The sequence below is a fragment of the Gouania willdenowi genome, chromosome 14 (genome assembly GCF_900634775.1).
Source record: "Gouania willdenowi chromosome 14, fGouWil2.1, whole genome shotgun sequence".
Taxonomy (NCBI): Eukaryota; Metazoa; Chordata; class Actinopteri; order Blenniiformes; family Gobiesocidae; genus Gouania; species Gouania willdenowi.
The window spans coordinates 5,879,096-6,430,175 of NC_041057.1; the positions used below are offsets into that span (position 1 = coordinate 5,879,096).

General features: G+C 36.3%; 1 protein-coding gene across 5 annotated transcripts; it reads right to left on the reverse strand.

Annotated features, from left to right (window-relative positions):
* Window positions 1–9,560: 9,560 nt before the first annotated feature.
* On the reverse strand, window positions 9,561–339,776 carry LOC114475555 (cell adhesion molecule 2-like). 5 transcript variants are annotated; one of them, XM_028466467.1, is made up of 12 exons: window positions 339,352–339,776; window positions 116,054–116,080; window positions 97,509–97,583; window positions 95,026–95,175; window positions 73,307–73,459; window positions 67,741–67,878; window positions 50,901–51,062; window positions 50,237–50,327; window positions 49,983–50,161; window positions 44,774–44,887; window positions 16,153–16,275; window positions 9,561–12,909 (listed from the first exon to the last, which is right to left on the reverse strand). In XM_028466467.1, the coding sequence occupies exons 1-12, from the start codon at window positions 339,410–339,412 to the stop codon at window positions 12,791–12,793; spliced, it is 1,392 nt and encodes a 463-aa protein (XP_028322268.1). In that variant the 5' UTR covers window positions 339,413–339,776; the 3' UTR covers window positions 9,561–12,790. The 5 variants fall into 5 exon arrangements, with proteins under 5 accessions (XP_028322268.1, XP_028322270.1, XP_028322272.1 ...); XM_028466469.1 differs by lacking the exon at window positions 97,509–97,583; XM_028466471.1 differs by lacking the exon at window positions 44,774–44,887.
* Between the last annotated feature and the right edge of the window lie 211,304 nt (window positions 339,777–551,080).

The following is a 551,080-nucleotide window of genomic DNA, read 5'->3' on the forward strand; positions in this document are numbered from 1 at the left end:
ATCTTATTCATTTCTTCTTTTTTTTTTTTTTCATCTTTTTCTAGCTAAAACCATTAAATCTTATTTTTAAGGTTCACTACTGGTTCCCCACATTGTTGTGTAACTTCCCCCTCATTGACTTGATCACAGATTACAGATTGTTTAGATTCCTCTGACCAACAGTGGCTTCCATTCCTGACTGTAACAACTTTTTGGACTTCACGTGCTGACCTTTTAAGATTTCAAAACAATCTGGGAACTGACCTTTTCCAAGCTTCTTGTAAAAGAAATAATGAGGCCACACAATAACACAGCCAATTACTTTTGATGTCCTAAAAACACAAACTGTATATTGTAATTCTCTCAGCTGTCACTTATTTTTGGGTTGTGTTTCACCTGAAAAAATGTTTGTCCGAGACTTTCCTTTTCCATCATGGTGTTTATTGTTTTAGCGCTAACATCAGACATTGACAAGACGCTCACAGCGGGGATACGAAACTTGAGTGTGGGTAAGGTTTTTTTGTGACAGCTCGGTGGACTTTGTTGCACCATATTTTTTCATTATATGAGGCTTCAAATCCATTGTTCCCGTCATCCCATCTGTCTCTTCCATCTGTCCAATAATTCTTCCATCCCATTTAGCTAAACTGGAATACTTTTTTCTTTCTTTTTTTTTTAAACTCTTCTTACAGATTTAATAAAAGTTTGACTGTAACTTTCCCCCAAAGGAATAGAAACCTTCTGAAAACTCTTGGTTCTGAAACATATTTGTGACAAAAGTTTTGTTTTTGTGCATGAAATGCCTTTTTTTTTTTTCTTTTTTGCATGAAATGCCATTTTTGAGTGTGAGCCTAAGGTCTCTAGACCATGCTTCTTTAAAATAAAAAACCTGCTCTGCTTATGGGAGCGTATTGCATTCACTTGATTTTTTTTTTTTTTTTATTATTATTTGAAAATCTGTCTTTTTTTAATAATTTATTTTTTGGGGGGCTAATTTTTCAGTGCTAATTTATTTATTTATTTTTCTGAATGAACCTTTTTTCACACTGAACAACCAAAAACTCCTCAAGTCCATTGACTAATTGTAATTCCATCAATATTATGGCTTAAGGATAGAACTATCGCCCAGTGTCTTAAACAAGCTGGCCATGTTTGCTCTCAATAAAGAAATGGTAAATGGACTTGATTTTATATAGCGCTTTATCACCACACTGAAGCAGTCTTAAAGCGCTTTACACATCAGCTCATTCACCCAATCACTCTCACATTCACACACCAGTGGGACAGGACTGCCATGCAAGGCGCTAGTCGACCACTGGGAGCAACTTAGGGTTCAGTGTCTTGCCCAAGGACACTTCGACACATAGTCAGGTACTGGGATCGAACCCCCAACCTCTCGATCAGAAGACGACCCACTACCACCTGAGCCACGGTGATAAATGCATCTGTTGTTTCAAATGCCCTCTAAGCTCAGAAAAAAAGGGGACAAAATTAGCACGTAAAACAGAAAAAAAAGTACTCCAAAAAACAATCAAAATTTTTTTTTAAAAAATGTTAAAAAAAACAGATTTTCTTTCTTTCAAGTGATTGCAATCGCTTCCATGTCTGATTGATCGATTGGTAATTGAGTTTTTCACTGACCATTCACTTTCCATCAACAGAAGAATCCCACCTCTGCTACACAAATGCAGCCTTCTCCAGGCTGTATTTATTCCTGACACATGGGCTGATTGCAGCTGCTTTCTTCAGGTCAAACATGACAGCTTATTGCCGTTTTCCTAATTCTCCCCTCACTCATCATCTTCTGGATCACTGGAAAAGGATACGGGCTGATTCACATCCCTTCCTGCTCATCTTCTCACTATCGTCAAGTACCTTATCTCTCCTTCACAACCCTTACGACATATTTATTTACTCATTGTGCGCTACAAACACATGACGATTTAAGGGTTTTTTCCTCCTTTGATTCCTCCAGAGATAGACATTGTTTGTGCCAATAGGTCAAGTGTAGCATCAGCGTGTCGTAAACAGTGTTAATTTTGTTGACAAAAATCTGCGTCATAGTTTTCTTTGACTAAATGTGTCAATTAAAAAAACTATGACTAATTGGAAAAAAAAAAATACATGTAACCAATTTTGTCACCTGGGACAAAATCCAATCAGACACGCAGACAGGGCGTTGCAAATCAAGACCACCAATGTCAACACAAACGACAATTTCATATGTTACTGCTGACAAGTGTTAATTCAATTCAACTTTATTTGTATAGCGCAATTTACAACAAAGTCATCTCAATGCACTTATCAAAATATAAAATTCATAATAAGAAAGAAAAAACCCAACAAGATCCACATGAACAAGCATTTAGCCATCTAACAAAATCAACATCGTATGACACCATTGAAGAAACATAAACAATGATTTTATATAGCCTCCATACTCTCCCAACAAGATGTATCTTATGACACGGCAGCGCATCCGTTGTTTGTGTTGGAAACACAGAAAACAACAACAACAACAACAACAACAACTCGGAACAGCCTCAGTGAGGCGCATCCACAAAGCCAATCCTACTATTCACTGTAGAAAATATGAACAATGTTCTGACCTTACCGTTGCTGAAGCTCTGATAACTCAGGTGTTGGTCTCCCATCTTTTAAAAGCTGTCATTTTTCCTCAAAAGAATGCTTTTCTATCGTCTCTAGCGCCGTCATCCAGCCTGTAGTGTTATCCCACCCACTAGCTAGAAAGTAGAATGATCACAGTGCAATTCACTAATGCACTGTGAAGGTACATATAGCATTTAGCATAGCACGGTTACGTCCAAAGGCAGCGGAGAGAGCTGCCTTCAGACGTAAATGGTTGCCATCTTGGGGAACTGACAAAAACACGCTATAGAAACAGAGGCAGAGCAGCAATGTGCCTTTGGGAGGGGGTGTGGCCTTCTCCTGCCTTACAGCGGAGTGAGACTGTGCAGCGTCTCTGTCGTACCAGGAAATAGCGATGTTTAGTCATTTTGGGCTATGAAAAGCACAACATGCTGACACTTTCAAACTTGGTCAAAAAAGTGATTTTAGGGTGGATTTACACTTTAAAAAAAATCATAATACCAATTATACCTCAAGAATATATATATATATATATATATATATATATATATAATATAATATCTTGTTGCTCGATGTATCGTCCCACTCTTAATGAATATGTAATTATTTGCATAAGGTGTTGATCCTTAGGAATGGGTAAATGCTTAAATTGTTAAAAGCCTAATGTTTTTATCAAAGGACCCAAAAGACAAGAACAAAACATTACAACTTTAAAACATGCAAAGTAAATGGTTGGCAACAAATGTTTGACATGTTTCTTGGTTTGTTTTCTTCAAGAATATGAGAGGGACTGCCCAACACAAAATCAGCAGTAAAATGTACTTAAAAATGTAATGTCATTTAATTTTCTATGCTAGCTACAATGCCGAAGCTTATCAAAATCAAGTTGTTGTTGTTGTTTTTTTTTTAAATGTTCAAAGTTAAACCTTGCAAAATGTGTACATGTTTCCAACTCTGCACCTACATGGTTAGCCCTAATAACCTGTGTAACTTGATTCCTTTAGGTTGTGTGTTTAACCAGCCACATGTACAGCTCACAACATAAATCCCATGTGGGGATTCAAACCAACACACTCACAGTATCTCTACCCCTGGGGCCTTATCTCTATTGTAAGCGTTAGCATTAGACACTCTGTGAAGTCACCTAACCTGCCCTTTTCCTCTTCTGTGTCTCACACATACTGTCAACCTATCATCAGCTGCAGATAGTGATTCTATCTCCCAGAAGCCCTTGCTTTCAATGCCAAAGGGAACCTTGGGATTTCCACTGTGCATTTCTTCCTTTTCCTCCACATAGATGTAGCATCAGACTATATAGACTGTTGAATAACGTGGGAAAATTACCAGTCAGAGCCAAAAGACTCGATCCACATGCCAAATTAATTAGCATGTTAGCGTCACTGCTACAGTGCCAATGGGGGGGGGGGGATTTTTTCCTGATTAATGTTTTTATTTGGCTTGTTTTTTGGACTAATAATTTTCTGATGCATTTATTTATGTATTGAGAGCAAACATGGCCGGCTTGTTTAATATGATAAAAATGCACTTTCAACTTAGTTTTAGACACTGAGAGTTCTATCTTTAAGCCATATTGAAGGCATTATAATTAGTCTATTGACTTTACGCAGGCACCTGAGGACTTTGCGGTTGTTCAGAAGGAAATTAGATTCAGATCTGCGGGACATACCAACGTTTCTCCAGGGTGAGCTAGACAAATGTGGCATGTTCCATGGATATAAACTGATGCATTTGAAGTGCATTCAGGCTAACTACGTGTGGTCACTCAAGATATGATCAGGAGAATGCTGAAAGTACCCAGAGTTGAAGCGTGCAGCAAGGAGTCGCCATAGGATGGATCTTTGAGCGGGATATTCCAAATATCTAAAATTTGCATGAAAAACAGAAAAAAATACTCTGAAAAACAGGAAAAAATGACTCTGAAAAACACCAGAATTTTATTTTATTTTTTCAGAAAAACTGAAAAAAATAAGCCAAAAAAAACTAGGTAATATATACCTTTTTTTTTTTAATAATAATTTTGTCACATGGGACAAAATCCAATCAGAACTCATTGTGATAATATGATGTTACGTATTGATCACATCAAATTTACAAACATTAATACCACATATCAGGTTGTTCAATGGTAATTGCATTTTCAAAAGAAAAAAAAATGAATGAAAATACCACCAAAAAAATAATTATTCAGAAAAACTGGACTTTTTCCACCCAAATGAATGCAATACGCTTCCGTAGAATTTGTTGTATTTTTGTGAGTATCAATGTGTTTGTCTGTATGGATGGTTGAGAGCAGTATTTATAGCGTATATCGTTGTTGTCTGATTCTCAGAAAAATAGATGCAAGAGGCTTCTGTGAAGACAAAGATGACTGGAAAAAAACAAAATCAGGCTTTCACAGATGTTTTGGCAACTATTTATTTAACCAGTTTCATTTCATACACACAAACCTCTAAATTAAATAAGCATAAATCCCACAGACAATGAGGGGGAAAAAAACACCTTCATCGTGATGTAATTTATCAAACTCAAGCTCCCTCAGCACAGCTTGATACCAAATCTTTTATTTGGCCAACACGTCAGAAGCTGGGCTAAAAGATTCCAGGGCTGCCGACCTCACCTTTTTCTGTGGATATTTAACATTTTAGTGAGTGATGGTGCCGTAAAAAAACACCCCCCATCGAAAAGATGTGGTTAACCCTAACCCTGTTGTTACAGGAAAAACACAATGATATGAAACAAACATATTGACCTGCGTTTAAACTATGAGCCAAACATAGATTCTGTTCAAACAGACTTTCAGTTATTTGTGAACCTCGTGAAGTGTTTGCAGCATTTTTCTTTAGTAATCCTCTAAAACAGTGGTTCTCAACCTTTTCAGCCTGCAACCCCCAAAATAAAAGTTCCAGAGACTGGGGAGTCGGACCCTCACTGTACCTGAAGTGGTTGAACACAGACATGAACATTGAAGAACAGTCATGTGGAGACAGGGTCATCTATAACGGGGAATAAAGGGGAGAGATTTTTGGGGTCCCCATCCATAAAGTCAGCAAAATGATGGTCCATTGTTCTATGAATCTGTGATAACCACATTTATTTATTTACTGTATCTGTATAGTATCCACTGTGATCCAGGAAGTTTAGTATTATTTGCTCCATAGTATATAGTCATGCATCTTAAAGAAATAAAATGGGTTACCAGTGACCAAAAATGGTGGAAAAACCAGAGAAATTTGTTAAAGTTTGCAAAATGAACAAAAAAAAGTGTTGAAAAGAGTTTCAAAGTGTCATTACTGGCTTAAAAATGGGAACAATTAGTTTAAACTGGCAAATAATGGGCATAACATATAGCGAACGTGGTTAAATTGGCAAAAAATAAGCATGAAATATGGTGAAAAGAGGTTAAAAGTGACAATAAAGGGTCAACATATGCAACATAATGTATATGTGGAAAGGGTTTAAAAATGTCAAAAATGGGGTAAAAATGTGCAGGAAAGGCATTAAAATTTGATAGAGAAGTGGCAGAAAAATGAAAAATGCAGTAAATGTACATTAAATGGAGAAAAAATATGGCAAGAAAAGGTTATGAAAAAAGGTTGTAATATGGCAACTTTGGTGTAGTTGCAGAAAAAGGGTAAAAATAAAGGGATATAGCGACCCCCTCTCAGTGTCTCGCGACCGCAAGGTCGAGATCCCATACTCTTAAAAAACAGAACAAAATGTGTTTAGGTCTTATAGTTCAACGACAGCAAGGTGAGAATTACAGCAAAGTCACTGAATAGTTTTATTAAAACGGTGTTAAACTCAACACATACTGTACATGGTGTCAACGGCAGCGTGAGAAGTGCTCAAAAGTCCCACATTTAAGACAGAACTCAAACCAAAGCCTCTGAGTGAAAAATATTCCTGAGATGAAAACAAAGCGATAGCAAGAATTAAAAAAAAACACACACACACAAACATCACTGCTGTTTGGTTCTTGTGCCGGTAAAAGAAGCTAAACTGTATTTACAGTAAACGTGGGAAGTACAAAACACACAAGAAAACACATATAATGGAATAAAAGCTACGATTTTCAACATTCTCCATCTTAACGTGGCCATTACTGTCAATTCCATTCTTTTACAGATTTAATACAATTTAGTCAATGTATGGGCCTTCAATTGACTCAAACTGTGGGAAATAAAAGCACAAATGCCACGTTTTGATACTGAGGTGGTTCATTATTATCAGTTAGACAATTATCACATCAGACCGAGTCGATAATGAATGAAGGTAAACAAACATGCAGGCAGAAGATGGAGGGGAAAATCAGAGTTAATTTAGTTGACTAAAACAATTCATCTTTTCGTTTCTTTAAGTGTCAATAACTGGATATCGATTAATTAAACAAACAAACAAAAAATATGTTAGCTCAAACTATCTCAAAATATATTTATATTTTTTGTTAACTAATAACAAGGAAACTATGAGTTTGTTACATGGGACAGATTTAGTCGACTAATATCCATGAGTAAAACTCGACTAATAACTGCAATAGTATGATGACCAAATGTAAAGTCAGTCCCGAGGCACAAATATTTGTTCTTGTTTTGATTATTTCACATTTCGAGATCATAAAACGTTTAGATACCAAAGCTAGATTTACAAAAGATCAGCACATACGTTATACCACTAAAAAACAAATATATGTCAAACTGACTTAAACCTATTTGTTTTAAAGGAGAATATGTAATAATAAAAAATTGTTTTGTGCCAACACCAGGCATGAAAATAGCTCAAAAGTTCTGTGCACTTGGTTCTAAAATGACAATCCATACCACATACTGTATACCTGCCGCCTGCACCTAAAAGTGAAGCTAATGGGTTTGTTTGGAAGTCTGTGACACATAATCCAAGGAAATCGATTCATGCCCAGAGAGAGAGAAGAAGTAATGCATGCTGGGAAAGTGAGCTGTGAGGATGAAATTAGAGGCCAACAGTGTTATGAACACTGACCATTAGACTGTATGTCAGGAGTAGAAGAGGACACATGTTTAAAGCTTGGTTTCAAAATGAAAAAAAAAACCAAACAATTATTAAGTTATTATTGTCTTAGTCTAATGATAAATATCTAAAAATCTATCAGTGAGACATGAATCTCATTAGTTTCCTTTTTTAAAAACAAGTTTGTACATTTCAGATTAATTGTTTTCAGTGCATAAATAAAAAAAATGGCACCAACTTATCGCTGCAAACCAGTGTAAGACTCAGATTCTTCATTTCAACCTTTCCTAGTCTTTCCATCTGTCACAGAGCTGTGAAAAAACAAAAACCAAATAAACACCATCATTGTTTAAGACACAAGGAATTAACTTATATAGAAAAGTAAAAACACCACAATATTGCGATGAATTTCATTTATCGACACACACATTTGAAGATTAGTGCCGGAATAGAAAGCTTTCGTCTGGATCCACATGTTGCTAAACCTGTCATGAGTTGGAACGCTAACACTTTAAAATGTGGGAATAAAATGAATTCCTTAGCTTTAATAAGTCGTGTTGTAATGTAAGGGATCCAAGACATAAAACAACCCAAGTAAAGAAAACAAAATATTTTTTTTAAAAAGTAGAGAAACTGTATTATTTGTCTGTCCTGGGTACGAGTAGCCATGTTAGCATCAGCTCAGAAGAACTGAATGGTGAGATTAAGAATGTTTGGGATAAAAACGCTTTCTTTAGCCATGTTTTCCACAGCTTTAATGTATTAGAAATGTAATATTTAAATGGAGACACTGCTCTGTATGATTGTGTTGGAAGGAAATAATTCAAAAGAAGTGTAAAACATGATCAAATACTAGTGGGAAACATGAATAGAAAGGTTTTCGTCTGAAATGTGAATTTATTCAAATGTATGACATGACTTTTCATTGATTTGTCTTTAGAAAGGATAACACACGGTTTGTTTTGTTTTTATTTCAGTAAAGGATAAGCAAACATGGAGTTTTTTTTCTCATCAGTTTAAAAAATAAAAAAAAATAAATTCAAAGATCAATTCCTTTGCTCTGTATAGTAGATCAAACCCAACGGGCCTTGTTTTGACATTAGAATATTTAAAATTGTTTATTATTTTAATGCCTAAACAAGCAGAGAAACTTCCCCAACATGCCTTTAGATATGTTGTCCAGATTAAGTAAAATGTCTTCAATTAAGGCAATATAAGCGTCTCCTTTTTTGATTTTTGCTTGATTTAAGTTTTGTCTAAGAGTATTCTACTTTTTTCTTGTTTTAAAAAACCTTAAAAAGCCAAATTTTCCGGTTCTGATGAAAGATAATTTTGCTTATTTCAAGTAATATAGGACTGATTTTACTCATAATAAAACCAGAACAGGGAAATTAACTGGTAGAAAGAAATATCTTATCAGGAATTAAAAAAGAGCATTAATTGGCCTAATTTAAGATATTTTATCTCATATCGATTTCAATTTTGCAGTCCCTTTAAAAAACGGATAAAGTAAAGCATGATGTGTTAAACTGAGGCCTTTTGTGAAGGAAATGAGGATTTTAATGAACCCAGAAAAAGGGGACAAACATCCAAATAAATATTGACATAAAACAAGTCCCACTGAGTCAAAACTAAGCAAATATGACAACTGATCAGCTGCTCCATGTGACTAAACATTTGCACATTTAAATGCTTATCAGTGTTGTTGTGTTTTTTAATCGTATTTGATCCAGAGTGAGTTGAGAAATTATATTTTAAAAAAAATTGCTTTCTTTTGGCTTTTGCATTAATGGCAAACTATGCAACTTTACAATGTTATCTAGCAAATGACTCATAGATAAAGCTTATTTTGTGCTATGAAACGAGGGCCCTTAGTGTTGGTCATTCCTCCCCATTATGAACTTCTGAATATATTTTGATCAGGGTTATTTCTTGAATTCTGTCAAATGAAATAAATTAAAAACAAATAAAGCCACGCCAATGTGTATTACCAAAACTCAGTTATTACACATTATATACATGCCTTGTGCCAAAACAAAAATACATCCATTTTTGAAGTGTGGAATTGGAATTTAAAAGAAAAAAAAGAAGAAAAAAAAAAAAAGAAATCAATGTGACTAATATACAAATTTCAGATAATACAGGAATCCAGAATTGAACAGCTATTTTCACAATCAACCACATTTCAGCAGACACAATATACAGCAGGGAGCTTGAAACCATTTCAACCTAAAGTATTAGAAATATTTCAATATATAAAAAAACAGATTTAGCTTACAGTTTTTAAAAAGATGCCTTTTTTTCCCCATCCTTAATTCCAGAATTGAATGAAACACAGTCTTATCGTCCCATTTCACCAAGGCAATCTAGTAGTAGTAATAATAGTAGTAGTAGCTGTTGGCAAAGTAAGAACACAGTAACTCATTTAGACACATTTGTGCTTTTCTACTTGACTCCAGGTTCAGATTTGGGAAAAAGAGGCCCCTGCATGTCTCACGCTGTTTCACTTTAACTCCAAAGACCCCATGAGATGAAAACCTAAGTCGAGTAACTTCTGACATAATGGAAATAAGAAGCACGATGCAGCTTTGATGGCATGATCACCACATGACTACCAGCCACTAATTTAACCCTTCTATTATCCTTGGGGTCAATTTGACCCCATTCGATGTTCATCATTCAAAAAATAATAGTTGACTTTGTTTTTTTGCTTCATATTTCATGTCTTTTTCTAATTTGATGGCTACGATTGATTAAACATAAAATGTGCTCAGCGCATGTTGCACGCATTGGGGTTCCGGTGGGGACCCCAAGCTGTTTTAACTGTAAAACTTGTCTGTGTGTGACCTTACATCCCCACACCTGCAGAGTTGATACTATTGAGTTGATACATGATATGAGGGGGGAGGGGCTTTTATAGTGAATATCCCCAAATATGTTACAAAAAATAAAAAAAAATAGGTAATTAAATATGCTTATGAGTGGTTGTAAATAATGTACATACCAGTATATGTGTATACTATGTCCGTGTAAGTATATTTTATTGTCATTGTCTTAAATGTATGACTACGGATGGAAAGTAGCCCATGGCTAAATCTGGCTCATTTATACAAAGTATTGTACTGGTGTTCATTAATGTGCACTGTCCTCCCCAAATAAACAAATAAAGTAAAAGAAAGGAGGGGTCACCAACATCAATCAATATGGTTTCATTCTGTTATTTATGTATTCAACAAAACTAGGTCAATCATTTTCTGAAAATAATTTTCTGAAGGCCAATATCCCTGGGGTCAGATTGACCCCAAGGGTTAAACGTATTGAGGAAATTAGGAGGGTTAAAAAAGGTGGCTAACTGATTGGTTTTTGATTACATGAAAGCTTATCTTGTCATTTGTATTAGTTCCAGCGACTTTTTGAATAGTATGTTAACTTGAGGTTTAGTTTATTCGAACAAGGTTTTCAGGAAATGTTTATCTCCCGATATGTTTGGACTGTTAACTGCCAGTCTTTGGCAGAGTAGTTCTGCTGATCGCCTTTGATGCTTCCTTTGAAGTTTCACTTGACCACCATGTAATAGTTCCAGCGAGTTTCATTTTGTCTTCTTTTTGAATAGTATGTTAAGTTGAGGTTTACCTGAAAAACCTTGCCTGACTAAACAAAACCTTAACTTAATATACTATTTAAGAAGAAGACAAAATGAAACTCGCTCAAACTATTACATGGAAGTCAACGTCAAAGGAACCATCAAAGGCAATCAGCAGAACTCCTATGACAGAATACTGCAGTTGACAATCAAAACAGTTTGGGAGATAAAACTTTCCTGAAAAACCTTGTCTGAATAAACAAAACCTCAGCTTTACATACTTGTCATTTTTATGGTAACCGTTTATATAAAATAAAGAGTGTGATTCTGGGATCTCATAGCAGTGGACAAGCTGCCTGCATCTGAAACAAGGACGAATCAAAACAAGTGAAACACACTGGAAAAAAACCCTAACTTAACACAACTACACTGTGTTCTTGCCTTTGTCTCGTTTTAACACGTTACATTTCAAGAAGTCCTTAAACTCTAAACGTTTCTCAATGTGACATTAAAACCTAAACAAAACTCTGAGAAGCCTAAACTCATTATCAATACTTTTTTTTTTTTTTTTACAGCTTGAAGAGAGAGGAAGATGACTTTTCTGTACACCTGAAGCCTTTTCACGTGTTCCGACACTACTCATGACCTTTTTTTTTTTTTTTTTGGCTAAACCGCAGCCCTGAAACAGTGCAGGAATAGAATATACAGATCAAAGGACACAGTGACAGAATGTTTTTAAGCAACGTGGTCGACAAAGTTTGATTGAGTTCACTTGATGCAATGCTTTTCTCCAGCACGTCTCGAGTGTTTTTGGTGTGTATCCTCCTTTTGTTCTAAAACAATACCACATCACCTTCTAGAAGCTCCTACACTAAAAGAGTGAAAATCATTTACACTTATCTGACAAACCTTGCTACAGTGTTACACAAAACCTTCTTCTTATCTTACAAGGGTGAACCATTTAATTACAAGTCTATTTAGCGTAGACAGCGGGAGGGGTGGGGACAGGTGGGTGGGTGGGTTATGTCAAAGTTCCATATTCAGTGTGACAGACACGTATAAGGCGTAAAAAGCGCGTATCTTTGTAGAAATTATATTTCTTCTTTAAAAAGAAAAAAAAAACAAAACGCAATGCAATGCATAATCAAAAGCTGTGTGAGAAAAAAAGCAACGCGTGGATGGCAGCGTTAACCACCTACAAAGCATTTTACATCGCTACTGACAGACGATACATGAAGGCATTGACAGAAGTTCAATGGCGTCTGTATTTTTAGGCACCGTGTTGATGTGAGATATGATACGTGGTTTGTTTTGTGAACGTACGTGAATGAAAAAAACAAAACAAAAAAAACCGAATAACAACGAATTTGAGAATCGGTTTCCGGGAGAAAAGGGGGAACGAGTGAATTAGCCGTCGTGATATTCAAAGGATGAAGGGGAATATGGAGGTGAGCAAAAACGAGAAAAAAAAATAAACTTCCGCCAAAAGAAATGAAAACTAAAATGTAAAAGAAAGGGTAATAGGGTGAGATGTATATAACGGTGGATTGGTGGACTGCCCTGTGGCTTCCTCGTTGACATGGCGGGTACAGAGGTCATAAAGTGTGACGCGGTCTAAATAAAGTATTCTTTCTTTTCCTCCGCGTGCGCGTGGTTGCCCTCGGCGTTGATGATGGCCGTGTCGGCGTCGGGTGCGTCGTCCGCCCCTTTGGCCTCGTTTGTCAAGTATGTTCCTGTGGATAAGGAAGAAAAACAAACACATTTTACAGGGTGAAAACAAACACCCAGCAGCTCTGCATAGTGTTTACTGCCGGGGGCGGAAAAAAAAAAAGACAACATCAGTGATGCTACATTATTTATACACAGAAACATTGAGGGTCTAGCAGATTGCAACACATTTAGATAGTGTAAAGTGTAAAATAATACAGAACTAAGTAGGATTTTTGCAGCTGAAGCTCTAACACCGGGGTTTTAAACCTTGGGGTCGACTGGAAATAAAATGAGTTCCACAAAATGTCTAATAATAATAAAAACAATTACAGTAACACTTTACTTGAAGCTTTATACATAAAGGCTGAAATTACGTCACATAACGCCTGTCATTAGCATGAATAGGGTGTCGTGAAGGCTGTCATTAAATGTCATTTGTTACCCTAACTCAAACCATAACCCTATCTAACCCCACTCGATCCCTCTTCCTAACCCAAAAAATGCCAAAATAGCTCCAAAGGTGTCATGATTTAGCAAAAAACAGTTAATGACAGCCTTCATGATCACTTATTCATGCTATCTATTTTGCACAATTAATAAAACATTAAATAATATCACAGAAATAGATATACAGTGCATACAGATATACAGTATGAATATACAGAGGAAGAAAGCAAATTAAAATTAAAACACCACATGCAAATCTCCAATTGTATTTCTGTACTTTCACTTTCTCAAATATAAATCTCATTAAAACAAAACAACATAGTCATCAACATCCCCAGGCAAAAAAAAACAAAAAAAAACGAAACAAGGGTAATAACTCCGGAAAATGTTTTTGCGAAGCTTCTCATTTTCGAACTCCATCAAAGTATTGATACCCTAAAGCCACACACCGAATTTGGTCATCATATCTTAAACAGTTTCTGAGAAAAGCTGTGCCCTTTAACTCGGATGGAAGGACGCCTGGACGGAGCTCAAACCTATATCCCCCTTCCACACTTTGTGGCGGGGGATAAAAAAAAAAATACCACTATACAAAAAGTCTGCTAGCTTCATGCTAACGTCTAATGGAAAACCCATGTATATGGCAGTATATCGGCACTGATTTATATAACACACTGTACATGCTTAACTTTCACAAACACAGTCTTAAGAGTGTTAAGAGACCAGTAGGCCGTGGGCTTTCAAGATAGCAACTTCCGACTACTGCGGCAACAGTGTCAAAACACACAAACTCACCCAGAGTAAAGAATAACGGAACAAGGGCAATAACTCCGGAAAAAATAATTGCGCACTTCTCATTTTCAAACTCCATCAAGGTATTGATAGCCTGAACTGTATAGGTCGGGTCCATATTCTATAGACACAACTTGTAGAAGTTGCACCGTTTTTTTTTTTTTGTCATTTTTTAGATGTGAGAAATCATGAGTTTCTTACTTGGAGAAAAACCTTGTAACAAAATAATCCTCCAGCCTGTTGTAAAGCTGTAGAGATGTCAAAGCTGATTTATTAATGTTCATTTCACTCCATCAGCGCTTCAAGTCACAACTGAATTAATGTTATTTCACAGCCCTTTTCTTCTCCCAGAATAAAATTAATATTAAAAGGAATTCAATGACATTTTGGTATTGCCTCTAAAAAAGACAAAAAATGACAGAGAAAATAATAACCCAGTAAGATATTATTTTGTGGTGCATATTAAAGTTGATATGCATGCAGAGTTCCTTTAATATTGTCTTCCTTTAATTCCCGTCTGCAGATGTTTCAGACGGTTCTGATGACAGTCAAGTCATTTAGGCAGCTCTGCCATCACACATTGACTTATTCGGTTTGCTTGTATTTAAAGTTGGAAACTGGCACGTATTAGACTCATCCTGCAATATGGTAGCTATTACTTTCAGAGAACCTCCTGTGTAATATGTAATGCTAATATAATTAAACATATGGCATAGCTGTTTACGGAAAACAATGGAACACATTTAAAAAAGAATTTCTTGGTATTTTATATAGATTTAAACTAAATATTCAGACCTCGATTGCTGGAGATGGTCATCTTTTTTTAATCAGACAAAGACATAGTGTTGGCCTCATAGGTTAAAAAAAACTTAAAAGGTTGAAATTGAGGCTCAAAAGATTGTTTTTATCTCCACTGTAAACACTTGGTTTATTGACATTGTCGGAAAGGTTTTGTGCATTGCATTGTGGGATGTGAAGTCCCCAAAAACTTTGCCAAAGTGACTTCCCAACACATTTTTGTTTAAAAAAAAAATTGTGGCAAAACAATGGCAAATCTGGTGGTCGGAGGTGATATCACGAAGAATACCAGGAACAAAAATGGAGTCAAACCAATCGCTGTCCGCCTTGTTTGGTGAAGAAACACAAGAAATCACAGTAACAATGAAGGAAACACACTTCTATGCATCTGTCTACGGCAGTGTTTCTCAAATGGGGGTACGCGATGGCACTACAGGGGTGTGCTTGAGAGAGAGTGGAAATTAAAATGAACAAAAAGTGTCAGTCTTGGTCCCACAGCAGGCGTGAGATGACCGGAAATAAATCTATTCAGGAGCCACACTGTTTTTCAACCTTGGCGTTGGGACCCCATGTGGGGTCACCTGGAGTTTAAAAGGGGTCGCCTGAAATTTCTGAAAAATTAAAATAGATTTTTGACATTTTTAAATCATTAATAAAACAACACACAATCTTAAACAACTGGATTTCTATACTGTCACTTTGTGAAATATAAATCTAGTTAAACTAAAATGCAGTACAAAATGTATATATGTATTTGAGCAAACACGATAAAAAAACAAATTCTAAAAAAAAATGGCCTTGGGGATCTTTGAAGATCGCCAGAAATTCTTGATATCAAAATGGGGTCACAATCCAAAAAAGGATTGAAACCCTTGCACTAATGACTGCTTTATTCCACTTATTTACAAATTAAGATTCTTTGAAATGTGTTTTATTTCTCGTTCATTCCATCATTATGTTCTATAGTTGTTTTTTAAATAAAGCAAACTTTTGTGGTCAAACTAAGGGGGTATTGTGATTCAGAAATAAGAGAAAGGAGGTACTTGGGCCAAAACAGTTTGAGAACCACTGCTCTACGAGACTCCACATTCCGCAATGCAATGCGTGAAACTTTTCCGATAACGTCCAGCTATTACATATTTTTTTGAACCAAGAACTATCTGCAGGTGGGACACACTTTATGACGTGTCTAAGCATTTAGAAACTAGGGTTTGGGGATGTGTTTTTACCTTTATGCCTTGCCAGGTATCTTCCAAGAACAATGATTAAACACAAGGTGACAAAGACCACTACGGCCACCACTCCTCCAATCAGAGCATGGTCAGTGCCGTGCTGCCCTATAGCGTTGGGATCTGAGGAGAAACAACAAAACAAAGGGAAAGACAAAAGGATATGATGAAAGCTCTGCTGGGTCAAGAAGACATGTTGTGAAACGACAAGAGAACACAGAATTCTGAAAGAGATGATTATTTCCACGCCGTTTCCACTCTAACGATTGTTTCGAGCAGCTGTCGTTTGTCTCTTCTCTCACGTCGTGCAGTCAGAGACGAGCTGCACTGTTCTCAGAGAATATTAAAATGGTAAAAAAAAAAAAAGAGAGGAAGAGACACTGACACCACACTGACACAATAAGACAGGAAGGCACACATTCACCCTGCAAAACGAAGGTAAAAGAGCACGAAGGAAGCAAAGAGAGGTGAATAATTCAGGACCACCCCCACAGTGCTGTAGAAGTGCCCAACATGTAAACCCGTGCAGCAGTAAAAGACAAGTACACAGTAAATAAATCATCACACGGAGAATGAAAAGGAAAGATTAATCTATTTTTGTTTCACAGTGAGGAGGAATTGTTAAAAGAAAAATGAATTAGGTGTTGGGGAGTTGCTGGCGCTCCCTCGGCTCTTGGAAGCCAAGCTAGCGGAGTCATTAAAGAGTCACGATTCTTCCCCCGTTCAAACCTTGGCTCTTCTTTTCTTACAGCAGCAGCCTACTTTTATTCACTCTGACTTTCAAAGTTTGGTTTGTAGGTTATTCAAGGTAAGAGTGGGGGGACCTGGCACCAGTGGAGCGACTACAGGTGGAACTCCTAGAGAAAGGTCACAGTGACAGCAGAGGAGACGATGGCTAATGGAGACGCTTGTATTTTTCATATCAGTCCACGACACCTGAGAAATTAGCACCCATTTCATTATCCAGGACACGCCGCGTACAGCCCTGCCATTTACTACAGGTTTAGTCATAGTCAAATGAGTTCATCAGGACTATTTCAGTTATAGTTTTATAGATTTAGCCAACTAAAAATGACTTTAAAGTTTGGCCTAAAATCTTTAAAATTTACTTTTAGAAAATGACAACTTGTTCTGCTTTTGGTTGCTCTAAATAATCAGGAAAATTAAAGATGTCGAAGTAAACCTCCTTTGTTTACCAAAAGAAAAGACATGCAAACGCTCAGAATCGAAGTCTTTTTACGTAGGAGTCCTTCAATAGTCCACGATTACTTGCTAATTTCAGCCTCCAGCGCATAAGCCACACACTGTTTAAGGGGAAGTAAAAATCCCTTTGGAGAGCTTTTCTTCTCTGCTTCATTGTCTACAACGAAACCACAGAGTTGGAACTGTTGCCCCTGCAGTCACAGACTTTTTTCAGGTCACAACTGTTTTCATAAAAACTTAAGACGTTTACATCCACATCTTTATATTTTCTTGATTATTTAAAGCAACCAAAAGTAGCACAAGTTGTAATTTTTACAGAAAAAGCCACTAAATGATCTATAAAGCAGACTGAAAGCTTCGCTCCAATAGAAAACAATGGGATGTTGACATGCAGTGGGGCCGTGTGACACCATCAATCACGTGATTTCAAGATGGTGGAACACAAGCTCTTAAACTGTAAAGTAGTCCCATTTTGAAAGTTAATAAAACAAACATGGTGTATGATATGTGATTACAAAAATTCTAATAAGTATATTTAAAAGATTTGAGGCCACAATTGTAAAAACAGTGGAGGATCCCTATAAAATTTTAGTTGATTAAATATGTGACTAAAATAAACAAAAAATGATTCAGTTAGCATTAATTAACCTGATATTGGATGGTATTATTATTTGTAAAGACACATAGACAGATTTGATGTGATCAATGCCTATAAATCAGCTTACTTCCTATTGGATCACCATCACCGGCTTGTCCCGCCTGCCAGTCAACGAAAGTAGTTTTCATTGGATACCTTCCTTGGTTCCCATTGGATTTTGTCCCATGTGAACATTATAGTTTTAGTCTATATTTTAGTTTATGTTAATATGTATTTTTATTTAGTCATAGTCAAGAAAAACCAAGATGAAAAGTAATAGTGGACAAATTCACCACTTCCAACGATGTACACAGTTTCTCTAAAGCGTTTTTGCTTTTCTTTCATTGTCTGCTCATGTGGCTGAAGTGAACAGCTGGCAGACTCTCGCTCCATAAGTCCCCTTGGTCTGAGTGACCAGGTAGTCACACTTCACCGGCTCCCAGTGGACAAACACACACCCGGTGCTCAAACACAGGCGTGTGTGGAGCAGTTTGACTGTGCGACAGTTCTGCATGGTCAGTGGAGCAAGGAGTAGAGAAATGTTCCCCTGGCAGGAGTCAGTGCGGCAAAGACTCGGGCGATCGGTTTAAAACACGTGGGGACGTCTCCTCACTTTGTTCAGGCAGGGCCAACGTTTCTTACCGTCGCACACGTTCACTGGTTGATGGATGTCAGTCCTACTCTGACCAAGCAATGTGAGATGTTGAGTTCTTAATAAATCCCATTATGTTTTAGTATGTTTTATAAAACCTCAACTCATGCAGTTTTCAAATCTGACATTTTTGCATTACAAGATTTTCATTCTTCCTGTATCCTGACTTGACTGACCATCAATTTAAATACTCATTTGAGCATTGTAAGAACATTTAAAGTAATGTATTTAAATCAGAAGTTATTAACCCTACCTATACTACTTCCCCCAGCCCTAATCCTAACCATAGGTGAAAGTAACAGATTACAAGTACTCACATTACTGTAATCGAGTAGCTTTTATGGGTGCTTGTACTTAAGTAAGTTTTAAAACAAGTAAAGTAATTCACTACATTTCTACACCCAACCTATACTGAGTAAATTATTGTTTTTTTGTTTTAAAATGATCAACAGACATTGTGAAGCTACAAAAAAATGAAATGACCAGACAACAATCAAATGCATCACATCATAGCCGACCAATCAGATTAAACGTAATGCACGGCACCAAAACAGCATGGAATGCTGGTCATTTTCTCAGTTTCTAGAGTTCATAAATGTAGCTATACTTTTAAATCATTGGTTTTATTTTATTTAAAAAAAATAATTGTACATTTTGACAAACCTTTTATTTTATAAAGATGCCTTTGTGGAAAATAAATTAAGTTCCAATTGTGCAAGATTTAATCTCTTCCTTTTTAAGTTCATACATGAGATGTTTACTGTATGTAACGGAACCATGGCAAGATTTATTACCAAAAATAAATGTGTGGGTGAAAGTAACTAGTAACTTTTACTATGAGTACTATTTAATTGAGCTACTTTTTTAGTTTATGTATGACTTACTTGTACTTGAGTACAATTTCAATCAAGTCACAGTACTTCTACTTCAGTAGGATATATCAGTACTCTTTACCCCTCTGATCCTAACCAACCCCTTATTATTATTATTATTATTATTATTATTAGCAAAACCAAATAATCTTCTATATTGCAGTACTCAGTATTTCACAGAAGGGGTTCGATTCCCCATCTTTTTTTCATCTAAAGCATATTTTCCCTCCAAGAACACAAATAAAAGTAATTATGATCAGCACGAAAACATTAGGAAGTCGTGCCGGCACGTACAAAACTATAGATTTATTAACGTGACAGTTTCAACAATCCACCGTGAGATTGGGTTGGACCATGAAAACCAGTTCTGAGGACCATACAGTTGGCCTAAATGTATGGGAAACAGGATCCAATTTGGATGAAACTCAACGGAATAATTGAAAAACCAATTTTACATAACTGAGTCAAAATTCATGATGATCCGTCGATTATTAACCGAGATATTAATTTTTGAAAGCAAAAATCAAGATTTTTTAAACTGATCCATAATCAGTACACTAGTCTGGATCCCCTTCCGAATTTAGTTGAATCTTCAGTGACATAAGGTCTGAATCCGTAATTACGTAATCCTGCTAATAGACAACAAACAAATCAATAAATGCCGGTGAAGCTAATAGTAGCTATGGCTAGTAATAAGCCATAAAAAGTACATTAGTTTACTGCATGTCTATGAAATCCCAAAGGTTAGAACTCATTACGCATGTCATAATAGATGTGATTAATGTGTGATTACAGTCCATAGCCTTTATAGTATAACATGAAACTGAGGAAGGTTTGAAATTGGTGTCGAAGATTATTTTAGTCAGTTTAGCCAAAAAAAAAAAAAAAGAAATACAGAGTATGAGATCTTCTTAGAAAAAGGAGCACAGAATATGAAACAGCCAAGGTCGCAATGACATTGGCTGTTTTCACACCATCAGGATCTGATCATAGGAATAGAAATATCACATGTAATACAGTCGAATACTGGTACATTTCCTCAAAAGCATGCTAGTGATAATTATAAGGAATTCTAAGGCTGAGGAATTCATCCAAAATTATTCCTTGGTGTTAAAATGTAAAAAAAGTGGCTGCTGGAAGTCGAATATTACTGACCATAAAAAGCATACACTTTACATCAGGGGTGTCAAACTCATTTTAGTTCAGGGGCCAAATACAGAGCAGTTTGATCTCAAGTGGGCCACAGATTTAATGTGGGAAAACAAGTACTTTCAACATTATTGTGTCCTAGTTTGCACATCTATGTATACATAAAATACTGAATATGTAGGAAACTGACAGCGTCCAAGCAATAAGGGACAGATATCAGTCCCAACAGGATCTTCACTTTAAATTTCCAAGATTTTGTGACAAATTTCTATTTACTTAAGGGAAATATTATGTAAGTTTAACATACAAAATCGCCTGCAATTATTGTTGAGTTTCATTTACACAATGATTCATGTTTTCTCTGTTTTTTTTACGACTATTACTTTCTTCTGTGGGCCGAATTGGATGCTCCAAAGGGCTGGATTTGGCCCCCGGGCCATGGGTTTGACACATGTGCTTAACAAAGATATCCTAATGTTGGCAGGAGGATTTGTAAGGAAACAAATAAACAAATGTGGTTGATTTGGCTCTGCTGCTGAAAGTCTTAAGTGTTTTCATGTTTCAGATTTGTAGAGTAGTAGATTTTTAGTGTAGTGTTCCATTAATGTGATTTTTCTGCAACATTAAAAGCCTATAAGCTAAACACTTTTTCACAAACAACGTGCTTTTATCTGAGTAACAGAGAAACACTCCACAGTTTTTATATTCCTGTCTTCTATATTCTGTTCTAGTCCACACGGCGGGAGAAAAATACAGCACGAGCGAAAAAAGGCAGAGGGGAAAAAAAATAGATTTTGACACAAAAGGCATGAATTTCATTTAAAATAGAGGACAAAAAGGAGAGTGGATCCAAAAAAGCAGGATAGACATTTTCATGGCTCCAGAGCACATTATCTTTTTATACGTTCTTCTCTTAGTGATATAATATATAGGAGCGTGAGCAAACTCCTCTTTGAATATTTATAAAAACCTTCCTTGTCACCTGGCCTTGTGAGCTGAGCCTGTTTAATAAATGACAAGGGGTTGAGGTCATCCATGAACTAATAGTTGGCCAGACAGATCTAAAAACATGAACCACTAACTCCTGATCTGATCCGTTTCACTCATACTGGGGTTACACTCAGAGGTTATATCACACTCATCCTGTGGGAATTTTAAAAATGCTTTAATAAGGCTGGAACTAAAAATACGAACAAATGGAGTAATTTCATCAGGTTAGATTAAATGACATCAATGATGTGACCTCGTTTCACGAAGGCACATCAAGCATTTGGTAACCTTGAGCATTTTTTTAGGCCAAACTTCTGGATCAGTGGAGCTTTTTTTCTCTTCATGCCTCAAATAGGCGACGACTACATAATTGTTACATTTATTTTTTCTACAAAATGAGTGTTAATCTGGGATATGAACATGCTAAGCAATATTTATTCAATGCAATATGTCTAATGGTATTTGAAATGATTAACATACAGTACACAGAAAGTAAAACAATCACTGTAGGTATGACAGGAAGTTTTTGAATGGATGGAATTTAAATGCTGTTTATGATTAAACTGTATATGTGTGTACTACTGTTTTGTGGCGTTTGTTCTTCATCAAAATGTATGAGTGTGTTTGTGACATGGGCAACTAGAGGCCCCCAAAGCAAATGCACAAAATGACTCTAAAACCACATGAAACAATGACAAAAATGCAAAAAATTACAACTAAATCACACAAAAATGACAAAAACAAATCAAAACAACAACAAAAACACGCAATATTAATTAAAAAATGCACAAAACAATGACAGAATGACTCCAAAGACACACAAAAAAATTGCAAAACAGACATTTACTCCAAAAACCCCCACAAAACAATAGCAAAAACATAAATGACTCCAAAAACACTCAAATAACAAGAACACACAAAATGACCTAAAAAACAACACAAAAAACTTCAACAAGACACAAAATGAAAAAAAAAAAATCCAACTAATTAAAACACAAACAAAAACACACAAAATTATTTTAAAAAATGCACAAAACAAAAACAAAATGACTCCAAAAAAATAGCAAAACAGACATTGACTCAAAAAACCCCCACAAAACAATTGCAAAAACATAAATTACATCAAAAACACATAATACAATAAAAAAATACACAAAATGACTCCAAAAAACACAAACACAAACACAAAACAATAGCAAAAACAAAAAAGGCAACAAAATGCATAGAATGACTCCCAAAACACACAAAACAATAACAAAAACACACAAACTTACAACAAAATCACACAAAACATAAAAAATATAGTAAAACGATGGGATAAATATACAAAACAAAAACAAAAATGCATAAAAACCCTTTGTTCTTTTCTGTATTAAAGCTCAGAATGGTCATTATTCTGATCAGACAATCCCATTTTTGTGTCCCCTGTTAAATAAAAGTTACCTATCTCTGCTGTAAATGACGCTTTATGTGGTGCTTTTTACTTGTGTGTGATACAGAGCGCTTGTCATTTACCTTCAAGCTTTGATCCACTTCTTTTTCAGTCTCAAGTACTTTTTTTATTTCCTGGGGCTTGTAATAATCACAAAGTAGCACTCGTGTATCGATCACCTCACACACAGATTATTCCTCGCTTTGGTCCATCATATGTCTTATATCATATTCAGAACAGCACAGATATTGCAAATGATCACAGTAGTATAAGCTCATTAAAGAAAAGCAAAAGAAAACAAAGCATCTATTAGAGTGTTTTTTTCAGCATATGCAGTATACCTGTATATAAAGCGATACATTATCACACGACGGGAAGCGCAGTAAAAAAGTCAGAATAGAATAACATGTCAGAGTAATAGTTTTGCCTTGTAAAAATAAACAGGACAAGGACAAATGCACAAACAGTGTCATAAATCCAGAGTGAAGTCATAAACAATTTAAAATGCTTTTTAACAACAAGATGATAAAAGCACTCAGCCCGAACGGAGAAAAATATAAAATAAAAATCCTCACCATGTGTTTGTGGAACACGAGCAACTATAAGAGCGTATCTGCTCAAACACCTGGGTAACGTTTCCATGTTTGGAAACATTATACGGCGTCATCTTGTCAAAGTTACACAGACGTGTAATGTTATAAATATTTTAAGGCTGTGGATATGCAAAGAACAGCTCCGCGTTTTGAATTTGATGAAGAACCTCTTTTGTGCGACGTGTAAAAGACGTGTGAACATCACGATAAGAGAAATGTGCCATTGTTAAAAGTATTGTTCGGCTCGGACTGAATACAAAAAAGAAAAAGCTTTGATCTGAACGCCATATTTTCTATTAACACTCAGAAAACATCAGATAAAGTATCCCCTTGATTTATCAGTATGTGACCCGTACAGCCTTTATCCACATTGTTGTTCCACATTCCTCTCCGTGCAGCGTCACTTTCCGCCTTTGAATTTTCGCTCATATTAAAATTCATCCTCTACAGGCACCTTTCTGCGTTTGGATTACACCTCATTCTTTTCTCTGTTTTTTTTTTACAGCTATCTCTGTAAAGCAAGGGGTTTTATTTGCTCGGATCAATAAAGCAGCAGCTATAGTTCAGACGTGGACAAAGCTGCCACGTCCTTGGGTTTGCTGTGTGGGTCAGGCAATCTCTGAGCGTGTGTTAGAGGAGAGAAAATTGTCTTAGCAAACAAAAGAAAGACGCTCAGTGGTTGAAATCCTCACTTTTGGAGAAATTCTTTCATTTTTAAAATGCAATCCTTGTCATAAAATCTTAATTCTGATCGCTGTTAAACTCATTTCAGTTCAGGGGCCAAATACGGAGCAGTTTAATCCTAAATTGGCCACAGATTTTATGCAGGGATAGAAGTAATTTTAACGTCATTGTGCGCTAGTTTGCACTTCTACATATACATAAAATACAAAATATGTAAGAAACCGACAATATCGAAGCAATAATTGACAGATATCAGTACGATCAGGGTCTTCACTAATTTCAATTTAATTAAGGTAAATATTATGGAATAATTTGAGGATTTTGTAAGAATTTTGAGTTTTTTTTTCAAAAGTTGAACATGAGAAATAACTGCATTGTGTGATATAAGCACCACGAAAACTGTGAGCCCCTGCAAATATTGTTAAGTTTCATTTACACAAAGATTCACTTTCTCCTGCTGGCTGGATTGGATGCTCCAAAGGGCCGGATTTGGTCCACGGGCCTTGAGTTTGACACATGTGGCTTAATCTGTATTAAAACATGACCAAAACCTAATGAAAAACAAGGAGATGATCATTTTTATTTATTTTTCATTAAATAAAGACATATTTTAAGCCTCATAGATCAATACATTGAAGAGCATTTGCTCGGAAAAATATGTAAAAGGTTAAAATTGCTGCTCGGAAGTTTGTTTTCATCCCCACTGCAAACACAATCTATCAGAAGCGTTTTGCACATTGCATTGTGGGACGTGGAGTCCTGTAAAAGGATGCATAGAAGCGTTACTTAATTCTTACTGTGATTTCTTGTGTTTCATCACCAGACCAGGAGGACTGTTATTGGCTTGACACCGTTTTTGGTTGTTTCGTTTGTTCCGGCCAGATTCAGATGTTTACGTGTAAATCCCCAAAATAAACATACACCATTGTTTTACAGCAACTTTGAGTAAAAACACCAGAAAAGTGACGGGAAGTCAATTTGACAGAATTGTTGGAGGCACTGTAAACACAAGGAATTACAGTAAGAATGAAGTAAAAACACGTCAATACATCTGTCTACGGAAGTGTTGCTCAAATGGGGGTACGCTATGGCACTACGGGGGGTTCTAGCGAGAGAGAGAGAGAGAGAGAGGGGAGAGAATGAGCGGAAAATCTACAAATGAAAGCATTAAAAATATGGATTTCTGTAATGTTTAGTTTTAGTTAAAAATTCTGATCATGTGTCGGGAGATGACGGGAAATGCTAAAAACTGTGGGAGTAATTCTATTTATGAGGCACTAAAAACTATTTAATTCCACTTATTTACAAAGCAATATTGTTCAAAACACTCATTCATTCTATCATTGCGCTCGATAGTCGTTTTTTCACAGTATATATATATATATATATATTTTTTTTTTACTTGTCTTTCACAGTATATTGAGCAAAATGTTGTAGTCAGACAAAGGGGGTACTGAGCCAAAAAAGATTGAGACCCACTGGTTTACGGGACTCCACATCCCACAATGCAATGCACGAAACATTTCCAACAATGTCAATAAACCGATTGTTTACAGTATAAGGATCAAAACAAACTTTTGAGCACCAAGTTCAACCTTTTACATCTATTTTCGAGCCAATGATTTTTGATTCATTTATGCTATCACACAAAAATGTGTTGAACATTGTGTGTATTGTTTTGCCAACGTTTGCTAGCAGCCAATCATATGTGAGTGTTAATTTTTACAGGTGTTTCTTTCTGACGTTCGTTAATAAAAGTCTCCTTCCATGTGTCTGAAGCCTACACTGCAGTCTATCCAATAAAAAAAATATCATTGAGAAATGACTGTAACATGTTATTTGTATTCAAAAATTATGACTGACGTGACAAATTCTAAATAGGATCAGAGTGGTTAAACCTATATTTTCCCCCCCGTAGAGTGAATATATCATGCCATACTGTAAAATCTATTACAAAATACAATGTTGCACAGCTGGAATTAAACTAAGCAGCAGGTTATATAAATTGCTTTACCTTTTTTCATTTCTAATAGACAGCAGCAGAGGTCCATAAAGGGAATTATAAAGGAATACAAGTGCATGTAAAGTAAAGCAATGTGTTTTATTAAGGATTCCAGCTGTGCTTTGCCGCAGACTCTCGACCCTGAATGCAACGCAACCCGACAACCTCAGCCACAATACTGTCGTATAATTAACTGTAAGTGGCCCAGCACGCAGAACTTTGCTGTAAACCAGGGCAGAAGTACAGTATGGGTGAGACACTTATTATCAGTAATCTGATTAAAGCGTGATTAAAAGCAAAACAGAAAAACCTGAGTCGTTGCATCCAATATATTCAAGTTTTCAAAGTTTGATATGAAAATACTTATCTACAGCAGGGGTGATATACACTACAAAATGTATCACGATAATTTCTGGTATTTATCACAGTAACGATTAGAATTCATTGTGATTAAATTCTCAACTTAAAAGCACACTGTAACTTTTGGCCACTAGGGACACTACACTTCTAACGTTCACGTCAAGCTACAAGCTACAAGCGCCACAGCACTGTCGCCAAAATCAACAGTCAGTCAGTGGGGCCAGCCTCCCTTGTCTTTTGATTGTGTATGCAGACAGTAGTTGACCTGGAACTTCAGGATAAGGATTGGCTCTAAGGGCTGGGTCGGTTGGGCTGGGGTGCGAAGCGGGGCTGGGCTCCTATATATATATATATATATATATATATATATATATATATATATATATATATATAAAAGGTAGAGAGTTTGCCTATGTACATTAAAAAACAATTATTTTTGTGTAGTTGTTTATTGCAATAATTAGGGCCCTATACAATCTGTTTTATTTTTTTTTCCAAATTCCATGTTTGCCTCATTAATTTTTTAAATTTTTTGGATTCAGAAATAATATTTTTTTTCATAAAATGTTAGTTTTTAACTCCTGTGAGAAAACAAAACAAATGCTAATATATATATATATATATAAACAATAAATAAACAAAAATGTATGTCAAAAATAGAGTAATATACAATTAAAAGGTAGATATAAGTTGTAGTGACATGGCTTATTTTGACTGCTCCTTTTTAATTATTTACATGTCATATAAAGATGTATGAGAGCAACATTAATGTCACCCAATTGCAAATTCCACTCAGGGATCAATGGTTTACTGAATCTGATCAGGTTTATTGATTAAGTTTTGATCAACTTAATTCAAATTCACTAATTTAAATGATCCTGATGACATCATTCCAGACGTAATAATTAAACAACCACAAATGGATGGTCTCGTCCACAGATGTTCTGTAGCACTGATGACATGTTGTTAACACACTCTGAATCAGAGCAAGTGAAACTGCTCATGTTCTCATGGAGCAGCGCTGCATTAGAAAGGGGCGGAGCTTCACAGACACCGTAAAGTGGTGGCTCTGTATTTAGGAGTCAGTGATGATTTGCGTAGTTTTTTTGGCAGTTTAGACACGGGGTTTTGGATGGTTTAGGAGATGTTTGAAGCGGCCAGGACGGGTGGGGAGTGGGCTGTGCACCTAATAAATGGTCCTCTGAAACAATGCATGAATGTAGTGTGTGAGTGAGTGTTGGTGGTGGTCGGAGGGGCCGATGGCACACTATGGCAGCCTCGCTTTCGTCAGCTGTGGCTAGAATCGTAGTTTACCACCACTAAGTGTGGAGTGAAAGAATAATCCCTTAATTCTGTAAAGCGACTTTGAGTGTCTATGAGAAAGCGCTATATAAAATTGACGCATTATTATTATTATTACTATTATTAATTATTCCCCATCGAAAAATCGTGCCTCGCGGCACACCGTTTAGGAACCACTGATCTAGAGGGCCAGATTTTGCCCCCGGGCCTTGAGTTTGACACGTGATCTACAAAACATAAGGAAATGGCTGCTTTTCAGTCGTAACTCCTTTAGCAGTGATATGATTTCAAACTTAAAGAAGTGACACACAAACACACACACAGAGTGAGAAAGTAAGATGAAATTTAGGAAAAAGAAGTGCTACATAGTGCCTGCAGACTTTGATTGTTCAATGAGTCATTTATGAGCAATCTTTTTTTTTTTTTTTTTTTTGGGCTGAGTCTGGAAATGTACCAATCTGCATCTAATGCGTGGGGCTAAAGCCAAAATGAAAGAGTCCCCACAGGCTGTAACAGAGCGCTGAATGACACTCCTGTGACCACCTCCTAATACACGCACCCACGCATGAGAGAGCATCCAATAAAGAGAGAAAAGAGGAGACGTTTATGAGATGTGCGTCTCTGTTTGTTTGCATGTCCTTGCACATTATTCCGAGCAGGGTCAAAGTAGATTAATTAGTTTCTCGAAACAATTTACTTTGACTAATCATTCAATAAAGCCCACATGAGGATGCTTTCCTGAATACTGAAGCACCTTTGGTTTACTTCCCTAAATGAAAAGAAATCTCTGGTCTGAAGGGAAAGAGGATGAGGTTATACACAATGAAAGATAATTATTATTTTGTATGAATTATCTGGGTCATATTCAGAATATGTCTTTACAAAACATCTATCTTTTGGAAAACAACAAAAAATGGAAGAAACTGCATCGAATTAGTCTATCACTTTTCCACTTTCAAAACAAGTTTTGGATATTTTTTGAATGCTCGGTCAAGTTTTTCAGAAACAAAGCGAATAATAGTCAAACTTTTTTAAAGGAGCCCAGAAATTAAAACCTGGCAATTCTTTACCAAAGCACGTTTGAATAACAGCATCTTGAACTTATAAAGAGGAAACAACCCCATAATTATCCATGACATTTTTTAAAATCATTTTTAGTCCAACTCTTAAGATTTTAGTCAAAGTGTTTCAATTTATCATGTTTAGTTGTACAAATGCAAGAGTGACTGCCCTCTATGGGTTGAAACATGAGTATTACAATCAAAATTATCCTATTTGCTGAGCAGTTTTACTTTTGACGAAAAATATGATAACAAAAACGTTATCACAATATAATGGTATTTTCGTCAATATATATTTTCTATGTAATATAGAATAATAACTACACTATATAAATTTGTCAAATGGGACTAAATCTAATCAGAACACATTTTTCTCACACTATCATTTTGCACTCTCATCTGAAAATAGTCGACTTTTACCCACCCATTTCATTGTCCTACCCTGACTCCCTCTTCCCAGTTCCTTTCCCCCTCACCTATGTGTAACATTCACCCTTTAATAAAGTTTTTCATACTCTTTCTTAGGGAGGGCTGCTGATAGTTACAATTATGCAATAAAATACATGTATTCATTTTATTGCAATAATAAAAAAAGCATAGCTGTCGTGAAAAGATTGCACTACATGTAGTGTTGACAACTTGTGCAGACAAGGAAGAAAAAAAAGAACACATTTTGTTTTTGTTCTGTGTGTATTTAAAAACATTAATAATATCCAATATCAGATTTATCAATGGTCATTAAATCTTTAAAAAAATGCATAAACTCTTATGCTTTATATTTTAGTCGACTAAAATCTTGATGTTATTTATCTGACTAAAACTAAGTTGCATTTTAGTCATATGACGAGGACTAAAACTAAATCAAAATTTGCCATCAAAATTAACCCTTTTGGTTGAGAATGGTGGTTTATTATGTTTTGGTTGGTTCTTACATCACAAACCACCACTGTTGGCCCCGCCCCCCCATAAAAAAAGCACCCGTTGACTCAGCAATCTAGGGCAGTGGTTTCAAAACTTTTCACATTCCCGTACCCCTTCAGACATTGAACCTGAAGCCATGTACCCCCTCCTGCACACTTAAAAACATAATAATGTAATGTGATATACAATGTAGCCCTAAAGCACAAATCTGGCCCTTAGACCATCAAATTCGGCCTGCAGGAGTGTGTTAAAAATATAGAAAAAACTAAAATTATTGTCCAGATTACCAAATACTTAAGTTGCTAATGAATGAGCTAGGATATCTAAACACACAAATTCAAAGTGTATTCCACAATATTTGGAGAATCCTAATTTTCCCATGTTTTTTTTTTCCCCACGAGTCCAGTTATTTTAAATTTAAGTCAATTTTCCTGCAATTATTTAACGTAATTTCCACAAATTAAAAAAAAAAAAATTGGACTCAAGATTAATGAAATTTGATAAATAAAATCCTACAGGGACTGATATGTCACTTATTGCTTAGATATTGTTGGCACCTTACATACTTTATGTATGAATTATACATCGTGTAAAGTACAAAAATACAGTACATTAATCAACATTTTTTTTTTAATTTCTATTCACGTACCCCCCATGACAATTTGCGTACCCCACTTTTGCAACCTAGGATCTAGAGCAAGTGTGTTGGAGAACTGTGAATATAAAGGTATAGTGAGTATTAAGTTGCTAGTTAGCATAGCATAGGTTGTTCTTTAGAGATTTTATAGTATATCAAAGCATTTTTTCTTAATTTCCAGTCTAGATGCATGTCATCCAAACCCTCTGGGTTTAGTTAAGTCTTTAATCATGCATCTTTGTGCTGCTAGCTGCAGCTGTGCAGCAACAGTTCCCACTTTAAGTTTTCATGAGTCCAAAGTTAGCTCCCAATGTTTAATTTATTGACACAGTGGTTATGCAATTTTTGACAATCACAAATCATGGCTCACAGTCGCCCCTAGGGGTCCCCGTACCTCAGTGTGAGAGACAATGTCTTAGATTCTTGGGGAATATTGTATGATTTCAAATTATGAGGTGGCCATAGCAGCGTGTTGTAGCTAAAAATTAAATAACTGAAGTCGATATACTGTATCAAAAAAAAAAAAAAAACTTGACAGCCTCACATTTGCACGCACCTGAGTGCTTATTCAGGATTGCAAGTTTCAAGTGTCCTCCGCCTTTGCAGTTTAATGAAAAGAAAGGCTATTACACGTAATACATAACAGTCGCCCCAGGATCTAATGATTTTTCTTTTCCCATTCTACACTTTATACCAAATTGTTGCAATAATTCTGTCCCAAAGCGAGTTCATGTGACAGGTCATCAATAAGCTCGCCCACCAATAAGTAGGAGACCTTTGTATTATGTTTTAATTCTTTCTGTGCTTCTCGGCTTTATGGTCTACAGAGTGGAGGAAAGTGGGACGAGGACAGTCTGTGCAGTTCAATATTTAACCATTTCACCCAAGAGATACTTTGGCCTTAACCTATGTGGTTTAATTGCAACCACCAAGCAGGTGCCCTGGACACATGCCCTCAAGAAAATATGTCTTTGGCTCATCACAGAGGCTAACCTATGTCTCCCATATTAAACCCAATCGATAGCAATTGAATAAAGTGGTGACAAATCTCCCAGAGGAATGAAAACCGTCTTTTTCCTTATTGAATTTTCACGGTGGGTTTGTCCTCGCTCTGAAGACGCCTCACTAGGTGAAAGTGAGGTTAAAAACCTGGAATCAGTGCAGGCAGGCTTGTGAACCCGAAATAATGTGCAAAGGAGATTAAAGAGAACAAAAACACATTCTAAACACATTCCATAGATTAAAAGCTTGCAATTACAGTTTAGATCGATTCATTATTTCATATTACTTGAATATTTCTTTCTCATAGACATCAGAAGCTTAGCTAAGTCAAACCTAATACACAGCTAAACAAAATGAACCCAAATTGACAGTGTAAACATGTTTTTTTCACATTATTAAATCAAGAGTAGAAATCACTGTTTTAAACAGGTGCAAATACTATGCATTATTGGTGCGAGAAGCATTTAGGGATAATAAATAAATAAAAATTATAGGTTAAATTAGACAATGTCAACTGGTGGCACACAAGGTAAACGCAAAAAGTGACATAGAAAAATAAACAAAACAAAAGCCAAAATACAAAAAATGACAAAAAAATATAATAAAATACTGACCACAAAAATTCACAAAAGGATATAACAATATACAAAACGACAACAAAAATAATCAAAATTACTTAAAAAACTTCACATGTAACTTCACATGACAAAAAAAACAAAATTAGTCCAAAAACACATAAAATTTGTCAAAAAGCACACAAAGGGCCTATGCTACGAATCTAGATAATTACAGTATATCCTGGATTAATTTCCCTTAGCAGGCTTCAACTCACCAAACATTCCCTGTCAGAGAGATGCTGTCTTATGACGGTCGATAACAACACGCTAATTTAAGACAAGTGATTTCAGCCTCGGTACGTGCGCGTTCACATAAAAGGCGAGGAGATAGCAGCGTCTGATCAATCAATGGAGAACCTGGCAGACTGAGCGTCTTTACAATGCTTATGATCTTAAACAAATACATCTAATTTAAATCCATGATGACAGCGAAGAGCAACACTGAGGCGGAGCTTATATACTCGCTCAGATCTGATCCACTTCATAACTTGGCCCCGACCAGGTTAGGTGTTTAAATTTAAAATGATGAATAATTAAAATCTATAATTTAGACCAAAAACAACACTATTGTTACAGAAAAGGCAGGAATGAAAGAACCCAGACAGGAAGCTGCTGACACTGATAATGCGTAAAATTATTTAGATTACGTATTTATAAACGGACAGCGCTCAGTTTCACACACATTTTTCTATTCACCTTTTATTGGACAGCTCATTTTCTAAGAGAACTGATTGGTCAGGAGGCGGGACTTTAGCATTTGCTAAGATCCTAGCCAGAGCAAAACCTGCTCCCGACCAGGCTAGCCGTTCAGCTTAAGTTACCATGGTGATTTAGCTCTGTAAGACATTAGTCCAGCACACACTGATTAAATCCTGGAAGTTAGCGCAATGAGAGGTAATCTCGCTCCGTAACATAGGCCCTAAATGGCAAAAAAAAAAAAACAAAAACACAAAACAACAAGACAAAATCATTTTAAAAAACAAAACAAAATGACAAGACAAATTCCAATAACACAAAACAACAACAAACACACACAAAATAAAAGAAAAAATATACAAAATTAGACAATAATTTGCAAAATGACAACTAAAATACACAAAATAAGTCCAAAAACACACAAAACGTCAAAAAACACGCAAAATGACAAAAAAAAACATACAAAAGAGAAGAAAGATACACGAAATGAGAGAAAAATTCTCAAAATGACAACTAAAATACACTTAATGACAAAAAAAAAAAAACATACAGAAACCATTTGATCGTTCCTGTATTCATGCTCATATTGGTCATTATTCTAAATGCCGACATGAATCTTGACATTGTGGCCCCCAGCTGTGATAGAAGTTTACCATCTTTGGGTTGTGTGATTGCAACAGGCGATTGCATTATTCTGGTGTTGTCTTTTCTCTATATTCTCCGTGCATTCTCTTACTTTTCTATTGCATCCATAGGAAGAAAAGCAGCAGAAGTTTCAGTGAGAAGGCGGTAGATGTCTTCTCCACAGGCAGAGACACTGGCCATGAATAATTGCTGTCTTCTCAGCAGTGGGCCCATTTTCTGCAGTAATACCAGACTACTGAGGCCAGGATCTGGCCACTTGAATGCTGATTATGTGAAAGTGAATGGTAAATATTTTAAACCCCTTAAAAAAAAAAAAAAAAAAAAAAAAAGAAAACACACACATACATACACACACACACCTTTTCAAAGCATTTCCACCTTTCAGCTCCACAAGGTCAAAACTAATTTGCACGCCATGAAAAACATTTGGAGAACGGAGTGTGTGTTTGTCTGTCTGTGTGTATGCAAGGTCTGACATTACAAAGACCTCTGATACTTATCAAAAGAGTTATTATAGCCATTAAGGTTGTATGGGCTATTGAGGCAGTGTAAGGGTAGGTCGTACCTGCCAGCGTTCAATAATAAGTGGATTATAGTCCACGCGTATATGCTTTAACAAAAGTGGATTAAAAAAGCATAAAATCTTCTATATTCCTGCCCTCCATTTACATTCTAAAGACCAACATTGGTAAGAATTACAGGCATAGGTTACCGTCACATTTACATTTCCCATTAAAACCCCTGAGTCCACAATGTTGAACTATTTATTCATAAATATGCCTCCGAGGATGAATAAATGAAAAGCGGTGTGACTATAGTGGTCCACTAATACTCATTTTCACCATGTCAGCAGATGAGACTGGAAAATGGTGGTTTTTTTGTGAAATTATACAATAAAATGTGCTTAACAGGCCAATTGCCTCTGCATACATTTCTGTATATATGCCCAAATTAAAAGTTCTTTAACTGGAAGCGGGAAACGCAACACATATAAACGACGAGAGAATCGTAGGAGGTTGTTTTAGCTCCAGCCAATTTAGGCATGAAAAGCAAATACAGCTCGGCTCACAGATTTCTGGGGCGATATCTTGTCAATGAAATTAAACTGTGTTTTTTATCCATAACCTTAAAATGAAGTAGTGTATCCTAAAGCTCATGCTGCCTGTTTGAGTATTTTGGCATACGTTTGAAACGCATTACACTGATAGTAAAATGTTTTTTTTATTTTTTTATTAGAAGATTAAATCCCTACAAACACTATAGCCTACTGAAACACTTTTTTTTATTAATTTGGTGCTGTAATTTAATAGATCATTCTGAGCTAAAACCAGTCTAAATCTGTCCCTTATAATAATCATATTCCTGTTCTTCTTCAGATGGATGTAATAATAATAATAGTCATTTCTAAATTAAAACATTAATGCAACCCCTGAATTTTAAACACTTAAATGTAATAATAGAGATTTAACAAAAGAAATAGTAAGAGCTCTTAAAAACAGACTCAAAAGATTGCTTCTATAAAAATACGTGAATAGTCATTTAACCACATTAAAGCTGGCAATTATTGTGTTATAATCACATATGAACCCTTTGTTGTGCACTGACAGTATCATGGTGTAATGTAAGATAACCAATGGCTGCCACATCAACAACAACGTGACGTATGACTGGATTCCCACGTGGGCAGAAAGCAGTGTTGGAGCAGCTCTCCAGACGAGGAATTCAATTTCCTGCCTCTTTCCGCAGTTTATCGTGTCCTAAATTCAGCTGGGATTTAAGGTTGGGCCTCAGTCAGCCATTTAACTGCTTTGGGAATTCCTCCAAACACAATTCTTACACTTACTCTTCCCTTTGGCTCTTCATTTCACTTTTATTTTTCATGCATTTTCACAATTCTTCCTCTACTGTGTGTTGAATATGAATGTATCCAAAGATGCTTAATTAGTTGAAGGCACAGGCATCTCCATTTAAAAGCTAATGCAGGGATGGGCAACCTTTATCACATGTCATTTGGTGAGGTTTTTTTTTTTTGTAATTTTGTGTATTTTGCATAATTTGTTATTTAGTGTACTACTGTACTGCTTTTGTGTATTTCTGTTTATACTTTATGCTTTCTTTCAGTTATTTTTGTGTATTCATGTCGTCATCCTGTGTGTCATAAGAGTAATCTTAGTTATTTTAGTCGTCTTTTGTGTATTTTTGCTCTCATTTTGTGTTTCTTTCTGTAATTACCTTCATCAAGGGGGTAATATCTTCACTTGAGTTTATTATATTTATTTCATTATTTATTTGACTGTTAGCAGGATTACTTTAAAAGCACTTCAAATATTTTGACAAAATTTTAACCAAAGACAGACCTTACTCGACGGAAGATTCCAATGGATTTTGGGACGGGATCTGGATTGAAATACAGATTCTGGATCAGTTTATGAAATTGAAAAGTTCTAGTCTCTTATCAATGGCGAAAATTCACATTTCAGTTCAAAGTTGACTGATCTTTATAAAATTAAATTCAGTTATGTTGGAAAAATTGTGCTTTTTAATGCATTTTTTGAGAAAAAAATGTGTGTTCATTTGAGTGCTTTTGTTTCATCTGTCATTTTAAAATTATTCTGAGGGTTGCATGTGGCGCAGGGCTATAGCCACAACATGCTTTGTCAGGGAAGCAGGTTTGTGGAAAAAAAATACGAAACGTCATGGGGCTGATAGAGCTCCATAGTTGTTTGCTTTCCTCCACCAACTGTGAAAAGAGCTGGTAATAAATCAAGCAGACGGATGAAAGCAGATAGTGTAGTATCCTGTGATGGGTAGGGGGGATGTAGTGAAGGAGTCTGATATTTAGATTCCCTAAAGATACACGGAGAAGCTGAGCTGCTCTTGTGTCTCTGCATTACACAAACAGGCATCAGATAAGAGCTGAGGCACACGGGGTGAGGACGATCCAAAAGTGTGTGTGGAAGCGTGTTATCTAACAGGCTCTACAGGGGATGTGAGGGCAGAGGAGGAAACGCAGGGAGGAGAGAAAACAACAAAAACAAAAGCTTAAAAAGATGTAAATCAGAGAGAAGGAGGAGGAGAAGGGCGGTCAAGACCCTGAAGGACTATGAAGATGATAATTTGCAGAAAGCAGTCGTCATGAGAGGATATTATCCAGAAATGAGCACTCTCGAGATGTTTGGAGGAAAGCCAAGTGTAAAAGTCGACGTTTGAAACAGAAAGAAGAAGGAACCATAATAACATATTAATAAACAACTACCGTCATCCATGTCACATACCCTGTATAACGGGGGGCACAAACTTTTTAGGCGAGCAAGCTACTTCTACCACCGACAACTTTTTGTGATCTACTTTGTTGGGGTATAATAACTGTATATAGTCAGATTTAAATATTCCTATTCCTATTACAATTATTAAATATTTGTATAATACCAAAACACAACAATAATATTGAAGCAGTAATGCTTAAAAACTGAATTAGAATGAAAATTAATTTAAAAAATGTAAATACAATCAGCAAAAATATTTTGAAAATAAAGTTTGTAAACTATACAGTAAAATGTCTACCAGTTCATCACGGCAGAACCAAAACTCTGTAATGGTTTGCAGTTTGTTTATCTCACAATTCAAATCCACAGAAGCTCCAAACACAGCTGCTCACTTCATAAAGACCCAGGTTAAAGAATCAAATCTTTAGACTGAATCAGGATGCTGTTCATACAACGGAGAAGTAAAATCAGGAAAACTCACAAAAAGCTGAATTAAACAAACTAGTACAGTGCCTGTCGGAAGCATGTATTCACATAGTGGGAGGAGCTTAAGTAGATTATGGCCAAATGAGTATGTTTTTGAAGGTTGGATGTACAAAGAGGTGTACATACTCTGTACTCTAGTGTTGTAAATGGGTATATGTGTGGGTGCAAAGTAAAATAGTGTGTGCAATTTACCTGCTTTAATTCTATGGGACATGCGCATGTTAAATTAGGTAGACTGATAAAAAAAAACACATCAATTCGTACAAATAAAACCATTTATTTAGCAATTAGCATTTCTTAGTGCAGGGGTGCTTATCATCCAACGTTAGTAATTAACATACAAACAGATGTAACTTAGCGAGCAGACTGAGAATAACTTCATCTATAAATCACACTTCCAGAGGAAACATGGTGTGTGTGTGTGTGTGTGTGTCTCGCTACCTGTCAATCTCTCCTCCGTGGGCTCATTCTGGGTGAGACTTGAGAGCTTTGCTAGTATATCAGTGTGAGTGCGGCTGCTCAGACGTATGGGCTGAGATTTGTGCCACTCGAAACTGAATTTGAATAGTTAGTATTGAATTTGAAAGTATGAACTTGAAATTTAATTTACTGTTTTGAAACTGTATTAGTAACTTGAAATTGTATTTTTTCCTGTCGGGGGAAAAAAAAAATCATCTTAGTACATTCCAAAAATTCAATATATTTATGCTTTTCAAATTCAGATTCACTGAACGTAATTCAATTTCACTACATGGAGACGCACTTCCGGTCTGCAAGGTTGAGCAATCAATCACTGATTCATGGAACTCCTGTTTGCGCCTGCAAAAACTCCTTTACGGCCCGTTGAGGGTGTGATCTTTACATACATACTGTATATGTATATTTTTTTTAGTGTAGGAAAAATCTGAATTTGAGAAGCAGAAATATATTGAATTTTTGGAATGTAATAAGTTGAATTTTTTTTTCGACAAGAAAAAATGCAATTCCATGTTACTAATTCAGTTTCAAAACAGTAAATTCAATTTCAAGTTGTTACTTTCAAAATCAATACCAACTATTCAAATTCTGTTTCTAGTGGCACAAATCTCAGCCCATACAGACGGCCCTCCCCCCTCTCCGGTCTAACCCTCTGTCCGGTGTAATCCGCGTAGATTTCAAAATAAAATGAAAATAAACATTTTGAAACGTAATCACCAAATAAGGAACAGTCCAAAAGTACGTTTCCTAAAAAAAGAGAAGTCCACAGGAGCTCAAAACTTACAAAATATCTTCCTCTCTCTCACTCGTGTGTCTGTGGTCCGTGTCAGCTTGTGCGTGCGCGCACGACTGTCTTTGGCCGCACATGTGACTCTAGCTCGCCACTGTGATTGGCTCTGGCACGCACTGGAGCGGAGCTGTGCAGTGATTGGCTCTTGTGGCTGTGCTCCGCGCTCGCGGTCGACTATTCTATGAAATGATTCATTAACTGTAGCATTGCAGTACAAACTCATCCGATGTCCCACAGCTTTGAACCAAGCTCACGCCATGTTGCAAGTATGAGCTCTGTCTGTCCCTGAACACCAGAGATTATTGAGGCACAGACAGACAGACACACAGACACAGAGATTCCTTGCTTTTATAGATAAATGCTTTGGAGTAGAGAAGGGTCTTCTTCTACTTATACTCATGTTACTGTAATTGAGTTGCTTTGAAGGTTACTCGTATGTTTTTGAGTAGATTTCTAAAATAGTAATTTTACTTTTACTTAATTACGTTTCAAAATAAATAAAGTAATTCATTACATTTCTACGCCCAATTGTTACTGCGTAAATTAATTGTTTTGATTTAAAATGATCAACGGACATTGTGAAACTACAAAAAATGAAATGACTAGACAACAGTCAAATACATTTCATCATAGCCGACCAATCAGATTAAATGTAAGATTATTTAAAAAAGGATTTGTACATTTTGACAAACCTTTTTATTTTATACAGAAAAAAGTGAAAAGAAAAGGAAAAGGCCCCCCTCACATGTTCACAAACACTTTTTAAACCATTATCTGGATGTTAACTGAGTGTGCATGTTTCACCAGCATGAAATTGACATGTCACTCAAAAGCTTGAGTGACGTATCGCTCTGCCGTCGCAGACGTGGTGCCTTGTCAGCAGTGCTGTCACATAGTCACAGCGAGACAACGCCATCACACAAACTGCAACACGACGGAAAAATTATCATTTAAAACCTTCTTCAGACGTTTTCCAAACATTCAAACCTTTTTGAGGACAGAAAAGATCCTCTTCGTCGAAATATTTACATGTTTTGTTGCAAAAACCAAAACCAGATTCAAAGGTTGAATCATATCTCTTTACAGTTTTTATTACTTTTGTTGTCATTTTCTGTAATTTTGTATATTTTTCTGAGTCATTTTGTGTATTTTTGCTGTTGTTTTGTGTTATTTGGAGTAATTTTGTGTATTACTATTGTCGTTTTGTTAATTTTTGTACTAGTTTTGTGGGTTTTTGGAGTGTTTTCTGTGTCTTTTCTCATCTTTTACTGTATTTTCCTGCGAATGTTGTAATACTTTGTATTTTTTAATGTATTATTGCTTTTGTTTTGTGTATTTTTTTGTAATTTTGTACATGTATATGGGGGCCGCATACTAGATATTTCTTAATGCTTTATTTAAATCTATGTGAGATTTTTCATGTCCCTTTCCTTCATCTCTCTTTCCCCTTTTTTGTATGCCAGAGCTTTCCTTTCCCCCTGCATGTCTTCCTGTTCCTCTTGAAGCTTTTCAATGCTTCCATGAACCAGGTGCGAACATGTAATCCCTCCAGCATTTCCTGGGCCTGCCCCAGGGGCTCCTTCCACTTGGATAGGCTTCAGTACCTCCATAGAGAAGCTTCCTATAAAGATCCTGGTTCCGTGCCCAAAAACCACTCCACAGGCTCCTTTGAACACAGTTAGCTCTGTCAGACATCCCCCAAAGACCTCCAGAGGAACCAAATCTTTTTAAATTCAAAAACATATCGAGAGCATCATTTCTACCGCGTGACAACACAAACCTCGTGACCATACACAGAGTTTGTGGGGGGCAGGGGGAGCATTGCCCTCCCAGTGGTAACGTTTACATTACAGTGACTGTTCAAAAGATATATCAATTCATTTGTTATTCTTTTAAAAATAAGTTATTTTTTGGCTTTTTTCTTCTGTTGCACAATTCTTATTCACAATATGTGGTAGTGCAGAAAAAATCAACTGACGGCCTGATTTTATCATGAATTTACAACATTAATCTAAAAATGAGGATTTTTAATGACACGGTTAGCCTCACAGACCTAACATTAAAAAAAAAAAAAAGTAAGAAGAAATTAGGGTGGAGCTGCTTCTTGTAAATGGGTTTTTTTTTACCGCATTTTTACTGTGTTTTGGACTAAATGTTTAGATTCATTGGACATTTCAATGACAAAGACTTTGGCAAAATGATATACTGTTTGCTATGATATGTTTAAAAACAGAAGACTCTAAGCTTTCAAACGTTTATGATACTCGTGATATTCTGATATATTATTAATTTAAATCCCTTAAGAGCGTGAATGAGTGAGAACATGCATTTTGACCCGTATTCGGGATGACGCAAATTTTTGTAGTCAACATTATCGATTGTTACCAATCATTTTTTGCATTATTGCATATGCTCATAGGCGGAGTTTGAGATTCTTGCTGGGGGGGACAAAAAAAAAAAATATATATATATATATATACCATACATGAAGGTACGTGTCGCTTCACCATTTATATTGTGGAGGAGAACTGCACAACAGAAGAAGAACCAACCTAAAGTCTCAAAAGTTCGGGACCATTTCACTGAAAACTTATACTCGTAGTTTTAAAAGAACAACAAATGAATTCATATATATTCTGTATAGTCACTGTGTTTTATAGCAGTTGAAATATTTGTATTTTATGTATATTATATTAAGAATTGTATTTTTTTGATTGAATTTGGAAAAACTGTAATGAAAACTTTTGACCCACAAACTCCACGTATGCATATGTTACACACATTGCGGTTGGCGTGTATCTCTAGGCGGTCTATATATTTAATTCTATTTTTTATTTTGCCCTCCTTGGCAAAAATCTCAAACTCCGCCTGTGGGGGACGGTTTTGGGGGAAATTGAAAGCAGCATGGAAGAGAAGATTGAAAATTCTTCGGGTCACTAAAAACAGACATTCTGCAGTCAAGCAAACAACGAGTAGTGACACACTTTGTCCGGCTCGGTTCACAATGAGGCATTGCACTCAAATTACTGTTGACACTCCAAACATTTTCCTGGTTGTGACCCTACAGGAGTTGATTAAGCACCATATCAAAGATGCCCAACAAAGCCCTGGCTTTACAAAGTGCTCAGCGTAAAGTGCTGCCCTACTGTTTACCAGCCGGGATCAGATCATCACTGTCTGATGGGGAGCCTTCCTGAGAAGTGCATGTTTCACCAGAGCCATTTTGCTCTTTCGCACAGGCTGGATGAAGCACGGCTCATGCAGAGTCTCATCTGGCACTTCCACATGGCGCCTATTATTCCCTCACGAGGTGCACAGTTTTCCACTAAAATACACAATGAGAAGATGTTCTGTTTGAATTACAGGTGAAGTCGAAACTCGGAAACTCTTCAGTGTCAATTCATGGCACGTCAGCAGAATAACTTCCTTTTCACCCCCGATGAATTCTGTTTCACAATTGACTTTTTTTTTTTCAGTTGGCTTTATCGAAAGCAGCATGTCCCCCTTTAATGAATATATCTGGTTCAAGTATTTGATGCTTTAATCAAAACAAATGTGGTTTATGAGGAGAAAACTCTTTTTAATCATACTTTATTGTCTAAATTCAGCACAAAAATGTGATTATCTGAAGTGAGGGCTAAATCAGTATTTAGAATAAGGACCAATCTGAGCATTAATACAGGAAAGAACAAAGTGTTTTGTCTTTGCTTGTTGACGTTTTGTGTGATTATGTTGTTGCTTTCTGAGTTTTTAGTCATTTTGTGTATTTATCTGCCACTATGGGGGATTTTTTTTTTTTATTGTTGTTTTGTGTATTCAATGAGTCATTATGTGTGTTTTTTTAAAAATAATTTTTTGTGTTCTTCTTATCGTATTCTGTATTTTTCAGCTTTGTATGTTTGTTGGAGTCATTTTGTGTGTTTGTGGGAGTCATTTTGTGTGTTTGTGGGAGTCATTATGTGTGCTTTTGTTATCATATTGTTGTATGTAAGTTTTTTTGGAGTCGTTTGCTTTATTTTTGTGTATTTTTTTGTCATTTTGTGTGTCTTTGGAATCATTAAGTATATATATTTGTTGTTGTTTTGTGTATTGCTGGAATCTTATTGTGTGTGTTTTTGTTATTTTCGGTATTTTTGTTGGCATTTTGCTCTTGTTTTGTTTGCGTTTTTGAAGTTATTTTGTGTAATATGTTAAGTTTCATATTCCTTTTAACTGCAGAAATTAGAATTCTTGGGCCCCCAAACGTGTGTGTTTTAGAGCTTACCTTAGGAGTCACCAAGTCATCAGCAAATGAAGGTTGTGGAAGGGAATGCCACGTGCTTAAAAATGAAAATGTGCATATTTAAGATTGTTCATGGATTGAAATACTATCTGTATCCTTGTTTTTATGTATTTTACTTGTTTAGTTTTTGCTCAAAACAAAGAAAAAATACAAATACAAACATGAACCAATACAAATGAATATTAAACAACTTTTTGGACAAGATTCATTAGATTTGACTGAGATCTAACACCGCATTAGGAGCTATGATGAAACGTCTCCAGTGGCCAGACATTTTCAGTTGGACGTGACATTTGCTTCTTTGAGCTTTCCAGTCACTGAAGTGCTGGAGTTTTTGAAATGCCATTGGGGAACGTTGGAAGGAGTATTTGAACAGCTAGGCTAGCATTTCAATCCAAAGAGTTGAGATGACTTTAGAGACTCAGAAAAGGTGAATATTGTCCCCGAATGCCTGAACATGGACGCCATCACACAGAGAAGGAAGCAATTTTGTTCATCCGGGTAGAACGACAAAAGTATTGGGTCAGTATTTTTGATATAAGTTGGAGAAGGGAATAACACTTTACATTAAGTTTTATACATAAAGGCTGTCATGATTATGACATAACACCTGTCATTAGCATGAATTCCTGTATAACACTTCATCTTTTATGTCCACATTTTAACTATTTATTTTTGAGAATTTTTTTCAATTGGGTTGGGCAATAATCTGGTTTTTAATCTCACAGGAAGCTTCATACCTCTACCTCTATTATTGAGTCCTGGACCTGCTTTATTGAGTTTTTTTTCTTTCTTTGTTCTTGTTAATATATTTTATTTCATTATTTTAGAAAAAAAGAGACAAAGGAAAAAAGAAGGTATAGAGGAGGCCTGTGGGTGGGGTCCCCCTCAGAACCCCCAGTGTCTGCCAGGTTCCCCCTGGCCCCCTCAGTTCATTGGGCACCGGGCTCCAAGTTGAAACAACCATTTATCTCCCATTCTTAGAGTTATTTTTTTATTTTTTTAAATTACATTTTTCTCTTTTTTCCCCCTCTCTTCTCTCAATTTTATTGTATATATATATATAACATTTTATATTTTATGTATTTAATGAGTAATTATGTGTGCTATTATTATTATTATTATTATTTTGTGTGTTCTTCTTGTTGTGTTATCATATTGCGTATTTTCCAGTTTCCTGGTTTTTGCAGTCATTTTGTGTATTCATCTGTACTTTTTGGGGGAATTTTTGTTGTCATTTTGTGTATTTAAAGCTTTTATTTATATTTCGTGTGTTTGTGTCATCATATTGTGTATTTCTCTGTTTTTTGGAGTCCTTTGGGTAATTAGAAAGGCAAAGAGCGGCACTAATAATAATAATAATTATACACACCCATGCAGAAAAAAAGGAGGTTGTAAGATAAACATGTATTTTCCTTGTTATTGTCTCCTACCCTCACCACTAATAGCAAAATACCATTATTACAATTATTATATTATTACACACACACACACACACACACACACTGTATTATGTATAAGATGTATAAGATTTGTAAATACTGTCTATGGTAAGCTGTCAGCATTTTTTGTGTTGTAGGTGGTAAATATTAAAAAAAAAAATCTATCCCTACCTAACCCCACTAGATCCCTCCACCTAACCCAAAAAATGCCAACATAGCTCCAAAAGTGTCATAACTTAGCGAACGACAGTCAATGACAGCCTCCATGACACATTATTCATGCTATTGACAGATAATGACAGCGTAATGTCAGCCATATGTATGAAACTTTAAGTGTTACAGAGAGGAGCAGCGATAGCACAGAGGAAGGATGAAGTGGGAAGTGTAAAACGCGGTGGCCATGCTGACAGGTGAGAACCGTACCTCTGTTGCCAGTGACTGAGGGGTCTGAGGCGTGGGTGCCTAACAGAGCAGTGGGATCTGGAAGGATGGGATGTAGGGGGGGAGTGGTGGATGGAGGCAGGATGGTGGGGACGTCTGGTGGAGGGGACACACACACACACACATATATATGTATATATACACACACAGAAATAAAACAACATTAAATTAATCCACAAAGTTACATAAATAATAAAAAAAAAAACACAAAAAACAAAAAGTAATGGAAACATAATTGTGTTATGATGTAGTTGAAAGCATACAATGTAAAAAAAAAAAGAAAGTTGTGAACAATAAAGTAAACAGATTATTATTGAACAAAGCTTTTAAACATTTGCATTACGAGTAGATGAATGAGAGCTAATGAAGGCACAAAGACTAAAACAGTGAGGAAAATGGTGATTCACATTTTTTTTTTTTATCAAATAAGAAACAGATGGATTGGGATAAATTTAAAGATTAAAACATGTCAGAACGAATTTCATCCCTTGGTTACTGATGTCGAGGTAGGTGCGAGCGTAAAAGGGCAGAACATGGTTTTAAATGAGCTCATTAAAAGAAAGACTTCAACATTTGTGGATCACATCTAATACAGGAGAATAATACTGGTTAATATCAATGTAATAATTGGTTTTATTAGTTTAAGTTAAAATAAAAGTAATACAAATATATATATATATACAAAGTGCTAACCCTATTATATCTTGTTGGACAGGGTGCAGGATGAAGTTAATATAATGTAATCGATTAAAGATGGGATTTAAAAATAAATACACTCTAAAGTAAAAAAAAAAAAAATAACTAAAATTACATTATTTTGTCAAAAAGAGTAAAACTGTTGTACATACATTCAAACAGAGAAGAAGAATATCTTATTTTGGTGGACAATAGTCATCAGGTTCTCAATAGGAATTTATCACAGCGTAGGGGATCGCATGGCGTCGGTGTGAGTGTTGTGTGGGGGCAGGTTAAATCTATAACCCTCTGAAACACTATTTCTTGCATTTTGAGGGCCAAATTTTGTGATATAAAGCTATATTTAAAGAAAAAAATCTTTGTTACAGCCTTACTTTAAAGCCAAAAACACGTTTTTCAAATTTAAATGAGGAATAATGTGTGAACCGCAGTAATACTGGGACTGTAATGGACCAGTTTGATAGATACTTTTTAATTACTAACTTTTCACAATTTCACTTTAATTAAAGAGGATGATAATAAGGGAAAGTAGCAATGACTTAACTTTTTCTCTTAATTCATGCAATTGTTTCATTTCCATTACATTTCATAGATAATCTTTATGTTCCTATTAAACTATCCACTAACTAAGTTTTTGACAAATCGTAAAACATGAAAAATTTGTAAAATTTTTTCAATTTTGTAATATTTTAGAAAAATCGACTTTGCATTTCTTTTTTTAAAAACACATCTTGTCACAATCTGCAGCTTCGTTAACAAAATCCCATATGCAACACTTAAACAAATTTGCCTCAATGTCTCAGTAAAAATGAACATTTAAAGATGGTTAATTTAATACAAAAACTCATCAAATGCAGCATGAACACTATTTAAAGCATCCGTCACCTGGAAGTAAATCAGATTTTAAACAAAGCTCATTGGTTGATAGTGCTCTTATTAGAACAGGCCTGAGGGCCCATCTTAAGGTCCATGCAGGCTACCTGGTGCCCGCGGGCACCATGTTGGTGACCCCTGGCATAGGGAACCAAAATCACAGCGTCGGGGGCCCCTACGTTTAACAGCGCTAGCGAGAACCCTGGTCACTATAATGCATTTTAAACTGGAAGTATTGAGTGGGTGCGTTTTTATATACATGCCATGCTCGAGTCCCACTGTTGATATGTTGTTTCTGTCACCAACATTATAGAGGTTTTCTGAAAAGTGTTCCTCTGCAGGGACAAACACTGACGCAAAGGTAGAAGTCGATCTGACAAATGATCCGAGCCAATAATCCATATTTTGAAAGCGTTATTGTCACATGTCTCCGCAGGACATTTAGCCGATCGCAACGTTTCCTCGCCGCTATCACTTGTTGAAGTGACACGTAAAGCAGGACTAAAACATGGAGAGACAAAGTTAATGAGGTGACAATGACACTTAACCTTTTCTGTTTGTGTCACTCTGCATTTTACGGTGAAGCTAGAGGCTTTTAATTGGCTGTGGTATTCATTGTCCTCTGTGTCTCGCTGACATTTCAGCCTCAGCGTGAGTCACTAAGCAGCCCTGTGAGTCTTCAGCAGAACGGAGGAGAGAGCGGAGAGTCTCCTTGCTGGAGAAGAACCATTAAAACGACATTTTCAAAGAATTATAGAGGCAATTGTGAAAGGCTAAAAGGTATGCTAATCACTAATAAAGGGTAGGAACAGACTGGGTGCCATTTCAAGAGAACAAGTAATGAATCTGAATAGAATCTTTGACCCTCCCACACTCTGTTGGCTTTTTTTTGTGCTGTAGAGTTCATCAAATGATTCCAATCCCTGCTACTGTGTGGACAGATCGTTGCCGTCAGCTTCGTCTGGCCTTTGAATAAACTTCATATGTTGGCACACACACGTCATGTGTTAGTGATGCTGCCTCTAAGATAGGATATTGTGGGGTGTACAGTTTAATCTAATCTAAATGTGGTTTTGCAGGTCCTCCCTTTGAGGTTGAAACTCAGCTTTTCCATCACAACGATTTGCCGTCCAAGCAACGATTACATAAACAATGAGCCAATAAGTTACACATTTCAGACTGCATTTAATTATATTCTCTATCCTTATGATTAACAGTCTTTTACTTAATCATGCATGTTTTCTATTTCTTTGTTTAGTGTTTTCTCTTTTTATTCTAAATATTTCTGGAGCATCTGTAAAAAAACAAAAACAAAAAACAAGTACATCTGATTCTGATTTTAAATGGCATTAATCCAAAAGTGGAAAAATTACATGATGGGTACACCCCAGGGGTAATTTTGTTGACTGAAATTTTTCACTAACTAATAAAAAAAAAAAAAAACTTATTTAATTATATGTTTTTTTTTTTTTGTTTTTTGTTTTTTTGACTTTTGTGGCTTCCTCAATGTTTCTGTGGGAGGGGGAGGGGTTCTTTGTTCTAATTTCACCAATGAGAACTGCTTATTCTGATGACTGTATTGTAAAAACTTTTAAATAAACCTTGTTAAAAAATAAATAAATAAATAAATAAAAAAAACTACATGTGCGAAAACTATGTCAAAATAAATGAATATTTTTGTCAACTAATAAACTGTATAAATCATATGAATAAACTAGAAACTATAATTTCATCACATGAGACAAAATCCAACCAGGCCTCATTCGATGTTACGCATTGATCACATTAAATCTGTCTGTGTGTATTTACAAACATTAATAACACCTAATATCAAGTTGATCAATGCTAATTGAATGAAAGAATGTCTGGAACTGAAATCTTGAGTCACTTACTTGACTAAAATTAGACTACTATATGAAATAGTCATGATGACTAAATTTGGACTATAACTAAATTGCATTTTAGTCAAAAGACTATGACTAAAACTAAATGAAGATTTGCCGTTAAAATTAACACTGGTACACATAAAGACTTGATTTTCCTCCTTCCCGACTAAGAACGACAAACGCCAGATTATTTTATGCCTCATCAGATTATCCAGTGGTCTGAGGTTTGTTAAAACCAATAATCAGCTGTGAAACGGACCATGGCCGACAATCGTAAATATCAAACTTGTCCACTATATTATATGACCAAAACCCAACTCTTGACTCTGTGATTTATATCTAAAATCTAAATAGTTAATTAAATCTAAATAGCGCTATAAAAACTGGTAATGGAAACACGTGCATTTCACAAAAGCACTCAAATATCAATAAAAAATGCTTTTCATGAGCAGGTATTTCGGACGTTTTGATATTGAATTGCGTCGTGAGAGCTCAATGAAAACACTTTCTACAATTACACATCAAAGGACAAGGCATACCTGGTCACATGACCGCTTTTCTCCAAGAAAACATGGCGTGAAATGTGTGGACAGAAGAAGAGACCGAGACATTTCTTAGCATTATACTTAAAAATTGTTAGTGCCACATTAGACGTGAAACAACAAAGGAATACAGAGTGTTCTAAGGAGGTTCTGAGCGTCCGTCTTCCTGCAGCAAAGTCTCACGGGATGAGATTTCAAGAGAATTACGAGGCTCCAAAATAACCTTCAATGGAAACACGTTAAAACGTAATTATACTTTGTCAAAATTTAGAAATATCACTTTTATTTTGCGAAAAAAAGTTAATGGAAACAGCTTAAGAAATCAGAATTTCCGAGTTTAAAATTCCAATCTCTGAGTTCATAATATTCCAATAATATACCATTTTTTTTACAAGTATAAAAATAATTCCATGTCACTTTTTCAAGGTTGCTTGGATCATGGCATCACTTTGTTAGATCTCGTTTGATCAATTTCTGTTTTGGAGGAAGATCCATTCGTGGGACAGAATTGATATGTGAGATCAAAACTGTTCTATGCCTGAATTTTTATCTTCATGTGTGGGATCTGTAACAGATTAAATAATGTCATTTAGATTTAAAAAATGTGTGTATATTGAAATTCTGCATTTGATTTATCATTGCTTTAAGCTCATCACACATTGGTTTACCTCATTTAAGACTTTGATTTCTATTGTCGCAGTGCCTGCTAGGAATCAGATATTAAGAAACATGATTCAAAAGTACAAATACAAATAAAAAAACAGCAACTTCACTGATTCTAAATGAATTTTAAGCTTTTACTCCAGTGATTACTCACCTCAGCAGCAATTGCTGAGAATCACTTTCCAAGCCAATGAGACGCTTTTCATTTGAGGGATGACATCATATTTCTTTGACATTTAGAGTCCTAATTTGATTCATGGATCTTTCAAAGCACTTGTCATTTGTGCAATAGGTTGACAGAGTGCACTGGGTCACTCTGCAAAATTGCTATTTCCTATTTCGGGGAAAATAAAAAGTGGGAATGTATCAGCACACGGGAACAAGTCATGTTAAATCAAACACAAACTTGTTTATCTTTACACTGTATGTCTTCATAGAGAAATGACTCATTTATCTGCCTGTCTGGGATTAAAGTCTAATGTGTTACTGGTAAAACTCTGCCATATCGGAGCTTTTTCCTCCAACACTCACCATAAACGTAGAGTACATATTCAGCGCTGCTCGTCCCTAGGTGGTTGCTGGCTTCACAGCGATAAGTGCCATTGTCAGTCTTGTTGAGTGAAGTAAAGGTGAGCTCACGACCTTCTACGATCATTCTGTCAAGGTCAGGAAGATCACCTCCATCCTTTGTCCACATCACAGGATCTGGTCTGAAAGACAAGAGTAGGATGAAACAAAGAATTCCATACTTTCCTGAAGGTAATATACCTAAAAAAGAGACTTACGATGGGTTTCCTTTGGATACACATTCCAGCTTTAGGTACTGACCCTCCTGAGGGACTGTGAGGGAGGGGGTGACTTCCACATGAGGAGCATCTGGCAAAAGATTTTTCATTTTAAAATGTGAAAAAAGTTGATAAACACATGCCATATTTTAAATTAGAGATGGGTGATATTTGCCATAAAATGTAATACATTTTTATTTTAAAATGTGGAAAAACTTTATAAACACAAGCGCCTTTTTTGTTAAAGATGAGTGATAATTTCGGCTGATATTTGCCATAAAATGTAATTAATTGTTATTTTAAAATGTGGAGGAAGTTTATAAACACACGTGCCTTTTATTATTAGTGATAAGTGATATTATCAGCCAATATTTGCTATGAAATACAATATATTTTTATTTTAAAATGTGGAAAAAGTTTAAAAACAAACATTTTTTTTTTTTTTTTATTAAATATGGGCGATGCTATTGTATTGTATTGCTTATTCATATTTGCTCCTGATGATGATGCTTTTTTTACTGTGTGCAAACCAAAAAATAAAATAAAAAAAAAAACAATTGAGATCAGTGAATTATTATTGTAATTGAATGCCATCTTTTCAAGCATAGCACAACGAGAATGAGTTCTAATTGCAGTCTGGTGCTGTTTGAATGTTTACACTCACAGTGGACCTCCAGTACTTCAGTGGCCTGCTGTGGAGTCTGCGTGAGGGCCTCATGGTCCACTTTGCAGGTGTAGGCCACTCCATCATCGTTTCTGCCCACATGCAGCTGAAGAGAGCTCCGTACTGTAAATGTCTTCCCACTTGCATTCACCTCTTTGGCACCTTTGGAGAGAAACGCACGCTGTTACAGATATAGAACAGTCAGCTTTTAAAGCGGCGGGCCCACATGTGCAGCACCCTTCTGCTCCACAGCTTGGTAAAGCCATTACTCACACTGCACCAGGGTGTTTAATTCATGTACTGTAAGATGTGGAGCTGTCCAGCAGTGCAGCAAGCACATACTTTACTAGTCAAGTGTCTCTAAAATAATACAGATTTCAAGCTCATCACCCATTCACACACACCAATGGGACAGAGCTGCCATGCAAGGCGCTAGTCAACCACTGGGAGCAACTTAGGGTTCAGTTTCTTGCCCAAAGACACTTTGACACAGGCTGCGTCCGAATAGTTCCTCCTATCTCTTTTCCTATCCACTTTTCCATAACCCGTAGATGACATCACAGGGTTAAGGAAAGGTGTTAGGAGAGCAGTTAGGGAAAGGTGATCACGTTTGTTTTGGCAATCAGATGCACTTCAACTAAGTGACGTATTAATCTGACGGCCGAGAAGGTTAGTGACGTCTGCAGTGGTGAAAAAACAACAAATTTACAAAAATGGACTACAAAAAGCACATACACTTTCCACCAATATAATTTGAAAAAATCACAAGGTTTGCATGTAGATCAAAGGAAAAGAGGTTACCAGACTACGAGGAACAAAAGTGAAACTAAAAGAACGTCACATTGAGAATGATTGCTCACACTCACCTTCCACTCAGAAATATGAATTATGTTGAATAAAACATAATGTGGCTAAAAATGGCTCTGATCCCTTTTTCTTGAACCACAGAGTGTCTGTTTTATGCCAGTTATAATCTGATAATATGTCTTACATATAATAATATATGAGTTTTTGATTATTTATTTCAAGTTGTTTAAGGCATATTATTGCTTTGGTAACTTATCTCTATTACTTGTCGGTCGACGTGAGTTTCAATAATCGCTCGGGTGTGCATGTCCCTTTAAATGCAAGGAAGGAATTGTGGGGTCAGCATTATCTCGTCTCCTTTGGTATAGGATGCATCAGTGTTTCCTAGGCTAAAGGAGGTAAAAAAGGAAGCATTGAGCCTCTTTTCCTGAGCTTAAAGAGAACTTGGACACTCTTTATCATGGCCACCACTTAAACACTTCCAGAGGTGAAGGAACAGTGGATAGGAAAGGAGATAGGAGGGACTATTCAGACATAGCCATAGACTGGGATTGAATCTCAAAACTCTCTTTTATTCCTTTTATTATTTTATTTTTTGAATGGGTGCTGAACTAGTGCATTTGACTAGAAATAAATGTGTGAAACCAGCATGAAGACATTGAGTGTTTTCATTCATGCATTTCATGAAACTGTGATGCATTCAAATTAAATTCATTGCTTTTGCAGAACTTGGTTTACAATCAACAATGTGTCCTTTTGAACATTTCCTTTCCATTTTTTTGCACTTGATTCTTCATTGGTTTAAAACTGCAAATGTTTCAGTGCTTATTTTAAGACGCTGGGCTCTGGATTTAACTTGGCATTACTTAATTATTTACAATATATTCTGTGTAAAAAAGATAAATCCAAAACTGAAAATTAGAATATGAGTCATGCACCAACGAAATATTAGGTCGTTATGAACTCAGTTTGTCAACGTGCTTTTTTTTTTAGGGTAAAATGTTGTATCCAAGGTTCCTTTGAAAGCTATCCAGGTTTACTTTTTCCTAAAAAGTAGATGCTTTGACTTCTATAAAACAGAAGAATCTAATACATTTCTAGTTATTCATTTATGATGATTTCTCTTACAATTTTTGTTTTACCTGAAGCCTATTCCAAGCTTTACTGGGGCATAAAGATTACCAGAACCAATCACAGGTTTGGCAGCGCCCTAAATTAGTCATGAAGAATAGTATCATTATTCACAGTGTTCTTCATCTGGTCTATTTGTTTTCTGTATAAACAGGACAAACACCTGTCTAGTAATTCTGATCAAACAACTGAGCCAACTCTCTCTGTTTCTCTGTGTGTGTGTGTGTGTGTGTGTGTGTGTGTGTTTGTTTGTGCCAAAGCAGTCAAAATCATCTCCAACCTCCAGCTCTTAAAATGTTTACCTGATGTCCAAACATTTGGCACATTTTCCCATGACTTCATTTCCATTTTTGCTTCATTTTCCCTCCTAATGAACAGGATTTTAGAAAAAACGAGTTGGGTGAGAGTCCCTCAAGCTGCCCTTCAAACACCACATTAGAATGTTTGAATTGCTGTGGACCATACCTGTCAAGTATCCCGTTTTGGCCGGGAAACTCCCGTATTTTACCCCTCTTTCCCGCCATCTTCCCGTATTACTATTTTCCCGTAAATATTCCGTACTTTAATGTAATAATAATTCAAAGATGCCTTACTGAACTGAACGGCGTCACTATCCTCGCGAAAACTGCAACCTGAAATGGCCTGAGTGACAGTTTTCACGAGATTAGTGCAGACAGCGGCAACAAACCCGGAAACAACTCGGAAAAGAGACGATGAATGAAGACGTTCCGGCAAAAAAAACAAAGAACTGGTGTAAATACCTTAAAATAAAATGAGACAGAGTTTATCTTTCTAAAGAGCAGCAGGATGGGACACAGTTACACGTTTTGTTAGATTAATAACTGAGATTTTAACGTCTCCCACAGCAGAAGGAACACGTAAGTCACCATGAAAAATCAGCCAATCACAAGCGTCACAAATATAAACTCCTTTCAAAAAGTGTTAAAGGATGTAAAGTCTGTAATAAATGTGTCTAATACGTCATTGGTCTAACTTAAAGACAAGCAATGTGAAATTAACAGTAAATATGCAATGTGTTGACTTGTATATGAACTGTAAGTATATTAAATAAACATATACACATTTATGTTTTTATTTAGGCTGTTTTATCATTTAGGAATTAGGGCTGGGAGATATATCAAGATTCAAGATGTATCGAGTTTTCTATTTTGGCGATATAGATAGATATAGAAAACTATAATATTTCATATATATATCCATTATTTTCAATATATATATATATATATATTTATTTTTATTTATTTATTTATTTTTTTTATTTTTTTTCTGGTCAGACTTCATTTGATAAAGTTATCTAGATTTATATCGTATATCACCATTTTGAGAAAAAATATTGAGATATGAGATTTGGTCCATATTGCCCAGCCCTGAATGTTCACAGCATTGTTAATAAATGTTAATAAAGGTCGACCGACCAGATTATAATCACATAATTGTATTTAGTAAGTGGTTGACAAGTGGGTATTTTAAATTTCTTATACACCTATTTTAAAATATAAGGGATACTGGAGCTTGGTTGGGTGGGTGGGACAGCTCGAAGTGGGCGCCAGAAAATTATTTTCAAATCCAAAACTTGACAGGTATGGTGTGGACTCATGACACATCAGAAACTACACAGTCCTCTACAAACTAATTCAGACTAAGAAGAGTGAAAATTAACTTTCTTTATAAAACTATTCTGAAAAGTGTTCCCTCTACAGTGTATTCCTGAAATGTCATACCAACATACTACTCATACTAAGTTCAAAATGTATGAGTATCAAAATGAGTATGTAGTGCGTTCGCATAAGATAGTATGACATTGAGTACGCCAGCAATACCCGGATGTATACTATGTCGGGAAGTTTTTGAAGTACGCACGGTGGGCACACTAGTGATACTCAACCACCCCATGATGCATTGCAAACGGATAGCAAAATCGTCCTTGTCTTCCATTAGTCTTTTAACACTTTTGTAAATAGGACTCTTGTTTTGAAGTTAATCAAAAGTTTTGTCAGTACCATAATAGCGGGTCTCCGAAGATCTCTGAAATGTCGGCATGAAATGTGTATACGCAAGTTTTATGGATCAAATGACCACATGTTGATATTTTACTTGGTCACTTTTTCACTTAAAATTCTTTCCGAACTTTTAAAGGTGGCGAATCAACAGAGATATTTAGCCTCAGTGTGCTTCAGCTTTCACAGAATACAATACAACCCCACTAGCAAGGGACAACATTTAGTCATTTTAAGGCTTTTTTAAAAGCATTTCAATTGTTATTTTCTTGTGAAATTTATTGCCTAAAGTATTCGGACTGAGGCTGATATAAACATCGTATCCGTGTGTGTTATCTGTTGTGAAGTTGCTCGCAGCGCACACAGGGGGGCAGACGTCATCTGCTCAGTAGTTGATCCACAGAGCGTTCAAATGCGCTTCTTTAACTCCAGTTTTCACACTGTCAAGAAGCAAATCTTTGTTTTGCTCCACCTCAGATGTGACAATGTCAATTTTCATCCTGGAAAAGCTTCTGTCGTTGTTTGACCAGAGTGGGCGGGACCTCCGAAAATGGAGGGCATGTATGACGATGAAATTCAGCAGCCACATTTAACGACACCTGATCATTTGTACGCTGGGATTGGTCAAATTTGAATGTTTTGTCCTGTCGTACCACCAAGTGTGCCCTCAAATTTACACCCATTTTCACACAAGAATGATAAATAAGGGCCAATTAGATTTTTTTTTTTTAAATGGCAAAAACACATTTTAGAAAGCTCCCTTTTTTCCGACTGCGTCCTCGTGAAAACCAATGCTGAGCATTTATTTTTTTTGATGAGCGGCTTCACCTAAAGAAAGCGTTTGCACTCCACATCATTCTCTCCAGTGTTTATCTGCTTCACTCTCACAGCATCATAACTCCAGCTCTCCGCTCTCTTTACACTCTGCCAATCAACTTTTCTGCTCAGCCACTTCCTCCTAACAGAGGCATCGAACCCACTTCAACGGGAGCAGGATGACTGACAGCTCTGCAGTGCTGGTGACATCCGTTGAAAGGACAAAGGAGGAATAGTGTGGGGGTGGAAAAAGGGAATAACACTTCAGTTTGAGGAATACTGCAGTACCTTTACAATAAAAATGCAAGGTATACTTATTTTAAAGGGATCCTCCACTGTTTTTACAAATGTGGCCTAAAATCTTTGAAGATCTATGCCTAACAAAACAAATTATTTTGCACCATATTCGTTTTATCCCCGCGACCCTGATAAACGGGAATAAGCGGGTATGAAGATGGATGGATGGATGGATGTTCGTTTTATTAACTTTAAAAATGGGATTAAATTAAAGTTTTAGAGCCTGTGTTCCGCCATCTTGAAATCACGTGATTGATGATGTCACAGGGCCCCACTGCCTGTAAATATCCCATTGTTTTCTATTGGAGTGAAACATTCAGCCTGCTTTTTAAATCATTTAGCAGCTTTTTCAGTCTAAATGCAAATTTCTGCAGCTTTTGGTTGCTCTAAATAATCAGTAAATGGTAAAGATGCTGATGTAAACCTCTTTGTTTCCCAAACGAGAATAAAAACAGTCTATTACTGTCGCCCCCTGTGGTCACATATGTTCTGCAGGCTTAAAGCTGCTATCTGGAGTTTCTGAGAAACGTCTCGATGTCCCGCCCTAAACAGCTCTACTTCCTCCCACTGCCTCTCCCAAACTACCAGAAGCCACGCCTCTACTTCTCTGCACGCGCATCGTGGAAAATAACAAGGTCGCATTGATATAGGTCTATGGTTCAGGTAAGAGCCAAAATCATATTCACCTGTTTGCTGTTGTGACACACGACCTTGTTTCCGTGCACAGTTCCGTATTCACTTTGATTGACAGATTCAAAAAGGAAGTCGAAGCCTATTGGCTGGGCGCACACGGCGATCGTTCCGATTTGTATAGGGGTCTATAGGACGAAGAAGGGACTTATATACATTAATGTATATGAATGACCACCGGCAGTAGACCATAGTAAAAGACTAGTTAGGTAATTTTTCGCATTTCAAAAGAATGATACATAAACATAGATTTCTCAGAAACTCCAGATACAATGAGATGTTGACAGGCAGTGGGGCACGTCAAGTCAATAAAATAAATATGGTGCAAAATAATGTTTTTATTAGGCATACATCTTCTAATAAGTAGATTTCAAAAGTTTTAGACCACATTTGTAAAAACAGTGGAGGATCCCTTTAAAATCCATCTTGAATTGTCTGTGTGATGAAGTGACGAGGGAGAGCGCGAGCAGTGATAATTTGAGTATTTTGGCAGAATAAATTGTGAATCATTCATACCATGATGATGCTCTTTTCCTACGCGGAACCAAACCACTTCAATCACTGAGGAACATCCTTCACCGTGATCCCCCCACTAACCAAATATTCAACTATTCTCAAACTCCACTACAACACGTCGTAGCTGCAAAAAAAACCACACAAAACTCAATATTTTATCCACTGAGCTGGTTAATAATTTTCACATTTTTAGAAGCTGTTGATTATAGACGTACTTCACTTTGAAATACTAATAGGAGGATTGATAAATCTTGCCTCGTGTGTATAATTTAGCTGTAAGAATTTAATGTCCAGAGTACTTTACATTCCTTTTTTTTCATAACATTTTGAACAGTGCCTGATTGCCTTTGTACGGGTTTTAGTCGAGGAGTGCATTAAAATGTCCTTTCTGTACAAAGTTTGAGTTCATAAAAATATTGTTTAGCACAAAGGCAAAATAGAGTCACTGTGAGAACATAATGACCGTTTTAAACATTCAACCATTACACAGAGTGTGTCAATCTATAGGTTTGCTTTAAGTAAGTGTACAGAGCAGTGTCTGTGCACAGTATTTAAGGATTGCATAATTTGTTTTTGAGTGAAACTGAAAAGAGGAGGGTTAGGCTGTTTTTAATGTAAATGCTGATGCTTGTCTATTAAAATCATAATGGTAAATTCACATCTGTACATCTTTGTTGGTTTAGGTAAGCAAATATTGTGTTTCTAAACTGACACGTACACTTTTAGTCCAACAACATTCTTTCAATTAAAAAAAAGTTAAAATTAGTTATATTAATCTCATGTTAAGGTTTCATTTATTCAGACAACTTTTTACTGGAAATATATTTTGATCTCCTGACATGTTTTGACTGTAAACTCTCAGACTTCCTCAGAGATACCTGCTGATCGCATTGATGTGTCCTTGACTTCCGTTTTATAATTTCAGTAAGTTCTTTTTGTCTCCTTCTTGAATAATACGTTACGGTTTCATTCCTTCAGACAACTTTTTTCAGGAAATGTACTTTCATCTCCTGACATGTTATGACTGTCGACTCTCAGCCTTCCTCAGTCTCAGGTCTTCTCCAGAGACCATCGGGCGACAAGGGGTGTGGCCAGCCTGACAGAACTTTCAAGTTGGCCATGCTAAAAAAAAACTCATAAGGTCACATCAAAGCGATCAGCAGATGCCTCTGAGGAAGCATGTCAGGAGATCAAAGTAAATTTCCTGAAAAAAACTGTGAAAACTTTTTTGAAACCATAACATATTATTCAAAAATAACTTGCTGGAATTATTACGCAAAACTCCAGGACACAACAAAGCATTCAGCAGATGCCTCTGAGGAAGACTGATAGTTGACAGTCAAAACATGTCAGGAGATCAAAGTAAATTTCCTGAAAAAAGTTGTCTGAATAAATGAAACCTTAACCTTTTATTCAAAAAGAAGACAAGAAGAACTTGCTGGAAATATTACGCGGAAATCAAGGACACATCAAAGCATTCAGCAGATGCCTCTGAGGAAGACTGATAGTTGACAGTCAAAACATGTGAGGAGATCAAAGTAAATTTCCTGAAAAAAGTTGTCACAATAAATGAAACCTTAACATATTATTTAAAAAAGAAGACAAAATGAACTTTCTGGAACTGTATGAATCTCATCATCTTCCTTTTCCATTTTCACTGAGGTAATACACAAAGGATAAATGAAGTTTGCAAACCCATTACTTTAAATCAGTCAACATAATTTGCTGACAAATTTCTCCCCGTTTTTGTGTTTGGCTCCATCTGTGGCCAAGTCTTCTGTAGGTTTTCTGAGCCCGGCCAAAAGTCTGAAAGAATTGGAAATGGAAATGACGGGCATGAAATGTGAGAATTCTGACCTTTTATTGGTATTTCATAGGAACGAAGTGGAACCCATTAAAGGAAGACGATAGGGATGGAAAGAAGAGTAATCTTGGCAGTCGTGCATTAAAACCCTTGAACTGCATCCTGTTTAAGATTTAAAACAGTTTACACAAGCAAAAAAAAAAAAAAAAAAGAATCAGTGTGTGGGGGGAGGAAGTGAAATAAGTTTTAATATTGTTGAGAAATGACACTTTACTGTTGTGAGTCATATCTAAAAGGATATAACAGGAGCAGCGTTTGGGGAGCTCAACCTGTTGGCAGCCTGTAGCCATTCTCTCCTGTCTGAGCTGTCCTACTTTCTGCCATCTACACTTAACTGACGACTGTCTCCAACCATGAGCGCCGTTAGATTTTAGCAGAGCGCCTTGCAGGGTCTGACAGATCTGGATCATGATGTATTTTCTAAAATGAAACCCTTTGACATGTCATCTTTGGATCGCTGAAAGGACGTTTTCACTCCAAAAGAAAAAGATTCGACTGTGGCGGCTGGCTCGCAAATAAAAGTCAACATTTCTTCCCTTTTTAACACCGAAGCTTGTAAAATTATGACATACTTAATTTAGTAAAAATCTGTTTAACATTATAACTATGTACCTAAATATGACAATGTTCTCTGTCTACAACATACAACAAAATCTGTTTAAATCCTACTAAAGGTATATTTCATATACCGGTACTGATGATTGTTTTTGATTTTTTTTCTTTTGGTGTGCTTTATTTAATACATTTTTTTTATTGTATTATATTATTTACACCTCTTTCAGCACTGTAATAGTAAATTTGTTCTTGTTATGTGTATATTTTTAATTGCGCAAATAAATAAATGAATAAGTAAATGTGCCGATATTGTCCAAACACTAAAATTCCATTATTAACCAATACCGACACAGCCCAAACACCTCGCTCCAATTCGATGACGAGTTCCCACTTTGATGACGAATTTGACGCGGCACTGAGCTGGAGAAGCCACGCCTCCAGGAAGCTCTCTGCCGTGACTGACATGTAAACAGACACGCCCACAAAGGTGAGCATTTCAGCGTCCTTCGCACAGTGCTATGTATGTATTTTCTACAGTCTATGTATGTTCGCCCCCATGCTCTGTCTCGTGTTTATAAAGCAGCATGAGCTCTGCTACTGAGTGGGTGGGAGGAGGGCGGGACATCCTCTGGCCCTACATCACCGTGCGGGGAGGAGGAAGTCAGTGTCCCGTCTATAGGCACGCCCACTCGTGAATATGCAGAAGTAGGACACAAATCAGCCTGTTTGTGTAGAAGAAACAGGTGAGTTTGGGAAAATAAACCTCAAATACTATGTTTTTGGGTTTTTAGAACAAATGAAGATGGGTGAAAAATAGCATGACATGAGACCTTTAACAGTTTTTGGGTTTCTTTTGGTACATCTGGGCATCCATCCATCGATGGTAGGGGAAACTTTGGAGAAAACACACAAAATCAACAAATGAAATCTATAGAAAACGTCCAACACAGGAAGCTAAAAAATCTTAGAAGGAATGTGTCTTTCCTTTCAATTAAATTAAAAAATAAACTGTTTATGAGTAAGTATTTAATTCAAAACAATCAATACACAGTTGCAAAATACCTCTATTCATATTTTTTACTCATCAATTAGATACGATAATTATTAATTATCATTATTGTTGTAATGAGAGTGCAATGAATGAAACTGAGTCATTAAAAACCATAACAAACACTGAAACCAGTTTCTATTAAATGTGAATGTGAACGAGTGCTTTTAGGTGCCTTGTACAACACGCACACTCACGCACACACGCCGAGACGAGGAACGGGAATGAGCTTTTTTGTGTGTGCACCTTTGGCATCTTTTATTCATGCCACTGTGACTTGCAGGAACCATCTTGAAATTACATCTTTAATGGTCATTGATCCACTCCACCCAAGGGAGCCTGATAGTTTAAATGTAGTCTCAACACAGACTTTTTAAGCAGTGTGCAAGGCTGTCTAACACCGCCGAAGCAGCTGAAAGTGTATTTTCCTTTTAACGGGAAAACTTCTTTAGATTTCTCATGCTGATTTGTATTTCAGTGCTCACAACGCTCTCACCAGCTTCAATATCATCCTCAGCGAGAAACGGCTTCAGGTACATTTTCCTCAAAAGCTCTTTCTCTGGCTCGCCTCAGAATATCGATGCCATTCTTTGACTGTTCATACTTAGAGCAGTCAAGGACATTACAAATCCTAGCACTATTTCCAAATGTGGTGGTTCGTGCACTTTAAAGGGTTTGAAATGCTAAATGAGCGCTGTTTTGAAGCTTTAGGCTTCATGCCTGAGCTAACGACATTCATTTGTAGTAAAAGAAATCTATTATTATTGTGCACTATGTTTGAAGATTCTTTGAGGTCATTTGTCTTAAAACAGCTGTTGGTTTAGAAAATCAATGGTTTTGAATTTGAAAAGTGTTGTTTTATTTTGGGGCACAATATTTTCAGCAAAGCAGGTGATATAATATCAGTTAAAAATGTTATATTATGTAATACCTGAGACAATGACTGTCACTGAGATGTATGAAACCCTACACCAGAGATGGACATTTATTACAGTCTTCATTGTCTAATACCAAGGTTCCCAAAGTGGGGTACCCCCAGGGGTACGCAAATTGTCATAGTTGGTAGGTGAATATATATTTAAAAAACAGCACAACAACACTGTAAACTAGAATATAAATTGAGCAGCAGTCAGGAGCCTTCGTGCATTGCCATAAATGACATTTAGCCTCAGACAGAAACAATCGTATTCTTATCAATGTTGTAGCAAGTTGTATTTCACAGTTTCAGGGTGATGAATATGTTGTATTACCGCTATATGTTCAATCAACAAATGTCTGGTAGATTCTTTTTCCAAAAAAAGAGATTGGCTTATCACAGAAAATGCCAGTAGGCTAATTCATTAAATAAAACAATAAGTAGTAATAATTCTGAAGTTGTTTTGTTGTGGGCTCATAAAGAATAATATCATATTTTTATTATATATTATTCTTCAACAGGATAGGGACACATTTCACTGTAGGGCTACATTGTATATATACATATTATATCACTTTTTCACTTCCGATACAATACCGATATTATAGCCTTGAGTATTGGCCTATACCGATATCAATCAGATGCGATATTAGCACGAATCATACATACTTTTGTAACGTATTTTGTAGTATGGAATGTTAGAAAAGGCTTGATCATGTGATGTTACTCAATCAGAGAACAATAGTCAACAACAGTAGGGATGAGAAAAACTGACCCTTTTATTATTAACCAATTGGTTACATACATTTTAACCTTCAACACAATATCTACAATATTCTACAATTGAATAAATATAATATCTCTCAGATATTTTAGATGCAGTCCGATAAAATCAGATGTTCGTTTTCTGGTTGATAATGGACCGATATCCAATGTCAATATTGGATCAGGACACCCCTAATTACATTATTATGTTTTATAAGTGTGCAGGAGTAGGGGGTACATGGCTTCAGGTTAAATGTCTGAAGGGGTACAGGACTGGGAAAAGTTTGGAAACCACTGGTCTAATACAAGGGCCACATACCAACATTTATGTCTGTTTAGAATAATGACCAATCTGAGTTTTGTGTATTTTTGGAGTCATTGGCCCTCATTTATCAACCTTGCGTGAATTTGAATGAAACATTCGTATTTGACCAATCCCAGCTTACAAATAATCGGGTGTTGATAAATGCGGCGGCTGAATTGATCGTCATTAACACGTCATGCCCTCCTGTTTCGGAGGCCCCGCCCACTAAGGTCAAACAAACACTGGCAAGAAAAGAAATGACATCCTCACACCTAAGGTGGAACAAAACAAAGATGTAGCAAAAAAGTGATATCAGAAATCAGCTTTTTGGAAACTAAATTAATTGTTGATTAATGTTCATTTTGATCTATTCTTGTGTCTGCTGATGCTCCAATGACAGCTGAGGTTAGTTTCACACTTTATTAGATTGTGTTGTACCACAAAACCACACCCTCAGATTTGAGTACACAAAGTCAGACCTGACGTAAGATCTGATCGTAGCGTACGTAAAATTAATAAATACCAAAGCCTGCTTGAATATGGTTGAATGCGCGGCATACGCTCAGATCTGAACGTACGAACGATTGATAAATGAGGGCCATTATGTGTATATTTTTTTTTGCCTTTTTGTGTCATTTATTGTCATTTTGTGTATTTATGTTTTCATTTTGATAATTATTTCTCAGTGTGTGTTTTTGTTCTTGTTTTGTAAATTTTCCTCGGTTTCTTTTAGTATTTTTTCTAGTATTCTGTGTTTTTTTGGAGTCATTTTGATTATTTTAGTTGTGTTGTGTAGTTTTGTTGTTATTTTGTCTATTTTTCTACCATTTTTCTACGTGAAATTAGTCTGAGGGACACATGTGGCCCCTGGGTTGCCAGTTGCCCAAAGCTGCTCTACTCTTAAAATTAAAACCATTAAAAAAATACAGTATGTATCTTTTTTCTCTCTGAGTCGTATTATGTTATAGATTTTTCCATATTCATCCCAGTTTTAATAAAATGGTCACACATTTTCCAAAGGTGTCGCATTCATTGTTTAACTCTTTGACGAGGCGAATGATTTGAGTGATAGCATCATATTTCAAAGCCTGCTAACAGCACAATAGTGCACGCTATACCTGCTTTTCCACCTCCATGTCCTTGACTAACAAGTTGGACGCCTGAATGTGGATGTGAATCCATCTCAAACGGACGCGTCTCTGCCTATAATCCTCCTTGGAATGGAGATATTGTATAACACGATGAAGCAATAACCTCTACAGTTTAGGTCAGAGAGTATGATAATTCAAGTCCAACAGTGAATATACCCACCTTTTTTCTAAATAAAAAAAAAAGCATTTCATCTCTGCCTTGCCTTGGTCGCCACCATAACTCCCTGTGGTTCAGTGGTGTGTAAACAACGTCTACATGTGCTGATATTGGAAGAGGTCTCTGTGGGTTAGGGTGTGTAACTGAGATAGAAATATATCATTACTGAGTGTGCGACTGAGGGACAAAGAGACTGAGAAAAAGGTATATTGGATTCCTTATTTTAAACACACATGCACACACACACACACGCTCAAGCTTAACCCACTACATTTAGGTTCTTCCCCATATGTTTGTTTCACTTACTCATGCACGCACACGAGCCCAGCACAGAGCCGATGGACTGCTCCGCTGCCCGCGCTAGTAATATAATTCCCACCATTTCCCCAGATCCCACACCAATATGTCACAATTGTCATTTATTCCCAGCATGGTCGCCCACAATCAGACGGCGTTTCACACTGAACACACCCTGATCCGTGCAAAAATGATCAACACTGACGCACACCTCCGCGTAAAGACAAACATCGTGTGTTGTTACCGTGTCGTGTCCTTTTCGCTTATGTGCTTTCATTTAATTTATTTTGTCATTTTGACGAGTGTAAAAACAGAGAACCAACGTGCCGAGTCGCCAACTGATGCAACTGCTTTCAAATGTTATGCTAATAGAACATTCATTCTTCCTGTTCAGAAAAGGCTATTTTAAAGCTTTAAATCCACATTTTTTCACATTTTTCTGTTGGTTTGAAGCAAATGGAAACACAGTGAAGTAATTAACAGCGTGAGCATGTTTCCTATTAAGACTATAGAGTCTCTTTGGATGATTATTGCATCTCCCTGTGGCCCACTACAGAGAGATGAAGGCAAAGAGAAACCCGGCCAGGACATTATGTTCTCATAATTTATCACAGGCGGCTAACAGGTAGTCACCGACACCCACGGTGGGCTGAACGAAAGTGGAAGTAGTCTCCAGAGATTAGGTGTTCTTATTGAAGTCGGGATGTGAGCCTTTTCTCCTCATCTTGGCACATGATATTCTTCTTTCTTGTGAGGACACTTTTATTACCAGTGTGTGTGCATTAGTGAAGAAGAGATGGATAGATGGATGGATCTGTGTGTTTGTTTTAACAACACCTTCCTAATTCCACATAGCTTAGCTCGGAATCAGTCATCAGGATTTCCTCAGGATCCAGATAATCAGATGGATAAAACCCAAATCAATGTACGATTTCCTCACCGTTATAAGCACCTATCATGTTTATCTCCCTGTTTAATTAGTAGCTGGACAAATCTGAATTGATGTTGTCACGTACCGATCTGCTCAGAGCATCTTCAATCAATCTGTTCTGCGTGAAAAAAACTGTTAAAAGAAACAAACTAAGAAAATAAGCTCAACCAAGCCCGCCAGACAGAGTATAAGGGATTCATCGTGGGGAATTACTTTCAAATCTAAAAAAAAAAAAAAAACACTTCTGAAATTAAAGGTGTGAAATATGATGACTTGGTTAAATAATATGATGTCTTTCCTGACGGTGAGGTGCTTGTTTTTAATTAGCAGTTTGTTTCTGTTTGACACGTTTATCAGATACTTAAAAAAAATGAAATGAAATGTCAATCTGTGTGTCAATCATAAACATGATTGACACACAAAATTCATGCTGCATTGTCAGACAACTCACTTGTAACAGGAATATATGATGAACAATTAATACCGTGATACAGTGTTTTTTTTTTTTGTTTAAAATGACTAATGTGATCTTTTACTGCGTGTAGTCACACATCCAGCTGTAGAGAGAGTCGGCAGCAAGGTTGGGTCAATTATAAGGCTAATGCAAGGTTAGTGTTAATGTTAGACTAATGCTATTGCTAGGCTAATGCTAATGCTAGGTTCATGCTAGGCTAATGCTAATGCTAAGTTTGTGCTAATCAGGGTTGGGGTCTATTACATTTTTCAAGTCTTCAATTATCCATGTTCTATTACACCTCAAATATGATTACGGTGACCCGCATTTTCTTCCAGTTACAATTCAAATTAATTTGCCCTGAAATTCAATTAAAATTACGTCCTCAATTACTAAAGCTCAAGTTGCATTTATCAAAATTATTGAGCCTGAAATAAATAACCTTAAAAAAAAACATTTTTATGCCTTATGATAGCCCAATCTAAAAACAAAATAATCAAATTTCATTCAATTGTGTTTTTCCACATTTTTCTAATTTTTCATCATGCCTTACAGGATTTTCACCCTCATTTTTAAGTTTTCATGTTGGCCTTATCTCAGAAAAAGGTTTCAAAATATTTCCATTTTCATGGCACCTTATCTCAGAATTCTTTTTTTCATTATTTCTTTTTCAGTTTTATGCCTTATCTCAAAAAATGTCCTGCATTTTTCTATTTTTAAGCCTTACTATAGCCTTATCTAAAAAAACTATCCAAAATTATTCTATTTTCATGCCAGTTTTTATAGAGTTTCCATGACGATTACAAACACAAAGTCAATTATCTGAACAAGACACTGGAGCAACTCGGGGTTCAGTGTCTTGCTCAAGGACACTTCGACACATAGACAGGTATAGAGTGGGATCGAACCCCCAACCTCTACTGTTATTTATTCTTAATTGCTAATAATTAAACAGGTTGAAATAAATGACTAGTCCTTTCTTTCTTTCGTTTTCTGTCCACAACAAAAACACATGTGAATCTCCACTTCAGTAAATGTTGAGGCTTCAGCTGCATTCATCACATGCCTGAAAATGAGCTTTTTTTGACAGACAAAGCTGCACAAACGCGATACTCGTGCTTTGAAGGATCTGAAAACTCAATGAAGATAAAGCTGACTTCTAAAAAAGAATATTAAAAGTGTAATTGGGAATTTTACTTAAAAAAGAAAAGGGCTAAAGACATCAGTGATACAAAATGAATTCAAGCTATATCTCGTAAAAGCAGTTATTTTATGCAAATTATTATTTTATCAAAATCCCATTATTATTGAAAGCTTCATCAAAACAATGAAAACGAAAATGCTAATAGAGTAAACTAAAACTAAAAAAAAAAAATAAAAAATGGATGTTGAACTGGCACTATTTAGCCATTAGCTACAATTTTTTTAATTCTCACTTGTTTTAACAAGTTTGTTCTAGGTTTTTTTTTTTTTTTTTAATCATTCAAATAGATAAAATGGATTTTAACAGTTTAATATGGTAAACATTGTTAGTCATCAATAATTAAGAAATACAAAATTAAGAAAATTCATTCCAACAATGAAAACTTGCACGTAAATAAATTTAAATGCAATTCAGAAAGTCAAAACCTCTCAAATACCTAAAATAAATATGTAGAAAATGACTAGAAAAAATCCATCTCATTTAAGAGGACTTGGTTTTGTTGTATACTGATTACTGATCATTTAAAACCCACAGTTTTTAAAACCGCCAGTCATTTTGAAATTAAGTGATTAAGAAGCAATTCATCTTGATTAATCATAAATGTCTTTTATTTTATTTTAAAAGGAACACCTGTAAAAACACCAACCGGAATACATTAAATAACATATAATCTGCCCTTTCTTGTGAAATACTGATGTTGCAGATCCTACAATATTTCCTTAGACCTGAAATTAATCAAATAACTTTGTAATAATTTTTAACCAAATAAAAACAGTGTAGGCCTCATAAAGAAATAAATCAAAGACACTTGTTAGACACTTTTTACTCGTTTTTACCAAACTATCTCTAAGAAGTTTACAGTTTTAGCATTTCTGAACAATATACATATTGCAAAAATAAAGAAAAAAAAGTTGCGTACCTTTGATTTCCTTCTCGTTTCTGAACCAGCGCAGGTCAGCAGCAGGCTTACTGCCCTGGGTCATACAGGTCAGGGTGATGTGATCTCCTTCGATGGCAGGCTTCGTCAGCCCATCTATCTGTGGCTTCTCTGGCACACCTAGAGCGGTAGAGTGGCACATCATTACGTAACAGTAATGACACGATGGCTTATTGAAAGTTCTCCTGCAGCATCCCACCTACGGAGAGACAAGAGTGAGGAGTCTAAACTTTAACCCTCATCAGTCACAATCACAGAAAGAGAATTAGCAGAAATCATGTACTAGTTCATGTATATTTATTAGGTTATGACGTATAATAAATAGACTCTTGAAAGTGACTCCATAAAAAATTGCAAGTGTGCATCCAGCATTAACAATAACTGTAGCTATTTAGAATGATCTGGAACAACTTTCTCCACCGAACCACTATCCAAAATCCTTGGCCACCAGTAGCTGGGTTTCCATTACCCTGTGAAATGCACATAATCGAAATAGCGCTATAAAAACTAGTAATGGAAACACCTGAATAATTTTAAAAAAATCTATGAAAAGTTATTACGCATTCATGAGGAGGAATTTCAGATGTTTCGATATTGAAATGTAATACCAAAGCGCTATGAAAAGCCTTTTACCGCAATTACACGTCACAGAACGTGACGTACTTAGTCACATGACCACTTCTCTCAGAGAAAACATGGCGCGGTACATGTAAACAGAAGAGGAAACAGACATTTCTTAACATTATACTTTAAAAATTAGGCTGTTGCTATTGGTCCGGACCCGGACCCCAGACAAACCTGACCATAGTAGTGGAGTCATGTACTGAGTTCACATCATACTGAGATTGTATATGCGCACATGCGCACTACCGAAAAATGAATTTTTGCTCAAAAAAATTAATTCTTTTTTGTTTATTTTTGTTTTCAAAGTGAACAGACACTTTTTTTATTTGTTTATTAGATTATGTTAGGTTTAGGGTTAGGGTTATATTCTCAGTACGGAGGTAAACTCAGACCGTGACACCGGCATTGCCTGATGTAAGTCACTGCCGGACCTGTGTCCTTCTAGCTGTAGTTCCGTCAGTTTTATTTTAGCCCTAACCTTTCACCTAACCCAGGTAATACCCAAAAATGTTTCTTTTTTTCCTATATGTATTTTTAAAGGTGGAATTTTTCGTGTTAAACATGTTAAAATGAAGAAAAAAAATACGTCAGATGTGGGATTCAAACCCACATCAGCGGAAGGAAACATGCTTGAGTCTGACACTTCATTAAAATGATCACTGCCGCATTAGACAGCAAATCACAATTACTGAGCCTTTATTAAATATGCCCATAAATCTTAACCTTCCGCTTGTGTTAGCTTTCTGTTAGCATCTCTTATGATAACGGGTCAGTTTTGACCCATGTCTTAAATTAGTTGTAAAATACACAAAAAATTATTTATCAACTTGTTTGTTTCTAATCTCTTGGTTACTTTATAAGGCTTCCTTATTATTGAAAATATTAGTATTCATATTTTTGGTGTGGGCATCTGAGCCTATTTTTTTGTCAGTATACCCCTCAATTTCATTTTTTTTTTAAATGATAAAATGATCCTCAAGAGAACTGACAGGTAAACTTGACATATAATAATTGTTAATTACATATGCAATGTGGTTCCTAAGTTTTGCGTTTAATTAATATGTAAATGACAGTTTTTATAGATTTTTCATGCCAATTACGATTACAAAGTAATTTATCTGAACACAATTACAACTCAATTAAGATTAAAACAGCAACAGATTATTCCACTTACAATTGCAATTATTAATTGTAATTGATTATCAATTACGCAATTACAATGATAATTTACCCCAAGCCTGCAAGTGGTAATCTGGATTAAAGCATTTTCTTGGCACTACATCTACTGTGCACACTTCCTTTCCTGTTTAAAATAATGACTGCGAACAAATCAAATAGCACGACGTGATGTTTACTTGCTGACTTCTACATCTAACCTCCTACCCGGTGTTATGATAACAAGATAATCTGGGTGACATTTGACATATCCCTGCTCCAACAGCATGGCCCATTTGTGAGCTTTACTGCTGTGAGAACCAAAGGATCAACAAATAAGATTTGTGATCACAGGCAGACCAATCAGTTGAATGGAGAATCTTAATTAGTGGTTCTGTCCTGTAATGAGTGCTTTAAGTTTGGCGAACCGGCCCCTCTAACGCCAATAAGCCATAAGTCTGAGGGACAGAAAGGTCTTTGAGTCAATGCCATTGACGTACTCTCAACTAGTCCGTCTCACCACCTCCTCTGAGGTTCATCGGTTTATTCCAGGGTAACAGATCCATGTGCGCTGTGTTTCTCAATTGTTTGAAGGCAGAAAGTCCAAAAGATTATCTTTACAAAAGCCGTAACCTGGTGGGATCAGCCTCGAAACATCTGACCATATAACAGGATGATTTAGCATGGAGGTTTTTTTCTGCGCTAAAGGTTTCACACCTAGCTGTAAATGTAAAGCGTCACTATATCACAGTAATGCAGAACGTGTTTAAATTACATGAATCAGTCTGTGTGGTTTGACTCTGAACAAAAAGAAAAAAAGAGATTTGTGGCTTTTTTTGAGAAGAAAGATCAAATACAACGTTAATCTTACACAGTCACATTCTCCATAGCTTCAGGCTATGAATGTTTAAACCTTGACTCTGGGACTGACAATGTGTGCATTCCCATGTGTGAATCTCATTGCTCATTTGTGCATCACGGATTGATCTGAGCAATGCTGCGTTTGCATCAGTAAATGACGACTCAAGCATTACCAAGGACAATTTCAAGCCATGGAAATAACCTTGCTTTCTAAAAGGGGGTGAGAAATATCTCAGTGGAAATGATTCTGAAACATGATTAAAGTAAACTGCATTTTTAGTTCGATGACATTTTTTAAAGCAATGTCTATGACACAGCCCTGAGGATGGCTGTGAAGGTCTGGGCTTTGATTCAGATGATTTGCTAAAGATTTTTAGACAACATTTTAATGTTAGACTACATAGAAAAATACTGTATTATAAATAACAATATGGATAAACAATGTTTATTTCTAAAGTCCCCATATTATACAAATTTCAAATTTAATGGTTTTCTAACAGGCTCCAAACGTGAAAATGTACGATCTCGCCCTCTCTTGTTTTCTCCACATTTTGTGAAATGTGTGCTTCGACAAGCAAGTTTGACTTTGCTCCATTTATGATGTCACAAGAGGAATAAGTCCTCCTACTGCACCTGATCATGTTTGTTATAGTGCGTGACAAATACAGAGTAGCCATGATTAGTGCACAATTCAGATATTTTTATACTGCATTTTATTGAAACTAGATTAGTGTTTAATTGAAAAATAATAATAATTTACATAAAAAAAAAAATTCACAGGTAAATAGTGAATGCAACATCTGTGATGAAGTTTTTATTTGTACTTTACAGTGAAATGGGTTAACGACTCTCCATCACGTCCAAATTCAAAACATTCTGACTATTATTATTAACACAGCTTCATGCTAAATACAACAGTTTTTGGGAACCTTATTATTACTAACCCATTTTGTTTCAAGCAAAAAAATCTGAATGAGTTATTAGTAATCTTCCAATGTGAAAACAGATGAGGACACGGTTTTGTTGTTCAAGCTGCAAAACATTTCACTGTGATGGCTGCACTTTTGTTTTGTTTTTCAATTTTTATTTAGTCGTATTTTTCTCGCCTTAGTTTGCAGCACTCATTGTCCCGACACAGTGGCAGATGCAAAGCTTTGTGTGTGCTTATTAAAACTCCCTCTCTCTCTTTCCTGGCGCGCACCAATAACTATTGTTTAGTACAGCAAAATAATTTTCTCTGTCTCCTTATTGAGCAGTAACCCTTAATGTCTGTAATTCTCTGAATGCTTGTTAACACTGAAAGCAAGCTAATGGTGCTGAAGTGCACTAGCACATCCGTAACACCTGCAAAAAAACTAATTGGCATGATAATAAGCCCAGTGCCTGAAACTGAGACAATGTTTGTACGAGGTGATGATCACAACACGAGTTTAAAGGAGGAATCTGAAGAATTCATTTCATACTGTATGTCTGTGATGATGGAGGCATTGGTGACTTAAAAGACAGGAAATACAGACATTCTGCTAAAAAAAATAATTCATGATAAAAAAAATTCAATGAATGACAAGATACTCGTGCATTTCATATTTTTTGTCATTCTTAAATTACAGCTTCAGCAGAACCACAAAACTAGGATAAAAAAAAAAAAAAAACATGAAACATCTGGTTATGTGTGCTCGGGTGTTTCACTGGGTGTCCCCCAGGGGTCAGTCTTGGGTCCATTACTATTGATCATTTACCTCCTCCCCCTGGGCACAATCCTCCATCAACCTTGGGATCCCCTTTCGCTGCTATGTCGATGACACACAGATCTACATCTCCTCTAAACCCACTAACGCCACCCCTCCCACCTCCCTCATCACCTACATGGACGACATCCGGAGCTGGATGAGCAGGAACTTCCTGAAGCTCAACGGCAATAAAACCGAGGCCCTGCTTATCGGCTCCAAATCCACCCTCACCAAATCACAACACACCCCAGCCCCACCCATCATCATCATCGACGGATTCTTTGTACCCTTCTCCCCCCAAGTCAAGAGCCTTGGAGTCATTCTGGACAGCACCCTTTCATTTGCACCTCACATTAGAAACATCACCCGGACTGCCTATTTCCACCTACGAAACATCTCCAGACTCCGCCCATCACTGTCCCAGCCCAGCACCAAAATCCTGGTTCATTCATTTGTCACTTCCTGCATCGATTACTGCAATGCCCTCCTCACTGGACTCCCCGCCAAACTCATCAACAGACAGCAAATCATCCAGAACTCAGCCGCCCGGATCATCACCCACACCAAATCATCTGACCACATCACCCCTATTCTCATCAAACTTCACTGGTTCACTGTACAATACCGCATCCACTACAAAAACCTCCTCCTCACATACAAAGCTCTTCACCATCTAGCCCCCACTTACCTCTGCGACCTCCTCCATGACTACAGCCCCTCACGCACCCAACGCTCAACTTCTACTGGACTGCTAACATCCCCACACCACACCTCAGTACCATGGGTGCCCGAGCCTTCAGCTCCCCCCACACATAAGACAGTCAGACTCCATCTCATCCTTCTAATCCAGATTTAAAACCCACCTGTTCAAACTGGCATACTCACTCTAATTGGTCACTGCGCACAACACTTGTCTTTTTTATTTTGCTTTAATGTTTGGTTTTAATATTCTGTGATGTTATTTTATGCTTTTATCCCATGTAAGGTGACCTTGGGTGACTTGAAAGGCATCATCAAACATATAAAATGTATTATATTATTATAACAGAATATTGCAAAGCTAATAATGCAGACCTAGGGAGAATATGGCTGGGAAGAAAGTATGTGAGCCAGTGTGTGTTAGTCTGCACGTGTATCAACAAGTGGGAATTTAAATACTGGGATGCTTTTTTACTTACCGAGAACAGTCAGGTAGGCCTTGGCAGTTCTGACTGGCATGGTGAACAGCGAACAGGTGTACATGCCTTCATCAGACAGCGTGACATCATGGATACTGATGATCAACTCTGACCAGGACGCACGCACAAGCTCAATCCTGTTGTCCCTTAAAGCTGCAGAAAGAGAGACGAGGATCAGTCATTAACTCTTATTATCTACCAAATAATAGCAAAACATCAATGATGTATACAGCTATGAATATATACATTATTTTTCAGTATATATTATAAACTCAAGCAACTAACAACTGTTTTTTAGAAAATTAAACATCTTCATAATCAAAGGCTAATCCCAGACTATATAATTTTCTCCATATATCCACACTTTTAAAGATTTGATAAATACAAAGATGCACTTTCAACTTGAAAATAAACTTTCTGCCCAACCAGAAAAGGATTACATCAGCAAACCTCTTCAGCTAACTGTACTCAGACATTTACTTATATGAAAATGTAATCTTCCAAAAGGCAATGCAGAATGGAAATCAATACTGCAATAACAGGCTGAGAGAGGAACCTAATGAGAATCTGGCAAGAGTGCGAGTTGAAATAGATTGGCTGAGATTGGATGGCCAGTGGAAAGGCTCACGCACACGCACACGCACACACACACACACACACACACACACACACACACACACACACACACACACACACCCAAACCTAATACACTTCATATTTGGAAAATACCGACATCCTGCACTAATTTTTTTTTCCACATAATGCACATTTTTTGAAAAAAAGGTTTTGTTTAGATCAACCATGATGGGGCCACTGGTGGCCCAGGGGCCAATTTTGCAAAGCCCCTTAAAACAAGTACCTCAAATATTGTAAATCAAGAAGTTGGAAGTAACTTAAAGCCCAAAAATAACTCAGAAAACACACAAAATGACAGTAAAATGCACAGAATGCCAACTAAAGTAAACAAAGTAACAACAAAAACACTCTCAAAGACGCAAAATTACAACATATATACAAAATTACTCCTAAGACACACCAAATGCCAATGCAATGGCAACAAAATGACAGAAAACCACACAAAAAAGGCAGAAAATCACTACAAAAAACACAAAAATCAAAGACAAAAACTCTCAACTGACAGAAAACCACACGAAATGACTCAAAAAACATACAAAATGAGTAAAAACTCAGAAAACAAAACCTTACAAAAAGACCAAACTCCATTGTTCTTTCCTGTAATAATGCTGCTCAGATTGGTTATTTAGTAATAAAAGTTGCCCATTAATACAATGAGCTCCTTCCTTTCCCTGTTAAACTGCGCATAAGTAAATTATATTAAAGATTTTCTGCACATCAGAAAGAGTAAAAGGTGTTTTCAGTGCTTTTGAATGTGGTATGGTTTGCTCTGACTGTTCCAGAGACTTCTGATCTATTGGATGTTACACACACTACTATTTTTATCATTTCAAAATGTCCACTGGACATCCGAGGACCTCTAGCATCAGAGTTGTACATCAGACCAGACTAACTGTCATGTGGTAGAGAAAACTTCAGCTGAAAAATACACCCATCTCGCCAACAAAACACCTCAGACAGGAGCAATGACTTTCTCTTTTATCACGGCAGTTTATAGTGACTGTTAAATATCTGACAGGAACATTTTGAACATTTTTTTTTTTTTTTAGAAGCAGGAAAAGACAGAACTAGGAAGGCCAGAAACCTGCAAAACTGCAGGAGGGGGGGGGGGTAAATGCTGCTTGAGTTGAGAGTGGTCAGTGTCTATCGAAAGTGGTGAGAAAGAAAAAGCGGTGAAGTGCCAACCAGGTCAAGGTGCCCGTAGAATATTGATGGATGTCTGAGGTAAAGGCTGGTTTGTGTGGTCCTGTGTGATGAACAAACTACTCAGAAAACAGAAAAAAAAAAAAACTGCTGAGAAAAGAAGCAAAGGTTCAGAAGGATTGCTGCAGAAAGGGTAACGAGTTTGTACTGTATATTGCTTATCAATATATTTCATTATTTGTAGGATTGTGTTTAGAAACCTGATCATGGTACCTTGATATTTCAGACTTTAACCCTATTATTATTCTCAAATATTACGTCATTTAAATTAATTTTGTGTGATCATTTGATTAAATGCAGGATAAAGAAAAAAAAAAAAAAAAAATCAGTTCTTTCAACATTTTGCGACAAAAAAATAATACTGTTGTGTAATAGAAGCTCAAGAAAACAGGGTGCAGCAAATATTGTGGTGTTTCAATAAATGTATGAATTTTGAGGGACTGAGCTATCTACAACTGAATTATTTGGTAATTTACACACAGTGGGCCTTGAGATGAGAAAAAAAAAAAAAACAGGGGTTCTCAACCTTGGGTTCAGGACCCCATTTGTGGACACTGGGAGGGGGTTGACAGATGCCTTCTAGAAACTAAGAATATTTTCTGAACAACTTGAGTCCATTTTTTCTTATTTTTACTCTTTTCTGCCACTACATCAAACTTGCCATTATTTCACCTATTTTTATCACTTTTCTTGCCATATTTTTTGCTCCTTTTAATGCATTTTTGCTACATTACTCCTACTTCTCCTTTGAATGCCACTTTTAAGACATGTTCAGCACTTATAAACCCTTTCCACCACTTTTCCCACCTATGTCACATATGTTGACCCATTATTGTCACTTTTAGTCTCACAATGCCCATTATTTGCCAGTTTAAAGTAATTGTTCCCACTTTTTAAATTACATTAGCCCAACCCCCCACAACTTTATGAATGGGCCCCAAAAAGCTCTCCCCTTTATTTCCCCTTATAGATGGCCCAGTCTCCACATGAATTTCCTTCAATGTTCATGTCTGTGTTCAACCACCTTGCGGTACAGTGGGGGTCCCTTATTTTGGCGACCGTGGGTTGAAATGAACCACTGCATTAGAAGATTGACAGGGGATGAATTCTGGGGTAAGTAGCAGACATTAGCTATAGCAAAGGTGGCTAATCCACAGTATGTGCATTGGCAACTGCACCTTTTGTAAATGTCAAACACAGCTTAATTTCTCCAACTCGTACCCCCGGGATCACGGTGAAATGAAGCTGCTTTTTAACCGTCCTCTGTAAATGCATACTGCAGAGATCACAGGAGCTGACAAATGTAGAAAAAATGCCAGTGAGCAGCCTATCACATGTCATTTGCTGCGCTCGGGGATTGAAGCTTTGCTGGTTCCGGGGCTGAACTCCTGCCGTAAAATGGCAACAGAGTTGTAATCAGTTTGGCTAAACGGCAGCTGCTTGCTCTCTCTCTCTCTCTCTCGTTTCTGATTGCATTCATTCTGTCTCTTCTTGTTTCTTGCCGCAGCGGTTATCTCCACACTGAGCCTGAGCAGGCGTGACACAAATGATATAAACTCATGACATATCTTTAGGCGTTCCACTGGTGACAGTACAATCCTCTATCAGCGAGCGAACATGTTACACCACGCGGCTATCGACGCGAGAGCGACAAGTTAGCTTTAGTCGAACTCACTGTCAGATGGGTTGACAGTAACACCTGCCCTGAAAAGATGAATTCATGCACTATGCACACACACAAATGAACTGAGGGTGTAAAGAGTAAACGGAGACAAAAAGAGGATTATTGAAATGGTGCCACAGAATATTTGCCATTTTGCCTCCGTATATTTCCCTGTCAGTCTCTCAGTCTGTCTCCATCCTCACACCCACAGACCTCATTCTGTCTGCTCAGGCAGCTCCGCTAACCTGTGAATGTTTACAAGTTAAACAATACTTCAATTCAAACCATTGTCTGAATTGCTTTGGGCACGGAACTGTGAGCTGGCAAATGTTTGGAGAAAAAAAAAACACAAATCCAACATATTTACTGTTGCTGGTTTCCTGACTGTCACTGTGAGACTCAGAGTTTCTCTATGAAGCAGCTTGTAGAAGGTCAAGGGACACAGGTAGACAAAAGTACGTCTGGTCAAGGCCACGTAGAGATTTTGGTAACACTTAACATGAAGTTTTATACATAAAGCTGACATTACGCTGTCATCATTATGACATGACACCTGCATTAGCATGAATAGGGTGTCATAAAGGCTGTCGTTAGGTGTAAGTCAGTAAGTTTGTTACTCTAACCATACGTAACCCTACCCCTGTCTGTCGCTCCACTCAAACACAAAGAATTGTGCGTTATAGGGCAATGATGGTGGTACTATCTCTTTTAATTCAAGTATGTATACCGTTAATTTTTCTAAAAGTGTTAGACTATTTCTATTTACTCAACAATAAGAATTATTATATAATTAAATTACGTATTGTGTGCTGAATCTTGATATGTAATGTATGGCACAATTTTAGACCTGAGTTTATCGTTGATCAATTATTAGTTTACTTTCATTTTTGTATTTCTATGTTGTGTTTTATTTCGGTTAATGTTGTTATTTATTATGTATGCTTTGGTTATTAGGTTTTATTTCGGTCATATTTTCGTTTCTGTGTGAATGTTATTTGTACATCTTATTTCATCTGTTTGTTGTACTTTGAAACTGTCATGCATATACTGTGCAGTCTAAGATGTAGACCCCAGGATGAATAGCTGCTGCTTTTGCACTACAGCTAATGGGGATCTAAATAAAACAAACGAAACCCCTAACACTAACTCCACTAGATCCCTCCACCTAACCCAAAAAATGCCAACATAGCTCCAAAGGTGTCATAATTTAACGAACGACACTTAATGACAACCTTCATGACACCTTATTCATGCTAATGACAGATAATGACAGCGTAAAGTCAGCATTATGTATAGAACTTCAAATAAAGTGTTACAAACATTTTAAAGTCAATCAGCTGACAGAAAAAAACGGTAAATATTCAAACTTTACGATAAAGTGTTATCATGCCTGAAATCTTAAAAATGATTCTGCGAAGAATATTCAAAGAGTAATTAAACCCAAAGGTTTTGGTTCACGTGCGTCTAGGCTTGATTGTGGGCGGGGCTCCTGAAGCAGGAAAGATATGTGCAGTCTATACTACAAGAAAGATCTATGCTATGCTAACTAGCTACCCAATACTCACTATAGCTCTCTCAATCCAACCAACTTGTCACAAATCCCACATGAGCTAGTTTTTATAGGAGGGGGCGGGGCCAACAGTGGTGATACGTGACGCACAAATCACCATTCTCAGTCAAAAAAAAAAATGTGATGGTGAAAGCCAGGTTTCAACCTATAGAGAGCAGTCACTCTTATGTTTTTACAACAAAATACGCAAAATTAAAATGCTTTGACTAAGTTGTCAAGAGTTGGACAAGAATCAATCATCAACACTACTTCATACCTTTTTATCAGATATAATGATGAGTTAGACTAATTAACCCAACAAGGCTTTCTTCAGTATTTGAAGTTATTCTCTTGTAAAGGAAGTTGCACACATACACAGGAAGAAGTATCCAATCAGAATAAGGTAAATGAGACATAGCGCTGGTTTTGGAAAGAAAAACAATGAAATGTGAAAGATGTTTTAAAAAATAACTATGATGTCAAAGTCTTGGTAAACAGGAAAAAGCTGCGTAGAGAATCATGAATTACAAACATAGGATTGTTTTATGCCTTTTTAGAAAAAAAAGGTTAAACAACAAAAATTGTAGGCTTATTAAAATAGTTAGTGGAGTCTGAATACCCAGTCAATTACTTTATTTTCCCAAGCGCAACACCTTCCAATCTTCTGCATATGTGGGGAGTGAATGAACACCCGTGGTGCAGGCTTTGTAAAAGAGGAATAGCATCTTCGATTTGCCTCCTGCCAAGCAACTCCTTGTCACTCATCCTGTGGAGATACAGCCTTCCTAGCCTGAGTGAACATCCTGGAGGAGGAGAGACGCGTGCTGCAGCACACGTCTCTCCTTCTCCAGGATGTTCACTCAGACATTGATGGATTCGACCACTGAGGAGGAAACCAGAAGTCCAGAGAAACACAAAGAACTGCAAGTTAGGCAAAGAGTAGAGGTTTATTTCTGTTTACGAAAGGAAGAGCTTCCCTACCCCTGCAAAGTTAAACCGTGTATAGCAACAAACGGTCAGTAACCTTTGTTAACGGTAAGACCTTACAGTGTGTGTGTGTAGTAAATGTTTTTCCACATACTAAAACAGATGCTGTTTGATTTTCACAAGCCCAGTAGAGGCAGGAATGATTACCATGTTAAATACAGATCACCATCTGAGTTTAGCTCCGACCCTAATGTGACCATGATCAGTCAGACAGCAAAGAACTAAAAATGCCATAACACCAACACAGTAAGGCTGCCTGTCTTTGAAACAGCATATTCAGAGAGGGACACAACAAAGGAGATACATGTCAACCATCGCTTCTTTTTCACCCAACTTCAAAATCTGTGGAGGACGAGAAGAAAAGGTGCGACTTTGAGAAGAAAAGCTGAGACAGGGAGAAGCTGCACCAGCAGAAGGTCAAAGTTGTCTTGTTTCTTTTAAATTAGAAGTGACATTTCTATTCTCAGCGAGAATGTTAAGTCAGCTGGGGAAGCAGACATATGCAAACAGTGGTTGATATACAAACGCAGTGGATCACAGGTGCGCAATGCATTTCTAATAGACTTTTACCGCTTTTTGGCAATCAGTGTACAATTATTTGTCTGTCACACAAGGCAGACAAGTTCAAGTGTATATATCTCTAAATATGCATCTGTAATCACAAGAAGTCAAAGGATTTAACATATTTTGAGGTTGAAAGTCAGATAAAAGCAGACACAGTCGGTGGAAAATCAAAGAGAAACTTAAAGCTTCAACAGAACAAAGATGTGCTGGTAAATCTCCAAGAATTTAAAATAAACCCTCAGGTCTTCACTTTCAATTTGTCTAAATTTAACAATTTTTATCCAATAATAACTTGTAATTTCTTGCATTTGTGCGTTTGTGTGAAATACTAGCTCTTCCCGATTTGCTCAAAGGAAGGAACCATATATCTGACACACGTTCTTGCAGTGACTGTTCGTAAAGAAAAGGGTCATCCATCATTTTTCTCAAAGTTAATATCAATCTTTTTTGTTATCTAACCTTTAATACTTTAAGAAGCATAAATCATTGTTTAATGTTGTTGTTTTCATATTTGTGGTTCAGGCAATTTTTTAAAATTGTATCTTACTGTAATTATTACATTTTATTTAATTCAACTCAACTTAATTGACATTGATAACATGAATACTTCATAGATCCTAGGTATAACATTTTGTGTTAAGCATTTCTTTGGTTTTCTAACACACTTAACATCTCTCGCTAACAAACAACAACAAAAAAAAGTGTTACAGGCTTTATAGTCAGAAAGCAGAGCCTTGGGGAGATTTCACACCAACAGCAAAACTAACAACATATTTAATGTTCATTTACAAGGCTAGACAAGTTGAACACATATCTTTATGTAGAATGTGGGTGTGTTGGCTTGACATTCACTCACCATTAAAAGCAGCGTGAGTGAAAACAGGGTGTGGTCTGCCTTAGTGTGTGTGCACATATACATAATTATTACATTCACACATCTTGAGACGAGTGCCCAGCCTGCATGCCTAACACAAAACACCATGAGTAACTAATACTAGCCTGTCTTATTTACAAATGTTACTTTGCACCTTATTTCATTTCCTCCATTCAGCATTTCTTCTTTTATTACTGGTCTTCCCTCATTTCTCCTGCCCCGGCTCTTCATCTATCTGTGGATGCTTTGCATTAGTATATAGAGCTATGGCAGGTGTTTGCTCATTCATGTGACACAGTTCTATAATGAGAAAAGTGCAAATTTCAGGGTATAGCCTCCGCTGCTGGTGTCTGCATGTGGCCTTTCTCTTGTCCTTGTCAACAACCCATCTAGGGAATTGAATCTGTGTCTATAAATGTGCACGTGTGTGTGTTCGTGTGTGTGAGTTCGTGGCAGCAGTGGTGTGAAAGAGAAGAAAACAGAACGCGTTGCTCATTGAAAAGTCGAATGTAAATTCTGTATCTCAGTCTTCCCTCAACCTCCATTACCTGTTAGACTTTTTTCAAGCCCGACTGGCTTTTCAAAATGTAAATGTGCCATACCCACAGCCAGTAATTGGCTTGTGGAGATTTTCCCTGTGACAGAAATGATTTTATTTCATCAGTATCTACCTGCCATGCAGAGTTCAGTGGGACATCTTCACCAGGTCTACCTCATTAAATCACTGCGGGAAGCAGGTCAGCGAGTAGACAGCTCCGTCCAATAAACACTATTGTATTTCACAGAGGAATGTACAGTATATCATTCCTAGTTGCATTACAGGTGCCTTGGTCTATTGACAGGTACATGTTTATTTGGCTCCTACTGCAGCAATACGTTGAGATGACTATGAAAGGCAACTCAAATCTACAGTATTTCCGATTTTAAACTGCATTTTTAATCTCCAACTCCGGGCTAAAGAACTTTATCTCAAAGGATAGAATGAAGAAGCTTCCAATATTTCCTTCCTCCTTGGGTGTTTCTCGCTCCATCCTGCATGTGATAAGTTTTTTCTACTACTGTTGTATTCAAGAACACACTATCTGAGACCAAGACTCGCCCAAGATTAGATTGCACCTAGACCAAGACAAGACCAAGACTTTTGGGAGTCTAGACCAAGACAAGACCAATACTTTTGGGAGTCTAGTCCAAGACAAGACCAAGACTTTTGGGAGTCTAGACCAAGACAAGACCAAGACTTTTAGAAGTCTAGACCAAGACAAGACCAAGATTTTTGGGAGTCTAGACCAAGACAAGACCAAGACTTTTAGAAGTCTAGACCAAGACAAGACCAAGATTTTTGGGAGTCTAGACCTAGACAAGACAAGACCAAAACAAGTCAAGACCAAGACAAGATCCAGACTGTTTGAAATGGCACACTCCGTACTATACACTACAAACCCAAGGAGTATATACTGTCTACTATATATGATTAAGAATGATTAGGATGGTGACAGATGATGAGTGTTCCCACTGAAGTACAGTATACAAGTTTCCCAAGATGCATTTCGAACCTACAACGACAAAAACCTGGAGCTCACTGAGGCTAAATATCTCCATTGATTTGCCACCTTTGAAAGTTCTGAAATCATTTTAAAAAAAACAAAAAACTAGTGGAAGACAAGAAGAGATGCTTTTTTTTGAAAGGGGTTGTTTGATTTTTAGCTTGAAGCCGGTCCGAGGACCATTTTACTTTTCGCTCGCAATGCATCATGAGGCAGTCGAGTATGACTAGTGTGCACATTGTGCATAAGTAAAAAATGTCCCGATATAGTATACATCTGGGTTTTTTTCACGTACTCAATCTTTTAATACTATCTAATGTGAACGTACTACATACTAACTTTGACGTCAGACTTACTATGAGTAGTACGTTAGTATAACATTTCGAACACAGCCCAAGACTTTTGGGAGTCTAGACAGAGACAAGACCAAGACCATAAATAATCAGTTTTAAAATCAATGACAAGGTTTAAAAGTTAATGAGCATTCTCTATTTCATTTTAATTTTCCTTTAAATACATATGACAGACTAAAACATGGTGTCTGCCACTCTTCAAAAGCACCATATGAAAAACTCTGAAAAACTAAATTATTATAAAGCCATTTATAAGTCCATATTTATTTGAAATATCTGACAATCAGATGATTTTTTTGTCAGGTGAATGAGGGTTAAAGTAAGTGTTCAGAGGTATTTCTGACATAAGTTGAACTGATGTCTGAGTTTTTGCAAGTGTGACACATAAGGAAGTAGAAAATATTTCCAAGAAAGCAGAACAATCAGTGAGCTAACGTTTAATGTTTGAAGTCAAATTACAACATGAATTAATCAGGAACAGTTCCAAGTGTTTCTGCTTGTCAGATTCATCACATTAATAAAGTTGAAGAAAAGCAGGTAGTCTCCAATGGTCTTGAAGGGAAAATCCAGAGTCCAGCCAGTGCTAAACCAAGACAAGACTAAAATCTTAAAAATATAGTCTCTAGAGTCTAGACCAAGACTGGGCTCAAGTAAGACAACACTAGTTTCTACTATTAAAGGCAACATTGTAATGCGCTTTGGGACTACTTCAGTGTATGCATAAAAGTGCGATATAAATCAAGTCCATTTACCACATTAATTGATTTAATAGTGTCACCTAACATGCTTTTGTTTGTGGAACAATAGAGCTGACTATTGTCCAACACAGTTTTCACTACACTTGGCAACATGCAAAGACAAGCATGCTGAGCTGCATCTCAATTAATGCAAACCAAATCATGGCACGTGGCATTACATCAAATTGAGTATGGATTAAAAGCTGAGTGGAAGACAAGCAGTAATAAAACAAGTGATAAAAAGTCACAGGATGTTCAAGGTTGAAGAGAAAGTTGGCCTCTGTCTTTCATAACTGATGAGATCTGAAAGCATAAAATGCCTCCTTAATTCCTCGCCTTTATCCCACCAAGGCCTACATTTCATCTCCTTTGCTTCTTCTTCCTCCCCCACCTCTTCCGTCTCCTACACCTCCCACCTTCCCTTGTGTTTCATGGTCCTTGATTCAGAAAAAGAGGGACTTGTTATTATCTGGGTAGATTTATAGTCAACCTTTTTTCCTATCAAAGAGAACACTGTAGCAATCCTGAACCTGTCTAATAGGGAAAGTTTAACTTCCCTGCACGGATTAAGTTTTGGGGGAAAACAGTTCTCCTATCAGTCTAGAATAAAGTCTGTCAGGCATTTCTATTTATTTCTAAATTTTATTTTGGAAAACTTTTTAAAGCCTCTTCCCTAAATTGCTCGGGCACAGATTCTCTGAATACATCAAAGCGCTCTTGGTTACGCTTGGTCGACATTTCTGATACACACTAACAGGCGTGCACTTAAGAACACACACACAAACACTCTTGCATGTACACAAACACCCAACAAATTGATTCAGACGGCTGAATATTTAACATCTGAGGACCCAAAGAGTTTCCCTGGTTCAGATCAGGAGCTTAAAAAAAGGAACCGTGTGCCCTCAGCTGTTCACCCATAGCACTAATCTTAATGTTTAAACAGATTCAATCAGGCTGCAGATGGGAACAGCACAGTCACAAGAAATATCCACTACAGGTGTGCATGTTTGTTCGCCATGTATGCATATCCTCATCATGGATCCAAATGTCAATATCAAATCCCTTAACGGTGTAAACTGGTTTTCCTGACACATCTATATTGTGACTTATTTTTTTTTAGATTTTCTAGGTCAGAACCCTGCATTTGGTTCCAAATTTTATGCAAATGAATTCATATTTAGATGTTGCACAAGACACTTGAAAATTGCTCCATGCTATAACATAGCACTGTTTTGTTCTGCAAAAACTAAATGTTCAGCTCATATTGGTCATATTGCTGTTTTAATCCTTTGTCAGAACATTAGAGAATAGCTTGGGTAATAAAATGAACCAAACACTGTCTGGTTTAAACTTTTAACCTTATCATTGTGTTAAAAAGTGGAAATAAATAACGGTGTTAACACATCCAGTGTTTTAGTTGACCTTTCGTTAAGTTGAAGGCTGACTCACAAAAGCTCAGTTATACCCAGTAGGATCTGATAAATGCAGCTGAGTGAGAGAGAATTAGAGCACAAACCAGTGTGAGGGAACTTGGAAGTGGCTGGAATTCAGCATTCTACGAGGTATGGATGACGAATGAAATACTATGTTGAAAAGCCACGCGATCAATTAGCCTGTGTTCGAAATGTCATACTAACGCACTACTCATACTAAGTTTGACGTCAAAATTAGTATGCAGTGTGTTCACTTTGGATAGTATGAAAAGATATGAGTATACAGAAGTATACAGTACTATATATGGCATGTGTCAAACTCAAGGCCCAAGGGCCAAATCCTGCCCTTAAGAGCATCTGATTCGGCCCACAAGTGAAAGTAAAAATGACAAACAAAATATGAATTACTGTGTAAACTATCAAATAATTCATTTATAGATATCTCAGCCCCTGCAATGACACAAATTCAATTAAATTCCACATTCATATTAAATTGTTGAAAGAACAGAACATTTTTTCAGGACCTTGCATTTTATTTTTTATTTTTTTTATCTCGGTACATTTTATGGAATAATCAGAATCAAAATCAGAATTATTTTATTAATCCCAGGGGGATATTGCTTTTGTTACAGCCACTTCGGAAAAATCACAAATAAAAGAATAAAATGTTTAACAAAGACGAAAGAAAGAATAAAGTATGCACAGTAGGCACACTAGTCATGCTCATTTGCCCCATGATGCATTGCGAGCAAGTTGTCAGGCAATGCAAAGTCCTCCTGGGACCTGCTTGAAGTTAAAAATCAAAAATCTCCAAAATGTCAGAATGAAATGTGTATTTATGGATCAAATGAGCACATGTTGATATTCTACTTGGTCACTTTCTCACTTAACATGCTTTCAGAACTTTCAAAGGTGGAGAATCAACAGAAATATTTAGCCTCAGTGAGATTCAGGTTTTTGTCGTTGTAGGTTTGAAATGCATCTTGGGAAACTTGTAAGTATACTTCAGTGGGAACGCTCATCATCCTAATCATACTTAGTAAATAGTAGATTGAGTTTAAAGTCTATAGTACCATAGTATGACATTTCGAACACAGCCATAGACAATTTGTTGTAGAAGGTAACAGCAAATACAAATAACTAAAAAAATGTAAATGTAATTAAACCCATCCTTGACTAAATATATTGTGCTAACAATTTAATGTAAGCGTTGCCGATGTGGAGCAAAAATACTATTCTACCCTGTTATAATTCCATTAAGTTAATTTTGTCTTCTTTTTTAAATATTTGTTAAGGTTTCCTTCATTCAAGGATTTTCAGGAAATTCTATCCCCTGACATGATTTGACTGTCAACTGCCAGTCTTCTTCAGAGGTGATATGCTTTGATGTTCTCTCATAAGGAAAGCATCAAAGCATTTCCTGAAAAACCTTGTCTGAATAAATGAAAACCTTAAGATTTTTATTTTACCGTAACTATTGTTGGAAAAGGTTAAAAAATAAGTTCAATCTGAATCTAAAAATCATTTTTTACCAGTTAATGTGGCAATATTTAACAAAAGGAGAAATCCAACAGCTGGATTATCCTTAGATATTATGACCTGCACCTAAATGTAAATTATCTACTCAGTAAAAAAAAATTAAAAATACATCCGTGTACTTACAGTACAGTTAAAAATCTACCATTAACTGAATTATTTACATTTTACACAAAGCAATCATTGTCTGTCTTGATGGTAAATACAATAACGTAGCCTAGGTAATTAAAGAACAAAAAAAGGTAGTTCTGCAGGTTAAAAATAAAATACAGGTACGCTTGTTTAAAATGGTAAAAAAAAATGGTAAAAAAAACAAAAAAATGGAGCCTGCACCAAATTAAAGAAACCATGTTGTGTAAGTGATTTAAATGTCATTCCATTACCCGTGCCTCCACATGACAAACCATTTTAAACGGGCCTACGAATTTAGCCAAGAAAGTAATTACACATGGGCTTTCTCCAGTACAAGAATAATGGACAAATTTTAATCATACCTCATTTAAAAAAAAAAAAAATCCTCTATTCAGGAAATAAAGCTATTATTATTGAGTCCTGAATTACACAAAAGCGTTTATAAAAGCGACATTTAGCTCCTTTAAATGTAAGAAATGACAGAATCTCTCCTCTGTCTGTCACTGGTAAAGCCCAGCGTTAGCCCCTCACTGGTAGCAAGTGATGGAAAGAACTAAATGATCTACTTTTCAGACAATGACTTCATTGAAATTCATGCAACTCTTCAGCGCGAGCACCTCTGAGAGGATGGAAGACAAGAGGAGTTTTCTTTTATCTGACTAAAATGTCCCAGCCCTGACATTAAACAACAACAGACACCACTCAGAGGAGTGTAATGGAGTCTGTAGCATCAATTGTCTTTGAGAAAAAGAGCAATATGTTTATGCTAATGTCCGGAGGCAGACTTCAATGGAGGGTGGAAGTGACACTGTTTTGTGATGTGGTAGATGCACATGGAGAAAACACAGTGTGTATAGGAAAAACACCCCCCCGCCCTATAATCATCAATACTTAATAAGTTATAATAAACTACAAACAAGAGAACGCAGAACGTGCAAACATCCGCCAAACACCAAATCATCTCCATGATCATTCACATACCGATTTTATTTATTTTTATTTATTTTTGAACGAACGATCAAAAAAATAGATGAAAATGGAAACGAATAAATAAATCTCAACACAAATCTCTATAAACAATACATATGTATATATAATTTTTTATTTGTATTCAATATTATTATTATTTATAATTTTTAATATTTTTGCACCTTATCTTTCATTTGCACATTTTCTTCTGTGTGTGTATAAATATTATTAGTGCTTTTTTTTTATTATTATTATTTTTTAATATGCCACTCTTTGCTGTTCTCATTACCCTTCAGGGTTTCATAAAAGCCTTTTCTGATTCTGACTTTGAATAAAGGTAAAAAAGCCTCCAAAATAATAATTTTAATTACTAATCACCTGTATACAAAAAAAAGCAAGACTTGTAAAAGTGCAGCAATGAAAAATATAAGAACTAATTAAAAATTGTTTGCAATCTGCAACAAAAAGGTTAAGCAAATGAAAAAGGAAATTATTTTTCAACTCTATGTGAAGTACATGCCAACGTAAATCAATATTTTTGCATTTTAGTTCCATGTATACATTTTGTTTCCAGTTCATATCTAATGCAGTCAAATAATTTAATGCTTTTTTTTTTTTTAAATTCTGCTACATTTTTAAGCTTCTCATTATCACTTCCTTTGTGTGTAGGTGTTTTCTTTAGCGTTAATGATCTTTATTGTCAATGAAGAAAGGCATTTGGTATGAAATTGAAACATTTGTCGAGCCCTCCCTGTCATATATCTATTCTATTCCCCACCAGGGGGGGCGCACCACACTTTGAGAAGCACTGCTTTATAGGCTTGTAAGACATTTCTATCCCCATTAATAACCATACAGTAGGTCTAACTAAAGTACATGTCAAACTAATTTGAGTTCAGTGGCCAAATACAGAGCAGTTTGATCTCCAGAGGGCCACAGAAAATTTTACACTGGAAAACAAGTAATTTCAACATTATTGTGCTCTAGTTTACACTTCTACGCATTCATAAAATACTAAATATGTAGGAAACAAACAGTATCCAAGCAATAAGTGACAGATGTCAATACCAACATGATCAATTTCCTCAATTTGTGACCAATTTTTATTCAATTAAGTAAAACGTTATGAAATAATTTGAGGAAAATTGAAAGATTTTGTAAAAATTTTGAGTTTTTTCAACAGTTTAACAGTAAAAATGACTGCAATCATGCAATAAAAGCATCAGAAAAACTGTGCAAATAGTTTCATTTACACAATTATTAATGTTTTCTATGTAATTTTTACTTCCTCCTGCAGGCTGACTTAGACGGTCCAAAGGGCCAAATTTGGCCCCCGGGCCTTGAGTTTGACACGTGTGGTCTAAATGTATTGTTCTAATTTTTGTAGCGTTCTAATTTTTGGGGGTAAAATCATGATAAAATGCACAAACTTTAAAATTTTGCAGATGACGAGAGATAGCGATATTTCGATAGTTGAATCTGACCAAGGTCTGCATGATTATGGGCAAAATAATAATCACGATTATTTTGATCAATATTGGAATCAAAATTGTAATCACAATTATTTATCATATTAGGGAAAAATCTGTTTAACTACTTTTTAACAAACGATATTTGTACAGTTTACAGTGCAAAATTAAGCTTTAAATGGAATTATGTTAAAAAAAATAACAATTATTCCAATAATTTAAAATTTACCAAAGGCTAACTGAATAAATACACTATTACAGAATAAATATTGCCGACAATCAAGTTAATTTAATCGTGGCAACCAAAATTGTGATCACGTTTAAAATGTGATTAATTGTGCAGCTCTAATCTGATCCAGAATCAGTATATTAAACCAGATTCCCTTCAAAATGTAAAGGAATCTTCCATGACGTAAGGTCTATCCTTGGTTAAATTTTCATCAAAATCTGTGATGCAATTTTGACAAAATCCTGCTCATAAACAAACAAAAAAAATCCACCTTGGTGGAGATAATAATGACTTGGACAAAGTAAAAATTTAGGGACGTCCCAATACAACTTTTTCACTTCCGATATCATACCGATATTGCATCCTTGGGTATTGGCCAATTCCGATAATGATCCGATACGATATCAGCACGAATCAGACATACTTACTTATTTTGTAGTGTGGAATGTTATAAAAGTCTTGATCAAATGATGTTATTCAAACAGAGAACAATAGTCAGCAACAGTAGGGATGAGAAAAACTGACCAATTTTTTTAACCAATTGGTTACATACATTTTAACTTTCAACACAATATCTACAATATTCTACAATTGAATAAATATAATATAATATAATATAATATAATATAATATAATATAATATAATATAATATGTATCAGATATTTTAATACAATATAATAATCAATAATAAAAAAAATAATAATATCTGATATTTGGATCGGGACACCCCTAGTAAAAATGACTGTAAATAGATTCTCCAAAATAGCAGCAAGGCAGCACCAGAAATAAAAGAGGAAAAAAAAAGAGAGAAATCATGCAAAGCTTTAAAACACAAACACAATAAATGTTAAAATCTTATTCCCATACTATCATGGGGTGGGGTGGGGGGGGCACTTTAATTATGCATTAAGTTTACAAGCTACGTGAAGTTATTGTTTGCATGACTAAAACCCATCGTCTTCTGCTTAACGGGCAACAGGGAAATTTATTCTGAAACCTTTGTTGCTCAAAGGCATTTTGCAGCAGCAGCTTCATCTCCCTCTCCTCATACAGCCTCTGGCACACGCGCACACGCACACACACGCACACACACACACAGCTGAGGGCATCCGTCAAGTCCCTGGGCTTTTTCTAACACTGAAAGAGTTCTTGTCCGCCTTCTCATTTTCACTCTCAGAACTCGTGCTGGAAATGCCATGAAATAGAGCCGTGAGTCCGACCACTGGTATGATATGGAATGACCTGCAGAGAACATCGTCTTCTGGATTTCATGTTCAATGCAGCTTTTTAAAGATGCTCTTCTCAGAATATACACACACACAAGTTTGAACACACACTTTTAAATATATGCGTCCGAACAACACACCAGGGTTGTGGTCAATTGCGTTTTTTTTTTAGTTACAATTACGTTTTCAATTACCCATGTTCAATTAGGGCTGCTCGATTTCAGAAAGAAATAATAACCACGATTATTCAAACGATTATTTGTCAAACAAAAAGTTATAAAATATATTCTTTAAACATAAATAATATCCTTCAAACACTAAAATCAAGTATGTTGACTTATGCACAAAACAAAACACACCTTGCATGTGATGTGTCTTTACCAGTGACGTGCCGTGAGCACTAGGGCTGGGTAGGCAGGACGTTGCAATGTCAACACCAATGACAATTCCACAAGCTAGAGAACATAGCAGCAGCGGCCACGCGCCATCAATTAATCACTAATGCACTCTGAACGTACATATGGCAGTTAGCATAGCACGGTTATGTCCAAAGGCAGCGTAGAGAGCTGTCTTTTTACGTAAATGGTTTTCATATTGGGGAACTGACTGCGCAAACACAAAAACACGCTATGGGAACAGAGGCAGAGCAGCATTGTGTCTTTGGGAGAGGGTGTGGCCTCCTCCTGTGCCTTACAGCGGAGTGAGACTGTGCAGCCGTACCAGGAAATAGTGATGTTTAGGCATTTGGGCTATGAAACGCACAAAATGTTGACACTTTCAAACTTATATTTTATAATTATATTATAATTAAAACAAATAATCAAAAGATCAATTCACCCTTGGGTAGGCACTGCCTACCTTACCTACTCTGACTGCATGTCACTGGTATTACTGGTCTTCATCATCAAACCCAAAGTGTTCCCATAGAAGAGAATTTGACCTGCCACTTGTTTACCAAGTCTTTTTGCTGCATTTCTCCTGCCATGTTCAGAGACCACTAACAACAACTTTCCTTGTGTTAGCCTGCAGGCTAGCTTTGGCTTTGAGAGGGGCGGGGCAGAGAGGAAGAGCTTGCATGTGCGTAGATTAAACAACTCAAAGTTAATGTTAATAATGTGTGTGCAAACCTTTATTATTTTTACATGACCAAAATGGTAAATTTGTTTTATTCAGCGAATAAAACACGTGTTTTTTTTGTAATCGTTGGGTGTAATAATTGAAATCGTAATCTAATTTCCATTAATTGAGCAGCCCTATGTTCAATTACAATTCAATTACGATTACAGTTACCAGGATTTTTCCCAATTACAATGAAATGACAATTATTTTTAATCCTCAGAAAGTCAATTACATTTACGTTCTCATGTATATGATATCGGACCGATATCAGATATTGATATCTGATATCGGTCCGATATCAGCCAGAAAACAAATATCAGATTTTATCGGACTGTATCTAAAATCTCCGATATATATTACATTATATTTATTCAATTGTAGAATACTGTAGATATTATGTTGAAGGTTAAAATGTATGTAACCAATGGGTTAATAATAAATGGGTCAATTTTTCTCATACCTACTGTTGCTGACTATTGTTCTCTGTTTGAATAACATCACATGATCAAACCTTTTCTAACATTCCACACTACAAAATAAGTAATAAAAGTATGTATGATTAGTGCTGATATCGGTATCGACCAATAATCAAGGCTACAATATCGGTATCGTATGAAAAAGTTGTATCGGGACATCCCTACCAGAAAACAAAACGCTCCTCTTGTGTTAGCTTTCTGTTAGCATCTCTAATGATAACTGGTCCTAAAACAGCTGTAAAATACACTAAAAACACATATTTATCATCTAATTTCTTTCCTATCTATTGGTTTCCTTATTAGGCTTCATAATCAATGAAAATATGGGTTTTATTATTTTTGCGTCAGCATAGCCCTAAAAAAAAAAAAAAAAAAAAAGATTTAAATGGTAAAATGTGGGAAAGCTTGATATTAAACACAACTTAATAATTATTAACCACAATTTTTATAGAATTTATTTATTTATAAAATTATACCAGGGTTGGAGGGTCAATTATAATTGTTATCACGTACATGGTAGTTTAATACAATTATGGCATAGTTATAATCATAATTCAAAAGCAGTTGAATTGAGATAACTTACTTTATAATTGTAATTCTTTGGAAATTTCTATGGAATTTAATGGAAATTCTACAAAAAACTGTTCATTACAATTGAATTAACGGTAAAAATAAAACTGGGAAACCATGTTACAGTTCTGTGGTTTACATATGAGTAGTTAACACTTAATAAAACATGTTTGATATGAACTTTTACCACTACCTGTCAGTTCTCATGAGGATCATTTTACCATTAAATAAATAAATAAATCAAGGGGTACACTGACAGAAATAAACAAGGAAACCAAGAGATCAAAAACAAATAAAATATAGATAATATTGTTTAGTGTATTTTACAGCTGATTTAATACATTATGTTATCATAAGAGATGCTAACAGAAAGCTAACACAAGCGGAACATTACGTTTTCTGGGGTTATTTATTTTAAGCACAGTAATTGTAATTGAGCTTTAGTAATTGAGGACGTAAATGTAATTGACTTTCAGGAGGAAAATAATAATTGTAATTTGAATTGCAATTGGAAAAAAAAAAAAAAATGGCTGGTAACCGTAATCGTAATTGAGCTGTAATTAAAAATGAATAATTGAAGACGTAGTTGTAATTGTAACCTAACCTTCATCAGACAAACAAGTCTTTTCTATTGTTCTGCTGCTCGTCTTAATTTAACATGTGATCACCGTGACTGTTTTCATAAAAAATGCACACGAGTCCAACACTTATCAAAGTGCTTTAACCTTCTCTGGTCTTTCCACAAAGGGCTGACATTGATTAATATGAATCAATAATATATCACATAATTTAATGCTCCTTAGTTGGTAGCTGAAAAATACTTAAAATATTCATTTAATTAATTATGCACAAAGCCGTAACGCTCCACCGTGCTCGGGTTTGTTCTTTCATCTGAAATGCAGTCCATAGCGTAGCACATTGTATATGCTGTAGGCAGTACACGCTAAGCACCGCAGGATTTGCATTGAAGGGCACTCGAGCAGCGGGGGCAGACGTTTGACTTTGAAAGTGTGAGGGCCGACCTGTTTCTTAATACATGATGTGAGCAGCAGAGGAAATGAACATATAACTGGAGAACTTAACCAGATTAAACAGCGACTGTTTGGTAAGATAAGCAAAAACTTTTTATTTTTATTACAGTTTTCACAAACAACAGTTGCGGGAATATTAATCTCCCCCCTCTAAGGTGGTCATCATATGCCTTTAAGAAACTACAAATATTTTTTGAACAATTTGAGCACATTTTTGCTTATTTTTACCGTTTTTTCTGCATCTACACCAAACTTGACATATTTTAACCTATTTTCATCACTTTTACTTGCCATATTTTTGATCCTTTTAATGCATGTTTACTACATTACTCCCATTTCTGCCACTTCTTCAAATTTCAATGACTTTTCCACTTTCTTTTTTTTTTTTTTTTTTTTCCACTTTCGAGACATGTTTTGGCACTTTTAAACCCTTTCCACCACTTTTCCCACCTAATGTCACATATGTTGAACCCATATTGTCACTGTTAACCTATTTTCACCATAATTTTTTATTTATTTATTTATTTTTATAGCACTGTAGAGTAGGAACAAGAAAGAACATAAAAGACATCCATTCAGATGTATTAATATACAAAATAACATAATAATAATAATAATAATAATAATAATAATAATAATAATAATAATAATAATAATAATAATAATAATAATAATATGTGCATGCTTATTTTTGTTAATTTAACTATATTTATATTTGTCATGCCCATTATTTGCCAGTTTAAACTACCTGTAATTGTTTCTTCTAATTTTTCCAATATTTACATTTTGAACCCTTTTCATCACTTTTTATGTCTATTTTTTGCCCACTCTAATTTGCATAATTTAACCAATTTCTGTGGTTTTTAAAACCCTGTTTCACCAAATGTTACACCATTTTTTGAACACTTTAAACTCATTTTATTTTTGATTAAAACAAGGATCTTTAAGATGACTATATACTATGGTGCAAATAATAATAAACTTCCTGGAAAACAGTGGATATTATTCAGATAAATAAATAAATAAATGTGATTATCACAGATTCATAGAACAATGGACCATCATTTTGCTGACTTTATGAATGGACCCCATTTTGGGGGTCTGTAAACGTTGAGAATCACAGCCTCATCAGTCCACACCACCAAACACACTCACCACTGTGTGAAAATACAATCCCTGCTATCCATTCGAAGAAAAAGTTTGCTTTTTGTTGCATCCGTATGGTGTTTCTCCTATTGTGTTTCTCCTAATTAAAAAGTCACTTGCAGTGAAAACAGGGCACGGCACCAAACAGAGGCCAGATGCTACAGCACAACCATGACAGCAGTCGATGCAAGCCACAGCGTACACTAAAACAAGGAGCGTCTTTGTTTTGGGCTGTGGCTGAAACCATCTTGTTCATGTGTTCCACTCACCTTTCTTGTCCCCAAAAAACAAAGTCTGTTGTGCTGGATTCGACCACTGGAGGGAGGTGTTGTCATTGTACTCCACACGGCAGGTCATGTTGGCCGTCCCGCCCTCTGTCACAGTCAGATTCTGAACCAGGGGATACTGCCCACTGACACCTGCAACATCACACAAAGAGGAAACGTGTAAGAGAAGACACACACATATGCATACACACCAGGAGGAAGAGTGAAGAAGAAGAGGAAGCCAACAGAGTGGGACAGATGGCACCATTCGGATCGGCTGCTCGAGTAATTAAAACCCTCTTTGTGTGTTTTAGATGTATATTAATAAAAATATGAAATAAACAAACACAAGCTGACAGAATGTGCACTGATGGGATGATTGGATTAGAACGGAATCCAATGTTCACTCACTGGGATTGAAAACTACAACAGGGAGAATCACATTTAAACGCTTTAAATCATAGCTTCTCAACTTTGGGGTCAGGACCCTAATTGCGGTCACCAGATGGCTTCAAGAAACTAAGAATATTTTCCTAACAATTGGAGCCTATTTTTTGGACCCTTTTTCTGCAACTACACCAAACTTGCCATATTTTGACCTATTTTCATCACTTTACTCCCATTTCTGCCACTTCTCCATCAAATTTAAATGCCCTTTCTGCACACTTTTACCACTTTGAAGTCATTTTCGGCACTTATAAACCCTTTCCACCGCTTTTCCCGCCTAATGTAGAAAATGTTGACCCAATTATTGTCACTTTTAACCTCTTTTCACTATATTTCATGCTTATTTTTTTTGCCAATTTAACTACATTCACGATTTTTTTTGGCCATTATTTGCCAGTTTCAACTAATTGTCCCAATAGTAACACATTGAACCCTTTGTAATGTTACCTAATGTTACATGTGATGACCCATTATTGTCACTTTTAACCTATTTTCACCATATTTCACGCCAATTTAACCACATTAACCTTTTTCCAGTTTAAGCTAATCGTTTCAATATTGACACTTTGAAACCTTTTCACCAATTTTTCTGTCCGTTTTTGGGCACTCTAATTTGCAACTTTTTACCAATTTCTGTGGTTTTTACAATATCTCACCACCTTTCCCACCATTTTTTTTAGTCACCTTTAACCCATTTTATTTCTGATTAAAACCAGGATTTACATCTTTAAAATGACTATATATATGGTGAAAATAATAACAAACATCCGGGCCAACAGGGGATATTATTCAGATAAATAAATACATGCGTTTATCACAGATTCATAGAACAATGGACCATGACTTTGCTGACATTATGGATGGACCCCAAAAAGCTCCCCCCTTTATTCCCCCTTATAGATGGCCCTTCAGGTACAGCCTCAGTCTCTGGAACCTTTATTTTGGCTGTCGCGGGCTGCAAAGGTTGATATAATAATTTAAAAACAACAACATATGAGTGTAATTACCAATGCCCAGTACTGCCGACCAGTCACGACTGTGGTGGATTAATTGTCGGCTAATATTGAAAACACAGGCGGCGTTCGACACACGGTGCCAACCTCAGACCTTCAGCTACCCAGGGAGGTCCAATTAAAAACTGTTCTGTGTGGATTCATGTGTGTGTGCTGTCGATGCGAGTAATGCTTCAGTCAGAGAGTGAAACAGACGGAGGAGCTGAGTTATATAATTCTATGTGACCTCTAAGCTTATTGTGCGTGTGTGTGTGTGTGTGTGTGTGTGTGTGAGAGAGAGAGAGAGAGAAAGAGAGGGGGCGAGTAAGCAAGTAAATAATAATAACCATGAATCTACCCTGGCCCCCATCCCCACAGGACAGGTTTTAAAGACTGTGTGAATGAAGGCTTAGGTAACAAAGATTATTCATCCGCAGCAAACTCTGACGTCTTAAACCCCCCAACCCCCACCCCCGCCCCAGGTAAGGATCAAGAGAAAGTAAAGAAAAAGAGAAACAGGAAAGAAGAAAAAATGAGGTAAAAGATTAAAGAATCGCCATCTTTTCCCCATTTGTGCGTCGCCGCTAATGGATTCTCTTGTTGCAAAATAGCACATAATACCATCCCTGTGTTGGCACTTCCCCATATTGCAGTTAATTATGGTGACAGTAAGACAAATAGACACTGGTGGATATTAGTCTCCTAGGTTAGCAGGTAGAAAGCCAAACGTCATCACACAGAAAGGTGGAGAAGGGGAAGAGAGGAGAGACGACGGAGGTGAAGGAGGCAAGAAGAGGCATAAAGAGCCGAGTCAAGGAGCACGGGTCATTTCCAGTGTTGATTAAGGCCTCCTCAGGTTAATCATGCATGCTAGAGTTAGAAAGGGAAGGAAGAGGAGGAAAAATGGATCGGAGCTATGGGAGGCTATATGTTTTATTCATGTACGTTTTTGCATGAGGCATGATCTGCCAGTGCTTTTACCGTCCTACTGCGCCTGCACGTGCCCTCTTTATTACTTCTTCTTCTTCTTCTCTTTAAATCACTTACTTTTCCTCTTAATTCTCTCTCCCTCACCCAGTGGGATGACACTCTGCACACTGGGATAGATTTCATCCCTTTGTGCTGGTCACAAAGACAAGTTAATGGTCTTGCCATCATACTCGATGGAAGCAATGACGTTGATTGAGGGACATTTTGTACAATATAATTTCAATTCATTACAGCAGAGATAGTGGTGATGTTGTTGAAGCCTGATTAAAGCATTAAACATGTAAATCTGACCAATATGAATGTTGAATACATTTGAGATTTTGCAACATAAAAAACAACACAAAAACTAAATAAAACAAGAGCACTCAGAGAGCGCCAAGTACCCTCCTTTTTCAGATATTCAGTTTTCTGAATCAGCGATCCTGATTATGGTACCATGAAATCTCTGCATTAATAACAATAAAGTAGGTCCAAATGTATTGGGCACTAGGGGCGTGCATTGCCATGAATCTGACGATACAATACGATTCCCAATTTGCATGTCACAATACGCTATATTCCGATATATCCTGTTACTAAACAATACGATATACATTACGATATCAATAGTTACAAATTTCAGTACAAAATGGTATGAAATACATTGTATTTCATTTTATTTAAAATTGCAAGAACAAGAAAATGGTAACTAACTGTAATTCAAGTACCAATATATATAAAAAATACATGCTTCAAATAGTTTAACGTTTGCTTCTACAACAGATTCAGATTCTGTAAAGTTCTTAAATACTTTTAAAAAAAAGTCACCACATACATTAATAAAAGTGCCCAGTGTGTTTTATGAAAATCAAGTGAAATCAAGCTTTTTTTCGCTGAAAACATGATTAAAAAAATCAATTTGGACGCGCAGTGAAATATTACAACATATCATATCATATTTTTTACTTTATTTATGTAAAGTCATTTATTTTACAATATAGAAAAAAAAAGGAATAAAACAAGAAGGCACGGATGGGCAAGAAAAAATAGGCAGAAGGAAGATGAATCATAATGAAAACGTGTACAATTTAAGAGAAAGTGCTGGATTCATAGTTTAGGAGCACTTCAGTCCATTTTGTTTTACTTGTCCATCATCTTTTATCGACATCAAAACCAGGCAGAGGCCTCTTCATATAAGTGTATGAAAAGCATAGAGAGAACATTGAATAGGACTATAGGAAACATCCCATACTCAAACAAACAACAATACACAATAGTTGCATTGGTAACATCCTGTTGTGAAGAGACGTCATTTATTCAAGGTGAGCTTTCCATTTCCTCAAGTATGTTGTGAATTTATCCCTGCGGTCAGTTTTTCCATGTCATATATTTCTTTAACAATTGCAATCCACTTCTCTTTTGATAGCAATCATCTTGTAATAGCTTTTTTACTGGCTACTAACATTATTTTAATCAAACATTTTCCCGTAACATTAATTGAGGGGGAAATATTACCAAGAAAAATTGAACAAAAATCATGATTAATCTCAAAGCCTACTATTGATTTTAGAGCTGGGCAAAAAAAATCAATTTTATCGATTAATCAAATTTGTAGATAAAAACTATTTTCGCAAATACAAGTTTTAAAAAAAATATATATATTTTTATTTATTTTTTTTAAAAATTTTTCCCATCACAGTTTTTTCGGACTTTTTCGCATTCCTATGTGAGCCCGCCCCCTCTGTTTACATGTGTTTACCCTTTGAGTAGGCTATAGGTGTGCCACAGGCATGTTTAATTTTTTATTCACACTATGCTGAGATGCTAAGGGAGGAGTTTATTATTTTTATGTTATAAAATATGTCATTATCTGATTTCTTAATCAGATAATTTAAGCTACTGTGAAGTTTCTGTTGCACTTTTGCTTAAACCCGAGTTAAAGCTTGTAATAGTTGAATGACAGAGTCTCATTTACTTTTTATTTAGGGATTGTTCTATGCATTTTAAATCTTGAGGACAATCACAGCAATAAAGTTGCACTTTGACAATATATTTGATGTCTGCAGTCATTTTTAAGTGCATGAAAAAAAAAAATCAAAAAATCAAAAGGAATAATACAAATGAAGAAGAAGCTTATTAATTTAAATTCTGGTTCTATAGTAAACAATGCAAAACTGCACAATAGTTCTTTTTCTTTTTAAAAGTGCAACTGAAAATGTATTTTGTGCCTTAACAATTGGTCATTTCAAAGTATTTACGTCAGATATTTGTTTGGACCAGCAGAGGGCGCTGGTAACCCAGTGGTTGGTTGGCATGCAGAATTCTTGCAGTGAAGAAGAGATGCTATGCTAGCAGACAGAGCTAATAGAAAAACGTGACTCTTACAGATATTCACGTAATATTACAGATATTCTTTCGGTGCTAAAGGGGTGAAGAATCATTTATGAACATGTTTATGAGTAGAAGGCAGCCAGAAAGAAACTACTAGCAGATTCCGCCCGCCGCCAACACTTCTGGACAAGAGAAGGATAAATATATATAGCGCCCTCTGCTGTTTAAAAAAAGTACTGCGATTCAATTTTCACAGCATCGATGTGAGTCGTGATACCTATGAATCGATTTTAAACTGCCTTACAATTAATCATTACATCCCTATTAAAATGTATGTAACCAATTGGTTAATAATAAATGGGTCAGTTACTCTCATCACATGATCAAGCCTTTTCTAACATTCCACACAACAAAGTAAGTAATCATTATTTTTTATTAAAAAGTAATAAAAGTATGTATGATTCATGCTGATATCGTATCAAATCAATATCGATGTTGGCCGACACGCAAAGCTGCAATATCGGGACATCCCTAGTTGTGATACCTTTTGAGAGCCACTGCTTGAAACGTTCAGCCATCTGGGCAGGTTTAAAATCTTTATCATGTGTCACCCATTGTAATATTTTGATGTGATTTTACAGTTTGTATTTACAACATTCTGAAACCAAATGTTTATGGGTGTTTTTGTTCAACCACCTAAACTGTGCTTAAGCAATAAGTATAGATTTCTGTGTCTGAGCAAGCTCTGAAGGAGAATATCCAGTTCACTTAATTCTAGATATTTCCATTTAGCATTGAAATCAGATATGAGATGTGCAGATTTGTAATAGTTCACTATGTTTGGCAGAGATAATCCTCCTTTTTTGGGCAGTTACAATGTTTTATTTCTGACCCTTGATTTAAAGCCTTTCCATATGAACCCAGATAGCATTCTCTTCCACTCTATCAGATGTTTTTCAGGTATTTCTATTGGCATTGACAGAAAAAGAAAAGGCAGCCGTGGCAGAATGTACATTTTGACTATTTGATTATGTAAGTCCAGTGGTAATAAACTCCAGTTATTCAAGTCTGTCTTTATCTTTTTGGTAATTGGCAGATAGTTAGTTGCCTAGGTGATGGATAGATCCTTAGGAATTTTGATTCCTCAATAATTAATGATGTTATTCACCCATTTAAAATTGCAAAGGTTATCTATTCGTATTGAGTGGATATATTTAGATGAAATAACTTGTGTTTTATGAATGTTTAATTTATAACCCGAGTAATAACCACATGTTTTCAGGGAGGACATTAGTTTTGCTAGACTCAAATTTGGCAGCGAAAGAGTGATCAATACGTCATCTGCATAAAAGCAGGTCTTAAACTCAGTGTCTTTAATCCAAATTCCTCTTATGTCCTGGTGTTCTCTAACAGCCTGAGCCAGAGCTTCGATAAATAGTGGGAGTTGGACTTAAGGGACACTTCTGCCGACGGCATCTTTTAAGTGGCACAGGGTTGGTTAGAGTAGCGTTTATTTTGATTCTGGCCGACGGGGAATAATATACGTTTTTTAGATATGAGATGACTTTAGAATTAAAGCCAAAACTTTGTATATTAAAATTATATTAAACTGATCCAGAATCAGTATATTGATCTGGATCCATTTTCCACTGAGTAAGCTCTATCTTTGGTTACAATTTTATCAATATCTGTTGAGTACTTCCGACTTAATCCTGCAAACAGTCAAACAAACAAATAAATAAATGGCGGTGAAAATATGACCTCAATGGTAAGTTATTGTGGTCCATACACCCATTTCTGCCACTTCTCCATCAAAGTGGAATGCCTGTTCTGCAAATTTGTTACCGTTCAAAACATTTTAAGCACTTATAAACCCTTCCCACCACTTTTCCACCTCATGTTGCATATGTTGACCCATTATTGTCACATTTAACCTCTTTTAACCACATTTCATGCATATTTTTTTTTTGCCAATTTAACCTCATTCACCATTTTTCATGTCCATTATTTACTATTTTTTCTCTCCGTTTTTGGCCACTCTAATTTGCAGCTTTTAACCATTTTCTATTGTTTTTAAAATCCCATTTCACAACGTCACTTTTTAACCCATTCTATTTCTGATTAAAACAAGGATTTGTATCTTTAAGATGACTTTATATATGATGCAAATAACTAAGTTCCTGGACAACAGTGGATATTATTCAGATAAATAAATAAATGGGGTTATCACAAATTCATAGAACAATGGACCATCATTTTGCTGACTTTATGGATGGACCCCAAAGAGCTCTCCCATTTATCCCCCTTATAGATGGTCCTGCCTCCACATGACTGTGCATGCTACAGTGGGAGATCCCCGCTCTCTGGCACCTTTATTTTGGCGGTCGATGGCTGAAAAGGTTGAGAACCCCTGCTTTGAATAATTTAAATAACACTGTTGATTCATGTAGAAATGTCAATTGAGTCCAAAGCATTAAAATACAGAATGCAAAAACGAAGGCAATTTCTATTATTGAAGTAGCTGTTTCTACATTACAATCATTTGCATGACATAAGAATGGATACAGGCCAGAATATCAATCCTTTGTTCCCCCATTTATGCCCACCTCTCTTCTCTGGAGCCGTGCTACAGAGGTGTGGGCATCCCTGTGTCTAAGCCCCGAGTTGGTGTCTGGCGCTACACTTCCAGTGGGACCGAGGAGGCCAAAGGCGGCACAATGATGGTTATATTAGCACAGTGCACCTAATTGGCCTGCAGAGTAGGTTCCACTATTCTCCCCCTCTGGCCACCCAGACCTGATTTAAATGTATCTCCTGAGAGAAGGAGACAGCTGTTCTCTCCTGATTTCCATGTCTAAATTTAGGTCCTTCTCTGCGGCCGACTTCACTCTTTCTCCTACTTTCAGTTTCTACTTCTGTCTATTCCAGTTCAGAGCCATTCCGCCGAATTCCCAGCACTTCATTCTTCTTTGTCCCCATCACGTATCCTCCTCTAATTAATCCCTGAAGGGTGGCATATTCACTTCCTTTGTCTCTCATTTTCATATTCTCTCTGTCTCTTGGTGCTCCTCAGTCCTTAAAGTTTATCTTGATCCGTCTCCCTTTTTCTTAAGCTTGTATTTCTTCTGTATAGTGCGGTCACTTTAATTGGCCTGCACAGATACAGACAAGATAGGGCTAATCCAAGTCAGTCATGCTTATTTCTAGGACATCATGGAGAAAGGACATTAGCGTTTGTTTAATTTAGCTTGAATAACACAGTTTGAACCATGGTGCACATTTTACAAGCACTTTAAACCTCATAATCGTGAATTGGCAGCAATTTGTAGCTTCCTTTTTCCAAGTCAATTGGTCACTTAGTTAGTTTTTGGGTTTGGACTTAATATTTTCACAGGTGTTATTAGTGGATTTAACCAAAGATTTACAAAATGGAAGATTCCATTTTGGAGGGAATCCAGATCGATATACTGATTTTAGATCAGTTTGAAGAACTCGTCATAGGCTAAACTTAATTTCATTTGTATAGCGCATTTCATACACAAGGCAAGTCAATGTTCATGATCAAAAAGTGCAACAGAAAACATTCAACAGCTTAAAAATCAATAAGAACATTCGAATCAGCAGCAAAAAGCAATTAAAATCATTAACAAAAACATTTTAAATCATCCATTTTATGAAGTTTCATCCAGATTGCGCATTTCATCCTGATTTTTTGAAGAAAATGGGCGTGTCCAATCCATATATTTGAACCTACTGTATATTTGAAATTCCTTCCAATCCTTTAAAGCCTCAGTGTCATACTCAAGGCCCGGGGACCAAATCCGGCCCTTTTGAGCATCTAATTCGGCCCGCAGGAGAAGGTAAAAATGACAGAAAAAACATTTATCATTGTGTAAATTACAAAATAATTCACTTGTAGATATATTAACTCCTCCAAATACGCATGGATACAAATTTACAAATTACCCACACTTGTATTACACGATGACAATCATTTTTAATCTGGGGGAAAAAAACTTGCACATTTCCTCAAATGATTCTACTAAATTAAAAAACATAATATCAAGGAAATGATAGTGAATTTAAGTTTAAGGTCACTTAATGCTTGGATATTTACGTCTCATATACTTTATATGTAATTTATACCTGGAAGTGCAAATTAGGGCACATTCATGTTGAAATTGCTCTTATTCCTGCTAAAATCTGTAGCCCACTTGAGATCAAACTGGTCCGTATGTGAACTAAAATGAGTTTGACACCCCTGCTTTAAGGTATAAATTATCATTATACCACGATCAGGATCTGATCCAGATAACTGCCAAAATCGGGAAAAGAGGAGATTTGGCGCTTGGCGGAGGTTTGCGCTAACTGAGTGCTCTTGTTTATCTTTATTTTGTAAGTTCTTGTTTTTTATTTTTTTTATTTAATAATTAAACGATTATACTTCTTCTTTACTTCTTGTATTTGGCCACGCCAGAGATTTAAAAAGTACCGTCCTTCAGATCATGAGGGATTAATTAATAAAGAACAAAGAATTAAATTAAGACATTTTTAACAAAAAAAAGACAATTTAACAAATGCCAAAAACACCCTGCTGTTGTTAATTAGCTGATTTATAGCTGATACCACTGTCATGGCAAATACATTTGGATTCCTAATGACATGTCACAGTATTAAGATAGATACAACTAGATAACTAATTATGGTCTTTCATTTTCTTGAAAGATCATTTAATTTTACACTCACTTTACGGTTTCTTTAGGGGTTGACGCAATATTTCTAAGCTGACTAAATTTGCAAAGCAGGTCACAGAGATAAACAAACTGAAGACTGTAAACCCTTTGAATACTTGGTACATAACCTGTTTAATAAACAAGTGAGTTCAATATTTAGTTCTTCTCGCATTTCTCCTTGCCTTTAAACAAAGCTTTCAACGATGCACTATTCAACCCAAGGTTGGTCTAGACTTGACATTATATAAGCACATATAAATATAAAACATCCTACATTCAACGAATGCATACAACTTGAAACGAATTATAAGAGTACCCTTGATGCTTTCCGTCTGTTTTTCCAAATGACCTTTCAAGCAAGAGCAACTAAGTCAACTAACCTTTTCTATTTAAGCATTCAAGAGGAAAAAGAGAGAATGCAGGCAGACAGACGGACAGCCTGGAGCTACTGACCTTTCCAACAGCACTGAAGCTCATCTGAGCTCCATAGCTATGATGTATGGCTGGGAATAGAGGATTACAAAATGGATAGAGGCAGTTCACAGATTTGATTAGTAGAGTCACCTTTAAAGCCAGTTGAGCACAACTGATAATTGCAGATTTGGGATCACAACACTGTCAGTTTAAAGGAAAATTGCAGTTTATTATGATGTAAACCAGTGATCCCCAACTGTCGGTCTGACGCCGAACGGCTTCTGACCTGCCATTCCTTCAGGGGGGGTGTGGCTCGTGTGCTTCTGATACATGATATGTGTGGGTATCTGCGCTATTGTATGTCTGAGGATTCTCACGCCTTTACAATTTTATTCTTTCCTTTTGGACCCGTACTTGTCCGCAGCCTGGTGGTTGGGAACCACAGAAGAAACTTTTCATGATGCTTTTAACAATTTCTGCTGGGTACAAACATGAACCATTATTCCTTTAAAAGGATCCTGAACTGTTTTTACAAAATATTTTAAACGTACTTATTAGAAGATCTATGCATAAAAAAATGCATTACTTTGCACCATATTCGTTTTATTAATATAAAAAATGGGACTAGTTTACAGTTTTAGAGCCCGTGTTCCACCATTTTGAAATTATGTGATTTGTGATGTCACACGCTCCCATTTGCCTGTAAACATCAATTGGAGTGAAGCATTCAGCTTGCTTTTCAGATCATTTAGCAAAGTTTTTCCATCAAAATTTCTTCTTGTGCTGCTTTTGGTCACTTCAAATAATCAGAAAAAGTAAAAGAAACCGATGTAAACCTCTTTCGTTTACTGAAAGAAAGTAAAAACAATTGTGACCCGAAGAAATCTGTGACCGCCGAGGGTGACTGTTCCAACTCTGCGGTTTCATAGTAGACAATGAAGCAGAGAAAAAGAGCTCTCCTAAGGGGCCTTTACTTAAAATGAATCGAATATGGTGCAAAATTTTGCGTTTTGTTCGACATCGATCTTCTAATAAGTACATTTCAAAAGTTTCTAAGACACATTTGTAAAAACAATGGAGGATGCCTTTAAAAACTAACAACATGTTGGTTTAGCAAACAGAAGTGTTTGATTGAAACCTGTTAAATGTGTGTTGACTGTTGGGTTTGTTAATGCCGCAAAAATGAAACTGATTTTACAGGAATAACTAGCAAGCACACAAATCGTTTTGGGAATATTAGCAAGAGTCACATTCAATCAGAAAAAAAACAACTGAAATCAGAAAAACATGTCATTTTTACACATTTAAAAATGCTTTAAAATCATACATTTTACCAATATTAATGTATATATCATGTATTTTTTCAGTTCTTACATGTACATGAGTCTTGATGTTTTTATGGACCCAAGGAAGATTAGCAACCACCACAGTGGAAGCTAACAGGGATCCAATGAACAAATAAACAAATACTGATGCCATTACATAAACATTTTTCTCTTTTTTTAATTACAAAATTGGGGGAAAATTAAAAAGATTTGTGAGAATTATGAAGAAATATGCCTTTTTATCACTGTTTTAGAATCAGTAGTAGGTGTAGGTGTAACGTACTTTTTATTAAGAAAATTTAATAAAACTTCAACTAATTCAATTCAACGACTCTTTTAAAAAGTAAACATCAAAAAAATGGCCTTGGCTACGGGTACATTAAACATATCTGTAGACTGCCACTCTATGGATACGCAGCGCCCCTCATTGGCCAGTTTAGGTCACGTGATAGGTGCACCACGTGACTTAAAGTTCGGTCATTTAAATTTTAGCTCATATTATTTTTTAGCTATCCCGCTAACCCTTTTATTTTAGCCATAACCCTAACCCTACTGTAACTCTATCCCTAACCCTAAAATGTTTGTTTGTTCGACATCTATTTTTAAAGGTGAAATTTGCCGTGTTAAATCTGTCACAGTGGTAACACAGGCACATTGCGCTTACGGGAGGTTCTTGACATCCACTCATCCCCCTGGCCCCCCCTGGCATATACAAAGTAGTGGGCCCCATTCATATACTGTTATGTATCAATGACTTGGTACCACCAACTGTCGTAATATTTGACTCACAAATAAAGTAGAAAACAACTTTAATGGAAATTGCCTCAAAAAGGGTCCCTAATCAAAATGTGCAAGGCATAATCTTAATCTACGTTGCATTACCTTTGAAACAATATGTCACATGACTATGTTCCCATAAATTTGGAAATTACCAGAAATAGGAGGTGGGCCCCCGGGCCCCGTACCCCATTTCAAAAAAAGGGCTCCGAGCATCTCATCATATTCATTCATATAGTATTCATAGTAGGAGTAGTCATTTGAAAAATGGGGTCCCTTCTGGAACCTCCGTGACGGGGTAATGGGTCCCATTTATATATTGGTATGTGCCAATGATTCGATACCACCAACCGTCGTAATATTCGACTTGCAAATAAATGAGGAATCAACTTTCGTTTTTTTTAATTTTTTTTATTTTGGGACCCCTTGGGCCCCAAATCGAAAATCGGAATCCGATATTCGATTATTATTATTATCCATAGATAATACCTAGCATATTTCAGCCCGATCCGTTCACGAATACCAGAGGAGTAGTGATTTTAATTAGTGTACACAACAACAACAACAACAACAACAAAGTGAGTGGCATTATGAGTCCGGTAGCCCGGCTTAAAAACACCCTTTTAATGGGAATACATCTCCAGCAGAACCAGGGAAACCAACTATTCTGTTGGTCAGTTTTCATGATTTTTGGATTACACTGATTAATTCTTATTTTGTGACCAATTCATGACAATTGAATGAAAACATGTTTATATATTTAAAAGACTAATCTAAAATGTGGATTTACGACATAATGTTTAGCCTAAAGTGGAGCCACACTGTGGTACACTGACAGCTTAAAGCATCATCTAAAGTGGATTACTGTTAAAACTGCTTTCCACTCAGGGTGTTGTGAATGAGATGCAGAAGATTACATGGTACATGACAGCTTTGCCATGGCCCGTTAGTGTCTATAAGGTTACACAGGTGGCGTCGCAGCTGGGTGCGGCAGCTTTTCAGACTGACTGATTCTCAGATTGTCAGAGGCTGCAGGGACACAGAGAGCGTGATTGGAAAGACGCTATAAGGTCAAGAGTTCCATCATGTCAAGAACTGGTGTGAATTCATCATCGAAGCGTGTAACCTGTCACCGTGTCCTTGCCAGAGAAAACATCTCCACTAGTTTGGAGCATCAAGTAAATATTAGCAAATGAAACAAGCCAGACTTGGCAGGATGGTTTGATATTACCAAACCTAAAACGTTGTTTTTTTTGCAACTTCCTGGAAAAAAAGATGCATAAAAGACAAGTGCATTGTCACTCCCTGCAATCACCCCTCCCCCCCAACTGTGACAATTTTCACACAAACTCCTTCCTTTTTTCTCAAGAACATGTTGCACATACAGATCCGTTTACTCCTTTTTTTTTTAGCTATGACCCTATTCACACCTCCTATAAACATGTATCCCAATTCAACGTTGCATTTCGAATGGGACTCATCAACATTTTCTAACACCATTACAATTGGGAAGAAAAGTGAGTTTCCGATATTTCGCGGAGAGACTAAACTGCGTGTTCCTGTGAAAAGCATGTAAGCGTTTGACAGGATTATATAAATGTTTGCTTTCAGAGGAAGACACACAATCAAAGAGATTTACAATGCCTAGGTGTGAAAAGAGCATTTACGTTCTTATTATAAAACACAAAAAAAGGCACAAAGAAAAGAAACACTGCAAAGGATTCAATATTAAAACAACTGGCAACGTTTACAGACAACTGTTTGTGCAAACTATAGACAGTGGAAATAATTCACTAAATGGGAAAATAGCAGTGCACAAAAAGTGCACTTTTAATAAGCTGATAAATAGCCTATTTCAGTTTATTTGTTAGCTGCAATAATTTGCTTACTCAATTTTGTTTATACTTTATTCAACAGTGCAACAATGCTAATTCTTGCAATTTTTCAACAGGTCTGAAAATTTGTATTAGGAGCGTACTGTATGTATAGAAAAATCAGGAGGCATTAAGTTATCAATACCACATAAATAGTCATGTACGCCAGAGATGGGCAACTTTTCTGACTGTCTGATCTAAGGGCCATTTAGAATACGGACCCATCTGAACATCAATACAGGAAAGAACAAAGAGTTTTTATAATTGTTTGTTCTCATTTTTTGTGTAGTTTTGTTGTCGTTTTCTGAGTTTTTAGTCATTTTGTGGGTTTTTGGATTCATTGTGTGTATTTATCTGTTGCCAATTATGGCCAAATGAGTATGTGTTTGCAGGTTGGATGTACAAAGAGGTGTACATACTCTGTACTATGTAGTAGTGTTGTGGTAGTCGAGACCGGTCTCAAGACCAAATTTTAAAGTTCTTGGTCTCGTCTCGGACTCTGAAGCATTTTGACTCGGTCTTGTCTCGGACTCGGGATTTTCCTGCTATTTTTAAACTTTTTATAATGTAATTTTATGCATTTTTATTGTTGCTTTTCGTATTTTTGTTGCATTTTGCTGTCGTTTTGTGTGTTTTCTGAGTTTTTTTTTGTATTGTGTTGGGCTTCATACTACTTCCAATTCCATGAATGACAATTTTTGATGGATTTGTCTTGGTGGCCATACAGAATTGGGCCGAGGGCCATAGGTGGCCCCCTGGCCACCAGTTGCTTATGTCTGTTGTAGGCCAACTAGTGAATGTTTGAAAAGGATTAGGTTAAAAACTAATGTTGGGAATTTCTCCTTACATTTTGTGTATTTTATGAGTCATTTGTTAGTTATTGTGTGTTGTGTTTGCATTTTGTTTATTTTTTTAAAATGTTTGTTGTCAATCTGTGCACAATGTGTGTAATTGTGTTGTTTTGTGTGCAGATGGTTGTTTTGTGTTTCTGATGTCCCTTTGTATGTTTTATTAGTCTGTTTTTGTGTATTTTTGGAAACTTTTTTTGCGTTTTTGTTGTGGCTTTGTGTAATATTTGAAAAAAAAAAAAAATAACGTGTTTTTGTTGTTGCTTTGTGTATTTCTGTTGACATTCTTTGCATTTTTTGGTCATCTTGCGAGTTACTTTGTGTATCATGTTGGGCTTCATATTACTTCCAATTTCTTGAATCACAATTTTTTGGTGGATTTGTCTTGCAGGGGCAGCAAATAATTAGGCCGAAGGCGAGATGTGGCCCCCGGACCACCAGTTGCCCATGTCTAATGTAGGCCTACTTGTGAATTAAGTTCAAAACATTTGTATAAATCATACATTGATGACATTTACTTCAATTTCAACTCATTTTGCTTATTGTGAATAAACATTTTAAAGCCTTTTGTTTCGCTTCTGGTTTGTTTTCAGCTGGATACTTTGTGTGTGTGGGTGTGTGTGTGTGTGTGTGTGTGTGTGTGTGTCTAAATTTACTCTTTTGACAGCGATAGGATTCCTGCTGTGATCAAATTGAAAGTAACCCCTGCAGAGGGTGGAGCCGTGCTTGTATTCCATGCTGGCATACAACCACCTCAGGACAGTTGTTTCTGATCTGGAGATATGAATTTAATTATCCTACACCAGAAAGGCTGGCTATGGCAGCGCTGGTGTCATTTCCATACAGTAATTAGACTGGGCAGCTGTTGGTGCTGCCATCACAAACTCCACATCAAAGTTAGCCCTGAGAGTCGCTTCTGCACAATATCACCCAGCGTACACTTCTTAGCAGTGCTCGTAGGTGTTGCTGAAGTGCAGCGTGGGAAAGTGATCGTTTGACGTGTGACGATGCCTTCAAGAGTCTGAGTGATGTGGGATTTTTGGAATTTTTTATTTTTATTTTTAAAGCTGATATCCGATTAATTGGCCGATAAATGATAATATATATTTTAATTATAAATGACTTATTATTATAATTGTGATCATTAATTAGCAATTAATACATAGGTATAATTACGCTTTTTCTTTAACTGTAAATTATGTTCAGTGTGACATTCATTGTCAACATGTTTATTAATGTGATAGTCAAACATTTTACCAGTTTTAAGGATAAACATTTTCAATTCAATTCAACTCAACTTTATTTGTATAGCGCAAAAATTACAACAAAGTCATCTCAATGTCAAGTCATCTCAAATATAAAATTCATAATAATAAAGAAAAAAAAAAAAAACAGGTTTCTGTCACTTTTTAAATAATAATTCAATATTATTATATAAAAGAGCCTTTCAGGCCACCCAAGGACACTACAATAAAAACAGAATAAACAAATACATGAAGAAAAAAACAGTGCAATACATTATAAAACAAAATAATACAAAAAAAGACATAAGAGCAATGTAGGATAATTTATGTAATGAGATGAAACATTGAATTACAGAGAATATGTAGATTGTTAGAAATGGGTTTTTGATTTTTTTACTACAAATTTCGGATTTCTGTTAATATCATTACACATATATATATATATACTGTCCATGAGCACACCCAAAATATTATTCAACACAAACAAAAAAAGCAAAACCCTAGTAAATTAAAATAAGGAACTTTGATTAGTCAACATAAGGACTGTAAACCTATTGATAAAGAAAAAAAGACAAACTTGTGCAAACTATTTCTGGAATAAAATAAACAAATTAAAACAAAGTTGCTCTAATTTCAAAGACTAAACATGGATAAATAAAAAAAAAACTGTAAACAATCCAGCAGTGACTTCTCTCAATTACTGCTGAATGGAGAGTGGCAGCTTATAAAGCAGAATTTCCAAGTAGAAAAAAAACGCCAGTTTCGAAATAAAACCCAACAGATTAATTGGTCAGCTATTGACCGATGTCGATTAATCGTTGATGGCTATAATTGCGCCAATTAATCTGTCGTGCGCTAATGCCTTCTGGTGTTTTCAAACCAAAAAGTGACACCAAAAATACGACACAAACAGCAGATGTCGTTAGTTAAAGTTTCGCTTGGTTTCGAAAGCAAACTTTGCTGCTCGTTTACAAAAGGGCCAATTCTATTTTTAACATGTTTTCTTTATTCTTTGAAACGACATGCACTAATTTTCAATTGGCCACCAGATGTGCTCCAGACGCCCCTGTTGTTTGCCAGGCCCGCCTGCCCTTGATTGAACCACATCAATTCAAAGGGCAGAGATATAAACATGTGCCCAATTCTCTGCAGTAAGCTGTCTGAGTTCAAGCCTGCTTGGCCCAGAAAAGGCCAGGGATCTCACTATCCTCTCCCTGAGCCAAGGTCAGACATCTCATGGTTTTATGGCACCAGGTAAACCTGGCATTCATAAATACTTCATACACAGCTTTCCTCCAGCTGGCAATGGTAAGCAGAACAAGCTGATAGCAAAGGGGAGTCCGGCAAGGTTAGAATAAGGAATTACAGCGTGTAATTTACAGCCCAAATGGAGAAAAAGGAGGACAAAAGCTAAAATATTGAAAGAAAATCCATGTTACCTGAGAAGACCTGTGCCCAACATGGCAGAAACCCTTAAAATGCAAAAAGTAACCAACACAGAACCCATTTGTATTCAAGCAATACACACAAGTACTTCTCTCCATATGCTTTTGTTTGCATATTTGTGTATATGCTCTATGTAATTATGGATAATGTGTGGGTTGTGAGTTGAGTCGAGCATACATTATGGAATGAATGCTGTTTTCAATTTACAGGTAGTCTTTTTCATTTATTCGTTTTACTTGGAAAAACCACAGCTTAAGCTTCATCTGTTCACATTTCTTACAAGAACACAGAGGGAAAACGCTCTGGCACATACTATGGTGCACATCTACAGTCAATATTTCTACAGCCAAATAACATTAGCAGTCGCTCACACACTGGCTGTCTAGATAGGGTTTTGTAAAATCAATGTCATAAAAGCAAAATCAGATTTATTCAGGGGTTTCTCAACCTTTATCGGAGGGGAAATGTGGAGGTTATTTGTCATTTCTTGTAGTTTTTATAAGTTAATGGCAAACTGGACTAATCGCCCCCACATTCCCTTATTGAAACATTATTTTTTTCTAGCGCGTGCGGATCTGTTGCCGGATAGCGACAGTGTAGGACTGAGCGCTACCACAGGTCATTCATCCCCACCGCTGTACGACTGTACAACAAAACAGTCTGTAAAAACATACTGTATATACAATATATCTTCTTGCTCCCGCCTATTAATATGTATATACCTGTATCCTTTATTCTTTTTAGATTATTTTTTTCTATTTATGTAGATCTTCTATTATTGCATTGTTTATTTTATCTTCATTGCACTATTTTTTGGGGTGTCTTTTGGGTTTTCTGTGTTGCCTTCTGTTGTCTTTTTTATTGCACTTTATATCGAGCTGTCATGTCAGTAAATTTCCCCAGATGAATAAAGAATACTCTACTCTACTCTACTCTACTCTTTATATTGTTCATTTTCAGAGTGAGTTGGAAAATGTTTCCCAATCAGGAAGATGCAGTTGGATAAAGTAGTGAGTTTTGGCTCTTGTCCTTTGGCTCTTGCCAGATGTACTTTGCAAAATTGCTCTTTTCCACAATTTCCAGTAAGACTTTCACTCGTAGGCTAGACACAGTTCAGTTGAACATTTTTTTTCCCCAACAACTACATGAGAATTCATAGTTTGAAGAGACTCTCACAAGATAGAACGCATCAAGCACCCAAGCAGAAGATGCATAGACAGTGAACGGAGATAAAAAAAAAAAGACATCTCTAGATTGATCTTTGCCGATTGTATCCGGCTTCCGACAGCCTTGTCTTTCAGTAACACACCTACTGATGAACCCATGCGCTTGAACTCAGCATTTATCTGCCCAACCATCAGCATGCTTCTTATCTGGCTTGTTATGTTTTCCTTACAAACAGCCTCATTATAAAGGTACGAGAGGCAGGACTGAGACATGGGCTTGACTCTGATCTACAAGTTGCTTGTTCTCCTATTAGGAGTGCAATGGATTTCCTATACTGTCACAGTAAGATAGAAAACGATGATAGCCCAGCGAGGGCACACTTTAAAGGGAGGAGGGACTCAACTATGTTTGAGACGACTGAATGTTGATCAGGAGAGAGAGAGTTTGTATATATTATATATTTAGCTGAGGTAGAAAAGAAGAACAATTACGAGAAACAAATGACAATGAAGAAAGTAATAAAACAAAGACTAAATATGGCGTATGATTTGAAACCTGCCTTTTTGTTTCGGTCTTTATTGGCATACATGATGAATTCATAATTTAGATGAACAGTTATTTACTCTTGAACACTATATTGTTCAATTATTTGTTTGTTTGTTAGCGGGTAGGGATGTAACAATTAATCGTAAAGCAGTTAAAATTCGATTCATAGGTATCACAGTTGATATTGATTTTCTGAAAATTGAATCGCAGTACTTTTTTTAAACAGCAGAGGGCGCTATATATTTATCCTTCTCTTGTCCAAATGCTGAGGCGGAGGGCGGAATCTGCTACTACTTTCTTTCTGGCCGCCTTCTACTCTTAAATATGTTAATAAATGATTCCTGAACCCTTTAGCACCGAAAGAATATCTGTAATATTACGTGAATATCTGTAAAAGTCACGTTCTTTTATTAGCTCTGTCTGCTAGCATAGCTTCTCTTCTTCACTGCACAGAATATCTGCATCCCAACAGACCACTGGCTTACCAGCGCCCTCTGCTGGTCCAAACAAATATCTGACGTAAATACAGGGCAGACTGTTTTTTTTTTTTAAAGTCCAATTGTTAAGGCACAAAATACATTTTCAGTTGCACTTTTAAAAAGAAAAAGAACTACGATGCAGTTTTGCATTGTTTATTACAGAACCAGAATTTAAATGAATAGGCTTCTTCTTCATTTGTATTATTCCTTTATTTATTACATTCAAGATTTATTTTTAGTTAAATTGCATTGTTTTGAATAGTTTATCAAGGGATTCTTTTTCCCCCAAAAAATAAAGGAATATTTTTCAATCATCATTTGTCTACAGTCCCATTTTGTAAAATAAATCGTGAATCAAATCGTATTGGGGGTTGAGTGAATCGTTACATCCCTATTAGCGGGATTATGTCAAAAGTACTTAAAGGATTCTGATAAAGTTTTAACCAAAGATAGACCTTAAGCAATGGAAGATTTCATATAGTTTTGGGAGGGATCTAGATCAATATACAGATTCTGGATCTGTTTCAAAAAATCCCTTTCTCTCATTAGTGGGGAAAAAAAAAAAAAAAAAGATATCTTGGTTCGTAATTGGCCGATCTATATGAAATTAGACTCCGTTATCTGGGGTTGGTTCCTTAATAACCCCACAGAGTTTCATCAAGATTGCAGATTTCATCACAACTTTTTTTAATTTTTTTTTTTAAAGGGGGGTGCCCATATATCAGGCCCTTGAGTACTGTATGATTAATGGGGATAGAGATTAGTACAGAAAACTGCAATTATCTGGAAACGAGGAGATTTGGTGCTTGGTGGAAATTTTGCGCTCTCCGAATACTTTCGTTTACCTTTATTTATTTATTTATTTTTTAAACTAGTTTTATTAGAAACTGGAGCTGAAAGTCATGGATAACTGAAGTTGTATTATTCACACACAAAAACCCCAAAAAAACAGGTTATTTCCATGTAGCAAACACTCCCTTTTCTTTCTAGTTCCTTTAAAATCCATTGCCACGATTACCATGCAGTGTCCTGTCTTGTCTTTCAGATTCAATGAGTAATGAAAAAGAATTGGCCCATTATAAATTACTGCTTCCTGTCCACTACCAATCACAAAGGACAATGTCCCAGGAGTTAAGTGCCCATATATTAATTCTCTGACCTCGAGCTGTTCTTTTTACAGTTAGTGAGCCTAAATGATTTATTAGAAATTACTATGAATCTAAAGCAGCCTATTTCTGCGAAGACACCCTGTGCAAGCACTATCAATGAGCATCATTTTAATAATATGCACACTGAAAATTCTGTTTAAACACCAAAATGACAAAGAAACTGAATTTTCCCGATGTTATTTCTATTCTGTTTTTTTTTTTTATATAATTTATTTTATTCTTGTATTAGATCAAAGGTTGAGTTTGGAAGCAGCATCAGCCACAACTCACCTCGAACTTTGCCCTTTGACGCCATCACTGAAGTCCCAAAGAAGATAAGAAGGGTTGAATGGACAGCGAGAAAGGCAGAGGTCAGAAAAAAAGAAAAAAAAAAGAAAATAAGGAAAAAGACAAAGACAGAAGACAGAAGAACTGGTTAGATAAGTGAAAGGAGGGAAAGGGGTGTCTGTTACTGATGCATGTGTACAAAAACGAGCAAGGTTTTTTTTAAAAAAAATGTTATCTTGCGTGTCATTTACTAACGGTAAACACCCGGTCATTCAACCCTGAAAGAGAATGTTCTGGTTCAGCTAATGAGTGGAAGAAGAGCTTGAAACAACGCACTGTTTTTGAATATTTTTATTTTCCAAGGGACTCCGTGCTGTCTAATGAGTTTCCAAGTGTGAGCCAATCTGTTGCAGGCCTTGTGTCTCTGATATGAGTCATGGGACTATGAGGGGAGAGGGACTGTGGGAAACTTGTATCCCAATTCCAGAGAATCTTTGGTTGGAATTCCAACTGTCCCGATCAGTGTCGGAGCATTTTGTCCTAAAATGCTTCGAACAGAGTCAGAGCAACATGCATCGTAGCTAATCAGCAAATGGAGTCCGCACTGCAGTAAGTCCACACTATGGCTGTGTTCAAAGTCAAATACTAACATATTATACAGTAGGGCTGAACGATTTTGGAAAATAATCTAATTGCGATTTTTTTTCGATTGCGATTTAATATGCAATTATTTTTTCAAGGGACTCTTGTCATGTATTTTTCAATGAACACAAGCAATAAATCATTCTGTTTCATAATAAACAATTTCAGATTTATTGAAACTTTAAATAAATATAAAATATACATTTTAAAGCACAGATTACAACAATAAGGCAAAGAAACCTGTGGCTTTACCTCTTCAACATATCTAACTAACTTCACGTTTCATGAAACATGTAAACATGGGGACTCCACTTCTTAAACACTCTCTGAACTTAACAGGACAGAACAAGACGGGACAAGAAGAAATAAATAAATCAATAAAATTGCAGCCTTTGCGATTAGAAAATCATGTAGAATGATACGGCGATAATATCACAAATGCAATTAATCGTTCAGCCCTACTATACACTAAACCCTCAATGAGTATATACTGTCTACTATATACAGCCGATGTACTTAAACAAAATGTACTTAAGTAAAAGTAAAATTACAGATTTTAGAAAGTACTCAAAAAAGTAGAAGTACACAAAAAAGCTACTCAATTACAGTCACGAGAAACAATACTGAGATATCAATTTTACTTCCAAGTTTCCCAAGATGCATTTCGATCCTACAATGACAAAAACCTGAACCACACTGAGGCCACCTTTGAACGTTCTGAAAGCATTTCAAGCGAGAAAGTGATCAAGTACAATATCAACATGTGCTCATTTGATCTATAAAACTCGCGGATTTTTGGAGACTAGTGTGCCCACCGTGCATACTTCAAAAATGATAGTATACATCCGGGTATTTCTCGCTTAGTCAATGTTTTCATACTATCTAATGTGAATTCTCTACATCACATGTGTCAAACTCAAGGCCCGGGGGCCAAATCCGGCCCTTTAGAGCATCAAATTCGGCCTGCTCAACAAATTTAAAATGAGAGAAAAAAACATTACAAATTTTGTAAATGACCAATATTCAGTTGTAGACATCTCAACAAAACTATTAAAAGCCACAATATTTACAGAGCTCAGTTTTCCAGTTCTTATATCACATGACGGCAGTCAATCTCAAATTGTTGAAAGAACTCTCAATTTTTCCAAAATCTGGCAAATTTTCTTCAAATTATTCCACAAAATGTCCCCAAATTCCCACAATCAGGGAAATTTAAGTGAATATCCATCAAGGACTGAAATACTCACATGCTTTATTATTTATACGTGGACGTGCAAATCAGGGCACATTATGTTGAATTAGCTTTTTTCAACTAAAATCTGTGGCCCACTTCAGCTCAAACTGGTTGGTATTTGGCCCCTGAAAGAAAATGAGTTTGACACCCCTCCTCTACATACTAATTTTGACATCAGACTTAGTATGAGTAGTACGTTAGCATGCAATTTCAAATACAGCCTATGACTGACAGCACTGTAATCAGTCAAAGAAAGCAGCACATACTGGACTGAAGTCATGATACGACTACATTTAAAAGGCAATTTACTGAAAACCAAAAAACCCAGGAAGAAACAACACAGAACCACTAACCAGCACGAACAACGTCCCATCTTAAACACAGACGAGAGACGAATAAACAACCTAGATTGTCTATTAGTGTGCCAGTGTGCGTGTGTCTGTATATTCGGCTGTAACCCAAGGGAGCGACTCTTGCGCTGCACACAAACTGCTTTGCCAAATTGATGGATCTATTGGAATGCCTCCACTGAGCCTGAAAACGTGCAGCGCTCTAAGAGACGGCGTCTGAAAAAGAATGAGGGAAGGAGAACAAAGAATCCCACTGCAGGTGCCGAAATCGGCCCGTCATTACATTTTCTAAGCTTCCTTTTTTCCCAGATTCGAGATTCATCAACTGCTCTCCATGTAAACAGTGACATTTTATTAAGAATTTAAAAATCCAAGTCAGGGAGTCAACAAGAGCAAACTCTGGAGCTACAAACCTCTGCTAGGGCAACCTGACCGCTCTTTTAATCTAAAATAAATAGATAGATATTTATCTGGGCACCAATAAATCCTTAACACCTATTTTTTAGTGACTGATGGAGATGTTCATGCATTGTTGGCACTGTTTCACGAGTAAAATAGAGTCAGGATGTGAGAAATGACAAAGGGGGAAACATAATTTACACATGTTCATTGTCTGAGTGGCAAAGGGCTTTGGAAAACTGTGAAAAGAAGGAGAAGAAAAACAATTGCAATACTTGTGTCACAGTTTTCCAGTGGAATATTCACATTTCACTCCAGCATCGACGGTCAACAGAGACAAACTGTGAGTGGATGTGACAGCTTTACCAACACTGTCATGAAACTGATGACATGGTAAATTATTCCCTCAGCATTGTCCGACCATCTCACTCTAGCCCGGAATTTTATCCTTAATGTGAAGGTACGACGTTTCAGGAAAGAGAAACAATTATATGAATTTAAAAAAAAAAAAGCCTTCTGTAAGGGTGTAAAGAAGAGAAGGAGAGTAAAAAAAAGAAGGGAATAAAGGAGACAAGCTGTGATGCAAAGAGAAAAATGGTGGGAATGTTACTCACAAAGTCTTTGTGCTTTTTCTCAGACTCGAACAGTTTCCAAGCAACCTCAACAACAGTCCTGTAAGTCATTGTAGTGAGCAAAGTATCTAAGACCAATGATACGTTAGCTACCACTTAAAACCTCTCTTTGCCATTATTATACTACTGATACACCTTCAGTCAAATTAAATTCAAGACTTTTTATTGCCATTTGCAATTCACTTTAAGACCAACTTCCCAGTAAACACGATTGGGGGGAAAAAAGGCCACATTAATTACATGAGGTTAGGGCACATTTTTTCCAGTGTCTAGTGCAGACGTGTAACTGGCAGCCACCCAAAGTAAACACACAAAAATACCCAAAATGACAGTAAAATGCAAAAACAAAGCAGACTAAAATAATCAAAATCACTAAATAAAAAATAGACAAAAATCTATAAAACAACACAAATACAAAAAAATTAAAACCATTAAGAAAAATCTTCATTGGACAGGCAATTTTTTGTTAAATTTACATTTCCCTATGTTGTTGAAAGTCCGGCTGCAACCACATCACTGTTTTGTAGTTGCGCACTGTTACGGTTATTATATATTATATATACGGTAATTATAAATCTAAAAAGAAAATCCTACTTATGTGTTGAAATGTAAGACTTTTGAAACATTGATTTAAGACATTTTAATGACAATTAAGGCCCTAATTTTAGATTCATGAATCGAGTGCCTTTATAGGACTTTAAGGATCTGCAAGAACCCTGTAATATATTCACAGAATCTCTCCAACACCTAAAGGGGATCATTTGTGACCTAAATTGTTCAGTGCACTGTACAAAACTGCTTTAATCAAACGGTAAATGATAAATGGACTTGATTTATATAGAACTTTATCCCCACCAAGGTAGTAATAAAACACTTTACAATATCAGATAATTGCTCTATTCACACACCAATGGGACAAAGCTGCCATGCAAGGTGCTAGTCAACCATTGGGAGCAGCTTTAGGGTTCAGTGTCTTGCCCAAGGACACATAGAACCCCCAACATCTCAATCAGAAGACAACCCCTACCACCTGAGCAACGGTCGCCCAATTACATTCATCAAACTTTGGAATTAGGTCAATAAGTAGGATAAATAATACTGTCACATGCCAACTATACAAAAGACAACAAAATAAACATTATTGAAATAGTAAAACATTCATTAGAATTTGATTTGGTATCAATGGAAACAAGGCAGATAGAGAAAGAAATAGAAGTAGAGGTTAGTAGTGAAGCTCTGAGTACAAACAATGTAATTGTGAACAGACGGAAACACATATAACATTCATATATCTTCTCTTTAAACAGTAATGACACGCTAACGTTAGCTTACTGAGCTGCGTTGCCTTTGCTCATTTTTATTCTGTTGTTTTGTAATTTGTGTTATTGTTTAAATACATGTGTTCACATCAATTTTCTGCTCATTGTTCATGTGCCAAACAACTATGTTGTGTTTGAGTTGAGGTACTTCCATAATCGACCGGGCCTGTTTGTAAAGATTAACGGATCAATAGACAAAGTACTTTCATATATGAGGTCAAACAGACGACATTGTACGCAACACCAATGCAAAGCCTTTTTAAAGGGAACTCGATCAATAAGGTCAACTCACACGTTTCTTTGTTTTTGTGTAAGCATACATATTATTTACTGTAAACTTTAGCACTATATGATCTTAAAACTTGTACCACACGTATGTTATCGCATATAGATCTATATCCCACTTACATTTTTTAAAAATACATTCTGATGTGGGTTTTATTATGTCACAAAAAAAAGGAAACACCTAAAAAATGTGGACACGATCAACGCACCAACATCTTTAACAATAATAATAATTTTTAATGAGTGCAGATGCACAATTGGTGACAAGTGCAATAGACATTACATATATATATTCCTAGTTATTAAGTCAATCCCTGTTGCAACAGTACAAATATACACCAGCTAAGAATTATTAATGGGTCTAAAAAACAGGAAAAGTAAGCGATTCATCACACTAGAAAAACCACCTCAACAAATGTGTGCATTTTGAGGCCAAAGTATGAAGAAAAGAGTGAAATGTTTCAGAAAAAACACATATTGGACCACTAATGTATTGTTTAACCATGCATGTCACAAACTTGTCTCGGAGAACATGGGACAAAGCATAAGACCTCATTATGAAAGCATAGCAGTGCTTTTATTATGATCTTAGGTTGCCATAGATACTGTAGTATACAAAATTTAACTACTTCTCTAATATTTATTGATGAGTGAACTGCTGACAAAAGCAGCACAATGCACTTTGAAGGCTTTCAGCCAATATGATCTGCTCATTGTCAGAGGGAACACTTCAGAAGTCACCAGGTGGTCCTTCACAGCAGCAGACACTAAATTTACTCAATTATATGGCAATACCAAAGATTTAATCAAGGCAAAAAATAGAAATGCTTTGGAAAAGCCAAGCAAATCACCTGATCTTTGTTTTAGCATCCTTTTTAACTGCAAAAAACACACAATATACGATACAAATGCAAACATCTCCTTATCTGAAAATACAAAGCTTTGAACTAGTGCACTGGTTAAAATAAGCCCTTTTATTGTTGTAGCGTACAAAGATGAAATAATGAAAGTCGTGCTTATCTTCATTTTTTCTTATGTAAACAACATGTGTCAGGAGACCATGAGGAAAAAAAAAAAAACATCCTGTCACAGGAATAGCATATAAAGATAAAGAACACGGTCAAATATATAATATGTAAAAAGTTACAAGGATGCTAGAAATCCTACTTTCTCCTATGCTACATTTTCTTCATAATGTCTTGATTATGGGCGGGGCTTCTGAAACAGTTAAGACACGCCCAATCCAATCCATACAATAAAATCTCCAAAGAACAATCTATGCTAAGCTAACTAGCTACTCAATACTCATTATAGTGCCATTCACAATGATCTCAATCCAACCTACTCAGCACAGATTGCAGAGTCGGTTGTTTTTATAGGAGGGGGCGGAGCCAACAGTGGTGGTTTGTGATGTAAGAAACCACCAAAACGTCACAAACCACCAATCTTAGCCAATAGAAAAAGTCGATTGCAATAACCAGGTGTTAACCCATAGAAGGCAGTCAATCTTACATTTTCACAACAAAACTTTAAATACTTTGAGTAATTTGTGATGAGTTGGAGAAGAATTGATCAATAAGTTGTCTTCATACCAAAATACATTTGTTTTCAACATAAAGAAAAAAAAAATAAAGGTTTTTGGGTTCAGTTACTGTTTACAAATGTTTGGTCTCAATATATAGGAGAAACTTTCAAAGTTTCTCCATATTATAAAAGGACAAGGAAACATGTTTCAAAATAAAAGCTGTGCTGAGGACATACATACAAGATATAATCAATTTCATCAATGTGTCAAAAGTTGCACTCTTGATGAAATTATTGGTATTTAAAATTACTCTGTAGCTTTTAAAACACTGTTCACGCATTAATTTAATGATCATGTTGTTGTTTTTTAATGGCAGATTTGTGGAAAACCTACTGTACATATCAACATAATTCCTAGCAGCAATTGTAATCGCGTAATTGATAATTAATTCCAGTAAAGGCATAATTATAATTGTAATTTTAAAAAATCTGTTGCTGTCATAATCACAATTAAATTGGAATTGATTTCAGATAATTGACTTTGCAATTGTATTTCACATGAAAATTCTATAAAACATGTCAATTATAATTTAATGCTAAACTGGGGAAAATGGTACAGTTCTATGTACAGTTCTACACATATGTAGTTAATTATTGATATTAGTTTCATGCCCTATTTTACCATTTAAAAAGTAATTAAATCTAGGGGTATACTGACAGAAAAAAGTCTTAGATGCCCACATTCAACATATGAAAACCTATATTTTTATTGATTAAGAAGCCTAATAAGGTAACCAATAGATAAGAAATAAATCAGATGATAGATATGTGTTTTTAGTGTATTTTACAGCTGATTTAGGACCCGTTGTCATAAATATGCTAACAGAAAGCTAACACAAGCGGAAGGTTAACGTTTATTAGGTTATTTATTTCAATTTCAAGCTCAGTAATTGTGATGAATTGTAATTGAACTTCAGTAAGTGAGAACATAATTGTAACTGACTTTCTGAGGATAAAAAAAATAACTGTAATTTAATTGTAATTGGAAAAAATGTTGGTCACTCAAGTCGTAATTGAACATGGATAATTGAAAACAAAATTGTAACCGACAAACGTAATGGACACCAAACATGATTCTTAATGTTTACTAAAACCAAGCTTGAAACCATTGCTTTTTTTTGCATCATGTAAACACCCACAATAGAAGGGAATGAAAACCAAGTGTTATGTCGATGGTGAAAAAGGAAAGAAACACTGATTTTTAAGGAGTGCTGTTCACTGTATCTGTAACCATCAGCAGGGGGCCACCATAAATAAACTGTGTGATAGTTCAGAAACGACTTACTGCTCTGCAAACACACACACACACACACACACACACACACACACACACACACACACACACACACACACACACACACACACACACACACACACACACACACGCACACACACACACACACGCACACACACACACACACACACACACACGCACACGCACACACACACGCACACACACACACACACACACAGATCATAGCAACCCCTGCGGGTAGAAGTCTCTCGGGACGATGTGTACTCCATTGTAACATCTTTCCTGTTTCCCTCGACTTATTATTCCATCAAACTTGAGCTCATTTGTGAGTTTTCCCTCATCTTTCCGATTTGAGATTCTTTCTAACTCCCGATGAACTCTTTTCCTACCTGTCTTTCCTTCACCCTGAGGCTAGCTTCTTCACAGCAGCAGATACATTCACGCGCTGACATTGCACTGAAAGTTCTATGGAGACGAATGTGTGCAGCTCGGCTTTAAGCTGTCACACGCCATGATGGGGAGTTTAAAGTCGCCTTTACGTAGATCGGCAGCTGTTTCGCCGTATGTCGTACACACTGCAGGCCTTTGGATTTACACCAACATTCGACTGGTGAGCAGATTGCTGCAAAGAATCGACTCTCACACTTTGTCACCTGATGATGACTCGGTGGTACATGAAGTCATCAAGTGACACATACAAAGAAGAGCACAAATATCATGTGACATGTATGGGTAGAGCAACAGATAATCTTTTCCAATTAATTTAACGATCCTATTATCCTAAACATCAATTTTTAGCATTCAAAAAATAAGAGTTGATTTTGATTGAGCATTAATTTATTAGTGCTGTCAAGAGATTTTAAAAAATTGTGCAAAATAATGAATCTCTTTTTTTAATCTCACCTAAAAATTGCTGAGAAACATCCTCAACTTGAGGTTTTTTAATTAAAAATACATTTTTGTGGCACATCAAAATATTGATATTTAACAAAGTGGCTTTATAAAGTCAATTATAGTTTTTAACAGACTTGAAGCCATTTACAACACATTCTGATGTATTTGACCAGTTTTGACCATCAGGGCTGAATATTGATGTGTATTTTTTTTTATCAATCTCCAAATAATAGAAAATACAAATGAAATAAAACATCAGTTCCATTTGTAGTGCTATATGTTAGCACATCATAAACAGAAAGAACACTTTTCTGAGCAATACAATTATTCAACACCAAACTTGTTGCTTTTTCTATCCTTCAGATAATAATATTTATCCAGTGAATTTAGTAATTTGTCACTCATGGACTCATTTTTGCTCTGAACCTTGTCATGTTGAGTGTAGATTGACAACAGTGCGTACACGCAGCATGCTGCAGCTACCACTGTTTGAGTGTCTGTGCTAGCTGCTACATGTTTAGCATTATGGTGGTAGCTGGTGCTGCAAAGCTCCGGTGATCGGCAAACTCTTTCTTGCACAATTTGCACACAACTAGGCTTTTGTTTTCCATCCGGTGTTTTTATAAACCAAAATTAACGCAAACAAAGTTGAGAAGCTCAGCAGTTTCACTTCTCGTTATTGCATTCTGTGCATCAGTATTATGGGTATATCGGGAACTCTTGAAATGAGAAAGGTTACGCACTGGTTGGAGAGGTAAAAAAAAAAAAAAGTAATTAACACCGTTATTTTTTCCTGCAACTAATTAATGGCAATTAACGCGTTAAAATGACAGCCCTAAAACTAATTATGAAGATATTTTTTTCAATGTGCGGGACACATATTTCATGCATTGGTGTTCCTCTGGGGTCAGCCATTCCTCTGTGGTCAGCCATTAACGTTGTCAGTAAATTTGAGAAGATTTTGGATGAAAACTAGTATTTTTTCAGTGTGTGCGAGTGAAAATTTCATCTGGTCGCATCTGTGAGTGCGTAGGGTGAACTTATTTTGAAAATCCAAAAGGAGGAAGTGGGGAGTTACGTGCTGATGTGTCCGGCAACAGACCACATAGGGGGCACGCCGAATGGACGTGGGGGTGGGGTAGAGCACGCAGAGCGGAGTGACGGAGCGCATGTGGGGCGCTTATCGGACCTGGGACAGGGGGCGGGGAAGAACGCGCCGAGCAAAGTGAAGAACGAAAAGAGCAGCTGCTCAGCTGGAGAACCGGCTACCACCAGTACGGTCTACATTCTGGACGAACTGGAGACAGTGGCTACAGTGGGTGAGTTCAAAACAACTCACTGATGTGTACCTATAGGTTTTATACAGCCACAGCTTATAAGGACTACACCAGACCTCTGAAGAGGTGCTGTGGTATCTTTTTGCCCACCCATTCACTAAAAATAAATGCGTGATGTTGTCCTATGTCATGTTGCATACTTTACTTCATACAAAACTACTGTACGCCAGTTAAATCAACGATTCATCAGCATGCATAACTATGCTGTGCACCCCCCACCAAAAAATGGGTGCGACCAAATTCTGTGCTGGTGCGATTAACTGAGAAAGAGAACAGGTCAAGGTTTCATTATCGAGGGGTTATTTATGTATTCAACAAATAAACAAAGTGCTGACACAAAAACTTGGTCAATAATTTTCTGAAAATCATTTTCTGGAGGCAAATATCCCAGGGGTCAGATTGACCCTAAGGGTAAAATTTGTTAGTAATACTGTAGGATAATAGGAGTGTTCATTAAAAAAAAAAGATAGACATTGGCAGATTAATAACGCCAAGTGAGAAAGTAAACGTGTTTAAATTGATTAAAGCACTGCTTTTGCTAAGGGCTGTAATTCATCTCAGCGTAACAAAGTAAAATAGATTAAATTAAGTTTACTTAACTCTGCTTATTGCCACCATACTGCCTGTCTTACTCCATTAGTCTAACGCTCTCATCTCTTCAAATTACATCTGTTTCATTTGACAGATTTCCACCATATTTGATTTGAACTCTCAAACGTGTGTTTTAGCAGTTGCAGATCCACTAAAGATGACTCTACACAAGTGTAAATACCTTCCACTTTTCTTTTTCATGCATGCTTGAGCTCTACTGAATCACCATCGCCCGACCAGGTGTGAGTGGCACTGTGCAATCTGGTCCAACAGACCTTCTGTAACATTTGAGCTCTTTTCACCAGCACGGTGATCTTTTTCAACGCCACCTTTGAGGGGCCACTACAATCGTCAATCTCCGTAACAAGAAAAGTGACAAATGTTGGTCGAGAAGTTTAGATTTATAACCATGTAACTCCATAGCATTGCACTAATATTTAACTTTAAATTATGGTTTTTTTCATCCTACAATATCTTGTTTTTTAAATATTGTAAATATCATGAATGTAATTCTTTAGATCAGGGATGAAACGTGATTGTATCTGATCCGAGGGTCACATGATCAATATTGATGTTAGCATATAGAATAATGACCAATCAGAGCAGTATCACAGGGGTAAAAAGGGTTTTGTCTTTGTTTTTTTAATATTTTGTCATTTTTTACTTATTTTTTTGTGTTTTTGGAATCATTATGTGTGTTTTTGTTATTCTTTTGTGTTTTTGGTGTAATTTTGTCTATTTTTGTTGTTGATTTGAGTGTTTTTGGGGTCATTTTCTCTATTTTTGTTGTTGTTTTCTGTCATTTTCTGTAATTTTGTTAACAGTTTGTGAGTTTCTGGAGCTATCAGAATCAGAATCAGAATCAGAATCATTTATTCATGGCCACACAACAGAGTTGGTGAAATTTGGTTTCGGTACAGCACATCATGCTCACATCTTCTGTCAGTCACATACAGTACATAGTTGCATACATACAGACAGTTAAACAATGCAGTATTACAAGATATAAGTTACTTTAAGTATTTGTTTAGTGTCAGTATGGCAGTGGTGAAAAAAACTCATCTTAAATCAGTCTGAGTTGGCTGACAAAGAGGAAATGAGTGTGACACAGTGGTGAGGAGTGTGTGTGTGGTCTGAGGTTATTTTCAATGCTCGCTGTGTGACACGTCTGAGATACAAAGTTTCAATTGTTGGGAGCGTGTGGCCAGTGATTTTGGATGATTTGTTGATCATACGTTGGAGTTTTGTGCGTGAATGACTATCCAAGTTTCCGTACCAGACTATTATTGATGATGTGAGGATATTCTTAATTATGGCTGTGTAAAACTGAAGGAGGATGTTGTGTCTGTCGTCAGAAAAACAGTCTTTTATTGGCTTTTTTGTAGGTATTATCTGCATGCTGTTTCCATTTGAATGTGTTATTGATGTGTGCACCGTGATGGCTATGGCTTTGGAGTTGATGGAAAGGGCTGTTTTGGGTTTGGGTGAACAAAATAAGTCAATTATGAGTTCCTTAGTTTTTGATGTGTTGAGCTGAAGGTTACTGTTGTGTCATCTGCGTATTTAAAGCTGATATCCGGAGTTTCTGAGAAATCTATGTTTATGTATCATTCTTTTGAAATGCAAAACAATAACTAGTCTTTTACTATGGTCTATACTGCCAGTGGTCATTCATAAACATTAATGTATATAAGTCCCTCCTTCGTCCTATAGACCCCAATACAAATGAAAACGATCGCCCAGCCAATAGGCTTCAACTTCCTGTTTTTGAGACTGTCAATCAAAGTGAATGCGGAACTGTGCACGGAAACAAGGCTGCGCGTCACAACAGCATGCGCGTGCAAAAAAGTAGAGGTGTGGCTTCAGGTAGATTGGGAGAGGCAGTGGGAGGAAGTGAGGCGGTTTAGGGCGGGACATCGAGACGTTTCTAAGAAACTCTGGATATCAGCTTTAAGGATGGATACTGAGTTGTGTGAAGATGTGAGCATGTTTGTGTAGAGGGAGAATAACCATGACGATAGGACACACCCATCCTGATGGTCAGGGGTTGGTTATTCTGTAATGTGTTGTTGTTTTGTGTGTTTTTGCACTAATTGTGTTTGTGTTTTTTTTCTCTCACACACATGCTTCACACGTGCACTGTGTAGATCTGGCCTTGCTGTTGGATGATGGACAGTCCAGTAACAGCCAATAACTCACTATGTGTTTTTCCCCCTTTCTGCTTCTTCAAATGAAAAGATTAGAAGGTAGGGTCATTATGGGATCGATGCCTTCAGGGTAACAAATGACATCCACCAAACTCAGCTTTACAGTGCATATGTTCGCCCGGTCACTAATCTGTAAACACCAGCTATTCGTCACCACATGATAGACAGACGGCGTGTTTCCAAGGAAAACCTACAGATGAAACAAGTTTCATTTTTATGTTTCAACCCTTAGGAAGGTTAATCCACACTTTATAATGTACACAGCAAAGGTTCAGGTTTCCATAGTGTAGTGGTTATCACATTTGCCTAACACGGGAAAGGTGCCCTGAAAACCTATTTCAGTAATTTTCCCCTAGGAAAATTATGGTATATTCTGATCCAGTTATAGTCTATTTTTAGTCCAATAAATGACATTAACATTTTAATCGACTAAATCAGCAATAGATATATTCGATAGGTTAGCAGTAACATGTGATGCGTGGACCGCTTATAACTGCGCACTTTATCTCTGGAAGCTAATGTCATAGGTCATTTTTTATTTTTTTTTTCAGATGAAGTTATGTTACAAGGAAGGCTGCTACTCCCTTTGTTTCAAAAACTTGTACATTTTCAGTTCACATACTTCTTCCGTTAGTGTAATAAAGGATAATGAACTAACTACAAATAATATATATAATAAATATTTTTATACAGTGCGTGGACACAGTGAATACAACAGATATTTTGTGAATAAAACATGCATCAAAATACATTAATAATCGATTTAGAATCGAATCGAAGCTCCTTGAATCGTAATCGAATGGAATCGTGAGGTGCCTAAAGATTCCCACCCCTAGAATTAATTAATCTGATGTGGGATGGTATTAATGTTTTGATGCGATCAATGCATAAGACCACGTGATCACATGAATTCTTATTGGATTTCGTCCCATGTGACAAATGTAGTCATTATTAGTTGACAAAAATATCAATAAATTTTCATATAGTTTCCGTTCACATCTATTATTCTATTAGTCAAAGTCTTGATATTTACACTTAATTCAAAAATTTGTCAATGGAAACTAGGACGTATATTTGGTTAAATATGCGCACATTTCAACATGGATTTGAGCGCACGTGTTGTACTAGTAAATTATATTTATTGAGGTTATTTTTTCAATTTTTTTTCTATAAAACTATTTTACACAATTGTTGAATATTCTCATGATTAAGGTTAAAATCTATGTAAACTATTGCTTAATAATAAGAGGGTTAGTGTTTCCTCATACCTACTGTTGTTGACTATTGTTCTCTGTTTATGTAATATCACTTAATCAAGCCTTTTCTAACATTCCACACTACAAAAAAGTATTAAAAGTATAAATGATTCGTGCTAATATCATATCGGATTGATATCGGAATCTGACAGGTTCTCAAGACAGTAACATCAGTATAGTACCGGAAGTGAAAAAGTCGGGATGCCCCAATCACTGCTAAGTCTTGCCAAAAGCTTCAATAGCTGTAGAAACATCCCAGCAGGTCTCTCAGATCTCTGGACACAGGTCAGATAGTGGAGCCCAGAGTTCACAGAAAACATGGTGACGCTGCTTTTAGTTGTTATGCTGCAAAGAAGTGGAACAAATTGTAGCAGAGCTGAAGTCAGCATCACATGTGAACATTTTTAAATCTGAGTTAAAGCCACTCTTTTTCTCTACTGTGTATGACTGAAAGATAGATTTTTGATAATTTTATTGTTGATTTAATGTTTTTGTTGTTGATTTTAAACCTTGTTTAATGTTTTAATTTTGGGATTGGCTTTAAAACTATTTTTACATTTTCTTTTGCACTTTGAATTACCTTGTGTATGAAATGCGCTACAAATATTTTTCCATTGCCCTTGCCTACGTCAAGGCACTGCCTATCCATAATTGATACATCTGAACCTTAGCTTGGAAAAGGGTGTACATTGGGTTTTTGTGCATTTACACCTTTTATACATGAGGCCACGGGTGTTTTATTAAATCAAAACACACAGTCCGTGTTGTACAGTATCTCCGAGACTTTCAATTTGTTTGCTTTTTTCCCCCCCGTGCTGTTAGCGATCTTGTTGAGGGAAGCTTTTATCCTCAGCGGAGAGGAACACAGTGTCTGGAAAAAGGCCTCCTCTCCTTTATAGTGGGACTTTGATCAAAAAATGTGTCATAGCATTTTGCTCAAGCTGAATTATTCAAAGGTCAGCGAACAAAAGGCTTGTTTGTGCTCTGTTGCCTTACAAAAGAGTGGAATGATGGTAAATTGGCAAAGTGTTCCCTGTGCCTCTGTGGGGAGCTGACCGGTGAGCCTTACCCTCCAGGGACCATTTGGTATCAAACAGCGCACACTCCCTGTGATTGTTACTGCCTCAGACAGAGCCAGATGGCTTGCGTGCATTTTCAGACCATCACCTTCATATAGGATTCAGTTTGGGGGCATTGTGTTTTCCCAGTAGGTTGAGAGAAAAGTAGACATTTAACAAGAATAAGATGGCAGTGGGGCAAAGCAGCGCTCTAAAATAAAGTGGATCAGTGTATTATGTGCATTGGTGAGTTAAAGGTCTGCAACTCCAAGGAAAAGCTTTGCTCAGCATTGTGGGAATGGGTTTTGTTTCGAAGTTGGAATATGCTTTTACTGTGTATTTATGATGATGATAATAATAACAGAAAATCTAGCCAGTAATCCAGAATAAGACTACTAGAGAAACTCAATATTTCCTTCAGATTCCATCTAATAGTTACAACTTTCTTTTTGAATCTGTGTACCGTTCGTTATTTGGTTATTTTGTTATAAAACGAAATAACAAATAAACAGTATGGTTATTTTGTTTTACTAACTTAAAAACAAAACATAAATAAAAAAAAACAAAAAAAAAAAAAAAAAAAAACAGAGAACCAGCATTTGTTTTAAATAAATCTTCTGTTTGTGTGATATTTGGATATTTAAGGGAAACTAGGAGAGAACTCCATGTTTTAAGCTCACCACACAAAGTGGACCCACAGACGGGGGCAGACTTTTCTCCCTGACAAAAAAAAAAGCAATACATAAATAAATCCCCCCCCAAAAAAATGGGCATTACAAAAAGCATGCATATGACACGAAATTAAAGGAATCAGAAGTGGTGTAATGAATCTACTGGTGCTCCTTGTTTCTTGTAATTAACTTCTGTGTGTTCCATGTGTGGCTAGTGGAATTAAAACCAGCAAAATAAATATTTTCAACTGCCCTCAAAAAAGCTGTGTAATTGTTTTTTTTTTGCAAAAGTGTCAAATCGTAGACGTTTTAACATCTTTTGTTCCTCACACAAGCCTCACAATCGATAGTCAGTCACCAGTTTATTTGGAAACTATTTGGACCGTAACACCATAAAACAAAATATAAACGTGAGCAGCTGTTACAAGCTACAACAGCCACAGACTGGAAGAAAACAGGAGCAGGACCAGAAAACTTCTGAAATAAATCCTAAACAGTCCTATTGTGCGAGGAGACCTGGTCCAGGACTTGTGGAGGGAAACCAGGTGTAACGGACTTCAGTTCTTGCTTTTATTCCAATGTTTCTCATAGAGTCAAAAACAAACTTGTGAGTGATATCAACTTTCAACGTTTGATCTTTGATTATGAATTAGCAAAAACTGTCAATAAAAGTATTAATGTGCATGGCTCAATAGATTCGTTATCTGTCTTAGGTCCAACCCACCAACTTTTCTTTTTTTTTACGTTTCGCCTTGTTTAATTTCTATATTAGTTTAGTTAAGTAGGTTAAACCGTTGATTGTTACTTAAGCAGTTCAAACAAAAAACGTATTTGGATTAAGCAAAGCCAGGCACTAGTTCACAATGCTTAATCCGCTAGCTTTCTCCATAGCCTTGAGAACAGGACACGTTTCATTTCATGGCCCATCATATATTTACACAAGAAACAAAGGAAAAACTGTGTTCAATTACCAAAGGCAAATTTACTCTTATATGGGTCATTTCTAACAAATTGAACTGGAACTAATTTCTTTCCAAGTGTAACAATAGAATGAAAAGGAAAAAAACAACACAACGGTGACTTGTGTGGGTTCTCTCTCCTCCATCGAATTAAAGTTGACCTCAACACGCTCTTATTATAGCGATCCACAGGCATGACCCCAGGGGAGAGATGGGGGGATGGGGGGTAGAGATGAACCAACCACACTGACACACTGCTTTGAAACAATGAAATTCAATCCATAAAAACAAAACAAAACAAAAAAAAAACCTGTAACAATAAATAAACGATAGAAGAAGAATTTGAAGAAGCAGAAGTAGACCAAGAACAAGAAGAATAAATCATTAGACTTGGAGTATGTATATATATATATAAAGTGCTGTCAAGAGATTAAAAATTGCTGAGAAACGCCTTCAACTTGTCTTTATAAAGTCCTTTATTGTTTTTAACAGACATGAACCGATGCAGGTGTAAACATTTATATTATTATATTATATTTATGTGAGACAAGTCCCGAGGGCTGCTGACACCTTTAGTTTAGACCATCAGGAGGAATATCTCCACTTAATAGAAAATACAAATGAAATAAAACATCAGGAATTATTCGTTTTGGCTCTGAACCCTGTTATCTTGTCCAGCTTTGAACACATGCCGTGCTCGGAGCATGTTGCAGTTAGCACTGTCTGAGCTAGCCGCTACATGTTTAGCATTGAAGTGTTAATGGGGGCTGCAAAGCTTTGGTGATAAGGCATACTATTTCTTGTTCAATTTGCACACAACTAGGCTTGTGTTTTCCATTCAGCATTTTTATTTTGGCCAAAATTAACGCAAACAAAGTTCAGAAGCTCAGCAGTCTTCCGACTTGTATTGTAGTCGGTGCATCAGTATTATGGGTATACCGGGAACACTTGAAATGAGAAGGTTCCACTGTTTGGAGTGCTAAAAAAAAACGGCATTATGTTTTTGCGCGTTATTTTTTCCTGTAATTAACTATTCGCAATTAATGCGTTACAGTGACAGCCCTGAAAAAAAAAATATATAAATATATATATATATATATATATATATATATATATATATATATATATATATATATATATATATATATATATACTTCTCAAAGAAGTGTTGCTGTGGATTTAAAACAAATTTTGCTGCTAAAAAGTAGAAAACTGTTTTGCAGTCTGACTATTTATGGATGTGACTGTGGAAGGAATATAACGATTCACTCAACTCTCGATACGATTCGATTCACGATACTGGTTTCACGATACAATTTTCTCACGATTCATTTTACAAAATGGGACTGTAGGCAAATGATGACTGAAAAATATTCTGTACTATTTTCCTTTTATTTTTCATTGTCAAAATAATCCCTTGATAAACTACTCAAAACAATGCAATTTAAAAATAAATCTTGAATGAAATAAATAAAGGAATAATACAAATGAAGAAACCTATTAATTTAAATTCTGGTTCTATAGTAAACAATGCAAAATTGTACAATTCTTCAGTTCTTTTTCTTTTTAAAAGTGCAACTAAAAATGTATTTTGTGCCTTAACAATTGGACTTAAAAAAAAAAAAAAAACTAATTTCACTGGTTTACATCAAATATTTGTTTGGACCAGCAGAGGGAGCTGGTAACCCAGTGGTCGGTTGGCATGCAGAAATTCTTGCAGTGAAGAAGAGATGCTATGCTTGCAGACGGAGCTAATAGAAAAACATGACTTTTACAGATATTCACGTATTACAGATATTCTTTCAGTGCTAAAGTGGTAAGCAATCATTTATTAACATGTTTAAAAAATAGAATGCGGCCAGAAAGCAAATAGTAGCAGATTCCGCCCGCCGCGTACAACTGCTCGACAAGAGAAGGGATAAATATACAGCCCCTCTGCTGTTTAAAAAAAGTAATGCGATTCAATTTTCAAAGTATTGATGTCAATCATGATACCTATGAATCGATTTTTAACTGCCCTACGATTAATCGTTACATCCCTCGACCGTGGAAAACAAACAAATGTATTTCTAACAAATCAGGCTTACAGACTTCTTTGACATATTCCTCCACTAATGTGCTTTTCTTTCACAACACCCTACATTTCCAATTCTCTCTTTCTCAATTCTCCCTTTCTACCATTCCGAAGGTGTAAATTGGACACAGATAATTAAACATTACTATCCTGAGTTGAAGCGGGCGACATCTGTTAAATGTCCGCCCCTACATCACAGTGCACCATCACACAATGCACCCAAATATCCCAGTGAACGAAGGCAGTATATTTATCTGAGCGTGTGTCTGTCCTTAATGTGCTCCCATATTCATTTTCCCTCAAACTAAGAGTCAAACATAAGGAAAAAATAAATTGCCTTCTGTCTGTTTCGTTTATGTCCTGACCCTGACATGTTGGGTGCATTAGCTCCTTGTTAATAACAAATCACTAGCGTCCAACACAATGGACTCTTTTCAGGCAGTTATAGTTGCTACTGTGGTAATGTTCTTCAAGCGTATGCTTTCTACACAGTTGCTTTGTTGAATTTTTGCAGCTGCTTGTGTGATAGTGTGTGTCTGATCTCTTCCTCCAGTCATCAGTCGTATTTATTAACATGGAGTATACACATACGCCCACTCCATAATGCCTGTTGTAATGCCTATGAAAAGCTGTGTGAGCAATGCACAAACTACAATAGGAAGGAACTGGTGTCAAGATGCGAAGAAGAAAAAAAAAAAAAACACATTATTACTTTATAACAAAAAAAAAAACATATATATATATATATATATATATATATATAAAGGCTGCAATATCACAAAGGTAAAAATTAAATCTATAGTGGGTGGTATCAGTTATGAAAATACAGTTTCAGCAACACCATCAACAGCCGCCCACATGGTAATTTTCACAGGAATGTGTGAAATATATGTACAAAAATAAAAAAAACCTGACAAAATGCTTAAACTGGTTACCTGGAAGAAGAGCAAAATTGCAAAGAACTTTACAGTTTTTAAAATGTTTAGTTTTATAATAAACTGCCTTTGGTTCACCAAAGGTTAAGGTCAAAATCCAATTTACCAAATTTCCTATTAGCTAGAGATTTGAAAATGAACAGTATTGTAACAATGTAAATCAATCACACAAAATATCATTTCTTTTAAAAACAACAAAAACACACAAATGTAGTACTCCAATATCATACAAGAGGACAAAAATACACAGAAATTACTCCAAATTCAAAATAAATGACATAAAAACTGAAAAATAAAAAACAACCAATTTTGAGAAACATACAAAATGGCAACAAAAATACACCAAAATGACACCAAAACCTAAAGAAATGACATCAAAAACACAAAAACAACAAATACTTATACAAAATGGCAACAATGTAAATCACATCAAAAGTACGCAAAATTAGAGAACATATACAAAATGACAATGAAAACATAGAAAACGACAACATAATCAAACAAAAACCCTTGGTTCTGTGTTCAGGCTCAGAATAGACATTATTCTAAATGATGACATGCCCATATTTGGTCTAAAACAGGACTCTTCTGTGGTAGAAAATTATGAATAATGATTAATTGTATGGTTTCACAATAAAACAGCTTATGTTTAAACTTTTTCCGTGTGAAATGTTCTGCCGTCTCGTTCTTGCGTCGCTGTCCTCGTGTCACAGCAAGTCGCAGATAAACAACGGCTGAGAATTAAACACACTGACACAAACAAGCTGTGTGTGTAGCTCACATTGGTTACCCACTAATTAAACTCCACTCTTCCTCTAATCAAATCGCTTCATAGGCAATTCATATACATACATAACATTCACTGGATTCCAGAAGATTCACAACCAAAAAAAAAAAAACAGAATTATTGGACCCGTTTGGATTGCGATACGTTGTCCAAACAAATAATGAGGAAGAATGGCTATTTGAATTTCTGAGAAGCTCTAATGGCTCCTTTTCTGTCATGCACAACTTCCTCGTTTTTTCTTCCTCTCCCTCTCTTTTCCTCCAACACACATGGCTGATTAGCAGTTGGCATTTTAGTCTTGGCCATGTGCTAAATGAGTGCAGCAACATTAGCATCTCAAAGATTCTCTCCTTGCTCAGTTAATGATCGAGACACAATCGCTGCTCAAACACGATGCATCATTGAAGGATTATGCCATTTGGCTTTGCTGCTTTATGGTCACTTTGTGCGCACTTTGTGTGTGTGTGTGTGTGTGTGTGTGTGTGTGTGTGTGATTCCTGCAGACCTCTCAATGGTAGCCATAATGTCAACAAAGTGTAATGTCATATCCATCAAAGCTGACTTTTTTTGTCAGTGCAAGACAAAAGTGTTGACATCTCAACACCACACGGTGAGAGAGGAGACCATTCAAATGCCACTTACGTGACACATAGCCGTGCTTCTGAAGAGGGCTAGCATTAGCGTTAGCCACTGCATATAGAAACGTTGATAGGAAGAAATGGATGTATATGTTTTCATCCTTTGGAGATGCTCACTTGGTAAATATCACACCTTCCAACTCTAAATCAGCACAAAAACTACTGCTAAACCACCACCATGCTCTAGAGCAGTGGTTACCAAATGGGGGTTTGTGTACCCCTAGGGGTGCGTGATGGCACTACAGAGTGTACTAGAGAGAGAGAGATAATGAAATTAACAAATGAAAGCATTAAAAAGATGGGATTTTAAAATGTTTATTTCTAGTATAATACTAAATATTACCAGAAACTCATAACACGGCATTAAAAACACACAAAAAAGGAGAAAAATATACAAAAGAACAGGCAAAAAACACACGCACTAAGAGATTAAAATACTTACAGAAACGCACAAAATGACAACAATGACACACAAAATGAGAGAAAAATACACAAGATCACCACAAAATACACAAAAATAACAGAAAAACATACAAAAGAACATAAAAAATCACCAAACAACACTAAAAACACACACTGAGAGAGAATAATTTAAATAATAACAACAACAAAATACACAAAATGACACTAAAAACAGACAAAATGATGCTAGAAATGATCTTATGCACAATGGATTTTTGGAATTGCTCCAAACTGACAGGAAACCCCGCCTGTTGCAAAAGCTGCTACTTTTTGACGCTTTATAGGCATTGTATGCGTGTTCACATTGGGCCAAACTAAGCAGACTTTCAGGGTTAAAACTGCTCTAGGCTTGGCCTGTGTGAACGCATCCCAAAAGCCTTCACTGTGAGCTCTCCATCAAGTCATCGATCAAAGAGATACCATGAGAGAGAGAGGGGAAAAAAAAAAGAAGAAAGTATGTTTGTTTTCCTCAAACTGGCAGTTTAATACTCGCAATAATCTTTGCCATCTTTCAATTACCTAAAAACAAATAAAGTGTGTGGGTCCGTTGAAGCTGGCAGGGACGCCATATAGCACAGACAGACGAGATGACCTCTGAAAGGCTACTGGAGCAGACTTACTGCGAGAGAAAAGGGAAGCACTCGTGGTTAAAGTAAGCTCTTGGCTCAATGTCAACTGACAATGAAAGAGAACTTCAAAAAGGTTCACTTGAAGGGTCTTGACGGGTGAATTTGAAGAAAAGAGTATTTCAAAAGGACTTCTTTTCTCACCAAAAACAGTGAACTCTGTTAAAAGAGACAAAGCTTTTGTCAAAATCTGCCATCTTGTAACAGTAACTGGTAGATTTGGATATGAAAATAATGGCGACAGAATAAAATCCTCTCTATCCAACAGCCGTACTGAAAATGACTTATCAGAAGAAATAGCCCCTAGCCATAAGAGTTCTACTGTATATAAACATTAACTCGCTTGCGTCTGTGAAGATGACATTTTCAAAGATACAACGTTAACATTAATACTGTAACTGCGAAAAAATACAACTGGGTTTGTGTGATGTTGTTGGGGTTTCTTGTGTATTGTTTGCGTGGGGTATTTTTTTAATTTATGTAAAAGCACTTTGAATTATATTTTATAAATGAAAAGCCCCGTTAAACTATGAATTCCATCATCAGCATCAGATTCTTGAAGTGTTTTGTTCATCTAGCTCTAGATCTATCTGATCAACAATATTGCTCACAGTAGATTTGACCAAGTTTATTTACTTTTAATAAAAAACTAAATTGCTCTTACATTTAACTGTCTAAGTCTTGTCTTTCAATATAATTGTTGCATTTAGAAAGTAATTCACAAGTAATTTTTGGATCCATCTTTACATATTTTTTTGAGTGTGTGGCTGTTCACATGTTGCAAATAATGCACATTAGGTAAATTTGATGGTCTAAACCTAATTGTAGAAGTAGATTTTATATCTTCGTATAATAGATCTGTGTTGGACACGTAATGTGTACCATTGAATGGTGAATTGGTCACCAAAACCCAAAACATACAAAAAAAAAATAAAAAATAAAAAAATCAAACAGATGTAGATGTAAATCACTGGATAAATGGATGCATAATTCATATTTATTTCACTTTTCATTAATTAAAGGTATTGTGGAGGAAGTTATTTTGGTTTCTAATTCCAGGTGGATCATCAAGACTATTAGTCCTCCTAATTGTCAATCATTCTGACGTAAGGCGGTCGTACATGCTCGTCCCGAGCTAGTATTCGCTTTGCATGTGCACTTTCAAGTGTTTAAAAGAGGGCGAACCACTAACTGGAAATGGACTCGGATCGTAGTGGTATGCTTTTTATTCAGATTTGACAATAATCGACGTAGTAATTATTAGCAGAGAAGTTTATCCTAATGTAAGCTATGATTAGGGATGTGAGCCCTGGCACAAGTCACGCACCGGGCTCGTGCACGCTCTCTCGCACACGTTTAATAGGCGTTCCCTCTTGGGAGCAGGTGGAGTGTTGCGTATGTGCACTTTTTCAAAAAGTGGAGAGGTCGCTTCTTTTCTTAATTTTGGTGAAATCCTCCTCTATAACTTTAACATTTGGTTCCTCATTTTGTTTTTTGTTTTATAATTCTGTTAGACCATGCAGTGTGTCTTCCATTATCCCTTTGTTTTCTTTTGTGTTATTTTTCTCTCCAACCTAAATTTCATGCTTTAGCACAATAGCTAAGCGTCGTAACTTTGTTGTCTCTTAGCAACTTTACCAAAACAAACAGCCACATACATGAGTTAACTTGCAAAAATAAATAAATAAATACAATTAAAATTAAAATAAATAAAAATATAAATAAATAAATAAATAAATAAATAAATAAATAAATAAATAAATAAATAAATAAATAAATAAATAAAATAAAATAAAATAAAATAAAATAAAATTAAATTAAATTAAATTAAATAAAATTAAAATTAAAATTAAAATTAAAATTAAATTAAATTAAATTAAATTAAATTAAATTAAATTAAATTAAATTAAATTAAATAATTTAAAAGATAAAATGCTATCTTTCCCACCCAATTCAATGACGTTTTCTGAGTGTGTAAACATATTTAGCACAGAATGGTTGATTGAAGCTTGAAGAACCCAAAGATGATCAACTTTTCTGTAAAAAAAGGGTAAAGGATTGTTGTAATTTTACTCTTCCTGAAAGAAAATTAAATATGACTACTTTTCACCAACTGTCTTACAATGGTTTACATTTTTGTTTAAATTTACCACCTATAAAAGTTGAGTGAAAAGCACATATTTCACATAATATGAACTTGTGTGTAAGACTGTAAGACCACAGAGGAGGATGTTTAATTCTAATAAACAGTTAGAGCTGTCATACTGTAGCTGTATGAGTTTTTTAAGTTTGTTAAGAGGAAGTGTTTTCCGTCAGATGGCAAATGATTTGTGACTTGAATGAAGAGTTTGATGTAAGACACCATTTGTAACATTGTGTAGTCACTTTGTTGCGAGCGGAATGCAAAGCAGCTTCTATGTTTGTACTTCAGCTGTTATTTGCTTTAGCCATGTTTGCTAAATAGAGGCTTTGTTGTTTTCATCCTAGCAACAACTTTATTATGAAAGCAATTAGTGGGGAAAAAACTCCAAAGAAACGCAGAACAACGGCAACCTGTAAATGTGGAATTAAATTTGATTAGAGAACATATGTCTTACAATCGTTCAGTATGTTAAAAACTATACATGTGATGTGCATTTAATTTAAGATGCATGGCTTCATAAAACACTCAATGATGGACTTATAGATTATTTCCCTTCCTTTACAAAAAGAAACACAAAAAATATAGCAAATTTAACCAAACTGTAATAAAAAAACATGGGTGTAACAATTCATTTTAGCAACTATTTAATTTAAATCAAGATTCGTTGTTGCAGATTCAATTCATGGATGATTTTGGTTCATTAATTAATTATTCATTAATTCAACAAGTATGACTGTTTTTACTAGATTGCTGATGTTGCTTGTAAGGGGATCGTCTATAAATTAATTATAGACATAAACAAACAAGTAAACAACATTTAATGGCAAATATATTCACATTTTAATTGAATAAAGTCCAACCAACACTTCAGTTTAAAATTTTAGATTTTTCCAGTTTAAATTAGTTTTCTGCTCTCATTTTCAATACTTAAAAGGTTTACACCAAAATGCATATTAGGTGTTTTTTTCAACATAAAAATGATAAAATATTAACTTAAAAAAATGAACGCAATAAAGATCTGTTCAGGTTAAATGAGCAGTAGTTGAACCGTATACACTTTTCCTTATAACAGCTTCTGCAGCGCTAATGCTAACAAGCTAACATTACATGTGAAAGCTTATATAGACACATGCTTATGGTTTTTCTTGTAACTAAATACAATTTAAAGCAGGGTTGCCTCGCAGTGTCTTGCTGTAAAGTTGAAGTGAGGGGTTAGGGTGTCACACCTGTGTGGAGACAGGAGGGAGGAGTCAACGTAGTCCCTCTCTCACACACAATGGGGTGCAAAACAGATTTTTTTTTTTTACAAACCCAACCACAGAAACAAGAAGGAAACCCAAACAGAGTGACAAGACAATTGATCAGGAACTAAAAACCCACCCAGAAACAAAACACCAATTGAAAAGAATCTAGAACTCAGGACAACGAGATTAACAGACAGAAATGAACCCAACACGCCTTCAGCCAGTGTAACCAGTGGCATTAATGTCCATTACAGTCAACCTCAGGTATCAGTGTCATGTAGTAACGTGTAATCTTATTGACACTGTCTTCATGTTGTCAGGCCAATCACGCACACAGACACACACACACACACACACACACACACACACACACACACACACACGGGTCAACTACCTTTTTCAGTTACAATTACGTTTTCAATTAACCATGTTCAATTACAATTCAATTACAATTACAGTGACCAGCATTTTTTCCCCAATTACGATTATACAATACAATTGTATTTTTTTATCCTCAGAACGTTAATCACAATTATGTCCTCAATTACTAAAGTTCAAATGCAATTAATCACAATTACTGAGCCTGAAATAAATAACATGATAAAAGTTAACCTTCCTCTTGTGTTAGCTTTCTGTTAGCATCTCTAATGATAACTGGTCCAAAATCAGTTTTAAATTACACTAAAAACAAATATCTAACATCTAATTTCTTTCCTATCTACTGGTTACCTTATTAGGCTTCATAATCAATTAAAATATAGATTTTAATATTTTTGGTATGGGTGTCCAAACCTTTTTTGTATCAGTATATCCCTCGATTTATATATATATATATATTTAAATGGTAAATGTGGGAAAGCTGATATGAAACATTTTATTAATTGTTAACTATATATGTGTAGAACTGTACATAGAACTGTACCATGGTTCCCCAGTTTTGCGTTATCCTATAATTAACATTTTTTTTTAAAGAATTTTCAAGGCAACTACAATTACAAAGTCAATTATCTAAACTCAATTACAATTTAATGACAATTACAGCAACACTTTTTTAGTTACAATTATAGTTATGTCATAATTGTAATTACTTATCAATAACACAATTACAATTATAATTGACCCCAACCATGGCACACACACACGCTCAGCGAACACTCAGTGCTAACAGTCGCCCATCAAAGCTCAGACTTTTAATTTCACTTTATTTCGACCTTTTCGTTGACTTCATATATAATATAAGGCATTTAAGAAGTGGTTCTTTTTTTGGTAACATTTGTGAATCTTAACCACTTCTCAGTATTTGTGGCTTTGCAGATAAAGTGCTTTCAAGGTTGTGCTATGATTTTACTGGAGAGTGCTTTGTGACTGAAGTGTGCTGAACTTTAACCAATGACTTTCAGTCAAAATAAAGTATGTAAATCATGTCCTTCAAGTACCTTTAGTTCTTTTTTTTTTTTGTCAAACATTTTTAGCTTTTTTTTTTCTGAATAATCTGCTTTTCAACTGAGGGAAAAGTGGTCACTCTTGGACTAAATGAGCTGAGAAACGAAAATGTGGAGACATTTGGATGTTTTTTTTTTTTTGATATTAATGTAGAATAATGTGTACAATTAAAGCTTTTACTTTATTATACTGAGTTGAGATTTTACTGACATTTTTTTCCAAGTATCTGTGTTCTAATACAAGTTTTTCACTTTGTATTTTGTCGTTAATTAAGTGATGTTATAGAGCAATCGTCAAGTAAAGTAGGTTTAAGGAAAACTGACCCATTTATTATTAACCTTAAAGTCCATGTAAAGCAAATTTTGCCATTTTCTTCTCACAAACTGTGAGAAGAAAATTTCTATGTTCAGGATTTAATGGGCGGGTCAGAAATCATAGCCGCGTGATGTAATGAAGCCATCATTAGCATAAACCCAACCCTGCTGCTGAAGCACACCAAACTTCTACGGCCTCCAGCATGCGCAATTTGGCCACATTTTACGTGAAAAGAGCATTTTCTTTTTTTGCATGACAATTGTGTGTTTCGCCTCTAGCGGGCGCAGGAGCCAGGAGAGACGCACATATTTGGACTTGGGTGGAGCAGACCTTTCCGCTGACACCTCGTTTGGCCTGATCCGAGCACTTTTGGAAAACCAATGGGAGAAGCACTATCGACGCTGGAGCTGCTTTCACACTGCTCTCTCCCATAGACGCGGTACACGGAGGCGGTGTCCTTCCCACGCGTGGGTGTGGTTCCAGCGCCTATAACTGAAACGCCCCCAGCGTTTTAGAGCAGAGATGAGTGCTTGTTTTTCCATGATTTTGAGCTGTAATTTTAGAAACTTAGAACTTTTTTTCATCTTTCAAATTTGACTCAGTGGTCAATGACAATGTGGTGTGACAAACTCATAACACACATTTATTTCTGCTTTACACGGACTATAAACACAAGAATATTCTGCAGTTGAATACATTTCAAGACCCTGCAAATTAACTTACTAAATCTATTAAAAAACTAAATTATATTAAATATTTTAGATGCAGGGAAATATAATTCGATACTTGTTTTTTCCGATATTGCACCGATATCCGACAACAATATCAGATTGTGACATTCTAAGACAAGAGCAATCACAGAGTGAGAAATCACAATTAAGTGTGAAATCCAGATCTCAATCCAGATGAAACTCAGTGGGATAATTGAGGAACCAATCTAACACAACTGAGTCAAATTTCATAAAAAATTTCACCAATGATAACAAATAGGGATTTTTTGATTTTTAAAACTGATCTAGAATCAGCATATTGATCCAAACCCCCTCCAAAATGTTATGGAATCTTCTATAATGTAAGGTTATGATATGGTCAAAATCTCCTTAGTACTTTTGGCGTAATATTGCCTTGACATTTTTTTTTTTTTTTTTAAATATGAGCTCCTTGATGGAAGTAAAAATGGAGACCCTTTCTTGCATGATAATGGTAATAGCAAAGAGGTTTTTATATTCACAAAGGTTCCAGAACAACAACTTATTGAAAGTGTAGCAGGGCTGGGCAGTATACCAGTTCATACCGAATACCGGTCTATATTTTCGTTATGATATACATTTTCAATGTTGCACTTCTAAATAGGAAAGTAATCAGTAGTGCTCTGGTGTTAGTTATGGTGTAAATCATACGTGTAAATGGATAAAAAAGACACAATTGAAAGCTCTGAAGCTGCATGTGAGCATGTGCCTGCGTGCGCATGCCTCTGCTACAGCAGAACAACACTCATGAACACAGAGGCATGGTTAGCTTAGCATGTCGGCAGTAATACACAAAAAAAGAGAGCAAAGGATCACAATTTGTAATTCCTATAATTAGGGATGTAATGATTCACTCAACCCCCTTGATACGATTCGATTCACGATACTGGGTGCACAATACGATTTTCTCATGATTTATTTTACAAAATGGGACTGTACATAAATGACTGAAAAATATTCCTTTATTTTTTGGGGGGGAAAATACTGTACTATTTTCCTTTTATTTTTCATTGTCAAAAGAATCCCTTGATACGCTATTGAAAACAATGCAATTTAACTAAAAATAAATCTTGAATGAAATAAATAAAGGAATAATACAAATGAAGAAGAAGCGTATTAATTTAAATTCTGGTTCTATAGTAAACAATACAAAACTACATAATAGTTCTTTTTCTTTTTAAAAGTGCAACTGAAAATGTATTTTGTGCCTTAAACATTAGACTTAAAAAAGAAAATAAATAAAAATTGAAGAAGAGATGCTATGCGCTAGCAGACAGAGCTAATAGAAAGACGTGACTTTTACAGATATTCACGTAATATTGCAGATATTCTTTCAGTGCCAAAGGGGTAAGGAATCATTTATGAATATGTTTGAGTAGAAGGCGGCCAGAAAGAAAGTAGTAGCAGATTCCGCCCTCCCCCAACACTTCTGGATAGTGCCCTCTGCTGTTAAAATTTTTTTTTTCACAGCATCGATGTGAACTGTGATACCTATTAATCGATTTTTAACTGACTTACAATTAATCGTTACATCCCTACCTATAATGCATAAATAAGTCCTGGTGGAGCTGCAAACAAAACTCTACCTTATTCACCATAAGAAACCACCACACCACTAAGTATGCAGCATTTAAAGCTAGAAATCAAGCTAATGCTAAAGCTAAGCTAGCTAATCTACTGCAGTAATTCATCTCTCAACCAGTAGAAAATGTTGTGAACACCTGATTATACATGAAAAAAATAAATAAAATATCGTCATATACCGTGAAACCTTTAGAATTTAGAAAAATAACGTGATATACAATTGTGGTCATACCGCCTAGCTCTAGAAAGAAGGCTATATTAAATATATTTAATGTTTAATGATAGAGCTTGTACACATGCAATATGCACATAATTCCAATATAACGTGCAGTAAAATATGGTTTACTGATTTCTAAGACATACTCATAAATTTGAATAAAACAAATAGGTACAGAAAAATCATCACACAACTAGCAACTAATACTACAAGATGCTTTGTTTTCATTTGCCACCACATACAGTATGTAATGAGAATGATGGATGGATGTTGGTGTTATTGTTCCAATGGAAGAAAAGCTGGTGACCTCAATCAACCATCTCCCCTGTTTTAATGGGATGTAGGAACCTCTTACGTCAGCACATTTCCACTTAGAGCCATCAGCACAGATCCACTTAGACCTGCCTGTTAGTCTCAGTCGGCTGCTACAGAAACTAAAAAAAATGCTCCTTTTAGTCGGGGAACACACAAAAGAATCCTCTGTGGTTTGTCTACGTCAGAACTGTGTCAATAAAAAATGATGTTTAAAGTAGCAGATATTAACAATAAAACACGTATAAATATATTATTATTATTTTTTTTTTTTTGTGGTTAAAAAACACACAGAAGTGTCTCACAAAGAGGTGATTTTTAATATTTTTAGATTTATTTTTCCATCATATTCTACCATAATCCAATAGAAACATGAATGTTGACTATAGACCACAGCATATATTGTTTAAAGATCTTCTTAATTTGGTAAAACACCCTGAGCCTACAGCAAAAAAACGAAGGCATTAGTGCAGTTTTTTATTTTTATTTTGGTAGTTGTTCTGTGTATTTTGTGTTACTCTCTTGTGTATTTCTATGCAATTTTAATAGTTTTTAGTAGTGAGGTGTAATGATATTATCAGCCCGTTATCGGCTGATATCGGCTTTAAAAGTAATTATTGGATATCAGTCATTCTGTTGATATATGCCATCGATATATCGGTTCCATATATCGGCTTCCTTACTTGACAAACCCTTGATTAAATACAAAATATAAGTAGGTAAGTATAGGCAGTAATTGTTTTAAGTAGGATAGGCTGCAAGTATCTGAATTGTTTGGTATGAAAACAATTGTCATGAATAAATATAATATTTTCTTATTTTGCACAAGGACTGATTACTAATGTTACATCATTTTCAGCTTTGTCTTATGTCTGCATTTTCCAGCGGGCCAACATAATAAAGAATATGCATGTTTATGTTGCAGGGCATCATGTGACCTAGGGGTTGCACTTGTCTGCTCTAGATTCAATTATTTCAGAAATATTGTTTGCAAAGGGTGTGGCTGACACTACACCAATAATCTAAAATGAAAAAAAAAAAAAATGTCAAAATGACACTATGTACTAACACTTTCACCTTTTCTCTCTCTTGGCCAACATTTCCAAAGCCTGACTGTCTTCTGTTTGGTAAACGCAGAAGAAAATTCTCTCTCTGGAGTTTTATTGATTCCATGCGTCTACTTTTCCGTGTATGTGCATCCACTTGGTTTGCGAGGAAAGGAAAAGTGATTGTTTAGGTTGCTGTATATGTTTGTGCCCCGTGTATCGATCGCCCACTTTGTTCCAATTATCAGTGAGGTTATGGGACCAACAAGTGCTATTCACACATGCATTAGAGCCACAGCAGCAACAGTGAGGAAGATGAAGGGAGTCAGGGAACTGAGGACGAGGATGAAGATGCAGCGCAAGAAAAAGTGTTAGACTAAATATATGACTATCTCAAATATTTTGTGTTTTTGGTTTTTCTTATTGAAAAAAAAAAATGTGTTTTTTTTGGGGGTGTTGAAAAAAATAGTTTCGGCGATATATCGTGATATTACATTGCACGATTCTCGAATCAATTCTAAATGCATCCATATCGATTTTTTTTAATTAAAAAAATAAAAAAAAAAAAAAAAAAAAAAAAAAATATATTATAAAAAAAAAAAAAATATATATATATATATATATATATATATATATATATATATATATATATATATATATATATATACTGTTTTTTTTTTTTTTAAACCTTTATTTAGCCAAGAAAGTCTTTTCCACTGCAGGAGTCATTGTAACTGCACAAAGAAGTGCACTGAAACCTGGACATGTTGACCAGCTTGTGTTTTTCAATAAAAACTAAAAAGAAAGTACTAACTTTCTGCATTTATTTATTAAGTTGCACTAAAATCATGTTGCACTAAAGTCAAAGTTGGTTTAAAAGCCACAGGTAAATTGTATGTTATTTTTTTTTTATTTTAAGTTCTTGGCACATGACATGTTAAAGCCAATGTTTTGAGTGTAAAATATGCAAATAAGATATATTTCATACATAATGTTCTCATGAATGTGCTCACATTTACAGATTAGTTGTTTCTTAAGTCATATATATATATATATATATATATATATATATATATATATATATATATATATATATATATTTGCAATAATCGCCTTATACTTTAATATCGGGATTTATTGTATCATGTTGTGACTTATGTATCGGGATATAAATCGTATCGCCAGATGCCAGGCAACACACATCTCTAGTTTTTATGATATATAATGAAAACTTTATGTCTATAGTTAGGTCTGAAGTTGTTGATAAGATCTGATGTTAAAAAAAATGTGGGGGGGAGGGGGCGGGTGTTATATATGACATTTTTTTTTTCTAAAGGTGCCCCCAGGGTTAATGGCTGTGTGTGTGTCTAAAGCTGCTGGTCAACTTTAATAATATCTGCTAGCGCACCCCGTGTCTCTCAGGGTGTTTGGAGGCATCAGTTTTCTAGCTGTAGTTGGAAGGTGACAGTACCGGTAGTTTGAGTCATATGAACAATGTGCCCCAGTCACAACAATGCACTGTCTGTCAGATACAATAGGCTCTCAAACAGCAGCAGAATGTGACATTACGACTCTAAAGTATTCAGGGAAATCTCAGATGTGCCAACATGCTGACTGTTGGTGCTTAAACTGTGTGCCTTTGCTTTGCCACATGCAGCGTTTATACTCTCACTTTAGTATTAGCTGGAGTCTAAAGAAAATGATAGATGAACGAGTGACATTTACTTGATCGCTTTCACTATGTGCTCTTTGAAAAGGAGGCCATTTACATTTAAATACATGAATAAGAGCCAGTAGTGGCAAACATTTATGAAGCTATAATGCAAAACATGAGGAAAAATCATGAATTACTGGTATAGCGGTTCTTTAGAAACACACCTGGAGAAATGGCATAGAGGTTTACGATATTGTGCTGAGTTTGTGTTTAATGCAGACAACACGGCTGTGGGAGGTCACGGGGGTAAAAAAAAAAAAAAAAAAAAAAAAAACTTCCAGGGGTCTTGAGCTAAAGGTCTTTGGCCAGGTGGGCTGATATTAGGTCCTGTATGCAGTGGAGACTTGTAGGGGGTTTTTGTGGTGGTGGGGGTGGGGGTGGGGAGGAAATATTTAATGCCAAATTTAACAATGCGTTGCTGTAGCATATCACTTTGCTCCTCGGACATTAAGAATTACATTAGCAAAGCAATCTACTAGTAATGTTCAATATTAGCTTATTGTCCAAAACTAAATTTCCAATTTACTATATATAAAAGTAAATTGGATATAAATTAATGATTATAATAAATGAATTAATACAAATAAAATAAATAATTAACAAATAAATAAATAAATACATTTCTTAAATTCCGATATTAACGATATATATAATTTAAGGTCACATTAGTAGAATTAGCATTGAAAGTTACATATTTAGGTCAACTTTTAAGGTGATGCCTCTCTGCATGTATTCCACAACTAAATAACTGTAAAAAGTAAGAATATTAATTCAACTTCAGGAATGGAAAACTAACTATCAAAATATTGTCAGCTAAACAGTTGTAAAAACCCCCTCAACAAACAAGGAATCTTTTATAATATTTACTATAAAACTGCAGCAAAACAGAATAAAATAACTTTTCAATATTGTGCAACAAACATAACAATGTTTATATAGAACGTATGTGGAATAGCATAGCTAGCGAGTTAGTGTTAGCTTAGTCGTGAGCTACTTAAATACAGTATGTACCGAACAGGGAACAACACATATATATATATTATGGCGTAAAATGACTGAAACACATCATAAACATTGTCTACAAACTGAAAACACTTACAGAAAGATTGCAGGTTAAAAAGTCATTCCCAGTAGGTCCCAACCGCGTCGCGGGGGAGTACTTCTGGGACTTCCTGTTTTGACAGGAAACGACTCGTATTGAAAGGTCAGAGTGGGAAACCAAAACAATATTTCTTTTCTAACACTAGATATCACTGTAATACCATAAACAATGTAAATTAAGTAACAAAACTTGAGGCAGAACAACACATATCGGGGGAAAAACCTTTACCGTTGTCAAAAAATATCACATTTTATGGCAAATGTTGTCTAAAAATATCGTTGGGCCAATAATATCACCCATCTCTACAATATACTACTACTAAAATAAACACATCTATGAAATACTCATATTTTCATAAAGATAGAAAAACACAAAACTAGAGTTTCCATAGCTGTTTGGATTTTATTCCAATAAAACAATATAAAAAAATGCCAATTGCACAACAACGTTCCTCGGGCTGTTTTAAACACTGCAGATCAAAATAATAAAGGAGCTAAAATGTATAACAATATACAACAAGGGGTGATAGAATGTGTTTTATATGATCTTCATAGTATTACATTTATAAAATCATCTACAGCACCTTAAGCTAATGGTATCATAAATTAAAAGTCTAATAAAAATGACTTAGTTCATCTAACTCTGCCCTCCTACCGCTCTCTCACCTTTTAGTTTTTCCTCATTTCTTCATTCCTTTTATTTTGTTATTCTTTCGTTCTTTTTTTTTCCTCTCCTTTCTATTTCATTATTCTTTTCCTCCTCCACATTGTGTACTCCACTGGGCTCCATGCAAGCATCCTAAATGCAATTACAGTCCACAGCTGAATGGAGAGGAATGGTCCTTGGGGATGGTCAGGAGGGTTGGACTGAAGAGGGAGCGGCGAATCTCTAATTCAATTGGCTGAACCTTGGCAACAAGCCCCCGGTGGCTCTTACTGTGAAATCACTGGAATCAAACAATACGACTCCAACCACAAGAGATATTATCATCCACACTTGTAAACAAGTGCACACACGTATCGGCACACATCACAACACATTTTCTCTTTATAGGATTACTCCCTGATTATTGTAGGAAACCTTTATCCACATATTATATCACTAACTCATACTACCGTACCTACTAACTTTTGATTTCCCACTCAAATCAACAGGAAAGCTAGCCAGCTGATTAGCCGCAGTGTCCGAATACTTGACCTCTGACCCAGGGTTCACATGTTGATCAAAAACCACTCATATGTAAACAAAAGATACAAGCGGATCTTTTCACAGATAAAGAAACAAGAGGAATCTTTTTCTGTAATGCATGTTTTTCGGAGTCATTATGTGTATTTTTCTATCTGTCTGTTGTCTTTTTGTGCATTTTTTGTCCAATTATTGTTTTTTGTTGAGATTGTAGTGTGATTCAGTAGTCATTATGTGTATTTTTGTATCTTTTTTGGTGCAGTTTTGTGCATTTCTGTTGTCATTTTGAGTCATTTTCATATTTGCGTTGTTGTTTGGTGTATTTTTCTGTAATGTATGTTTTTTGGAGTCATTTTGTGTTTTTTTGGAGCCTTTTTGTATATTTTTGTGCATTTCTGTTGTCGTTTTGTGTACTTTTTTATATAAATATTGTTTAGTTTTTTGTTTTATTTTACTCATTTAGTATATTTTTATTATAAATACCTTATGTGCGGTGAGGGTGTCTTTTGAGATGTGTGTGTGTGTGACTTGCTCCTGGTTGCAGTGTGAGACTCTCTCCATCTCCTCCGTTAGTCCTCTCACACACACGCATCAGCCGTGTGGTCATGCACATAATTCGTCACAGAAAAAATGAACCCGGAAGTGTAAATGTAGAAAAAATTAATTTAAACGTCTTCCCACTCCTTTCCATTGGTGCATTTGAAGATGCAAAATACAGTTTTGTTGTTATTTCTTGATGTTTAATTATTTGTATCTTACTTTAAACAGTTTTTAAGTTGTCATTTACGTGATCAAAATAAATCAAATGTTTGTAAACAAAAAAAAGCGAGTGAGGAAATCCCTGCTCAACGACCTAAATCTAAAATGTTAGATCACAACTGTAAGATAAGTTTTGCGGGCGACGTAACCTTCATATCAACCTGCTTCCATTTTTTATTTATTTTTTCTAATGTCATGGGGCCAAAACCAGTGATCTGTAGATAATGAAAGGAATTCATCGTTAAGCTGGTGAGACTTGCCTTAAAGCGCTTGTCTTTGCTCCGTGAAAAAAAATGCATTTTTATTACACACAAAATACCTTTGATGTACAGTATTCCTGCAATGTCATCAAGATTATTTCAGTTAATTCCACAGTGCGGACTGGTCACTTCTAATTGGTTTTGAAATGACCAAATTACGCAAAAATGTAGGACGCACACACTCGGCTTATTTGGAAGCCGTTGACTAAGTTTCAGGTCAAACAGGTGCCGTGTCGGGGAGATATTTGCTCCACACACGCACACACACACACATACAGACCTTTCTTGCTTTTATAGATAGATAAGAGTTTATGATTTTTGTCGGTAACACTTTACTTGAAGTTTTATAGATAAGGCTGACATTACGCTGTCATTAGCATGATTAAGGTGACATGAAGGCTGTCATTAAGTTTCATCCATTAAACTATGACACCTTTCACTAAATTATGACACCTTTGGAACTATGTTGGCTTTTTTAGGGTCAGGTGGTGGGATCGAGTGGGATCAGGTAGGGTTAGGTTAACAGACGACGCTTAACAGCCTACATGACACTATATTCATGCTAATGACAGGTGTCATGTTAGGTATAAAACTTCAAGTAAAGTTTTACCTTTAAAAAACTTTAAATAAATTACCATTGATCAACCTGATGTTGGATGGTATTAATGTTTGTAAATACACACTGACATATTTGTTGTGATCAAACACCACATGATCACATGAGTTCCGATTGGATTTTGTCCCATGTGACCAAATTATGTTAAGGTGTCATTTATTCAGACAACTTTATCCAGAAAATGTGATTTGAAATTTACTTTGATCTGTTTCAACTGCCAACTCTCAGTCTTCCTCAAAGGCACCTGCTGATTGCTTTGATGTGTAAAGGAGATCAAAGCAAATTTTCCACAAAAAATACATATACATAAAAAAATATTTAAAAAAAAAATAATAAGAATAAGAATTATTACAACAAAATTTAAATTTAGTTGTTAGTTGACGAAACAATTAAATATGAATATACAGTTTATCACTATATTTTTATACATTTTAAGTCCTTTTTGTCATAAAAAAAATATTATTTTTCCAACGAAGAAAACACAAATTAGGCTTTTTTTTCCTTCAAAAAATGACGTGCATTTTGGTGCAACAAAAGGCTTATATTTAATAGATATTTATGGGAAACCACTGTTATATGTCAGAATAACAGCTGTATCCTAAATACGTGGTTATAATGGGACCAAATAGGTACTGAACACAAAGTCGGTACAATTTATATCTCCTGTTCTATACATATTGCAATAAAAATGCTCATGGAATTATGAATGTGATATTAAAGGAAAACTCCTGGACAAGGTTTATACAATTAGTCTTTAAACTAAATGAGAAATTGAGAGTTGTGTCCATTATCAGATTTTTCTTTAACATGTGCTGATGTGTGTCATGTTATACAGTAGTCCAATCTCCTGGCTTATTTCCAAAGGGACCAGCAGTTTTGTCTGACATGCGTCTCTCCTGGCCTGTCCATCTGTTCCACTACTGGGATCAAAGGTGGAGCTGCTCCACCTGCCAGAGTCAGAACTCATTTATCACAAGTACGACACAACCTTAGTGCCTCGACTGCAAAGGAGTACGGAAAGCTGTTTGAGCAAAAATAAGACACTGGTGATATCGAGCATACTTAAGCTCTACTGGTAATTCAATTTGGTTTACTAGTGCTCAAGTACACTTTATTAGTGAAATGAAATGTGTCACTAGTAGCCATTGGCTTTCAACCAATCAGGGACAAGGATTTGGTTATAACTCCTCCTACTTAATTTTTGTTACGTAGGTCTACTTGTACTACTAGTGAATCTTTTGGCTTTATTAGTTCTACTAGTAGACAAAAAAAAATATATATATATTTTACTACTTTTTGAGTGTACTAGTAGTACGAGTAGACCTAAATGCTAAAGTAAATGTTGTGTTACTAGTGGTACGAGTTGACTAGTAAAAATACTTGACTTGTAAAAATTCAAAGCTTGACTAGTACTACAAGTAACACAAAACTGTTTATAGTAAACAATTTTGCTTTACTAGTACTCAGACCGGTGTCACGGTCTGAGCGTGCGCACTACCGGAGAATGAATTTTTGCTAATAATAATTTATTCTACGTAGTTTTTTATTATTACATGTATTGTGTTTGTACAACAAAAAAACATGTTTTATAATTTATTCTAAGCAGTTTTTTTTATTATTATTACATGTATTGTGTTTGCATAGAATACATTATAACACATTTTTTGTACAAACACAGTACATGTAATAATAAAAAAAAACCCCATAGAATAAATCATAAAACATATATATATATATATATTTTTATACCGTTTTTTATTATTTATTTGGATAAGAGTAAAGCACATGTTGGAATATACTTTTTAAGAAATTATTCTTCCAATCCTTTCACTAATTTCTAATGTAAATCTGAGTGATAATCTCAGTCAACAACTTAAGTAATAGTGTTTCATGCAGCAATCGCAATACAAATAGGAATAGTTAATTCTCAAAAAAAAAAAAAAAAAAACATAAATAAAACTCAATACGATAAGGAAGAAGATAATCTCAGTACGGAGGTAAACTCAGACCGTGACACCGGTGTTGCCATTGCAGTGTGATTCTGTCGTCATTTTGTTTATTTTGGTATATTTTTTGGTGTAGTTTTGTGCATTTCTGTTGTCATTTTGAGTATGTTTTGTATAAATATTTAGTTTTGTGTATTTTGAGTCATTCTCATATTTTTGTTGTCGTTTGGTGTATTTTTCTGTAATGTATGTTTTTGGAGTCATTATGTGTGTTTTTGGAGCCTCTTTGTATATTCTTGCATATTTCTGTTGTCGGTTTGTGTACTTTTTGTATAAATATTGTTTATATTGTGAGTACTAGTAATCATTACTTGTAATCTATTACTTTCACCTCTGACCAGTGGACTGTTGTTAATCAACTACTAGTACTAGTAAAGGGGAACAAAAATGCATTAGTAGCAGTAGTGCTAGTAGAAGACCTAATGCTAACAAAGTGGGAGGGATTATAACCAAATCCAGCTCATTGATTGGTTGTAAAATTTTCTAGGAAGCCTGCATTAGCTTTTCGCAGCCCCCTTATTAACCTATAACCCTTACTAGTACTACTAGTGACACATTTTGCTTCAGTGGTATGGTGTACTTGCCTACTAGTAAACCAAAACTGAGCACATGTACTCCAAATTTGAGCACTAATAGATCTTAATTATGGTTGATATCATTTATATCACTGATTTTGTTTAACTCATTGCTCACAAAAAAGAAAATCCAAAATCAATAAAGAACAGCAGCCGAAAGTGAAGGCATATGGTGCACTTGTTGCTTTCATTTCTATCCCCTCCAGTTTAGACGATAATCTTCTATGTTCTTGCCCAGGTGCAGGAAGTATCTCTGCATATGTGTGTGTGTGTGTGTGTTTGCATGTGTTGGTGTGATAGAGGGAAATGAGAGAGGTGCCAACTGCTCTTCCATCTGGCTTTGAGAAAACTCTCTCCTTCCCATCTTCTCTGCCTCCTTTTCTCACCCCTGCACTTGTCATCCATCATCTGTTCATTTCTGTCTACTTCAGAATCATCCATTTTGACATTTAAAAATGATGTAAACACTTGACTGCCCACACACAGTTTTTTTTTTTTAGAGTCCAGTACATTAAACACGAGAAGTTCCTGGGACAGATCACACTGAATATGTTGAAAACTGCTAGACTGGGCATCAATGAGGTTAATTGGAAAAACACAACTGGCTGTGAAATATTTCGCAACCCAATGCAGGGCACATTTGCTGCTATTGGTTCTATATGTTCCTATTATAGCCATCGTACTGCACTAAAAACATGGAGACGTGTTGTAAAATATTGTACAAACCTAAACATAAAATAACATTAAACCAAATACCTCCAAATATAAAACATTTTAGCAAAATGATGAAACCAGCATCTTCTCTCTGGTGTTTGAGGTATTGATCATAACTATTCTGTTATGCTATATCACGGTCCACCTTTTGCGGCCTCTGTGTTTCGCGGATTTTTTTTTTACAGTGTAATTTTGGATGCATTTTTTTTACAGCGTATGAACGCGCATTGTGTCCTGCGTCCTGATTGGCTAATGCTGCGTTCACCCACCAATGACACATCCAACTCAGTGAGTTTCACTGCCTGCTGAAGCGAGGAGATGCGCTCCTTTTTCTCCTCTCACAAACATAAACCACCTGTGAAAAAAGCCAGTGTGATTAGTGGCTAATGCTATGCTAGCTCAGTGCTACAGAGAGAACTTTTACCTGCTACTACCACCTCCTCACGGATTCTCCTTCACGCCTAATCCTTCCTAGTCCAGTCCCGGTGATAAAGGCCGTGTCATACAGCTCAAAGTGGTCACACAACTTCTACTCCATGGTTGAATGGGTGAACAGACCAGTGAACGTGTTGACGTGACGTCATCGTCAACAAAGACTCTGAATGCGTTCGGCATCAATGTCTGATCGCTAGCAGTGTGACTCTGAAGTGCTGTATGTTTGAAAACAGGTTTATGTTTTAAAATCTATGAAGGTTTGAACTTTGAGAATGTTTAAACAAGAGAGAAATGTTAATTCCTGTCTGAAAACAGTGTATAAAGTGTGTGGCGAGGGGTTTTAAAGCCTTAAAACATGTATAATAATTGTAAAAAATAAAGCTGACTACTTCGTGGATTTCACCTATTGCGGGTTATTTTTAGAACGTAACCCCTGCGATAAACTGTACTTTATAGAGGAATTGACAATGTACACCAACCTAGGCTTTCATAAAGATCGGTCAATACAAAGTGAGGAATGCATTATTTTCAGTTTCGCCGATGATGACAGACAGAGATTTTTATTTTTTTTTAACTGATCCAGAATCAATGAAATCTTCCATGGTCTAAAGTCTATTATTGGTTAGAATTTTGTCCAAATCCATTATGTGATTTTGACGTAATCCTGGCAACAGTCTAACAACTGAAAAAAAATACTGGTGAAAATGTGACTCCTTTGGTTGAGGTAATGACATAAAATGTGCCATCACATGATTTAGAACATTATTAATAAAGTTATTTACGTGCAAAGAAAGAAAAGTCTATTTTTCATGCTCAATATTCAGCAAGGCCACTATTGCGCCCCGTCATATTATTAAAATTATTTTACTCTGCAAATTTCAAATTCAAGGTAATGAGGTAATTGAAATTCTTTCGAGCTCAATTTTCTAAGAACAACATGCCTCCAAAAAACTCAGATTCTTGCAGGAAAATAAAGGATGGTTCATGAGCAACAAAGGAGAACTGCAGTGCATACGACAATCTTTAGCGTAAAGTATCTCTCAGACAAATACACAATCTGCTGAATCAGCTTCAAACTTTTCAATTTAAATGGATCCATTTTACAAAGATGGAGCCTGTGTAGATGTCAACAGACCCAGGCTACAACACAGACTTTTTTAGAGCTTGAGCCAAGCTAAAAAAAAAATAAAAAAAACTGCATTAACAAGAAACTTTTGTCAGTCAAACTGTCTTAGAAAATAGTTATGTTGATAGCTAGCATTCTCCTGTGAGTAGAGGAGAATATTTAAACCATTAGGTGCTTAATTACAGCCTTCCTCACTCAACTTTTGACAGCTGGGAGCCAAATGTAATGACATGCTGAAAGGGACGAATGTTAAATTTCAAAACACTACGATACCACATGGTAATACTTTACACACGTCATGAAACAAGTTTAATAAGTGGTCAGAAACACCTACACACACACCTACACACACACCTACACACACACACACACACACACACACACACACACACACACACACGCAGTAGAATCTTGGCAAGGGGATTTGAGTGACAGGGGTCTCCAGGGGAAATGGGTTGATGATGAGGCAGCTAACAAATGGGCTGATGGGTAATGAGGAGCCAGTGCTGGCAGTCAGCAGTTAGAAGGTGAATTAAACAGTATCTACTCAAGCTGTATTACACAGGCCTACATGCAGTGTGCTATTGTCTCAGGGTGAATACATGAAATGGCAGCATACAAAGCTACACTGTGGCTGTGCTTGAAACGGTACACTCTGTAATATACACTACAAACTCAATGAGTATATAATGTCTACTATATACCAAGTATCATTAGGATGACGAGCGTTCCCAATGAAGCAGATTTCCAAGTTTCCCAAGATGCATTTGGAGCCTACAACGATAGGCTAAATATCTGCGTTGAACTCCAAAAACATAGTATTTGAGGTTTATTTTCCCAAACTCGCCTGTTTTCCAGAGTTTTAGCCCTCTAAACAATCAGTTTAATGATGCTTCTAAAAACGGGCTGTTTTGGGGCCTTCATGCATATGCATGAGTGGGCGTGTCTATAGATGCTGACTCCACACAACAGCTTTATCATCATGACAATTTTCTTTTGCTATGCACACACTTGTTCTTGTTTTCAGCCAAAAAAAAAAAAACTGCACATTACAGTAAAAGACATGGCTATTTAAGTGGCTATTGTGATTGTGAGTCAGACAAACACTGCTCCACGGTCTGTGTTTATCACAGCAGCAGCAGCGGAGTGAGTCAGCTGTTTTAGCTGCTCCAAACACATACCTGAGCTGCTACATCACTTTCTTCTCCTCCTCACTACTACTGATTATAGGAATAGTCCATTTAAGATGATAGTCGACTGTTTTGTCCAACCACTGTGTTGCATTGGGTCACAAACACGTCAGATCATGTCAAAGGAGATACAAGGCAAAATAACGGCTACTAAAAATGGAACTGATTGTAACTACTCCCTTGGCGCTACACCGTGGCTGCCCACTGCTCCTCAGGGAGGGGTTAAATGCAGAGAACACATTTTGTGTATGTAGCTTTACATACAGTATATGACAACGAAGTATAATGTATATTCTATATTAAACCGCAGTGTCTGTTTCAGCTGTGCGATAGTTTGAGAGGGAGGAGCTTACATTCTTATATAGGGTAGGAGCCAGGATTGTCAGGAGGTGGAGTTTCCGCTACGTGACGTCACCTAGCGAGAAAAATCCAACTCTCACATTTGCAGCTAACTTTTTACAAAATGTAGAATAACAAGAGAAGGAGGAAACAGAACTTTTTCAACTTTGATCCGATGAATGAGGCTACAGCATAGGTGGGCAAACTACGGCCCACGGGCCCGTTGGTCTTTTTAATCCGGCCCGCCGAAGCCAAAAAAAAACAATTAAAACAAAATGAACCGCCGTGCTCCGTCATTCTCAACACCCGTGGGAACCAAATGATCTCCCCCGTTCTCCGCTTACACCCGCCCTTTTCCAGCCACCCAGCCAATCAACACGCAGAACACATGTAAACAAAGACGAACATTGGCAGAGAAAGCTGCACGTAACAATGATGCCTTCACGGCCATGGGAAACCATAACACTCGTTGAATAAACTACATTGGGTCTCAGTCCGTTACAATATCATAATTATGACTGCATTCCTTTGACTCAGTCCTGTGATGCCTGACATCCTACTCGGTATGAACAGAAAATGTAACATGAGGAAGAAAGCAGAGTTAGATTGGTAGCTGCCATAACACACCCACAAAAAAGAAGAAGAAGAAGCGACAGAAGAACTTACTCATGATAGAAGCGGAAACTTGGATAGCTGGCCAGACAAACAGTTCTTCTACGTCGGATAATCAAAGTAAGCTGTTTGTTGATGTTTTATTGCGGGATCTCGTGGTGTCACGTGAATACACCTGGTTTTGCAGGTATAGCGCGCATTGCGACCCAGGGGGAGATTGACGGAGCAAAACCGCGACGCTGACACAGCGATACACCTCTACAACAATGAGTGGCCCAAAGAAAAGAAGAGTTGACAGTGAGAGCTGAGTGTTTAATAATGAATGGACAAGTAACACGTTAAAATGTGCTGAACCAACAGGGAACAAGTAATATAATATTTCATAATAAATCAAAAACTAAATTAAACTCATTATCTGAAATAAAAAAACAAATGTAAAAAGTGCAGTAGAAAACCAAAAAAAAAAAGAAAGAAATTCAGTAAAAGTATGAAATGAACTAACAGGGAACAAGTATCATCATGTTTCATAATGCAAGTGTATTTCATAAATAAATCAAAACTGAAAAACTAAATGAAATTATTTACCTGTATTAAAAAAAACAAATGTAAAAGTACAGCAGTCCAAATATTCAGGAAACAACAACACTTTGTTTGCAATCTGTGCCAAAAAGCTTAAGAAAACAAAAAAGTAAATGAATGTTTTAAATCAGCTAATAAAAGTTTGTTTCTGTTTCTGCTCCACTTCACACGCTGACGTAAATCATTATGTTTGCATTTTAGTTCCACGTTACATTTTGATCTCAGTCCCATATCTAATGCAGTCTTAATTGAATGCTCTTTTAATTTATCATACATTTTAAGCTTCTAAATTTGCCTAGTAATGATCTTTATTGTCAATGAAGGGTTTTTAAGAAGATTGGCATGAAATTGAAAATTTCAACCTGTCATGTCTCCATTCTCCACCACACACATTGAGAAGCACTGCTTTACTAACAGACCTGTCTCTCCTCAAATGTACAAACGTTTCTTTAGAATTGGGGCTAAATTTGGGTGAAAGTTGCAAATCTGTAGCATATGGTTGATTTGTTATGAAATTTTATACATTTTAACTTTAGACAAGAAGAAGAAGAATGTATGTACGCATCGGGTAATGACCCGGCCCGTCTGTCAATTTTTAAAAGTCTATGTGGCCCCTGAGCCAAAAAGTTTGCCCACCCCTGATCTAATGTGAACGCACTACAAAATACTATATTGTCACGTCAGACTATGAGTATGAATAATACGTTAGTATGACATTTTGAACACAGCCTGTGACTTTCAATGCTAATATAAACTGTAAACATACGCTAACATACGCTAGTGTAGGCCTCATAGATCAATAAATCAAAGACCATTTGTGAAAAAAATAAATAAATAATGAAAAAAGATTCAAAAGAAAAGGTTGAAATTGCCGCTTGAAAGTTTGTTTTAATCTCCACAGTAAACAATCTTATTGACATTTTTGATACATTTTTCGCGCATTGCATTGTGGGATGCATAGACGGGTTTTTCCTTCATTCTTACTGTGATTTCATGTGATTCTTGGCCAGACAAGGAGGATAGGGATTAGCTTGACATCATTTTTTGTTTTTGTTTTGTTCCCACTATTCCCAGTTATATCACCTCACTCCGCGAAACATGTGATTCCAGCTGGATCAGATCTTTTGGTGTGAATCCCAAAATAAAACATCCTCCATTGTTTTGCCACAACTGCAGTAAAAAACACCAGAAATGTGTTGGGAAGTCACTCAACACGGTTCCCAGCACGGTTTTTTTTGGGACCAAAGAGAGGAAATCACGGTAAGAATGAAGTCAAAACACTTCAATGCATCCGTTCACAGACATCCCACAGTGCAATGCCTGAAAATTTTCCAAAAATACAGTAGAGATGAAAAAAAAGATTTTGAGCGGCAATTTCGACCTTTGATTTTTTTTTTCTCGAGCAACTCATCATTGATTTATAGATCTGAGGCCTACATTTTGTCTTTATCTGATAAAAAAAATTACTTTCCAGCAGATTAGTCACCTAAACTTATTTCTAACAGTTGTACAAATTGTTGTAACTTTAAAATTTGTGTTAAAAAACAAAAACAACTATTCTGTAATATTTATATTCCACAAACAATGTGGAATGATATTAAAGTTCTTTGAATAAAGTCAGTATAACTATGTGACTAAAACCAGCACTCATTGTGTTAACTGCCTGGGTCAACTTACAATCTGGAGTTTGAATGAAAAGCAAATTTTTCACACTTTCACACAGTTTGTTACTGAACCCTGCGTTTCACCATCTGTTCCCTCTTCTGTATTTCTGTCCTATCACAATACAACACATGGAACAATACCCCCATTGTCCCAAATAAGAACTTTATTTTTTTTTTTAGCAAAGTTTCATACTAATGAATGCCATCAATATGAGGCTCGTATTCTTAAAAGAGGAAACAGTTTTTCTCTATTTAAAAAAAAAAAAAAAAAAAATGCAATTAAAAGAGAATGCAATATATACATAAGCAAACAAATTTGATAACTGTTAAAACTGATACTTTGATATCGTAAGAAGGCAAAAAAATGTCTTGTAGGGTGTCTGGATAGTCATTTTGTGACTGGGAGAACTGGAAGTTGAACTGGGAGGTAACACGAAAATGTTTTTGTGCGTGCAAACACAATTTCAGCATTCTTTTTGTGCTGTAGGGCACGACTTTTAAACTCCCGTGTTTCAATTCAAAGTTGTTTTATGCATTTACATCTCTCTCTCTCTCTCTTTATATATATATATATATATATATATATAATTTTTTTTTTTCGTGAATGCCAACATGATTTCCGCATTCTTTTTGTGCCACAGGGCATGATTTTTAAACTCTAATTTTTTAATAAGAAGTTATTTTATGCATTTACATCTTTACATTTTTTTTTTTTTTTTTAATGAAAAAAGTTTCAAAAAAATAGTAAAAATAGGTTAAATAATAAGGTAAATAAAGATAAAAATTTGTTTCACACAGCTCAAATAAAATTGTGTTATGCAGCACTAAAACGTTTCGTGCCAAGCCTATAAAAAATATAAAATAAAATAACTTATTAACAACAAGATCTCACAGGGAAACATGACATTATTTTCGTGCTACAGGGCACGACTTTTGAACTATTGTGTTTCAATTGAGTTATTTTTATTTATCTTTTTTATTACCAAAAAAAAAAAAAGTTTCCTAAAATGAGTAAAAAAAAAACCAAGTTCAATAAAAATGTAAATAAAAATAAAAAATGTATTTCATGCCAAGCTGCATAAAAAAAACAAGATCTCACAGGGAAACGTCACGCGACTTCTAAACTCTTATGTTTCAATAAGAATGTGTTTCATCTTTACATCTTTGTGCATTTTTTTAAAAATAAAAAAAGTTTATTAAAATTTGTATAAAATAAAAAATGTAAATAAAAATAAAAATGCATAATTTTATTCTGAGGCTCCAAAAGAGTAAATGAGATACTGTAGATACTGGAAAAAATGGGATTGCCACAAACAAAGACACTGAACAATACCTAACTTTTGTATTTATTTGATCTTTTTATCCATTCTTATGCCTTTTTTTGTACAACCTGGTCCCCTGTTTGTTTCATCTTTTGTTCCATATTACAAAATAAAAACAATAAGTAAAAAAACAAAACAAAAAACAATAATAATAATAATAACAATAACAATAACAATAACAATAACAATAATAATAATAATAATAATAATAATAATAATAATAATAATAATAATAATGTATTTTGCACAGCATTAAAAAATAAATAAAAATGTCATGTTGCACGAAAAAATTTTTGTGTCAAGCCGCTTGAAAAAAGCACAAAGAATATAATAATAAGGAAATTGTGTTGTTATGCAAGACAAATGACATGACGTATGACAGTTTCACAAACTCGATGGACTGGGCTGAAGGTGAAGTAAGTGTAAGAAAGGCATATTTACACATGTAAAAACATAATTAATTGATTTAAATACATCTGTGCATTAATTTAGCAAATATAATTGATTTTGGTGATGTTTCCTACTGGATATAATTCCTATTAGTGTAAGACTCCACACCTCTGCGAGCTAAAACCATAAAGGATTACTAGATGCTGCTATGTTGGGTGTTTGTAGACGGTGGGAGACAGGATCCATTTGGGATGCCATTACAATGATGCATTGCCAAGCTTTGTGCTGACACTAGTGAGCACCTTATATACGCTGTGTTTATTACTGGTCATATTTATTACAGCCACAATCAGTGTGTTGACCCAGGAAAGCTCTTTACTCACATTTACTTTATAACCAAACAAAGGCCAGGAATCCACAAAGTATAGTCGCTATAGCAACAGTGTTTATTTGATAAGATTAATACTGCTATCGCCCACTATCTATCGATATCTAATGCATCAAAGTTTTGCATTCCAAATAACTATTGGATTGTTTGTTTTCTGGAGGTTTAGATTGTAAAACACACCCAACCATAATGAATAAGTTTATAGTCTAGTTATGGCTTTGGTCATAAGATATTGCTGAATGGAGAATGAGGAAGAAATTTAGGATTAACAACAACTAAACAGAAGAAGATAAAAAGCAAACAATTTTTCAGATTTAATATTGTTATAGATAAACACTTCAGAATAATTTAAATTGATTCTCTCAAGAGTAATGGTGATTATTTATATTGAAATCCATACATTTTGGTTTTCCAAAAAAAAAAAAGAAAAAGAAAAAATCCATTATTTATTGCAAAAACCATCACATTTCCTTTAACAACTGTGCTGCTGTTTCAGAATGTAATATAATAACCCACATAGCTAGATCTAAAGCAGGTGTTCGGTAAAGGTACGTTATCTGGGACAGCTGACAGAGTTTAAAAAGTGATGGATATCTAAGACAGATATGAGGTTTTTGTTGTTATTTGATGTATAGCTACAGGAAATTGTGTGCTTACCTGGTGATGAGAAAGCATTGGTCAGAAGGGGAAAGACATGAAAGACAGAACAGAGAAGAACAATTAAGATATTTAGTCACAGTATTGTCAATAAAAATAAAACAGAATAAAATAAAAGATGCAAACAGGTCAACAATGCAAACATTACATCATTAAAGATTGTTGTTGATTGATTCTTGTAGTCAAAGTATCTTCATTTAGCGTATTTTGTTGTAAAAATGTAAAAATGACTGTGCTCTATGGGTTGAAACCCAGAAAATACAATTAAATTTTACTATTGGCCACGCCCCTCTAATAGAAACTATCACCTGAAGACTTAAGATAATTGCGAATAGAAAGGTATAGTGAGTATTGAGTAGCTAGTTAGTAATGCATAGATAGTTATTTGGATATTTTGTAGTATATACAAAGCGTGTTTTAACTGCTCTAGGAGCCACGCCCATAATCAAAGTATTATTTGAAATTCCAGCTGAAAACCTACTTTGGATGTGTGTAAAATAAGGTTTAGGCTGTGTTCGAAATGTCATACGAACGTACTCCTCATAGTAGTCTGACGTCAAAATGAGTACGTAGTGCGTTCACATTAGATAGTATGAAAAGATTGAGTACGCAAGAAAGACCCAGATGTATACTATATCGAAACTTTTTTTTTAAGTATGCATGGTGGGCACACTAGTCATACTCAACCGCCCCATGATGCATTGCGAGCAATACGTAAAATGGTCCTGGGACTGGCTTCTAGCTAAAACTCAAACATCCTCTTTTCAAAATAAAAGCATCTCTTCTTGTCTTCCATTAGTTTTTAATGCTTTTCCTTTACTGCTCCCATGAGTGACATTGTGTAATACTCAGAACTGGAGCTCAGGAACCATTATGTCATGCAACTCTGTTTTACTGGGCACACTGGGACACCAATCTGGACTGGTGTTTATCAAAACTGGACTATATCATTTATGTGCAGCAGCTGTCGTGTTTAAGTTCATTAGTTTTTTGGGGGGAATGATATATCCCAGATGAATTATGAGATGATCACCCACTGATTCAAAGAGAAGACTGATGATAATCCATTCTCTGCCTCAACCTTTCTTCACACCACCACCTCCCCCACCCCCCCTTTTGTTTGGACTAAGCTGTGCCCCTGGAGGCAGGATAAGAGGGTTTAGTGAGAGGCTGCTGAGTGTAATGTCACAAACACATGCACAGACACAGTGCACATTTACAGTGTCTATAAATAGACAAAATAAAAACAACTCACACACAGGGGAATGGGGTTTACTGTGTGTAGCCCATTAACTAAATGATATTTTAGTCACTCCCTTAAAAAAATAAAACTAATTCTGCATTAAAGTGTATTACTTCTGTCAGTAAAAACTCAGTTATATTGTTTGTTTGCCTGTTAGCAGGATTATGACACAATTTTTAAGATTCCATCACATTTTGGAGGGGATACAGATAAATATATTGATTCTGGATCAGTTTAAAAAATAAACAAATCCCTAACCAATCACTCGTTATTATCAAAAAGTTTAAAAAATTCGTATTTTGGTTCATAATTGACAGATCTTTATGAAATTTGATTTGAATAAACTTGAAAAGCTTTCACTTAACAAAATAAAAATATGAAATTTTACAATTAAATTTCAAAATCTAAATTTGTCTCTAAGATCCCAGTTAAGTTCAATAGCACTAATGTCAAAACAGTATGGATCAATATGTAACGTGACCTTATCATGATACCTATGAAAAACACCTTTTACTATGAAAGCGTTTTAGTGACTAGGGTTAAAAAGTGGCGGGAAATTTACCGTAAATTTCCACAGGAGCTTAAAATCAGGAATTTGAGAATATTAAAACTTTTAATGGGAACTATGTATTGGAATTAACCAAAAAATCGGAATACATTTTTTTCATTTTTAACAATAGTAAATTCAGACATACACATTTGCATACATTCACATCAATAATACAGCTTAAAAAAAACCATTTCAACCAGGGCTGCAAAATTAAGATGATTTTTAATATTGGAAACTTTCCAAGTTAATGGGAACATTTTCAAAATTGAAGGTTGGCGCTGCATAGGGAAGTTAAATAGGGTTGAGGAAATCTATTATAGCATCATCTAAAATATCAGCATCAGCTATTCAAAAGTTACTCCCAATTTTGGATAATTCCAATAAATAATTCCCATAAAAAGTTTATATTTAAAATTAATTAAAAAATATTACCTTATATTGTCTTTGTATTTTTTTTTAGTTTTCTACTGTTTTTAACCTGTTTTCTGTACGGTGACCTTGGGTACTTTGAAAGGAATCTTATGAATAAAACGTATGACTAAAAATGTAGATAATATTTTGAAAATTTCCAAGCTTAATTTCCTGTGGAATTTTCTGTCCATATCTCTCATCTGTTTGTTTACATTTAGAAATAAAGTTTTTGTGGTAACGCAACATTATAGTGAGGAAATGGTAAAAAAAAAAAAAAAAGGTCAAAAAGAAAATGAATTAATCATGTTTTCTATCGTGATGCTGAAGAGCTTTATATCTTCCAAATGATCATTTGATCATCATCAATCACAAACAATATTTCAATAGATCACCACATTATATCATTGGCATGCTAAAATTAAAACGCTCATATAATGTGTGTGTGAATGAGTGTTAGCGCGTGCAGCTCATTTATTAAAAAATAAATAAATAAATAAATAAAACAAACGTTCCTGTAATCGACTTTAAATCATCTTCATTGATGTTTTGGGAAAATACGTTTTGTTTGTTCATCTGGCCTGAAGTGAAGTTTGGTATTGTGTGTAATCAATAGCTTTGTAATTACAAATTAAACAGGGAACAGATGTTAGTCAATTAAAAAAGGAAAAAAACACATTACAATGACCAGAAGCTGGAGAGGATCTGTGAGCATCGACTATGCATTGTTTTGGTTTTTCATCTCAAAGAAACAGAAATACCGTAGGTTAGATCTCCCTGAGGTGGTAAAGAAAAAAACATTTATAATTAAAGTTAAAAATAAGTGTAACTAATTTTTTCCATGAAATAAATCTGACGAAGCCTCTTCAAAGACATAAACGACGACGATACATGACTCAGATCTGCTGTAAGCCCATATAAATGCAGGGCACGCAGTATTCTGTGTGTGTTTTTGTGCAAACAGTCTGAAAAACAAGGTCACGCAGGTCTACCTTCTTCAACCTGCTTCTCTCTAATGATTGTTGCTGCAGCGCCGCACAAAACCTGACAACCAGCCAATTTTTACATCTTCAATTTTGTAAATCAAGGACAACATCTGAGCAAAACACACGGATGGATGGAAACGGAACAGAACATATTTATTTTACTCGTAAACAGTGGTAATAACACTAAATAAATAAAAACAATAATAAACACATTAGCCTGTCTATCAGGGTTGGGGTCAACTGTAATTTTAATCATGTAATTGGTAATTAATTACAATTATGATGCAATTATAATTGAAATTGCAATTGAAAAAAAATATGTTGCTGTTGTAATCGTAATCAAATTGCAATTGCATTTACATAATTGACTGTAATTGTAACTGTAAATTCTAAAACAAACAACTGGGGAACCATGTTTTTCATTTCTTTTTTTTTTTTGAATGAATAGCTTTATTTGTCATTCCACATGTTACAGAGCAACGAGATATGTTACAGTTCTATGTACAGTTCTACACATATTTAGTCAACAATTATTAAAATATGTTCATATCAAGCTTTCACACATTTTAACCGTTAAAAAAAAGGCTCAGACGCCCAAACCAAAAATATTAAAATCTATATTTTAATTTATTAGGAAGCCTAACAAGGGAAGCAATAGAAGAAAAAAAATAGATGATATATATTTGTTGTTGTGTACTTTACAGCTGATTTAAAACCCTCTACCATAAGAGATGCTAACAGGAAGCTAACACAAGAGGAAGGTTCACTTTTAGTAGGTTATTTATTTCAGGCTCAGTAATTGTGATTAATTAAAACTGATATAGAATAAAGAATAATAGGATAAAGGATGAAGTAACTAAAGAACGTAGCTCTCGTTCTTGTCTTCCGATGTTAAAAAAAAATGAGACGCTTCTTTTAAATTGTTAGCAGCGCTTCTCTTTTTGTTCTTTGCTGCAGGGAATGTCAGTTGATTGACTTTGCTAAAGTACTGCTAATGGTTAACAGCCTGAACGAGTCCATTAATCCTCATGATTCATGTCCTTCTGACCAGCAGAATCGAATAAAGCATCATTACCTCTCATTACAGCCACTGCTGACATTAGTAGGTAGTGTCGGGCAGCCATCACATCACATTAGTTTATGTGACTACAAATATATCACTTTTTTTGATAGACTGAAAACAAGGTTTATACTGATGTAAGATACGCTCATCTATTGAAAACTGGTAAATATATATATATATATATATATATATATATATATATATATATATATATATATATATATATATATATGAAGTATTACTACTTCATTTTTGTTGTTGTTTCAAGAACAAAACCTGCAAAAATGTTGCCAAAAAAATGCACTTTTCACAGTGTTAACAAAAACAATTACGGTAATCATATATAACACGTGTGAAACTCAAGACCCGAGGACCAAATCCGGCCCATTAAAACATCCAAATCGGCCCGCAGGGGACAGTAAAAATGGCTGAGAAAACAGTGCAAATGACCAAATAATTTAGTTGAGGATATGTTCCAGTTTGGCAGTAATGCACTAAAAAAAGAGAGCAAAAGATCACAATTTGTAATTCCTATAACGCATAATAAAGTCTTGGTGGAGCTGCAAACAAAACTCTACATTATTCACCATAAGAAACCACCACACTACTGAGTATGCAGCATTTAAAGCTAGAAATCAAGCTAATGCTAACGCTAAGCTAGCGCGGCAAAGAGCCATTGGGCTGCTGTTGCAAACTTGTATTATTCTACAATATTCACTCATCATGACAGTAAAATAGAGCATCCTAAGTCAATCTACTGTAGTAATTAATCTCTCAACCAGTAGAAAATATTGTGAACACCTGATTATACATGAAAAAAATCAATAAAATACTGTCATATACCATGATATACTGATTTTTGGTCACACCGCCCAGCCCTAGTTGAATGTTCTCCTATACTAAGGGTGTTGAAAAAAAATCGATTCGGCGATATATCGCAATATTACATTGCGTGATTCTCGGATCGATTCAAAATGCCTCCATAAAGTCTTTAAGTTTTCCACTGCAGGAGACATTGTAACTAAACAAAAAAGTGTTAAAACCTGGGTATGTTGACCAGGTGGTGTTTTTACAATAAAATCTAAAAAGAAAGTACTAACTTTCTGCATTTATTTGTTGTTCTCGGCATATACCTCAGTTAAGTTGCACTAAAGTCAACGTTGGTTTAAAAGTCACAGGCAGATTGTATGTTAATGATAGTTATTTTAAGTTGTTGGCACATGGCATGTTGAAGCCAATGTTTTGAGTGTAAAATATGCCAATAATATATATTTCATACATAATGTTCTCATGAAGGTGTACACATTTAGTTGTAGTTGTGGTAGTTTATTTTGTTCGGCAATTATAAACATTTAGAACACATGTCACATGTTTTCAGAGATCTTGTACATTACAATAAGAAAACATGTACTTTATGTATTTTAAGAGCTAAATGATTCCTGACCGAAGGGGTTTAGGCTAAAGTCAAGACTTATACTGTCTGACTCCATTTACAACTGCGACACTATTACCAAAGATGGCACATAACGCAGTTACTGTAATACCAACGATGGTAGCACGTAAGCACAAAATTTAAACTTCAAGAATCAAAATTATGTCATGCATCGGCGATTAACTTCTTTTCTAATGATCTTCATTCAAGTGTACTCTACTTTTCCATGACTGTAATTTACAGATTAGTTGTTTCTTAAGTCATATATAAAAAAAATTGCAATAATGGCCTTATTCTTAAATATCAAAATTAGGGATGTAACGATTAATCGTAAGGCAGTTAAAAATTGATTCATAGGTATCACGGTTCACATCGATGCTCTGAAAATTTAATCGCAGTACTTTTTTTAAACAGCAAAGGGCACTATAGATCCTTCTCGTCTAAAAGTGTAGGCGGCGGGCGGAATCTGCTACTACTTTCTTTCTGGCCGCCTTCTACTCTTAACCATGTTCATAAATGATTCTTTACCCCTTTAGCACCGAAAAAATATCTGTAATATTACGTGAATATCTGTACAAGTCACGTTTTTCTATTAGCTCTGTATGCTAGCATAGCTTCTCTTCTTCACTGCAAGGATAGCTGCATGCCAACTGATCACTGGGTTACCAGCGCCCTCTGCTGGTCCAAACAAATATCTGACGTAAATACAGTGCAATGACTGTTTTTTTTTTTTTTTTTAAAGTATAATTGTTAAGGCACAAAATACATTTTCAGTTGCACTTTTGAAAACAAAAAGAACTATTATGTAGTTTTGCATTTTTTACTATAGAACCAGAATTTAAACTAATAGGCTTCTTCTTCATTTGTATTATTCCTTTATTTATTTCATTCAAGATTTATTTTTAGTTAAATTGCATTGTTTTGAATAGTTTATCAAGGGATTATTTTGACAATTAAATATAAAAGGAAAATAGTACAGTATTTAATATTTGTCTACAGTCCCATTTTGTAAAATGAATTGTGAGAGAATCGTATCGTGAACCCAGTATCGTGAACTGAATCGCATCGGGAGTTGAGTGAATCGTTACATCCCTAATCGGGATATATCGTACCGTATTGTATCGTATCTTGACCTATGCATCGGGATATGCATCGTATCGCCAGATGCCAGGCAATACACACCCCTATCCTACACATATGTTAGCATTCTCAGCAAATCTCCTTTTTTCTTCTGTTTTTGTCTGCAGAGATATTTCTCCAAGCATGAGAGAGTGCACACAAAAAGACTCCCGCTGTAGGCTGCAGGCAGTTGGTGATGGTGTCGATTTTTTCCACTGTGTGACCTGTATTTATCTCAGCAGGTACATAGTGTTCAGGTGCACTTCCCTCTGAAGATATGAACATACACACTGACACGCACACACACACACACACACACACTTAGTTTGTCTTCCTGTCTGTCATTTTTTTTTTGGTCTTAGTGTCTGAAAAAAATTCTGATTGACAATTTAAAAGTACCTGCGACACAAAGTGGAGGAACATTTGCCCTTCCATATTCATTTGAGCAACACAATTGCCAATCAAAATAAGAGAGGCGTTTGATTTAAGGTTTGTTTCAAGGTGGTAGTTTTGAGGGGATTTCAAGGTGAAAAGTAGTAATTAGTGTTGGGGGCGCTGTCACGGTGCACACAAAGAGGAATGGAAAATTATATATTAGACACTACAGGTTCACGCATATTTTTTGTTCTCAGAAAGTTAAAATGTTTCACACTTTATGTAGGCGGTAGGCAAGTAAATTTGCATTAGCGTTTCTGTATTTAAAAATAAAGTGCAATCAATTATACAGGTTTATCTTCAATAACAGTACATTTCTATACACATTAATTTAATTTCTGTATGAAAACATTACACTTCTACGCAAAACCATTACATTTCTATACAAAATAATTAGATTTCTATATGAAAACATAACATTTTGACGCAAAAGCATCACATTTTTATAAAAAAAATAATTAGATTTCTATACAAATATACAATTTCTATGCAAAAGCATTTGATTTCTATACATATATTAAAAAAATTATTAAATGTGTATGCAAAAGCATTAGATTTCTCTAGAAAAATTTAAAAAATAATTTGATTTACATATGAAAACAGAACATTTCTATCCAAGTGTTCCATTTTTATATAAAAACATTAAGTTTACCTACAAAAATTATATTTATATGCTAAAGCATTACATTTCTATGCAAAAACATTGATGCAAAAACATTGGATTTCTATAGAAAAGCATATTTCTATAGAAAACCATTCAATTTCTATAGAAAAAAAAAAAAAAGATTTCTATATGAAAACATAACATTTCTATCCAAAAACATTAGATATCTATAGAAAAATTGAATGTATATGCCAAAGCTGTAAATTTCAATGCAAAACCATAACATGTTGATGCAAAAGCATTGGATTTCTATACAAAAACATACTGTATCTCTACAGAACAAATAAATCAATACATTTTATAGAAAAACATAGATTTATATGCAAAAACATTAGATTCCCATACAAAAACATTACATTTCTTTTAAAAAACATTACAATTATATTTAAAATTTCATTGGATTTTCATTTAGTCATGTCACCTGTTCTATTCATTTTTACAACTACACTTCAATATCCTTAGTATTCATATATAATAATGTCTATAATGTAGATAAAAAATGAAGTTGGTAAGATAACTTAGGAAAATGTAACGATGGAATAAAAAAGAAAATGTCTAAAAACAAGACCAAAGATCTCCCTCTGACCAGCTCTCTGCCGTGTTTTTAGTATTTTACTGTATATCACTGAGCTTGAAAGACTAAAAGGTAAAAAAAAAAGGAAAGAGTGGATGGAACCGTGCCTGAAGTCCATTATCACTTCCCATTTTCTTTCCATCATTCCTGTCTTTTAGAACCATTCCTTCCAACTGAATACTGGCCATGTGCTTTCACCCATATCTGTTCTGTTTCAGCCAAACTATTTTCTGCTTCTTCCCCTCTGGCCCTCCTGCTCTCCACCTCACACCAAACATCTCATGGTGGATGTTTTATTTACACCAGGATGCATTTATTTATTCCTTATTGTCATTTAAAGCACCCTGCTGCAATCAAATATCCTTCATCATGTGGAAAAAAAAACAACCAAAACCAGTTATCTGTCGTCTATATATCTATAACAGCTTTGTGACAGATGATGGAGAACACTCCGCCAACTGAAACAAGTCAAGATTACATCTTTCCATCTCTATTCCGCAAAAAAAAAAAAAAAAAAAAAAAGCTATGAAAAATTGCTACGTTTTAACCTATAATTCTTTTCAGAACGCTGCATGAATAGATAGAGAATGAGAACATTTTGTATTGTTATCTCACTTAAAAAGAAACACAGCAGGTAGAGAAACTAAGCAGGAGACAGACAAAGAATCTTCTTTCTGAAGAATTATCCACTGTGTTAAGTGACCTTTCATTCTGACACCTTCTAACGATTTTATTACTTTCCGTCTGTGACAGCGCTAAATCCTTAGGCTAAGAGGATGTAATCCACGTCCCAAACCTTTCACTTAAATTGACACACACTCTTTTTTTTTTTTTATGATGTGAATAACACACCCAAGCTTGTATCAATGCAGACACAAGCAGACCATAAATTACACCTTTTAATTTAATGAATGGAGTGTATTTGTATTATAATACAGTGGTTCTCAACCTTTTCAGCCTGCAAACCCCAAAATAAAAAATCCAGAGGCCGGGGACCCCCACTGTGCCTGAAGGTGGCGGAACACAGACTATAAGGGGGCATAAAGGAGAGAGCTTTTTGGGGTCCATCCATAAAGTCAGCAAAATAATGGTCCATTGTTGTATGAATCAGTGATAACCACATGTATTTATTTACCAGAATAATATCCACTATTAACCAGGAAATGTATTATCATCTGTGCCATAGTTAAAAGTCATCTTAAAGATGTAAATCCTTGTTTTAATCAGAAATAAAATGGGTTGAAAGTGATCAAAAATGGTGGAAAAGGTGGTGAAATGGGTTTTTGAACACCACAGAAATTGGTTGAAAGTTGCACATTTGAAAAAGTGGTAAAAAGAGTTAAATAAAAGAGTTCAAAGTGTCAATATTGGAACAATAAGTTAGAACAATTGATTTAAGCTGGCAAATAATGGGCATGACAAATCGTGAATGTGGTTACATTGGCAAAAATAGGCATGACATGTGGTGAAAAGAGGTTAAAAGTGACAATAAATGGGTCAACATGTGCGACATCAGGTGGGAAAAATGTGCAGAAAAGGCACTGAAATATCATGGAGAAGTGGCAGAAATGGGAGTAATGTAGCAAGTAAAAATATGGGAAGAAAAAAAAGGGAAATAGGTTCAAATATGGCAAGTTTGGTGTAGTTGAAGAAAAAGGGTAAAAATAAGCAAGAATGAGCTCAAATTGTTCAAAATCTGGCAACCCCTTTCCATTGTCTTATGACCTGAAATGGGGTCCTGACACCAAGGTTGAGGATCCCTGAGCTAATACAATGAATGAAAGCTAACTTTGGGCCTTTATCTGACTGTACAAGTTGATTTAGAAACAAGGTCAATGTTTAACAGAGACAATAGAGACATGGTCAGAAAGTCATTTTCTCCAACATTTAAATACACAAAACTCCTTGAACTCGAGGTTACGTACGCTTCAGTATTTGGTGAGCAAACATGCCCAGAGTGAAGATTACTGCAGAGGAGGGAGAAATGTTTGCAGGCGTGTTGTTGCATGTGTTTTACAAGGAATAATTCAAGAGATTTTTTTGGATTTTGGAAAGTTCATGGGATCACAAAGACATTTTGAGTTGTTTGAAATGGAGTTGTCTGATTGAAAAATAAAGAGCTTGAGAAAACGTCTTCTGCAGAAATGCATGAATACTCAATATTTATTCATGAGATTCAGGCAAACATTTAACATGCAGAACAGGATCCCTCCAGACAATTGAAACTATCTTAAACTTTCAACATTAGTGAAACCATATTAGGAGTGGCCATCTATCGTGTCTTAAAGGCGCAGTCTGCAACTCTTATGAAAGTGACTTTTTGTCATATTTGCTAAAGCTGTCACTATGTAAGGACAGCTTTATATCAAAATAGTAGTTTGTGTGAAAAAAACAGACTCATTGAGCCCCGCCCCATGCTGCTCCTGCAGCCTTTGGCAGATTGCCAGAATGCACCGCGACCGAGCAAAAAGAACCAATCAGAGCCAGGATTGTGTTTGATAGACTGTCTGACAGCTGTTGCTCACAGTCTCCACCCCCTTCCCGGAGCTGGAGCACCGTCTTTTTTACAGTGTATGGTCTGGAGGAGTAGGAGATGGAATTGGTGACTTTTCAGCTTGAAAGGTAAATAATGCTGCTTGATTTACATTATGTTTGATCTGTAATAGTTACACTAGAAATCTGTGGTACGTGTGTTGCTTGTGTGCGCGCAGCAGCCTCCGTGTGGGCTGCTGTAAGTGACACTGTGTTGTTGCTGCTGCTGAGGTGTGAGTGCATTGAGAGAGAGAAGCGCTGCAGTAACATGCTTGTAACAGAGCATGTTATATTACTGTGATGTTGCTGTTGGGCTAACGTTAGCTTGTTAGCACCTCTGAGGGAGGGACTTTGGAAAGTTTGAAGGCATGGCAAGAGAGCAGCGGGAAGGGAGGGGGAGAGAGGGATCTGAGAGGTGCGGACTGCACCTTTAATATCTCTGCCAAGGTAGTCATTGTTTTTTATTAGTTTTTTTGTCTGATAGCAGGATTACATCAAAGGTACTTATTGGATTGTGACAAAATTTGAACCAAAAACAGACCTTACGCCATGGAAGATTTCATTACGTTTTGGAAGGGATCCGGTTCATTATAATGATTCTGGATTAGACTAAAAAATCTAAAAATCCCTATCGCTCATCATCATTGACCAAATTTCAAACATTCATATCTCGGTTTGTAATTGACCAATCTTGATGAAATGTGACTCAGTTATGTCAGGTTGGTTTCTCACTTATCCAACCAAGTTTGAACCGGATCGGATCTGGATTGCGTTTTTCATCACATTTTTTTAGGGTTAGAGGTGCCCATACATTTTGACCTACTATATTATTAAATTCTCATTTTTTGTGTTTATTCAATAGGGATGGAGCATATTAATAAACATCTATCATTAATTATGGAGATTAGCCTTTAAAGTGTGAATGATCATGATTCCATGATTACAATCACTGATCTAGATAACTGCCAATTTCTAGAAAAGAAGAGATTTGGTGGAGGTTTGCGTTCTGAGTGCTCTTGTTTATATTGAACCTATATCTATATTTATCTTTGAAATGTAAAGTCTCCATAAATGAAGCCGTGAGGGCAAAACCTCTCATATAAAAACAAGTTAGAAAAGATATGTACTTTCTAATGAGATTCAACTTAGTGATAAATCTTTAAATTAAAGGCTTTTTTTATTGTACTTTATCACATTAGTAGTTTCAAAGCCTGACACATGAATGATGAACTGAACAACAGGTTAAAACACCACCATAAGAGTGGGAGGTAGAATTATTCACCAGTTACTCATTAGAAAAGTTTGAAGCATACAGAAGATGTCAAGTTTGTCACAATAACTATTTTTCTCATATGGGGGATGCAGTAAAGTGAGTGACGGAAACTAATGAGGCATGTTTGAGGTGTGTGCTAACAATTCTGAGGTCAAACTGAGATTGTAAAGGTGAAAGAACAGAATTGGTTTATCAATCAAACCACTAATTTACAAAGTACTGACTTGATTAATTAAAGTTAACAAGAAATATCTCGTAAGCTGCTTATGACAAAAGCTGTTGTTGGGTACGGAAGCAACTAAAGGCATATTAACACATTCCATCCACATAATGTTATTTTTCAATATATTTTACATAAGATATGAGCAACTGGTGGCCCAGGGGCCACATGTGGCCCTCAGACTAATTTTCTGCGGCCTTCAAAGCAAATCTCCAAAAATTGGAAAGAATATAAAGCTCAATATAATAAAAAGTACACAAAAAGACACAATAAACTTTAAAAACACAGAAAATGACTCATGAAACAGAAAATGACAGCAAAAACAAGACACTGCAACCACTTAAACAAACAGAATGACTACAAAAACATAAGCAAATTACAGAATAGCTCCAGAGACGCACAAATTAACAAAATTACACAAAATGACAGGAAAATACAGAAAACAACAACAAAAATAGGGAAAGCGACCCCAGAAATGCACAAATCGACAACTAAAATACAGAAAATGACAGCAAAAATAGGGAAAGCGACCCCAAAAATGCACAAATCAACAGCTAAAATGCAGAAAATGACAGGAAAGTACATAGAAAAACAACAAAAATACAGAAAGTGACCCCAAAAATGCACAAATTGACAGCTAAAATACAGAAAATGACAGGAAAATACGGAAAACAACAACAAAAATGGAAAAAGCAACCCCAAAAATACAAAAATCAACAGCTAAAACACAGGAATTGACAGAAAAATACAGACAACAGCAACAAAAATAGTCAAAGCGACCCCAAAAATGCACAAATTGACAGCAAAAACACATAAAATGACAAGAAAAAAGACAAAATTACAACAAGAACACGAAAAATAACAAAAACACAACGACAAATGAGCAAAAAAGATAAATCCTCAGATTGGTCATTATTCTAAATGCTGCCATAAATGTTGATAATGTGGCCCTCTGATCAGATACAATCACATTTTTGTGGCCCCCGCTGTGACACAATTGCCCTTCTCTGTTTTAAAAGATGATACCTAATAATGATTTTGTTCATAAACAAACGTAAAGAACACCTGGGAACAGTTTCATTAAACATATGTAATGCATAACCAACCCTACTGATGCATTTCTTTGTATTCCCTCCCATCACAAATGACCTCTTTTGTTAAAGCTAATAAACAGTAAGTCCAGCTTCGTCGTGGCAACTGGTTACTAATGAGATCAAAGCTGAGGAGCTGTGTCAACAGTCTACGTGTCATACCATTTCAAAAGAGCGTGCCACATGTCACAAATTAGAAAGTGACATCCCTCAAATTAGCCTTTTTTTTCTCCTCCGCATTGAACCAGATCGACTCTGAGTAATTGGGAGACTATAAAACAAAACGAGAGATGTGATGAGTGTGAGGCTAATACTAAGCATAGGAGATGGAAGAGAGAAAGGAGGAGAGTGAGAAAGAGAGACAGAGAAGCTCGGTTTCAATCATTGTGCGGAAAATGGTTCATATAGATGTGAATTGGGCAATTACACAGTAGATAAAGCTACTGTAATCCATTTAAAATGTGATTATCACAGTGCAAATTGTACCGTATGTACAGTACGTAATGCGTATCTGAGGCAAACTGAAATCTGCCAGAGACATACAGTCCTTGCTACTTAATGACTTCACAATAAAAGCCAAAACTGCATTTTTACACCACACCGTTAACCTGCTATGTTCTTCTAATCGTGCCCCCAAAGCAAAAAACATTAAAAAAAACAGGAAAAGCTTAAAAGGGGTTTCTGTAAAACTTTTATCTGGCCAGAATGATAAATTCAGACAAGATCTGCTCTCTGTCAAGCAGAGATATCTGCAGCAAATGCCAAGAAGACATTGGAAGGACATTTCTCTTAAATGAGTCCTCCAGCTTCCTCCTACACTCCAACAGTACTGAAGATAAGTTTAGTTGAGTTGGAGGAAGGAGCGTGTGTGTGTGTGTGTGTGTGTGTGTGTGTGTGTGTGTGTGTGTGTGTGTGTGTGTGTGTGTGTGTGTGTGTGTGTGTGTGTGTGTGCGTGTGTGTGTGTGTGTGTGTTCTGTCAAGGGTGTACAGCAGACACTGCAAGTTGTGTCCTCAGAGTGAAATCTTAGGTTGTTAAGTTGAGGTTTATTTGGATAAGGTTTTTCAGTTTATCTCTCCACATGTATCGACTGTCTAAACAAAAAAATAAAAAATAAAAAAGCTCAATTTAACTATTCAAAAATAAGACAAAATGAGTCTGGCTGAAAGTATGACATGAAAGTCAAGTGAAACTTCAAAGGAACCATCAAAGGCGCTCAGCAGAACTCCTATGACGATGACGGGCAGTTGACAGAATTTCCTGAAAATCCTTGTCTGAATAAATGAACTCTCAACTTAACATACTATTCAAAAATAAGACAAAATGAATCTCGCTTACGTGTCGTACACGTGTCCAATAACTCTTGAGCTGGCGATTTTAACTTCATCCAACTTTGAATCTAATTATTGCCATTTTGTCTTTCAGAAAAATACTTTACCAACACTGCCTTGCCTGAAAATGTAAAAATGACTTTTATTGTTATGTTGATTGAGATGTTTCTGTCAAAGGAAAGGGAAGCTAGTGCTAAAGTTGTAGCTAACCTCTAGTAGTAAAACTGTTCAATTTTCAATTCAATTCAATTTAATGTATTTATGTTAAAAGTAGTAAACAGATTTTGACAAAAGTCTAACCAAACCATTGATTGATTCGAACCATTTGTGATTTATTTATATCGAATGAAAAAAAAAAAACTCTTAAAGTCTTCAGTTTCTAAATGACACCAGGGTAAATATCACCTCACTGAGAAGCCCTTTGTGTACCAGAATACAACAAAACCAGGTCATTTTAGGAATCTCCAGCACAAAGCTTCGTGCTACAGTAAAGGTTGTGACATTTCCAATGTTGCCTTTCAAAAAACGAATAAAAAATGATGCAGGATAACAAAAAAACAGCAACTATATTACACCTGTATGGTTTGGTGCACTGCTTGTATTTGCCTTAAACTACTTATCGTTCTTTATTGAACATTCCACACCAGCTTTGCTAATAGACATGTAGGCCAGAAAATTAGGAATCATTGACATGTCAGTGTATTCCATTGCTGGTGCAGGCGTGCTGTGATGTGGGGTCGGTGCTTTGAGAGGATTTATTTTTTTTTTGGCAACGCTGCATGTAGGAGAGGGAATCAGTGAGAGGTCTGTTGGGCTCACAAAAGCACCTAATACACTTCCTTTTAAATATGAAAGCCACACATTAATCTTTCATAGAATTCCCACTGCTCCTCTTATCTGGCAACGCAACGAGCCAAGCTGCGTGCACGCCATCAGTACCATATTTATGCACGTATACACACACATACTGTATATATATACCAATAAGTTAAAAATAGGAAGATGTAACCCACCTTAAAAAAGTGGGTTGAATATTACTGAATATTTTTTCCTTATTTTATGTTAATTTGCATTTTATTTTGGAAAACCAGAAGTTTATTTTGGTGCTCCTACAAACCTATAATTAAGCGACGTGTACATACAGTACCCAGAAGTGGGTTACAGACATTGTTCTTCTTATTATTATTATTATTATTTGACTTTTACCAGTGATTTTAGGTGTAAACTCAAGTCTCCAAAATAAAAAAAAAACAAACACAAAAAATAATAAAAAAGTAAATAAATAAATTAAAATGTATGATTGTTGGTGAAATATTGGTTGAATTTCCATTATTGTCTCCTCTTTTGAAGGGTTATTCATATGAATGTATTTATAGGTTTCTATTATTTGTAATATTTCAAAGAGAAAAAAGTTATTGAAAAATCACAGGACAAGTTAAGGAAGCTTTTTGTTTTTTTGTTTTTTTAAACATGTATATTCTAGCAAATACTGTAGTTCCTCAAAGTAATTTTGGCGAAAAATTATATATTAAAAAAAAAATATATATATAAATAAATCTATTGTATATTAATATAAATGTATTTAAACAAATGTAAATTATTAAAATTGCCAGTCTAAATGTATGTTTTTAATGTGATACATTTCTCATTGGCAAAAATATACTTAAACAATTAGAAAACAATATCAAAACAAGGTATAACTCTGCCAAAAAAAAAAGAGGAAAAAAAATAAATTTTTCTGACAATTGAGCTGGTCAGATAAAAATCTATGTTACACTATTTAATCGTTTACTGAGACTGAAATAACAGTTTGGCAGCTCTCAGTTTGTTTCCCAGTGGGTGTTTTTCAGGGTCAGCCGAGTCCTCAGAATGTACAATTGCTTCACAAGCGAAACCAAAAAAAACCCTGGAGATTTAAAGTATTGATATAGTGACCAGCTAACAGAGCGATGAAGACACAAACACTCATATTATTAATAATATGGTTAATTTTAAATGTTTCTAATACCGTATTTTTCAGACTATAAAGCGCACCGGATTATAGGGCGCACTGTCAATGAATGGGTCTGACTGGGTCTATTTACAGACATAAGGGCACCGGTTTGTTATTATTATTATTATTATTATTATTATTATTATTATTATTATTATTATTAAGACGCATTAAGCGAAATAAAATAGTCAGATAAGTCAAACTTTATTCAACTCATTAATAATAACTCTCAACATTGTTCAGGTTTAACACATAAAATCCAGAACAATACACTCACTTTTTCAGTTCAGTATGTTGAAGCACAGTACAGGTACATATCACTCCACGAGGCGCCTGACTACGGTAGCCCTAAAGCGCCAAAAATCCATCAAGTGGTGCAGCTTCATAGTTTACCAAAGTTGTACTCAAACATTTTGACATATTAATTTCATACATAAGGTGCACTGTCGATTTTTGAGAAAATTAAAGGATTTTAAGTGCGGCTTATAGTCCGAAAAATACGGTAGTTTAATAATCCACTGCATGTGTCCTATGGTGTTTATTTGACTCTATCCAGTGTCTACTGTTAGTTGGACGCTGTCTCCAGAGCAGACGGTGTCCAACTAAACGCTAAACCTTTAAGTCCAGACATGAAGACTGTAGCACGACGACACTGCAGAGTGATCTGCCAAAACGCCCACCTTTCTCTCTATACCTTTTCTCTCTGCTGTTTTATTCATGTCTCCTACTGGAAAGCAGAAACACAAAGATTGTCAGCTGTGGTGCACATAATATAAGTATTTGTTTATGTATACATAAAAAAAATAAAATAAAAAAAATGTAAATATCCTAGGACAATTTTGCTTGGGAAATTGTTTAGTCGACTCAGCACACACATCAGTCTAAAAAAAAAAGAAAGCATTTGAATCGCAGACAAATTGACTCTAAATGAGGGAGACAGAGTGGAAGCACAGAAACTGAAATGAAGCACGACAGAAAAAGATGCAGTGAAAGAAATCCTCAGAGGGAGGAGGCGACCAGAGAATGAGCAAGCAGGAGGAAATAAGAGAGCAAGGTCCCCACTGAGCAGTGGCTGTTGAGTGAATTTATTTGAGCTGTGGCCTCTCAAGTGAATCCCCTGAATGGGAGTAAATAGACAGAAGCCACTACAAGGAGGCCTTGCCTCACATCAGCCACTGGATGTAGGAGAGGAGGACGGCCACAATACAAGACACCTAACAATCTAACAATCTAACAGGCTCTACGGCAACAAACGCTGACACCAAACAGAGCGAGCCCAAGGTGGACACGTTCAGAAGACATGAAGACAAGAGTCTTTAGCAAAAGAAATAAACCAAACACAGGATTTTTTCACAGCATAGAGGGATCAAATGTCATCTTTTTTCCAGCCTTACTATAAAGCTAAAAGATTTATTGAATTGGTGAAGGTGATGATGAATGTCGTTAGAAAGTCAGCCATGCTTGGTATACAGTAGCTCCTCTACTAATAAATACTTACACACACTGTAGAGACAAGAAATAACATTTTATTCTAAACACTGAATCCAAGACGTGCTTTTCAAATATAAATGAGTTGTTATGTGGGACCGGCAGTAATATTGGAATGCACGCACGTAGGACACGAGTGCACACGCACACACACACACACACACACACACACACACAGAGGTATGGGGGGTGGAACGCTTCTAAATTCATGCGCACCTGCCTAACTTTCACTAAACTTACCTAATTAAAGTAGTTAGGTGTAGTGGCAGTTGTGGCGTGAGTGAAGCTATAGTGATCAGGTGACATATCAGGTGACCTTCACTATGTAGCACCGTCTGCGTGACATGTAAACAATTAGAAAAAAATATTAGGCACTTACGCATGCAGACGTGTACACGCGTGCGAGTCAGTAAGCGTGTGTGAGTGTTGCATCCTGTCCAATCACAGCAACAATCTGACTCAGAGTGTAACACTACAGTCACTACCACTCTATGGATGGGTGTTGTGACACAGACTGTAACCAAACTAAATGGAGGTCCGTTACAGACTCAACACTCACACACACGCTGTGTATCTGCAATTAACACATCTGCAAGCACACATGTGGACGTGACTTGTGCATTGTGCCCGTGTACCCATTCTAAGAAAAATGTAGATCAGACGTGCAAGCGCAGGGTTCGCGTTCGTTGGACTGGTGCACATGAATTTAGAAGCGATCCACCCCCCCTAACAGAAGATGCGCGCAAGCACATACACGTGTGCGAAGGATGCGCGTGCACACACGCGTAGGACGCATGTGCAACAATTATTACGACGGTACCGATTAACAACTGAGAAAACAAGAGAAAATCCCCCTACGTTGCTGAAAATTGAAGTAGGGGGCACCATCGCTCCATAGGGGAGAAAAATGACAACGTCGGGGCTCCGGCGCTCAACAGCGCTGGCGAGAACCCTGAAATATAATATAGTTATTCGCACTGATTCTTCCTTTTTTGAAATATATGTTAAGGTTTCATTTATTATTCAGTAGAGATGCAACAATTAATCATGAGGCAGTTAAAAATCAATTCATAGGTATCACGGTTGATATTGATTTTCTGAAAATTTAATCGCAGTACTTTTTTTAAACAGCATATATATTTATCCTTCTCTTGTCCAAATGCTGAAGCGGCGGGCGGAATCTGCTACTACTTTCTTTCTGGCCGTCTTCTACTTTTAAACATGTTCATTAATGATTCCTTACCCCTTTAGCACTGAAAGAATATCTGTAATATTAAATGAATATCTGTGAAAGTCACATTTTTCTATTAGCTCTGTCTGCTAGCATAGCATCTCTTCTTCACTGCATAGAATATCTGCATGCCAACCGACCACTGGGTTACCAGCGCCCTCTGCTGGTCCAAACAAATATCTGATGTAAATACAGGGCAGACTGTTTTTTCTTTTTTTAAAAGTCCAATTGTTAAGGCACAAAATACATTTTCAGTTGCACTTTTAAAAAGAAAAAGAACTATGATGCAGTTTTGCATTGTTTGCTATAGAACCAGAATTTAAATTAATAGGCTTCTTCTTCTTCATTTGTATTATTCCTTTATTTATTACATTCAAGATTTATTTTTAGTTAAATTGCATTGTTTTGAATAGTTTATCAAGGGATTCTTTTGACAATGAAAGATAAAAGGAAAACAATACAGGATTTTCTAGTTTTTTTCCCAAAAAAAATACAAGAATATTTTTCAATCATTTGTTTACAGTCCCATTTTTTTAAAATAAATCGTGAGAGAATCGTATCTTGAACCCAGTATCGTGAATCGAATCGTACCGGGAGTTGAGTGAATCGCTACATCCCTATTATTCAGATAACTTTTTTCGAGAACTTTACATTGATGAGGCATCTGCTGATCGCTTTGATGCATTCTTATGAGTTCTTTCTCCCTGTCGCCCACCATCAACACAAAATAACTTTCCAACACATGTCTGGGGTTTTCATGGCCTCAAGGGTACGGCAAAACAATAGCTAATGTTTATTTTGAGGCTTACGCGAAAAGATCTGAATGGGAACAAACAATCATGATAAGAATGAAGTAAAAACACTTATTTTCATTAGTCTACGGGACTCCACATCCCACAATGCAAAGCACCAAACCTTTCTGATAATGTCAATAAACAGTGAAGATCAAAAAACATATTTTTTTGAGCAAATGATCCTTGATGTATTGATCTATGAGACCTACACTATGTCTGTATCTGATTAAAAAAATGACTGTATTAAGCAGCTTTAAAGGTGCAGTCTGCAACTCTCAGATCCCTCTCTCCCCTCGCTGCTCTCTTGCGAGGAGCTAACAAGCTAACGTTAGCCATCCAGACCATACACTGTAAAAAAGACGGCGCTTCAGCCCCGGAAAAGGGGCGGGGACTGTGAGCAACAGCTGTCAGACAGTATCAAACACAATCTTGGCTCTGATTGGTTCTTTTTGCTCGGTCGCAGTGCATTCTGGCAATCTGCCAAAGGCTGCAGGAGCAGCAGGAATGGCTCAGTGAGTCTGTTTTTTCACACAAACTATTAGTTTGATGTAAAGCTGTCCTTACATAGTGACAGCTTTAGTAAATGTGACAAAAAGTTACTTTCATGGGAGTTGCAGACTGCACCTTTAAAGAGAAAATGGTCAGCCACCCTAACATCAAGCGTATACATAACAAATTGTTGAAGTAACATAAGCGGCAAAATGACAGTTTACTAAAAGTAATCAATGAGTCAACAGTAGATTATTGTTTTTTAGGGTGGCTGGTAGTCTCGCTGCATTATCAAATGTCAGTTAGAACATGGTGGACCTCAGATTACATGTTCTCACTAAACATGGATTTCATCTGGGAACTCCAATTTTCTCCCACAGTCAAAAAGCGAGTGTTACACTCATTAGATTAGCTGTAAGGAGAGTAGGAATTAATCTGTGTATTTACATTATCTGTCCAAGGTTTGTAATACCATCCTCTCTGTGATTGGTGGGATTGGTTACTGCCAATCACAGTTCTATTTTTTATTTTTTTTTTAATTAAATGTTATGAACATTCCTTTTACTTTTTTTAATCTGAATGAGTTGTTTTTCACCATTTTTCCAAAGTAAAGCAACATATCGTAAACTTTAGTAATTCTTTGTAGGAAACTAGGCAGGTTATCTTCATTTGGACAGGTTGAACCATCTCCTGGCTATTACACAGAGGTAAGCTGGTAATTTGTCATCCAAAAGGTAGCTGTAAAGTACAGGGTGGGAAAATAAGCATAACTTAGATGTTCAGTAAATGGCTAATGTTGACAGTTTGTTTGTGGACCGTTGTCACTGATAAAAGTCTCATTCTAACCCATCTTTTATTGAAAGATAAAGTGGTCAGTCTTGGCTTGTTAAATAAAAAAACACAACACAACTACACCGGCGAGATTAAAAAACAATATTCAAATGATACACAACAGCCAGTTTTACAGAGAGTAACATCTGGTTAAAGTGCCACAGAATAGATAAAGCAGGTAATCTTGCTTTGTCGTGATTTTCACGTGAAAGTGTCACAAATTGCTACTGTCCTCAGAAATCTGAACCCGATCCTAATGATTTACTTTGTGCACCTTTAGCCATACCACGCCTGACCCAAGTTGGTAATAGAAACATTCACTGATACAATAATGGGGGTTTCACGCTGAGCTTTAACCCTTGACCCTTGACCTGCTACTGGTACAAAATGAAATGTAAAAGTTTCAACCAAGCACCATTAGAGTGGATGATCAGGGGTTGGTAACGGGTCTTATTAAGCGGTCGTGCTGTATTTACATATAATCTGAATGGAATGTGCATTGTGATTTTATTCCAGCTAAAGGATGCTAAAAATGAAAATTGTCACTTCCTCTTCACGAGATATTTCCACTTTTTCTTGTAGTGATAGTTTCATACTATCTAATGTGAACGCACTACATACTTATTTTGACGTCAGACTTAGAATGAGTAGTACGTCAGCACGACATTTCAAACACAGCCATAAACCTGCCGACATGCTGCACCATCACCATCACCAGGAAGTTATTGTCCTCATGCTGCGTTCAATGCAACTCGGAACTCTGGATTTTCTGACCTCCTATTTGAAAAAAGTGACTTGGAATGCCACCTGAAGTCACACTTCTTTGATATTCAGTTGTCTGACACCACACAACAATGGTGGCACCAGTGAATAACCAAATATTAGCGGTAAAACATTGATTAAAAGCATTTTGATGGCAAATCATTAGGAAACACTATAAAAGATTCACTATGTTTACAGATGACTGACTGCTATTGCTGGATATAGTAAGGCAGTTTGTATTTATATTAGGGCTGAACGATTTTGGAAAAGAATCAAATTCCGATTTTGTCCCCCAATATTGCGATTTAATATGCAAATATTTTTTCAAGGGCCTCTTGTCATGTATTTTTCAACGAACACAAGCAATACATCAATCTGTTTCATAATAAACAATTTCAGAATTATTTAAACTTTAAATAAATATACATTTTAAAGCACATATTACAACAATAACGCAAATAAATCTGTGGCGTTACCTCTTCAACATATCTAACTAACTTCACGTTTCATGAAACATGTAAACATGTGGACTGCACTTCTTAAACACTCTCTGAACTTAACAGGACAGAACAAGACAATCGGAAAAAAAACAAATAAATAATAACAAATTGCAGCCTTGGCGATTAGAAAACTGCATTTTATGATATTGCGATAATATCGCAAATGCAATTAATTGTTCAGCCTTAATTTATATTACTTCTTTTTTGTTATTCTGAATAAATATAGTTTCATTCACATAAACTATTCCGGTCAGCCACGTTTTTGGGATATTTCGTCGGGAAAGCTTTGAAATTCCAAGTTCTGAGTTGCCGCAGAAAAGTGGTGAAATAGAGATGAATGGAAACACGTTTTTTCCATCTTTTTTTTAATTTTATTATTATTTTAACACTACTGGTGATGATGCACGTCCTGGAAAGGATTCTATGTTGCGTTGGGGTGAAGCATTGATACGCAAAAAAAAAAACCCCCCAAAAAAACAAAGCATCGAAACACAAAACACATTTCCCAGAAATTAGAAAGTAGTAGCACTTAACACTACCCAACAGTGTGCCCTTCAGTCGTTGTTGTGCCCCATTGGATCAAGCTACGTTGCATGTAGCTATTGAACATGAACTCAAATGTTCATCTTTAGGAGATAAAAATGATTACTATATTAAATGTTTTTCCTTCTTTCCAACAGGTCATTGTCTCCATCTTTTCCAACCCTGGAGGGGCCTCCCCGCCCATGCCTTCTCTTGGTGTAGAAACACAGTGGGTATAGGGTGGCTGTCCACGCCTCCGTGACTTAGAGAGTGGCATTGACGGATGACAGCTCCCCTCTTTTACTCTGTATGTGTGTTTGTGTGTGTGTGGGCCAGTGTGTGTGTGCGTGGAAGAAGATGGTGTGTGAGTCGTCCTGGCCTTATTCTCACTTTTGCTCTCTGTCTCTGTTGCTGACTCCTTCTATCTGTCTACCTGTCAACCATGCTCTGACATTCCATCAAGAAAAAAAAAGAAAAGAAAAACAAGAAGTACATTTTAGAAAATCCCCAAAAGATAGGAAAAGTTAAAGCTGCCAAATAGCCACGGTTTTTCATTTTATTAGATAAATACGTAAAGATTCACACTGTCCTGTGTTAAAGCCTATTCTACGTTGTTGTCCTATGCTGCCCTGAAAAAAAAAAAATACATACATTTAATCCAAAAACACAGAAAAAAATACAAAATGAGAAGAAAACTACATAAAATCACTGCAGTCATACAAAATGACTTCAAAAACAAACAAAATGACAGGAAAACTACACAAAATGACTCTAAAAATATACAAAATGAGAAGAAAAATACACAAAATGACTAAAAAATACACAAAATGACTAAAAAATATACTAAATGACTTCAACACCAAGAAAACTACACAAAAGTATTCCAAAAACAAGAAAAATACACAAAATGACTCCAAAAACAAACAAAATGAGAAGAAAAATACACAACATGACTCTAAAAAATATACAAAATGAGAGAGAAATACACAAATAGACTCACACAAAACAACACACACAAACCAACAAAAGGACTCCAAAATCAAACATTACTACTCCACAAGGAATAATAAAAAGATAACATAGTTATATATAAAGTTTAAGTTATTGGGTAAATTGTGTCATTATTCTTGTTTAAAGCTTTTGTTTTGCACTCCTAACTGTTCAAATAATATTTGCTAAAAAGTACTTAAATAGAAAGACAGATATTTTCCATAACAGGATAAATAATTGTGATTAATAATTGTGATGATTACTATACTAATATTGATACAAATATTTGTGATTAACATTTTAGCCTTAATTGTTCAGCCCTATATCAGAATGAGATAAAAACAACTTTTCAACAAGTGTAGCGTTTACGGTGGAGATTAAATCCAAGTTTGAAGCGAAAGGCAAATTATTTGTATTGGATTAAACGATGCTCAATTCATTGATGAGGCATACATACAGTATACTTTAGCCTTATAGTGTATGTTTGATCTAATAACAACATTATTGAGCGTAGTAGCTTTAAGTATAACACCCCCACAAGAGCTGATTTTTTGACTCCTATATAAGAAAATAGAAATATCATGATATTGACTTGCTTAGACAATTGTGAGTCTGTGTTTTCTGTGAATTATTTGAGATGAACGCAACGTTTTGATGGGAATGGCCGGAAGCTAGAAGTATGTGTGAAAGAAAAAGATTAGCAATCTCAGAACCGTGTTATCTGTCAGGAAGTACAATTTGTAAAGTGCAGCGCAGACCAGAGGGAGTGTGTGTGTGTGTGTGTGTGTGTTGGCGAGATTCTGGTCGTGTGTCAGCTGGCGCGGAAGAGCAAGGCATTGCGATTTTCAGATGTAGCTAATCCCAGAGCAGCCATTCCTCTCTGACGCCAATTCAGCAATAAGGCAACACAGTAACGAGACACAGAGCGGTGCTGCTGCATGGAGACGACTAAACTACAATGAAGGCACATATCACATCTGCATCAGCACTTCCTAGCTGTGGGGTGGGTGGGGGGGTTAGTCTCCGCCCACCAGCCGGAGTGGACAGGCCTTGCGTAGCCACCTCATCCATCTTCTTCAGAGTCATCGCCTCAGACAGCTGTTTCACAGCCCAACACTCGCACAGGATTTTGCACAACCACCTGCTCTTCACACAAGGTTGGACACACGTGCACACACACACACACACACACACACAAACAGATACAAACTCTATTTGTTCTACAGATCTAATGTAACAGACATGTGGAGTGGACAGTCCCTCTCTATACGTCCAATACATGTGCATCAATTTTAATATTTACTGATGTCATCAACATGACTAGATATTAGTGATGCACCGAAAACTTGTCCAACTTTTCTCACCGAATCAGCCCGACATGTCAATAATGATGATAGATAAATAAAGAATAAATAAAGGATAGATAGAGGATAAGGATAACGAATAAATGATTTTTTTTCTTCTTTTTTTTTTTTAACTTTTATTGGTTTTATTTCAATAAATCTGAACAATAAAGAGTCTTCTAAGCACAGGTTGAGATGTACATTATTATTTAATATATGAGTAAGGTCAAGTTAAACATTTAATTTAACTTCACATTGTGCATTGTTGGAATACTTTTAATTGATTTATTATTTGAAGCAATAATTATTGCAAGATTTTAATTTTAGTGACATTAATACATATTTATACTCATACATGAAATGGTACTAATAATTTGCATAATATATAACGTATATTTTTTTTCTTCGGTGTTTCAGTTTTGGTTTTCTACTACATGTATATATTCTTTTATGCCAAATGTATCGATAAGGGTGTCCCCAAATATTGATATTGGATATCGGTTTGATATAATAAAATAATTAAAAATAGAATAAAACAAAAAAAGAATATGAGATTATATTGCCTTGCATCTAAAATCTCTGATATACTGTATATATTGTTTTTTTTTTTTATAATCGTGCCATGTGCTGTCACCTTTTTTTCCCCTTTTCAAAACATGTGATATATTTGTTCATCATGTATTATATCATTTTTATTATAAATTTTTTTAAATATTATTATTCTTATTATATTTATTGGGTCAGTTTTTTTTTAAATTTCTACAGTTTCTGACTATTGTAATATCACTTCATTAAGCATTTTCTAACATTATAAACTACAAAATAAGTGATAAAAATGGATGATTTGTGTTGATATTGGATCGATATCGGTCAAGACTCAACGCTGCAAAATCTCTTTCATATTGTAATAGAAAATGTTGGGACACCCCTATTAGGGCTGGGTGATATGGACCAAAATTATTTTATTTCAAAATGGCGATATATGACATAAATATGGATATTTTGAAGTCAAAGTTTTCCTAGAAAGTTTAATTTGCTGATGCAAAATGCCACACAAGCACATTGCTGCAAAATATGTGTGTGCGTTATGACTTTTTTCTCCTTTAAGGGACAGCAAGTGTGAGTGAGTTCTGTAATGTGGCTTGTTTAAAGATATAAAATAAAAAAAAACATATTTTTAATTTTTGTTGGTTTTTTTTTTATGAATTATGAATTTTATATTTTAATAGCACTATGAGACTACCTTTGTTGTACATTGCGCTATATAAATAAACATTGATTGACTGATTGTAATATTTCTATATCGCCAAAATAGAAAACTCAATATATTATTTACCAATGGGTTTGGTCCAGAATACATCAGTGACATGTTAGTCAGGTATGAACCCAGCAGGTCTCTCAGATCTATGGACACAGGTCAGATAGTGGAGCCCAGAGCTCACAGTAAACATGGTGATGCTGCTTTTAGTTGTTATGCTGCAAAGAAGTGGAACAAACTGCCAGCAGAGCTGAAGTCAGCATCCAATGTGAACATTTTTAAATCAAAGTTAAAGGCACTTTTTTTCTCTACTGCATATGATTGAGAGAGAGATTTTTTGTCATGTTGTTGATGTAATGATGATTTTACTGATGATTTTAATTGATTTTACTGATGATTTTAAATGTTCTTATTGATTTTAAACAATTGAATGTTTTATCATGTAAAGCACATTGAGATGCCTTGAGTATGAAATGCGCTATACAAATAAATTTGCCTTGCCTTGCCTTACCAGTAATATTGATATATTGCCCAGATTAACATATATAGTATATACACACACACACACACACACACGCACACTACAGCTTGTAGATACTGTACAACCTTGTCTTTGTGTTTCCTCAGTGCTGTGACACACACACACACACACACACACGCACGCGCAAACTACTAATCTTCACAATGATGAGAAATATGACAAGATCTCAAACTGCTGAATGAAGAATCAGTGATGGGAGGTTTCAGTGACTCTCTGTAGGGAAAGTTGGAGAGAGTAAGTCTGGTTTGTAGCACTTGTTGGATTAAGATTAGTGTGAGTCTCCAAGTCTTGAATAAAGAGATTGAATCAAGAATAAAAGGGAGTCAGTGGATTAAGGCCCAGCAGCCAGACGGCCAAACTCAGATTAGCTTTTTACTTAAAGGTCGCACAGATTTACAGAAACAGGGGAGCATTCATAGGGAGGGAGGGAGAAAAAATGGGATATGAATTATAAATCAGTGTGTATGAAATATTTGTGTGAAATCTGAAACCACTTTGAACTAATGATCCGAAAGAAAATGTTGGTAATCAGAGGGGAAACAAGTGACACCCCCTTTTTCCTCTTCAATCTGCCATATGTGACAGAGTGGTGCAGTTATTCTGTTTGTGATAAGCCATCACACACACACACATGCACACACACACAGACATAAAACGCCGTTAGGAAAGAAGATAAATACAGATTAACTTCCCCTGCAGTTTATGAATATTTGGCTGTCTTAAATAACTAATAACTACTGTGCCAGATCAACTGCTTTGGACGGATTAGGCTGTCGTTCTATAAAGCTGGGATTTTTTTTTTTTTTAAATATATATATAGCGTGATTCCAGCTTGCTAATTATCAAGGATTTTCTCGGTTGTTTTTTATTTTTTTATTTTGAGTATATATAACCACATCTTTAACCGCTGCTGAAAGGTGCCAATCATTTCCTTACAAGTGGCCACTCCAGGAGAAAACTTTTCTTCAAATTAAAGGCCCCTTTATTTATTTATTTTTTTCTACTTAACACCATCATTTGCATGCAACGCTTCTAGGAATCCTATTCTGCTCAGAGATTACAAAATAAATAAATAAATAAATAGCTAACAAAGGACAGACAGCAAAGCAATTCAATGTGAAGGGTGGCTTTGGTCATTTTCTAATCAGTGCTTTTGCAATTCAAGGCAATTCTTAAGCTGTTCTTAGCTTAAAATTTATAACACAATCTTTTTTTTGCCATTTTATTGGTGGAATCCTGAGAGTTTGCTTTAATAGGATGATAAATGAAGCAAGGATCGAACATCATTTGCTCTAAAAAGAATGGAAAGAGGCCGAAATTGTCACTCGAATGTTTATTTTTTGTCTTCACTGTAACACTCACTTATTGACATTGTTAAAAAAGTTTTGTGCATTGCATTGTGGGAGTTGGAGTCTCGTTTACAGATGCATAGAAGTGATTTTACTTCATTCTTACCATAATTTCTAGTGTTTGCCCACAAAAAAAAACTCTGCCAGAGTGACTTCCCAACACATTTCTGGTATTTTCACAAACTGAAAGTTGTGGTAAAACAATGGCAGATGTTAACTTTTGTGTGTACACAGAATGATGAGAATGCTGCCGAAATTTAATGTATGGCATCAGGTGGAATACTGGGAACAAACTACAACAAAAATGGAGTCAAACCAATCACTGTCCTCCTTGTCTGGTAAAGAAACACACACAAAAAAAAAAATCAGAGTACGAATGAAGGATGCTGTATTTTTTTGATAGGTATGTTTCTTATTTGTAAAACACAATGCATTGCTTTGTGAAGGACGTTTTGTATTTGCAAAACACAATGAGTGTCTAAAATACAGAAATCCGAGTAAGAATGAAGTAAAAATGCTTCTGTGTGCAAATCTTTTTCGTAAATGTCAGTAAGACGGTGTTTACAGTGGAGATGAAAACAAACTTTTATGCAGCAATCTTGATTTTTTTTTTCTTCCTTTCTGGAATAAATGATGTTCGATTTTATCCTGTAAAAAAATGCAGGTAGCAGCTTTAAATAAATAAAATATATATATATTGTTTTTCCTTTATTATGAATTCTACTTGTGAGTACTGATATATCTATGTTGTCAGTGTGTGGTGTGAGTATACATCATCACACAAGTCTCTGCATTTCAAAAGATATTATAATCAAAATTCCAAGAGAGAGACACAGAATGAATGAGAGCAAACCATCAGATTACAGTTAATGAGGGTTTATCTCATTCTTAAGGTGACCGCGCAGTGTTATTATGTGGAATTAGCTGCAAAAGACTGAGACATAATGAACGGCCAAAGCATTTAGTTTGTCTTGTTGCGTATGTTTTCCTGCATGACTACAACAATCTGTGCAGGTATTCCAATACCTAGACATGACTAAATCCCACAAATCATCACAGCAAATACAAACAGAAAGGCGACCTTCTTCTATTCACCAAGCGTACCGATCAGAACACACATTTTTCAATGTTTGAAAAGAAAAAACAGAAAAAAGGGTCCCAGAGGACAGGTAAATTGTGGCACCTTGTACACACCTTTAACTCATCCATCATTGTCCACTGAGGGAAGGAGCACATAATGTTTGCAGAGTGGTCTGCAGTAGCAGGGCTGAGTGAGGGGAGCGAGGACGTGGCTTGTTGTTAACAAAAGGAAAAGGATTCTACTGACCGTTGAACAAAATGCTGCAAATTTGGCTGTTTTTTGATGAATGATTTTGGAATTCCCTGGGGAGGAATTTGCAGGTGTCATTGGTACAATTTAAACCTTGAGTTTTTTCATTAGAGACCCCTGTGGCAAACGTTTAGGAAATGAGTTTTTCACTGCAGTCGATAAGTGGAACACTCCTGGTTAGCGAAAGAAGGTAAAAATAATTTAGGGAATCTGATTTTTCATTTCAGAATTCACTCATTTCCATTTGTTTCCATTCCATGCTCATACTTTACAGGGCATTTAACTTTTTTAAAAATAGAGGTGTCCCGATCCGATATTGATATTGGTCCGATATCAGCCATAAAACGATTATTGGATTTTATCGGACTGCATCTAAAATCACCGATATAAACTCTCCGATAAAATTTTCCGCTCCAGCACTTCGATCCATAGGTGACTGTGGTTTACACTCCAACAAAGTAACCTACTGTTACTGACTATTGTTCTCTGTTTGAGTAACATCACATAATCAAGCCTTTTCTAACATTCCACACTACAAAATAAGTAATAAAAGTATGTACGATTTGTGCTGATATCGTATCGGGTCAATATCGGTATTGGCGGATATGCAAGGCTGCAATATCGGTATCATATCGGAAATAAAAAAGTTGTCGCGGGACATCCCTAGTAACAAACATGAAATAGGGTTAATAGAGTCAAAATATAAATAAATATATCGTACAGATGACGTATGCTGAAATCACGCAAGATTACATTGCGAAAATATGTCTGTTTGCGACACTCAGTCACAAATACCATGTACGTGATGCGGTCCCAAAACTTGTGTGTGAGGGTTTAGTCCATGTCATATAGTTATTTTCATTTCATTTTCAACAAAACACTGCCAACTGGCAAATCACCCTGAAGTTCTCGCACAGCTGTGAGATCATGAGAAAAATTTGACATATTTGTCTGTTTGCTACACTTGTTAGACATTCAGTCAGTCATGTTTAATGTAGAATAAAATGTCGCTATTTTTATCAGTAAAATAAATCTATGTAACAGGCAGAGAAACATGCATTAGCACAATATCGTAGCATATCATTTTGCAGACTATCTTTCATTTTTTTATTTTATTGGTAAAGTTAAATTAAGATTAAGAATCTCTTTTCAAGAGAGTCCTGGAAGGAATTAGGTCGAAAGTTGCGTTCACACCAAATGCAACTTCAGTGACTATAGCTGCTTAAATCGCCCGTGATGTCACTTTTTGCTGGATTCATCAGTGACCAGAGATATGACGTAGTGAGAAACTCATTACCGATTGAAAGTCTCGACACAGCGTCACTCGAAGTCGCTTGAAAAGTTCAATGCAATCAGCTCGTGCGATTGAGTGGTTGAAATCACGTGACTCAATCACTTGAAAGGAAGTCGCTTGACGTTGCGTCATTTCCATTGATTTTGAATGTAATCACTAGAGTCGCTGAACTCACTTTCAGTGTCAACGTACCTTTAAGAGTAACTAAACCCCTGCTTTCTCCTGATCTGCCACTAGGAGGGAAATTTAAAAAAATGTCTTGATTATGGGCGGGGCTCCTGGAGCAGTTAGGCCACAGTCTATACTATAAAATCTCCAATGAACAATCTATGCTATGCTAACTCAATACACCTCTATATTCACTGTTCTCTCAACCCAACCTACTCACCACAGATTGGAGAGCCCTCAGATGCTAGTTTTTATAAAAGGGGCGGGGCTAACAGTGCTTGTTTGTGATGCAAGATGGCCCCAAAACATCACATGACCTTGTTCTCATTCAATAGCAAGAATCAATTGTAAAAGCCTGGTTTCAACCCATAGAGGGCAGTCACTCTGACATTTTACAACTAAATAAGCCAAATTCAAATACTTCGACTAAAATGTTGAGAGTTGGACCAGAATCAATCAACAGCACTACTTCATACCCAAATATATTAGTATTCAGCAGAAAACAAGCTTGTTTCTGTAACCACTTGACCCTTACTACCCTGGACTTGCTAAAGTCAGGTAGAATAATTTTATGGTGCAGAGCACACATGTGCAATTATGAAATGTAAAGGTTTAGAATGTCTCCCTGCTCTAAAACACCTGCTGTGAGGCTCATTATTATGATATCTTCCTTAAATCCACAGAAAGACATCCAACGACATACAAACCCTGTAGCGTTGCCCTCTGCCCTGCAGTGAGAATCTGTAAAAGTTTAGAAAAAAGTTCTCTAACCTTCTTTTTTCGGGCTGTTCTATTGGCAGAAAGCATTTGTTGCATCCACGCCAAAAAGTAAAACACTTGTGGCATCGAGCAGGCAAGAGGACAAGGAGTGAGACGTCGGAAGATGGAAAATGGGAAGGTTTTATTTCCTGATGGATGAAAGGAGCTCAAATTCTGTCCAGACACAAATGAAAATGGAGGAGAAATTAAGTGAAAATGGTTTGAGGAGCACTAAGGGGAGATATTTATACATTCCACTGTATATGCTAGAAGAATACCTATTGAGCACGTACTTACCGGGCTATTGAAGAACCCGAGCTAGGGACATTAAAAGCTTACATGTTGAATGAAAAGCTATTCAAGTAAAGGGTCCATTTTTTTTCTTCCTCTACAGCACAGAATGAATGTGCAGCAGGCGGCATTGTGTGCAGTAATGCTTTGCAATTAGTGTGTGATACATACACTAGAGTGATGACAGACAACCTATGCCTGCGACAAAATTATCCGTCTGCTCGTTACGTGAGAACAGCCTGCGACGCACAGGCACAGATGAGCACACACGCACCCACACATGCACACTAATACACAGGCACATGATGGTAAGCCCCCTGATGGATCTAATTGAAGAGATTAGATGTTATCCTGTTATATCCCAGCCAATTTCAGCCGCATAGCCAAAAGTAATGCCGGAGAATTCAGAGGTTACAGCAACCTCCACGACGAGCATAGCCGTTCCCTTGGAAACAACAGCAGGACAGACTATAGCATAAACTCTTTATCTCTCTCCCCATCCAATTTATCTTATTTAGTTCTTTTTATTCTGTAGCTGTTTTTTTTCCCCACACACTGCACGAGTCACGTCATGTAGTTATTCTGTCTGCCATTAGAAAATAATTGCTAAATATTGTGCTCCAAGAAATGTCAGTGTAAAAAAAAAAAAAACCTCAACAAAATAAAACAAAGAACACAAAAGATAATGCAGACATGACAAAAAAAGAAAACTAACGGTGAACTCACATCCTTTAGTCAGAAATATTTGATTTTATTGAACAACAGTTAGAGGCATCAGCTTTTTAACTTGCCAAACGCAATATATTTGTTTTGTGTGTTTACGTGAATCTGTGTGCCTTTTTGTGTCATCTATGCAACAGAAAACCCTGAAAGGACAGTCTATCATATGTTCTAAACCTTAGTGATGGAGAGTTACACAGATCCACAGGAGCAGGGCTTGGAACAATCAAGGTCCTATTAGCAGTTAGCACTAGGGTTGTGCATTGCCATGAATCTGACGATATAATACGGTTCACGATACGGTACATCCCACAATGCGATATACATTGTGAAATATCGCAATATCAATAATTACAAATTTCACCTTTAAATGTATAAAATTAAATGAAATACAATGTATTCCTTAAAAAAAAAGTGAGATCAAGTAGATGTAACTGTAATCCAGGTACGAATATCAAAAACAAGTAGTTAACAAAAAAAAAAACAAAAACAAAAAAAAAAAAACAAGTGGTATGTTTATCGAGCTGTTCAATTAAATTTTTTTTAAAAAGTTTTAACTTTTGCTTTTGCAACAGATTATGATTCTGTTAAGCCTTTAAATTGAAAAGAAAAAATAATAATAACTGTATACATCTATAAAAGTGTCCAGTATGTTTTATGAAAATAAAGTACAATCATCTCCTAAGCTAAAATGCATTGAGGAGTGAAGTAGTTGAACAAGGTCTGATGTGGTTCACTGACACCGAGTGAAATGCATGTTAGCGCAATTATAATATTTATTTCTTTTTTTTAAAAAACATAATGCTAAAAAAAATATTTGGATCGATATAATCGCGCAGTGAAATATCACAATATTTCGCCGAATCAATATTTTCTTACACCCTTAGTTAGCATGCTTTCTCAGGTGTATGTGTGTGTGTGTGTGTGTGTGTGTGTGTGAGTGTGTGTGTGTTTTAATCAGTTTTATGTGGTTAGAAATGACTTGTGGTCGTTTAATTTTTGTCTCTAAAATGTAAATGAATCTTGGTTGTGTTCCGATTCCGGATAGCGACTACAAGATGTTTAATTCTCGTACAAATTGTTTTTAATTATCTTTTTAAAACATGCAGGTTTTGAGACAATATTATGCATTTAAACACAGTTTCTCCCTGTAAAACAGGTGGTTGAATGAATATCTAGTGAGGGTAGGGTAGCAAACAGACGAATATTCATTTTTTCAAAATCTGCTGTGTAAAACTTGAGATTGATATAAATATATATTGATTATACAAGATTACAATTTCATTTAAGAGACGCTTTTATCCAAAATGTCGTACACGAGGTTGGATTGGAACCTTTGACTCTCCAGTTACAAGCCTGCTTCCACCACTGCACTTTTATATGACAGGGATAAAGTACAGTCATTAACCTTCCAGTAAATGTACCAGAGTTAGCCAACTGCTGTTTTTCATCTCTTGTCCCTGTTGTCATCTGTTGAAATGGCAATAGCTACAGTATATGACATGGATTAAACTTTCACTTACATGTTTTAGAACCATATATTTTGCATTTCCATGGTATGTTTCCATAAAACGCAGCAAGAGGACAAGGTCAAATTTCTCGCGACATTTTAGCATAACCCTCACGGCTTTCGTAAGTAATCTAAAGCATATAAAAATAAAATTTATAACAACAGTTGCCTCAATTAACAGTATTTAGCCAATTTGATATGATTTCAGGAAGTATGATTTAAAGTCACCTGAAAAGGAAAAGACGATGAAACAGAAATGGGTAAACTGACCCACAAATATCGTGGGAATAAATAAAGTCTAAAACTTTGAGGTGAGAAAGGTTCCAGTTGCTCTGTGAACCACATCAGGATTAGCAGCAATAGAATATGGAGGGAATTGCATTGGAAATGGTTTCAGCTCAATCAGCCTCAGTGATCTGCAATTTTGCTGTTCAGTTCATTGCAAACCTGTGATGAAGTACAGCATATTTACTGTATTTATCTCACCTAAGTTCACAATGGTCTGACACTGGTGTAGCTTTGTTTTTTTTTTAAAAAAAAAAGCATTTTCCAACTCTCTACAGACCCAAAAAAAACTATTTTAAATCTCATCATTGTACATGCAACTACTCCTGAGAGGGAAAGTTTCCCTTTCAATGATGTGTGCGGTTCATTTAAAGATCAGGCTTTTGTTTGTAGCTCATCCTTTGTTCAGTTCCATACTAGGGGTGGGAAGTTTTAGGCACGATTCGATTATGATTCGATGCATCTCTCACCATAACCACTGATGAATTGACATGGTTTCAGTCAATTTTCATGCTACACTGTTGAAAAAACTCAAAATTCTTACAAAATCCTTCAATTTTCCTCAAATTGTTACTTAACATTTCCCTTAATCAAATAGAAATGTGTCATAAAATCTAGTAAATTTAAAATGAAGACTTTGTTGGGACTAATATTTGTCACTTATTGCTTGGATATTGTCAATTTCTTACATATTTTGTATTTTATGTATACGTACAAGTGCAATCTAGGGCACAATAATGTTGAAATGACTAATTTCCTCACATAAAATCTGTGGCCCCTTTGAGATCAAACTGCTCCAAATCTGGCCGCTGAACTAGAATGAGTTTGTAAAAAGTCAGATCCAAACAGGAGAGTTGGATTTGCAACGTCACAACGCAGAAACCCCTCCTCCTGGCAATCCTGGCTCCTCCTACCCTACAGAATGTGAGCTCCTTCCATTTTTAGTAGGTGTTATATCTCCTTGTATCGCCTTTATGGGATGATCTGATGTGTTTGTGACCCAATGTGACGCAGCGGTTGGACTAAACAATGGACTATCATTTTAAATGGACTATTCCTGTGAGATGGAAGAGTGTTAATGATTTACTGCTGCTGCTGTGATAAACACACATGCTGGAGCAGCACCTGAAGTAAAGTGTGTGTTTACGTCTACTCATGCATATGCATGAAGGCCCCAAAACATCCTGTTTTTAGCAGCGCGCTGAACGTGACTTTCCAGACGGCTAAAACTACAGAAATCTGGCAAGTTTGGGAAAATAAACCTTAAATGCTATGTTGTTGGGGTTCTTAGAACTAATGGAGATTGGGTAAAAATAACATAATACTGGACCTTTAATTACATGTTTTTGTTTTACATGAACACCTGATGATCTCAGCACACTGTAGGCAATTGGCCGTAATGCTGCAGTATTACCACAGCAGCTGTAGATGTGTTAAAAATACATAATATTTCTGCCGTTTGAGCTTCAGAACAAAATTTGGTTCCAGAGTGGAAGAAAAGGTTCAGCTGACAGTGAAACAGCACACTCTTTCAAAGCGGATTCAACTTTTGTTTGTAGCTAAGGGGCAATTACCATGTTTGCAAAGAAAAAACAACAGAGGAGGAGAAGAAGGAGAAGAAGAAGAAGGAGAAGGAGGAGAAGAAGGAGAAGAAGGAGAAGGAGAAGGAGGAGAAGAAGGAGAAGGAGAAGGAGAAGGAGAAGGAAGAGGAAGAGGAAGAGGAAGAGGAAGAGGAAGAAGAAGACGAAGACGAAGACGAAGACGAAGAAGAAGAAGAAGAAGAAGAAGAAGAAGCTATACATATTAAACATGCAGCAAACACTCCTGCTTCAGTGATTCATGTTTCCAGTGAAGACTAAAGATCACCTGCACTTGATCAACTCAGATGTTTGTTACAAATCCAGCTGAAACGTCCAGCAACCACTCACGTCATATGGATTTAACAGTTATTCAGAAGCAAATGTGTTTATGAGCAGAAAACACACGTATTACTACTTAGACGTTTAGTGAAGTAGTTATTGGCTTAGCTCAGCTAATAGGCTGACCTCTAATGAGGCCAAAAAGGCAAAGAAATCCATCACCATCGTGGCAAATTCTGTGATTACTATTGATGCTGCTCATCAGGGATCTCATTGCCTGGCTGAGAGTGATTGGTTCTGTCTGGCAGGGAGGTCCGTGTGTGTGTGTGTGTGTGTGTGTGTGTGGGAGGTAGTGAGAGTGGGAAGTGTCGGTGAGGTTATGTGATTAATACTCCTTTGTAAACGCCTCTCCTTCCTTAGCTCAGACCCCTCCCCCCACCCCCCAACATAGCACAAGGTTAGTTGGAAATAACGGCGCGCTGCGTTCCCCTAAAACGGGCCAAATTATAGCATGACACAAATACTGTTAAACCAACGAGCCAAGCATAACATCAAGATAAATTATTTACATTTTTAAGTTAAGTAAACTTTCTAAAAGAAAAAAAAAAAAAGAAGAAAGTCTATAAGTAAAGTTTTAACAAGTTTTAAAAATGTAGATTTACATTTGGGATTTAAAAATTAATTTTTGTAACGCGTCAACACATTCATATTAATAAGGTTTAATATTCAACTAATTGTACTAATTGTACCAATGTTCTTCAAACAGTGTCCAAACATGAAAGAATTCAAAAAAGTTAGAGATTTATTTATTTATTTATTTATTTTTTTACAACACAGTGTGGAATGTTTGACTGATACATTTATTATTATTATTATTATTATTATTATTATTATTATTATTATTATTATTATTATATTTTATTTATTTTTTTTATTTTTTTTTATTGTTATTTATTTTTTTATTATTTTGCTACACATGAATACAGTATAATTTCTATTTCTGGGGGTATGAATCTATGAGGATTGTGGATTTACTTATGGAAAAGGGATTAGATCAAATAAACATAGGCTAATGAATTGGATGTAAAAGTTACATTTTTTTATATTAATTCAAAAAGGCAGGATGTTTTTTTAAATTCATTTTTAATCATTCACCAGAGAGAAAATATCACACAAATCTAAAGCTACATTTTTGACCAGATATGTCCGACTGTAACATTTTAATATTGAAGGAAGTTTATTCAAATAAAAATAGGCCTATTTCCTGTTTTTTCTTGCAGGAATGACATCAACTAAAACAATATATATATATATATTTGGGTTTTTATGAGATCTTTCGGCAGAAAACGGCGGATTAACTGGGGAGGATTAGAAAATATGTAACCTATTAAAAAATTGCATCATCATTTTTTGGCGGTAAGTAATAACGGACAACAAACCATTAACACAAGCAGAGCAGTGCATTTGATATCAGGGTTTAAAGTGCTTCGACAATTGCTTATCACTCGTAAAAAAAAATGCTCAAGTGACCACTCTGTGCTGTTGTTTGGATTTTAATCGTTTGAAGATGAGGAAAAAATAAAATAAAAAAAAATTAAAAATAAGATCCATCTACAACATCTCATGATGGGTGGCTGCTTCCATTAATTACCCGGCAATTAAGTTGCCTATCAACATCCTTCATCTGTCATAGCAGGACGTATTATTTCCGCCACATTATCATGTAAATGAATGACTCCTCAATCAATTAACACACTGATCCTCCTCAGTTAGTGCTTTAGATAATCAGAGATAGTAGCAACTAATGTAGTAAAAAAAAAAAAAAAAAAAAGTCTTTATTGGCATACAGGGACGTTTCTGCTCTCCTGCAGCTGCAATGTAAGCCTTTCTCACTAATAATATACTTCCCAAACTCCTAACACGCCATTCATTGCAACTTTTTATGGAGAAATACTGTATATTTTCTTAGAGGTTTTAGTGTTTGTCTCCCTTTTCCCTAAAACCCTGTTTCACTATGCTTTGTTTTTGTCCTGATGACAGCTTGATTATGCAGAAACTGTAGGAAAGACGAGGAGAGGCTGGGAATAAATTGATATTAATAACTGTGATTTCGCCGGCGGCACATTGCCCGGCTATTTTCACATTTTGTTTATATTGGTGACATCATTCAGTGAAATGAGCGCCAGCTGACTTAAAGAGAAAGAGGGATTCTGGGGGGAAAAATGTAATTCTACAGGATAATCTGGGTTAATTTTCACTGCGACTCACATCCATACAAAGACTTAAATGAATATATTGCACTTAGAGGCTGACTGACAGGCCCAGTTTATACAGGATCCATTAAGATTGAACTAGAGCACGTGAATTGTCAAGAAGCCGACACTTGATCGTCATCAAACACAAATTATAAGACAACCTGTCCTGGAAATATTTTCTGACCAATTTGAGCCCATTTTTGCTTATTTTTTTTTACCATTTTTCTGCAACTCCACCAAACTTGCCATATTTGAACCTATTTTCGTCACTTTTTTCTTGCCATATTTTTGCTCCTTTTAATGCATTTTTGCGACATTACTCACATTTCTGCCACTTCTCCATCAAATTGCAATGCCTGTTCTGCAAATTTGTTCCACTTTTAAGGCATTTTCGGCACTTCTGAACCCTTCCCACCACTTTTCCCACCTAATGTTGACCCAGTATTGTCACTTTTGATCTCTTTTCACCCAATTTCATGCTTTTTTTTTTTTCTTTACCAATTTAACCACATTTACCATTTGCCATGCCCATTACATACCAGTTTAAACTAATTGTTTGTTTTTTTCTGCCACTTCTAATCCAATATTGAAACTTTGAACCCTTTTTACCACTTGTTCTGTCCATTTTGGCCATTCTACTTTGCAACTTTTAACCAATTTCTATAGTTTTTCAAATAAAGTTTCTACCATTCTTTGGTCAACCATTTTTTTTTTTTTTTAATTTCTGATTAAAACAAGAATTTACTGTACATCTTTAAGATGACTATGTAGTATGGCGTAAATAATAAACTTCCTGGATAACAGTGGATATTATTCAGATAAATAAATAAATGTGGTTATCACAGATTCATATAACAATGGACCATCATTTTGCTGACTTTATGGATGGACCCCATAAAGTTCTCCCCTTTATTATCCCTTATAGGTGGCCCTGTTTCCACATGACTGTTCTTCAATGTTCATGTCTGGGTTCTATCACCTTCAGGTACAGTGGGGGTCCCTGGTCTCTGGTACCTTTATGTTGGGGGTCGCAGGCTGTAAAGTTATATAAATATATACAGTATATACATTAAAACCACAGAAAGACTGACGCACAATGAGAACCACTGGTACTGAAACAGACTTTACACACAAACACGTCAACCAGTGAAAAAGCAAGTCTAATAATAAAATGTGAAATGCTACGTACACACACACAGAAACACACACAAAAAACCCAATGCTTCACCAGGCGGACCCTCAACGGTGACGGAAATAGGAGCTCGAGGCACGGCAGGTAATTAGGAAAACAAATGAGTTGAGCAGCAAGCTCATTTTCAAGGCCTATCCCTTACTTTTAGTAAGTCTGCAAACAAATTAGAATTAGAATCACAAATATACCAACAAATAACCAAGGTTTACCGTCTCAAACATTGGCACGCGTGCATAATCAAGTATTAATATAGCACAATCTGTAAATAAGCAGATACGATGATGAATACTGCAAGAACAGAGGCATCATTAATCTCTGGGATGATGAGGTGTAGTAATTAAGGTTGCCGACACATTGCAGCCTCCCATTGGGCGACTGTGACAAAGTCAGACAGGGGAACAGTGAGTCTCCCTGCACAGACCTGACACCCTCTTAGTGGGGTGCTGAGGTGAACCTTTGCCATCTGGCTGCACCACCTGACACATCACCTGCTTTACAAATCCACATTGACTTTCCAATAAACTGCATTTCCATTCATTTCAATACCTTAATCTTTGAACTGTGAGCCAGAGTTGAGTACAATGGCAGTAAAGTGACATTTGATGACTAGTAGTTATAACACATTTTTACTAAAGTCTTAACCCTTATTTTATCCTTAGGGTCAATGTGACACCATTCAATGATTATCATTCAAAAAAAAAAAAAAATAGCTCATTTATTTATTTATTTTTACTTCATATTTCATGACTTTCCTAATTTGATGGGTACAATTGATTAAGCATAAAAAATATTGATATTTTTCTTGGTGTTCCTCTGGGTTCAATCTGTTTTAGCTGTGTAAATTGCCTCTGTCTGTGTGACCCTACATTCCCACACCTGCAGATGCAGAGGTGATACTTTTGAGTTGAAACAGTTCAGTTTACTGTCAATACGTTTTTGAAACAGCTCTTTCACAGTGAAAGTGACGTTGAGGAGAATGTGTCCGAGACATAAGACTTTATAGTGAAAAAATAACCACAAATGTTTTACAAAAATTAGTAAATAAATATGCTTAGGAGGGGGGGGTTACCAACATCAATCAATATGGTTCATTCTGTGAGAGTAAAACCATAGCAACAGGAAATTGTGTGCTTACCTGGTGATGAAACAGCAGAGGTCAGAAGGGGAAAAACATGAAAGACAGAAAAGAGAAAAAACAATTGAGACGTTTATTCACAATACAGTCAATAGGAATAAGACAGATTCAAATAAAAGATGCTAACAGGTCAACAATGCTGTATTGGATTGTCATTAAAGAGTAACTAAACCGCCAAACCACTATTTTTGCTGTAAACAAATTTAATTGGGTATGATGTAGTGTTGTTGACATTTTAGTGAAAAGTATTTAAATTTGTTGTATTTTGTGTGAGAGTGGGTTGAAACCAGACTATTACAACCAATTATTGGCTGAGAACAAGATTCTGTGACATCAATGGACCATTGTGCGTCACTGTTGGCGCCGCCCCCTCCTATAAGAACTATCACCCGTGGACTCTAATCTGCGTTAAGTAGGTTGGATTGAGAGAACTGTGAATAGAGAGCTATATTAAGTAATAAGTAGCTAGTTAGCATAGCATAGATTGTTCTTTGGAGATTTTATAGTATAGAGTGGGCGTGTCCTAACTGTTCCAGGAGCCCCGCCCATAATAAAGCTCTTTAAGCTCTACTACCGTAGTACTCAAATCTGGAGTACATGTACTCCATTTGGGTTTATTAGGGCGCAGGTAAACTTTACTAGTGAAGGAAAAAGAAATGTCACTTTTACTACAAGTGATGTAAAAATTATCACTAGTAACACATAACTGTCTAGTAGTAGACAATTATGCTTTACTTGAAAAGTCTACTCACACGCTGGTGCATCAAAAACCTTTACTAGTACTACTAGTACACTCAAAATATTCACTAGTAATGCTAGTAGACTGCTTTAGTCGACTAGAAGTCCTAGTAAAGGCAAAATATTCACTAGTAGTACTAGTAGACGTAAAGCAAAGAAGGTAGGAGGGAATAAAACCAAATCCAGCTCCCTGATTGGATGGAATATTTTCAAAAGCTGAATTTACTTTTCCTCGCCCCTTATTAGCATATAAAGCTTACTAGTGAAACTTTTTACTTCACTAGTGAAGTGTATTTGTGCACTAGTAAACCAAAATTAAGTACATGTACCCCACATTTGAGCACTAGTAGATGTTAACTATTACTGAAAGACTTGCCATAGACGCCACCTTTGCACCGAGTTGTAAAACCATTACCAAAAAATAAGATTTTGCATCTAAACACTGCACTGAAGGACGCTCACGTTTAACATTTGATTTTCACTTCTTAAAAAAAACTTGTGTGGTATTTACTTGCTCAAATCACACAGTGCCATCCCAGCTTAGAGATTCCCAGTTGGAGACTGGAAAAAATTAGCATGTTTTTGTTGGCGCTACAGTGTGTTGATTGGCAAAGGCTTTGCTTGAGTTATTCAGTGACGTTTGCTTGTCAGGAAAGAAATGTTGCTTCTTTGTATTTTTTTTTTTTTTTTGTGGTGTTATCAAACTCAACATGACGGAAACAGGTTGGCTTACAGAAGGTGGAAACGTTTTACATTCCCAGGTTGGAAGGTTCCAATCAGGTTGATCAAATTTGGGCTTCTTTTCACAACATTTGGAGGGTTTATAGAAAATATTCAGAAGAAATATGAACAAAAAAGTGTATTATGCAGCAAAAAAAGATGGAAAATGACACATTCCAATAAACTGTACTGTCCTTGGACTCGTGTCATTAGTCAGAGCTAATAACTTTTAATAAAACCTTGGAGTGAGGATTCTAGGGGACCAACCACAACTTTATCATTGAGGCCTACACATTAAAATAATTGCTGGTCAACTGATTTGGTAAATGTGAATCTGATCTCCTACATACAAGGGGTTGAACGACTACATCATTTTAAATGTCAACTTTATGTGCATACCAGTTGTGTTGACGTCGACAAGTCATGTTTAAGGGGGAGTAAATAACTCCTTAATAGCTGCAAAGAGGTTTAGCACTCTTCTTCTCTCCCACCGAGAAAGCCGCAGTGGTCACCGATTTTTTCGGGTCACAGACTTCGGGTCACAACACCACCAGCCCCTGGGACACGGGACGTGCTATAGAAGCTAAGTAAACCCAGGAACACTGCTGCTTGGCCTACCGTGAGTCTACGGTAACTGTTAAGCCCGAGGCTGCCTCAGAGCTGGGTGTTTTTGTTTGGGCTGTTTTTACGGTAGCTTTGGCTTCCTTCACCGAAACCGGTGTTGTGCCAAATCTGTGACCCGCTTCTCTGCAGTAGAGAAAAAGAGTGCTACGTCAACTGCATAAACCTCTTTGTAGCTATTAAGGAGTTATTTACTCCCCCTTAAACATGACGCTCCAGTGGGTGAAGTAAATGCAGACTGGAGAAGAATTACAAACGTGTTTAAGGGGGAGTAAATGTCCGCTGAGAAGCCGCTGGGGTTGGAACTGTCGCCACCTCTGGTCACAGATTTTTTCGGGTCAGATTTTGGCACAACAGCGGTCTTCCCCCGCTAACGGAGCCTCCATCCTGCGCTGCTGATGTTTTCCAGATCTGCTTAATACACACACATTACCACTACAGCTAACGTTAGCATGTGCATTAGCCGTAGTATCTGCCTACCAGCTGCAGTTTGAGCACAAACCAGGAAGGAGAGAGAAACACTTGATGTTGCGCTGCCTTGCCGTGCAGGGGTACTAGGACCCTCGTTTGCTGTGTTGCGCCGCCATCTTGGGCAAAAGTCAGGTACTGCGACTAGTCGACGTCACGTGGACAGAGTCGCGAGACAACACTAAAGTCGACTAATCGACTAGTCTGTTCAACCCCTACTACATACTAAAGATTGGGGTTCCTGCTATAGACGGATAGAGCCTAAAAGCCTTACATATAAATAACAAACTAAACAAACTGATCAGGAGGGCTGGTGGTCGTGGGGGAGGAGCTGGACACCCTGACGACCGTGGCTGAGAGGAGGATGCTGTCCAGGCTTCAGTCCATCTTGGATAATGTCACACAAACTCTCTATGACACACTGGCCCAGCAGAGGAGCACATTCAGCGGGAGGACTCCTCTTAACCAGATGCACCACTGAGCGCCACAGGAATCATTCTGCCTGTGGTCATTAAACTCTATAACGCCCCTCTAAGATAGTCAGACACCCCCCTTCTGTAACCTAGATAGATGTGGCTTATATAGTATTATGTTGTTTGTATATCTGGAGCTGTAATGAAAATAATTTCCCCTGGGATTAATTAAGTATTTCTGATTCTGAATACAGTACCATACTGTGAGAGACAATAGTCTGTTTACAAAAGCTCCCAATGACTTTACATGTTTCTCCTCTGTTGTTCCCAACATTTTTTTGTTTCTACAATTAGTTTTGATCACCTTTTGTTACTGTAATACAAATACAGAGTAGCGAGGATTAGTGACCAAATGCACAAGCTCAGATATGTTTACACTGTACTTATTTAAACTATTTATATTTGAGAAAGTGAAAGTATAGAAAACAGTTGTTTAAGAATGTGTTTTTCATTTTGAATAATTTAGTTATAATAATAATAAAAATTTTTTATCAGCATTTATTTATTTTATTTTTAAACTCAATTACTAGACATTTCAGTTTCATGTGACCTCATTTAAATTCCAGGCACAAACTCACATGGGGTTCACGACCCCAGGATTGAAAAACACTATACAAAGGGCTTTTCTTCGGTCTAAATTTTCTGCGTAAGTTGTGCTTTGGACAAAGCGTCTGCGAAATGAAACTTAATAATTGTAACAACACGTAAAAAAGGTGACCATAAGGGGAATCTATTTGGTGCAATCTGTGGGGGGGGGGGGGGGTGTCTCTATCCATTATTAGTTAATGAATTACGAGTATTTTAATACAAAATCAGCTCTAAAATAAAAAAATGTATCGATTTAGTTGATATTGTAATTTTCTAGAAAACTCGATATATATTGACTCTCGTTATATTGCTCAGACCTAATAGATACTCAAAATCACTACTCAATTACAGGACTTAAGTAAGTTTACTTCGTTAATATCCACCATTGCCTTGGTTTTAACCTCCCAGTGAGTCACTGGGTCACTTGCCGGCCCCTCCCACAGTCCTCACTTTTAAACAATGGTGATTGTTTATAACCTTTTTTACGAACAGGCAAAAAGTGGCCCTTCACATTCACAGTGGGGTCGACACACGCACACACACACACACACACACAACACTCCCATCTGTCTCCCATTAAACATTAAGCATGCACACTTTTGATCTCACAAAAATAGTAACAAACGAACTGGTGGAACAAAGTCAGCGACGTCTCCACCTCAGCATGCTTGGATTCAACCACACTGCAGGCGAAACACTGTTCATAAAAAAGTATAGGCGGCGCAGTGAACCCGCGCCCGTTGCAAAAAAACTCCACAATCTGGTTTGCATTAGCCTCACTCGTTCAATGGAATATGAGCCTTTTTAGATTTTTATCCTTTCTCACAGTGGTTGCTAAAGTCGATAACTGCTTGTTTTCACCCAATCATCAAATGCAAATTAAAACCATAAAAAAAGAAAAAAAAAAAGAGTGACTCATCATCTGCAGAACATTTAAAAACCCATATTAAAGCACTGCTGCCACGCAAGAGGTGAAAGTAACGGATTACAAGTACTCACGTTACTGTAACTGAGTTGCTTTTATGGGTGTTTGTACTTTTTTGAGTATATTCCTTAATCAGTAATTTTACTTTTTTAAAAAGAAGTAAAGTAATTTGTGTACATTTCTACATTCACCGTTACTGAGTAAATTATTATTAATATTTTTTTGTTTTGTTTTAAATGATCAACCAACATTGTGAAAACACCAAAAAAAATGAAATGACCAGACAACATCAGATGCATCACATCATCATAGCCGACCAATCAGATTAAACGTAATGCATTTTTTATTTTTCAAAAAGTTCCAAAATGTATCTATACTTGGAGTCTGATTTTTTTTTTTTTTTTAATTGAATTTATTAGTGTTATTTTATTTAATAAAGAATTGTATATTTTGACAAAGCTTTTATTTAATACAGATGCCTCTGTGGAAAATTATTTAAGTTCCATTGTGCAAGATTTGGTCTCTTCCTTTTTAAGTTATACTAGAGATGTTTACTGTATGCAAGGGAACTTAAACCTTTGAGTATTTTTTATTTGAGCTACCTTTTTTTATTTATACTTGAGTAGTTTATGTATGACCTTACTTGTACTTGTATTTGAGTATCAATTTGAATCAAGTAACAGTATTTCTACTTGAGTATGATATTCGTACTCCTTCACACCTCTGCTGCCCATGTCATTAAATCAGAGTTTGCATTTTTTTTACTTTTTTCTCCCCTGGAACTAATATAATGCAATCACCGTTGAGGCTCAGGACTTTTTCAACAATTTCAGAGAAAGTTGATGAAATTTCAATTCCAGCCCCGCTGTTTAGATTTACAGAGACTCTCCAGCAGAGCGAGGATTTACACACAGGCAAGAGCGAGCAAACGGTGTGCTTCATAAGTCAATGAAAACTCAAACAAACAGTGGCACTATTTTTTTTTTTTTAGTTTTCTATGAACACCATAGATTAATCACACACAAGAACACACTTGAAAGCTGTCAGGTCCCATCGCCCTCTGTCAAGTCCCCCTTCCTCCCTTTTTCCCCTTTTTCCCCGTGTGAGCTCTCACATTTTGGGGTGTAAACAACCTTTATACTTTGGCAGAAGAATAGCCTTGCTCTCTTTCCAAGAGCTGTCACTTCACTTTAGATGCCAACATTAGATTTGGTGAAGACAAGTGTGCAGGTCCCCACACACACACACACACACACACACACACACCACACACACACACCACACCACACACGCAAACACAAAAAACAACACTTTTCCCGTTGGAGCCTCAGGTTATTGCAAAGACCTAAGCCCAAGGAGCAGTTGGCTTGCCTAGACCTTTAGTTAAGCACCAAAAAACACATCAAACAGCACCAAATCTAGACAAACACTCAGGCGCCAGTTGCACTCCAAAGTCAGTTTTAAAGAAGCCATAATTTGGCCTTTTTATTCCTTTCAGAGCTGTTGGAAAAAAAAGGCAATAAATTCAAAGTGCAATTAATTTTTCTATTTTGCTCGCTTGGTAATAAATTGTGAATTGATGAGTTTGGCTGCTTTGTCAGGTGAGTTAAAATTATCTCATTTTGAGCCGTGATGTTTGATCCTAGATAATCCTTCAGGGATTATCTTATTGTCCTCGTGGGTGTGTTCATTGCTCTGCTAAAAGTTTGTTTCTAATTATTTTTTCCTTTATCCTGCCACTTCAAATATTTATACAAGCACGTGGATTTTCAGTTTCAGGGTCTAACCATTTTTTGCATCAGTTTCGTTCATCTTTCTCTGTTTCGCTGACTTTTACTGGCTGTTAAACCTTCCTGAAATCATATCAAACATGCTAAATAGGGTTATATGAGACAACTACTGTGATTATTTTAACATTTTACTAAGCTTTAAATCAGGGGTGTCAAACATACAGTACTTTAGTTCAAGGGCCAACACGAACCAGTTTTGATCTGAAGTGGCCCACAAATTTAAGGTGGGAAAATGAGCAATTTCAACACTATTCAGCCCTATAAAAATATGTTAAGTACTGGGAAGTTACAGACAACATTTATATTTTAAATTTCCTTGAGTTTGTGGCCATTTTTTTTATTCAATTTGGATTCATTAATTTATTCAATTGGAATCATTTTTGGATTTTGGAAAAAGATAAAGAATTTGTTTTCAACAATTTGTGCTTAAAAATGATGTCATCATGTGATGAAAGCATGTGGAAACTGTAAGCCTGGTAAATATTGTGGATATTTTATTGAATGTATGTATTTGGAAAGGCTGCGATATTTACAACTGAATTACTTGGTATTTTTACACAATGAATTTATGTTTTCTGTAATGTCGAATTTATCCTGTGGGCCCGAATTTGATGCTCTAAAGGGCCAAATCTGGCCCCTGGGCTTTGAGTTTGACACATATGCTTTAGTTGATTTACAACATTTACACATAAAATTATGATAGCGACAGTTAGACCCTCAGACACCCTTTTAATGGGGAAATTTCTATGGAAATGTATGACATAATTCCAAAACATAATTTGTTAAACCTTTAATTACCGCCATGTCACCAGGTAAAATGATGACCAGTTCAGCCACTACAACCATCAGATAAACCTGTCTTTGTACCAAAGCCTTTTCAGATTTTATTATGGACTGAATCATAACATAACCTAACCGCTAGAGCGAACATGGGCTCGTCCGTAAACGGTCACATTTTCTGGTTCAATAAATGGGAAGAGATTCAAATTATGATGTAGCTGGTTTTGATTTACAGTCCACATAAACAGGATTGAATCACTAACATAACCTAACCGCTAGAGCGAACATGGGCTCGTCTGTGAACGGTCGCATTTACAGACCTTGGTGTCACTGTTAGCTTACCAATAAACGGGAAGAGATTCATCACCTTTATAATAAGTGCTGACTAGGCCACTGGGAGTGAGGGCCAAGGCCAAGACAGGCTGACTTGATAATATTGTATCATGTTTTCAGCAGTCAGTGCCTTCTCCTCACCCTTCTCTATTTCAGGTGTTGTGAAGCTGATGATGGCAGTTCCTGATCTGTGGTTCACGGCTCAACTAGTCTGAGACACTCTGATGTTCTATCTCTCTATTCTGTTCTGTTGGTCCTTCTGTCCACTAACCCAACCAGTCGACGCAGATGGCTGCCACCGCTGAACCTGGTTCTACTGGAGATTTCTTCCTGTTAAAAGGGAGTTGTTTCTTCCCACTGTCACTAAATGCTTGTTCATATGGATCTTGTTGGGTTTTTTTCTTTCTTATTATGAATTTTATATTTTGATAAGCACATTGAGATAACTATACAAATAAAGTTGAATTGAATTCATTATCTGAACCACTTGACATTAAAAACATTGCATTCCTTTTCAGTCACAGGATAACATGATCACTACTCAATACGCAACACGTAGTGAGACATATTTAATGGGGTTATGAATTGGACATGTTAGGGTTTATTTATTCAGACAAACTTTTCCTAGGAAATGTACTTTGAAATGTACTTTGATCATCGGATATGTTTCGACTGCCAACTGTCAGTCTTCCTCAGAGGCATCTACTGATTGATGCGTATCCATTCTTACACAAAAAAAAAAGCATCAAGTAAATATCCTGAAAAAAAGTTTGTCTGAATGAATGAAACCTTAACATATTATTTGAAAAAAGAAGACAAAATGAACTTGCTGGAGTTATTGGACATATTAGTCCGTTTGTTACACTTTCTAGACATTGAATCACCCATTTTTTAGCGTAAAATAACATGGAAATGCATGACATTGTGCCTTGTTGAGGTCCAACTTTTTTTTAAAAAAAGAGAGAAGAAAATAAGAAAAAAAAAAGCCAGATTGATTTAGTTTTACAACGTGAAGTCTATTTTTTCCATACACATTTAATGATATTTAATTTTATTATGTTTTCAAAGTAATCAGATATCATTTGAAATACATGTATTTTCAACAGTACAATGTGTGAGGTAAACATAAAGCGACCTTGTGTCTGATTTTCCAGAGCTTCTGGTAAAGGGCTGAATATGATCCTGGTTGAAATGTAAAAAAAAAAAAAAAAAAAAAAAATCAAAGATGTGGAACGAGCACAGCTCTGTGCTCGAATGTGTTTTGTGTTTGTGTTTTATTGCTGAGGTTAACCTCACGCCGTAAAAACCCAGACTGCAATAACAAGTTGATGAAACACACAACAAGCACTGGCTGCTTCAAACGGCAGACGTTTTCTGTTATTGTTCAGTGTAGAGCACATGTTTAAGTCATGACACGCCATAAGCTTGTGTGTAACAGTTAGAGCAACTGTTCTTTGTAGAAAAGGTCGCACACGCACACACACACACACACACGCACACACACACACACACACACACACACACACACACACTCGCACAAGTGCACACACACACCTACCTCGCTTACACCTGTCATTTATTTCAGCTCAGATAAGTTAAGCTTTACCTCCAATTTATCAACACAAATTATCTGACTTGAAATACAACCCAGAAAGACATGTATTCGCAATTCAAATACGTATTTGGCAATTCAAAATTGAAAGAAATTGCAAAAATGACAACCTGTATCTGGATTTGTTGAGAATTTTTGTTCTTTTTACTAATTAAATTGAAAGTAATAATACAGGAAAAACAGAAAACTGACCTTCACCTAAATTGACCTAAGGTCAAGGTCACACATTGAAAGGAAATGTCGTTCAATGGTACCAGTCTGAGCACTGCATCTCAATTTGTGCCCAAGTTATAGGGAAAAAAAGTATTTTTCTGGAATGTTCTTGACCTTAATGTGACCTTGAGTGAAAGGTCAAGGTCACACATTAAAAGGAACAGTTGTTCAATGGTACTGCTGACCAAGTTATAGGGCAAAAAGTACATACAGATATATATATATATATATATATATATATATATATTTTTTTTTTTTTTTTTCAGGCTCTAAGTATAGCTACATTAATAACCTCTAAAAACTGAGAAAAAAACAGCATTAATGCTGTTTTGGCACCGTACATAACGTTGAATCTGATTGGTCGGCTATGATGTGATGCATTTGATTGTTGTCTGGTCATTTAATTTTTTTGTAGTTTCACAATGTCCTGTTGATCATTATAAAACAGAAAAAAACACCAATTTGCTTAGTAACGGTTGGGTGTAGAAATGTAACGAATCACTTTAATTATTTTAAAATGTACTTAAGTACAAGTAAATGACTGATTTAGAAATGTACTCAAAAAGTACAAGTACCAATAAAAGTAACTCAGTTACAGTAACGTGAGTACTTGTCAGGATTAGGGTTCAATTACATTACATTTTTCAGTTACAATTACGCTTTCAATTACCCACGTTCAGTTACAGATCAATTATAATAACCAGCATTTTTTTCCAATTACAATTCGTTTTTTATCCTCAAAAGGTCAATTACAATTATGTTCTCAATTACTAAAGTTCAATTACATTAATCACAAATTACTGAGCCTGAAATAAATAACCTAATAAAAGCGAACCTTCCTCTTGTGTTAGCTTTCTGCTAGCATCTCTAATGATAATGGGTCCTAAAACAGCTGTAAAATATACTAAAAACAAATATATATCATCTAATTTCTTTCCTATCTATTGGTTACATTGTTAAGCTTCCTAATAAATGAATAATTACAAGTAAATGTACTGATTTAGAAATGTACTCAAAACAGTGCAAGTATCCATGAAAGCTACTCAATTACAGTAACTAAGAACTTACAGTATCATCTGTTACTTTCACCGCTGATAAATACAAGCTAATTTGCTAACATGGCCAACGTTATATTGTCTGAGAAAATAGGTTTGAAAGAAAGAAAACAATTACTAATATTTCAAATTGCTGTAATTACTGTTTTTGTTCTGCTGTGTTACGGGAAATCCTCACCGCTTACTCTGTTTTTCAAATTCCTGAATCCTCTCCATATGTGTCCCAGATGAATTGCTGCAGATATAAGCCGAGCCTTTCATTGGATGTTAAAGTAAAAAAAAAAAAAAGAGTTAGATTCAGGGGATGGAAACTGGGGTCTGAGGTTTTGGCTTTTGCTGATGTTAAATATAGCTTTGCCAAACACCACAAAATGAGAGTAGAACCTCTGCATTAGAATCATAGTGGAGCTCAGAGACACAAAAAACACCACAATGAAAATCAAGCATATATCGTATACTTACGGGGAAGAGGAAAAAAAAACGAAATAAATGACTGATTATTTGTGCCGAACAGGCATCCACATCAAGCAGACACTTGAAAAAGTCATGGAGGACTGGATAAGCTCTTACATTACACTGAGCACGAGAAGTGGCAGAGCTTTACTGCTGCTGTGCTGGAGTGGATTTGTCCTATTCTATGGCTTATTATTGGGGTGTTTGTCTTTACCATAAACTTTCAAGATATCAGCATTTCCCAAATGGGGGTACGTGTAATCCTCGGGGTACTTGAGAGAGAGGAAAATTAACAAATCAAACCATTAAAAATATGGGGTTTATTTTTAGTTAAAAATGATAATCAGACTAAATATTACCAGCAACTCACAAAACGACAACAAAAAAACACAAAACAAGATAAACATACATTGAATAATAAAAAGAACAAACGGCAAAATGCACAAAATGACACTAAAAACACACACACTAAGAGAGAAAAAATATATAACATTACCAGCAACACACAAATATATCAACAAAGACACACTAAATGAGAAACAAATACACAAGATCACCACAAAATACACAAAAATATACATACATACATAAAAACATATAAAACGACATAAAAAAACAACCAAACAACACCAAAAACACACACACGGAGATAGAAAATGTAAATGAAACCAACAAAACACAAAAACGACAACAACAACACGCAAACAAAGACAAAAATATATGCCACTAAAAACACTAAGAGAGAAAAATACTGACTATTACCAGCAACACACAAATTGAGAACAAAGACACTAAATGAAACAAAAATACACAAGATCACTAAAAAATACACAACAATATACATGCATACATGCATAAAAACATACAAAATGACATAAAAAACCAACGACGACACCAAAACACACACTTAGATAAAATAATAACACCAACAACACACAAAAATCAATGACAACAAAAAACACAAAATAAGACAAAAATATACTGAATAATAAAAAGAACAGACAAACAACAACAAAATGACACAAAAACACACACTAAGAGAAAAATACTGACTATTACCAGCAACACACAAAACAACAACAAAGACATACTAAATGGAACAAAATACACAAAAATATACGTGCATACATGCATAAAAACATACAAAACAACATAAAAAACAACCAAACGACGCCAAAAACACACACATTGAGATAGAATCATTTCAATAACACCAACAACACACAAAAATGACAACAAAAACACAAAATAAGACAAAAATATACTGAATAAAAAAAAGAACAAATAAACAACAACAAAACAACACTAAAAAACACACAAAATGATGATAAAAATGATAGAACATGAAACTGAAAGTCAGTCGTGGTACCACAAAAGGCAGGAGATGACCGTAAATGATAAAAACTATAGAAACAAATCTATTCAGGAAGCACTAAATACTGTTTAATTCACTTATTTACAAAATGTGGTTATTTTAAAATGTATCACTCATTCATTCCATCGTTATGCTCTATAGCAATTTTTTAGAGTATTCTGAGCAAAATGTTATAGTCAGACATAAGGGGGGGGTACTTGGATTCAGAAAAAGGAGAATAAGAGGGGTACTTGAGCAAAAAGAACCACTGCTCTAAATATACAGAGATGTTGCAATATCAATATATCAGCCACGCGGCGAGGATGGTTTTCCAATTTCTTTTTGCACAAACCTAAAAATCAAACAAAGCCCTGATATGAGTTTAACCCGAGGGGGAGCAGATACTCTCTTGGGAGGATTTAGTGTGGACTGAGTCACAGCCAATAAACACTACATTCAAACACCAAAACTGGCAGATAACCACTCATACTCATGCTCGTACCGTACGTGTGTCCAGAGTAGCATGTGACCATTCAAGATCAGAGAACTCAGAAATTGTCTATTGTGAGACTAGCACTCAAAAAGGTAAGAAGGGCTGATGAGGTTAGCGATAGCGTGTGAGTGCCCAGCATGTAAGGGTCGAGGTTGAGTAAGGCGATAACTAAGAGTGGAAAAATGATGGAAAATCAAACAATTGTCCTTGGCTTGAGCAGAAAAAAAGAGTGCAAGTGGGTCCGTATAAAGGTTTTCCATTGGTTTTGATCTTCATTGGGATGAATGAATGGTTAATAACAGGGGCTTTTGCCCTGGTGGTGTGTGTGCACGTTGTCCTTACATAGAGAGGGAGGTTTGGGATTGAGGGTAAAAGGTTGATTGCATTAGTGACTTCTATCAGGATTCATTTGAGGGCTGGTTAAAAAACAAAGAGATGGTTTTTGAACTTCAAGGCTGACCTTAAAATTGGAGTGTCCAGGCAATCTTACCAAGTGGGATGTAGGTGTGTGTGTGTGTGTGTGTGTGTGTGTGTGTGTGTGTGTGTGTGTGTGTGTGTGTGTGTGTGTGTGTGTGTGTGTGTGTGTGTGTGTGTAAAACTGCTGTGAATTTAAAAGGGCAGAATTATGATAAATGTACTATATATTGGTTTTGCTACAGTGATATATATTTATATACTGTATACATCCCTATAGATTCAGGGGGTCAAAATTGGAAACGTTCTGTTTCTTCCCTCCCTTGTTATTCCACATTTTGTAAAAAGTCAGCTCCAAACGGGCGAGTTCAATTTTTCTCACTCCTTGGCGTCATCTCGCGGAAACTCCTCCTCCTGACAATCCTGGCTCCTCCTACCCTATATTAACCTGGCAAGAACAAGATTGATGTGTAGCCCTCACTCTAACTGGAGTTCTCCACATGGATCTGAGTCTGTGTCTGGTGAATCCTTTCAAAAACAGGGAGGGACATGAACAGAATGCTTGAAGCTGATTGGGTGAAGCGCCTGTCCACCATGATTTGTTTTAGCCAATCACACGGTAACAAATGCTGTTGTCGTCATCGGCATGAGGCGCAGAAACGCTGCCATGGATAGTAATGCTGCGGTCATTATGTTATTGAGTGACTTTTGCCGTTTTTGCAACACGAGTATGCAAGTTAAGGGCACATTAATCATCCTCCTGTGTCGACATCTTCCTATTTTGATTTAGAGCTATGCTAATAGCGGTAGCCCAGCTTGTTCCTATCCCTGTAACTGTGCATGAAGCCAGTTTTGTTTCGGCGCTTCCGTCTTTGTCACACCCGGATATCCCGCCCTAAACCACAACACTGCCTCATGATTGGTTTCTAAACCGTTTCTGTTCGAATTCGAAAGGCAAAGGCGGGAACAGCACCTTGCCTGCTAGATGGATTCTGGTGTTTGGGAACACCAGAATCCATCTAGCAGGCAAGGTTAACCCTGTGTAAGAATGTCTCCCTCTCAAACTACCTTACAGCTAAAACAAACACTGCAGTTTAATATAGAATATATATTATACTTTATTATCATATATGTAAAGCTACATATACAAATTGTGTTGTCTGCATTCAATACCTCCCTGAGGAGTAGTGGGCAGCAAAGGTTGTAACAGTTCCATTTTTAGTACCCGTTATATCGTCCCCTATCTCTCTTGACATGATCTGACGTGTTTGTGACACAATGCGATGCAGAAATTGGACAAAACAATCAACTATCATCTTGAATGAACAATTCCTGTAATCAGTAGTGGAGAGGATGACAAGAAAGTGACGTAGCAGCTCCGGCGAGTGTTTGAAGCAGCTGACTCAGCTGATTGACTACGCTACTGCTGTCGCACAAACACCCTGAAACAGTGTTTGTCTGACTCACAATTACAATAGCCGCTTAAATAGCCATGTGCAGTTTTTTTTTAGCTGAAAACAATAACAAGAGTGTGTGCAAAAAGTGATAGTGATCAGCTGTTGTGTGAAGTCAGTGTCTACAGACATGCCTACTCATGAATATGCAAAAGTAGGCCCTGAAAACAGCCTGTTTTTTGGAACTGCTCAGAAAGTCCCTTTTCAGCGGGCTAAAACTCACAAGCTTTACATTTCGTGACACAACACAAAAAAAGTGAGCTGACATGGGCAAAAATGAGAAATATGGTTAAAGGGAAAAGAACAAAAATGAAAATGTAGAATCAGGGTCAAGAAATTGTTAACTCATGCATGGATACACACGTGCAGCCTAATTACAGAAACACACTCACACACCCCTTGGGTTATTACTGCCCTGTGCTCACTGGGAAATAGAGCGTAGGTTGCTACACATCAAATGCAAATGTAAGTAAGAAGAATAAGAACAAAGGAAAGTCATTGTTTCCTTATATGGTGATTCAGCTATTTCCACAATGACCACACACAAATCAGAAATTTCTAGAGAAACTATATTAAAATATATTTGGGTGAAATTTTTATTAAGGATACATTTAGGATGTTGAAAATCATGGAATTTAAAGGTTGCAGTAGCTCATGTAATTTTCCATGTTAGCTGTGCTGTATGAGCAGCATTAGCAGTGGTGCTGAATTCTTCCTATTTTTGTTTAACAGGGGGTTGAATGATGGTCATTCCACTCCGTTACCTTTTTGTGGTAACGAAGTGGAATGGAAAACATGAAACTCGATGGTTCTTGTTCTAATTCCTAAAAAGTAAAATAATGTAGCAATGACCTTCGAGAGCATGTGCAGATAATAGTATGTTTTTATTTTTATTTTTGATCATAATTGTGAAAAACTAAGTCATAATAATAATTATTATTATTAAGGGTGTGCAAAATATCGATACGACGATATATTGCGAGGTTTCGTCTTGCAGTACGTTATCGATTCACTGGCGCCAAATATCGCAATTCATTTTTATTTTTTTATATTTTTCCCCTTATTACACAAGTTAATCATAGGGCCCTATAAAATCCACGTTAACAAAATTGCGGATGGAATCAATTGTGGGGGAAAAAATATTGTGATATATCGTATTGCGATTATTTATTATTTATATTATATTATTATAAATATATACTAAGTCATAATTATCATTATTATCACCATTAGTATTATGAAATACTAAGTGATAATTATGATATAATTATAATTATGACTTAGATTTTTTTATTATATTATTATTTTAGTTTTTTTTCACATAAAAAAAAATACACATTTTTGAGGTGTGTGTGTGTGTGTGTGTGTGTGTGTGTGTGTGTGTGTGTGTGTGTGTGTGTGTGTGTGTGTGTGTGTGTGTGTGTGTGTGTGTGTGTGACTAAACAGGTGGATTTTATATCATCTGATGAAAACAGATGAGATCATCCAGGCTTTATTTGAACCACTTTGTTTCAATATCTCTTCATATATATTTTTTTTGTTCAGTCATTGATTTGCTCGTATGTTTCTTAAATAAAAACAATAAGCAATCTTTTTTCCAAAGTTTCTTTTATTAAATCTAGTCTAATTTATGGTCCCTCTCCCCTCCCTGTTATGGTCAGTGTGATTTAACTGGTTGGTGAAAAATGGACAGGAGACGGTCCAGGCTTCACCTTCACTGGTTTTCTATTCCCTGCTGTGCAGATTTGGAGTGTTTTTGCTCCATGTTTGTGTTTTTTTCTGTTATTTGTGTGTGTGCTCATGCAAAAACGGGGCAAAGTTACTTGTGTGTTCTTGGCCAGCAACATTGTGTGATCACCGCTTACATACCTGGTGTATTTACACCTTGTTTCACTTCTCTCTGTCAACAACACTCTGCTGCTGACTGCAGCCTGTCTGCTCTGCATGTTTGTATGGTTACACATTAGAACAGGAGTTCCCACCTTGGGGTCGGGACCCTATTTGGGGTCGCCAGACACTGGGAGGGGGTCGCCAGATGCCTTCAAGCAACTAAGAATATTTTTTGAACAATTTGAGCCCAAAATTTACCCTTTGTCTGCCAACTACACCAAACTTGCCATTTGCCATCACTTTTTCTTGCCATTGTTTTTGTTCCTTTTAATGCATTTTTTTGCTACATTACTCACATTTCAATACCTTTTCTGGACATTTTTCAACTTAAAGACATTTTCTGCAATTATTAACACTTTTTCACCACTTCCCCACCTAATGTCGCAACTGTCAACCCAATATGTCACTTTTACCCTTTTTTTCCCCCACTATCTCTGGCTTATTTTTGCCAATTGAACCACCTTCACGATTTGCCATGCTTAATATTTTTAAAGTAATTGGTTTCTACTTTTAATTACCCCACCCCCCCGTGCTTATTTCTGTCTCGTGTTGGCCACTCTAATTTGCAACTTTTAACCAATTTCTGTTTTTTTTAAAATCACATTTCACCACCTTTCTGGTCACTTTTAAACCCATTTTATTCTGATAAACAGGATTACATCTTTAAGATGACTATATACTATGGCACAAATTAGGGGTGGGAACCTCTGGGTACCTCACAATACGATACGATATGCGATACAAAGCTCACGATAACGATTATCTCACGATATGACGATAGTGCGATTTATCAATATATTGGTCAGAAATCAATGTACGATAATCTATGATATAACAAGAAAAAAAAAAAAGTGACAGTATTTTAGTGCAACATTTCTGTAAATAAGTGTCAACATACCAATGTAAACAAATAAGTATCTCCAATAGTGCTTTCTGTAAACAAAAAATAGGGTCTTTTCTTGCCAGTGACCACCATTATAGTGCAATATTCTAGTAAAAAAAAAAAAAGGGTTCCTTCAACAAACATTTCTGTGAAAACCTACCTGCACATTATGGTAAAAAAGCACAAAAGCTTAAAATCTTAAATAAACAAATAAATAATAAATAAAATTGATACTAAAAATATTGCAATATATCGCCGTATCGAGATATTGTCACACTCCTAGCGCAAGTACTAATAAACATCCTGATATTATTCAGACAAATAAATAAATGTGGTTATCACAGATTCATAGAACAATGGACCATCATGTTGCTGACTTTATGGATGGGACCCTAAAATCTCTCCCCCTTTATTCCCCCTTATAGATGGACCTGTCTCCACATGACTGTTCTTTAATGTTCATGTCTCTTGAACCTTTATTTGGGAATCATGGGTTGAAAACGTTGGGAGCCACTGCATTAGAAGCTACAAATGAACAAACACATTATTTGACGATGGTTGATTTCACTGCTAGCGGATTTACGCTTTCCATACAGATGAGTTAGCTTAATTACATGCTAGTAAAGCTAAGTGTTGCTATGAGATGCTCACCAGCACTGTTGGCCTGCAATCCTTCATTAAACTCTCTCATCTCCTCCTTCACCAACCCTTGTTCCATCTCACTTTTTCTTTTTTTTTTTTTTTTTTTTTTTAACAACCTCATCTGTCAGTTTTCTGCCTCTTTTTGCTCATCTCTCTCCCACGTCATTGTGAATCCGTCCCTTTTGCTTTTTTTTTTTGAGCCTGTCATTAGGGTCCATTAAAGTTTCAGCTGTTCCACACAGAATGATGGAGCCCCTTCTGACAACCTCCAGGGTAGAAATTAGGTGGGGCGTATGATGAAAGGGGAGCAAATATGGGATGGAATGAAAGGGAGCGAGTGAAAATCAAATTTGAAGTTGCGTTTAAAAATCTATTCTGCTCGTGTCAAATCTAAGCGGAATATGTAATGTGATGCACAAGTCCTGTGGACGGTGATAAATGAGGGATTTAATGCAATGCAAGCAGCGCTAAAATAGGAATTACAGCAAATAAACCTGCTTGTATTATTGTTAACCTTTGCACACAAAAAAAAAAAAAAAAAAAAAAAAATGATAAACTGGTAACACAAGGGTTAGCTATACACAAACTAGCCTCCAGCCTGCTATCACAGACAATAGTGTTTTGTTTGTGTGTGGGCGTACCTATCACTCTCCACAGTCTATACAACTGGGTAGGCTGCAACATATAATTCAAAACTTTCAAAGGCTTGACTAGTTTTTTTCTAAGCACTACAAGATTAAAGTCGTAATATTTCAATATTGAACTTGTAATTTTATTAGAATAAAGTCGTATCTTAATAAAAACGTAATTCTATGAGATTAAAGTCATATTATTTCAAGATTAAAATCGTAATATTTCAAGATTAAATTGTAATATTTACAGATTAAAGTTGTAATATTTCAAGATTAAAGTTGTAATATTTCAAAAATGAAGTTGTACATTTATGAGAATAAAATTGAAATGCAAACAAAATCTTGTATGTGTTGCGTTATGGAGAATTTGGAGCGTTTAATAAGATTATACTTCTCTTTAGGTTTACACATGGTGAAATACTTTTTTTTAATTTTTTTACCAATTATCACCACACTGTTTAGACTTTAAAGCCACTTTACAGACGTTTGCGTTTGTTCCGAGAAAAGAAACAAAATTGATTTGGAGCAAATTGCCTCTTTTATTGTGGCGGAGGATCTACAGGGCTATTGTGTTAGTTGCGTTCACTTAAACAGGGAATTCTGAGCGTTGTACCATCCAGGTAAATTGTGACGTTTCTGGCAACGCGAGTCACCATATTTGCTTGGGGGTAAAACACGTTAACAACGTATTGACTCCCGTTGTAACAGAAAAGGTCTCACCATGCAGAAGAGCTGTTGTGTGTTTGACTGTTCATCCAATGGAAAAAAATAATAGATGTTTTTTATATTATCAAAAAAAAACAAAAAAAAACAAACAAAGAAAACACTAGTTTTCCTTCATAGGAGGGATGGGTAAAAACTGGTCTCCAAAAATGTCCCATTCCTACGTGTGATTTCTACATTTCATAACCAGTAAGTGAACAGTTAAGATCAGAAATGAGGACTTTCGAGATGGCAATATGTTGTATTTATATCTGTTGTAGCTCCGTTATAAAGTACACTGTGATTAATGGTGTGTAAAGATTAGGGATGTAACAATTCACTCAACTCCGATACGATTCGGTTCACAACACTAGGTTCAACGATACGATTCTTCTCACGATTTATTTTACAAAATGGGACTGTAGACAAATGATGACTGAAAAATATTCCTTTATTTTTTGGGGAAAAAATAAATAAAAAATACTTTACTATTTTCCTTTTATTTTTCATTGTCAAAAGAATCCTTTGATAAACAATTCAAAACAATGCAATTTAACTAAAAATACATCTTGAATAAAATAAATAAAGGAATAATACAAATGAAGAAGAAGCCTATTAATTTAAATTCTGGTTCTATAGTAAAAAGTGCAAATCTCCATAATAATTCTTATTCTTTTTAAAAGTGCAACTAAAAATGTATTTTGTGCCTTAACAATTGGATTTAAAAAAAAAAAAAACAGTCATTGCACTGTATTACGGCAGATATTTGTTTGGACCAGCAGAGGGCGCTGGTAACCCAGTAGTCGGTTGGAATGCAGTTATTCTAAAAGTGAAGAAGAGATGCTATGCTAGCAAACAGAGCGAATAGAAAAACATGACTTTTACAGATATTCACATAATATTACAGATATTCTTTCGGTGCTAAAGGGGTAATGAATCATTTATTGTTTAAGAGTAGAAGGCGGCCAGAAAGAAAGTAGTAGTAGATTCCACCCGCCGCCAACACTTTTAAACAAGAGAAGGATAAACATATTAAAAAAAGTACTGCGATTCAATTTTCAGATATTTTCATATCGATGTGAACCGTGATACCTATGAATCGATTTTTAACTGCCTTACGATTAATCGTTACATCCCTTGTAAAGATTGTAGGATTGTAACTGTACAGGTTACTCACAGGGTTCATTTATTAGGTAATTGTAAAGAGGTGAGGAGGTGAAATTGGGCCAATGTTTTAGATTGTTCATCCAAGTGTTGGCTGGGACTTTGTATGGACCCTCAGATATCCATAGCACTGATAACTTTATATCGTCCCCTGGCCGCTCTTCTGGTAGTGTGGCTAAAGTGCCTTGCCCAAGGACACAACAACGACTTGGCTAGAGCAGGATTCGAGCCCCCAACCCTGGACGACCCACTCTACCACTGAGCCGTGTTTTTTAAAAATACGTCCATTCTCTAAATAATACGACTTTAATCTGATAAAATGATGACTTCATTCTTGAAATATTACGACTTTAATCTCGTAATGCTCAACGTTTTTACAATGGCCTTAAAACGCCCTCGTACTTCAAAATTGCTACACGTATGCTTAAGAAATAAATCAAATATAATTTTGTTTTTACATAGTACATATGTAGTACATGTCAGATTGCACGTACCAATGAATCTGAGCGTTTGAGATTGAGACCGGGGGGAAAGCGATCTATCAAAGTGACACTCAGAGGCTTGTAGACGTGGGAGCTGCTCAGCCAAAGTGAAGTAGAAGTCCCTCAGCTCCCGTCTGCTACTCGCACATCTATTTTAATTCTGCTGCTCCCTGTCTGTGATGCCAGGCCAACATGTGATCAATACAGGCAGACATCCAAGTAATTATGATGGATTGAATTTCTCTGAGCATGAAACGAGTGACGTGGCTGGCGACGGGGGCTTTTGTGATATGTTTAGCGAGACAGAAGGTATGTTGTCAATATGCAATCTGCATTCTTGTGCTTGTAACCTAGCAGGAAATCACGAAACGCTGCACCTGCCAGTTTCTGGTCCCCAGTACCACATTCTCCTTTTATTCTGCTCTGCTGCTTTTCCTTCCTCTGTGTTTTAGCTGAGGACTAGTATTCATAGCCTTTCCCTAACAACCAACCAACCAACACTGCTGTCGGTATCACAACAGACTCAGCATTCACTGAGCCCTCCCACATATCATATCTCATTTTCTCTGCTGTGTCGTTTATGCTTTTTATTTCTATCACTGGGATCAGTTCTAATAATGATTAGAGAAAGTGTGCCTGGAAAAGCAAAGTATGTACCCTGTTCACCCATTCAACCATGGAGTTGAAGCTGTGTGTGACCACCTAGAGCTGTATGACACGGCCTTTATAACCGGGATCAGACTAGGAAGGATTAGGCGTGAAGAAGAATCAGTGAGGAGGTGGTAGTAGCAGGTAAAAGTTCTCTCTGTATCACTGAGCTAGCATAGCATTAGCCGCTACACACCGGCTTTTTTCACAGGTGGTTTATGTTTGTGAGAGGAGAAAAAGGTGAAACTCACTGAGTTGGATGTGTCGCTGGTGGGTGAACGCAGCACTAGCCAACCAGGATGCAGAACACAATGCAAAAATACATGCAAAATTGCACAGTAAAAAAATCCGCGAAACACAGAGGCCGCGAAAGGTGAACCGCGATATAGCGAGGGACTACTGTATTGCGAGTGGGGGCACCTGCTCCGTCCATCTCTGCTACATTTGTCTCAAACGAGCGTGTCTTTTCAACTGCAGGAGAAAATAGTTCATGTCTTGTGTTATCAAATGTCAACTATAGACATGCTAATATTTGACGCTGGGCTTGTAATCAGAGGGTTGCCGGTTCACACCTCACCTGGGCCATCACTGTGGGATGTTGAGCAAGTCTCTTAACAACGAACTGCTCCCCAGGCACCGCAAAATGGCTGCCGACTGCTCCCCAGGGATGGGTTAAAATGCAGAAGACAAATTTCATATATGTGTAACAATATATATATGACCAATAAAGGCAAAAAGCCCAATTTAATTTAATAATTTAATTTAATTAATTTAATAAATGTCCCTCTGTTTCCTGCGTTCTTTTAGCACTTTCTGCACTTTAAATAGGAAAAAAAAAGTTACTCTTATTTATGCTTTGTGTATTTCATATTTCATATTCACTTGAGTTGAAATGGTTGTACCCAGAGTGTATGTAAGTACACTGTAAAAAATATTTACTCCAAAAATTTGAGGCAACAGTTGGCACGCAATATTATTCATTAAATCCAGCTACGATGAAAGTTGAGTCAATATTACTCAAATTAGACCCTTAAGAATTACCCATTTAAACTGAGCAGATTTAAACAAAACACAAACATAAATTAACTAATTTGAAATAAAAACATTGAGTAAATATAAATAAGACAACTGTCTAAATTAGTCAAATGTGCTGACGTAAATATTTAATATATAATTCAATTCAGTTGCTTATTAAATTAATAGATAATTCAATATATAAATGATATATAATTGAGTAATAGTAATCTTTAAATTCAGAAAATGTTTGTATTGTCCTTAATAAAATGAATTAATTCATTTATTTTTTTATATTACATGTTCATGTTATGACCTACAGTTTAGTGTAAAATCAGAAAATGTAAGATAAATAACAATGCTTGACCAAAGTAACATTTTTAAGCAGACTTTTATAAACAGCATTTCAAGTAGTCACTTTTTTTATTGTAAAAACACAAACATTTAGATCCAGAGTTAGTCAAATAAAAGCATGGTTATTTTAGTTTTTTTTTTTTTTCAAACAGCCTTCAATTATTTTTTTAATTATTTTTATTTATTTATTTATTTTTTTGGGAGGGATGATTTCTCCAGTATCATATCATCCAGTATGATTGTTAATTATCATCAGACCACCAGTGGTGGCCAAGTGGTTCAAAAAATCATTAGATTTGATTAACTTAAGTCTGGGGTGTTAAACTCAAGTAGTTTGATCTGAAGTGGGCCGCAGATCTCAGAGTGAATGTTACCAAGTTTGCACTTTACAGGACGTATAAATGATACAAAAATTACATAAGGCTCGGACAATATCAGGCAATAAGTGACAGATATCAGTCCCAGCAGGGTTTTATCTTTTAAATGTTGTTTAATATGACGATTTTTTAATTTAATTTGGGGAAATAATGTGAAATCATTTTGGGAAAATATAGTTATTTGAACAATTTGAGATTTAAAATGACTGTAGTCATGTAATAACAGTGTGGGAAAATTGCAATTCTCCAAATATTGTGGAGTTTCATTGAATTTGTGTATTTAGAAGCACTGAGGTACAGTATCTACAAAGTAAATATTTGGTAATTTGGACAATTATTATGTTTGGTATGTCTTTTCAATTTTCTCCGAATTGGATGGTCTAAAGCAGGGATTGTCAACTGTTGGGTCGGGACCCAAAAATGGGTCGCAGACCTGTACTTAGTGGGTCGCGAACAGCTGGTCAAATAAATAAAAAAATACGTAATGTCACTCATGTTGGAATTATTTTGAAAGAAACTGTTCTTTTGATAGGCATGTGAAATGCATGTTGTTGCACAGGAAAATATATAAATGTATGTTTTTAAAAAGATAATATATGTACAGCGAGTTGAATTCTAAAAAAAAAAAAAGTGGTTGGCGATTTAATAACTGTAGCAAAAAGTGGGTCACAGGGTGAGACCAGTTGAGAACCAATGGTCAAAAGGGCCAGATTTGGCCCCTGAGCCTTGAGTTTGACACATGTGACTTAAGTTAATCAAATCTAATTGAACCAAGTCAAGATAAAATAGTTTTTTAAGGCAAGATTTATTTGTTTTTAGTCAAGTAAACGTATTATTCTTCACGGTGTACTTTGTCCACCTTTGAAAAAAAGACTTAAGCAATGACTGGCTTTATTCAGTGGAGCAGCAATAATAAATAAACCTTCTAAGAATGGATGAATGGATGGAGGATGAACATTTATCTGGTTTCTCTGACTTTATCTGACACGTAGTCTGAACCACACACACCACACTCTGCATTAGATGCAGAGTTGGCCCACGTCGGGACACATCAGCGCACAGTGTCATCATTGTGCGACACTTGCACACAGATCTTGAATGTGGCTGGTGTTACATGACGGCTAACTCAGCAGTGCAGCCCCTGAAAGAACTGGCTTGGCACGTGCAATCAAAACGGGTATGATTTTAAACGCCCAGCGAGCTTTTGGGTTGAAAGCCAAAGTCTGAAAGGAGCAGCTGAGAGTAGAACCAAAGAGACATGTAATGCTCAAACTAACCCTGGTTTGAAAAAAAAAAAAAAAAAAAAAACATGACTCTAGCTTCTGCAAGGTTCATGTGATAGCAAAAGAAAATTCAAATAAAATGTTCCATATCTTACATAATATTCCCTGCTATATAAAGTATAGTTATATAGTTTTCTTGTTAGTTCTTTGAGTTTTTGTCTGCTGTAACATGTGCATTTTCCCACTGTGGGATAAAATAATGTCTATTCTGATCTAATATACAGTAAGCAGATAACATAACTGCATGTTATATGCTAACGGTCATTAATGGCATCAAGGACTTATAATTACTGTTTATTTAGTGCCAGTGTTGTATTATACAGTGATTATTTTAATGGAATGTAAAATGTAACTTGATAATTTGCATTTTTTGAAGAAATCGCAAGTGAGGATGCAGGTGAAACAGGTAGAACAGGAAACCTCAGCTTTTATTCTTTTTATGTCACTGTCGCAAAAGATTTTGATGGGAAAATGTATATTTCATTTTGCCAGTTAGTCAATAACTGTTAAACTAATCAAAACAGCAGGAGAGTTCTTAGCATTCTGTACACCAGAGTATACTGGCCGGTAAAATCTGAGTTTATTTTGGGAGATGAGTATCGGATAAAAATCTGTTTTATGATAATAAAAAACAAATAGGTCTATATGGAAAACTAAAGCGAGGATGCTAAACATCCTTTCAGATAACACATTTTCTGCTGGGCAGCTCAAAAATGTTCACAGTGAAAGGAGAGCTTGGGATTTACACAAGGAATTATGGCGCGTTCACACCTTGGTTTTATTTGATAAATAAAGCCAGACAACGTCTTCAAATGGCGCCTCGGCCGCCTCCGTCTCTCCTGTGCCCAGTTTGACGACCTGACCTGCATCGGCACTCGCATCTCCTACCAGGACACCAACTGCAGGTGGTCTATGCCAGCAGAAGAGCCTGTACCTCCGGTTAGGGCTATTTTTTTTTCTTTTTTTTCATTATTCTGAATTTGTCACGGTTGGGGAATGCTCCCGATTGGTCGACGTGCCGCGATATGCCCCAAAAGTTTAACAATTCCAACTCCACCGTCGGCCACATTGGAGATGCCGCGCGTAAAGCTTCAAAACCTGCCGCGGGACCTCTCGACGCTCCTAGATGCATGCCCACCATATATCGTGTATGTACACCTGACGCTTTTCACGCGTTGACGGGGCAAAAAGAAAAACAAAAAGCTCTCTGTGGTTTACTTAAGATGTCCCTGGTTAACAAACTAGGGATGTCCCAATACAACTTTTTCATCTCCGATATGATACCGATATGGCAACCTCGCGTATCGGCCGATACCAATATTGATCCGATATCAGCATGAATCATACATACTTTTTTATTTTTTTAAATGTATATATACAGTATATATATTTTTCTCTTTCTCTTTTCTTTAATAAAGAAAAAATGTTAGAAAAGGCTTGATCAAGTGATGTCACTCAAACAGAGATTAATAGTTAGCAGCAGTAGGTATGAAAAAAACACACATTGATTATTACATAATTTTTAACCTTCAACATAATAACTACAGTATTCTACAGTTAAATAAAATTAAAAAAAAAAAAAAAAAAAGAATTGTTTGTTTTATCCAGGGCCTAGACTCGTTTCTTTGGATGAGAAGAACATTTGCTTGGATTCAGTCTGTTTGTAAAGACTCTTGTGTTTCGCAAACACTGTTGATTTCGCCAACAATGAAGGTGACGAAATTCTTTTGTTGACGCCTCCTTTTTTTTTTGTTTTTTTTTTTTTTGTTATTATTGATATTGCGATGTATCATATCAAATCATGATGAATTGTGAATCGTATCGTATTGTATATTTGTCATATTCTTGGCAAAGCACACCCCTAATATTAACTAAGCATGTTCGGAACAATTTCAGGAACTTTATCAGCCTGGAATGACATCTAATTAGGGAAAGACAGCAAAATAGAAATATGTAAATGACACAGAAATGGGGGAATTTTGCTCTGCAAAAAAAAAAAATATATATATGAAGGTTCCTTTTAATGCATTTCCAAAATGTCTGCAATAAACATATCAGATGCAGGTTGATTAATGGTTGTAAGCATCTTCAATTCAACAGATATAGCCAACGTTAGCGTGTCTTGGAGACTACTCGTGTAGTGTGTAAGTGTGGGTTCATGTTTCCTAAAAGTGCTGCAGTACATCTTCACATGTGGCACAAAGAGAATGGAGAGGTAATGAGCCCAGGTTGGAAGTCACTGGAAAATGAAGAAGATGATGGTCTCCAATCAGACCACAGAAGAAACTAATGAGGCACAAGAGAGAGCCTTAAGAAAGCTTGTGTTCCATCACCAGCTCCTGTGTTAGTTTGGACCAGTGACACTCAAACCCACTGGAGTGAACACAGTGATCTTTAGCTGGTGGAAAAACATCATTCCAGCCTGTGTGAGTGGACTTTACGTTATCATCATGAGCCTCAAACAACAGAACGAGCTCATCCTGAGCTCCCATGGAGCCAGTGAAGGGAAACATGAGCAGTTAGTTTAGAGACACATCACAAGGTGCAGCTGCACTGACATGGATAAAGATGCACTAATGTGTTAATGGATGCTTTGCCCATCAAGACGCATCTCGAGCACAGGCGCTGGCAAGCTGAGAGCCAGTGTGTGTGTGTGTGTGTGTGTGTGTGCGCGTGCGTGCGTGTCGGCTTCAAATGTGAAATCATGCATTTGCTTGAAGTTTATCAGCAACAAAATCTTTAACCAAGAATTCAATGGTTTTATGTCATTTTATTATGCGTTCAGGTTAAGTAAATGTAGTAGTGTTTTCTAGTGTGATCAGTCGACATCCAATCAGAGCAATTTTTAGTGCAATTTCCATATTACACATTCTATCAATTTGCTGTTTATTGTATATTTTTCAGTACTTTTGTGGGTTTTATGGAGTCATTTTGGGTATATTTACTATGTATTGTGTATTTTTCAGTAATTTTGGATTTATTTTGTATTTTTTGAAATAATTTTGTGTATATTTGCTGTTTATTGTATACTTTTCTCTCATTTTGTGGGTATTTTGGAATCATTTTGTGTTTTATTTTAAGTCATTTTCTGTATATTTGCTGAGTATTGTGTATTTTTCAGTACTTTTGTGAGTTTTATGTAGTCATTTTGTGTATATTTACTATGTGTAGTGTATTTTTCAGTAATTTTGTGTGTATTTTGGAATCATGTTGTGGTTTATGGAGCCATTTTGTGTATATTTGCTGAATGTTGTGTATTTTTCAGTACTTTTATGGATTTTATGGAGTAATTTTGTGTTTATTTGCTATGTATAGTGTATTTTTCAATAAATGTGTGGGTATTTTGGATCCATTTTGTGTTTTTTGAAGTCATTTTGTGTAGATTTGCTGTTTATTGTAAATTTATCTGTAATTGTATTAACACTGACCTTCCAAATGTATGTTTATAAAAAAAAAGGTTTTTTTTATATTGTAGGTTTTTCAATTCAATTCAATTTAACTTTGTTTGTATAGCGCAAATTACAACAATAGTCATCTTAAAGCTCTATCAAAATATTAAACTCTTAAGAAAAAAGAAAAAACCCAACAAATCCACATGAACATGCATCAAGGTTTCTGTTTGTGTATTTTTTAGTACTTTTGTGAGTTTTATGGAGTCATTTTGTGTATATTTGCTATTTATTGTATATTTTTCTGTAATTTTATTAATCTACTAATAACATCGACCTTCCAGATGTGTTTCTATGAAGAGGTTTTTTGCATTGTCAGTTTTACAAAAAAGAAATTATAGGGTTAGGTTTAGGGTTATTTTTTAAATGTAATTTTATTTTTATTTTATTATTATTATTTTAATCTTAGTGTGAAAAAAACAAAAACTAAACAAAACCATGAATGTATTTTTATTTGATTCTATTTTTTTGCCTAATACATTCAGTCTGGCATTCTAATGGGATCTTTGTGGCTGTTCTTTGGCTTTAGAGAAAGCCCGTTTGAAGACGCCCAGCCAGTAGAGTTAAGCTCTAATTACATGAGAGCCAGATTTTGCCTGGTAAAAAGCACATCCATAATTTAAGCACTGAAAACATTTCACTCGGATCAAAAAGATCAAAGATGTATCACTTTTTAAACCCGTGTTTTGACAAGACAGGAGATTACATGGTGTCTTCAAAGAGTTTCATTGTCTAGACGGGTGTGTTTTTTTTTTTTATTCGGGAGCAGCATCGACGACTCAATGGAAAATGTCAACTTGTCAAAAACACCAGACTATTTCATGGGATGGAATCATGCAAATAAAACACATTTACAGGACAGAAACATAAGCAATGGAACGTATTATAAAATAAATATGAATTGTAGTTCTTAAGGTCGATTGTCTGATCCGAGGGCCACATAATCAACACATGTCATCATTTAGAATAAAAATGACCAAGTATTAATTAATGTTTTTGTCCTTGTTTTGTACATTTTTCTGTCATTTTTGTTTGTGTTTTGTGCATTTTTGTTGTTGTTCTGTGTGTTTTTTTTCTTTTTTTTTCTGTTGATTTTGTATATTTCTGTTGTTTTAAACTGTTTTTGTGTAGTTTTTTTGGAATCATTTTGCTTATTTCTGTTGTTTTAATATTTTTCAGTTATTCTGTATATTTATGTTGTTTTATAGTGTATTTGTGTTGGTTTTTCATTTGTCTTTGGAGCCATTTTGCATACTTTTGTTGTCAATTTGAATATGTGTTTTTGGAGCCATTTTGTGTATTGTATGTTCGTCGTTTTGTACTGAGAATTTCTTCTGTTATTCATGTGTAGTAATCTTGTGTGTTTTTGGAGTAATTTTCTATCTTTTTGTTTGCTTTTTTGTGTATATTTGCTGTTAATTGTGTATTTTACTATTTTTCAGTCATTTATTGAATTATTGTTGTCATTTTGTGTATATTTGCTATTTATTTTGTATTTTACTATTTTTCAGTCATTCAGTGTTTTTTTTTTTTAGTCATTTTGTGTATATTTGCTATTTATTTTGTATTTTACTATTTTTCAGTCATTCAGTGTTTTTTTTTTTTAGTCATTTTGTGTATATTTGCTGTTAATTGTGTATTTTTCAGTAATATTTTTTGGGTTTTTAGCATTACAGTGTGTTTATTTTTTATTTATTGTATAATTTTCTGTAATTTTCTGTGTTTTGGGAGTTATTTTGTGCATTAAATTTGGGGGCTGCACAATATTAGGCCCCCCCCAAGCCTCCAGTTGCTCATTTCTGTTCAAGGCCAACAATTCTTCTTCTAATTATTATACAACAGCTTGCAATCACAATTCAAGCAAATAACAGAGGGGGGGATTCAAATCAGGCCATTCAAGCTGGGGTGTCAGATTTCCCACCAAACTGTTCATTAAAATGTTCACACTAATGCTAGAAGAGCTTTGGAATTTTGTTTATTGACCATCGGGCAGTGGTTTTTACTCTTTTTATTCAGTTATATACATTATTTAATGTTGTGTTTATCTTTATCTTGTGTCTCAGGATAAGACTAAACGGTCACCTGATTGTTATATTAGTCATTATCATTATAATCATTATTTCCTTTGTAGTGTATATTGTAATTATCTTTTTTTTTTTTTTGGTTTGTTTTATACACTGTAGAAGTTTTGAGTTTCTCAGGCCAGATTATTTTAGTTCAGATGGATTCACTAATCGAACAAAGCCTGTTATTATTGTTATTTTTATTTATGTGCACATATCAAACTGTGTATGATGGTTCCTGTTCACCACAGCCCAGTGAGCAAAGTGTCCAGCAATATGTTCCAGTGTGTCAGAAAGTCTTGGTTAATTTAGATCTAACTCTTTGTAGAAGCAGACGGAAAAATCTCGGCTCGACTCCAATCAACTCTGTCAGTAGCCAAAGACCAAACTCTGTCAATTTCCACACTTTGTACTTCACCAAATCATTCTCGGCTCCCTCCCCACAAAAGCCTAATCGCTTTGGCCACACACACACACACAAACACACATACAAGCACACACAAAAAAAAATACAATCAAAATAACCAAAACAACCGTAACCACAGCACAAACAGGAAAGGAAAATGTTTCTAATGACAAGTTACATTTATGACAAATGACATTTCCACCATTTATATTAATTCAGTGAGGATATTTGAATGGCATTAATCAATCCTATAACATGGAGATGGTGTTTGAAATCATACTTTTTAAAAACAGTGTGTTTTTTTATTGTCAGTTATTACATAATTGCTATAACGTTGCATGTTTTACGATGAGTTAAAAGTTGATAGAGGCTAGTTAAAAAGGAAAATGATGATTTCCTGTACGCAGCATTAGCCAATCAGGACGCAGAACACAATGCGCGTTCATATGCTCTAAAAAAAAAAATTGCATCCAAAATTGCACTGTAAAAAAAAACCGCGAAACACCGAGGCCGTGAAAGGTGAACCGCGATATAGCGAGGGACTGCATAGTTTTGCATTGTTTTGCATAGTTTATCAAGGGATTATTTTGACAATGAAAGACAAAAAAAAAAATAGTACAGTATTTGTATTTTTTTGAAGGAAAAAAAAAAAATTTCAGTCAGAAGTGTACTCTCATCTGACGCTAACGGCTATGCTAACGGCAGTACGTAATGACAAGATCGCTGCTTCCAACTGTGCATCAGAAACATGTCTTTTTAGCTTTAGCTGGTGCTGAACACAGAACCTCCTCACGGACATTTCGGAGGATTTAGAGACTCCTAAGTGTTGCAGAGCTAAAGATATCTCGGAATGTGTAACGCTTCACTTCCGGGTCACGTACGTTGGCAAATCGTAAAGGTGTTCCTTTTTCCGTTTTCTGTACCAAATGCCAAAGAGTTTGAATTTAAAAAACAAGGCGTTTTCCGTTTTTCCATTTTGGTTTTGGAAACAAATATCAAATAAAGAGTGTTTTTTTTTTTTTTCATGTTTTTGTTACATAATTAAAAAGGAATGAATGAATAATACATGGATTCCTGAAGATGCAAATGTTTTGTTTTCTAATCCAGCTTCACTTGTGAGGCGCGCACACACACACACACACACACACACACACACACACACACACACACACACACACACACACACACACACACACACACACACACACACACACACACACACACACACACACACACACACCCACACCCACACACACACACACACACACACACACACACACACACACACACACACACACACACACACACACACACACACACAGTAATCCTAACCCTCTAATCTGTTCTTGGCTGCAGCTGAGTGAATACCTTCAAGCTGTTAACTGCACTTCAGTTTCACCACATGGGTTTGGACACAGTTTCTTCTTCTAGCCATGAATTTTAAAGCCATCCCCACTACCAGTAACTATGAGACCCAAGAAATGAAAAAAAAAACACAACTCACTATCATTATCTCTGATTCGTCATTTATTTTATTTATTTTTTCTGCTCTCACATTTTGTTGTCCACAGCACAAAACACAGAGTTAATGTTACGCTGAATAAATAATAATGTGCTAGGCTGAGTCAGCGATGCTTCAAATCAGAGGTTTGGAGAAAAACATGCTTATTTTCTGATTTAAATCATTCCAGGTTGAATTGACATGGTTCAAATTCAACTAATACAGAATTCAGTACATTTTTCAATTACAATTACATCTTGATCAATCCATTAACTCAATTATGATTACAATGACTAGAATTTTTCCCCAATTACAAATGATTATTTTCTGCCTGAAAGTAATCTACAATTGCATTCTCAATTACTAAAAGTTTATTTACAATTAATCACAATTACTGAGCTTGAAATAAATAGGGCCATAAAACCAATCCTTCATGTGGTGTTAGCTTCCTGTTAGCATCTCTTATGATACCTATAAGCTGTAAAATACACACAAAATATAATATATCATGGTATTTGTTTTGTTTATGTCACTTGGTTACATTGCTAGGCTTCCTAATCAATGGAAATACTGGTATTAATATTTTTTGAGCCTTTATTGTGACAGTTTACCCCTAGATTTCCTTATTTTTGAAATGGTAAAATGATCCAGTAGAGAACTGACAGGTAGCGGGAAAACTTGATATGAAACATACTTTAATTATTGTAAACTGCGTATGTGTAAGCCATGGTTTTCCAGTTTAGCGTTTCATTAAATTTTAATTGACAGTTTTTGTTATATATATATATATAAAATGTTCATGCCAATTACAATTACAAAGTCAATTATCTAAACTCTATTACAAATTATTTACGATTACAACAGCCACATATTTTTTCAGTTACAATTAAAGCTTGAAATAAATAATATAACCTTCCTCTTCTGTTAGGATCTAGGTACACAAATGTACCTTATTAGGCTTCCTTATACATGTAAATAATGGTATTTATATGTTCGGTGGTCAGTATATCCCTCAATTTCTTTTTTTCATTTTTTTTTTAATAATTTAAATAAATTAATCTTCAAGAGAACTGACAGGTAGAGGGGAAAAGGTGATCTGATCTTTCAATAATTGTTAACGACATATGTGTAAGTAATAGAACTGTAACATGGTTCCACAGGTTTGCATTTAATTACATTGTAATTGAAGTTTCTATAGAATTTCTACACAAATTCCAATTAAAGTCATTTATCTGAACTCAATTACAACTAAAATATGATTACAACAGCTACAGAATTTTTTCAATTACATTTATGCCATAATTGTTATTAATTACTCGATTACAATTGTAATTGACCCCAAGCCTCACTGAATTTAATAGTGATCGTCTGTTTTGTATATTTTTCTCTCATTTTGTGTAACATTGTTGTCATCTTTTGTTTGGCGTCACGTTGTGTATTCTAATTTTCCGTTTTGTATTTTTTTTTTTTCACACATTTTGTGTATTTTTGTTGTCGTCTTTTGTTTGCTCGGCATCCCGTTGTGTATTTTAATTTTTGTTTTGTATAATTTTCACTCATTTCATGTATTTTCGTTGCCGTATTGTGTATTTTTGATGATATTTTGTGTATTCATCTGTAATTTGGGGTGTATTCGACATCATTTACAGAAACATTCCTCAGTCAAACATACAGTACATCTGCAGACGTATAAACGGGGGGCGTTACTGACAACAGCTTTAATATTTTTCTAATGAGGCACCTGTCGGGTTGTAGAGCTGTTAATTCACTGCTAGATTCAGCTCAACAGCTACTCTCTGCAGCTCAGCAGGGAGCTGGGAACACATACAGAGAAATAAGAAGTGAGCGAAAAAAGATTAACATTTTTACCTGTCAAACCATAATAAAGTTAATAAAACAATAATTAGGCCAAGGGAAAAAAAAAAAAAAAAAGCAATTTGTACTACAGAGCTCTTAAGGAACAAGAGCAGCATTTCCAACAACAGAGCGCCACAGGACACAATCACATGTTGCTTATTAAAGAACAACACCCAGCACAAGCAGGTCAAGCACCAACGCTGGGAAACAGGTCGGGAAAAAAAAAGAGAAGGTTTCACACCATTAAATATTTAATCTTACATATTTCATACAGATTTTTGTAGAAATCCCTATTTGCACAGGATTAGTTTTACCTAAGGACCTCATGTAATAAATAAACGACCCCCCAACGTCTGCTTTTTATGTGGCGCATTCGCACGGGATAACCAACGCCTGAGATTCTGCTGAAATTTACAGACATCTGAAAACGTCAAACAGTGTGTGAGTTGATGTTAAAACAACTTTGCAGGATTTTGACCAAAGCTCGGTGCTGTGTAGCTGCTAGCGCTAGCCAGCTGTAATAAATAGAAAGCTACAAACGGAAAATAGATTCTCACTGCACAGTGCAAAGCAGGACGTGATCTACCATTTGCTTCTGATATTAATAATAATAATAATAATAATAATAATAATAATAATAATAATAATAATAATAATAATAATAATAATAATAAGGGATTGGATTTATATAGTGCTTTTTTTGAAGGGACTCAAAGCACGTTACAGAAACCGTTATTCATTCACACCAGTCACTCACACAGTCATACCGGTGGTGGTAAGCTACAGTGTGGCCACAGCTGCCCTGGGGCATACTGACAGAAACGTGGCTGCCATTTCAGATCACCACCAACATTCATGCACAATTCATACCCATTCATACAAGGCAATGTGGGTAAAGTGCCTTGCCCAAGGACAACGACAATGACTTGGATTAAGCGGGATTTGAACCCCCAACCCTTCAGTTACTGGACAACAATGATATTGCTCCTTCTCTTTTTGTTGCCCTACATTACGGGCCGATAAGGTTTTGCTGACACTCCAATGCAGCCTCCATTCTTCACCAAAAGTTTATAAACGTGTCCTGGTGTCACGGTCTGTGTTTACCTCGTACTGAGATCGATTATGAGCAGAATTTTTGCTAAATAATAATAATTGAGTTTTGTTTATTTTTGTTTTCAAAGTGAACGGACACGTGTTTTATTAGTTTATGGGGTTAGGGTTGAGGTTAAGGTTAGGGTTGCATGCGCATATATGCTCATAATCAATCTCAGTTTGAGGTAAACACAGACACCAGAAACGAAACAATGTGTAATCACGCATCAGGTCCCGCCCATTTCTGTTCAAATCACAGAAAGGCCTGTTCACATTGGATTAGTATTATCACATGACCTCGGAGTTCAGCTAAATATAGTAGGGAATTATTACAAATCGCATGTGGTCCCTAGGTAAAACTAATCCCGTGCGAATAGGGCTTTAGTTTGATGCAATATCAGTTATGTATCGGAAGTGAAAAAGTATTGGGACATCCCTAGTTTGTGTGTTTTCTGCTGTCATTTTGTGCATTTTTGTTAATTTATTTATCTAAGTTGTCATTTTGCATGAGTTTGGAGTAATTTTGTGCATTTTTGTTGATATTTTATCTTTTTTTGTTGTTATGTGTTTATGTTGTTGTTTTGTGTGTTTTTGTCGTCGTTCTGTGCATTAGTGTCATTTTGTTGATATTAGTTTTCTTTTTGTGTGTGTTTGAAGTAATTTTATATATATTTGCTTTGTGTATTTTTATTGTTGTTTTGCATGTTTGAATTGTCATTTTGTACATGTGGTTTATTTTGGCTGTTGTTTTGAGTCATTTTGTACATGTTTTTCTCTCATTTTATGTGCTTTTATAGTTTTTGTGTAGTTTGGAGTCCTTTTGCTTATTTTTGTAGTCATTTTGTGTAATTCTATTGTTGATTTGTGTGCGTTTGGAGCCCTTTTGTATATTTTTCTTTTATTTCAAGTTTTTTTTCTTGTTGTTATGTGTTTGTTTAGAGTCATGTTGTGTATTTTAATATTCGTTTTGGATATTTTTCTGTAAATTTTTTGTATATCTGTAGTCGTATTATGTGTTTTTGTCTTTTTGTGAATTAATCTGTAATTTGGGGTGTTTTCAACGCCATCCTGTGACGGCCACAACAAAATGAACAATTCTAATTTTTCAACAAACGTAAATGATTAATTTGAAGTGTTATGTTATAATTTACTCATGAATTGTCATAAATAATGTAAAAACCATAGACAGGACCCAGAAAATGACGCCAACGTGGTTAAAACATGTATGTTAAGAACGGCAGTAATGTGGCACATTACAAACATAACCTGATGATCTGTTGGCATTGTTTCAATAAATACAATATTTTTGTATTCATATAGCAAAACAAAACTGAACCAAAGTATTCGGGGAAAATGACACGACACGTTTATCTTTGAAAGTGAATAAAAAAGAAAATATGACAATCAAAAGCAATATTCAACAATAAAACAACAACTTACAACTGTTTAGGCACCTATCAGTTTAATGCAAAGTGTAAAATACATCAGAAGTTGTGATTTTTCTCCTCTTAAAACACTCTCAGCTGCAAAGCAGCCACGTCACTGCAATAAGTATCACATCAAAATAAAGATTCGACCCCAAATCTTTGATATTTTTGTCGACGCTGTATTAAACTTGTCCATGAAGTTGTGTATCGTGGATCCGACTATGAACCCTTGCAGACGTGTGCTATCGCATGTCTGGCTCACATCCAATCAGGATGCAATGCGACCAACATCCGGAGGTCAACTGGCAAACACAATCACATTTACATTATAGTGCACTGCACTCTATGGCTTCCTACATTGCACTTGGCACTAATGAGCTTTTATTTTTTGTCCAGGTCAAATATCAAGACAAAACACATCAGATTAGCAGTGGCGTAGCTTCTCCTCAGACGACAGGGCAGAAAATATTCATATTAATCATTCGACTGTGGAGACAAAATAAAATACAAGTAGGATTTTAAAGTTTGGAAAACAACATTTCTTTCAGAAATGCATGTTGCATGTTTACGTGCAACAATAACAGCGTTCCCACATGTATGCTAATAAGCATATGTTGCTTCTGCTAAACCGTTTTACTCAGCGTAATGTTTCTACTGTTCACAACATCAATAATTCACCTCTAACCTCCAAAGTTGCAGCTTTTAACAGTGAACATCAACCCCTGGCTAAGTGTGCATGACATTTTAAAATGGTTTCATTATACTTTCATTTCTTTTTATTGCTTTCTGTGTTTAATTAATTTAATTAATTAATATTTTGTAACTATTTATTAGAATGAAATGAGTTTGTTAGTTTGTGCAAAGGAGCCAGGAATTGTAATTGTAATTGCGTAATTGATAATTAATCACGATTATGGCATAATTGTAATTTAAAAATCTGTTGCCAGCGCAATTAAATTGTAATTGAGTTGAGATAATTGACTTTTTAATTGCCATGAAAATTCTATAAAAATTGTCATGTTACAGTTCTATGTACAGTTCTACACATATGTAGTTAACAAATATTAAAATATTATCCATATCAAGCTTTTCCACATTTTACCATTTAAAGGAATCGGAAGTCTTGGGGTACACGGACAGAAAAAAGGCTCAGACGCCCACACCAAAAATATTAAAACCTATATTTTCAGTGATTAGGAAGCGTAACAAGAAAACTAATAGATAGGAAAAAAATGAGATGATACATATTTGTTTTTAGTGTATTTTACAACTGATTTAGGACCCGTTATCATTATAGATGCTAACAGAAAGCTAACACAAGAGGAAGGTTGACTTTGATTAGGTTATTTATTTTAGGCTGAGTAAATGTGATGAACTGTAATTTAACTTTAGTAATTGAGAACATAATTGTAATTGGATTTCTGAGGATGAAAAATTATTGTAATTGAAAAAAATGCTGGTCACAGTAATTGAACATGGGTAACTGAAAACGTAATTGTAACTGGAAAATGTAATTGACCTCCAACCCTGAAAGGAGCATCAGGACACAGTGGAAACCATGTAACATGTATTAAATCATAATCTATTTAGAGCATTTAGGTTTCTTTGCTTCACACACACACACACACACACGCACACACACACACAGTGTGTATGTGTGTGTGTGTGTGTGTGTGTGTGTGTGTGTGTGCGTGTGTGTGTGTGCGCGTGTGTGTGTGTGTGTGTGCAACAATAACCACAAGGCTGACCACAAAGGTGTGAGATTGACTGAGGTGAGGTGACAGCAGGTTGCTAAAGAATTGATGAGCATCGAGGGAACATGTTTCACCTACGACACTTCTCGCTGCGATACATGTCCTGTGTGATGACTTCCCGTCATCAATATCATTACATCCTGCTGTGGTTGAGTTGACAAAAAGGATCTGTAATGTATCCGTATACTATCCTCCATGCTGCCAAGGTACAGAGAGAGAGAGAGATATTATGCATGTGTGCGGGTCAGGAGAGACGAGGCATTATTGATTTCTATATAGACTTTGTCCATCTGACCCTATAGGTTAACGTACATACTGTTATAAAACATTCCCTGCTCAAATTTAACTAAGAAAATAAGGTATGCTATTATTTTTCTCCTTCAAATTCATAGAATAGATAAATACAGCCAAAGTATTATATGTATAATAAAGGTGTGCATTGCCATGAATCTGACAATACAACACACACACATATATATATATGTATATATATATATATTGTTTATCCAGATACTAAACAGTATGATCATCAAGATATAGTGCGATATTAATAACTAACTACAAATTTCACCTTTACAAGTACAAAATGGTATGAAATACAATTTATTTCTTTTTAAACTTGTGAGAACAAGTACATGGTAACTAAGTCTAATTCAAGTACCAATATCAAAAACATGTGGTAACACGGTCGAATTACATTTTTCAACAGATTCTGACACTTAACATTTAACTTTTTAAATTCTTATGAAAAAATAACCACATACACTACTGGTCAAAGGTTTTAGAACACCACACTTTTTTTTTTTTCTTTTTTTTAATAGAAAATGATTCAGTTTATTGTGGGATTGCACTCTGAAATGAAAGCATAGAACAAAAAAAGCAGTTTGAGTTGAAAAAGAAATGATGGAAGCCATGAACAATACTGTTCAGCTGGTGCTCATGAGGCTCTGGTACCACAGTGTGTTCCAACACTGCTTTTATGCAGACAGAGGGGGTTTGGAAGGAAGGAACCAAGAAAAGTGGGAACACCTGTAGGAATTAGTAGCACCAGCTCTCAAGGCTGATTCAACCTTCATTGCTGCAGAACAGCTTTAAATTGTTAACCCACTTTGTGTTCCCTAAAAAAGGCTTGTTTGCATCATTCTGAAATGTACATTATTTTTAAGTTTTGTGTAACCAAACCTTTTTTTAAACCTCTGGCTGTTCAGTACTTACCTTTGTACCATTTCAAGCTATTCATTGGACTTGCACGACTTAAATTGCAATAAATAACTGGAAAAATTAGGGTGTTCTAAAACTTTTGACCAGCAGTGTACATCTATAAAAGTGCCTGGTATGTTTTATAAGAATTAAAGTGCAATCAACTTCCAAGGTAAAATCCATTGTAGGAGTGAGGTAGTTTAACAAGGTCTGATGTGGTTCACTGACACCTATGACCAGGCGTTTAAGCGATATGCATTTGTTATTACAATTAAATGTTGTTGTTTTTTTCCTTAAAAAACATGATTAAAAAAATCGATTTGGATATTTTTTGGATCCATACGATAATCGTGCAGTGAAATATTGCAAAATATCGCTGAATCGATTTTTTTCTTACACCCTTACTTAATACGGTTAATGGAGTTAAACAAGCATGCGTCGGCGCCGAGTTGACGTGAGTTTTTGATGTCCAGCCGTTTGCTAAACTCTCTAAAGTTAGACATTAGACCTCCCCGTTTTCAAAAATATGTCACTATGGGTTAAGTATCCATTTCAAAAGTGAAGTATTCCATATAGCGTCGTGTTACTTCATTTTGCGCGAGAATTGACATTAGATGGTTTTTAAACATGATCTAAAAAAATCAATTTGGACATTTTTTGGATCAATACGATAATCGCACGGTGAAATATTGCGATATATCACCAAATTGATGTTTCCTTACATCCTTCCTTAATACGGTTAATGGAGTTAAGTATTGTCATTAATTTTATGAAATTTTGACGTCCAGCTGTTTGCTAAACTCGCTAAAGCTAGACATTAGACCTCCACGTTTCCCAAAACATGTCACTAAGGGTTTAGTCCATTTCCTATAGCTATATCCATTAAGTATTTCATTTAGCATCGTGTTATGTCATATTTTGTGCGATAATTGACATGTTTTTGTTTTTTTACGTTAAAAAACATTCCATGTCAAATTACATTTTTGGGATCGATACGATAATCGCGCAGTAAAATATCGCAATATACTGCCCAATCGATTTTTTTCTTATACCCATAGTTGTTAATACTTAATTTGCTAATTATTTGGGAAATACAGCCAATATATTGTGTCTGAACCTGAAAAGACTCATAGATGTACTGTATGCATGGAGTCCAGCAGCAATGCAATAAAACCAAAAATAAACTGAATAAAATATGTGAGTAAATACTATTTGTGCTACGCTAACATTAACTGAAAAAGGACAAAGACGGTTTATTGTAAAACTATAAAGATAAAAGTGAAAGTAAAGGGTTGATGCTAGCTGTCATCATGTTCTCCACCCACTCTGTCCATACTACATCAAAGCATGATCAAATCAAAGCATGGGAATGAAAGGGTATAGCTGGGTCACTGTAGTGCAGAGATTACATTTCAGCAGGTTAACCAATAAAAGCTTCCCTAACACCAAAGTAAACCACTATCCAGACACCCATAACAACCCCCCTTTCAGCTGAAAAACCAATGACGACTAACCAAAGGATCTTCAGCTCATGACATGTCCTCACATACAGTACGTCTGATAGTAGATTTAACGTGATTCCAATCCCGGTAATCCCTGCTCTTTTCATCATTGCATCTTCACATTCTTACCCTCCTGGTTTAGGACTTTTATTCCAATATTTTTGCAGTTTTACTACACAAATAACTTCACAGATGGATTGTTTTATAAATATATATCACAAATGAAGAAACAGTCTTATCCACACATTTAATTTGAAATGATATCATATTTGTACTCATTTAGCACTTCGTCAGCCACAGTCATTCACACAAAAGCTGAGAAAGTTGCTAAGCAAGGTGCTAAATCTCCATTAGTAGAAACTTATGAGTTCAATGTCTTGCCCAAAAGCACTCAGACACACAGACAGGCATAGCCAGGAACCGTTTCACCTCTGAAGCCATGGTTACCCTGAGTCCTGCATTATGAATGATTGTTCAAGCTATAAATATTAACATTTTAGATTTACCTGCAATGCTTCCCCCCAAAAGACTCTACCAAGGTCACTTCCCAACACATGTCTAGCAAAACAGATGTTTGTTTTGGGGCCAACACAGAAGGATCTGAATCAAGCCGTCATTGGATGTAGTGAGGTGACATCATGGGGAATACCGGGAACAAACTAGAACAAAATTAGTGTCAAGAGAATCACTGGAATTAAGTATAAACAAAACTTCTATTCATCAGTGTCTACAATGGAATTTGAAGTAAACTTTCAAGTGGCAATTTCAACCATTTACATCTTACTCCGTACTATGCACTGCAAATTAAATGAGTATATACTGTCTACTAGGGATGTAACGATTAATCGTAAGGCAGTTCGATTCATAGGTATCACTGTTCACATCGATACTGTGAAAATTGATGTGCAGTACTTTTTTTATCCACTATATACTATAAGTATGGTTACGATAATGACTGTTCCCACTGATGCACCTGTATACTTCTAAGTTTCCCAAGACGAATTTCGAACCTACAACGACAAAAACCTGAAGGACCTTTGAAAGTTCTGAAAGCATTTTAAGCGAGAAAGTGACCAAGTAGAATATCAACATGTGGCCATTTGGTCCATAAAATTGACAGAAACACATTTCATTCCAATGTCATGGTGCGGGTGAGTATGACTAGTGTGCCATCTGTGCGTACTTCAAAAGTGTCCCGATATAGAATGCATCCGGGTATTTCTAGCTTACTCAATCTTTCCGTATTATCTAATGTGAATACACTACAGTACATACTCATTTTGATGTCAGACTAAGTATGAGTAGTACCATTAGTATAACATTTTCAACACACCCCATGTCTATAGTTGCATCATGACGACGTCAGGAAATGACTAGTCAGAAAGGAATGCAAAGGTTTGTGAACATTGTATTAGGTTGGTTAAATTTGCGATATTTTTAGTTAGGGAAATAACGAGATTTTACATTCCACTCGCAATGCATCATGGGGCGGTTGATTATGACAAGTGTGCCCACCGTGCACACTTAAAAAATGTCCCCATATAGTATACATCCAGGTATTTCTTGCATACTCCATACTATCTAGTGTGAACGCACTACATTCGACATAGGCAACTGGTGGCCCGGGAGTCTCATGTGGCCCTCGGTCTAATTTTGTGTGGCCCCCAAAACAAAGTTGGAAGGAATGTAATACACAAAATAACTCTCAAAACACGCAAAAAATAAATCCTAAAATACACAAAATGACCCATAAAACAAAGACAGACACAACAACCACTCAAACAAACAAAATGACTACGAAAACACAAAAAACAACAACAACCCATTACAGAAGAGCTCCGTACGAAAGATACACAAACTGTTAACAAAATTACACAAAATGACAGGAAAATACAGGAACAACAAAAACACAGAAAGTGACCCCAAAAACACACAAATCGACATAAATGCAGAAAATTACAGAAAAATATACAAAATTACAATAAGAACACAAAAAATAATAAGAAACACACAAAATGACTAAAAACTGACAAAACAACAAAGACAAAAAACCCCCCAAAAACAACCTTTCCCACCTGTATTAATGCTCTGATCGGTCATTATTCTAATGCTTTTTTTTGTCTTCAGCAGACTAAAAGTGGCCTTTCTAATCAAATATATCGCTATTTAACTCTTAAATTATGTTTTAGTTAAACATCAAAAACAAAGCTAAACACAAAGCAGGGAAACGAGACAAAGAAAGCTCGCGTGGTGTTGAAAACAAATCAACAAAAAACACTTTTCCACTCACTCCTGTGTGTTGTTTGATTTAATGAGAGCCCAGTAAAGGTTTTAAGGCTTGACACTTCCTTCCGGTAAACAAAGAGTGTAAAGTAAATAGAAACGTCTATCCAGCAGTATAACCTACCTTTTACAGTCATCAGTAACCATGGAAACTATGGTCTGAAACAAAAACCTGGGCTGACTGAACTCGTATACAGAGTATCTGGATGAGATGCAAAAAGAAAATGCAACGGTAATAATAACCAATAACCTCCCAGGAACATATTTAAACCTTAAAGTTGGTCAGAGAGAAAGCTTTAATAACTACAGGACAGGCACTATGTCAAGAAAAAGAAAGAAATAGAAAGGTTTACATCCCAGAAAGTCCTAAACCAAGCATGCATTTAACTGAAACAAATAATGGAGAGCAGGAAACCACAGTAGAAAAGTGGTGAGAGTGGACGTGGACCGACTGACGCAGAGGTCATAACACGCAGAGCCCGAGAAAGACGACGACGAGACATCGGAAAGGAAATTACACCGAGACACGGCGGGAAAGAGGAAGTGAAAGGAGAAGAAAAATACACAAGAACAAGAGGAAGAAATGAGTCACGGGGGAGAAAGATTAGAAACTATGACAAACCTCTGATGGGAGGAAATTTTGATCATTAAAAAGAATGATTCAGAGGATGGATGAGAATGTGTTTGATGGAAAACAGATACAGACTTTCATTTTACTTTAGTTTGATTACATTTTCAATTTTTAGATTTTTTTACACAAAACAGCAGTTTCTGGAAGTTCTAAGCTCATTATTTACAGTGTTGCAATGAAGTTGGAGGTTATGGGGGAAAGTGCATAACTGTGTAACTATTGTAGCGAATGAAAAGATAATTGAGAACTTAAAAAAAAGAAAAACGAGGAGCAGAAATTTGAGACAAACAAACAAAAAATGAATAAATAAATACGTCCATAACTGTGTAATTATTGTTGCCAATTAAAAAATAATTGAGACCATTAAAAGAATAAGAGCAGAAATCTGAAACAAATAAATAAATATAGGCGTGAATAAATAAATAAGTGCATAATGATGTAATTATTGTTGTGAATCAAATAATAATTGAGATCATTAAAAAAAAAAAAAACTAGGAGCAGGAATCAGGAAAAAATATATATATAAATAAATGAATAAATAAGTGCATGACTGTAATTATTGTAACAAATAAAATAATAATAGATAACTTAAAAAAAATTAAAAAAATTAGGAGCAAAAACCCGAAACAAACAAACATGAATAAATATATAAGTAAATAAATACATAAATAAATAAGTGCATGACTGAATAATTATGGTTGCAAATTAAACAATGATTGAGACCATTAAAAAAAACTAAAGCAGAAATGCAAAACAAATAAATGAATGAATGAATGAATGAATGAATGAATAATTTGGCCCATTAATATTTCTGTTACATTGCTCATTCAGCAGGGAAATAGAATAAAAAATAAGCTAATCATAAACTAACGTAGAATATACTCTATCATCGTCTAAAGGGGAACTATGAGAATGTGAAGGAGAATCCAAAGCCAGCGCTAATGTATGTGATGAGAAAAAATAAAATCATAATAAACGATTTCAGAATTATTTAAACTTTAAATAAATATAAACTATAAATTTTAAAGCACAGATTACAGCAATAAAGCCAACAAATCTGTGGCTTTACCACTTCGTCATATCTAACTTCACGTTTCGTGAAACATGTAAACATGTGGACTGCACTTCTTAAACACTCTCTGAACTTAACAGGACAAAAAAAAAATTAAATTAAAAAAAAAATTGCAGCCTTTGCGATTAGAAAATCGCGTTTTATGATATTGCGATAATATCGCAAATGCAATTAATCGCTCAGCCTTAGTTCATATAGAACTCAATTCCAATTACAGTGACCAGCATTTTTTCTAAATACAAATAAAAAACAATTATTATTTTACCCCCTGAAAGTCAGTTACAATCACGTTCTCAATCATTAAATTAATTAAAACAATTACTGAGCCTTTAATAAATAAAACCATAAAACCTACAGTATATCTTTCCTCTGGATGGGGTTAGCTTCCTGTTAGCATTATTACGTTGGAGCCTTTTTTGTGTCAGCAAACCCTTCGATTGCCTTCTTTTTTTGAAATAGTAAAATAATAAAAAAAAAGAGAACTGACAAGTAGTGGAAAAACTTGATATGAAACATATTTTAATAATTGTTAATAGGGCTGGGCGATAAGGACCAAACCTCATATCTTAATATTTTTCTCAAACTGTCGATATATGATGTAAATCTCAATATTTGTAATTCAAATAAAGTCACACCAGAAAAACAATACGGGGTTAAATTTGCTGATGGAAAATGCCACACAGGCACATTTATTAACAAACAGCTGCACAATATGTGGCATTTGCGTCTTTTTCTCCTCAAAGGGACAGCACTTGTGAGTGAGTTCTGTAGTGTGGCTCGTTTAGGGAAAGGTCTGGGTTAGGACGCACTCAGAAATCCATCTAACTGGGCTTTTTGTGCTGTTCTAAGAAGTAGCAAAAACAGAGACTCCGAAAAACAAGTATTTTAATACAAAATGAGCTATAGAATGTACAGTATATACTGTATCTTGATATTCAATTCAACTTTATTTATATAGCGCCAATTACAACAAACGATATCTCAAAGCACTAAGATATACAATATAGGCAATATTGTAATTTTCTATATCACCAAATTAGAAAACTCGATATATCTTGAAACGCAATATATTGCCCAGCTCTGTTAACTACATATTTGTGTGCCATAATTAAACTGCAATTGACAGCCAATGATCTAAACTCGATTACAATTCAATTACGATTACAACAGCAACATATTTTTTTTTCCAATTACAACTACTAGGGATGTAACGATTCACTCAACTCCCGATACGATTCAATTCACGATACTGGGTTCACGATACAATTCTCTCACGATTTATTTTACAAAATGTGACTGCAGACAAATGATGACTGAAAAATTGAAAATACTGTACTATTTTCCTTTTATTTTTCATTGTCAAAAGAATCCTTTGATAAACTATTCAAAACAATGCAATTTAACTAAAAATAAATCTTGAATAAAATAAAGGAATAATACAAATGAAAAAGAAGCCTATTAATTTAAATTCTGGTTCTACAGTAAACAATGCAAAACTGCATAATAGTTCATTTTTAAAAAAAAAAAAAAAAAAAAGTGCAACTAAAAATGTATTTTGTGCCTTAACAAATGGACTTAAAAAAAAAAAAACAGCCATTGCATTGTATTTACGTCAGATATTTGTTTGGACCAGCAGAGGGCGCTGCTAACCCAGTGGTCGGTTGGCATGTAGTTATTCTAGCAGTGAAGAAGAGATGCTATGCTAGCAGACAGAGCTAATAGAAAAACGTGACTTTTACAGATATTCACGTAATATTACAGATATTCTTTTGGTGCTAAAGGGGTAAGGAATCATTTATGAACATGTTTAAGAGTAGAAGGCGGCCAGAAAGAAAGTAGTAGCAGATTCCGCCCGCAGCCTACACTGCGAGGGATAAATATATATTTAAAAAAAGTGCAATTAAATTTTCAGAATATCGATGTGAACCGTGATACCTATAAATCGATTTTTAACTGCCTTACGATTAATCATTACATCCCTAATAACTACGTCACAATTGTAATTAATTATCAGTTACGCAAATACAATTATAATTGACCCCAACCCTGCTTGCAAGCAACACATGATGATGACGATGATGAATATGCAGTGGTCTACAGTGTTTTAATAAAGCTGTGAACATATACATGACACGCACAAGGCAAATGTTTCCCGATCGATTAAAAAAACGGAAGAAGATAAAACCCTTACTAAAAAGATACGTCTATTTGTGCTGCTGCTGCTGCTGCTGCTGCTGCTTTTAAAATGATCGCCCATGTGCATCTATGCTGTGGAGACAAGAATACCTATTATCAAGCCCATCTCATACAGCTGAATCATTTAGCCACTGAGCCAGGATCCATTCACGTATCGATCGGAGAGACTCATCCTCATCTGCAGTCTGCAGGTAACATCAATTACCGTCTTTCAGTTATTCACAGCATTTACTCTGCGCTCGTGCAGCCCTATTGTGAATAATTAAAAGGTTCACATTGAGGATGGGAGCACAGTAGCTGGTAATGTTTTCCTTTCAAGGTTAGCAGAGCATTTGCTCATCACTAAGTCAACGCAGCCATGTTTGCAATATTGAGCGCAAAACAGTCGAAATAAAGGGAAGAGTTTACTTTCCCACACAGCTAGATCTCCTGTTTGTGTGAAGGATCCATTAAAAAAGGAATACAAGGACGGACAATACTGCAGTGCAGGGTTAGTCAAATACAAACATTAGAAGGTCACACGGATGTTTTTTTAATGAGACAAAAGTCCATTTGTTATGTTCGGTCAAGCCATTATTATAATAAAACAAAATATCCTCTTTTGATGAAATAAAATGTAATTTAATTTTGGACATAAATTCAAATTAGTATTTAAATAAAGCAAAATATCTCTGCAAAACACGGATATTAAAAGAGCGGGGTTAGAACCATTTTATTTTGAAAAAAATCAACATATACAGTATGTCTATAAGACAGGAGGAAAAAATGCATTGTTGCTCTCATGAATTCAAAAAAATTACACTGTAAAATAATAACATAATATAGTAATAAAAATAATGTAAAAAAAAACAGTAATCTAAAACAAAATATCCATTTCAGTTAAAAAATACTCCGCCCCACCATAGAATCCTTAGAGAACAAATATATCTAGATTTCAAGAAGTCATATTGATAAACTATTATAAACAACACTACTGTTTAATGAGAAAAATGGCATCTGAGTGTACTTGAATGCATCACAGACTCGCTGCAAAGCACTGGAGAACTTTTTAAAAAGAAAAGGAACCAATTTGTGTGAAGGAGTCACATGCTCAGGGTCTGCAAATATGCGGTGCAAGGGCTGCATGTGGACCGGGGGCCCCCAATTGATTACATCTCTTAATGCATCAGCAATGGTGCATTGTGACAAGAAATCCAGCACCTGCAAAGCAAGCTTTTATCCACCAATCCATCCACTACTTTTATGATTCACAAAAACAGTTTTTCCAACTGGATAATGAAAGGACTAGAGCAGACGTAGGTAACCGGCGGCCCTCTGTTGAGTTTTGTGCGGCATGAAATAACTACAAAAACAACAACAAACACAAAAGGACTTCAAAGACACACAAAATGCCAACGAAATTGCTTAAAATTACAGAAAAATACACAAAATTACTAAAATAACACAAAACATTTAACAAAAACACACATAATAACTTGAAAAACACAAAAGAGAACATAAACTTGCCATATTGACAAGAAAATGAAGTCAAAAACACATGAATGTTGATAATGTGGCCCTCAGATCAGACAATCATATTTTTTGTGGCCCCGCTCTGATCTGGACTAGAGTGTAAATTAATCAACATCTGGTTGACCAGCAACTTTGTACATAACACAACACTCAAAATAAAAACTAAAGAGCATTTTTCTTAGGCTATGTATTTAGGTAAAATGTACATAAATAAAAATAAATAAATAAATAAAAATAAATTACTTTTTCTGCTGCTCCCTCCTTTGAAAAATACAAAATGCAACCTTTACTGAAAAAGGTCAAAATTGTGACAATTCTTCCTCAAAAGTTGAAAAAAAATTCCGTAAAATGTGCAATCACATATTTTAAATAGGGGTGGGAACCTCTGGGTACCTCACGATACGCGATACAAAGCTCACGATAATGATTATCTCACAATATGACAATACTGCGATTATCGATAAATTGGTCAGAAATCAATCTGCAATAATCTATGACATAACAAGAAAAAAAAAGATGAAGTGAAAAAATACTATTTTTTATTTTATGTCTGAAAGACAATAAATTGAAAAAGTGTCTTATGAACAGTGACACTATTTTAGTGCAACATTTCTGTAAATAAGTGTCAACATACCAATGTAAACAAATAAGTATCTCCAATAGTGCTTTCTGTAAACAAAAAATGGGGTCTTTCTTACCAGTGACACCATTATAGTGTAATAAACAATATATTGGTTCCTTCAACAAACTGTGACAATATTTCTGTGAAGACGTACCTGCACATTTTAGTGAAAAAACAGAAAAGATTTTGGAAAAAAAAATTGATACTTAGCGCGAACATATTGATAATCAATTGTGCAGAAAAAAAATTGCAATATATCACCGTATCGAGATATTGTCACACTCCTAATTTCAAAACAGTCATAATGAAGTTAAGATGTATCAGTCAATTTCTCACGTCCACCCTATCATGGCATCATGACCCTCTAAGGGGGACTTGTCCCAGAGTTTGAGAACCACTGCACTACTTCACCAGTGCTCGGCAATGCTGCATCCACATTATATCAAATCAGACAAAGGCCTTTTTCACACAGTTAGAAGCAAACTGGAACAAGCTCTGCACAGATTTTAAACACTTTACCATACCAAGGAAAAAAATAAACACAAAAATGCATCTTAAGAAACCAAGTGTACATCTTGAGTGTATGTGACCTTCGTGTTATCCTTCGTTTTTTTGCTGTTTCCCTTTTTACTTCTTCTTTGTCTGCCACAGGGCATGTACTGTAGATGGAAGTGAGCAAACACGCTACAGAGAGCCTCTTTACTCTGTGTTTGCTGTTTTCTGTACATGGTCCCTATGAAGGACCAACTCTAGCATAATTAAAAATAAATAAACACCAACATATATACGACCGGTTAAAATTTTAGAACATCCTAATATTTCCAGTTATTTATTGCAATTCAAGTCGTGCAAGTCCAATGAATAGCTTGAATGGTACAAAGGTAAGTACTGAACAGCCCGAGGTTAAAAAAAAGGTTTGGTTACACAAAACTGAAAAATAATGTATATTTCAGAATGATACAAACAAGGCTTTTTTAGGGAACACAAAGTGGATTAACAATTTAAAGCTGTTCCGCAGCAATGAAGGTTGAATCAGCCTTGAGAGCTGGTGCTACTAATACCAAACCCCCTCTGTCTGCATAAAAGCAGTGTTGGAACACACTGTGGTACCAGAGCCTCATGAGCACCAGCTGAACAGTATTGTTCATGGCTTCCATCATTTCTTTTTCAACTCAAACTGCTTTTTTTGTTCTATGCTTTCATTTCAGAGTGCAATCACACAATAAACTGAATCATTTTCAGTAAAAAACTGGAAACAAAAGTGTGGTTTTCTAAAACCTTTGACCACTAGTGTGTGTGGTTACTTATTGTTAAGAATTTTAAAAAAGTTAACAGTGTCAGAATCTGTTGTAGAAGCAAAAGGTAAAGCTTTTTGAAAAATGTAATTTGACAGTTTGATAAACATACCACATGTTTCTGATATTGATACTTGAATTGCACTTAGTTACCATTTACTTGTTCTCACAAGTTTGAAAAAAAAAATGAAACAAATTGCATTGCATCCCATTTTGTACTTGTAAAGGTGAAATTTGTGATATCACAATATATCTTTATGATCACACTGTTTAGTATTTGTATATATATGCAAATCATGTGTTGTATTATTGTCAGATAGATGGCAATGCACACAATTGCCACATTGTAATCATAGGAGTTCTAAATATTTTTCTTTCGCAACTCCTTTGTCCTGGAACTCCTCCTAGGTATGTCATCACATAATTTGTTGACCTTTTTTGGAGCCAAAATGTCAAGGTCAAGGTTGCATCAAGTGTCAAAAACCAAAAATTTCCATATCTCTATGAATATTTATCTTACATGTATGAAAAGCTCATCCCAAGTGGAGTCATTTATTTAATTAGACCAAAGCTGTATGACCTAGCAGTAAAAATATAGGTAGGGGTCAAAGTTCATGACATCACAAAAAAACAAAAACATTACTTTTTTCCTGATAACTTGAGAGACAGTGCTCCTCAGACTGGTACCACTGAACAACATTTCCTTTCAATGTGTGACCTTGACCTTTGCTTAAGGTCATATTTAAGGTCAAGGTCAGTCTTCTGATTTCCCTGCATTATATAACTTGTCAGCAAATCCAGATTCAGGTTGTTATTTTTGCCAATTTTCAATTGCCAAATACGTCTTCGCCTTGTGAATACAGGTCTGGCCTAGTTTGTTCTATGCCTTCATTTCAGAGAACCATGACACTATCAAGTGAACATTTTCAGTAAAACCTAGAAAAAGTGTGGTGTTCTAAAAACTTTTGACCGGTAGAGTACAGTACATACCATAAATAAATAAATCACTTAATACGTAAATACATGCCATAAATGCTATATACAGTATTTATTTATTTAGGTGTTTTTTCGTATGTATGATAATTTTTGTGTTGAAGTTCTAACTTTTTATTCCAACAGACTTCTACCATACCTTATCGTGATGTAACTGCTATCCATGATGGGGATAAGGGTGAAATGCAGAGGAAATAATTTAGTGTGTTATTGAGTAAATATCATGTTTTTATAAGAATTTTGTTACGTTGTCCTGGTGAATGCTTACAAGACCGCATGTCAAAGTATTTAAGTCTTTAATACTTAATTTTCCTTAATCTTAACATAAGCCAAGCCAAGAATGTATGCATAAAAAATAGATTGTTTATTAGAACACATGACAATCGCAAATTAAATCGCAATCGCAATATTGAGGGGGAAAAAAAAGGAATCGCAATTTGATTATTTTCCAAAATTGTTTAGCCCTAACCTTATGTTGTTTTTATGATAACTGTGTCTGTCTAGCTTGAAGTTTGAAGTGTCCTTGAATGTTGCTGGAGCAATGACAATAAAATATAGGATTATATTCTAATTATTTATTAATGGCATATATCTGTAGGTATTTATATATATATATATATATATATATATATATATATATATATATATATATATATATATATATATATATATATATATATATATATATTATTTATTCATTTACTTTTAATCATGGCAGAGCTGGTCCTCCATAGGTACAGTATCTGCCAAATTAACTAATAAAATAGAATGAACTGATAATATTAAGTTATTTTTATTTTACAATCAATCTTGCTGCGAATAATGCTATAAATATAGGAGTAATAGTTATAGCTTAACTTTTATATTTCTGCAGAGAGCATATTATGCTGTACATTATCAAGAGGCTGCATGTAATGTTCAAATGGGAGTGCAAAAATGTGAACATGCGTGTGTGTCAAAAAAAGCCCTATTTCAGATATGAGTCAGTAAAGCGTTTACTGATTGGAGCATTTAGCACAAATTAGCCGCCATAGCCACCATAAATCTCCCTGCCGTTCTCTAATGAATGCTACAAATCTCATATTTCTTTTCTCATTTGCATTTGAAAAGCATCACCTTCACTTTCCTCCATCTCTTGGTCGCACAAACTGAATTACAATTCTCCTAAACGACGGAGAAAAATCATTTAACTCGCAATATGCAACACCTGCATATCGATTTGTAGTAAAAATGTCACTTTTCAGTCTGAAGTGGACACCACGCTGATGATGAAGTGATTACGCACCGACACATAGTTGTGGTACTCTATCATCTCAGGCTATCGCCAGAAACGTATTTTCATCATCCACCACTTTGGCAGCAAAACAAAACTACAACGCTAAATGAGAGGGGGGAAGCATTATCAACTGAAGACGCCAGACTTTGAGTTTGATGAATATTTGGCTTTTTTTTTGGGAGTAAACAATCGTGCCTCAAATGAAAAGGAGGGAACGAAGCAACTCCAGTATGACTTTCACAAAGGGCCCAACTTAATGGAAGTTGGAATTACCATTTAAATAGAATTTCTTTTGAGGGGGGAAGTGGGAGGAGTTATCCAGAAAGATAAATTACATTGTAAACAATGTCAAAAGAGTTTAATGACGCACATGAAATGAAAGTACACACCCTGTGCCTTTTTTTTAGGCACTGAGTGAAACAGAGAGTGGACTGAATAAAAAATGAATCGGCCCGAGGATAAAAAAGTGACTCTGCTGCTTTGTTTTGTCTGTGACTGGGCATGCACTTTTAATTGACTTGAATAAAAAACTCAATTACAGCATTCTGGCCACCGGAGGGAAGACGGGGGAGAGTAAGTGGCAAAGATAGGGGTAGACAGTGAGGAGAAGAAGTGAGAGAGAGGGATAAAGGTGGAGAGAAAACAGAAAGAGGAGTGAATGAAGCGTCGTGAAGAAATAAAGGCATTATTGGGTCAGAATGGAGCCTCAGGGGGCCTTCAGGACAGCAGACAGGCTTTTATACAGGACGCTGTGTCTGTGGGAATTATACCTCAGTGAAAGGTGGAAGAAAGAAGACTGAAAAAGCAACACAAATAGATCTGCTGCTAGTTTTCTAAGATTTGAATCCACGTTATTGTCATCTGACCTATTATTCTGAGGTGCAATATATTTACAAGTACCAGGGTTGGGGTCATTTAAAATCGTAAATACAATTGTAATTTTTAAAACGAGTTGCTTTCGTAATCATAATTAAATTGTAATTCAGTTCAGATAATAAACTGTCTATGTGTAAATGCCATGAAAATTCTATCAAACATGTCAATTTTTTTAACGCAAAACTGTGAAGCCATGTTACAGTTCTATGTACAGTTCTACACATGTGTAGTTAATAATTATTAAAATATGTTTCATATCAAGCTTTCCCATATTTTACCATTAACAAAAAAAAAAAAACTTAAATCAAGGCGTTTTCTGACACGAAAAAGGCTTAGACGCCCACACCGAAATTATAAAGACCTATATTTTCATTGATTATGAAGCCTAATAAGGTCACCAATAGATAGGAAATAAATTAGATGATATATATTTGTTTTTAGTGTATTTTACAGCTGATTTAGGACCAGTTATCATTAGAGATATTAACAGAAAGAAAAAAAATTTGACCTTTAGTAATTGTATTGAATGTAATTGCAATTGACTTTCTGAGGATAAAAACTAATTATAAATGGAAAAAATGCTGGTCGCTGTAATTGTAATTGAATTTTAACTGAACATGCGTAATTGAAAATGTAATTGTAACTGAAAAAGGTATCGGTAATCGACCCCAACCCTGAGAAGTACTCACGTCATTGTAATCGAGTTGCTTTTATGGGTACTTGTACTTTTTTGAGAATATTTCTAAATAAGTCATTTTACTTGTATTTAAGTGTGTTTGAAAAGAACTAAAGTAATTAAAAAACATGTCTACACCCAACTGTAAAGTAATTTGTTTTTCATCAGAAGAAGAACTAGCATACAGCTGGGGGGGGAGGAGTAACTAGTAACTTTTACTTTGAGTACTACTTAATTGATCTACTTTTTACTTGTAATTGAGTATTTTATGTACGACTTACTTGTATTTGTATTGAGTAACAGTACTTCTACTTGAGTAGAATATATAGTCCTCTTTACAAAACATTTATCAGAATGACTGCAGATTGTTAATTGCACTTCTTCTAGAAAAAAGATTGTTTGATTCCTATTCAAGACACTTTGATAAGAATGACTGTATATTGTTAATACAAAGTTTCCTTTTTGAACATTTTCAGTCGGTGGTGAGCCTTGGGATTATGTGCCTTGGCTTAAAAAATGTTGAAAAAGTCTGCTTTCCACCTGTATTCTTAGGAAATAAGCTGAGACGCTGATTGACGGTGAGACAACCAATGGATCACATGAAATCAGTGAGAAAGCTTTGCTCTGGTGATCTGATTTGGCTTCAGCAGAAGTTGACGAGGCTTGTAGTCAGACAGCAAAGTAGAGATGATGATGAACAGATAAGAAAAACAACGGAACAAATGTTGAGGGAAACATCAGAGTCAGGGAAACTCCTCAACTCCACAAACTGACAACATCAGCACTGACACAGCCTGGCTTAGGTGTTCATTTATTCCTTCTATTCCACACGTGTCAAACTCGAGGCCCGGGGGCCAAATCTGGCCCTTTATAGCAGGGGTGTCAAACTCATTTTAGTTCGGCCAAATACGGAGCAGTTTGATCTCAACTGGGCCACAGATTATATGTGGGAAAATGAGAAATGTTAATATAAAGAAACTGACCATTTTATATTTAATTAAGGGAAATAATATAGAATAATTTCAGGGAAATTGAAAGATTTTGTAAGATTTTTGACAGTTTAACATTAAAAATGGATGCAAATATGCAATATAAGCATCAGGAAAAAATCAGTCCCTACAAGTTCTTTAATTTTAATTTATTATCCCCCGCCACAAAGTGTGGAAGGGCGATATAGGTTTGAGCTCCATTCGTACGTCCGTCTGAGTTAAAGGGGACAGCTTTTCTCAGAAACTGTTTAAGATAGAATAACCAAATTCGATGTGTAGCTTCATGGTATCAATACCTTGATGGAGCTCGAAAATGAGAAGCACGCAATTTTTTATTGCCCTTGTTTGTTTTGTTTTTTTGTGGAATAATTTTAAGAAAATGTCAGAATTTGAGATTAAAATGACTTCCATCGTGTGATACAAGGATGGGGATAATGTGAGCCCTGCAAGGCCATAAGTTTGACACTTGTGCTTTAGTGCATCCATTTCAACCCGCAGCAGAAAGCAAAAAAAGTCAGAGAAACCATGAATTGTTGTGAAAATGAAGTTCAGTTGTAGATATCTCCAAACTAACACACAAATTCAATGAAACTCCACAATATCAGCAATGCTCACATTATCCCCATCCTTATTATTACGTGATGAACGTCATTTTTAATCTCACATTGCCCAAATTTGTCAATTTTCTTCAAATTGTTCCACAAAAATTCCCTAAATTACATCAAAATTGGCCACAAAATCAAATAAATTAAAAGTGAAAATCCTGCAGGGACTGATATATGTCACTTATTGCTTTTGATATTATCAGTGCCGTACATATTTGATCATTTATTTATGTAGAAGTGCAAACTAGAGCACAGCAATGATCAAAGTACTCGTTTTCCTGCCTAAAACATGTGGCCCACTTAGGATGAAATGCTCCGTATTTTGGCCCCTGAACTAAAATGAGTTTGACACCCCTGATTTATTCCATGATAATGTGATATACTGTAACTATAAGACGTGATTGTATTTCTAAGGTGTGTCGTGGACGTGGAAGAGTCCAACAGATATCCTCAAAACAACAGATTACTGTGCACGCAGTCAATGTACCTATGGTAGACAGTAAGCCTGTGTGTGTGTGTGTGTGTGTGTCTGTGTGTGTGTGTGTGTGTGTGTGTCAAGCAGCTCTTCCCATGGTTGTGTGTTATTGATTAGTCATCTCTGTGGGCAATAGGAGCTCTTATCAGGTCTGACATGGAGACAGACGGGGGTGGATGATGCATGGGACAGGAAAACTGTTCAGACACAAAGATAATGGAGCTACGCACAGACACACACACTAATGCGTTCACACACACACACACGCCTTTAAGATGGACGGGTTACATACTGCCACATGCTCGCCCGGAATCGTCCTCGCCGGATAGACCTATTACACCACTGAGCGCAAATGTATTGGCAGCCATAGATTTGTTTTCAGCACCGCGGACAGCGCCGTCCACAAACGTTGACCGATGCCAGCGCACAGTGCATATGGCTAATGATTATCTATTGCAGTGCCCACCAGTACAATCAGCCATTGCTCAAGGAAGTTAAGTGCACATGCCCTCGACAATCACACTCAATTCAAGTCCATGAAAGAGGCAAAGACTGCAGTTGGAATTAAGCAAGTGATCACAAACCTATTCTGCCCTCGCACGTGGAACAAGCTCGAAGAAAGAAGAAGTACTCACCTAAAGGAAAAGAAGAGAAAAAAGGAGGGTTAGAAATGCATCATACTGTTATAATATAATAATATTATGTATGCAAAACTGCTAACAATAATAATTACTGACAAATTTTGACAAAAACGAACTGGCGCACACGATTGCCATCCATCCATCTATCCATCATCTATCCATCCGTGTCTATTAAGGAAGAACTAAAACAAATTTTGCATTACAAGATATGTTTACTTCTTTGTTGACTTGTGTATTTTTGTGTTGTTTTGTGTAGTTTTGGAGTAACTGTGTATTTGGTGCAATTTACTATGTTTTTTGGAGTCATTTTGTTAATTTTTCTATAATTGTGTATGTTTTTGTTGTTTTGTGTGTTTACACAAATCATTTTGTGTATCTGTATGTGTTTACAGGGTCATTTTGAGTAGCTTTAGTGTAATTATGTGTTTTGGAGTCATTTTGTTAAGTTTACTTTAATGTTTTCATTTCTGTTATCTTGCAACTAGTTTTTTGGAGTCATTTGTGTGTATTTTGTGTCATTTGTGTGATTTGAGAGTAGTTTTGTGTATTTTTGTTGTTTTGTGTGTTTTTAGAGTAGCCTAAATTTGTGTATTTGGTGCATTTTAGTGTGTTTCTGGAGTCACTTCGAATATATTTTGTGTAACTATGTGTTTTTGGTGTCATTTTATAAAGTTTAATTTAATTTATTTGCTCCAACAGAGAAAAACAATCAGAGATGTTCAAAATAATACAGTATATACGATCCATGTACACTTATAATTGCAAGAATATTTTTGGTCATTTTGTGTTTTTGGAGTCATTTATGTGTCGTTTTGTGTGATTTTAGAGAGTTTTATATATTTTTGTTGTGTGTGTTTTCAGAGTATTTTGATGTATTTGGTTTAACCTTACAGATGCAGTCCACAATGTTGGAAAGCTAGCAAGACCTCCTCTAAGCTCCACCCCCTCCTCCTGTACACTCCCGTCAGGGCTCCGTCTTAAGCCACACCCCCATAAGCTTGAACGCGCATAGAACTCGCTATTTCAGCACATTTTGGAGTGTGCACTCGAGGAAGAGGGCGTGGTCAGGACAAGACATGAAGCCATCCGATTGGCTCTTTCCATTCAGACCTAATGGCAGGGATTGGTCAGTTTTTACAGGATTTTAGCTGCTACAGGACTAAATCTTTTCACTCTTTCTTTTTTTTTGACATAAAAAAGACACTTTACCCATTTAGCGCTGAAATGCTAACATCATAATAATGATAAACAGAGACAGAATTAGGGTGAAGAATGATGTGATGACATGTTTTACCTCTTAAGACACTCGGTTAGAGGGTAAAAGCTCACAGACAAGCTTTAATTCTTCAACAACATTTCCTGAAGCAATGAGATAATGAGCTCAGCGCACATCAACGAATCAGGTTTGCTATGATAGCCCATATACACAAAGTTACACAACAAGCAAAATGTATTTTACACAGAGGGAAATGATTTAGTGCACCGTTACTGGTACATGTCACTTAAACTGTATTTAGCTGTGGTGAATATTTCAGCAGCATTCTCTCTGTGACAGCAGCAGTACATCACACAGGGATGAAGACGGCTAGATTTCCCAGAGGATGACCTTGTTTAGGCAGACAATAGCGATGTAACGATTAATCGTAAGGCAGTTCAAAATCGATTCATAGGTATCACGGTTCACATCGATGCTCTGAAAATTGAATCGCAGTACTTTTTTTAAACAGCATATATCCTTCTCATCTAAAAGTGTAGACAGTGGGCGGAATCTGCTACTACTTTCTATCTGGCCGCCTTCTACTCTTAAACATGTTCATAAACAATTCCTTACCCCTTTAGCACCGAAAGAATATCTGTAATATTACGTAAATATCTGTAAAAGTCGCATTTTTCTATTAGCTCTGTCTGCTAGCATAGCATCTCTTCTTCACTGCAAGGATATTTGCATGCCAACCGACCACTGGGTTACCACCGCCCTCTGCTGGTCCAAACAAATATCTGACGTAAATACAGTGCAAGGACTGTTTGTTTTTTTTTTTGTTTTTTAAAAGTCCAATTGTTAAGGCACCAAATACATTTTCAGTTGCACTTTTAAAAAGAAAAGGAACCATTATGTAGTTTTGCATTGTTTACTATAGAACCAGAATTTAAATTAATAAGCTTCTTCTTCATTTGTATTATTCCTTTATTTATTTCATTCAAGATTTATTTTTTGCATTGTTTTGAATAGTTTATCAAGGGATTCTTTTGACAATGAAATATAAAAGGAAAATAGTACAGTATTTTCCAGAAAATCGTATTGTGAACCCAGTATCGGGAATCGAATTGTATCGGGAGTTGAGTGAATCGTTACATCCCTAGCAGACAATGTGATTTTTTTTAACGTTAAGTTGTATATCATATCAATTAAGGGTGTCGCGATCCAATTATATTGATGGATATTGGCCATCATCCAAATACTCCATTATGTATATTCTATTCAATTATGTATGCTTATGTTTGAGATAAACGAGTGGGTTTTTTGCACTTTAATAAATACAATAAAAAAATATAAAATAAAAAATATATATTTTAATGTTTTTTTTCATGGTCTTCTAATTTATTTTTTCAAAATTTTTATTTAATTGCAGAATATCCTCATATTTAGGCTAAACTAGTGGTTATTTTGCACTTTAAAAAATATATATATGTTTTTGTTTTTATTCAATTTGTTATTGTTTTTTTTGTTTTTTTTCAGAGTCCTCTTTTTCTATTTTTATTTAATTGTAGATTATTTTTTACGTTTAAGCCAAACTACTTGTTACTTTAAAAATATATGTTCTTGTTATTATTGGATTTATTATGTTATTTTTCTTTGTATTCTACTTTTTTTAAACATTTTTTTTATTTCATTTAATTGTAGAATATTCTTATGTTTAGGAAAAAAATAGTGGTATTTTTTGCACTTTGAAAATATATGTTTTTATTGTATTTATTAATGTTATTCTACTTCTAATTTTTTTTTTAATTTCAATTATTTAATTGTTGAAAATTATTATGTTTAAGCCAAACTAGTGGTTATTTTGCACTTTAAAAAAAAATACATATATGTTTGTTTTTATTGGATTCATTAAGGTTTCTTTTCAGGGTCTTCTAATTTACTCTAATTGATATTTTAATTGTAGAATATTCTGACGTTTAAGGTTAGTTTATGTAACCTATTCGTTAATAATGAATTTGTCAGTTTTCCTCATAACTACTGTTGCTGACTATTGTTCTCTGTTTAAATAATATCACTTATAAAAGCCTTTTTTAAAATTTCACACAACAAAATATGTAATAATATTATGTATGACAAACAGATAATACCATTATCAGCCAAACCTCAAGGCAGAAATATCGGTATCATATTATTAAGGTATAATTGAATTGTGCAAAAAGCAACAACAAAAAACCACATGGAAAGAACAACTATCAACACACATGGCGTACAGTAAAACTCAGACAGAATCTCATCAAAAATTAAAGTCAACACTATGCTCGACCTCACATTCGCATAATAAAAGTGCTGTTCCACACGCGAGAAAAAAGACAAAGATAAAGGACAAAGTGAACTGACTGCTGATGTTTAGAATAAAAACAAACATTTATTAAATCAGAGCTGTGTAAAATGAATTACAGGCTGACATTCAGCTGACCTCATTGTCTCCAATTATTTGCAGAAGAACAACAAATGCAGAAAAGAGAAAATACAATGGCAGCAATGATGTTAAAAGATACTATAATGTACATTTAAGTAAGCTTTAGTCATCTGGTAAAGCCTCAAAGGATTATTACTAATAAATCAATAATCTAATTTGCACATACATTGGACACATTGCATTATACAGTATGTCATTTCACATACTTAAAGCTGCGACAACTGATAATTGTTTTATTACATAAATATCATGCCAGTTTATGCCTCATGGAACAATGATTCCAGTTCCAGTTCCTTCAAAAAGAAAGGAAAAAGGTCCAAATTGCACTTTTAAGAATTGTTTTCATCTCTATTCTAAATAGTTGTGGGATTTTTGTGACGTGGAGTCGCGAAAATGAGCATAAAAGTGTTTTTACTGAATTCCGGTATCATGAAAAATACAGGGAAGAAAAAAATTGTGTTTAGCCAATCACTGTCCATCTTGTCAGCCAAAAAAACATGAAGAAATCACAATGAGAATGAAGTAAAAACACTTCTATGTATCAATTTACGGGAGTCCACATCCCACAATGCAATGCGCAAAAATGTCAGAATGTTTAGGGTTTAGATGAAAACACACTTTCAAGCTGCAATTTCAACCTTTTTCCCTTTCTTTTTGTAGAAAATAATGTTTGTTTTATTGATCTATGAAGCATAAACTAAACATAAAAAACAACAACAACAACTGTCAGGTCAGAAGCAGCAAAACAATAAAATAATCTAAGAAAAACAATAATAAAAAAGACAATTATTTAGCTCAACAATGAGTAAAGACACACCAGAAGACACTAAAACAAAAGCAGAGTCTCATTGAGGGTTTAAAAGCAATTGATTTATGAAGCATACACTATTCATTTATTGTCCCACCCTAACTCTCTCTTTCCTGTTCCCTTCCCCCTCGCCAGGGTGCAACACTGCCCTCTATTTTCCTGTAATAAAGGTTTTTCTTACCCTTCCATGGGGAGGGCTGATGATGGTCACAATTATGCAATAAAATAAATGTATTTATTTCATTGCAATAATAAAACATGCATTGCTGTTGTGAAAAGATAGAAAAAAAATAGAATGTTGATTTTCAATAGCATGTGCAGACATGTGGAAAACAAAAAAAAACAATGATCTTGGTTAAAATATACAAATGATTAGAAGCAAAGAAGGATGTGGTCATAGATAAGAAGCCAACAAACAAATAGAGAGGTTGGTCTTGCCTTTTCACAACAAAATTTTTGAGCGTCTACGAGATTGTTTGCTGAGGTCAGATGCACAAAATGGCAACAAGCCATTCCATTTGGGGGGGGGGATGGGTGGATGGAGATACAAGCAGGCATTGGGTCATGAGCTGAGTCACCAGCATGGGGTAGTAAACCCAACGTCTACTCCGCCTGCGTACCAATGACTCTGAACCCTGACCTCTACACCATACAGTGAATAACTTTGCAGTCTCTAACATCAATGATGCTAATGCGACAGGCTGCGCTAGTCAGAACACATTAGCAAGGGCAGTGTGGTCACAGTCACCTGGACAAATACAGATAATAAAGGTTCCAGAGACCAGGGACCTCCACTGTACCTAAAGGTGGTTGAACACAGACATGAACATTGAAGAACAGTCATGTAGAAACAGGGTCATCTATAAGGGTAAATAAAGAAGAGAACTCTTTGGGGTCCCATCCATAAAGTCAGCAAAATGATGGTCCATTGTTCTATGAATCTGTGATAACCACATTTATTTATTTATCTGAATAATATCCACTGTTATCCAGAAAGTTTATTATTAAATGTGCCATAGCATATAGTCATCTTACAGATGTAAATCATTGTTTTAATCAGAAATAAAATTGATTAAAAGTTACCAAAAATGGTGGAAAAGGTGGTGAAATGGGATTCAAAAAACCAGAGAAATTGGTTAAAAGATGCAAATTAGAGCGGCCCAAAACAGACAGAAAAAGAGCTAAACAAAAAAGGGTTGAATGTGTCAATATTGGCCTAAAAGTGGCAGAAAAAAGTAAGAACAAATATTTTAAACTGGCAAAAAATGGGCAAGACAAATCGTGAATGTGGCAAAATTGGCAAAAATAACCATGAAATATGGTGAAACGGGGTTAAAAGTGACAATAATGGGTCAAAATATGCAACATTAGGTGGGAAAAGTGGTGGAAAGGGTTTATAGGTGCCAAAAATGTCTTGAAAGTGAAATAAATGTGCAGAAAAGGCATTGAAATTTGATGGAGAAGTGTCAGGAATGGGAGTAATGTAGCAAAAATGCATTAAAAGAAGCAAAAATATGGGAACAAAAAGTAATGCAAAAAGGTTCATATGTATATGGCAAGTTTGGTTTAGTTGCAGAAAAATATAATATTAAAAAAAAAAATGGGCTCAAATTGTTAAAAACAAAAAATTCTTAGTTTCTTGAAGGCATCTCCCAGTGTCTCGCAACCTCAAATAGGGTCCTGACCCCGATGCTGAGAAGCCCTGCTTTCAAGGCTTAACATCAGTGACGGAACATTCTCTTTTATTTGTTTCTAGCTTAATGGCTGTTGTCCAAGTAGAATCTATCCCTAAACTCAAACTCCTCTTTGATTTGCACCATGCCAGAAAAACAGATATTTTCTTTATTTGTTTGTGAACATTTTCCCCCAGAGTTCCATCTAACAAAAAATCCAATCATTTCCCATCCTTACTTTCCTTCTTTTTACTTTTTTTTTCCCCAGTCGTTTTTAACTAATTGAAATTCTGTTAGTATGTTAGTACAGGGCTGAGAGTTGAAAATGATTTTGTAAAAGGGAAGAAAAATAACCAAGGAAAGGGAGGGAGTGGGCATATAAAAAATGACAGAGGATAGAAAATCGATGAGAGATGAAATATAACAGAACTCCTGGAGCAAGGTCAAGAGGATATGATCTCTCACGACACACAGTTGTGCCTCACTGAGCCAGAGGGAGCAAGTGAGGAAAAAAGGAGTCTAGGCAGACAGAGAAGAAGATCCAGGGGACAAAATAGGGAGTTACCCAGGAAAAAAAAGATTGTGGGGGCAAAACAGGTGAATAACTTTTTATGACAAAGGCAGAGTTTGAGATTCTTGTGTGTGTGTGTGTCAAGATTGACGCCAACCACAATGTGTGTAACACAGGGATGTAAAGATTAACCGTAAGGCAGTTAAAAATCGATTCATAGGTATCACGATTCACATTGATATTGTAAAAATTTAAGCGCAGAAGTGTTGGCGGCGGGCGGAATCTGCTAATACTTTCTTTCTGGCCACCTTCTACTTTTAAACACGTTCATAAATGATTCCTTACCCCTTTAGCACCAAAAGATATCTGTAATATTACGTGAATATCTGTGAAAGTCACGGTTTTCTATTAGCTCTGTCTGCTAGCATAGCATCTCTTCTTCACTGCAAGATATCTGCATGCAAACCGACCACTGGGTTACCAGAGCCCTCTGCTGGTCCAAACTAATATCTGACGTAAATACAGGGCAGACTGTTTTTTTTTTTTTAAAGTCCAATTGTTAAGGCACAAAATAAATTTTCAGTTGCACTTTTAAAAAGAACTACTATGCATCTACTACTATGCTTCTTCTTCATTTGTATTATTCCTTTATTTATTTATTTCATTCAAGATTTATTTTTAGTTAAATTGCATTGTTTTTAATAGTTTATCAAGGGATTATTTTGACAATGAAAAATAAAAGGAAAACAGTATATTTTTTTTTTTAACCAAAAAAATAAAGAAATATTTTTCAGTCATCATTTATGTACAGTCCCATTTTGTAAAATAAATCGTGAGAAAATCGTATCGTGAACCCAGTATCGTGAATCGAATCGTATCGGGAGTTGAGTGAATCGTTACATCAATAGTGTAACATATACAATAATGCAAATTATTAGTAACATCGCGCAAACAGCCGACGGCCGCTTTCTGCTTCATTTTGCTGCAGTACCATACATGAACTGCTGGGTGCAGTGTTGCTTCACCATTTACATGGTGAAGAACAATTGCGCAACAGAAGAAGAACCAACCTAAAGTCTCAAAAGTTTGGGACCATTCGGAAGGTCGGGCATCAGGGTAAGTTGTGAAGTTTCTGCCTAGCAACGACAGTCGCCATATTTGTTTAGGGGTAAAACAACGTTAACATATTAACGCCTATGTTTAACAGGAAATTTTTCACCATGCTGAAGAGCTGTTGTGTGTTTGGTTGTTCATCCAAAAAATAAAAAACATAGTACAGATATAATGTCTTATATCATCCCAAAAACTAGCAACACATGCTGATCCCCCTACCCCGGTGGCGTCCCCCACCTTAACCTTAAGTCCTGCCTTTAAATGTAAAAAGTGTTGGAACCCGACTTTCACCTCCTGTGGTGAACATCTGCTAACAGCTACCTCCCTGCAAACACTGGACCAATTAAAGAGCCATTAGCGCTGGTGCTTGGTGGGTGGTGTGTTGGTCAGCATGACTCTGTGTCCATTCTCTTAATAATCGGAATCATTTTTTTTTTTTTTTTTTCATTTTACGACCTGTTACTTAACAATACATTTGCATATATTAAGCAGGCAAATATATATGTGCGCACATACAGTACATACAAACCCCTTCTTCACTCACTCACTCACTCACATGCCCTCTCGGCCCCACCCCTACATGTATCATTCATGAGCTTCCCCAGTCCCCATCATACAATTTTAAATCATAATAGGGACAGAAGTAGGTCATTTAACAAACATGTCACATTGGCTCTAATCAATGCAGCGCCTCCTTTAAAGACATTACCTACCTATACTTGTTTTAATAGATAAAATAAAAGCGTAAGTCTCACAAATCAATGAATTGAACATCATTTACTCAAAAAAAAAGAAAAAGGGTTGAAATTGTCACTTGAAAATTTAATTTCATCTCCACCAAGTCCATTGGTTGATATTGGTTGTTACCCTAGTTTGCATTTCTAGGTATACATGATATATATATGAAAGAAACTGATCATATCAAGCAATAAGTGATAGATGTCAGTCTCAACAGGGTCTTACCTTTAAATTTCCTAGATTTTGTGACCAACTTCTATTTAATTAAGGGAAATATGTCATAGATGTAAATGTAAAGATTTTGTAACAACTGCAAATGTGCGATATAAGCACCAGGAAAACTGTAAGCTTCTACAAATATTGTTGAGTTTCATTTACACAATGATTCATGACCTGCTGGGCCAAATTGGATGCTCCTAAGGGGCCGGAAATGGCCCCCGGGCCATGAGTTTGACACATACTTTATTGAAACTCCAACAGTCCAAACAGGGAGAAACAGAAAGAGCAGTCAAAGAGAGTCCCAGGTGTAAGGTGGCCTCCTGTGGTGATATCTGTTCCTCATCACTGACCCAAAGGAGGCAAAGTGTCTGCTGTCCCCAGAGAGCACCTCCCACCACTCTGTTTCCCTGCATGGCCTTCTGTTCACCAACTGGCAGAGCGAGCACTCAAAACACACGCACATGCACACGCACACGCACACAAACAAAAGGGCTACTAATTAATTGCCTTTTGATAACAACAAAAACCCTGTTAAAGCCTTCAAATATTATGTTCAATGATCATAAATAAGAATTTATCTCGTCATTGCCTCCAGTAGCATATATTTAAGGATAACTGGATCATTATCTATCACAGTTTTTTGCAAAATAAAAGCGATATTGCTATAGTTTCGACAATGTACAATTGCGCTTCGAATGCGTTTCCATTTAAGGTGGTTTTGGACAGCAGCCTCGCAACTCCCAGGAAATCTCATCCTGCAAAACTTCACTGCAGGAAGATGGACGCTCCAAACCTCCTTATAACACTCTGAATTTCTTTGTTGTTTGCTGTATAAACATAGTATTTGAGGTTTATTTTCCCAAACTCGCCTGTTTTCCAGAGTTTTAGCCTCTGAAAAGTCACTTTCTGAGCAACTCTACACAAACGTGCTGATTTGAGGCCTACTTATGCATATTCATGAGTGGGCGTGTCTATAGACGGGACACTGACTTCCTCCTCCCCACACGGTGACGTAGGGCCGTCCCTCCTCCCACCCACTCCGTAACCAAGCTCATGCTGCTTTATAAACATGAGACAGAGCGTGGGGGCGGGGCGTTCGCTGGTACATACATAGACTGTAGAAAATATATACATAGCACTACGTGAAGAACACTGAGATGCTCATCTTTGTGGGCGTGTCTGTTTACATGTCAATCATGGCAGAATTTCCTGGAGGCGTGGCTTCTCCAGCTCAGTGCCGCATCAAATTTGTCTTCAAAGTGGGAACGCGTCATCAAATTGGAGCGAGGTGTTTGGGCTCACCCTGCAGTAAGAAAGGAGCAAATCACCCTCTAACTATACGATTGAGGAAATCAATGAAAAAAACACTTTGGGCATGTTTGTGAAGCCCTAATAGCACTTTATGATGTTTAAAGCACGGAAAAGTTGATTTAGCGTTACATGGGCCCTTTAAAATTGATTTTATGGCCTCAGTCTTGTCTAGGGATGTGACGATTCACTCAACTCCCGATACGATTCGATTAACTATACTGGGTTCATGATACGATTCTCTCACGATTTATTTTACAAAATGGGACTGTAATATTCCTTTAATTTTTTTGGGAAAAAAAAAACTAGAAATTACTGTACTATTTTCCTTTTATTTTTCATTGTCAAAAGAATCCTTTGATAAACTATTAAAAACAATGCAATTTAACTAAAAATAAATCTTGAATGAAATAAATAAAGGAATAATACAAATGAAGAAGAAGCCTATTCATTTAAATTCTATTTCTAAAGTAAACAATGCAAAACTGCATAATAGTTATTTTTCTTTTTTTAAAGTGCAACTGAAAATGTATTTTGTGCCTTAACAATTGGACTTAAAAAAAAAAAAAAACAGTCATTGCACTGTATTTACGTCAGATATTTGTCTGGACCAGCAGAGGGTGCTGGTAACCCAGTGGTCGGTTAGCATGCAGCTAACCTAGCAGTGAAGAAGAGATGCTATGCGCTAGCAGACAGAGCTAATAGAAAAACGTGACTTTTTCAGATATTCATGTAATATTACAGATATTCTTTCGGAGCTAAAGGGGTAAGGAATCATTTATGAACATGTTTAAGAGTACAAGGCGGCCAGAAAGAAAGTAGTAGCAGATTCCGCCCGCCACCAACACTTCTGGACAAGAGAAGGATCAAAATATATAGCGCCCTCTGCTGTTTAAAAAAAGTACTGCGATTCTATTTTCACAGTATCGATGTGAACCGTGAATCGATTTTTAACTGCCGTACGATTAATCGTTACATCCCTAGTCTTGTCTCGTCTTGACTTGGTCTTGATTTCCAAAAGTCTTGGGCTTGGTGCAATCTGGTCTCGGATAATGTGGTCTTGAGCACATTATCCGAGACTGAAAAACCTCCTCATGAAAGCACAAAAACGTTTTAGCAAAATGTGACTGTTTTGTTTTCTCTGAAATTCAGGTGTTTCCATTACTCGTTTTTATTCCACTATTTAGATTTTGTGCATTTCACAGGGTAATGGAAACGCAGCTATTGACTTATCTTTTTCTTCATATCAGCACATATTGTGTCATAGTGTTACATACTGTATTTGTGTTCAAATATATTCAGAACTGTATTTATGTGTGTTTTTCCTCCATAATTCCCTGTGGAGAGATAAAGCCTGCAGCCACTGAGCTTTGAACGCATCAACCACTAGAGACGACATGCTGGCTTTTAAATCCCCATGTCCAACAGGAGCCTCTTGCTCTGCTTCCACACTGCTCGTGGCTATTAATTTGTAACTCTAGCCTCACACACTAACGGGGAGGACTTTAGCCGGGGCTGGATGTACTGAGTTTTTTAAATCGTCAAAAGAAATTGTCACAACAAGTAAGTTGTGAATTCAGCAATAAAACTGTCAGCAACACCATGCTGACCAAGAAGAACGCTGACAAGCACCAAAACTGCTCTCACAATGGCTAAATATTCTGGATTTACATGAAGCATCTCACACAGTGCAGTTGAAAAGGCTTAGTCTCCCACTTTTGACATTTCTGTGCAGGTAATTCAAACATTGGAACACCATTTTGGGTCCTGTAGACCAAAAAAAAAAAAAGACCTTAATACAGACAGGAAGAGGAAAGAAGCTGAGGTACAATCTCTGACAACCTCTGTCTCCTCCACTTATTGTTACAAGTAGAATATTTATCCATGCTTCACTGCACGGCAAGAAAACGCTGCCACTCACTCCATTTCTTCTTCTCTCGCTCTTCCAGTCACTGAAGGAAGCATTGCTGTGACTCAAGTAAAGAACTAAGTTCATTAAAAAAAACACCAACAACAATAGAAACTAAGAATTAGATCAATGCATGAATGTTTGATTCTGAAAACCTTCCAAGTCAAAGTTAATTGGAGAAAAAGCAAATGTGTAAACAGGGCGTTCACGTATTTAATTTTGTATTGAGAAAATGAAGTTTCTGTTTACAGCAGTCTTTCCAAATGTGTTTGTGTTTGTGTACAGCAGTACAAATACACACCGACGTGGTCCTTCCTACTGTGCCCCCACTGTAACGTCAACAAAGCAGACATCACATTTATTTAAGAGACAAAGTGTTGACGAAGTAATGTCTGGGTAAGTCATGCTAGTCATGCCTGTCCGCATGAAGTAAAAAGTGTAGTTTCATCTCTTTGACAGTATCAACAAGCAGGGAGATATGCGCTCCACACACGCATACAGACGTTCCTTGTATTTATAGATAGATAACCACATTTTTTTGCTTGCCTGTCAAAGTTGACAATGTTGATTGTTGACAATAAGGCAAGGAAAAGGATTTTCAATGAGCTATCGACTAAAGGTGGGACAATATCTTAGAGCGGTATTAAGACTTTGTCGATCATATGAGTGGTTTCAACTGCAGGAGACTTAGTCAATGTCCAAAGGTTTCAGTTGGTACCAGAAAATGTAGCCATGCTAATATTTTTGAGAAAGTCTGTATGTGAATTCTAGGCTTTTTGATAGACAGATACAGTTAGGAATATTACTTTGAAGAATGTCACAATGACATATTTTGGTATTAATTTTAAACTGGCATGAATTGTCACTCTTTTTTCGCGATTATTTTGCATGTTTTGCATTTTGAATAGGGAAACTTGTTCATGTTATTGTTTATTGTATTCTTATATATTCCTATTGAGTTGAAAAGGTCACACCCTGAGGATTTTTTTTTCCCCAAAAAATATTGTATTGTATCGTGACCCCGTTATCGTCTATTGTAGCCTTCATTTCTTATCACAAAGTACTAGGGGTGGGAATCTTTAGGCACCTCACGATTCAATTCGATTACGAGTCAAGAGGCTTCGATTCGATTCTAATCGATTCTTAATGTATTTTGATGCATGTTTTATTCACGAAATATCTGTTATATTCACTGTGTCCACGCACTGTATAAAAATATTTATTATTTGTAGTTAGAAAAAAAGAGATACATTACCATTCATTATCCTTTATTACATTAATGGATGTGAACTGAAAATTTTTGAAACAAAGGGAGTAGTAGCCTTCCTTGCAGCAGCGCACGGAAGCCCTGGTTTTCCACGACCGAGTAAGGACGTAAATCCTTAGCAATAAATGTTGCAGTTGACTTGTTGATCCACTTTAACTTTTCCAAAGAGGGTGGAAGCTTTGTTGTGACTTATTCGATTGTTTTCTGGTTAGCAGGGGAACTTTGAGCCACAGCAGCAGCCGAGTTTGCCTCCTCCTCCGTGTGAAAACGTGCTATAGGACTTCTCATGTTCGTTGTGTTCCCAAAGTCTCACCCTGTGACCCATATTTTTTCAGTCATTAAATCGCGACCCACTTTTTTTTTTTTTTTTTAGAATTCAACCAACCAAATGTAAAAAAGCTGTTGAAAACACACAAATAATCTTTTTTTAGCCATAAATATATACATTTTCCATGTTTTTACAGCATCCCTGCCAAGCAAAAAATTCTTTCAAAATAAAACACAAGTCTAACATGAGAGACATTAAGTATTTATTTATTTTTGACCAGCTGTCCGCGACCCACTCAGTACAGGTCCGCGACCCACTTTTGGGTCCCGACCCACCAGTTGAAAATCCCTGCTTTAAAGTGTCTCTCTGGAAACGCGCTGCACGCCTTTTTGTTTCCTTGGCCTTTTTGTTCCGCCTTATTTTCAGACTTTTAAACGGACTCTAAAATTCAGATTTTCGATTACTGGAAATTAATGAATCGATTCACAATCGTTCACCTCCAAATCACGATGCATCTTAGAATCGATTTTTTTTTCTCCCATCTCTACAAAGTACCCTTTTAATCATGTTATACATTATATATTTGTGTCTGCAGGCTCATCTAAACTCTTTCCTGTGTCTAGTCCAACATTAACCTTGAATTTCGGCCTTTTTAATCATTTGTTCCTCGTGTTTTGCTCATTTTAGAATTTGAACTTCACCTTTTGGTGTATTTTAAAGCGCTGTGCCACACATTATTGTTGCTGGATGAGAAAAACAGTGTTTGTGCATGTAAACAAAAAAATGTATAAGGTTAAAAAATAAACTTACAAATGTTTCAGTGTACCTCCTGAGAGGTGTTCAAGCACGTACCCCAGTTTAGGAACCACTGGTCTATTGTATGGACTCTGTCAATCATCCTACGCCTACTATTGACCTTTCAGCGTCAACACACGTCACACATCAACCTGTTAAAAAAAGCTTCATGCTTTGCTCCTTTTAAAAAAAACGCCACTGAAATCTCTGCTACTTGTGCTTTTGTTCGTGTTTTAGCGCTGACTAGCCTAGACGGTGGAGGGAGGTGGACAGAGGAAGGAGAGCTGCCTGCTTGTGTCCTATTTATGCCGGATGCCAAACTCTATAAAATCCCCTTCTAGTTGTGGAGAATATGTCGCCCACCCACTGACAGGCTCCTCAGCTTGATACACTCTGCATTGCCAGTGGGAGATAGTGGGAAAAGATATGCAATCCAGCTGGGCCTAATCCTGTTACACAGTTCTGCACAGACCACAATCTCACCAAGAAAACACCTATATACATAAAATCACACTGCCAAACCTGAAATACTGCAGCAGGTTTACATGGTTTAAACACAAATAGAAAATAGAGAAGCTGCTTTACGTCGTCTTAACAAGGCTCAACACTACAGAAAGCGGAGTTTGTAAAAATAATACAACAGCTATTGCAATCAAATTAATATTTATTAGGTGTTGCTGATTCTGATAGAAATGCCTTAAAACACCAAAAAAAGTAGTGAAACTGATTAAAATTCAGGGATGATTCTCATAACCTATGATGAATTCAACCTCCAACAATTGTCGGCAAGTTCGAGATTAATATTCTTCAAGCACATGTTTGTTTGTCTTTTAGGGGAAAAAGGAGTCTATTTAAACAAAAAGAAATATTGAGTTAAGAATAAAAAACCGTACCATACACATACAATGAAATTAAATTACATTCCCCTACTTGGTAATCATTAAACACTAGTGATGCGCCGAAATTCTGGGCCAAGAAAGATTTTTGGCAAAAAATGGCCCAAAAGTGCATTTTTGGTTTTTCACCGAAACACTTTTCTTCTCACCAAAAAAAAGGCGAACTGTCACTGGCGAAATGTCAGTGCTAAATAAATAATTTCATATTTTGAATGGATTTATCCTTTGAAGGATTAATATTAATGATACAATTGCAATGTTTCAATTTTAGTGAGGTTAACACACATTCAGAGCCGTAATGCAACGTTTCGTTAAATACTGTGATGGGACTTGGACACTAATGGAAAGAACCATCATCAGCAGTATTATATATACATTACATCTTGATATACGCCAAAGGGCTCAAACATGCTCGGGTGGAACATACGCGGAGCGGGCAATTAGTGCAAAGCTCAAATTTTTACGACTGCGCGGACTCCACTCCATGTACCCGGTTTTACACAAAACACTGCTCAGCATGAGCACGAGTTTTGAGAAGAGACTGGCAGACGAGCTACGAAAGTACCGACACCTTTTAAAACGTGTCACAGAAGGAGTACAAGGACTACCCAGAAGCGCTAAGGATTGTGGGAAATGTAGGATTTTACTGGAAACCACTATGTGACGGTGCTCTCGTCTGATGAGGAGTCTGCTCCGCCTACGTTCCACCCGAGTATGTTTGGGCCTTTAACAGACGGGTCATTTATTTCAAATATATTGGCACCACATACACTTCTGGATTATGGTTTTTTATTACTTTCTTGTGAAAAACCCAATCTCTCATTATTGGCAAAATTTCTAAAATTAATATCTCAGTTTGTAATTGACCAATCTTTAATAAATTTGTTATGTTGGATTAGTTCCCAATTGATCCGGATTGCGCATTTCATCGCAATTTTTCAAGAAAATGTGGGTGTCCATACATTTGGACCTACTCTATGGCTATTAGTGGGGCGATTCAAAGCCTTTAAAGTGTGAATGATCATAGTAGAATGATCTAGATCAATGATCCAAATAACTGCCAACATCTGGCAAAGAGGAGATTTGGTGCTTGGTGGAGGTTTGGGTCACATCTCAGTAAAACTAGCTTGTTCTCGTTCTATTCTTGAGTTAGTTTTAATTAAGGCTTGAAGGCATGAGATTTTGTCAACCACAGCTGGAATTTTTAGTTTAAAAACCAAACCCAACTGAACTTTTTGCTCGACAGCCATAGATGTGTAGACCATGTTTATTATTCACAATGTTTGACAACTTAAGACTTTATTTGAACTTTTAAATCTAAATAAATCAGTAGTATAAGTATGTTTTTACGACGCTACACACTTCTGCTTCACAAAAACTCTAACTCACTTATTGCGTGCTACCGCTATCCATTCAGCACTAAAGGATAAGAACACATTTTCCATTAGTCACATAGCAACAGGAACCCATCCCCACCGAAAGCTTTAAGAAGGGTTACATTAGTGGAAAAAAAGGACACAGCTTCTCTGCCATTGAAAAGAATATTTGTTGAGTTTTTTTTGCTTTTGCTGAACATTTTTGTTACATAGTGCAACAGTGCTGCTTGTTAGAAGCTCGTCTCAGTCATCGCATCAGTTCATTTTGCTAAAGGCCACAGCTGTCTTTATTTCCTGTAGCCCGCTAACCCTCTAGGAGTTCTCAACCTTGGGGTTGGGATCCCATTTGGGGTCGCGAGACACAGGAAGTAAGAATATTTCTTGAACAAGTTGAGGCTTATTTTTGCCCTTTTACGGCAACTTTTGATCAGTTTTTCTCGTCATATTTTTGTTCCGTTTAATGCATTTTTGCTACATTACTCCCATTTTTGACATTTTGGGGATTTATAAACTCTTTCCACCTAATGTTGCATATGTTGACCCATTATTGTCACTTTTAACCTATTTTCACCATATTTCATGCTTATTTTTGCCAATTTAACCACGATTTGTCATGCCCATTATTTGACATTATTTAAACTAATTGTTCCTACTTTTTAAATTACATGACCCCCAAATCTTCCTCCACCAATTTCTGCCACATTTAAGCATCAACGCTTTGAATAATTTTTTACCACTTCTTCTGTCCGTTTTTGACCACGCTAATTTGCAACTTTTAACCAATTTCTGTGGTTTTTAAAATCCCATCTCACCACCATTTTTGGTCACTTTTAACCCAATTTATTTCTAATTAAAACAAGGATTTACATCTTTAAGATGACTATATACCAGTGATGTGCAGTCAAGGTAGGCAGTGCCTACCCCAGGGTGAATTGATATTTTAATTATTTATTTTAATTATAGTATAATTATAATTAATTTTTCCATTTCCGATAGCCTACAGTCGCTCTAAGTTTGAAAGTGTCAGCATTTTGTGCTTTTCATAGCCCAAATGACTTAACAGCGCTATTTCCTGGTATGGCAGAGACGCTGCACAGTCTCACTCCGCTGTAAGGCAGGAGGAGGCCACACCCCCTCCCAAAAGCACATTGCTGCCCTGCCTCTGTTCCCATAGCGTGTTTTTATGTGTTTGCGCATGGGCAGTGAGTTCCCCAATATAAAAACCATTTACGTAAAAAGTAAGATTGCTACACTGCCTTTGGACGTAACTGTGCTATGCTAAATGCTATACGTATGTTCACAGTGCATTAGTGAATTGATCCTGCGTGGCCGCTGCTGCGTTCTCTAGCTAGTGGGCGGGATAACACTACAGGAAGGATGACAGCGCTAGAAACGATAAAGAAACTTTCTTTTGAGGAAAAACAACAGCTTTTAAAAATGGGAGACCAACACCTGAGCTACCAGAGCTTCAGCAAAGGTAAGGTCAGAACATTGTTGGTACTTTTCTACAGTGAAAGGTACAAAAAGAAGGATTGGCTTTGTGGATGCTCCTCACTGAGGCTGTTTTGAGTTGTTGTTGTTGTCATTTTCTCTGTGTTTCTGTGTTTCCAACACAAACAACGGATGCGCTGCCGTGTCATCAGATATATCTTGTTGGGAGAGTATGGAAGCTGCTATTAAATAAATGTTTATATTTCTTTAATGGTGTTTTACGATGTTGATTTTTCTGTTAGATTAACACTTGCCAGCAGAAAAATATGAAATTGTCATTGGTGTCGACATTAGTGGTCTCGATTTGCAACGCCCTGCCTACCCAACCCTAGTGCTCAACGTCACTGCTATATACTATGGCACAAATAATTATAAACTTCCTGGATATCAGTGGATATTATTCAGTTAAATAAAGTTGGTTATCACAGATTCATAAAACAATGGATCATCATTTTGCCGACTTTATGGATGGGCCCCAGAAAGCTCTCCCCTTTGTTGCTGCTCTAACCAGGGGTGGAGATGTACACTGTTGACTTGTCGTCAGTCTGTCAACTAGCCCATAGTGTCCCTCCCTCCCCTCCATGTTAACATGCAAGTCCCCATCCAGCAGGCATTAACATGCAGGGCTGGCAGCGGCTATGGGCCTGAGCAGAGCCCAGGGCAGTTGGCAGATAGTCAATGTGCATGCTCCTAAATCATTCATGTAGGGTTGAAGGAGTTGTGTGTTTATGTGTGTATGTATGGGGAGGAAGAGGAGGACGAGGGCTTCTAATAATGCAGCAATAGCAGAGAAAGCCCTGCATATTGTATATACTGTTTATGGCAAGGAAATCAACAAGTGGATATAATACGTCTGTTTGTTGTTGGTGTTGTTAACGCAAGCGTCACCTTTCGGTGTAAAAATAAACGTGAGAAAAGAGAAGCAGAGGAGGAAGTTGTGCAGAGGACGGGGGTGGGAAATGAGAGGTGGGGGAGGTTGATGGGAATTGGAAAGATGAGAAGGAAAAGGGAGAAGGTGAAACTGGCTTTCTGGGGAAGGATTTGTTAATGAATTAGTATGCATGGCTGGTAGCGCACAATGACCTCAAGCAAAAGGAGCTGACACGCCATGGACACTGGAGTGAAACCAACACTAACAGCACCAATTATTACCTTTTCAATATAGAAATTAGCTGTTCCTTCTCGTTCCTCCCACTCCTTTTCCTCCCTCTCTCGCTCGCTCGTTTTTTTCACACACTTGTTCTGTTATATCGGAGGAAGAATGATGTTGACTGAAAAGCAATTACCCGCCATTTACTTGTCTTTCGATCCTGGTGATAAAAAAAACATTCAAGTGAAAGGTGAATTAATTATCTTTTCCCACTGAAAATCAAAGCTGTGGGTTGGGGGGTGGGGGGTGGGGGGGTGGGTGGACAGCCACTGTCACAATATGGGATGTGTCATGTGGGATTAAAGGATTCTTTGTTACACGTATGACTGGGTACAGTCGCACCAACGCAAAGACGAAGCATGAGACACTTTCTGAAGCATATTTGCAGGAATTTTTCACCCCCAGTTCCTTTTTTTAAAGTTATTTTTCTCCCTTATCTGATGGAATATAATATACCACTGGTGCGCTTATTCCCCCATACCAACTCAGCAAAGAGGAATTCCATGTTGTTACTTTAAAAACAAATGTATAAATTACTGTTACAGTTGGTGCCTCCGAGAATTTCATTTCATCCTTTCTCCTTCCTCTCACATGAACACCTGCATTGGTAATTAGAAGAGAGGGAGGGGGAGGAGGAGAAAAGGCCTAGAATACAATCTGCATGCAATGATAAACTTTAGCGTTAGTATTTAGCTGGTAATTAAAAAAATAAATAAATAAATAAAACATGGAATGTGGACATTTTTCTAAATCAGACATGGCCAACTGGTGGATCAGGGGCCACATGTGGCCCTCCATCTAATATTGTGTGGACCCCAAAGTAAATGGACCAAATGATTCCCAGAATTAAATTAAATTCAACTTTATTTACTGAATATAGCACAAATTGCAACAATAGTCATCTCAATTCGCTATCAAATTATACAATTCTTAAGAAAATAACTCCAAAAAGATACAAAACAATAAAAAGGTACAGAATGACTCCAAAGAGGAATTTAAATTAAATTACATTACACAAAATAACAACAAAAATAAAGAAAATGACAGAAATATACACCAAATGACAATAACAATGCAAAAACTACACAAAACAACAAAAACATAAATATGACAGTAGAAACCGACAAAAACACACCAATAACTAAAAACTAAAATAAGAAAACACTACAATACAAAAATACACTAAATGACAAAAAAAAAAAACAAGAATACACAAAACCCTTTGTTCTTTCCTGTACTAACACTCAGATTAATCTTGATACGAAGGCCTCAAATCAGCGTCCCCCACTGTGGTAAAACTTCTAAATATATTTTGATGCATTAAAACTAATTTTATTTACCAGTAATTATGCTTGTTTTTACTGATCAGGAACTCTTTTTTTCTTTTCTTTTCATTTTATTAGAACAAATGAAGCGGTATCTGAGTGTTGAAGTGAGATAAGTTTGAATAACGGATGCCTAAAACCCCCCAGGGGCGATAATAGTGGTGGTAATTAATGTTAATACAATGAAGCCAAGCAGGCAATCAAAAGCACTTTACAATGAATCAAGTAGTGCAGAGAGGCAGATGCGTCTGATGCATAATACAGTGTCACACAAGACTTCAATACTTTAAGTAAGGGTGTGCGATCTAATGATATTAGATCGTTAGGGATTACAACATGACGACGATCTCCCATATCACGGAGATCATTCACATAAGCGCTTAAACGGGGCAGGAGTACGCTATGCTCCAACCCCCCCCCACAACCCCCCCAGTGCACGGACACAGAGCTAGCTGTGCTGCTTCCTCCTGCATGTGTTTCTCTTCTATAACTAACGTTCTGTTGCTGCTGCTGTAGCTCACGGGGCTGTTTGCACACTCTTAAAGAGACAGTGTCCTGAATGTGATTTACTTTAAAAACTATTTTCAGCAACTCAAAGCTGCAACACTACATAATTTAATGAAGGAAAAAGTCAAAAGTGATACAAAATATTGATATTGTGCTGCTAATGATTAATAAAAAGGGTCTTTGAGACATTTTTCTCCACTGACTTTAACCCATTATTGTTTTTCTTGTAAAACTGTTGAAAAAAATAAAAATAAACAAATGGAGTTTATATCACCTATTGCCCTTTTGAGGAAAAATATAGAGATATGAATATTGGTCCATATCACCCAGGCCTAATGTAGCCAAAGCAGTAAAGGATATTATTGTCTAAACTGTGTGAAATGAGTTGTTCAAACACTGCTTAAAGTAGGATTTTATCAATATGAGTGTGTTACCTCAATAACAAATAGAAATAGATAGACTGATATGCTGCCTTGTTAAGTAGCAAGTGTTGCTAATGCTAATGCTAAACTAGTTAAAGTAAAAAAGACTGTGTGACTAAAATAACTTGTCAGCCTTTTTGTTTGATGTGAATCGCACTAGGAACCAGTTTGATGAATTGCTTACATATAATTAAAAAAAAAAAAGACAATTACCTTGTCCTAAATGATCTTTTATTCCTTTTTACCATTTAGGGTGATGATTTTAAGTAGGTTATTTCATTTGTTTTATTGGTAAATAACTTTAAAATAGTCAAAATGATTTAAATGTAAAAAATCATGATAAAATCGTGATCATGATTTCACAAAGAACAAAATCCTGATATGATATTTTTCCCATATCGCCCACCCCAAACTTAAAGTCTCTACATTATCTATACTATCATTGCATGATCTAGGTGATAGAAAATGACATGGCAAAAAAAAACTCTATTAAGCAGGGGTGTCAAACACATTTTAGTTGAAGTGAGATGCAGATTACAGGTGGAGAAAATGAGCAATTTCAAAATGAGTATGCCCAAGTTTGCACTTTCACGTAAAAATGATGTATGTAACGCACCTACAAAATTCAAGCAATAGGTCACAGATATCAGTCTGTGCAGGATCTTTACTTTACATTTCCTGAATTTTTATGACCAATTCATTTTTAATGAAGAAAAATGTTGTGGAAAAATTAAGGAAAATTGCTGGATTTTGGAAAAATTGAGAGTTCTTTCAACATGTGATATACCGGTAAGCATAGAAACATTGCGAGTGCTACAAATATTGGGAATTTTCATTGAACTTGTGTATTTGGAGGGGCTGAGATATTTACAACTTCAATATTTGGTAATTTACACATTAATGTGTAATTTGTACTTTCTCCCGTGGGACAAATTGAATGCTCCAAAAGACCAGATTTGGCCCCCAGGCCTTGAGTTTGACATGCATGATGTATCTGTAATTAGCATCTGAAATTGTATTTATGAGCATTGAAAAAAAAACAAAAATAAAACAATGAATGATTCAGGAATGAAGTTGTAAAATAAAAACAAGCATGACTCAGCATACGAAAGTCAGAGTAAACTACGACGCAGCAACACATGCGCTTTAAATTTTTATTTTTTTTATTTTACCACAAACGCACACATTCCTCTATTAAACGATGAAAATAGAAAAAAGAAGACAGACACCAGAATAAACCCAGACAGCACGCACACACAGTGCACTACGTGTGTCACAAGAGAAATGACAGTGTCTTCCACAGCTTTAGTACTTGTTCCCCGCTCGTCACATGTGTGGGTTGGTGTTGATTTATGCAAGAATATTATAACAAATGCGTTTATTGTATATTCACATGCAACACTGTAAAAAAAAAAACAAAAGAAACAAAAAAAACATGTGCTTTGATGCATTGGATTAAGTTAAAAATCCAGTTTTTAATCAGCTGCTGACGACTTGAGTGTATAGGAATCTTTGTTTCCAACTGAGTGGACAGTGCATGAGTGCAGCAGGGGAGGTTGTATAAGCTCCCACAGCAGGATGCAGCTCAACATGAAGCAAAAATACATAGGAGCCAGGGAGGGAGATATAGAAGAGGCTGTTATACTGATGAGAAGACGAAGAAGCACCGGGAGACCAAAAAAAAAAAAAAAAAAACAGTCTAAAAGTAGGTGAGTATGTGGAAGAAATGGTGAAAAATCTCTGAGACACTTTGAAAGAAAACGATGCATGGAAACGAGAAGCCAAAAAGGAATCATAGACATTTGGTATGAAACACCCAAAACAGTGAAAAAAAAATGTTTTAATATTATAATAACTCAAAAATCTTGATTCATATTTTCAGGATGTATATCAAATTGTATGACTAACCCTGATCTATTTATCCTTCTTTGACTAATATGTTAATTTCATGAGCATCATGATTCTGGGTTTATGTTTAGCTTTGATATATTGTGTATAGCAGACATGGCCAACTGGCGCAAAGCAAATCCCCAAAAATTGTAATTCAAGAAGTTGGAAGGAATATGAAGCCCAATATAATATACTAAGTACACAAAAAAAAAACACAAAAACCCCACAAAACAACCCCTTAAACACACAAAATGACTACAAAACAACAACACATTACAGAATAGCTCCAAAGACACACAAACTTAACAAAATGACAGTAAAACACAAAAAACAAAAGCAAAAATACAGAAAGTAACCCAAAAACACACAAATCGACAGCAAAAATGCAGAAAATGACAGAAAAATACACAAAATTACAACTTAAAAATAGCAGAAACCCACATAATGACTCCCAAAACACACAAAATGACTAATAACTGACAAAACGTCAAAACCAGAAAGACGAAAAAAATAGAGAAAACCATTTTTCCTCCAGTATTAATGTTCTGATCGGTCATTATTCTAAACGGTAACATGAAAATTAATCATGAGCCATAGTTTTAGTCACTAATAAGGCTTATACGTTCACACTGCAGGTCAATTCACATTTTTTTTGCCCACATGTGACATGTATCTGATTGTTATCATTTCTATGTGAACAGTACAATTCCGATTTTTTTCAAAACCAAACCAGCCCACTTTCATTTTCGCATTCTATCCCACCTTTACGTCAAAATTCAGTGTCCCAGAAAGAAAATTAATAAATATTTATATTATACATATTATCAGGGCCACACACACACCAATATGAGACGCCTCCATATTGATTTCCGTAAACGTGCCTGCGTGTGCACAAAGTACCTCAGGACGTCTTTTGAGCATGTGGGTCACATTCCGTTTTTACTCCAAACTAAGACTCATTTAAAGCACAAAAAATAAAAAATAAATATCTGAATTGAGCATTAAGACCTGCAGTGTGAACGTAGTCATAGTCTTGACTAAAATGCAACTTAGTTTTAGTCCAAATTTTGTCATAAAGAGTATTTCAGTGACAGTATAGCATAGTTTTAATCAACTAAATGACATTAAGATTGTCGTCGACTAAACCTGTTATTGATATATTCAACTAAAATATCTAAGCATTAAAAAATACACAGCGACAGATTTGCATGAGACCGCATGATCACATGATGTCTCCAATTAGATATGAACCAACATTATTTATAGATCACCTTAAAAAATCCAGGAGGACAAAGTGCTGTTTGAAGGGACCTCACGAGGGATGTAACGATTAATCGTAAGGCAGTTAAAAATCGATTCATAATTATCACGATTGACATCGATTCTTTGAAAATTGAATCGCAGTACTTTTTTTTAAACAGCAGAGGGCGCTATACATTTATCCCTTCTCTTGTCCAGCAGTGAACACGGCGGGCGGAATCTGCAACTACTTTCTTTCTGGCCGCCTTCATGTTAATGTTACAAGTTCATAAATGATTCATTACCCCTTTAGCACCGAAAGAAGATCTGTAATATTACGTGAATATCTGTAAAAATCACGTTTTTCTATTAGCTCTGTCTGCTAGCATAGCATCTCTTCTTCACTGCAAGAATTTCTGCATGCCAACTGACCACTTGGTTACCAGCGCCCTCTGCTGATCCAAACAAATATTTGACGTAAGTCAGTGAAATGACTGTTTTTTTTTTTTAAGTCCAATTGTTAAGGCACAAAATACATTTTCAGTTGCACTTTTAAAAAGAAAAATAACTATTATGCAGTTTTGCATTGTTTACTATAGAACCAGAATTTAAATTAATAGGCTTCTTCTTCATTTGTATTATTCCTTTATTTATTTCATTCAAGATTGATTTTCAGTTAAATTGCATTGTTTTAATAGTTTATCAAGGGATTCTTTTGACAATGAAAAATAAACTATTTTTTCCCCAAAAAAATAAAGGAATATTTTTCAGTCATTTGTCTACAGTCCCATTTTGTAAAATAAACTGTGAGAGAATTGTATCGTGAACCCAGTATCGTGAATCGAATCGTATAGGGAGTTGAGTGAATCGTTACATCCCTAGACCTCACATGGAAAATGTATTAAACACACAAAACATTGTAAAAACTCAATTAAAAAACAATAAAACAGTGTAAAAAAACCAAAAAAATAAATAAATGACTAAAAACAGTTTACATGTAAATGCCATAAGCCAAAGAGAAAAGCCAGGTTTTTAACAGAGACTGTGTTAAAAACGGTCTGATTGGATTTCGTCCCATGTGCGAAAATTGTAGATTAGGTTTAAATAGTTGACAAAAAATATCAATTTATGTTAATATAGTTTTCATTCACATGTATTTTTTTTAAACTAGTCATAGTCTCATTGTTATTTAAAAAAAACGCAAACTATGACCAACATTGTTAGTCAAAATGAAGACTGTATTTGATATCAAACTATACTTTACCATTACACACAGCAAACCTAACGACTGCTTTCATACAGTGTTCCACCGCTTTCGAGACAGACTTCTTCAAAGTCGCCTGGAACACCAAAACTTCACATTTTTTAAAAGAAAGAACTTCCTTTGTGACAAACAATTACAATCTATCAATAATGAAACATTTCAAACACCTGTTTTTCAAGTCAAAGTGACATTTTTTTCTTTATGAACGACGGCGTAAAACAGCCTTCGAGTGTCGCACTAATAGTTGAAAAGCCTTGGAAAAATTGACGCGATGAAACGAGGCAACAAAAACAGACAAAAAGTGATAGAGCTGTGATAAATAGAAGCAGAACAACCCACAAATGGAGGGAGAGAGAGAGAGAGAGAGAGAGAAGAGTCAATAGTGAAAACTCAACACCTGATCCACAAGCAAGCTCATTAGGAGATGGTTCTTTGGTTTCTGGAGAACGGCTTAGTTTAAACACGAAAATGTGATACATGTGCTCACATGGGTTTGTAACTAACAATAATGAGTCTGTGTAAACACATAAAACCAATCCTTCTTTTAAATAATAGCAGTGTTTGTAAACCTCAGCCTTAAATACCGGCTTCATTATTTCTCATTTTATTTCATTTTTACCAATTTTCAACAACATGTATTCCCCCGCACCAACTAGAAAAGTTGATATTATGCAAATGGAGGGTAATGCTAATGTTTGAAGGTTGGCATGGGCCTTATTTGCATATGGCAGAACACTCAGCCAGTAAAACAGCGTGACTTACTGACCCCGGTCAGGTTGCTAGGGGAACAAACCTCCACCCCCTCCACACACACACACACACACACACACACACACCTCACTCCCACACACTAGTTGTTCCGCACGAGCTTTGACAAACATCAACCAGCGTGGACGATCCCGCTCTGATTCCCAATTAAGTGTTTGTGACTTTAAATGTGTGTAAAAGTTGGCCCTCGAGGACATGGATGCCCCGTGGTGAACATGGTGCCATGATCCAACAGGCGATGCCCATTGTGTCCATCACTGATACTTTACTCCGCCTTTGAAATGGAAATGTGTGGATTACAGACAACAATAGGCTCCGTCCATTTCTGGCTAATTTCACAAAGCAATAACCAACTTTGTTTTTCTTGCCACAATCTACATATGGATATGTTTCTCAGCTTCAAAGCACAATTTGAACGTGTTTGAAATGGCACTCTGCACTATGCACTACAAACTACACTATGCACTACAAACTACTACAAAAGTATATACTGTACTGTCTACTATATACTGTGTTAGGATAAATAGGACGATAACCGTTCCCACCAGGAATCGACTGGGAAAAAAATTCCGCCCTGGCATTTTCCGTCCAGATCAGCCCACTACATTATCAGAGACACCATGTAGAACCCGTTATTAAAGGTGCAGTCTGCAACTCCTATAAAAGTGACTTTTTGTCATATTTACTAAAGCTGTCACTATGTAAGGACAGCTTTACATCAAACTAGTAGTTTGTGTGAAAAAAACAGACTCATTAAGCCCCGCCCCCTGCTGCTCCTGCAGCCTTTGGCAGATTGCCAGAATGCACCGCGACGCTAGAAAGGTAATTACTTCTGCTTGATTTACATTATGTTTGATTTGTAATTGTTACGCTAGAACTCTGTGGTGCATGTGTTGTTCATGTGTGCGCAGCAGCCTCCGTGTGGGCTGCTGTAAGTAACACTGAGTTGTTGCTGCTGCTGAGGTGTGTGCACATAGAGAGAGAAGTGCTGCAGTAATATACTTTTAACAGAGCATGTCATATTACTGTGATGTTGCTGTTGGGCTAACGTTAGCTTGTTGGCTCCTCTGAGGGAGGGACTTTGGAAAGTTTGGAGGCAGGGCAAGAGAGCAGTGGGGAGGGAGGGGGAGAGAGGGATATGAGAGTTGCGGACTGCAAATTAAGTCAGTGATTCTCAACACGTGGGTCTTCATTTTATTTATTCCCCAGAAAACTTTTTAACCCTATTTTACCTATTTCCTTTGGCCATTTTGCAACTTTCTTATATATATATATCACAAATGCAATTCATTGTTCAGCCTTAGTAGTATGTTAGTATGACATTTGGAACACAAGCTTTCTCTTCCAAAATCGGGTGCACATACAGTACGAACACACACTTAAATAGCATTCAGATAATTTAATAAAATGAATTTAAATGAAAGAGAGATTCATATGCATGTGGACATGAAGGCAATTATACTGTATTCACGTGCTTTCCAGAGAACGCATACACACACACACACACATACACACACACGAGCACACTTTGATGTTTTCTTGAGGAGAACAATGGCTGACAAGGATGGATGTTGGGGATTCCAGCTACTTACGGATTATGTGACTGGGTTTTCCCAGCGTACGATAAGCCAATAAGACCGTTTCTTGGACAGCACATTTGGACTACTGGGATAAGACTTTTACGAATCCTATTGCAGTTCAAGCATCTATGCATTTATTCAAACTGACACTTGAACATATTTGTTGAAAGAACCAAAGATATGGGTTGAACAAGAAGTCAGAGACGAGATAGCAGATTGAGAGAAAACATAAGAACAAAGAGGGAGGGAGGGAGTGAAAAGCGTAAACATGATTTAAATACAGACTGGCTGCACATGTCTAAAGATTTATAATCCAAAACAAACATTAGGGCTCTTTGTGTTTATCTGTTTATGTAAGCAGACACAAGCATGACTGAGGCCATATTTAGGACATTTTCTGTTTCCTACATTTAATTAAATTATATCAACCAACTTTTTTTTTTCACTTTTATATATTTTTAAAAACATTTTTAAAGCTCTTTTGATTTATTTACCAAGATGGAACAATATCACACACAACCTGACTGTTTTTATGGCACAAAACCATTGGTTAATGCTACAGAAATATACAGTATGTAATTATGAGGTGAGCAACAAAAACCACTAAATAAACTAAATAAATAGGATTTTCAGTAGAATGGTCATTTTTAGTAAACAATCAAATCTACATCATTGATTAAAAGCTTGATCCGGACGCACCCATGTGAGAAACAGTAGGATGTGCTTCCGTGTATGTACAAGTGGTAAATTTCCCGTTAATTAAGCTAAAAATTTAGGGAATATTCAAAAATGCAAATTTTTCATTGAAATTAGTATAAGGATATAACCCGTAAAATGGGAGTAGTTTTAAATAACTGATGCTGATGTTTTAAGATGATGCAAAAAAAAATTTTCCCAAATATTTTTAACAACCAACCTTCAATTTTGTAGTTTGTCCATTTTTCTCTCTAGTTTTTTATGTTAATTCCCATTAATAAAAATGTCTAACTTTGAAATTTCTTGGAATATGGCAACCCTAGTTTACATTTTGTGTTTTTCAATTTCATTATTTAGCATAAAGGCTAATATTCATGTTTAGATATGATACGGTTTAAACATTTTTAATTATTCAATCTCCAGTTAATTCCAATAAATTGTTCCCATTAAAAGATGATATTTTTGAATATTCCCAAAATTCAAAATTCAGACAAATGGTCATATGTCTGAAAATCACCAACAAAACATTGAAATAGTTTTAAATGAATCCTTGACATTAGGTAGTTTTTTCTTCATATCAATAACATGAATAATAACTAGAACTAATGAGAGTTTTATTTGGATAAAATTGCCATTCATAATTATCACTTCTCTACTGAAACACCTGTTCAATCCTTTATGTGACGCCATGACTGAATCTGTGCAATCATGTAGTATCGTGATTCAAAATCTGGGATGTGTTCTGTCATGCTACAGAATTATTTAAATAACTGTTATTCTCTTTCAATTTCCGCGAGCAAAACACTAATATAAGCTTGAAAATTGAGGTGATGAGCACAAATTTAAGAGGTGTAGTGGCCAAGGGCCGCTCAGGGGCTTTACTTGGCCCTTATCAGCGCGGATGCCCAGAAGTCTTCCTCTTACGCCCCATGCAAATGAATTTCACTAATTCATTAGAACTGGTGAACAAGGTTAATCAGCTCATCATTTGGTCAAGAAAAATGTTCATATACACCAGAGATAAGGGCTGATCCTAATTCCATGCTTGGAATGCCAACTTGTAAAAGTAGAGGCAAAGAAATAATGGGTTCATTAAAAGTCCACATTTAAAGGCCATTTGGAAACCGTCTCCAGAACCAAAATAGAGCCTTTGATTATCCATGATCGCAAAAAACAGACCGACAAATATGGAATTCACTGGCTGAAATGGAAAAAGCAATATGGTCATTTTCATTATTTAAAAAAAATTATTATTTTACTATTGTGTTAAACAAAATCAAGTCAAAATTCCAATATGACACTGAATATATCCTAACATGCAAGCTATGGGAAAATACATGAAAATTTGACTCCATAAGAAAGACAATGTGAATTCTCGCACAAAATCTGACATAATATGAGGTGATATGACAAACTTCCCTTCCTGAAATAGCTTTTTGAGATGGACTGAACCCTCACAGAGATGTTTTGGGACAGAATCACGCATTTTCATGATAGTTTTTTTTTTTTTCACCGACCTGACATCAAATCTTGCAGAAAATCTCACTTATTAAGCATGGTTGGCATGATTTCAGGAAGTTTAAAAGTCTGTAAGGATATCTAATTAGCGAAAACCGATGAAACGTAAACAAAAAGGTAACAGAATGTTGAGATGTCCCGATAAAACTGTTCCTCAAACAGAGAACAATAGTCAGCAACAGTAGGGATGAGAAAAACTGACCCATTTATTATTAACCAATTGGTTACATACATTTTAACCTTCAACATAATATTACAGTATTCTACAATTGAATAAAAACTTTGTTGGAGTGTGAACCACAGTCACTTATAGATAGAAGTGCTGGAGCGTTTATATCAGTGATTTTAGATGCAGTCTGATAAAATCCAATATTCATTTTCTGGCTGATATCGCACCGATATCCGATATCAATAACGGATCTGGACACCCCTAACGGAACGGTAACGAAACGGTAACGGAACGAGAACGAAACGGTAACCTGTACGCTGACGCTAAAATTGATAAACTCTGAAACGGAGTTGGGAAAATTTTGAAACAAAAAATAAGAGGCTCTACTGTTAAATACTAATGAGGTTTTAATTTTCATATCTGATTAAAGCTGATATCCAGAGTTTCTGAGAAATCAATGTTTATGCATCATTCTTTTGAAATATGAAAAAATACCTAACTAGTATTTTACTATGGTCTACCGTTGGTGGCCATTCAATGTATATAAGTCCCGCCTTCGTCCTATAGACCCCTATAGAAATTGCAAATCACCTACCCAATAGGCTTCAACTTCCAATAGCAGATTCTGTCAATCAAAGTGAATACACGTGCGTAAACTGTGCACGAAAACAAGGCGGCGCGTCACAACAGCAAACAGGTATCACTCTAAGCAGCGTAGCATCATGGAGGAGCGCTCCGAAATGCCAAAGCTTCTACTAAAAAACTCAAACAAAATCCAGGTACAAAGCTTACGGATAAACGTCTCCGTGACCACAACAGAATTTATCTCGGAGCTGCTTTTCAAAGTTGGAGGGACTTGCGACTATTAAAAGGATTCCGAACGAACCCTGATTTGGCGACATTTCTCATGGACAGGTAAAAAACATGTTTTCATCAAACTACCGTAAGTGTTTTATTAGTGAAAAACAATATTACACATGTGTTGGTGTGTTAAACATTGTTATGTTCATGTGCACAAAAGTAAAGGCGTGGCTTGTGGTAGGTTGGCAGAGGCCGGGGGAGGAAGTGGAGCTATTTAGGGAGGGACATCGAGATGTTCGCTTTTGAATTGTCTCTCTTTTCATCCTCTGGATATCAGCTTTAAACTCTTGGGGTAAAAGCAAAAACCTACACAGGCAATGGTATATCATTGTTTTACCAGAATGTTTCTATGGTGTGAAAAGCAGCTGTAAAGCATTTGTTTTTTTATTTGATTTTTCTGTAAAGCATTTGTAAGGAGTCTAATTGTGAAGAACAGCATTTTCTTATTATCTTTTTTTCTCCCATTCATTTACGGCCGTTTCTTGTTCTTGGGATTTCATTCAGTAGAAAAGCCTCAATAATTACTGCTCCTTCCCTTCTTCATGGGCTTGTTTATACTCTCTCTTTCTTTTATTATCAAAGTGCTTCTTCGATAGTTTTATAAGTTGCACCAGTAGCTGTGTGGTAAGCTGATTATGAGAAGAGTAATGTCATTAAAATGGTAATGTGTAGACTTGGGCAAAATACCGAAAACAACAATATTTCAATTGGATAACGACACCAAGGCATGAACATGTAAAGCAAACACGCATGCGCGCAAACACACACAAACACACACACACACACACGCACGCACGCACGCACGCACGCACGCGCGCGCGTATATGACATTGCCTTATTACTTCAATACATTCAATCAATAATTCTAAAGTACAGTAAAACTCCCAAAGTATTGGTTTCTTGTGCGATGAGTTGAAATATTTACTATCAGGCCAGTTCATCCCATTTTCCATGTCAAGTTTTCTGCGATTGCATTCAATTCAAGTCAACTTTATTTGTATAGCGCAATTTCCAACAAAGTAATCTCAATGTGCTTATCAAAATATGTAATAAGAAAGAGAAAACCCAACAAGATCCACATGAACAAGCGTTCCATTTCTGCATACTAAACTTCCCAATATCATGCCAATAAGGAATAATCAAGTGAACTCTTGTTAAAGCTGCAGTATGTAAGATTTTTTGGCATCATTTGGGCAAAAATCCTTAATCACCTTTGAGTATATTGTAATGCAGTATTCTGAGAGGACAGTGGACCTCCTTCTCTGGGCTCTGTATTTGAGCTTTAGAAATCCATGAGCATGATGAGACTTTTCAGCTAATCAGCATTGTTTGGATTTTAACAATTCTGATTCCAATTCTCAATTTCGATTCCTGTTCTAAATGATTCTCGAATCCGATTCTTTGAGTTGTGCATGTCAACAGGTCACAGATTTCACAGGAGAATTTTTTTTTTCATTGGAAAAAGCCTTTACACGGGCCATTTTTATTAATTCACTGTAACTGTAAAAGTGAAAATTGCTGAAATAACACTACAAACAAGTTGGCAGTAGTCTAAAAACAAAGAGCTGCAGCCCAGGTAGATGTGAAACTAAATAAAACAAACTCAAATCAACAGTTCTCGTTGAGAAAGATTATTATTCTGGATAGAGTGGAAACAAAAACTATAAAAAATAGTTATACTTTGAACTTGTTTATATTGTAGGGAAGATTTGTTATACATATACATATACATATATATAAAGCCACAAAAATTGCACCACTCTGACCTCTTTCCATGGAGTATAAGTGGGTTTAATCCTTAAATCTGTTCATTAAAATAAAAGTACCCCAAGTATTTTTTTCTTTATGTACACATGTAAATTGTATATGACTGTAAATAAGGAATATGTTTTAGAAAAACGGGTAAATATGTGAATTGTATGTATTGCAATAGTTGTATGGAGTGCACGTATCAATATAAAAAAACAGCAACAACTGTCCTGGCCGTCACTGTCTTTAGAGCCAAGGCAGCACCCCTCCCCCGCTACAGAGAAACGGCAGCAGCAGAGGCCTGTCCTACACTTCCTCATTTAGCAGGGCTAAATTAAAGCTGTTAACTTCCTGAATAAGGCTACATTCTGGGTGAACTCATCCTTTAGTAACTCTCTTAGTTGATCATCTAAACCGTAGAAGCGGCGCTATGATACAGCCGGAGAAGAAGTGATCAGCGCTCTCTCTCTCTCCCCTGTCCTATTTGGAACCGGTTCTTGTTGCCCAACCCTACTAATCAGAGATCTTTTTACAAACAGAGTGGGCCATGAGGTGTTTTTGGGGGGTTATTATAGGCTGCCAGACTAAAGTCAATGCGCATTCATGTCCTATCTTGTAGTAAAGTACAATGGCGGACCTTCCAGCAGGAACTCTCCATCGCGGCATTAGACATAACGGTCGAAGCATACTCGGGGGACAGACTCCATGGCGGTTTGTGATTGTGCGCCCCACGTACTGGTTTCAGAGGTAGAGTGATAATAGATGGGATAAATCGCGTGTATACCTAAGAGAAACTTATCCAAAGTGGAGAGAACATGTGCAATTCATTTGTAGTCTGAATGCAGAGTGATGTGGGTCAGTTCTGACCGGCAGCTGGGATGGGGGGGAGGCGCTCACAGCAGCACCCGCTGCCGCGAGGACAGTACCTATTGGGTGATACGTGCTTTCATGTCAGAGTCTCTAAAACATCAGAAAACTCCAATAACACAAGATAAGTTCCAAAACAGAATAGAAAGAGGGGAGCGTGGTCGATTCCATACAAGTCTTACACTTCTACATACTGCAGCTTTAATCATTTTTGTTTTTATTCTTCTATGCTTCCCATGTGCCAAATAGACCTGCATTCTCAAATCATGCAAAATCTCGCAAGATTTTGCAATGTTTTCTCAGCCACTTGTGAAAATGTGCGATACTCTTCGAAAACATGTATATTCCGTTTCATATGGTTATTTTCATTTCAGGAGGTTAAGTCTGTGAGTTCCATCTATTTTTCGTGATCACAGAAAACCGGAGAAAACCCTGTCAGAGTAAAAATGTGTTCCACTGGTTTCTGACTAGTGAACAGTCATCATGATATAAACAATATTATTCTTCCACTTTACTTCACTGATTTATGATCATCCAATGACAACAAAAGATGAACAAAAGAAATGGGCAACATTTACAGTTCCCTCCTGTTTGATGGCGTATCCGATGGCTGCAACTTGCATCTCAATTTCTCAGCGTTTAGCTCGGCTGATGGGAAACAGTTGGCAAATGGTCTGATAATGACCAGCAGCATGGTCATTTCCCCCCAAAATCGCCTTAGGTTTAAAATTTATTGCCTGCCACAAATGGATCTGTAGGAAAATATCCACCTGTCTATATCTGAATCATACTTTGATTTACATAATCCTCTAAATGGATACATACATTTCATTTTCTTACAGGACATGGAAAAAAAAGAAAAGCAAAAGAAAATGAGATCAGAAGTGCTCCAGCGTCCCATTATGTTCAGCGTGTATGCACACAGATACGTACCTCAAGGCCAACCTCCGTGAGAATGTGGAGGCCTCTTAGCCAGAGGGGCATCAAGGGACTATACTCTGTGATCATTTAATGGGTCTGGAACCTCAATGTCAGCGCTCGCTCCCAAAGCCTGTAATGGTGCCGAAGCCAACCCTGTAGAGCCATTGTGGCTCTGGCTGGCTGCATGCTGCGATATCATAAAAGACGGCAAATCTAAAGCCATGCTGATTTTTTTTCCCCACTGTCTTTTCTTGTCATAATCAAACATAAAGCTGCAAATTCACAGCTAACATTCACATTTTAATATAAAACAAAGATTTGCATTAAATGCAATCTACACTGTTTAAACATCCATTCATTCCTACTCGATTGGAGAAGCAGTGAAATAGGCTGATATTCCTTTTGCAGGGCTTTGCACAAACTTTATTTTGTTGGGAGTACAGCATAGCCATGCATGCTCGTGAATAGTTGACTTAACTGGCGTACCGTAGTTTTGTATGAAGTAAAGATTGACTGTTACTCGAGTAATATTTATTAAATGTTTGAATGTTTTGGTGTCAATAGTAAGTTTTTCTGCAACAAGCAGTGGCTGATGCATTTGTTTTTATTTTTGTCCACACGTGGCTAAGTTTTGGGTCAGTGTGCAGTCATGGTTAAAGTCTATGGATATTGTTTTGCAAATCACATGACAGAATATTTTGTTGTGTTTTTGAAGGTAAATGTACAGATTTTTTGAATATGATTATCCTGCTGGGAAAAATGTCTATTTTTAAAGCTAAAACTAGATCAAATTTATGTATAAAACACTTTAAGAATAAAATGTATCATCAGTATATGCTAGAAACTATTATAGTAACAAATAACAACGGAATAACTGAGCGTGAAAAGAAATGGAATGTTTGCTTACTTGAGTTAGAGATATAGTTATTATGTGTACTATTTGTTATGTTATAAATGTTTTGGTAATTGTGTTGTATATTTTTTATTGATTTTTTTTATTTTTTATTGTATTATGTTGTACATTTGTGTAAGCTTTGTGCTCCTTTCTTTATTTCACTTTCCTGTCACAACACTATGAATGTGTGGATGATTGTTGTTGTGATTATGGTATGAATGTATGGGGGAGTGGTTGGGGTGGGCTGGGTTGCTGGAAGCCTGTTTTGTTATTTTATTCTGTAAATAGATAAAAAAAAAAAAAAAACACACAAGCAGTGGCTGAAATAACAGGTCATTTCTTTTACATAAGTTTTAAAAGAAGATGGACAAAAATGTTTTTAATAGCAAAGCATAACAACAGGTTACATGGATTCTGTTTTTTTTTATTTTGCCGAAATGCTGTACTTGAATTAACTTAACAGTAGCATAACCAACTCAGCATCTGCATTGCTTCACCCCCCCCGTACGCTAGGCGTGCCCCCCATGCGCTCTGTTGCTACACGTGCCTGGACGCCTCAGCGCGTAACTCCCCGTTTCCTCCTTTAGGATTTTCAAAATAAGGTCATCCTATGTTAATTTTTTACAGATTTTACGAGCAATTTCAACATTAATGTGGCCAAGTTTGCAATTTACACGACGCTAAATAATACATAAAGTATGTAAGGGGCCGACAATATCAATCCCTGCAGAATTTTTTCTTTTAAATTTAATTGATTTTGTGACCAATTTGTATTTCGTTTTGGGAAATTATGTGACATAATTTCAGGAAAATGTAGTTCCTTGAACAATGACTGCAGTCAAGTAGGGATGTAACGATTAATCGTAAGGCAGTTAAAAATCGATTCATAGGTATCACGGTTGATATCAATTTTCTGAAAATTGAATCGCAGTACTTTTTTTAACCAGCAGAGGGCACAAGTGTACACACAAGTGTAGGCGGCGGGCGGAGTCTGCTAATACTTTCTTTCTGGCCGCCTTCTACTCTTAAATATGTTAATAAATGATTCCTTACCCCTTTAGCACCGAAAGAATATCTGTAATATTACTTGAATATCTGTAAAAGTCACGTTTTTCTATTAGCTCTGTCTGCTAGCATAGCTTCTCTTCTTCACTGCAAGATATCTGCATGCCAACCGACCAGTGGGTTATCAGCGCCCTATGCTGGTCCAAACAAATATGACGTAAATCATTGCAATCACGGTTTTTTTTTTTTTTTTTTTTAAGTCCAATTGTTAAGGCACAAAATACATTTTCAGTTGCACTTTTAAAAGAAAAAGAACTATTATGCAGTTTTGCATTGTTTATTATAGAACCAGAATTTAAATTAATAGGCTTCATTTTCATTTGTATTATTCCTTTATCTATTTCATTCAAGATTTATTTTTAGTTAAATTGCATTGTTTTGAATAGTTTATCAAGGAATTATTTTGACAATGAAAAATAAAATGAAAATAGTACAGTATTTTCTAGTTTTTTTCCCCAAAAAAAAATTTGTCTACAGTCCCATTTTGTAAAATACATCGTGAGAGAATTGTATCGTGAACCCAGTTTACGTGAATCGAATCGTATCGGGAGTTGAGTGAATCGTTACATCCCTACAGTCAAGTGATAGAAGCGTGGGAAAATTGCAATCCTTTAAATATTGTGGAGTTTGATTTCATTTGTGTATTAAGAAGGGCTCAGATATCTACAACTGAAATTATTGATAATTTAGAGAAGAATTTCTGATTTTTTTTCTCTGTCTTTTTAATTTAAATTGGATGGTCTAAAGCAGGGGTCTGCAACCTGTGGCTCTGGAGCCATATGTGGCTCTTTGACTCTTTTGCAATGGCTCTAGATAGCTTTCAAAAACTTAATAAAATAATTAATTATTATTTCTTACAGAGGGTATTGATGAATAATGACATTAATTTCAAATAAAATTAGGATAAAAACAATTTGTTAACCTAAAAATAAATCACATTGTGCAATAACTTGCACCTGTGGCTAACCTTAAGTTGTAATGAAATCCCTGGTAAGATAACAAAACTAACAAAAAGACTATTCTGGAAGAAAATAGATTGCTTGATATGTTGCAAGAAATTAAATTCATTAACTCATAAAATTATTTGATATTATTTCAACTTTATAGAATTTTATACACTGTATTGTTTGCATTGAGAAGGTTTTTTTTTTTTTTTCGGCTCCAGAAGGACTTTAATCCTGGTGAGATTGGGCAAAATGGCTCCTTTGAGAGTAAAGGTTGCAGACCCCTGGTCTAAAGGGACAGATTTGGCCCACCTGCCTTGAGTTTGGCACGTGACACAAAGCTTAGCATGGGGCGAGAAGAAGGAAAATTGTATAAAAAAGCCAATAACCAGTGACTTGACTCCTTTTAGGCACACAATTGCTTTTTCTCTTAACAAATAGCAATTTGGCCAATCTAATGGAAGTGGGTCAATGCAGACTCGGTCAAGATGACCACCGGAATATCAAATTAGAACTTAGTACATTATGAATTTAAAAATAAATAAATATCAGAGTTCTCTTAGAAGAACATGTTGTTGTTGCCAATGGATGCTACTTGTACTTGAACTGGGGAGGGGGAGGAATGCTGTGCAACATCTAGCAGATAGACTTCAGCATGTCAAACAAATTATGCATGACCTTGGTTAAAATGTGTGTGTGTCAGTGTGTGTGTGTGTGTGTGTGTGTGTGTGTGTGTGTGTGTGTGTGTGTCAGTGTGTAGGAGATAGAGGCACATTGATTACATCTGACCTGCCTGTGACTGAGATACTGACATGGAAGCAGCTCAGAGTGACATGAGGACCAGAGAAAACAACAGTGAGTGTGTGTGTGTGTGTGTGCGTTTAGTGGGTCTCGTGTGACAAATCCACAGACAACCAGGAAATAATGTCAGTTCTGACATAAGAGTACATCCTCGCCATGTGGCTGTTGTCAGGATGCGGAGAACTAGCAAAACACAGAGGAATTCTACCCTCTAAGAATGATATTTTAGCAGTTGTTGAAGTAACTCAAAGTTCTGAGTGAGTTTTATTCAGATTTGTGCTTTAGTGAAGGCAGTCTACAACCTGCCATTCTTATTCAAGTGAACCTGCATCTGTTAGGTTTCCCATGATGCTGTTCGTCTGACATCATGACGTCTCCGTCTTCTCTAGAATTTCTCAAGAAACACATCAAATTTTATGTAGTTTTACAATTTCTGCCAATTCATTTTAAGATCACTGTACAAAGTAAGTTACATTAAACCATAGTATCAGGTTAGAAGTGGAGTGTTGGCCTAATGGGAACGGATGTGGCCTCGTAAACAGAGGGTCGTTGGTTTGAACCCCATTATTAGTCATCACTGTGGGCCCTTAAGCAAGGCACTTTACTTTAAGTGCTCATCAGTGTTGCTGCTTAAGAGGGCATAAGGAAAGACAAATATTTTACTATTGTTTTGGTTTTACAAAATATTGAGTTGGATAAACTGAAAACTAAGTCGTCTTGCCTTCATTTTAAGTTGGATAAATGCAAAACACCGATTTCCAGAACAGTTAATTTATTAAGTCCATTGTTGCTCAAATCATTTTGGTTATTCTAACTCGGTGGTTCCCAAACTGGGGGGCGTGAGGTCATTACATGGAGGGAGAGCAGCCTTGCTGAACATTAAGCATGAGAAATAGAAATTATGGTTCTAAAATATGTTACTGCACATTTCATGTGCAGTAACATTATACTGAACTCATTTAGATGTTTCCCAGTGAAACAATTCAATTAAGGTAGTCCAACTGTTTTCTTCTATTCTGTAATTTGCATATTCTACGGCCAAGCATTAGCACGTCACTCACACTGATCTGGAAGGGCGTGAGCTGGCAAAGTATAAAAAAATATGAAAATTACAATTGTTCCAATGAATCTGAATCTATATTTTAAGTTGGTTAAAATGCAGAGAAAATGTATTTCTCGTACCAATTCCTCTATTTACATCAAGGTAAATAGCTGTTTTCAGGGCGGTAAGATGGATGCATTGGATACAGGTATTGGCAGTAGACGTCTCCTCTAATGACAATTGCCTGCTCTAGCCAGAGCAAAGTATTTAGAAACAAATACGGTACAGATTTCTAAAGCCTTCGCCAAGACACAGTGAACCGAAGCAGACGCAACAAAAACCCAAACCAATCCAAACGAGAAGCCGACATACGGGCTGTTCATCTCCTGCTTTGCTAGATCAACACAGACTGCACGGATGTATCACCATAATCCCCACAACACTGCATTCAAACTGCAGCAAAATGATCTCTCACTGAAATGTGGGAAGTTGTCATCTGGTTTTCACTGACAGAAGCAGATTTGACTGGACTGGGTTTGTTTTGTCCACAGAGAAAGAAGCTCGTGGTGAGGGTTTCAAACCGACTGCACAAAGATGATGTGGAGAGATACAATAAGGCAGTGGTGCACTTACTTCTTAGGTGCATCAGGGTGGTTCACAATATAATGGTATAAAATACAGTTTTATAAATTTTGCCAGATCACATTTTGCCTTGATCCTATTGACATTTTAAACATCTGTCCTAAAAATTGAGCCACTTTTTCACTATTTTTATTGCACAACCAAAGAATTTTTTTAACATTCACAGACATCAGAAACGTGATTTTTATAAAGGTATGTATGGTATTAATAGTCTCTCCCTATATTTATACTGAACAATAACATTAAAATAGTTCAAACACTATTCCTGAAAATAGAAAAAACATCAACACTGAAAAAATGTACCACGCAAAAATGTGCTGCAATTGACTCCCTTATTTTTGATACAGATGCTTACAACGTCAATTGGAACAAGACAAAAAGCAATCTGGCAAAATTTAGTGAAAATATATTTTGTGAACCACCCTAATGTGCATTGTTTTTTTTAGTATGGGTTAGGGTTAGTATGACTCATATATTGTTTCTAAAAGTGCATGCTTTAACTTTTGCTTTTGGAAAATACAAGAATAATATTGCGATAATTATTACTGTCGAATCACAATACTTAAAAAAATTAATTGCAATATAAAGTGGAACCTCCAAGATGAACCGCCTAACTTGCTCTCCCTTGTTCCCACCCCCAGCCCTCAATAATGTGCAACACTGTTGTCGTTTTTAATTTTCCTTCCTCTAATAAAATTGAATTTACCCTTTCCTGTGTGTGTGTGTGTAATGTGTAGATATGATTGTGCGATAACTAAAGTCATATAAGGCCACAGCAGACTCTCTTGAGTTTCTCTTAAGCAGAAAAAAGCCAGCCACACACACACGCACACACGCGCATTGAGAGGGGCCTCTCGTTACTCATGCATGGCCGGCCCATAATGCACTTTCACTCACCGTTGGCAGGACAACAGAAGCACTGAGGAAGGGATTTGGGAAGACTGAATTTGCTAAGACTGTGGGAATCAGCAGAATACTTCACAAAAGATGAGGGAGTAACCGTTGGGCTCTTCCTTCTTGTTACACACACACATTCAGACTCAAAACAGTGAAAAACATCAACGTTGATTTTATCGCTTAGATGGAAAAGTACTTGTAGAACAATGTTTGTTTAAAGACAAGTGTCTATTATGACAGTAGATATGAATGAGTTGTATCACAGTGTTGCTGTAGATCAGAGGTGGGCAATGTCTATCACAGCAGGGGCCAGAAAAATATGTTTGTTTGATTGAAGGGCCACATGTTCAACATTCATGTCAACATTTAGAATAATGACCAGTGTGTTAACACAGGAAACAACAAAGTGTTTTTATAGTCATTGTGTGGGTTTTTCTGTCATTCTGTGTATCTTTGTTGTTGTCTTGCTTGTTATGAGGCATTTTGTGCATTTATGTTATCTTTTTGTGTATTTTTCCTGTAAAATGTTGTGTTTTTTAGAATCATTGTGTATTTATGTTGTTATTTTGCATTTTTTGGAGTAATTTTTGTGTTTTTCTCTTGTTGCTTTGCTAGTTTATTAGTACTGTGGGTTTGCAGAGTCATGTTGTGAGTGTTTGTGCTCTTTTTGTGTACTTTTGTTGTCATTTTCTGTAACTTTGCATATTTTGTTGGTTAATTTTGTGCAGTTTTGTTGTCATTTTGTGTGTTTTTGGAGTATTTTCTGTTTCTCTTGTCTTTTACTGTATTTTCCTACACTGTTGTAATTCTTTGTAGTTTTTAATGTATTCTATCATGTTGTACGTTTACTTTGGGGGCCGCATAGTTGCCCATGTCTGCTGTAGATGATTGTGTTTGTATAACTAAGATTAAAACACTAGTGGCAGGTGACAGGATATCGCAACATTAAAACATCTCGAGATATATCGTTGATAATATATTCAGAAAACTTTATTTATCCCTGAGGGGCAATTTAGACCGTATTAAATGTGCAGAATACCATTAAAAAAATAGGGATCCAACTTGGAGTTCCAACTTTCAATAAAGCAGATTGATTCTGAGAACTAATGGAAAAGCTTGCCTCAATTAGTCTGGAAACGGATGAAAAATGTGATTGAATTTAGTTGCTGCAGACGCAGTAAACACAGACGGAAAGGAAACAGACACCTACAGTGACGTATAACCCAGGACTTCTGCTTAATATTATATAGCTGCTTGTTGTCAACAGTTATATTAGTTGACAGGAGTCTGTGTTTTTATTAACATTGAGCAGCTTGGTCTTTATAAAGGGATCTGCCACTGTTTTTACAAGTTTGGCCTAAAATCTATGCCAAACAAAACTCATTATAATGCACCGTATTCATTTAATTGCTTTTTACTTTACAGTTTTAGAGTCTGTGTTCCACCCTCTTGAAATCACGTGATTGACGATGTCACTGCCTGTAAACATTAGGGGTGTCCCGATTAGGGATGTAACGATTCACTCAACTCCCGATGCGATTCGATTCACGATACTGGGTTCACGATACGATTCTCTCACGATTTATTTTACAAAATGGGACTGTAGACAAATGATGATTGAAAAATATTCCTTTATTTTTTGGGGGAAAAAAACTAGAAATACTGTATTATTTTCCTTTTATTTTTCATTGTCAAAAGAATCCCTTGATAAACTATTCAAAACAATGTAATTTAACTAAAAATAAACCTTGAATGAAATAAATAAAGAAATAATACAAATGAAGAAGAAGTCTAGTTCTTTTTAAAAGTGCAACTGAAAATGTAATTTGTGCCTTAACAATTGGACTTTAAAAAAAAAAAACCAGTCTGCACTGTATTTAAGTCAGATATTTGTTTGGACCAGCAGAGGGCGCTGGTAACCCAGTGGTCGGTTGGGATGCAGGTATTCTGTGCAGTGAAGAAGAGATGCTATGCGCTAGCAAACAGAGCTAGTAAAAAAACGTGAATTTTACAGATATTCACGTAATATTACAGATATTCTTTCGGTGCTAAAGGGGTAAGGAATCATTTATGAATATGTTTAAGAGTAGAAGGCAGCCAGAAAGAAAGTAGTAGCAGATTCCACCCGCCGCCTCAGCATTTGGACAAGAGAGTTTAAAAAAAGTACTGTGATTCAATTTTCAGAGAATCAATGTGAACCATGATACCTATGAATCGATTTTTAACTGCCTTACGATTAATCATTACACCCCTAGTCCCGATTGATATTGGACATCGGTTCAATATCAGCCAGAAAACAGATATCGGATTTTAACAATCTGCATCTGAAATCTCCGCTATATATTATATTTATTCAATTGTAGAATACTGTAGATATTATGTTGAAGGTCAAAATGTATGTAACCAATTGGTTAATAATAAATGGGTCAGTTTTTCTCATCCCTACTGTTGCTGACTATTGTTCTCTGTTTGAGTAACATCACATGATCAAGCCTTTTCTAACATTCCACACTACAAAATAAGTAAGAAAAGTATGTATGATGTGTGCCGATATCGCATCAGATCGATATCAGTATCGGCCAATACTCAAGGCTGCAATATTGGTATCGTATCGGAAGTGAAAATGTTGTATTGGGACATCCCTAGAAAACATCCCATGTGGAGTGAAGCATTCAGCAGCTTTTTCAGTCAAAAATTACAATTTTGTGCTGCTTTTGGTTGCTTTAAATGATCAGGAGAAGCTAAAAATGCCAAAGTAAACCTCTTTTGTCCACCAAAAAATGATAAAAACATCTGTGACTCGAAAAAAATCTGTGACCGCAAGGGGCGACAGTTCCAACTCTGTAGTTTTGGAGTAGACGAAGTAGAGAAGAAGAGCTCTCCTAGGGGGCCTTTATTTCACCATAAACAGTGTGCGGCTAGTTTGCGAGTAGTAGGTCGTTTACAGGCCCGTGTGACATCATCAATCACGTGATTTCAAGATGGCAGAACACAGGTTCTTAAACCGCAAAGTAGCCCCATTTCTATATGGTGCATAATGAGTTTTATTACGTATTTTACTTCTTCTAATGAGTACATTTTAAAGATTTAGGACAAACAAGGGAGGATCAATCTCTATCATGTGAAGCAAACACAGAAAACTTTAGCAGTAACTAGCTGTGGTTCTCTAATATGGATACAATCAAACACTATGGCCGCCAGCTCCTATTTCAATCAAAAAAAAAAAGGTTGCGGTAGCTCTACCTTATTGCGTTAACACAGGGAGCAATGACAATGACTGTCTGACTAAAAAAAGATGATCAAGAAATAATGGAAAGCCGTTGTTGTCCCTCTCGTTTCCCACAGGCTTTGAATTCTAGAGCTGGCCCATTGCTCATTTCTGATTCTGTCGTGCTGCTCTTTCTAAACAAGGCAACAATCAAATAAAACAAATATTGCATTACAAAAAGCAGCGATGTGCAAAACTCTGCTCATTGTAATGGATGAAAATGCAGTCCCCGATTCTCTTTATTATCAAACTATTAAATGAATTTTCTGCACCGATGGTTTCCTTTAAGTTCCAACCACTTATTCTTAATCAATTTCATTTCTTTACTCCAACTCTTAACCAGTCGTCTCCTTGTACTTCCAAGTCAAATCCATTAACCTTCTCTATGATTATCAACCTTGTACTGAAGTTAAATTCAAATGCCACATCTACATGCTTTTCACTACCAATGAAGCCCCGACTCCGTTAGGGGAATCCATCCAATATTATGTGCATATTATTCAGTGCAAAAAATGTAGAGGACGCTCTACTTGGAAATTATCTAAGACCACTGACAGACGTTCTTTATCTTTGTCTTTTAGATTTGCAAAACCACTCAGCAACTGAAGAGGCATAACGCTTAATTTAAAGCTGAACTTTCTCTTCAGGAGAGGGTTTAAAGGACACGGAGAATGAAAGAGAAAAGAAAGAAGCTGAGCAGTGTGACACTTTCATCAGTCCAGCCTGAGTGGATCCTGAAGGAAACTAAACACTATGTATCACTTTGAAGAGGGGAAATTGTATGTCATGGTTTATAAAATAAGCCCTTTATCCGTTTTCAAAGACAACATTCTTGTGGTATAGTTCATTGTACAGTAAATGTAGATCATTCACTGAAAATGACAGCGGCTTTTTCTGAGCCATAGTTGTTCTGTCCGTACTAAATAAAGTGCATCTTCTTTACCTGCTGAGAGACAGACAGAATATTGTGAATATTCTCAGAATATTTTCAGTCTCCATCATGCCTGATTATTGAGGACTAGCTGGTGAATACACACTTTGCCATTAGATCACAAATTAGCAAAACAGTTGACCTTCAATGGAAGTATCGGCCATATTTGACAACTGAGAACATTAAAATTGTATTTATTCAGGCATCTGCATCAGCTCCCAAATGGTTTTCAAGTATAACACCAAGGTCTTTATAAAGTGTGATCTTGTGCGAGACTAAAATTATACATATTAGATAATCTGTCTCTATTTTACAGTAGTAGGGACTTTGATTTCATGTTCAAAAATGTTCTTGAATTCCGATTATATTTAAGAGTATACCCATTTCTGTTTCATCGTCTTTCCCTCTGGTTAAGATTCCACCTAGCCCCTACACGGAATGTTCTTCCTGCTGCCTTCTGGGAAAAGGTTCTGCAGCACTAGAACCAGGATTACCCAGGTCTGCAACAGTTTCATTCCTAAGGCCATCAAACTCTTCAACTCACAAAGAAGGTTACAAAATTGCCCATAATGACTATAAAAACACTCTTAATTGCACTTTTTGTCATAAAAGACATTTTTGTAAAGTATTTTCTAACAAAAACATGCCATGAAAAAACGTATCTATGGCACTAACTTTCTATTTGCTTTATTTATGTTTGTTCGGTTGTGCTCTTAGATGCAACGGAAATTTCTTTCATAATGCGCATTGAAAATGTATGTTGTTATTGTTGAAAGACGAATAAAAACCTATTCAATTCTATTCAATTTGTCATGTTCGTTTACTCAAGGCTAATCAACCCGTTTAACTGGAAAAATAAGGAATCAGTATCAGAAATACTTTATTTATCCCAAGGTGAAATTGACTTCCATCACAGAGGTTTGATAATTATTATAAATACAAAGAATGAACACTAAAAGAAAGAAAGAGAAGGGCCACAGTTAAACAGTTAATTAAATAAGGATCAAATACAATGCATAGAAATGCGTGACATGGTCTCAAAACATGAAAGTTAGTGATATGTGATTACAGAATCTCTCCTGGTCAAACTGCCCTAAGCAGGCCAGATACTATCATACTGATAACATTTACCAAGGTCTCTTCTCAGAGGCTCTGTCACTGTTATGACTACTACTATCAGCAACATACAAAAACCCTGAGAGCACAGAACAACAGACACATTCATTGAGACACACACACACAATGAAACCTCTGAATCCCAGACTGGTCTGCTTCCAAAACCCATTGACTAAATAAACCGTGTCCACATCTGACCAGCTAGCTAACCAACTAGGGCTCCTGCAGTGAGGGCGGTCTCCCGTCCACTTGCGTTGAGCCAACCATGTGAACCAGTTTCTTCCAAAGCTGGTCCCGTGCCAGCAGATCTGCGTCTTCCACGGCAACTCCGTGTTGTCTGAAGTCGCCTGCGATGATGTCGACCCATCGTGTGCGGGGCTTGCCTCGTGGCTGTCTCCAACCTGCTGCCCTTAGGTCAAACTGGAGATAGGCGGAGGACATGGCCAAACCAGCGGGTGCGTCACTGCGCAGCCAAGCAAGATGCTCTAGGCTGACACGTGGGCTGTGGGCTCTTAGCACTTCGTTGGAGACCCGCTGGGGCCACCTGATGTTTTCAATGGTTCTGAGAGCCCTACTGTCAAAACTGCATCTGACCAGCAACCCTAAACCTTGACTGTCTTATTTCATCCAAAACCACCACAACAGTTGGGGGTTCGTCCAGGATCTCATGTGTCATAGTCAGCGTCATATAGCATTTTTAGCAAAATTCCACCCACCGGCGAATTACTCTCGAGTTTTCTTGCAGCCGTGTGACACTGGATTTTGAACAAGATTATGAGCTAAATTTGTCATATTTGTGTGTTTGCTAGACATTCAGTCAGCAGTTTTCCAAAGAAAAATAGTGTTCAAATGCAGAATATTTTCCCCAAACATACAAATGTGGCATTTCTTTGTCATTTTGGGGCCTGATTTCAAATTTAGAAAAATAAAAACAGTTCAGATTGTTTTTTCAGTTTCAAAATGTGAATTCCGCATTTTTCATCTGTTTATGGATGACCATGGAAACCTGGAGTTACTTTGTGTTTACTTCTGAATGCTTTGGGAACATGAATGGACGAATGGATGATTTCCAGGTGTGAGCTCTTATACGAATATCTGCAAACTTCAACTAAACTTTACTTTCTGATATCTTGGGGTTCCTATAGTAAAAACTTTAATGTCTGACAAGGACATCCGCATCAACCTCTCCAACTTCTCTGCTTCTTCTTTAATTTGGTCACAGGATCCACGGCACAATCGCTATGCCGTTTTCGCCGCTTTGCAAAAAAAAAAAAAACTCAGCAGTGCTTGTTAAAACACTTTTTATATCTATGCAAGAGCAATGAATGGTGTCTGACAAGGGCGCTCGTCTGCCAATTGGAGTATTCTTATGAAGGAAGCACCCTGGCGGGATGAAAGCCCAGGGTGACAAGGGAGAGTGAGGTGTCGAGGTGAGGGAGAAATGAAACATCCAGATGGGAAGGAAGGGAAAGCAGAGACTTAGAAGGAAGAGAAATAGACAAATGTGGAGGGAAAAGTAGTTTGACAACACCATTTGCAGATCTATCTTAAAGCCAAATACCAATAAATACCCTAAAAAAAAAAAATTCTGGCATCCAACACTTTACATAGTTTTATACATACAGTAAGGCTGACAACTAGATTTAGGCGATATGGACCAAAATTCATATCTCAATATTTTTTTTTCGCAAAATGGCGATATAGAATAAAGATATGTCTTAATCGGCAAGATGGTGCCGCGGATGGCTGCTGTGGTGTGTTGGTGCTATCTATCCTTTACTTATCCCTCATCCTTTATATTTATCATTATTATTATTATTATTGTTGCTGGGTTGTTCTTTGTTTTTTTTCTTTATTTTTTTTTGTTGTTGTTTGTTTTGTGCACCAACTACCAAGACAAATTCCTTGTACTGTCCTTAAAACTGTACATGGCCATTAAAAACATTTCTGATTCTGATAGATACAATATACATGTTGACATTTTTAACTTAATAAAGTCATACCAGTGAGACAATTCTAGGTTAAAGTTGCTGATGAAAAATGCCACACAGACACATTTATTACCTAACAGCTGCACAATATGTTCCACTTTTGGCTTTTTTATCCTCTCGGGGACAGCACGTGTGAGTTCTGTAGTATCAAAAGCAGCAACTCCTAAAACAAGTATTTTAATCCAAAATAAGCTATAAAAAATATAAATATCTGCGATATATCACCAAAAAAAAAATGCGATATATCTTGAACCTTGATCTATTGCCCCCTAATCCCAACCTCTAACCCTATCCTTAACCCCAAGTGTCATCATTTAGTGACCAACACTATAGTGAGAACCTTATTCATGCTAAGGACAGATAATGACAGCGTAATGTCAGCCTTATGTATAAAACATCAAACAAGGTTGGGGTCAATAATTGTAAACGCATATTTGATCATTAATGACAATTATGACATAATTATAATTGTAATTTTAAAAAATGTATTGCTTTCGTAATCTTAATTAAATTGTAATTGACTTTAGATAATTCAATTTTTAATTGGAATTGTCATGAAAATTCGATAAAAATGTCAATTGTAATTTAATGCAAAACTGGGGAACCATGTTACAGTTCTATGTAAAGTACTACACATATTAATCTATGTTCCATATCAAGCGTAACCACATTTTACCAAGGTAAAAATAAATAAATCAAGGGGTACACTGAGACAGAAAAGGCTCGGATTCCCACACCAAAAATATTAAAACCTATATTTTCATTGATTAATAACCAATAGATAGGAAATAAATTAGATGATAGATATTTGTCGTTGTGTATTTTACAGCTGATTTAGGACCCGTTATCATTAGAGATGCTAACAGAAAGCTAACACAAGAGGAAGGTTAACTTTTATTAGGTTATTTATTTCAGGCTTAGTAAATGTGATTAATTGTAATTGAACTTTAGTAATTTAGAAAGTAATTGGTAATTGAGAAAGTAATTGTAATCAACTTTCTGAGGACAAAAAAAAATATTAATTGGAACTAAAATGTAAATATTTAACCCTGAATTCAAGGGTTTCCTGCAAGTCTTTTATTTAAATAAATTTGTTGTTTGAAACAGTCTGTGATTATGTGGAGAAAAGCTTGTTTAATAAAATGAATCTTTTATTTTCGGGGGTTTGTTTTCAACGTTTCTGGACAGAAGTGAGAAATACCAGGTAAAGTATCGCCTCGTTTCCTCCCCTGATCGTCACTTTGACTTTTCTGTGTGTGAGGTTCATTTATAGAAAGTCTTATGCATGACTTGCTGTTCTGCATTAGACAGTTTCCACCACCCCCCACCCCCCCACCGAGGGATTCCTGCGTTTGCTGCCAACCATTCTTTTACCACCACTCTCCTCTAATGCTCCCCACCCTCCCCATCTCATCTCATGACTCAGCTGATCTCAACTTTACCTCTGAGAACCAAGTGGGGGTGGGGGGTGGGGGGGACCACCAATGGTCAGTGACACAACACATATTCACATCTCAACACTTCCTTTCACCTTCTTTTGATGCACGTTTGCTCCCCATGTAAAGCACTTTCCTACCTTTTTAACTGTGTTTTTTTTCTTTCTATCTCTTCCATCACAAGGGGCTCCTTTGAATGACAAGTATTACTTGGATGTCAGTACAGCAGCGACTTTAGGGATTACACTGATCATTTTGTAATCAAACTGGAAAGGGATGAAAGCGCAGCAATCAGTCCGGGGCGATGATTCCGTTTGGTGTTGGTCTCACACATTAAAAGGGCCGTCGTTAACACAAATTAGCAAAAATAAATGTCTACTTGCTTCATGTTAATTCATAATTTGTCTTTGAGATACAGAGATATTTTTTCTTTTTTTTTTAACTGAGTCTTGTCAAAAAGGAAGAATCATTGTTATCACTGTGTTGAAAAGACATGCTGCTGTAATTAATTTTTCATAAACTTCTTACACTGGATACAAAGAAAATGAAGCATTTCTAATTATCGCTCTTGGTTTTAATTGCGTGTTCGTCAATGGTTACATATTAAGCTGAATAAGTGACCACTTAATAATGATCAATCCTAATTAGGTGCCCGAGCCACCTCATCTGGCTCTTCTCGATGCGGAGGAGCAGCGACTCTACTTTGAGCCCCTCCCGAATGACTGAGCTTCTCACCCTATCTCTAAGGGAGAGCCCAGCCACCCTACGGAGGAAACTCATTTCGGCCGCTTGTACCCGTGATCTTGTTCTTTCGGTCATGACCCAAAGTTCATGACCATAGGTGAGGGTTGGAACGTAGACCGACCTGTAAATCGAGAGCTTCACTTTTTGGCTGAGCTCCCTTTTTACAATGACGGACCAGTGCAGACTCCGCATCACTGCAGACGCCGCACCAATCCGCCTGTCGATCTCTCGCTCCATCCTTCCCTCACTCGTGAACAAGACCCCGAGGTACTTGAACTCCTCCACCTGGGGCAGAACCTCATCCCCAACCCGGAGAAGGCACTCCACCTTTTTCCGGTCGAGAACCATGGACTCGGATTTGGAGGTGCTGATTCTCATTCCGGCCGCTTCACACTCGGCTGCGAACCGATCCAGTGAGAGTTGAAGGTCACGGTATGTTGGAGCCAACAGGACCACATCATCTGCAAAAAGCAGTGATGCAATACTGAGGCCCCCAAACCGGACCCCCTCAACGCCCTGACTGCGCCTAGAAATTCTGTCCATAAAAGTTATAAACAGAATCGGTGACAAAGGGCAGCCCTGGCGGAGTCCAACCCTCACCGGAAACGATTTCGACTTACTGCCGGCAATGCGGACCAGACTCTGACTCCGGTCATACAGGGAACGAACAGCTCCTATCAGGAGGTTCGATACCCCATACTCCCGGAGGACCCCCCACAGGAATCCCCGAGGGACACGGTCAAATGCCATTTCCAGGTCCACAAAACACATGTGGACTGGTTGGGCAAATTCCCATGACCCCTCAAGGACCCTGCTGAGGGTGTAGAGCTGGTCCACAGTTCCACGACCAGGACGAAAACCACATTGCTCCTCCTGAATCCGAGGTTCAACTATCCGGCGGTCCCTCCTCTCCAGTACCCCTGAATAGACCTTACCGGGGAGGCTGAGGAGTGTGATCCCTCTATAATTGGAACACACCCTTCAGTACCCCTTCTTAAACAGGGGGACCACCACCCCGGTCTGCCAATCCAGAGGCACTGCCCCCGATGTCCACGCAATGTTGCAGAGTCATGTCAGCCATGACAGCCCCACAACATCCAGGGCCTTGAGGAACTCTGGGCGGATCTCATCCACCCCCGGAGCCCTGCCACCGAGGAGCTTTTTAACCACCTCGGCAACCTCAGCCCCAGAGATAGGAGAGCCCACTCTCGGGTCCCTGGGCCCTGCTTCCTGATTGGAAGGCGTGTCGGTGGGATTGAGGAGGTCTTCGAAGTATTCCCCCCACCGATCCACAACGTCTCGAGTCGAGGTCAGCAGTGCACCATCCGCACCATACATAGTGTTGACGGTGCACTGCTTCCCCCTCCTGAGATGCCGGATGATGGTCCAGAATCTCTTCAAAGCCGTCCGGAAGTCGTTCTCCATGGCCTCACCAAACTCCTCCCATGTCCGGGCTTTTGCCTCGGCGACTGCCATGGCTGCACTCCGCTTGGCCCGTCGGTACCTGTCTGCTGCCTCCGGAGTCCCACAGGCCAAAAAGGCCCGGTAGGACTCCTTCTTCAGCTTGACGGCATCCCTCACCCCCGGTGTCCACCAACGGGTTCGGGTATTGCCGCCACGACAGGCACCGACTACCTTGCGGCCACAGCACCGACCAGCCGCCTCAGCAACAGAGGCACGGAACATGGCCCACTCGGACTCAATGTCCCCCACCTCCTCCGAGACATGGTTGAAGTTTTCCCGGAGGTGGGAGTTGAAGCTCCTTCTGACGGGAGACTCTGCCAGGCGTTCCCAGCAGACCCTCACTATACGTTTGGGTCTGCCAGGTCTAACCGGCATCCTCCCCCGCCATCGGAGCCAACTCACCACCAGGTGGTGATCAGTTGACAGCTCCGCCCCTCTCTTTACCCGAGTGTCCAAGACATGCGGCCGCAAGTCCGATGACACGACTACGAAGTCGATCATCGAACTGCGGCCTAGGGTGTACATACCAGTATATATATTCATTTTGCACTGTAAACTGTACACATATTATTTAAAAGTAGTAGTAATGTAATTCAAAAAATATTTTTTTTCCTAACATGTTAAATAATTGAGTTTATAATCATGATTACAATATTGATCAAAATAATCGTGCAGCCCTAGTATACTGTATATCTTCTCATTGGTATAAATAATATCTGCACACTAATAGTTTAGATTGACCTTAACTGTCTCAGTTTATCTATCCATCTCAGTGTGGTAAGCTAATAGCTGAGGGCGCGTCTTAGCGGATTATCAGAGCATTAGCATTAGCTACTTTGTTTGAATTGAATATGCATCCGGTAAAAATTGTGTGGATAAAATAAGTTTGGTCTGCCGAACGTTTGAAGATAGCTGCAGATTATCGGTGGGATTTCGTTTTTTTTTTTAGCATTAATTATAAATAATGTGCCCTAGTTTGTACTTCCACTTGTAATAATATAAAAAGTATGTAATGCAACGACAATGTTAAAGTCATACGTGATAGATATCAGTCCCTGCAGGATCTTCACTTTAATTTTCTTGATTTTACCAATTTTAATTAATTTGGGGGAAATTTAGTGAAAAAAATTGCAGGATTTCAGAAAAAATACGAGTTTTTCCCACAATTTGTGATTTAAAATTACTGCAGTAGTGTGACATAAGCTGATATAAGGATGATATAATTTGAAATATCTACAACTGAATTAGGAGGTAATTTACACAATGATTCATGTTTTCTCTGTGATTTTTACTTTCTCCTGCAGATTGAATTAAAAGCTCTAAAGCAGTGGTTCTCGAACTTTTCCGACTACAACATTTTGCCTAGAAAACTGAAATAATAATGACGGAATGAACGAGTGATAACACACATTTTAAATGAGAGAATCTCATTTTGTAAATAAGTGGAAAGAAACAGTATTTTGTTAAGTGGTTCCCAATCTTTTATGGATCGTGACCCCATATTGATGTCAAGAATTTCTGGCGATGCCAAAGACATTATTTTGCAGAATTAGTTGTTGATCTTGTTTGAGCTCAGATTATATATATACATATACATTTATTTTTTATTTTTTATATATATTTTTTTTTTACTACTATAGTTGAACTAGATTTATATTTTACAAAGTGAAAATATAGAAATACAGTTGTTTAAGATTGTGCTTCAATTTTTTTTGTTTTTTTAAAGTAGAATAGTTAAAAAAATCAAAAATCTATTCAAATTTTTCAGAAATTTCAGGTGACTCCATTTAAACTCCAGGCGACCCTACATGGGATCCTGACCCCAAAGTTGAAAAAAACTGATTTAGTGGCTCCTGAATAGATTTTTTGAGGCATATTATTTATTCATTTTCTTCTCTCTCAAGTACCCCCTGTAGTGCCATCGCGTACCCCCATTTGAGAACCACTGACCTAAAGGGGTGGATTTGGCCGCAGATGGCTGCCTCGGTGTGTTGGTGCATGTGTTCTTCACACCAACTGCCAAGTTCAATTATTTGTGCTGTTTTTAAACTGTACTTGGCGAATAAAATCCTTTCTGATTCTGAAATATCCTTCAGTATTGTTCCAGACACATTTACAACATTCTGACTGTACACACGTGATGGATGGGGTTCATCGGGAGTTACGCTAATGAGGGAACTAAAGAATGAAATGAGGTGAATCCGTTTGCCATTTCTAATGATGTGAGATGAGAGGAGGAGATTCTAAACCAGGCGGAACTTCCTGGTTTGTGAAATGAACAAACGTTCCGCGCGTCTCGTTCTCCTCACAGAGCAAAGCAGTTGCTTCACCCAACGTGCGAAGCCACAGAAAGGCAAATAGCTTTAAGATAAGTGGTTAAATTACCCATAATTGGAGAGCGTTTAAAAACATAATAACTTCTTTGTTTCCTCAGCGGGGGGTTCAGGGTTGAGGAGACTTCTTGATTAGAAGTGAAGATGAGTTGGCGATAAAACTACTGAGGCAAACTTGAGCCGTATCCAGGGCGATGTGCGTGGATTCCACCAAGAATCCCCTCGTTCTAAAGGAGGAGGTAATAATAATAAGAATATTAATACGACGGTCCACAGTGAGTTCAGCAGGGACCAGTTGGAAAATATCTTATCACATTCGTTTCCGCATGAAGTAGCAGGAACAATCACAGAGGCTTGTAAAATCTCAGCGCATCAATGCTCAACAGCAACGAACAAAACACCCAAACAGAGCATGAAAATATGTATTATAATCCAGCTGGAGACGAGCCATCGCATCGCCACCAAATATATATGTGTGTGTGTGTGTGTGTGTGTAGTAAATTGTTACCATTCCACTGAGGAGGTTAGTGAAGTGAGCTTAGGGGTGCGTGCCTCTTAGGATGGGGGAAATAACGTTGTGTAGCATATAATGGATTTGTAATGTGGCAAACAGAGACAGATGGCAGAGGGGGCTGTGTGTGTGTGTGTGTGTGTGTGTGTGTGTTCAGAGGTTTGCATTCACACGCACTCCACAAAGTGTGCAGAAGAAATTCCCTAAGGCGCATTATGTATGTCGCTGCTCTCTCACCCAAACCAAGGGTCTCAGTTCATTTGGTTTTTAACTGTTATAAATTGTCTCACTTGACTCTATCTTCCCTCCCCACTACAACAGACCCCAGGCCGTCTACACACACAAAGAAAGCAGCCCAGGATCCAAAATGACACACGTCGGAATAGGGAAGAAAAAAAAAAAAAAACAAGTGATTTTAAATCACACCAACGAGTATAAAAGCACATTGAAGTATTTTTCTTCCACGGAAAATACTTTTTCATGCATTTTAAATAAGGGAAATAAATAATAAGAAGCTCAGATAGAACGAGAAATCCTTTGATATTTGTGATGGGAAACATGATTGGACATTTTAAAGGTGGAGATGCACAAATGAATGATGATGTGTGCAAGAAATGATGAATATTTGGCAATCAAATAGTTTTATTATGACATTACGTTATGTATCAACTTTCCTGTCAGATAGAACATGAAAAGAAGGATGACTTTAGTAAAGAAACATTTATAATAACACACAAAGCTAATAAATTATCTTAATTATTACCTCCAACCGTTAGCAGGATTCATTTTGTCATTTTGTGTGTTTTTCTGTTATTTTTGTGTAGTTGTCTTTGTTTAGAAAACATTAATAATTATGTTCTTCCTTTGTACAATTTCTTTAATTTTGAATGTTTTTTTTTTAGTTATTTTGTCTTAGATTGTGTGTTTTTGAGTCATTTTATGTATTGTTGTGGTCATTTTGGATATTTTTCTCATTTTATGTATTTTTGTTGTCATTTTGTATGTTTTTCTCTCATTTTGTTGGTGATTGTGTTTTTGTGGTTATTTCGCCTATTTTCGTGGTCACTTTGTTGTTGATTTGTGTGATTTTTGAGTAATTTTATGTATTTTTGTGGTCATTTTGGATATTTTTCTCTCATTTTATTATTGATTTTTATGTGTTTTTTAAGTTTTTTTGTGTTTTTGTGGTCATTTTGTATATTTTTTCCTCTATTTTATGTAATTTTTGTTGTTATTTTGTATGTTTTTGTGGTTATTATGTATATTTTTTTCTCATTTTGTTGTTGATTTGTGTTATTTGTGAGTTATTTTGTCCGTTTTGTGGCCATTTTATATATTTTACTCATTCTGTGTATTTTTATTGTGCTTTTGTATATTTTCTCTCATTTTGTTGTTAATTCTTGTGTGTGTTTTTCAGTCATTTTGTGCTATTTAATTTAGGGGCCTCACAAAATTAGTGCGAGGGCCACATGTGGACCTCTGGCCACCAGTTGCCTATGGCTGATCTAGAGTTATATTACAAAGATGAGGAGTTGTGGTGACATATCCCAAATTAGGAAAAAACTTTTTTGAGAGAACATATACACACATACACACACAGTTTGTGTCTTCCAAAAACAATATTAAAAAACCCACACGTGGACACACACAGACCAGCAAATCTATTACCCAGACCATTTCTTTTCCATTGAAAGCCCATGAAAACCCTAATGGTTAAAAACTCAAAGCACAGTAGAAAAACTCATTGAGCTTGAGACTTCAATAACATCAATAGATGATAATAGCATCATTTTGTGGTGGTAAATGTATTTAGAAATGGTGCTGATGAAAAAAAAATAGAGTAAGAGCTTTCAAAGACAAAATTAAGATGTCGGGGGAGCCTCCAGCTAACGCTTAGCCTAGAAAGTGACTGCTGGCTATATTATGAATACACACACACACACACACACACACACACAGTCAATTAATATGAACATGTGTCTGTTGGGAATTATATTTCAATTAGCTTTAGCTTTCCTCTGAGACCATAACACTGTTGTGCATTTCTAAATACAGTACATCTACATTTTTTAATCAGTATCAGACCCTAATTCTATCGCGCTATTGTTCATGTATAAACAAAGCAGTCATTTATGAAACTGTTTTTCTATATGAAACAGGAGAATAATGACATCAAATGAGAGTTTACACACATATGGAACTGTGCTTCCAGCTATAGCAGCTGCATTTTAACGTTGATTAGGAAGAAAAGGATAGAAACCCTAAATCAACAATTGTGAGCACTTGTTCAAAAATGTGTAATTATCATCAGAAAATCATTTTGGCTCGTTATGTTATGGAACAGCACGAGTGTATTTAGGGGCAAAGACTAGAAAAGAGCAGCTTTGTTTTCAAATGTCAGTTTTTGAACTTAAAGACTTTTTTCCTGTTTTCTAACAACTTTTATGAACAAGCGTTACCTCTTTCTTCACATTTTTAGTCGTCATTTTGATTTTATTTTTGATGTCAGTACTTCTTAAATTTACGTTCTGATTAGGGCTGGAATGGACCAAAACTCATGTCTCAATATTTCATCTCAAAAAGGCGATATACAATATAAGTCTTAATATTTTTAACTCAATAAAGGTTATATTTGCTGATGTTAATGCCACAGAAGTACATTTATTAACAAACAGTTGCACTATATGTGCCACTTGGCTTTTCCTCTAAGGGACAGTATGTGTGAGTGAGCTCTGATGTGTAGCTTGTTTAGGGGAAGGTCTGTGTTAGGACGCACTCAGCACTCAAAAGCAGTTTATTTAAATACAAAATAAGCTGTAAAATAAAAATGTGTCGTTATAGGCGATATTGTAATTTTTGATATCGCCAAAATAAAAATCTTAATATATCTTGAATCTCAATATATTGCCCAGCTTTTGTTCTCATCACAAATTAGTCAAGGAATTGACGATATGTCAAATAGTTATAGTTAAAGCACAGTTTAACTATAAAGTATATTTAAAGCCTGCTTACACAAAAACACTCTGCCCGTGCACACAAACAGCATAAACTCGTGGTGCACGCATACACAAACACTCATGCGCGTGAACACGCACACACAAACGCTCTGCCCGTGCGCACAAAAGCACTCATGCACATGCGCGCGCACACAAACGCTGTGCCCGCGCGCGCACAAACGCTCTGCCAGCGCGCACACAAACGCTCTGCCGGCGCGCACACAAACGCTCTGCCCGCACGCACACAAACGCTCTGCCAGCGCGCACACAAACTCTCTGCCCGCGCACACACAAACGCTCTGCCAGCGCACACACAAACACTCTGCCCATGCACTGGTGGTGCACGCACACACAAACGCTCTGCCCACGCACTGGTGGTGCACGCACACAAACACTCATGCACGCACAAACAGTAAAAACTTGTGGTGATCACACACAAAGCTCTGCAGGTGAAGCAAACGGCTCTGCATCACGGTCAGTGACATAAATCCCACAACGCAACAAAATGATAATGAAATTTCGATTTTGTTTCGATGTTGCTGCAGTCTTATTAAGAATAAATATAGTTAATTAAACTATATTTCCTTAGTTCTTTCCACAGTGTTGTCTTTACACTGCAGTGCGCATGTGTGTATGTATTTAAAGGTGTGTGTGTATGTTTTCCTTGAACACATATTACAGTTTCCAGCGTGAGGAAGCCTCAGCACATATTACAGCCTCGCTTCGGCTTATTTTATTTCTCTCAAGAGCAGACACAGAGACCCCAAATAATAACATGGTAGGAGAGGGGGGGGGGGGGGGGGGGGGTAATAGATCTATTCACTCACTGCTCTCCATATCTTTATCACTGTTGAAAAGAAAAAGAAAAAAAAATTACTGTAACACATATAACCAAGTCTCACAACTCGGATGTTTAGTGAACAGTAAGAAAGGAGAGAGTGTGCAATGCAAAAAATAAATAAATGCAAAAACAAGCTTTATTTGAGCAAGAACATGTTAGAAATTAAATATGGCCTAAAGTGTGAATCTTTATTTATAAGCATACAGATGAGCTGTTGCTAGGGTAACTCGTTTTATTTTCATTATTTTACATTGAACTGTTAGACTAAACATTAAAAAAAACAACTTCCCTTCCCTTTGCCAGTTTTAATCCAAGTTGTGATTGGGCTTTGTGTCTCTTCTTTTCTGCAAAGTGTTTAAGATTAGTGACACATGGTTTGTCAAAGACTAGAGCTTCAGATTAGCCACGCGCTAATCCTTTGGAATTCAATGCTAATACAGACATCACGTATGCAGCATGTATGCACTCGCTCACACAGCCACACACACACAAAAACACACAAACGTGTACAGATTGACACTGTACGGGAGGTTTAGAAAATAAAATGTAAACCTTGTCTGACATTTGCCTCCTGGAGACATTCTTGGTCTTTTCCTGACACCATTAGTTTCTGTTTTTGACTTCAAGCTAACTGAGTCTGAGTTTACATGCCACTTACAACACATTTATTCTATGAAATCATATTTCAACTGTAAAGTAGGGCCTCCAATTCATTTTCTGAAACGAAAATGGCAATTTTGTCATTGTGATGTGTCAGGGAATACAGTATACCCTTACATGCATATTTTGGAACAATAGCATACATTAGGACAATTATTCACCGTAAACGGGTGGACAAAGAGGCAGATATGTCAATTATCACTTTAAAAACTAACGTAATATGACGGAGGTTACCTACTAAAATAGAAGTATATGATATATGAAAATGATATGAAATTAATGGATGGATACATAGAAATAGCTGTATGATACAAACTATAAAAAAAATGTATATGAGACAATATCACGCATTTATGTGCAATTTTCAATGGGAAAACGGATGGCCTAATGTGTGGCGACTTTCGCAAATGTTGCATTTTTGCAGCAGAGAAATGTGAAATTAACGGATAGATGAAGAGAAATAGCTGTACGATACAAACTAAAACATTACATTGGACAATAATACACAATTACATGCAACCTTCCACCATAAACAGGTGGACAAAAAGACAGAATTGACAATTCTCACGTTAAAGCTGAAGTAATATGACTGAGGTCACCTTCTAAAATATAAATAACGATACAAACTCGAAACATTTTTTGGGGACAATATTGGACATTGTCAGTGCATTTAGGTGCAATTTTCCACCAGAAAATAGGTGGCCTAATGTGTAGTGACTTTAGCATAGGGTGAAATATTTAGCAAAAGGGGAAAATCGTGCACAATTTCCCATATTGGTGCGTTTCTAAAGCAGAAAAATATGAAATTAATGGCAATTAGGGAAAGAAAATGAAACAGAAACCAAAAAGAAACAGGGTAAACTGACGCCAATACGGGTAAAGTCGAAACAACTAGAGCAGGGGTATCAAACTCATTCTAGTTCAGGGGCCAAATACGGAGCAATTTATCCTAAGTGGGCAGCAGATTTTAGGAGAGAAATTAGTAATTTAATCATTATTGTGCTCAAGTTTCCACTTATATGTATAAATGGATGATAAAATATGTAAGAAACTAGGGATGTAACGATTAATCGTAAGGCAGTTAAAAATTGATTCACAGGTATCACGGTTCATATCGATTTTCTGAAAATTGAATAGCAGTACTTTTTTAAACAGCAGAGGGCGCTATATATATTTATCTTTCTCTTGTCCAAATGCTGAGGCAGCGGGCGGAATCTGCTACTACTTTCTTTCTGGCCGCCTTCTACTCTTAAACATGTTCATAAATGATTCCTTACCCCTTTAGCACCGAAAGAATCGTTGTAATATTACGTGAATATCTGTAAAAGTCACGTTTTTCTATTCGCGCCCTCTGCTGGTCCAAACAAATGTCTGACGTAAATACAATCCAATGACTGTTTTTTTTTTTTTTTTTTAAAGTTCAATCGTTAAGGCACAAAATACATTTTCAGTTGCACTTTTAAAAAGAAAAAGAACTATTATGCAGTTTTGCATTGTTTACTATAGAACCAGAATTTAAATTAATAGGCTTCTTCTTCATTTGTATTATTCCTTTATTTATTCCATTCATTTATTTTTAGTTAAATTGCATTGTTTTGAATAGTTTATCAAGGGATTCTTTTGACAATGAAAAATAAAAGGAAAATAATACAGTATTTTCAATCATTATTTGTCTACAGTCCCATTTTGTAAAGTAAATCGTGAGATAATCGTATCGCCAACCCAATATCGTGAATCCAATCGTGAGTTGAGTGAATCGTTACATCCCTATGAGAAACTGATCATATCAAAGCAATAAGTGACCGATATCAGTCCCTGCAGGATGTTTACTTTCAATTTATTTAATTTTCTGACCAATCTTTATGTAATTTAGATACATATTGTGGAATAATTTGATGAAAATTGCAGGATTTTTGGAAATATTGAGAGTTCTTTAAACAATGTGAGATTAAAATTTCTAAAAAAAAAAAAAAAAAAAACTCAATAATTACCTTGAACTGGCGTTTAGTTGTTTGTCGGTTAGCAGGATTACTTTTTTGTGTAGTTGTGTTCTATTGAATCCTGTTCTACCGTTGTTCGATTCTGTAAATTTTGTATGATTTTTATGTTGTCATTTCATACATTTTACTAATTTTGTGTATTTTTATTGTCATTTTATATATTTTTCTCTCATTTTGTTTTTGATTTGTGTGTTTTTTTTTAGTCATTTTGCGGTCATTTGTCCACATGAGCCAAAGTTACTAGGATCTTACAGAGAGAGTAATTGAGGTGAATAGATAAAAATACTGTTGTTTAATATTAGATTTGTATAGATAATAACTCAATGCTACGTTTGAGGAAAAGCCCCGTCAGCTTATATTTGTGCTAAGTGTGCATGCTTCTTCCACCTACTGGGAGGTTGATCCAGAGTGAAAACATGCTATTTGCTGATTACGCTGCTGCTGCTGCGACTGAATTCACCTGCAGGCTTGTATTTTTATCATTCCATAACGACGGCTGCATTTGATCTCTCCCTTGCCTCGCTTTGGGCCTTCTTTAAATGACTTTGACTAATCGTTGAGAAAAGCAAAATACAAACCTACAGGATATTTAAAAAGAAAAAAAAAAAAATTATTTGTTCATTAAGCGAAATAAAGTGTGACTTCTCTAATGAGTGAAATGTAACTGGAAAGTCACATATTTATCAGATTTTGGGGTGGGAACCTCTGGGTACCTCACAATACGTGATACAAAGCTCAGATTAACGATTATCTATAATCTATACTAGATTAAGTGAAAAAATACAATTTTTATTTTATATCTCTGAAAGACAATAAATTGAAAAAGTGTCCTATGAACAGTGACACTATTTTAGTGCAACATTTCTGTAAATAAGTGTCAACATACCAATGTAAACAAATAAGTACAGTATCTCCAATAGTGCTTTCTGTAAACAATAAATAGGGTCTTTCTTACGAGTCACACCATTATAGTGCAATATTCCAGTAAACAATATATGGGTTCCTTCAATAAACAGTGGCAACATTTCTATGAAGACCTTCCTGCACATTTTAGTGAAAAAACAGAAAAGATTTTTGAAAAAATAAAAATGAAATTTGATACTTAACGGCAGCATATCGATAATCAATCGTGCGAAATAAATATCGCCGTATAGAGATATCGTCACAATCCTAATCAGATTATTCCTTTTACTTGAGCAAAACATGCAATAGTTGTTGGTAATATTATACCTTAAACTGTGGTTATAGATCTCTCTCTGTCTGTGTGTGTGTGTGTGTGTGTGTGTGTGTGTGTGTGTGTGTGTGTGTGTGTGTGTGTGTGTGTGTGTGTGTGTGTGTGTGTGCTTCAAAGGTGAATTGATTAAATCAGCTGCAGTCTTTTTACCATTACACAACCACTTTCCTTATTCAAGGGGGTATTTGCCAAGACCTGTACTGCAGAGTTCAGTAAATTGAATGATTGCTTTAAAGATAGGTTGGTGTTTGTGGAGAATTGTGTATGTGGCTCTCTCTGTTCTGCTGCTGCTACTATTTAGGGCCTCACTCGTTTTCTTCGAGGAAAATGTCTCTGTCAATCAAACCACATTAATGTAATGTGGTTTGTTTTTTTTTAACTATAGAAGAAACAGGCTACCCTGATCCGACTGGTATTCATCCACAATGACAGTTGTTCCAGTTTAAAGGAAAAGGGGTTTTCCAGATAAGTGTAAAAACAGCACCAGGCATTCATAATCATAATGCCCTTTACAATGACGACAACCAATGATGGAACAAAAGCCTTATGAGGGTTATTGGCTCACATCAATCACTCCTTTCTACTTCCTGTTGTGTTTCAATATCTAGAATCCAACAGAAACCTTCACATGTCATACATACTGTATATTGGTATAATGTAGGGTTTTCACTTCCAGAAACTGAAATGGTGATAGTTATTAATATGTTAAAATTTCATTTATTCAGACAACGTCTTTTTTCAGGAGATTCACTTTTAAATGTACAACTTGAGTTATCTCAGGCTGGCCACGCCCATAAAGTAGGGGCGCACCTATTGCAATTTTCACCGATCACTAATTTTTATAAAAGCCTGAACTGCCGATACCGATTACATCACATCATACACCTTGAATGTTCTAATCTTATTTTATTGTAAAACAATGAACAATACCTGTGAAACAATAGAAAAGTGTTGTTTTAACTGCACCTGGGTTAGTTTTCGCAAATATAAATTAAAAGTTTAGAACATTGCTGTTCAAAATACTAAATTATATCACTTCCTTTAGACTTTTTTCACTTTTTAAAAACAAACTAAACGTGTCCATCAGGTTCCACTGCAGACCTGTTTGGAGCTCTTTGACTAAAATAAAGTGCAGAGTCAGCAGTATTTAGTTTTACAAATAAAGAACTCCATCATTTTTCTCGCAGCAGCTTTGCTTTTTTCACAAATAAGCGCTCTCAGCGGACCCCTGGCTCTTTGGTCCGCGAGCTTTAGCATTAGCATTTGCTTGATTGCTAGCTTCAAATGCTGCATACTAGCGGTGTGGTGGTTTCTTAAATGGCGGATGAGGTAGTGTTTTGGTTGCAGCTCCACCAAGGCTTATTACCGCGTTACAGGAATTGTGATCCTTTGCTCTCTGTTTATGTATAAAACTGCCAAACTGCGGACATGCTAAGCTAACCGTGCTCCGGCTATTGTTGTTATCAACCCGTGTAGCAGAGGCATGCGCAGCACACACATGCACACATCTGTCTGTCAGTCAACTTACAGCAGAAGAGGACAGTGACTGACTTTATGACAGACTTTAACACGTGCGGAGTTAGAAAAGATTGGCGGAAAAGTTCGGTTTGATATGCAAGGATCGGCCAATCCCTCAAAATAAGGGAAATTGGCACAGATCGATCGGCCGGCCAATCGATCGGTGCATCCTTACCAGAAAGAGCTCATGAGGACACATCAAAGCGATCAGTAGATGCCTCTGAGGAAGACTGACAGTTGGCTGTCGAAACATAACGTAAATTTCAAAAAAAAATTCCTGAAAAAAGTTTAAAAAAAAGGTAAACCTAAACATATTAGTTAAAAAAAGAAGGCAAAAATTAACTTGCTGGAGATATTTTTATATTTCTTAATTATTATCAATTGGTTAATGGTCTTTAAACAAAATCAAGGGTAAATAGAGACTATATATATATATATATATATATATATATATATATATATATATATAGCCTCATATGCATTTTTTGGGACAATATCACACATTTACATTCAATTTTTCTTCGTTAGAAATGTCCCTCTGCCCAAGAATTGACAGAAATGTCAATTCTTGCCAAATATCAGACGTATTATAATGCAATATGACGGACTTCACTACAGTGATTACCAACATGTTCTTGGACAATATCCCACATTTCCACAATATTTTTTTTGCCATAAAACAAGTTTTTTAATGTGTGTCTTTAGCAAGTGTAGCAAACAGCTGGCCGTCAAATGTTGCGCAAAATCTCGCATTGAAATACGAAATTATTGACAATAATTACTTCAGCATTGGCACGATTTTGGGAAGTTTAATAGCCAGAAGGAATGACATCTGATTAGGGAAAGCAGATGAAAGCCAAACAAAAATATGTGAATATAAAGTGACACAGAGATGAAACTCAGATTTGGGGAAACTTTGAAACAGAAAACCGGAGGCTCTAATAATGGTGTTGCACTTTGTGTCACCACACAGGTTTATATATTCAAATACAAGTACAAATCAAACAAACAAACCAAAAGAAAATCCTTCAAGCGGGGTGCCAAAGAGATTTGAAAAGAAGAAGTTGCTTATCCGGACACGCCTGAGTAAGGATCAAAGGCCTTGGGCTTCAGATTGTGTAACTTGAATTAATAAAAGAAAACTTTGTGGTGTGGGTCATTATTCAACACCTTTCTGTATAAAGCAACAGTTAATGGAATTAAAGGGTTTGAATCAAAATACACAAAGAGTGAATGGGGTCTCCTGTCACACCTGACGATATCATGCCTGCTGATAAAGTTGTTTTATCATATGATGTCGAGGGGGAAGAAAAAGAATGGTTCTTTTGTTTTAATTTGAACACTGTTTCATGCTACTCTTTCATTTTAAATAGAAGATAATAGTGAAATAATGTAAGCTTGTTGTATGCACTGTGTCAGTTGGTGGAACATCTTTCTTTGCAGTCGTGCAAACACCAGTAGAGACTTCAACAAGCTGGTTTCTCACCCACACTTCCATAAAAACAAAAAAATTCATTCCCCTCCCGTTTTTTTCCCCATTCTCATATAAATGAGTAACAGGTGGCAAAGAATGGTCCAAACGTGGCAAGAAAAGAGTAATAAGTGACTAAAATGGGCCAAAAGCAGTCAAGAGTGGCAATAAATTGATAAAAAGGAGGAAACAGGTGGAATGTAATGGCAAAAGCTAGTTTAAATGAGCAAAATGTGGCAAGCAATAGTGAAAAAGGGCAAAAATGTGGAACAAAAAGAGAATCAATGTAGGGATAAAAGGAAACAAGTGGTATTTATTGGGCAAAAAGTAGCTTTTTTGGATGAAAAGTGGCAAAAAAAACCAGTTAAAGAATTGACAAAAATTGGATAAAAGTGGCAAAAAGAACATGCAAAAATGGACAAAAATTAGGAAAAAGGGTTGCTAAAACCTAAATTAAAAAAAGTGTAATTTTTTTTGTAAAGGGCAAAAATGGGACAAAGGAAGTTAGAAAATGACCAGTGCCCTTCCGACGGGCACTGTACATTACAGAAAAAAAACACCAAACGAAAAAAATATAAAAATGAGTTAAAAAAAAAAAAAAAACAACACATTTATCATGCGCATGTCTCATAGAATTAAACCAGGGAAATTGCACACGCTATTTTACTTTGCACCTGCAGACAAACCCCTTTATAATGCTACAGAGTATGTTATTAGTATGCCCATAATTGACAACTCTTCTTAAGCTCCCACTATATGAATACATACTTCCGACGGGCACTGTACTCGACTTCAAAAAAACATACATTTACAGAAAAATACAACAAAAATATGAAAATGGCTCAAAATACACAAAACTAAATGTTTATACAAAAGTACACATGACTCCATGTACATATACATATACATATACATTACACAAAAAAAAAATTGAAAAAACAGCAAAAATGTATGCACAAAAAGACAACAGAAAGATACACAAATACACGGGACTCCAAAAAACATACGTGACAGAAAAAAAACACCATACAAAAAAATATAAAATTGATGAAGTCATGTCCCATAGAATTAAACCAGGAAAATTGCACCCACATTTTGCACCCGCAAATACACCCCTTATGTTCCCACATGAATACATACTTCCGACGGGCACTGTACTATATCTATAAAGCTGCGTGCGTGTGTGTATGATTGTGGAGCGAATATCTCCTCGGCGTGATTCCTCTTCAACCTGAAACTTTGTCAAGGGCTTCCAAATACCCCGAGTTTGTGAATCTGTTATTTTGGAGTAATTTGGTCATTTCCAAATGTTTATTTTTATTTTATTTCTGCTTGACGGCACATTTAAGTTTGTCCAGAAGTGAATCCTATTCAGCTTTTGACCTCAGTGTGTGAGGGGACGCTCGCGCACCATCTATATCTATTTCACTGCACAGCTCCTTACAGTAGCGAGCTAGAGTCACGTGTGCAGCCAGAGCCAATCGCTACGCACACAGCCAAGCAGACACGGACTGTAAACACACGAGTGAGAGAGAGGTAGATAGTTTAGACTGGAGAGGGGCGAGGGGCGTCTGAGCAGCCGCGCTCACACTGATAAACTAGCAAAGCTCTCAAGTCTCACTGATTGGACCTGATGTGACTCACTGATGTACCAAAGTTAGTCTTTGTTAACATGTGCTCTGCATGTTGATTGGCTGGGAGGCTGGAAAAAGGGCGGGGGTAAGCAGAGAATGGGAGAACAGTCCGTTCCTACGGATGTTGAGGAGATAAATGACGGAGTAAAACGGTTCTGTTTGTGTTTTAAATAGTTTATTTTGGCTTTGGATTATAAGATTGGATTTATTTAATTGCTCTTTACATCCACACATTCTAAGTTTCAAACATCAGCATGTGTTATTTTTTGCCCCAAGATAGAAACAGAACCTGTCCTGCTGTAGCACAGGTTTATATTTTTATTTTGATATATTTATGGAAATGTAAAGTTCATGCAATACTCAACTAAGGAGTAGGATATTTAAACAGAATAATGCAATTAAGATTTAAATTGTTTATTGAAATACAACATCCCTTCAGTGACACACAGGAGGTCCTCGTTCCAAATTCAGACGAATGGAATGGCACCAGGACACGTAAGTTTGACATAAACATGCGCCGATATTCTGGTTGTTCTGAGGAGAGCAGTGCTGAAGGATCACTGTCACGTTGTTACACCAGTTACTGTTCACATCATCCTCATGTTCGTTTGGTTCTGAACAGGTTTATGAACCATTTCTTTATAGCGTTGACTTTAGGAGCTGCCTTCTCCTTCTTTTGCTCCTTCTCTTTCTTCTTCTCCTTCTTTCGCTCCTTCCCCTGCTTCTGCCTCTTTTCCTTCTCTTCCTCCTTCCCCTGCTTCTGCCTCTTTTCCTTCTCTTCCTCCTTCCCCTGCTTCTGCCTCTTTTCCTTCTCTTCCTCCTTCCCCTGCTTCTGCCTCTTTTCCTTCTCTTCCTCCTTCCCCTGCTTCTGCCTCTTTTCCTTCTCTATCTCCTTCCCCTGCTTCTGCCTCTTTTCCTTCTCTTCCTCCTTCCCCTGCTTCTGCCTCATCTCCTTTTTCTTTTGCTCCTTCTCCTTCTCCTGCTTCTGCTCCTGAATTGTGGCTTGCACTTTGTTGAAGGCTTCCTGTGTTTCAGTGAGCGTGGCCTTCATGATGGACATAGTCTTGATGTGGTTGGCCTGCTCCTCTTCCATTTCCCCAATTTTTTTCTCTGCTTTATCCAGGGCAGTCTGTAGTTGGACCTGCGTTTGTGTTGACTGGTTCTCATTATTGCAGAGAGCTTCCTTTTTCGTGATCGCTTTTACAGATTTTTTGTTCTCCGCCACCAGTTGGTTCCATTGGTCTGTGCGGGTTTTTAGGTCATCCTCCTTCATTTTCAGAGTGGCCTCCAAATGTGAAATCATTTTTTGTTGGTCATCTTTCTGCTTTAGGAACATTTGTTCCTTGCTCTGAAGCTCGTTAGTTACGTCCAACAAAGCAGCCTTTTCTTCATCCAACTGCTTCTTCTGAGCCTGGACCTCCTCAAGTAGCTCCCCCAGTTTAAGTTCAAGGCTGTCCTCCCACTGGCTATTTTTTATGTCTAATTCTTTTTCCATCTCATCCAGAAACATTGTGAGGTGAGAGATTTCCTCTTCCTTTAGTTGCAACAAACGGTCCTTTTTTTCCAATTCCATCTTCTGTTCATGTTGTGCCTGATCCAGTGAAAGGATATTTGTGATTTCATTGCTCTTGCTTTGAAGGATTTTTGTTTGCTCTTCTACCCACTTTCCACATCCATTACACTTTGGATTAGTGGGTTCATTGCAAGATAATTTATCAGAAGAAACTTCTGTCTTTGCTGTGATGTTAATTTCCTCCATTTTAAAATTTTAGATGCAAAACTTGTGAACGTTACCAAAAAGCTAGAGTCTCTCAAAGCAGTAGAAGTCTTGTGTCCAGAAAAAAAACCCACTGTGAGCTTTGATATCATTGCCTTTCGTGTTTGATTTTTCATCATTAAAAAGAACCCAGTGCAAGATTCTGAATGCTGATTGGCTGTTAGGAACCACTATTCAAAATACTGATAATATTACTGAATTAATTTTTTAATAGTGCTTTCCAAGAAACTCAAAGACACCTCACACTTTAAAACTCAACAAAATGGATGAAAATGTTAGTGACATTTTTTTTAGCTAGTTTTTGGGCCATTTTAATGATAAAGTAACAAAACATTCAGAAAATTCTCGAGAAAGTGGGCGGGGGCGGGGGGGTGTCCTCAAAACATGTCAGCATCATTTAATTGTACAAGTCATCATCACATGCATAATATGCATAATGACTCCAAAAACAGACAGAAAAATACATCAAACAAAAAAAAAATTTTAAAAATTAGTACAAAAAAAAAACCAGGGTAATCACACACGCTATTTTACTTTGCACCCATAAATAAACCCCTTCATAACACTATAGAGTACAGAGTATGTACACCTCTTTGTATATCCAACCTTCAAGTATATTGTCATTTGGCCATAATTGACAACTGTACTTATGCTCCCGCATAAATGCATACTTCTAACGGGCACTGTACTAGTAATTAAAATGAAGACAAAGAGCCACATGTTGAGTATCACTGACTGAATAATGACGTTATCATGGTTTTAGTAAATTAATTTAATAACTAAATTAGCCCTACCCTTAGAACACCCTCACTTTTAAAATCGCTGCTCCACCCCTGATGAGTGATTATTTGCATAAAACCCATCGTCTTCTTCATGGCGTCTCGTCGTGAGATATGTTTTTGCTACATTTGAATTTGCAGCATGCGTATCGAGATTTCCTTTGTCGCTGTCCTCGCTTTACCTTACGTCTCTCTGATGTCCAATGACACCCTGACACTGTCTGTTTTACTTAATCGTGGCTGAAGGTGGCCCAGTGAAATGTGCCCTAAACAGGTGAGAAACAACTGTCATTTGTGTTTGTAGCAGTCCAGGAGAGGCGGTTTTCTCCTCTGCCATAAAGAGCTTGTAAGCTGTGAATCCAACCACATACCCCTCAAGCCTTCTCCTCCATTTGTGTTTCAACTTTTTTTTTGGTTTGTTTTTTAACACCTGGACTAACAAAAGATTGGCTTTGATCAGAAAAAAAAATCCCTTGGCAGCAGAAGCAGCAGCAGCAGCAATGAATGTGCAGAGGATTGGACGTGCAAGTGCGTTTTTTAGGCGATGCACGGTGGAGGATTTTCAGCATTCGGGCTACAGTGACATGAGCACGGGGTGCTCTGCTGCACCTCCTCGCGTGTGTCATGCATCCCAGGCAGTGCACGGAAATGAACACGCTCTCGCATTGCAAGCGCACAGAGGTGGGAGGGAGAGTGCAAGTAAGCAAGAAAGAGGGAACATCTTGTTTTCGCCCATGTAATCGGTGGCTTTGCAAACACACACACATTCACACAAACATACAAGGACGCTTGTTATCAGAAGCGTTCCCACGCTGCAGTGCTACAAAGGCCCAACACCAGGACGGGAGGATGAAATGAGGCAGCACTGGATAGATATAAACAGGGATGGAGGGTTAGCCTTTAACAGCTTATAAGGACTCAGTGTGGGGGGGGGGGGGCACATCCTCTCTGCAGGGGCTGGTAGAAGATCACACTTCAAACACTGTAGACTTGTATTTGTCTTGTTTTTGGACTAAAATGTAATGATTGTGTTTTCTTTGTGCAATTTCTGTAATTTTGTATGTCATTTTTGTATATTTTACTCATTTCAATCCAGAAATCAAGTTTTATTTCTAAAGTGCTTTACAACAATCAAAATTGTTTTAAAGTCATTTTGTGCATTTTTGTATATTTTACTTATATTGTGTATTTTTTGTGATCATTTTGTATATTTTTATAGTCATTTTCTTGTCATTTTATATATTTTACTTATTTTGTGGTCATTTTTTGTGATTTTGTATGTTTTACTCTTTGTGTCATTACGAATATTTCACTCATTTTTAATATTTTACTCATTTTGTGTATTTTTATTGTCATTTTGTATATTTTTCTCTAATTTTGTTATTGATTTTTGCCTTGTTTTGTGTTCTTTAAGTCATTTTTTACGTGGGACGGGATCTATTTTAAAACAGACTGCCAGATAAAGGCAAAGCGACAGAAAATGGACCAAAGCATCAGAGATAAACAACCAACAGAACGGCAAACAACAGCCAGAGCCACTGGTGCACTTCAGTCTCCTCAACACCTCGGTTCCCACATTAGTTTCCCCATTAAATGGTGGTGGTGGTGAACATCTCCCCATTTTCTCTCTCCATCACTCCCATCCTCCTCCTCCTCCTCCTCCTCATCCTGCTGCTGCTGCTGCTCAGCTCTTACGTAAGCCGCTCCATTTGCATAACATCCTGTTTTGTTTTTTGTTTTTTTTTTTCTGGCTACGGCGCGGGCACATGAGACTCGCTGGATAATATGTTAACAACTCTGGCAGTTGGTAAACAACAACCTCCATCACAACACAATCACATCGCAGAGGAACGCACGGCAGGTCTCGTCTGTGGTGCAGAGATCTCTGGATGCCATCTGGATGGGGGCCAAAGGGGGCAGGAGCAGCTGTCATTCACAGCCCACATGGAGGTTTCTTCAGCCTGATAGACCTCACTCAGGGCCGAGCTGACCCGCCTGCTGTGTTAAACCTATGCAATAATAGGGTTCTCGCACTGAGAGTTGACTTGTCAAATCAGGCAGCCTAGCATTATGCTCTTCTGGGTAAGGGCTGAGACTGGTGTGTGTGTGTGTGTGTGTGTGTGTGTGTGTGTGTGTGTGTGTGTGTAAAGATAACATATATACTGTATATTTTACATCTTATTTTGTAATAAATACTCGTTTAAGGAGTAGTTTATTTTTCTAATTGTCGGAACATGAGATGCTCAGTTTGATGATTGATCACTGAGTGCGTCCTAACCAGACCTTCATCTAAACACTACAGAACTCACTCACACGTGCTGTCCCTGAAAATTTAAGCTACTGTGAAGTTGCTGTTACTCTTTTGCTTAAACCAGGGTTAAAGCTTGACACTGTTGAATGACAAAGCCTCATTTACTTTTTATTTTAGGATTGTTCTTTGCATTTTAACTCTTGAGGACAATCACAACAATAAAGTTGCACTTTTGACAATATACTGTATCTGATGTCTGCAGTCATTTTTAAGTTCAAAAAAAAAAAAAACCTCGAATCGAAACTCAAATTTTTCTTTAAAAAATCTGAGATTTTTTTTTTAGGCAAAATCACCCTGCACTAATTAAAAGGATTGAGATTTATATTGCATGTCGACATTTTGAGAAAAAAATATTGAGATATGCATTTTGGTCCATATTGCCCAGCTCTAACTCAAGTACAAGTAAGTCATACATACAAAAATAATCACAAAAAATTATAATTTACTCAGTAAAACTAACAAATTACTCAAATTCTTTTAAAACGTAAAAGTAAAATGACTGAATTAGAAATATACCCAAAAAAGTACAAGTAGTACCCATAAAAGCAACTCAATTACAGTAATGTGAGTACTTGTAATCTATTACTTTCACCTCTGGTGTGTGGCATATAGAAGCACACATCAAACAAGCCTTAGCGTTGTTCTCCTGCTACCATCATGTCTTTGCTTATTACGCCTTTTCAAATATTAGCTCTACAAACAGGGTTCAAATGCGCAGGAATATATGCAAACAATCATTCGAATTTGCACTCGCACACTCACACCTGTAATGAGCGCGCTTCCCTTTAGAAGAATGAAGAGGGAAAATATATACAAAAAAAAAAAAAAGGCTTTGGAGCATCAATAAAAAGCTACGGTGGTGGAAGCTGTCAGATATAGCCTCAGATACAGGCTCATTATGCACAAATTCATTAAGTCAAAAACGGCCCCTAATCATGACTGATTTAACTGAAGGACCGCTATCGCTCTCTGATATGCACACATGCACACACTTCAAAGTGACAACAACAAATGATCAAGGGAATTAAGCTCCAATGAGCTCCTATTTCAGATTCCCTCTTTCAGTTGGAGGAAAAAAAAACATCAGCAGAAGTCAAGATGATGCTAATTCTGCTACTTCCTGTGGTTCCTGTTTTATTTCCAGTGGGTAAAGTGGGCCAAGAATTGGAGTGGAATAATGCCATTGAATCACTTATAGGGCTGGACGATATGCACCAAAACTCATATCTCGATATTCTTTTCTCAAAATGGCAACATATGATATTAATCGATATTTTTAACTCAATAAAGTCTTAGCAGAAAGACAAATCTAGGTTAAATTTCCTGATTAAAAAAAATGCCACTTTTGGCTTTTTCTCCTATAAACGGACAGCACGTGTGAGTGAGTTCTGTAGTGTGGATGTTTAGGGGAAGGTATCTCAGTAATACGTCAAACTGGGCTTTTCATGCTGTTCTGAGAAGTAGCAAAAGCAGCAACTGCTCAATTGAGTATTTCAATAAAAAAAAGCTCTAAAATAGATATCTCAGAAATATGGAAAAACTGTTTGACTGTGTTGTATGAATAAGATTAAATACTTGCATGACTGTATGATTAAATCAATAAAAACAAGTAGATATATCTCGATATAGGCGATAATTGAAAACTCAATATATTTTTAATCTCTATATATTGACCCAGCCCTAATTACTTGTATAAAGATCTTGTACAGTATATAGCAGAGATGGGCAACTCTATCACAGCAGGGGCCACAACATGTGATTGAATCGGATCTGAGGGCCACATTATCAACATTCATGTCAGCATTCAGAATAATGATCAATCTGAGCATTAATACAGGGGGGGAAAGGGTTTTGTCTTTATGGTTTTGTTTTTTGGCAGTTTTTACTCATTAGGTGTAGGTTTTTGTTGTTTTTTGTGTTCTTTTAGTAAATTTGTGTATTTTTTTCTGTCATTTTCTGCATTTTTGTCGTCGGTTTGTGTGCTTTTGGGGTCACTTTCTGTATATTTGTTGTTGTTTTCTGTATTTTCCTGTCATTTTGAATACTTTTGTTGACAGTTTGTGTGTCTTTGGAGCTATTCTGTAATGTGCTGATGTTTTTGTAGTCATTGTGTTTGTTGAAGTGGTTGCTGCGTCTGTCTTTGTTCCCATTTTGTGTTTAATGAGTCATTTTTGTGTGTACTTTGTGTGTACTTTCGATTTGTGGGAGTTATCTAGTACATTATGTTGGGCTTTATATTCCTTCCAACTTCTTGAATTACAATTTTTGGGGATTTGCTTTGGGGTCCGTAAAAAGTTAGACTGAGGGCCACATGTGGCCCCTGGGCTGCCAGTTGCCCACGTCTGGTATATAAAGTTTCGTCATTATTCATGAGCTCACTGAGCATACATCACATGGCTATAGCAATCCAAGAATGTATGGTAGCAGCTAAATAAAGCCACTATCTGTGTTTACAACTGTTTATCCTTTTCTCTCTCTTTTTTTTTTTGGTCTTTGTTCACAAAACAATGGTTGAACCGTCTCAGAAACGGGCTCGCAGAAGTCTGTGTGACCTTGATCTTCAAAGTCACCTCATTCTGCTGTTTACAGTTGGATCATCTGTCGTCTCTTACACCCCTGCAAGCTGTTTACAGTGCAACGCTTCCAAATAGATATTCACAACAAAGCAACAACACCTTCTACAGATCTAAGTGTGTTCTTACACTTTGTGGAGTGGAGCAGGCAAGTGTGCTTTACAGCACTGACACTTATAATAACAAGTGCAACAATATTGTAAATAATATTATCTCAACTATTTTTATGAGCAACTGTGGGAAGCTGGAGTTATTTTATCCACAGACCACAACCAAATAAACCCTCAATGAACACATGAACAAAGCAGGATCCTGTTAGTTTGGCTCATAATGAGAAACCAAGAGAGTCGTTGTGCGTAAAAGAGAAGAAAAGAGAAAAAGCAGCCCCGCAGGGTTGGGTTTATTATCAAAGCGAGGTGTGTCTGTCTTTTTTTTTTTTTTTTTTTTTTCATTGCTCCTCACGCACACAGGACGCAACTCGCATGAGCGTGCACGGGCCGCACCGTGGCTGGGTCGCGTGCAGGGCAAGACAATTAGAAAGATACGATCACCTTCATTCCTCAACATTAACATCAAAGGAAAGAAAGGACACTTGCTGTCTCAGCACGCACGCGGGCGCGCGCGTGTTCGCAGCCACAAGCGCGTGCACGTTGATGGAAAACAATGCATGTGCGTGTAAAGGTGTTATGAAGATGATGGGGTGTGTGTCCTGTCTTTTACCCGCGCGTCCCACCATGTTTTCCAGAAACATGCGCACCTTGGCGCGCACACACACACGCACGGAAACATAAACGCGCACCACTCGGACTCACCTTTCAGAAGAATCCCATAAACAGTGTAAAGGGTGAAAATCAAATGACTCTTGTGAATCATCCTGTCTTCTTTCTCTGTGCTGCTCGTGCGTTCCGTGCGTAATTCTCCTTCCTCCCCGTGCCGATCGCTCTCCACTCTGGGACCGGGACCCGCTCTTTTTCAGCTGATCCAGGCGGACCTGCTCCGTGCGTCTTTTGTGCCTCTCTCAGGGTAAAACCGGGTAAACGACTTGACAGCCTGTGCACTGTTCAGAGGTGCTGCGTGGTCAGTGTTTCTGTGTCAGACTCAGTTTGATGGACTTTAGGGGACAGCTCTGACCCGAGGCTGTGCGCTGTTCTGTGGAGAAGGAGAAGTGGTTCCTCCGGTGCTGTGGGTCTGCGATGGCTCTCAGTGCACCGCTCTGCTGCTGCTGCTGCTGCTGGGAACACGAGTGAAATGTTTGAGTCCCGCCCACACGCAGGTTTGACGGACACGAGAGTTCAACCAATCACGAGGACCTGAGGCTAAGCAAAGTGCATCAGGAGAGGGAGGGGCATAGGGGGGGATCTCTGCGTTAAATGCACTGTAAAAAAAAAAAAAAAAAAAAAAAGCAACGTAAGAAAGGAAAATCTTAGTAGCATTGTTTGACATATTATTACCAACAATAAGCTCGTAATGTCAATAAAGTCATGGATAGAATTCAGCAAATTTTGATTTAGTTTTAGTCATAATTTAACCATCAGGACTATTCAGTTATAGTCTAGTTTCCCAATCAACTTTTAAAGGTCGTTAAGGTTTTAGCCGACTAAAATAAACAGGGTATTTTTATCTTACTGGAAAAAAAAAAAAAAATACATGAAGTTAAATGAAATAATGAGACACAGAGGCAAGCTACAATGGCCTCATGTAAAGGATTTTCAATATTCACCAGTGGTGAAATAACCCCAAAGTTGGGCTTCAAAATAAAAGTTGTATAAAGACACATTGTTTTAATCCCAAGAAAGGTTCATCTTTATAGTATGAATTAAAACAGAGATCAGATTGTTTTCTTACATTCCCACATGCAATAAAAATAGTAAAAAATAAAATAAAATAAAAAAAATAGTAGTAAATAGTAAAAATAAAAAATTTTAAAAATGTCTTTTTCGGATTTCAAGAGACTGTCACCCAAGAACCAATGCATATATGTGACTAATCGTTATTGATGTGAACAGTCTATGTTCATAGCTCAAAGCTGATCAAATTACAGGGAGCTTAGGCATATGTAAAGTAGTTTACTGAAGGTACAAACCTGTTCCAGACCCAAACCATGACAAACTTTTTTCCAATTTTGAGGGGCTGGCATGTCCACCAGACAGGATGTATAGCAGATATTTTTGTTTATTCTGAGAGAGTAGGTGGAGCTGTATTAATATACCAAATATCAGTTTCATATGTGATGTAGCTCTTGAGATATTGGAAGCTGAAAATGGAAGAAAATCAACATATACCCCCCTCACTAAATTGTCCAAATCTCCAAAAGTTTACAGTGTGTATTAGAATTATTTTTTAGAACAAAGTAAAATGACCCTTTATTGTTTTCCATAACTTTGCATGTTTATATGACATGTTTAAGACAACTAATTGCCTTTGAGTTATTTCATAATAAAACAGAAAACTTGCATTCAAAACAATTTAACAAAATACGGACAATTTTTTATCACATTTTGACAGTTTGCAGTGCTTTTTTAACGTTTTTTTTTTTTTAACAGTCTTTTACTTAATTCTACACTTATTTAATGTTTATTCTTTCTTTCGTCTTTTTGTTAAACGTTTTATTCTTTTATTTGTGATTTTTCTTAAGTGGCTGTAATGTAAGCAATTTCCCCCTGGGATTAATAAAGGAAATCTGATTTCTGATTTTTCTGATTAATAATTCATTTCTTGGAAGACTTTCCTCAATGCAGGATTGCTGCTGTTTAAAAGGGGAATGTTTACGGCAGTGCAAACAACTCAATCCACACAGGTGGGTTCAAAAGTAAAGACAGCATAAATAAATACCGCTTGTCTTCAGTCCCAGTCATGTTTCCTGATTGGTCCATCGTCTCCCTCAGGGTTTTAACACAGAATGTTTGCTGGGTCACTGTCTTTTTGGTTCTCCTTGTGCAATCCTTGAGTTGGACGATGATAAATATGTATTGGTATTTTTACAAACGTTCTGCGTCTGGTTCCTTAACCAACACACTGACACAGAGCTACTGTACACGAGTGCTCTGCCATATTTGGCTAAACTTGACTAAGCTCCTTGTTTATTTTGTGAGTCATAATTTTCATGCCTGGAGGACACCCATAGACGCATCAATAATACAAGTTGGAAATATTTGCTTATTCTAATTTCACGTTTGTTTATGAAAATACTGAAGCTTCATAAACCAAAAGCAACAACGTAGTTATACACAAACCAAGGCGTCAAGAGACTTAAAAATAAAAGAAAGTAAAATGCACTTAATATGCCAAAACACACAAAAGGAAAACAAAAAGCACAGAAATAACATGACAATGTGCAAAAATTGAACTAAAAACCAACAACAAAAATGACAGGGAAAAAAATGGCACAAATGGCACAAAAATGCACAAAATGACTTTGAAAACACAAATATACAAATTGTCCTAAAAACACAATTATACAAAACAGCAAATATTCCAAGCACTAATAAAACCATTATTCTATTCTGACATGTATGTTGATAATCACATTTTTGACTACAACATTTTTCCTGGATATAAATCAAGAAATGTAAAATATGAGTTATTATAAATATTATTGTGATTATTATTAATATTTAAAGGAGACATATAAGCATGATGATGACAGGTCTGTGCTAGTAATTAGAAAAAACCCTCTTTCCCCCTTGTTCCACAACGGGGTTAGGGTCAATGGGTTGTGAAACAATTTTTATTCATTTTTTTTTTTTTTTTTTACAGTGTAAGAATACAAAGTGCTTTGAATTAAAAACATAGAGCACATGGAGTTTAGTGCCGGCTCTCCTGAGTAGGAGCAGGTTTTCAGGGATGGGATCCAGTGACTACTTAATTCAATATAACTACCACTGTTTAATCATCAGCCAATCTAAAGACAGTAATTTCATGGATCTATAGGAACTAAGGCCTGGTCAAGAAAACTAGCAGCTTTACAAACTTATCAAATGGGGGTTCAACCTTAGCTTGCCTTATTTATTAATTCTGGCTTGCTAAAACTCCTAAATCTGGTGTAATTCGAAAGTTAATTAAGTTAAATTAATGCACAAAGCTAGAAACAAGCAACTACCAGACAACATACAGAAACTTTTTACTGATCGAAAGTGAGGATTTGGAACAAACTCAGTCAAGACCTGAAAAATCTGTATATCATTCGTTCATTCGTTTTTCATTATGTAACAAAAACATGAAAAACGAAAAAAGAAACACTCATTATTTGATATTTGTTTCCAAAACCAAAGTGAAAAAACATTAAACGCCTTGTTTTTCAAATTCAAGCTCTTTTGCTTCGGTACAGAAAACGAAAAAACGGAAAATGAACACCTTTATTTGTTTTCTCCATTACCGATTGGCCAAAGTACGTGAAGCGTTACACATTCCGAGATATCGTTAGTTCTGCAACACTTAGGAGTTTCTAAATCCTCCGAAATGTCCGTGAGGAGGTTCTGTGCCCAACACCAGCTAAAGTGAAAAGGACACGTTTCGGATGCACAGTTGGAAGCAGCGATCTTGTCATGCCGAACTGCCGTTAGCATAGCCGTTAGCATCGGATGAGAGTACACTTCCGGGTGTACGCTCATCACTTTCACTGGTGAAAATGTCCACTTTTGTATTTTGAGCAATATAATGTCCTTTATTACTAAAATGAAATAATCCAATCACAATAACTGTTGTACCATTGGTAATCACGGTCAGATTTCAATCCCATGGAGCACCTTAAAGACATCGTGTAATAGGACATTCATTGACATGGACGTCACCCTGTCATCACATGGTGTTTGTGGAGTGTTTAGGACACTGGTTCCCAACCTTTTTTGGGCTGTGACCTGATAAAACACAATTTTGCCGACACCACACACTTTTTTTCTTCTTTTATAATTCGTTTTTGATCATGTTAGTTATACTGCGTTACAGTAGCCAGGATTAGTGCACAAAATGAGCTCAGATAGAACTAAATGTTATGTTGTGAAAGTGAAAGTATAGTATAGTATAGTATAGTATAGTATAGTATAGTATCGTATAGTATAGTATAGTATAGTATAGTATAGTATAGTATAGTATAGTATAGTATAGTATAGTATAGTATAGTATACAGATCGCTCTAAACCCGAACAGTCAAAGTAATGAAATCGATTACCGGTAAGTAGTTTATACTTAAAGTTATAGAAAAAGTTTTACTAACTTAATTATGTGAAGTTGGTGTAACATGTTCTTACGTTCTGAGTAACTTTAACTAATAATTTTAGAATAAATGGAACTATATTTGTTTATAAGTAAGCATAACTTAAAAACACAACTTAAGTACAATTTAATATAATTAACTAGATGCTAAGATTGATAGTTATTTATGTGGTTTCAAAAGGGGATTATTTATAAATAAATGTAATTTATATAGCACTTTAGTGTAACTGTTATCAAAAAGTACAAGTAACCACTCATCCAACCTTTTAGGTCCTGGAAAATTTTGACTTTTAAGTTAATCAACTTCAATCGATTGCATGAAATCATTTGAGTTCTGGTAACTTTTTTGGTTTTACAGTGTTGTCTCAGACTGTGTGGTGTTTTAATTTGAAAAAGAATAACAATTAAAGATATGCTTTTAATTAGTATGTTTTTTTTTTTTTTTTCAATTATCAATTTAGACATTTTAAGCGACCATGGGGTCATGACTCCAAGGATGAAAAACACTTTAAGGCTTTTGGTGACTCACTGGTTTCTATTGTTTGATACTATTTAAATGGTTCTCAGTCTTGATTTTGTTCTTAGTTTGCTAATTGGTTGGGTTTTTATTTTCTCAGTTTCACCTCTGTCTGTGGTTCAGGGGTTATCTACGTGTTAACACTTCCTGTCTCGTCACTATGTGCAGTATATACATCAACGTGTGCCGATAGTAAACAGGCCAGTTTAACAGGGAACCCTGCTCTGTTTATAATGATGAACTTAGCCAGTGAAGCATAATGCGGTAAACCCCCCCCAGCTTTAATGATGTCTTCATACAAAGAAGACCATGATTATAACAAAGGACAGTCAAAAAGGAGGTCAAAGAGGTTTTTAAAATGTCTAATGTGAAAGAAATGCTGTAAAAAATGAGTAAAATAAAGCATTTTCTGCAAAATGAGGTGTTTATAAGGAAAATACATGGTAGCGGCAAGAGGGAGGTTGTCATTTTACATTTTTTTGAAGTCATATCAAAATAAAGCCCAATTCGCATGGTATTAGTTTAACTAGGGACCACATGCAATTTGTAATAATTGCGAAGAATGTCTGTGATGTTAATCCCATGTGAATCGGTCATGTCAGTAATTTGTAAAGTAAAAATTCCCCCGCAAATTACCTACTATGTTTTGCTGAACTCCGAGGTCCTGTGATAATACTAATCCAACGCGAATAGGCCTCTCTGTAATTTGGTCAGAAATGGGAGGGATCTTTGACTTTTCTGGTCCTGCTCATGTTTTCTTTCTGTGTGTGGATATGTGTTGTGTTTCGAGGTGTTACGGTCCAAATAGTTTCCAAATAAACTGGTGACTGACTATCAACTGTGAGGCTGGTGTGATTAACAATAGATGTTAGAACTTCTACCATTTGACACTTTTTTGAGGGCAGTGAAAATGTTTATGTAAATTTCTTTTTTGAGATAAGTTTATCATAATAACTTAAAAACAAGTTAAATATGATGATCAGCACACTTAAACTGAGGTGAAAATCCAGTAAGCCGTGACAAATGGAAAAAAAAATGTAAAAAACACCCACATTTCGGAGACAAGGCACAAAATTTAAAGAATTTTAATTTTTTTCTGAGATAAAGCTATCATATAACTTATTATAAGACATAAAAATGTATTATGGGGTTATTTATTTCAGACTCAGTTATTGTGATTACCTAAATTTTAACTTTAGTAATTGAGAACATAATTGTAATTGAATTTCAAGGGAAAAATAATATTTGTAATTTTAATTGTAATTTGATAAAATGCCTGCCAATGTAATCATAACTGAGGTGTAATTGAACATGGACAATAGAATACGTAATTGTAATTGGAAAATGTAATTGACCCCATCCCTGGATAGTGCCAGTTATCATTATTTGGAAATAAAATCCTAAAGTGGGAAAGTTTTATCAACTTAGAATTACTCCATAAATATCCCTATTGTATAACAATGGCAATGTAATCTTCTCCCTAAGGTTCTGTGCTTCTGCAAAAATACTGTACATGGACTACATAAAAAAATGTAGGTGCCTGTCAAACAGATTTGAAGAAAAAAGTTATCTTATTAGCTTTGACCTCATTGCACAAGTTGTAACAATTGTGTCACAGGAGGCCGTGGCTGCAGAGTGTCGATGACGCCTCACATTAACATTGACTTTTCTGTTAATACTATATGAGGAATGAAAAGGTGACCCCGAAAATGAAGTTTAAGAAAATCAAAATAAACTAATATTAAGTAGAACAAAAGGAAGTTTGAAACTTAAAAATGAAAGTTGGATTTTAAAGAATATCTTACCGAAGAAAATGCGAGTGAGGAGGCAGGTGCTGGCCCGCATCATTGAACACAGCATCAGCCTAGCATTAACCTAGTATTAGCCTAGCATTAACATTAGCCTAACATGAGCATTAACCTAACATTTATATTAACCTAGTATTACTATTAGACTTGCAGTAATATTAACCTAACATGAGTATTAGCCTAACATTGATATTAGTGTTAACATTAGCCTAGCATTAACCTAGCATAAGCATTAACTAGCAGTAGCTTAGTATTAACACTAGCTAGTATTAGCTAACATTACTATTAGCCTAGCAATAGCACTAGCTAGTATTAACTAACATTACTATTAGCCTAACATTAGCATTTGCTAGCGTTAGCCTATCATTAGCACTTGCTAGTATTAACTAATATTACTATTATCCTAACATTAGCATTTGCTAGCGTTAGCCTATCATTAACATTAGCCTAATATTAGCATCAGCCTAGCAATAACACTAGCCTAGCAATAACATTAGCCGAGCAATAACGTTAGCCTAGCAATAACATTAGCCTAGCATTAACTTAGCATTAGCCTATCATTAACATTAGCCTAATAATAACATCAGCCTAAAATGAACATTAAGCCTAGCATTAACCTAGCAATAGCATTAACTAGCATTAGTCCTGCATTAGCATTTGCCTAGCATTAACATTAACTTAGCATTAGCCATTAGACAGCTGAATATTTTAAAAGTTGAAATCTGTTGAAGAATGGCTGAACAGCTAAAGTTCAAAGTTGAAAGAAGATTTTAAAACACTGAAATTTCCAATCGAAATGAAAGTGGAGACTTTTTAACAAAAAGTTACTAATCATAGAAGTACAAGCACCCCTGTGCTGAATTTTTGACACGTTTTGACATCATAATTGTCAAAATTCGTCGAGTTGAAACGTGCCAAACTTCTGTGACGGGAAAAAAAATGGATAACAATAGTTGAGAATGCCTCCTGCATCCTCACTAGTAAATAATACAGCATTGTTTACAATGTTCTGAACTGATGTATCGGATGTGATTGAAAGGTGGAAAAGGTTTGAATTTGCCTAATGTAAGATCTTAGCAATCACACGCTGTATTAGACCTTGTTTCGTCTAAGAAACATCCGCGTGGTAAAGGCACTGGTTCTCCTCTGACAGATCTGTGGCTTGATTATAAGACGGCTTCTAAATATAAATAATATGCATTATTTATACAATTATCTGTGCTCAGCTGCAATCCTACACTGATAATAGTCAGTACACTATTAGTTCAATCACACGTCTGAGCCAACGTTAACTGTCAGTACGTCTTTAACGTCGCAAAGAAAAAATGACTTGTTTATTTCACTACAATCTACTTAGACTTGGCGTTGTCAATCACACACAGTGTAACTATTAGTGGAATCGTGAATAAATGTTTATATTTTCCTTAGGTTCGACGCTGCCAACCTCTGCTCTGTGCGCTCAGTTGCATGTTCTGATTTTATGTTGTTTTCTCTAACATCTCAGTACAAACAGGGCCTGCCTGACTCATGCGTTCTCCCTTGTTTACCATAAGGAATTAATCACTTGGAGAAAGACACTCTATAAATAAACCGAGCCCGATTTGGCCGCTGATCTCATTTTGGGTCAATCCACTTTAAGAAAAGGCGACGCACAAGTGGCAGTGACACATTTCACACTCTCAGATTTGTTGTGGTCAAGATTACAAAGGAACCAAAGGGGTTTTTTCCCCCTAAAACTAAAAGAAAATGTGTTTTGATCCAAGGAAAAGGTGGACATTGAACTGATAGCAATGAAACATTCAGGTTTCCGCTTCACCTAGGATTGTCTCAATCTTCCAGATGGAAGGCAGACCAAACACACACCCTCTCACTGTCACACACACACACACACACACACACATTAATGGTGTCCTCTTGGAGTTTCAAGTAACAGCCACCTGCTCCTGGCTGAGCCCATTGTTCAATGGTCATCCTAATGTAGGCTGACACATGTTGCCGAGCAGAGGGCCGAGCACTTTGGGCCTGGATAGATAAAGGCACGGCATCGTTTGAGTCACCTGACCTCTAATACAATATATCATCAATTCATGGGACTACACTTAATGTTATATTGGATGATTGAAACTAAATATAAATGGTTGTGTCTAAGAAAGAGAGAACAAACCCCCACCAAGGTCTAAATCTCTTCTTTGTCAGATATTTGCAAGTAGAGCAGTGACCCAGATCATTGTACCATGATTATTTACACTTCAAAAAAGCTTGGAAGAAGTTTCTATCCCCATTAATAACGATACAGTAGGTTCTAATGTATGGGCACCCCCATTTTTAAAATAAATGACAATAAAATAAGGAATCCAAATCCGATCCAGATTAAATTTGGTGGGATAATTGAAAAACCAACCAGGCATAATTGAGTCAAATTTTAGAAAAATCGGTGAATTGCACACCGAGATATTCATTTGTGAAATTTTGCCGATAATGAGCGATAGTAATTTTTTGATTTTTCAAACTGATCCAAAATCACTCAGTATATTAATTCGGATCTCATCCAAAATGTAATAAACCCCTTAATGGTAAGAGTGTGACAATATCTCAATACGGAAATATATTACAATATTTTTTCGCACAATCAATTATCGATATGCTTGCGTTAAGTATAGATTTGAATTTTTTTTTTTTTTTTCAAAATCTTTTATGCTTTTTCACTAAAATGTGCAGGTAGGTTTTCACAGAAATTTTGTCACTGTTTGTTGAAGGAACCAATATATTGTTTACTGGAATATTGCACTATAATGGTGTCACTGGTACGAAAGACCCTATTTTTTGTTTACGGAAAGCACTATTGGAGATACTTATTCGTTTACATTGGTATGTTGACACTTATTTACAGAAATGTTGCACTAAAATAGTGTCACTGTTCATAGGACACTTTTTCAATTTATTGTCTTTCAGAGATATAAAATAAAAATTGCATTTTTTTCACGTAATCTTTTTTTTTCTTGTCATGTCATAGATTATCGCAGTTTGATTTCTGACCACTTTCTCGAACACAAATGTACAGTTCAAATAAAATGCAGTATAAAAAGAAGAAAATGAATAAATAAATAAAATACAGAAGAAAAAGCATCATGTCACTTCATACATTAATCCTAGCTACTTTGTATTTGGTCTAAGGTCTATCTTTGGTTCGAATGTTGTGAATCTCCCTTAAATACTTTTGACATAATCCTATAACAGACAAAACAAACAAATAAACTCCAGTGAAATGATTACCTCTTTGGCGGAGGTAATTAATCAAACAAACCAACATTTCTTCTACAGATGCCAATTACCCGCCACAGTAAAACACATTACAATCTGTGAATGCAACTGACCATGGTGAGTTTTGAGTAATACACAGTATGTCTCCTGACTCCTATAACATCTGCTTTTCTGGCTCCCTCTGGTGCATATTGATTCAATTTTCCCCCTTCTTCACGTTTCAGAAAAGTTTGTGGATTTATTTTTATATATAATTTCTTCAAAGAAAATGTCACATTTGAAAAAAAAAAAAAAGAGAACGTTTTTAGAAGCAAAAGGGAAAAATCTATCCTTCAACTGCCATTGAAACAATAAATACTGTATGGTGTCTACGCTGCGTTCTTTTGTACTTGGAACTCGGTTTAATCCGAGCGAATGAATCAGAAACATCAGCTCACTGGGGCAGGTCCTGTTTTACGAGCTTACTGAATGAAACGCATTTACCTCGGAGGTCGATTTTGATCTTTCCGGGTTCCGAGTACAATCGAACGCAGCAATAGTAGCACAATTAATAGCCACTGATGATGACCCAACACAAAGTGAGTAACCAGGCAGACAGGTATATATTATTGTGGGTCCCTATTCATCAACTGGACTTATATAATTCTATTTATTCTATGGGTGTATTTTGTGTAACACTTACATACAGTACCTCACGTCTGTTTACTTCTTTGTTCTGCATGTCTCAAGTCCCATTTGACTATTCTTGTGAGACTTGCACCCAATTTCCACTGGATGCATAACTGCTGCCTATCTGCTGCGTAACAGCAACGAAGCTGGTACATTTCCATTAAAGTCAATTTCCACCGCATGCGTATGCGGTACTCTACGCAGACTAAATGGTAAATGGACTTGATTTTATATAGCGCTTTATAACCACACTGAAGCAGTCTCAAAGCGCTTTACATATCAGCTCATTCACCCATTCACTCTCACATTCACACACCAGTGGGACAGGACTGCCATGCAAGGCGCTAGTCGACCACTGGGAGCAACTTAGGGTTCAGTGTCTTGCCCAAGGACACTTCGACACATAGTCAGGTACTGGGATCGAACTCCCAACCTCTCGTTCAGAAGACGACCCACTACCACCTGAACCACGGTCGCCCTAAGCGGCTACTTAGGGCCCCCTGGCCACTAGAGGGCCCCCAACCTTGCAACCCCACTTGCATGTTACTGGTACTGCTGTGCATCAAAACTGGAATCGCCTATTACTATTACTATTAAACATGTTAATAAATGATTCCTCACCCCTTTAACACTGAAAAAATATCTGTAATATTACGTGAATATCTGTAAAAGTCACATTTTTCTATTAGCTCTGTCTGCTAGCATAGCATCTCTTCTTCACTGGGAGAATAGCTGCATGCCAACCAAACACTGGGTTACCAGCGCTCTCTGCTGGTCGAACCAAATATCTGACGTGAATACAGTGAGTACAGTAGTCCCTTGCTATAAGGCGGTTCACCTTTCACTGTCTCTGTGTTTCGCGAATTTTTTTTTACAGTGCAATTTTGCATGTAGTTTTTTTACAGCGTATGAACGCGCATTGTGTTCTGCATCATGATTGGCTGCGGCGTTCACACCAGATGCGTCACGAAATGTCCATACGTCCAGATTACATACAATGTCAATGGATAGACGTGGCCCAGATGCGAAGTCATTCCTGTGCAGTGAGATGGAAATATTTCAGTTAACTTTTTGTTCAATACTAACATTTGCAGTGTTTACCTGTGTTCTCTGTTTGCTTTACTTGAATTTAAAAGAAACTTTACTATTTTACTTTTGACCCGTAATTATTGCATGTTACAAAAATAAAAGCAGGAATTGCAGAATTTCTTTGTCTTTTTAATTTTAAATTGAGGTTTGGAACCATCGAGTGTAAGTTTCAATCAACAGGAATGACAAATAAAATATAAATGTATATTGATCAAAATGATTTTGCGTTACCAAAAATGTTTTTGCTGATTTTGCTTAGGGACAGACACACAGCCCAACAGATAACTTGATGCTTTATTAATATGAACTTTATACAGCCTCTAGTTTATATATAATTTAAAATATAAATGAAGGAAGAAGAAAGCTCAGCAGTCTTTTGGCTTCCTTACAGTGTTTTACTGTATTACGCTTACATTACCTTGGCTTCAGTCACTGAGGTGTTTCCCTCCCACTTTGTCACTGGTAAGAACAATTATCCCTTTGGTTTTGGCAACCAGTGAGTGTCTCAAAGACAAGCGCTCTTGCAGTCTGCCACACCACAAGGGAAGACCGTCTGCCAATATACGACCAGATCCAAAGCTCAGCAGCAGCGTTCAGACGACAGTGGCAAACCAATTGTTTCAGTGCCACTCAATCGGAAAATGTTCCTGCGTTAAGCTGTATATCCAGAGATGATTGGGACAGCCCTCTTGTTAATGAAAATGGAAGGTTCCCAGTTTCAATTAAATGTGTAAAAGTCTATGTGGAATGGATGCTTAATGTGCTTCGTCAAACAGTCCTCACACCGTAATAATTATACTGTCGGTAAATCCCTTATTTTCTGTAGAAATGGGAGCTGGAGATTGAAAGAAAATGTGTTGTTTGGTCATAAAGGGCGAGTATATACAAGTAAATAATTAGCAACAGTGTAAAGCGTTGATGGTGCCCGGAATGACGTCCAATTATTACCTACTGGTAATACGTTTGACAAGTGGTTTGACCATTTGAACTCTGAATTAAAAGTTAGCTTAACCTTTAATGTTGCCTTTATTGTTTAGTTTCCCTTAAATTACAAGAAAACCACTTTATTTAGAGGCGGCAAATACAATTTAACATCAACACAAAATACACGATAGTGGGAGATATCCACTCCTGTATAGCCTCATTTTGTGGAAAACTCAGCTTAGCAACCAATGACTATTTTCTGCTTCTCTAAACAATGTCTTTAAAAAGGAAAAATGAAGAATGAAAGAAAAAGAAGCCACCTTGCAGATGTTATTATGTAGATTGTATTCTTTTAACGTTCAGTCACACGCTGCTACGTTTTGTGTTGCTCTTTAGTTAGAGAGTTGATTGTCTCTCAGCTGAAGATACAAAAATAGATAAGATGCTTCATTACAAGAGAAATCCTGACAAAGCAGGACAAATATCTGAAGCACCTTACGCATCAAATAAATGCAGAAAGCAGATTTTCTTGAAGTGGAAGGATAATGAGCAGGTTTCTGGAAACCGTACTGAAGTGAAACCTGCACAAATGGCTGTTTGTTTACCTGTGTGTGTGCGTGTGTGTGTTTTTTCTGCTCATGTATCAGTTTGATTCATACAACTGAACTTCTAAAAATCAGAATTAGATTCCTTTATGTTTTGTTGCCTTTTTTAATTATAGTGCCCAGAAATCAATGTGTTGTATTGTAGTTACAGTCACAAGCAAAGATTTAGCGAAGCTGCTGTTTCTGTAAACAGTGTGTCTCTGTCTATAGCTGGGTTTCCATTACAGATTTTTCGCAAACTAAAAGCGATATTTCTAAATGTCGACAAAGTACAATTGCGCTTTGAACGTGGTTCTATTGAAGGCTGTAACTCCCGTGAAATATCATGCCGCGAAACTTCGCTGCAGAAAGACGGACGTTCCAAACCTCCTTATAACACTCTACATTCCTTTGTTGTCTCACGTCTAATGTGGCACTAATAATTTTTAAGTTTAATCCTAAGAAATGTCCCGGTCTCCTCTTCTGTTTACACGTACCGCGCCATGTTTACTCAGAAAGAAGTGGTCATGTGACGTGTATTTGCGGAAAAAATGTTTTTATAGCACTTTTAGGACACATTTCAATATGCAAACGTCTGAAAATTCCTCCTCATGAAAGCGTCAAAAATTACAACAACATTTGAGTGTTTTTTCGAAAATCTAAATTTTGCGCATTTCCAAGGGTAATGGAAACACAGCTTATGTCTATCTGTAAATGTTCAAAAGAAGAAAAAAAGCAAGCACAGTTAAGCCTAGTTTAAGGTTCAGCGTCAGAACCTACGCCGGGGGCGTGCAGTCAACTATGAATTCAACTTGGCGGACACATGATATAAATATATATTTTTTATAGTCAGAATAAACAAAATGAACTAGTTTTTTTTTATTTATGCAGTATTGTGCTGTCTTTCCAGACAAAGGTGATAGTTGTGATATTTTTTCCTGCACTTTATTAAGGTAAGCAATAAGGTTTTAAATGAAACCTAAATTGAGCACTGAAAGTTTGTATTATTTTTAGATGAAATTCTATTTTTTTTGTTATAATTTTTTTAAGTTATTGTCAGTTTTTATAAATTCAAGTGAAATTGGCATCATTTAAGCCAATGAAAGTATTTCCGTTTCTGTAATTTTATGCTTTTTTCAAGGCAGTACATTTGTTTTATGTTGTGTAACTTGCATTGACATTAGTTTGGATGAAATGGCATTGATCTACGAGTGAATATTGAATGGCACATTAGCTTGGTTTATATAGAACTTTTAATCACCATCGAATACTCCCAATTTACTTATTTAATGGTAAAATAATTCAGCCATTGACACACCAATAGAGGGAAAAAACAGTCATGCAAAGTGCTAAGATATTTAAACAGGTTTCCACCCAGGTGTTCCTTATTTTTATTCCCCCTCCTGGTCTTAAAATTCAGTTGGTTTTATTTTCTAATTTTCACCCTTGATATATTCCATGTTAGCATTTTGAGGTTTAAACTTTTTGAGTTACAGTATAAATTGACTTACTATGTGAAGGATACTCCCGCTTGCACACAAACACTAAACCAAAGGTTGGAGTTCACAAATAGAGAAAAATAAAGCCCACATGTCAGATCTTGTACACAAAAAACTCTATTGAGAGCAAATTGTGAAAACACTTTTTTATTTTTTACCAGCAGCTACATGACAAATTCATAGGATTTGAAACAATCTCTGCTTAGTAATGGTCTCTTCTTTCTGTGCTGGAAATTGCAGCATGGACTAAGAATCACTCCAAGAAATCACTGTCTGAAAGAAAAAATAGAAAAAAGCTGTTGTATATTCCACAAATCCAGGTTAAGGCCGTGTCACACTGAGAAGCCATTTGTGAGCGGTTATCAAAAGTGTTGTTATTCTTTCTCGGAAAAAGGCTTTTTTTTCCTCCTTTTGAACAATTGATGTATTGTCGCATTAAACAAATTTTGTCATTCTGCTCATAACAACAGCTGAGGCGCAGATGACTCACTACTGAATCATTTTGTACAGTATCAGGGTGCCTTAATACGTTTTAAAACTAACCCAATCTTTTAGTCAGTACACCGACAATTGTAATTTAATATGAAGACCAGTATAATAAACAAACTACCTCCAAAAGGATTCCAAAAACACATAAAACACACAATATGACTATAAAAACACAAAAAAACATCATCACTTACACAAAATGACACAAAAGACACAAAAAATGCCAAGAAAATGACCGAAAAATACACTAAACAACAAGAAAAATAGAAAAAATGACTTCAAAAATGCATAAATTGACAACAAAACAATCAAAGAACAACTATAACACACAAAATGACTACACAAACATATAAAACATCACATATTCAAAAATGACACAATAAATGCCAACAAAATGAAATAGATAGAAGAAATAGAAAAAAGGATTCCAAAAAAGCACAAATTGACAGCAAAAATTCAGAAAACAACTGAAAAACGCACAAGATGACTATAAACACACTAACAACAATGACACATACTGTACAAAGTGACACCAAAGACACAAAAATTGGCAACAAAATTTCAGAAAACGTCAGAAAAAATACACAAAATGACTAAAAACTCTGCAATCAACAACAAAACCACAGAAAAAGATATAGATAAAAGACAAAACCCTTTATTCTTTCCTGTATTAATGCTCAGATTAGACATTATTCTAAATGATGAATGCAGTAGAGACATATACTGTAGAAGGTAACACCTTCATATTCAAGCTAGAATAATCTGGATTTTAATCTATGTGCGTATATGATTCTTTTTTAACAAATCTAAAAAACACATGTGATGGAGATCTTGAAGTGATTTTTAGTCTAAATCTAAATGTTTTAAATGCAGTTGTCAGGATAAATGATAGAATAAAATCACAATGAAAGGCTGCGTATAAGTCTAGCCTCACATAGTGTTTCTGTCCCTAAAGCATTTTAAGTTTTTTTTTTTGCTTTTTCCCACTTCTGCTCACAGAACATCATTGGATCCAGCACTGGTCCAACAGTAGGTGGTCAGAGCTGAACACACCAACTGTTTCTTGGCAGTCAGAGATAAATTATTAGCCACATTAGTTACATTTCCGTATTTGATTGCCATATTCAGCTAAGCAGCGCCGTTGGTGCCAAATCAGTGGGAGTAAAGCTAAGATCAAGTGCTAAAGAGGGGCTCCCAAAGCTCCCATTTTCCAACCACACTCTGAACTGGTAGCAAAGAGGGGAAGGCAGCTGAAAGAGGGGTTACTGAATGTAACATGATGAGTAGTGGCAGTACTCATGAACGAATAAATGAGCAGAAATGAGTATTTGGAGCATTTGCAACTGGCGGTCAGGGGGCCACATGTGGCCCTGGGGCTAAGTTTGTACAGTCCAAAAGAGTAAATGTCATTACTACAAAAACTAAATGACAGAGCACTACATAAAAGAAGAACAAATGACATAAAAGGAAAATAAAAATACATAAGCTGACAACAAAAACATATAACAAAGAAGATAAAAATACATAAAAGGAGAACCAACTAACACAAAATGAAGATAAATCCCACAAAAATACATAAAAGGAGAACAAACTACATATAAGGAGAACACAAATACACAAAGGGAAGATGAATTACAGAAAAATACATAAACTGACAACAAACATACACAAAAGGACAACATAAATCAGACAAATTAGAGACAAATACATAAAAAGACAAAAAAACGGATGCTAAAAATACGCAAAAAAAACATCAAAAATACACAAAAAAACCCCATCAAAAATACACAAGAGGATAACAATGACACAAAATAGAAAAATACAATAATGACTCCAAAAAACATGCAAAATTACAGAAAAACACACAAAATGACAACAATAAATACTAAAGAAGACAGGAAAATACACAAAATGTGGCCCTTAGATCAGACAACTACATTTTGTGTGGCCTATACCATGTTTGATATAAAATGAGTATTGACATATACATATATCACATATTATAAAATATTTAAGGAGTTTGATGAATTCCCAGCAGGAATCAAGGTAAATATTTTACTAATATAGAGTTCACATCAACAATCACCTTTATGTTCTTTATCCCATGATCTTTTCTTCCTTTCCCAAAAGCTCTCAATGATAAAGTCCACCATTTGTCATTTATTCATAATACGAGTGTGTGTCCCCACAGATGAGCTTTTCACTGACGCAGAACTTCACAGAACACACGTGCACAGAAACATACAAGAACTAAACTCTGACACAGGAACCATAACATACACAAAGCCTGAATGGGACCAAAAATCAGCAGAGCAGAAAGTTGCTCATATCTGGGCATAATTCACCCAAGAGATTGGTTTCCACACACACACACACACACACACACACACACACACACACACACACACACACACACACACACACACACACACACACACACACACACACACACACACACACACACACACACACACACACACACACGCTATGAAAATGGCCACAGAATTCACGCTGGTAGCTTAGTAACGCGCTCTCAAGCCAAATGATTCCAGTTCCTCTTGATCCACCACAAATATGTACAGATGTGTGTGAGGGAAACATCTGTACACTGATTTTTGAGAAGCAGGCGGTGGAAAATAAAAGTGCTATTGTAATGATCAGCAAATAAAGCCCTTAATTTAAATAATGATACTATAGTATACTAAATACATTTACGTGAACAATTGTCTCTCATGGGGCTATTATGTAATTTTAGGCTTTTTTGTCATTTAAAATATAATGTACTTAAAAATTTTTTGGTAACTCTTTAGTTTAGGGAACACCTATAAATCATGAATTAGTCGCTTATTAGCATGCAAATTAGTAACATATTGACTCCTTATTAGTCATTATTAACTTCTTATTATTGCCTTATTCTGCATGGACTTATTATACTGTACAACCAGTAAGTTTTCCCTCAATAACCTCAGAATTATTACCATTAGTAGTAAATAAAGAAGATGTTGTAAATGAATTACGATCTCAACATGCTAGGGTTAGGATTAGGGTTAACGTTAACCCTAATCGTATTATTATTCATATTATTATTATTATTATTATTATTATTATTATTACATGGGCAGCTGATGGTTTGTAAAGGCACAAGCTCACTCCAAAAACACACAAAATGACAGGAAAATACAGAAAAAGACAACATAAATACACAAACAGACTTCAATATCACACAAAGACAACAGAAAAATAGGCAATGAGAAAACACAATAAACAACAACAAAAACACACAAAATGACTCATATTACACAAAACAGCAACAACAATGTACAGAATGACAAAAATACATATACAAAACGACAACAAAACCATTGAAAATACAAAAAAAATGACACCAAAAACACATTAAACAACAACAAAAACACATGAAATGTGATTATTATTTTTTACAAAATCAACAACAAAAATAGACAGAATGATGGGAAAAACACAGAAAAGGATGAAACACACACACACAAAACTACAACAAAAACACACAAACCCTTTGTTCTTTCCTGTATTAATGCCCAGATTGGTCATTATTCTAAATGTATGTAAAACAATTAAAAAAAAAAAATAGCGTGCAGGAACATCACTTTGCATAGATTACAGCTCATAAAACATTTTTTAAAACATCTAACGTCACCATCACTTTCTCTATTTTACCGTGTTCGGTATTGTGACAGCAGGGCTAAGAGTAAGGAAATGGGTAATTTGGTGTCTCATTTATTCAAACATCATCTTGCGGTAAAGGACAAAAATTACAAGGACTGTTGATTTCCGAAAATTTCACGAGTGGGGGCACAACTGCGTGTACACGACTGCCAAATTCTGACATAAATATGCTATCTTGTCTCAATTACCCTCTACCTTCGAGTGTCACCTTCATATCATCAGCCAAAAAAGTGCTATGTGAAGAGCAATTCAATTTGTAGCTCACATAGTGTGTGTGTGTGTGTGTGTGTCTTTTTATTTCTATTATATGCTGGTGGAGGATAACTCGGCTTCTGCTAAACTAGAAATACTATTCCAATACTTATTTGACAAGAGTAACAGGCACATAGGAGCCATCTAATGGTGCAGAAACATACCTTAGTTTCTCACAAACTCTCACAGAAACATCAAATATGTTTGTATCTTTCACCACTAACTAAATAATAACTGTACACAAAATATAAGCATTTAAGTCAATGGCATGACTTAAAAAAAAAAGTGTTTCTCCAGGAGTAGATGCTGAAATGTCTATTCATGTTAGTAGGCTAAATCTGTTTTCTACTATCATCTAAATTTGCACAAAACACTGGTTTAGACTGAGCCAGAAATAGAAAATATAGAAATAACTCCAGTTAGGCTGATCTGAACACAAGTTCTAGATTTGACAGCAAAATCAGTTAATTGTAACAACCTGTTGAATATATATATATATATATATATATATATATATATATATATATATATATATATATATATATATATATATATATATATATATATATATATATATTAGGGATGTAACGATTCAATCAACTCACGATACGATTCTCTCACGATTTATTTTACAAAATGGGACTGGAGACAAATATTCCTTTATTTATTTGGGGAAAAAAATAGAAAATACTGTACTATTTTCCTTTTATATTTAATTTTCAAAAGAATCCCTTGATTAACTATTCAAAACAATGCAATTTAACTAAAAATAAATCTTGAATGAAATAAATAAAGGAATAATACAAATGAAGAAGAAGCCTATTAATTTAAATTCTGGTTCTATAGTAAACAATGCAAAACTACATAATAGTTCCTTTCCTTTTTAAAAGTGCAACTGAAAATGTATTTTGTGCCTTAACAATTGGAATTAAAAAAAAAAAAAAAAAAAAAAACAGTCTGCACTGTATTTATGTCAGATATTTGTTTGGACCAGCAGAGGGCTCTGGTAGCCCAGTGGTTGGTTGGCATGCAGATATCCTTGCAGTGAAGAAGAGAAGCTATGCTAGCTCACAGAGCTAATAGAAAAACGTGACTTTTACAAATATTCACGTAATATTACAGATATTCTTTCGGTGCTAAAGGGGTAAGGAATCATTTATGAACATGTTTGAGTAGAAGGCGGCCAGAAAGAAGGTAGTAGCAGATTACGGCCGCCGCCTACACTTTTAGACGAGAAGTTTAAAAGAAGTACTGCGATTCAATTTTCAGAGCATCGATGTGAACCGTGATACCTATGAATCGATTTTTAACTGCCTTACGATTAATCGTTACATCTCTAATATATATATATATATATATATATATATATATATATATATATATATATATATATATATATATATATATAAAGTGAATTTCTATAAAATCAGGAACACTGTTTTAAAATCATGATATCTGACAACCATTCATCTAAATTGAAACCTCACCACTGTGATTCATGGGAATTCTTTTAGAAATATTGTAGCATGTTGTGAAAATGAGAATAGTTATAATGGGAGTAGAAAAGGTCATTTTGAACTGATGACTGGAAATTATTAAAACAAACAAACATGCAATTAAGAATGAGTGTGAGGTTACGCTCAGAAAAAGCATTGATGCGGGGCCTCGATGCTGAGCTAGAATAAAGGCAGGGTCAATGGAATTAGACAATTAGTTGGTGTCCAACTGTGATCAGAACCAACAAAGTTGTCATGATTATTTGCTTCTGTCATTTCCATTTTTTTTTTTTTTTTTTTTTTACTTTTTCCACCAAACTTTCAAAGTAAAAAATGTGCTGAAAAGGTCAGGCCAACTTTTCAGCAATTTTTATTTATTTTTTTTGCTTTCAGTGCTGTGATCGCGGGAAAAATAACAACTAAAGGTTTTACTGTTATTTTCATTCCTCTCATTTTAACTTTAGGTGGATTTCATATTCTCATTTATGTATAGGGTTATTCCATGTCATTTCACATATGGCTCACATACTTTTAAAAAAAAAAAGTTATTCCAAGTTTATTCAATAGGCATTTAGTTTGATCGGATTAATACTTTTTGAGATATGGTGAATTCAATGAAGGGGGAATGTCCTTTTTTTTTCTTCCATTTTCAGCTTACATTGTCTAAAGGAAACTGAAAATTGGTACAGTAATAAAGCATCACCTACTCTTTGAGAAAATACATCTGGTGGACATGCCAGCAACTCAAAATTGGAATGGAACAGAGGTTGTTGGGGTTTCTGGCTGGAACATGTTAAAGCCTTCAGTAAATAACGTTACATAAGCCTCAGCTCTTTATGGAAGCCCATTTCCATCACAAAAAAAAAAAACCTCAGAATTATGACTTATAATTATCAGTTAGTAAAGTCATAATTATGACATTAAAAGTCATAATTATGAGAAAATATTTTTAATGTAAACATACAAATAAAGACTTATTCATGTACTTCTACTATTTCTACACTATGTATCATGTGTTGAATTCTAAAAACTGAATAAACAGCCAAAATGTGTGTTTTGAATGAATTATTATTCAAAGTGCCGGTAGACTGTTGCAAATGCTCAGTATCAGTATCTCATAATTATGACTTTACTATCTCATAATTATGACTTGCCATGATGATTTTTGATTTTCTTTTTTTTTTTTAGTGGTAAAACGGGCTTCCATAGATCCCTCCTTGTTTTTTTAAAAAAACAATATTTATTTATTTTATGAACACATTTCTGCATCAGAAACCATTTCCATTGGTTCTCAGGGCATGTATAGCAGATCTTTGTGTATATTCTGAGAGAGTAGGTTGAGCTGTATTATTATACCAAATTTCAGTTTCCTATGTGGTGTATTTTTTTGGAGATATTGGAAGCTGAAAATGGACGAAAAATAAACACACACCCCCCTTCACTAAATTGGAGAAGTATTCATCTGATCTAACAAAAATGTACAGTGTTCCTATTCAATATTTATGGGACAATTGGTAAATTTTTTGAGACCGAAGTGCGTGGGATGTCCTGGAATTTTTGTTGAAATGACATGGAATTACTCCATATCATCTTTTTCAGTAGAAACGTAAAGCTAGGTTTTTTTCATTTTCCTTAGGGGTTAAATGGAAACTATTGTGTTTTAATGGGTGCCTGGAATAGTGTGAATAACTGGTCCATTCTGGCTACATGTGCTGAACACTCTCACTCAAACAAGGGAGCTTCAAAGCACACATTGTGAGCTCTCTCTTCACACCATTAGCCTTAAAGTGTAAAACCTGTTGCTGGTCTATTCACTGTTGCTACAGAAATTAGAGCCAATGGATTGAGCAGAGAATTTCATCATAAAATATCCTCCTTCCTCCTACGAGCGTGCATTCTGCATGTCCCCAGTGCCGCCTTTGATCCATTAATGAACAAATTAAATATGATGTCACTGCTTGTTCGTTCGGTGATCAAAAATGTTGTTAATTGTGATGAAACGTGCACATGAAGTTTAATTAATTCCACAAATAAGAGTCCGATTAATTACATTCATCTGGAAATCGTGTGTAGTCGTAATCCTACTGTCACTTTCTGTGCCAGAATGTTCCCTCTGTCGTTTTTCCAAGACAGGAAATACCCCTTAAATATCTATTAAAGGCTTAGTTATATTTGATGTTCCTCATTTATTAGAATAAACACTAATGATAAAAGGGCTTCTCTGTATTCACACATAATCTTTGATTTTGTTTCTTGCTTTTATTGAGAGCTATTCTGGACTGTTATGGAAACAATGGGATTCCTCCAGTAGCTATAGCCAACAGCTTGGCTCCAGCAGGTGAGAGAAATTGGCAGCAAACAATATAAAATAAATAAAAGAACTAATATAGAACGTCTCAAGTTTGAAATGTACCAATCTTACTGTTTTTGTTATTATTATTTCTCATTTCTGTAATATAAAATCTGTATTATGGACCTGCCAAAAAATAAATCCAACATGCAGCTTGAAATGTTTACCACCCTCCTGTAACTTAACCCTTGAAGGAGAGAGTAAAGTAATTAAGCAGTGTTATTATATATGATGTTAGATATACAGTATCATACAACATTCAATACATGTGCTTTGTTATGAGAGATACACTTTAACATGGAGGAATAGACTTGTCAGTCAGTTGTAAATCACTAAGTTAGACAACAGGTAGGAGAGAATAAAAAGATTAAAAGCATTTAAAAGTCCAACAAAGTAAACTATGGTATTAAAAGTCTCCTCTAATAATGTTACTCCGCCTTCTTTGAATGCTGAATGGACGCACACTCCAGGCCGCCGGTGGATGCCGATTTTGGCGGGGAGGAGGGTGAGGGCGAGTAGATTGGAATAGCACCGCTACTGTAAATCCACCGCTTTATACCCAGACAAGCACGCACTGTTGGCTTGTTTTCTTCGTGCATCATTACAAACAACAATGTTGTTCATGTGTTTTTCCGGTTTCTTCAAAATACGTCATGTCGTGTTTCACGGCCTGGGGTGGTATTTTTTGAGGTTGTTTCGTCTAATGACTTTTATTTTGAAACCTAAAGCCATTTCATTTGACGCCGTTTGGTTTGATCAATGACAAAGGTTTTCCTGATACCTGATACCTCACTCTGAGACCTGAGGATGTTGTAAAATGTACATCGTAGTGTTGGCACCGAATGACAACAATCACACCAAAACGTAAGATTATCTCAACATTTGTAGCGCGCTAAGAATTTGTTTTGTGAAACTAAATGACTGACAACTGAAATTAACCATGTGGGATGGCACTGAATCAAAAAAACGAGGCTTATGAACTGATGTAGAACCCACATGTAAAAAAAATGTGCGTTAGCCAAAGATCAGGCTTTAGAACCTGAAGCTGTTTTTTTTAAGTGCCATAAAACACAGCGACTGTACAAAGTTTTTTTTTGGCACTCAAGTCATGTGACCATCGTCTTCCTTTCAAGGCTACAGTGGAATCATGTTGAAATGTTATTTAGATTTTTTATTTTTTTTCATAAAATAGTGTTCTGCTGCTTTGATTTTAACATATTACTGTTAGTTTCATGTCACAGATGTTGGTTATTTCTACTTCAGATGTTTAGTATCAGTTTTCAGTGAAATGGTCCCAGACTTTTAAAACTTTAGGTTGGTTCTTCTTCTGTTGTGCAATTCTTCTTCTTCACAAGACGGTTTTCATTCTACATCTTTAATCAGCAACTCATCGCACTGTCATAACAGTATAAAACACACCTGCAGCTCAATTTCAAGTTATCACCAAATGAATTGAAAAAGTCTCGTTTGAAATTCTCATTAAAACTACAAGTGACTCTGACAGGGCGGATAATGATTACGAAATGTGAAATTCAGTGAGTCGATAGTACAGAATAAAACTCTCAAACAATATTACTAAATTCCTCATGGGACGGATGGTGTTGGGGCGTTTGTGCTGAGAAATAGCACATGGTCAGCACCTTTCAACAGTCAGTGTACCATCAGGACTCCATTATTGAACTGGGAGTTTGAGCCACAGCAAAGGGAGGAAAGAACAGAAACATCAAAACAAGACAAAGCACGGCAATGTTTGATCATCCACAACCCCGGCCTGCACCGTCATTCTTTAAAGCCTTGTTTTAGAAGATAAAATGATCTATTCAAGGTCAAATTTCAGCCTATATGTCATATATGCCTTTATGTCCCAACTACGTGTTTCGGTACATGTTGCTTCGTGGAAAGTTTAACCCTTCAAATGATTTCAGCACCTGCTGATTTGGTTAAAATAAATGATTGGCTTTTAGGATTTAAAATCAATTTCTAACTGTTTAAAAACAAAACAAAGAAAAACTTCAAGATCTGTTTGTTATTGCATTGGTTCTTGTATCAATTATTTTGTGTTTTTCTTGTAACTAGCTTTGAAAAAAAAGGTGTCAAACTCATTTTCGTTCAGGGACCAAATACAGATTTTAAGCAAAAAAACAAGTAATTTCAACATTTAGTTTGCACTTCCATGTATAAATGAAATGTAAAGTATGTAAGGCAGGGGTCTCAAACTCATTTTGGTTCAGTGGCCAAGTACGGAACAGTTTGACCCTAAGTGGGCCAGAGATTTTTTTGGTTTGTACTTCTACGTGGAAATGAAATGAAAAAGTATGTGAGTGCTGTACAGTATATCAGTCCCTGCAGGATCCTCACTTAAATTTCCCCAATTTGGGGACATTTGTGGAATAATTTGAGGAAAATTTGCCAGATTTTGGAAAAATTGAGAGTTCTTTCAACAATTTGAGATTAAAAATTGCCACTGTCATGTGATATAAGCAGTGGAAAACTGAGCTCTGCAAACATTGTGGATTTTAATGGCCTTTTTTTTAATTTGGAGGGGCTGAGATATTTACAACTGAATTAGTTGGTAATTTCATGTTTTTTCAATCATTTTTATCCTCTCGAGCGGGCCGAATGTGATGCTCCAATGGGCCGGATTTGGCCCCCGGGCCTTGATTTTGACAAATGTAATGTAAGGCATCTACAATACCCAAGCAACAAGTAACATATATCAATCTCTGCAGGATTTTTACTCAAGTTTTAATGATTTGGGGACATTTTGTGGAATTAATTGAGGAAAATTGAAGGATTTTTTGCAAACATTGGGTGTTTTTGCAACTTTGAGATTAGAAATGATTTCTATCACAAGATATAAGCATAGGAAAAACACATGCCCTGCAAATATTGTGGATATTCATTTAAATTATGTATTTTGAAGGGTTGAGATATCTACAACTGAATTAGTTGGTAATTTACACAACAATATATGTTTTCTGTTATGTTAAGTTTCTCCTGCGGGCCGAATTGAATGCTCTAAATGACCGGATTTGGCCCCTGGGCCTTGAGTTTGATACGCGTGACAGAGTAAATAGATCCAGTGATTTAATTATATTTTTCAATAATTCCCCCATAACCCAACACAAGGATAATGTACAATGTTATTCAGTGTTAAACATCTGTTTTCTCCAGTCTTGGATCTTTATAACTGTACTGATCTGACTCAGCACAAATGTTGGGTTTGCTGCTGTAGAACAAGAACAGAATCAAATAATTAAACAAATAAAGTCCCCGTTATTCTGATGTCTTCGAGCCTCCCAGCTGCTCCAAACCATCTCTAACAATTACTCCTCAATGGGTGGTTTTTTGAGGTGTTGATAGGGCACAGACGTCATTAATTCTCAACGCAGATAGCGAGTGTGTACGTGTGTGTGTGTGTGTGTGTGTGTGTGTGTGTGTGTGTGTGTGTGTGTGTGTGTGTGTGTGTGTGAGCTCTCATGAGGAGAATGGGACAGAAACACTCACGGCTCTGCATCTCTCTGATCTTTCAGCCAAAGGAAAAAGAAAAGCCCCATGGGCCACAGTTCACCTGTGTGTCTGTGTGTGGGTGTGTGTGTGTGTGTGTCTCTGTGTGTGGGTGTGTGTGTGTGTCTATGTGTGTGGGTGGGAGAAATCAAAGGTAGTGACGGGTAACATGAATCATAGACATCGTATTTTGACTCCTTTGAAAACTAACTTGTGCCTCAGAACACACTCAAAATCAAAACTCAAAAATTCAGAATTTGAACATGTAACGCTGTGCTTTTGTGAAGTTTTTTAATAATTAGTGGTAGTTTTTGGGTTCCACAGTGTATGAACATGAATGAATAAATACATGAGTCATCTGAATTAATTCATTAATCTAATTAACAGGAACAATTCTACGAAGGCCTTAAACTTACCATGAACAGAACCTAAAAGGATCTAATTATGCAGCTGATGTTATGTTACGTAACTGATAAATTCTCCAAGTATCCGTCAGAACGTTTTCAAATCTTGCACTGTTTGATTTCCTATTTCTGTCTCGATGTCGCACTTTTAATCATGCAAAGCACATTGAGTTGAAATGAGCTATACCAATCATTTCTGCTTGCCTTTGTTATGCTATTTAATTGAGAAAACAACAGTTTACGTGATGCATTTCTGCCGATTACTCGCATTAAAACCAGTAATCGGTTTAATGTGTTACATTAGAACAGTGTTTGCACAGCTGTTTATTCCTCATACTCGAGTGATGCATTCGAAACTATAAATCTAATTACGACACAAGCTTTTAAAGACGGCGCTTTAAGCACTCAATCACATCAAACTGAGGCTTTAAAACGATGATTCCCAAACAGGGGTACATGTTCCCATAGGGTTACCGGAGTGAATGGCAGAGGTACCTTCAATTATATATATTAATCATTTATTTTAGAGATAATACGATGCATTTTGCAATGAATTTACAAGCAAATGAAGCACGTTTGCTTTCATTTAGCTAAAAAGAAAAAAAAAAAAAACATTAACAGCTACAACAGTAAAATACTCTATACATGGATACATTTATGCAGGGGTGGCCCTAAGCAATTTGGCGCCCGAGGCAAAATTTTAGGTGCCGCCTTTTTGCATCCACTGCGAATGAAGATATCCTCACATAACAACAAAATGATAGACAAAAATAAATGTAAAATTACACAAACATAACAAGCATTATTTAAATATAATAATAAGAATGATCAACTCAACAAAATGTAGAACACTGTAAACAAGTGACAGATAAAATTACGTATGTTATACAAATATGAACAAGGCACTGCACAAAACACACACTAACACGATTATTGATATAATTATTATATTTATATAATCATTATTGTGTTCATATGTTTATAGGTAGATTATAATATAAATATAACTTATGCATGGGTGGTATTTAATATTAATATAATAATATTACTGTATATATATTGTTCATGCATATAGATGTATGTGTATGTATAGGTCTATATGTGTATATAGTATGTATAACATATATGTTTATAGATAAATTGGTTATACTGGTTATAAGAGGGTGAGGGTTAAATAAGTCAGACTTCTACCGACTCCTTTTTTGACTGTGTTTTGCGTTTTTGACTTGTTTTGGAAACTAACACCTTTTTCTTTTTTTAAATGTATTGTTTTTTTTTTTTTTGTTTTTTTACATTTTCAAAAATAAATATCTATAAAATGAAAAATAATGGTGCAAAATAATTTATTTTCCAACAAAGCCCTCTTGTGGCGCATTATTGGTCACATCAAAATATTTATATTTATATATGTTTCATATTCTACCGCCTTTGTCAAATCAACAACTACTATGCAAAAACAGCTGCTTTAGATCCTTTCTTATGATTTTAGTCATGGAGCGTCTACAGGCACCATAATTCTGCTTAAGCTACAGGTTTTGTAATGCACCCATTATGCCCATTATAAAACGTTTTACGACCGCTTTTTCCAAAGAGCAAAGCCATTGCTGAGGCGAAACGTCGTCATGATGAAACCTTCTGTATTCACTCACAGCAGCAGATTCTGCACTGTTTTTTCAGAAATCCTTCAAACTGTCATTGGGCTCCTCGGAGCTGCCTGAGCAGGAGGAAGTGATGGGTCTTACACTTTTGTCATTGTCGCATTGGATAAGTACCGTAATATAGCACATATCCTCAGATTATTGTCACAAATTGTGATATTGAAATTTTGACATGTCATCCATTAACCATCTTTTCCTATTGTAAGAATTTTTGTTGAATAAGGATAATTTTCTGTGTGACTAAACCTTTAAGTGAAATGATTTTGTTTTGTTTCGTTCAGATTACGGCCAATTTTTAGGGAAAAAATGATTTTGGGCAAATCAAGAATAAAGTCGAAATTTGGAGATTAAAGTAGAAATTTTGAAAATAAAGTTAAAATATAATGTCAACCCTGAGATTAAAGTCAAAAAGACGAGATTAAAATGAAAATTTAGAAAATAAACTCAAAATACAACATTGCCCCTCGTCAGTTTCCGCAAATCTTCGACTTTTATCACGATATTGTATTTTAGTTCATTTTTTCGAATTTAATCTCAACTTTTTGACTTTTCTCTACATTATATTTCTAATTTATTCTCAAAATTTCAACTTTAATCTCAACATTTTTGACGATATTCTTGACATTACGACTTCATTCTCTTTTATTCTTAATTTGCCCAAAACCATTTCCTCCATCAAACTTGGCTTTAATCACTTCCATTTTAATAGTAGATATTAGTTTTTGTTTTTTTTGCGTTTATCTTGTTTTATGATGTAACATTTTAGCGTTAGAAACGAAATGCTAAAAAATATACGCATACTGGACATTTCCCAGTTAAGTGGAGTCCAACAAGGGAATTAATGGTATTTTACAGGATATTGCTTGAATCTGTGGAATTTAAGGGGTTTGTGAGGTCATTTTTAATACAATGGGGTCATTCCATGTCATTCCAATGTCCCACAATATGTCCCAAAAACACACCCCCCCCACCACCACCACCCCAAAAAAAGAGAAAATATAAATCATGAGAAGTTTGTTCAAAATTAATAGTATGTTTTCATAAATAATATGTTACTAATGACAAACTAATAAACAAAAAATGACACATAAGCAAGCTACAATGACCTCATGTAAAGGATTGGTGAAAGTTGGGGTCCAAAATAAAAATGAAGAAGTCGCATAAAAAAAAATTGAAAGAAAGAGTCATCTTTATACTATAAATTAAAACGGAGATCAATTAATTTTCTTACATTCCCACATGCAGTTATGGGCCAATGAAAATAGTACAAAAAAAAAAAAAAAACCATTTTTTCGGATTTCAAGAGACTGTCACTGAAGAACCAATGCATATATGTGACTAATCATTAGTGACGTGAACAGTCTATGTTCATAGCTCAAAGCTGATCAAATTACAGGGAGCTGAGGAATATGTATAGTTATTTACTGAAGACCCAAACTATGTTCCAGACCCAAACCCTGACAAACTATTTACCAATTTTCAGGGGTTGATATCTCAACCAGATAGAATGTATAACAGATGTTTCTGTATATTCTGAGAGAGTAGGTGGAGCTGTATTACTATACCAAATGTTTGTTTACTATGTGATGTGGTTCTTGATATATTGGAAGCTGAAAATGGAAAAAAAAAACAAGGACGCATGAAAATTGACACATCCTCAAAAAGTATTCATCCGATAAATGCCTATTGAATAATCACGAAACAATTGGTAATAATTTCAGAGTGCGTGTGCCATTTATTGAAATGACCAATTGCTAATTTGAACTGTAAAATTGAATCCAGAGGGCTTCTTTTCAGAATAAATAAAACAAAGAGCTGTGGATGAAATAAACTCATGGATGGAGCAGTATTTTTGACTAAGTGTGCAGGCAACAGTTGTGAAGTGTTCTTGGGATTGCTGCAGGGGTGTTTTGACAGTTGTTGCCACTGTGTGTAAACATGGCATGAAAGTGCCTGCGGTAGAAATTGGATCATTTGTAAATCAGATTATAATGGCATGCTTCAGTTTGTTTGTCAGCAACTTTCAATTTGCTGTAGGTGAAATTTACTCGTTTAAAAAAAAAAAAAAAAGCTCATGACAACATTTCAGTGTACGTTTAATGTCATTACAAGCTAAAAGCATAAAGAAGAGCTTTTTTTTTTTTTTTTCACTTCATCCAATTTGTTTTGCTTCATCATAGATGGCTTTGAACCAATCCCTTTTGTTTACAGGAGGATGTGTTTCTTTAAATATAGATATGCATTGGTGGTTTATGACTACTGGAGGTCCTGCTGATGATAATGGGGTTTTGATGATGGGCTCCAACCCATAATGGGCCAAATGGAGGTCTGCGTGCTGACAAATGCATTTTGCTTGCCAAGTCTATTTGCACACGCACGCACGCACGCACGCACGCACGCACGCACACCACACACACACACACACACACACACACACACACACACACACACACACACACACACACACACACACACACACACACACACACACACACACACACACACACACACACACACACACACACACACACACACACACACACACACACACACACACAGACCTGCCTGCTTGCAGGAAAAATAAGTTAAAAAAGAGCAGCATTAATGTTGTGTGGACTTAATGCACACAAAAGCTTAAGAACGGGTTTTGTTCTGCAAAAAAATGGACCAATCAGTCATTTATTGACAAATGACTTAAATAATTATCATACTGCAGTTTTCCATATGATTAACTAAAACTCAATTTATCAATTTAATGTTTTTTTTTTCCATTATCCTTTTTGAAATGGAGGCAAAGGCACAGAAAGGTCAACATTGCTGAGCATGATTTTTTTTTATAAATGGGGACATGAAATAAGTTAGATATGCTAAGATAACCAGGCTCTACATTATACTGAGCATTATGAAGTTTCAGACATGGGAAACTGGCAACCCAGGGGCCACATGTGGCCTTCAGGCTAATTTTGTTCAGCCCCCAACGTACCAGTAAATGAACAAAATGACTAAAAATACAAAAAATGACAACATAAATACACAAAAGACAACTAAAATAATAATTATTCCAAAGACACACAATTTGACTGATGTGTGATAACAGAAGCCGTTCTGGCCCTGGTCACGCTGCCCTAAGCAGGTCACATACCATTGTACACTGATAACATTTGCCAAGGTCTCTTCTCAGAGTCTCTGTCATTGTTATGCTTAGCGCTATCAGCAACATACAAGACCCTGAGAGCACAGAACAACTACAGATTCATTGGGGAACACACACACGGAAACATCTGTCACGATCTGAGTTTACCTCGTACTGAGATCGATTATGAGCATATACAGTATGTGCATGCATGCGGATACAACCCTAACCCTAATCCTAACCTAATCCAATAAATTAATAAAACACGTGTCCATTCACTTTGAAAACAAAAATAAACAAAACTGAATTTTGTTTTTTAGCAAAAATTCATTTTCAGGGTAGTGCGCACGCGTCCACATCTGACCAGTAAACCCTACAACTCTCAATCCATTCTAAACCGCCACAACAATGACTACAAAAATAACCTTTGGAAATAAGTTTTACAAGTTTTATGTTTTGTATACATTTTTTTTATATACAAAACAACAAATGACAACAAATTATGCAAAATGCACACAAAAAGACTCAAAACAAATGCACAAAACAACAGAAAACACACAAAATAGAAAATGTTATTACAAAAAATCAATATGCTTACACGAAATGATACAGAATATACACAAAACCCACAAAAAGACTTCAAAATATATATATATATATGACAACAAAAACCTACACAAACCCTTTGTTCTTTCGGGTCTTTGATGTTACATGATACATAAAATAGGCATCATCGGGCAAGGGTTGCATGAATATTGTGATGGAAATAAAAATATAAATATTTTGAAATCATATACAGGACTATGATAATACAGAATATAAATCTGAATAAATTTAGAGTAATTTTAAAGACTATTTCAAATAAGCAATCATGGCCAGACAGTCGCACTACATGATATTGTGACACTTTGAATAACAGAATAAATTTAGTAAGTAACAATAAAACAAATAAATAAAATAAATCAAAGTGAGCGAATATATACTAAGTTACTACATAACTGGTATTTTTTTTATGCATTTAAACCTTTTTTTAACTAAAAGAAATGCAGTTGGACAAAATATTCATATGTCACGTCATTGACCCATTTTTGTATTAATGCTCAGCTTGGTCATTATTCTAAATGCTGACATTAATGTTGAGGTCAGACAATCTGTGATAAAAGATGCTGATCTCTGCAACGGACCCAAAGTCATGTGATTTACTTCATTCATCATGTATACTGTACATATTCTAACCTGTAACTCCAACTCTCCATCTATATAAGACTGCAGTCAAAGGTAACTGTAAAGGTGCTTGAAGAAGATATAAAAAGGTGGCGGTTTGGCGTGGTGTATTATAGGTTGTGAAAAGTATTGCCATATTCCTTTGCCTGACGACACGGGGAACAGAGATATAATTGATTACTGTAATCAGCAGACAGGCAGCTTGTCTAACACAGATAATACCAGCTGGAATGTACTGCCCTGCAATATTATATATGGACTGTAGATGGAAATAGATGGAGAGCAGGCCAAAGAAATAGATTGGAATATGGGGTAATATTAACAAATTAAGACAAAGGAGAAGGAACAGGGAATGTAAGGCATAATGAATAGGTTCTATTAATAAAATGGTGATTTGACAAGTCGTTATTGTCCTTTTTATGGTGGTTTGATCTTTTATCATATGCCTGAATTGTAGGGTTTTCTATATTTTCTTCATAGTCTTTGGCACTTTATGAAATATGCCCCAAAAAAAACCCCACCACACGACACCCATTTATCTCACCTCACCTATTCTTATAATCTCTGTAGCATTTTGCTCTTTGGCTCTCAGTGGTCACCTTTCCACAATTCTCCTAAATCAAGTGGCCCTCATCTATCATTTCCTGCTTTTACTATGTTCACCTTCTTTGTAGTCCTCACCCATTCTCTGGAAGCTTAGCCTTTTTTTTTTTTTTTTTTAGTGCTGAGTGGAAGGTATCAGAAAAAAACAGTGCTCGCTTCGATCTCTTGATAAGAGGAGCCTTAAAGGCGACGGAAAGGCTTATTAAAGGAGAAACAGGGAGGATGACGGCTGTGTTAAGAGACACACTCACATTTGCTCTGTAGAAAGGGACAAAAAATATGTAATCACTCAGATACACGTAGGGAAAATCACCCTGAAAGAAATGCTTCAGTGTTTCTGTGCGAGAGTCATGGCTGACGCTAACGCCGTGGCTTTAAATCTGTCAGCTTTTTTTTTTTCTTCCAGCTCCTCATATCATTGAGTGATCATCTGGGAACGAACTCGCAGGAAAACACGCTCTCAATTTAGACCCAGATCTGCTCACACTGCATCATAAACCTCCACAGCAATTAGGATGGAAATTGCACCGGCAGGTGGTCAGAAAACAATGGCTGAAGCATGTGATTCAGATGAGCCCCACGGAATCAACAACTGAAGGTTGACAATCAAGGATGTACCCATCCATCCATCCATCCATCCATCCATCATGAAACTGTCACATCTGGTAAAGATCATAATTATTTCACAAGGAATATTGAAAACATCTTATAATGCCTACCCCTTACTCAATCACAAATATTAAACAATTGATTGGCCAAGTTTACACTGACTAAGATAATGATACTACAACATTAATAAAAACAAAAAATAAAAAAAACTAGATTAAATAATAACTTAACAAACTCAAGGACTTACACGCCTACCCTCACCACCAAAATAGGAAAACAAATAACACTTTAATCACCATGTTCATATCGTCTCATAGGAGTGTCTTTTTGTACGTTCTTTTAAACTGAAATAGCTCTATTTATCGCTATGTAAATAATTCTACATTTTTGATCCCAACAACTGAAATTCACATCTGCTTTAAAGTTGTTCGTGCAAATTTATATTTGAAACTACCGTACATTACCTTCTGTGAAATTCATTTCTCTATTCTTACGTGTGTGTCAACATTATTTGTTTGTTGTTTTCATGCTGCTTGGGACAAATTTCAATTAAAAGTTAACCAGTTATTGTCATCTATCCTCCTTGCACATGTTTTTGTGTTTTTTTAATGGTTTTTACTGTTGTTTCATTGGATTTGATCAGTTTTCACTCGTTTTAGTGGATTTTATAATTAGAAAATGTAATTAAACATTTTACCTCTCGTTTTTATTCTATCCCCTCACAGAGTACCAGGTAGTCCCAATATTCAAGTCTTTGGACTTCAAAACTGTAAGGGTTTATATTCTGTTGCCCAGCCATTTTGATATTACAGTTCCCAAACCTAACCCTAATTTATTAAAATTAATGATTAATTATAATACAAACGTCAAGTCACTAAGTTCTCCCATTGCTTTGTCATGGCTTTTGAAGCTTGGTCATGACAGGTTGAGGAAAGTACCGTAAAGTGGGTGTTTTCAGGGTTTGTCCAATGCTTTCTCAGTCATTTTTACTTATTATCTATCATAGAAGCCAGTATGGTAGTTTTATACGAAGGTCATTAGAATTCTGCTGTAAAGGTTTCAAAATTGTTTAGTTTTTTTAGTTAAATTGATGAAGGATGTCTTTCACTCATTAGAATTAAATATTTCGCTGCATGAAAACATTGACGTATTTTGGGATAATACCTCACATTGAAACACATTTTTCCACCTCAAAACGGGTGGTCTAATATGTAGCAACTTTAGCAACAGACAGTTGCCAAATCTTGCGCAAAATCTCATGTGATTTCAGTGCGTGCATTCGGCACAAATACAGCAGAGAAATATAAAGTCAATAACAACAGTTAATTCATTATATTAAGCAATTTTGGGAAATTTAAAGGCCAGTAATGTCAACAGATTAGGTGGCGACATGCACCTATTCAAGTTGGAGGAAGAAGAAGAAGAAGAAAAGAAGAAAGAAGAAGAGAAGAAGAAGAAGAAGAAGAAGAAGAAGAAGAAGAAGAAGAAGAAGAAGGAAGAAGAAAGAAGAGAAGAGAAGAAGAAGAAGAAGAAGAAGAAGAAGAAGAAGAAGAAGAGAAGAGAAGAAGAAGAAGAAGAAGAAGAAGAAGAAGAAGAAGAAGAGAAGAAGAAGCAGAAGAAGAAGAAGAAGAAGAAGAAGAGAAAGAAGAAGAAGAAGAAGAAGAAGAAGAAGAAGAAGAAGAAGAAGAAGAAGAAGAAGAAGAAGAAGAAGAAGAAGAAGAAGAAGAAGCCGCCGCCGCCGCCGCCGCCGCCGCGGGGGAAACCATTGTGCTTCCAGTGGTTTTATTCAAATTAAAATTAGCATAGAGGTTAAATGATAGCTTAGAATGATTTAAAACAATAAAAGCTGTGAAGAGGTACCACAGTTGGCAGTGGATCACTTCATACACTTAGCTGCCATCTCAGCCTGTTAGACGTGTTAGCAAAGACCAACACTATCGAATTACAAGGCAGACACAGCAGCAAAGTAACACAATCAGCCTCCTGGTGACCTGTTCTCTGTCACGGCTTCAGATGCTCTCGCTGAGACTGAAATCCACCCCACAGCGACACAGCTTGGACATGAAGCTTCAGTAGAACCTTCTGTGCTGCCACCTTCAACTAAACTTTCATTTATTTTTTTAAAGCATGTTTGCTATCTGCAGAGAACAGAAGCTGCTTAATTGGGATGGCAGCGTATTACCCGTTTATATATCGTTCTTTTCTGCGGATACTACTAGCTGTTGTCTATTTCATTTATATTTACTATTTCTGTTCATAGGTCTGTGTTGAGGCAACTGTGTAAACTTACCAAAGGGAGAATTGGCTGTCAGTCCATTGTAAAGAAAACATAGACATCACATTGAAATAGACATCACATTCTATCTCAGTTGTGTGTCAGGGTTTGTGGTAATGGGGGCAGTTGAGTTTGAAAGCAGTTTATTATATTGACATTTAATTAAAGTGTCTAATAATTGTTAATTATTTACTTATTATCATTTCTTAGAAATAATCAGTAATTCCGACAACATTTAGAATGAAAAAAGCATTTAAAAACTAATGGGAAGTCATTACTGCTCCAATGCCCAAAAGAGATAAAATAACATTAACTAGTGTTTTTGGGGGTTTTTTTTGTTTGCTTAAAGAGAAAATGTAATTCCCTCACAGAACAGACAAGTACAACGGAAGCTCAGTCTTACCAATTTTCTTGCTGTTACAGGGTACAACTTCAATTAAATTAAATTCACCTTTATGTATATAGCTCTGATTACAACAATAGTCATCTCGTAGTGCTCCCCACCGCACAACTGAGCAGACCAAAAGCTACAGTTTCCATCCGTTCTTGGATTGTGTGACAATCTCTGCATTTGAGGTAAAGCTACTGGGGTTGATAACTCACATTGTCTTTGTAAGCTAAAGATAAAGACATATTGTCGGCCTCATAGATCAGTAGATTCTTTCTGAAAAATGGGAGAATTTACTCATAAACAAATGTCGAAGTTTGAAATTGCTGTTTGATTGTTCATGACTCCATCACAAACATGGAGTTTGCTGATAAATGATGATGTGACTTGAACTTAAGAAAAGTTTCGCGCATTGCATTGTGGGATTTGGAATCTTGTCAAAGAATGCAAAGAGGAACTTTAGTTAAAGCCACACCGCAGAGTTTTTGACCTAAAGAGTTATTTTAAATGATTCCTCAGGCCAATATACAGGGCTTGACAGTATCAATGCTGCGAGCGGGGCTTCCCTCTTGAAATACCGCCCATGTAATTTTGGAGAAGACAGACTGTCGTGGGTCAGGTCATGTCACCTGGAGAATGCCTGGAGAACGTATCACTTTACGGCAGTCACGTGACCACAGGTTCTGATATACTCATGGAGCTAAGGCTTTTGCTGCTATTTTTCACTAAGTGATGCTTTTTGGTCACTCCATCACTTTATCGCTCCACTGACGCAATTACCAGCAAACAGTGTGTGTGTGTCTGTGTGTGGGTGTATGTAGAAGCGGTGACAGAGGACAGAGAGAGGTCTGATCACTTCTTATCATAGACAGCGCCGCTGCTACGGTTTAAGTTATCAACCTACGGAGTTACTAGAGGATGAGTTCACTCAGAATGTAGGCTTATTCAAGAAGTTAACCGCTTTTATTTTGCCCCGATAAATTGAGGAAGTGTAGTACAGTCCTCTGCTGCAGCTGTCTGCACTGTAGCGGGAGGGAGCAGGTAGAGTTATCGCTTGAGGTCACTTAAAAAGTTACATTTTTTCAACTTTGAGCGAGAAGGTCGCGCTTGACTTAGTCGCTCAAATCACGCAAGTCACGTCGCTTGAGGGGAGATAACTTGAGGTCGCGTCATTGACATTTATTTTAATGTAATTTAATCGATTGTCATTTCAGTCGCGTTCGGTGTGAACGCACCTTCATGCATTTCACGCAAGCGACTGATTCTTACTCACATAAAACTAACTTTACTTTTCTTTAATAGTGAGTCGATGATCTCTCTTCCACCAACAGGTCAACTACTGTCTGCATACACAATCAAAAGACAAAGGAGGCTGGCCCGACTGACTGTTTGTTGATTTTTGCGACAGTGCTGCGGTGCTTGTGGCCACTAGGGGTGCATGACGTGAAAGTTACAGGTCTAGCGCTCCTAGTGGCCACAAGTTACACGGCGTTGCTTTAAGAAGTGTTTTTTTTACTTAAGTTTTCTCGTGATTTATTGTGTTTTTACCCAGACAAGGATGACGGCGATTTACTTGACACCATTTTTGTTGTGGTTTGTTTATGCTGTATTTCCCAAGAAAAAGACAGTAAGGGCCTGTACGACAAAACTTTATACGTATATCCGGAATATTGGTCAGGGAGGCGGGGCTTTTATACTCCCTCATATCATAGCAACAACCTCTGAATAAAATACAGATACAGTATAAAAAATGTTAGGGATTGTCGCCAACAGCTAACATGATGATGTTTCGTGTAATGTTGGCTGTACTGTTTAAAATGCAGGGTTGAGAATTTCACTGTGTTCACCAGCAGCTGCCAGGAGTTGTGCAGCAAAACACCAACTACATTAATCTCTCTGAGTACATATTGGTAAGAATAAAGTGACTGGAATATAGAAAAGAGGTTTAAAATACTATTCAAGAAAAAACTAAACATTTTCATGTAACACCTCAAACTAAAATTAACTGGGACTGGTGGAGATCATTAGGGTTGTGTTCAGGCGTAGCGTATGGGTCGTGACGGCACATTCAACAGAAGAAGCAGAGCAGTGATTAGTGAGTACATAACCTTCTGACTAAATATGAGCCTTTCTTTTTTGTTTGTGGTTTTTCAATCAAATCCAAGAGCTGTATATGTGGTACCCCTTTGACGAAACATAGAAATCTTCACCAAAACATCATATCAACCTTTTCGGATGCACCGATGGAAGCTTGTTGAATTTCAAATGATTGGGAGTCACAGATAGGAGAGCTTTCAGCCTGATTGGCTATGGTTACGGAAAACTGGGTGTTTCTTGTTTAGTCATGACATGACTGAAGTGAGCAATGGGTCATGATTAAAGAGTGTAGTTGAATTCTGCACCTGCGTTCTGATCAAATTCAAATAACCACATGGAGGAACATGAAATAAAACTAATCACCAAAAAAAACCAAGTTTGATGCAATGATTATTTGTCTATTTATCTACTTTATTTTTTAAAGCGGGATGTGGAGGTCATGCATGTTGAAATTAGGTCTAGTCGAATGAATGATGATCTATTACACAAGTGTCAAACTCTTGGCCCGGGGGCCAAATACGGCACTTTGGAGCATCCAATCCGGCCCGCAGGAAAAGGTTAAAAATTACAGAAAACATGAATCATTGTATAAAAGCATGATAGAACTGTTGAAGAAAAACTCAACATTCTAACAAAAGTTTCCTAAAATTATTACATAACATTTCCTTTAATTTAATATAAATTGGTCACAAAATCAAGGAAATTTAAAGCGAAGATCTTGTTGGGACTGATATCTATCCATTATTGCTTGGATATTTAATTTATTTAAAAGTAGAAGTGCAAACTAGAGCACAACGATGTTGAAATTACTTGTTTTCTAGTATAAAATCTGTGGCCGTATTCGACCCATGAACTAAAATTAATTTGAAACCCCTGGTCCATTCCTTCAATACAGGGAAAGACATATAATGATTCACTATTAGATACATTTTTCTAATTACTCTGACATACGTGGCTACAAAGATTTTTGTTGTATTTAAAAGAACAAAAATTGGTGGAAGCAACTGGAACTTTATCCATCTAATATATAATAAACATATGCATAACTTATTCAAACCACTAGGTCAGTCTAGACGTCTCCATGCTCCAACAAATCTGAATCTGAGGCTTTAGAGCTAGCTTAAAAACGAGCTAGCCTTTACAATTGGGTGTTGCATCTAAATCGGGCTGGGTTGAGGCTTTCCACGACTAGACTTAGAGAGTTGGACTTCACTAGACAATATACATCTGTTCATTACACAATATGCATCCTGGAAAAGTCCCCTAGCTGTTCATTACACAGGATGCTAACCAAAAAATGATGCTGGCATCAAAACAATAACTCCTTTGATTATTTGTTTTTAGAAAGAACTATGTAGCATGACTACCTGCCAGGTAAGAGTTCAAAGACAGGCACACAGACAGGTTTTCCAGGCTTTATTGTCCAGCAACACACGTTTTGTTCTATTCGCTTAGCTCTGCATAGCTTAGCTCATGCTGATCCTGTGCAGTGTATTGGCCAGTCTGCCTACAAGTCATAAAATTTGTTGTCTTAGTTTGGACTGGAGTAGATGGTAGTCCTGTTTTCATCTGTTAATGGCCACATTTACATGATGTTGTTAATTCTGGATTAGTTATTCAGGATTAAATAAATCATATTTCAAGTATTCTTCTTAGCATTTACATGGAAATAGAAATTCTGAATTGAGGTTTACATGGGAAAACACATTTTAGTACCTTTACCTTTAGGTCTGGGGGTTGGAAAAGGTTTTGATTGGACACGGGTGAATGTGACATATTCATGTCTACCAGAAGAAAACACAAAACAAACCTTTTCTTTTCAGCTACAAAACAGAAGACAAAATAAATAGTCTCAGCTTGAGATCAACGCTTGCTTCGAGTGGCCATCCTGGATTTCGTGCCCGCCAGCGTGGAATATGTGCATCATCGCGACAGGAAAAGGGAACGTGCATGCACACAATGACCAAATTTAATATAAAGTGGAATGAATCCTTGCATTAGCATAAGTCTAGCATTAGCATCAACCTAGCAATAGCATTGACCTAGCGTTAGCATTAACCTAGCAATTCCATTAACCTAGCAACAGCATTAGCCTAGCACTAGCATTAATTAAGCAGTAGTATCAACCTAATTAGGGTTTACAAGGTCAGTTCCATTAAAGGCTCTCATGTAACCATAGCCATTGTGATTTCGTCACTTTTCTTGGTTAGGAAAAAACCCTAAAACCTTGATTTCGGACATCTTTTATTTGCACTGTGTTGAATTGTCTGCTCTTCAAACTAGCCCTGGAGTTGATCTGAAGTGTGAATAAAAGGACATCACACACAATTTACTGGCCTCTTCAACTTAAAACTTCAGGTGGAGGAAAAGCACTGTTGGTAAAAGTTTAATGACTGAATGATGGGAATCCAAGTGGCACTTGATTTTGATTTATTTTTAGGCTGGACTCACAACGCCACTCACTTTGTTCTTGTTGTTCTTCTTGTTCTAGTTAAAATTACTCTGTTATTCGTGAACGTATCGGGCAGAAATTTGGTAGGTATTATCTATGGATGTATACGCTCGGAGCCCGATTTCCAATTTGAGGCAAGGGGGGCCCCAAGGGGCTACAAAAGAAAAATAAACAAAAGTTGATTTCTCATTTATTTGCGAGTCAAATATTATGACGGTTGGTGGTACCGAATCATTGGAACATACCCAATATATGAATGGGGCCCATTACCCCGTACGTGTCACAGGGGCGCCAGGTGGCCTCCGGAAGCCCGATTTTTCAAATGACTACTCCTCTGTCAATGCTTGTTGAATCTGGCTGTAATTGGACATGGATATTCTATGATCGGGTGTCGGTGGAACAGAGTCATTCGACTGAATTCTCAGGAAAGTGGTACGTGCTATTTGGCGCTGAGACGTTCCGTGGGCTCGACCGTAGTTCATCCAAACTTGTTTTATTTATTACTGCTTTTCATTCATGTTTTGAGCTTTGGTTCTTCTTACAGCAGAAGGCAATTTAGTATTTTAGTTTAATCATCCTGTGCTTCACAACCTAAGGCGTGCATCACAATGTCTCATCTACATACAGCTTTGCTAATTTCAGCGCCTCGGCTGATATCTGATAAGGCCTTAAGCATCAACTTTGACACGCAAAATAATGAGCACGCACAGAAGCATGATTACATGTAAGCTCATTTACACGTAAACAAGAATGCATGCAAAATGCTAATGGTAAGTCGTGGAAAAACTATATGCCTTTTTACATGTTGTACTTCCATGCTTTGTGCATTGACATGATTTCACATTCATGTACAAATAAACAGGACATTGGGAACTGTGTGGCAGGATTAACCGTTTTATCTTACAAAAGGTAACTTCTGCTTTTCTAATCATTGATTAAAAGTGAAAACAAGTCCTGAATAACATGCCAGGTTCTAAAAGGGTTAGAAATGAATAAATCATAGCTCTTATCCCAAACTGCAGAAAGAGAAAATGAGCAATATCCTAGAAAGCTTTAATTTTTCTCCCAGTGTAAATATGAAGGGTTGCTCGCCGAATACTAAAGAGATGCTTACCTGATTGGAATGTGATGTACAGAAAAGTAGTAAAGAAGAAAGGAAAAGATGAAGTAGGATGTTGGAGGGAAAACATATTTTTCTAGTTGTAAAATCCCACATCAGTGATGACCTATGAATGAATTAAAGAAAAAAAATGATAGACATGGCTGTGTTTGATATGGCACACCAACATATTATACACTACAAACTCAATGAGTATATACTATCTACCATATACTATAAGTATGATTAGGATGAAGACCATTCCCACTGAAGTACTGTATACTTCCATGATTCCCAAGATGCATTTGGAACCTACGACTAAACCTAAATATCTCTGATTCTCCACCTTTGAAAGTTCTGAGTGACCAAGAAGAATATCAACATGTGCTCATTTGATCCATAAAATTCAGGGTTTCACATTTCTTTCCAACACTTCGGAGACCCGCCATTGTGCAACTGACCACACTTCCAGTTAACTTCAAAACAAGAGCCCCATTTACAAAAGCATTAAAAAACTAATAGTGGACAAAAAGAGATGATTTTATTTTGAAAAGGGAATGTTTGACTCTTAGCTTGAAGCTGGTCTCAGGACGAGTTTACATTCCGCTCGTAATGCATCATGAGTATGACTAGTGTGCACACTTTAAAAAAATGCCTCAATATAGTATACATCCAAGTATTTGTCGCATACTCAATCTTTTCATATCCTCTCTAATGTGAACGCACTACATACTAACTTTGACGTCAAACTTGATTGGTGTTCCGCTTTAAATCACATTAAATAAATCTTCCCAAGAAGCTTAATATTCAACCAATAAATCAATCTTTATTCATAAAAAGCACTTTTCATACATAAAATGCAGCTCAAAGTGTTTTTACCAGGTTAAAAACAAACCCCAGCATCCACTACACACACACAGACACAGGTTAAAATAAAGACAATGGCATATGGCAAACACATTGGGTGATATGAAATACGTTACTGTCGTAATTAACGCTTTATAAATATAGACGAATTTAATTAAATATTTGCATGTCCAATTCTGGATTTATGGAAGATGGATCTTATACACAGTCTTTATTTTCTTATCTGCACAATATTAGAATTGCTCCACTTGTCTGAACTTTGAGTCTATAGAAGAAAGAAATGGTATTAAATAAATCAATAAATATATACATACATGAATTGCTTATCAATAATAATAATAATACGCCTTTATTGCCATAACGTATTACTCTGATGTATTGTTATACATATTATAGTCGATGTGGTGCTTTGAGGGAACAGGTATTTGTGTTATTACAATTGTGCTTCTTTCACTGAATGGTCAACATCAGACTCCACTCCACAACACAGAAAGGTGGCAATTTCCTCCCATCACAAAGATAGGATCCAAAACAATTTTTCCTCTTTGGCACTGTGTCGTGCAGCTGGGGGAGGTTTAGCGATCCATTCTGAGAAACAACCCATCCATTTTACCATCTGGTCATAACTCTTCCTCTTCTCTCCAACATGATTATGTCTGAGTCACAACTACAGGCCTCCATTTAGCTTGATATATTTTTGTGTTGACTAACTTTTAATGTATTCACTATATTACCAATTGTATAATTTCAAATCTATTCTATATTGTGTTGCATTGCTTTTAAGAATACTTTAAAGTACCTAATTCATTTGTTTGTATTGTAAGCAGCCCATAGCTACAAAGCTATCAATAGGCATTGATTAAAATAACTCAGCCCCTCTCTTTACTCACACATTTAAGTACATATATCAGCATCTAATGGTCTGTTGTTTGGTTGATGACTATTTTAAGTCGTCAATCACACTGTCGGACTCAAGTAAATATGCAATCCATAGACAGCTCAAAGCAATCGTCAATAAACCTGATTCCTTCTTACATACGTGTGTATGTGGAGGGAATTATCTTGTATTTTAATGTGAATAACACTGCCGTTCTTGTGATTTACTTTGTAAAATGACTTACAAGTTTCAGATTACCCATAAACCCATTTGTTAAAACCCAAACGCCAGCATGGGAACTGCCCAATGCGATCACATCTGTCTTCCCTGTGAATGTTCAAAGCCTATTAAAATGTGACTCATTTTTAGTCATCTTTATCAAATTCTATAGAGAGGAGTCCTTCACTTGATTTGTGCCTCTCACTTGGCTCATTGAGCGCCGTTAATTTTGAAATTGATGACAACTGATCAACTATTATATTGATTTTTACATTGGTTGCCTAAATGATCACCACATTGTAAGCAGACGGTAGACACAGAGTCTCTGGATGATTAATGTATCATGCAATACACATCACACTCCCATTCAGGGCTAAAATCAGTGTGGAAAATTAATTTGAACTGGTAATTGTACCAGCTGACGCAATAGAGCAAGTGTTGATAAGGTCATTAGCTGTGTTTTCATTACTCTTGGAAATGCTCAAAATCTAAAACTCTGGTAATGCTAACATTTGAATTTCGAAAAAAATATTGATAAAAAGTTTTTATGCTTTCATGAGGAGGTTTTTCAGACTTTTTGATAATGAAATATATCACAAATGTGTAATGGAAACACTTTTTCCGCAATTACCTGGTCACATGACCACTTTTCTCTGAGAAAACATGGTGCGACACATGTAGACAAAAGAGGAGAACTCGACATTTCTTAGCAATCTACTAAACAATCTTCAATGGAAACACTTTCAAAGCGCAATTATACTATACATTTTTGAAATATCACTTTTATTTTGCCTGAGAGGTGACGTTCCACATCCCTAAAGCCAGCTTCTGCCACCGGGGATCAGATCACGAAGGGCAGGACTACCACCCGATCCACATTGCATCGGCCTCATGTGGTTCCTCCTGCTGCGGGTGGTGAGCCTACGGGAGGGGGGGGCAACGTAATTTTTTTTGGGCTCTGCCCGGCCGGGTTAGGGTTAGTTTTACCCTAGTGATGATGTGTTGATGTGTCGCTCTCGAGCCCTCACCCCAGGCCTGGCTCCAGGGTGGGGCCCCGGTAGCGCTCTTGGTCAGACCCTTCACCTGGGGCCCGTTTGCCTTGGGAGACCCTACCAGGGACATTATGCCCTTGACAACATAGCTCCCATGATCATTTGGGTACTCGAACCCCTCATCACGTTAAGGTGGCGGTTCATGGAGGAGTTTTGTAGGGTGAGAAGCTCAGTGATCCTGGAGGAAATCAGGGTAGAGCCGCTGCTGCTCCACATTTAGAAGAGCCAGATGAAGTGGCTTGGGCAGCTGATTAGGATGCCCCCGGACGTCTCCCTAGTGAGGTGTTCAGGACACGTCCCTCCGGAAGGAGACCTAGAGGAAGACCCAGGACATGCTGGAGGGACTGTGTCTCTCGGCTTTTTCTGGGAAAGCCTCGGGACCCCCTGGAAGAGCTGGAAGAAGTGGCCCGGAAAAAGGAAGTCTGGGCCTCAATACTAAGAATGCTGCCCCTGCAACCTGGCAACGGATAAGCAGAAGAAGATGGATGGATGGATGGATGGATGGATTTTATTTTGTGAAAAACTGTAATGGAAACACAGCTTCTGCCTCATGAATAGGATGCACTCGACTCTTGTTGTACTGGTTAAACCACAGGATTATGATGTTATGTCTGTTAAAAGCCTTTCTATTTGATCTGTGCTGTTTTAGTTCACTTTACAAGTTTTGAGTGTTTAGTCTTCTGGGTAGTGTTTCTGCATCAATTTCTTTAAATTATATAATGGGAAATGAAAACATGAAATCAAAATTCAAGCAATATTCATTGGGTTTGAGCATTTTTGTTTCTCAAACCTACATTATTTGTGTGTGTGAGTGCGTCAGAGTGTGTTTGTGAGAGCTGCAAACCCCAAAGCCATAAGAGTTTATAGCTGAAAGGCCCCAACTCCTCCAATTAAAGCATGTTAAAGGCTGAATTCTTTTTACTCCCTTCCACAGGGAGCTGAGTGAGGAGGCATGTCTGGTTTCCTACTCTACCCAGAGTAATAATTACCTGAGATAATTACTTTCCTCTCTAAAGAAATTAATGCCAATTCCAGGGGCGGTGGTTTGGGACTTTGGTGAGGGCTGGGGTTATGCACAGATTTAGAATTTAGCAGTAGGATGCTTTTTATTTTCCACTGATTTATCAAGCACTCCGAGATTTCAAAGGGTTGGGTAATTGATCTATGGTATGTGGCGTTGAACTGTGAGAGTGGAAGCTATAAGCCAAAGGTCAATGATTTTTAGGCAGTATGAACGTGTTTCACAGAAATGGCTGAGACACCATATCTGTTTACATTTGAAATTGTTTTACGATTTTGTGGAGATGAACTCGGAGCCAAAGATGACGCGTCGCTGGTCAAATGTACACAGCATTTAGATGTGTCAAATAAATCCAGTGTGGTTACGTATGCAGATGATTCCACGATGTACTTAAGCTCTAAATCAGGGAAGGGCAACAATAAGGGGCCACCATAATGTGATTGTATCTGATCCGAGGGCCACGTTATCAACATTCAGGTCAGTATTAGATCAATCTGAGCATTAATACAGGGAGGAAAAAGGGTTTTGTCACCTTTTTTTAAATTTTTGTCTGGTTTTAGTTTTTAGTCATTTTGTGTGTTTTTAGAGTCATTACGTTTTGTGTTCTTGTTGTAATTGTGTACTTTTCTGTCATTTTCTGCATTTTTGTTGTCGTTTTCTGTATTTTCCTGTCATTTTGTGCAACTTTTGACAGTTTGTGTCTCTTTGGAGCTATTCTGTAATGTATTGTTGTTTTTTGTGTCTGTGTTGTCATTTTGTGTATTTTTGGAATTTTTTGTGTACTTTTTGCCTTCTGCTGTCGATTTGTGTGTTTTGGGAGTTATTTTCAGTATTATGTCGGGCTATATATTCCTTCCAACTTATTGAAAAACAATTTTTGGGGATTTCTTTTAGGGGCAGCCATTTGCCTATGTCTAATGATATATTACATATTGAACTGAAAGCAGTAGCTGCTTGGGTCGCCAAGAACAAACTAGTGCTGAATATCACCGAAACAAAATGAATAGTTCTAGGATCTACACATCTAGACAGTGAGCCTCAATTAAACGCGTCACTTGTCGGAAAGCATGTAGAATAGGTAAAAGAGGCTGAGCTACTTGACATCGTATTAGACCCTAAACTAAATTGGACCAAATGCATAGATCAATATAGTGACCAAACTCACAAGTAGCTCAAATGAAGGCTGCAGGATTAGTTCTGTTGACATATGTTACAGATATACGCAGACATCTCTCATGGCTTCCTGATGAGAAGAGACGACATTATAAATACTTTTTTCCCTGAATATTTTAATTGACAAGAGACGATTAAATAAAACCAAGTTTAAAATACAAGGGACGCATATAACCACGTGACTAGACAAGCCAGTTTGGGTAATATTGAACCACCTTAACTTACAAATTTGATATTTTGATAAGCGCTACAGATGATTGTTGCAATCAAAGCGATATAAATAAAGTTTAATTGAATTGAATATACTAGTTATGTAAGAGTACAAAAGTTAATGTACGTGATTCTGATTTATTTGAAATTGAGTTCATGTTTTAGTTACTTGAAGCATCCTTTCTTTCACTTAGACGACTGATGATTGTACAATCAGTGAATGAATGTTTATGTAAAGCGTTGGTCCCTGGGAAGATTAGTAATAAACAATCATCAAAGGTCAAAGTTGCCAAAGGGCCAGGAGCTCCGTAGCATCACCAAATACGGTATATCAGGGTTTCACTGCCAATCTGCTCGTCTCGTGCTCTCTCATAGATCTAAGATTGTAGAGTTTCTGATGAAAAACAGCATCCAAGACATGTTGAAGTCACTACGTGCAAAGACTTTGACTGGCCTGTTCTCATTCAGACCCAAAGAGGCGTCCAGCACTGAGTGTGTCTCACAGTTTACAGCTGAAAATATGGAAAGAGAAATTCTGGAATTACAATTTGTATTAATGTGATAAAGAGTACTGATATATTCTACTCATGTAGAAGTACTGTTACTTGATTGAAATTGTACTCAAGTACAAGTAAGTCATACATAAAGTAAGTCATACATAAAATACTGAAGTACAAGTAAAAAGTAGCTTAATTAAATAGTACTCAAAGTAAAAGTTGCTAGTTACTTTCACCCCTAACGTTTATTGTTGGTAATAAATCTTGCAACTGTTCCCTTGCATACAGTAAACATCTCATGTATAAACTTAGAAAGGAAGAGACCAAATTTTGCACAATTTGAACTTAATTTATTTGCCACAAAGGCCACATCTGTATAAAATAAATGGTTTGTCAAAATGTACAAATCATTTTAAACAAAATAACACCAATGAATTAATGTCAAAACGTTTCAAAAAATTATCAGGCTAATTTACTCAGTAACTGTTGGGCAAAAAAAATGTAACAAATGATTTCTTTTAAAACGTACTTAAGTACAAGTAAAATGACTGATTTAGAAATATACTCAATAAAAGTACAAGTACCCATAAAAGCAACTCAATTACAGTAACGTGAGTACTTGTAATCCGTTACTTCACCTCTGAGGGCAGATGTAATGTTCTATTTTTGCATAGGTTCAACATAATGGTAATTTCCACGTATGCAGGTGTGCTTGTAGATCTTAAGCCGTACAAACACATCTGTGATAGATGAGAACATCCCTCCCAGCGGTCCGTCATGGAGCAGCATTCAAATGAGTGGGATCAGGATCAAAACAAAGCCCGTCTGCATGTGATCCTGTTATGTTGGTGTCGGGGTGTTGGTGCATTGTTGCATATGTCTAAATGTGTTAACACGTGAAGCTGATAGCTATCACATGCAGCTGCCACTTTGGGCTGAGGGCTTAGACGCGGGTGCCAGGATGTCACCACAGGGGTTTGATAAACACTGAAGGCACATTTCTGCTCAGCATCTGCTCCGGATACGGACGGAGGATTTCGTCCATGTCCGTCATATATACGCCACGTGTCAAACTCAAGGCCCGGGAGCCAAATCTGGCCCGTTAGACCAGGGGTTCTCAACTGGTCTCACCCTGGGAACAACGTTTTGCCACATATCGCGACTTTTTTTTCAGAATTCAACCAACCAAATTTAGTTTTTCAAAAATAGCTGTTGAAAACAGCTATTCAATTATTAATTATTATAAATAATTTAATCTTTTTTAAAACATAAATCTATATATTTTCTGGTGTAACGTGTGTTTCACAGCATGCCTGTCAAAAGAAAAGATTCTTTCAAAATAAAAGACAACTCCAACATGAGAAACATTAAGTATTTATTCATTTTTGACCAGCTGTCCACGACCCACTTTTGGGTCCCGACCCACTAGTTGAGAATCGCTGCTTTAGACCATCCAATCCAGTCCGCAGTAGATATCTCAGCCCTTCTAAATACACAAATTCAATGAATTTCCACAATATTTGAAGTACAGTATTGCGATTTTCCCACGCTTTCATCATATCACACTACCTTATGTTGTTTTTATAGTAATAACTGTGTCTGTTTGCATTGGATCTCTGAAGTGTACTTGAATGTTGTTGGGAGGGGCGTGTGCAACTTTGCTGTACTTTGTGCAATGACAATAAAAGGATTCCATTATATTCTTCTTCTTCTGCATGACTGCAGTCATTTTAAATCTCAAATTGTTCAAAGAGCTACATTTTACTGAATATATTTCACATAATTTTCCCCAAACTGAATAAAAAATAGTCACAAAATCCATGACATTTAAAAGGGAAAAACCTGCAGAGGCTGATACTGTATCTGTCACTTATTGCCTGAATATCCTCGGCACCTCACATACTTTATCTATCATTTATCGGTTATGTAAAGTGCAAACCTGGGAAGATTACAGTTGAAATTGCTTGTTTTTCCACCTACAATCTGTGGCCCATTTAAGATGAAACTACTTCGTATTTGGCCCCTGAACTAAAATTATTTTAACACCCCTGGTATACGTCATGTCTGTTTATTTTCGAATACAAGGCACATCCATGTGCAGAATGGCTCACACTATCCAATGTTTCCATATATATATATATATATATATATATATATATATATATATATATATATATATATATATATATATATATATATATATATATACTGTATATATATATAAATTATAATCGTACAAAAAAATTACCAGCAACACACAAAACGACAACAGACACACACTATATGAGAGAAAAATACACAAGATCACTACACAATACACCACAAACACACACACATATAGTATATATATATATATATATAACAATAGAAAGTCTAAATCAGTGTTTCTCAACTGTTTTTGGCACAACTACTCCATTCTCTTACTTCATTACTCAAGTCCCCCCTTAGTTTGCGTACAACATTTTGCTCAGAATTCTATTTGAATACAACTATAGGAAATAATGACAGAATGAATGAGTGATAACACACATTTCAAAGAATCTCATTTAGTAAATAAGTGGATTGAAACAGTATTTAGTGCTTCCTGAATAGATTTATTTCTATAGTTTTTATCATTTCTGGACATCTGCCAGCTGGTGTGGGTTGATGTTCTAATCACGATCATTTCTATCATTATTTTGCATCTTTTTTTGTGTAATTTCATGTGTTTTCTGTGTCATTTTGTGTCATTTTGTTGTTGTTTGTCTGTTCTTTTTATTAGTCAGTATATTTTTCTCTTATTTTGTGTGTTTTTGTGTGTCGTTGGTACTATTTAAACTATTCTCTCTCAGCGTGTGTGTTTTTGGTGTCGTTTTGTTGTTTCTTATGTCATGTGTGTGTGTTTGTGTTGTATTGTGTAGTGATCTTGTGTATTTTTCTCTCATATAGTGTGTCTCTGTTGTCGTTTTGTGTGTTGCTGGTAATTTTTTTGTACGATTATAATTTTTAACCACAAATAAACATTATTGAAGCCCATAATTTTAATGCTTTCATTTGTAATTTTTGACACTCTCTCTCTCTCTCTCTCTCTCTCAAGTAGCCCCTGTAGTGCGGTCACGTACCTCCATTTGAGAAACACTGGTCTCGATGACAGTTTGTGTGCCTTCATTAGTTTTAAATTATTGGGTTGTTGTTTTCTACTGTTTTGTCACAGATACATGATTTACATTTTAGATTGATGACTTTTTCACTTTTTTCCCTTCTTTAGGGAAAAACTATGACACCCATTACTCACTATAATAAGTGGATTTTAGCTGCACTATAAACAACTATAAGTGATGCATTAGCAGAGTGGCCAGACCTTTTCAAAGTAGATACCAAAAAGACCTTCACCGTCTCTTGAATCTTAATACAAGTCTGCGGAGTACTATTCCCAGACACCGTAAAAAGAAAACTTATTATAATCATCCGTGTTATGATAGACACATGGAGTTGTTGAGAGCGAGGGCATCGCTGAGGGAGATGGCATTTATGTTCAGTTATTGTTGTTTGTATCCAATTATCATAGGAATCAAGTTATTGTTTCATCAATAGTGAGTAAATGACAGGGAGAGGGAAAGTGTCACCCTTTAGAGTGTGTTTGAAACAATAGCATTAATGGCTCAACATGTTCATGATCAACACAAGGAGCCTGTGTTTCCTAATGTTTGTTGTTTTTTGGGGGTGGGGGGTCTGCGGAGAACAGATAATGTGTTTATTAAGTATTCATCTAATTCCAATAAATGATGGGTCTTTTCGTGCGCTGTGATTTGACATTTTAAATGCCATTCAATAAATCCTCCAGTGTCACCCATTCTCTCATAGATCAAGCTCAAACAGTTCAAATGATCGCTGAACTGGGAAGATTGCTACAGCAAGCAGGAAAAGGTTAAGCAAATAATGGCTTTTAGGCATTTTTTTAAAGTCAAGAAAACAAACTTAGATCCATGGCAACTTTGGTTGATTTAAAAAGTATTAAGTGGGAAACTATCTGCATTTAACAGCATCAGAATTACAGTGAGCAGCAGAGAGCCAAAAGGATGTGAAATAGTGGAATGAAACTGAAAGGGTCGAGAAATGAATCCATTAAGATGCTGCAAACTTTTTAAACCTGTGTTTGGCCGTTGAGGGTCTTTTGTAACACAACCTGACTGTGTCACAAATGAAACAATTTAGTCACGTGGTGAGTTTCATTTGAAAGGCAAAGCTACAACTTATTGAATTAATGTGAAATAACCTGATTTTCTCTTTGTTTGACCTTTTGGTTGCCTGCAATACCATGACGTCACTGTTTGGGCTCCAGGTCAAAAGAAGGACAACGATAAGATTGATTGATAGAAAATCTTTGTATGCGTATCCTGCTTAAGAGGTAAGAGTGAACATAGGGGGCAGATGTGTGCCTCCAAGTGTGTCAGAGCTATTTGTTGCTGCTTGAAGTAATCTCACGATGTCTGTGTATGAGTCGCTATCAGAGACCAGCGTACCACCCAGGGTCCACACGAACCACTCCCACAGAGGCTGGACCACCCAGCCCACAGAAGCCACATAGACCCCAGGACATACAGGCATGGCGGCGCACCTGAGTTGACCCCAGCCCACGCCCACCAACCCACCCCTGCATACGTCCACAAACTCATTGCCACGGATCAGTTGATTAGGTTACTGTTTGGTTAAAGTAGATTCACTGATCACGAAATACATTGCTTATGCATGAACAATATATTTTTTAATCTGCTTATTTCATAAAAGAAACATCATGCGCATAATTACCATATGATGTACACCCACCCATCGTTATTTTTAATGTGTTAAAAAAAAGCTTTAATAAATTGAACTTGAAGAGAACGAGAGATTAAAACACGAGTTCTGCATGTGAAAATGACCACTGCTGTATCACTAATGTGGGCAAATATGACTTTATTGTTTCGGAGCAGAATCTATTGGACCGTGTCTTGCTTTAGATCACTCCTTTAAGCAGCTAATGGGGTTATTATTAGGGCTGAACCATCCATTGGCTCTAAACTGCCTGAGGCTTGCTGCAGGAAACAGTCTTATTCATTTCTACCTACACTCTCTGTGCTCTGCTTGTAAGCATCATTTGCACCAGGAAACATAAAATCCCTTTCAGGACCTTCTTAGGATTATGCAAAGAGTCCAGGACATTCTCCCATAAATTCATCCAATAAATAATTTCTGTACTTTGAGGCAGTGTTGCCAGAAAAAAATGATTTTCCTGCCAAAAAGTACATAATAAACACCATAAACTTAAATGTGACTTTTTTTTAATTTGCAAAATGTAGTTTGAAACCAATATGAAGCTGTGCAATCTGTCAACATGACTTTTAGATCCTTTTTTAGGTTATTTACTCAGGTTTGAACTCATTATTTATTCACAGAGGTGAAAGTAATGGATTACAAGTACTTACATTACTGTAATTAGGTTGCTTTTATGGGTATTTTTTGATTGTATTTCTTACATTTTTTGTGTGATTATTTTTGTATTTCCGTTTCATGGTCATTGAACATAATCAATATGTTGTTATTTTCTCCATGAACATATTTATTATGGGCTTTTTCAAAGTGACCACTTGTTTTATACAAATATAGAAAACAAATACAGAAAGAAAAAGCAATAACAAAATTTGAATAATTTTTAATCAAGCTACTTTTTACTTGTACTTGACTACAATTTCAAATATTACTCTAATAATATTAATAATTTGTATTTTGAACCTGTTACTAAGATGTATATTTAAATTGGCTTTTATTTACTTGTTTGTGTTCTTTTACGTGTGTATGTGAAACCCTTTTATCAAAATAAAAAAAAATAAAACATTTTCATCTCCTAATGTAAAGCATCATTGTGGGTGTGGAGAAGACCATTGTTAGAGTTATAAATTATTCTGAAAATAATATTATAACAATAATGTAAATATCAATTAGTTGGTATAAAAAACAGGTAGTGGATATCCGTACAGTTGCTGTATCAATATACCGACGTTCTATCCCTACACAGCGCCACCTGTTTGGCCAATTTAGGTCACATGATAGGTCAGTCATTGGCCAGTTTAGGTCGCGTGACTAAACCTAACCCTAAGACGTTACGTATGTGTACTTCGGTAACTGTACCAATAGTACCGGGGGTTGTCCGTACGACAACCGTACAAATAGACACGTTAAAAAAAAAACAATAATAAATGCCATATAAGGAGGCGCCAAAAGAAAATCTCGCCTCGGGCGCCAAAGAGGCTTGGGCCAGCACTGCTTGACTATTACTTGAGTAGGATACATCAGTACTCTTTACACCTCTGATTATTCGTCATGTTTGGTTAAAACAGTTCAGATGTACGTTATTTAAAGAGAAATTTGCACACTTGTAGCTTGACCGAGCTTAGAAATACATCTCCACACGCATTCATAGGCAACAACTGCTCAACACTGTTCAAAATCCATTTTTTTTAAACAAAAGATAATCATTCATTTCTTCTTTTTCTTTAGATTGAACGTCTTCCAGGAAGCAAAGGGAAATGGCTGACAATGGATGTGCCAATCCGTCTAGACAGAGACACTTCTATCAATAATTTTGAAAATACAAACACGACAAAGACAACAATAGCAGGATTAAAAACAGTGGAAAACAGAAAAGAGGAGGCGGAAGAGGGAGAGGCATGATTAGGATAGAATTGACAGGGAAGATGGATGGTGACAAGCATGAATTTGGATGATATTGTAAATTGCAGGACGTATAGATTTTACTATACCAAGCAGCATTATGTCACGTTGCCAGAGGGTTTTACTGGTGGCGCAAATAGAATAAAAAGAAAGTCGATAACAAGAATCACAAGTTCCTCAACCAAGGAGTTATACCAGGTCCTTGATATATAGACGTGCAGATTTTTAAAACTTTAAACAGCATTATATAATTTACATCATTCTACTTTCTTTTGTTGAAGCAAAACAGCTCAACACTTCTATTCTTATACTTGAAAGAAAAGTCTAAAATAGATTGTATTTGTACTGTTCCTCTCATTTAAGAGAAAAAGGTGCACCACATGTGATTTATTCCATCTGAAAAAAACACTAACATCAGTGGGGCTTTCTGTAAAAAAACATGCCAATCATTTCATTTCACTGTACAATTGTGTAGCCTACATCCTGGTAGATTTACCCTGACTCGCCACTTTTTTTGGGAACATCTTGCTAGTCTCTGTTGAGAACGACTACTGTCTGTAGTACTGCCCTAGTTTGTGGTGGAAAAAAAGGTTTAACAGTGAACTGGAAATCATCCTCAAGGAATTCCATTCAAATTACACAAAACCCACAGATAATTTCTTTAAGCTTTCCAGCTGCACCCACACAATGCAAATGTCCCACTTCACCAGATACCTACGGTGCTCTATTAAATTAGGTGGTTTTCACTATAGAGGTCATTGGGGAACACGTTGCCATGTTCTCTTTAAAACCCTACGGTGAGATTGTAACTTTGGATATGTCCAAGGTCATGTATTTATGGGCATCTGTTGAGATTTAACTTATCTTTTATTGTGCAAAATACTACTCATCAGAAAATGTAAAGGGAAGGGAAAAGGATAGAGAGAGGAAGAGAAGAGAGCGAAGAAAGCACATGTAATAAAAGCTCACAACACAACACAAAATGACAGTAAAAAGAAGAGGCGTTTGTATTTGTGTGCGCTTTCTTTTTGTGTTGCGTTGTGGCGTTTGTCATTCTATGTTACGTTGTGAGCTTTTACGGCCACCGAAAGAGGTTTTTATTCTGTTTCTTTAAAGGTAAAGTATTTCATTTGTGTTATCAGATGTTAATCTTTTTGTGTCCATATGCTTTGCTCCTTGAGACAAATACATTTGGTGGTGGGTTGTTTGTGTTTGTGCGTAGGTGTGAGTAAAAAAAGAAAAAGAAGCATGCTGGTGCATTGTATATTGATCAACTGCAAATGGGCTTCAAGGAAGTCAGATTGTGTAGATATTCAGGTATGATTTGTTGGAAGATCAAACCCTTTAATACAGATTTCTCCAACTCAAGCCTGACTCTATATCCAATGCTCTGTCAGACGTGTGAATATGAAGAAGACCAAATTGAGTGTGGCCATGCAGTTTATGCATGTGGCAGCAATATATCCCCCCCACACACTTTCTCCTTCCCCATAATTGTAGCCCTTCTGATACATAAAGTGCCAAACTGGAGCTTCTGGGAAACACCTGCCCTCGATTTCTCTCTCCATTGGCTCAGAATATCATTCCTGCTGCCCATGTGTCCCTCATGGTCATTTCAGCAGTTGTTGGCTACCTGAATAAAAAAGAAAGTGTCTATTTGTACGGTTCGTATGGACAACCCCAGTGCTATTGGTACATTTACCAAAGTACTCGTACGTAGCGTCTTAGGGTTGGGTTTAGGTTTGCGGTTAGGTTTAGTCTTAGTCACATGACCTAAACTGGCCAATGAGGGGCGCTGCGTATGGATAGAATGTCAGTATATCGATATGGCACTGTACGGCTAGCCACTGCCAATAAAAAACAAGTTATTTTTATGTGCTGAGATTTTCCAAATTCCTACAACTACTATTATTTTGCATTATGGTATGCATAAAGGGCCACTTAACTTAATTTTTGAATATGAACACAGTGTGAATGCATTGCAAACTGGTGCACAATAGTGAACAAAGTATAGTAGTGTAATCTCTCGCCATCTACCATAGCTCCATCATCCCCCTCCCGCCTGTTTTGTTTTGCCCGTGTGAAACAACACCAACGATAACAGCATCTGTGCAACACTCGTCCATTGCCCTGAAGTCACGTCTCATGTTCTTAATCAGCTCTGGAGTCACCCGCTTGGAGTTCTTTTTTTCCTTCGTGCCAAACATTTGCAGTGAACGTTTCTAGTTATTCCTCTCGTTTTTATTTGTGGGTGATAAATCTTGTAAATAAAGATGATAACAGCAGCGGTTAAACAGATATATTTATTGTACATGTTGAGCGAAGCGCGGGGGAGTTTGTTTGTGTTCACTTCATTTAGTTATTTACATCTGATTGGTAGTTAAAAACTTGGACTTGTATAAAAAAGATGGTTCAGAAGAAAAAAACAGGAACGCAGACTTGCATGAGCTATTACTAGCTTTAATAACCTGTATTTAGTACATGATGATTTTTTTGTAATTTACAGCAAAACAGTGAAATAGTGATGTCTTCTGCAAAAAATATTGCAGTTAATAACCCGAACCCTAACCATTAGAAAAACATGTCTGCCGAGAATTCTTGATATCAAAATGGGGTCACTATCCAAAAAAGGTTGGGAATCACTGGTTTAGGTAGCTATCTTTAGGGTTGGGGTAACTACTTTAGGGTAAAACGGGTTTGCTTTTTTTTTTGAAGGCAGGTATTGGCTTCCCTTCATTGGCTTCCTGTAAAATCTAGAATAGAGTTTAAAATCCTCCTGTTAGCATACAAAGCTCTGCATGATCAAGCTCCTGTATGTCTTAGAGACCTGTTAGGGCCCTATCGTTTGGGCAGATCACTCCGCTCTCAGTTTGCTGGTTTTCTGGAAGTTCTAAATGTGTATAGAAGTAGAACAGGAAGAAGAGCTTTCAGCTACCAGGCCCCTCGCTTTTGGAACCAGCTTCTAGTCTCAGTAGGGAGGCTGCTACTCGTTTCACCTTTAAGGCTAAACTCAAAACCTACTTAAATGCTGAAGCGTATATCCGTATAATAGCATTAACTTAACTGCTAGAGCTGACATGGGCTCGTCTGTGAATGGTCGCATTTACAGACCTTAGAGTCGCTGTTAGCTTACCAATAAATGGGAAGAGATTCATCACATTTATAACAAGTGTTGACTAGGCCACTGGGAGTGAGGCCCAAGGCCAAGACAGGCTGACTTGATAATACTGTATCATGTTTTTCTGCAGCCAGTGCCTTCTCCTCACCCTTCTCTGTCTGCTCTGTTTCAGGTGTCGTGAAGCTGATGATGGCAGTTCCTGATCTGTGATTGACGTCTGATGTTCTATATCTCTATCCTGTTCTGTTGGTCCTTCTGTCCACTAACCCCAACCAGTCGACGCAGATGGCTGCCACCTCTGAACCTGGTTCTGCTGGAGATTTCTTCCTGTTAAAAGGGAGTTGTTTCTTCCCACTGTCGCTAAATGCTTGTTTATGTGGATCTTGTTGGTTTTTTTTCTTTTTTATGATGAATTTTATATTTTGATAAGCACATTGAGATGACTGTTGTAATTTGCGCGATGCATATAAAGCTGAATTGAATTGAATTAAATAGTGTGGAGGACGATAGCTTTTGAGCCTTTAGCGACAGCATAGTGATGTCTTGACTGAAAGACATTCTTTCAAGGTTCACCAAACATTTACGTATAAGGGACTGCAAGGTGTGGCTACATTGACAAATGTTGGATGTTGGGGTGTCAGGATAGTTCCACATCTCTTTAAAGAGTTGGTGCAAAATTTGGCAATACAGAAAAGCTTTGACCATATGAAGGAAGGTGATTTTACGGACTTTGCATACTCTGATCTTTGCAATTACTGTATTTAATTTGTAAACAGTCTACTATACTGGAGAGGAACTGAATCATCCCAAGGTAGGATGACATACTTGGCAATTTGGAAAGTACCAAACATTGATTATGTTTTATATTTGTTCAAATCTTCCGAGCAAGCACAATCTTTCTGTATGTAGAGGGCTAAATGGTAAACGGTTGCCTGAGCCCAGGGCTGCCACATCACAAAAAGCCTCCCTCTCTGCCCCAAAAGAAAAAGCTCAGCAAGTCAATACATATAAAAAAAATTGATTATTACAAAACCTTTAGGCACTTAAATCATCATTTCAGTTTAGCGCAAAGGAAATGCGAGCATGTTCACCTGGCTCCCAGTTTTCTCCAAGTTGGATCTAAATGCCTGTACTATTGCACAGTTTTATAGCAGCATTAGTATGGAAGACTAGACTTGAATGCTGTGAATTTCCAACTAAGGGCAGCTGGAGATCCACAGAAAGAGTTTTACATGAAAACACCTGAACCTCCAAATGACCAGAAAACACACAAATCAGTGCCACAGTGTGTGACGATGTCGGGACAAATGTAATTTTGTCTACAGCTCACACGATTTGGGAGACAGACACATTAGGGAGTCAACTGCAAAAAAAAAAAAAAAAAAAAGTAAAGGCATATAATAAGAATTTGTTCAACGAATCTCTGCATTTTAATTAGGAGCCGATCATTAATGAGTCATCTGAAAATGCAGCAACTCATTTTTCAAATGTAGCCCGGGTGCTTCTAAGGCCAATGCACAAATAGAAAAGTTAATTACATCAGGAGCATTCATGTTAGTGCGTGTAGTTTGACAGAAGTATTATAATAAAATGTTACCACACACGTTTGATCAAATACTCCGGAAGCTTTATTCTGTTGTACTTTGAAGGGATTTTTGATTGAGTCTTTTAAATTGATATAATCAACACCTTACTGATGCCAAGATATGGGATTCATTTTGGAAAATACTAGATATGCAACACATGCTGACATGACGAAGGTGTTTAATTAAGTTATATTTTTTCTACCACACACTGGCTGTGACCACAACTTCTGTTTTCTGGCTTGTTTTTCATACTCGAAGCACGTAAATACTACATTGCTATCTCCTTAAATAACCACTTTTTCCTGCTGTCAACTCATGTGTTTGGTTTAAAGTAGTGCTGTTGATTTATTCTTGCCCATCTCTTGACAAGTATTTCAATTTGGCCTCTCTGAGCAGGCTTATACAATCGAAATTTGTTATTGGCTGTATAGTATAGACTGGGCGTGTCTTAACTATTCCAGGATCCCCGCCCATAATCAGGACAATTTTTTTTATTTTTATTTCTGTCTAGACCATAGATATCTTATAGAAAACTAGATTCGCCAACGCCCTGTAGCAGCCCGCTAAGGGACTACGTGGCGGCCATCTTGGTCGGTGCAACGTTCCAAGTGGTTTACTTTGTTAGTCAAAATATGTGCGATTAAAAAAAAGATTATTCCCAGTCTAGACCAAACTTTCTCAAAGTGTGGTCCGCAGACCACTAGTGGTCCTCACGTGACCCCTAGTGGTCCATTGGTTTATTGGCCAAATATATTTTTAAAACTAGTATATTTTTTCAGATGAAAAGTGTTTCTCAAACTTTTTGCAACTTACTCCAAAACTCAATTCTATGTAAATTCAAATTGTGACAGTAACGAGGCTCAAAGATTTACTTTACGGCTACTTTGCAACACCGTCTCGTTGCAACGCAGGTGTGCGTTTTATGATCTTATGTCAAAAAATGAAGATAGTTGGATTGATTAAAAGAGAAATAAATGGAAACTGACACAAAAGACAAGGTGCATCATCCTGATAGATGTGAATCAGACACTTCAAGTGGTTCAGCCACAAGTGGTTCCAAGTGAATATGTAACCTAAACTCAATGCCGTTTGAGTTTATATAATAAATAATAATATATACATTCATAATATCTTGTTGGATTAGTAAACAGATCTATTCTGGATAAATGGTCCAGGATTTTTCTTTCATTGGTTAAGTGGTCCTTGGTTTGAAAAAGTTTGAGAAACACTAGATGCACATCAGCAGAAAACCTTTTAAATTTAATTACACTTTAAAATAGCTTGTTTTTTGAGGTGCAGGATGATAATACTGCCTAATAAACATACATGTGTATTCAATTGTTGTTTTATGATGAAACCGTTGTGATTTGATAAAATATCCTTACATTTTGTAATTAAAATGATCTTAAATAAAGATGCAGTTTGACCGTTATACAAACGCATGTTGGGAATGTTCAAAAACAAAGATGAAAGAAAAAAAATGGCAGTTTGGGGAATCGTGCACCTACACACTGTGCATTTGTACGTCCACGACTGCTGAAGAATAAGCCTGGAGATGTTCTGGGATTGAGAGGAAAACTTCAAAAGGCGGGCGACCGCAGTCCGACAGGTGCAGCCACTGATGTGACTGGGCACAAAGCTGTGACTCAGCACAAAGCTGTGGCCACAGCACGTTGACATGCAAACACAGCGGCTTTGTTTGTTTTGGCACTTTGGCAGAGGCAGATATGATGACACCGCTACTTGTGCTTGTACAAGAGATCAAGGGATGCAGGCAGATGTAAACTAGGAAGACCTTTTTTAAAAAACAGAGCGTCTACATTGATGACATTTAGAATTGTAATTTCCAAAACTCGTAATTTGTTAAAAAAAATTTACATCCAAACCTACTCTTTGTTTTTTGAAACCTTTTACTTTAATGCCCAAAAAAAAACTACATATGTTCAAGTCTGTGTCAAACTCATTTTAGTTCAAGGGCCAAATACGGACCAGTTTGATCACAAGTGGGAAGAAGAAGAAGGTTTTTGGTGGGAAAACAAACAATTTCAACATTAATGTTCCTAAGTTTGCACTTACAGTTATAAATTAGACTAAGTATGAAAGGCATCAACAATATCTAAGCAGTAAGTGACAAATTCTTCGATGTCCTTTGATTTATTTATTTATTCTTTTACAAATTTGGGGAGATTTTGTGGAATCGTTTGAGAAAAATGTGCAGGATTTTGGAAATATTTAGAGTTCTTTCAACAATTTGCAGCTGAGTTATTTGGTAATTCACACAATGATTCATGTTTTCTTTGTCATTTTCACTTTCACCTATGGGTCAAATCAGATGCCCTGAAGGGCTGATTTGGCCCCCAGGCCTTGAGTTTGACTCAGCAGTGATTCTTAACATTTTCAAGTCGCATCCACTAAAATACAGTTTCCAGAAACCACAGACCCCCACTGTACCTGAAGGTGGTTGAACAGAGACATGAACATTGAAGAATAGTCATGTAGAAACAGGGCCATTTATAAGGGGAAATAAAGGGGAGAGATTTTTGGGGTCCATCCATAAAGTCAGCAAAATGATGGTCCATTGTTCTATGAATCTGTGATAACCACATGTATTTATTCATCTGAATAATACCCACTGTTATCCAGGAATTTTATTATTATTTGGCCCATAGTATACTGTATAGACATTTTAAAGATGTATATCACTGTTTTAATCAGACATAAAATAGGTTAATAGTGAGCAAAAACGGTGGAAATGATGGTGAAATTGGATTTTTAAAAAATGCAGAAATTGGTTCAAAGTTGGAAATTAAATTGGCCAGAAATGGACAGTTGAAGTTGGCAGAATTGGGGGTAGGAGGGGTTGGGGTGATTTAATTAAAAAAGGAGCAATTATTAGTTTAAACTGCCAAATAATGGTAATGACAAATTGTGAATGTGGTTAAATTGGCAAAAATAGGCAAGAAATATGGTGAAAAGGGGTTAAAAGTGACAATAATGGGTCAGCATATGCAACATTAGGTGGAAAAGTGGTGGAAAGAGTTTGTAAGTGCCGAAAATATCTTAAAAGTGGAAAAAAAAAATGTGCAGAAAAGACATTGAAATTTGATGAAGTGCCAGAAATGGGAGTAATGTAGCAAAAATGCATTAAAAGAAGCAAAAAAATAGGATGAAAAAAAGTGATGAAAATAGGTTAAAATATGACAAGTTTGGTGTAGTTGCAGAAAAGGGTAAAAAATAAGCCAAAAAATGGGCTCAAATTGTTAAAAAAATATATTCTTTGTTTCATGAAGACATCTGGTGACCCCCTCTCAGTGTCTCATGACCCCAAGGTTGAGAACCCCTGCCCTACAGTATATAGTGTCATTTATTGAGTCAGCAGAGAGCCCAACCTGAGAAGGAACGCTACGCAGCGCAGATGGATGGTACGGTGGAAAGATACTGGGATACAAACCAGATTAATCATCTCATCATGTGTGATTAATTTGGATCCAGTCATCGTTGGCATGCAAACACAAAGACCAGGCGCCCCATTGAGAGGTCAATATGCTTACACTGAAGGATTTGCTCTCATGCATGTGCACATGCAAACACTCAAGGGGAGAAACAGGCTTCCTTTGACGTAATATTATGGATAAATAATGGGAAAAAAAAGAAGAATAAATAAAGGAACAGACCTGAGTAAACACAGTCCTTACTAGTGATGTGATGCCAAACAGAGCTGGCTTAGCGCACCTTAGTTATCTAACGTTTATTTTTATCAGGTTGCAAAAGAGAGATGGAGCTTGGCTTGTCTACGTGTGACATATGTTCACAGTTATTTAAGCTTTCGTAAAACAATTGGAGGAAACTGGTGGATAAATATTCCTTGGAATTATTATGTAACATTTGATACATTTTTTATTTTTCTCTTCGATATGTCCTCATAGTTGACTAGTGTTTAGTTCCTACGCAGGTGGTTAAAGCCAAAATCATGCGACAGAGACAAAATAAATAATTTTCTGTAGTTAATGTTACTGTAGGTACAGCAGAGAACAAAGCTAAAACAAATCAAAATATACAATGGTGACTAAGTTTGGATTTAAAAAAAACAAGTATAATTAAACAATCTTCAAAATAACTTGGAAAAATAAGCAATAATGCTATTTAATTGTAATATTAAATCAGACCACAGCACAGCAGGGACCACAAATATGTGATTGTCTGATCTGAGGGTCTAATTATCAATATTCATGTCAGCATTTAGAAAAATGAGCATTATTACAGAAAATAATAAAGGGTTTGTGTTGGTTTTTGTTGTTTTGTCGTCATTGTGTGTATTTTGTTGTTGTAAGTATTTGTGTGTTTAATGTGTTGTTGTTTTGAGTAATTTTGTGTATTTCTGTGTGCATTTTGCGTAATTTGTTGGCATTTGTGTTATTTATGTAAAATATATAACTTTTTCTGAATTTCTGTACTTATCTTGTTTTTTTTGGTGTATTTTCTGTAATTCTGTGTATTTCTGTTTTTGCTTTGTGCATTTTTTTTTCTAATTTTGTGTGTCTTTGTAGTTTTTTTTTGTGGATTTTGCGTCATTATTTGGGGGGTGTACAAATTTAACTGAGGGCTGCTAGTTGCCTATGTTTGTATAAGATAATACCTATTAACATAATAATCATTATATAATATTATTTGATAACAATATTTACCACATGCACAGACAAAAGGTTTTTGTGACTCAAAACACTTACTCACTAAAAATTCAAATAGCTTTTTCATTGCCAACTACACATACTTTTTCTATACTTTTCTTTTATAAAAATGCTTCAATAAAAGCCTCTTTTTCAGTCTGTTTTGCTGGTTTTAACCAGGAATTTAGTCATTACTGTAGTGCAGATAATTATCAAGGTGTGAATAAAAAAATTAAAAAATTAAAATCACCACTATATATTTTAAAAACAGATTAAATCCTGTTATAAAGATCAATAACAATCATGTATGAGCTCTTTGATTCTAAGTCTGCAGAGAGGTGAAATGCACGTGTGTATTTCAGAGGTTGACTTGTGAAGGACAGCACATCAGTTGAACGCCTTTCACAGCAGAGTGATGAACAGCTCAGTAGCTAATGGCCCCTCTCAGACAGCACTTCAATGGGCCCTTCCTTTCACTGGCACCAATCAAAATGCACAGGGGAGCAAAACAATGGCGTGTCACCTCATGGCTGCACAACTAAAGGGGAGAAGCTTTGTGTCGCCTCTCTCGCTTTTTTTTTTTTTTTTTTTTAAACATGCAGGTGCTGGTAAACAACTGAAAAGCGAGAGTACTCGTGTATACGCACCTGTCTGGTTGTGCGTGTGTGCGTGTGTGTGTGTAGTGTGTCAGTGTGTGTGTGTGTGTGTGTGTGTGGAGGACTTTGTCCCCTTCTGAGCTGCCCTTGATCACTAAAACATACCGCACCATCAAAAAACCTGACACATCAAAACAGACTATTTGCAAAGTTGAGAGGAATGCTCTCTGGGGATGTAGTGACTTCTACGCTGCTCAGCGTCCAAAAAAAAGACAAGAAGAGAGAGAGAGAGAGAGAGAGAGAGAGAGAGAGAGAGAGAGAGAGAGAGAGAGCGCTGCATTGTCAACCTGAATGAGATAAAGAGAAGGCTTTATCACAGCGATTCCTTTACCTTGACTGTCGGTGAATCATGCTCTCAAGACATCCTTTGAGGATTCAGACCGTGCTACACATGGCATACTAATATCAGCTTTGATTATGTTACCCTGATGCTATCTTTGCAAACAAGCATGGATGGATAGATTGATAAATGGATGGATGGATAGATGGATGGATGGATGGATGGATGGCAAAACCCTGCAGACAACCCTTCTCTAGTTGTAACTTAAAGGAGCATAGGGCAGGATTTTGAGAAGAAATACACATTCATTTTAAGTTTTTGGTGTTTTGGTGATGAAGCGCTTTAAACCAAAGACAAAAATTGTGTGATACATTTTGTACTGAAGTTACGAGTACGAACAGCAGTACAGTTCAGCTGATGGTGATGTCAAATGACGCTGCTGCGCGTTCTCGACGGCTTGGGGAGGCGTCCCAATAACCTGGCAAAAATGAAAAAGAATGAGAAGAAGGCGGCTTGGAGACTGACAGAAGACAAGCACAGCGGACTAAACTACTGTTTGGTTCCACAGACGCACGCAGAGGCATGTGCACAGGTCTTGCAGTAAACAGTCACATGAACGGCGAGTAGGGATGTAACGATTCACTCAACTCCCGATACGATTCGATTCACGATACTGGGTTCACAATACGATTCTCCCATGATTTATTTTACAAAAAATACTGTACTATTTTCCTTTTGTTTTTAATTGTCAAAAGAATCCCTTGATAAACTATTCAAAACAATGCAATTTAACTACAAATAAATCTTGAATGAAATGAATAAAGGAATAATACAAATGAAGAAGAAGCCTATTAATTTAAATTCTGGTTCTATAGTAAACAATACAAAACTACATAATAGTTCTTTTTCTTTTTAAAAGTGCAACTGAAAATGTATTTTGTGCCTTAACAATTAGACGTTAAAAAAAGCCAGTTATTGCACAGTATTTACATCAGATATTTGTTTGGACCAGCAGAGGGCGCTGGTAACCCAGTGGTCGATTGGCATGCAGATATTCTTGCAGTGAAGAAGAGATGCTATGCAGACAGAGATAATAGAAAAATGTGGCTTTTACAGATATTCACGTAATTTTACAGATATTTTTTCGGTGCTAAAGGGGTAAGGAATCATTTCTGAACATGTTTAAGAGTAAAAGGCGGCCAGAAAGAGAGTAGTAGGAGATTCCTCCCGCCGCCTACGCTTCTGGACAAGAGAAGGATAAATACATACATACATACTGCTGTTTAAAAAAAGTACTGCGATTCAATTTTCAGAGTATTGATATGATCCGTGATACCTATGAATCGATTTTTAGCTGCCTTACGATTAATTGTTACATCCCGAACATCGAGTAAATACCAGTTAGAGTGTGGATCGGGCTGCATTTTCTCGTCCGAGTCCAACCCAACAGTGAAAACCTGATTTTTTTTTTCTCAAAGAAATGACATATGTACGTTTGTTTTAGTGGTCAGCGCTGATTTTTATTAACAAACAACTGTTTAATGTCCACATCGGGGAACCACACGTGGCTTGGTTGATGGATGCAGTTACACTAACCATTGTGGTGTCACTATGGAGTCTGATTTCTAGATCCTGCCCTATGCGCCTTTAAAGATAAGGCAAATATATCTGTATAACACATTTTATACACATAATTAAAAAGTGTATGAAGAAAACAGAGTTTAAAAACCAAAAAAAAAAAAAAAAACATTGAATCTATAAACAGAGTTTGAATTAAACAATAAAATGAATAAAAATCTCCCTCTGGATCATAAACAGTAAAAAAAACATAAACTTGCAGTGTTAGTTTTCTCCACTAAAAATTATCGTTATAGTTTTTGTTGACCACATTTTTTAAGGGCCAATATCTAGAATGACTAATGTAAAAAAAAAAATGTTTACAAAAGCCATATCAAAATATGATCATATTTTTGTGCACATTCTTAGGCACTGATCACATCAAACATTAATACCATCCCATATCGGGTTGATAAATGGCAATTAAGTGCATAAACTCATATGCTTTATATTTCATTCAACAATATTGGTAACTGAATTAGTCGACTAGAATCTTAATGCCTTATAGTTGTCTTAAAAATAGACAATATTACTCAATATACATAATATAACTGAAATCGTCCTCATGACAAAATTTTGACTAAAACTCATTGTATTTTTGTCAAAAGAATGTAACTAAGGCTAAATCAAAACATGCCTTCAAAATGAATACTGATTGGATGCTGACTTCAGCTCTGCTGGCAGTTTGTTCCACTTCTTTGCAGCATAACAACTAAAAGCAGCGTCACCACTATCTGACTTTTGTCAGGACATCCCACGCACTTTGGTCTCAAAAAATTCAGAATTTTTTACCTATTATTCAGTGATTATTCAATAGTTTAGTTTGATTGGATTAATATTTCATGAAATATGGCCAATTTAGTGAGGAGGGTATCCTTATTTTACTTCTGAAAGTGAAATTTGGTATAGTAATACAGTTCCACCTACTCTCTCAGAATATGCAAAAATGATCTGCTATACATCTTATCTGATGCACATGCCAGCCCTTCAAATTTGGAAAAAAAGTTTTCCGTGGGTTTGTAGTTGGAACATGTTTGTGCCTTCAGTAAACAACTTTGCAGATGCCTCAGCGCCCTGTAATTTGATCAGCTTTGAGCTATGAACATAGACTCTTTACATCACTAAAGATGAGTTTTTCTTTTACCTTTTTCATTGGCCCATAACTGCAAATGGGAATACAAGAAAATAATCTGTTTTCCTTTATAGTATAAAGATGACTCTTTCTTGGGATATAAAACAAGTTCTCTTTATGTGACTTTTGGATCCCAACTTTGGGGTGGGCCATTTGTGAAATGACATGGAATGACCCTGATGGATTCTAGACCCAAACCCATTCACAGATTTAAACACCAGCTGCAGAACTTTAAAGTATTTTGACCTTTTTGTTGTAGTTAAAGACTTGAGCCAAAGTGTTCTGAACCAGCTGTAGCAGTTGGGGGATTCATGTCAGAAAACCAGACTTTATAATGATTGTAACTATTAACAAATCAGTGATCAACAAAGTAGAAAAACCAAGATATCTGCATAGACTGAACTTTCCTTTGACCCTCATCTGGGTTTAGAAGAACTGATAGACGATGTGCAGAAAAACCCAAAGAATCAGCACATATACTATCCATTACCTCCATTAACTCGGAAACAGCGGTCTTGGGAGAACGATACATTGGCGTGAATTGCTGCTCTCGCGCAAATTAGAGCAAATGTGCCTTCTATAGCTATAAGCAGAGTTTCCACTCTAATGGGGGTTGAGATATGAATATTACAGTCAGCTAGAGTTTTTGATTAATTCATTCAATTCCAGCTGTGACACCCAGTGGCTGGCAGATTTGTATCTTTTATTTACTAAACCCCAGGGTAGACTTTACAGACTGAGTTGGCAAAAGCTGAAAATTGCAATAAAAGTCATCGTGTTGACAAATGTCAGTAAAATACAAATAGAAATTATTATTTTACAAAATAAATGCTTGAAAGGTAGTAAACGTGCTATTAACATATTACTCTGCAGCCTCCATTTCATTCATTTCAAAAGCAGCTTTCAATTAATATTTTCAGCTAGTGTAAGTCACTATCACAGCGACAGCACCGAGGGAAATAAAATTTAAAATAAGCCATAGTTCTAATGATGCTCAGCCTTTAAATGCAGCCTGCTACACTTTACCTGATGTGTTTTGTTTTGATTTGATCAGTTGCCCCCGGGGCTTTTCCTGTCCATCTGTGGTGACAGAATGACCACTCTGCCCCCCCCCGACAACCCAAGCAGAGCCATGCACACACAGACACACACACACATACATATATAGACACACACCAGAAACTCTGCAGAAACCTTCTGCTCTCCTACAGACAAGCAGCGTGTGCCTTGTTTGTCTAATCGAAGGGATTCAAGCCAAGCTGCAGTGAACACACAAACCAGATTTCTGGACTTTAAGTGTGTGTTGATCCGATTCCTCCAACTCATGGACTAAATGCAAAGTTTCAACAGTTGGTGACAAAATTGTTCAATAGTGTTTGTATTTTATCTTTTTTTTTAGTAGAAATATCAGACTTGACATACTATATACTGTACCTGCTTGGATTTAGCAAACCATTCAAGAATAAAATTACGATACATATTTGTACAAACGTTGGTAGGTTGATTTTTTGCACAAATCTGAACCAAGCATATTTCATTTTCTAATATAAAAAAAAAAAAAAATTGCAAATTCAATCTTGATGTACGTTACAACAAAAATGAAAAATATCTTTCAGTAATTATTGGCTCCTTAACGTTTCAGCCAAATAGAAAAACATGAGTCTGATTCAAATCCATTGGGTATTGCACTACAGGGGTTGAACTGGCATTTATTCTGAAACTCTGATGCCAACAAGTTGTAAATGTCCTCGTTTGTGATTTAATAACCAATAATTGTATTGAGCTTTTCTGAAGTGAACTGTATTGATATTACATTTAACTGTATTAACTATATTGAGGTTCACTTTATGCATCCTCACAATGCAGTTTGTCTAGTCCACTGTAAATACTCTCTTACAGGTACACCAAATTTCAAGCCTTTATTTCTTGAAACTTTGATGATGAAAATCCAAATTTATTGTCTCGGAAAAAAAAAATATTACATAAGATCAATATAAAAAAAGGATGTTTTAAACAAAAAAATCCAAGGCTTCATTTCTATGCACTGAATACTTGGTACCTTTGGCAGTGTGGGCAGGTGCCAAATCCTGCTGGGAAGTGAAATCAGCATCTTCATAAAGCTTGTCAGCAGAAGGAAGCATGACGTGCTCTAAAATTTAGATTGCTGCGTTGACTTCAGAAGACACATTTGACCGACACCAGCAGATGACATGGCCGCCCAAATCATCACAGACGGCAGAAACTTCATGCTTCCTTCTGCTGACAAGCTTCATGGAGATGCTGATTTCATTTTCCAGCAGGACTTGGCACCTGCCCACACTGCTAAAGGTACCAAACGCTGCTTCAATGACCATGGTGTTACTGTGCTTGATTGGCCAGCAAACTGGCCTGACCTGAACCCCACAGATAATCTATGAGCTATTGTCAAGAGAAAGGTGAGAGACACCAAACCCAACAATGCAGATGACCTGAAGGCTGCTATCAAAGCAACCTGGGCTTCCATTACACCTGAGCAGTGCCTCAGGTTGATCACCTCCATGCCACGCCCCATTGATGGAGTTATTCATGTAAAAGGAGGCCCAACCAAGTATTGAGTGCATAGAAATAAACATACTTTTCAGAAGCCTTAAGTTTTTGTTTAAAATATCCTTTTTTTATTGATCTTATGTAATATTCTTATTTTCCGAGACACTGAATTTTGGGTTTTCATTATCTGTAAGCCATAATCATCAACATTTCAAGAAATAAAGGCTTGAAATATTTTGCACTATGTGTCATGAGCCTATATCATATATGGGTTTGACTTTCTGAAATGAGTGACCAAAAATATTAAACTTTTTCACGATATTGTAATTTTTTGAGATGTACCTGTATTGACGTTGTTGGATGTGGAGTCCTGTAGTGTAGACGGATGCATGGAAGTGTTTTAACTTCATTTTAACCGTGATTTCTCGTGTTTGCCTCCAGAACTCTGCCAGAATGACTTCCTCGGACTCAAAGTTTTTGCAAAACTTTTTTAAGATCTTAGTGAGGTGATATCACGGGGACACTGGGAACAAACTTGAACAAAAGTAGTGTTAAGCCAATCACTGTCCTCCTTGTCGGGTGAAGAAACACAAGAACTCACAGTAAGAATGAATGAAAAATACTTCTATGCATAACAAAACTGAGAGTTTACAGTGGAGACAAAAACAAACATTTGAGCGGCAAATTTCAACCTTTTACGTCTCTCATTTTTTAGTCAATGATCTTTGATCAATTGATTATGAAACCTACACTGTTTTTATCTTTAAGTTCGAAATATGTCTAGTCAAGAAGTTCGAGTTTGGTAAGCATTTGTGAGCCTTTGTACACCTTATTCAATACACCATAAAACACAACAAACCATAAAACCTTTACAGTACTTCATAGGCTTATTAAAACCTTATTTTGCAACACTTATAGCAATAACATCTTTCCAACTGACTGAAACTGGGCAGTTCTACACATCTGATGAGATACAGTGTAAAGTACAAGCAATACACATTCTAAATAGACATATATAGTACTTACTGCCATATAAAAAGGATAATAATCATGATTTTAGTACATTGTTAGCACTCTTTACACATGCATCTATTTAGCCAACACCTGCCGCGACAGACTTCAGAATTAAATCTATTTAAAACTTTAGGGTTTTTTTTTTTTTTTCAAACAAGCTGAGATATCTAAACCGTGACTGTCTTCAATCGCTCTAAAAGCAGGTGTTTGCTGTTAGTTTTCACCAGACTGATTTGAACTAGAGTTACACGTTCAGGGGCGGACAGCTTGTATTTGTTTAAAATTGGATGATCAAACTGAAGCTGTTAAGAAACACGTTTAAAGAACCGGAAATATACAAAAAGAGATCAAGCATTCAGGATGAATCGAGCGTTGATCACGTCATGAATAGTTCAGTACATCTATGCTATACTTGGATCTGTGTGTGCAGTAGATCTAAAGATAAATGCAACTGAAAATCAAAGGTAATGCAAGGATTGTGTGTGAAGACAGCTGTGCGTTTGTGCGTGAACTTTGAAACACCGGATTGAAATCTGTATTTTATTCAAATAAATTTGATATAAATGAGCAATTTTTTTATCATTGGATTTAATCCGACATTTTCCGCGTTAACTGTAGTAGTCATCCTACACTAGAGATTGGAAAACGTGTCACAAATGTTGAATCTCTCACTTGTTAAAACCCAGACAGTGACTTATGAGGGATCATGATGATATAACCCTGAAACATAATTGAAATGCTCTTCAGGATGAGTGGTTTTACTCCTTTGGGACACAAGCGCACCTTCAACCTGATCAGAGATCACGGCATACACAACACACATCATTAATAAAAACAGAGAGGTGTGTGTGTGTGTGTGTGTGTGTGTGTGCGCGCGGTTTGTTCTCTGATCACCAGGTTAATGGTTAATCCCCTATTCCATCTGTTCATCTGTCAGAAAATACGGGTGACACTCAACCTGAAAGGGTTCCCGAATCCTACACGTCGGCTTTATCATCATTGAAGCTAGAGTGTACAGTACGCACATGAGTGCATGTGTCGTATTCTGTAAAAGCATTGGAGACTCCAATATGGTTTGATATCACAGACGCACTCTACATTTTAAAGCACAAATAGGGCTTTATTCTGACACTGAGCTTTGTGAGAAAAAGGCAGTTGGACTTTTAGCTGAAAATGGATTACTGGAAAACCTGCATTTATAGAGAAAATATAGGTGAAAAGGCTTTATTCTTAGTAAATGTCACTCTATGATAAACAATAAAGTACGTTTTTTAGTACGTTCATGTCACAAGGGGATTCCCCTCAGTATTAGCCCTCGGAGTCAGTACAACCCAGTGGTTCTCAAACCTTTTTGGCTCATGTACCCCCTTTCTCTTATTTCCTAATCCAAGTACCCCTTTGTCCGACTAGAATACTGTGAAAAATTAACTATGGAGCATAATGATGGAAGGATTTAGTGTTAACACACATTTTAAATAATCTCATTTTGTAAATAAGTGGAATGAAACTGTACTTAGTGTCTCCTCAATAGATTTATGTCTATAGTTTTTATCATTTCCGGTCATCTATCATCGAGGGGGGGAGGCCAAGACTGACCTTTGAATTTTTAGTTCCTGTAAGCAAGATTATTTCCATTATCATTGTAATTATAATCATTTTTAAATAAAAATTGAACATTATAAAACCACATATTTTTAATGCTTTCAAGTAGTGCCCTGTAGTGTCATCGCATACTCCCAGGGGTACACATACCCCCATTTGAGAAACACTGATATAATCGTCAATAATCAATAACCAATTAATCAATAACTTAAACTTACAAAAACTCCAGGACATAGGAGAATTGTCCTTAGTAGCCAAACGCTGGGGTATCCTGATAGGTAAAATCGGACTTACATAGGGCGAGTTATCCACAAAAAAGACAGCCTCCGTGTGGGCTGCTGTAAGTGACACTGAGTTGTTGCTGCTGCTGAGGTGTGTGCACATAGAAAGAGAGAAGCGCTGCAGTAACATGCTTTTAACAGAGCATGTTATATTACTGTGATGTTGCTGTCGGACTAACGTTAGCTTGTTAGCTCCTCTGAGGGAGGGACTTTGGAAAGTTTGGAGGCAGGGCAAGAGAGCAGCAGGGAGGGAGGGGGTGTGGGATCTGAGCGTCGCGGACTGCACCTTTAATGTTTGTTTTTTATTTATTTTTTTACATTCCTATAGAATCGAAAAGCCATAAATGGATGGTAATGTTTTCCAACTGCAAATTTTCTTTTTTGACTTTTTTTACTTAAAATAACAGTGTACCACGAGCACCTATTGTCTATTGTATCGTATCATATACAAATATATACAAGGGATGGCCAGAATTATCAGCCAATATTAGCCATAAAATGTGACATCGGTATCAGTTTCTCTTCCGATATTGAAAAGCCAATTTGTGAAGTTGTTTGAGATGACATACTGTATATATATATATATATATATATAAAAGAATCTGGCACTTTTTCCATTACTAAAGCTGATGTTCTTATTTTGCACAGATGATATATTTTTGTAGAATACATCCAGTGGGGCATCACATTAATAGAAGCCTTGATCTGTCTGTGTTGAATTCCTTTCACCTGCTAAGATAACATTACCAAAACAAGTCCGGGTTGTAGGTGAGATGGGATTTCAGTGGTTAGCCTTTTGTCATATACTCTTCTCAAACCGTTTCCATTTTCTCAAGGTCAGGGGCTGGACCTTGCCCGCTATAGCTGCAATATTTATAAATCAAATGGGCCAGATTCAAAAGAGAAAAGTGAAGTGGCACAGCAAAGAGCACTTAGTGTGGATAAACAGGCAGCTAGTATAGGTAGTATGGATCACTGCACTGCACTGCTAAGGCTATCACTAGCAGCGGAGATAGAGGGAGACAAAGGAATAAGGAACTCTGGGTAAATAGGGCACTTGTTCGCAGGTGTGTGTGTGTGTGCGTGCGTGTGTGTGTGTGAATGAGTCAGGCTTGGACTGTGGGGAGAAACACAGCCATGGTCAGAATGTCTTACAGCAGCTCCAAAGACTCAGAGTTGTGATATTTATCCTTAAGGCTTTTTGCAGAGAGGTGGACTAGGGGAGAAAATATCTGTAATTTCATGGTGACTTCGGGGGTAATTTGATTTCAAATGGCTGGCAGTCAGATAAATAGGAACTGCTGCCTGCAATCCTTCCCTAAAGGAAAGGAAGAACGGATAACAGCTTTCCTCAGGTCACAGTTAGTGTGAAAGTAACAGAAGGGTTAAAGTGTGGACAAATACAAAAATGTGTTGCATGCGCTGTTTTAATTCATTTCTTTATGAGGTCATGTATATATATATATATTGAATAAATATATCGATATAACTGTTGATTGGGCAGGGGTGGACTGGGACATTATCAGCGACACCACATACTGTAGAAGCAGTTGATGTCTTAATTTTAATTATTATTCCCCCAGAAAACTTTAAAAGAGGGAACCTTTTTACCACATTTCCAATGTTTGCCCCTTTTCCAAAAGCTCTGACACTTTTAGATTTTAGCTCCTTTTGCCCAATAAATAACACTTGGTTTATTTTTTCCCCTACATTTTGTCACTTTTTGCATCATATTTTTGTAGCTTATTTCACTATTGTTTGCCACATTTTTGCTTTTTTTCACTACATTTTGCCATTACATACCATCTGGTTCCTCTTTATTTGGCCCTTTTTAGCCACTCTTGACTACTTTTGGCCCATTTTAGTCACTTTTCACTTTTTTCTTGCCACTTTTGGACCATTTTTGGTCACCTGTTACCATACCTGTCTCCACTCGCTCACCTGGACAATGCCCAGTATGCCAGTTTGCCAGTCCACCCCTGCTATTGGGTCATTTTCTTTTTACATTTTTAATTCTTTGGGAAAATATCTTTTGTGACTTAGTTTCATCCTGTCTCACTAAATATGGGCCTTTTTTTCCCTTCGTCTTCAGAAATAAAAAAATAAAACCCTTTCAATTTTGTCATGAATATTTATAAGTAAGCTCATGCTCTACTCATTCAATTGAGATCTCGAAAATTTAATTTGGTTCGTAAACAGTTTAATTCTTCATCCCATTCTCTCTATTTATATTTAATGTGGATCTGAAGAGATAAGAAAACGCAGAGGGTTGCAACCTGTTAAAATGAAGAAACCTCACATTTAGTTTTAGCTTTGCTGTGTTAACAGAGTTCATTAAATATGGGTTGTATTTGAACTGTGCATTGTTTCTTATCTTACAGATTCAGTCCTTTAACTCCATTCAGAGTGTTTGGTAAATGTTTCCTCTAAAAAGCATCTAATATAGTACAACCTTGGTTTTTTTTCATTTTGATGGTGAAAGTTTTTGTGCTTTAATGTAATGCATTGATGGAGACTAAAAAGGAGGACAGTAGGACTCATGTAGGCTGTGTCATACTAACGTGCTACTCATACTAAATCTGACGTCAAAGTTAGTATGTAGTGTGTTCACATTAAAGGTAGTATGAAAAGACTGAGTATACGAGAAGTTCCCGAATGTATACTAGATTTGGACATTTTTAAGCATGCACGGTGGGCACAATAGTCATACTCATACATCATCTTTTCAAAACAAAAGCATTTCTTCTTGTCTTCTGTAACGCTTATTTAGGCTAGAGGGACTGACTGTGATAGGCTATACAATAAGTATTACCGCCAATCAGAAAGATTCATCTCAGCTAGAGTCTGTGTAAATAAAACAGGCAAAATCAGAACTGTTTGCAAACCAGTATATATTAGAAATTCAAAGATTGTATACAAATATATATATATATGTAGATATTCAATAATAAATATATATTAGACATTTGCACAATGGGAACAAAAGAGAAGGAAAAAAACAAAACAACTCAGTTCATGTGGTGAGTTGTGGCTCTTCATTTCAAAAGAGTCCAAGGTTTAGTTCATGATTTTGTTTCCGTTGGGGTTTTTTTTTTTTTTTTAAGTAGGGGTCCCAAGATCCAGCAGAAAAAACAGCATTCGCACTCAAAGTATGTTGAACAGCTTAAAAACCATCTGGAGGAGAGCTATAAGCTTGCTACACAAAACTCAGAGCAGGTCATGCACCGAAATGCTGTAAAACCAGATTTGATCGTCAGGTAACAGCCTCAGAGTTAACTGATGGAGACCGAGTCTTGGTGAGAAATGTTCGAGTAAGGGGAAAACACAAGTTGGCAGACAGATGGGAACCTGATGTGTATATTGTTTTAAAGAGAGCCGGCACTCTTCCAGTTTACACAGTTAGGCCTGAACACCAAGATGGTCCCATCAGAACACTACGCAGAGATCTCCTGTTACCTTGTGGGTACTTACCCGCTCGAATCACATCTGTAAAACAGAACACTCCCCAACTTGTACCTGTTGCAAATCCCCCTGACAATTCATTGATTTCATCTGAAGAAGAAGATGAGTGGTTGTCAGGTGGACATTGGGAAGCACCAGTCTCCAGGTTTACCAGGTTCAGAACCCAGCGTAACCAGTCAATTTTAAGTCTTGAAGTAGACCAAGAACTTGAGCTAGACCAAGAACCTGAGCGAGACCAAGAACCTGAGCGAGACCAAGAACCTGAGCTAGACCCTGAACCAGATCATGACCAAGAACCTGGGCTAGACCCTGAACCTGAGCTAGACCCTGAACCTGAGCCAGACCCCGAACCAGATCTTGACCAAGAACCTGAGCTAGACCAAGAACCTGAGCTAGACCCCGAACCAGATCATGACCAAGAACCTGAGCTAGACCCCGAACCAGATCATGACCAAGAACCTGAGCTAGACCCTGAACCTGAGCCAGACCCCGAACCAGATCATGACCAAGAACCTAAGCTAGACCAAGAACCTGAGCTAGACCCCGAACCAGATCATGACCAAGCACCTGAGCTAGACCCCGAAACAGAGCAGGAGCCACAGGTAGAGTCGGATGAAAATATTTCTCATCAAGACCGTCCTGAACCCAACAGCAATGCTATGAGCCCTGATACAGATGTTCGTCGTACAGCTCGAGCACGGAATCTCCCAGATCGTCTGCAATACACAGGACTTGGTAGACCCTTGCTCCACAGCATCCAGTCTCTCTTCCATGGTTTCAGCAATGCCTTTAGTTATGCTCTTCAATTGGATGATGAGCGTATTGCTCCTACCCACAACCCAAGCATATCTGAACACTTTCCGTCAGCTTTATGGATCAAATGTGCACATGTTGATATTCTACTTGGTCACTTTCTCTTTCAAAATCATAGGTGAAGTTAGAGATTCTTGCCAGGGGGGGAAAAAAAAATAAATAAATAAATACAAATAAAATTACATTAAATATATAGATTCATGCCAACCACAATGTGTGTAACATAAACAACAATGCAAAAATTATTAGTAACAATTAATAATGTTGACTACAAAAAATTCAAAAAGTCAAAAAGTCAAAGTTGTAAATTCATGACAAAATCAGGCCGACGGTCGCTTTGTGCTTCAGTTCCATAGATGAACTGCTGCAATCCAAAATGCAACTTGAAGTGTTCAGCACCTTCTTGTAACTTAAAGAATGAGAGAGTAAAGTTGTTTTTATTTATGATGTCCTATTTATGATATATAATACAACACTCGATACATGTGCTTTAATATGTGAAATACACTAACATAGAGGGATACAATTGCTCGCAGTTGTAAATCACTAAGTTAGACACAGGCATGATAGTGGTGGCCAGTGGACGCTGATTTTGCAGGGCACTGCTCATTCCACTGCTTTTTATCCAGACAACTGCGCACTGAGCGCAGGGTTTGCTCGTTCTCTGTTCCAGCCAGCTTGTTTTCTCAGTGCATCGCTACAAACAACAGACTAGTGAGTCTATGGAGCGCCCGCGGTGTCCGCCATGTTGTAAACAAAGCTCTGAGCTGCCACGGGAAGCAGGAGGGTCAAATGTCATCGACTGCTGGTCCTTCAAAACTTTTTTACTTGTTTTTATTTTGTGAACCTTTGCATTTTATGTTGCAGGTTTATTATTCCTAGTCACTGTGTTTTTTGACATTTCAATTTAATAATAATATTATAATATTTGTATATTATGTAAATTATATAAAAAATTGGGAAAACTAATGAAAACTTTTGACCCTCCACAAATTCCGCATATGCTTAAAATGTTATCAGAACTTTCAAAGGTGGTGAATCAACAGAGACATTTAGCTTCAGGTTTCTGGTTATGATAGCGGTAGTCATCACATAGCGGGGCCTCCTCAGACAGAGGCCTTGTTGAATGCTATCAGTGTAAGATGGTATCTGGCCCGCTTTGGGCAGTCTGACCAAAACTGACCAGGAGAGAGTTCTATAGTTACATATCAGTCTTCATCGGTCATCATCCTAATCATATTTATAGTATATACGGTAGAAGACAGGTTGCCTTTTTGAACACAGCCACAGACAGCAAAAAGACCAAACTTAAATAAAGAGGGAGCATGACTACAAATGGGACACACCTAGGACAGGTTTGGTTAGTATTCGGCTTGAGGGTAAATAAAAAGACTAAAGGTAAACATAGAGTCATATTTCATTCATACAAAACAGAAACAATACCCGATCACAGGAAAAAATAAAGAAATAAAGAAACGATGTCTTTTTACCTTTAAAGCTGAACACTGAGATGAATGAGGTTAAATATGTCCATTGACGTTGGCCACCGATAGAAACCATATGGCACCATGTGAAAACAAAGATGCAAAATCAATATTTCAATGCTTAAATGGAAACGCATAACATACTTTTGCTACGTATGCAGTTGATGGTCTTTTATTATTGCAGATAATAGTGTCTAACTTTAGCTTTTTTACTTACAAATTTCTGAACTCCATTTCAATCTAGCTGTTTGTTGACGAATGGTCATGGGACAGAAACGTTCTGCCCACTGCATTGTGGGATTGGGAATCCCGTAGAATGCAAAGATGGCCGGAAAGAAGAAGTACAATCTATTATTTTTTTTCCACAATGTGAATTGGTCATTTAATTTTTTTTTTTCTTTTAATTGGTTTTGAAATGATTGAATTACTCCAAAATTACCGATGTACACACTTGAGGTATTTGGAAGCCAATGACAAAGTTTCAGGTAAATCAGATACCACGCTGGGGAGATATGCGCTCCACAAACACACACACGCGCACACAGACGTTCCTTGCTTTTATAGATAGATATATATATATATATATTCAAAATGAATACTGCCACATTAGACATCAAACAACAAAGGAATACGGAGTGTTATTAGGAGGTTTGGAGCTTCTTGCGGGATGAGATTTCATGAGTTACGAGGCTACAGCCCAAAATAACTCTCAATGGAAACACATTTATACACAATTATACTTAAAACTTTGGAAATAATGCTTTTAATTTGCGAAAAACTGTAATGAAAACACAGCTAGTGACTTGTTCTAGCTTGTTTATTCTTTTCCCCGCGATGTGGCATCACTACGCGAGACATTTTTGGGCCTTTCATTGGAAAGCCACAAAATTAGCATTCGCCATTGATTTGGCACAACTTTCATTTCGAGAACATACCAGAAATGTCACATTGTCAGTGTTTTTGGGGGCACACTGGCATGACTAGTATAAATACAAGTACAGTTTTAACCTGAAACGCAACAACCTCACACAATATTAATAATAAAAGAATGTGTCGGTTTTATGTCTCAAAATAACACCAAAAACAGAATACAATAGCGTAAACTGCATGTGCTTATTTGTCGTTTTTGTTGCAAATTAAAAGTTAAAGACTGTAAAGGTGTTTATGTTACTGTCTGTCACAACAAAGCTTTTCATGGCGTTTTCTCAGGCAATCCCAAAGCAGACAAACGTTATTAAAATTGCATCAGTGGTTTTATTAGTCGGTGAGGATGTACTTTGGAGCTTGTGTATGAGAAGTTAAAAAGGTGACCCTGTTCCATCACGCCTCCCCACAGCAGATGGACCTGACTTCTTGTTCCATCGTGCTCATTTGATCCGCTATCTCATTCCGTATTCTGTTATATAATATCTCCGAGTCGCAGCTCAGTAACTGGTTCATCTGCTCTTCGGCCTCTTGTCCATTTATTTCACTGTCTTCATTCTTCCAGCTGGGCCCATGAGGGCGGTGACCTCATCTAAACCAAAACTCCGTGACCACCACCAGGCTTCCTGTGATGAGAGCACCAGACACCTTTCCTATTAAACGTCTGTTTGGCTATCAAGAGCGCACGATGAAGAGTTGGTGGGTGGGTTATTCCAAAACTGAGACTCTCTTGTCATGTCCAGAGTTACACTTTAATTGTTTCCCATAAGTATTGAGCCTGCAGAAAAATAGACATGTGCACACGCATATAGTAACATCTGCATAACACACAAATGTACTGTATATACACTGTAAAAAATAATAAGTGACTTTACTTTAAAAAATGCCTATTTGTTGCCTTAAAAAAGTATTTTATGTCGACTTGGATCAATTAGATTTGAATAACTTATGTTATTTGATCTAAATCAACATAAATTTGTTTTGCATATTTTTTTAAGTCACTTAATATTCTTTACATCGGTGGTTCTCAAATTTGTTTGGCTCAAGTCCCCCCGTTCTCTTATTTCTGAATCAAAGTACCACCGCGCCTTTGTCCAGATACAACATTTTGCTCAGAATACTAAAAAAAAAAACCCTAACTACAGAGCATAATGATGGAACAAATGAGTGTTAACACACATTTGAAAGAATCGAACTTTGAAAAAAAAAAAGTGGAATGAAGCGATATTTACTATCTAGTCCTTCCTGAATAGATTTATTTCTACATATATGGGAAATTAGAGTGACCCTTGTATTTTCAGTTCCTGTTCATGACTATCATTTTTTACCAAAAATAAAAATGATAAAATCCCCATATTTTTTATGTTAATTAATTACCCCTTGCAGTGCCATCACGTACCCCAATTTGAGAAACACTGCTTTACAGTGGAGAGCAGAGATGGACAACTTCTATTACAATGGGGGCCACAAACATGTGATTGTCTGATCCGAGGGCCATATTATCAACATCCATGTCAACATTTAGAAGAATGAGCAATCTGAACATCAATACAAGCTTGAAAACACACATTAAGTGTGAATTTAAATTCATTTTGTTGTCTTTTTGTGTGTTTTTCCAAGTCATTTTGTGTTTATTATACGTTCTCTGTTCTTGTTGTCATTTTGTATATTTTTCTGTAATTTTGTATCTTTGAAGTCCTTTTGTATATGTTGTTGTTTTTGTCATCATTATGTATGTTTAAGTGGTTGTTTAGTGTTTTATGTGGTTTATGAATAATTTGTTTTATTGTTTTTTAATCTTTTTGTGTTTTTGTTGTTACCTTTACTTTTTTTGACAGTTTTGTGTAAGACATTGTTCCTCATACAATTTAAATTACGGTTTTGTTTTGGGTGCCGCCAAAAATTAGGCCAAGGGTTGCATGTGGCCCCCAAGCCGCCAGTTGCGTATGTCTGGTGTAGAGTGATAGATATTCATATTTTGGAATTTTTAAGAAACTAACCTCGTGATAATGACATTTTGCTAAAAAAATCTTACAAGCAAAGTGTTTATGATTGTGCTAAATAGAGAGAAAAGGTGTTTTCATTGGCCTACCTACTGTATGAAATGTATTTATTTACTTTAATGAACAATTAAAGGCGACCGTGGCTCAGTGATAGAGGGAGGGAACGATGGCGCACCATGGCAGCCTCACTTCTGTCAGTCTGCCCCAGGGCAGCTGTGGCTACAATAGTAGCTTACCACCACTGTGTGTGGAGTGAAAGAATAATGCACATCGATGTAAAGCGCTTTGAGTGTCTGTGATAAAGCGCTATATAAAAATTAAATGCATTATTATTATTATTATTATTACTACTACAATATGCATCAATTACTGTAACTCAAGGGAAGTTTAAAATTTAAATCAGCAATGGTAAAGACATAAGTTTTCTCTTTATACAGCGTGTTAAATACATGTGTGAGGTGTGTAAATATGTTATTATGTGTTTGTTAGTGCTGTACAGGAAAGGATCCTAAGGATCCCAGTGACCCTGTAAAAGTTAAAGTGAATATAGATGATAAATGACGGACTGTTTCTCTCTTTATCATATAATCTCGCTTCCAGCTTTTCACACAGTCAACTCCTCTGTTAGCCTAGGATTAATCTCCGATGACAAGGCTAATCACTTAAACCAAGGTTACGCTGCCATTACATTTACGTATATGTGTGTAGTGACAGGACGTTTTATTATCGCTGCAAGTACATTAAATGACCGCAGTGAGTGAAATGAGAAGCTGTGCAACTTTGCAGTCATGGCCAAACCTTTGTTTTTCTCTGCGTTTTAGTCACTTTGTTCAGTGGCATCCTCGGGGGGATTTCTTTGTTCTGTCAATATGACATTCAGTGTTGAAAAATAAGTAAAGCAGCATCATTTAGAAACCCTGCAAATTATCTTCCATTTGTGCGCGGCGTTGAGCGAGGCCCTCAGGTTTTTATACGAGCTGCATCGTCAGCTAAATCATCCTCTCTCCAACGTCCCCCTGCCATTGAGCGGATCCTGATGGCACATTCACACACTATAGATTAATTCACTTTCTCATATAACAATGTTTAATTACACAGCCTTCAGAGCGGCACCGTCACAGGCGGAGATTTATGTGTGTTTGTCTGCAGATATGAAGTCTATATAAGAGTGTGTTGTCACATTCATCATCCCAACAGATGAAACTGGGTTTAATTCTTCCCTCTGTTGGGATGTAATTACAGAGGTTTACTGAGATAGACGAGGATTCTGACAGAACTCAACACACACACACACACACGGAGCACATCCACGTTTCACATTCACACACGTGAGAATTATATTGTATCACATTCAAACAATATTTCAGGCCAAAAATTGGAGGTAGAAATAATTCTCCAATCGTCGTGCACCTTGTTTCTGAAACATATCATCTATTACGGTCCCCATTAGCCAGGGGTGGACTGGCCATCTAGCATGCCGGGCATTGTCCCGGTGGGCCGAAGTGGGCCAGTGTGGTCTGGTCCATTTTTTTTTATTTTTTTTTTAAACGAGCAAATGGAGGCAGACATGGTAACGGGGGCAAATATGGCCCAAAATTGGCAAAAATGTGGCAAGAAAAGAGTGAAAAGTGACTCAAATGGACCAAAAGCAGTCAAGAGTGACCAAAAAAGGGGCAAATAAAGAAAAACCAGGTATGTAATGGCAAAGGGTAGCTTAAATAGGCAAACAATAGTGAAAAAGGGAAAATGTGGAACGAAAAAGGCAAAACGTAGGAAAAAAGGAAACAAGTGGTATTTATTAGTAACAATAAAATGAAATGAATTACACATTAAAATGATATTTTTACATTTAATCTATTTTTTATTTTGATTTATTTTTAAACATTTTCGATTTTTATTTATTTATTTTATTTTTAAAATTTTTTTATTTTTATTTATCTATTTTGCACAATTGAATAAATAATATCCTTTTTATAAATTAAAACACCACACACAATCGCAAACAATTGTATTCTATACTTTCACAATCCCAGATATAAATCAAGTTAAAATCAAATGCAGTATAGAAATATCTGAGCTGGCATACTGTATATTGTCACACTGTATTTGTAACACACTATAAAAAAAACATGATGAAAAAAAAATAGAGAAATAAAAAGCCAACGGCGGTCACTAGAAATGTGTGATATAAATAAAAACTGGGGTCATGACAAGAGAAGGGTTTGGAACCACTGGTTTAGGTGGTTCACTATAACATGAACTGGCTTTCCTATGACGTACAAATACAATCTATCTTCTATCCATATAGCAAGGAATCTCTGTCTGTGTGTCTGTGGCTCAAATATCTCTGCGGTTCAGGGACAGAGAGCTGAGACTTTCAACATGGCTGCTGCTTGGTTCAATAGTGTGCGACGTTGAATTTGTTTGGATGCCCCACCCTCACGCCCCATGGGAGCGGACAATTTTAAGAACTGACAGGTCGTCATGGTAACTCAGGATAAGTTGGAACAGCTCAATGTTGACTGTGAAGTGTCTTGCAATGACACGTGCTATGAATTGGCGCTTTACTGTACAAAAAAAGGTCGATTGATTAGTGAAGAAAAATAAACCAAAATCAACAGAAGAAAATTATTTGTAGTTCTAACTCTCTCTCAGCAGGCTGCAGATGTATGCTAGCCTATATTACAGTGTGAACATTTTTAAATCAAACTTAAAGGCACTTTTTTTCTCTACTGCGTATGATTGAGAGAGAGATTTTTGGTCATGTTGTTGATGTAATGTGTTTGTTGATGATTTTAATTGATTTTACTGATGATTTTAAATGTTCTTATTGATTTTAAACAATTGAATGTTTTATCCTGTAAAGCACATTGAGTTGCCTTGTGTATGAAATGCACTATACAATAAAATTTGCCTTGCCTTGCCTTGCCTAAATATATATATAGTTCCTAAGGGCACTGCACTAGTACAGATAAATACAAGAATCAAGAAGCTGTCAGGTTAAAGTGAGGATCCTGGCTGCTCTGTATTTTGTAATACAGCATAACAAACATGATCAAAAACTAATTCTATTCTATTGCCAGAAAATCTTGAGGAAATGGTTTTTCTAGTCATTAACTCCCCTGCTGATTCCAAACTTTAGTGGTTATCACATCCCTCAGAGCTGTTTGATGACGCTCCTTCAGGTATTTTTTTTTCTTCTTCCTAACGTGACTAACTGGTGAGTGTTGACGTTGGATGAGAGCATGCTGTTTATATCCTGGAACACAGGGAACGACTGGTCAATCGAAGATTAAAGATGAAAGAAAATAACCAAAAAATGTATTTGTATGTTTGTGTGTGGGAGTGTGAGGGGTCATTGTGTTAGTGGGAGGGGGGACATAGTCACACAGTGGTGCTGTAGTTCTAACAATCTGTCAAAATGACTCATCCTTTCCCATCACAGCAGCACAAACAGACACAGGCTCCATCCTTTATCCTCCACACCCCACAGCTGTCTTAGCTAATGTCTATCCATCACAGGTTCTCCTCATGCCAATCACTTCACATCTGCCTAAAAACGTTTGTCACATTTTTACGCCTTGTTTCTGTCACATTTTTTATGACACTTGTTTTTCCTATAAATGAAGTAAAAGATTTGCAAAATAATGTGCAATGTGATGATCTTTTTTTAATGTGCAGCCTACTTATTATCATTATTTCTTTTTGTATATGCTATCAAAGGTTAATGGCACGTTCACACCAAATGTGTCGAAAGCGTCAGGTCTACTGTACATACACAATTAATGGTGGACGCGCTTCTAGGAGGTGTTGAGAGGTCCCGCTGTGTGTCCAGCGCCTCCTGTATGGGTGTTTTGAAGCTTTACGAAATAAAGAAATAGGACAAAGTGAGTCATTTTGGTTGTTCTGAAAGTATAACCTATGTAACCATGAACAGAGGAAGTGGGTGGGTTCCTACACATGTTATAGAGTTATTTATTGGAATTAAGGCTCAATGAGAGCGTTCCCAAAGCCCCGGGCATGTCAGAGCATCCGCAACCGATGTGCGTGTGCGTGTAACAGTGTGTACTCACACTGACCCATGGTATAAAACCCACACAAAGGAAAAATACCAGAAAAATCAAACTAAAACCAAGAAATCTTCAGAAAATCCATTATATTAAAATAAGCAGAGAAAACCAAATAATAATCAACTGACCATGCAAAGTCCCTATAGCTGACATAGACAACTGTTGGCCCGGGGGCCAAATGCACACAACAAGAGCAATAATACATTAAAAATACAAAGACTTACAATGCAGGAAAATACAGTAAAAGACAAGAGAAAAACACAGAAAACACTCCAAAAACACACTAAACTACAACAAAAACGAACAAAAAAACAACAGTAATATACAAAATGACTCAGAAAAATATACAAAAAGACAAGAAAAACACAAAAAATGACTCTGCAAACCCACAGTACTAACAAACAAGCCAAACAACAACAGAAATACACAAACATTACTCCCAAAATGCAAAATGGCAGCACAAATACATAATATAATCACTAAAAAACATACATTTTACAGGAAAAACACACAAAAGGACAACAGAAATGCACAAAATGCCTCACAACAAGCAAGACAACAACAAAAATAAGCAGACTGACAGAAAAACACACAAAATTGCTATAAAAAGTCTCTTTCCTGTGTTAACGCACAGATTGGTCATTATTCTAAATGCTGACATGAATGTTTTTCATGTGGCCCTCTGATCAAACAAACATGTTTTTGGCCCCATTGTGATAAAAATATGCCTATCTCTGCTCTATAGTGACAATTCCAACCAAAAAAAAAAAAAAGCTGCAAGCTTCAGTGAGGAATGTTTGCATTGGATCGCGAAAGGAAGGAAGAGATGGATTCCTATTTGGTAGCAACTGCGTAGCACTAAAAACAAGACATCCTTGTTTCCATAGCAAAGTAGAAATGTGTAGTTCTGCAGAGGAACACCTCACAGTGGAAAAACATTTGATTTGAGCCAAAAAATAGAAGTATTACAAAGATCAGCTAGGATTAATTTAATAAATATTTCTTTATTTTTCAACATATTGTTTTGTTTGTATTTCATAACTTAAAAACCAAAATCCCTTTTATAATGCAATCCAAACTATGTCAGTTGTACCTTAAAATGCAAAAAAAAAAAAAAAAGGTGAAAGCATCTATGATGTAATCTGAAATAAGAAACAGAATTAATGATAGATATATATATATATTTTTTTCAAACAGATCTAGAATCACTATATTGATCTGGATTCCCTCAAAAAGGTAATGGAATCAGTAATGTGGACAGATTGCTGTGCCTCAGCAGCGGAATGTAAAAGAGCAATAGTTTGCATCTGAACAGATTTAAATGTCCAAGGTTCAAATTCATTCTGATGTTTTCTTATATTGATTCATATTTTCTAGACCTATATGTTAGATTTTTTTTTCTGCCCTTTATTGTAATGGATTTAAAAACATGTTTTTGTTTTTTTGTTTTTTACAGACTGGGCTTTGACAAATCTTGAACCTTTATTTTTTTTTTGTGTTTTTCTTTGTGAAATCAAATTCACTTACATATTTCACTTTAATGAATGTAACTGTAACACAATTTCTGTGCAATAACTTGATGATTCCTTACGTTGTATCCAGGAAATGCGATTGATCACAAATATTTCAGAATGGATCACGGTCAGATTTGAAATTTTCAAGTTCCTTTTTTAAATCGATTTACACCATCATCATAATAAATAATGGCAAAGAAAAAGAAAGAGAAGAAAAAGAAAAATAGAACGTTCTGCAGAGAAACCCTGCACAGTTACTGTATTAATGTAATTATCTCTGTCAACATGCGACGCAGTGTAAACATAAATAAGTATTGCAGAAGTATGTTGGGATTCAATTGTAAAATTTTGAATCAAATTATACTTCCATATTATTTAAAGTGTTTTTTTTAATCCAATGTATATGAAAACCAACACAAAAATCCTTAGGCAATCTAAACTATGTCACAGGTGTACCATGAAATGATAAAAAGGTGAAACACGTGACGCCCTTCTTTTCGTAAAACATCTGTGAATCTAAATCCTTCAGCTGCATATAGCCAGAAATTGAGCATTAAACAACTCAGATGAATATAAATGTTGAAAGAGACTCATTAGCATGTCAGCCTTTAAAGAGTGCAATAATTGTGCATGCTCTGCTTAGTGTGGATGCAGTAGAAGAGAATGCCACCTGCTATACATAACCTTGGTCTACAAAGCTTTCAGACAGGCCAGAAAAAAAAAAAAAAAAGCGTCTGTGTCTAAGGGCTGCTCATGCTTGTCACGTTTGGTTTGGGTGAAACAAATCCTGGTGCACTATCAGTATTAGGGAGCTTTGTTTGTGGAGATATGAACTCTGCCACGAGAACTTAATGCTCTAATAACAAAATTGGTCCCTGAATTATTCCCATTACACAGTGTTGGTATTTGATTTGAGGTTAGTTTAAAGTTGTAACTTTTCCCAAATACTTTTGTAAAGTGTGATAATAGGGTCATTCCATGTTATTTCACAAATGGCCCACATACTTCAGAATTTTGTTCACCAATTGTTCCAGGATTATTCAATAGGCACACTGTACATTTTTTGTTTTTTACCGGATGAATACTTGGATTTGGCCAATTTAGTGAAGTGTTTACTGTATGTGTCGATTTTTTGCTCGTTCTTATTTTTCTTTCATTTTAAGCTTCCATTATCTCAAAAACTAAATCACACAGAAAACTGAAATTTGGTATATTAGTACAGATCCACCTACTCTCTCAGAATATACAAAAAGATATGCTATACATCCTATCTGGTGGACATGCCAGCCCCTCAAAATTTGATAAAAAGTTTGTTGAGGTTTGGGTCTGGGTCATGTTTGGGCCTTTAGTAAACAATGTTGCATATTCTGCAGCTCCCTGTAATTTCATCAGCTTTGAGCTATGAACATAGACTGTTTACATCATTAATAAGCAGTAAGATATATGCATTGGTTCTTGGGTGACAGTCTAGAAAACCAAAAAAAAAAACTTTTTTTCTTTTCTTTTTTTTAAACTATTTTCATTGGCCCATAACTGCATGTGGGAATGTAAGAAAAAAATAATCTGATCTCTGCTTTAATTTATAGTACTAGTACAGTGCCCGTTATAGTAGGAGCTTCAGAAGAGTTGTCAATTATGGTCAAATGAGTATGTGTTAGAAGGTTGGATGTACAAAGAGGTGTACATACTCTGTACTCTGTAGTGTTATAAAGGGGTTAATTTGAGGGTGCAAAGTAAAATAGCGTGTGCAATTTCCCTGATTTAATTCTATGGAACATGAGCATGATAATTGTGTTTGTGTTTTTTGTTTTTGTTACTCATTTTTATATTTTTTTTGTTTGGTGTATTTTTCTGTAATGTATGTTTTTTTTTTTTTTTAAGTCATTGCGTGTATTTTTATATCTTTCTGTTGTCTTTTTGTGCATTTTTTGTATAATTATTGCATTTTGTTGCCTTTGTAGTGTGATTCTGGAGTCATTTTGTGTGTTTTTGTATTTTTTAGTGTAGTTTTGTGCATATCTGTCGCCATTTTGTGTATTTTTTGTATAATTATTGTTTTTTGTTGCCATTGTAGTGTGATTCTGGAGTCATTTTGTGTATTTTTGTATTTTTTGGTGTAGTTTTGTGCATATCTGTCGCCATTTTGTGTATTTTTTGTATAAATATTTAGTTTTGTGAATTTTGAGTCATTTTCATATGTTTTGTTGTTTGGTCATTTGTGCGTTTTTGGAGCATTTTTGTATATTTTTGTGCATTTCTGTTTTTTTTTAAAAAAAAATATTGTTTAGTTTTTTGTTTTATTTTACTCATTTAGTATATTTGTATTATAAATACCTTATGTGTGGTGAAGGCGTATTTTGAGGTGTGTGTGTGTGTGAGAAACTTGGACTCCATCTCCTCCGTGGGTTCTCTCTCACACACGCACGTGCATCAGTCGCGAGCGTGCAGTTATATGGTTTGAAAATTGTCGGCAAAGGACTCACCAGTGGCTGACGGTTTAAAATTACGATAGCACGGCACAGCGATGGAGACAGAGGAGGAAGGGGAGTCCGTGACCCGCGATTTAAAGGAAGTTTGGGATCATGGGAATAACTTTAAATAACCATGAAATATTAACTTAAATAATTATTTAGTAGTACAAAAATGTTTTTAATATTGACCTTCTTTTTTAAACCCAAGCAAACTATGACAGTGACATCATGAACTGGTGACCCGGAACCGAAAGTAGAGCGGCCAATACTGCACTCAATACCAAGAGGGAGCCATAATCTTTAAATTAAAATAAATGTTTTGAATGTTTTGCATCACCAAATTACTCCAAAATAACGGATAAACACACTTGTGGTATTTGGAAGCCGTTGACAAAGTTTCAGGTCGAACAGACACTTTGCCGGGGAGACATTCGCTCCACCAACACACACACGCATACAGAACTTTCTTGAATTATAGCATAGATAAAGATGGCTCTTTCTTGAGATGTATAACCATTTTTCTTTACACAACTTTCATTTGAATTTTAGACCCCAACTTTGGGGCTATTTCACCACTCAACAATATTGAAAATCCTTTACATGAGGCCATTTCAGGACACTCCAAAATTTCAGAATTTTTGGAGTGTCCTGAAAATTTGTTGAAATGACATGGACATGACCAAAAATGACAACAACACAGGGTTAAGCTAACACACACTCCGACAAGCACATCTAAAGGGATTTTTCTTTATTTCCTTTTTTGATTCATCATTTCATTATATAACAGTTTGTTTTCTTACATAACAGCCATGTATATTTATCCTAACCAATGAAACATTATAATTAACACTTATATCCACTCGCATCCTTGATTTATAGCCAAGAAAGTTTTGGCTTTAGCTTCATACAGTTTTAAGAAATCTGTCCAGCAAAAGTTCTCCAACATTTACATTATTTTTAAACTACCGATATGCTTTTTTTTTTTTCCCTCCCCCTTCATATAATCACAAGAATAATGCCAGGAAATAAGGGTCAGGCATGAACATCTAAAATAAAGATGAAAAGCTAAAAAGGCCAATGAGAACACCGCAGCGTTTTCCCAGAGGAAGCCAATTTAATTCACTTACCTCTATTTTGAAATGTATTTTTTATGTGTACAACACTATCCTGTTACAGCTTATATGTAAAGGTTAAATAATCTTTTCCTTTATTTGGCAGTGTGGTTAACCACAGAATAACATTGTTTTAGTAGCTTTATTAGATAAACTGATTTAAATTGAACTGAAGATTTTGAATTGGAGTTGATAAAAATTCTCACTCTCCGTGTGTGCCAGATACCACAATACTAAGCTTGCCTGTGCTATATTTGCCTTTTCACCAACTCAAATGTGCAACTGTACCAATAAAAAGTCGACATGATTGCATTTGCTTTGATGCGCGTGGTACTTTTTGTGTTGTTCTCTTCGTGAAGGTTGGTGGAGGTGCCCCGAGATCAATGGTTTGTTTGCCTCGTGAATTATTAATTCACTCGTGAAGAAAGTGAGACACACTTTGAAGCTGAAACATCGCAGCTTCAAAGATTCATGCTAATGATACAAGCAAAACCTCAACCTTTCAAAAGATGTTTATCCCTGTAGTGTCAGAAGGGCTACTTCCTTAAACTATCAATAATAGTGAGCGCATTGTTAAATTATCAATGAGCAGTTCTGCAGTGAAGCCAGTAAATGCACAGCTTTAAAAAAAAAAAAAAATAACACAAATCAATACATTTTCTCTAAAGAACTGGTAGTGTTGTGGAGGAATATATATATTTGTGTTGCTTTCATGGGTGTAAAGAAGCATGTAGTATTACCGTACTGGATCAGTGTTTATCAGCGGTGTAAAGAGTACTGATATTTATAACAACTGCTACTTGATTGAAACTGTACTGAAATACACGTAAGTCATACATAAAATACTCAAGTACAAGTAAAAAGTAGCTTGATTAATTAGTACTTAAAGTAAAGTTACTAGTTACTTTCATACCCATGTTTATTTTTGGTAATAAATCTCGCCGCGGTTCCCTTGCATAAGGAAAAGACGACCTCATTTACTTTCTACAAAGGCATCTGTATAAAATAAAAGGTTTTCCAAAATGTACAATTAAAAAATAAAAATAAAATAACACCAATGATTTCAATTCATAATTAAAAAAAAAAAAATTCTCAGGCTGAAATAACATCCATACATTACGTTGAATCTGATTGGTCAGCTATGATGTGATGCATTTGATTGTTGTCTGGTCATTTTCATTTTTTCACAATGTCTGTTGATCCTTTTAAAACAAAACTAAACCAAAAAAACTATTTACTTTGTAACAGTTGGGTGTAGAAATGTAACAAATTACTTCTTTTAAAACGTACCTAAGTACAAGTAAAATGACTGATTTAGAATTATACTCAAAAAAGTAAAAGTACACATTAAAGCAACTCAGTTACAGTAACGTGAGTATTTAGTAATCTGTTACTTTCACCTCTGGTGTTTATGACATTTGGAAGCTCTGTGAGCCTTGAGCTAATGTGCCAGATAGGCATGTACAGTAAATGATGCACGCTCAAGGGACTTTTGACACTAAAGTTAAAATCACAAGGTGAGGGAAACATGAAGGAGGACTGGGTGTGGGGAGGTAAAATAAAGTAGGCAGAGAGGCTGGAAAGCCCACAAAAAGATGTTTACAGTGTGTGTTTGTGTGTGTGTGTGTGTGTGTGTAGGCTACATGCCTGACTTTCTGCCTGCCAGACTGGGCATCTCCACGCCTTGGATGACCACGTTGCCACCGTGGGATGGAGGGGTGGGGGTGGTGCTTGCTGACAGAGGGCTTGCTCTGTCGGAGCCATCTGTAGAAGAAGACCTGTAGAATTATGGTTCAGACATTCACAGCGAGAGGGCAGAAAACAGATATATGCTCCCCATGCTTACACTGAGACAGGCGTGTAACAAAAACATGACCCAAAAAGCTCTTTTTCTGATCAGAATACCTGATATTATGTTAGGCAGTTACATTTATATTTATTATTATTATTACTATCAATAATAATAATCCCATCCAAGTACATTTTTCATGTCTTCCGATGATAGATAGCATTTTTTTTTATTTTTCAAACTGATCCAGAATCAGTATATTGATCTGGATCTCCTGGAAAATACAATGGAATCTCTTACCTAAACAATTATTACCTCCTTGGTGAAGGTATCAATAGTTTAGAAGATGAGAGACGCTCTTTTCTTCAGTATTGTGGAGCGACTGCTGTGCCTCAGCAGCTGAATGTAAAAGGGCAATAGTTTGCATCTGAACATATTTAAAATTTCCAATTTATTCTGATGTTTTCTCACATTGACTCTCATATTTTCTAAACCTATACATTAGATTCTTTGTGCACTTTAGTATAATGGATTCAAAAAAAAAAATATATATATTAAAGCCCAGAGACTGGGCTTTAATAAATCCCAAACATTTTTTTTTTTTCTTTTCTTTTTTTTTTCACTTACTTATTTCACATTCATTAATGTAACTGTCCAATAACTTGATAATTCAGTATGTCATTTACAAATCCACAAAATGCGATTAATCACAATTATTTCAGAATTAATTACGGTCAAAATTGATTCACACCACCATCATGTGTTTACAGTAAATAATGACAAAGAAAAAGAACAACAACAACAACAACAAAAGAAAAGTAGAGATGTAAAGATCTGCAGAGAAACACCTCACAGTTATCAGTTACTTATTATTATTATCTATGTCAGGGCCATCCACTTCCATATTTGAAATTGTTATTTTGGTTTTTTGATATTTAAAAAAATATTAAATTGTATCTAATACAGTACAGTGATTTATAAGAGAAATAATCTAAAGCTGATGTCCAATTACATGACTTTTCTCAAGATTTAAAGGATTGTTCAAGGCAGTGGTAAATGTTGTGTTTTGATTGTACAGGCGGGGTATGTTGGGTCCCATTTTAGATGTTTCATAATTTTATGCAACGAAACATAAAAGTAAAGTGTTCATCAATTTCAAACCACTTTTAAGTGAAGTTATTGACATATTTAATTTCACGCACTGCAACATGAATGTTTACTGTTTAGTTTTGGCCCGCAGCCCTCCATCCCAATTAATTTTTGGACTTTCAATGAAAATAATTTGGGTACCCCTGATCTAAGTCAACATGGGATACAGTTTATAAATATTAGATCTAAGCTGAGCCAAAGACATATTAGAAGTATTGCAGAAGTACGTTGGAATTAATCTATCAAATTTTTAATCAAATAATACAAAGTGTTTTTTTTTTTTTTAATCCAATCTATATGAAAACAAACACAAATACTGTATCATCAGGCAATCTAAACTATGTCACAGGTGTACCATGAAATGCTGAAAAGGTGAAACACGTGACGCCTTTTTCTTCGTAAAGCATCTTTTAATCTAAATCCTTCAGCTGCATACAGTCAGAAATAGAGCATTTAACAACTCAGATGAATGTACAGTAAATGTTGAAAGAGACTCATTAGCATGTTTAAAGAGTGCAATAATTGTGCATGCTCTGCTTAGTGTGTTTAAGTGGATGCAGTAGAAGAGAATGCCACCTGCTATACATAACCTGGGTCTACAAAGCTTTCAGACAGGCCAGAAAAAAAAAAAAAAAAGCGTCTGTGTCTAAGGGCTGCTCATGCTTGTCACGTTTGGTTTGGGTGAAACAAATCCTGGTGCACGATCAGTATTAGGGAGCTTTGTTTGTGGAGATATGAACTCTGCCACGAGAACTTAATGCTCTAATAACAAAAGGCCCTTTGACTTTGGCAGGACTGTTATGAAAATTGGTCCCTGACTTCCTCCCATTACACGGTTTTGCTCTTCGATTTGAGGAAGTTCTACTTGATCCAGATCTCCAAATGCACCAGAGATGAGATGTGGCAGGATTTTTTCTATATAGCATGTGAAGTTGTGTATTTTTGCACTCATATTGCATATTTTTCTCTTATTTTATACAGATTCATTGTGCACATTTTTCCTGTAATTTTGCATGTTTTTCACACCTGTTATGCATGTTTGGTATTATTTTGTGTGTTTGGATTCATTTTGTGTAATTCTGCTTTCATTTCTGCTTTTTATATTAGTATATATTTGTATATTTGTATTATTAGTAGTAGTAGTACTAGTATTAGTATTATCTATCCTACTTTATTTTCTTCTATTGTAATGTGTGTGTTTCTGATCCCTATTTTTAACAGTCTTTTACTTAATTGTAAACTTATTTATTGTTTATTCTATCTTTGTCTTTTTTAACGTTTTTATTCTTTTATTTGTGATTTATTTTTGTGGCTGTAACAAAAGCGATTTCACCCTGGGATTGATAAAGGAATTCTGATTTTTGATTGTGTGTGTTATTGTGGCTTTGGAGTCATTTGTGTGTGCGCGTGCGTATGGATTCATTGTGTGAATTTTTTGCTGTCATTTTGTATATTTTTCTTTCATTTTTGTGTGTTTGGATTCATTTTGTGTATTTCTGCCGTCATTTTGTCTGTTTTTCCATCATTCTGTGTGTTATTGTGCCTGTGTTGTGTCTTTGGCGTCATTTTTGTGTATTTCTGGCTGTTGACATACATTTCTCTTTTATTTATGTATATATTTCAGTCAAATTGTGTACTCATTTTGTTAGATTTACTTTGGTGGCTGCACAAAATTAAACAGAGGGTCGTATGTGGGCCCTGTGCCGTCCGTTGCCCATTTCTGGTCCAACATAATTTGCATCTAAGCAAGATAAATCCAAGGGAAAACAAGCACATTGAAAATAATGTGTTTCTATTTTTCGATTTAGTGTTTTATTATCAAACTTGGTTTGTTTATTAAGATCTATGTAAGTTTATAACAAAAAACATTTATACTAGGGACTAGCGTCCGATATGGCACCGATAAACTCGCAATCAAACGCGTTAAAGTTCACCGATAACCATTGCGTCCAATTGCTCTGGATGGTGGCCTGTCATGGTGATCAGACACCAGGGAAAGTTATTTTCACAGAAGTGTTTTAAAATGACATTTTTATAGTTATTTTTTTTTAAAAAAAACATGTTATTTATTATATATTTAATAAAAAAAAAATGTAGCAGCAAGCTTAGAAGAAAATAAAATCTGTCTTCCAATTGATTGCATTCTGCTTAATCATTTTTTGAGTTTGTGGTAAAAGTATTGGTATCAGTACTCATTGGGATCAGCAAATACACATACTCAAGTATTAGTATTGTATCGTTTTAGGAAAAGGTGGTATCGTTCTGTATCTAATTTATACTAACACTTACTTACATGATCAACACTATAAGATATGGGTGAAAGGGCTGCATTGTTGTATTTTCTAAATGCAAAAGCAATTATTTAAATGTGTTTTGGTTAAAATTTAAAAGAAAAGAAAAAAAAAGAGAGGATTTTTTCTTACAGTATTAATATATTAGAGTTTTCACCCTGAAACTGGTCAATTTGACTTTTGGTAACTTAAAATGTAGAAGGCACAAACCACATTTCAGGAATTTTTTAACAAACAGCAAAAATTACAATATTGTTAGAATATGTTGGAGTTGATATAATTAATATCACACTAATCAAAAACAAAGCCAAAATGTTGCTAATTATTTTCATTGAGATGTAGAGACTTTTTATGCACACACACACACACAAACTTAACAGTTCCATTGTAATACTAATGATCATAAAAACCTTCATAGAATGTAATTAACATGTTGATTTTATTCACACCAGCAAAAATGATCTTAATGGGAAATGCTGTTATAGGCTATCAGCACCAGTTGTTTGTAATTTACCGTTTCATCAGTGGAATTGTTGAAGTTGGGTTTTCATAAAAGACAAACTTGCATGTCATTAACTGTGTATTCTTTGTTTGCTAATTTCGAATAACATTCTATCATTGGGTTTTATATTAAATTGGTCATGTACGTTTGAGTTTTTATTTTATTTTTTGGGGCCCATCCATAAAGTCAGCAATATTAGGGTCTATTGTTATATGAATCTGTGGTAACCTCATGTATTTATTTATCTGAATAATATCCACTGTTATCCATGATGTTTATCATTATTTGGGTTAGGGATAGGATTAGAATCAGAGCTTAGTTTGGGATCCTGCTATTTGATTGGATCCAGCACCTCTTTTTTTCCTCAACACCTCATTTGCTTTTGAGTTTTTTTTTTTTTTATTATTACATTTTGAGGTATTATTTTTGGACTGAGCTGTGTCTGAGTTGAAACCACTGGAAATTTTAAGATCAAAAAGAGGTTTAAATCAACTTTTTTTTACTGATTTTTAGAGCAAACCAAAGCAGCACAAGTTGTCATTTTGACTGAAAAAACTGTTAAATGATCCTGAATGCTTCCCCTCCTATAAAACTCAATGGACTAAAAGGGGCGATTGGCGTCACCAATGACGTCATTTCAACATGACGGTGCACAGGGTAAAGTAGTCCCAGTTTTAAAAGTTAACAAAACCAATACGGTGCAAAAATAATGCATTTTGTTAGGCATAGATCTTCTAATTTCAAAGGTTTTAGGCCACATTTGTAAAAAAAAAAAAATAGTGGAGGATTCCATTAAGAGGAGTTATGATGTAAAAGTTTGTAAATATTTTGTATTTGTGGGTTTTTGTGTTCTATAAGTATAGTGATGAGTGGCTAAATTAACAGTGATTTTGCACTGTCCTTGGTACTGAAACAGCTGAGTTACAGCTGTAACAGCTGTAACTCAGAGTGAGAGAAGGATGCGCTCCATAACGGGCGATTGTCCGTGCTTCCTTAAGGCTAATTCCTCATTCTTTTATTAAACATTTAGGTAAACTGATTGTTTGTATTCACGTGATATTATTGACCCATTTAGTTAGCAAAAAGTGCTCTAAAAAATGTATCCAGTGACATTTTTTGTCTTTCTCTTACTGCTGGAACAACACCCGGCATTTGTTCCGGGACCTCATGATTTACAAATTAAGCACTGGCCATAATATATAGTCATCTTTAAGATCTAAATCATTGTTTTAATCAGAAAAAAAAATGGGTTAAAAGTGAGCAAAAATGGTGGAAAAAATGCTGAAACAGGATTTTAAAAACCACAGATATTCGTGGCCAAAAACAGACAGAAGAAGTGGTAAATGGGGTTCAAAGTGTCAATATTGGCTTAAAAGTGGCAGAATTGGGGGGTGGTGGATAATGCAATTTAAACAGTAGGAACAATTAGTTCAAACTGGCAAAATTATGGGCATGGAAAATCCTGAAAATGGATAAATTGACAAAAATAAGTATGAAATATGTTGAAGAGAGGTTAAAAGTGGTGGAAAGGGTTTATAAGTGCAAAAAAGTAGAAAAATGTGCAGAAAAGGCATTAAAATTTGATGAAAGTGAGTAATGTAGCAAAAATGCATTAAAAGGAGCAAAAATACGGTGATGAAAATAGGTTAAAATATGGCAAGTTGAAGGCATCTGGCGACTCCCTCCCAGTGTCTTGTGACCCCAAATGCTGGGGTCCTGACCCAAGGTTGAGTACCCCTGCTCTATATGGCTGCATATTGTGTAAAGTGGATTTGTGCATGGTTTCTCACTGTCTTACAATATCGTCATGGAAAAAAGAAGAAAAAAAATAATGATTTAAAAAGGGAACATAATGAGAAAACAAATCTCCTTTTCCATCTCACATGAATGCTTGTAATATGTGTAGCAAGCCTCTGTAAAAGAAAGCATTAACTGCAAGAACAGGTAAAACAGATTGTCAAAACGTTTGCTCGATGGAAAACAAGAACTCATCAACGTGCAAGATTAGTCATTTGTTTACGCTGACATTATTATTCAGAATTATCAATCGTGTGTCTTTAATGACAAGCGAAGATCTTGTGTAGAATTTAATCACAAAAAGACTTCAAGTCACTGGGCTTCATCCAAATGAAATTTCAAAACCATCATCAAAGCAAGACGCAACCTTCAAACTGTAAAAACAATATCTGTAAGACGTTATCGGATGAAAGATTTCATTTTCAAGTGTCAGGGAATGAGAATAAATTGTGCTATAAAGAGAAGGAACATTCTAGATAAGATAGATAGATAATAATCTGACTTACAATGAAATATATAGTATGTAGAGCTCTTCAACTGGACCAATGTTGACTTGCTCTAATTTTGTGCAGCCCCCAAAGATACTGTATACAATGACCCCACAAAGACAACAGAAAATTACAAAAAAAAAGACAAAAATACACAAATTGCTTGCAAAATGCAAAAAAAGACGTAAAAAAAGATGTACAAAGTTGCTCAGAAATCACAAAAATTTACTGAAAAATACACAGAAATGCAAACAAAACACAAAAACAAACAAAACGACTCAGGAAAACACACAAAACAACAATAAATACACAAAAGAATTACAAGAAATACACAAAATGACGCAAAAACACTAAACAACAATATACAAACATGAAAAAGCAAGAAAAACACACAAACCCTTTGTTATTTCCCACATTAAAAGTCACATTGGTCATTATTCTAAATACTGACATGAATAACGATCATGTGAAATGCACAAAATGCAAAACTACAAGAAAAATACACAAATGATTCAGAAAACCCAAAAAGCAGCAAACACACACTAAATGAAAACGTGACCCTCGAATCAGGCAACCTATTTTTTGTACCCCCCCCCCACACAGACTACTGCACAGACAACAGCATCATGTAACGTTTGTAATCTTTTTCTCTAATTAAAACAGCACAATGACATACTCAAACAGCAGTTACAGTGTACACTCCAACAGTAGATAAGGCTTGGAGCACCCTGGTGCATAAATTTGCATGTTTATGGAGAGGAATTGTGTGACATTTGGCAGCTCGAGTACTTTAATATTTGGAGAAGCTGTGACGTTGGGTAGTCGTTAGAGGGAATTGTGTCACACGTTAGTTTGGGTTTTTGTAATGCAGGTGGTTGTAGACCACACGTTTATTTGTGCATCATTTTTAGAAAAGTTTATAGCAGTGGTGAATTATAGTAAATTGTAAAAAACAATACAAAAAAAACAAACTCAACTCATACAAGATTAGAAACACGTGTAAAAATGAGGCAGCACATATAGCTTCTACCTTTATGGGAGCCCGACGCAGGATATGGTTTGGAAAGCAGTTTACTAGTAGTACTAGTGAAATTTTGAGTGTACTCGTAAAAACACGTTTCATTAGTTTATAAGTTTCAAGAAAAGGCCTTACAAGTAAAGCAAAATCGTCTACAATCTTGAGCTACTAGTAGTACTAGTAAAGCTTTTAGTCTTTACTAGTTTTTTATAAAGTCTACTAGTTGTACTTGGAGGGGGGTAGCTATTATGTAAGCATTGGAAACTTTGAATTTGACAGATTACCAATGTCCTGTGAGGTTCCTCAGGGCTCTGTTCTTGGACCTCTTCTGTTTAGCCTTTAAACACTTTCTTTAGGACAATTTACACCAAACTATGGGATTAATTATTGAAGCTACGCAGATGACACAACTATATCTATCACTGAAACCAACTATGGTCCCATTGAGGTGTTGTGCGACTGCTTAGAAAAGGTGATGTTGGTTTTTAATAGTTATCTTTTCATTCAAATGCTGCTTTCATGCAATATGTTTATTTTTGCAAATCTATACAATTGGCCACATATTATATTTGTATATTTGCTGTTGAATGCGTGCACTTTCATTTGCACTTAAAGGTAGTTATGCCGCACAAAATCTTTAAAATGTTGTTACCGATATGGTAATCGTTACATATACGGTATTTATTGTTTGTTTCTGCAAATACAGTAGTGTTTGTGCAAAGTGCACTGCCCCTTCATTTGGATTTACATAAACTATTTTGTAATTAAAAGAACTGTAATGAAATACTTTTAATGTTTTTGACTTGTATGTTGTCCCCTTTGGTAAAGCAAGCGTATCCGTCCATGTTCAAAGATATTTGAATGTAAACTTATTCACAGTTCATCTCTCTGTTGATCTTCATTCTTTACCCGCGTGTACTCGCACTATTTAACTGAAATTCCATACATTGTGTACTTAAACTTTGTGTAGAAGTAGAGCTTTACTATGGTTGATATCACCATATTAAATTTGCGCTCAAATGCTTTTCAATAGCAAAGTTTGTCAAACGACATGGAGAAAAATACGAGCTACAGTCACGACAACCTCATTAAAATTACACACCTATAACTCGAGTAGATCGCTCTCTGCTGATTTTTTCGGACTGAGTTTCAGATATGCATGTTAGCTCATGCCATTCTCTCTTTGTGTCACCTTAGATTGTTTTTGGCCTCCTTTTGTAATTTGTCGAGTTCCTTTTTATAAGAAATTATGCTTTAAATAATACTTTTTTCTAATATATCTGATGCTCTGAATTACTTTTGTCTGGTCTATCTGACTCAGAAAATTGGGAAGCTTTTGGTGATAATGAAAGAAATAAAGATACATGAAAAGAAATGACTTATTAAAGAAGTTTTAATGAACTTTTTAATACTTGGATTACGTTGTCAGAGTATTTGAAAAAGCATGACATGGTTCACAACCTTTAAAAGGCTGCAAAGTGTTCTTTAGAAACTGAAAACAAACACTGTCATCATCAGAGAGGAAACCTTTTGGATTGAAGTAGATTAATGATAATGTGGCTTGTAATTGGGGTTAGACAAAGGTTCTGACTTAAATGGTCTTGTCACATCCCTAATATCTTCACGTCATGGCTTATTATCAATAGGTGGTGGTAATTTACACCAAGGCACATGTCATCAGGTCCAATTTCACTTGCTTTGATATGCATCGTGTGATCATTCCTGCTTCTTTTTCCCCAACAAAAAATCTAGATGAGAAACTAACAGGCAGGGTTGGGGTCAATTACATTTTCAATTACCCATTTTTAGTTACAATTTCAGTGACCAGCATTGTTTCCAATCACAATTAAATTACAATAGTTTTTTATCCACAAAAAGTCAATTACGTTCTCAATTACCAAATTTCAACTACAATTAATCACAATTACTGAGTCTACTAGTGTATTTATAATTGACTTCCTGAGGACAAAAAATAATTGTAATTTAATTGTAACTGGAAAAAAATGTGGGTATCTGTAATCATAATTGCATTGTAATTTAGCAAGGGTAATTGAATACATAATTGTAACTTCAAAATGTAATTGACCCAAACCCTGACACATACTGTCAGCAGAAGTCCAGCGTGTGTTCAGACAAGATTGTAAGGCGATGAAGAAGAGTGTGTGTGTGTGTGTGTGTGTGCGTGCGTGCGTGCGTGCGTGCGTGTGTGTGTGTGCATATGTAGTCACACACTGTCAGCACAACTCCACAGTGACTGCCATTGGGGAGCTGATGCTATGCTTTTCCTGTGAATTACCTCCACATGGCCCCTCATGAATGTGAAATTTATGTATTTTCTTTCTTTTTTAAAGAAACTTTTCCCACAGTCAAGCGAGTCAAAGTAAAAAAAAAAAAAAAAATCCTCTGAAAATAACAGAAACTAAAATATTAATGCCAACAGACTAATTTAATTCCAAAGTGTTGATTATTGCCATCTCAAAGCTCTCTTTTTTTTTTTGCGATCCCATTTAGCACCTTCTCTTAAAATTAGCATGCGCGCAAAATGACATTTTTTTTTCAACAAAATGATAATAATTCTCATCAGTGTGATCGTCTTGATTTGCTGACAGATGTGACAAAAAACAACAGCCATTAGCAAATTAAACGTGAGAAAGGGAAAGAGGTATGAGTTTTTTTTTTGGTTTTTTCTCAATGCTTATCAAACTGCAAAAAGCTGCTCTGATGCTTTGCTACTGGTGGTGAAAATGTGCATGAAAATGTGTGCTCGAAGGCAGGATTTAGGCGCTCCTCCGTCCCTTATAACAACCGTGTCAAGGTTTCGTAGCAACATGTCATTCTCTACACCTGACACGAGGTAATCAAGGAAGATGTGGGTCAACTTATTGTGTCTGAGTGGATGACGTGACGACTAATAGTTAAACAACATGTTACACAATAAACATGAGGTCAACACATCTCTACACATCTGATTGGATAAGGAAGGATTCACAGCAGTGATTTAGTTTTAGTCATAGTCTCTTGACTGAAACGCAACTTAAGTTTGTCAAAATTTTTCAGTTATGTCTAATTTTAGTCAACTATATTACATTTTAGTCGACGAAAGCTGTTATGGATATAGTTGACTGAATTCCAATTTTTTATTTAGTTTTAGTCAGCCTTTGACTAAAATGCAACTTAGACAAGGCAAGGCAAATATATTTCATACACAAGGCAACTCGTTGTGTTTTACATGATCAAAAAGTGCTACAGAAAACATTCGACAGCTTAAAAATCAATAAGAACATTAACATTGGCAGCAAATAAAAAAAAACAAACTTTAAAAACCATGAGTAAAAACATTTAAAATCATCCACACTTAGTTTTAGTCAAAAGGGCAATTTCAGTCAGTCTAGTTTTAGTCAACGAATGTCATCAAGATCTTTGTCAACAAAATCTGTTACAGATATAGGCGACTAAAGTAGGACTATTTCAGTTATAAGCTAGTCTAGTTTTAGTCAACTAAATGACATGAAAAGTTTAGTGAAAGACATCTGTAACACACGTAGTGGAAAGCATTGGAAACTTGACAGATTACCAATGTCCTGTGGGGTTCCTCAGGGCTCTGTTCTTGGACCCCTTCTGTTTAGCCTTTATATGCTTCCTTCAGGACACATTTTACAGAACTGTAAGGTTGATTATCAGAGCTACGCAGATGAGACACAACTATATCTATCACTGAAACCCAGATGACTATGGTCCCATTGAGGTGTTGTGTGACTGTTTAGAAAAAGTAAACTGCTGGATGAGTGAAAACTTCAACTAAATCATGACAAGATGGAGGTGATTGTCTTTGGTAACAAGGAAAAGAGGACTGCTGTCAGCAATTATCTTGAGTCTCGATCTTTAAAAGCTAAAGACCAAGTCAAAAACCTTGGTGTTCTGATTGACTCAGATCTGACATTCAGCAGTCAGTATCTCAAAAACAGCTTCTACCACCTAAAGAACATCTCCAGAGTGAAAGGTTTAATGGCTCAGAAAGTTCAGGAGAAACTGGTCCATGCTTTTATCTCCAGCAGACTGGACTATTGTAATGGTCTTCTGACAGGAATCCCCCAAAAGAGCATCAAACATCTACAGCTGGTTCAGAACGTTGCAGCTCGGGTTTTAACCAGAACATATTACTCCAGTTTTAAAGTCTTTACACTGGCTCCCAGTCAGCCTCAGAATAGACTTTAAAGTTCTGCTGCTGGTGTATAAATCTGTGACTGGTTTTGGTCCAGAATACATCAGTGACATGTTAGTCAGGTATGAACTCAGCAGGTCTCTCAGATCTATGGACACAGGTCAGATAGTGGAGCCCAGAGCTCACAGTAAACATGGTGATGCTGCTTTTAGTTGTTATGCTGCAAAGAAGTGTACCAAACAAGTCAGCATCCAATGTGAATATTTTTAAATCAAAGTTAAAGGCATTTTTTTTCTCTACTTTGGTCATGTTGTTGATGATTTTAAATGTTGTTATTAAGTATTTTTATTTTTTATTGATTTTAAGCTGTTTTCTGTTTTGATCAGGTAAATCACATTGAGTTGCTTTGTGTATAAAATGCGCTATACAAATAAATTTGACTTGCCTTGCCTTAAATGGCAAATTCTTATTTAGTTTTAGTCATAGTCTTTTGACTAAAATGCAACTTAGTTTTAGTCAGTTTTAGTCTACTGGACTATTTCAGTCATAGTCTATTTTTTGTCGACTAAATTTTTTTGTTTACAAAATCTGTTACAGATTTTAGGCTAATCTAGTTTAGATTACTAAAACTAGCAAATTTTGATTGAGTTTTAGTCATAGTTTTGATTAAAATGCAACTTAGTTTTAGTTTTTGTCAAGATTTAGTCATCAGTTATAGTTTAGATTTAGTCAACTATATGACATTAAGATTTTAGTTGACAAACTCTGTTACATATACAGTGTGGTCAAATGAAATGATTGCAATTTTTGATTTAGTCATAGTTGTTTGACTAAAATGCAACTGTAGGATGATGTGGCTATTAGCTTAACAATATGCTAACTGGGATGCACATCGTTAACCGGTTCTTAGTCAAACAATTCTTTGGAATCGCTAGAAAAACCATTCACGATTCTGCTATGGATCCTTCCCAGGCTGCGCCTCCACTGTAAACAAATGTACCTCACTCTCAAATTTGCGATGACGTGACGTCACACACATGAGCTGCTGCAGACTAGAGCACAGGTGAGCTGAGCAGCTACAGTACGTGTGACGACACCTCGGGGATCGTCACCTGTGATTCCTGCAAGAGTAACACAAACAATACGTCCAAACATTTGGCCACACAACACGGCATTCGACTCAAGCAATGCCGTGTCTTTGACGCACTTAGCAGCACCAATGCTAGCACGAGCACAGCAGGTAAAAATAAACAACTCTCTGCCGCTGGCTCTACGCTGCACTAACTCCACCCACACCTTTAAAATGCATCTAAAGACACTTTTATACAGACAAGCTTTTAATTAACCTCGTATATTAATTTGGTGTTAACATTGAATTTTCTTTTTCCTTATTTTGAAGGACAGTCTTGTACTGTACCTTTGTAAATCACTGTTTATTCTGTTTAGTGAAGCACTGTGTTTTTACTGTAAAGCACTTTGTTATTTCTATCTATGAAAGGTGCTATATACTGTAAATGCAATTTACCTACTAACGTTGTGTGATAATGATAAAAATGAGGTGAATTTATTATCCAAGCCATTTGACTTGTGGACTCATTTTAGTATTGTTTATTCTCAGTGGTGAATAATTAAGATTTATTTTAATAAACCTGATATTTATTTGAATGAACCAGTTTGTTCTCTTTTCTGTACTCATGTACTACTTGTTTTTCAGCCTATTTGGGAATCAATAAGAGAATCAATGAAAAAAAAAAAAAAATGGAACAATAAAGCATCGGAATTGCTAAATCCTTATCAATATACATTTTGTCAAAATGTAATCCACAGGACTATTTCAGTTATAGTCGAGTTTTAGTCAACTAAATGACATTAAGATTTTAGTCGAATAAATCTGTTACAAATATAGTCGAATGGCACAGTTTTACTCATAGTCTTTTGACTAAAATGCAACTTTAGGATGATGTGGCTATTGGCTTAACAATATGCTACCCAATAAACCTGATGTCAACTCAATTTTTAATAACTGAAATGATATAATTTAGTCATCAGGACTATTTCAGTTATAGTCTAGTTTTAGTCAAATAAATGACATAAATATAGTCAACTGAAATACACAGGCTAAGAGTAGAGGCGGTTTTTTGTTTTTTTTTTCCAACCTGATAGTTGATGATATTACTGCATAAGATCACATGATCAAATTAGCTCTGATTGGATTCCGTCCCATGTGACAAAACTATTGCTTCTTTTTTATGAGTTGATGAAAATATCAATACATTTTCATACAAAATGACCAGTGATTCACAGTGAGTGTAAAGCTGTATACTTGTAGTTTTAAAGACTTTTTTTCCCTCCATCATTGGTGGATTTCACCAGATCTTTGCTGCAAATGGTGGAGCAGAAGAGCAGATGGAGCTAAATTGGGGCCCAGAGCTGTGCCTGCTTCCTCTCCACACACACCGCTGCGTGAGACTGGACTGAATGAATGCAGAAGCGATATCTCTGCAACGCTGTGATCACTCTTCTTTCACCTCTAGCCCACAGCAGTCCTATATTAAATTCAGTCTCCTCCTATTTCCTGAATCCATTATCAGTTCAACTCTATTCATCTTTTACACACCCTGTGGTTGCTGGGATAAAGCGTTTACGGATACAAACTCAAAAAGACCTCACAACTTCTCACTTCAAAGTAGTAAAAGTAGTAAACGCCACATTTGTAAACCTGGTATAGTGAGTGCTGAACATGTGCATCTTATCTTTTACAAATTGCTGGCCATTAAAAATAGAAAACAATGGACTACTGGACTAGCTTATAAATGTCACATTTTATGTAGTCTGAAATTAATTTTCTAGTTCCTTCAATATGTTGAACCCTCCTTTTATCCTTGGGGTCAATATATATATATATATATATATATATAACATATATATGTTTTTTTTTTTTTTTTCTTGTTTCAACAGAAAACAATGGACTACCTTATAAATGTGGCATTTTATGAAGTCTGAAATACACTTTGTAGTTCCTCCAAAATGTTTAACCCTCCAATTATCAATGGGGTCAATTTGACCCCATTCAATGTTTATCATTAAAATACTTCATGACTTTTCCTAACTTGATGGGTACAATTCACGAGGCATACAATTATCATAATGTTTTCTTTTTTTTTTTTCTTTTTTTTTCAATGTGCTGAACGCATATTGCACGTCAGTGTTTCTCCGGGGTCAATTTGACCCCAAACTGTTTTAGCTGTGTAAAACGTGTCCGTCTATGTGTGACCATACAACCCCACACCTTTGAGTTGATTTGAGAAGATTTAAATGAAAGATTTTCAAGATGTAATAAAAATAACTAGAACACTCGAAGAGCATTACCCATAAGCCACCGCGCTTAAAGGTGCAGGCTCAAACACAGCTCCTATTTTCCTATTTTTTAGGGATTTTCTCATTTTCTTGTCCCATTATCAACATTTCCTGAAAATGTCATCTAAATCTGTTCATAACCTTTCAAGTTATCTTGCTAACAGACAAACAGACAGATAAACACAGGGTAATACAGTACATAACCTTCCGCTCTGTGCTTCGTGCTTGGCGGAGGTAATAACTTTAATTTGTAAAGCACTTTACATTTAGTCATCTCAAAGTGCTACAGAGGCAAGTGCAAAGAAAAAAATAAAATCATTCAACAGATAAAAGCAATAATAAAACCAACAGCGAATAAAATCAATGTAACATAATTGAGCAGAAAGGAACAAACTCTAAAACTGAAAATTTGACCTGATGGTGGCGCTGCAGGAAAGATCATATCATCACCAAAACCAATAGGGCTCATACTCTTGTGGTCGTTAATGTCGTCAGTAAATGTGAGAAGATTTGGATGAAAAACTGTTCAAGATAAATGAATTCTAGTTTAAAAGTTTGGCCTGATGGTGGCGCTAGAGAACAAGTCAAGGTTTCATTATCAAGATGTTATTTATGTATTCAACAAATAAACAAAGTGCTGACTTGGTCAACAATTTTCTGACAATCATTTTCTGGAGGCAAAATTCCCTGAATAATAATAAAATTGAGTATAATAGGAGGGTTAAACATTCATTCTGCAGATTTTAGGAGGAGAAAAACAGGCAATTTGAACATATATATATATATAAACAGTAGGGGAGTCCCAATCCGATATTGATATCGGATATTGTTCCGATATCAGCCAGAAAACGAAAATCGGATTTTATCAGACTGCATCTAAAATCTTCTTTTTTTTTTTTTTTTTTGCATCTAAAATCTTCGATATAATATATTATTATTATTTCAATATCTTCCATTTTATGTTTTTATTTATCTTATTCCATCATATAATATCCTTATTCTAAATGGTTAATTACATATAATTCATTGGTTTATAATAAATTGGTCTGTTTTTGTAATAATCAAGCATCTTCTAACATTCCACACTACAAAATAAGTAATAAAAGTATGTATGATTTGTGCTGATATTGCATTCGTTCAATATTGGTATCAACCAATACTCAAGGCCGCAGTATCGGTATCGTATCGAAGTGAAAAAGTTGTATCGGAACATCTCCGATAAACAGTGTTTAATGCATCTGTCCCTGCAGGATCCTAACTACTAAAACCCTTCATTTTGTGATTAATTTATTTGTATTTTATAGAATTTTTTGTAGGATTATTTGTGAATAAGTGAGTTTTTATTTATTTTTTTATGTTTTTTGATTAAAAATGGCTGCGGTCATGTGATGAAGACACAGAACAACAACAAATATTGTGTAGTTTAGTTAAATTTGTGAATTTGGAGAGACTGAGATATCAAACAATGATTATTGTTTTTCTCCATCACTTTTACTTTCTCAACACATGCTGTCACAGTAACACATTCATTTGATTATATTATAACTTACATGTGAAAAGGTTGCAGGTGTTATTCTGGCCTGGCCTTCCTCCTTCCTCACTGAGGTGAGCCCACCTGAGTCAAATCAACAATCAGTGAGTGATGAGGAAGAAACCACAGCACACACACACACACACACACACACAGAGAGAGAGAAACACGAAACATAATGTACATCAATATTTGTAGTTTTATTTGTATTTTGCAACAAGCAAAGCAAAATCGTGTGTGTGTGGGAGAAAAAAAAATACAATAATAAAAAAATGAATGAATAAATACATGTGGAAATGCAAATATATATATATAGAATATCATGAATAAATGCATTCATATAAAAAAGCATGCATAAATGAGGAAATAAATAAATATAAAAATATGGTACCAAAGAAATAAAAAATATTTGTTCATTCCTTTAATATTTACAGTTTTATTATTATACGTTTTGTATATACATACTGTAAATAATTTCATAAATAAATGCATACCTATAAAAAAGCATGCAGAATTGAGGAAATAAATAAATATAAAAAAATATGGTAACAGACATTATTGATTATTCATTTATGTATTTATTTATTAATTTATATCTGCATTTATTTATTTATAAATATGCCAATTTTTGTCCCCCATATGAGAGAGAGAGAGAAAGGCAGGAAAAAATGTATAGATGATGAAAAGAAAAGAAAAAAAATAAATATTAGTAGTAGTATCCAATGTTTAAAAAAATTAAAATTATAAATACAGTACATAGAGAAAATAGTAATAAAATAAGAGTGTAAAATAAAAAACTACATTTACACTAGCGACGTTGTTGCACCCTCTCAAGAAGAGAGGAAAAGAAGGAGAGAAAAAGCGTATCCTCTTTAATATTCCCTCCTCAGTCGTGATTTGTGATCGGATACGTTGCCCTTCAGGGGTCTCGTCCCATGAGGAGCTAGTTTTAAAACACAACTTTAATAGGATGGAGGAAGAAAAAAAAAGAAATGATATTTAGAGGATGAATTTAAATAAGATAAAACGAGCTAATAGACAATACAGTTTGTTTAATCAGATGCGTTGGCGGAATGAAAAAGAAAGGCATAACAAACAGTGTAACGTGACTATCCTCCTGACAAGGTTTTTGTAACTATTTATATATAAAATCAAACGTAAGTGTATTTGAAGGTTAATATTAAAATACTCTTAATCTTTTTTTAATTTTATTTTGAATTGACAGTATGAATCTTCCCTACCGCTTCCATTGTCCTACCCTGACTCCCTCTTCCCTGTTCCTTTCCGTCTCACCTAGGAGTAACACCGCCCTCTCTTTTTATATCCTCCCTTTAATAAAGCCTTCCTTACAGAGGGCTGTTGATGGTCACAATAATGCCATAAAATACATGTATTTATTTAACTGCAATAACAAAACACGCATTGCTGTCGTTAAAAAATAAATTAAAAAAAACTAGAAAAACTGATATATTTTTTTCTGATGTCAAAATATAAAACTTCCACCTTTAAAACATCTTTAAAAATACAATTATTACATTTTAGTGAAAGATTCTCATCTGATCACTAAAAGTTTACCAAGAGCTTTACTGAGAAATAGTTTACATAAAAGAAGGCCATGACAATGATTTTTGAGTGTTTAATTCAGGTAAACACTAAATAACATGTGGTTGAGGAGGAAAGTGGAGATATAGTTGGAGATAAACAGGTGGAGAAACACTGTGAGATACAGGTTAGAGGTTTTTTGAAATTCCAGCCAAACTTCCAGACCTCCTCCAAATAATTCCACTGTTTGCTACATCTGCAATGTGGCATCTCAGCCCCCTTTGTCCCCCTCGGACGCCTGGATAATCTCTGCTGATCCTTCAGAAGAGGAGGAAATCACCGCTGCACTGTCATTTGGAAGGAGAGTGAAAATGGAAAGAACAGCAGAATAACAGCACGGAAAATATGTTCGCTGTCAGAAAATGTCTCCCCATTTTTCTCTCACTGCTGGAATAATGATGTAGGTCTGTTTTTATCTTTTTTGCATAAAATGACAACTATATTTGAGATAAAAGGCCATAATCGTTAGAAATAAGGCATTTTCCCCATAGATAAGGATTGCATAAGTGACCAAAATGTTGCTATTATAATCTGAGTGAAATTCTACATTAAATTGCCTCAGATATTAACTAGACCACAATAAAAGTTGAATAATAAGTCTCTGCTTCTCTACTCCACTGTAGTACATTTTCTTCACAAGTGTTTTTTTTTTTAATATTTCTTTGTATAATAAAAAAAACATTTTTTTCCGAAGCAGTTTGATTAAAAAACACAAAGACATTCTAACTTACACTTACAAAGGTAAAGGTCGAAGGTAGAAAAACAATCAATAAATGATGTGAAAGTGATTAGTCATGGTGTAGTTTGACCTTTCTCATCTCAACTACAGGTATATGCAAATCACGATCCATGTCAGCATATATTGCATTGAATGTATCTTTAACTGGTGTTTGCATTGTGGGAGATTCAGTTCAATTGTTTTTTTTATATAGAATAAGACACTTTTAGAGAATATTAAAACATGCCTTCCCTCACGAAAGTTCAATATCAATATTACAGATATAACGTCATATATTCTAGCCTTTTTATTTATCATGGGTTTCACCTATGATGAAATTTTACATGTAAGAAACCGACAATATCCAAATAATAAGTGACAGATATCAGTCCCAACAGGATCTTCACTTTAAATTACCTACTGTGGGGAAAATTAAGGGAAATTTTATGTAATAATTTGAGGAAAATTGAAGGATTTTGTAAGAATTTACATGTTTTTCTCCCAACAGTTTAACATTAAAAATGACTGCAATTGTGTGATATAAACTCTGGGAAGTTTCTTTCACACAAAGATTCATGCCTCCTGCAGGCCGAACTGGAAGCTCCAAAGGGCCGCATTTGGCCCCCGGACCTTGAGTTTGACACTGGTGCTTTAGAGTAAGTTCTGCTCTGTTTCATTAAAGTGAGCTATCAGCTGTCAAACAGATCATAGAGTTTGAGTTTGCTTTGTACTTATTTGTCAACAGCCTGTTATTCTACAAAGTCAAAACTACAATACCGGGATTAATAGAATTAGTAAAACTTGTAAATAGTTTCAGTTGTGTCTCGAAATCACCACCATATGGTTTGGTTTTGGCAGAAAAACTGAAATAGAAATTGAAAAAGGAAAAATAAATAAATAAAAAAAAGATTCCCTTTTTGAAAGGCATAATGTAGTTGGGCCAAAATCAGGTCAGCTCAGCCGCTGTTTGAAGTCCCCAAACTCGGTGAAGACATGTCTTTTTTTTCTTCTTTTTTTACCAGGGAGCAATGTCATAGCTAAAGGGGCAAGAACATCTTCAGTGGCAGCGTGACAGACACGCTGAGACCAGAGGCCAGCTACATACAGCTAAAATTACTGACAGCAGAAAGTGGACAATACTGCAGGCGGTGGATGTAAGTATGACAGGTGGGCATGTAAAAAGTCCAATTATGTGGACGTGAGCAAGGAGCGACAAGGATTTATCCTCTATCTTCAACTTTATGGGAATTGTTGAGAGATAAAGATCAGGAGGCCAAAAAGGCCTTTGCAGAGTAAGTTGCATAGCAGCAACTTTCACTACGTGGGGATATGGGGAGGTGGGACGTGACAACGATTTCACGTTTGATGTTAGGTACAAAGCTGAAAGGCTTTGTGATGTAGATGGTCGTCCAAAAACTGAAGGGTTGTTGGTTTGAATCCCACTCTAAATGGACTTGATTTATATAGTGCTTTATCCCCACACTGAAGCAGTCTCAAAGCGCTTTACACATCAGCTCATTCACCCATTCACTCTCACATTCACACACCAGTGGGACAGGACTGCCATGCAAGGCGCTAGTCGACCACTGGGAGCAACTTAGGGTTCAGTGTCTCGCCCAAGGACACTTCGACACATAGTCAGGTACTGGGATCGAACCCCCAACCTCTCGATCAGAAGGTGACCCTCTACCACCTGAGCCACGGTTGCCCCAAGTCATTGTTGTTGTTCCTTGGGCAAGGCACTTCACCCACATTGCCTCATATGAATGGGTAGAAAATGTGAATGAATTTTGGTGGTGGCCGCAGACATGAAATGGCAGCCACGCTTCTGTCAGCTGTAGCTACAATGTAGCTTACCACCACTGGTATGACTGGTGTGAATGAATAATAATTCCTGTATGCACTATATAAATCCAAGCCATTGCAATTATTATAATAAACCAGGGCCGATTACTCATGAATTTAAACCAATATCTCTGGATTTCATACCCAGAAATCAGTAGGGTGACCATACGTACGGATTGGCCCGAACATGTCCTCTTTTCAGGTCCTGTCCAGATCGTCTGGCCAGATTTTTTTAATTGAAGATGAAAATGTCCACAAAAAACGCATCTCTGAGAACAAGGTCATTTAAAAAACCATAACTCTGCTAATATTTGCTAGGACTGTATAAATCCTTTAAAGGGGACATATCATAGTTTTAAATCCTTCCTTTTTAGATATAAATCATACAGTTGTGGTCTATATAAAGCGGAACTGCAATGCTTGGGTCTGAATTCCTCATTATTATAGCTCCACCCCTTTTCTACCCCTTTTCTGATTTGCTTCTGAGAGCAACTCGTTTTGGTGCGGTCTCTTTAAATGCAAATGAGACACTTCATACCCCGCCCCCTCTCCAGGTTGCAGAGGTGACACTCGGTTCAACTCCACCCTGTTCGGCCATTTTTGTAGTTTGATAGAAGAGATATGGCTATGTAGCGGCGCATAAACTTTTTATTCAGAGGTTATTTACAAAATGTCAACAACAGAAGACTTGTCCATCCAGCCTTACATGTTCCAGCCAGAGTCGGACCCGGTGGAGCGAGATGAAAATGAAGATGATGAACCTGCAGAACCCTAACAAGTGAGCTAACACAAGCACCGAGCTAACGCTAGCGCCAAGTTAACGTCACAAAATGCATTTTAATACAGTCTTTTCAAAGACAAAAACGGCAAAATGAAATGACTAATGAAAACTTTAGACTTAAATTAAATCACGTAGGCCATATCATCAAGGATCTAAAACGAGCACACAGCGCTAACATATGAAGTCTGAAGACGGTGCAACTGCTAATGCTAACAAAACAATGACAGGGACGTCTTATCATCACACTTTTTAACGTTATTTACAGCTTACCGAAGTGCTCTGTTCGTCATCTCCAAAGATAGAAGGAATTGAACCCTCAATCAGACAAAGTCTTTTGGCAAATCCTTCTTTATACTGGCGGAGGTTGCTGAAGCAGTCATCCTTGAAGTGCTGCGCGCACACAAAAATGACCTTACCCACAGATGTGGTACATTTCTATAAAAAATAAAACTCAACCAGTCACTTCGAAAAGGTTCTGATGCTGGGAGACGTTGTAATGAAGCGTGTGGGTTACTACATCCAACAACCCAACATTTTGATTTCTCCTCTCGTAACTTCGGCATCCTTGAGCTTGGACTAAAAAATCGCAGTGAGAAATAAAAATGGCGGATTGCTCGAAGTGTTGGGCCTGGAGTTGATGTCTTAATTTGGCAGTTTCGCTGCAAATACTATGACGTCATTGTTCAAAAAAACGTAATAGAGAATCCAAAAATCGAAACAGATTAAAAAATATGACCAAAACAGAATATAAAGATATCTACGGAGCACCTGAAGAGACTAATTTGAACTTTTCTGTACTTCTAAACACTCTAAATATACAACAAAATGCATTTAAGGGCTAAAAAAGTGGATTTAGCATGATATGTCCCCTTTAATGGAATGGACATTAAGTGTAGAATGGGAAAGTAATTAAATAAAACATGTACAGTTGCTGGAGATATGCACCAATTCAAGTTGGTTGCAACGTGCCAAAGAAGAAGAAGAAGAAGAAGAAGATTTTCTCTATCATCGAAATTCCACCAGTTTCTGAAAGCTAAAGAGTTGCTCTTTTCAGTCAATATGGTTAATTACGGTGATTTTACTCACACATTATGAAATGATTGAAGTTGCGGCTGTGTTTTGACGAAATCGTCGCACACGACAGAGAGAAGAGAAAGACTGAAAGAGACCAAATACCGGTGGATTTAAGAAAAAATGTCAGCAGGAAAACCCTCCTGGATGATAAAACCTCCATGGAGGTTCAGAAAAACTTATCCTATCGGAAAATAAGGTCACAGCTATTTATTTAAGTGTATATTTAATGATTATTTAGTGTTCTGTAAGCCTTGGGGGAGTTTTGATATCATTTTTGTTTCTGGTAGGAGATGTTTCTCATTGTTTTAATGATAGAGAGATTTTAAGAAGGTTTGTTAGACATTGGGGTAAGTGAACATGGACACTTGCTTTCACAACTGTCAGCTGCCCATGCCCTCTCAGGCTGCGACGCTGACATCATAAAAAAAAGCGACAGCATTCATGGCCGCCTGCTACGGGGTCAAAAGCTTGGTGACATTGAACATGTTTGAGGTTCGTGGAGAAGTCTTGGTCTGGGTGGAAAAAAGGTGACAAAGGCTCCAGAGCTTAAATGTCCCATGTCATGCTATTTTTCACCTGTCTCCATTTGTTCTAAGAAGCACAAACACATAGTGTTTGAGGTTTATTTTCCCAAACTCACCTTTTTTCCAGAGTTTTAACCTCTGAAAAGTCACTTTCTGAGCAACTCTACACAAACAGGCTGATTTACGTCCTACCTATGAATATTCGTGAATGGGCGTGTCTATAGACGGGACACTGACTTCCTCCTCCCCGCACGGTGATGTAGGGCCAGAGGACGGCCCGCCCTCCTCCCCACTCCGTATCCGAGCTCATGCTGTTTTATAAACATGAGACAAAGCATGTGGGCGGAGCGTTCACTGGTACATACATTTACTGTAGAAAATACATACATAGCACTGAGCAAAGGACGCTGAAATGCTCATCTTTGGGGGCGTGTCTGTTTACATGTCAATCACGGCAGAGTTTCCTGGAGGCGTGGCTTCTCCAGCTCAGTGCCGCGTCAAATTTGTCATCAAAGTGGGAACTCGTCATCAAATTGGAGCGAGGTGTTTGGGCTCACCCTGCAGTAAGAAAGGAGCAAATCACCCCCTAACTATAATGATTGAGGGAATCAATGAAAAAAACACTTTGGGCATGTGTATGAAGCCCTACTAGCACTTTATGATGTTTAAAGCACAGAAAAGTTCATTTAGCGTAACATGGGCCATTAAGTCACTCCCACCTTCAAAAGAGGTGTTTAAAGAGAGCGTAAAGTGGGCGCACATTCAGACTGCCATTTGGAAGTCAGCTCTCAACTCAGAACCTCCAGAATTACTGTAGATCCTGTCAAGTTTGGATGTGAACGTGACGAACGCACTAAATGCTTGATCCCGGTAACATTGCAACCGAACGTAGTGTTGCTCCACCAGAGGAGCTGGAAATGATAATGTGTGGTTGTGCTACGGATACACACTGCTCGACAGCAAAGTGTGGATGCTATACAGCTCACTTGCCATGTACAATGTTTTGTGGATGTCACAGAGATGCACACTGCTGGAATGAGCACATCTGACGGGCTGACGACCTTGACAACGTTGTTAAAAGTGATTTGTTTGAGGACTGAGTCAAATCAGTCATGGCAGCATGCATCAGCATAAGTAAAGGGGATGCTCTGTAACGACTCGGATGTACACTGAAGTTGATTTTTTCATATTTTGCTAAAAAGTATTGGTGTGATCAATACTGAAATAGTTTAATTTGATTCTTTACCACTAAAAACATGTGTATAGACACCAAAATTATTTAGATACCATGCATAGTTACTGAGATATTGACAAAAACAAGATTTTCAGAATTGACCGCCTTAAATTTCATATTGTGCGGATTGCTCAAGGATGAGTGGCATCATTCTGATTCTTAAAGATCACACCTCAGAGGTATAGAAACAGCAAAAAAAACATTGTACGGACCGTATTACAAAGTTCTCCAATAATCTATGTTTTGGCAACCGGACTACAGAAGTTGTTCCTCTCACAGTGCGTGCTGCTATGGCTTCGTTAGCTAATATGAAGTAAGCATTGTAAGAAGTCTCGCCTGCAGGAGATGAAAAGTCGACTTTATTAAAATTCACAACAACCAGTGTGTGTGAGATGGAATTCCTCCGACCTCATTTAAGAGCACGGCTTTCCATTAGTCAGGTGTTGTTGCTGCTTGCTTAACCAAGGGGAAAATGGGTTTTTATAGCTGCCATTCATGAATGCGTTCAGTGTGCGTGTGTGTGCGCGAGTGTGCGCAAGTGTGTGTGTGTGTGTGTGTGTGTGCGTGTGTGTGTGTGTGTGTGTGTGTGTGTGTGTGTGTGTGTGTGTGTGTGTGTGTGTGTGTGTGTGTGAGCATGTCTATGCGATTAGGTTAATATTTCTGTGCACACAATTCAGCCGCGTCTGTAGTGACGGTTTGCAAAGCGGGGTACGTGCTTCATAACAGCTCACATAGTATCATGGCTCAGTAAGCTGAGTTTAATATTCAGACCAGGATGAGCAAAGAATAGTGTACATTCCATGCCTGGGACATGATTTTCAATAATACTTAGCTACAAAAACCCAAATTAACAATACTGCTCAAATGTTGTTGTTTTTTTGCTTTTTAAAAAAGGTAGGACGATATATCGTGTAACAAGATATCGCGATATTGAAGCACGACGTATTGCGTTTGTTTTTCATTTTAAATATTCCTGTAGAGTTGAACCTGGAGTAAGTACAGTATGTAAGTATGACCAGAATTAAAGTCAAGTAAAAGCATGGTTATTTTTCCAACTCCATTTTGTTGGTCATTTTTCCTTGCCAAAAATTATCGTATCGTACCGTTGTCGCAAAACCATTATTGTCTATCGTATCGTATCAAGAACTCAATATATTGTCCGGGTAAAGAACAAGTTAACTAACAGCAGAATTACTTTTCTCCAGAACGTGAGGGACATCTCAAAAGTAAATAAGGGGGGCGGGGCTTTTGCGAAAGGTCAGTTGTAAGTATTAGTTAACTCATTTGTTAGTGGGGGACGTGGCATCATGATGCAAGTGGGCGTGGGAATTGGGTGGTTGCTAAACCTTAAGCATGAAAAATAAAAATTTCTTTTTTTTATGCACTTTGTTAATAAAGATCTTTATTACTGGTCTAAAATATGTGATTGCAAATTTTACATTATTATTATGAGATTTCAAAAACATGAGACCAAATCGTTGTTTTTTCAAAAAATATCACACTTTTACCCGTTTTTTTACACTTTGTTGAGATGGGGGGCCCTGGGAGTTTTTCATAAAGGGGGGCACGAAAGAAAAAGTTAGGGATCCCCTGACCTAGAGAGCTTAAAGGGGACATATCATGCTAAATCCACTTTTTTAGCCCTTAAATGCATTTTGTTGTATATTTAGAGTGCTTAGAAGTACATAAAAAATCAAATTAGTCTCTTCAGGTGCTCCGTAGATATCTTTATATTCTGTTTTGCTCATATTTTTCAATCTGTTTCGATTTTTCTATTCTCTATTACGTTTTTTGAACTATTACATCACAGTATTTGCAGCGGAACTGCCAAATTAGTACATCAACTCCAGGCCCAACACTTCGAGCAATCCGCCATTTTTATTTCTCGCTTTTATTTTGTAGTCCAAGCTCAAGGATGCCGAAGTTACGAGAGGATAAGTCAAAATGTTGGGTTGTTGGATGTAGTAACCCACACGCTTCATTACACCGTCTCCCAGCATCAGAACCTTTTCAAAGTGCCTGGTTGAATTTTATTTTTCACAGAAATGTACCCACATCTGTGGGTAAGGTCATTTTTGTGTGCGCGCAGCACTTCAAGGATGACTGCTTCTGCAACCTCCACCAGTATAAAGAAGGATTTGCCAAAAGACTTTGTCTGATTGAGGGTTCAATTCCTTCTATCTGTTGCACACTTGTACTCAATAAACCAAGCGTGCGTGGGTTTTAATTATCCTTTTACTTCGTCTGAAACACAGAGACACAAGCACATAAACTCAGTGTGGCTGCACACTCTCGGACATCTGGGTCGACTGAGCTACGCATGGCATCATGGACCTGTTGTTCAAAGATGATGCTTATGACTCTCTCAAACACTCATTCCAATATTCTGAACACTCACACACAGTAAATATTAAAGAAGGCTAACTTTGGACTTCATACTGTCACTCTCGTTGCTTTTTCTTACCTGAAACACAGAGACACAAGCACATAAACTCAGCGTGGCTGCACACTCTCGGACATCTGGGTCGACTGAGCTACGCATGGCATCATGGACCCCTGTGCTGCCCCAAAAGTGCCTGTGTTACCTTATTCAGCTTAATCCACAAATAAACCAACTAAAATATCACAGTGCCCTTGTACAGAAATATCTAACAAGAATGATAAATTAAAATGTCAAAAATATCAAACAAAATAATATGTGAGACAAATAAAACATCAGAATAATATTGAAAAATACAACTCAACTGGGGGGTGCCTGATATTATGGCCCTAACACATCCATCACCATATATATATATATATATATATATATATATATATCCAACGTTAGGGACGGCCGATATTATCGGAAGTGCCTGATGACCATATGGCCCTCACATATCTTTGGAGATGACGAACAGAGCACTTCAGTAAGCTGTAAATAACGCTAAAAAGTGTGATGATAAGACGTCCCTGTCATTGTTTTGTTAGCATTAGCAGTTGCACCGTCTTCAGACTTCATATGTTAGCGCTGTGTGCTCGTTTTAGATCATTGATGATATGGCCTACGTGATTTAATTTAAGTCTAAAGTTTTCATTAGTCATTTCATTTTGCCGTTTTTGTCTTTGAAAAGACTGTATTAAAATGCATTTCGTGATGTTAGCTTGGCGCTAGCGTTAGCTCGGTGCTTGTGTTAGCTCACTTGTTAGGGTTCTGCAGGTTCATCAGCTTCATTTTCATCTCGCTCCGCTGGGTCAGACTCTGGCTCGAACATGTAAGGCTGGATGGACAAGTCTTCTGTTGTTGACATTTTGTAAATAACCTCTGAATAAAAAGTTTATGCGCCGCTACATAGCCGTATCTCTTCTATCAAACTACAAAAATGGCCGAGCAGGGTGGAGTTGAACCGAGTGTCACCTGAAGAGGGGGCGGGGTATGGAGTGTCTCATTTGCATTTAAAGAGACAGCACCAAAACGAGTTGCTCTTAGAAGCACATCAGAAAAGGGGTAGAAAAGGGGCCTGTGGAGCTATAATAATGAGGAATTCAGACCCAAGCATTGCAGTTCCACTTTATATAGACCACAACTGTATGATTTATATGTAAAAAGGAAGGATTTAAAACCATATGTCCCCTTTAAATCAATATTGACTAGATTTAACAGCTCAGTAGTGAACTAGTGTGTGTTTTTGACATGTGATATCAAGGAAACATAATAAATACTCGACTTTCCATAAGCACAGGCTTTGGAAAATACTGAAGTTTAAAGAGGTTTACAGAGTTAAAATAGCTAATTCAATTCCATCAATCAGGTCCACACCAAAGAAATCCTTACTTAAAACCCTTTAACCACTTGCAACATGTCATTGAAAAAATGTGAAAAACAATGACATTGTTTCAAGGAAAATCAAGTTACTTTATTTTAAAATCAGTATCTTGTTTCAACATGAAACATGTCAGCTTTAAAGCACAACCTTTTCTCCAGTGCCTTGCAGCAATGCAGGAGGAGTACCATATGCTACAGTATATGGAACTCTTATAGCAAGTAATGAAACAATTAAAAGCAAGCTAAATGGAAATAACACATCCTCAACATGCCAATGAGTCGAAATGTAGGAACGGGATAACAGCATTAATGAGACAAGCAAATGGCTGACAGGAGGAAGCCACCAGCACAAAGTTCTACACCCATCAAGATGAGTATCATTTTCTAGTATCTCTGTCTCACTGGAACAATTAGAGTGTAAAGAAAGGCTGAGCTCCTGTCAGATGATTTTCACCAAGGATTAATTACTGCTGCTATAGTCTATAAGGACTGCAGCAAAGAAAATTAGGAGGTGTGTACGTTTCAAAGGAAATTAGTGTCGCAACCTCTGTGCACATTTAACAATTAATGCTGCCAGGGACCTACAATGAGATGCTGTTATGTTCTTTAGAGCAGTGGTTCTCAACCTTTTCAGCCCGCGACCCCCAAAATAAAGGTTCCAGAGACCGAGGAGCCCCACTGAAGTGGAGTGATGTGGAGACAGGGCCATCTATAAGGGGGATTAAAGGGGAGAACTTTTTGGGCTCCAACCATAAAGTCAACAAAATAATGGTCCATTGTTCTATGAATCTGTGAGAACCACATTTATTTATTAATTTATCTGAATAATATCCACTGTTATCCAGAAAGTTTATCATTATTTGCGCCATAGTATATTGTCATCTTAAAGATGTAAATCCTTGTTTTAATCAGGAAAAAAATGAACAAAATTGTGACCAAAAACGGTGAAAAAGGTGGTGAAATGGGATTTGTAAAAACCACAGAAATTGGTTAAAAGTTGCAAATTAGAGTGGCCAAAAACAGACAGAAAAGTATTGAAAGTGGCAGAAATGGGGTTAAAAAAAAAAAAAAAAGAAGAAATGGGGTAATGTATTTTTAAAAAGTAGGCACAATTAGTTTAAACTGGCAAATAATGGGTATGACAAATCGTAAATGTGGTTTAACTGGCAAAAAAATTGCATGAAATATTGTGGAAAGAAACAATAATTGGTCAACATATGCAACATTAGATGGGAAAAGTGGTGGAAAGGGTTTATGAAGGCCAAAAATGTCTTGAAAGTAGGAAAAATGTGCAGAAAAGGCAATAAAATGTGATAAAATGGTAGAATAGTTGGTGAAATGGGATTTTAAAAACCACAGAAATTGGTTAAAAGTGTGTTAAAAGAGTTGTCAAAAACGGACAGAAAAAGTGGTAAAAATGGTTCAAATTGTCAATATTAGAAGAATTTGTGGGAAAATTTAGTCTAAACTGGCATAATGAGCATGGCAAATTGTGAATGTGGTTAAATTGGCCAAAAAAAAGCATGCAATATGGTGAAAAGTGACAATAGTCGATCAACGGTGGGAAAAGTGGTGGAAAGTGCCGAAAAAATGTGCAATGCAAAAATGCATTGAAATGTGATGGAGAAGTGGCAGAAATGGGAGTGATATAGCAAAAACATATTAAAAGGAGCAAAAATATGGCAAGAAAAAGTTATGAAAATATGTTAAAATGTGGCAAGTTTAGTGTAGTTGCAGAAAAAGGGTAAAAATAAGCAAAAATGGGCTCAAATTGTTCCAAAAATAATTTTTGTTTCGTTGTTTTGTTTTTGTATGTGTGTGTGTGTGTGTGTGTGTGTGTGTGTGTGTGTGTGTGTGTGTGTGTGTGTGTGTGTGTGTGTGTGTGTGTGGTCTAACTGTTCGAGGCTATATTTCCAACATGACCCTGTGTATAGAATCATTTCTCAGCTAAGCACAGTAGTGACAGCTTTTTTTTCCATGCACAACTTATCATTTGGCCCATAATGATAATATTAAAAAGTCAACTTTCAATGTGGGGAAAGTAATTTAAAAGGTTTACTCAGGGTCAAGTGTGCGACAGGGCTTTTTGTACTCAGAGTTTTTACATTTTTTTTGCATTACAAGGTTAAGTTGTTAACTCGAAACACCCATTTTCCTGTCACGGATATGATTCTCGTGTCACAGAGCCGTGATATAAAACAACACTCTAATAACATATAAAAGAGAGCTTCACTGGCAAAGATGAGCAAATTCACTGTCAGCTCTGGGTAAGAAAAACCAAAAAAAAAAAAAAACCCACTATCTTTCCAATAGTAATGGCTTACTTTTCAGTCTTTGGCACTAAGGGGAAGATTTTCAAGATATCGAGAGCTTCATTCTCCCTGAAGACAGATGGAGATATGATGTTAAGAGGTGATTTAAAAAAGAAAAAGAACCTCTCATATGCTCATAGCCTCAGGTGCAACTGAGTCATTTTGAAAGTAAAAAAGAAATAAGCAATAAGCTTGAAATAAGCACTTCTTTTTACATCTATGCAAAGCCCTTTTGTATATTTGCATGTTATTTGGTAGGGGAAGTGTTATTATTGTGTAGGAAAGGTAAAAATCTATTGTCGATAGCTTTTAAAATGAGAATTGGCCAATCATCACGTGTGTGTAGCTTCTCATTCAGCGTCAGATTAGACAGAGTTTTCCACCTGCTCTGCTAAAGCAAAGAAGAAAAATTCCCTCAGTGTATCCTCAAGTGAAAAAGTTCACTTGCTAAAGCTTATGCAGTGTGGATTTTATTTTTTCTTTCTTTTTTTCTTTCTTTCTTTCTTCCGCCTCAGGCTTTAGCAAAGTTTGCCCAAATATCTATCTTCTTCGCTCCCTGTGTAACAGAAATAAAACTGGAGCACACTTGGTTTTTCTCTGAGGATCGTCTGTGAAAGTCTTTTGTACATTCCAAGCACCCTGCATCATCTTCATCGTTCACTCGTAAATCTGTCCCAGTCTGCTTTGCATCTGTGTGCGTAAGTGGTATTATTTAAACAGTTAAATATTTTCCAAGATCAAGTGTAAAAAAATTTAAAAAAAAGACCCTCTTTGCAAGAACTGCTAATGATAACTGAGCAGCGCAAGCTAATCAGTTGTTGTAACTGGGTTGCATTAGCTATAGGGTACCTGTACTAGTGATGTATATAACATAAAATGTTCTTATTGCAGTGTTTATTGCAAACCCCATTGAAAAACACAACTGACGTATTTTTACGTCAATGTCAGCGAGCGTTTAGATTTGAAAAGACGTATTTTTACGTCAATGGCAGTGAGTGAGTTAAAAGGCCAGCGCTGGAGGACCTCAAGGTTCAGGAAGGTTCATATGCTAAAATCAGCTCTGAAAGATAAGAAGGCCCAAGACCATTAAGACACTTAAAAACCAGTAAGAGAACCATAATCCTGAAATTGATCCTGAAACCAATGCAGAAATTTTAAAATGGGAGTAACGTGTTCACTCCTCCTGGTCTTCGTCAGGACACATGCTGCTGAATTCTGTAATTGTAAACTTGAAACACTTGTTTTGGGAAGACCAGAAAGCAGGGCATTACAGTAGTCAATCCGACTAACTAAAACTTCAGTTTTGTCCTGATTGAGCTGAAGAAAGTGTTCTGCCATCCAGGATCTAAAATACAGTTAAAAAGAGCATCCATTGGACTGGTGTTATCAGGAGACACAGAGATATACAGTTGTGCATCGTCAGCATAAATGTGGAAGTTCACACCGTGCCTCCTGATGGCATCACCAAGAGGGAACATATACAGTATAGATTAAATGAAACAGGGCCTAAAATTCATCCCTGAGGCACTAAAGGCAACGTCACGTTTGTAAATAAAATTCAAGATGTGTAAATCCTCCTTTTTAAAGTTTTTAGCTGTTAGCTAATGGAAGCCGCTCTATGATTCGTTGGTTATAGTATTTCCGTAGGATTCTTGTCAATAACCTAGATCTCCCTATTCCTAATAGAAGGAAATCTGAAGGATTTCACTGGTACCAACTTTATTAAGATTGGGCCTTCCTCTTATCCCCCACACAAAGCCTCATGTGAACAATATCCACACTCTAGCCCAAGAAACGACTGGAGAACAAAATAGAAAGCAAGAATTATGCATCTAAATTTCAACAGTGAACCAGTGATAAATTTGTTGGTTCAAGATTTTCTTCATAGTTTTCATCTTCTACAATTTTTGGGTGACAATAACCAGACGAGGAGTCATTTGTGACCTCTGTAAAAATAACTTGTATATTAAAATATATTGATATTTTTGTTAACTCTTAAAAACAAAACTATAATGGTATGAACACGTGATCATGTGCTCTCACGCATTGATCACATAAAATATGTATGTGTATTTACAAACATTAATAACATCCAATATCGGTTGATTACGGACGAGAATTAGGGCAATTTTGATGGCGAAAATATTTTCAGGCAGATCAAGAAAAAGTCTAAATTTCGACTTTAATCTCGAAGTTTCAACTTTAACCATGACATTATATTTTGACATTTGTTGAAATTATTTTCCCCATCAAAATTGGCCCTTACCCTCTCCTGTAGTTGATCAATGCCAATATATCCTTTTAAAAAATGCATGAACTCTTGTGCTGTATATTGTAGTCAACTATATCTCTAACAGATTTAGTCGACTAAAATCTGCAATAGTCCTGATGATAAAACTTAATTAGAAATTTGCTGTGAAAATTAACACAACTTTATTTTTCTTCTTTTGTGCTGAAGTGTATCAGCGCAAAAAAAAAAAAAAAAAAAGCTTCAAGTTTGTTCTGTACTCTACAGATTTCATTACAAATGTGTAATCAATAACATATATAGGAACATTTACAGTAGATAGAAGGGGAAACCCTCAATTTAAAGCTATAACTATAACAAAGCTTTATTGACATCGATGGGATGCATTTTTCAATAAGTGAGTGAGTGATTGTCACAGTCAGGTGTACAGGGAACCTTAGCTCTCGCTGTGTGCATGCACCGCTGTTTGTTTAGCTCTGACTGTTGTCACTTTCAGGCCCCAGGCGAGTTACTAAGCAGCTATTCTGATGCCCCAGGCCACGGCAACACCTTTACTGTCTTCTGACGACTCCAGGGGAAAAGTGGTGTTTGTGAGTGTGTACACATAAAGGGTGACAACTCTCTACCCTGTCATTTGTGTAGGTTTGGTTATATGAAAAAAAAAAAATAAATACTCAGCAATCCAACTTAGAAACAAATGAAATACATATCTGTCAATAAATAGATGTAAGGTTCTTTACCTTTTCAGCCCGTGACCCCCAAAATAAAGGTTCCAGAGACTGAGGACCTCCACTGTAGCTGCAGGTGGTTGAATGCAGACATGAACATTGAAGAATAGTCATATGGAGACAGGACCATCTATAAGGGGGAATAAAGGGGAAACCTTTATAGAGCCCATTCATAAAGTCAGCAAAATGATGGTTCTATGAATCTGTGATAATCACATTTATTTATTTGTCTGAATAATATCCACTGTTATCCAGGAGTTTTATTATTATTTGTGCCATAGTCTATAGTCATCTTAAAGATGTAAATCCTTGTTTTAATCAGAAATAAAATGGGTTAAAAGTGGCCAAAAATAGTGGAAAAGGTGGTGAAAAACCACAGAAAAAGTGGTGAAAGAAAGGGTTCAAAGTGTGAATATTGGCTTAAAAGTGTCAGAAATGGGGTAGTGTAATTTCAAAAGTAGGAACAATTAGTTTAAACTGGCAAAAATTGGGCATAACAAATTATGAATGTGGTTGAATTATCAAAAAATAAGCATGCAATATGGTGAAAAGTGGTTAAAAATCACAATAATGGGTGAACAAATTCAATTCAATTCATTTAAACTTTATTTATATAGCGCAAATTACAATCAAAGTCATCTCAAAGCGCTATCAGAACATAAAATTCTTAAAAAGAAGGAAAAAACTCAACAAAATCCACATGAACAAGCATTAGCGACAGTGGGTACCAGGTTCAGAGGTGGCAGCCATCTGCTTTGACTGGTTGGGGTTAGTGGACAGAAGGACCAACAGAACAGGATAGAGAGAGATAACATCAGAGTTTCCCAGACTAGTTGAGCCATGAACCGCAGATCAGGAACTGCCATCTCCAGCTTCAAGACACCTGAAACAAAAAAGAGAGAAAAGGGCGAGGAGAAGGCACTGACTGCAGAAAAACATGATACACTATTAGCAGGTCTGCCTGCACGATTTTAGACTATGTTCCTAGTGGTTAGGTTAACGCTTGTTAGAAAGGCGACGAATCTCTTCCCGTAGATTGGTAAGTTAGCGGCGACTCCATGGTCTGTAAATGCGACCGTTACAGACGAGCTCATGTCCACTCTAGTGATTATGTTAGCTGTAGTGGCGACTCATGGTCTGTAAATGCGACCGTTACAGACGAGCTCATGTCCGCTCTAGTAGTGATTATGTTAGCTGTAGCGGCGACTCATGGTCTGTAAATGCGACCGTTACAGACGAGCTCATGTCCGCTCTAGTGATTATGTTAGCTGTAGCGGCGACTCATGGTCTGTAAATGCGACCGATACAGACGAGCTCATGTCCACTCTAGTGATTATGTTAGCTGTAGTGGCGACTCGTGGTCTGTAAATGCGACCGTTACAGACGAGCCCATGTCCGCTTTACTGGTATGCGACATATGCAACGTTAGGTGGGAAAAGTGGTGGAAAGGGTTTATAAGTGCAGAAAATGTCTTTAACGTGGAAAAAATGCACAGAAAAATCATTGAAATTTGATGAAGAAGTGGCATAAATGGGAGTCATTTTGCAAAACTCCATAAAAAGGAGAAAAAATATGGCAAGGAAAGGTGATAAAAATAGGTTCAAATATGGCAAGTTTGGTGTAGTTGCAGAAAACAGGTAAAATAAGCAAAAATGGGCTCAAATTATTAAAAAAAATATTCTTGGGTTCTTGAAGGCATCTGGCTTTAGAGAGATTTATTATAAATAGGGACGTAGGAGTAATAAGATAAAGACAGGTGAATGAATGGGGGGACAAATAGAGGTCCACAATGACAAGTAATGGTGTTAGCAATGAATGCATTAATTTGTCTACAGCTGTGTGAGACGTGTGCAGTTTTTCAGTACTTTGAGTACGATTAATAGGCTACCTCTGGGAAAAGTATGTTTCTGCTGCAGGTTGAATCAATTATCAGTAAAAGTCGCAGCACTCTCATCTCCCATGGGAGCAAAGTGCCTGAGCTAAAGCTAGCTCCTTTGCTTTCAGGGCATGTTTGTTTTCATGTGCTTATTAAATTACATTTCTGTATTTCTCAGAAATTTGGAAATCCTTTCAGGTCACTAATTGTGTCCTCTATCATATTACTTTACAGTGGCTTGTCTACATCGTTTGTGAGACTCAAAGCTAGCGCTAGGTTAACAAATTGGCAGCACAAATAATGGCACTTTCACACTTAACTAGCAACCCATTTCATTCTGACATGCCATTAGTGCAGAGTTAAGTAAGAAAGGGCAAACCATGCCCCAGTAGCAGGATTGGCTGCCTTTTCAGTGGGTCACACCATGCTAGATTCTAGATCTAGGTTCATTTATTTGTTAGCAGGGGTTAGAAGAAAAACCCAAGGAATAAAATAAACAAAGTGCTCTGGCAAAAATTAAAGAGACAACTCTATAACATCATAGACCAGCGGTGTCAAACTCATTTTGGTTCACGGGGCAAATATGGACCAGTTTGATCTCAAGTTGGCTGCAAATTTTAGGCGGGAAAATGAGCAATTTCGACTTTATTGTGCCCTAGTCATGTAATATTTTAATGCAGTGTAAAATACGTCAGGCAACACCAATATCTAAGCAATAAGCTACAGATCTAAGTCCCTGCAGAATCTTCATGAAAATACACCCCGTGCTTTTTTACTGACCTGCCACTAGGGGACAATTAAAAAAAATGCCTTGATTAATGGCGTGGCTCCGAGAGTAGTTAAGACACGCCCAGTCACAGCAGCCCCACCCTCACAGCGCTGCACAGTTTAACATGTAGCTGTCAATCAATGCTCACTGAGGGCTGTGAGAGGAGGAAAAATAGTCCCTCCTCCCATCTTTTATTAAAGGGGTGGATCCAAATGTGACAGTTAGTGACGTCGCTGATCTAATCTCAGCCAATAGCAAAATTCAATTGCAATTGCAGGTGTTCAACCCATAGAGGGCAGTTAATGTGACATTTTACAACTAAAAATGCTAAATTTAAATAATTAAGCTAAAAAGTGAAGAGTGGGACTGGGATCAATAAACTACATTACTTCATACCTAATCATATATGTATTCAGCTGAAAAAAGTGGTTTTAGTGTGGACTTACACTTTTGTGACAAATTTTTAAAAATTTGGGGAAATTTTGTGAAATATTGTGAGGAAAATTGGAAGATTTTGGAAAAATGTTGAATTATTTACACTATTCAAGTTTAAAAATGACTGCCATCATGTGATATAAGCATGTGAAAACTGTGAATCCTGGCAAATATTGTGGAGTGTCAATGAACTTGGGCATTTGGAGTGGCTGAGACATCTACATACAATGGAATTAGTTGGAATTTTACACAATATTTGATGTTTTTTCAGTCATTTTTCTCCTGTGAGCTGAATTGGATGCTCTAAAGCAAAGGTTCTCAACTGGTCTCACCCTGGGACCCACATTTTGCCACGGTCATTAAATTATTATTTTTTTTTTTTTTCTTTTTAGAATTCAACCAAACAATGTTAGTTTTTCAAAAAATGGCTTTTAAAAACACACATATATAATTTTTTTTAAAAAAAAATCATAAATCCATATGTTCAACATGAGAGACAATGAGTATTTATTTTTGACCAATTGTCCACGACCCACCAGTTGAGAAGCGTTGCTCTTAAGGGCCTTATTTGGCACCTGGGGCCTTGAATTTGACACATAGATAATCACACCTTGTTCAAAAAGGATGAAACTGTTAAAACCTATCGAGTTCCACACCTCTATTGTTGCTTTTCCTCTTTTTTCCTTCATTTTAAAATATATATTATATCAGTATGACACACCTCCCCTCAGCCTGAAGCCTCCCAGGTTAGACTGACATCTATTGAGTGAATGTGGGTGTGTGCACGTTACAGACAGTGAGTGCCCTCCACGTGCCATTCCACAGCTAAATGTAATTGCTCAAGTCTAAGATTACAGTCTTTACATCCCCTTTAAGAGCTGCTCTCTCACTTTCTCCCTCTCTGCCTCTTCTTCTACTTCCTCATATTCAGTTTCATCTTTCTATGCAATATCTGCTTTCGTTATGTCTCCTCTTTCCACAACACGATATCGCAGTCCCCCTTTTTCATTCTCCAGAGTCAGAGCCTAAACATACAACTTAAACATCAGGGTAAATGGGGTGATATTGCATTATTATGACATGCCTTATATTATTTCTCCTTCAATTTTACAGCACGGAGAGGAATGTAGGATGTGCATTCTCCGTCTTTCGCCTTTGCTCACCTTTTCTTCTTATCATCCCTGTCATAATGTGTTGCAGGTGGGAGAGCATAGTGCTAGACATATTGCACCAGGCCTTCCAATTCCCTTGGTTTTTATCCATTTAATGACTGCCCGCTCGACAACGAAAAATCAGCTGAGGCAGGAATATGAAGGAAAAAAGAAATCAGGAAAAGGAAAACAGTGAGATATTATTCATGACAAACTGATGCTACACTGCATGGCTGAAGAGTAAAAGAGGCAAGAAATGAAATTGTCGAAGTTAAACCTGCATTTGCTTCCAGAGATTTCACTGGCTGTTGATCATCTTGTTTGTAGCAAATCATTAAATATAAATGCAATGAGCTACTGTACTGTATATGTAATTGTGGATCACAATCCATGGAAACAATTTGATTGAGAGCAACAATGTTGAAAATGAGTTTGCTTCCCTCAAACCGTTTCACCATTTAAACAAGAGACACGAGCTGTTTGTTTGTTTGTTAAATGATGCCCCACAAGTGATCACACAAGTAAATATCAGTGGCGTGCAGTCAGGGGAGGAGGAGTCTCACCTGTCCTCATGGCATGTAAAATGCTAACAATTATAAGAGAAACTCAAAGCAGAACTTAGTAACTTGCGCTTATCGCTCCCCCTAAAGGTCCCTTTTGGTTACGTCACTGTCCTAAAAACTCTGCACCCCTTGCCCCGCCCCCCATCAGTGATGGGTTGCTGTCCCAAGATGGTTGCAACCCATCACTGAAAAATCCTAATAAAACATAGTGCACCTTTAGTGTCACACTTTACCGCCCCAGTCCGACGCCCACGCCGCATGTCACTGGTAAATACGCCGTTTATGAAGAACTCTCTAAATCAGTGGTTCCCAATCATTCCCAATCATCCCTCTTTGCATTTTTGTCAAATCATTTGTACCCCCTCTTCATATATACTGGTATAAAACTTTTTCTTTTGTGGAACAGCGGGCTCTCCCAAACTCCTAAATGTTTCTCAAACATTGGTTCCCTTACGCTTAATCTACAAATTCAAAACAATGAGTGTAATTTAGTTCAAGTACAAGTTTTATGTGATTATTTCAATAGTCTCCTTTGTCAAATGTAGCTAATTATTGTCTCCTATTGTCAGAACTGTGACAAAATGGCCTCTGCAGCATAAAATAATTCATTTTCAACAAATTACAATAAAATATAGTATTGTTGAGTGATTTTACTGTTGATTTGTCCCAAAAATATCCAAAAAAGGAACTAGGAACATTTCGCGATTATTTTTAAATTAATTGTTAAATCTATTTGAGTACCCCCTGCAATGTGCTCCAGTACCCAAGTGAAATCCTTTATGAAAGGAATATATTACACATATATCAGCACCACATTTCCCCTGATAACCAGCTGAAATAATTAGATTCAGAATTATGCACCACCTAAAGATTGTTGGCAAAAGGAGCATTATTTTAGATTTTCCTGGTAAATTATGTTTTAAAAAGCTCAGATGAAAAACTTTTGACCATAGACTTGCCAGTATCACTCTGCTACTGTGTGGACCTGCTCCCTGGGCTGCCTGACAGCCAGATGTTTGGGCTGTAAGGTGAGGAGGTGACTCCGCTGGGAGCCCTCTCCCCAGTAATTGGCTGTCACACACAGTTTCCCAAAGTTGGCAAATCGGATTTCTTGGCATCCGTGAGCAAAGGGAACGAAAGGGGGCCAAGGCCAAAGATAATATGGCAGGGTGAAGGCTTTAACTGCAGGTGTAAGTGTGTGCTTAACCTCTTACTAGCACTCTCTCAGTCCAGCTCTCACTTATCTACCTCCTCGCTTGTCTTTTTCCTCACTCTCTTACACTCCAACTTTCTCCTGATCTGACACTCTGCTACTGTCTATCTCATGGACAAGCCATGTTATCACAGGAGTTGCTTAATGGCACTTTGTCCACTTTCTCTTGGTTGAAAAGGCTTTACAATTTTTTCATTTTTTTTATTTATTTAATGTCACTTTACACTTTCCAGACAAAGATTCACATGAAATCCAAAAGTATTTAATGACTAAATGAGAAGTGTTATTGTGAGGTTTGATGGGATTTTATAAGAATGCTTATTTTTCCTGAGTCGAATTTTCTTGGAAAAAGCTTCTTCATCTTCCACACACCTTTGTCTCCAGGCTGGATAAGAGCAAAATCAGCTTTTCACACAGCTTGTGTGCTCTTACAGTGGAATATCCCCTTGTTCAGGTTGGTAAAAGAAAAAGAAAAAAAAAGACCACTAATGTCAAAAATAAATCAGACAAAAAATCCTGAAAAGTACTATCTAGCTACAAAGTAATTATATAAAAATGTAATGGTACCTACACTTATTCAGTGTAGGATGATTATGGATTTTATAAAGAAATGCAAGGGAGCTCCATACATTGTATGTTAATGAAGAAAATTTATTTCTAAGTAAGTTTAAAAATTATTTCATGGAAAAACTTTCTGTTTTTGACTAAAGTTTGGAAGCACCCAATAAGGAGTTTTTAAATTAACAATATTAAAACATCTTATGTTTACATCTTTCCTCAATATTTTTTTTAATTAATTATTAAAAGCTTATAAGGTCTGTGCTTTTGTTGATTCGCTATTAAGCAGCCTTGTGATTGTGGCGCCACAGCATGAATAGATTTTGGTAACACAAGTTACTGCTTGACAGAAATTTCACTAAGTACAAGTAAGTCTACATCTATTTTTGGTAATAAATCTTGTCATGGTTTCCTTGCATACAGTAAACAGTCCAAATAGGCAGCAGTGGCTAGTTCTTCTTCCTCTGAAAAACTAATTACTTTACTTCTTTTAAAACATACTCAAGTACAGGTAAAAATACTGATTTAGAAATATACTCTAAAAAGTACAAGTACCCGTAAAAGTAACTCAATTACAGTAACGCGAGTACTTGTAATCTGTTAACTTTCACCTCTGAAAATATAGAAATCATTTTACGGAAAACAAAAGAGAGCAAATAGGGGAGAAATTGGAAGGAGGAAATATCTAAAAACGAGACTTAACATTTAATAATATGCATGGTAGATTTGTCCTGCAAAGATTTTCCAATTTAAACGTGTAGCGTACATGACCAAATAGACAAAGATTCACCACCACACACTGTAAGATTCCCTGAATAAATAAATGACTAATAGCAGTGCCTGTAAATCCTTCCTCCCTAAACAACACGTGCACTCGTGCATCGTTATGTAAATGTATGCAAAGGAAACAAGACATTTTATCCTCCATCCTGTTTTAGCATACTATACCTAAAATGCTTAAGGTTCACGGGTGAATAGAATAAATAATGATTGAAGAAGGTATAGTAGCATAGTTTTGGTAGTGCAGCAGGTGAATACAAGCCATGTTGTGAGAGCTCAGCTGCTGTGGCAGCTCACAGACACCGAGGCTCCAAGGAATTGTGTCAGAGCCCGAGATGGATATGAACTCTCATTTTTTTTTTTTTTTTTTTAATCATCTCTCGGCAGAAGAACATCAACTCAAGCACCTCGGTGTGAATGCACGGCGTCGAGAGAGCTATTCACAACCCTGGAGAAAAGGAAACATTGCCATTTGCTGTATACAGTAGCTGCCGTGGATGTAAACCAGAAATATACAGTCACATCTGAAAAAAAATTATTTTTTTAAAAGTTTTTTTTTTCTTCACTAACGCTAATGCTAGCCTAATGCTATTGCTAGGTTATTGCTAGGCTAATGTCAATGATAGGCTAATGCTAACATTAGGTCAATGCTAATGTTAATGATAGGCTAATGCCAACATTAGGTCAATGCTAATGTTAGGCTAATGCTGAGCTAATTTTAATGCTAGGTTAATGTTATTGCTAGGTCAATGCTGATGCAAGGTTAGTGCTAATGCTAGGTTAGTGCTAATGATAGGCTAATGTTTAAACTAGGTTAATGCTAATGCTAGCCAATGTTAATGCTAGATAGCGCTAGTGCTAGGCTAATGCTTGTGCTAGCTAATGCTTAACTATTGCAGTGCGACACCTGCATCCTCACTTGCATTTTCTTCAGGAAATACAAATATTGTAGTTACTTTTAGTTATGTGTCATATACAATGCATTTATTTCAAGACAAATAAAGCAACGAGATGCATTTCTTACTCTGATTTTACTTGAATTGTTTGTTTTTTGAAGGGAGTTTGGCACAATGGATCAAAACCATCATTGAGTACTTCAGTGTGTATGTATTTTTACTCAATTCTTATTATTTGCCAAAAAGACACTAATAAAAATAAATAAATCTAAAAAAAAAAAGTGTACTTTTTGTGGTTGTTCCAATGCCAAACTGCAGCCAAAATAAGAGGAGGAACAACTGTTGTGTTACATTAATCTCACTCAGGTGATAATAAATTGGCACACAAAGGGAGGAAAAAAAAGTTTCTTTGTACCAATGAAATAAACAATTATCCAAATCTGGACAGGATATGCAGTCATCGCCTAATTACCTCCCACAAGGAACCAAAAAAACAATGTGGGGTGTTAAGAATAATCCAACAATAGCAGCAGCTAGTGACAGCATGAGGCTGCCTGTGAAGGAACAACATTAGTCATTTCAGCCAGGCATGTTTGAGTTTCAATAAAGAAATAATGGTGTTTCGATTAAAACATCAGAAATACATGAAACAAGTGGAAATGTGATCAAAATGTGTATATCAGTGATTAATTACATACTTTGGAACACTAGTGTGTGTTTTGTTCTTGCTTTTCCTGTTCAGGGCTCTCACACAAGTTTGCTCCATCTCACATCTGGCAGGACGCAGTGTACAAAAACAAACACATTCATTAATCCAAATCCCTCATTTGAATAAGCAAATTATTTTAACACAATTATGGATATTGCTATATCATCCACGTATGACCATTGATTAAAAACATAATGGTGAATGTTCTAAAACATCCAGCATTATCAGGATGGTGGTAGTGCACCAAGTTCACCAACATGGTTTGATACAACATGTTTTAACATAGAAATCGCAGTTGGAAAAATAACCATCCTTTTAACTGACTTTAACACTGAACATATACTTCCAGTATGTACTGGGTATGACCTTTTCAAATTCAAATAACGCCATATCACTCAAACCGTTGATGATACATCTTGTGACGTTTTAATATTACGATATCTTGTCGTCAATATATCGTACCGGTCCCAGAGCTCCATTTTGGTCCATAGAGTGTATAAAAAGTGCCAAAGTCAAATCTAAAATCTAAAGTCCTTAAGTCAATGTTTTTTACCAAAATTTCAGCTACACACAGACCTGTTTACAACTTAAAAACAGACTTAAAAGATTAACTAAAACCCCTGGATTTTCCTGACCTGCCACTAGGGGGGAAGCCCATGACACGCCCAGTCTATACTTTAAAATCTCCAAAAAAAACAATCTATGCCATGTTAACTAGCTACTCATTACTCAATATTCCTCTATATTCACAATTATCTCAGTCCAACCTATTAACCACAGATTGCAGAGTCCACAGGTGATAGTTTTTGCAGAAGGGGCGGAGCCAACCGGGAAGCACAATGGTCCAATGATGTCACAGAATCTCATTCACAGCTAATAGCAACATTTGATTGTAATAACTGGGTTTCAACACATAGTCCCTCTTACATTTTACAACCAAAATACGCCAAAATATAATAGTAAAATGTTGAGAGCCATAATCAACCAACAACACTACTTAATACCCAAATTTGTTTTGGGATTTAGTTACTCTTTAATTTTTCTTTTTTATAGGATTCTCTGATTTAAAAAATAATAATAATAATAATAATAATAATTATAATAATAATAATAATAATAATAATAATAATAATAATAATAATAATAATAATAATAATAATAATAATAATAATAATAATAATAATGTTAGAATTAATAAGGAATATCCATTCTTTGGTAATAGAGGAACGGAAAAACAGAAAAACATTACGTTACAACTGAACTTTACTTAAACTTAATTATTTAATTCTAATTTTAATACATTGCTAATAAGTATTCCAGATTCGATCTGCAGATAATGTCTCAAAGCCCTGCCGTAAATAAGAGTTTGTGTGTAAAAACAAACAAACTCCTATTTTTTTGTTTTTTGTTTTGTTTATCTGATGATATCTTGTCACATGATATATCGCAGCATACAGTATATGAAGAGTATATTAGTAATAAACGTAAAATACCATTTATTTTTGGTTTATCAAATGTGGTTTCATAAAAAGTGAACTGTAGGTGATATTTAAAAAGTTAAATATGTACATTTCTATACCAAAAACAATTCTAACAAATTCTACAGTATAGAATTAAGTTTAAAAAATAAATGTAAAAAAAAAACATTACTTCCATCAATGCAGAAGATAAGGGGGTATATTAACCATTACTGTAGCAACAACATATACCAGTTGTGATCCTTCAATAGGACAGAGGTCATCAGAAGAAGGTGTTACAAATTGCATTTTCCACCTGTTCTTAGAGATGGAAAGCTCTTGCAGCACATTTATTTAACTTCTCTGCCCCAGTAATCCATACTGGATTTACTGGGTAGCGTAGACAGGGACAAAGGCTGCTACAACCATGACAGATCACAGTACCGTCACAGGGTTAACACTCAGAGAGCATCACACAATCATAAACGTGAGGATGGTGTCTGGAGCCAAATAAAACCATTTTAGTTGTATAAAACTGTACTGCACACTCACTGTCTTTCTTTTATTTTTTACTGTAGCACTGTGTTCTTATTATTATAATTTTATTTCTCAAGCAGAACATAAGTGTGCCGACGCTACCCTCAAAAGGTTGGTAAATCAAATACAAAAAATACTGGGGTTTGAAAGGTTTATGTAGGAATTGTTGACCTTTGGAAAATGCAAAAGAAAAGTGTGAAATGTTACGCACAGCCTTAAGAAAATATGTGAAAAGTGTTTACAATGAGAATAATAAAGAAAAGATGGCGTAATGCGCTGTAATTACATTGAATCTTATAGTTAGGCAAAGTGCTTTGAACAATGTGTAAATGGAAGCTTTGAGTGGTTGTGTTTGGATGTCAGGCCTTCGCTTTTATTGCGCTGACCTTTCTACGCTTTGGTTTAAAAGCCATTGCAATTTATTTTTAAAGTTATGTTCTCTGTGGTTGAATACACAAAGTCGTCATGGTTGTAAAACTATGCAGGATTTATTCAGTGTGTGTTTTTGTTACATTTAAATTTCATTCCCTTTTGATTCATTTGGTTACTAATGTTAACTAACAATGTAAACCTGGATTATAGGATTAAGATTCAAATTTTTCCTGTTGGTTACATTGTGTGTGTGTTTATTGTATTTTGTGTAGTTGGAAACAATTGTGACAGTAGTGTCGGGGGAAAGGTTTTTGTTTTTTGGTTTTTAGGTTGGATTTCTAGGCTTTTATGGCAATGAAGTAAAAAAAGAAGTTCTGATGAACTACGGCCGAACCCGCGGAACATCTCCGCGCCAAATAGCAAGTAGCACATTCCTGAGAATTCAGTGAAATGACTCGATTCCACCGTGTAAAGCAAATGAAACTGTGCGACGAAAAATCTTAATCTACATTGAATTGCCTTTGAAACGATATATCACACGACTATGTTACGATAAATTTAGAAATTACCGGAAAAGGAAGTGGGAGGAGTCTTTTGAAAAATGGGCCCCCCGGCACATACGGAGTAATGGGCCTCATTCATATATTTATATGTGTCAATGATTCGGTACCACCAACTGTCGCAATATTTGACTCATCATATTTATTCAAAGAGTGTTCATACCAAACTGCATTCCGATCTAACGAGAACTAAATAACTCAATTCTTACAAAATCCTTAAGTTTTCTTCAAATTATGACAATAATTCCTTTAATTAGATAGAAATTGGTCACAAAATCTCGGCAATTGTATATGAAAATCCGGTTGGGACTCATATCTGTCATCTGTCTCTTATTCCTTGGATATGGGGGGGGATATTTAGTTTTTTATGTAAATGTAGAAGTATAAACTATGGCATAATAATGTTGAAATTACTTGTTTTCCTGCATAAAGGCTGTGATCCTCTTGAGATCAAACTGACCGTAGTTGGCCCCTCAACTAATATGAGTTTGACACCCTTGCACGACATTATTTGTAACCTGTTCTTCAGATCACCCTCTCTCTATAGTAGAAGCTATAGAAACTTTACCAATTATATTGTACCATCGGAGAACAAAACAACAAGGAAAGAACATGGAGTCGATGAGCTTCCAGCAAGAAATAAAAATCGCCAAAATGAAGAGGTCAACCCAACCCCCACATCTCAGGACCCACCTGCTTCACCCCAAAATTCACCTACTTCCACCTCATCCAGCTTCTCTCCTACCCCTGCCTTCTTGGATTTAACTGCCCAGATGAATGAGCTGGTTCTGGCTGGCACAAGACTGACACCCCACCCTTTACCCCACCATGGTCCCATCTTATCCCCTCTAAAGAACCAATCAGCACCACCCATCCCTCCTCGACGATACCAGGCCCAGGATCACTCTTCTCCTCAGGCCAGCTGTGTTCATCTTAGAGCGACACAGGTCTGATGTGTGCTGGGTCCAGACTGCAATAGCTCTATTTTTAGGAACAACCAGAAAAAGTCAAGACCCTATGGAGTTAATGCAGCTTCTTTAATTCCTATGGTGACAGGAAACACAGGTAAAATTGTGAAACTAAAGAGAAGCAAAAAGCTTTATAGAGATAAAAATTTGACTCCTATAACATGTCATCCAAAAAGTCCACCAGTGTCTCCAGTAAAGTTTCTAAAATTAGCTCTTCTTAATGTTCGATCTCTTGTTAACAAGTCACTAATAATTAATGATATTATTTTGACACATCACTTGGACTTTTTATTTCTTAATGAAACGTGGTTGAATGATGGTATCAGTAATACTGTTCTCAATGAAAGTGCACCACAAGACTTTATTTATTTAAATAAACAGGTGAATATGATTTTGGCCCGATGCGACCTTATCATGTTCCGTGATGCGCGTGCAGAAAAGCATAGGCGTGGCTTCTGGTAGATTGGCAGAGGCAGTGGGAGGAAGTGAGGCTGTTTAGGGCGGGACATCGAGTCGTTTCTCAGAAACTCTGGATATCAGCTTTAACTTTTCAAACAAACGTCCAACGTGCTGTACATAAAATCAAATGCACAATCAATAATACAGATTACAGGATGAGAAAAACATGCAAGTTTGAAAAAGGACAATCAGTGCTAATCGGATAGAAATAGAAAATGATAATATTCTTTATGAGTGGACGCAAAATGTGTAAGACACAATTTATCATGAATGTTTTGACGCTGCTCTAATTAAAGGGGCTATGTGTACTATATACAACGACTGTTGTTACTGACTTGCTTTTCATTTATTGGTGATTTCACCACCAAATAATGAATTATTGGTACTTTTTCTGGCGTTCATCACACACAAGCACCTTTACTTTGTTCTCAGAATTAATTTTCCTTGTCTTTCCACTCATGATTGAGGGTAAATGACACTGGTCGGCAGGCTCGTCTAGACGCTTTTAGCTATAGAATCTACTCTTTGGTGATAGAAATGGAGAAGATTTAAGATTCCTTTCTTTTAACTCATCAGTGTTTGAATCCTGACTGAGGATATACAGAATTTACTGTAAGACAGAGACAACCTGTGCAGTCTTTTCTGAGTATCTACATTTGCATTGTGGTTCATTCATAGTGTGTTATTCAATGTGTTTATTTAAGGGAAACCAAGCACATAATCCAGTTCTTCATTTCAATCAAGTTCACGGTTTCCTAGGCAGGGGAAAGCACACACACACACACACACACGCACACACACACACACACACACACACACACACACACTGAGAATAGTGAGCCTTCTTTCATTTCAAGTTCCTCAACTTCCTTTTTTAACACTGGCCTAGGCTTCTTATTTTATCCTCTACCAAACTTCATTATTTCTCTTTACGGTACATTTTAAACCTGCTTTGCAAACTCCTCAGCTGCATTAGACATTCTTTTTTTTTTTTTTTGAAGTATATTCTGCTGCCTGGCCAATGATGTTAGAATGATGTAAGAGTGCTGTAGGTGTCTAGCGTGTACAGTCCAAACTAAAAACTGTGGTATTCATTTGCCTGAGACTCTTGTTGTTTGTTTATACCATAAAATAGCTTAGGGAACTTAATTCTCCCCCATTTTTATAAGACTTCTCCTTCTTGTTTCAGTGTTAGGATGTGTGCAAACACCTAACTGTATTCATGCATTTTGATAAGGAACTGAAAGGTTTTATTAGATTGAATCCCAATAAATAGAGAGGAAAAACTCAAAATCCTAAGCTTTTGTGAAATTTATACTTGTATATATAAATTGAACGTTATTATTCGCAACTCGCTGTATTTGTGTTGTTTTAATTAATTTTTGTATCACTCGGGGATTCACGAGGCAGCAAAATAATTGAGGGAATGCAAAGCCTTTAAGTTCCAAATTCTTTTTTTCTTTTTTTTTCATCCAACCTTATTTTTTACCTGTGATTACTCCGCCAATTCTTAACCTATTTACACCAATGAAATGTCAAAATGTTGCACTGCTGTTTGTAAAATTCTAACACTTATACTTTTGCTTTTACTGTAAACTGCTATATCTCTGTCAATATTTAACTCAATGACCATTTTAGCACCGAAATGTTGTCCATTTTCTAATCAACAAATCTATGTACTTTGTAGAGGTTAAAATAATTAATATACATTTTTAAAATGGCCCGGTTTATCATGCTGCATGTAAATCTTAACCGATTTACACCATTTTAAGATCAAAATGTTCTGCTGCTTAATGACATTGATAATATCTCATTTGTAAAATGCTTACTCTCTTGCTTTTAATGTAATTTAAGGTTTTTACAAGCCTTAGAGTGTTTGATTGGGTCTGCTAGAGTGTGACAGCTGCTGCTCATGAACTTTGAGGAAAACTGCTTTTAAAGCTTTAATCCTGCACTTACAGCCACAATGTGTAGCTTAAAATGTTGCTACAATCTTCCTCTTTCTTAAAAATTATACTACATATACCACAAGTAGGACTTTTACCCTCAGTTTGATCAGAGCCTGCTTCTACCTTCCTTCGAGCAATCACCAAGTGGAACCTGGCTTGATGTCTGGAACTTTGACTCGAAACAAATGTTTGTTGAATCCTGAATTACTTAACGTAATGCTGTTCATTCCCTGTGAGTACTGCCAACAAATAACTAACATTTCGGTAATGTGAACATAAACACAGCGCCGAAGGAGTTGGCAATCTTTTTTCGCATTCCCACTTGCAATGTCGTGGCATGTTTCTAGTTTTGTTTAAATCACTCAATTAGTTCCGCAAACGCAACAATACACGTTCATTCCAGAATTAATAACATAAACAGAGTCTGTGGTGGAACATTCCGAGGGGATTGGTGATATCTTAAACACTGACCCTAATGGATTTGTTCAGTTAACTGTACAGTATATCTCGCAAAAAATAAAAATCGAGAAAGTTGTGTAAGCTAAAGTAGCGCTGAATGTGCCGACACAATTTCTTCCAATATCTGAAAGGTTTGAGATTCCAAGAGATCAGAGGAAAAAATACTGCACATGCCCTTCTGTGCTTTGAGGATTCCCTTTAGTGTTTGGTCCCAAGTGAGCAAACTGATTCTTTAATCTCAGGGTCATAAATATGCTGCAAGTATTACAAAGATGAACATTATAGCTAATAAGGAGCTATTGCTATATTAGCCTATAGGATGGGATAAATGAGCTTCAGAAATGGAAACAACTCAACAACTAAACAAATATATTATGCTTAAATACATATGAACATGATAATGTTATTTGGTCGTAAACTTAAAAAGGTCAATAGAGGCAATCGAGGTCAGCTTTAGAAAGTTTACGAGTAAGCAGAATTAACATTATTTGGTGGTTTCCTGAATGATTTTAAATTAAAAAAATTAATGACATGCTTAAAAAAAGGTCAATTTCAAGTATTCCAAAATTACATTTAAATGTACATATTCTGAAAAGTACAATTTTAGTGTAAAAGATATAAAATAATAATAATTATTATTATTATTATTATTATTATTATTATTATTATTATTGTTTTCAAATGCATATACTGTAGGTAGCTTACATCCATCCATCCATCCATCTTCATACCCGCTTATTCCCGTTTAACAGGGTCGCTGGGGTCTGCCGGTGCCAATCTCCGGCTCTCATAGGGCGCTGGGCGGGGGTACACCCTGGACAGGGCGCCAGTCCATCACACAGTACAGTACATTATAATTAGAAATGTGGGTAGTATATAATATTACTGTATGTACATTGTTTATGCATGTAGATATATGTATAGGTGTATATCTGTGTGTATATGTATTGGTGCATATATATGTATATACATATATATATAAGTAGCTTATAGATAAATTGGTTATACTGGTTTATAAGAGAGGTAGGATTAAAATCTTCCTCGTTTTTGACTTGTATTGTTTTTGTTCTTACATGTTCAAGAAAATAAATACATAATGATAAATAAATAATAAATCAAATACATACATAAAAATAAATAAATAAGTGTTTTTCCTACACTACAAGTTATATCTGATCAAATTGAAAACATTTAAATACATTCCACATGAACAGTTTGAAAAGAAAATATCAAAGTAATCCTTGGTGAGATTTTACTGATCTACTGTTAATTATTAGGGAAATTGAACATGTTTTCATTAATCAATCTGTTGACTGACATTTTGCTCTGTCAACTACTTTCTATAATAATGTCAATTCAACAACCTGTATGCTAAAAATCTGCTTCTGCAGTTACTCACTTCTTCGTTGTGTTCCATACTTGGACGCCTTTAAATTTATACGATCGTCACCCATTCAACATGTTCCGACTTTGTACTGAGCTCAGGCAGATGTAGGTGGAAGCAGAAGAAAAGGCTGCAGGAACTTTTCTTTTTTTTTATTCTTTTTTTGATCAGATACAAGAGCATAGCGAATCTGTGCACTAAGGCCGACATGACGTGCACGTGTATAGTGCGGCTGAAGGGAAGACATGGAGTTTAACTGTGAAAAGTTGTGTCAAGTGCAATCAAGTCTGTGGAAAGGTCAGCTGGAGGACACACGCTTTCATAAATTCACCAAGAGAGACCAGAAAATAATCAGCGAGGTTACAAAAGTTGCTGGAAGAGCGGAGACGGATTGGGTTTGAGAATAAGTGCTTAGGATTAAGTCATTGACCTCGCTTTTAAACTCACTGACGAAATGTTCTGTAGGATAGAGAATAGTTTCCAGTTGGCACAAGTAGAAAATTAAGTATCTGTAATATCCTATAGTGTCAGCTTATTCAAAGGAATTTGGAAATGTATAAGAATATTACACTGTGTTGAGTTTGGATTTGTAATTGTTTGGTGACACCTGCATCTCTGTAAAAATGCTACTAAGGCAGGTACAGGTGGAGTGTGATGCTTTCATTATCTCCCATGTGCTAAATTAAAGCTGCTGGAGATTATTTTTTTATTATTATTATTATATTTAGATTAGGATATTGTCTAGAGGCCTCATCATTTGCTCGAAAAAAGATGCAAAAAGTTGAATTTGAGCTCCAAAGTTTGGTTTGATCTCAATAGTAAAACACTTTGTTTATTGACATTGTCGAAAAAAAAGTTTTGTGTATTGCATTGTGGGATGTGGAGTCCAGTAGACAGATGCATAGAGGTGTTTTTATTTCATTTTTACTGTGACTTTTTGGGGATTTGCTATGAAGCTAGATAATTATATCCTGGATTTATCATTATTCACCTAACCAAACATTCTCTGTCAGAGAGACACTGTCCTACAAAGGTCGATAACATAACATAACATGCTAGTGTTGTGTTCAACACCACACTATCCGAGACCAAGACTTGCCCAAGACCAGAATGCAGCGAGACCAAGACAAGACCAAGACTTCCGGAAGACCGAGACAAGCCGAGACCAAGACCAAGACTATAAACATTTTTTTTTTTTTAAAACGGACGGCAAGCACTAGGACCCAGAGGTGGAGTAAATGCGTCCCCGTACTGCATGTACAGGCTGTAATATCATCAGTTTATCATTTTTCCTGTTATTAGAGCTACTATCTTTACCAGGGAGCAAATATATATTCCTGGTGAGCGTTTTCCAGAGTTTTACTGGGCTTTTACCGGTGATTAGTGTCTATCTCCATTCCGCTCCGTGGTCCAAACTGAAACCGTAGCCACACACACACACACATCACTCACACACATCACTCAGTCACATTAAGGAAGAATGCGGTCATTATATGGGATGGATTAAAGAATAAATAATGGATTGTTTTGTCCCATTCTTCTCCTTGTTATTATCACATTATAAAAAAGTAAAAAAAATAGCAGGAATTAGTGCTGGTCTCAAACGGACTAGTGGGAAAATCCCAAGTCCGGGCAGCCAAGAGTCCGAGACAAGACCGAGTCAAAATGCTTCCGAGTTCGAGACGAAACCGAGTCTCGCCTACTACAACACTACAACACGCTAATCTAAGCCAAGTGATTTCAGCCTGAGAGCAAATTGTTTCACTGTAGTATGTTCCTGCTGATGCTGTCAGCCTCACTATAGCATATAGAATGAATGAATGAATGAATGAATGAATGAATGAATGAATGACTTCCCCTGTCCACGCATGCAGAGACACAGGCTTAATCAGCTACTGTAGATCAGTCCATCAGATATAAATCTATATCTTTCCTAAAGGATGTAATTGGTAAATGAAAGGATTACATTTATCCATCAATAATCTTTCTTTGTTAAACACAGCTGTCAGATCTGCACCAACCAGGATCTTCTATCAATGGGAAGATCATTTTCTAAGAGAACTGATTGGTCAGGAGGCGGGGCTTTAGCACTCGCTAAGATCCTAGCCAGAGCAAAACCTGGCCCCGACCAGGTTAGTCGTTCAGCCTAAGTTACCATGGTGATTTAACTCTGTAAGATGTTAGCGTGCTTCGTAGGACAGCACACACTGATTATATCCTGGAAGTTAGCGCGATAAGAGGGAATCTAGCTTTGTAGCACACCCCCTTTGAGTTAACCTCCAAATGATTTCCCAACACATTTCTGGTGTTTTCACTGAAAGTTGTGGCAAAACAATGGTTGATGTTTATTTTGGGGTTTACACTAAAAATTCGGATCACACCAAAATTGAATGTGTGGCAGAGTGAGATGATATCACTGCAAACAAAATACCGGGAACAAACTAGAACAAAAATAGAGTTAAACCAATCCCTTGCTGCGTTTTCATTACACTTGGGAATGTGCAAAATCTAATAGCGCAATAAGAACTGGTAATAGAAACACCTGAATTCAGAGAAAACATTCAAATATCGGCAAAAAGTTTTTACGCTTTCTTGAGGAGGAATTTCAGACGTTTCGATATTGAAATGTGTCGCAAAAGCGCAATGGAAACACTTTCTCCGCAAATACACGCCACAGAACGTGACAACGTGACGTACATGGTCACGTGACCACTTCTCTCTGAGAAAACGGCGCGGTACGTGTAAACAGAAGAGGAGACCGATACATTTCTTAGCATTAGACTTTAAAAATTATTACTGCCACATTAGACTTGAAACAACAAAGGAATATAGAGTTATAAGGAGGTTTTAAGCATTAATCATCCTGCAGCAAAGTCTTGTGGGATGAGATTTCACAAGAGTTACGAGGCTCCGAAACAAACTTTCATGGAAACACGTTCAAAGCGGAATTATTTTGCAAAAATTTGTAGTGGAAACCCAGCTACTGTCCTCCTTGTCTGGCAAAGAAACACAAGAAATCACAGTAAGAACGAAGGAAAAACACTCAGTCTACGAGGACTCCACATCCCACCATGCAATGCGCAAAACTTTTCTAAACATTTGCGCATTGCATTGTGGGACGTGTCAATAAGACAGTTTACAGTGGAAACTTTCAAGTGGCGATTTCAACCTTTTACATCTTTTTTATCCATGCAAATAATCTTTGATTTATTGATCTATGAGACCTACACTATACACTATTTATATAATTTAAAAAACCAAAAAGTTTTCAGCAACTTTGATGCTGTGATAATGAAAAAAACATCTATTTTGTGTTTGTGGTTAAGCCAGAGGGTCAGTTTCATATCAAATCAATCTTTATCTTTAAAAAGTGCTTTTCATACAAAAAAAAATGCAGCTCAAAGTGCTTTTACAAAGTTAAAAATGAAAATAAATAAAACATCCATCCCTGTACAAACCCCATCCACCACACACAGACACACAGGTTAAAATAAGGACAATGCCTTATATGCCTTTATAATAAAGCTGGGTTTATTTCATAGCTGTCGTGGTGTTACAAAAATTTGCTCGGTTTTTTAAACAAATACTGTATATAAGTATATTTTAGAAATGAATAACGGAACACAAGTGAACCTTCCTCCCTCTGTGAGATGCACAACAAAGAGAGGATCATCTTTTTTTAACTAAATTTTATTCCGGATGTCAGATATACAGTATAGCTGTTAACTATACCTTCAAATATTTCATTTAATGTGAAGCCCCAACACCATCCTACCCCCTTTTTTTTTTTTTTTTTTTTTGCTTAATTGACCTCATCCATTTTCTTTTTAAAAGGTAATATATTTTAATTTATTGATAACAGACTAGACTGACACCAAGGACTGATAGTCAAGCCTCAAACCACCAACTTTCCTTCCACTCCTACTCATATTCCTGAAAGAAGGACAAAGCGTAAAGCTCTCAGCAGGGAATCCATCCTTGGATAGATGATTTTCAAAGTAGGGGCACTTTGTTCTCTCTACCTTTTCCCTTCCTTATCACTGCCTTTTTCCATGTCCTTTTCTTTGCAATACAAGGTGAAAGAAAGAAAAAAAAAGCTGCAGTCAGTAGAACATGTTTTCATATCCTCTCCAGTCTGTGTGTTAGCTCTAATAACACTAATCTACAACCTCTAAAACCTCAATTATATAGCAGTCTAAGGAAATAAAATGTTAATTTTACTTAAGTTATGTCAACTGGTTCTACAAAAATGTATTGTTTAAAATGGAAAAGACTAATAACTTGAACAACACACATTAAGTTTATCTAACTTAATTACATTACTTTAAACGTACATGATATTCCTACATTTCATAACCACAACTACATTATGTAGAATTTACCGACACAAAATTATGTCTACTTAATAGGATAGTTCAATCACCTTAACACAAATTAACATGCAACATCTTTGTTGTACTGGTTAAATCACAAAGTTAAAAAAAAATGAAAAATTAAAGATGCAGTATGTAAGTTTTTTTTTTTTTTTTTGTGTGTGTGTGTGTGTTTCATTTGGTCGAAAATCAACACTAACCTTTGAGCATATTGTAATTCAAAGTGTTCAGAGTGGATTGTGGAACTCTGTTCCTTTGGCTTTGCTCCATTTAAACTTTTGAACGTGACATCTTTTCAGCCAATCAGAGACCTTTTTACAAACAGAGTGTTCCATTAGTTGTTTTGGGGCATTACTATTGGCTGCACCGACTAATGTCGATGCACATTCACATTCTACCTGTAGTAAAAGTGCAATGGTGGACATTCTAGCAGCAGAAGTCCCCATCACAGCATTAGACACAACAGTTAGATGGCAAAGAAAGTGGAAAAAGGAAGACCGATGTGGAGAAGCAAGAGTCTAAAGGCTAAAACATACTCGGGCGGAACGGACTCTACGGAGGTTCGCACAGACATCCGTGACCGCACGCAGGCCAGCCCCACATACTGGTTTCAGAGGGAAAGTAATAACAGAAGGGATAAACTGCCTGTAAACCTAAGAGAAACTTGTGATACCTGCTTTCATGTCAGAGTCTCTAAAACATCAGAAAACTCTCCAATAACACACAATAAATTCCCTACATCTGTCACTAGTCTCTGTTGATAAAAAAAAAAAGTCACCAAGAGCTCCACAGTTGTGCGTGTTCATGAGGATACCGGTGAATTCAAAACAGTCTTATGATTCTACATACTGCAGCTTTAAATTGCTTAATTTGAGCTTAGGTTTTATTATCATCTGGAAACATTTTAACAAAAAAAAAATACGTATAAGTATAAATGTATATTGGGACTCTTAACCTCACACCTGATTAAATCACCATTTGTTGAACCATCCAAATTTGATACATAACTTAAATAACTGGTTGACTACAAACTGGTAAAAGCTGTACCGTGCGATCCGTAACAAAGAAATGTAGATGTAAATTGCTGAACATTGCGCATGTGAAAAAAAAAACAAAACAACAAACTGTAATATTAATAAGTGTGGTACCGTTAATTACCTTTTATGGTGACAAAATGAAGACAACAGTTGCACAAACAAACAGGTTAGGAACGTTGTTGGGAAAAATGGCCTATTATACCTTTACTCGCCAAAGAAATACACACAGCAACAGACACAGCAACACACACAAGTTTAAGGTAGAGAGTCTTAATTAAAGCTTTATATCTGAAATTGTGGCAGATTACTAATAACCAATTAACTCAGGGTCACTGCTGGTATCTCTTCATCGCCGCGGCCTCTCTGCTTTGCCCTCTAGGATTTACACGGAGAATAAAAAAAAAATTAAAAAAAGCGGGAACTTAACTCTGTCACTTGCTTATTCCCCTTGGGTGCAGACCAATGCCATAGAGGCGATTAGTACGTTGTATTTCTTATGAAAATCTCCACAAAAGCAAGGGACTATAGCAAAAATGAATAGTTTATCGTTAAGTCACAATAGTCTAAGGCCTAACTTTTCTGCATTAAATGCCCCAAGGCCACTATTTTTTTTTTATAGAATCTCTCCTAAGAACAAACAACAGCCCAATAATAGCACACACTCTCTCAGACACAAGCATTCAGCCACTAAATCACCAAAAGAAACCAATGTGACAGGATAGTTAATCTGACTGTAAACACATTTGCAGTTAATGCTGGCGCAGGAAAAAAAAAAAAAAAAAAAAAAGCCTTTAGATAACACGTTAGAATAATGGGCTGAGAAAACTACATTTAATCCTGATGAAACATTTAATTCTTATCAGAAAAAACATCGAAAATGTTATTTTAAAGTTTAAAAAGCCACACAGTGATGGATTTTATCATTTCTACCTTTAGCTCTCTTCTTTTTAATTTGACTGATGTTGTCATATTTAACATATACAGTGTACTTCATATAATCAAACAATAGTATATATTTTCTGTTTAATACTTATTTATTTCTTTTTCAGAATCAGAATTACTTCAATAATCCCAAAGGGAAATTACTTTTGTTACAGTGGCTCCACGTAGAAATGAACACATAAGGTGAAATTAAACATTAACAAAGGATAAATACATGATTCAAAAGTAAAAACTAAACAAAGAGAACAAGACAGTGGTTATATTAACAGAAGAATAAAGATTACATATTAAAGAAGGATTAAATATGAATAATAAAGATTAGAAATGCATGAAAATATAATACAAATGTGCAAAACAATAAACGTATAATGAGCCATGGTGATGTAAGAGCACATATCAGTTCATATTTACAGCATCAGTTTTGTCTTCCCATCCTAAAATATGAATTCTAATCTGTTTACGTTAATAGAGATTTGCTTATGTTGATATAATCCTTAAAGAATAAATAGTATGCTCACTTCTATGCTTTTCAGCTATTAGAGATTGCTATATATTGCTAATAATTTGATCCTATTCTGAGATGAAACACTAGTTTGCACATTATCACCATGAATTGTCCCTTTTTCGTTGATGTCCTTTTTTAATTTTTAACTTCATTGATATTTTAACTCAATAACCAACAATCTGTCAAATGAAGTAGAATAAACACAAAAGATGCTAAGTCCAGGTATTAGCGCTTCAATATTAGCCTCTTTCAAACTAAAAATGACCATCTGCAGACATAGATTAAATTAAATTAAATTTTGTTGTAGTTTTGTATATTTGTCTCTCATTTTGTGCGTTTTTGTGTTTGTTATGTGAACTATTTAGGTCATTTCTGTGAATGTTAATTGTTGTTTTGTTGGTTTTTTGAACCATTTTGTACATTTTGTTGCAGTTTCGTGTCATTTATTGTTGTTTATTACATTTCTGTTCTCATTTTGTGTATCTTTGTTGTTTTGTATTTTTTTCTGTTATTTTTGTAGTCATTTTGTGTGTTTTTGAAGTAATTTTCATTATTTTAGTTATCCTTTATGTATCTTGCTTTCATTTTGTGTACTTTTCTGTAATTTTGTATGTTTTATAGAGTATTTCTGCATTTTGGTGCATTGACTTTGTGGCCCGTACAAAATTAGGGGCGCTAGTGGCCCCCGAGCTGCCAGTTGCCGAGCTTTAGAGTATCAAAAAAAACAATAAAGTAATAAATAAAGCCTAGTTTTAATAAGAAATCTGATGTTTAATGTCAAAGTGATTCTATTTAAAGGCAATATTAAGTCTTGGAGACACATTTTCCAGTGTTTTTTAGAGGAAACAAGCTTAAGACAGACAGATAGTCGAAAATAAAGCCTCAGCCCAAGTACACTCAGGAACGTAAATGCATGACCAGACAGGAAAAGCAGGTATTAAGAGGCATTTGTTTGATAAAATAGCTTGTCTGCCTTTGCACAGGGGGTAATGAGTAAATAGCTCTGTCCATATTGATTTCTCTCAACCCGTTTTCTGTTAACTGCATATGCACACAGTTTTTTTTCTTTGATCAATATCATTTCCAGTAGATGGGAAAGGTTAAAGGGATCAGTGGTTTTATAGCAAATCTCTCCTTTTCATGATATAGGCTTTATTTACTGCTCTCTCTACAGGGCAAATTTGAGCAAATATCAAAGCTGTAATGACAAGCTTTATAAACCTCTAAAGTAATATTTCCGGATCATTGGAATTGCCACTGTTGTCTCTGTGATTAGCGTCCCCTGATCTTCTTGTCAAGGCGGGAGTGGATCAAAACAAAGGTCACATGTTGTGGGTTTGTGTGTTTGTGCATGCGAGCAGAAAAATGGGGCTTTCAGACAGAGTAACACAAATATCACATAGTCAAACAACACACCTTTTAAAACACATGTAGCGTTATAAACCTTGATTTAATTTATTCACGCTTTCTTCCTCTACGGACATTTTGTTCTGTACACATTTGATTACACATATTCCAGCTCATTTTGGTCAGAAAACACAAATATAAGCACATACCTTTAGTTTTAACTAACCTGACCTATTTTGTTCACCTGTGATACTCTAACTATTCATTCTAATTTGTGAAACTAGTAAACCGGCAACTTTTATCACCCCGAGGGCGACGAAAATGTGATTGTCTGATCAGAGGGCCACATTTGCCATAATTTCTTGTCATTTTTGAACATTTTTTGTTGTTGTTTTGTGTTTTTTTTCCTCATTTTCAAAATTTTTGGAATAATTTTGTGTAATTTTGCTTTTTCTTTTAATTTGTTGTCCTCTTGTGTATCTTTGTTGTCATTTTTATTTGTTTTTTGTTGTCCTTTTATGTATTTATATACAGTTTTGAAGTCATTTTGTGTAATTTTGCTTATTTTTTGTATTTGTTGTCCACTTTTGCATTATCGTTCTCGTTTTGTGCATCTTTTTTGTCCTTTTGTGCATCTTTTTTGTCCTATCTGCAACCTGCGGCTCTGGAGCCTCATGTGACTCTTTGACTCTTTTGCAATGGCTCCCTATAGCTTTAAAAAAAAAAAACTATTGAAATAAAGAGTTGTTATTTTCCAACAGAGGCTATTATTGATTAATGACAAATAAAATCAAGATATAACAATTTGTTAACCTAAAAATAAATCACATTGTGCAATGACTCAGCACCTTCCTACTTCACTTCCTGCAACATCTACAGACCATCAACTTTCCTGCACCTGTGGCTAACCTTAAGTTTTAAATCCCTGGTAAATAACTAAACCAACAAAAACACTATTCTGGAAGAAAATAGAGATTTTAATTGTGTGGGAACAGATTCATTTAACCACCAATGTGCAGGTTAAATATGCATGTTTTATGTGTGGCAAGAAATGAGAAATTAGCATGTGTTGATCACATGATCATGTGTTGATCACATGATCATGTGTTATCAAACTTCAAGTTACTTTTTGTAGCCCTTTAAATACATTAACTAAAAATAATCTTCTTTATATAACATTGTGTTCATGTAAACTGAGATGTGTAAGAATTTGAAGATGCAAGATACTGTTTAGTTGTTATTTCTTGATGTTAATTTATTTCATTTTATTTTAATCTGTTTTTACGTTGCCATTTACATGATTAATATAAATCAAATCATGAAATCAAACATTATTCTATGTCATTTTAACTGTATAGAATTTCATTCACTGTATTGTCTTCATTGAGAAGGTTTTTTTTTCCGGCTCCAGGAGGACTTTAATCCAGGTGAGATGAGGTTAAATGGCTCCTTTGAGAGTAAAGGTTGCAGATCCCTGTCCTATTGTGTATCTTTGTTGTCCTTTGGTGTATTTTTGTTGTCCTTTTGTGATTTTATATACAGTTTTGTAGTCATTTTGTGTAATTTTGCCTATTTTCTGTATTTGTTGTCCACTTTTGCATTATTGTTCTCTTTTTGTGCATCTTTGTTGTCCTTTTGCGTATTTTCATTGTCCTTTTATGTATTTATCTACAGTTTTGCAGTAATTGTGTGCATTTTTTACACTACAAATTCCCAGCCAGCATTCCAGCCATTAAACAGTAATCCAATAAACACTCCAACTTTGTAAAACAGCACATTTATAGCACGAGGTTGAGTATATTTACACTACTGAAAACTAACTTTGTTTCTGGATAGACAGAAAAATAGAATTGTGCGGATGCACAGAAAATAGAGCTATAAGCTCTCCGTTTCTGTGACACTGACTTTTTCATTAAAATTAAGACCAAAACCTCTGAGGTTTGAAAAACATCAAAGATGGAGGCGATGAACCCTGTTTAAACTCCACAGAAATATGAGCAACATGCCTCGACAATTGTCAACATATCCAGTTTTTAAAATAAAAAGAGACTCATAAACCTAAAAAAAAAAATCTTGGTTTTCCTCGTTCATCTCTTAATTTGTCCTTCCAACACTCCTACAGGATCGGAGGAGATTGATTGATCAGGCGAACCCTTAGAGATCACGTCACTGTGCTGACGGATGTAGTCGTCAATCACGCCTCCAGTAACACAGCCAATGGAATAAATCAATTAAATGGAGCAGATATACTTGAACGCTGTGGGTCTTCTATCTTCTCATCTTCCCACAGGTGACAAACACACAGCCACACACACACACGTACTGTATGTATGATGTGAATATTAAGAGCTACAGTTGAGCTAAAGCCTGTGGTTAAAAATTATGAGACCAACAGTTTTTTTTATTCCATCAGCATCTCCTTGGCTGATTTGAAACCCAAAGCCTAAGAGTGTTTATCGACTAACAAGCTGAAAAACAGCGAAATACACACCGCACACACAAAATACACAGCGTGTGCGTTGGTCACTCATTTAGATATGCAAATGTCGGTGTAAACACTTTGTGGAAAAACTGGCAGACCACAACAATAGGGAACCAATAATAGAGATGTGTTCAAAGTCCTTGTTTACATTTGTTCATAGATTACATTTGCTATTCCTGCTCTGATTTATTAATTGCTGGATTCGGCGTGTGTGTGTATGTGTGTGTGTGTGTGCGCGTGTGTTTTGTGTGAAGGCTTTGTTATTGTTGTTGTCCTTTGGCTGTTTGTCTGGACCAATTACAGTTGATCCTCCCGGGAGTAGACTGGACTCTTCAGATGTCTGCTATAATCTATTGATTCCTTTCATCTGTGCCTGCTATTGCTGGTCTCCCGGTGTGTGTGTGTGTGTGTGTGTGTGTGTGTGTGTGTGTGTGTGTGTGTGTGTGTGTGTGTGTGTGTGTGTGTGTGTGTGTGTGTGTGTGTGTGTGTGTGTGAGGGCATGTTTGTCACAGACAGACAGGGTTGGACACTCGTGTGTGTGTGTGTGTGTTGGAAACGAGTCGATCTCATTTACACTGGTTGGTGTTCTCCTCACTTGACAAAAGCAGGAGGGTTCCCTATCCGCACATTTGTTGCCTCGCTGTTTTTATCCCAATCTCATTTTTTCCATTTTCTCACACACGCTGATATTATCATTCTCTGTCACATACAGTACGTCTGAGGATATATTTGTTTGTAGGACAAAATCCTTGCAATAAAAATGCTTTTTGTCTGTAAATTTTTGCCTGTCTTTTCTGTCTAACAGTGTTTTCCCATCATTCCATCGACAAAGACAAAACACAAACAAGAAAATGCATGTCTTGTTTTGTCTTTTGTGTTAGTGTTCATATTTTTTCTTTTGTTTGCATTTTCTTTTTTGCTTTTGTGTTTTGTGGAGCTCTTGACCAGGTTAGTCGTTCAGCCTAAGTTACCATGGTGATTTAGCTTCGTAAAACGTTAGCAAGCTTCGTAGGACAGCACACTGATTAAATCCCGGATGTTAGCATGACAAGACGAAATCTAGCTTCGTAGCATACCCCCTTTGTCTTTTGTTTGTTTTCTTTTTTGCGTTCCTGTTTTGTTTATTGTGTTTGCGTTTTCTTTTTTGCATTTCTGTTTTCTTTTTGCGTTTGTGTTTTGTCTATTGTGTTTGCGTTTTCTGTTTTGCGTTTCTATTTTCTTTTTGCGTTTGTGTTTTGTCAATTGTGTTTGTGTTTTTTTTTTGCGTTTCTTTTCTTTTTTGCGTTCGTGTTTTGTCTGTGTTTGCGTTTTCTTTTTTGCGTTTCTTTTCTTTTTGCCTTCGTGTTTTGTCTTTTGTGTTTGCGTTTTCTTTTTTGCGTTTCTGCTTTCTTGTTTGCGCTTCTGTTTTGTATATTGTGTTTGCGTTTTCTTTTTTGCGTTTGTGTTTTATTTATTGTGTTTGCGTTTTCTTTTTTGCATTTCTGTTTTCTTTTTTGTGTCTGTGTTTTGTCTTTTGCTTGCATTTTTTTTTTTTTTGCGTTCATGTTTGTTCTCGTTTGCACTCCTGCTTTGCACTTCAGTTCCATATCTGCTTTAATGCATGATCAACCATTGAATTGGTTTCCTTCATTTTACTACAGGGTCAGTCTTGTGTATTAACACTGTACTCTACATAAGTCGGCTATGATGGTCACGGCCATGTCTAATGAGTGGCTGTCGGAATCTGTCATACAGCTACAAAGCAGCTTGAGTGGAAGTTAATCCACTGTAAATGTGAAGTGGCTTCAAAGCTTCCGCAGCCACTGCCGCGACGGCTTTGTGTAGCTGTCACTACGAGGGTCTGCTGTAAAACAAGAGAAACCACAGCGCTGGGAATTATGGATTTGTTTTAACTTATGTGAGTCTTAAGAGATTTGAAGGATTTCCCGTTGTCTCATTTTTACTCTTCAGTCCTCGACATCATTGTGTTTGGTTGTTTCTCTTACATTATGTATCACACATATACAAGTAGTTATAATCCAGAAAAAGTACTTTATTACTATTTCAACCACACCTGACCTTGCAGCCAGCAGGGAACGTTGCTACAACATTACCTCCAAGTTCTATGATTGTTTTAAAGCTGATAATGCATTTATTAAATAAAAACACAATGTATGTCTCATAAATCAATGAACATTGAACATAATTTACTCCAGAAAGAAACAAAAAAAGTCAAAATTGGTGCTTGAAAGTTTGTTTTCATCTTTACTGTAAACTAGTGCATTTTGTCCCTTGGCTACTTGTGTATTCCTCACGAAAAATGGAATACACAGCCTGAAATATACATGGCAATATTATTATTATTTCATCCATTTTTTTGTAGTTTTTTTGACAAAATAAAGTGAAAATTGCAACATGGTATGGAATATACCCTCACGCGTGTTTTGGGACAATAAAATGCATTTACACACTTTTTTTTAACAGTAAACGAGTGGCAGAGAGACACAATATATGACTTAATATTAAAACGGGTGGTCTAATATGTAGCAACTTTAGCAACAGACAGTTGCCAATTCTTGCGCAAAATCTCACGCGATTTCAGTGCGTGCATTCGGCGCAAATACAGCAGAGAAATATGAAGTCAATACCAACAGTTAATTCACTGTATTAAGCTTGTTTGGTGCAGTTTTGGGAACTTTAAAAGCCAGTAATGTCAACAGATTAGGAAATGTACAGTAGGTGGCGATATGCACCTATTCAAGTTAGTTGCAACATGAAAATAAGCAAGGAAGACGAAGACGAAGACGAAGACGAAGACGAAGAAGAAGAAGAAGAAGAAGAAGAAGAAGAAGAAGAAGAAGAAGAAGAAGAAGAAGAAGAAGAAGAAGAAGAAGAAGATAGGAAAATTTTGAAACAAAAAATCGTAACTTCTACTTATTCGACATGATTATTCTAGAAGAATGTCAGTTACAATACAGATACATCTCAAAAATGTGAATATCATGAAAAAGTTTAATATTTTTGGTCACTCATTTCAGAAAGTCAAACCCATATATGATATAGGCTCATGACACATTGAGTGAAATATTTCAAGCCTTTATTTCTTGAAATGTTGATGATTATGGCTTACAGATAATGAAAACCCAAAGTTCAGTGTCTCGGAAAAATTAGAATATTACATAAGATCAATAAAAAAAAAGGATATTTTGAAGAAAAATCTAAGGTTTCTGAAAAGTATGTTTATTTCTATGCATTCAATGCTTGGTTGGGCCTCCTTTTACATGAATACCTGCATCAATGGGGCGTGGCATGGAGGTGATCAACCTGAGGCACTGCTCAGGTGTAATGGAAGCCCAGGTTGCTTTGATGGCAGCCTTCAGGTCATCTGCATTGTTGGGTTTGGTGTCTCTCACCTTTCTCTTGACAATAGCCCATAGAATCTCTATGGGGTTCAGGTCAGGCCAGTTTGCTGGCCAATCAAGCACAGTAACACCATGGTCATTGAAGCAGGTGCCAAGTCCTGCTGGAAAATTAATTCAGCATCTCCATAAAACTTATCAGCAGAAGGAAGCATGAAGTGCTCTAAAATTTCCTGGTAGATTGCTGCGTTGACTGTGGACTTCAGAAAACACGGTGGACCGACACCAGCAGATGACATGGCATGGCATGACTTCAAGCAAAGTGGATTCTGAAAGTAAATTTTGCATATCATTTGTAGGAAATCAAGGTCCCAGAGTCTGGAGGAAGAGTGTAGAGGCTCAGAATCCACATTGCTTGAAGTCTAGTGTGAAGTTTTTGCCATACCACGCCGCATTGATGCAGTAATTCATACAAAAGGAGGCCCAACCAAGTGCATCAAATGCATAGAAATGAACATACTTTTCAGAAGCCTTTTGAGATGTACCTGTATTGCTCAGGGCGTCCTCTTGGTTACAACAAATGTGTAAAAATAAAAACATAAACTCTGGAGCATTTAACAACAAACTACTTTCATAGCTTTGGGTCTTATTATGTCACTTTCTCATAAAAGTGTTTCTCATTTCTATCTATAACTACATTACTGCTTTTCTTCTGCAGAACGAAGGTCATTTAAGACTTTTTTCCCCTCTCCATCAGCCTTGGTGTCGGTGACGTCTTGGCCATGAAAGATAAAGTTCAGATCTTTAACTATGATTTCTGTCCCTTTTGTACGATGTCTTGGACTCTCATCATTTCAACTTCCTACATTCCTTCTAGTTCCTTCTCTTGTTTCATCAGGAAGCTGCTTGTTTAGATTTTTAGATCTAAAGTCTTTCTTGGTTGTTATGCTAGCTCAGTAAGTTCACAGAACTCTCTCTATATATATGAAAAAAAAAAGAAATAGTCATTGTTTGATTGTGTTTCTAACGCTGTTATGAAAACTGAACTAATCAAACACAGTTGAGCATAACGGTCTCTTTCATTACCAACAGAGCATTTGGAAAGGTTAAACTAAAGTTTGACTCTACATGTAGGAGTGCTTTGATATATGTATAACACCACCAACATATCAAATGCTACAGTAAACGGTAAATATTACACATAATTTCATTGTTTTTCGACTAGGGTTCCAGATACTTATTTGGTCTTGTTTTTTTTTTACACAAATGTAGGTAGATCAAGCATCTCCATTCTTTTACACCTTCACCGAGTCCCATAACTGCCCCATGACTCACCGCAAGGTCAGCTTCAGCTCCAATTACAGCTCGGGCTACTGTGCAGAGAAATCTCAGTGGTGGCAAAAAGGACCACTGGGACAAAGTCAGAACTTTCACTTGAATCAAGTCTCCAGAGTGTGTACTTAAGCAGACATTTTAACCCTTTCAGGTAAAAGCTAAACGGAGTGAAGAGATAAATATGAGAAGTATCGAATGTATCCCCATGAAAGGGTTCCATCTGTGAGTTTGGGCTTCCTGCCTATAAGTCAGCACCCCAACCTGATAACTACAGACCCAGTTGGCTTGGGGGGGGGGGCTAAGAACCCCCCTCTGCTTGGCACAGGTTCTTGAACTTTGATTGTGGGTGTGAGAAGTGGGACATCTGTTTACCCCAGAGAACCAAAAGCACATGGAGTCACTTTTTATCACATGTTGTTGCAGCAGTTTATAGACACCTCAGTGGATCAGTCAGTCTGTCATTCTGTGCAAGTCTTCCTCTGGTGCTGCGACAAAATAAAACATCACGTAATGTCTGGGAACACTCAAGCCCAGTCTGGAACAACTTCTTCCTTTCTTTTTAAATGGATATAATTAGTCAAATTCAGTATTAGGGAGTGGTGGCCTAGTGGTTAAGGACGCTGGGCTTGTAATCGAACCTCACCTGGGCCATCACTGTGGGATGTTGAGCAAGTCCCTTAACCCCGAACTGCTCCCCAGGCGCCACAATATGGCTGCCGACTGCTCCCCAGGGATTGTTTAAAATGCAGAGGACAAATTTCAATATATGTGTAACAACGTATACATGACCAATAAAGGCAAAAAAGCCCCAATTTATTATTTATTATTATTAAATATTTTCGTCATCGTTTTTGTCGACTACATTTTTTTAAGTGACAAAAACTAGACAATGACTAATTAAAAAAATATGTGTAAATAAAAACTGAACCACATTTGTATGGGACTAAATCCAATTAGAACTAAGTTTTTAGGAAGTTATCCAATAAAGACTATTTCTGTTGCGTGGAAGGCGGGACAAGCTGATAAGCCCTGATGACTAAATTAAATGAAGTTGCATTTTAGTCAAAATACTCTAAGTGAAACTAAATCAAAATTTTAGCTGACTACATTGGTAACAGATTTAGTCGACTAAAATGTTAATGTTCTTCAGTTGACAAAAACTTGACTATAACTGACTAAAATGGAGTTTCATTTGAGTCAAAAGACTGACTAAAACTAAATAATTTTTTTAAAATTTAGTCTACTATATCTGTAACAGATTTAGTCAACTAGAATCTTAATGTCATTTTGTTGACTAAAACTAGACTATAACGATAGAAGGCTTGAATTTTCACTTACAAATTAAAACGGGTCAAATTATAGATAATACTTGAGTGGAAATATCATCTTCATGCTCCCAGTTTAACTGGTGTTCCACTAGTATTGAGGCTCTACTCATTCATTTACCATGAACGCCTCGTTAAAGTCTTGCACATTGTGACATCTCTGCTGCCATCACAAAAGACCCCCCCCCCCCCCCCCCCCCGCTTCACTTTTTCCCAGGATTTTCTCTCTTTTTTTGTGTCTTTGATACATCTTTCTCCCTGTGATGCTGTTGCTCCCTCCATTCCCCCCTTTGTCAAAGACAGCTTGGGCAGCTGTGGGACAACCTTATTACAAAGCAGCCAAGGGAATCGACGGAAGTTGAAAAAGTAGAAAGCGGGAGAAAAGAGAGATGAGGGAGATAAGGAGCGCCATATTTGTTTTAAAGCCATCTTCCTTTAATGCCTCCATCTCATCTCTCTCTTTTCATGTCCGTTACTAATGGAGAGATGTCGGGAATAATGGAAAAAAGAGACTCTCACCGTCTCCAGGGTAATGAGGAAATTTCTGTTCACTTAGGTAAAAATTGGACTTCACAAAAAATACTTAAGTGGTTTAATTTTTTTAAAGAATTTCTTTCTTTTTTTTTAGCTGTGATAACTTGCAAAGTTAGTTTTTAGGACTCCTCTGTGCATGAGTCTCCTTTCTTCATCCGATATTTCATTTGCATTTTTTATTTTTTGTTTTTTTGCACTCTGGCAGGTTCTGTCGCCTCGAGGCAGCCGATCATCCAACAGCCACTGATTCATACTCTGGAGTTTTGAATTTTTATTTAAGAGAAAGTAACCATCCTCTCATACAGTATAGCCGCTCATTTTTGTCCATATACTCCAACCCTTCCCCCCATCCTTTCAACTCCCAAGTTTCTTCTGAAGGCAACACATTATTAATGAATCATGATTTGAAAGAGGAGCCACACGCACGATTCTGCCCATTAGGCTGTGCAGCAGTCATCTTAGCATCATTTAGGTCAATTTAATTGAATCCCAATAGGCAGGGTTAGTGTGCGTGAGCGTGCGTGCGTGCGTCTGTGTGTAGCTCATTATAATGTCGTTCTCAATTTTTTATCCTCACACAAAAGCTTGGTTTTGTACATGCACACGGTAGTTAAATGACCATCTCCCTCACTTGTGAATATCTTTGATTTTACAAAGATTACAAACCTGGAGTAGCAGAGAGAGAATGTTTGAATCAGTGTTCATTTTGTTGACTAAAGATTTTTGTCAGTCTTCGTTGACTATGACTGATTAGTCAAAAAGCTATGACTAAAACTAAATCATAATGTGCTATTTTAGTTGTCTATATCGGTAACAGATTTAGTCAACTGAAATCTTAAAGGCAGGGTAGGTAATTTTCAAAAACTAGCATGATTTTGAAAGTAGCATCCGCTTTTACCCGCCCCCTCCCTTCTGTGCTCCCTCACTCACACACACGAGTGCCGAATAGTGAACCCAAGCTCATCGCTTGTATTGTGTAGAATCTACGTTGTCTGATTTCTCATTCAGCGGTAAGTGAACACTAAACTTTACCATCATATATGTTAACAAAGTGACTAAAAACTCAGTTTTACAGGTTTACAGCTGCTATCGATTACAGATTTTCTTCGTTCCTTTTTCAGAGCAAATAAGATATTAATTTCAGGACATGAAGAAAATTTCCACCAAAAACCTAAAAAGTTATTCTGAAGGAAATTACCAACCCTACCTTTAATGTCATTTAGTTGACTAAAACTCGACTATCACTGAAATACAATAGTCCTGATGACTAAATTTGAACTAAAAGTAAGTTAAATTTTTGTCAAAAGACTGAGTAAGTAAACATTTGCAATCGCTCGACTAAATCTGTAACACAGTTATTTGACTAAAATCTTAATGTCATTTATTTGTCTAAAACTCTGCTATACAGTAAATAGTCCTAATGATTACATTTGGACTAAAACTAAGTTGTATTTTAGTCAAAAGACCTTAACTACTTAGTATTAGTAATTAAAAAAAAGCTGCAACATAAAGGTTGATCTTCACAGAACTACAGCGTAACACAGATGTATCACCGATCAAATCACCGATCAAATCACCTAACCATAGCCAAAAAGCTGTGTTTGGAATAACGGCGTTTAAAATAACGGCTTTAGGTAACGGCGTTTGTTTTTCAGTAACGGGGTAATCTAACTAATTACTTTTTATGACGTTACAACACCGTTATCATTACTGAACGTTAAATGCGGTGCGTTACATGCATTGATTAAATAGAATGTGATCCGAAAAGCATGGCTTCTTACTCAGCTGTAGTGAGGAGGTGGGTTAAAAACAAGGTGAGCGATTATGATTGGCTAAGGCGGCGTCATGTTTAATGGAAGCCAATCAGAGCCAGTGTTTTTGCTCATGTGCCAGCACACGCGCCACACACACACTACAGATTTGATGAAGCAGCAGAGATGACGAGCGTGGAGCAGTCTGATGAAAAGTTGTCCTTTTTAAGGTGACGATATAAACACTACTTTAAATTAATTTCTAGTCAAAGGCAAGAACGTGCATGTGAATGGTACATTATATCCAGGAAAGAAGACTTTGTCGACATCCGATGTAAGCAACTCGAATTTAATGAAGCACCTCACGAACGACACACGCATCTAAAAAATCTGAATTCTTTGACATATAGCAACTTTTTTTTTTAAACAGTAACGCACTACTTGGAACAAGTAGTGAGTAACTATAACTAATTACTTTTTTAAACGTAACGTTCCCAACACTGCCAACAAGTAGTGAAAACATTTTGTATCACATTCGTACAAGCCTCCCGCCGTTTTCCTCGCTCCAATTTAAACTCATGTGTTTGTTGTAACATGTTTTTAGCTCACAGCTACAAGGGCGATGCAATTATCGCCAAAATGCCTCCAAGGCTAATCACCGTGAAATGCACAAACTGCATTAAAAAAAAAAACACAAATAAATAGTCCTCACAACTTTGCATGTGTATCTCAAAAGGAGAAAATAATGTCAGTTTTATAGCTATCTTTGCTGATAACTATCCAAGAAAACTTTCCACCCACAGAGAACACATGAATGCAGGTAATATATCATACTAAATTGCCTTTTGAAGCATTTTTCTTCTGATATTACTTCCCTAATTACTGTTTGTGGGCGAGAAGAAAATAAATGTGATGCCAATTTCTTTCTGCAATTTCATTTTTGTCTTACCTGCACTTTTGTTCACAAGCAAATCCCTCCATGAAGTTTTTTTTTAATGTGAAATATTATTCATTAATTTTCTTTTTCACATACTATAATTATATATCCAACAGCCCTTATATTAACTATCCACATACCAAATACATAGTTCAAACGAAATAAAAATGACAAAAAATATGTGAAAAAAAAAGTGTGTAATGTCTCTAATTTCTGTCCTTATTGATGTGCGACAGCTAATGTTTTGACTGACAATCAGAAATGTCTTACGTAAGAAAGAAAGCAGACACATGGCTGAAACCATGTGCCATGCCAAAGGGAGGAGGGACCAGATAACAACTACTGGATAAAATGTTGAGAAAAAACAATGATCAAGACTGGAGTCCTTAATTCTCTTCTTTCTTTAGCTTTTTTCAAAGAGGGGACTCGGAGTGTATATGATTTATGTAGTTCTGTCCAGATGACGTCGAAGGGTTGCGGCGCGTGCGCAAATTGCAATTGGCAAAGTATAAACATAACTTCCATGCAAACTTACAAGTCTGAAGTTTTTTCAGGACTATAGATAATAGTTCATAAATGCCTTTATTGTATGATATACATGGTCACACCCTCAACGGCCATAAAGGAGTTTTTGTAGACGTAAACAGGAGTTCCATGAATCAGTGATTGATTCCTCAACCTCGCGGACCGGAAATGTATCTCCGTGTAGTGAAATTGAATTGCGTGCAGTGAATCAGAATTTTGAAAATTAAATTTTTGGAATCTATTAAGATACATTTTTTTTTACAGAAAAAATACAATTTCAAGTTACTAATTCAGTTTCAAAACAGTAAATTCAATTTCAAGTTGTTTCTTTCAAATTCAATACCAACTATATTTCTAGTAGCAGCCCACATAGGACTCTTAGTGTTTACAGATGATGTGACATTTTGGAAATATATGATACTGAGTGACAATAAATCATGCTTTAAAATAACGCCCAAAATAACCTAGAGATTCTCAATAGGGAAGGCTACAAAAGCAGAAATAATTTAACTTTAGGCCAAAGATACACATTTTTGTACAAAAAAGTTCAAGTGGAAGCCCACTTTGACACAACTGTGCCGAAGTTTTCCACAAGTTTGGAAACAAGTTTGTAACTTGAATATGTCAGTCAAATTAATTTCAAATCATTATTAGTCTCATGTTTAGTCACTAGATATTGCAATTTGACTTGAAATAAACACATATCCATTTTTATTCAGGTTTCTGCTGTGCCGTGCGTAATGCTATTTCTCGTTTCACTCTTTGATGCCGTTACGCATGGGTGTTGTTCAGTAATGCTTTGACCAATCAGAATGCTTGGCACAGCGCTGTAAAACTCAGAGCCTGTAAAAATTGTTGATATCAAACACTATTTTAATGCACAATGGAGCAACTTTTGATAAAAAAAAAAAAAAAAAAACAACAACAAAGGTAAGACACAATTTGCCATCATTGCTAACTCTTGCCACTGTGTATTTTCTGATTTTGTGGCATTGTTTTGGTATATAACATACCCGACCTGTAAATCAGTGGATTCAGCTCGGCCTGTAGTTTGACATCATATGTTGTAATGGAGCTCTGTGTTTATTTTGTGAAGCATAGGGCTGAAAAAGGCTGAGTTTGTGAACATAATGGCCTGGTGTGTGTGCTATGGTACAGTATATTGTTTCGACTTTGGGTTGGCTACAGTTTTAGTTGAGTTTCTTAGGATTACGGACAAGTATAGAATGTGTGATATCGTTCATTCTTTACAACATGTAGACCTGTGAGAGTCATGGAACCTGGAGCTGCCCCCGTCGGCAGGTCCGGTGGCGATTGATTGATTGATTGATTCAAGCAAAGCCAAACCTCTGACTCTGTCTCTTTGATGCTTCTCAGGTTTGAACAACTACAGAGTAGCTTTGCTCTATTCTAACAGTTTATATTCTAACACAGAAGGCAATGCTTGGCTAAAGGAAGATACAACCTGAGTACAGCCGCCGTGCAAACGTTGCTCTACATTCTGTATGGATACAAGACATAGGTGAAGGAAACAAGGAAGGGAAAGAATCATGGCTGCAGCAAGTATAGGAGACCTTGAAAGCACAGTGAGATGCACACAATGGGAGTTGAGGGTACAAACATTTCATTAAAGAAATTGTATGACTCCACTTTCTTCCAGATTCTCTTATTACTTGTGTCCTTGTCTCAATCTCCCTTCTGTCAGTCATGAGCCATAAATGCACTCACCAAATGGCTCACGGCTGCTAAAATCTCATTCTAATAGATGACTTCCCACAGATTCTTTTTTTCATCTGAAAATACACAAGCAAACAATCTCACTGTGAAGTTATTTCGCCGAAAAGAAAACTTCTCGCCCGGAAAACTTTTCTCTTTCTCTTTTACCTCTCCTTGCACCTTCCTCTAAGCTCCTTGAGAGCCACTGACCTCAGAGAGGAGAGCTGTGCAGGATAAGAGAGGTGGTAATCAAATGTAGGTAATAATGGATAATTGAGGTCTTGAAGCAGAGACGGGATGTCTGCCTCTCCTCCTCTCATTCATCCCCAAATGTTCTCACATTCAACCTAACACTCTCACCTCCAAAAGAATGACACCTTTTTTTTTCTCAAATCTTTCAGGAGGAAGACCTGATTTCTTCTAATGCTCCCCTAACTTTGATCCATGACAGAGTTCAGGCTTATTTCTCATCCTATACTTTCACACATCTTTAATTGTCTTTTTTGATTGGAATTAGCCCAAACAGACTTTTTATGAATCTGATACATCAAAAAAAAAAAATTAAACCACTTTGTACTAATAATAAATAAATTAAAAAAAACTTTCAACAGAGAATGGAAGGAGGGTCACTAAATTTCCCCTCCCATTCTTAACCAACATCATATGAGATAATTCATTGGTCCATTACAGATATTGATCTTCTCACAAGCAGCATGCTGAATAACTTTTAAAGCTGTGATCTTTGAATTGCTGTCAACATGTACAAATCAGTCTCATACAGATCTTCCATAGGTTTAAATGAAAACAAGGCTAGACTAATATGGGCAAAATAATACAGTGCAAAGAATATCATCAGGTGAATTCCACCCTAGGGTTTTCTGTATTTTAGGCATTCTTGATGGAAATGTAATAACATTGGGTAAAAATGCATGCAACATTGGAATATATAGAAATCCTTAGTATAATATCTCTGCCAATAACATGAAGCTTATCTTAAGTAATAACATTTAAAATGTAGGATAGTCTTTACAATATTGTGTTCACATTAGCCTAAACTCAAGAAGTATTCTTGAAAAATTCCTTCTTTTACGCAAATATGTTTCTAAATCTTAAAATATGGTTATTAGTGACAAATTAAGTATTTTTATTATCACTGGAGACAGGCAGACAAACGCCGGTGAAAACGAGGGGTTTTGTGTGCTTTTTGAAGTCAACGTGTGTATTTTTAAAGTCATGAACAGTCATTTTGCTGTTGTTTTGTATATTATTTCTCAGTTTTGTTGTTGTTTTGTGTGTTTTTGGAGTAATTCTGTGTATTTTTGGGGGTTTTTTTTCCGTTTTGCTTAATTTCTCATTTTGTGTACTTCTGTTCTCATTTTTTGTAGTTTTGTGGCCATTTTGTTTACTTTTCTGTATTTCTGTAGCCAACAGAACAGGATAGAGAGATAGAACATCAGTGTCCCAGACTAGTTGAGCCGTGAACCATAGATCAGGAACCGCTATAATCAGCTTCAAGACACCTGAAATAAAAAAAAGAGAGAGAGAAGGGCAAGGAGAAGGCACTGACTGCAGAAAAACATGATACAATATTAGCAGGTATGCCTGCATGGAAACACCTAGTGCTAGACTATGTGTGAGTGGAATGAGAATGAGTATGGGGTGGACATCAGTGTAAATGGTGTGTAAGCAGTGTGAGGGGTTCAGAAGTGTGGGGTTGTCTACAAACCGACACAACTGTGTCTGACTGGACATCATCCCATTGCAGCCCATTGGAGCTATGTGTAGATTGTGGATTGTGTTTGAATAGCCTTAAAGGTGGAGAGAGTAGCATCCTCCCGTACTAAGACTGGAAGCTGGTTCCAAAGGCGAGGAACCTGGTAGCTGAATGCTCTACCTCCTGTTCCTTCTAGACACTTTAGGAACTTCCAGAAGACCAGCAAACATAGAGTGGGGTGTTCAGGCCACTAACAGATCTTTAAGATGTACAGGAGCTTGATCATGTAGAGCTTTGTACTCTAACAGGAGGATTTTAAATTCTATTGTACATTTTACAGGAAGCCAGTGAAGGGAAGCCAGTACTGGAGAAACATTTTCTCTCCTGTTAGTACCTTTAGTTAGTATTCTAGCTGCAGCATTCTGAATTAACTGGAGACTTTTTAGTGAGTTACTAGGACATTTAACAGTAAACAGTTACAATAATCTAATCTAAATGTAACAAATGCATGAATTCATTTTTCAGGATCACTCTGGGCCAAGATATTCCTGATTTTAGAGATATTACGGAGGTGGAAGAAAGCTGTCCTTGAGATTTGTTTAATATGAGAGTTAAAAGATAAGTCAGTATCAAAGATAACGCCTACGTTTTTTACCGTGGTGCTGGGTGACAGAGTAATGCCATCCACTATTTGCTCTGATAATTTCTCTCTAAGGTGTTTAGGACCAAATAAAATCACTTCGGTTTTATCCTGGTTATAGAAGGAGAAAGTTACAGCTTTAAGACAAGCCTGGAGTTTTAATAACTGATGAGTTTCATCTGATTTCATTGACAAATAGAGCCGTGTATCGTCCGCATAGCAATGAAAATTTATATTATGTTCTCTGATAATGAAAAGCTAAACCTAGTGGAAGCATATATATTGTAAAAAGTATTGGTCCTAAAACTGAAGCTCGTGAACTCCATGATTAACTCTGACGTGCGCTGAGGAGAGATTATTAACATCAACAAAGTGGCTTCTGTCATATAAATAGGATTTAAACCAACCCTTCAGTGTAACAATCATAAAGCCAAACTGGATGACTGTGCATCCTTCTGTCCTCCCTCATCACGAGGACTAGTGTATTTCTACTGCATGTTTCTTGATGAAAGGTCAAACTATGGTTACTATAGAGATAAAAGCAGCACAAGCGCTATGCTATGTAGAGAAATCATTTGTACTCTAATCACTGCAGTTTATCCACAATGTGACATTCCTTTGTTGCTTTGTAACACCTTGCTTTTCAGCCTGCTACATTGTTTGCCCTTCCATTATGTTGTGTTAACTGGAATACTTCTGCCCCCTACTGGGTCTAGTCAATGCTATGATGTTATTTAAATATTCTACTTTAACAGCACAATGAGCAGATGTTTAAAACACATTTAAGAATGTGCAACCTTGCCTTTAACAAGATCCCCTGTTTTCATTTAGGGGAGTGCATGTGGCTGCAGAATGTGGTCCTCGTCAGGACGGGTCGGTTGCAGCCATCTGTTGAAGCTTTATGTGCAGTGCAATTTAAAAAAATACAGGCTGCTTTTATCACCTGAAACCGTCCAAGCCCCTTCAGCTCGCCTTTATGAGGCGCGGCAAGGACAACCAGCCAGTAAAATGTGTTTGTGACTTTGTGTTCTTTGTGTGAGAGAGAGCAAGGATGTGCAGAGAGAGGCAGAGCTCGACTATAGCAGCAGCAGCAGCAGCAGCAGGGGAAGCTCTTGTTAAATCACACAGTCGAATGCACATAAACACTGAAAAGCATCATTTGCAGAGGCAGGCCCCAACACTGTGGTGTTAGCTCCGTTCTCGTGACACGACCCCACGTCTTCTCAAATATTTGTTCTTTAAAAGGCTTCAGACCCTTTCACGACATTGCATTACATGCATAATAATCAGCCGTACCATATAGCATCTGCCTGTGGGCAGAGCTAGCTTTAAAGTTAGGAAGGAAAGGAGAAAGCAAAAAGAGTAGCCTGTGAGGGGTTCCATTAGGAACAGATCAGATCAGATCAACACCAGTGAGGCTTTAATCACAACTCATCTGCAATCCGTTCTAATGCTACGTTGGTATACTGGTAGGTTTTTTATGAAGCACAAAGTCAGATTACTCACATTTGGAGCTAAAGTGACGACAAAACTGCGACAGAAAGAAATCCTTCTGTCAGTGATACATTTCTAAGTCCACATTTACACCAGTGAATTATAGACTCTGGTTAAGTGGGGAACACATCGTCGATTTTCTAAATCTGAAGAGATTTTTTACTCTGTTACAGCCCAACATGAAAATAAAAAAAATCAGGCATAGAACAATTTTGATCGTACTGTGTAGAACTATTGTGTCCTCTCAAACAATCTTCCTCCAACACAGAAATCTTGCGGGACAACATGATTTAATGCTGCGTTCCAAGCAACCCTGGAATTTCTGACCTCCTACTTATATAAGTCACTGAACACTACCTGAAATCGGAGTTCCTTCTCGATAAAGTCAGGAAAAAATCTAGCATTACAGCTGTCAGCAATACCGCTGCCGCTAAATTCAGAGATTGACATCTTCAACTCGGAAATGCCCAGTTTCGAGTTTCCTGGAACGCAGTATTTCATGTTTTCTCAGGCAGCTTACTTCTTGATTGTCTACATTTGGTTTTTACGTCACAAATCACGGGGTTAGGAGTCAGGAAGTCCTCGGCTTTTTTAACTAACTTGACATTATTATTGCTATACTCCATAGATTTTGCAAAACGATGTTGGTTCTTGTTAGTTTTTCACCAGTTCTTGTGTATTTTCTGTACATCTGAACAAATGATTAACAACATGCAAGAATAAAGCTTCAATCCTCAGAGTTACAATCATAATAAATTGGTAACAAGGAAAACACTGAAGAATTGATTGTTTTTACTCGTCACTTGATCATGAACTGATTTAATGTTTGTCATCAGTATTTCTTAAATTTACATTCTTGTCACAAATTAGTCACAGATTTAGGGGTCATCGACGGAAAAGGTTTTGGTTGACAAAATTAATGCATTTAGGAGGTGATTAAAGTGCCATAAAAATCAAGTTGTTGAGTTTTCTTCTGTCAGTGCATATTAGTGTAATGTTCTTAAGCTTTCTATGGTGAGACAGAGCACCTTCCTTCTCATTCTCACATTTTTCTGTGCTTTTCGTGTCGGACTGAGTGCAATCGGCTGCTCTCTGTATTCTGAGACCTTTCAATCACACCCAGCACCAACTTATTTGTGTGTTTGAGCAATAGATGACGATCCGTTTACCTGAAGCATGCAGAACAGCCTTTACACCTTGCTTTTTATCAGTTAGCTAAAAGTTGTGGCCACCCATGTCCCCATCACTGAATCAAAGATGATTTTTTTTTTTTCTCCTCCTCAGACGACTTTTGATGGTTTCTAAACTTTGTAAACTAGGGACATCAAAGAGCTGCATTCTGCTGTGAGTGAGTCATCTAACCATCATAATTTGGTCCGTGTCAAACTCACAAAAATCCTTACGGTTCCCATTTTCTTTCTGCTGCTAACACGCCGACTGCTGAGCACAAAATGTTCTTTTCACTTCACCTGTCAGTGACCGTGATGTTCTGCTGGATGGCATGTATGATTTGACGGTGTACTCTCTGTCATTTCAGCCTGAAATCGAAGTTAATTATTCATTACTTTATGGTGACATGCAAAATATTAAGACCTTCTGAGGGTTATGACTCGAACCCCAAGATTCACAATATTCAGCTTTTGCGTACCAGTGACTATACCAGCCAAGGGAAACTTTTATTACACGAGAGGCCACAAAATGTGATTGTATCTGATCGGAGAGCCACATTATCAATATCCGGATCAGCATTTAGGAAAATGACCAATCTGGGGTTTTTTTTTTGTTTTGGGAGTCATTTTTGTGTATTTGTGTTGTGGTTTTGTTGACTCGTGTTTTTATGAGTATTTTATGTATTTTTGTTGTCATTTTGTATACTTTTCTCTCATTTATTTTTTTTATTGTAATTTGGTGTATTTTTCTTATATTATTTGTTTTGAGTTATTTTGTGTGTTTTTATTGTCTTTTTGTGTTTTTTGAGTCATTTTTTGTGTTTTGTTGTCAATTTGTGTATTTTTGTTGTGATTTTGTGTATTTCTTTTCACATTTTATTTGTTTGTGGAGTTATTTTGTGTATTTTATATTATCCTTTTGTGTTTTTGGAGTCGTTTTTTTGTGTATTTTGTTGTCATTTTGTGGAGGTTTTTGTCATTTTGTATATTTTTCTCTCATTTGATTTGTTTTTGGAGTCATTTGTCTTTATGTGAATTTTTGTCATTCTATTTGTTTTGATTTATTTTGTGCTTCGATTGTCTTTTTGTAGAATTTTTTGTTGTTGTCACTTTGTGAATTTTTGCTGTCATTTTTTATATCTTTCTCCCATTTAGTGTATTTCTGATGGCATTTTGTGCATTTCTTTATTATCTTTTTGTGTTTTTGGAATCAATTTTGTGTATTTTATTGTCATTTCATGTTTTTTTTTTGTGATTTTGTAGATCTTTCTCTCATCATATGTGTTTTTGGAGTTGTTTTTGTGTATTTTGTGTGTGTTTTTTTGTCATTTTGTAGATATTTCTCTCATTGTATGTGTTTTTGGGGTCATTTTGTGTATTTTTGTTACTGTTTTGTGTTTTTGGAATTGTTTTTGTGTATTTTATTGTCATTTTGTGGTTGTTTTTTTTTTTTTTTTGTCATTTTGTAGATCTTTCTCTCATTGTATATGAATTTGGGGGTAATTTTCTGCGTTTACTTCGGGGGCCTGCACAAAATTAGACCAAGGGCCACATGTGGCCCTCGGGCCGCCAGTTGTCCATGCTTGTCTGGACTATACATCATGAAGTTGCATCCATTTCAGAAAGCAATATACGTTATTACACGTTTTCATTGTCATAAAGTCAAATACTCTTGTGTCATGATGCAATTACTAAAAGAATTCTCATAACCTCTTAAATAGAAACTCTATTGGTATCCATTGACTGAGGTGTGTAAGTCTTTATATTTTTAAATGCAGACCTTAAATCCTATTATATGCTAAAATGAAGTGAAGCAACCTGGCAGTGTCTCGTCCCTCTACTGGCATCTCACTTACGATGTTAAAACCGTGTACATGTCATATTGAATTTTCCATAAATACAAGCAGCCAAGTGGGAATAATAATGGCACGAGAATGTCCTTGCATGAAATTCACAAGCAGGGTTGGTATAAATATAGGTTGGCTCGGGTATTTCCTATTTGGCTTTTGAAATTGAAATGTAATTCTGCTTCATAAACAGTCCAACATATTGATGTGATTGATAATCATCATAATCAGGCCAACATATTCTACATCACATTTAATTTGTGTTGCATCTAAATTTAGACTTGCAGATTGTTTTTTTTCTTCAATATCACATTAACATGCAGAAATGGCAACCAAGAAAAGGGGTGGAGAAAAAAAATCAATCTTCTGCAGGAGTTAACGAAATGGGAGACTTGTATCTTTGGCATTAGCAATCGATTTGTGTTGAGTCTACTGTTTGGGGAAATCTCACTCCCTAATTGTTTCCATTTTAGAAATGCTCTTTGCTTGCTGATCTATTCCATGGACATGGACTGACATACACAAATGATTATAAACATATTTTTCAGCATAAGAGTATCCAAAAAAGTTATACCAGGAAAATTAAAGATTGATGACTGGATGGATAAAAATATATTAAATATTGCGATAGTATATTTATTGACAGTGTAACTAAATGTCAAAACCACTTTTTTACACTGACAACAAATGTATTTAGGTATGAAGGAGTGTTGTTGATTGATTCTTGTCCAACTCTTGACATTTTAGTTAAAGTGTTTCTATTACTTTATTGTAAAAAAAAAAAAAAAAAGAAATGTAAGTGTTGCTGCCCTCTATGGGTTGAAACCAGGCTATTACAATCTAATTTAGCCAGTGGCTGAGAATGGAGTTTTATGACGTTTTGGTGGCTTCTTACATCACAAACCACCACTGTTGGCCACGCCTCTCCTATAAAAACTAGCACCTGTCGACTCTGGAATCTGTGGTGAGTAGCTAGGATTGAGACAATTGTAAATAGAGAGCTATACTGAGTATTGAGTAGCTCGTTAGCATAGGATAGATTATTCTTTGAAGATTTTATCCTATAGACTGGGCGTGCTTTAACTGCTTCAGGAGCCCCGCCCATTTTAAAATTATTTTCAGCCTCGATGCAGATCAGCCTTTAAGTGTAGTTTGTTTTTATGGATGAGCATTATTACAAGAAGGAAAAAAAGGTCTTTGTGTTTTTGTTGTTTCTGGAGTCATTTTTGTGTATTTTGTTGTTGTTTCGTGTGTTTTTGGAGTAGTTTTGTGCATTTATTTTTGAGTCTCACCATGATGAGCCTTATTGTGTTTAAATAGCCTATTAGTGAGTCATCAAATACCTGTGAAGTTACTGTTTTCAAACCACTGCTGTGGCGAAAGTCAGTAACAGTACAGATATAAAGAAAGGAAAGGCTGCGCTCATACCCTGCATGTGCAGAGCGCTTAGTGGATCTTACATGCTCTTTAAATTTGAACTGATTTGTTGCCTGAAGTTTCAACTGCAGTAAAGGAGTGTGGATAGAAATCCTTGGTCCCTGTGAGAGCCCTCGGTTTGTGTCATCCACCCCACACTACGGTACCTGCTGCTGATGCTTATGACTCAGCTGCCACTGAAGCATTTAAGAATAAAACTCCTAGATACAATTTGGCCATCAGTGTCTTTGCAGCTGAATTGGGGGGAAATCATTTAGCTGAACATAAACATCATTTCTGTTTGGCAGGGAGGACTGAAAATGACAAATGTGTGCAACACAACTCGTGCATAAATAAAAATTTAACCAAATATTGGTTTGGTTTTCCTTTATTGGCGACAGATTTTCCCATTTCTTTTACTTGTGCTTATCTCAGACACATCAAATCCCTTCAATTCCCTCCGTCTAAGCATCTGCAATTCTAAATCACTTTACTTAAGTGCATAAGCTTAACAGGATGGCACTTTATATTAGCATTTATGAATAGGACAATGGTTTTTTGGCTCATGCAGTGTGTCAGCAGAAACGCTGCAGACATGGTTCAGCGAGGGGGGGAACAGCTCTTCTACAGACCCCCCTCCTTGTTGCAAAATCTTTTCAGTGTCACCTGGAAACACCTGGAGTAATTCATCCAAGACAGATTCACAGTCACCCCCTGAGTCTGGAACAGTTTATCTGAGGGGATCATCTCCTCTCCTGCTGCTAGTTTACATAAATCCATTGTGTGGTGGAGCCTTCTATAGTATATTCATAATTTTTGTTTTCTTAACAAACCTGTACACCAAACACATGGCACGAAAAATTCCTGTCCCGATTCGACATTGATATCGGATGTCGGTCCGATATCAGCCAGAAAACGAACATCGGATTTTATCGAACTGCATCTAAAATCACTGATATGAACTCTTTGATAAAATTTTCCGCTCCAGCACTTCTATCTATAGGTGACTGTGGTTCACACTCCAACAAAGTAACCTACTGTTACTATTGTTCTCTGTTCTCTATCACATGATCAAGCCTTTTCTTACGTTCCACACTACAAAATAAGTCATAAAAATATGTATGATTTGTGCTGATATTGTATCGGATCAATATCGGCATCAGCCGATATGCTAGGCTGCAATATCGGTATCATATCAAAAGTGAAAAAGTTGTATCGGGACATCCTATTTTGAACTAAATAATGGTGAATTATTATATCATTAATCATTCAAAATTCCATTAAGACATAAAAAATTGAAATAACTTGACATTTATACAAATAAGTATAAAATAATATAAGTTGTACTGCAGTACTACATTATTTCCGTATATGTAATGTAATCCAGAGGGGATTGGATAGTTTGGTAAAAAAAAATAAATAACTTATCAGAATTAAATAAAAAGATAATTTCCTCCAGGTGCTCCATTTTCCTTTCACTGTCCAAAATCATTTGCATTTGAGTCTCTAAATGTTTCATAGGAGTAAATGAATAAGTGGATGGTTGTCTGTATATTTATGTTGGCCACATATTGGTAGTGTTATTCATGCTTGAGACTCATCTTGGTCTCGAGACCACATTTCAAAGGTCTTGCTCTTGCCTGGGTCTCGGACTGACCAGCACTGATCTGCTATTCTTCATACTCATTAATGTCATTATTTCAGTAACTGTTACCGATAAATTAATTGTGGTAATTTAACTGAAAACATTTAGCGTTAGCTTACTGATTTACATGAAAGAGAGAGTCAGACAGCTGCAAAAGCTGCAAAAACTCGAAAAGCAGATGTTATTTTTAGTCAGAATAACCTCTGAACATAAACACAAGAATGTATTTTTTTCAAAAATGTACTGGTAGTTGAACTAATTTGTCAAGATTTGCAATTTTTTTTCTGCAAGTTGTGCTTTTTAAAGAGTTGCACACACCTTGTTTTTGTCTGTGAAATGTATTTTTAAGAAAACTAAATGTAAACAGAGAATGCTCTTGAACTGTTCAATCTTGTCATTGTTTCTAAAAGAGATTTGTATTGTGTTGGTGCGTTGGTGGTCTTGTGGACAACATTACAGATTTGTATTCTGTCCAGCATCTACCATCAACTTATAATTGGTAGCTGACCCCTACGACCCCGTACAGGAAAAGTTGTGCACCAAAGGTTAATGAATGAATAATAATTAACATGTTGAACTATGTTATATGTCTTGGTGTTTTCTGTATTCAGTAGGAGCCTTCAACTTTGATAATTCACTTTGGTGCACACAGTACTTCAGCTTTATGGATGATTTAAGAATGGTGTTGTGTATTTACTTGTGCGTTTCCTTATGTTACCACTCCCAGCATTCACAGGTAAACAAAACCACAGAAGTCGTTTCTCTTTAGCCTGTGACTGTTTTGTTCTGGGGGGGGGGTTTGTGCAACTGATTTATCTGACTCACAGGAGTGAAAAAGGGTCTTCATCATCGCTGAAGTTCTTCTGAAACATACTTAAGCACCACAAGAAGAAGAAGAAGGCTTATCTCTTTCTCTCCGCACTTCACCTTACTCCCACATTCCTTTTGTCGGTCTTTGTACGTATCTGGATATTCTGACTGTACTTCTGACCTTGACGGCGAAAAAGGAAAGCCAAACGCGGCTGAATCCTGAACTGTATCCATTGAACCAGGGCCAGTAAAAGAAATAAAAAAAACCCTCTTCTTGGTGCTTTCTGCGATAATCCAACAAGCACATAATAGATCTCCCAAACAAGTAATGAAACCTTTTTTTAAAAAAAAGATTCCCTTGTAGCTGGAGCAGACTTCTGTGATCTAACACTACTGTAGCAGTGTAGTGTGCACTGCTAAAGAAAGATAAATGGTGTGAATGACATGCATGCCAAGTGCACACTTGATTTACTGTATACCCAACGAAGCAACACTATAAAAAACATACAAATGAAACACTGAAATATTCTACATTTAGCTTGGCAACATTTCTGTTAAAAAATAGTGTTTCCATCTGCCATTCTATTGTTCTGGTTTGTCGTAATTCAGCCATACAGTTGCTCTGTATGACTTATAACAAATTAACACTAATAACGTCAAACTCAATGAGCCCTTTCTAATACTTCCCTATGATATATGATATATAATATTCTCATACAGTCAATTAAATGGGATCAAAGTCAAACATGAACACAGCTCATTACTGTTATGGTGCAAAAGCCTATTGTTCTCGCAAGATTGCCTTACTATTATTATTATGTGGTATTATGCAAACCCAGGCAATGAGACTATTTTTGTTTCCTTTTTCTTGGGTTCAGATTACATCAAAGCTGCTCTGATTAGCTATTGGCTGCATGACCACACACATTATATTTGTTTGATCTTTTTTTTTTACTAGTGCTCTGATATAGTTTCACTATTATTATGGGTCTTTGGGTGTTTACTTTCGTATTTACCGCAAATGTCCCAAAGGACAAATTAATCAGAATAGGCCCTGGATACCACCTTGCTGCATATATCCTAATTACCTGATACTTTATTTACAGTAGACCAGTGTCATTGCCTCTGTTTTAAAAAATGTATTTGTTTTCTAAATCAAATTGCTTAATGGTTGAGTCTGCAATCATGTTCAGAAACACTTTTTGTTCTACTGGGTGAAATGGTCCATCCATCCGGAGAATAGTCAATGCATTATAGATTCAGAAAAAAGGAACGTAAAGATTCAGACCTCTGTAGCAGCTGTTATTCTGGAAAAACTCTGACCAATCACTGCCATTCAGTCAGAATGGAAAGAACCAGAATCCTTTCTGTCATGTCGTGCCCACACCCCCTTTTGCATGGCTGCACAGTGTCATCTTGGCTGTCTTTCTCTTATTTTTATATCAGATGCGTGTTCAAGCTTTGGACTTTGGACGGAGCTACAACAGGAACATTACAGAGGGGGAGGAGCTTAGAGGAAGTCTTGCTAGCTCAAATCTTGCTAGCTTTCTAAAATTGCACACTACACTTTTGAACACATAGCTGAAATTATTAAGACTGTTCCTGTATGTCATCCAGAAGTTGTTCTCATAAATCTGATGAAAGAGATTTCTTCAAAAACAAAAGAAAAGAAAATAGAAATTGCAGCTAGAAAGTAGTTTTTTGTCAACGGTTTGGTGAAAAATGGTTATAGGGACTTGAACTTTGGAAGAGTTTGGCACATTTGGTTGTGGAGTTTGAGTCCTTTAGAATAATGAAACTTCTTTCAAAAGTGTTTTACTTCTTTCTTATTGGGATTTCTTGTGTTTGAAGGAAGACAGTGATTCGTTTGACACCAGTTTCCGAGGAAACTAAAATATCAACATCCGCCATTATTTTTTTTTATTTTTTTTTTAAACAACTTTAGATTAGTGAAAACATCAGAAAAAATTAGATTTTTGAAGTTTTATCATCTACAGATGCTTAACGACAAACCAGAGAAATCATTGATGACAGCAGCCTTTCAAACTCCAAATGCGTGTTAATCAGCTGTTCAAATGGCAAAAATCCATTCTATCTTGACGTAAACTGTAGTTTTTTATGTTTTGTGTGCTTTTTTAAAAAAAAAAAAAAAAAAAGCCTCCTGCAATTTAAAGCCAGTGTAAAAATTGGTTGCATGGGGATTTCAGCAGCTTTGAATGCAGCATGATTTTCAGAGCGAGACTGGCTGCAAAGACTTTTTCCAACTACTGCTAAACCACAGTTTCTGCACCTCCAACTATTCCAAAGTCTAAGAAAGTAAAAAACTAAAGCATCCGTAGTAACCGAGATAAGCTTGTTCCTCCTTGAAACCATATTTGACTTGAATACATCATGTTGGAATAGTTAAAAACATGTTTTGTTTGTTTTTATCAATAGTTACTTAAGAAATCTTTTGAATGTGCACAATAATAATATACAGTTTGTCTACGTGATATTATGGTATTTCCTGGCTCTTGAGGTTGTCTCCCTGTCAATCGATATTTTTCTCAGTCACACACACACACATTATTTCTGACGCACACACACACTTAGACTCAACTCCCTGAATCTCTGGGGACCAATTTGTGATTGTAGCTGACATGCTGTAGCTAGCACAGGCCATGGGGCATTTACCAATTTTCCGAAGTAATAAGACTCACCACTATTCATGTGTTTCTTCCTTCTTCTGCTTTATAAGCTGAATGCACTATAATGTTCTCCAACACACAGTAAAATAAAGTTCGTCTTTCCTTTACTTTGGGTCAACTTGAGTGGAAGTACTTCCTTAACAGACTGAACTCAACTTTTTGGAAAAAGTCAAGTTCGTGAACAGGGAGTGCAACTATTTAAATATGATGGAAAAACTATAGGGTCAGTATTTTAATAATGTATTAAGTTACTTTATTGTTGCTGGAATACTTGCATATGCAGCAAATATGTAAAATCCATGCGTATTCTTCCTTATTGAGGCAGAAATTATTATACACTGTAACATATCAGTAGTTTGGCAGTGATAGCATAACTTGATAATTTTATGCAACCAGTATTTTTTGAATAATAAGATATGTGGGTGATGGAATGACAAAAAGCATGACTGGATGATAAATTTATGAGCTATGGTAGTAAGAAAATATTGCTAGTTTTTTATGGTTCATAATTGGCTTTTTTAGTTTAGTTAAAATCCTTCCAACTAATTTGTGGTTGACTAAGTCTAAGTTATTGCATCAACTTTCAAAGTAAATTTTCCATTTACTATAATCGGCAGCATTTTCCAATGAGATTGATGATCACAAAGATACATTTGTACAGGCTTTTGTTTTGTTATATGAAATAAAATCATACCCAAGCCTCCTTTTATGCTATGGTAATGTATGGGTGTCATTTTCTGAAACAAACTTAAAGCTGCTGGGGATGATAAAAAATAAATCAATAAATAAAACAATTATTAATTATCCAAAAGTTATTCTAATCCAAGACTGATGCCTGTGTGACCCCACAAAATACTGACAATAGATTGAAGGTTGTTTGGAAATAAACCAATGGTGGATGTTGATATTTATGCTTCTACGGAAACCCTGGAATATGGTCAAACAAACCACAACAAAAATGAGTGATCTTCAAGAAACTCTTACACTTCGGCACCGTCGTTGGGTTCTTTAACGGGATTCCAAATCCCACAATGCAATGCGCAAAACTTTTCCGAAGTTCAAGTCACATGACAATTTCACAACAAGTGCATTGCCTCCACCAAGGTTTTTACCTGTGTTTGTCTGTCTGTCTGTTTGTTAGCAGGATATCTCAAAAAGGTTTGAACGGATTGAAATTTGTTGAAAAGAAAAATACAATGGCAAATGTTGATATTTAGGGTTCCCACAGAAACACCAAAATACGGTAAAAATGGGGAAACACCGTAAAAACAATAAAGAAAATTAATATCAGAATGATGTAAAAACATTTCTTAAAGAAACTCTTACACTTGGGCGCCTTCTTTGGGTTCTTTAACGCGATTCCAAATGCAACAATGCAAGTCACATGACCATTTCTCAATAAACCCATAGTTACCTCCGCCAAGGAGTGTGTCCGTCTGTCCATCCTTTAATGGGGATGTTTATAGGTCAGTAAATACAGGTAGCCTAAAGTTTAAAAAAGTCAGATTTTTTTATCGTCCCCATGGGCTTTAACTTTGTTTTATAAAATGACATCCAGACATTAACAACCCATTAAAGGAGGCTTGGGTATGATTTTATTTTATATACTAAAACAAAGGCCTGTATAAATCTATCTTTGTGTTCAACAACCTCATTGGATTATATTGCCGCTTATATTAAATGGAAAATGGGCTTTAAGTTGATATCTCAAAAAGAGAGCGAGAGAGAGAACGTATTGAGCTTTGCATCACAAATAAGGTATGAAAACAAATTTATCAATCTAACTGCTTTTATCATTTCTGTAACATACGTTTTGAAAGCTGTATTATGGACCTGCCAAAATAAATCCAAAACGCAGCTTGAAATGTTCAGCCCCCACTGTAAGTTGAAGGAGAGAGTAAAGTTGCTCAAATTAAAAACAGTGTTATTTATGATGTTCTACATGATATATCATACTACACTCGATACATGTGCTTTAATATGGGACATAAGCTTTAACATGGAGGGATAGACTTGCTGTTTGTTGTAAATCACTAAGTTAAACAACAAGGAGGAGAGAATAAAAGGATCCATATGGTTTAAAAGCATTTAAAAGTCCAACAACGTAGATTATAGCATTAATCTACGTCAGCATTCGCTGATTGTCTACGTGCTTTTCCTAGTCACTGTGTTTTTTGGCACTTAAAATATTTCTATATTGTGTAAGTTATATAAAAAATTGGGAAAACTGTAATAAAAACATGACCACTAAAGAGGGGGGCAATGCCCCCCACCCGGCTCCCGCAAACTCTGCGTATGTTCTGAACTAATTCAAATTAAAATTTAATGTGCTGATAAACAATGTCAAAAGGAAGGAGGAGTTTGATTTTAGAGATGATCCAGAAGGTTCTGTAGATGCAGTACCGCTAAACTTTGAGTGCTCTTGTTTATAAAATAACAAACTTTTGAGTGGCAGTTTCAAACTTTAAGGAAATTTTCATGAATTTTGGAAGAAAAACTTTCATTTGATTGATCTATGAGGCCTAAACTATGTCTTTATCTGTTAAAAAAGTATTGCTTTAAGGTATATAATGTATCTAGGTAAATAGTGCAAACCATATTCAGCAGGTTTCTTAGTTTAGCCAAATACCTTCAGTTGCAACATAGTCCTAATGACTTCTTTTTTTAATCAAGCTCTGTAAAGCCCATAAAATGTTGTGAGGTATTTTTTTACTTCCGCCCACTTTTGACTCCAAATGCTCTGGGCGCCAATAGGCACAAATGAGCTCCTGTAGTTATTAGTCCGTTCACTAATATAGGCAGCAGTGTCAGTGGTTAACATTTTGTGCTGAAGTCAAGAGGAATATATTCTTTGTGTAGGTGTTTTTTAAGACGGTCGAGGGAAAGGAAAGGATCCAAGCAGAGAAATTAAAGCAGCTTGCTGTCCCAGTAGAGACTGTCAGGAACCAGTCCAAGGTTTGAATTGGAATCACAGTTCAGTGCAAGGTCAGGTGTTTACTTAGTCGAATTCTGCCTGTACGAGATGAATGGGAAATGAGGGCAGAGTAACCTTTGTATATTTGCAAGGTACAAGGACAGGGCTTTGGAGAGTTGTGTGCCGGTCCAGAAAGAGCACCTACTGAAAAATATATTCCAACTTCACATGAGAAGTATGGGAAAATATTGGCAGATGTATCATTATACAAGTTGCTTTCAGCAGAATCTGTGCTATAAAGAAAATAACACACAGGTACAGAGAGAACAAACATGCACTTTGGGAACTGCTTTATGAGGCCGAGTCAGGACACCCAAGTCAATGACATAAACATAATGAATAAACAGATTCAAATGTTTTTCTGACTTTAGTTTCCTCACATCCATAGGCTCTACCCAAAGCTCATCTCGTCCAATTCCCAACTACACAATGCAATAACACTCCTGTCACAAGCCGCCTACCTAGAATATAAAAAAAAAAGTTCTTTTATTTTATTCAAGCCAAAAAAGCATAAAGAAGACTGTGTTTCTTGGACTTTTTTTAAATGTATAGTTTGTGTGGATCTACCAGGAAAAATTGGAAAGCTTTGATGATGAAAAGAGTGAGAACAACATTGAATAAATTAAAGCAATTTAACTTTAGATTTACTTTAATACAAAGAAGTAGAAATTACTTATTGGCCTATTAAAGTATCTTTCATTTAAAGGAGCATAGGGGAGGATCTAAAAAGCAGACTCCATAGTGACACCACGGTGGTTAGGGTAACTGCAGCCATCAGGGGTACGCATAGGGATGGGAATTGATAAGAATTTAGCAATTCCGATTCCATTATCGATACTGCTTATCGATTCGATTCCTTACCGATTTTTTTATTGATTCTCATTGGGTGATGGAATTAAACAATACAAATGGATTTGTTTGCTTTAACTCTTTATTATCTTTGTCTCTTTAATTTCCTGCAGGGATATCAGCTCTCTTTTAATCCACCAGGTATAGATTGTTTTCACTGGATAATAATACAGTATATGGAAAAGCGCTATATAAAATTGATGAATTATTATTATTACAACATATGACACATTTTGCCTACAAACATTTGAGAATATTTACAGTGATCCTTTTGAACTTGAACAACTTGATCCAAAACTAATTCACACAAAAAAAAAATAATTTTTCTGTAAAAAAGAACATATTAACCAAAAGTACAGCTGCACTTATTGTTATGTATTTAAATGCTAAAGCTTTAGTTTAGCCTTTCTTTACCTTTCTATAAATGGACCTTCAGAGACGCCGTCCCCGTTGTTACATGTGACGTCATCAGCCGTGTGTGTGAACGTGTGAAAGAGCAAACTAAAGACAATGATCAGTACCAGTCCGTCTCTCGTGTCTGATTACTTGTTATGAGGACATAAACTGGCGACGAGGTGTGTGTTCTTGTGGAAGTTTGTTGTTTTCGGAAGAAAGGTCCATGCTAGAAGCAACTTTAGCGCGAGTGTACAGGTCCTGGAAGTGAATAGCGTAGCAATAGAGACACTACAAACACAGCACAGAGGAGAGCACAGCTGCAGGTGGAGGAGATGGATTCTCCGCGGTGGACAGCAAACAACCAGTGACGTGCCGTCAGGGTAGGCAAGGTAGGCAGTGCCTACCCAAGGGTGAATTGATATTTTGATTATTTGTTTTAATTGTAATATAATTATAAATCATTTATTTTTCCATTTCCAATAGCCTACAGTACCTATACGTTTGAAAGTGTCCGCATTTTGTGGGTTTCATGGCCCAAATTACTAAACAGCGCTATTTCCTGGAACAGCTGCACAGTCTCACTCTGCTGTAAGGCAGAGGGAGGCCACGCCCCCGCCCAAAGGCACGTTGCTCCTCTGCCTCCATTCCCATTGCGTGTTTTTACGTGTTTGCGCATGCGCAGTCAGGTCCCCAAGATGACAACCGCGCTATGCTAAATGCTATACGTAAGTTCACAGTACATTAGTGAATCAATGCCATGTGACCGCTGCTGCTACGTTCTCTAGCGAGTGGGCGGGATAACACTACAGGCAGGATGACAGCGCCAGAGATGAGAGAGAAACTTTTTAGAGAAGCTTTTAAAAGATGGGAGACCAACACCTGAGCTACCAGAGCTTCAGCAAAGGTAAGGTCAGAAAATGTTTCATACTTTCCACAGTGAATGGGACAAAAGGAAGGATTGGCTTTGTGGATGCTCTTCACTGAGGCTGTTCCGAGTTGTTGTTGTTGTCTTTTTCTCCGTGTTTCTGTGTTTCCAACACAAACAACAGATGTGTTGCCGTGTCATGAGATATATCTTGTTGGGAGAGTATGGAGGCTATATTAAATCATTGTTTATGTTTCTTTAATGGTGTTTTACGATGTTGATTTTGTTAGATGGCTAAACACTTGTTCATGTGGCTTATGCAGCCTAGACCCTAACTACAAGTATAGAAAAAGTGACTTGACAACACACACACGTTCTGCTATTGATTTGGCTGTTACGGAATAACTCACAAAGGATTTCTAAACTCGTCTGTTATTATTTCAGAAATCATGGTTGCATTTTCCCATTTTTGAAATGGGGTGTCTAAAAATGTTTACATCATAAACAGAATTTCAAAACAATGACACAGAAAAGTGAATTTTCACGTATTCTTCACTGCAACGTACATTCCCTTGATTTTCCTTTCCCCTCTAACCCGCCAAACCACATTCAGTACAAACATAGGGACAAATACATGAATCTTCTCTTTAAATGAAATGCCACCATTTAAATGTGATTCTAAATGCCTCTGCAGCGTTGACCTTTTTCCTGGTTTGACGTTGTTGCACATGTCGTGTATCGTTCTGCAATAGGCTTACAGACAGCCAGAATGATAGATATATGCATCTGTATAAGACAAGTAACATTGTACATCATGCGGTAATAAGTGCAACAAAATGATATATTATATTGTCTTTCAGCCGGAAAATGACACATTTAAGTGAACATGCACTAAAGTTCACATGCACATACCGGTGTGGTGGCAAAATTGATTAATTAGGTATACTCATATATTTGCTTTTTGATCTCATTCAACTTAATACCCCAATTTGTAACTTTCCATGCCTGTCTGATGTCTTTTCCTTTTCCTGCAAAGTCAGTGGGCTCATACTCCCATAATACAGCTTCTCTAAAGGAATGTCAGTTGGCCTCAGTTTAATCTCCAAGGCCAGAGCACGTCTAAACCCACCCCAGACATCACATACATCACATACACATACACACACCCACACACACACATCTAACTTTCACCCCGACATCAGAGGTGTCACCTCCGGCAGACTGACCTTCCCCCCTGGTCTCTTCTTTGTTGTCTGTGGAAGTGGGGAGGTGGGACAGTGGGGTATAAATCTGTGTGAAAGGAACTTTTGGGCCCTTCTTTTTCTTCGCGCCTCTCCTCTGGCCAGAGGAGACCACTTCTTTGTCTATCCCACTTTGTACCTTTTTATTTAGTTTAGATTAAATCATTTTTTATTACTTCATCATCTCTCCTGTCTGGTCTTCATCATTTATCACCGCAGAGTGTGTTTTCAAGTCAAAGACGAGGTAACCGTAAATTTCACCGTAACACCGGCAAGCTTATTCCAGTGGGGTACGGGTAACCCCAGGGGTACGCAAATTGTCATAGGGGGTACATTAATAAAAAATTGTTGAAAGTGAAAGTATATAGAATACAGTTGTTTAAGATTGTTTTGTGTGTGTTGTTGTAATTTGACCAACATTTTAAAAATAAATTTTTAATCAGTAATTTTTTTTTAATCATTATTAAATAGTAGACATTTCAGGACCCCATTTGAATTCCAGGCGATCTGACATGGGGTCACGACTCCAAGGTTGAAAAACACTGCATTGAATTATTATGTTTTTTAAGAGTGCAGCAGTAGGGGGTACATGACTTCAGATTAAATGTCTGAAGGGGTACGAGACTGTGAAAAGTTTAGAAACCACTGCCATAGATATATCTAAATAAAATATCCATGACTCATCCGAAAGTTAGCCCAGTTAGCGCTAGCCACCGAGCCTAACTACGATAACAACGATAAGAAATTCCCAAAGTTCCAAAAGTTATTTCTTTCCAATGAATATAACGTTACAGGGCGATATACAGCGGAAAATGCAACATTCTAACGAATAAAGACTGTTTCTGTTGTTTACTGTTGTTGACTTAAGTCTCCACATTCTACTTCACGTTGACCCAAAAACAACAAGGAAAACCACTTCCGCTCCATTTGTTTATCATCTTCTTCTTCTTCTTTCATTTTATGGTGGGTTGCAAACAGCTTTTAGATGTATACCGTAGGGGTAGACCGATACATCGGCTGGCCAATATTATCAGACAATTTTAACATGTATCGGCATCGGCCGATGCAGGCTGCTGCGTCCGCCGATCATTATTTACAGAGAGCAGAAATATATTGTTCTGCATCACCTGTTTTTAAAATTAGTTAAACATTTTTTACTTGTTGTCGTTCTACCTCACCTTTTTTAACTTCAATAAAAGTTCCTTTGTTAAAAATTGAGACTCGTACCATTTGTTATCATTGTGTAATTTTTATGACATAAATTGAGGGAGCAAAAGTAGTATCAGCTCCAAATATCGGCTAAAGAAAATCGTCAGTCCGTATCGGTCGTCGGCGAAGGCTGATGGGGGGGAAAAAAAATCAGTATTGCCACGGGTCACAGTAGTGGAGGGGACATCTCAGTGCAGGTCTGCAGCCAGACTCTCGTGTTTGGTTTAGTTCATTTTGCATTCGGCTGATTCATTCACAAATTGCGTGTCAAAAAAACTATAATAAATACTTTGTTCAAACATTAAAGGAGACTAGATTTATTTAATAAAGTATGCGTAACGTTTTGTGATGCAGTCCTTGCAGAGGTTGATTTGTATTCTTTTCTGTCATCCACTCGACCCACTGTGTGCGCTGCAAAAAAGCCTCCGTGTGAAATCCAAGCAGCAGAAATGTCGCTGAGTAATGTAAAGTTCAAATGAAAGCTCAGGGACTTTCATGTGAACCTGGTGGAATCCTTTGAACTTCGGCTTGATTTCATTCCACACAACAATAAATATGAGCCCTTATAGGATAATATACAGTATACATTTAACCCTAGATTAGAATCTTTAATCCCAGCGGGGATTACATGAATATAACACTGAAAATATATAACAAAAGGATTTGTGTGTTTTTGTTATTTTGGGCTTTTTTAAGAGATTTTTGTGTATTTGTGTTGTGGTTTTACTTACTTTTCAGTTTATAAAAAAAAAATATTTTTCTAGTTATGTATTTTTTAAATAATTTTGTGTATTTTGTTGTTGTCATTTGGTAAATATTTCAGTTATTTGTGAGTATATTAAGTGGTCTCTTTTGGTTGATTTCATGTATTTCTGTTGTCATTTTATATATTTGTGTATTTTTGGCTAATTCTGTATTTGTTGTTAGCTATTTTGTGTATTTTTTGTTGTCAAGTTGTAAATGTATGTTATTTTTGTCTATTTATCAGTTGTCTTGCCTGGTTTTTGGTTAATGTGTATTTTTTGTTGTATTTTTATATATTTTTGTGGGATTCTTTGTAATTCTGTAAAATGTTTGAGTCTTTTTTTGTTTTGTGGGGTTTTTTTGCAATTCTGTATATTTTTTTAGTCATGGTGTGTATGTCTTTAAGTTTTGTGTATCTACCAGGTGTCTTTTTTGGTAAATTTTGTGCATGTCTGTCATTTTGTGCCTCTTTCGTGTCGTTTTATATTAGTTTACCAAGTGTTGACTGTGAGAGCAGCACAAAATTAGACCGAGTATAGCAAACTAAAACCATGTAAACCTTTAAAAAATTCTTATTATGATATTTTAATATCTGTACTAATGAGTTCCAGGGCTATGATTTCCTGAAAGCTCAAGGTTATACTGTAGATATTGACTCGTCTACAATCTTCCAAACCTTTCTGTCCTGAGTTGCTGTGTCAGCAGAAATAGATAAGAGCGTGTTTCAGGTTTGCTCATCATGTCGCTGTCCACTTACACTTTCCTTTTGCAATACTGAAATTTGTCTCTCAAGGGTGGAGATGATCGTTTGTGTGAGTAGTTGCTCTTGTGTAGGGATTGTGGCAATTTGTTGGGACAGTAGCGCTGACGCAGGGCTGGGAGTGTTGGTTTTGGTTCAAACGTCTGAAAATTATGACCTTGGTCTGGTTTTCACTGAGAGTCAATCTTTGGTATCACTGTGGAACAGAAGGAGTGTGTGTGTGTGTGTGTGTGTGTGTGTGTGTGTGTGTGTGTGTGTGTGTGTGTGTGTGTGTGTGTGTGTGTGTGTGTGTGTGTGTGTGTAAACAAGCTAACAACACTGCGCTGCTGCTCGAAACCTTGCAATCGACCAAAATAATCATGTAGACCATGGTGGCCGTAAACAAAGAGAGGGCATCAAAAGGCTCAGGAAGAGTAATAATGGATAGTGGGGGAGTAACCTGGCAAGAGCCAGATTGATGTGTAGCCCCTCCCTCTAACTCGAGTTCTCCACATCGATCTGGGTCTGTGTGTCCTGCAAATCCTGAGCAGAATGCTTGAATCTGATTGGGTGAAGCGCCTGTCCATTATGATTTGTTTTAGCCAATCACACGGTAACAAATGATGTCGTCGTCATCGGCATGCGCCGCAGAGACGCTGATACAAAAATAACAAGACTCCGCTGGTGAAACCTTTATTTTGGGATAGTAATGCTGCGGTCATTATGTCGTTGAGTGACTTTTGTCGTTTTTGCAACACGAGTATGCAAATGCTAATAGCGGTAGCCCAGCTAGTTCCTCTCCCCGCAACTGTGCATGTGCCTATTTTGCTTCGACGCGTCTGCCTTCGTCACACCCTAATATCCCGCCCTAAACCACAACACTGCCTCATGATTGGTTCTAAGCGGTTTGGTTCGGTTTCAAAAGGCAAAGGCGGGAACAGCACAAGATGGATTCACCAGAATTTTGCATATTTTGTACATTTTGTGTACAAAAATGTAGAACAATTATTTTGAGAAAATAAAAAATAAACTTGCTTTTCCTTAACCTTTCTTTTATGTGTATTGTTTCTTTATTCATGTTTGTCTTATGTAAAGCGGCTTTGAGTCCCCCATAAGAAAAATCGCTATACAAAATAGATGCATTATCATCATCATTATTATTTCACTCTTCATTGGACAATGTACCCATAATCATTTATTTGCCACATCAGCAGAACAAGTCTAAATTGAGAGCATTATTACAGCCCTTTACCTTGTGTTGATTACAACCTAACTTTCATTACTCTGCTGTCAGCCTCCATCATTGTTTCCTCAGAGCATTTTTAAAAGAATGAATCTGTGTCAGGGGATAATTTTATTTAGTCTATGTGTCCAGTGCAGTAACTTATTCACGCCCACTCGGGCTTCACCAGGATCTTATGGTATTTCCTTGTTCACATTATAAACTTGTGTGAGGAGTTACTTTCTGTTTGATGATGACGACCTTATTTTGGTCAGAGCACCTTGTTACAAAATGTGATATTTTCCTTTATTTTGGTGAAACTATTACATTCCAATACATGTTACTATACTTCCTGAAATAGTCTGGTTTACACTTTAAATTAAAAAAAAAAAAAAAAAAACATATTTGCTTTGTTATCTTTTAACCTGACCAATATGGAGGTAGATTTGTGTATTTATTATTCAATGAAAGATGCTTCAACCAAAGAAATGCTCAATCACAAACAATGAAAAATTATAATAAAAAATAATTACAAAGTAAATATATATGTGACATCCACAAAATTGCATTAGATCACTTGGTTTCTTTAATTATTTCATTCAAGTGATTTATTTATTTATTTTTTATTTTTTAATGAAAATACATGTTGAGGTTAAAGCAACTCTTTATTGTTATTATTCATAAGCCGGGAGGAATAAAGCAAAAAATACACGACTTTCAATAAATCAGTCCTTAACTTATTTTGTACAGCACTTTTCACAAAAAGCCTTCAACACAAAGTTATTTACAGTAACACAAAAAAATATTTTAAAAGTCGCATAATTCCCCACCACTCACATCTACAGAACCCAAATCCTAAAACCAACATCACAAGTTTTTCAAACCCAAAATAAGCTAAAACACAGTTAAAAAAATAAATAAATGTTAATAAACAATGAAAAAAAACATTGCATCACCCTCAAAACTATTTTTTTGGCAATTTTGTGATTTTTATGCCAGCCTCAAGACCAAAAATTACTTAAACACTTCAGTTATGAGGGTGACGACAGATGAAACGGTCAGTGCTGTGGTTGGATGTGGGCAAACCAGTGACGGAGCCCCATTAAAACAGAGCCCACTACATATAAAGACCAGTGTTCATTTTAACAGCAAATTTGGATTGTTTTATTCATAATGTTTTGACTAAAATACAACTCAGTTTTAGTCCAGATTTAGCCATCAGGACAATTTAAATTGTAGTCTAGTTTAGTCAGCTAAATGACATTAGGATTTTAGTCGACTAAATCGGTTACAGATATAGTAAGATTTCATGCAATTTATTTTAAAGATTAAATAAGCATTTATAAACTTTATCTTGGATGTTATTAATGTTTGTAAATACAGACACATTTGATGTGATCAATGCATAAGATCACATGATCACATGAGTTCTGATTGGATTTCATCCCACAGGAAATTATGATCTAATTTTTTTATTAGTGGACGAAAATATGAATATATTTAGATTTATTTTTCATCAACCTGTTGTTATTTTTTTCATAAATTAGTCACAGTCTAGTTATTGTATAAATTAACACAGGGTGGTTGGGCCCCAAAGGTCTGCAGTGTTTGACACGATTGTGCTTTATTTATTTATTTTTTATTTTCAGTTTTGTCCTTCCTGCTTGAGTTGCATCTTTTTTATCCCACATTGCCTTCCTCTTCCTCTTCCTCTTCCTCTTCTCTGTCATTCGTGTGTTTTCCAGTTGCCTGTGGCCCAGCATCAGCAGCATCAGCAGCCATTTCTGTTTGCCACATAGAGAAAGCAGGCAGGAGAAACCCACCATGACAGGCAGATAACAATGCTGCAACATCACACTAATTGGCCTGGGGCTTGCAGGGAGACTCTCCTTTTCAGCAGCCTGGTATTTTTGGGACGTGAGAGCAGGGTGGAGGGGATAGGTGGGAAAGGTGAGGGGTTGGGGAATTAAAGAGGGAGGGAATGTCAGTTTTGATTAGGGATGAGCTGGGAGATAAGTTGAGCTAGGACATCTTGTTTTGTGAGGTGGATAAAGTGCATATGTATGAGTCCAAATTCATCCATACCTGTGCACAATGTGGGTCATTCACACACACACAAATACACACACCAGTCACACATCAGTCACATAAAATCCAAATCAGAGACGACAATGTATGATGTAGCCATTTTCTGAGCTGTTTATGGAGTCATCACAAATTATTTTCTACCTAATCCCATTGTGATGGCTGTATTTGATGCAAATTCTCTTTCTTTGAGAGTAAAGCAAAACTAAGTAACTTTTTCACCTAAATAAATCCTTCTCATAGTCCCTGTGAGGGTAATACAAGTGTTTATGGGGTGATTGGGGGGTCTTACATCTCCTTCTTGCTGTCTCTGGCCAGAAAACAGCACTTGCAGCTTTCCCTGCCTCCAACCATTGGCAAGACGTACTGCTTTACGGCAGCCCAATACAAACGAATACTAGATTATGACCAGCCCCGTGGCTGCACACGGCTGTCTCCAAAAAAGGCAGAGAAGACCTTTGTCCAAGGAACGGAGCAACTCCATGCAGTGACAGCTCAGCAGCAACACACAGCAATCACATACCGTCGTCACGGCAACAGGCACTCCATCAGGCGGCACACACACAAATATCCATCCATCCATCCATCCATCTTCAGAGCCGCTTTTCCAGCACACAAACACATCACACAGATTTCCACACTCCCTTCCGTATTACTCCCACATTATTCATTTATTTTACTTGTCTCTCTTCATCATACTGTTGACATGGTCACATGGGACTATATGTGTGAAAGCATCCTTATTGTCACTGTTGTATTAGGAGTTTTCAGTGATTGGTTGCTACAGTCTTTGGAGAGCAAAGGTGCGCATGTAGCTGTGGGGCGGGGCAGGCAGCGGGGGGTGCGGAGTGTTTACAATGTTGACATAACCAAAAGGGACCTTTAGGGGGAGCGCTGAGCGCAAGTTACTTAGTTCTGCTTTAATTCGTTCTATAAAATTCTTGACTGTAGCAACTACATTAACTTAAATTGTACTCTTGCTTACATAAAAAAAAAATAAAAAAGCCTAAAAAATGTAATTCTTTACTTTCATAAACTATATATATTTTAAAATACCACAACATACCAACATAATCTCATAATAGATTAGCGTTTGTTTTTCAGTAACGGGGTAATCTAACAAATGACTTTTTATGTCATTACAATGCCGTTATCGTTACTGAACGTTAAATGCGATGAGTTAGATGCATTGATTGAATGAACTGTGATCCGAAAGCATCCCTGGCTTCTTACTCAGCTGTAGTGAGGAGGTGGGTTAGAAACAAGGTGAGCGATTATGATTGGCTAAGGCGGCGTCATGTTTCATGGTAGCCAATCAGAGCTAGTGTTTTTACTCATGTGCCAACACACACGCACACACACACACACACACACACACTACAGATTTGATGAAGCAGCAGAGATGGTGAGTGTGGAGCAGTCTGATGAAAAGTTGGCATTTTTAAGGTGACGATATAAACACTACTTGAAATTAATTGTGGTCAAAAACAAGAACGTGCATGTGAAGTGTTCATTATAACCAGGTGTGAAGACTTTGTCGACATCTGTTGTAAACAACTCAAATTTAATGAAACACCTCACAATGACACACATCTAAAAAATCTGAATTCTTTGACATATAGCAACTTTTTTTTTTAACAGTAACGCAAATAGTTACTTTCCTTGGTAATGAGTTACTTTTATTATAGAGTAATTCAGTTTTTCGAATTACTTTTTTAAAGAAACGTTCCCAACACTGGTTGAAATGAACAAACTATGAATCGTATACATAGACCGAATGAATAGTATGAAAGTTAAGAGTACATTTCTCACTGGAAATGTTGTCAAAATGAAACTAAAGCCACAAGCTCTCTTAATATAAAGTAATTTCCAGTGAAAATTTAATGAATGTCCGCTATGTTTTCCCTTTCTCAAACGGGGTGACAAGGTGGTCACGTGACCTGATGTATGCCCCATAGAAAACACAGGGCAAAATATGCGTAGTATTTCAACGCCTTCAGAGGCGTATGCGTAGGATGTCTATGCATTACACAGTGGACAAGCGTAGTCATTCTACGCTTTAGAGTGAGACTGGGGTGGAGTTCTAGTCATTACAGATCACATCATTTGTCGGCCTATAATAAATTACCTGATGTTTTTTGAAACTTCCAATCTATCGTTTTATCAGAGTCAGATATAAAAAGACAAGAGGGACGATACTTGATTTGAAGGAGGGGGACGACCTATGGGGCAGCATCCGTTTCTCTTCCACGATCCTTTTGGAAAAGTGTGAGTTAATCAATAACCAGTCAAAGAGAAAGCTTCTCCTCTTCTCGGCACAGTCCACCGGCTGCTCTTCAACTCAACTCAATCTAAGCCTCACCATATTTTTAGTCTCTTACTCAAACTCTCTTGATTACCTTGACTCTATCGAGTGGGGCTGCCATCTCAAAGAAAGGCTGTCTTTACTGGCACTGCTCGGCCCGTTAATAAAAGAAAATTAAAGAGTAACAGTGTCACAGATGCTAAGCAAATTGGATAGTGGAAAAACCACACGTTACATAGTAAGAAGATACTCCTTTAAAACCAAGCAGATATTTGCTTTAGAGGACAAAATTCATGCAGTGTTTAAGCCTTTAAACCACTTCATAAAACCCCTGTTTCATGGTTTTTACGATACATTTTTGTGTGCGCTTCCGTTGGAAAAAGCACAATTTAAATAGTCTCACTCGTGATTCATTAAAAGAAAACAAATCTTTTGACAGATCATGTCATGATGTAAGAAATTTTAGGTTGTCAAGTGTGAAACTTGGAGACCTAAAAAGTATAGAAGCATGTTGTGTTAATGCATTTGTGTGTGTGTGAGTTTTTTGGTTGATTAGCTTCTTCTGTGGCCATACCAGCTTGTCATTGCCCAATCTCATTAGATCTCGGAAGCTAAGCAGGTCTGGGCCTGGTTAGTAGTTGGATGGAGACCACTGAAAAGTGGGGGACAGTCGCTCCAGTGGCATCTGTCATTGTGTCCTTGGGCAAGACACTTCACCCACATTGCCTCGTATGAATGTAGTGTGTGAGTGAGTGAGTGTTGGTCGGTGATGGTTCACTATGGCAGCCTCGCTTCTGTCAGTCTGCCCCAGGGCAGCTGTGGTTACAATAGTAGCTTACCATCACTAAGTGTGGAGTGAAAGAATAATCCCTTAATTCTGTAAAACAAGTTGAGTTCACTAAAAAGCGCTGTATAAAGTTGATGTATTATTATTATTCTCAAAAATGTATTTGGGCAAGCACAAGACTTCAGTATCAACCAAATAATGTAAAACCAGGCACAAACGTTGACTGTAAAACACAAATGTCAAACTTAAGGCCCGGGTACAGTGACTGGTAGGTGTCAGACGATTTGCAAATACAAAAACACAAACACAAAAGCTAAAACAGCCATTGTAGTAACACTTCTGTTCGTTCTGTAGCTTTTGCAGTGGTCTAATGGCGTTTGCATTTGTGTTTTTCTCGTTTAGATTTGTGATTTTTTGTTTGCCTTCGTGTTTTTGTATTTGCAAATCGTCTGACACCTACCAGCCACCGTACCTGGGGGCTACATCCGGCCCTTTAGAGCAGACATGGCAACTTGCTGCTCGGGGGCCAAACAAAATACTCAAAAAAAACAAAAACTATGAAATTAGAGAAATATACATAAAAGAACAACAACAACAAAAACAGAAAGCTATGTATATGTATAATAAAAAAGACACCTTTTCTTGTATCAGAGCTCAATTTCATTATAATTAAGTTAATTTTTTACTAGCAGTGTGATCTAAGGACGCTTTCCCATGAATACCTTGCTTGGCTCCACTCAGTCTGGGAGATTTGATAGCGCATCATGGTACCAGTAACCCAGACGTGTCCGACTGCAGGCCATTGACTGGCTGTGAGCTGACATCACTGGAAGAGTCCCTCATAAATGCTGAACACCTTTTCAATCCACCATAATTTCCCGACAGCAATGGTGAAATGATGAAATTCCATTTGTATTTTTATCGCATTATATCAAGCAATAGCTTCATAACCATCGCCTCATGGTCCAAAATAGTGTGACAGAGCAAGAAGAATGTTGTATCACTGAAAGAAAACGTAAGTCCTTGTGATGATGAAACTTAACTCTTGATATGCAAATTAAACACAGCAGGTCCAGTTATTTTTTACAGCGTCTGTGAATTTCACTCCTGTTCAACTGCTTTTAAAAAGATCAGTCAGAGAGAGAGATTATGCCAATGTTACACCAGGCTACTGTATTTAAAGGAATTACTCAAGAGGAGAAGGAAAAATCTGAATCTGTATGATTCAGCCTGTTGATAAAACACCTAGATTTCTGTACCAACATTCTTTATCATTTTACAACAGCCAAAAATGATGTTGAAATTACTTTGCGGAAGTCAAGGAAACTTCAAAGCAAACATCAAAGTGATCAGCAGACGTCTTTGACAAAGACTGGCAGTTGTCAGTCAAAACCTGTCAAGAGATCTAAGTAGATTCCCTGAAGAACGGTTATATGAATAAATGAAACTTTAACATATTATTCAAAAAGAAGACAAGAAGAATCTTGCTGGAATTACTACATGGAAATCAAGACAACTGCAAAAGACATATCAAAGCGGTCAGCAGAAGCCTCTGACGAAGACTGGCAGTTGACAGTCAAAAAATGTCAGGAGATCAAAGGACATTTTCTGAGGAACAGTTGTCTGAATAAATGAGACCTTAACATCTCTCTATAAAAGCAAGACCATTGCAATAGTCCAGTCTGCGGGAGATACAAGCTTGGACCAGTTTCTCCTGATCTTTCTGAGTCATTAAACCTTTCACTCTGGAGATGTTCTTTAGGTGGTAGAAGCTGTTTTTGTGATAGATTTGATCTGACTGCTGAATGTCAGATCTGAGTCAATCAGAACACCAAGGTTTTTGACTTGGTCTTTAGCTTTTAAAGATCGAGACTCAAGATACTTGCTGACAGTCCTCTTTTCCTTGTTACCAAAGACAATCGCCTCCATCTTCATGATTTAGTTGAAGGAAGTTTTCACTCATCCAGCAAGGAATCTCTGTCTGTCCGTCTGTCTGTCAGTGTGTGTGTTCCTCAAATATCTCTGCAGATCAGAATCTGACTGACCTGAGAGTTTCAACATGGTTGCTGCTTGGTTCAAGGGTGTGCAACGTCGGATTTACTTTGGCGCCTTAACCCGACCAGAGATTAAAGTGGATTTCCTAAGAAACAGTTGTCTGAATAAATAAAATGTAACATTTTATTTAAAAAGATGACAAAAAAGACTCTTGAATTAGCCTCTTCAACTGCCACCAAATTCATTCATACATTTTTTTTTTTTTTTAAATGTCTTGAACCAAGGACACGTTGCCTTTGAAGAAGAAAGATTAAAAACTACCAATACAATATTATTATCAAACCTATTTAGCCACTGACACCCCCTATTGTGGCTTACAGTAATGATTAAAGGAAAATTAAACATAAAAAACCCTTCCAAAGCCTCTGTTTACTAATGTCTGCATTTGCCTCTACACGTTTCTTCCTAATTCTTAATGCATGCTGCAATAAATCATCTGATATATCACACTCACACACCCACATGCATATCCTGATAAAGTGTAAAAGGTAAGTGTTAAGCCAGGCACGCTTCTTCATCGACCCAGCAAAACGTCTGAAAGCACATTGACCGTTGTTGCCCAGTGGGATTGCAGAGTCAATATAAACCAAACGGAGCGATGATTGACTGATCCCCTGCTACCCTGCTCTCCTTCTCCCTCTGCCTCATCATGCCCTCCTTCCATGCCCAACCTTCCCTCTCTCCGTAAGATTCACTGTACTCGTCTGTGGGCCTTTCAGTCAAAAACAAGTTTGGATGAACTACGGCCGGGCCCGCAGAACGTCTCCACGCCGAATAGCATGTACCACATTCCCGAGAATTCAGTCAAATGACTCGGTTCCACTAAGTAAAAAAAAGGTCTCCGAGAGGCTCGACATCCGCTCATTGAAAATCGATGTCAAATTACAGCCCGATTCAGCGAGCATTAACAGAGGAGTAGTCATTTGAAAAATGACCCCCTGGCGCCCCCGTGGCACATACGGAGTGACGGGCCCTAATCATATATTGGTATGTGTCAATGATTCGGTGCCACCAACTGTCACAATATTTGACTCACAAATAAATGAGAAAACAACTTTAAAAAAAGGGGGGGGGGGGGGGGGGCTCAGGCTCCTCATGCACGTAATTGAATTGTGCGAGGCATAATAGTAATCTACGCTGAATTACCTTTGAAACGATATATCACAAGACTATGTTCTCATAAATTTGAAAAGTACCAGAAATGGGGCAAAAAAAGGGCTTCGTGCATATCATTATATTCATTCATAGAGTATTCATACCAAACTCAATTCCGATCTAACGAGAACTGACGGACGAGTAGTCATTTGAAAAATGGGGCCCTCGGGATGAACTGGAGCCCCCGTGACATGTATGGGGTAATGGGCTCCATTTGTATATTGGTATGTGCCAATAAGTCGGTACGACTTATTGGCACATTGTTTTTTGTTTTTTTGGGGGGCCCCAAATTGAAAATCAGGCTCCGACCATCTATGCGTACACATCCATAGATTATACCTACCAAATTTCAGCTCAATCCATTCCCGAATAACAGAGGAGTAGCGATTTTAACTAGTGTACACAACAACAACAAGAACAACGTGAGTGGCGTTTTGAGTCCGGAAGCCCGGCCTAAAAAACAAGCCAAGAGGAACAATTTCCCAAAGATGTGAATGACAGCTCCCATCAGGAGTTTTGTTCAATTTATGCCCAACCAAAACAAATCAAGCAAACAAAATGTATTTGCACAGCACTTTTCTTACACAGAAATATGGCACTGCAGATAAACCTGACACAGAGCACAAACAGACAAAACTCCTCTATTATTAACTTTTATCACAGTGGAAGCCACAAAAATAAGATTGATTTGAAAGGCCCATGTATTCAATATTCTTGTCAGCATTTAAACTAATCTTGCTGTTTAGTGTATTTTATTTTCGTTTTTTGTGAGCATTTGTTGTTGTTTTGTGCATTTTGGGGCTCATTTTGCATATATGTGTTGTTTTGTTTATTTTTCTGGTGCTCTGTATATTTTTCTAGTTTTATGTGATATGAGTCTGTCATTTTGTGTATTTTTGTTTATTTCTCAGTAATTTTTTGTCATGTTTTTTTTTCTGTATTTTTTTTTTTAAATTTTTGCTCTTATTAGGTTTTTTTTTTTTGCTGGTTTTATTTCAATTTTTTTTTTTTATTATTGATTTATTTGCCAATTTGTGATTTTTTTCCTTTGTTGCTTTGCATGTTTTTGCACGTATTCTTTGCGTTTACTTTGCACAAAATTAGGTCGAGGGCCGCATGTGGCTCCTGAGCTGCCTGTGCCCATGTCTTGATCTGCAGCTAAAACAGGTGGTGTATACTGATCATTATATTTTCTAATACTACTATGGGCTGCCTCTTGAAAGAGATTAAAAATGTACCTTTTTTTCTAAATTTAAAAAAATGAATAGAAAAAATTACAATTCATACATGAATGACATCCTTAACTATTGTCTTTATATTTCTGGTGGACAAATTACAATCATCCATTTCATAACTCCCAGTGTTTGACATTGTAGGAAAAGATTCTTGCATTGCATTGTGGGATGTGGAGTGATGCATAGTAGTGATTTTAAAACAAAAATGCTGCAAAGCAATCACTGGACTCCTTTTCTTGCAAAATAAACCAGAAATCATGGCAAGAATGTAGTAAAAATACTTTTATGTCCTTTTAAGGCACTCAACATCCCACAATTCAATGCACCAAAATGGAGTGTTCATGTCCAGCAGCTTTAAAACAACATTTCCAGTCAATATTTCATTTGTTTTTGTCGTGTTTATTTAAAAAGTGTCGATTTTTGGCTTTTGGTTTATTCTATGCACACTTCAAAGCTTACTTAGCAGTTTTGAAGTGCAGCTCAGGAGTGATGATTTTCCTCCCACGACAAACTGCGGTCTGGGACTGCCTTGCATATTAGAGGCGTAGCGTATTCCCCACGCATTCTTAAAAGGAAATGCATCTTTTTTTATTGCCAGGTGTTTGCACAACCAATTTGTCGTCCCCATTTCAAAGTCAGATCCCTCAGCTTTCCCATTATAAAGGCCGGTGAGCTGTCAGGACTGAAATTCACACAGCTGCACATGTTGGATTCAATCAACGGTGGTGTGAAATAATAATGGAAATTAGTATATGTGTGGAATAATGAACTGGTTCCATTCAGATACCAATGACTCATTCCCTGCTCTCACCTGGTTCTTTATTTTTCATTTAACTAGAGCTGAGACCTGCGGTTCATGGCCAACTCTCATCTGGATCTTTTATCAGAGTACATATTTTAATGAGCCAACCAGAGAAAGAAAGACAGGAAGCGAGGTCAGCTTTAAACACAGTGATTAGCAGTTCAAAGAGAACAACCAGGGTTTCATCTATAGCTCGCCTCCTCTTGGCCATCCCTCCTCTTGCTCTCCATTCCTCTCATCTTCAAACAGCCCGGGTGGAGGGTGGAGGGTGCAGGGATGCCTCTCCTGGGTCAGCCCACAGGGAGCACTGATGGCAGGAGGATGGAAGGCTGGAGGGCAGCTTTGTTGCCTGCTTGGCCTCTTCCTTTGCAGGGCAGTGATTAAATCAAGGCCCCGGTGTGAGGCCTTCTGCTGGGGCAACAGTGGGTTTCTACCCATGCTGGGCTTGGATGTATCCCTGAGACGATGCATTACTAAGCGGCTCTGTTATTTGTTGGAGCACTTTTTCACCTCTCAAGATCCAAACATAATGCACACACACCTCATCACAGCTTAAAACCCTATTTTGTTGTTGCAATGGTGTAAAGGGAATCATCTGTTTGGTGTCGTGTTCTAACGTCTGTGGGGGGTGTGGGGGGTTATTTTTCATGTTGGTGTTTGTTGGCATTGCATAATTTTCAGTTGATTTTCACCTCATTAAGTAAATATTAGTATTTTTATTCATAAGTTGTGAGTCATTGTGGGACTTGTTAGAAACCGAAAAGTAGCATTGACACAAAATGTAACAAGACCCAAATTGTTATAAAAAAAAAAAACAATAATAAAACCCAAAATGTTACAACTGGTTAATGATGTACCAAGAAGAGAAGCCCAAAATGTCAAAACTTTGTGTGTGTGTGTATATATATATATATATATATATATATATATATATATATATGCACGCACACATACACATATTTGTGTATGACACTACTCTCTACCATGAAGCAATAAGCCCTTTAATCCATAAATCATTGACTCACTCTATGATGTAATAAAATTATTACACTATTGGTAGAAAAACACGTTACATTTTGGGCTCAGCCTCTTGATACATTATTGACCAGTTATCACATTTCAGATTTTATTAATTTGTTTTTCATAACAATTCGTGTCTTGTTACATATTGGGCTCTTTTTAATTAGGGTTTTGTTTTACACCTGATTTATTTCAGGCTTAATTTACTGTATATAATGTTTAAGTGCCCTGTCTCTGTGCCTTCCTTTTTATCAGTGGCTTTACGGTCTTTATGTTGACAGTGTTACTCATTAAAGTTCCTTATTTTAATTAAAAAGTGTTTTGCTTCTTTGTCTTGAATCAATGTGTTTATATTATAAGAATTTGTGTTTATGTACAGTATATATCTTGTGTGCATCAATATTTTTATTTCATATGTCGCTGATAAAACAGTTATCAGCAGATACATTGGATAACTGCTCTTTAAAAATATTTATATTGTGCTTTGTAGATTTTGCTTTCAGTTGAAATAGACATAATTCACATTTTCTTTCATAAGTCTTCCTTTTTTCTGGTGAGTACCCTCTGGACAGATACTAAAAGACACAGTGTTCATTCTCAAAACTGCAAGTTACAAAACCGTAGATATACAACCCTAGAGTTAGAAAGTCATTACAAAGAATTTTTTATGTTTCCTTGACAGAAAAAAGAAGGGGCACTCTACTAAGTCTAATCTCAAACTCTCCAATCAAGAAAAAAAACATCTTTGTCTTTTTGTCACGTCAACTTTTGGGAGATTGTGATTCCTGCCAGCAGAGTAGTAGGTAGTAGTGAGTGATTGCTGTGCCCCAGGTCGTCCTCCTGATGGTCGGCAGGAAAAAAAAAAAAGAGCAATGCATTCAGGGAGAGTCATCATTTATCCTTGTGTAATTACTCTGAAATCAAGGTGCTGAAATATCTGTACTCAAGCTGACAGAGGAGAAAACCCCTGAAGGACTGTCTGAGACGTACGCCGACTAGTCAATGAGAGGCCGAGAAAAGAGGCGAACTCGAGAAGGAAATGTGAGATGAAGAGAGGAGAGGGAAACAAGTCAGTACGCAGTGGAGCAGTTTTAAAAGGAGATGGTCTAATGAGCAGTCAGATACAATGATCAATCTACGGACAGTGATGAAGAATGGAGTGGAGAAGTTTGGAAAAAAAGACTGTGTACTAGTGTGTACATTGACTTAGCAAAACTGTAGCGAAACTGTGATTGAATAGTGGCCTCCATCTACACTGGGTGTGCAAACCATTTTTGAAATAACATACTTCATACTATGCACTACAAACTCACTGAATATATACTTTCTATATACTATAAGTGCATTTCGAACCTATACAACGCCAAAAACCTGAAGCACACTGATGCTACATATCGCAGATGATTCGCCACCTTTGAAAGTTCTAAAAGCATTTTAAGTGAGAAAGTGACCAAGTAGAATATCAACATGTGGTCATTTGATCCATAAAACTCACAGAAACATTTCGGAGATCCTCCATTGCTCAAAAAACTTCTGGTTAACTTCAAAACAATAGCCCTTTTTACAAAAGTGGTTAAAAAAAAAAAAAACTAATGGAAGACAAGAAGAAATGCTTTTGTTTTGAAAAGAGGATGTTTGACTTTTAGCTTGAAGCAGGTCCCAGGCGATTTTACGTTACGATCATGGGGTGGTTGAGTATGACTAGTGTGATCACCAGGCATACTTCATAAATGTCCCGATGTAGTATACATCAGGGTGTTTCTCAATACTCATACTCAATCTTTCCATACTATCTAATGTGAACGCACTACATACTATTTTTGACATCAAACTCAGTATGAGTAGTACATTAGTATGTGATTTCAAACTCAGCCTCTGCACTTTAAAATGTGTGACTGTTTGCAGTTCAAACAAACATTAAACAAACATACAGTATATATTGTTTTTTTTTTTTTTTTGGGGGGGGGGTGGGGGGGGGGTTCTTCTCACACCACTGTCTATCAAATTAGTATATTAGAATAAGTATCACCAACACATCCAGCACTAATCTCAGGGCAGTTAAGGGCATTGCAGGGAGGAAAGAATAATTAGGGAGCAGTTAAAATTTTCTTTTCCCTCCACTGTGTCATGTCATCCACTGAGGAGGGGCTGACTTATGATGTCTAAGTTCATCATGAAGAAAAAAGTACATCTTAAGTTCCTTTCTGCTCTCCCTTAAAGGCACACCGCGGACTTTTTTGGCCTAAAGAGTTGACTCATACGAGTTATTTTAAATGATTCCTCAGGTCAATATAAACAGTATCAATGCTCCGAGTGGGACTGCCCTCTTGAAATACCGCCCATGTAAGTTTGGTGAGATGGACCGTCTTTGGCCAGGTCATGTGCCTGAAGAACGTATCACTTTACGGCAGTCACGTGACCACAGGCTCTGATATACTATTTTTCCACCTGTTTAACTCTTGGTCGTAGTCGCGGCAAGCAAAAAGTTTAAAACTGCTTCTGAGGAGGCTAAAAAGAAGCCACCGAGACCCCGGCCGCCACCGCCGACCCACCTCCTGCCCGGCGCTGGACACCGCCCCGCGGGTTGCTCATCCCCCGTCCGCCCCGACCGCCTCACCGACACCCGGCGAAGGGAGCCAACGATGGCGGAGAGGCCAGGGAGTCAGAGGGGAAAGCTACCAACGCGGCGAGGAAGGCCGAGCGCCGGGCCTCCAGCGGCGGCTGCTCTTCCAGCCGTGGTGCGAGCCCAGCCCCGCTTCACACACCAGCCCGACCGACCCAGCCCTTTGAGCCAAACCTTATCCCAAAGTTACAGGTCAACTATGTCTGTATACACAATCAAAAGACAAGGGAGGCTGGCCCGACTGACTGATTTTTGTGACAGTGATGCGGCGCTTGTGGCCACTAGGGGCGCTTGACGTGAAAGTTACAGGTCTAGCGCCCCTAGTGGCCAAAAGTTACACAGTGTGCCTTTAAGGCTGTTTATAGGTGCAAGACATTGCTACTGTTCAACATGCTTCTCTATGACAAGCACTACCACCTTTAGAATGTAACTAAACCCCAAGGTTTTGCTGGAAATTTAAAAAATGTCTTGATTAGGGTTGGGGCTCCTGCAGCAGTTAAAACACAGTCACTCTCCTAGTGCAGCCCCCGATAAAAGTTTGACAGATGCTAGCTTTTATAAGAGGGGAGGGGTCGGGTCAACAGTGACCAAAAAAGCCATCTAAAACAACACTGTTGCAACCAAGAGCAAAATCCGATTGCATTAGCTGGGTTTCAACCCATAGAGGGCAGTCACTCTGACATTGTGACAACAAAATATGTTGAATTGAATTACCTTGATCGGATTCTGTCAAACCGGACAGGACCAGAAATCACCAAAAGCCCTTTTCCCTCCCCAGGTCCTGGACCAGGTTTCCATATGACTGTTCAGGATTTATCTAAGCTGGAACCCCATGTCATTTTTATCAGCAGTTTTCAGGTACCGCTCCTGTTATCATGCAGTCTGTGGTTGTTTCAGCTTGTAGAAAAGCCTGCTCATGTTACGGTCCAAGTAATATCCAAATAAACTGGTGAGTGACTATCGACTGTGTTACTGGTGCAAGGCAAATAATAGTTGTTAGAAGATTTATGATACGAGACATTTAAAAAACTAAATATACAGCTTTTGTGAAGGTAGTAAAAATATATTTTCCATGTTTTAAGACCAAACGCTACCGACAGCAGCCGTCAACTTACGCAGAAGTTGATCACAAGAAACGAGGAGCACCAGTAGACACATAGCACCAAATCTGGTTCCTTTAATCAGATATGTTCAAGTGTTTATTGTAATATCCAACTGTTATTTAGACTTATGTGTTCATAACGTTTAATTTCACCAGTGATGTAACTTTATGCTTTGCTCCTATTGGCCAGCGAGCTATTCTACAACATGAATCTGCCCAGAGTGGCGCTACACCAATGCAAACCTGCAGTTTATATATATATATATATGCCTTTCTAGACAAACTTGATTTAGAAATCATTTTTTCAAAGTACAGTTGTATTTAGGCACATCATTACCTCCACTGCTTCCTTCTGCTTTGTTTACAGGTGCTATCAGAGTGTTGTTGTGTTTTCTACTAATGTTTACTTGTTAGTTGGATTATAAATATGTGCAAACTGATCGATTCTGGTCCTCCTTCTTGCAGAAGTATCATTCCCAGATTAGATACATTAATGGAACTTCTGCTTGTGTGCACCCAAAATGTTGTTGGAAGACTTGGAGTTGTTGTCGGACAGGATATCCAGTTTAGCTCTAACATTGTGTTGAGTGCGAGGGAAGAGAGGGAGGAGGGTTGGAGCAGAGTAAAAGTGGTGTTGCTGACACAGTACTTCGAAACAACTTAAGGTCTCTGCTGATTTTTGCTCTAGTCCTAAACTGCTGCAAAAAAGTGGAAGAAAGAGTGGATGATGGACAGAAGTGATATGTTTCTGCTGAACAAACGAGCAAATGGGAGCTCGATTAGCAGCTTGGATCCAGGAAATGTTTGTAATGTACTCTAATGATAGCCAGTACTGAAGCGGATTAGGGGCAATTTTGATCTAGAAAATATATTTGGACGAATCAAGAATAAAGTTAAAACTTGAAAATAAACTCAAAATGCAAATTTGTGATAAAAGTTGAAGGTTTTCTAATAAAGTCAAATCTACAGAAGCTGACAAGGGTCAATTCACCAACAAATATATGACAACAAACAGCAGATTGTGGCCTTCTATAAAATGCTGTGTATCGATGAATGTATTAAACTATACTTTGAAGTTGGGTTTAATAACAAAGATTCTTTCTCTTATAGCTCATAAACACAGCGTTGTAATCTCTTTAAGGACTTTGACGAGATATTGCCAAAATCTTAATCTATATAGAAGGAAAAACCAGGCAAGTTTGGAAGAGGTGGAGCATTCAGTCCCGTCTGTGGCTATTGAGGAGCAACGGAAACAGATTAGGGCCAGTTTCGACAGTGACTTCCGAAAAACAGTTGGCCCTAGTCCGCTTCCGTAGATTTGACTTAATTAGCTAACCTTCGACATTTATCACAATCGTTCATTTTTGAAATTTCGACAATAATCTTGTCTTTTTGACTTTAATCTCAACTTTACATTTCAACTTTATTCTCGACATTTCGACTTCATTCTTGATTTGTCCAAAATTATTTTCTCCATCAAAATTGGCCATAATCCACATTTTCCTTCATTTCTGTCTAAATAATTCATAAGTAGCTATACCGACTTTCTAAAGTATGTTTTGTTGCTTTTTTTTTTTTACTCATAACAGAAACTGTACATCCCCAGCATCAAGTATTTACTGCGTAAACAGAAATTATTGTGATATTTTAAGCGATATTGGTGCAAATGAGCATGCTCTTATCACAGCATTGATTTTGTCTCATAAGGCAATTACCTGGGAGAACAGGGACATGTAGGAGTTTATTTAAAATATAATACCTGTCCTAAGAGATAATTAACTTTTTTAAATAAAGACCACTTAATCTCTATTAATAGACGCTTAATCACACAAGAATGTGAATTTTTTTTTTCTTTCCTATGAAAATTAAATGAAATTTGACATCTTCCTTCACTAAAACTAATATTCACACGCACCTCTCGGACTAAAGTCGTCGTTCTGAGCAAAAAGGTGTGATCCTCTTGTCCTTCCATTATGGTATGTCTATTTGTGTTCTCATTCTATCTCCATAACCTCTTGACATGTACTCTCTGTGCTTAATAAGCTTGTTAATTCAGGCCTGAACTCTGCTCTTTTATTGTTTGGAAAATTGTCGCCTTTTTTCATTTTCTGTCCCCCTTACCTTGTATCTGCAGAGAACGAGAAAGGTTTGTTTGGCTTTCTCCTCACACAAGAATCGCTCAACAGTGACTAAAGGACTAATGCTGAGTGTCTCACCAATATTGATTTGCTTTTTATTCAAATAATCACCTGCAACAGTCTCACAGTGACAGCTTCCCCACTCCAGATGAAAGGAATGATTTGATGAGCCTTGTGAACCTTTGAGTAGCTGGTATTGATATCATCTATATTCATCCCAGCTTGTTTCAGATACATTCAACGGATCAGAAAATGTCATTGTATTTCATTAGCATTTATACATAAGTGAACTGTGAGCTTTGCTGTGGCCACAAATAACACAGCCGAGTGTGTCTTATGAGAGCCTACAGTGCCTCCAAGAGGAGATTTTTGAAAACTCAACAGAGGAACAACACAAGGTTCATCCATCTCTGTTTTCATGCTGGATGAATCAAAGGAGCTTGAATTCAACACTTATTTCAACTAGTAGTTTTAAAATAGAGAAAAATATAATTGTAAAAGCAAAAAGGCAGTAATTATTGGGTTTCACCCAAGAAACAATGCATATATGTGACTAATAATCATGATTGATTTGAACAATCTATGTTCATAGCTCAAAGCTGATCAAATTACAGAAAGCTGAGGCATATGTAAAGTAGTTTACTGAAGGTCCTGAGAGAGAGTAGGTGGAGCTGTATTATTATACCAAATTTCAGTTTTCTATGTGATGTATTTCCTGAGATATTGGGAGCTGAAAATGGAAGAAAAACTCAGGACTCAAAAATCAACATCCCCCCACCCACTAAATTGGCCATATCTTAAAAAAAAAGTATTCATCCAATATAACTGAAAATTTACAGTGTGACATGTGACTATTAAATAATCACGGAACAACTGGTAGAAATTTCAACATTTTTTGAAGTGCGTGGGCCATTTGTTGAAATGACATGGAATGACACAGATAGGATTTTGTTAAAAATGCTGCAGATTTGGTGTTTGGATTGTGACAGAATACGTGTGTGTGAAATTTTGTCTCTCAAGGGTGCAGATGATTGTATGTGTGAGTACTCATGCTCTTGTGTAGGGATTAAGGCAATTTGTTGGGACAGTTGTGCTGACGCAGAGCTGAGACTGGGAGTGTTGGTTTTGGTTCAAACGTCTGAAAATTATGACCTTGGTCAGGTTTTCACCAAGGAGAGTCAATCTTTGTTATCACTGCGGAGTGTGTGTGTGTGTGTGTGTGTGTGTGTGTGTGTGTGTGTGTGTGTGTGTGTTAAACAGAAAGTAGATTTTTGTCAAATATTACAATATTGTTAAATTGTACAAACATGTTACATGATCAGTTAAATATTGTTGAAACAGTCATAAATTATAAATTAAGAAAAATAAGGTTTTGCACATTGATATTAAACATACGTTTTTAAAATTATGGCTAGTCATTTAAGAAGTGTATATTTCCAAGCATCATTTGGACTGTGACATGATTTGATGTGATAATCTATGTTGGTTTGCATTTTCATGGAATGAATGAATGAATGAATGAATGAAATAGGGATGTCTCGATACAACTTTTTCACCTCCGGTATGATACCAATATTGCAGCCTTGCATATCGGCTGATACCGATATTGATCCGATACGATATCAGCACAAATCATACGTACTTTTATGACTTATTTTGTAGTGTGGAATGTTAGAAAAGGCTTGATTATGTGATATTACTCAAACAGAAAACAAGAGTCAGTAACAGTAGGTTACTTTGTTGGAGTGTGAACCACAGTCACCTATAGATAGAAGTGCTGGAGCGAAAAAACTAAAGAGATTATATCAGTGATTTTAGATGCAGTCCGATAAAATCCGATATTTGTTTTCTGGCTGATATCGGACTGATATCAATATCGGATCAGGACACCTCTAAAATCAAACTGGTAGCCCTTTGGATCATTCAGAAAGGTTGGTGACCCTGGGTACGGTGTCATCGAAATATCCAAAATAGGACTCGCTTTGCCTTACAATTTGAAAAATGTAAATAAATTATCTTTGAAAATTCAGAAATCGATTCATAATTGTCAATAATAAAATTGTGAGTTTTCTTCACCCCAAATGGAAAGTTATGTTCTTACCTCTGTCATGCAAGCCTTTTATGATTTTCTTTATTTTTTAATTTGCAAGATACATACAAGACAATGATGAAAACAAAGACAAGATTTATTTTTCTAGGATTTTTTTGTTGTAAGAAAAACAATGGCCAACGGCACAGTAAAAATGACATTTCTTCAGTATTTCATTTATCATCAAGCTCTTCACACTATGATATTCATTCATTTAGCCACAGGATAACTCAGAGCCTAATGGACACTGATCATACCAGTAGGATGGCCTCAGGTTTATGTCTTTAAGGGACCGCCTAACTTCAAACTGTAACCTTGAAGATGATTATTGAACATTTGTTGTTAGCGAAATCTAATAATCAAATTTTAAGAATCAGAACTAAATTATAACTACGATGCTCTCTGTCGCAATCGTGTGATAATTAATTTTATGCGTCAGTAATGAATATGTATTTATAATCTCTGAAACGAGGCTGTTGGATGTTAAAACTAAAATACTCCCATTAACAGGGAGATATTCATCATTAATTATAATTTGAATGGCAAAGGGTCATCCTCTTGTTAATTAATCACAACCTATCACTCCAGCTTCATCTGTGGTGACACTTTAATTTCAGCAGTTATTATCACTGGCACGGCGTGGACTACAGCGTCCCGCTCCATAATGGCTCTGTAACGACCAACGCTAACAGCTCACACGTCTGCCATTTATTAAAGGAAGTGAATGCAGCTCAAGTCCAGAATACATATTGCCTGTTCTTATCAGCGCAGACATATGCTCACCTCAATCTGCCTTTGTTCATACTGTGTTTGACATGCCGCCCAACATACCCCGGCAATTTCAAAGGTATGCATTTAGATCTTTCATCTTCTGCAGATATTTCATCATCAAATCCTGTGTCATTTACGTTAAGCAGTGAGGAAAATAGTGCAGACAAAGTGAGGGTTAAGGGGAATTGGTGCCTACATTAGCACTTTACGTTTTCCATTACTTTGCATTTTTAAAACCTTTATGTTGCTATGAAAATCCTATCATGAAAAAAAAAAAATGTCTTTTTCAATGAAGAACTGACTGATTTCTGTATCACGGTTACAATATTACAAATTTAACACATGACGTTCATTTAAAAACCTAAATATAAGAATAATAAGTGTTGATAAGAGAAAATAAGTACCAATAATCAGTAGCCTATCAATTGATGAATATATTATAATGCATGCTTGCACTGTCAGCCATAAATGTTTACCTGCAATATGCAAATTTGGTTTGAAATGGTAATGCAGGGTTGCTTTCTTTTTTATGTATTTATTTATTTTTACAAAGGCCTAGAATATTATATAGTTCCTGATTAGATGAAAAGAAGGTTGTGTGTACAATAAATATAAATATATTGTAAAAAATTTTGCTAGATAATGAAGCTATCAAGTAAAAATAAAAGGCAGTTTTTGTTTTTTTTTTTGTTTTTTTAATGGTGGTTAATTTGGACAAAATGGTATTGGTGGAAAACAGAGCAGTATAACGCAAGACTATTAAGAGTAAAGCATGAATGAAAGCCAAGAAATACATTTTGTTTTAATGCAGTATATGTAGGTAAATGTGTGGGGACCTATGAGCAATGAAAGCCCGGAAAATACAGTAAAGTTAGTTACAATTTACTTGTTCTCATAAGTTTAAAAAAAAAATGAAGTAAATTGTATTTCATACCATTTTGTTCTGTATATCATATTGTTTAGTATCGGAATATATCGTATCGTGACATGTAAATCGTGAATCGTATTGTATCATCAGATTTAAGGCAATGTGCACCCCTAAGAACATGTCAAACTCAAATTCAGTCATTTTAGACTGGAGGATCCAATTGTCCCGCAGCCAGCAGCACAATATAAAAACGACAAAGAAAACATGAATCATTGTGTAATTTACCAACAAACTCAGTCCCTCCAAATAGATAAATTCAATTAAACAATACTGTATTTCTCATGTCTTACAGGTTTCCCATGCGTAAATCAGATGATGACTGGAAAACAACTTCTCTTCACTGGATGTGTTTAATGGACTTTACTCAAAATACCAGACCTATGATAACTTGTTTTTTTTTTGTTTTTTTTATTTAAAGTATTGTAGTGTGGATGAGCCGTGAAATAAGGGTTGCTGAAGTCTTGTCAGAAGTCGCTTTTAATTGCTGGTTATAGAGCAGGACAATCGTACACAGTGTTGTTACACACACCATCCACACTGTCAGACATGAACTAACTTCTCCTCCCGCCAACACTTATCTAAATCTCGTTCTACTCCCGCCCGCCACGAACTAACGCGAGAGTGAGGACACAATAAAAGGAAACTTCACAATCACATACATCAACCCAGGGCGGCAAACACACACGGGAAACACCCAACGTGGCAACCCAGACATGGCAACATAGAACACCAACAAGGCTGGATTCACCGGCGTCACATTATTGTAGCTACATAAGCTTAGGTAAAAAAAAAAACCTTAAACCTCAAAAGAAAAATACACAATACCACAACAATTAAACAACCATATTCAATCATTAAAATCAGATTTTTCTTATCAACCTTTTCCAAGAATTACATTTTATTTTATGATTTTAAATCAGTATATATATATATAAATATATATATATATATATATATATTTTTTTTTTTTTTTTACTTTCAGTCTTAATGAATTACATTAAATTATTGGTATTATACTTGTATTTTAGCCACAAAATGTTAACATTAGTAGTATCAGTAGTTTTAACAAAGGAACAAATCAAATGGTTTTTTTTTCACCACACGTTTTTAACAAAATTAGATTGTTAAAAGTGCGTTTTTAACTTATGAATACACTGTAAACCCAGGTATTTTTAAACAGCTTTAAACCAATTAATTTTTAAGCAATGTAGAGCATTCTAGTCTATTTAATAAACTGCTTTTAGTCATTTTATTTAAAACCCGTGGCTATATTGCGAGGTACTTACCAGCTGAACTGTCCCTCCAAACTTGTAAAGAGTCTTGCACATCAAAGTTTAGTCTCAAATG

What these genes read in the sequence shown, in the direction of transcription:
- LOC114475555 (XM_028466467.1), bottom strand. Translation starts at nt 339,412, where the DNA reads ATGATTCACAAGAGTCATTTGATTTTCACCCTTTACACTGTTTATGGG. An exon ending in TTATGGGATTCTTCTGAAAG is followed by an intron (nt 116,081 to 339,351) that starts GTGAGTCCGAGT and finishes TTGGGACTTCAG; the next exon opens with TGATGGCGTCAAAGGGCAAA. An exon ending in GTATCCAAAGGAAACCCATC is followed by an intron (nt 50,162 to 50,236) that starts GTAAGTCTCTTT and finishes CTTGTCTTTCAG; the next exon opens with ACCAGATCCTGTGATGTGGA.